Source organism: Ochotona curzoniae, unplaced genomic scaffold (genome assembly GCF_017591425.1).
Source record: "Ochotona curzoniae isolate NIBS_2020 unplaced genomic scaffold, NIBS_Ocur_1.0 scaffold_4506, whole genome shotgun sequence".
Taxonomy (NCBI): Eukaryota; Metazoa; Chordata; class Mammalia; order Lagomorpha; family Ochotonidae; genus Ochotona; species Ochotona curzoniae.
Genome location: NW_024467119.1, coordinates 39,926,323 through 40,467,566, shown reverse-complemented (window position 1 = coordinate 40,467,566; position 541,244 = coordinate 39,926,323). Strand labels below are relative to the sequence as shown.

The window sequence follows — 541,244 nt, the reverse complement described above, 5'->3', positions numbered from 1 at the left end:
GAAATGAAATTTTCCTTTTTAAAAGATTGTATGTCTGATTTAAGAAGCTACTTAAAACATGCTAAAATGAGATAACCTAATGACCTCTCATTTGTTATAGATCATTGTGTGAGTGTCGTCTGGGCACTTCTTGCTTCCTCTCCTTGCTTTTACTTTTTTAACATTTTCCTCAGGTGTGAGAACAGAGGCAATATGACATGAAGCAATAAAATAAAGCATAATAAAATTGGGAGTTATTGGGGGCTATGATTGAAAGTAAAAAGTAGGAGGAGAGATATGGAAACCTATGATTACATTTTCCTAGATAGCTTTTCCAAGAAACGTGGAAACTGTCAGTCAACATATTTTATAATAAGGAATTCATTCATTATACCGGTTGAACATTCTGTTATCTTTAGGCTTTAAAGATGCTGCTGCTACAAATCAAAATGATTTCAATGCAATATACACTGGGTTGCATTATTAAACTTAAACATGTCTATAATAACTGGCATAAATTTAGTATTGTTTTGGGACTTATTACTGTGACAATGTATGTTAATATAGCACTTGAAGAATCTTGGGCTCACAAACATGGATCATTCTCATGCTCACTGGGTTAGGGCTGCAGCTGATCTAGTCTGGGACTTGCTACATAGCTCAGCCTCAGGCCATGGTTTGGATCAACTTCACCGCTACAGTTGTTGGTTCTGAAAAAAGTTGTGTGGCAGAGGCCATAACATTGAATATAGGGAGAGAGTGAGGAAGTAAAAACTGGTTAAATATACCCTAAGTAGTCTCTACAGACTCCTGTTCCAATTTACATAGTGTAAAACAGCCAGTATCACTTAAGTCAGAAGCGTTAAGAAATACCTCCTTGTTTTGACCCTAACATTTTTTTTCTAATTCCTGTTATGAGAATATATGATTTTCTTTGCCATTACAAGTGATTATATGTAGGTGTATAGATGTACTACTGGCACAGTCTTAGTTCAGGTATTCTGTTAATTTGTATATCTCTGTCAAGGTTAATTTCTTGAGAGTTGTTTAATGCAGCTGATGTGAGAATCCAGTGTTATGATAGTCTCTGGGTACTGTTGTTACAATGATGTTTAGTAAGGCTCTTCTGAACCACATATCATCACATCTAAGGGGATTTCTTTAAGAGATGAAAGTTTTTAAGTGAATTAATGGGGACTACCCAAAAAGAACATCCTGAGTTTACCAGATGATTTACAAAGGCATGCCCATTGAGCTGATGCTGATGGCTTGTGCCCACAGTTTGCCCACCCTGTTCTCCATGTTGGTCTCATTTAGCTTTTTCATCAGCAGTTTATTGTGTTTCCTAGATGCCTTGTGCATCTAGTGAAGGTTCACCATGGCTCAAGAGGTTCTGAACCTTCTGGTAAATGAATGCTCTCACACTGATATTACTGCTTTCTCATTGATAATTTTCCTTCCACATATGGGTTTTAATACCTGTGTTGGGTCATTTTTCCCTTAGCTTCCTTTCTGTGTTGGATACGCATGAACCATTCCCAGAGGGTTATTTAGCTTCCTGTATTGGAGGCCACCCATCTTTGACAGTCTCAGAATCAGTGACTTTACCAATAAAATTTCAGGAAGGCTAAGGCAACAGCTACTTGTTTTGTCAATCCTAAGATAACACTCCTCCGCCTCGTGTATTTTAACATTTCCAAATGGCATGCCATAATCACTGACAATCAGGTGGCATTGTGGAGGTAGCGATATTTATGTGAAAATGAAAATCATCTGTTGAAATTTGGCAAAACTAAGCAAATATCATTATCACTGTTTGGGCTTTGATGGTGTAGAATAGCAGCCATGAAAGGGGTAAGGCTTTTCTTCCTAGACAAGAGAGGTATAAGAAGCAGCCTGGGGCTGGGCTGGTGCTGCCCTGGTCATGGGGAAGCTGGACTCCTCTCATCTGTCTGCTCTGTCATCTTTAGCTGTAACTCCTGCCTCCATGTTCGAAGGTGGTTGTGACAGATACATTGTTAGAAATCTAAATTCGTCATGGCATTAAGGAGTGATGAGTGGAAAGGCAAAATGTTCACACTGAACTCTAGTTTCCCTTTAGGAGGGTTTTAGAAGTAGTGTCTAAACACCTCACTTGTGTTCATTGACCAAATTTAGTTACCTGGCCACACTAAGCTGAGAGAGAAGTTGCCAGTGTTGTGGCTACATAAGTGTCAATAAAATAAGGATTCTGTTACTAGGAAGTAGCAAAAAATGGGTAAGGAGTAGCCACTTATGTATGAACAAGTTTGCATCGTTTTCACTTGGGAAGCTTGTTGCTCCAGATAGTTCTGAAAAGTGCTGCTTTTCTGACTTTCAGATCAATCTCTTGTCACCTTCACAAGTTGAATTATACAGACTCAGCACACTGTCTTGCCTGGACGACCAGCACTCTTATACACACATACTTCTCTTCACAGTCTTTGTCTCAGTTGACTGTGATTATTATTACTTTGCCCTGAAGAAAATCTGTGTCACCCAGCTGTCTGAATTTCTAAGGACACTGAAACAAAACACTATTTCTATAAATTATAACCTTGCTGTTGAAAAAGTCTCCTGATGAGCAGAGTAATTTGAAACTGGGAAAACTGTGCCTTATTAGTAGAAATTGCCAAAAATAAATCTTATAACTTACTTTCTTTTATCTGGGTTAATATAGTTACTCAGTGTTGGTAACATTGGGTCTGAACTTATAACTGTTATCTGGATTATAAATACACCTTTTCTTAGTTGTTTTTTTAGACAAATGGAATTTGAGGGCAATTAAATGAGCTGCTTGTCAAATCAACACTTCATTTTCTTTGGATGTGAATAGTAAGAAGACAAACAGAAAATCTGGGTGGGTAAGGTTTGCCTGTTTAGACTTTATGCAATGACTTAGTTTCTGTTGCGATGGTTAGGCATGCTGTCCCCACAACTGTATATGAACTGATTTGCGGTCAGATCCCAGTGAGGCAGCAAGTGTTTAAATAGCGACTATGTGTGTGGTCAACTAAGAGATGTTTGATCAGGGTCATGGGAAAGAAAAAAGTAGATGAAAGTTATGAATTATACAGGAAAATCTCTTAGAAGAATTCAAACTGGAAATGCTTCCCTTTTTTTAAAAGCCGAGAAAGTTGATGAGATTCATTTTGTCCTGTATTTTGTGGTGAGCTCCATCAGGATGGACTCCTTGCAGTTAGCACAGACACAGTGGATGGTTTCTTACTTGGAAGAAATGCAGACTCTAAGGAGGGCTGGCAAGTGGCTTTGGAGGTGAAGTGTGGATAGTTGCTGCTGTCTTCTTCTTGACCTCCACCCTAGATTCCACTGGGGAAAAAAAATTAAATGATTATTCTTGGTGTGTTGTGATGAAATTAGAACAATTCAAAATCCTGTGTAAGAAGGTTTCCAGGTTGAAAACAGAAAAAATAGTTAAGAGTGGACTTTTGAAAAACCAAGAAGTAAGTCACACAGGGCAGTTGGAAAAGTAGGATCTGTTGGGGAAGGACAATCTCTGAGGAATCTATCAGTTACACAATAATAAGCCCTATGTTGACTAATATCAAATAAGAAGTTTTGATTCCCTTGTTTTCTCCCTTGCACCTATAAGCTTAACACTGGAGAGACCAGGAGCCACAGTTAACAAGCTGGAGGACTAAGGAAGTTGAGAGTCCTCTGAATAAAGGTTGAAGAGCTGATGACACACTGGACTAGACCTTTTAGATAGTGGCCTTGAGGTGTGTTTGTGAGTTAAAGCAATAGGTTGATTTTATTTCTCCCAGAGTCCTGTGTCAGAACTGTATGCCACTGAAAGTTTCACTCAGAACTGGGAGGAGAGCTACCTGGTGCCTATCCCCCAAGTAGGATTAAAAGGATAGTGAGAGATCAAATAGAAGTGGCTTTTTATTCACCCTGGGAGAAGTGCACATTAACATTCTGATTATGTGTGCACTTTAAAAATGAGTGCTTAACAGCAGTGATGTGAAATGAATGCTTTTTAAAATATGAAACGTATGACAGAAAACAATAGTAATGCAATCTTAAATCGTGCCTTTTCATTTTGACCTTTCTCTCTCAGAAGTATTCTGACTACTTACAAGCTAACATATAATTTCAATGCTAGTATAAGTCTTTCTGATACAGTTGACCAGGATGCCAAGGGGCTATTACCTAATGGATAGTAAAAGTATGTTGTGACATAGTTCTTATCCATAATTTCTTACTTGTAATGTTGAATTCTGGATTCTTCTGCTTCTCTGTATTGATAAAGTTTTGTTACAGTTGTAGCCAGATTGTCTGCCCTGCTCTGAAAACTCCCATGTAAGTTGTCCTAATAAACATATTTGTTCATACTTGTAGCTTCCTTCTTCATTCTTTAAGGATTTCTTATATCACAGGCTGAGAAGCGGGGATGTCGCTGTTGATGTGTGACTAACAAAGAATGTGACTCAGGTTCTTCTGTCTGTGCTTTGACCCCTACCCAGATGCTGAGAATAGCACGCAAGCCCCTTTCTCTTGGACTAGTTCCTCAAATCCTCATATTAAAAGCTCTACCTGATGAACACTGGAAAGGTGGGGGAACAGTTAATAGAATTTGGTGCATCATTGCTGAACTTGTAATTGAAGGATGAATGTGGAATTAAATGGAGTAAGTTGGGAGCATAGGAAATGTGTTCAAAACAGTATTACCGTGGGGTGATGCATATTTCTACATTTTACCATTTTGGGGACATCAACTTTTCAATTGTACAGAATGGAGATCCACTCTGCCATTCTGTACCTTTCATTTTGTCATCTAAAGCTGACTTTCATGGACATCATTGGGTTTAGCCAAATGGGGAATCTAACAAGATGCTAGAGGCTACAGGAGAGTGAGGATAGGGTATTGATTTCCTTGATTGTCTTCCCACTGGATCTTTTTGGGATATATGCATTGCTCAAGAGATTGGAAAATCTGTAATGTTTGTTTTTTTGCCAGTCAGGCCATGTCCCGTGCCTCTGTTGCTATAATCTGGAAGAGCAAAGTGATGGACATTGCTAAAGGATCTGTTGAACTAAAGAAGTTTGAGTGGGGGTGTCTATCAGGTTTGGGAGCTCTTCCAACAATCTGAATTGAAGATCTTGCACAGAAGTCTCTTTCAGCACCGTGATGATCACTCAAGGGGAACAGTGTGTGATGCATCATCTGCTCACAAGCAAATCTATGTTGATAAGAGAAGCCAGGTCAATTAGCATGGATGTATTTCTGGAAGGCATGGAGCTTCTTTCAGAAGAGCTTTGGTGCATTTGTCATGAGGCTTTCCAGAAGAAAGTATTGCTACCACGGGAGACAAGAGCTCCGTGTGAGTCACTGCCCCTGAGCATGCTTCTGTGGGAGGCGACGTGGGGGTGGAAGACAGTGAGGCAGTGAGCCTGATGGTGTGGGGCCTGAGGTAAGCTGTGCTTGTGCCTTCGTTTTTAACAAAGATGTCTAACAAGAAAAGAACAAAATTAAAAACTTTACAAAATAGGGACAAACTTACAGAATAAAGATTCAAAGAAAAGAAATTCATATTGCTAAATCATGTGTTTGTGTATTAAGTCAAATGTTACCATGAAAGAATCAGAAAGTTGACAGAATCTAAAAGCTTATAGAGTGAGGACAATATAGTAAGCTAAGGTTAGTTTCTTACTGAACAAAGAATACTTGCTTTCGATAAATTTGGAGTGTCCTGAGTATTCAGCCTATAAAGTCTACGGTGTTGCACAGCAGGGCTACTGGCCTTCACATTCACTTGCCACTCGCTCACTGAGTCATCTAGCACAGCCTTTAGGACTGTAAGTCCTACATATGGTAAGTGCCCTATATAAGCAAGCCATTTTAAAAAACTACTCATACTGCATTTTGCTTATGTTTTCTCTATATTTGCGTATGTTGGGATACACAAATACTTACCAGTGTGTTACAGTCACCTACAGTATTCAGTACAATTGTATGATGTACAGATTTGAAGGTTGAGAGCAATAGACTGCACTTCATAGCTGAGTTAGGCAGTTGGCAATGCCATGTAGGTTTGTGTAAGTCTCTGTGATCCGGGCACAATGATGAAATTGCCTAATGATGCATTTCTCAGAGCACATTCCTGTTGTTAAGCAACGCATGACTACATTCAAATAGAGAATACTACCTATGTTATTTTGAGAGATTATTATCACACTGATGGCAGATAAGACTTTTTGGAAAGATGAAAGATTTTAACTATTTGGTAACATTTCCTTAAACATCAGGCATCACAAATAAAGGGTGATTTTTATATGGGGAAGAATGAATATTCTTTTCAAATGCTCACTGAAGAAATAATTTGTGACTTCAGAGTTTGTTTTCCCTATGAAAATAGATCTTAAGTCACCTTTCTTCACTTCAAATACACCATGAGGGATAACCGAGTGAGAGACACCAGGGACTTCAACTTTTTAATGTGCTAATTTATTTGTTTTAATCTTCTTGAAAAGGAGAGTGATGGAGGCAGAAGGAGAGATCATCCATCCAACCCATGAGTTGATACCTCAAATGGCCAAAGCAGCCTGGACTGACCCAGCAGGAAATCAGGAGCCCAGGACATGATCTTTGTCTTCAATTTACGTGGTACGTGTCCAAGCACTTTATTGGTTATCTGCTGCCTCCAAAGTTACATGAAAAGGGAGCTAGTTTTATTTTTAAGCCAATATATTTGTGTATTTATTATTTATTTTTTATTTAAAAGGCAGATTTACAAGCAGATGGAGAGAGAAGCAGAGAGTACTTAGATTTGCTTGTTTACTCCCCAAATGGCTACAATGGCAGGAACTGAGCCAATCCGAAACCAGGATCCAGAAGTTAGGAGCCAGGAGATTTTCCAGTTCTCTCAAATGGGTGCAGGAACCCAAGGACTTGGGCCATTCTTTTCTATCTACCTTCCTAGGGCATAAATAGGGAGCTGGATGAAAAGTAGAGCAGCCAGAATTAGAACTGGTACCAGTATGGGATGCTGATACTGTCAGGCTGAGGATTCACCTGTTGAGCTACCATGCTGGCCACAGGAATCTGGTTTGTAAGTGAAGTAGCTGTGGCTTTAACCATGCACTTCAATGTGAAATGTGTCTTAAGCAGTGTTATATTCTGTTGAGCCTCAACACCTACCCTGGGCTATTGCTTTAGACCACTGGATTGAGAAACTAGGGGAAGTAGACATCTGTAAAAAGACAATATTTCCTTTGGAAGTCATTATATATGTTCATGTTCCATTTGTAACAAAGTAAGCACTTAGCAATTAACTGGGAAATATTGATTCTATACATCTTAGAAACTGTGAGAGAAGCTTGTACATATTCAACTTTGTCCTGTCTCCATTTTCCTTTTTATTTTTCAGTAAAGAGCCTTTCAATGTGTGAAAACTAAAACTCATAATTTTGTTGTATTTACATTTTATAGGAAATACATGTGAGAACCACAGTCAGATTCCTGGCCATCCAGATTCACTGGTGGCTTAAGGTATAACGTATTCAACAATCTTAAAATTGTGGGTATTAGAAATAACATTGTGTATGATAAGAGTCAGGCTCCCCTGTAACTTTGTGATGAGAGGATTGCCACGTGTTAAAGCCACTGCCAGATATGATTGGAAACTGACTTCTGATTTTTCTATCCTGTTCTTGACTTCTGCTGTTCTTTCGTAGCCTCGTTATTTCTTGTAGAACACAGGTAGTGATTCTGGGGAGCTTGTCAGTCCCTGCACAGAACTCTGCCTCTGTGCTATGCCAGGGGCAGGGGAGCTAGACTGAGCCACTCATAATTTACTCACAGAACTTTTTCATTCTATGATATAGAGCCTGCATTCTTGATTCTTGCATGTGACTCCTGAGCTGTTGGTGGTCACAGCCTGGAGTCAAGGGAAACCTCAGGAAATAAGGCTAGTATTCGAAGAGCAGTACAACCTGTGCATGGTGGTTAGCATGGAGAGAGGGTTGTTGGGTTGCTCTTCATTTTAGTCCCTGAGCTCTCTACTTTTTTTTTTTTATGGTTAACTCCTTCAATTCTGTAAATTATCCAAATTATTTAAATGTCTCGTGTTCTTTGTTTTTTAGTTTTAGCTAATTTGATTCTCTTTCACTTACATTAGAATTTCCTTAATACTAGTAATTAAATATTGAGATACTGATTTCAAGCACTTTATGGAGTTCCATTGTCAAGGTTTGGCGTCGAATTTCTATTTCAGGCTGACGCCAAACCTTGACAATGGAACTCCATAAAGTGCTGAAGTAGTGAGGAACTGCACTAAGTCTAACAGCCAGGAATTATGCTTGAAATCAGTGGCTATTGTTTTTTATATTATGTTCTAATAGTAGTGAGAAAAATCTTTGAAAAGTTGCAGATAATCTCCAACTAATTTTTATTTCACATTGCAGATAGCTTAGCATTTTACATTTCGCATACTTAGCATGTCATATGTGATGTTCCTTCCTTAGTGGCAACAAGAGGAGGGGTCCCATTTGATGTCATTACAAAACTTTTAGGCTAGTAGGACCTCAGCTGTAATCTGAAAAAACAAATTTGGACAGATAACGATGTCAAGATAAAAGCCTATGTATAGAACCATATGATTTTTAACAGCAAAAGCATGATAACTGAGGGGTAACTTACACACCTTGACAAGGTAGTCATAATCAAACTTTGGCGATCACTCCAGGGAAGATGTTTACCAATCTAGGCCATACTTCATATACTCTGTATTCTCCAAAACAGTGCAGGTTCTTAGCAACAATTACTTGATTATCACATTATTGCTTGATTTTTACAGACACCTCACTCTTTAAGGCACACTTCTTATGAACACTTAAGTATAATATCTAGGTTAGATTTGGAATAACTAAACTTTATGTTCTTTGAGCTAATATTAAAAAAAGTTAACTCTTCAAACTTTGTATCTTTTAAAAATTGGTAAACCACTGCAAGGAAAATTATTGAGAATGAAAAATAATTCTGAGTTATCTTCTAAATAAAACACATATTCAATAAAACATATATGCAGTGTCTACCCATGCCGGGTCTGGAGGATACAAGCATTCTTCAGAGTTCGTTTCTACACTCATGGGTACCTTCCAATGTAAAAAGCAATAGTAACCCATTGTATTCTTAATGTATGATGCTTATGCTATAGAATGCAGACAGCCAACCAGACAGAAAAATAATAATTGAGAGCAGGTTGTATCATTTTCCTGAGTTTGGAGCAGGAGTTTATCAGAAGTGTGTCACAGAGGATGAATTTTTGATTATGTGGCTTTGGATTAGTGAATCATGTCTCATTGCTTTCTGAGCAGGTCTCTGTTGCAGTCTTACCCTAGGACTTCCTTGGATTGGAATTTGTTTGCAGTTATTGATAGGTAGAGAGAACTGTAATGTGTTAGTATGCACTGAGGTTGAAGCATTCCAGATAGTTTCTGTTGCTATATAGAACAGACACTCAGAGATGATTACATTAATGCCATTTGAAAAAAAGCAGACTACCCAAAAATATGTATATTATCATCCCAATTTCTGTTGTACATGCATATTTAGTGTGTACAGGTAAAAATATTTTCTAAAACATGAGTAATGGGGTCTAGCACAATGGCCTAGTGCCTAAATCCTTGCCTTGCTTGTGCCAGCATCCCACATAGGTTTGTGTCCCAGCTGCTCCACTTCCCATCTAACCCTCTGCTTGTAGCCTGGAAAAACAGTAGAGGGTGATGCAATGCCTTGGGACTCTGTACCCTGTTCGTGGCTTCAGATCAGCTCAGCTCCAGCTATGTGGCCACTTGGGGAGTGAACCAGCAGAGGGAAGGTCTTTCTTTTTCTCTCTCTCTCTGTAGATCTACCTTTTCAATAAGCAAAATAAAACAAAAACAAAACTAAAAACATGAGTGAAAAACATTTCTATAAAAGCTTATGCACCTTTTAAAATGGAGTTTTTGTAAAATATTAATTTTCATTTGTTCACTGAATGTATGCATCAGTGTGTAAAAAGTGACAGCTCAGTTAATGGGATTTTAAATGATTAAAAAAATTTATAATACTCCCAAATTTCTATCCACAAAATACATTTAAAAGAACTAGCAGAAATGATTAGCAAGAAAAAGGAGAAAGGCTAATGCTCTAGAATATTGAGATTTAGGCATTAGTATGCATAATATCTTACTGTGATAGAGCATTTCACTTCCAATCTCGGCAGTCCCACTTCGTTCCCCAGGGATAGGCACATGCCAAAGATGTTACCGTTAAGACAATGTGATATGTAAGCTGGGGTATTTCTTGGCAAGAGTGAATATAATGTAGTGTCTTCTTCCTGGGGACATGTACATGGATGCAGTATCAGGAGCAGCTGTGTTGTTTTGGGGGTTGAAGTGTATCCTCCCATACAGGTATGTTGGATTTCTAATCCACATTACATGAGAATAGGAGTTTATTTGGAAATGGAGTCACAGCAGATAGGTTGGGTTTCTGTCACTGTGTGGCTGCTGTACTTATGAAACTGGAACTTTGGACCCATGGAGACTGCCTTATGATTATGCAGACAGTGATAGCTGTGATGCATCTACAAGCCGGGAAATGCCAAGAACTGCTCGTAGTCCACCAGCTGCTATGTGGGAGGCATGGAGCAGATTTCCCCTTGCATCCCTCAGAAGGAGCAGATTCTGTGCGTATGTTGATCTTGGATGTCTAGTCTCCATATCGCTGACATAATGCATTTCTGTTGTTTAAACCACCCAGGATATGTCACTCTTCGTAGTATCCCAGAAAAAGAACATAGCTACCTTAAAGGGAAAAGAGCAGGAGGACAATGAGCTGTGCTGAGGACGCAAACTAGAAAGCACAAAGTTGGTCCATGACAATGCTCTTAGCAGCTGAATTAACAAACCCCTCTCTAGAGCCCCACTTCCTTGGGATTTCTTGATATGTGTAACAATCATGTAATGCAAACCAGTTGTGCAAACCTTCTTGAGTTGCTTTTTGATATCTAGCAATGAAAGCCAACAAACTGATTCAGCCCTCCCCAGTGGTTGCAATTCAAATTCTGGCACCCAACTCTCTTCCCTGGCTCTTTCCTCCCTTAGTTCCCCAAGTGTCTGTTTATATGCCTAAAATTAAGAGAAAAAAGAGAAATAAAGCCTTTTATTTCCATAGATTCCTCCACTTCTGCAGAATTGTGGAGGGAGAGCGTCAAACTCCAATAGGAGTCAAGCTCAGCTTTGAATCTGCTAATGGGTTTACTTGGCCATGTTTCAGCAGAAGAGCCCAGGCAGGCCTTTGTTGGGTCTGTTGTCACCGTGTATCCTGTTCTTTGCAATGCCTTAGCAAGTACCTCATTAATAGAGCACAACTGCAAAAAAAAAAAAAAAAAAAAAAAGCAATATGAGGGCTGCACTGCAGCAGCACCTCACTTTGGGAAAATGGCTTTAGACAAGATCTTTAGGAGTGAGGAGAGGACATTTTCGTACATGGCTTGCAGTGTAGGAGATGAAATTCCCATGTGAAAAATGCCCTTGCTACAGCAGAAGGGATGAGCAAAAAAAAAGCAAGAGAATTCTGCACAGGACATGTTGAGAGGACTATTAATTTACTAGTATTTGTCCAGTTCAGTATGTAAATGTTTGACTCTTCTGCTTCCCGTGTCTTTTTTGTTATGAAAACTCCTATGCCATGTGAAACTTGTGTTATATTTGCATGCTTTTCTTCAGTTAATTTGCCTTTTATCATTTTAAGTCCTAGGACCATGAGAGGATGAAAGTGACATCTTCCTCCTGCTATAAGAGATATGCTTAGGTCATCTGTGTCAGGAATAAAATGAAATTTCCCAGGCATTGAAGGGAACCTACCGCTACCGCTCTAGAACCTAATCTTTCTCTCTGAGCACTCCAGTTGCCTGATCCTGTGATTCTTACATATGGCTTAGGGTTGGAATCTACACAACCTTCTCATTCTGCCAATATTGCAGCTAAGACCCTCGTGGCTTTCTTGTGCACAGTTGTCCCTTTGCATTAAAGGAATAAATCACTAATCACTTCTACAGAGGACCTGGATACGGGCTTTAGAGAATAAAGCGATTCCTTGTACTCAACATAGCCTGCCCAAATTCAGAACTCTGCTTCTAAAGATTTGATGATTCACGTGTTTGGGGTTTCTGCTGATAAAATACATGGATTTTTACTTTGAAATCACAGAAGAGGTTCCTGGCTTTGGATTGGCTCAGCTCTGCTGTTGTGGCCTTTTGAGGAGTGAACGAACAGATGGAAGATATTTCTCTCTGTCTCTTTTTCTCTCTGTAAATCTGCCTTTCCAATAAAAAATAAAAATCTTTTTTAAAAAATTGGGTTTTTTTACCCAGGGATGCTAGCTTGAGCTCTCATCTTGCTTACTTTCTCTTTGAAGAAATAGTGGCAGAGGGGTGGGAGAGAAATAGTAGGCAAATGGAACTTAAAGAAAGACATTTTTGAAAGTAGTGTCTCTCTGTTGATGAATGAGGAATGGAAAGTGTCCTCTTTGAATACTTGGTTTTACAGTGCTGAAATGAATGCTTTGTGAGGTTTCCTCACAGAATTTATAGTTAAACACTTTCTTAAAATAAGGACTTACGTGGTGCTAACAAACTAGAGCATTCTTTAACCTGGTTTGAGAACACAGGCGTTGCTATTGCTATTTTAAGAATAGCATAAAATAGGTAATATTGAGTACAGAAAAACACCTGTTTTTAAATATAACATTTGTGGTCTTTTTTTTCCTGGCCTATTGCCAATCATTCAATAAGTATTAGCCATTAAATATTTCTGCTATTTTAAATTATGAGTTACATTTCTTTCACTTATTCTTATACTTTTACTTGCTAATCAAGTCTTACTTCTGTTTAAAATTTTAAAAAGTTTTTTTTTTTCAATATTTTTTACACAGGTGGAAAGACTATAGATCTATGTGGGTCACTGATCAGAATGGAGAACAGAGGTAGGGAAAGGTTGGGTATAGGGGACTGTGTTAAGATCACCTTTGTAAAATTTTTGCTGTGCACAGGAAGGTAGATTTTTGAAGCAATTTGGATCCTGAAAGTTTTTAGATTTGTTTCACAGGATGGTGCTTTACCTTACAACAGCATAAGCAAACTCACATTCCACACTTGACTACAGTTCCTTCTCCTTCCGCAGATTGGGTGAAAGGAACTTCAGTTTAGTAATCCTAAACTACTTATGGATCACATTGTAACTCATGTGATAAGACAAGCTGATTTCACTTACCTTTAATGTTTTACATAAATATTATATAATATTTATACATGTCATATGATACAAACAAAATGCAAATATGAAAATAAACACATAATAAAAATATATAAATATTTACTGATCTTTGCTACGTGAGGTATTAAATTGAATGAATGATTTCTTTGAAAGTAAAATAGGAGAGATAGCATAATTAGATAGCGAAAGAACAGGCCGTCTCCTCGTATACTCTCCTCAGTAATGCAGAAGGAGCAGTATGAAGTGCACATTACTGGAAATAAAACAGTGGGATGAAGAAGAGTGAGCGAGAAGGAGGATGAGAGAGAAAAGGATAAATAAGCATTCTTTTTGTGAGGGTAGTAAAGAAAATACGGCTTGCTAAAAGAGCAAGCAACTATTTAACAGGCTTCTGATTTCACTTCTTTAAAACACTATCTTACATGTAATGCAAACCCTTCCCTCAGCAAAGCTCTCCATTAGTTTTCACTACAGGGTGAGAATAAAGGTTGGTTAATTCAATCAAATTGAACCCCAGGGAAACGGAAATTTCTAGCAAAAAGAATGATTTAAATTTAGGTAAGCCTGTGTGTTACAATATTTTTTATGTGGCTTGACCTTTGCGCATTTTATCTAGGCCTTCAGAATTGAAATCTTTGTAATTCTTTTTGATTGAGATTTTTCTCCTTATTTTCAAGCTTTTTTCTTATTCTTTCTATGGGGAGAACAATTTTGGAAATACTCTTTTCTTTTAAATACTTATGCATGAAAGGAGGAAAAGAAGAGGAGCAAGAGGGAAAGGAAGAGAAAGAAAAAGAGGTGGAAAAGGAGGAGGAAGAAGAAAGAAAAAGAGCATGAGGGAGAATATGAGGGTGATGGGAAGGAGAGAGAGGGAGAGAGCATGAGACAGAAAGAGGAAGAGAGAGAGAGAGAACATAAATCTTTGTTATTTCATTGCCTTAAATGTCCGGAGCTACTATTGATTTGGCCAGTCCAAAGCCAGGAGACAGAACTCATTCCACTTCTCCCGCATGGCTGTCAATGACCCAAATACTTGAGCCTTTGCCTCCCAGAGTGTATTAGGAGCATTCTTGGATTCTTGGATTGTACATAACAGCTGAACTCAAATTCAGAGACTGTAGTGTGGAATACATGTGTCCCTAGCAATACAGTAAAAGCTGTGCCAAATAAATACCTCATAGTGATTACCTTAACTCAATTATGTGATTTCTTACCATCTCTATAAGTTACCCAGGCACTTTGCTGTGTTTCTGTTCCTTTATAACCTGAGAATCTAGAACTGTTAGGTCAGTAGTTGCTTTCTATGATTACCACTTTTGGATTTGAAGACTTTTCTTTTCTGTGCTTACTACTCCAATGTATTCAGGTTGGCAATTAGCTTATTTTTCTGTGTTCTATTCTTTTTTTTTTTAATTTTTTAAAATTTTTTCTTTAAAAATTTATTTTTTATTTTTATTGGAAAGGCGGATATACAGAGAGGAAGATCTTCCGCTCGATGATTCACTCCCCAGGCGGCCGCAATGGCTGGAGCTGAGCCAATCCGAAGCCGAGAGCCTCTTCCAGGTCTCCCACGCGGGTGCAGGGTCCCAAAGCTTTGGGCCGTCCTCGACTGCTTTCCCAGGCCACAGGCAGGGAGCTGGATGGGAAGTGGAGCTGCTGGGATAGAACCGGCACCATATGGGATCCCGGGCGTGCAAGGTGAGGACCTTAACCACTATGCTATCACGCTGGGCCCCTGTGTTCTATTCTAACAGCTTTTAAAGATACATAGGGGCCCAGCATAGTTTTTGTAGTAATCAGCCTTTATCACTCTCAGTTGTGTGTCTATGACTGCTTTGTTTTATAGATTGTTCTATTTGCTATTTCAGTGAGACCAGAAGAGCCTCTCCTGCTGGCAGCTGCTCACCCTGCTGTCACTAGGCAATTAGATACATGAGTGCTGTAGGTGAGCACATGGTTCTAGGCTAAGAGATTGAGGCTCAAACCCTAGGGCCAGTGCACACTGTTTTGCTAATAATGGTGCCTACATCATCAGTGTTATTGATTGGAAACCATTAGTGCACATCATGGGGTTGGAACAGAAATAATTCACGATAAATGAGTGATTATTATTATTGAAAGTCCATTGGAACTTGTTCTCATGACGTACCTGCCTCACTGTACAAGCACACATTCACCATTGCTGTTCTCATTCTTACTCCGTTGATAAATCTATTTATTATATTCCCATTGTCTTGGCTTAACCTGACTTCCCAGTGAGGAGAGTCTTAACTATAAACTTTTTTTTATTTAAAAAAAAATTTTAGATTTTAATGCTTTAGCTTGTGATATTTTGTGAAGTTTTTAACAAACAGACCCTGAGACATTTTTAAATGATGTAAAGTGTGTTATGAAGTCAGTGAAAGTGGAGATGAAGGTTCGTGTGCAATGCACTCTAGTATACAGATCGACATCACTGGATTTAGTATAATGTTTCATATGTTAAGTTAATAACCGTTAACATTAGTACTACTATCTGAACATATAATATTTATGACCCCAGTACATTATATCCAAATGGTACTGCATATATTTTGTGGCCAGGGATTATAATCGTATAGCTTAGAAAAACAAACAAGATCCTTCAACCTCTTTTTTTTTAAGATTTTTTTTTAAGTGTAAAGTCAGATTCACATAGAGAAGGAGGTACAGAGAGAAGGATCTTCTATCCAATAGTTCACTCCCCAAGTGGCAGCAAGGACCAGAGCTGAGCCCATCTGTTGCCAGGAGTCAAGAGCTTCTTCCAGATCTCCCATAGGGGTGCAAGAATCCAAGGCTTTAAACTGTCCCCTACTGCCTTTCCAAGCCACCAGCCGAGAGCTGGGTGGGAAGTACACCAGCTTGGACATGAACCTGCTCGGACATGAACTCACCTTGCCCTGCCTGTGCAAGGTGAGTACTTCAGCCACTAGGTTACTGCACTGGGATCCCTCCTCCAACCTCTTTCATTTGGTCCTTCTCATCCCCATTCTGGAAGTAAAAACCTTTATTAGAATAGGAGGATGTGAATATACTATTTATTTCTATCTTTCCCAAGGCAAAACAGGCTAAGAAATCTTTGGTATGCCCATTGTTGTTGGCAACGCCCGCGTCGCCACGTACCCCGAGCTCCAAGTCGAGCGGAGGGACTAGGGTTATGAGACAGACAAGACAGACAACACACAGACACAGTGGGTCATTCGTGTGAGGAGAATGCCGAATGCCGTTTATTTGAAGTCAAGCTGCATCTTTTATAGTCTGCTTGGCCCCTCCCAGGATCCTCCCAATGGTTAAGCTACACCTAAGCTCCCTCAAGGACATGCAACAAGGGGAAACAAGAAGGAAGGAGATTGCAGTCAAGCCACAGGCTAAATGTATCAGGCCATGATTGCCTTTCCTGTTACACCCTTGAGAAACAAGCTGTGCTGTGGAGTTAATCCTTGGGAGACTGGGGCCTACACATTGTCATATTTTGTTTGTATTTTAATGAAAGTTTTCTTATTTTGGCATCTTTCTAAAGAATATCAAAATCCCTCTGATTGGTTTTATGAGTGAATGAATATTAAACTAATAAACTGAGATGGGGGGAACATTGACCGAAAAAACCCCAATTTTTTTTAAAGATTTATTTTTATTATTTTTTTATTGGAAAGGCGGATATACAGAAAGCAGAGACAGAGAGGAAGATCTTCCGTCCGATGATTCACTCCCCAAGTGAGCACAACGGGCCAGTACTCTGCCGGTCCAAAGCCAGGAGCCTCTTCCAGGTCTCCCACGTGAGTGCAGGGTGCCAAAGCTTTGGGCCGTCCTCGACTGCTTTCCCAGGCCACAGGCAGGGAGCTGGAAGGGAAGTGGGGCTGCCGGGATAGAACCGGCACCCATATGGGATCCTGGGCGTGCAAGCGAGGACCTTAACCAATGTGCCATCGCGCCGGGCCCAAAAAACCCAATTTTAATTTTAGTGCCCACAGTTTGTTTTATGAAGTTGATGTATGATGCTGTTTGTGATTTTTCATGGCATATATCTAGTGAAGAACAGATTGCTCTTTCTTGATCATTTGAAAGAATTTCCTTGCCAACCAACCTGAGGGTATCAGAACCATGCATGTGGGAAAGCATTAAGATGTATCTAAATGAGAAAGGGAGAAAAGGCAAATATGTCAAATCTGGAAATGGAAAATCATCAAGTAACTCACAGTAAATGAAAAAGTAACCCAGTACTCATTCCTATGTTTAATTTTACTTTTTTGTTATTCATTATTTCATTGCATTTTTGCTAGAAATAATGTGTTTTTGCTCTCACAATCAAAACAAATGACCCAGAAAAATAAAAAGAGTCAGACCTAGATTTTCTGTTTTATTAGTTATTTCTTTTAAGTTCTATTATTTCTTTCATACCAGGGGAACACTTGCTTAATAGCTTTAAGTGTGAAACAATTTGTATGCATCAAGGTTGGCTTGCTGTCCTTGACAGCATGGAAAAATTACTAATGGCAATTTTGGTTTATTTGGTTTGCCCATTAGCCACTTCTCATCAGTTAGAATTACAGCCTTCTAAAAAGTGGAACATTTTCGTATGAATTTGCAGTTGGGCTCGATCAATTGTGAACCCTGGGCTAGCAAAAGCCATTTGATTAAGACATGGTTTAAGGGAGGTCATACTCCATATTATTAAGCATTTTAAGACTTTTTTGTTTTTGTAGTATAGCTAAGTATTTTAGATAAAATCTTTAGGATCCAAATCTGAAATAAAATACAATTAAAATGTTTGAAGTGTGAGGCTTTGCAGCTTTTCCTAGCCGTCATTTGCTCCCTAAAGTTGTCTCTGAAGGACTTAAGAAATCTAGGCTTGGAAAACCTGGCTATATGAAATAAAAGACTGATAATGCTAAACAAGATGTAACTGCATAGAAACTTTGATGTTAAGTTTGTACTTAGCTGTTATATATATGATGGATGTTAATGTTGATCATTCTACTGTTCCTATGCCATTCTGATTTAGGTTAAACTCAAAAACGTTAGCTTGGGAGAAAAAAAAAAGGTTTATAACAGTTGGTCATGTATATAATAAAATTGAGGTGCCAAGGAAGTAGTTATAGGAAGTGGTTAAGAACTTGCATTTTCTAACATATTGGTCACTCAATGCCATGTCAATTGACTTCATGATGTTGTTAATTTCTATGTTTCTTCCTGTTGTTGAAGTTGTATAGTGACATTTCATTGGAGGAGATGATATTCGGCCAGCTCTACTTTCAGACTAAGAATGGTTTCCCAGTGAAACTGTTGACTTTATCTGGACAATAGGATGCTGGATTCTCTGCATAGTCCATACCTGCAATGAAGGAATCATGATTGGATATGAACTGTACTACTGTAACAATATGGAAGAATTCAGTATGGGGGGAGGGTTTGGGGAGAGGTTGGAGTATTCCAGAGCCTATAAAACTGTGTCATAAAATGATATAAAATAAAATAAACAAGTAAATAAAAAATGAAAAAAATGACTATCCTTCTTAATTCTGCAACTTGCTATTATTGGTGAAATACTTAAAGCCATATGTAGATCTTTATGAAATACTCAAAGACAGTTGGCAGAGTTTCCTATGAATAAACAGTAAATATTTTAGGTTTTGTGTGTTAACACACAAAACTGAGATCATTGTAAAGACACATAACAAGAGAGATAACACGTTCCTTCAAAAATTTTGGCAAAACTCAAAGTAACAGCAACCGTCAAGTACATATTTTATAACACATGTTGGCCAAAGTGAAGAGTTAAGTTCTTTTTTAAAAAAGAATATTTTATTTAATTGGAGTTCAAATTAATATTGTCTATTAAAGTGATTGCAAGTGTTCACATGCAAAAATAATTTTTCTGAGATGTAGAAAAATAGACAGCAGGTGGAATTTATTGGCTGGTCAAAAGAAAAAAAATTGCAACAAATGTTAAAACTTTAATTGATTTTTATTTATAATTTCAGTATCCTGCAACCCTCAGAACCAAAACAATTCCAAGAATCTTGGGCTTGAAACGTAGTCAGACAACTTTTCTGGAAGGAGAACAGAAGTGAGGTATTTAGCTTAACTAATTTACCTTATTTTGAGTAAGTTTCCTGTTTACAGTTGCCTAAAGCTCAGGTGTTCTAACTAGTTAAATCCAGCCATCAGTTTCATATATATATTTCTAAGTCAATTTGTTTTATGCACTGGTTTGGTCTATTGGACACAGCAGTCCAAATCATTGTCTTTCAAATTTTTTATTAACAGGTCATGATTTGTGAATTCTTGCTTTACACAGAGCTTCAAGTGGAAAAGAACAATGAGGTAATTTTGATTACTTCATAAATACTTTCACTTTTTAATCACAGTAAGTGCAACATCTTCCTCCTACTATTATGTTAGCAATATTTTTTCTCTTTAAGTAAAATACTCAATGAGAATAAAGTTTCAGAAAATGATGGTCTCACATAGCCTCCATGGAAGTCTTTTCTGGAAGCAAACTTGACAAAAGGCATCAGGAAATATAAGAAAACTATGCAGACACACTTTCTTTGGTCCACCGACTTCATTTCCAGGAATTTAATCTGTGAGGACTGTATCAAAGTATTATTTGCAGATAACTCATCATGGCACTGTTTGTCCTAGTGAAACTCGGAGCATATCCTAGATGCTCAGCATCCCAAATGCTTAGTAAAATAAATTATTATAGAGGCATAAAAGAGGTAATTATGCAACCATTGTGGATTATATATGAAGCTTTATTTATTGACGTGGATAGTCTCAATGTACTGCTAATTGCTTTAAAAAGTAAGCTATAGACATTGCATGTAGAATGTTCCTATTATTGGTTACAAATATGTGCAAGCATACACATGAAGTACAAACTGAAAGATGACCTGTAAAAATGCAAAGTGTTTTTTTGTGAGTTATGAACTGAGATTATTTTAGGAGTATAAAAATCAGCGTTATTTCTTTTTTCCTTTCCTTTTTAAGTGCATTGCACTTGAAAGGCAGGGAGACAAATCTTCTGGTTTGTTTACTCTCTAAGTGTACTCAATAGCTACCACTGGGCCAGGCTATGTCCAGGGAACCCAGAACTCAATATAGGTCTATGTGAGTGGCAGAGCCTCAAGTATTTGAGCCATCATTTTCTGCTTCCCACGATGAGCATTAGCAGGAAGCTGGGTCAGAAACAAAGAAACCAGGACTTGAACCAGATCAGCAGGAAACCAATGTCCCAAGCAACAAGTTAACCATTGTTCTAAATGGTTATCTAAGTACTAGTTCTTGAGTATATAGTAACTAACTGCAGGAACTCTGGAAAGTGCTTTAGTGTCTTTTAAGCTTATCTCATTTAATGAAGTGTCTGTGAAGTATACATAGTTACCCTCTCTAACAATAAGGATTTTGAAGCCTAAAAAGGTAAGAGATATCTTTCCCAACTGACATCATTAGAAACGGGGGAAAGGGGATCTGTGTTTTTGTGCTCAGATAGGGCTGATTCTAGAATTATACTGATACTTTACATGCCATTCTAACTTTCTTCATGCTGATTTGTATTTCTAATCTTGCTCTAATACTGTTAGTGGGCAATTTAAAGACAGTTAAAAATGGAATATTTGGTGAAAGTAGCAGATTTATTGATTTCCAAGGACTACTATCTGTTTGTCCTTTCTATTGACCCAAGAAGCTTCATCTGCAACAATTAGAAGGTCCGAAGACATTGCTGTAGCCCAAAGGGACAAATGGATATTCCACTTCTTTCCAAAACTGTAACCCAGCTAAAAGAAATGTAGTTTTTAAGGTAAATTCCTCTGTTTCATGGGATAATTTAATTCATCGAGGTTTTTAGAATCAAAACAGGACACTACTGTAGTTTTTAATCAATAATCAAGAAACTTTCTTTCCCTTCCCCAGCATTCCCTTGCTTCTTATTCCTACTTAACTGAATCTGGATGGCATTGGCCCAGGAGGAGCAGGTTAGCTTATTCAAATTTACACTTTAAAAGTTTACATAATAATGTGCCTATCATAAAAATTACTACCTGGCTTTAAACTTTAATTTTTTTTCCTCCCACATGCAAGAGATGCTGTAAAAATGATAGCTGCTGAACTCTCAACATTTTCCATTCACTGAGCAAGTTGAACTATTCTTTCCTGCTAAAGTGGTCTTTAAGATAATGAGTCCTGCCACTCCAAGTCTGTGATCACCTTGCCATTCTGGTTTATGTGATTACTGGGTTAGAGTGCCTAGTCAAATTGATCAAAAATTTTTTTCTGACCTGTTTTGTCACATGTTTTGTTTTGGCTCCTTGAAAACAGAATATGGTAAATTATTCATCTTTCTCAGGAGTTATGAGGAATCATGGCTTTATTTATTAAGTGCAGTTAAAGTGTTCTGTTGTGAAATGGTGTCAAATTACAGAGTCAGGAAGGGTCAAGTGAAACTATTTTAGAAGATGCATGCAAATTCTTGAAACACTAGGAAATTAAATATTTTTAAGTTAAATATAGATATTGAATTTGGAATTTAATGACCATTATTGGCACTGAGTCATGTTAGAGTATGTAAAACCATATTGTACAGAGACGGAGAATAAGTGGCTTAATGAGGAAATAAGAATTAGCGTAAAATGGTAACTCTTATCTTTCTAGAGTTTTCTTTAATTTAGTAAATGTTTGGTGAGATTCCTAGGCCACGGAGACACATAGCTTAGCAAAGCAGGACCACCATGTTGCCGCAGAATCTAGAAATTCCTGGATGGAGGTGTGGCAGTTAATTGCAGTGTACAACTTCACTAGATTAATGAATACTTCGAAATTTGGCCAATGCATTGTTTGGAGTGTGTCTGTGAGGTGATTATCCAATGAGATTAGCATGTGAGTCTGAGTGGAGTAGATAGTGAAAACTGACACTCTGACTAGGCTGGAGGTTTGGGCAGAATAAACACAGGAGGTGAATTAGACCTATTCTCTGAGAGCCGGGACATGCTGGACTCCTGTCTTGGACATCGTTTTCTGGCCTTTGTCTCCAGGACTCTCATCAGTCATTGATGTGAGCATCTTGCTGGTGCTTAGGTATTTTGGCCGTGAACTTATGGGTTTTATCCTTGACTTCGGTGGTTCTGAGGTTCCTGGACTTAGCAAAGTCTGGGTCCCCGCATCCTCCAGCCTGTGGATGACATATGATAGGATATGCTGTAATTGGCCAATCCCCTTAATTAGCCTTTTATGTATCTGTATACATTGCCTATAAAATCTGTCTCTGCATAGTAACCTAATTATTTAGTAATGTTGTGTGACTTGGAATTGCTTGTAAATGCTAAGGATGTTCTCTCACCCCTCATTTGCCTTAATGCATAGTTATGATGACTGTTGAAAATGAAAGAGAGGGAGGACATTCAAAGTGTTGACTTTCCTGGTTCTTCAAAAATATAGGTTGATTCATGTAACAAAAATAATCCAATGTCACTGATTCAGATCAAAGGAGAAATACTACTGTGATAATGGCTATTTTACACAATCTTGCTAAACTGGAATTTGAAAAGAATATTTATTTATTTACAAGACAGAAAGAGATGTTACACCAGGTGGTTCGTTCCTTGAATACCTACAGCAGTGGGAATTGGGCTGGGTTAAATCTGGGAGCTGGTACTCAATCCAATTCTCCCATATACGTAACAAAAACCAAATTTGTTTGAGCTATCACTGCCATCTCTTAGGATCTGCAGTAGAAGACACTGGATTCGGGAGCTGTATCTAAAGTGAAACCCGGATTCTTTGTCTTACCTATCTGTCATGTTAACCACCAAGCCCAAAGCCCACCTCTAACTTGTAGTTTTAAGTCTCAGATAATGTCACCAAATTTTGATAACAGCAGGGCTATGCCAACTGTTGCTTTTGTCTAAGATCACAACAGATGGCTTATTGCATGTGTCCTTTTTGTTTAAGTAGCGATTCCTGCCCCCCCATTCCAATCATTTGCTTATTGTAAAAACTACATTAAATAAGCAAACTGAAGACAATTATTTTTAAATAGACAAGAGTGAGCATTAAAAAAAAAAAGATGTATTTATTAGTTTTGAAAGTCAGAGAGAGAGATATTCTAGCCATTGGTTCACTCCCCAGATGACTGTAATGGCCAGCACTGGGCCAATGCCAGGAGGTAGGACCTTCATATAGACCTCCCACATGTGTGGCAGAGGCCCAAACCCTTGACCTATCTTCTGTTGCTTTGACCAGGAAGCTGGATCAAATGTGGAACAGCCAGGACGTAGCTAGGCATCCATAAGGGATGCCAGGTGTCACAGGTGGCAACTTTACCTGCTACATCACAAGTAATTTACATACATACATTACACACCTGAGGAATACTTTGTTAAAAAAGCCTAAAACCAATTTTTATTGTCTTTACCACTAATTATCTTGTCAAGTTATCCCAGAATTATATTTGCTTCCCCACTCCCCTGCCAACCTTGATTGTGTTGCTGTAGTGTATAGCTGAGTGTCAATATGATGATCCAGGTTGTTTGTCTTTTAGCAGTTCTTTTAAATTACAGATTGGAAAAAGTTAGCTTCTGATTTTCTATCTTTTGTTCTTGCAAAGAAGGCAAATTATGTCTCCATCCTCTTAAGGTCTCCAGCTGGTCCTGAGAATTAAACTGAACAGGAGATGAAAAATAAAGAAAAAAATGCAGGTTTTGGCACATACATGGGAGCCCCCATAGGAAAAAGAAAACCCTGAGAGGTAGCAAAATCTAAATGCTCCCATAGTAGGTAGAACAAAGTGTGATAATTATGACAGCTGTGGGAAAATAGCTAAAATGCATGAAAGGACCAAATACAATGAGTTATTTTAACAAACTCTTTGTCTATTTTTCTATGCCTTGATTTCCCATGCCCAGTAACAAAAATGTTCCTTCTGATACACAGAGACATTAAAAGGGTGGGGGAGTGTCAGTGTTTCTTGTTGCAATTTGTTGTTTTTCAAGTACATTTAGCTTGTTATTGTGAAGCAATTCTTATGCTAAAGTGGCATATTTTGGCATTGGCATGTCCAACCATCCTTCATACTTTGAGCTCATACTTGGTATTAGCTGCAGAGTGCAAAGGAATTTCCATTTTGGTGGACAAAATATCTGTAAAATCTTTAAGAACCACATGTCACGTACGTGCATCACAGTAAATTGAATAGAATGTCCCTTTTCTGTCTCGTTTTCCCCCAGAACTCTTTGCAGAGCTTCCTTTTGATTTACTGGCCTAAATGCAAACCGATCACTGGCAAAGGGGGATGGAATGATCGTGACGGGACTATGAGCCAATCATGATTCGTGTACAGGGTCTGCAGGATTTCACAGCTGGCCTGCTGGTTCCCTTACAGCTACTCGGAGAAGCATGGACACAATTTAGTTGGCTTGCACAAAACAGAACAGAGGACTGCTGAATAGGTAAGCTCTGGTTGAGAGTTGTTTTTGGCAAGTTGATGTTATCAATTCTAGGCAAAAAAAAAAAAATTGCTGTTAAAATAGTTGAAAAATGTTTCTCACATCACAGTATTCTGTGTCTTCTTCATATATATTTAACTTGGTTTAGAACTCACTTTTCAGGGATACAAGTAAAATATTTAAAAATAAATGACTCGATGCATAATTTATTTTACTGCTATGTCATTTTACTCAGGTGGATGCACTGCTAGAATCACGCCTTAACGTTTCAAGACCTGTACATGCAGTAGGGCTAGGCAGAGAAAAGCTGCAGGTTTATCAGAGGAAACAGGAGACAGTATGCACAGGTGTTTTCATTTCTTCAGACTGTGTGGTATCTGGAGAATTTTCATCCCTGTTTAGGCATGTCTTTCAAGGTATTCAAGTTGGAATACATATGATGAGAAGACACCAGAAAGCAGGATTGCGTTAAGAGTGCAACTGTGTCCCGTTTTGATTTGTAAGTTGTTGCTCTAACTCCAACACCTGAGAATGTGATTGTGTTTGCCAGTAGACCCGTAAAAAGGCAGTTACAAGGAACCTGTCTGGATGGGCTCTTATCCATCTGACTTCTTGCAACAGGAGATTAGGGCACACGCAACCCACTCCAAATGTCTCCCATAAACCGTGCAGTCTGAAACAAGTATGTTTGTCATATAAGACACATTTAGTCTAAATGCGAACTCTTCCTATTGGTCAGGCTTTGTATACTAATAACCTTACTTGATTAGTATGTTGAATTATTACAATGACATCTTGAAATACATTCTTGTATTAGTCTCTACATTACAGCAAAGGCTTAACAGACTTTAAGCAGATTCCTTAGGACCACACAGAGGCCAAAGGGACCTTCAAGAGGGAAGCCCAGATAACCTGAGGCTTAGAACATTCTGCTCTTCAACAGAATGGATCATTAAAGGAAACATTTATGATGGAAGTCCAAATCAAAATTACTCAGAGCACCCACAGTACAGTAGAAACGTAAAGTTAATGATATATCGATAAGTGAATGGATCTTGAAGTGATTTTTTAAAGGCAAATGGGAAATACTTTTTAAAGATTTCTTTTCTACAGAAAGAAGGAGAGGGAGAGAGAGAGAGAGAGAGAGAGAGAGAGAGAGAGAGAAAGAGAATCTTCTATCTTTCTATTTCTGATTCACTCCCCAAATACCTGCAATGGCCAGAGCTGAGCTGATATGAAGCTGGGAGCCAAGAGCCTCCTCAGGATCTCCCTTGTGAGTGCAGGGTCCCAATGACTTGTGCCATATTCTTCTGTTTTCTCAGTCAAGAAGAGAGCTGGATTGGAAGTGAAGCAACTAGGACATGAGCCGGTGCCCATACGGGATGCTAGTGCTACAGGTTGGAGGATTGGCCTGTCAATATGGTGGCCCAAACATGAAATATTTCTATGAAAATAGCAAACACTTGGAAATATGTATTTATTGTTAAAACACGTACACTGGTCTTTTATCTAGTCACCAAATAAAGGAACAAAAAAGAATTCAGGCAGTTTCTGATAAGGCATCATATTAGCAGAATGGTAGTTAAATTCTGATTTTTCATAGGGACATGATATAATTGGAACTCTGACAACAAGGGCTTATTATCAAGTAACTCACACAGGTGACCGAAATGCATTGTAAATCAGGCTTAACTACTTGAAGCATGCAAGATATCTTAAAATGAAAATATACATTCCAAATTCTATAAAATGAGCATTGATGTAATATCTGTACCCAACTTTGACACTGTGTAGTTTTGAAAAAGGGAGAATAGGCATTTGAAATGTGAACAGGATGAAGGAAAAATTGTTTCTGGTGATGGCAGGTAAATGGTGTTGAATTCACAATGCAGTTCTATTTTGCTTCCATGAATGCCATTTATAACTCCATCTCGTTGCTTCCTCTAGTCACTGTCCAGAAATCAATGGCTGTATGGGAAATGCACTAAAATAAGACACAAGATGTTAAGTAGTTAGCCATGAGTAAAAGTTCCTTAGAGCTGAAGGAGTCAGAGCAGGGCTGATTGAGGAAGTCCTGGGATTCATATTCAATATTTTAACTTTCTGAGCTGTACTATCCTTTCTTGGGTAATTTGAGGTTTTCTTCTATTGTCAATTAATAAATGGCATGCCATATACCATATGGTTTTGAGCTATATTATGTCTACTTTGAGAATATTTTTATCAGTCTGTGATATATATCCCCAGAACCTCAAAAGCTCAAGATGGAGAATGATTCCTTCGAGTAGCATTTAGGATACATTGGCTGGAAGAAGCATCCGTATGTCAGCCCGAATTGTGCCACAGAGAAATGTGTGCTATCGTGTAAAGGGTGGGATTCTGAAAGAGTAAGATAATTAAAAAAAATATTCCTCACTGTTTAAAAAAGTGAAAAAACTGGCAGATTCAGCAGCTAAATCTCCGAAAGTCACCTCTAGCACATAGATGTAGTCATCACGACTCAGCATTTCTAACGAATGAGAAATATTCAAGTGATCTTTGAGAAGATTATAAGGGAAAATTGCTTAGAAGGATTGGAAATCTCATTATAGTTAAATTGAGTTTTTTTCCCCCTTTGATTTGTAATTATGCTTTTCTCTGGACATTTAGGCTACAATTGCTGACCAGTCTCATTTTGAATTAAAAAAGGTTAACCCCCTTTTTAAGCTGGTAATCTTATTGTATTTCCTCTGACCATCCATGGCTGGATCTCCTAGCTCTTGACAGAGTTCCCACCTCCATATCCCTCTCCAAACCTTCCTCACCTTCTCACTATCCTTTCTAATGTAAATGAATTTGTTTCTTATCTCAGTGGGGAAAAAAGTTAAGAGAGAAGACTTCCATAACGTCTGTATCTACACAGTGATTTAAATCTGCTTAGACCTGATATTACAGACGAACAATTTGTGACTAAGGAAAAAACCGTTCTGTGACAATCCCACCATAGCACATCCTTTTCCTGTCTAGTTGAGGACATTGCCCCAACGATTTTTCCCTTCAATCTCTTGTCATCAAAATGGCTTTGTATGTAGATAGCGTGTTAGAATGCAGACATTCTTTAAATTCCCATACTTAAAGCAAAAAGGAAAGGAAAAAAAAAATAACCAAAAACAAGAAAATAAAAAGGAAAAGTCACTCTTTTGGACCTCACATTTCTTTCCATTATCACTGTTTATTTTTTTTGTTCTTTATTTATTGTGAGAAAACACAGCTCCCATCTGCTGGTTCACTTTTTAAATGTTTGCAACTGGCAGGAGCAAAGCTTGAAGCTGGAATCCAGGTCTTTGGACATGTGTGGCAGGAATTCAATTACTTGAGCCATTACCATTGCCCGCCATGATCTGCATAGTGGGAAGCTGGGATCAGTACCCAGAGGCAGAAAGGGACCACAGGTGCTCTTATGTGGACATGGATATCTTCACTTGTGTCTTAATGGCTAGGCCAAGTGCCCACCCCAACTCTTCATGAGAACTGAGATCTTAAATTAATGTTTTAGATTACTTTTCTCCAGTTTCTCTTCTGTCATAATTGTAAAGCCAGGATCTTGATCCCACCACTACATCGAAGTGCTGTAAAGATCTCTCACCTCCATGTTGCTAAATCTAATGATCAATTCCCAATTCTTGTTGTCCTTCAGGAGCCTGGCATTGTTGATTGCTCTCACTTCTTTGGAATGTTCATTATATGGCATGTAGAATATATCACTTTATTGGTTTACCGTTCTATCTCACTGGCTACTCCTCTTCAGTTCCTTTGATGGCTTCGTACTCATCTCTACGAACTTAATGTATGGAAGTGCCCCAGTACTTACACATTGAACTTCTCTTTCTCTTGCATAAACTTACTTGATAGTAAAACTTATCCAGGCTCGTGATTCACACATTTATACATCTAGCCCCAATATCTTTCTTGAATTTCAGGTTCAAAGCTCCAACCATAAGTAAGCTTGACATTGCCACCTGTATGTGCAACAGACATTTTAGTTTTAACATGTGTGACAGCTTGTCCCTTCTTCTGCAACCAGGAAATGGAATTTCATTCTTACTAATGCCTCAGCTAAAAATTATTTTCCTTCTTGATGATATCGCTGGCTTAGGCACAAATATCTTTGACTTTGACTTCCTTAACTTTATAGAATCTTACCATTTCTCACAAGTGCATCTGCCAATTTACTCTTATGTTTCCATGTCCAAAGTACTAGCATGTTTTCAAACTGTTTACCTTTTCTGTCCTTGTCTCTACTGCAGTCTTAATGGCACTTCAGATACCAGAAGGATCCTTTCAGGTGTAAGTTGGTTCATGTAATTTCTTCTTCAAAACATTCCCAAGGGCCCGGCACAGTGGCCTAGCGGCTAAAGTCCTCACTTTGAACGCCCCAGGATCCCATGTGGACGCGGTTCTAATCCTGGCAGCTCCACTTCCCATCCAGCTTCCTGCTTGTGGCCTGGGAAAGCAGTCGAGGACGGCCCAAAGCCTTGGGACCCTGCACCTGTGTGGGATACCTGAAAGAAGTTCTTGGATCCTGGCTTCGGATTGGCATAGCATTGGCCATTGCACTCATTTGGGGAGTGAATCATCGGACGGAAGATCTTTCTCACTGTCTCTCCTCCTCTCTGTATATCTGAATTTCCGATGAAAATAAATAAATCTTTAAAAAAAAATTCCCATGGCTTCTTCTAGTCTCATTGGAACAAAAGCCAAAGGTCATGCAGTGTGCTTCCTATCTCAGCATCGCGTTCTGCTGGAGGTGTTACTCTCGTTCCTCAGTCACTTCCTTTCAGCCACGTTGGTTTATGAGACGTTCTGCCTCAGGACTTCTGCATTTGATAGTTCTTCAGCTTTATGTATTTTTTCACCAGATAGTTTTTGAGATCCGTCCCTTATCATGTTTAGATTTACACTCCTCTTTGAGGTTCTACCCACACTACTTAGTTCATACTACAGATACCCAACCTCCTGCTTTTTATTTCAAATTTCCCCTTTGCATTTCTCCATGGCTCTTCTCACTAAAGAAGATATTTTACTTTGTTGTTTTCTCTGCCCTCCTAGAATATAAATTGCATAATAGTTTTATTATTACTACTTTTTAAATTGGAAAGTCAGATATACAGAGAGGATCAAGGACAAAGAGGAAGATCTTTTGTCCACTGTTTTACTTCCCAAGCTGTCTCAACAGCCAGAACCTTATGAACCTGAAGCCAGGAGCCAGGAGCCTCCTCTGGGTCTCCCAAGTGGGTGCAGGTTCCAAGGCTTTGGGGTGTCCTGAGCTGCTCTGCCAGGCTACAAGCAGGGAGCTGGATGGGAAGCGAGGTTGCCAGGACATGAACTGGTGCCCATATGGGGTTCTGGCACATTCAAGGCAAGGACTTCAGCCACTAGGCTACTGTACCAGGCCCTGCAGAGGGGATTTTTAACTGTAGCACTTAGAGCACTGGCTTGTACTTAGTAATATTTAGTAAATATTCAATATGTAAATATGCTAAAAAATCAATGGCAACTTAGTTTGGCATAGTTTTTTAGGAGGTATGAAATAAATTATTGATTTATAGCATTAGAATTTTCTTTTAACATAACAATCCAATCTTACAAAAATTAAAATGTACTCTTTATGATAATCATATGGGTTACTATTATAATTTGTCAGGCAATATAGGGAATCAAATAAAATTAGTTTAGCCTTAGCTTACATTCTTCAGTTAATTTATAGCTATTTTTCCAAAAACAAATTTCTGTTCCCTTTTACTTCAGTGGTTTTGAATGCTTCCCTATATTTTTTGTCTCAAAAATGGATTATCTCTGTGGGTCATCTGTAAAAAAAGTGGGATTTGTTACACTTATAAAAGATCTCTTGAGTGCCAAAACAAATACTCCTCGCTGAGTCAGATATTCCTCGCTGAGTTGGGGGGCAAGTTAGCTCAAGTTAGAGTTTTGGGTAATTCCCAGGCTATGAATGAATGATTTCCAACTATCCGGTTCATCCGCACCTCCTAGTGTTGCTTAGTAAGTGAAGCTTTCTTGGCTCCGTGCAGGCATCCTCTGCTTGAATCTCTGATGACTGTCCTTGGGACCCGGTGCTTTGATAGTAACCCCAGAGAATCCCAATGCACAGCTCTCTGGGTCTTTGAGATGTGCTGTTCTGATCTTTCAAAAGGCAGTCAGCGTATTTCCTAGAAATGAAGCAAAGACTTAAGGTAAGGACACAAATATCATACATTTTATTTCTTATAGAGACCAGTTATCTTGCTATCAACTTTGGCTTGGTGCAAACTTGCCCATTGTGCCCCAGGATGCTATCTTGCATGTATGCTGTGACTTGCAAGAGAGGGAGGAGTAATTTCAATCAAGCAATGCTGGATCAATATTAACCTATCACACTGACTGAACAAAACAGCTCTAAGGAAATGCCACAGGATGACAAAATTAGAAGCACCTGTTGACCATATTGGTGATATGTCATCTTCCTCCTCAGAAAGAGTGACATTTTTTCTTAGGGATTTTGTCTCCTTTTTCATTTCTTTATCCCATGAGAATCAGGTGATTAAAAGGGTCAGCGAATAGCAACTGTTACCATGGAGACAGCATGATACTAGGCTCCTGCTCTGGTTGCTTCCCCACCTTCTCCAAATAACTATTGTTTTATAAGAGGGAAGGATTTTCAGCAAATGGGGGACATGAGCCTCTAAAATCTTTCATTTTTTTTTCTAATTTGTGCGAGAAAGGAAAGCCACTAAATATGTTTCATTGTTCTGATACAAAGTGCCAAGGAAATGCTGGCTTTTAGGTAGTGAGATTTCCTGTTAATGCTGATGTTTGATCTCTGGACTTGGAGTTATTTTAAGCTTTTGGTTAATATCATATAATCACAGATGGTAGATTGAGAAGTGCTTTTTATACACTCCCTTACAGTAGGAAAAGGAAATTGATATAATGGTAACTACAAATTATTTGATAAATTCCCATTGATGTCTTTGAATACTTGACTATGTCCAGGCATTTTTCCAAGCGCCTTATATGTATGATCTCATTTAACCCTACAGTAGACTGTGAGGTAGACTCTACTATGTCTGTGTTACAGATGGGGAAACTGAAACACATGTGGAAGTGATTGGTTCCCTGAAACTCACCAGTGTTGATAAAGGAGCAAAAAGAGGAAGTCTCATCTCAGTATCCAAACACAGGTTGTGTCCCTGCTCCAGGGAAGCTACTGCTGTTATCAATTGTGTGTTGTGAGACTGCTGCTTGACAACCATAGTTAATGTCCCATTTAGGTCAGATGTGAATGTGTTCCCTGAAAGGCTGAACCAGCAGTTACTTCAGTAAGTTTTAAAATATCTTGAAATGAGGGTACAGCAGGCATCTCTGGTGTCTGTCCCACTCTGATTTCAGCAACACTGTGGTGGACAGTTATCTGATAGTTCAGTCTGAACATGGCCTAGCTAAGCTCTGACTCAGAGCCCGCCTAAGAGTTTTCCTAGGAATCATTTATGATGCTGTAGGAAGTGGCCAGGAAGTATTGGGGCAATAAAAGTGCCCATGGCAAGTATACTCAGGTAAGGGTGGGAAGGGAAGTATGGAGTAGGGCTAAATGTTATTGCATCCCATTGTTAGCTAGATCTTTCTAGAAGCCATTCTGTACTTTTCAGAGGTTATGTGGAATCCAGAATTCATCCCAGAGGAATTCGTCATTGACCCTATAGTAGTTTCTTCCCAGCATCCCCTGCCCCACCTTTTCCTAATCTTATATTCTCCTGCTTCCCATCTTAACTTAATTGATCCTGCTTTCTAGAATGAGCTCCAAAATAAACTGCCTATACTGAAGACTCGGTTGAAAGGTATACTTTCTGGGGTATCCAAGTCCAAACCATAATTGATTATTTACGATCAAACTTGTAATGCTTGTGCTGTACTGAGAGAACAACCACCAAAGTTGTGGTTAAGACTGTGTGGGGAAGGTATGTGTGGTTCTGAGTGTCACTTACGTGACAGAGTTGTATAGGTTACAGTACCATAACCCAGAGAAATTTTCTGAGTCTCGGTGACTACAAATGGAAAAATTCAGAAAAATAATAGCAGTTGAGAAGGAGTCTGATGCACTCATGATAATATGCAGGACAAAAGAGAATTGGAAATTTGAATTTTCCCTTTAGGGAGAATAAGGTGAATTAAATGTTTATTAGAACTCTGTTCATAGAGATGTGACAGGGGACTGGTTGGGCAATGTTTTCTCAATATTCTTATAAGGCATTTTATAAAATTATCTGATTTACTCCACTTGCCTTGAAAGAAAGAACCATGAGTCTGCTGTAACAGAGAATATTGAGCTTCCAAACAAAAGGCAAAATCTTCAAATCATACCTTCAGTTATTACAATACTTCTACTTTACTAAACTTTATGTCTCCTGCCATTAGATATTATAGTGAATGATAACAGAAATTCAGTGACTTTGATAGGTATCTGGAATTACTCTGGAAATAGTGTATGCATTCAATTAGTGAAGAGATTTTGTTCATCGAGGAAGTGTTCCAATTGACCCCACAGGTGATCTGCCCATGTAAGTGAACTTTATAACTACAGTTGGTGTTCTATGCCTACCATGTAACCCCAAATATAGGTGACAGTGAGAGAAAGACTATCTTGTATGCTCAGCTCTGTGGCCTTGTGCTGCAGTTCCTTCCTTTGTTTTTGCCAATGGTGGGAAAGACAATGGGCTTGCTAATGATATAATCACCTGCTTATAATATTTCCCACATTTTAAAAAATTTCTGTTTGTTGACTTATTTGATCCTGTATAATAGTCAGCACTGGCCTTAAACCATCTCAGTAATGTGGAGGAAGCACAGGGGAGTTAGTTCAAGGTTGCACAAATAACAAGTTATTAAAATGGGACTGACTAGATTCCTGAAATGGTAATTAGGGAACATTTCCTTTTGTTCTGAGGCACAGCTTGGAGACAACCTGGGGGAGGATACTATACTTGATCTTAGCCAAAAAGCTGAGAGGAGATAGGAGGAGGGAAAAAGAGCAGGGTGCCAGTTTCTATGAACCGGAAATATATATGGCCAGGAGCTGGGTGCTGAGCAGCTGCTGTGCTTTGGTTATAGGCTCGTGGGTTGTCCAGAAAGGTTTGTGTGTTTGGGTGCTTGGTCCTCAGTATGGCAATGTTTGGAGGTGGTAGTTTTAAGAAGTGGGGCCTGATGGGATCACTAGATCACTGAGTGCATAACTTTTGGAGGGGATTAAGTTAGCTCTTGTAGGACCCCTTCACTGGCTTTTGAGAGAACTTATTCTCCAAGGAGCAAGCCTTACCTCTGGGTCGTCCTGTGGTGATGCATTCTGTTATTGTGGTGTCTCCACCTGAGCAAAGCTGATGCTGGTGCTTTTCTCTTGTACCTCCAGAACCACAAGCTAAATGCATGCCTTTATTATTTATCTCATTCCTTATGTAAACTTTAGAATCTTTTTCTGCTATACGACTCCTCCATGAACCTCTCTGAAGTTAACTTCTGCCCACTATGAATCTTCCCTGAATTCCCACATCATTTAATTCTCAGAACAGCCTACATGGTACTTCAATAAACTGATTTTTATGCCATTCCATATATGATACTTTTGCCTCTTCAACTAGATGTTGTGAAGCCTTTATGTCTTTCCAGTTTCTAGCATTGTTAGGTAGAAAAGAACTATTTAGAAATCTTGATTGATATTTTGATACTCTCCAGAACCTTTTATACTAGGGCTGTGGCTGTTATTATATGCTTTTTTTTGGCATATCAAGAGCTGTAATATTAAATTTTATGAGAACAAATTTTTCTTATGACCCACATAATGTTTTAACAAAAGCAAATAAACAAGTTGTTAATATCAGAGTCCCATCTCAATTACTGTGCTCGTGTAGATTTTTTTTTTTTGAGTACATGCACTGATGCAGTATATTCAAAACCAAGTTTGACTGCTAGATCTTAGCATATTTTGCTGACCATATCTCGTCTTCTTCCATTATGAGAATGAGCTATGGTTTTTAAGTCTAACTCAAAAGAGTTAAAGAAAACAAAACCAGATCAGCTAACCATCTTTTATTTACTTGAAATTTCTATTGTTTTTCTGCTATACTTCCTAATCTTTCCCAATTTTGTTCTTCTCTATATGTAGGGGAGACTAACTGCTGTACTGCATACAAGTACACTCCCAAATGAGTAATGATTGGAACCCAGTACAGGAATGTTGCAGACAGAGAGGAGAGACATTAAAAAAATGCTAATCCACTCCTCAAATGGCTGTGATAGCTGGGCAAAGGCTGAAACTGAGCTGATCTGAACCCAGGAATCAGGAAGCTCTTTTAGGTCTCCTACATGAGTGCAGGGACCCAAGGCTTTGGCCCTTCCTCAGTTGCCTTCCCAGATCACAAGCAGAAAGACAGATTCAAAGTGGAGCAGCTGGAACATGAACCGGCTGTTATATGGGGTACGGCACTTGCAGATAGAGGATTCGTCAGTTGAGCCATCATGCTGGCCCCATCATCCTACATTGTCACGTCACTATAGTGGACCATGGTTACTGAGGTTACAGAAAGTAAGACCATAGATATTCAACACCTTAAGATTTGAATGTTCTGTTTTTCTTGTTTCTGTCCAGAGTACTCACTCTACCTTTGAAATCTCACATACTTAACTTCTCCCTTGTTGACAGGTCTTGGGGTGGAGTTGGGCTGTAAGGAGAAGGCCTGAGGATTTGTTACTGAGGGCAAAGGGCAAGGGCTGCTGTAGGATTGTGGGAAAGCAGACATGCTCAGGGCCTGGTTCTGAAGGGAAGGTTCATGCATCGCTCTCTAGCAAGTGAGCTGGCAGCATTCTGTGAACTCACAGATGCTAGGGACGCTCACACCTGCCCTGAGCTCAGTGCAACACTGCCCCTTTGCCACCGAGCAGGCTTCCTTTTCATTTGCACTTCTGTCGCACAAGGACTCCTTATAAAAGCAGCTCCTGATCGTTTCCCCTTATTATAACCTTTCTTGAACGAATGTTCTCTATTACTTTTTGCAGACTATTATGCATATAATTTCCTTATATTATGAAACCATACACTTGAAAAGAGATAACAGATGTTATCAGCATAAGAACATAAACAAAGCCAATTTGGTGGAAATGGTATTAAAATATACATGCTTGGAGAAATATAACAAGTTTTTATATGAAGTAAGAATAAAATAGTTACAGGTATCATTCATTTTTTATATTTAAAATAGTGCTTTAAAGCAGCTCTTTTTTAATAGCAAGAAAAACCAGTGCATAAAAGTATTTATCTTTTCAGGATCCAACAGTTGATATTATAGATTCTGCATTCAGTTTAACTTCAAATCCAATAGTCATTAATATTTAATATTTATATTTAGGATTCACAAATTAACATATCCTCCTTAGCTACTGCATGAACATATAAAATGGGGGAGTTTGACTAAAATGACTCTTGTCACATAGCTTCTTATCTTTGTTGTACTGTATTATACCAATGCAGGCTGGTACTTTCTGTATCGTGTGTGTTACCTCTGTTTCATTTAAACACGGGGGCTTCTATTTAATTGTTGAAACCTGACTATCCTTTAAGATTTACTTTGAATATTACTATTTCTAGAATCTCTTCTAGATAATTTCAGAATTAACTCTTTTTTTATAATATTTTATCAACATTTTATGTATAGAGCAGAGTTTTCTAAGATTTTGTTTCTCTTACACAAAGATTTAGGAAGTCTGAATTACATACTACATATGTTTTTTACTCCAGATGATGCCTGCCTGGAGCGTAAGTGTGCTAAATACATTTGAGGAAATGAGATCAAATAACTTCCCTTAGCCTAAGTATGTTACCTTTGATATCTGTGTATTTTAAATAATTTATTTTGAGAGGTAGCAATAGACAGAGTGAGAGAGACAAAAGAGCTCTGTCTGCTGTTTCACTCTCCAGGAGTCTTCAAGACTAGGATTGAACTGGTTGAAACAGGGAGCTGAGAACGTAAGGCATGTTGTCCTTGTGAGTGATGGAAACTCAAGGACTTCAGTCATCCTCTGCTGCCTCCTAGGATTTATATGAACAAGAAGAGTCAGACATGGCTATTGAAGCCAGGCATTTTGATATGGACAAGGTCATCTTACTACTGGACCAAGCACATGTCCTGGATTTGTTTCTTTAAGGAAAAAATTGTATTCTGAATTTAGATTTTGGTTAAAGATACTTTTAAACATTTATTCATTTGAAATGCAGAGTACATAGAAAGAAGGGGAGACAGAGAGATGAGCGCTTCCATCCTGTGGTTCCCTCCCTAACCAAAGGTTGCAAAGAACAAGACTGGCTAAGCTGAAGCCAAAGAACCAGGAGTGTCTGCAAGATCTCTTACATGGGTACAGGGCTCAAGAACATGGGCCATCTTCTGTAGCTTTCCCAGGCACATTTGCAAGGAGCTGGATCCAAAGTGGAGCAGCCAGGTCTTTGAATCACATCCATGTGGAGTGCTAGTGTGATGTCATAGGTGGCAGCTTTTACCCACTATGTTGACTCTGGTTTTAATTAAAATTATATTTCTTTAAGAAGATGCAAAAATGAAAGAATTGAAAATGAAAGTGGCATGTAGAGAAAGAATGTGATTGATTAGATAATTTAATGCCAGAGTTTTCAAATTTGCTTGGGAACTTGTATCAGCTTCTATCTCATTTTCTTAAACAGTAGATAGGACCAGGTAATTATTAAAATTTTTAAATTTGTGTATTTATATTTAAATATCAGTAATAAATGTACTTTTTATGAGGTACATTGTATCTTTTAAATGCATGTATGCAATATGCACTGATTTTCTTAAGTAATTTTTTTTATTGGAAAGTCAAATTTACAGAAAGGAGAGACAGGGAAAAGGATCTTCTGTCCACTGGTTCACTCCCAAAATGGCCACAATGGCTAGAGCTGAACTAATCTGAAACTAGGAGCCAGGAGCTTCTTCTGGGTCTCCCATTCAGGTTCAGGATCCCAAGGCTTTGGGCCATGCTTGACTGCTTTTCCAGGCCACAGGCAGGGAGATGGATCGGAAGTAGAGCAGCCTAGATTTGAACCAATGCCCATATGGGATCCCGGTGCATGCAAGGCTAGTATTTAGCCACCACACTATTGTGTTGAGCCTCTCTTAAATAATTTTAAAGATTTATTTATTCTACTTGAAAGTTAGAATTTTATATATTTAGAGAGAGGGAAAAAGAGAAATTTTCCATCATTGGTTTACTCTTCAAATGGTTGTAGTAAGCTGAGTTGGACTGATCTAATGCCAGAAGCCAGGTTCTTCTTCTGGGCTTCCCACATGGGTGCAAGGACTCAAGGCCTTGAGCCATCTTCTGCTGATTTCCTGGTCCATAATCCAGGAGCTAGATCAGAGGTGAAAGAGCCAGGACATGAACTGGTGCCCATTAGGGGTGCCAGCACTGCAGGAAGATTAGTGTGCTAATCCTGCAAGGCCATTGTACCAGCTCCCGGCGTGTACTAATTGATCAGGGTGCTCAACATTTCCCCTTCTTTGATGTTTGCTCTGTTTGCTTACATGGTAAATGTTAATGTTCAGGAGTGATAATCTCTTCCTCAGTGCTGTGGAATACTAGGAACTTACTCCTTCCATCAAACTCTGATTTGTTTTCCATAATCCAAACTCCCTCTCTCCTCTCCATACCTCCAAAACTATTGTCATAATCATTTGGTATTCTGATTGACAACCTTCCTTTTGATTTTCCTTTGGTTTCACATACAAGGGAGAACATGATGTACTGTCTTTCCATGCCTGGCTTATTTCACTTAACATGGTGCCCTCAAGTTCCATACTCTTGCTGTAAGTAACAGAATTTTACTCTTTTTTTAAATTGCAAAGTCTGATACACAGAGAGGAGAGACAGGAAGATTTTCCATCTGATGATTCACTCCCCAAGTGACCACAATGGCTGGTGTTGTGCTGATCTGAAGTCAGGAGCCAAGAACTTCCTCCAGGTCTCCCATATGGGTACAGGGTGTCAAGGCTTTGGGCTATCCTTGACTGCTTTCCCAGGCCACAAGGAGGGAGCTGGATAGGAAGCAGGGCTGCTGGAATTAGAACCAGTGCCTATATGGGATCCTGACACTTTCATGGTGAGGACTTTAACTGTTAGGCCACTGTGCCGGGCCCAGAATTTTACTCTTTTAATGGCTGAATAGAATGCTATTGTGTGTCTATATCACATTTTTCTTCATCTACTCATGGTGGGTTCCTTGGTTGGTTCCATATCTTGGTTATTATAAACAGTATTACAGTACCAGTTACATCAGGGATTGTGGACTAGCAGTCTCCGATGTTCAGTAGAGAAATAGGATTGTGGAGCAACAGCCAGAGCTGTGGAGCTGCATGACTCAGAAGAGAATGTCTCCAGTTCCCACAGGACGTGCAAAGTGACACTGGTACTGGGTGCCCTGGCCATTGAGTATCTTTGCTAATAGATGCAGATGGAGACTTCCTCAGGCCTGGTACTTGGGGAGTGTGTATTACCTATACCAAACCCCAAGGAACAGAAATGTGTTTTCCCAGCCAGAATAGGGTGACCATGGCTGAGTCCATGGCTTGTATACAGTAAGCTGCTGGGTGCAGAAGGGCCTGCTCTATGCCCTGTATAGTCCCTTGGCTCTGGCTTTGGGAGCTGGTGATGGGGCTGCTTATCTGTCTCCTAAGATGAAAAGAAGCTTGGCAAGCAGCTGCACCATAGCTGCTTGGGTCTGTAGCTGGAGACAGAGACAAGCATTGCAATAAAGCAGTAACTGGGACTGAAGTTTCCTAGACTTAAAGCCACTGAGGACTGTGGAGTTCTCCTGCAGTTAGGACTGCCTGTCTTGTATGTTGGCAGGAGTTGCCAAGCTTGCTGCTCACTTTTTGCTGGTCAAGTTGGTATTTCCCTAGCCAGAGCTGTGATATGCCTTGTTCCTCTCTGTTAGAGGGTTTTCAGACTCTCTGTGGTGTTTACAGCTCCCAGTGATTCTGTACTGTTTCATCTCTGTACATCTTGGTCCTTTCTTTGTTGTTCTAGTTCTCTTGTACAGAGGAAGCCGGGCAGGGTCTCTAGCCAGTCATCCTGGCTTCCTCCTCAGTGTTTTTATTTTATGCATGAGGAGAGATACAGGCACTAGGCTACTGTGCTGGGCCCTATTATGTTTTCAACATTGAGTAATCTTGAATAAAAAAGAAAACCACAGTTCCAAAAAAGGTTGTGATGATGCATTGGGCTTATTGATTTGTTTCTCTGAAACCATTCCAGAAAGACTATAAGCTATATCATTTCCTGGACCATTTTACAGATAGTTTTACAAGTTACAAATGATAACACAAATACTGATTTTCATAAGATTCATGTGTAAAAATCATAAAATAGCTTCCTTGCCTTGTGTCGCCATACTGAATTGTTCTTTCTTTTCCTTTTCATGTACTAAGCTAGTGAGAGTGCTCAATTCAGCAGATAAACACTGCTTGCTTGAGGATTACAGAAATGGGTCTTGACATGGCTGGCTGAGATTAGAAAGCAATGTGGCAATTATTAATTAGCTTGTTTAGGGGAATGAATTCATGAATGAAGGATGAAAGCAACCTCTGTGACTCCAACTAGTGCCTTACTTCCTCACCGACGGTCAGCATGCTGCTGGCCCTACCCTGTGTTCCCCTTACTCCTGAATATTCATTATTGTCATTTTTAAAGTATACCTGTAGGGGCTAGCACGGTGGCTCAATTGGCTAATTATCTGTCTGTAGGTGTCAGCATCTCATATGGATGCAGGTTGCTGGTTTGTGTCCCAGCTGCTCCACCTCCCATCCAGTTCTCTGCTTATGGCCTGCGAAAGCAGTGGAGGATAGTACAAGTGTTTTGGACCCTGCATCTGTGTGGGAGATCCAGAGAAGGCTTCTGGTTTGGGTTGGATTAGCTATGGCCATTACCCAGCTGTTGTGGCTATTTGGGGAGTGAACCGTGAATGACAGATATTTCTGTCTGTCCTTCTTTCTATTAATCTGATTTACAATAAAAAATAATAGTTGTTTTAAAGAAGAATTTATTTGTTTTTATTAGAAATTCAGATATACAGAGAGAAACAGAGAGAAGGATCTTGCATCTGATGATTTACTCCCCAAGTCACCACAATGATCAGAACTGAGCCAATCCAAAGCCAGGAGCTAGGAGTTTCTTCTGGGTCCCAAGGCTTCGGGCTGTCCTCAAACACATTCACAGGCCACAAACAGGGAGCTGGGTGGGAAGTGAGGCTGCCAGGACATGAATCAGCACCCGTATGGGATCCTGGTGCATGCAAGGCAAGGACACTAGGCTATGATGTCAGGCCCAAAAATAGTTTTTTTTTTTTTAAAGGACTGCTACTGGCTTTTAATTTAGCAATACTACACTGAGAACTAAAGAAGTCTGGCTTCCGTGAGAATGTAGGCTTCTTGAGAAAGCCTGTTGCCTTGCATCAGCTATTGTCTGGTCAGTATTATTTTTCCAGTGGTAAGTGGCTTAGGCCTCATTGTGGCCATTAACTCTTGCACTAGAAATGCTTATTCATCCATTTATTCATCTAAACATTTTCTTTTTGCATTACCTGCCTTTTCATTTTAAGGACACTTTGAATTTCTACGGTAGCTTCTTTTCCAAATTGGCCTGAATCAGTTAGTTTTAGGGTTGGTACAGTGATTCAACAAGCTAATCCTCCACCAGCATTACCGGGCATTCCTTACAGGTGCTGGTTCATGTTCTGGCTGCTCCACTTCCAGTCCCACTTCCTGGGAAGAAGCAGAGGATGGTTCAAGTCCATCAAGAAGAGGCTCCTAGATCCTACTTTCAAATCCGCTCAGCTTGGCTGTTGCAGCCGTTTGGGGAGTAGACTCAGAGATGGAAGACCTTTTCCTCTAACTCTCCTCTCTTTAAATTTCCTTTTCCAGTAAAAATAAATGATAATAAAATCTAAGCAACAATTGATTTGTATTCTATTATCCTCTTGGTTGATCATTTCCATGAAGTGTCTCTTTTGAAAATGGCATTAGAATGACATTTCCTTTATTTAAATAAGTCACGCTAATGGTTGAGCATAATTACTGTGACTTATGCTAACTCTATTGCCACAGCAGTGTAGTAAGCTCAGGTTTTCACTTGTAAGTAGAATTATTGTAAATTGTATAATTTTGGTCATGTTAATATTATTTTGTAGTCAAAATGAGCAATGCTATGACATGTAGTCTAGGAAGAAGTGCTTGTGTTCATCTCATAGGACCCTTGAGTCCTCCAAGTTTCCTCCTTTCTAAAGAGTCTCTTCAATCCAAATTCTACGGCCTCGCTTTGTGACCCTTCGATGGATCAGCCTCCCGTCTGGCCATGCTGAAGCAGATGTGGAGGTGAACGTAGATAGCATGGTGTGCTGTGTGCTGTAGCCTGATGGCATTATAGAGAGGCGAAGCCTAATGTAAATCAAAGTAACGTTGACAGAAAGCTTTGAAATGGCAATTAGGATGAATTAGTTCTGGGTAGATAGGTATAGCTTAAAGTGACTTGTTTAAAATTATGTCCCTTAACTTTAAGTTCTTAAGAGAATGGGCCAATGGGATTTTAACAGTAGATTGAAGAAAGTGCAAAATAGTATTTTATGGGTTTGACAGGAGAACCCATAAAATAAGAAATTATTTACTATATTTAAATTATATAGGAGGGCACTTCAAGCAGTATGTGTAAAAGAGCAATTAAAAGATAAGGGAGCAGGCCTTGTTGCACAGCAGGCTAAGCTGCTACTTGGGATGCCTGCATTCCACACTAGAGTGCTTGGTTCATTTGCTGGCTACCCCGATTCTCACTTGGTTTCCTGATACAGGATCTGGGATGCAGCAGGTGACCGCTCAAGAGCTTGGGTTCCTGCTACACACATGAAGGATTTTGACAAAGGTTTTGTCTAAGGGCTTCAGTCTGGCTCATCCCTGGCTGCTAACAGGCATATCGAGAGTGAAGCGGTGGAGGGAAGATTCAGTCTCTCTCTCTCTGTCACTTTGACACTCAAATAGGTAAATACGCAGATACATAAATAAATTAATCATTTTTGTAAGAGTATTTGGATGTGATATATTTTTAAAGACTGTGCATAGTTTTTCATTATACACGTTTCTATAAGGTTTTTGAAAATGCCGAGACTGAAAGCTGGTACATCTAACAAAATGAAGTGTGATCCCTTTACTTCCCAGAAGTTGGAAAGATAGCACATTGCAGTTTTGAATGAATACATTGATCAAGTTCCCGTTGGCATTTCCTCTTCTGTGCTCTCCTGCCCAGTCCTGGCTGGCCCTTGCTTCAGCGTGATGGGAAAGCTAGGAAGAGAAACAAATTTTGACAGTGAGCCTCCTCCTTGTTTCAAACCCCTGCCAAAGCATGCCTAGAGTTAGTGCTCATATTCCCTTGGTTTGGAATTTCTGAGCATCTGGCATTCTGAGCAGTTGAGGTTAGATTAGAGATGATGTTGGGGAAAGATACTGATAAAACTTTTCAGCCAGAGGGATTCTCATGACAGTCTGCAGGAGGGGCCAACATGCTCTCTCCCTCGCTCTCAAAATGGTTGGCCCAGACACCACATTCAAGAAGAGTGATAAGATACTGGGTCATTATGATTTACTGTCTGAATAGGGACATGTTTGAGAGTTAAAGAAACTATTAATGTTTAGCCTAGGAAAAAAGGTTTAATCCAGGACGGTCACTGGCAAACCAGGATATATGATCACCTTATATATTCATCTTTCTTTGTCTTTTTAGTGTCATTCTATGCCTGAGACATTCCGACTGCATCCCATTCTGTTCCCTCCCACAATTTCCACTAAGTGAGAGCTAAACGGACCAAGCAATACTTAGCCTCTGTTTATTGCTTGCTCTATTGCTTGTGGCTTTTTTTCATTGTAGAAGTTGGGGATTTTTTTTTTTTATTAAAGGGAATAGTTTTAGAGTCTGTGAATGCAGCCGTCATAAAAACCACAGGCTGCACCTCAGATTCCTTTTGTGTTTTTGTTCTTTTTCTCTCAGAGTTAGAGTTCAGTCCTATACACCATTTTACAATTCTACAAATGTTCTTTTCATGGCACTTTTCTTTCATTCCAAATTGTGGCTGGCTAGCACAGATAATTTATATTTACTAATTTAGCTGATTCTTGTAAATCACAACTAAAACTTACGCACTTCCTTTTCCACTATGGTGGACACATCCCTTCCTGATGAACATTTGCCATAGGACTTTATTTATCAAGAAGTTGGAACGTATTAGTTACTATGTTCTTGTATTTTCTATTTTATGTATTAGAATTGCAATATTATTTTATTTTCCTATAATTACTTTGATCATCTTTAAGTGTATAAGATGTATAGATATTTTAGCAAATAATAACTGGACACATAAAAAGTATATATGTATTTATGTATTTTATTAAAACCAATAAGCTACTTCCCATTTTGGCTGCAGGGTAGTATTACTATTTCAGAAAATTTCCACAATCTTTAGGACAAAAGCAAGAAGTGTTAAAAATACATAAGTATACATAAGTACTTCAAAGCTTCATGGAAATGCATAACATTAAGTCCAAATTTTCCAAGAATATTATGAAGTCCTCTTATGTCATATTAAGTCATAGAAACTAGTCCAAACTTTATTTTTTGCCTCAAAGATGTAATATTTTAATACAGTTTGCATAATACTAGAATCACTTGAACAGTGGTAACAAAAGTGAAAGAGTCTAAGAAAACATAACTTGGAAGATGGCTCTTGCACTCTATGTGTTTAAGCAGAGTTCCTTTTTTGTTTTTCATTTATGATTACTAGTGAGCAAAATAAGTTATTTTAGTTTGTCTTCATGTTTTCAAATTCTGCAGTTAATAAGCTTCGACATTAGGAATACACCACATGTATCATTCACATATTTGTTTTCATGAAGAAATTCAGAAAATGATGTACTAAGGAGAAGTACCTCCAGAAAGTTGGAGCAAGTTTCTCAAAAGCTACTCTTCCATGACAGGTGCACACACCCCAGCGCTAACAGGACAACTGACTTTGTAAAACTTTGAAAGTGCGCTAAAGGCCTGCAAACACTGAAGGACTATTTATTCAACTGAAATTTAATAAAAAGGATGAGCTTTGTGGATTTTTATCTTAACCTCTTTATCACTGCCTCTCTCTAGATCCCCTCTTGGATTGTGTTTGGTTTTCAACATTTCTAGACAATTATCCCTATTGGATCTCTGCACTGACCTACCATCTTCCTGGCAAGCAGAGTGACTGGGCAGTACCAAGTCTGGCTTGGTAGGAAGAAGCAAGCATTAGATCCCTTCTAGCTTTCTTTCAGTCTGTTCACAAGGCTACCTGATTTTTTTTAAATGTGGAGAACTTCCATGGCAAAGAAATAGTGCTGGATCAGAAATACAGCTTCTAACATCGGGGATTTTTCTGCCATCAGGATTATCTTTCTGCTTCCCAAGTAAAACAAAATCCCTGGGCTGACATCCTTTCTTTATGGCATCCACCACTTGCTGAACTTTGATATCTTTTTCTAACAGAGTGAAGACAGCACATTTTATGTTTGAAAACACTAGTAAAACTACCATAAACCAAAAAAAAAAAAATCCTACATACTAGATGAACCTAAGGTTCATAGAATTTAAAACAAAAAATATGTTTTTCGGAGACATAGGGATTGTGAAAAATACTGCAGGTTTGCTTAACTCAATATCATTTATAAGCAGAGGCAGCTTTGCCTTTATTTACTACGGAGTCATAAGAACCCAGATTGACCATAAGAATCTTGCAAGTTGTGTTGTGAAACAACTGCAGGCAGTGAGACAGGGTGGCGCAGAAGTCTGCCAAGGTGGTGTTTGTGGTGCTTAGCCTGCCTGTTAAAGGCACCCTTGCCACTGCTTCTTTCCCTTTGTCCTCTCTCCTAGCTGTAGGCACAGCATTCCTGGAGGACACTCACCAGCCAAGCACCATGAAGGAGGCGCTGTGAGAAGAAGAGACCTTGGCCCTAACACTTTGAACTACTGAACCAATGCAAGCCACCAAACCTCTAGCTGTTTATGAAAGGTAAACAGGATAATTTAAATCCCGTTTAATCTGATTTTCTGTTATTTACAGGATAAGTAATTTCTAGCTGATGCAGATAGGAAATGGGAATATATGAAACAGAAAAATAGTCATTTATATGATTCAATTGTAAATATTTAGTATGAAAACTATAATGGTTTAATTTAGATGTCAATAATTAGCTGAAAGGGCACAGTGGAAGAAAAATCAGAGTTGAGTGATGAAGTGCAAAGCATCAGAAAAAGATAAAAAGATAGATACATAGCAGTGTTAAGAGTTATAGAAAATAAATAGCAGAGTAAGTGTCTGAATAGGAGTTGTTTTACGTGAAAAGATATAGGGAACTGGTTGTACAAATAATGGCACAAATTTCCTCAAATTGAGAAAACATGTCCATACAACTAATTGATTTTGCACAGTGCAAAACATAATGGGCAAATGAAACCTGAAATATTTTATATTATGATATATGAAAAGATCCAAGTATAAGAGAAAAAAATGAAACAGCTTCCAGAGATAAATTAAGAAACCTTCTTCAATGTCACCAGAATTACATTGTTATCAGTTCACTCAGTGAGCAATGCTAGATAATGGAATACTATATTTAAAGCATTGAGTAACATGATATAGAAATTTTTCCAGCTGGATTTTCACATGAATTCATGAAAATTTCTTTTTCACATGTAATGGCTTAATTTGAAAGCATACTAGGGCAAGACTGAAAAAAATTATGGACAGTGAGGCAAAACTGGTTTACCGATATGTGTCTAGATAAAGCTTTATAGGCAACATCATTTTTCTCAATTATTTATATAACATCCATGGCTTCTTCCCTGTGATATTAACGAAGTTCAGTAGTTGCAATAGAGGCTATAAATGGCTCACATGCCTCAAGTATTTATGATTTGGGTCCTCACAGAAAACGTGTCAACTTCTGCTTTATGACAAGGTGCTTATGCAACAGAATAAATAAATTCACAGTAACTTAAGATAAAGGAAATTAATATGATAAACAACTTTGTAAAAATCACTGTTTAAATAATAATGGACCAAATCAAGATAAAGTTTATCCAAAAGAACAATCTAACACTAAAGTATTGCATAGGATGGCCACTTGAGCTGGGATGTGAGGGGACTAGAGGAGGCAAATCTATGTGAGACTCTTTGACTTGTAGAGACAACACTGTGATATAGCAGATTTCCAGTTTGGCCCGAATAAATAGCCTCATATCTATGGGATGCACCATTAATATTACCTATATACAGGTCTTAGAAAACCAATGGAGGTCTGACTTTGGTCTTTCATGTCACTCTCTGGCCTGTGGAATGGCAGGGTAAGTATGAGGCATGGATTTGTGCTTCTGAGAGAGTAGCAAGTGTAGGCTCATAGCTAGTAAGACTGTGTGTCCCGGCTCTTAAAACCCTCCAGACTATTTAAATTGGTTTTTCTTGAGAAAGAATACCTTTTGCTATTTAATATAAATTTGCCTATGATTTATCCCTGTCTTTTTAGAAAGGAGACACTTTGCTACAGATAAACGTATAAATGATAAGGGAAGTAAACAGATTGTGATAGCAACAAAATAGAGGTAGTTTCTAGAAATATAAAAATAGGCTAACAAGTGAGTCTCTCTGTTTCCTGTCTGAGGAAAGGAGAAGAAAAAAAAAAGATGGTAAGAACATAGGTAAACTAGTCTGCTCTAGTTTTAACTGGATTTGTCTCCAACTCAAGCAAATTCCAAAGCAGTGGGTTGTAGTGCTGCGGAGTGGGGTGGAAGGTTGATCCAATTGGGTATCCAAGAAGTGAACCTTAAGTGGTTGTTAGCATGGGAAAATTATTATACAAGCCAGAGTCTGTCCTGCCCACTCTCTGCTTCCTGGGTCACCCTGTGATGCTTCCTCTGTGTATGTGCATTCTGCATCATCACCTTTGTCAGAGGTCAGATCAGTGGGGCTGCCCAATCTTGGCCCAAGCCTCCCAAATCATTTTTCTGCAGTTATAACTAGCTTCACTCAGGTGTGCATTGTAGAGGTGAAAAACTGATAATACCCAATCTGTTAGAGATAACTCCAAATCAATAGTAATAATAATAAAAAATTAAACTGATCCAAAGACAGCTGCTCTAAATAATTTTAATTTTACATTGACTATTGTTAGGAATGAATACAAGACTGTATTTCCATGGAAACACAGACACAAAATTTGTACTTTTCAAGTAATAGCTATTATTGTGCTCTTTTTTTCTACATTGAGTTAATTATTCAGAATCAAAGTAATTTTGTGTATCCTGGAGTCAGAGGTAGGCTGTTAACATTTTACCTTCTAATTTAAAGATATGTTATAAAAATGACTTTTATTAGTAATGTCTTAATATGACTTAGTAAATAAAAGAAAACTATTGGGATAATTTTGAAGTCTTATTTTCTATGATATGGAAAATTTTTTGCCTTACTTAAAAATAAAACCTGATGAAGCAGCCCTAAATATCAATGATTTCAGAAATAGATTTTTTCTGAACAAATACCTTGTTCAGAACCAAATTTTTCGTAAAAGAACTGTCAGCTATAGTTAAAAAATGGTGAAAAGGTATACAGAGTTGCAGGGAAATTGTCTCGTGTTTTGCATCGAGTTGAGCAGTTGATTATGAAGATCAGACAAACCACAATCCCATGAATCTTTTATTACATGGATACTTGAGTAAAGTACTTATAAATTTCTTCCAGGTGCTTTATTCTGTTTTACTTATTTTTTGTCATTACATTGTAAATTAGTAGATACAATGCAGTTTTGAATCATTTCAGACAGCATGTCCTGAACACTTCCTTTGTTTTTTATGATTGAAGTACAATTTTTAAAAGAATCAAAACACACAACTAGCAATATGTGATTGGAAAATAATTCCTGATTACCATTAATGACTAGCAGCTATTTACACTAGTGTATTTAGAATTAAAAGTGAAGATCCTAAGATCTACATTTGGGTTTCATTCTCTCCACTTCCCCCTTTTTCTTTTTTGAGATTGTGAAACATAGCCATTTTAAAGAGTACTCACTGAAACCAAGCATTGTTTGGTCCTTTATAGTGTTGTCTAATGTCTGACAGACAACATTACATTGTAGATTCCCAGGATTTATTCTTTTTAGCCACCACTGAATTGGTAGTGGAAGAGAAACATAACATTCAGGGAATAGTCAATTTATGACAGTAACCATTACAACGCTCAATCCATCATAAGAAAATATCTTAACCTGCAAATACTTTAATGTCATAGAAATGTAAAATTAGAGAAATGGGAGAAAATGGTTTTTTGTGATTTTCTGGAATCTAATTAGATACCGGTCAACATAGTTCATATATTCATTCGTTACCTTAAGAAACATGATAAGAGAAATGTGTCTGTAGCTTTTGTTGGGAAGTTTTCACACACAATCTGTGTGAAACTCAGTTCAGTCAACAGGGAGGTAGATGGACCCAAAGAAAATGACATAGCAGTAGAAAGAAAATGATAAAATTTACTGGTGAGGGAATAAAATCTTTTAAGTTGAGTCCATGAGATGTTTAGTTGATATTTGGCTGAGTATAAGTATCTGTATCATTTCTAACTGTTGTCTTCTTAATGCTACATTCCATTTGCTTCATTGCTATAGAATGAAAGCATCCTCCTTTAAAGTCCTATGTTGAAATCCAAACCCCAAAGGTAATGATGTTAAGAGGAGCAGCTTGGGAAGCAGAGCAGCCATGGATAAGATTAATCCCCTTGTCAAATATGCCCACAAAACTTCCTTGTTTCTTCTGCCGTGTGAGCAGACATTGGCCAGAGGGTCTATGAACCAGAAGACGAGATCTTGTCAGACACTGCATATGCTAGCAATTTGATCTTGTTTTTTTCCAGCATATGGACTTGTAAAAAATTTTAGCTTCTGTTGTATACAAACCAAGTATTTTATATTTGACTCTGACTGCTTGACCATGCCAAGACACTCATTCTAGTAAACAATATGAACATTTAGAGTTGGAAGCAATTATTGCGAGTGTGGGACCTTCTTTTTTTGCAAATGTAAGTCACACATCTTTTCATTTGTTTATGGAGTACCCACCATATACCAGAAAGATATTATTCTTGGCTATCTTGTTACTCAGGATGAAGCTGTTGCCTTCCAACAGGTAGTGGAAATGAAGAGGTAATTGTGGTACAATGTGTGGTTATGGGAGCCCATTAACTTGTACCTGAATCAATTTTATGTGTTATGAAAGAATTCCTGGAAGAAGTTCTGTTTTTACCTGAGATCTGAAGTGAACATAGTGGAAAATACACAATCATTGTGGACTGCTTTATGATCCACACTATGGTTAGAGTTTCGTTTCATAGCCACTGGATGATTTAATTAGGGATGTACGATTTGATTTTTGTTGTAAGTAGATCACCTTGGGCATGATTTCAAGAGTTGAACTTGCAATGGAGAAGATTAAAAGCCACAATAGAAGGTGGAAAGCTTAGGAATAAATTAGGTAACAGACGGTGTTGTAACCCAACTAGAAAAGCAGCTGGGTAAGCAGAGAGATGTTAGAGTGTTGAAGTTATAAAGGATAATGACCAATTAGATGTAATGGAAGAAGACATTAATGAGCACACCAGTATTTGTGATTTAGATCGCTGGTGGATGAAGATAATAGTCTCTGAGACAGGAGAGTATGGTCTTGTTTGTCTTTTAATCAGAATTGCATGCTTGCCACTGTGCCTACCATACCTTCTATTTCACAGATTCTCATTCTTACTCCTTACTGTGCTACGATCTGGTTCACAATTTAAGACTTTTGGCCAATATTTTTCTTTCATTTGTTTCTTTCTAATTTTGCCTACCTGAGGAATATTGTTCATGGCATTTTTTCCCCCTGATACTCTCAGAATTTTCAGATGAACCATGAACATGATAAAGCCATTATCATTTCTTCTCTATATAGATTTCCCTCAAATCTCTGCCTTCAATACATATTTTTGCTTTTTGTTTTTGCTTTAGGCCTTGGGAAGCCTAGCAATCATAGTCTTCATGCTGGGTTTTAATTGACAATATATATATTTTTGTTGCTTGGGAATGTGTAACATAGCTTTAGATTGATTGTGAAAAGATAAGCCTCAGCCACACTAAGCCACAAATACATGTGCAGTTTAACTGTGGCAAGCATGCAAATTTAATGGCAGAAGATGGAGTACAACGTCAATTCTAATTTTTGAGATGTTTGCTTCTTTAGGAGGAAGGGGAAGTCATGTGAATTTCCAAAATAATAGCAGTTTCTCCTTTCACACCAAAAGCTATGTGTACATTGTTGGATCAGGTAGATGCTGACATCGCTGGGTTTGTATTGTTCATTACTAAACCATATTAATATCTAATGTTTCAAAAAAACAGAAACTAAGTAATAGATTCTGACTATGCGAGTAGGCAAACATCCACCCATACTACTTTAAGCACTCCTCTCCGTATTTCCCAGTTCACTGGATGATGATTCCTGAACAGTTTCAGTACTAGTCGATACATCAAAATAATTTTAAATATAGATGATTGTTTTGATCTTATCAATGTAATGTCCCATGAACATGAAGGTGAATGATAATTTGCAGGCCATCAAAGATGATTTCATGTTAAACTTCCTGCTTCAGCCACTATGATGGTTTTGCATGACACAGAATCTGGAGATTTTCTCCTTACCAATTGTATTTTATTTTTAAGAGAGAGAGAGAGAGAGAGAGAGAATGAATGAATGTCTTGGGATAGGTCAGTCCAAAGCCTTGAGCCAGGAGTTTCTTCTAGAACTCTCCCACGAGTAGCAGGGGCCCAAGTACTTTGATCATCTTCTACTGCTTTTCCAAGCCATTAATCAGGGAGCTGAATTAGAAGTGGAGAATGGGACTCAAACCACTCTCTATATGGGATGCCAATATTGCAGGTAGTGGGTTTACCTACTATGCCACCACTGCCAAGCACTAGAGATTTTCATTACTACTGAAAAGGTTTTTATTTATAGGTGCTAGTTCTGATTAATCTTCCTCCCTGCTGTGTCTACCTGGCCATATATTTTTTTTTAAAATAAATGCTCTAGTTTTTCTTTTTCTAAGCTATTCTTTAGATATTTCTTCTAAGCTTTCTTTGTAGCTTTTTTTTTTCTTCCAGCAGACATATTTAAGCATAACTGCTAAGGCAGTTTGCATCCCTGAACTTCCCTTCCTAACTCTGTCTCTCTCAATATTGATGGGAATGCAGCATCTCCCCTGTGATGGCATAAATTGTTGCTTTGTTTTTGCTCCAAAGAGATCCATTAAAGGAGATAAAGAAGATGCTTTAGCTCCTCTCAAATAAAATATCACTTAGAAAACTTTTAGGAGTAGAAGCAACAGTAAATAAATAAAAGCCAAGCGAGAAGGTCATAATATTTAAGAAGATGAATCTGAAAGAACAATTATAGAAATACGAAAATGACTCTCCTCAGACACATCAATTGTTTTGGATGCTCCTTGCATTGAGCAAGAGGTTTGAAGATCTGGCCGAAAAGGCACGAATGATAATCTCACCTCTGTGCTTTTGCTTCTCAGTGGTTACACTGTTCACTCAGGGTGGGCTGTTACATGCTAATTTCACTTGGAATCACTTTCTCCAGCTCATAAACGGCTTTGAAGGGCCTGCTTGGAAACAGGGAGAGAACAATTGCACGTCCAGTTTTAGCATGGCCTCAAAATAGGTCACAATGATTTTCTGCCTAGTAATGTGGCAGTGTGTCTTTTGAGGCTTTCCACAGTTATGTTCAAGTGACAAAGGTGCAAGTTCCATAAACTCTGGAACACAATACTCAGAGTTGATGCTGGGTGGGTGTGGTTAGGTAGCTGTGTTACACATAAGTGTTAAGCATAATATTCATGGAGCTAAACAATTTGGGCACATATTTAGGCTACTGTCGATACAGCAGAAAATCTTTTTTTGTTGTTGTTTCTCAGTTTCCTTATTTGTAATGTAGGGTTGAAGATAGGAATAGTGTCTGTATCCTAAGATTGCTGGAGGTCTAAGTCATTATCTTTTACTAAATAAACTGTTCTTTATCCTTGAACTGAATGCTTCGAATATTAGGTACACCATTTGTAAATAAGGTTCTAAGATCATTCCAAAGTAAGAAAAAGGTATTTTGAGAGAAGTCAGTTTTAATCCCAAGAGTTCTGAAAAACAACTAAATTTAGAAAAATGGTAAACATGGAAATGAAATATAGCAAGGGAGGGATCCTGGTGATAAAATATAGATGCCTGGGAATTAGATTTGATTGGGTCCTCATAGTTCCCGCCCCTCCCCCCACCCTTTCAACCCTTGCAGTGGGAGAGCAGGTTCCAAAGCACAAAACTGATCGCAACTTAATTTTATATAAGCTCCTGCAATCCTGATGTCTCTTGGTCATGTGCAATCCAGTTCTGCATTTCAGTGATGAATTCTCTAAGAACTAAAGCAGCAAAGTTTCCGCTCATTCTGTTGCAGCCCTTAGAGAATTCCATAGAGAAACATGGCTTTGAGTTTTAATCATCATGATGGATCAACAGTGCAGATGATGTTGTAATATTATGATGAATCAGGCTTCTATTGCTAATATGTACCTGAGAGAGCCTTATATATTTGTTAGAAAACATCACATTGTTATTGAGAGCCCATAAGTTCAATATAAACACAACATAATGATGTATGTGTTTTGGATTATATCAGCAATGAAACACTGCAAGCTCTAGGCTAGACTTATATGATTTTCTCTGGGTATTCAGTTTCTAGCCAGTCTCACCTCTCTACTTAGCAAGTATGTGCACAAGCAAAACAGATTGTTATTCAGTTTTATTTAATTGAGTTCCATTCAAGATTATTAAACTTCTACCAGGAATGAAAAATTAAGATGAAAAAAAGTCATGGAAAGACGACTATTGAGCTAAATACTATTATTAGCAATGCTTATTCAGAGCTGACTATATGCAAGTGACAGTATATAATATATAATATTCAATGTATAAATTATAAAACATCCTTGGAATTATAACAATATGTTTGAAAAGGAGCTTAGGAGAGACCTTGCCAAGGAATTTTCCAGGGAGAAGAAAAAGTAAATGCAATTGCTGTTTACTGAGGACCTGCTGAATTCTGTACAAAGAAGCAACGAGGTTCCAGTGTGACCCGAGTAGTGTAATCAGTTGGAAGTGGAGGTAAATCCTGTTAGAAATTTAAGGGAGGGTTTTGCAGGCCAGAATATGAATCTGGAACTTGATATTGAGTCAGAATGTAGCTAGTGAATGCATTTGAGAGACAGAGGGAAAGAGAGAGAGAGATGGAGATATAAGGGAATGAATTATTCTCCATGTACTGGTTTCCTCCTGAAAATGGGTGTAATGACGAAAGTTGGGCCAAAGTGAAGTCAGGCGCTAGAACTTCCTCTGGGTCTCACACATGGGTTGCAGAGACACATGCACTTGAACAATCCCTTACTGCTTTCCCAGGTGTATTCGCAGGGAACAGGATCAGAAGCAGAGTACCAAAGATTCAAAATGACCTGTGTCACAGGCGGCATTCCCAGTGGTAATCATTTTAAATTCTACCTATTTATTTTTCACATATTTAAGACTTCATTAGGTAACAACATAAACAAATGACATGTACAAAATAATAACATCTTTGTCTATACCCCCAATGTCATGATACATTTAAACAGCAGAATGAAAGGTTTGCGACTTTTACTGAAGGACTACACTATTGTAATGATATGGGGGAAACAGTGGTGGGGAGAGATGAAAGGGGAAATCTCTGAGCCTATGGAACTGCAGCATGAAAAACAAAAATTTTAAATAATAATAATCTCAAAGATCAAGGAAAAAACCAGGCAAACAGAAATTAAGAAACCTACTGTTCTTCAGAAGTATAAGCAAAGGTTGTGCCCAATTATTAAACTCCTGAATGTCACTCTCTGTGTCTATAGATTAAATTGTTGTACTCTGTATATCACAGATTAGGGAAAACAGCTTTGACACATGCACTCCATGGTCAGACTATGGAACCTGCAATTCTCTTCATGGTTGAGGTTCTGAGTCCAGCAGTTTAGTTGGGGTGATCCCCAAAGAAACTTCATCTGAGGTGGTGCCAGACCTGATTCTTGTGTGTGCTTGCCTGTGCAGGGTCCGGCACAGACCATCGCCCCACTCAGCCTATGCATGTGCTGGTGCTTAAAATTTCTGTGTCAATTTTGCCTTCAGCCATGTCTTCTACACAAACCAATAGGTATTGGAGTGATTCATAATTGTATCAATAGTTGCAATAGACAAAATTTCATCTTTTAGGCTGAAAATATTCCATAGTGCATTCGTGGCACATTACTTTATCCATTCATCCGTTGGTGGGTATCTGGGTTGATCCCATTTCTTAGCTATTGTAAACTGAGCTAGCCTAAACATGGGGGCACAAATAATTCTCTCTCATTTGTTTGGGCAAATTCCCAGGAGTGGGATGGCTGTGTGATATGATAGATTTAGTTTTAGATACTAGAGGAATCTCCATGCTCTGTTCCATAATTGTTGCACTAGTTTACATTCCCACAACAGTGAGAAAAAGATACCTCTTTCCCCACATCTTTAACATCACTTATTGTTTTCTGATTTCTGAGTGATGGCCTCTCTAACTGAAGTAAGGTAAAATCTCATTGTAATTTAACTTGTGTTTCTCTGACCATTTTTTCATATGTGTACTGTCTTTCTGAATTTCATCCTCTGAAAAATGCATGTTCATGTGCTTACCCGTATCTTAACAGGACGTTTTGTAGTTTTTGAGTTTCTTGAGCTCTTTATAGATCCTTGATATTATTCTTCTCTCAATTGTACAGTTTGCAAATATTTATATATATATTTATTTATTTTGAATTTTTGAATAATGCAGTACAATTTTGTATAGACTGGGATTTCCCTCCCTCAAGCTCCCACCCCCTGACAGATTTTCCCCATTTTACTACGATGGTATAGTCCTTCATAAGGAATCACAATTCTACCAGTCTTACTTAAGTAAGAGTTTGCAAATATTTTTACCCATTGTTTTGCCTGCCTCTTTCTTTTCTTAGAGGTTCCTGAGCAGCAGGGCCTTGTGACCACCGAAGGGACGAGGGGGGGTGATGTTCTTCAACAACAACAACCAGCAGAGACTGTCTGTTACCGCATGTTTGTTATTTTAAAGCAAGCACAAACCTATATAGAGTAAGAAAAGGGGAAGGCAGAGGATACTCTCCTGACAGTCCTCCCACTCACCAGTGGCACCGTAATTGGCTAGAAGGCATCTCTATTTCTCTGGATCTTCATTTCATGCTACAGGTCACTTTTTTCCAGGTGTGATGAAGGTCACAAACTCTACACGTGGATCAAGAAAGTCCCAGTACAGCTTGTCCACGGACAGAGATGAGAAACTGAGGCACAGCCTACTGTTCTTGCACGTATGGCCAGTGATCCGATCAGGTTGAGGTCTCAGTGTGCCAAGATCATTGCCAGGGGATGCTGTGGGGACACGGTGTGCCATGTACTTAGGACCTTCCACATGGGCCAAGCAGGCAGAGATCCGGAGACAATCTCCCACATCTCTCCACCTTGCTGACAGTTGCCTTTGTGATACAGAAGCTTCCTAGATGTAATTCCATTTGCTTATTTTTGTTTCCACTTCTTGTAGGAAAGATATCCGTGATATCTTTTCCAATGCCTATGTCTTGCAGATTGTCTTTGATATTTTCCTCTGCTAATGTGATGGTATTAGGTAACAGATATGGGTCTTTGACCTATTTACAGTTGATTTTTTGTAAAAGGTCTTATTTCATACTTTTGCATATATAGATTAAATTTTCCCAGTACCAACTGTTGAAGAAGACTGTCCTTTCTTCCTGGATTGATTTTGGTTGGCTCTTCAGAAATTATTTTGCTCTCTGTGTGTGTTTATCTCTGGGATTTATATTCTGTTGCATTGATCTGGTCAGATTTTGTGCCAGTAGCAGGCTACTTCCCTTGCCTGTAGAACATCTTGAAGTCTGATATTATGATGCCTCTGGCTTTGTTTCTGCTGTTTGTGATTGCTTGGCCATTTAGAGCCTGTTGTGTTTTTGTTATAAATTGCAGCATGATTTTTTTTCTAGATCTGAGAAAAATTTGTGTGTATTTTGATTGGAATCGCATTTAATCTGTAAATTACCTTTGGTTATATGGACATTGTTATACTATTAATTCCTCCAATCCATGAACATAAAGGTTTTTCCATGTTTTGGTATCTTTTATTCCTATAATGTTTTGTAATCTTTATTGCAGAAATTCTCATATCCTTGGTTAAATTCATTTCAAGGTCTTTATCAAATTTTATGAAACTTTTGTGAATAGGATTGATTTTATAAGTTTTTCCTCAGCCATGGAGTTATGTGTATGCAAGGCTATTGATTTCTGTGCATTGATTTTATATTTTTCAACTTTACCAAACTCTTATGAGTTCCAGCAGTCATGTATGTAGAGGAATATCATCTGCAAACAGAGATATCTTGGCTTGACTTCTTCCTTCCCAATTTGTGTCCTTTTGGTTTCTTCTTGTGGCTAATGGTTCTGACTAGAAGCTGTAGAACTGTATTGAATAATTATTATGAGAATTAATATTCTTTTCTGGTTCCAGATCTTACTGGAAATACCTACAACTTTTTCCTGTCTAATATGATGCTGGTTATGGGTTTGTAATATATTGTCTTGATTGTGTTGAGGAATTATCCCTCTATACCCAATTTCTTAAGGTCTTTATCATTAAAAGTCATTGTATTTTATGAAATGCTTCCTCTGCACCTGTGGAGCTAATCATGAGGCCTGCATTCATTATTCTTTACCCCTAATTTTCATATGTTGAAAGATTGCTGCATGCCAGCAGTAAATCCCACTTGATCAGGGTGAGTGATATTTCTGAAGTATTGTTGGTTTCAACTAGATAGTATTTGTCATGGATTTTTGCATCTATATTGATTAGCAAAATTGGTCTTTAGTTCTCTTTCTCTGCTGTGTCTTTTTTTTCTGATTTTAGAACCAAGTGGGAACTTTTGACTCATTTTTAATATAATTGAATCATACTTGCATAAATTCATTATGGGTGTGTCTGTGTTATTGTGATGGGTCCACCACTTATTACTTTTATGTTGTTTTATGCTAGGTATGTATTTATTTCTCCAAAGGAAAATTTTAATTATAAAATATGAATATAATATTTCAAAAATTTAAAAAGACCTTATTTTACCCATAACATTGTCCTTGTGCAAATCATCTATGCAATTATATACACCTCTTAAGCATATTTATATATACACATTGTCATGTACACTTTAGGATAGCTTGGTAGAATTTAAAGCTTAGGGGGAGATTAGGCACAGAAGATCTTGCAAAGGATCCTTTAAACCAAAGTAGGTCTTTGAATAAACTGGATAAAAAGGGAATTTAACTTATTTGGTTGACAGAAATGAAAGTAGGCTGATGCAAGACCCATTAGGGCAGAGAAAATAAGCTGAAGAGAAAAGAATATTGGGACTCAAGCAATTGAGTTAAACTAGAAATACATTTCCCAGAATTCTTTTTCTGTCTGATTCAGAGTTAGAGTTGACCAAATCAGAAATCCGAGAGCAATACAGAAGCTGGTAGTAAGGCAGTGGTCATGACCTTCTAAAGTCTCATACAGAGAGCAAATTCTATCCCCCTTATGTTTTGTAGCTCAATGTTTTGTAGCTGATGCCACCTCAATGCGGGGCATCAGCTGAGTCTATGGTTCTTCCAGATCTTGAGGAGCTGCTTCCTCAGCTTCTCTACGTCCTGGGCCATGTGTCTACATCTCAGATACAGGATACCAGCTTCTCCTACAGCTCTCCAAATCCATGAAACTAGGGACAAAGTAAGACCTAGGACCCAGTTTACCATCTTGTAGTTTTGAGAGTTCTAGTTTGTTATTACCCTTTCTTAGTTAACATCTATCTTTCAGAATTGCTAGTCAGGCTTTGCCTATATAACTTCATGCCCGATGCCTTTTGTGGAATTAAATGTATTCAGGTGTCCTGGTAACTGCTACTATTGATCATGTGGGGAGAGACAAGAATTAAGATGGAATTAGTATCTTTAAGTACATTGGGAAACTTGTGGAAAGAAAATAATAAACTTCAGCCATTAAATTTCCTGCTCAAAATTTAGGTAGGAGACCAGAAAATGTCTGACTTCCTCAAAAGGAAAGAACTTGTGAATAATACACAATGTGTATGTGCAGTATAAGTGTCTGCTGTGTGTTTGATATATATGCATCACTCTTGTTGCAGCATTGTGGAGTTTTCTGAAATCCAAAACCAATTTGCAACTATTAGAGTGTTTATATTATAATTTTAATTGAATTTTTATTTTCAAAGTTTCTCTTACACGAAGGTGAAGGTACTCTGTAGTACAGAGTGGTATTCTGAAATTTGGATATAGGCATATGGGCAAATTCTCATGACGCTGGGTACCTTGAGCACATGTATTCTACCAAGCTCTCTGTGTCTAGTGAAACAGCTCTTGTTGCTGCCTAAAGGTGCCAGTTTCCTCTTTGATGAAGGATCTTAACAGCCAGCCCTGAGGTAGCTAGTCATCCTTCTCAAGACCTCCTCGTAGCATCTGTTTTTAACTTCTAGAAAGTCCCTAAGAGGAAGATGCAGACAGTGAGCCACACATAATAACGAACTGTAATGTTGGGTTAATTTTCAGTTATAGTAGCCTGAAGAACATAGATCAGAATAGATCCTCATGAATTCTGGATTCAGTGCGTTGATCACCTGAGAGGGGCTCTAACAGTTTTGATGTCCTACACTGAGTGAACTTAAAACATCAGAACTGTCATGGAATACTAAAGAGAGAAGTCTCTGAAATTTCCCCAATTTGGAATTTTTTCACTACATGTCTGTGATGAAACACATTTCTGTAGGACACCTCAGCCTCATCAAAGAGAAACCTGTGTTACGTATTTTTGTTGGCTAAGAATGACAGGGGCAATGGCTTCCACAGAATGAGCTCCTTCAGTTCACTGGGACAATGCAGTTCAAGGCATGTCAAGGACTACGTGGTAGCATTAATTGGCAGAAGCAATGTGGTTACTATGGTTACTATAAAGGGCAAGGATCCCAAATAGTTTTATGACTAATCTGATTTGTAGATATCATTGTCATCCATTAGTTGATCAGAAAACTCTTAGAGCTGAAAGAAATGGCATTTACCATTGCTTTACCATAGGCCACTGTATTTTTTTTTTATCTTTGATAGATTTTTTTGAGGACTCTGCTATACCTGAAAAGCAAGCTGGGAAGAAGATTTCATTGTTCACCTAGGCCATGGTGAACAGTGAGGGTCCTGAAGAGTCTGTTTTACATCCCTGGTAGGTTGTATATGCCTAGAACCATGCCAAGCTTTGATCATTAAATTAATACACAGCTTTTGACAGTGACAGCTTTGACTTTATTCCTTCTCCCTTCTGTTTAGGATGACTTTCTGAAAGGCTCATATGCATTGATAAAAGGCATTTGATGAGAAAGAAGAAAATATGTTTTGTAGAAACAGTTTATTTTTTTCAATTGGTTTTTGAATTTTAGTGGAACAGGCTAAATCTAAATTCTTTTGTAAAGAATATATATATATATATATTTTTTTTTTTTTTTTAAAGAGAACACCTTTCCCCTGTCTGGCTTCATTACTGTAAATTTCCTGTAGGTGTGTGTTAAAATGTGTGCCCTACCTTTTCATCAATGTCCTATGTTGAAGTCCTAATCCCCTGTACCTCAGAATGTGACTGAACTTGGAGGCATGGTTTCCATGGATAAAAGGAGATCGATACAGGGGCCTCAAAACAAACCAACTTGTCTTACAGAGAGTGAAAGTTTGGACAGAAACAAACATGGAAGTGAATTTAAACGGACAGAAGGAGAAGTTAGGCTTGTCAAGGACAAGGAAAGATGGAACAGCCTCTTCTTTTTATATGACTCAGTGGCAACCATCTCAATCTACACTCTGATTTTGAATTGTTAGTCACTGGAAATGGGAAGCAATATATTTCTACTATCAAACCACCAGGTCTCTAGCAGCATGCTATGGCTTGTATGCTGGTGGGTACTGTAACCTGGCATAGTTTGTGCTGCTCTCAGTTTTGGTTCATCTGCTCATTTGCAGGGACTGTACCCCATCAGAGGAAAATACCTTCTAGTAGTAGATCTTGTGCACACCGATGAATTCTTAGCCCTGCCAGACTTGACTTTCCTCCTGTCTTGGTAGGTTTGGCAGCCTTGCTAGGCCAGCTCACACCCTTTCTGGCTCTTATTGTTGGGAGCTACAGCCCAGTCTTTCCTGGCCCACCCCAACACCAACTTTCACATGATTCACTGCGTGCAGAAACCTAGCCCAGCATTTCCCACACCCATGCTGGCTTTTTTGAGCACAAGCAGGTACTTGAGTCTAGCCCAGTCTAACACACCCTAGACCCAGTCTAACACCAATCCTGAGGGATACTACAACCATGTCCAGCCCAGTTTGCCACCCCCATTTCAGCTGTTACACCCTCTAGTGGGAGCTGCAGCCCAGCCTGGATGTCCTGTTACTTCTCCAACCATGCTGGATCCCAACCACATTGCTGCAAGGTGAAACCAACATAGAGATGCACTTCATGCTCCAGAGCTTCCCCACCCCTAACCACACAACATCTGTTGGAGGCTGGACTTTACCTGAGCCAGCCTGCTTGTTTAGTTCTTGTGAGATAGTTCCTCTTATCATCCTGCTTCCCAGGCAGCCCATCTCCAGAGAGTCTTAATACATGATGAAAATGATGAGGAAGTTTCCTTAGCAACAAGCATGAAAATACTGAGGGAATATTACATGTGGTATTTCTCTGTCATTTTATTTGATAAAATGTTAAACTAAGTCTTTCATGTGACAAGCTAGGTAACAACAAGCTAGAAGATCTGTTTTCACAGCTTGCTTTTGCTGTGCTGTTTCCTTTGTTTCCTATAAATAGGACTGGCCCATAGACTTGCTATTAGCTCTAAAGGGACTCAGTGCCTAAATATCTACTGGGTCACAAAAATGTGTTCCAGTACAAATAAATGTCTGTTGTTTTCTGCAGTAATGCTGTAGGGGAAGCCTTCTGAAATATTACCCACTAAATCCACTTTCTCCTTCCAACCATGATTACACAAGGATGATACCTACTGCACAAAAGATGACATTCTTTAATTAAGAATTCAAAATAAAACACATTTATTGTCTTGAAACCAAAGTGTAAAGGATAAAAATTTAACAAGACATTTTATTGAAATACCAAGTTAAAACACAATCTTAAAATGATGCAAATTTCATATCTGTTCAAACACCAATGTGTGCATTATTCATTCAATAAATGATTTTTGAGCAATATAAAAATAACAACCATATACATTAAAAAATCTTGTATTATTGTAGTAACATGGCAGTGTGCAGGGAAAGGTAATAAATCATGTGTTTTGCATAGGTACTGTTCATTTGCATATGCATCTCTGTCACTTAATCTGTCCCTATTGATAAGGAGCCTATGTTATCTAGAAAGTAGAAAGAAGGAAATAAAGAAAGCTGTAAAATATTAAGTAGGTTGTTCCTAAAATTCTTCATTAGGCAACTAAGTAAACATTTAAAGAAAATGAAAGAATGAATTAAACATGGTAGCTCTTGGGGGAAGAGCTTTTCAGGCAGAAGGGGCAGCAAGTATAAGCTGTTCTTGCTACATCGGAGAGTCCACTCTTATTAGAGTATTAGGAATAGTATTATACAAGGGCAGGGAGTTTGCAGGGAAACAGATTATAGAGCAATTTATAGGCCACTGGAAGAAATGAGGTTCCTAGGCTAAGTAGAATGAAAGGGGAAAAGTCATTGGAAGGTTTTGAGAAGATGCATGGCATTAGTTTGATGATGGTTTTAAAGACTTCTCTGGTTTATGGCTGAGAGTATACTGCCTAAGGAATGCAAAAGACTAATGGAAAGAGAATGTAGATAAAAGATGGCGGCAATTTTGAGCAGAGTAGTAGTGATTCAGGTGGTGAGAGGGGATATATTTTGTAGATCCAACAAGACTAAAACATTAAACATGGAATGTGATGGTGAAACACCTATAGAATAGGATTACATGGAGAGTTACGACACACAGAGAGAATGTGCAGAAGCAAGTGAGTGAGTACAGCTCTTCCTTGAGAATCAACCCTCTCTGGGGAGAACTGTGAAGGGCAAGCCCAAACACCTAAACACATCATACTGTATCCCCCTACTAGACATTAGGACCATATCAAATCGTAATATTTAATCAATGAACAAATTATTACTCATTTAGATAGACTTTAGAAACCACACCCACAATATCCGGGCTTTGGAGTCTCCAAACTATTATTCTACCATGATAATTAATGTCCTTGGGAGGAAGAGCTTGAAGTGGAGTGGTGATGGGGAGTGAAAACTTGGTCATTTTGCAGAGATCCAGAAAAATCATGGCAGCAAATTGGCAATACTAACTATAGGAAAAGTTTAAAGAAACTTCACCCTAGGGAGGAACAGATATGTAGAATGAATAACTAGAGGGGGAAGTGAGGGCATGGAGAGGTTGTTCTTTTTGGTTTGTTTATTTCAAGCTAGAAATTACAGCAGTTTTTGTTTATACATTGATGTGAATGTCAGAGCATAAAGTAGAAAATTGATGATGGAAGAAATAGAGATCGGGGTACTGCTGTACTGATGGGTTTGTGGGGGCGAGAGGCAATGGATTCAGTGTACAAGAAGGATTGCATTTATATGGGAACAAGCATAATCCATCTGGAGTAATTGGTGGGAAGGCAGTCTGTGTGGGTGCTGCTACATGAATAAATGTGATAGGGGCTTCTCTAGAAATAATTTCTATTTTCTCAGTGGGATAGAAAACATATTCTTCACCAGAGAGTAATGATGGGGGAGAGTGATTGAAAGTGAAGGAGGAGGGGTGTGATGCAGTTCTTTTAGAGACTTCAACAGTAAGTGCATTAGAAAAGTATAGGCAGATGAGTGAGTAAGCTACACTAAGGGGTAGCTATCTGCTGACTGTTCCCTAACCTACCACATGCAAGACTCTTTTTACTATCCCTGCTATACAAAGTGAAGCAAGTCAGCATTGTTTATCTTTCTCCAGGTTACATGAAATATATGGGACAAGCACAGTATAACTGTCACTAGGTTTGGGGTCTAGCCAGATGAATATCATGAAGTACGAGGGAAATGTGGGGGTTCTTAGCTAAGGCCACGATTGCAGCTGAGGAATTTTAAAAGGACAGGAAAAGTGAGGATGTGCAGTTTAGTGGAAATAGAAAATATCTTTGATTTATGATCTTGGTAAAACTGGAATTATTGGATCCGGAGTTCATTTTCAACTCTTTAGACAGTATAATTTGGAAAGACCTGGTGGTAGTGGTATTCTTTGTTCCATTTTCAGCTCCAGGGTCAGCTTTCAACATGTCAGCATTCAGTAAAGTCTCTTGCATATTTTATCTGTAACATTTTATTAGGTGTTGAGACTTCTTTTGTCCCAAGTTTATAAAGATTTTTCAGGAATAGAAGTTAGATATTATAAAATATTTCATGTATTTGTTTAAATGTCATATTTTCTTGTTTTATCCAATTAATTTGGTAAAATATACCTTTGATTTTTAAATATGATGACATATTTAATGTTGTTTGCAATATCTGCTTTTGAGATTTGCTTCAGAATATCTAGTATTATGTCAACTTTTTAATTTTTGACATTGGATTTGACATTCTCCTCAGAGGTAGAAAAGGTTATGCAAAAAATTCATCTGGAAACACAAGTGACCAACAGTAAATAGCCAAAGCTATGTTGAAGAATAAAAATAAGGCTGGAGGAATCACAATTCCAGATTTCACAACATACCATACGACAATGATCATCCAAACTGACTGGTACTAGAAACAGAGAGGAGAATCAATGGAACAGAAGAGAAACCCCAGAAGGGTGCCAACACACATACAGCTAACTAAACTTCAATTAAAGTGTTGAGAATAACCAAGGAAAAAGGGTTTAGATCTTTAACAAATACTGTTGGGACACTTGGATATCTGCTTGCAGAAGTAAGCAACAAGAACCTCACCTTTCACCTTATGCAAAAATCAGCTCTAAATGGACCAAGGACCTAAATCTGCATCCAGAAACCATCAAGCTATTAGAGGAAAACATTGGAAGCACTTGACAAGACATAGGCATAGGCAAAAAGTTCTTAGAAAAGTCATCAAAAGCATAAGCAGTCAAAGGCAAAACAAATAGGACTGCAGTGAGCCCAGAAACTTCTGTACAGCAAAGAAACCATCAACAAGAAGCAACCAACAGAATGAGAGAATATGTTTGCATATTACACAACTGACAGTTACTGAAGGTCCCTCACTGGGAAAATACTGCCTGGATAACTGTATCACGGCTCTATTATTTTACTTAATTTCCTCTAATTCTGACTTTCCAGTAAAAGTAAACAAAAAATCTTAAAAAGGAGAGGGCGAGAGAGAGAGGGTATAGAGCAAATCTGAGAATATAAACGAGTTAGGAACATTTAAAATTTCTACTAAATTGTTTGCTTCGGCCTTCCTGAGGCCTCTGAATTAATTTTTTTGTAGGCATTAAAGCACATGCTTGATTAGGACATGTGGGTGGGCAGAAATGAGAATATGTTAGGGAAAGAATACCAAGAATACACGCAGACAACCTGCAGCCAACACTATTCTATCAGAAGATCGTGCAGGGGGATCACAGTCGTCACATTTTGTCTAGAAACAGCATTCCCTCTCCCTGATTCCCTCATGACCCGCCACAGCTGAGCACAGGGGATGGGGCCCTGAGCTGGCCTGTGCTACAGAGCACACACAAAGCCTGGAGTCTGAGAAATGGATCTACCTGTAAGTAAAATTTTTTTTCAACCTAAAGAAAGTGGTGACAAGAAGAAAAATGGTTACCTTTTCCAATGCATTATGTGTCCTGACTTCTATTTATCCAGTAACTTATTATTATATGTATCAGTTATTTCAACATTATCTTGATACTCTGAGGGGAATCAATCACTTAATCACTTATTTCCATTTTACTGTTGAAAAAACTGGGAGACCAGATCAGGATATGGTTCATCTGGGATCTTGGATCTAGTGGGTAGTGACTGACTTGAACTGTTAAGTTCCTCTGTGCCGTAAGATGTTAGAATAACTGGAAGGCAAGGAGGGTGAGCAGTTGAATTCCCTGATACCAACTAAGGACACAGAAATCGCCTCTTAGTCTCATCTTGCACCAATCTCAAAAGGTCACAGCAAGGCAGCTGCCCTGTACGTCAGAATAGTGAAATCTTACAGAAAGGCTTCCTGAGCTGGCTACCGGCACCCGGGTGACAGAGGGAGCTGATGGGAGGATCCTGCATCCAGCCCAGTGGTTATTGGGCCCACAGGCTGATGGAAAGAAGAGAGGTTACAGTTTATGATTTGTGGTCAATGGGAGCAAGGTTAAGTTCTTCAGAACTTGGAGCTGCTAAAGCTATGAGAGAGCAAAGCTTGAGTCCCACTGCTGCACAATGAAACTACACAAGGCTTGCAGCAGAGTACATAGCACCCACAAGCCAGGGTTGCCATGGAGACCCGGGGAAGCAGAGAACATTGCACTGAAGGCTTTGGCACTAGCTTTTCCAGAACTCAAAAGCCTATCCCCCACTCCCCACTTAGACACCATATGTCACTGTAAGGAGAGGTGCCAGAGGAACAGGGCTCACTCAGGGTCTCAGTGATCTTTTTACAGACACTGAGTATTTGCTCAGATGAAGTCAGCACTGTTGAATGTCTCAATGTGATTCAGTAAGCTTCTGCTTCTGCTAGCTGGAGTTACTGCAGCTAACACAGGACCAGATTCAGTACAGCACTCTAAAGAATCTTCATTTTCCCTTCACATCTGAATTGTGATGGCAGTTAAATTTTATGCAATAACGGATGGCTACCCAGAAAAAAAAAATCATGAAGAAGGAACCAAAACAAGTTTGCCAACTACAGTTATTGAGAGTCACTTGCAAAATAATCAGAAAAATTGAAACGAAGACGTGGAATCAGTGAAAGTGAACAGGAGTAAACTGGCGCTCTTGTTGGTGGCAGCCAGTTCCATTAGAATTTGATTTAACAAAGAAGGTTTTGTGATGTATTTACTGTCATGCTTCCTGTTACAGTAGTGTCTGTGGTTGTAAAAAATTTAATGAAAACAAATACCTAAACATTGTGAATAGGCCGGAAACTAATGAAAATGACAGGGTTGGGGGAATGACAGTTTTTGTGTTTCAGTATTTTGTTCTCTGGCCACCCACTTTGTAATTTGTCAGGCTGTCCTGTTTTCTTCTCCATTGCTTTTCTGGGTCCGAGCCAGGGGAGGTAGGTGGCAGAATAGTTTCAAGGTGCACTTTCCTCCGCAGTTACTGACTGCCTCATTTCATTTCACTCTTGTTTGTCTTGCCTGTTGCTGGTGTTGTTCAGGCCCTTGTGTACTCTGACTTAGGACATCGTGGAAGGTTTTCTGATTGATCTTGTCTCCTACAGTCTTTCATTCTTTTCTAATTCCCTCTGTAATACTATCAGATTCATGTTACCAAAGCGTGTTTTTCATTGCCTCACTATCCTGTCCTGAATATAATCCATAGAAATGTTTTTAAAAGACTCTTGTTTAGCAACTGGATTTGTGTAAAAACTCCTCTCTCTGGTATGCCAGGTGTGTTACAAGTAAACTATAAGCTCTTTTTTTTTTTTTTTAAGAGGGTGGCAGTGGAGGGGAGACCAGGGTGGGAGATTTGCATTTACTGTAGGGTTTCTTCCTCTGTTCCTGGGAAGCATGTAGCTTATTTTTTCAAGATTTCTCCTTCATGTCTTTATGAAAAGTCAGAATGATATACACGGCATCCTTTAAATTTTGGCTAGGAGTCGAAAAATTATTGAAGCCATGGAATGTGTCCACATCAACAGGAGGATCTTTAGTTTTTGGTCATTCGATAACCATAACACCTAAGATCATTGATGGGAAAAGGATGAACAATGAAGACTGTAACAATGTGGTACTTTTAGGTGAAGGCAAGTGGGAAATCTGATGCAGGATCCTATCCTTAAATAGGAGGTCACTGGGGTTCCTAGAAGATAAGGCTCAATCAAGAACTCCAGTTGATCTGGAAGAGCTTCAAAGTATCCAAGAGGGAAGTTGAATAAACAATATCCGACTGAGTTTCCATTTCTAGTATTACAAATGGGAAATGGATTGTGGGTAGTGAGGTGAAAACTCACTTTTCATATTTTCTCAAATACCTTTTTTTAAATCACTCCTTACCCTTGCTATTTTTCTCCTTACCATTGCTATTTTTCTTTCCACGAATCTCTTGTTATTTTTCATAAAAATGATTGATTTAATTTCTTTGAAAGAGTGACAAGGAGAGGACAAGGACAGTGACAAGTGTAAGAGGGAATGATAAAGAGAACGAACCACTAGATCACTCTCCAAAAGGCCACAATAGCCAGGACTGGTCCATGCTGAGTTCAAAAGCCTGGAACTTTGGTTTCCCATGGGTGAAAGGGTCCCAAGAACCTGGGCCATCTTCACTGCTCTCTGATGTTCTTTACCATGGAGCTGGATTATAATTGTCATTTGGATAAGGTTTGCTGGCACTGCAATCAGTAGCTTAATGTAATATACCACAAAGCCATCCCCTTGTCAATTTTCTTCAAATATAATTTATTTATAATCAAATCTATCAGTATTTTGGTAGGCAGTTAAATGAGTTTAATAAATGAACTTGACACAATGTGATACCAGCAGAAGTTTCCAACACTCCCAAACTGCTCTGGTTCACTGTTACAGTGAACCTCAAGCACCAATCTACATCATTTCACTCCAGTTTTATTTTTATTAAAATTTCATATACACGCTCAAACTGAGTATGCTTTATATTGAATTTGCCCAGGTAAGCATATTGTGCTTGAGATCGCCAAACATCTTTTTACATAATTTGACACCAGCTTGGACTAGGACTAGATTCAGAAAGTAGCCAAGTCCATTCATTGGTTTGAAACTATTCGTGTGACTATGGGCAAGTTAACCAACTTTGAATATTGCATTGTTAACTGGTCAAATGGAGATAAAATAATTGATTGCATAGTTTCTGTGAGTATTAATGCTGTAAATGAAAATTTTACTATGTAAGCAAATCACAAGTGACTACTCCACACTTAAGATAGGTTGACCTTGATAATGGCTGAGCCTGCCTGCTATACCACAATACCTGATTTCCCCAAGTTGACTTTATGTCCCAGCTTGCTAATGGTAATTTTTAACTCAATTTGATACACCTTGGAAATTAAGTTACATGGATACCTTAAATGATACTCTCCTTTTGCCTTCTTCCTCCTCAGTAAGGGAACTTACAAATTTTGGTTAGAAATGTCACCAATCTGATTAGAGACTCTTTGGCAACTTCTCTTTAATCAGGAGGTCATTTGGCTGAATTTCAGCCAACTGAATACAAGTGAAACTATTGGGTAATTTTTGGGAATTGGTCTTGTGTGAGGGGTGTGGCTGTTTTCTTTATTGTTATCTCTTTGTCAAGAATGGACAATGATAACTGGAACTACAGTAGCTGTCCTGGATGATGAGACAGTTTTGACAATGTAAGTGATACCAAGTGGACTTAAGATAGAAGGATTCTGCTGAATTTTATCTGAGAAAGTAACTTTGTTGCTTTCAAAGTTATGCTCTTTTGGCATTTTGCTTTCCATAGACAAATTTATAATTGATATATTAATCCTTTTTATATGCCATCATTGAACCTTGATTTTCTAACTTGCTTGGAGTAAAGAATTCCAAAACTAAGTGCTACTTGAAGATAATTTCCTCTTTTGTTGTTGGTGAACTAAAGCCAGAATAAATATCCTTTATCATGCTTCTGTTCTTCAAGCAAGGGACATATTTATGCTCTGTTTGAAAGGCAGAAGATTGGATTTTATGAATAGCTGAAGCTGTATCTAACTTGATGAGTTTGTAATATGAAGACTGGGAAAACTATGTCATAAAATAAAATGAGACAAGTTGTTCTTTTCAAAGGGCCATCCAGTGACACAGTTAGTTTTCCACTGAGCTTTGTGGGTTAGAATTCTTCATGTTTTATAAGATGTGTTCTGGAGATTCTTTGATATGGGGAGAGGTCCCCAAAAGCCACATTTCTTGGCTTATATCTGGTTCAGCTGCTGGGCAAGAAGGACTCTGTGTCTTTACAGAAATTGAAAATTCTTCTTTTGTTAACATTGGAATCCTATTTTCATGCTTTGAGAGATCATACAGGGATGAGAGAACTCCAGATGTAACAGAGCATTCCTACTAATTCTTGATTTTGAGCAGCACAATCTACAATAGTGAAGACATGAAAACAACACAGATGCTCTTGGAAAGAGGAATGAATAAAGAAACTGTTTTACATCTGCTTTGTGGAACACTACTCAGCTATTAGAAAGAATTGAATTCAATCATTTGCAATAAAAGGTCCCAACTGGAGACCATTTTGCTTAGTGAAACAAACCAGCCCCCAAAGGACAAATATTGTGATATAAAGTAACCTTCATACAAAATACAAGATCAATTTATGTATATATATATATATATATATATATATATTCATCTAGAGGAACAGTATAATGGAGGCAAGTATACAGTGGAAATCATATCATGCATCTCTACTTTTGAATAAAAGTTGGACTCTCAATGAAACCATTAAATGTATCTTGACAATAGGATGCTTAACTTTCTTTTTTTGTTGTTTTTTAAAAATTATTTTTTATTAATTACATTGCATTATGTAACATAGTTTCATAGGCTCTGGGAATCCCCCAACCCCTCACCGTGCCCTCCCCCCATGGTGGATTCCTCCACCTTGTTGCAGTATTACAGTTCAAATTCAGTCAAGATTCTTTCTTTGCAAACGTATACCAAGCTTGGAATCCAGTGTCTTATTGTCCAGATAAATTCAATGGTTTCTTGGGGAGACCATCTCTGGTCTGAAGGTAGAGCTGGCAGAATATCATAGGATGCTTAACTTTCTACCGTTGTCTGTACCTACAATATCTTGATTCCTTAAATAGCAGAATGGTGTACTTGTAACTGTTGTTAAAGGGATATACTATTGTTACAGGGGAAAGCAGCAGGGGAGAAGGGGATGAGAGTAGAAGGTGAAATTCCTGAGCCTATGGAACTGTATCATGAAAATTAATTAATAAAGAAAAAATTTAAAAAAACAATTGTCAAAGGCATTGTTTCTTAAATATTAGTATTTCCCTCTTGTCCTTGAGGTGAGTTGCCATTCTGAGTGTAATTCCTTCAGTTTTTCCTTAACTAGATGTATTTTCTTTCATTCAACAATGATGGCTATGCAAAACCCAAGACTAGTAAAACCACTCAGGAATTCAATGAATCCATTGAGTTCTTTGAATATTTTACTAAGTGACTTGAACCTCAATCTTTGCCTCTGGCCCATATAAATTTTATGTCTTTTACTCTCTCCTCATTTTTAAACATTATCTGTCTTATAAATTTTTTATGAGACTTTGAGATTTATACAGCACTTCATCTAAGAACTTGCTATATTACAGTAGTCTTGTGGAACAAAATGTTATGCCTGGTGGTTAGGAGGGCACCAGACTGAAAAGGCCCATGGCCTAATGAGTGAACCAAATAATTTGTAAGATACAGGCAGTGTTTCTATGAGAATATAGTAGTCCCTTTGATTACTTCTACAACAAGTAAATCTCTAATTTCCTCTCAGTTCAATATCATAGTCAATCAAATCTGAAAATATATACTTATCTTTGTTTTGCATATGCTCAATATCTGGTAACATCTCACTCTCCATGTAAGATGAGAGTATAATATTTGCCTTGAATAGTAGTCTCTGAATCTTTTCTAAAGTTCCCTTAACAAAAATATTTTAATGAGAGACTTTCATTCAATAGGAATTTGTTTCTTACTCTTCTGGAGCTGCAAAAGTCCAGGACGAAGGCTCTGGCAGAGTCCATGAGGGACAACCTTCTGATCTTGAATTGACCATCTTCTTTTGTGTCTTCATATGCAGAAAAAGGGGATTTCTGGGGTCTTTGTAAGAATACCAGTCTCATTCTTGAAGGCTTTAACCTCAAGATACAAGTACCTGTCAAAGGCCCTACCTTTAAATGTAAGTAGCAATTCAATCCTAATATGTTAATTTGGAGGGAGGGAACATGCAATCAATCTATAACAAATTGGAATTGGAAAATACACATGTATGTGGGCACTAGGTTTTTTGTTTATATTTGTGAATTTGTAACCTGCCCATGCATTATTTTTGCTTCTTTCACTTTCTGGTCTGCAATCATATTTTCTTCCTTGAGGAAGTTCATTTTATTTTTTCAGGTTTATTTTTATTAAGTTTTGTCATTATCATCTTTCAAGCATAAGTTTATTTTATTTATTTACATGTTATTTATGCTACTTATCAAAGTCTGACTTGTTAGGATCCACATATTCATTTAAATATCATTAGGTGGGATCAGGATAGTGCCAACCTTCCTATATGATTTCTATTTCAAGTCTTTTTTTTTTACATTTTATTATTATCATTTTATGATACAATTACATAGGCTCCTGGGATTTCCCTTATTCCATCCCCAGTTCCCTCCCTGCCACTTAGTTCCTCCATATCATTACTAAAATATAGTTCTTTATACACAGTCATATGTCCATCATTGTGGGCATGGACAATGGCAGAGTCCAGCATCCTATTGTCAAGATATAGTGAACAGTTTCATTGTAAGTCCATCTTTGTCTGGAAGTAGAAATGCATACTACATTGTATCTTCACATCTGGATGTTAGTCTCCATTTCACAGCTAATCTTATCCCCTCAAACGAAAAGTCATAATACAAAATCAACAATAGAAAGAAAAATAGAAATTTACAATGCCATGAAATTAAATGACATGTTACTAGATATGACAGTCTCCATTACACAGCTACTATACATCCCCTTAAATGAAAAGCCACAAAGCATAATCAACATCAGGGAGAGAAAAGAAATTTACAACACCATGAAGTTAAATAACATGCTATTAAATGACTAATGTGTAGCTGAAGAAATGAAAATCAAGAACCTTCTTGAAGAAAATGATGCTACTGTATGATATATGAGTCATTGAATGATTTAATCAGAAGAAAGTGTTTTGAAGAGATGAAACTAACAGAAAAAAATGAAAACCATGCAATATAGTTTCCGCTAATTTTTGTTGGTAAGTGTGTCTCTTCTAGACAATAAACAGATGGGTTTTGTTTTTTAATCCAGTCTACTAATCTATGATGTTTGATTGAGCTTTAGCAATTTACATTCAGGGATAATATGTATTGATGGCACTTTGGTCCTGTCATTTTAGGAATGGTTTGTTCATTGGTTTAGTCTTCTGTTGTCATTTTACTGGGATGGTCTTCCCATTTGCCTTTGGTTTTGTTGGGTGCTATTCCTCTTCTCTGTCAAGAGAACATTTTGAAGTATCATTTGTAGGACAGGTTTGGAAGAGACAAATTCTTTTAATTTTTCTTTACTGTAGAAGAATTTTATTTCATTTTCAAAGATGAAAGAAAACTTTGCTGGATATGTTATCCTAGGCTGATAATTTTTTTTCTTTTAGAAACTGAAATATGTCATTCCATTGTCTTCTTGCCTGTAGAGTTTCCTGTGAGAGATCTCCTGTGAGTTTAACTGGCATTCTTTTATATGTCAATTGATTTTTTTCATGTGCACATTTCAGGATCTTTTCGTTATGTTCAATTGAAGAGAGCTTGATGATCATGGGTCTTGGTGAAGATCGCTTTTGACCAAGCCTGTTGGGAGTTCTGTGCCTCTCCTGGATCTTGTTTCCCAATTCTTTCTCCAGATTAGGGAAATTTTCCTTGATTATTTCATTAAATACATTTGGAAACTCAGCTTCTCTTTCTACACCTCGTGGTACTCCTATAGCTCTTATATTTGGCCTCTTAATAATATCTTTGAATTCTTGAATACTTTTTTTGGCCTGATCCAGCTCTACTTCTAGCTTTTTGTTTGCTTCTTCCTGGTGACAGGAAATATCTTCCAATTCTGAGATTCTTTCTTCTGCTTGCTTCGTTCTACTTTGGAGACTCTCCACCATGCTTTTAATTTGCTCCACTGTGTTCTTAATTTCTGATATATCAGCCTTGATTTGCTTTATTGTTTCCTTAAATTCTTTAAACTCTTGTATGTGCTTCTCATTGTTGATCAGAAGCTTTAACATGAGTTTTATGAATTCTGTGTCCCCATTTTCTTGATGTCTTCCTCAGTTAACTCTGAGGTTGGCATAGGGTTTTGCTTTTTTGCAGGGGAGTTTTCGGTAATATTTATTGTGCTTTTGTCTCTTCTTTTGGTCATTGTACTTCTGGTTATCAGAGTCTTCTCCTTGGGGCAGGTTTCTAAGCTGTGTCACCCATAGGTCTACAACATGATTTTATTTTATTGCAGTCGGTACACAACCCAGGTCTGGGTTCTTATGTTAGATTTCCACCATGGTCTCCACAGCCCCAGCTCCTGGCTCACCACTCTCTACCTCCTGTGATAACATGCAGAGGCTGCAACTTTTCTATTTCAAGTCTTGGCTGCTTAATTTCTCTTCCAGTAACCTGCTAATACACCTGAGAAAGCAGCAGAAGTTTGTCCCAGTGTTTAGGCCTTTTTACCCAAATGTGTGACTCTGAGGAGGTGCCTGGATCCTGGCTTTAGTCTAACCCACTTCGGGCTGTTGTGGCCCTTTGGGAAGTGAACCAAGGAATGCAAGATTCTGTTTGCCTCTTCCTCTCTCTGTAACTGCCTTTAAAATAAACAAACAAATAAGTCTTTAAGAAATCCTTAAGGCTTTGATTTTAAGAGCTGGAAGTTACACTGTCAATCATTTGGTTTAAAGAACAACAGCATACAAGTTTGAAGTGTTTTCCCTTCTTTTACTATATTTTGAAACCAAGCACTCTTTATCCTTATAATAGCTAGTCAGTTTGTCATAAGGTAACTACAGGAAAGATTTTTTTTTTCTCAAATTATCAAATTATAGCTCACAAGAAGTTTATAGTAAGCAGAATAAATACTGAAGTGCACTACAAAAATAAAGCCTTAATTCTAAAGCACTTTATCAGCATGCTCATTAACAGTTGGTGATGACTCAAATATGATTTGGTAGCTGGGGAGGCACAGTGATTGAATATCTAGTTTGCATTTAATTACAGAGGAAGCATTAATCTCCATCAGAATAAATATTTAGGCTTCATAAAAATGCAGAGGAAGAGACATTCTCAATGGCCTGTGACTGTTACCTTAAATGTGGGAGTGCCTACATGCTTTTGGTAAGCACTACTCACTTCTTGTAAAGTGTAGGCTGCATAATTAAAAGATTGGATGATGTAGCAGAGACAGAACTGCCATTATTCCTTTCATTTTTAAAAGGATCTATTTATTTTTACTTGAAAAGCAGATTTATATATAGAAAGAGATCTTCATCCATTGGTTCACTAACAAAATGATCACATTGACTAGAGCTGAGCCAATCTGAAACCAAGAGCTTCTTCCTGATGGATGCAGGAACCCAAGTACTTGAGCCAACCCCTCATTGCATTTTCCCAGTCCATAAGCAGGAGCTGGATAGGAAGTGGAACAGCTAGGACAAGAACCGGCACCCATCTGAGATGCTGGTGCTACCAGCAGAGAAATAGCCTATTGAGCCACTGTGCCAGCCCTGCCATGGCCTCTTAATCATCGATATGTACAAAGAGAAGTATGATATTTATTTGCTCATGTAAATAATTTTCATGGGGGAATATTGAATTTACTGTCATATCTCAGGACAAATAAAGATGGTCTTTGCATTTTCTTACCAGTAGGATTAAAGTTTAGAGTTTAAGATTGAGACCAAATCATAACTAACAGTTTAATCCTATTAATAGTCATAGTAGAGGAAAACATTTTTGTACTAAGGTGTGGGTTTCCATCTTAGTTTAACTGATAAAAATTGAGTGATATACAATAGGAATGTATGCAAGAAAGAAATAGTGCTTTGTTGACATGAAATACTGGTTCTATTTTGAAAAAGTTTGTCTTTTCAAATTACAGAATTTTTTAGAAATACGCTTCTCGTATCCTCATAGTTTATTCTTTCAGTCAGAATTAAAGTTTGTGAGGTATATCTGTGTACTGGTACACAGGATCCTGGCTTTAGCCAGGATTTATTTTTAAATATTTATTTTACCTGTTAGAGTGAGAGAAAGAATATTCCCCTCACCGGTCTCACTTTTCAAATGCTCACAACAGCTAGGACTGGGCCAGGCAAAAGGTGAGAACTAATAACTTATTTTAGGTTTCCTATGTGGTTGGCAGGGACCCAAATACTTGGACCATCACTACTTTCTCCCAGAGTATTCATCAGTAGAGAACATGAAATCAGAAGTGAGGTAGAAGTCAAACACAGGGAATCTAATATGGAATGTATGTCTGGGAGATAATGTCATGCCAAATGTCCACCTGTATGCATATTTTAACTTCCAAGTTTCTTGACTGAAAATCAAGAGAATAGACAATATGCATAACTTGTGCTGCTGGAAAATCTGGAAGGAAAATAGATGTGGAAGGTCCATCCTAGAAACCTCAGACCGTCATTTTATAAGGGCTTGAGAGGTCAAAAGGTCAAACTCCACCCTTGGCTGTTAATCCAGGCTCATGTTTATTAAATTTGAGCATGTGTAAGTATCACCTGGAAACCTTGCTAATAACACAGGCTGCTTGGTCATGGGACCCTGCTTGCATGGGTCAGGGAGGTTTGCAGGTGATGCTAATATTGCTTGTTCAAAGAAACACTGATCAAGTGTAAATCTGATTTGAGAACCATTTTTCTGGAGGAGGCAAACTGTGATCTAGGCAAGGCAAACACTACCTCTTGGTAGTAATAGACCTTCTTGAAGATGGTTGGTGCTTTGTAAATGTCTCATCATTTAAGCGATACTTTATTTTTAGAACTGAGGGAGGTCTTACAGGGGAGTCCTGAATATCTAATCATCCTAGAAAGAAGTTACTTTTTGTAAGGGCAGACCTTGCACGAATGACATTGAATGATTCCACATTTTTTTCTGCCTGAACACAATGACAGGGGTCATGCAGTGTGCTCTGCTGCTGCTGAAAACTCAAACACCAGTGTGCCCAGCACTGTCAGATAGATCCTGGTGTTGGAAATTGCCCTTTCCCTATGAAAAAGTGTATTTTAGACCACAGGAGTCTCTGCTTTGAAGCTCCCCTCACCTTTCCCCTCCTGCCAAGGTGAACTCATCAAGTAGAAATAGGTGGGGAGGGCCAAAGTAAGATTCATACAGCTGCGGCTTGTAAAACTCCAACGAACCTGCCCAGCTCTTTCAACCACAAATCAATTGCGCTTGTTTTCTCATGTACTATTTAACACCGTGAGCTCGGGCTAGGCAGTGCGTGTCACTGTGGGTCAGGCTGTCGCCATTAGTTTTTCCTGTGGAGAAAGGTAAGCTGTGTCTCCCAACTAAACTTTTGGGTGTTTTTCTTTGGAATTAACGAATTTTACGCACAAGTCCTCTCATACTTGAGGATTCTACAGCACCACCCCTGGAGAAATGTCTTTTAAAAACACACACTGTCTTATTTCATTTCAGCTGCTATGACAATACAGCATAAACTGGATGACATGTTAACAGTGAACTTCTTTCTCCCAGTTTTAGAAGCTGGAACTCCATGGTCGGGTTTCATGGATGCTACCTTCTGTGTTCTCACGTGGAATAATAAACAAATGAGCTTTGTGGAGCCTCTTCTGTAGAGAATGGGCACAACTCCGTGAGTCATCTGCTGACGCTTCCTCCTCTGACTATGTCCTGTCTGGACCTCTGGAGGTAAGATTTGAACCTTTGAATCTCGAGAGCATGTTAATGCTCAGTCCATTCCTGAGATGCTGGTTTTATTTCCAACTGTTGTTAGCAAGGTTCGGGTTGTGGCCAGAAGCATATGTTATATGTATAACATATACAAGTAATGCTCTACAGAAGTGAAAAACACTAAATTTGTATATTGTACCTTCCAAGTAGCTATGCTCATCCAAAAATCTGCCTTCGGCCAACTCTTTTCGCTCTAGATCTTCTGTTCCTTATTAAGAGCTGCAGTGCTCAGCTGTCTGTTGTTATTTTAAAGTTTAACCTTGAAACAATACTATGTTAATCAAACTTTGGTTTTAGGCTTGCTTTCATGTAGCAAAGTTAAACACATTTTTCATTTTTCTTCATTGGGATTCTTTGCTGTTTTTCCTAGGATTTCTCCTGGAAGGTACTTATTTGCAATGCAATCAAATGATTTTACAGATATTCCACATTCATATCATACTCTAATTTTTCAAAGTATCAGTTTAATGTTCATATTATAGAAGTTGTGGAGAATGCTTCATTCCAGTTTAGCAATCTGCTTTTACATATTTATTATACTGCTTGAGATTTCACTGGCTGTCATTCTTTAGCATTGTAAAGTTGTATTATATAAAACTTGCAATTAACTAATTGTCTCAAATATTTTGTCTATGTGCATGTGTGTATATATTTTTCTAATATGAACACAGAGCAGTGCGTAATTGCAAGGTAGGAGTCATACTTTCTTATACCAACATGAGATCATTGGTGAAAAATAAACATTTGATTAGGCTAGTTGCAAATAATGAAATGGTGGACTCAATGGCAAGTCGCTGAGATAATTCCCCAAGTTCTTTAAAATAAAAACTCTGCTTTTCCAAGTTTGTTCACGAGCAATACCAAACAAAAACTTCACTAACAACCAAGAATGGATCAAAATGAAAACATTTTCAGCTACTATTTTTGATTTAAAAAGTTGAATCTTGGAATATGGTTTCAGGGGTTCTTATGTTGTTAGGGATTATTGAAAGATATTTCTGGTACATATTACCATATGTCCTTTGAGATATCCCTTATTTGGAAGATGTGTTAGTAACTTTACTTTCATTATTCATAAGTAATATTGAAAAAGTGTATCATTGTGACATTTTTTCCATTTGTGTATGCTTTGTCTTTATTGATTGTCACATATAAGAACATAATCTCCAAAGAAGACAAAGCATTCATTGTGGATCTAATCATCTGGAATTGAATATTGGTAATACATATGAATAAAAGAAGAAATAAAACTATACCACTTGCGCTTGTTGAAATACATCTTACTTGTTCACTTTGGTCACGTTGGCAGGTAGAAAGCTGATCCTGCTGTCAATAAAGCTAGTCAATATTTTAACCTCCCATTTAGCACGTTGCGCTGTTGGCCAGCTTTAATGTCTGAATCATGCTTATTTGCTAATTAATGGAAAATCTAAATGAGTCTATGTGCTTATTGTACAATAGACACTGATTCACAGTCATTATGTTCACGCTGCAAGTTTTATGTAGAGAATTTCTGTAGTGGGTAACAAGGTATTTTGAAATTTGTACGCATGTTTATAGCACAAGTGTGCTTATAGTCCTATTTTTCTGTGGCTTTTATTTTTTAACTGATAAATTGACATTTCTCTTTAGGAAAGTGACTTGTTTTATCCTTTGTGGTTTTCCCATAACTCATCACATGACATATTCAATGACACACAATATTTTTTGTTTAACGAATTCTAAAGGAATCTTTGATGTAAGATGGTGGTTATAATTGCTTATAGATTCCACTTTACATCAAATAAAACTATTCCAACCCTGCAGAACTTCTGCCTTTCCTGCCTTTAATTTACTGTTTCCTTTATGACTTAATACCGGTCTCATTTGCCACCGGTTTCAGAAAGATGGAGGACTTGTTTTAGCCTGTTGCTCTCCTGGCTGTACCCTCACCATGCTTCAAACTTTGCGTCTCACTTTATTGGATGCTGTTTTCAGTGTCAAGTTGCTCTTAAAAAGATTTTCGAGTAAATTGTTACTAAAGCTCTCAGCATCATTAACTTTTAGTCTCTTTTGACCTTAACCTTTTAACTAAAATTACCTTTAACCACCAGGATCTGAGCAGGGCGGGGACCTTTTTTTTCTGCAAAGTGCCATTTAGATACTAATGACAATTTATGGGCCACACAAAATTATCAGTTCAAAATTCAATGAATCTATAGCAGGCTAATTTGAGTCTTGCCTGTGATTGCCATGCAGGGCCAAATGTTTTCCACCCTTGGTAAAGATGATGTCTCAGCTATTTAAACTGTTAAAGCTATTACCATAGCTTTAGAAAATTGTTTTTTCTAAAACAAAGTTGTCGTCTACAAAGTTGTCATCTTTAACCAAAGTCATTTTGAGGGATTACTTTTCTGATTTATTAATTGTAATTCTGTGTTTTTAACTAAGGTTTCCCTAACTGCTCTTAATTTGGTCATGAAATACGACACCATATGAGGGTATTTCAAAACCTTTGTGGGGAAATGGTATTAAAGATGCTTATTTCAGTGAAAAATACTGAAACTTGTGGATAGTTTTTTTTATAACGTATGTTTCCCAAAAAGTAATTTGAAGTCACTTCATATATCTGTCAAATGTAGCCCTTCCAGATCTTTTTTTTTTTTTAAGAGAAATCTGGAACAGGTATTAATTCAAGAGATGTAAGACAGAAGAATTACCAACTAGAGGAGGCCCAGAGTTTGTATTAGTAGAGCTGTTGCTTTATTAACTCAGTTGTGGCAGTAATTATAGCAAAGTGGCTTTTGGTTTATGGTAAAGCCCTAGTTCAGTCTCTTTTGGCTGTATCTGTAGGAGTTGTATTTATGGTGGCATTTGCTGCAGAGGATTTGTGACTAAATAAAGCTTGGTGAAATTTCATTTTTAAAAACTCAAGGTGAAAGTAACTCGGTAACTTTGTGTACAAGAAGCTGGAAGACTAATTCTATGCTGAGATTTTTTTATTCCACTAATTAGAGTAATGGGAACCTGATCAGTAGTGTTTAAAACTCCCCAGTTATGATACTGCTCTTAAAACAGACTTGCCTCAATTGCTTGCTTTTGCTGTTGTTATGAACAAATTGGAGTATTAAAACTTTCTGGGGAAGAAATTTAACTTGGTGTGTTAGATTATGGAGGAAAAACTAAGGAATGGTATTCATGATGGTTGGATGAACAAATTCTAGAAATACTAGAAAATTCATCCTTCTTGCTACCATTTTAATTAACTAATATGTTTTGAGAAAACATTAATAATGTCTATTAAATGAGTTTAAAAGACAGCTTTCAGAGAAGCTTTCTCACTAAGCAAGTTTACTGTAGCTCGGAGTATGTAGTGAGCACCTGGGATGAGTTGGTGGCACTGGCATAGTAAGAAGGGGAGGTGACTTGCTATAATCTCAATTGTCGCTGCCTGGTTCTGTGCTCTTAGAAAAACCACTATGTCTTCTGGGTCTCATGATTTGGAATTTGAAAATGAGTTATCATATACTGTTAGGGTATGCATTACTTAAATACCTTTTTTTTTTGGCATTTTTTATTACGTTGCATTATGTGACAGTTTCATAGGCTCTGGGATTCCCCCAACCCCTCCCCATGTGCTCCCCCCTCCATGGTGGATTCCTCCACCTTGTTGTAGTATTACAGATCAAATTAAGTCCAAATATCTTTTTAGATTGTGTTGCAATATGATGCTGTCAAATGCACATGTCCTATTGAGGACAAGAGAGGAATTAAGAGTATTTTGAGAGTTCAAAATGATTATTCAGTTATAAACCATAGAGACACTGCACTTGGGTAAAAAAAAAAAAAAGGTTTGTTATGAAAGGGATGTCCAGTTAGGATCTGAGGATTGATCAGAAAAAATGACTCTTTCAACCACTGACAGCCAAATTGAATGAAGTGAGCCTTAAAGCCAGTTTTATCAGTTCAAAGGGATTTGAGACTTCTTTAGCATCATTCACAATTTGTTGGGATTATGGGAACAAGCTTAACACTGTAAAGATATCACAAACTGTACAGGTTATGGGTTGTTCATTAAGTGCAGTTACTCAGTTATTACTTGATGTCAACTTACCCATGGATTCATTTAAGAACACACAGTTCTGTACATCTACAAGAAAGGTGATTTATATTGCTTGCTTTGCTTCTTGAACCAAAGACTGTATCCTCTTACAACCAGTTATGTATCAGTTGACATTGGTTAAATGTGCTGTATTTTTCTAAACCTCAAGTTCAATTGTAAAACATCATTTTTCCACTGAGTAGTATATTCTTCATGGTCATCCGTGGCAATTTTCCTAATTTTTCATTTAGTTTTGGTCATTAAATCTCCATCTGATCCCTTGTCACATACTTTGGTTTAAACTTCTGCACTACTGATCTAGGCTTTCATTTCCATGCTGCAGAGGGAAGAAGGGGGAAGGCAAGGATCTCGTGAATGAAATTTCTGCAAATTTGGCAGACATTTTTTGTTTGTGTTGGCTTTTCTAAGCTTCATTGCTCATGGTGGGCAAAGGGTTCAGATTGGGTGACTCTTTGGAACTGATGTAGGCTTCCCCGTGCATAATCCCTGGCTTGGAAAATCGAACTCTGGGCATGTTACTTCCTGTCATTTAAAACTTCTTGGCTAAGATCATCTCCTGCATAGGTGGACCTGTTTGGGAGGTAAGCACCAACAGTAGACTCCTTTTTCAAAGCTGAGGGGAAATTGGGTTGTACTGCCTCTTTCTTCCCAAGCGTCTCATTTCTTGCATGGGTAGGTTCAGGTGCAGTGAGCTCACTGCCTTTTCTAGCAGCCAGCAGATCAATGAGGTGATGGTTGCTCTGATGGCTGACTCGGACAGCACAGCTCTGATTAATGAGGAGGAGAAGGAAACTCGCTGGAAAGGAAGTGAGTTGTTATGCAATGGAATTCATGGCCCCATGAGGATCCCAAGACATTTTGTTTGTTCACAGCCCTCTGGTTTTTATAGACTTGAGCATGGAATTCTCAGGTATTTGCTCCCTTAGAGGGCTCTGAGGGGAGTTCCTTGGCCCCCATTGTTGATGCTTGTTAAGAAAATGCGAGTTTGAACATCCTCTTCTCAGTGTTAGGACTTAGCTGCACTTCAACGGCAAGATGGGAAGTACCAGTCAATATTCTGTGAAAATGCTTATATTCGTCTGACTCCCTTTGGAGTGGGCGCTCCAAGATTTCATGGCACACTTAGGGGATTATAATTTTAACTCAGACATGAGCAATTTAATACTTAAAGGTGAAATTATTTGAGCAGATAAATTTAACCAGAAATATGGAAATTCTTTGAAAGAATAGGCCCAATTTTTCAATCTCTTGCAAGTTAACATGTTATGTTGACTGACAGGTTATTTTCTGGTAGTATGCAGGGATTACTTCCTGTATAGTACAGAACACATGACTTGACTTTTCTCTGAGAAATGCCAAATCTATAGCTGTAGAGTTACTTTGCAATTTTGAATCTCTATACTACTTCAAAGTGTTTTACAGCATATATCACTGAAAGAAAAACATTAAGTGTTCCTTGTTGGAAGATGCTTTTAATTAACATTATACTATAAATCTATTAGGGAATGTTTAGAAGAAAACATTCCCTATTTAAAACCACCTTTTCTAGGTTTCATTTTTACTTTAGAAATGTTAGTACTTTATTCTATATTTTATTCTCTAACTTGTTCCACTAAAATGTAAAATTCATGAGGTCAGGTCATTGGGTCCATCCCTGAACTATTAGTGTCACTCATTTAGATAAGTATTTCTGAAATGAAGAAAGTAATAATCAAATATCATATCCTAAAAGTCATTTCCTTGTTCACTGTTAAATCCCAGAATCACATCAAAGCATTTAGAATTTAAAGTATTTTAATGTAGTATACTCTCATATCATAAAAAATTAACATATCTGCTGTTGTTTCTCATTGAGCATTGTCCATGCTTTTAACTTATGTGTGGGTTTTATGGAAGCTGAGCCAGAAAAATAATATATTGTTTTTCCATTGTTGGTGTCATCAGTGAAGAAAGAAAGGAAACTATTTTAAAATTTTCTTTGGCATTTCCAGGGGTAGCACAGAAAACCAGCATGACAAATTGGAAACAGTGGTGGGGTCCAATCTACTATTTTCTGTTAGGAATCTGAACTAAGAGCCAGAAATTTGGTGCAGGTGCTTGTTAGGTCAGCCATGGCATTGTGTATATGCTCTGATGTGATTCAGAACCCAAGGTCATGGTGGATAGAAGTGGTCATAAGCAAGAGAAAACCAGGACAGAAGTACAGCCTGGATCATAAGCCAAGGATCTGAAGTTTTGTGAGGTCTAAGTGAATCAACTTGGGAGAAATAAATATACCTTACATGGAAAAATTCATGCGATTGAGAGACACTGGGGCTTACATGTCATCAGTACTTTATTAATGGATCCTTGGTAGAATAAGGAAGGAGAAAAGCAAAGAGGGGATAGAGGGAAAGAAATTCAGTCTAGTTCCATGTTGCTTCCGTAAGTATTCTGCTCACACATACCTTTATAATAACTCTGTTACCCATAGAAAATCAGTGGAACATTTTTCTGTTCCTTGATTATGAATAGTCTAGTGTGTGTGTGTCCTGTCTGCACTTCTGCAAAGGGGGTATCCCTAGGACGCCATCATTCTGTAGGTGGTTAAGAGGGCACAATGGGATGCTGGACTGTCTGACGTCGTCTGTACCTGCAATCTTGGGCCTCACTTAAATAACAGTTCGAGGGACTTATGATTGCTTATGAAAGACTGCTATTGTAATAACATGGGGGATGGGGATTTGTGGGTGGGGTATGGGAAATCCCAGCCCCTAGGGAATTGTACCATGAAATTAAAAAAAAAAATTAACCTAAAGAGCATTTTTGGACTTGGGCTGCTGTTCTGAATTGGGGCTGTGTCAGTCTTGAGCTTTATGTCTCTGCTTGTACTTCTAATTCCTGTGCATATCTTTATTTTCCACGAGAATAACATTAAAAGCCCACCATTTTTTTTCCTCACTGAACGAGATTGCTATGATCACTGCCCTACTTCTATTTCTGATAGAAGTAAATGCTATGCGCTGCCATGCACTGTACCAATACCTAGAAGGACCTATGGGGTCCATAGGAGCTCAATCTACTTGGAGTTCTCTGAACAGTGCTAGCACATCCTGTGATGAGCAGGAAAGCTCAAAGTGAAACAGAAGTGTAAACTGGTCAGGAGAAAAATGGACAAGGAGAAAGAAAACTATCTCAAATTTAATTTAGGGGTGGCAAATGTATACTCAACACCCCCATTCTGGTCCTTGGCAAACAATTCTGGGTCCACATACAGCTTTCTAATAAGCTTTATTGTCTCATTTGTCATCCCACAAACATCATTTTGCATTCCAAGTTTCCATGCATGTGTTTGTGGGAGATAAAACGTGGTCAGTTTTGCTTATTTGGATGCGATGAGCATCACTTTTTTTTTCTTACATATTATGTGACAGTTTTATAGGCACTGGGAATCCCCCCACCCCTCCCCTAACCCTTCCCCCATGGTGGATTCCTCCACCTTGTTGCATTGCCACCGTTCAACTTCAGTTGAGATTCTTTCGTTGCAAGCATATACCAAGCATAGAGTCCAGCATCTTATTGTCCAGATAAGTTTAACGGCCTCTTGGGGAGACCTTCTCTGGTCTGAAGGCAGAGCCAGCAGAGTGTCATCCCAACGAATCCAAAGCCTCAACATAACATCAGCAACAATCCACAACATCATGGAATTAGTGGACATAGTATTGAGTAACCAATATGTTAAAAAATTACATTTTATAGATACTGTTTTTCATATTGACATCATTTCATCTTAAATTAAGGCAAACATGTGGTATCTCACCTTTTGGGATTCGCTCATTTCCCTTAGCATTATGGTTTCCAGTGGGCCTATTTGGCCATGAAGAACTGCATTTTATTTCTTTTTAATAGCTGAATAGTATTCCATGGAGTGGATGAGCCAAAGCTTTTTTATCCAGTCTTCTGCTGATGGGCATTTCGGTTGCTTCCATGTTTTTGCAATTACTGATTGTGCTGCTACGAACATAGGGGTGCATGTTGGTTTGTCATAAAACAGGTGTTTTGGATATATTCCTAGGAGTGCTATTGTTGGATCATATGGTATGCAGATTTTGAGTTGTTTGAGTGTTCTCCAGACTGATTTCCATAGAGGCTGTACCAACCTGCAGCCCCACCAGCAGTGGAGTAGGGTTCCCTTTTCCCCGCATCCTTACCAACAAGTGTTGTTGGTGTTTTTTTTTAATGTGGGCCAATCTTACTGGCATTAGGTGGTACCTCATCGATGTCTTAATTTGAATTTCCTTTATTGCCAGGGAACTTGAGCATTTTTTCATGTGTTTGCCGTTTGGGTTTGTTCCTTTGTGAACTTTGTGCCCATTTCCCGTGCCCATTTCTTCAGTGGCTTATTTGTTTTGGTGTTTTGGTGGTTTTGTAGTTCTTTGTATATTCTGGAGATTAGTCCTCTTTGAGCATCACTCCAGTTTTTAAAAGATTTATTTTTATTAGAAAGGTGGATATACAGAGAGGAGAGACAGAGAGAAAGATCTTCCGTCTGATGATTCACTCCCCAAGTGAGCTCAACGGCCAGTACTCTGCCGATCGAAAGCCAGGAGACTCTTCCGGGTCTCCCAAGTGGGTGCAGGGTCCCAAAGCTTTGGTCCGTCCTCGACTGCTTTCCCGGGCCACAGGCAGGGAGCTGGAAGGGAAGCGGGGCTGCTGGGATTAGAACCGGCACCCATATGGGATCCCGGGTGTGCAAGGCGAGGACCTTAACCACTGCGCCATCGCGCCAGGCCTGAGCATCACTCTTTAAAAACAACAATTAGGCACCCTCAGTTCTTTATGAACTCGGAAGCAACTTCATGATTTTGTTTTTCAAATTCCAAACATGGTCTCTTTGAACTACAAGTCTGCTTTCCTTAAAATAATTTTATGTTTTGTGTGTGTGCAAAGGGAATGACATATTCGATAATTTCAGTCCATGATTTCCTTTTAACCTGTATGATCCCTTGGCACAGAAGCTGCCAACCTATCTTAATTTTTAAACTTGGGAATACATGATTTTGCTAGTTTCAAATAATTGATATTTTAGAGCTGTAGTTGCCCATGTGAGCATAATAAATTCTGCTATATAATCCATCTCACTGTTTTGCCAAAGATTTGATTGGACATTATCAGATTGTGTTTTAAATCATTACGTTTTTATTTCCCTGAGAATTTCTAGGTATAATGTCACTTCAGTAACAATGTAGCATGGACAATTGGGAAAAGATGCTCTAGCTACCACCACATACTTACCATCAAGCAGATTGAGGTCATCCATATTCCTAGACATTGTTCAATTTGGATTATGTCCTCCATCAATTACTTTTATTTTTGAGATTTCATTGGTACTGTCCAGTGAATGAACACAAATACAGAGTGAAGACTAACATTCAGTAGCAGACACTGGTGGAGTCTGGAATAGGAAGGAATGCCAAAGGAGGCAGAATTTCATGCATGTATCAGAGTTAAGTAATTCATTATAGCTCATTTATAGTCTCTGATCTTCAACTATGGGGCTATCTAATTTTGCAATTTCTAGTAGCCAATACAGAAAACATGACATTTGGAAAATTTCAGGAAAGTTTAATCAATTTACCTTCATTTTTTTATCCTGTTATCAATATTTCCACCATAATTTTTTAAAATTTCTGAAAGTAATCTTTTACATGAGAAACTTAAAGGTATGGCCAACAATGAAAGACTAATCTGGCCATCATATCTGATATCAACCATCTGCACATATATCCCCATAGCCTTATTTTTTCTGCCTTTGCATACCCCATGTTCTCTATTTATTCTGTATGTACAATTCAATATCCCTGTTGCTTCCTTGGCAATCTCCTGACCACTTTTCAAGACTCAAACCCTGAAACCTTATTAAAGAATTTTCATGGACTTATATTCAGTCCACTTAAGAATTAAATCTACAGTTTGGCCTCTTTTAGCTCCTTGGGTATAATGCTAATGTATTTTTGCAGACAGACAAAGTATGGCTTCATTGCTAGAATGCCTAAGTCACTTCTGTAGTCTTAGGACTAAGTGCTATTTAGCACATAATTCTGTCTTAAAATAGTTTGAGTGGAGATTCAGCACTCCAAAGTTGATTCCATGTGAAAATGCAAGTTCTTTTCTATACATATGAGTGGGGCAAGATTGTGAGGTTAGCGATCAAAAAGTTGTGGCCTACACATACTGACAAACTTGCTTTTGAAAACCTAGAACATTCTGCTCCATTATATTAATATTTTTACAGTTCATTCTCCATTTGATAGCTTAGTGCTCCTGGCAACAACAGCATAATGCTGCAGGCAGGTGTGGTTGGTAATAGATGGAACTGGTTTGGAGCTATCTCAAAGATTTACTTTGGACCCTCTCTGATGTTTCAAGTTCTTGATTTTGGCAAGCCTATCATTTGCCAGTTGTCAAACGGGTTGAGTCATTAGTCTGGTCTTGTCAAATGGGAGCCTTTAAGTGATTCATATGGCCCTGCTACTTCCTAGTGAGATAATTAAGTGTCCATTCTGCTCCATCTACCTGGTTTTATAAACAGAACATAAAATTATAAATAGCTATGCCATTCCTTTCTCTACCTGTAAAAGCACTAAAATGGAAAAATGTACTTGCTGAACTGTTTTTAGTATTTAATCACCAAAGAACAAAATTTCTGTTGGTAAAACCAAACCTATCAAAATCATCTTTGATAATGTGCATAGTGATTTTGTTACACTTCCTTTTTTTACAACAACACTGCAGAATGGAAATTAATCAATCTATTATCCCCATTCTACCAATAAGTATTTTGAAATTTGAACATAATTTTAAAGTTGTGTGCAGTTCCCCTGTCAGATTCATCTGCTACCATTCTATGTATCACATTATATTCTGCAAATGCAATGTTTGAATGTGGAGACTACTTCTCTGTTACCCTTCCATCTAAGTTCTACTTATGAAAGATAAGGTTTTAAATATTATATTTGCTAAGTAACAGAGGCACCCTAGGTGAGCCAATGGGGAAAGGGAATAGATAAGAGTGAACTATCCTATCCCATAGTACAGAGGTTTTCTCCAACGTGGTTCAAGAAAAAACTAACAGTCAGAATTGTAGGGGCAAATGGAAAGTGAAAACTGAGACCCAGAAACTGATGATAAATTTGAGATATCCGCCACTTGTGTGCACAAATGGTTTCTTTAAAGAGTAAGGTGTTTGTTGTCGCCTATATAATGGGACTCTTGGATACTGTCCATTGAGCACAGTGGAAACTCTTTTTTGGCAAAGTGAATCCAGTCGTGGGTTCCTGGTGTGCTGGATCAGTAAAGAATGTCTTTGGAAAAGCACAGCCATGGCAGCAACAAATACATTGGATGTTTTCAAACCAAACATGGCATACAAGTGAATTGCAAAAGCTTTGCATGTTATAACCCTTATAAAATGATTTCATTTGATTGCCCAGTATATTATACGGCCTTTATCTTTCAGACATAATTATATCAAAATCTCTTCCAGAGCTGAAAAGTTTTTCTTTGAAAGAAGATTTAGTTTTCTCAAGTTTTGCATAACCAGGTTCTTGATTCTCATGATATCATAATCTTTCTGGCTTCTATCTCATCAAATCATTATGCCTTCTCAGTGCCTCTGTTTTTTTTTTCCTGTTTTGAATATCGGACAAATCTCAAAATCTGGTTACCTTATCCCTCTGCACTCATATGGGCAGCCAGGCTGTTAGTGACAAGGAGTGGGCAGGATGGCAGGAGAATGGGTGATTGAACAGACACTGAAAAAACAGGGTGTGGGAGCTGCAGAGTACCGGGTGGGAAGCAGGCAAGGAGGAGCTGGGGTGCTGCAGCTGGAGCATCATTCTGTGAAAATCAGTGTAGAACTTGCAGGGAGTTTATTTATTGCTCTTGTTCTTCATTCCTTTTAACAGTTGAGTTTTAGGGTGGTAATTTATTTGTGACCATATTATAAACTTTGAATTTGAAAAAATTAGATCATTGTTAGCTAAAATCTATGATTATCGGTCTTATGCATGCAAATTGACATGTCTAAATATAAACTCTCCTCTTGCTCAGTGTTGTTTGAACAATGCTGGGCACTTCTAGAAACATAAGGCACAGGCAAACTTTAAACTTAGTCTAATATCAGGTAAATGAGTGCCATCCGAATGTCTCACTAATAAAGATTCACCCACACTTCTCTAATTTTTGTTTTTAATTTGTTATGCTTCACAATACTGTGAAATGATAGATTCTTTTTAAAATATGTTTTTATTTTGAATTCTGAATTATGTGGTACAGTTTCATATAGGCTGGGATTCCCCTAAACTCCCACCCCCGGCACTTTTCCCCCATTTTACTACAATAGTGTAGTCCTTCATAAGGAATCATAATTCTATTAGTCTCTTATTTAAGTGTACCCTGACATTGTTGGCACAGACAATGTCAGGCAGTCCAGCATCCCATTGTCTACACATGTCCAACAGTTTCATTGGGAATCTTTTTTCTGAAAGCAGGACAATGATGAAGACAAAGTCTCTGGAAGGTACAGAAAACTGATCTGTTGCATTATGTATAGTGCACATGCTATTTCATTTTCTCCATTAAGCAACCTAAGGGAGAATGGTTATTCCCAATTTAAAGCTGAGCAATTGAGGTTTAGAAAGCTAGCCAGGGTATTGGTATTGAGCAACTTGGCTAGTTAAAAATTTCCACACTGCTATTACTTCACAGCTTTGATCTCATTCTGCTTGCTACATTTTATTTTAAGTATTTTTATTGTTCGCATCTTTATTTTGCCTGGGGGGTGTTACCAGAAATGCTAAATTCTACAGAAAAGAAACTTACGAATGTACACATTTGGCGGGGACCTTTATCCAAATTTTGATACTGGGTAGCTGAAAGTGTGCAGAGTCAGGAGTTGACCTCATGGAACATTTTCATGCAAAATTAGATTATTCTTATTAGCAGATGTGATGTAAGCTGAACTTTGTCACTTTTTGTGCCTTTCAGATGACTGGTATGGTCATAATTGTGGTCATGTAACTGTTAAAGTATTTTCATTTGTCTGTGGTTTGGAAACAGGAGCCCATGTGTCTATGATCATTTTTTTTATATTAGTACAAATCATAGTAGATATTCCATTTATGGTAGTGGTATTTCAGACACTGTACTAACTGTTTTTAAAGAAATCTCATTTTAATCTTCATGGACATGCTATAGAGTAGACACTATTATAACTTTACTCTTAAACTGATGCTCAGACGTTCATTTGTGTGGAAAAAAGCTTTGTGCCAGCTGTGGGGTCAGGGCAAGGACCCACTGAGCATCAGCTCCGTGTAAAAAAGGTGATTCAGCAGGCCACAAGGCATCCTTGGCCCCAAGTTTCTAACAAGCCAGAGCAGTCGGAGTCTTGTGGGCAGGGAGAAAAAATCTCTACCTACAAATCGTAGATCATGTTTTTATTCTTTCACCCAATCTTGAATAAGAGTAATAATGGAAAGTGCATCTTGTATTTGGTTCTCTTTATTACCTCCAAGTTTGACATGGTACTATTGATACAGGGCTTCTTGGAATTAACTGTGGACAAGATGGGGCCAGGATGTGTAGTTTTCCCAGAACAAAAAGGCAACAAGAGCAATAAATGCAAGAGGCGATTTCAGTAAAATTATTCCCAAACACATTTTCAAACTGTCCAGTCTCTGCACATGCTGCTTAAATAACTGATCAGTGAACATATCTTAAAGTATATTTTCCTTCCTTGTGTATCAACAGAGATGGAGACAGTGTGTCAGGTGGTAACTGCTCTTACTTGGGCAGAAATTTCCACGAGAATTCCACTTGGTCCTTCCGTGAGGCAGTCACTTTAAATTGCGCTTTTTGTTGTACACTTCTACCCCTTCTAAATTTAAGTTTAAACTCTGGGCTAAGAAACTGCAACTTTTATCACATGACAAAGAAATACTCTTTAAACTTTGAAAAAGAAGTTTAAAAATTTCCACTATGAGCAGGGACATGTATTTCCTTTGGGTTTATATTTTGGCTTCTCTCCCCGTCGATAATTCTATTTCTTTGTTCACTCTATTTCTACCCTCCACTTTCTTTTTTAAATCGAAACTTGTGGACACTGTTTTGGTGTAGATTGCTGTAATTAAATTAAAATGTAAAAACTGCTAAATGAGCTCCTTAGGGGGAATTCCAAGCAATTCTATATGTTTGTACTAACCTGTAATTTAGGGCTTAAATGAACACTGATCATAAAGCAGAGAAATATGTTTAAATTTAATTTTCACTAGTTATAATATTCTCAGAATAACTGCTATCCACCAAGCTGTATGTCAGGCCATTACATGTAAACTAAATGTTTACCATATGTTGCCTTCTAATAAAGTTTACCACAGAAAAGCCTAGTTTTACTAAAGTTGAATGTTTTTAAACTGTCAGAGTGAAGACTTAATGATAGATTTACCCAATCTAGAGTTACTCTTTCTATTTGTATTCAATGTTCAGTAGTTAGATTTTTTTTGCTTTGTCAGTATTAAGAGAACAGATTTTATGTATTTCATAGGTACAATCCTAAGAACCATATTTGCCTCCTTCCCTCTCTCCACTCCTCAACCTCCCTCCTTCCTTTCTGAAAAGTTTTTAAAAAACTTTTGGTGTAGTCTATAGTCAGTCTTACTACATTACTTGCTATAATATCCAACAAGTAAAAAGTAGAAAGACCACAGTTCCACAGGAACATAACAAGAACTTTAAAAGAATTTAACAAAGATGTCTGTTTCATTCCTGTATATTTATTATTATTTATTATGTGTAATGTGCTGGGACTGCAAAGAGAAGAATGGCCCCTTCTCTGGACTCCTGATACATTCAGATCACCTGATGAGAGAAGACATCTGAACAGGCAAACCAGGAATGAGGAATGTTCAGTGAAGGAGTGGCAACAGTGAGCTAAGAAGTTAGTTTCATGAAAGGCTCTATTCATGGGGGATAGACAAGGGCTGGGATAGGTCACATATGTTTGTGATGAGACTTGAGTAGCTAATGGACAGGAGATGGAAAAATTTGGACACTGAGCAAGCAGAACAGTAATTCCAAACAGATATAAAAACAGACACCGAGGCATAGAAGGCGTGTGGGTGGCATTGTGAGGCTTCTGCTGGGTTGGAACAATAGGCCTAGGAAACTTTGCCTGTACATGTAAGGAGCTAAGACAGTTTTAACATGAGGCAAGATTTCTCTGACTATAAAGTGTATTTGGTGGTTGCAATTTACAAATCGCTGGCATTGTTGCATCTCTTTATCCTCTCAATTACTAGAATTGGCCAAGCGGGAGGCTAAGGTGCTGACCTTCACTGAAGGCCCTTACTCTCAGTTGCAGCCTTTTAACTCTGCCTTTTGCTTGCTCTACTCTTGGTAACCATGCACTTCTCTTGCTTACTGCTTTATTCATAGGAGCAATGGGAGCAGTAGGCCCCGAGAACTGCTTGCCTGACACGAATGCTTCCTAAGTGTCCGTGTATACTTCAGTGATGCAAAGTCTTGGCACTGGCTTACTTCATTCCGTGTCTGCTTCTCCTCTCTCCCACCACTCTAATTACACATTATGCAAAAAAGAACAAAATCCAGAAAACATAAAATACAGGCTGTTAAGGAAATCGCTAAACTAGATCAAACTGGATTACATTGCTTAATTTTCATGTTGCCTGGTGGTTATTAAAATAAGTACAGCTTCCTTCACAATGTTTACGTTTCAGCAGATGGGATCTAGCTCAGTGTAATTTCTACTTTTCAGAGGCATAGTCATTTTTTTCCTTGGAAAAATATGTAAGAAAGGAAAAGAATAAAATAAAAGCACCAATGACTTATAGCAACAGGTAGAAATGGCCAATATTTTTTCAGTGAAAGGGGAATTAAAATTCATATGTGTGTGGTTCATTTTAATCTGACTGGAGCATGTCTCACAACTTTTTTTTAAAAAATTTATTTATTTTTATTGCAAAGTCAGATAAACAGGAGGAGAGACAGAGGAATATCTTCCATCTGATGATTCACTCCCCAAGTGAGCGCAATGGCTGGTGTTGCACCAATCTGAAGTCAGGAGCATGAGACTTGCTCCAGGTCTCCTGTGTGGGTGCAGGGTCACATGGCTTTGAGCCATTCTTGATTGCTTTTCCAGGCCACAAGTGGGGGGCTGGATAGGAATTGGAGCAGCCAGGATTAGAACCGGTGCCCAACGGGATCCTGGTGTGTTCAAGGTGAGGACTTTAGCCACTAGGCTACTGCGCCAGACCCTGAAACACAAACTTTTAAACCCAGAGAGCACTGGAATTCATGCCGGACTTTTGTTCTACCACCATTTGTCTCTGGTTTAAAACAAATTTACAGAACATGAGCTTTGCAACAAGAGTTATTCCAGGAAAGGTGAAAATTGCCATTTCCATTTTATAAGTAGAGCAGATGGAAGGAGAGCAATTTCTTACAAATAATTGAACAAGTTAATTGGCCACAAGTTTTCTAGTTTGTAGGAAGCTCTGACTTTTTGACCAAGTTGTGTTATTTCTGTCAAAATAATTGTCAAATTCTATATGCAACACTTTGGAATTTGATTACAATAATTTTTTATATCACCAAATCCCATCAAAGCTACCTAGTAGCATGCACTATTTTCTTTGCTTTTAGTGTCTTTGGAAATATTGGTGCAAGTATAGAAAATGAAATTCCTGACTCTCCACGTATTCAATGGAAAAAATAGATTTCTTTCTTTTACAATTTCCCAAAGCCAAAATCCTTTAAAGAGGTAGCTTGCAAATATCTCTTCCCATTGTGTTGGACCTCTTCATGTTTTGTTTCCTTGGCTGTGAAGAAGCTTCTGTGTTTGATATAATCCCATTTTTCTAGTTTCATACTGGATCTGAAAACCTGCTAAAAAGGCAAGCTGAAATGTCGGAATGAAATGCCCAGAAATGTCTGGCAATGCTGGGGCAATGTAGGAAGGCCTTAAATGGTGATTCCCTCATCACTCTTCTTTGATGCTTTCTCCAGTGTCAGATTGCACTCTCCTAAGATTTCATGGTATTTGGCATTCTAGTAAAAATACATGTTTTAGTTCTTCAAATAGCCAGTCACTTTTTACATTTTTCAACTTCTTGAAAAAGAACATTCATCATAGCAAATTCCATTTTTGGACAAGAAAGGTACATTTCCTGTATTCCATTTAACTCCTACATTTATCAATCTCATATTCTTTGTCTAGTAAAAATTACATTTCACATTTGAAGGTGCTGGATTGGAAGTGGAGGATCTGATACACAGGACTATCTTAGGATGCACAGATCTCAAGCAGGGACTTTAACTGTGTCAAATGTCAAACCCAAGAATTACATTTTATCTGTAGATATTCACTTATTTACAAAACTCTATTAATGTATATTAAAAATTATATATATATAATATATATATATTCAAGTATATACTTATAGTCTCACAAACGGCTGGTATAACAGAGACTATCACACTGGGAAGTTATTTTACAGTAAATGTCTCTACTCCTGACTGAGATTAGGAAATCCAATTTGGAACATACCTAATTGGCATGATATTAGATTTTCTACCTCTAACCTATGCTTACCATGTCATGATACATTTAAACAGCAGAGCATTCATTGTGTAGCAGTTACTAAGAAACTATATTACTGCCAAAAAATTGGAATAATAGAAGTGGGGAGATGGGAAGAAAGGAGGGGCAGGGAAGAACCCTTATAGGTACAAAATTGTATTGTGGTAAATAATAAGAGTGTATTTTAAATTATTTGCTTTCTCAAATCTCCCAGAGAATTTAGACTAGTATCAATTTACTATGGGACTGTAGTTGAGTTGCCAGGAATTACCTAGGAAATAGTCCTTTTGGAGGTTTTAGATCATTTTTCTTTGACATAACAATCTAGCAAGACAGTAAACTTTGAATGTGTAGAGTCTACTGATGAATTGCTACTGAAGACATCTATAGAATTGAATAAGATAGGCTGTATACAATCCAACTGAATCAACACTTGTATTTTATCCTCTGGAATTATGTCATGCCTGCAGTCAATTCCATTGGATTTCTGCAGTCCTAAAGCTAATTTATACCTAAAACAAATGTGATTTGCAGCACAAAACCATCAAGCTATATGTGCATTAACACAGTGGTCACTGGCAACAGAAGAGTCGATTTAAATTTTTAAAAAATTTTTAAATTTTGAATTTTTGAATTATGTGGTACAATTTTGTATAGACTTGGATTTCCCCCTAAACTCCCACGCCCCGACAGATTTTCCCCATTTTACTACAATGGTATAGTCCTTCATAAGGAATCACAATTCCATCAGTTTCTTAAGTGTACCCTGACATTGCTTCAATTTAAATTTAAATCCATTAAAATTAAATAAAACTAAATTCCTCTGTCACTAGCCCCATTGGAAGTAGGTAACAACCATTTTTGACCATTGGGGAATGAAGTCATAAGGCATTTCCAGTGCAAAAGTTTTCTTGGATAATACTGAAGCATTCATAAAGAAGACAAAGTTAAGAATAATGACTGGAGAACAAACTCATTAGCATCATTTGAATGACACCAAAACTGAGTTTCAGTGTATTGTATTTCTCTACTTCTTTGTGTTCCTATATTGGGAAGAGAAAATTTAATCCTTTTTTCTTTTTTTGGCACTATATCACTTGTCACCATGACTGACACTCAGGGATTCAATATATATTTGCTCAATTTTGTATGAAGAATAATAAAGAAAATAAGATGAAAAGAGATACATTCTTGCCAGTGGTAGCATGCAATGCATATCTTGATGGTATGAGTAAACTGTCATTTTTCTTATTGAATCACAGATCAATGATGACAATCTTCTTGATTGTAAGTTCTGAAGCCATATGTCATGGGAGAAGCAGCAGCCATAGCTCAACACCATTGTCAAGATCAGTTGGCTTTGATTTAGACTGTGTGGCTTCCAAGTTTCAATTCCATTGAATGAAACTTTTAAAAGTAACTTTTTCAGAATTTTAATTTTCTATTCTAAGCCATGTCAAACAAAACTGGAGAATAATTGAAAGACACTTAAAGGAGATACGAAATTTTGGGTTGTAAGACAGACTTGTTGAAGTAATCTTTTATGCTTATAAAAACAGAGCAGTGTAATAGATTCCAGGAAATTTTTGCTGCTGTATCTTTCCCTGTTACGTGTTTTATAAGCATGTTATAGAAAATATTAAAAAATCAACTTTAATAGCAGCTTAAATTGCAAACCAAATGATCTGTGAATGTGGTTGACAAAACTGGTCTGAGTCAAGAAATCACAAGATTCCTTTGGTAATGTGGAAGAGAACTGAAGTTGGGGATTTAGCTGGCATTTCTCTTGACTATGACGTAGTTCAGAGCAGGCACACTTTAATCAGGGAAAAGCCCTGAAATCTTGTTTGTAACTAATCACAAAATGTGGGAAAGTAATCTTTATCATTGCTGCTGCTTTACTGATTGTATTTCTGAGTGTCAACTTTGATAGTACACTTTTCTATGTCCCCAGGGACACATGTTGGTTTGTTCTGGGACTGTTGTTCCTCTGAAAGTGAAATTTTAAATTTATTTTTAGTTGTTTTTACTCCTTACTGTCTCCCTTGGTATTACTCTTCGTGGATAAGCATTTTTTTTTATCTAGCAATCTATAGACAGAGAAGGGAATGAAGACATCCGATTCCAACCTGAATCTTACTTCAGTTTCTCCGATTAGATGCTTTTAATCACTGAGACAGAAATAATGAATATAATACCTTAGGTTTTAATAATAAGGATTTTGCAAGTATGTGTGGCCAGGAAGGGCTCCCTTAGAGGAGAAATAAATGATATAATTCTGATATGGTTGCCAATTATCCTGAATTAGATATTGAAACTCAAAAGATGCAATTTCAAAGTTTCCTTAAACTTCAATCTTACATTGACAGCAGCACAAACTACAATAATGAAGACATGAAAACAACCCAGGGGTCCATTGAAAGAGGAATGGATAAAAAAACGGTTGTACACAACTGTATGGAATACTACTCTGCCATGAAAAAGAATTCTATCATTTGCAACAAAATGGTCCCAACCGGAGAACATTGGGCTCAGTGAAATAAGTCAATCCCAAAGAAAAAATATATGTTCTCTGTGATATAAGGCAACCTTCAGGCAAAACACAAGATCAATAGGTATATGAATATATTTACATCTATTCATCTAGAGGAACTGTATAATAGAAACTAGCATACCAGGATGTAAAGAGTTGATGCAGTATGCATCTCTACTCCTGAATAAAAGATGGACTCCCAATGAAGCTGGGAAACAATAGAATGTTGGACTATCTACCATTGCCCATATGTGCAATGTCAGGATACACCTAAATAGAATGATGGATTTGTGACTGTTTCTAAGGAACCATAGTATATAGTAATAATATAGGGAAATATAGCAATCTAGGGAAATCAGTGGGGGCAAGGAAGGATTAGAGGGGGTGAAAGAGAAATCCCTGAGCATTAGGAACTGTATCATGAAAAATAAAAGTTAAAAATAAAGATATCCTCCCAAAATGGTACTATAGAAGAAAGAATACACCAAGGAATTAATTTCAGCTGAGTTTTCATTGATCTAGATATAAATAGCTTATGTTTTTCTCCATATAATGTATAGCTTTACGAAATTTGGAAGATACTTATTGTAGGAACACATTTTGATGTTATACTGCTAGAGGTAAACGCTTAGGTACTCAAGATTAGATGTTTTGGGACATAATCTGCCACTTTGCATACTTGTATCCTTTCTATTGCTTCATATTTTTTTCTCCATTTACTAAAATAAGGCTTTTACCTGCAACTTTTCCCTGATTATAAGCTGAATGAAATTAGGCAAACATTCCAGTTTAGCTATTAGGAGTTATTTAGGCGTAACAGAACTGAAACATAACTTTTTCTACCTTCCTGCACATGTAGGAAATACCTTGAATTAGCATTGTTGGGAGGTTAGAGTAAATCCAAAGACTATTTTCTATTTGTTTTAACAGCAGTAATATTTGAATTTGAAGGAATATATCAAACTATTTTGATTTATAAAAACAATCTAAGGAACAACACTAAATTTATGATAGCAACTAAAGAAAGCTTTGGCTGCTTGCTTGACTGTTACACTGGAGCTAGACAAGAGAAGAATTTCTCTCCTAGATTACCCACATCTACTGCTTTGGGAGGATGCCTGATTAAGAGATTCAAGAGTACCTGGAGGATGTTTCCTGAGATTGACTTGGGCAAGTAGCTAGTAAAAACTTAGCCAGAGAACTCCTATTCACAATGGGTCATAAGGAGGTTGTGACACAGCTTGAATAGATTGAGATCTACCACAGGCATGGAGGCCTAGAGTTATTAACTGTTCAAAAATTTCACTATGACACTTAGAGATGCCTTTTAGGTAAGGTGATTGAATTCTGATACAGGGCAGGTGTTGTTTTCCACCCTCCAAATGGTATCAGTATCCTAGTTTAGACCAGGGAACATGTGTTGAACTCTTTGTAATTCAGTTTTGTGACTAACTATGCATTATAAATATATTCATTTTTTTACTTCTTAAAATTATTATCATTTTATGATACAGTTCCAAAGGCCCTGGGATTTCCCTTACCTCCTCCCCAAGACGGTTTAATTCTTCCGTGCTCACTGAGTTCCCCTAATACTATTATAGTATAATTCTTCATAAACAGTCATACGTCTATGATGGGCATGGAAAATGGCAGGGAGTCAAGCATCTTATCAAGATATAGTTAACAGTTTCATTGAGAGTATCTTTGATCTGGAAGTAGGGATGCACACTGCATTGTATCCTCCTACTTGGATATGATAGTCTACTTTACACAGTTGCTGTACATTCCTTAAATGAAAAACCACAAAACAAAATCAACAGGAAGAAAAAGAGAAACCAAAAATGCCATGAAGATAAATGACATGCTACTGAATGACCAATATTCACTGAAGAAATGAAAAAGAAAATAAAAAATCTTCTTGAAGAAAATGATGCTGAATGATGTATGAGACAGTGAAGAATTTAATCAGAAAAAATTTTGAAGAGATGAAACTAAAAAAAAAATCAAAATCCATGAGATATAGTTTATGCTGATCTTTGAAATGTGTCTCCTGTGGGCAACAAATAGGTGGATTTTGTTTTTTAATCCAGTTGATGAGTTTAAGCCATTTACATTCAGGGTTGATATAAATGGGTGGTAATTTGGTCCTATCATTTTAGCAATGGGTTGTTCATTGGTTTAGTCTTCTGTTGTCATTTTACTGAGATGTTCTTCATATTTGCCTTTGGTGGGTGCTATTCCTCTTCTCTGTCAAGAGAATATCTTTATCCTTTGTAGGGCATGTTTAGAAGAGGCAAATTCTTTTAATTTTTCTTTACTGTAGAAGAATTTTATTTCATTTTCAAAGACAAAAAAAAAGCTTTGCTGGATATGTTATCCTGGACTGCATTTTTTGCTTTAGAATATGGAATGTCGCTCCATTCTCTTCTGACCTATAGAGGTTCCTATCGGTGATCTCCTGTGAATTTAATTGATATTCCTTTATATGTCACTTGATTTTTTTTTCTCATGTGCACAGTTAAGGATCTTTTTCTTTTGTTTGAATAGAGAGCTTGACTATCAAGTGGCATGGTGAAGATCGCTTTTGGTGAACTCTGTTGGGAGTTCTGTGCCCTTCCTGGATGTTGTTTCTCAATTCTGTCTAGATTAGGGAAAATTTCCCTTATTATTTCATTAAATATATTTGCAAAAACCAGTTTCTCTTTCTGCACCTTCTGGGACTCTCATAACTCTTATGTTAGACCTCTTAATAGTGTCTTTCAATTCTTGAATATTTTTTTTTTTTTTGGCCTGATCCAGCTCTGCCTCCAGCTTTTTGTTTGTTTCCCCTGGTGACAGGAAATATCTTCTAATATTGAGATTCTTTTTTTTTTTTGCCTCCTTCATTCTGTTTTGGAGACTTTCCACTGTACTTTTATTTTGCTTCACTGTATTCTTAATTTTTTATGTATCAGCTTTCATTTGATTCATTTCCTGTGTGACATATTCCTTGAATTCCTTGAATGCCTGCTTTACGTGCTTCTCATTGTTGATAAGAAGCTTTATAACAGGGGTTTTGGATTCTGTAGCCCCCATTTTCTTAATGTTTTCCTCAGTGAACTCTGAGATTGGCAAAGGGTTTAGCTCCTTTGCAGGGGAGTCTTCAGTAATATCCATTGTGCTTCTCTCTTTTGCTTTTGTTCAATTTTATTTATGGCTATCAGATTCTTCTCCTTGGGGCAGGTTTTCAAGCTGTGTCACCCACAGGTCTGCAGTTCGATTTTACTTACTGTGGTTGGCACATGGCTCTTTGTTTGCAGTCAGTTGTGTTACTCCCTCCAGCGAAGTTCCAGGTTTGGGCTTTTATGTTAAATTTTCCCTATGGTCTCTGTAGCCCCAGTTTATGGCTCCCCAGTCTCTACCTCCTGTGATACCAGACTGAGGCTGCACCATTGTCTTCACTATCTTTCTCCCCTTTCACAGTTCCTGGGAGTAGGGAGAGACCAGGAGTTCTATGTAGCTAGGTTGTTGGTGGGGCTAATCTTGCCAGAACCTGTTGGCTTTTATTTCTGGGAGCCATACGGACCTATTATGACCCATATGGTGCCAAAGTGGGTATTTTCCCAGTGCAAAGCACTGAGCTCAGTTTTCTCCCAGCTCAGTGCATGCACAGTATTGTGCCATAGCCCTTGCCTCCTTAAACAAAATGGTGCCAGTATGGCTCTAGGGTGCAGTCTGAGCTGTGAAATCCACCCTGTTCCTGTACCACCCATCTGGGACCTGCCGCTCTGTCTCTGTTCCTGGTTAAGTCAAACAGACCAGCAGGACAAGCAGTTTTTTTGTCTGGTTTTATCTCCTGAGTTCTTGGTGAATGCCCATTGCCACCTTGTTGCTGGTGGAGTTGTGGCTATTGGTGCAATTCAAATAGCCACTCACTGAATGCTGTTGGGTGGTCAGTCACTGCAACACCACTCTGTGTTTCCACTGCTTTCCTGTCAGTCTCCGATGCCCCTCTGCTGTCCTTCTGTCCTCTCCTATTTCCTGGAATGTGCCCTCTTTGCTTCACATGGCTAATGTTTCTCCATCTGTTTAAATGTGTCCATAACCTTTTCTGACATTTTCAATCTGATAGCGTGATAGCATGGTAATTAAAGGGCATGTGAAATAACCTTGAGTGTTACAAACCACTGATACCAGCTCCTAGGTAGAAAGTGAATCGTGGTCATAATCTTTAAACATTTACTTCTTACCATGCAATTAATAGTATGAACTTCTGTGAGCCTCTTTAGGGAAAGAATTCTTTTATACACAAAGTTTCTTCCCTCCCCCTTTGGTACTTTTGTTAGTTTAGTATTTTTTACAGAGTGGTAGAACTAATTTGAACAAAAAACCACACACAACAGAATTTCCAGTTTTGGTGAATGACTCTTACAGCTATGTCAGGATCTGAGAGGTTTATTAGTGAAAGTTTCTCAGAATTTAACAAAGTATTCTTGGGCATCCATTCAGTTTGAACTCCTCTGTTTAAACTTGATAGTTGTCAGTACAAATATGTTAAATATTACGGCACCTTAGGTCCTGATTTCTCATTGTTCTACAACAAACATACAAGAAGATGGATTTTTTCAGTGTTTAGCTTCTAGCCTCTAATAGTGTGTGCCTGATAGGATAATTGTTCACCCTGATACTCCTGCCCATTTATTCTGATTAGTGTTATAGGTTACAGGTGTGTGCGTGTCTATACATGGCATTCAATTATGGGGATGTTGAAAAACATGCGTGGGACAAGTTATATATGGTATTCAATTAGGGCAATGTTGAAAAACGTGATACGTGGGACAAGTCATACATACCACAAGAAATTTTCTAACTCGAGATTTTAGTAGTTAAAAACATACATTAAAGAATATATTTTCTTAGAGATTTGATCTTTTTACCATTGTGTAATCTTATTCTTTATCCTTGATTACTTTATTTAGTTTAAATTTTAAAAATTATTTTAAAACTAGTTTCAGTTATTTGAAAAAATTATTTTGATAGTTCCAAAAGCTCTGAGATTCACTGTCTCCCACACTTCGGAACTTCTTTAGAATTATATCTGAAGAAATTTTATTATTAAAGCTACTATATATTTTATGGAATAATTGACAGGCTCTCATTTTTGGCAAATGGAAATTATTTTCATTAACGTTTGCTCCTGAGTCATACTGACAAACTTGTTGACTTAGTCTTCCTTTTGAATTCAAGTGTATATAGTGTATGGTTTATGAAACAAGTTCTCTTTGTCTATAAATCCTGTATTGTAAATAATTTGAAATTGCTCAGTCACTGGTGAAGTGTTACCGTACTTGATATGGATTTAATCCTGTTACTGAAGTTCTCATCAACAGATGAATGAAGAAGAGTTGATGTGTTCGTGAATCAGAATACAATTCTTCTATCCTGGATCCACAGCAGATTTTGAATAGGTGGAAGATGATCCTGTGGAATTTGTGCTAAAACTGTGAACTCCTAGAACTATTGTGCCTGTGCCTACAAGGTTTGCACAAGCAACGTGTGTGACCTGTGCCTCCTGCCTTTTTCCCTTGGTAACTCAACTCTGAGACTTTTGATTGAGGTTATATGAGCATCACATCATAAACCTCTCAAGACAGTCAACAAAAATCTAAGTTTACCCTGCCAATTTCTGCAGTGCAAATGTGTACTTTACGTTGTCTTCAAGGGAAATTAAGCTGAACTGTAGATTAGAGAGCATCAGTGTGCAGAGTTTTCTAACCTCTTTCATATCCATTCTGTTGCCAGCAAATTTCTTCACTGATTTTTGAAGATGGGAGAAAAGATTAATGAGTTCATAGAGTAGCACAGTTCCTGGAAATAACAAAATACTGGTTCCTTCTTTCAAGTATAATTTCATACTTCAACCATCTAGTCATTGCAGAGAGCTCTTCTGGATCAGAAAATGAGAATAAAGTGGAGCCTCAATTGTGGCTCATTTACTCAGCTTACTGAGGCTTAACTCACCAGGGACAAATGTCATGAATAATTGGAAATGTGTTTTGAAAAGCTTTTCAAACTAGCAAATTGTGTCTTTAACAATGAGCTATTTATTAACTTCAGTCTGTCCATATAACTGATTCATGAATGCTGTTAGAATATGGCTATACATTTCTGCTAAAATTATAAGAAATTTCTTACCCTGCCTTTCAAAGTCTACCTTTTATTTAGATAATAGATATTTTCTGTTTTAATTCACTCAGGTCATCTATTACCTATGTGTTTATCACTGGGAGAAATACTTGGTATCTTTTGGTATTTTTCCCATAGGAAACCGTATCTTTCATTTCACAGGACTACCATGAGGACTAGGTGATATGTTATATAATAAATCTTCACAGTAAATGTTTAGTTTCCCTCTTTCTTGCTTCTCCCATATCCTTTTTATTCTATTGATTTCAGTCAGCCTTTTCATTTTTCTGATGATGACATCTTTCTTTGGAATAAGAAGGAATGGGGTTTTCATTCAAACTCCAGACAACATCCTTTCTCTTAAGAGAGGTAACCTGCTCTCTCAAACCTGGTCTAAGATGTTGTTTTCCAAAGTAGCTCTGTTTCTCATGCTGAGTTTCACAGGCTTCTTGCAGGTCTTTGTTCATCAGTTTGTAAAGGGAAGTGAGTTCCGAACAGATTGGATATTGGAGATTGTTAGCCTTTTAAAAAAACCTCATTTTTGCTGGAGGAGTTGAAAGAAGACAATGTAAAAACTTAAAATGAGCCACATATTGCTGTTCCTCTTTGGGCTCATTCTGATTCTTTGACATATTATGTGCAGTCTTAAAAGGAAGTATTGCATTTGTCCTGCCTTTTCACTTCATGGATCACAGCTGTCGCTGTGTGGGCTGGTCTGTGGGAAGAAGTACTCTCTGCCAGGGCATTATTTGTGCCCTTGAATGCAGGTGGCTCTCAGGGGGTGAAACAGACACTTGTTTCTTCACTTTTTAAAATCTATCTTGTCTAGCCCTACCCTGTAATGAGAATTCAGCCTCAGTGACTGTATCACTTGAAGGCTGATTCTACACATCTCCGTTCTCTGTTAGCGAAAGAGACAAGGGTTTACACAGGAAGTGATGCCAGTAGATAAGTTAGAGTTTGAACTCAACAGGAAAGGAAGGTTTGTGACATAGACTACACTAGTGTAAATGGAAGCTCGAGAAACAATTATTAAATAAGAGTAGAAGGGCTTCCAAAGGGCCTTCATAGGATCAAATTCACAATGCTATGTGAGTCTTAATGAAGATATTGATGGCTGTGATTAGATGAATTAAGGCTATTTAGATTAAATTCTAAAATGCTCAAACCTTACCTTTCTCTTCAGACACTGAAAAGTGCAAAACACAGACGTTTAGACTTGCAAGTCCCTAATGTATTACTTTTTATTAGCCGAGGCCTGTTAACAGAATTGCTTGTTCCCTATTCACCTAACTTCTACTTCAATGCCAAAAGAATAATTTTGAGTTAGGGAGAAGTTAGGCATACTGGGTATAGCAGGAAGGCTGATGAAGGAAAAGGTTCTATTTGAAATTGAGGGGGAACCATAACCTAAAAGAGAAACTGAACTTCGGTAATGATATATACTGTAGTAGAAGGGAAGCTGTTAAGTTGAATTTGTTCTCATGGTTGACAGTAGCTCAAAAATTTTAAATCTCATTTCTTTTTCCAAGTAAGATGCACACCTCGATTGAGTTATATATTAGCATCAATTCAAATCCCTCAGGAAGTGGGAAGTGTGATGAAATTAAAGGTCCAAGAGGCTTACTGGCAAATGCATCTATGAAAAGTCAATGTGAGGGGGAGCAGAGGCAGGCCAGGAGAGTCTTCAGTCTTCACTGACTGGCCAGCACTATGAACAGTGAAAGGAAGAATGGTTAGGTAGGGAGACTGAACACTGAAATCCCTGCCACTAAGTCTGGGCAAGGTTGACAGCATGCCCAAATCAAAGGCTGTCCACCTCAGATTTCTCACATGGAGCCAAATTGCCCTGGTTGTAGTATTAATATTGAGAGCAGGTTGACAATGCTGTGGTTCATGATAAATACTGAAATGGATTCCGAACATGAGGATACTGGGGCTGTCAGCACACTCTTTGGAGCAATTAATTTCCTGAGGTCAGTCTGAAGAGTTGCACCTCTTTGGATACCATACTCTTATTAAATGAGAGCGCTTCAAAAAGCAAGTGAACCATGGAGTTAAAAGGCAGGAGGGGTGTGTGTGTGTGTGTATGTGTGTAAAACTCTTGAAATCTATATGTAGTTTTTTCTGCTTCAGTATGTTGCATAAACGTTTTGAAGATGTCTCAAATTTTGTTCACTATACCAGGTTAATGTAACACAAATATGTAATGTGGGAATTTATGGTCAACAGGAATTTATGGTTCATAGTTTTGTAGGTTGAGAAGATCAAAAGCCAGGCAAATTTAATGCGTGGGAAGGCTCACTTTGGGTTCCTGGATGGTGGTTTCTTCATGTGTCCTCGTGTAGTAGAAGGGACAAATAGTGTGTCTTTGGCCCCTTTGTAAGAACACTGATATCACCCATGAGGATTTTATCCTTTTGACTTAATCACTACCTAAAGACTTACTTACCACTTCTCTGCCCGCTAACACCATCATCTGGTGGAGTAGAATTCAATTTATGACGTCTCAAGGTGGGGAATAAGAGAGACAAACATTTGAACCACTACTTAAAATCTAGAAATTCTGTCCTTTCTCGTGTTCTTTTGCAAGCAACAGTCTTTCTGTATTAAAACCAGAGTTTTAACAAACAAGTAAATCTTCACAATTGTTCTGTAACTGACATCTGTACTTAAATTATTTCCCACTTGGACTGAGTGTTTCCATGAGATGTGTGACCCAATGATGTTTTTCAGAGTCCTGACTGATTTCTACCCTTTTCCTCCCAGTGTGTCACACTGTTTAGCCAGTATAAATCTCTCCTTGCCTCTGCGGTATAGCAGAGTCGTTAGAAGAAGCAGCCCTCATCTTCAGCTGCTTTGGGAGCACACAGGGGATGCACTAGAGAGGGAATGTAAGGATTGTATTGGTTTCATTTATGCACAAGCCCAGTTCTCCCCCTCCATGATAGCAATACTCCATTCTAACACATTCTCAATGGCAGGAAACCTTTGAGACTTCACAAATGACTTGGCCCCTTCCTTTCACAGAGACAAAGATGCCCTTCTAAAGATGAAAATATGTGGAATAAAGACAGTTCTTGTTAAAGGATGGTTCCTCTATCTTCGCAACTTCTATGGGAAAGAGTGCTGCCAATAAAAAGGTGACTTTGATAACTGATTCCAAAAGGCAGAGAGTAAATCTGTTTCAGGATGCAGACTCAGAAAACGAGTTGCTGCTGCTACTAGTTTTTATCTATGTAATTTCTAAATTAAGCTAGCACTGTCTGTTAGGCAGCAATCCTGTATAACTGTTCTCTCTGCCACAGGAGGGAAACTGCTTGTCAAAGAATTGTGTTGGGTTGATGCCCAGGGCCGATGCTGACTGTTGTAACAATTTTGTCAAAGGCAAGCTTGGGGCCTGACAGCACATTTGCTGAAAAGTTTCTGGTGCACATCTGCGCAGTAGTGGGGAGCAGCAGTGGCTCTTGAGCTTAGGTTTACTGTGTCTGATAGGAGGAAGAGGCTGGATTTAGTGTTAGTGGTGTAAGGGGCAACACTTCTCAGTTCCTGTTCTGATACAGTCGCATGCATTCACACTTCTGACATTAAAAGCACAGTGTTTCCCTTTGATAAAGGAGATTCTGCAGAGGAAGAGTTTCAGTGTCTGTGGGATTCAGTAGTTTCAGCACCAGCAGCAGTACTACTGCATTCATTGTTCAATAGATCTAGGTAAACCTACTGTTGATTTGGAATTGTATCCTCTAATTAAATTGAAAAAATTATAAGATTGGAGACATTCAGTTGGTACTTTATGATAAAAAGCTGTTCTTCCTTTTTACTTTCATAACAAATCTTGAAATTGAGGCCATATCTTCTCTATTTAGTTTGTTACTCTCCTTTTGGTACTTTGGTGGAATAGCACGTATTTAAACACTGGTATTTTGGAACTGTGCAAACCACTTAAGTGTTTTTGTGAGGAGCAGTTATTTCTGTTAGTTGCCTTCTTTACTTGGAAGTTGACTCTAAATGTCATGAAGTTTATGCCCTATATAAATTGCTTTAATTTTCTGGGGTTATATAACTTCACTGTGTTTGTACAGGCTAAATATATGCATGCATTTCTTTTTCTTTCTTTCTTCTTTTTTTTTTTTTTCCAGCTATAGAATCTAGGAATTGTTGAGTGCCCTGGTAAATAAAGACAGCCATATTTAACTGACACAGTCTCTTCTTTCTGGCTTTACTTCAATCTGGTTGACCAACATTATTATTTCTGCATGATGATGCTTCATCTTGGTAATTAAGTGTGAAGAGCAGACAAGCATTCTCATCAAAGCAATTCCAGATGGCAAGTGTAATTCTTAGGCTTCCAGTTTATCAACACCAGAATCCTTCCTACCATCTCTTCTATCTTACAGAAACAAACATGGCCCAGATGTCGTGATAAATGTGTGGGATCTATCCTATATTCCTTCAGGAACATTTGTCATGGCCAGCTCTAATTAAAGACCAAGAAATGTTTTCAGCTGTTTTTACCCGGTTGCTAAATCAAATAGCAAGTACCAGAAAATCAAGGAACTTTAAAATAACTGAGGAACTAGCATATAAGGAAAACAAAAATCTTAGTGTAGAATAAAAATCTTTTCATGACACTGGTAACACAGATTTTAATTTGCTCAATATTCTACAAATTTGGATTTTTCAATAAAATATGACAGAATTCCCAGTGAGTTTAACAACCTAGTATTGAGCACTTTAAGATTTACTTATTTATCTGAAAGGAAGAGATAGAGATATACGTTGCATTTGCTGATTCATTTCCTAATTGACTGCAATGGCTTGGTCAAGCCAGGCACCTAGACACTGGTAGCTGAGACAAGTATTTTGGGCTATCTTCCAATGCTTTCCCAGGAGGATTAGCAGGGAGCTGGATTGGAAGTGGAGCAGCTAGAGGGCTCATATGGGATGCTCGATTTGTGGGGGGTAACTTAACCTACTCCACTAAAACGCTCACCCCAATTTCTCATAATTGTCCTGATCATAGTGTGTTGGTCTGCTGACAAAAGAATTGTCTGTGACATTTAAACCTTTTCTGGAAATCTCTCTGAGGGTTTCTATGTCCCTTATGTTTTAATTGTCTTTAATTTTATCTGGTTTATGAATTAATACTATGTTGTGTAAGAATATAACCCAAGAAGTACCACAATTTAATAACCTACTTTCTTTATAAATACTTCAGAGTTGTTGTGATGGAAACCCCAGATTCTCCCCAAATCTTGTGTTTCAACTTTGGATTTAATTGTTGCCTAGCCAAAGACTTTTTTTTTTTTTTTTTTTTTTTAGCAAAGAAATGTGCAGTATTTAGCAAGTGGACATTTTATTCATGACTAGATAACAAAATGAGTAAAATACTAAGAAAACAAAAACTAGAAAATACAAACACATTAGGGTACTGCTTCTCTGCATTGAAAATTCTCATTTGCCTGCTGGTATGTAAAACTGGGTTCTTTATTATAACAAGTGTAATTTTGATTTGGGCAAGTGAAAAAATATATGTCCATCTACCTAGGAAAGTACTGCTGTGTTTTCAGATATATCATGAGTTTCTCGAGCAAACAAAGTGAGCAGTTGTTTGAGTTTGTCAACAGCACCTCTGAGTCAGACTACCTTATAATGCCACAGATGGAGGATCTTCCACAGCACACATGTGACTCATGGTCTTAAGTCTTAAAATAAGGTTTTCTCCAGGGCCTTATTCCCTATGAAAATTTAGGGGAGGATCTTTGCTGGACTATCTACCTTGCAGTGGTTGGGTGGCAAAACTTGGCTTATAGATAGTGGTTTCATATCAGTGATACATTTTCCTAACATGCGTTATTCCACTGTCCTCTTACAGCACAGACACTGGTCCTGATAGATTCAAGGCCTACCTTATTGTGGTATGATATCATGTAGATTATATCCACAAAGACTTTATTTCCAAAATTAAGATCATTTTCGTAGTGAATGGTGACTGGGAATTCAATATATTGTTTGAGGAGTTCAGAATTCAACCTACAGCATATACATTTTGAATTCTTTGTAGTCTTGGTTACAGGCACAAAAATTAATGCCTATTTTAGCAAAGTACAGCTTATTGGGTATTTGGTGACACAATAGATGGAAGGTAGGAGAACTGAAATAGGTGATAGGAACCTGGAATATTCTTGGAGGTGTACAAGTAAGGTCATGCCACTAAAACAATCTGACATTCTTTCTGCTCTTGTACTTGATCAATCTAACAGGTGAATCGATATCCTAAGAATAAGTATTTGATTGACTGAATTTAATAAAATGGTAGTGCCGACTATGGTTTAAAGAAGGATCTGCCACTTGTGACTTATTCAATGACCTGAATCAGTTGACTTTCTTGTCCAAACTCTAGCAAAGGGACAAGCCTCGTCATGCATCAGGATAAGCCATCACTAGAAATGTCTGTCTCACATAATGGAGCAGCAGGGTTGAGTTTCCAATCCAGCTTCCTGCTTAATGCATCTGGGAAGCTGAGATTGTGTTTCTATGAATTTTCTTGGAGCCCCCAAGGAAATGTCTTGAGTCCCGAATTTGACCTGGACTGCCACCAGCTATTACTGATATTTGATGTAATAAACCAGTTCATGGAAGACCTCTCCCACTCTAACATGTGCACATGCCCTTAGGAAAAGTTACAGTAAATAGGGAACTTTTTCAAAAGGGTAAAAGGTGCAATGATAAGAATAGGGAAGGGGAGGATACAGACACTTATTAGCCAAATACCACAAATATCTTCTAGAGAAAGATAACATCCATAGCATCATGGTAAAATGAACAACTTATTTAACAGAATGTTCAAGTTCATATATCAGCCAAAGTGTCTTCTGAGCGAACCTCTGGCAACCAGTACTGGAAGAAAAAGGGCAAAAGCAATACTTACATTTTTAAATGTTTCTACATATAAAAGCCAATTTCTTAAAGTTGTTGTGAAGGTGAGAAATCATGTAAGAAGCTTGCACCTGATCTGTCAAAAAGCAGCTGACCTGTAAGTCATGCTCTCCATTGTTTGAAAGCTGGATTTTCAGTCCACTTTCACAGATGATTTGATTTACACAGGTCTTGAAAAAGTAATCAAACCAGTTATTTTAACAAATGGCCCCAATCATAAAAGAAGACAGAGGATTCCTGGAAAATATTATTGAATATAGAATACATTTTTGTATCTGCCAGGAAATCTAGGTTGTGCAACAATTGGTTGAAATGAGGAGAGGCAAAAGCTATCCGCAGTTCTACATGACAGGGGTACAAAACCCCCAAAGTAACGCTCCATGCTCAAGCTATTTTGTAGGTGGATAGGGAGCTCTTTCTAGAGGACAATGTGAGTAGTGTACCCAGCAGTTCTACATGTTAGATCACCTTGGTTTGAGTGGCTTTTCTTCCTTCCACATTACTTTCATTGTATTTTTTATTGAAAAAAGATACAATAATAAAAATGAAAATGTCCATAATTTATTACCCAAGCTATTTGTTCTTTTTCCCAACTTATGATATCATAACTGTATATTTCTACCAAGTTATCAATATGTATTTTATGATCTATTTCACATTCTGTGTTAGGGCATTTTCTGCATATTCTCCAGAGCAATGTATGGGTGGAATCATCCTTTACCTCACGCTCTAACCTTTCCAGATATTTATAGAATTTATCATTGACTGACATCACTGTATATACTTATTTCCTTAATGACTGAATATATTAAAATTGAATATAGCAGGAGAAAGAGGTGTGCCTATCATATAGTAACCATTCAAAGAATATTTGTTGAATAAAGGGATTAATGTTATTAGATATTTAGAATTCATGTTTCTGCTATTGCTTTCCAGTCAATAATGAATATCTTATTGCATGTAGGCTTTTCCTTTTCTTGAATATTTCTTTCTAATTACATTGATAAAGTGAATGTTTGCTTTTGTTCACACTCATTCTTACTTTCTTTGTCATTATTTGGCCATTTATTCATATTCTGAAGTACCTGTACTGGACAGTGTTTTACAACTGAAAAAGATGTGGATGAAGTTCTTATCTTCATGGAACCTGCATTGTTGTGAGGAGTGAGATAGTAAATGGGCAACTTCTGATCAGTTAGTGACACCTGCTATGGAGAAAATTGTAAAAAGGTGCATTCAGTGAAACTGTCAGGAGAGGCCGTGCACAGAAGGTTAGTTTGGAGAGCTTGAAGTGAGGCACATGAATACATTAAGGCCATTACTATATATACTTCCTCTGTGTTACCATGTTACGTACCAATGGATCAAGTTGCTCATAAAGTTGTTTTAGGCTTATTTATGAAGTGTAGTTCAACATTAGATTAGCTTTGTGTTAGCACAATAAAAATGGGTGTTTTACATACTTGTTGCTTGTTTGCAATTCTTCATAAGTGAATACTTCGTATTAGGAGTTTATCAATGGAATGTTGATACTTACAAATCTGAATGTGACTAATTCAAAATACAAATCTTTATCCTGATTTGACGCTATCATTTTCATCTTTCATTGTATGGCCTTTCTTTAGAGTGTGTACTTTAGTGGGGCAAACTGAAATTAAGAAGTGTTTGTAGGGGCAAGCAATTGACATGAGGTAAACATGTTGTTTGGGACACATATCCGTCTGATTTAAGACCTGGCTGTGCTCCAGATTCCATCTTCCAACTAAAATGTACCCTAGAAGCGCAGCAAATACTGGCTCAAATAGCTGGATTCTGGCACCTGTGGAAGACTGGGGTTGACTTGTTCTGTTTTGGGCCTGGCTGAGCCCTGGGCCTGGTTATTGTGGCATTTGGGAAATGCATCAATCAATGGACTCTCTCATCCATACATACATTCTGTCTGTCTCTCTCCCTGTCAGAGAAGTCAGGTAAATTTTTAAAAAGTGTCTGATTATATTAATATAATATTTTAATTCTCCATGTATCCACATCCCATGCCATATACCTTATTTTCTGCCACTTGGACTAAGGATCAGCCTGTGTCTGACACTTAGTAACAATATGCAGTAAGTGTGACAATGTCAGAGGCCAGAAAAAAATGTGGGCAGTGGGTATGTTCTGTTCTCTGCAGTGGCATGTAACTGTCTCAGCCACACTGCTGGTAGATGGGAGCTATGTGGCACAGAGCTACTGTGAAGTCCCAGTGCAGGCTGTGCTAGCTCTGCACCACCAGCGAGCTCAGCTGAGCCACTTACATAATCTACAGATGAGTGCAGTCACAGGAGGGAGCCTGTTCAGACCAGCTGAGTCCCTACATACTTATCAGTTAAATACATGTTTATAGCATATGTCACAGGGGCTTCATAATGATTTCCATGTAGCAACAGTTGTTGACTGGTATAATTCAAAGACTATCCATCCCTAAACTGCCACTCTAGTTTTATTTGTGTTGGTTGCAGATGTTAATGAAATGAAAACATCTTAAAGTATGCTAAAATACAATGCCAGTGTTGGTCAAATACAAAAAATGCTTTGCTATGTCCTCACATGCACTGAGTAGATAAATTTGGATGAGTAAAACTGGGAATAACAAAGAAGCATCCTTTGAAAGAATTCCATCAATATGAATGGTTCTCTTTGAATAGTGCATATATGAGAGAGGGGGTTGTTACCTGAGCACAAAGAAGAATGAAGAGGCAGGTGTTTGTTGCTGTGGATAAGACACCTATTGAGATGACCCAACCCATATCAGATTGTGTGGGTTTTAGTCCTCGCTCCACTGGTAATTCCACCTTGTGTTAATGTATGCTCTGAGAGGTAATAAGTGATGGCTGCAGCAGGTGGCTCCCTGTCACCCATGTATGAGACCTGAATTGAGTTCCCAGCTTTGGCTTGGCTCAGTATATATATATATACATACATACATTTGTAGGTTTCTTTGAACATTTGTAAGGTGAAGTAGGAGATGGGATACCTGTTTCTCTCTGCATTTCATACAAAAACCAATGAAACATGTGAAAGATATATTTAAAAGTTATTTTAATTTGAGCAGAGTTATACAGAGATGAGGAAAAACACAGAGAAAAATCTATCTACTTGTTCACTCTCCAAATGGCTAACATGAGCTGGGCCACTGCAAAGGCAGGAACTTGATCTAGGTCTCCCATGTGGGTCCCTGGGCACAAGCACTTGGCCCATGGTTTGCTGCTTTCCCAGGCCGTTAGCAGGGAGTGGGATCAGAACTGGCGCACTCAGGAGTAGAACTGGCACCCATTTGGGATGCCAGTGTTGCAGGCAGAGGTTCAGTTGTGAAGCTGAGACTCCGGCCACATTTTAGAGGTGAATTTCCAATATATTACTGATAAGGAATAGTGGATACACTGCTAAATATAATACTGTTTTTTTTCCTATAATTACAAGAATAGGGTAGCCAAGATATAAAAATGTGCTAAATGGATAGTGTGTTTCTCCAGGAACACTGATATGGTAATGATCTTTCATCTTGGAATATTAGACCATAACTCATAGTGACTTTCAGGTAACTAGTATCATTGCATGGAAAGCATCCCAGCAGTCCACTACTCCCTTATAAAATCTATACTAGCCTGAGGCCCTAAAAAAACTGCTGTGCAATTCTGAGCTAAATAAATGAGTCAGAAAGCAGATGAGATTGTGGTTCAAATGCTTGTATCTGAAGTGCTTTTCTGCTCAGCCACACAGTGTGGGAAAGAAACTGTATTTGAGAAAATAACATGATCCAAAACAACTGAAGTCATGCATTAATATTCAATTAATCTTCCCCATTTACATATTCATTGTTTTTCAAAATTGAGAAAGTTAATTCAGGAATAGATTTGATGCATGTGTCAGATGTATGAAGGTCTATTTTTCTGCACTCTGGACTTCAAAATGTGGCTCAAGTCAGCCTATAAAGTTAATGATGAGGGGTTGAACATGCCTTAAGGAGGAAACAACTAGACTTAACACAATCCATAATTTTTGTGTCAGGAATAAAACCAAAAGAACTAAGCAATGAATAATTTAATAGTAATGCCTTGATTACATGCGAAAGTGAAATACTTACCGATTTTGTAATTTGCTATGTTTAGGTTTTGATAAGAGATTATGGTCATTTAACTAAATATTTTTGAGAAATAACTAAAATCAAGTCTGAATTTTACCAGTGTGTTAATGAAGTTTTAGATATACCTGCAAGAAAAGAGGGCTTTAAACCTCTTGTTTAAGCTTTAAAGTGTTATAGGCTTTATAATATTACGTTAAAGAGGGTTTCAATTATAAGCACCTGAATAATCTGAAAACTTGGGATTTATTCCAATGGTGGATTTATGCCAGAAGTAATGTTATTTCATGGATCAAATAATGTAAAAGATGGATCAACAACTTTTATTTTTAATCTATTTTCATTTGAAAGGCAGATTTTACACAAAGAGGAGGTGAGACAAAGGTCTTTAATTACGTGGTTTACTTTACAAATGCCTGCAATGGCTAGAACTAGGTTAATGCAACACCTGGAGCTTCGCGGTATCCCTTGTGTGTGCAGGCCAGCCTCCACTGCTTTCCCAGGCCATAAGCAGGGAGCTGGTTTTGAAGTAGAATGGTTAAGACTCAAACTGGTACACATATGGGAAACCAGCACAACAGGCAGTGCTTTATCCATGCTACAATACAGTTCTGTCCACAACATTTATTCTTACTAGAGTTCTGGGAGTGAGAATTGAGTAGCAAAGTGAGTTATCAGAATTTTCTCTAGCAACATTTTAAGATTTATTTTTATTGGAAAGGCAGATTCACAGAGAGAAAGTAAGACAGAGGAGGATCTTCTGTCTGCTGACTCATTCATTCCCCAAGTCACCGCAATGGCCAGAGCTCAGCCATTCGGAGCCACTCTGAAGATAGGAGCCTAGACGTTTCTTCTGGGTCTCCCACATTGGTGCAGGGTTTCAAGCCTTTGGGCCATCCTTTACTGCTTTCCAGGCTACAAACAGGGAGCTGGATAGGAAATGCAGCTGCCAGGACATGAACGAGCACCCATTTGGGATCCTACTATGTACAAGGAGAGGATTTTAGTCACTGTGCCCCAAGAAATATTTTCGTTAAGTAAAAGTCTGAGTTAAATTTAGAATCTTGCTTATCAATAGGTATACCAGTTAGAATTTCATTTGGGAACTAAATGACTCTAAATTTTTAATCAAAAAGGCATGGTACAGGGAGGTAAGTGTCATTGAAATCTTTTTAGAAATTTTAAGAGTTAGCTCAGGTTAAAAACTTGGGTAGCTAAGACCTAGAGATTGGGGAGTGATTATGCCAAACACAATAACCCATACACATAAAGTTAGGGACCAGATGCTTGTTGTAGATTGTGTTGGCTATGCATACTCAAATGATCTGACATAACCAGGTGCTGCAGTAGTAGAGAGGAGGTTCACTCTCCCCTACTCCCTCCCAGCTTCCATATCTTTCATGAAATTATTATTGGTGGAATGTATGTCACATCTTATCCCTACCTCCATGGGGTTCCTGGAGGAGGCAGAGAAGCATATGCTCTGGCCAGTAACTTCCTTTAATCCAAGGGGCATAAAAAACAAAGGCATGAAAATGGATGCTGGAGCTACCTTCAGAAGACTGTTTTGAAGATCCTTGTTAACCTCCTCTTTTTAGGAAGGTAAAAAACAACCAAATAAGTCATACAGTTCTATATTCATAACAAACTGCATAAATAGCATTTTGGCAGAATCGATACATATTTCTGTGCATTAACAAGACGCTTGACATATATCCAAACTTTTTAATTAAAAATTTACTTTTGTATTTAGTACAAGGAGAAATATTAGCTTCTCGGTTGTATAATTTCTGTTGACATAGAAGTAAGCTTTTTGGAGAATATTCCAAAGTGAGAACTAATGTTGGTGATAGTTATAATAATTCAGTGTCTATTGAGCATTAACCATTTCTCAAGTATTTTCATACCATTACTTCTCAGATTCACAACTGTACAATGAGAAGCTGTTAAGCCATGAGAAAATGGGTAATAAAGTTTTATTGGGTTTTGTGATATTCAAATTAGCTAGATGTCGTCTCCACTTTATTGAGAACATAATCCACCAAACCAATCAAATCAGGAAATGCATTACCTGTATTTTTTTCCCAGGTGTCATCAGCCACATCAACAAGTCCTGTTTGTCTCTTAAACATGTATTACATATCCCATTCTGCAGTCAGAATGCATTTTTGACTTAAAACCTGGCAGTGGCTTAAATAAAATCTACGTGGAATAAAATCCCCCATGTTCCTCCTTATCACTTCAAGATCATTTCATTTCTTTTATCCCATTCCCATCATTCTGTCACTTGGACTGCGGTTTATTCACTGGGGTAGTCACAACAATAACAGCATAATGTAAGCTGAGTGGCTTATAGGACAGAAATCCATGTCCTTGGAGTTCCAGGGTGGGAATAGTCAAAGCACCAGCAGGGTGATATCCTGTGATGTCCTTGAGTAAAGTTTTTCCTCTTGGATTTTAAATGGCCATAACTAACCAGTGACTTCATTTATCCCGCCTCTTCAAGTGGCTGTGTCCAAATTCCCTTTCCTGTATAAACACACCAGGCGTATTTGATTAAATTTCACGTAAATGATGCTGTTTTGATCTGACTCTTAGAAGTCTCTAACTCTAAAAGTCACAATCTGAGATACCAGAATTTAGAAACTCAAAATAATTTTTGAGGTAAAAAACTATCAATGAAATAAGTCCCCTCATTTCTCACTCTGGGGTCTTTGCACTGGGTATAAGTTCTACCTTCACTGCTATTTTCATTCCAATTTGTATTGCTGGGTCACTCTTGTCTTAGAAGTCTCTTCTGAAGTCTTCTGTCACCACCCAAAGTGAAGCAGCCCCACACCCTGTCTCATATCCCTGTACTTTACTAGTTTGAATTGGGTCTAATATGTTCTGATAGCTTCCATTATTTTCATTGTTTATTATCTCTTTTTCCCAAGTATATGCCAGAATGTCAGTTGTGGGAGGGCAGGTAACTTTACTGTGACATTTGCTGTCTTCTATCATGATATCAAAGAGGGCCAACCCTGGCCTGGAGAAGATGAAACAAAAGAAAGATTTCCTTCTTCCACAGGGCTTTGGCATTCAATATTCTTGCTGCCTGTAACATTTTTCTGATATAAAATTTTGGTCAAGTTTTCAAAGTTCAGGTTTGATTCTAGGCCTTTTTGATCTGTATCCTCACTCTGCATACTGTTTGACAGTTTGTTGGTGCTGCTTGCTTTTGCTTTTGGCAGGTGCTCCCCAAATAAATATTAAGAACAGGCGAATGGGAATCCCAGTGCCTAGAAAACTGTCACATAATGCAGTGTAATAAAAAAATAAATAAAATGAAATAAAAAAAAGGTGAATAACATGCTCCTGAAAGGAATGTGTTGCCTGCTGACATGTATAGCAGCCTAATGAGTATAGCTGCTGTAACATGTGGAAGAATGGTCTTCCTATTGATTGGGGAACTGTATTATACATACACAGTTGGTATTGATAAACATATTTGTTTATAATAAATAATAGAAGTAGCAGCAGTAGTCCTAAGAACAAAACAAGCTATGGATTTAAAAAATTTTTTTCCAGGTTATATAGTACTACCTCTATTATTTCTCCTGGTCCCAAATAAGTTTTCTCTCCCATCTTGAAGTAGAATGGCCTTTTATTTCCATTTCAGAAGTTGACATATGAGCAGAACCTCCATGAACACTGGTTTTCTGACTGGAAAAATAGCTCATTGTTCAGGAAACCCAGAAAGCATAAAGCACAGTATATTTTTTAAAAATATGAACCAAAGTTTTAATGGCCTTGGATGAGTTGTTTTGCCATTTTTTGTCATTGCTCTTTATGTTAAACTGGGGAAGAGTGTATGTAGCCAATACCCAAATACAGGGAATATGAATGTCACAAACAATCACAGTTTATGGAAGCCTGAAAAAAACAGGTGGAGATCCCAAGTGAAGGTCTTACACCTTTCCAGTCCCTGTTGATGGCAGATCATCTGCTAGCGTTGCCCACATTAGCCGATGGGAAGATTTGTGAGGGGTCTGGGAATCGGTGGATCTGTCCCAAGTATGGAACAACTCTGTTCCAGGATGAGAAATGCCAGTCCCATGACAGGTAACTCAGGGCTTGGAAGCATGACTGCATCTCTTTCCTCTAATGCCAAGGCGTAAAAGCCAGAATGTCACTCCACACTTTTGTGAATCCCTTGGTCTCTTTTGCTTGAACAAAGTGAAAGTACTCAGGGCAAAATCGTTATCACCTTTATCATGAATGATATAACCTGTCCATCCTCACCATGGGAAAGAGAGAATCAAAACTGTTGGTTAATTTCCTAAAGAGAATGCCTCTACCTCTGAGTCCTTGGGAGGCATGTTTTGTATAGAAAGCAAAATGGCAACACGAAAATCATCCCACTGGATTCCATTGGTTCAGAAACTGCGTCACTGTTTTACACAGCATGGCACATCCCTGAGTGATGATAGAGCAGTTCTCAATAGAAACCAAGGTGAATGTTTATCTGAAGACCTAGTAAGAATGTTCAGTAAGAATAAATGGAAATTAAAGTATTTTTTTCCTAAACACTTATTTCATAATTCATTTGAGGACAAGTGATAGGTCACTGATTTTTTTGAATGAAACAATTTTATTTTTTGCAAACTCATAATTCAAGGTCTTATTTTTATGCTTCACTATGCAAGTCCCAGGTACCAAAAAAGTCTCATATTGTCTAAGGAAAACATCAATGGTTGATTGTGCTACAGCTTCCTATTAAGCAGGTTTTGGATTCCATCTTAACACATGACTTGAGGCAATCTTTTCTCAATCCATAGTGAATGTGGCCAACATACATATTTAGCAAGTATAAGCCAGTGTTTCCTGTACTATGTAAGTATTAATAGCTGATACTACATTTATTTATAATGTTCTATTAAAATGGAATAAAACACATGCACTTTCCAGATTCTGTCAGTCGATGTATCTCATTTTAGGGTAATGCCTTCCACAAGTTCTTTGAAATATAACTTGAGAAACCACAATTGTAGAATCTTTCCATTTGGGGTTTCCACTTGGATTCTGTATTCTTATATTCATAAATGATCTAGGTGGCTATCCAAAGTCTTGTAGTCAGTTTATTTTGGAACCACCTGCTGCAAGGCTGTATGTAGAAGCCAGCCAGGTGACAAGTCAGCCAAATATTCCACCAGTATTCCCAATTAAAACAAAATTATTTCTTTGCAAATAGCCTGCATTGACTATTCATTGTGAACTAAAATGTTCTAAGGAATCAGTGGCAAATAGGATTATACATTCCAGTTTATACCTGTTTTTAATATGAACTACTACAAATAATCCATATCACTATTCAAAAGCCCTTTATGGTTGATAAACTAGTGCTTTGTGTTTTATTTCTGAACTAACATTAATATTTTTTATTTTCATCTGTTTTTAAGGCAAATTAGAAAGGTCTGTCAGCTGGTTCACTCATAACAGCTCACACTAAGGCATGCAGATTCTTGTTCTTCTGCATGGGTAGAAAGGGCCAAGTACTTTGAGGCACCACCTGTTTCCTTCCAGGGTGTATATAAACTGGAAATTGGTTTAGCAGCAGAGAAGGGGCTTCTGTCAGCACTTCAATGTTTTTGCCTCAAATGGGCAATTTGCTACATCGCAATATTCACTCCTTAATGTTAACATTTTTATTCACATTTTACCGAAGTTGTCACAGGGGTGAGGGAGATGGAAATAACTGGCTCATACAGATTGGATATAGCTGACTCAAGTTCAAAAATGTTGAGTCACTCTTGCTTCAAAGCTGCACTGGTCATTTCCTAGTGTATGGTGTCAGTCAACAACCCCAGTACTAGCATCTGCCTCTTGAGGATGAGGTTATTGAGCAAATTATACACCATCACCTTAAATTTTGAGAATAGTTTTTTACAGTTTTGCCTTTTGCTGTCTTTTATGTGGTATCAGACTTTCAGGTATAGCTAGCAGTTATAGACAGCAAGATCTAAAAGTAAGGTCTGCTTACCACCACTGTGCCAACCTGCTCAGGCACACTAGGTTAGTCTCACAACAAAGAACTCTTTCCTAAATATTTACCCATTTAGAAAAATGAGTTGAAAATTAATGTAAAAAGAAAATTAAGTCAAAGTTACTAAAATGAGCTCCCTCGAGGATTATAGCAAACAAGAAGGAAGTCGAATGAGCTAATACTTAGCACACAAATAGGATGCAATAATGACTCAAGTTGAAAGGTCATTCTCATTAGAAAGCAGTTTCATTTTCTAAAAGTTAATGTCTTAAAAATTAGTTTCTGTGATAGGACTGTTACTGTTGATTTTGAAAACATTTTAGATGCCTGAATTCTTCTGAGTTTTTCATGGACTATTTAAAGACTTATGGACTTTAAACAAAAGTGTTTCCACTTTCCAAAATCACAAAGCTTAATTTTTAATTTGAGCAACCTCAAACCATTAATCTTGGATTGCTTTATAGTTTAGTCCAGAGTTCTCAATCTTGGATGCTAGCATTATGGATCGGATACTTCTGACACTTCCTTGTCTTAGGTATTGCAAGATGTTTATCAGTATCCTTCATAGTATATACTGTTTCGGGACCATGTGCCCGGGAAAGGCAGTCCAAAATAATTTCAGATGTCAAATTTCCAGGGAGGAGGGGGAAGAAGAATGTCCCAGTTAAAAACTCACATATTTTCTTCCTATTTATCATAGTGGATTCTCTAGGTAGAAAATAAGGGATTTAGTATTTAAGATGTAACATTTATAATGCAGTTCAATACCAGTTCAAAAATCTCTAAAGTCACAGTACTGGTAAATTCAAGGGAAGAGTTTTGACTAAACCAAGGAGCAGTGACTTGGGAATAAACGTGATACTTGTAGAGGGGTGACAGGAAAAATCAGCAGTTCAAGGTCTTCAGATATTCCTCGCAGGCCTTCCCATTTTCAGGTGATGGCTTTCCTTTCAGGGTCATGGTAGGAGCTCCTATAAAATGTTCAAATCTCCATGGAAACATGAGATCTTTCCATTCCATTAACTTTGCTCCTGTTTCCTGTTGTCTTCTACCACTAAGAAAAGGCATTACTTCGGTGGCCAAATTTAATGGATAATGAAATGTATGTTTGATCTTCAACTGGCTTTCTGGGCTTCGTCTAGAGACTAAAAGTATTACCTCCCCATGGAGCAGATTCAGGTAGGATCATTTCTAAGTTTGGTTTACTGTAATCTCTTTGTATTCCTTTATCTCCCTCCTCCCATCCTTCACGCAACAGGCAGGATGAGGACTCCTCTGACGCTGTTCCTCCAACATTGTCTAGTCCTCTTCCTGGCTCTGGCAAAGCCTAATCAGTCAAGGACAGGAGTCAGGGCAAAGAAGCTAGAGTTGTCAGTTATGTTTACATTTTTTGTTTCGCTTTTCTGTGTGATGACAATGTAGTAAGATTTCAAGGGCCAGGAAAAAGGTGATTGAAGAGGCTTCTGGCTTTGTCCTTCATCTAGGCCTAATCCTCAGGCATGATAGTCACCAGTCTTGATATTTGATCTCTACCTCTATCAAAGACACAATACTCAGGCCCACTTTTACTTTAAATCCAGTCTGGGGTTTGGATTTATTTGTGTTAGAAACACTTACTTCACTGGATCTTGGTAGAAATAAAGACAATTGCAAAATTGTAGTTGGAAATTCTTCCTTTAGTGATGATAAACTCATTTGAGGTTTGTAGATCTAGAAAGTTCTAGAAAAAACAACTTTCTCCTTTTCTATCTGGATGGGACAGCCCACAGAAATGACAACTCTGTGTGTGGGTGCAAAACTATGCAATAAATTTGCGAATGTCAAAATCAGAAGCATATTCTGTCACAAACTAATCAAATTATGATTTTAAAATGATCATATTTGAGAATGTTAATGGCTATAAAATCCTATGAGAAGCGTTTTAGAGTGTTTTTTAATATCCGTTGACATTCTTGCCAGTGTTTAGAAGCTAGAAAATGAAAATATTTCTGTTACTTTAGTTATATACAATGAAATTCCTTTCTGTAAAATGGTAAATAAATCCCTCTTTTTACTGGTAAGCATAAAAATGTGGTGGTTTAATTTCCATGCATTTATTTTGAAAAGACACCGTTTTAAATATTCAATTTATTTGTAGTATTTGTACATACAATCATGGAATGATGAAACAGCATTCTAGTCCAAGCTGGTAAGTTATTTCTAAAAATTAGCTGACAAAATTAAGTTTTCAATATAGAATATGCATGTAGAGCTCTATAATGATGGGAAAATGTAATGAAGTGTTTTAATTGATGTGAGTCAGGCACTGTTTTTCAAATATAACAAAAAATAGAGCTTTGAATGTGAGAAACCTAAAAAACTGATCAATCACTTAAAAGTAAAATATATGCTAAATGAATTTGTATTTACATATTGGCTGTTATTAATACGGAGTAATCCAGTAAGGTTAGTGCCTCTAATGGCCCCAAATAATTTGGTCACACAACATTGAACTTCTGTACTTTCATCTTCCTTTGTCACTGAGGCAGCCAGTTTCCATTTTGACAAAGTGCATTACAAATGCAAGTATTTTCAAATAACACAACTGCTCCTTTGGCATTCTATTTTGACATTTATAAACCCATCTGGAACAGGAACAATGCTAATAACTTGTGACTGTGCCAAATTCTGAACTTCACAGTCTCACTTCTGTTTTTATAGTACAGATTTGCCCTGGAGAGAGCACAGCATCCGAATGTAAACTTGCTTCATGCAGAAGGCACAGTATCTGCTGATTGTTTCATTATAATAACCTGAAAATGAGATCACAGGAAGTGTATTGTAAATGACTCATCAACTGGAATTCATTAGCTGGCACAGAATCACTGCATCCATAAATCTTTAAGATCAATCACCTTTAGTTTAAAAAACATACATGCTTATCCTTTGAAAATAAGACAATTAAGTAATCAGTTTTGTTTTTTAGAAAAATGATTCCTTCAAGGATCTAACAAGACTGCTTTACATTTTTATATGTGTGTATATACATATATACACATATATACATACACACATATATACATATGTTTTATACACACACAGAGCTGATGTTTTACCTTTCTAATGATCTTTTCTGCAACAGAAACCAAATTCCTTTTCAACATGAAGTCGAGCAGGAAGCTAGGAAGGAAACAAAAATAAAGTGACAGATACAGAGTTAGCATGCTTTCTCTGTTAAGGTTGAACAAAGAAATGCATCATAATGCCAGCTGCCTTCCATAGCCACGGGAGGATCTAGAGGGCAAATGGCTTTTTAGAGGCAAGTGGATAGGACAGGCTCCAGCTTAAAAGGAAACTGGATAATTGTAAAGTTCAATGAACTACATCAAAGTATTTGAATTCAAATTTTATTCTTATTTTAAGGAAGAATCGTCTAAGCATTGGGAACTTGTGTTCTTACCCCAATATCTTTTTCTTAAGAAAATATACTATGGTGGTGTAGTCCTGATTTGTTAGAATGTTGGTATAATGTTAGTATGTTAGAATGCTAGAATATTAGTGTTAGGCATTGTTAGGCCCCTTTGTGCCGAGAAACCACTACTTTGCCAGGTCAGGAGGCACCTGGGCTGTGGGAAAATTCCGCTTCAGTGATAAATCTGTTCTTTGTTCCTCCGCAACCTTGTGAACAGTGTCACCAACCTTATCTATCAACTAACTCAGGTTCAGGAGGGCAGGTGTGCAATTCTCCGGTCCTAGGAACTGGAGGAGCCACAGAGATAAGGGTGTGAGAATGGGATGAGCCATAAAAGATAATGAGTGTGGGGACGGAGTAAAAATTGACATGTCTGAAGTTTGTTACTTTTTGAATTAACTTTAATGTATGTTACAGCCAAAAAGGGGCCTATATAATCTCTAGCCTTTTGCTGGTTCAGTGTCTGACATCTGCTTGGCTTGCCTGTGTGCCCTAAGATGGTCTGATTCCAGCATGCTATCACAATAAACTCTGCCTGATTTGCATTACCAGCGAGACTCTGTCATTTCTGAAGGGTTGGCAAAACCAAACCCTAACAATTTCACTTAACAAACATATTTCATAAGCCCTAGATGTTGGTGCACACCTAAAATCCTGCTATATTAGAATCTATTTATGAGCTCATGAAAATGTTTATGAAAAATGCAAACTACACATGCATTTAAAAACTTTCCTGCATCAAAATAAAGTTTTAATTCCGTATTTCTATGAATTTCATTTTCTATAAAAGTTTACTTATTTAGATGAGAGAGTGACAGAGAGAGAGAGAGATCTATCAAAGGCTAGTGTATTTCCTGTACGATTACTAAGTTTGAGGTTGGGTAAGGTCAAATCCAGGAACCTGGAGCTCTTTGTCTTCCATGTGAGTGACAGGAACCCATGCACCTGAGTCCTACACACCACAGGGATTATAGGCGGAGCAGCCAGGCCTGCAACTGGCACTCCAAATTGAGATGCTGGCATCACAAGTGGTAGCCCAACCCACTGCACCACAATGCTTCTACCTTGCATATGGCACTATAACTGGTGAACCACAGAATGACCTAGAAATGCAAATAATTCAGTAAGTTTTTAAGCTAAGTTAATATGTGTGATTTTATTATTTATGTGAATCATGAGAGCCAAGTGTTAGCAAAATTTAGAATTGGTTAATCATGAAAACTTACCAAGTATTCTAATCTCTATTTAAAAAATTAATCTGTCAAAGAACCTTTGCTAACAGTAAAAAATTCCTATATCACAAATAGTTGGGATAGTATGATTTTTTTATGAAACAAAATTGTGGTCAGGACATTGCTGAGTATTGAATTGGTGGTTTCGATTTTCAATTGCTGCAATCCTTTATAAAGTATTGTTTTTAGCATTTCACTAGTTATTTTCTATTAACTCTTTGATATGAAGTAGTGTGTACTTTTATCAACAATATTTCGAATCTATAATAGGCTTTAAGTACTGCATACATATGATAAAGGATTAATTGTATTTCTGCTGTTGAAGCAGATATAGATGAATTTGTAAATCCTCTAAGAGCTCTGTGGTCTGCACCTTTTGAATTCAGCTGTATTTTAGCATTGGGGACTTTTATTTTTTGAGCTCCTTCTCTTTCTCAATTTCATCAAAGTACTGCTCATCAGTTTTTCACACAGATATATGCAAATTATCCATATTTGTGTTTCAAAACATTTCAAAATGTTTCAATGTTTTTCCTCATCAAAGGAGTTCCTGCTCCACATTTTATAAAAATTAAAAATATGATCATGACTCACCTTATTGCTGAAGGGTATGCTATATAGCAATTTTTCATTGTGGAGAACTTCATTGCCTAGGAATACAAGCTCTGTCACAACTTTCAGTCATTTTTGCATTTGGTAATTCAGCACTTTCAAAAATGATATAAACAAAGAGCAAACTTAGGAAAGTGCTTAAAAGGACATGTTGAAAAGGTACCCTCAGTAAATACACTTTAATTTCTTCTAGACTTGATTGAATTAGGTAGGATATTGAAGAATCATTTTAGTTAGAGGCAATCATCTATTCCCCTGAAGGTAACACGTTCACTGGGTTGCGCCTTTTTCTCCTCCACATCCACTAGGATGGGCCAGTTGCAAAGCACAGTTTTCTTGTTCTTTCTACTTGGCTTCTGTAATGGTTTCTCTGACTTTTCCCACAGGATTCCCATTTTCCATTCCAGTCACTTGTTCATTCTACTGCTTTTCTCTTTCCACATAAAGGGCTTTGGTCCACACTAGAAATGGGTGCGTCTAGATTACTCAACAGCTTCTCTTTCTCCAAAATTCAGCACACATTCTCTCCCCATCATGTCGAAGTGAATTGCACTTTCATCTTTTACTCAAATTCCATTTGTTTTACCAGTAATCCTCATGTATCAAGCATAAGCCACCAGTAATATAAAAGACCACTCTATATGGCTATTCCCCATGATACAATTCTTACATATAATTTGCATATGATAAAATTGAGGCCTAGAGAGCTTAAGTAGTGTACTAAGAGTATCAACTGGTAAGCTATTAAAAGCCAGGTCCATCAGAGTTGAAAACACATGCTCCCATTTCTATCTTGTGGTAATTCTAGTGTTGCTATTGTAGAATTACCTGGCATTATTTTGGGTGTTAGGTGGCTTAGCATGTAAATACATAAAACCTATAGGAATGTTTTATTGACCTAATTGTAGTTACTAAAAATGGTTTACCAGGTGCAATGTTTTTATTTTAATATGCTTCAATAACTAACAGGCACTTACCACTTGGATGGTGTACAATGTTGAGCTTATCTAGAAGACAAAAAGATTGTTTTGTTCAATATTTACTTTAGACTCTTGTTTTTAATTATTTACTACTTTTTCAGGAGACTATGAAATCTTACATTGTGATCTAAAAAACGAATAAATAGAATCACAGTATTTTTGGTTTTTATCTACCCAGCCACTAAACAGAAAACCATATATTTTACTTTTTTCCCTTCCAATCTTTGTTCTAATATAATGTAATTTTAAGAATGCTTAGTAACAGAATGTTTAATGCATAATAACAGATTATTTAATAAAATAACATACTTAATATACATACATACAATAACATATTTGCTACCCTTTCTGGATATTTTTAAGACTGAACTATCCAATTCAATGTGTATCTTTGAAATATATAATGTATATTTTCTTTATAATAAAATTAATATATTTAGGAAATTTAAAAAAATGACATCAAGAATATCACATCTTCCATAGCTGGATCAGTGGTCTGGGCTAGAACAGACCAAAGTCAGGTGCCTGGAACTTCTTCCAGGGCCCCTAGGTGGGTGGGTCCAACTATTTACCGCATCTTTGTCTACTTCGTAGGTAAACTGGCAGGGAGTTGGATTGAGAGTAGAGCAGCTGAGATTCAAAGCTCTGCTCATGAGATACTAACACCACAGATGGTAGCAAAGCTATTGTAATGCAGGCCACATACAGCATATTGTGAATGTTCATAGGAGTAAAAGTGGATGACTTTTGACAAAAACACAAAACCAGGTGCCCACCAATCTGGTTAGGACGGAGGCTGTATCACCACCACAAATTACTCTCACAAGTTGTTTTATGTCATATCTCGGCAAACCTTGATCTGTTTTCTATTTCTACAGATCCTTTGTATCTAGAATCTCACATTCATGAGGACTCCTACAGTGACCTTCTTTGTGTCTAGTATCATGACACTCATTTATATTGTAGTGTTTAAGTGGAGGTATTACTTTTATCTTGGAGTAGCATTCCATAGTGTAAATATACCACAGTATGAGTAAGGTAATTTTCTCTCTGCAACTTGCATTGCTTCCAGTCTGGCTATGTTGAATGGGATTCTATGATCTTTTCTGAACAAAACTTTGGGTGGGTATATGCTTTCTTTAAGTCTGAAATACTTAGGAATGGTATGTCCAAGCCAGATGGTAAGTCTATATTTGATTTTTATAGTATTCACACTGATTTATCCCCCATACATATTTAGCCAATGCTTAGATTGGACAGTATTTAGATCTTATTCATTGAACTTATGTATTATTATCACATAGTTATTTAATTTACCCTTTCCTGGTGACTACTATTGTTTACCATTTTCATATGCCTGTTGATCATTTGCTTTAAGATTTGGCTGCTAGGTTTGCTCATGGGTTCTGTGCTCTCATTGGAGCTAGGTCCTCTCAGAAGATAAAGCTGAAGAATATATATGGACTTACAGTATACAATTCGACTTGTATTTTTATATCTAATATATATTTTACCAGTCACAATTCATTAAGCTTCTCCCTCCAATACCGGTGCAATATCACAAGAATCCTGTTGGTCTTCTTTCTTCACTTATAATGCCTTTCTGTGACAATCAGATAACTGGCTCTTATTTACAGTATATTTATTTAGTAACTCAATCCTAGAATAGTCATAAATTGGTTTTAAAACTGCCAATCTGTGCTTTTAGGTAGAACAAATTCTACTAATTTAAGTTAGTTATTGTCCACTTTTTGAAGTCTTAGAATATAAGGTTTTTTAAAATTAACATTATTTTTTCCTATCTCCTATCACTGTAGTAATGCATTTATTTATAATAATGCTAGTTTGATTTATTTCTATTTATATTCTGTTTTGCTTCTGTCTCCTACTTATGAATATATGAAATATTAACTTCTAAAGGTCAATGCACATATTCAACAAACATGTATTCATATTTTGATGTTCTGTAAATGTAAAGCAGATTAAGTTGGGAAAGTGTAGTTCAGGTCTCCCATGTTTTCATTTATTTCTAGCAGTTACTAAACAGGAAGTGAAAATATCTCTATTGTGAATTTTTCATTTGAGATTTAGTGAAATCCATAAGTTAAGTTTATATGTAATATAAAATGCATTCGTATTTAGGGTTGTTGTATCTTCCTAGTGAATTTCCCTTTAATTGTTAAGTAATACCATCTTTTATCTCATGAAATATACTTTGTTTGAAAGCATCTGAGGAAGTGTTGTATTAACAAATCCATACCAGCTCTCTGATGCTTATGTTGCCAATGGAGCCTTTACTTTCAACTTTCATGTGTCACATTTAAAATGTGTGTCTTTAGAGCAGGATGACTGTGGAGAAAGTCTATGTGCTGTCTGAAAGTGCTTTTAAATGAAACATTTACTCTGTTTACACTTAGCATAATTATTGATATGGTACAGTTTAACACTGTTTTCTTGGTTTCCACATATCCATTTTGTTCTCCTCTTTACCACCTTTCTTATGCATTAGTGTAAATCAAATAATTTGATACTTCATTTTTTTGTTCTTGTTAGTTTCCTAGGTATACCTGCAAATTTAAGCTTTTTGTGCCACTTTGAGACTGAAATATTTATTGTTGATTTATCAGTGTCTGATCTGTGACAATAGTATATATGTTTGGTCCCATTTGAGACTTCCTACTTCTGCTTTATCTTTTTCTCTTGCTGAAGATCAGATTCTTTACATTCCACACAGTAGCATTTTACCACATAAAATTCTGTAAATCTATAACCCTTTGCAGCTGCATCCTTTTTGTGTTTTATATCTTTTTCTTTCCTTATGGTTGCATCATCAGTTTAAATGTCATTTTTCCATGATCCAGCAGCATTTGCTGGTTCTAGGCCTGCATTCACGTGTTCATCAGAGCAGGCTGTATTGTCCCAAGTATCACTAGGGTGTGTTCATTTTTCAGTATCTTTATCTTCTTCTACATCATATTAATCTGTCTTGAAGTTCATTCTTATTTGGGGATAACCAACCTGCTAAAATCATTTAAGAAAACTTTTATTACAGCTCTATTTTACATAATTTCCATTTGATTCTTTCATACATGCTGATATTTCCTGCTTTTACCTCCTTGGATCTACATTTTATTATTAATTCAATGATTATAAGACTGTTTTAAAGTGTTATCTGGTAAGGGAAACCTCAGGTTCAGTTTTTGTTGATTGTTTCTTCACTATAAATCCTGTAATTTTAATATTTTTTTTAATTTACTTTTGGACATTATAGGTTATCTGTTGTTCTACATTCTGTAATACTCCTCTAAGTATAGGCTCCTGTTTGAACAGGCAGTGTTATTACTGACATAAGTTTGGAATTCTTGATTTTTTTCTGCATTCTATAGAAAACCTAAAGTGTTTCCTAAGGTCCTTGGGTGGGGGTCCAGTTTATAAACGTCCCCACCTGGATTTAATTGTGACTTGATTTTAGGCTTTGAGTCCATGTAGAGAGTAGATGTTACTGCAATGGGAAACCTTTTTCTGCCAGGCACCATTTAAGTCATCAACTTAAAAAGTAGCCTGATAATGATTTATTGAATTCTGAGTCACACCTGCTGCTGCCTTGGCAGAATAAAACAAATGATTTCACTGGCCTCATATGGCCCATGACCCAGACGTTCCTCTCAGCCACATCCATATTCAGTATACTTCTTGGTTGTCACAGCCCAGATGTCATGTGTTATGTGGAGATTTAAAAAAGCCAACTCTAGTATGGTCTTCACCAACTCTGTTCAACTCAACTAACTCTGATTGCTTTCAGCACCCTAGAGGTTGTAGTTCTGTATGTTTTGAGTGGTCCTGACTAGCACCAATATGGTTCAGCTCTCAAATCTAGAATTTTGTAGACCCGCTAAGGTCACTTTGTAAGCAGTCACCACTTCTTCAATATCCATCACACATATTCTGCCATTTTCAGGTGCCCTGAACCAAGGTCTCCACTTCTCTTCCATAGGAAATTTTTACCTTGTTGTTTTATTATTATTATTCAATACATTGTATTATGTAACACAGTTTTATAGGTACTGGGATTCCCCCCACCCCTCCCCTAACCCTCCCTCATGGTGGATTCCTCCACCTTGTTGCGTAACCACAGTTCAAGTTTAGTTGAGATTCCTTCATTGCAAGCATATGCCAAGCATAGAGTCCAGCATCTTATTGTCCAGATAAGTTCAATGGCTTCTTGGGGAGACCTTCTCTGGTCTCTGTTCAGCTGGTGGTTTCAATTGCTGAGTTGGTTCTGTCTTGAGCCTCGACTTCCATTGGAATCAATGGGTGGTGTTGTCCGTGCTGGTTCTCGGCCAACACACCAACCACTGGGAGCTGCAGCCTAGTGGGAGTGATCCCCAATAACCCCCACCTGGCCCGCCCCTGCCCTGATTTGCCAGCATGTGTAGCAACCTAGTTCAGTCTTCCTCACATCCCATTGGGCTCTCATAAATGTCGAAGGGTATTGGAGCTTAGTTCCATCCAACCAGCTCAACTGTCCAGCCCTCACAGATGTTGTTGAGTGCCTCTCTGTCTAGCCAACCCAGCCCCTGTCCTAGTTGCTATTGTGCCCTCCCAGGGGAGTGTTGACCTAAGAGGGGGGAGCCCCACTATTTCCTTCCCAGGTCACTCTCAATCTCGGTTGTGCTCTCCAGGTGGCCCTGTGGTTGGACTTGACAGTAATGGCCCCTAATGCCAGCTTCTGCTACGGCTAAGCCCCGACAGCTCTCACCCCCTCCCGTTTTGTTAACACTAGTAGGAATAGTCTGCCTGTCCTGGCTGTTCCCTGATCTGGTCCATATGAGGCGCACAGGTGCTGCAGCCCTACCTAGTCTGGTCCCAGCTCATGCTCTCCAGTGGGAGTAGCTATCCAGCATGGGAACCACCCCTTATTCCCCTGTCGGCTCTGCTCCCCCTTCCTGATTCTCACATGTGTTGGTTGGGTGCTGCGGTCTCATCTGGCATAGGCAGCCTCATCCTGGTATCCTGTGTATCCTCATGCTGGTATCTGTGTTGTATCCTGCTTTTGTCGCGACCAAACTTGGCTCGACCCACACTCTGCTCTAGCGTTCGGATTTGCCAGTGGAGGACGCGAACTGACTCAGCCTGGTCTGCTCCCAACCCATGCCAAATGTATGCCAGTGGTGCACTTTTTTCTGGGCTGTGTCCTTCCGTGCTTCTTGTGCTTATTTGAAGGATCCGTGTCCTGTCAGAGTTGTTGCTCAGACTTCTCCCTCCGAACCCCTCCTGGTACCAGGTTTCACGCATACCAGTGGATCCGTGAAACTTTTACTTTGAACAGATTGTAGTCAAGAGGCATACTGCTTGCAGAGAGATAAAAAGTCATGAAAGCCACGTCATAGATTTTGATTGTCTTTGGCATTAGAGATTTTACCCATTACTATTTCCTGATGTCAACCGTTTTATGCTTTGCCAATATTAGCATTCTGTGCAATGACGAGCTAGATCGGTACTATTGATTCCACTGTGGTTGAGTAGACAACTGACTGATCTTAATGAAGGCACCATTGATTAAAAGCACTGATTTTGAGTTCAAATACAAACTGATGGTAGTTTCTAATCTTAGTGTTCTTGAGGTAGTTTTTCAGAGCCTATTTCCTTATTTTTATAAACTGGGAATAATGCCTACCACATACAGTTATAAGAAATACCAGTGTATAACACATGCTCAGTAAGTATTAGCTATTAATGTTAAAGTTTCCTTTCCAAAATTATTTGTGCAACTTATGAGTTTATAAAGTACTCAAGTTTTAATCTTTTTTTTATTTTTAAAATGACAGTTTAAAATTACAACTTATTTATACACATTTTACAATAGAGATTTAGGAGCCTGGTCGTACATCTTGTGTTGGCCTCCCTCCTGTGCACACTGCCCATCTACCCTCCTCCTTTCTATAGATTTTTACACTGTCATACTTTCATTTCGCTTTGCAATCACAGGCAATGATTTAAAAGGGTAGAAAGAACAACAAAAAGCTACTATCCCTCAAGAGTGTAAATAAAGGCTGGAAGCAATAAGCAAAGCTCAAAGTGTCTACCCTCATACAGATGACATTTTTGTACTCTGTTTATTAGTTACCACAGGTCAGGCAAAACATATGATATTTATCTCGTGAGAAATAACTTATTTCATTAAGCATAATTGTTTCCAGTTGCATCCATTTTGTGCAAAAGACAAGATTTCATTTTTGTTTTCTTAGCTGAATAATATTCCTGGTACATATATCACATTCTCTTCATGCAGTCATTCATGAAACATGTTTAATTCTTGACCTTTATTTAATAGGTCATATGCCTTTAATTTACATTATAGTCAAAAGGTAATTATCCACTAACAGAGCTCAACAAATAAGATTTTGAAAGACCATAATTCATCAGGAATATTGGCAAGGGTTTTAAATGACTAAATGTAAAGATATTCAACTTCATTCATATGTAGTACATTTTCAAATTGTCATGAATTATTAAAACTAAAACACTAAACAATTAGTTTGAAACAAAACTTGTTGAATATGCATCCCATACATGATAGGACATACAGTTTGCCTTTTTGTGTCCAACTTACTTCATTAAGCATGGTATACTCTAGGTAAAGCCATTTGATGCATATGATTGAATTTCATCTTTTTATGGCTGAATAATATCCCACTGTGTATATATAGAAATATTTCACATTTCTTCATTGATCTGATGATGGTCACTTTTGTTGATTCAATAGTTTTTGTCTATTGAGAACAATCCTACCATAAACATGGACGTGAAGGTTTATCTCTGATACAACATGTTTGTGTCTTCTAGGTGCATGGATTTAATTTTAGAAATATTTTTCTATTTATGAAATGATTTATAAGAGACTTTAAAATTTTTTATATAGAAAACTAGATGACAGCTCAGTAAGATGAACAGAAACACATGTTCGTATAGTGAATTTTGACAGAGCACCAGCTCAAGTATGGGCAATATGTTTAAAATGGAAGACATGGGAGCTTTTCAGCTTTGGCAGTGATTGTTAATTTTTAATTATCCATGATGTAGTAGACTTGGGGAAAAAGAGTGACAATGTAATTTATTTTTGATTTTGGAATGTGCTGTTTATATCTGAAGCAGATTAAACATCTTCATAATGTTTATATTTTGTACTGAGTACCCTCTTCCCAGAGCAACTGATAATTATTATCCTGAGGAATCTGCATTACCAAGAGGCATATGGGCACCAGGGAAGCTAATCTACTATTTACCATTTAACAGGAACCACCTGTGGAGAACTGGGATCAGACTATGTTGAAGATATTTGATGTTATTAAAAGAAGTTAAGTTTCTTAGCTATTTGATTCTCTATATAATGGCCCATAAAAAATAGAGTTGCTGCAGAGTTACCCTATGTATAACTATACAGAAATCATAAAAGGAGAAAGAAACCATTTGAGGACAAATTATAGATCAAAGCATTTAAATATTTTGTATACTCATACAATTCCCAGAGGAATATAAAATTTGTTTTGTAGATGAGTAATCTGAATAATAGGGATAGGTTGTTCCCTAGGACAGGCCGCTAGAAGAGATGGGACGTAGACTTGAACTCACGCCTGTTTGAGTCCACAGATCCTGAATTTTCCACTTCATTATCATTTTTTGAACATCAGGAAAATTGATACTCACCACAGGTATTTTCATCTTCTGGCCTTTTCCCAACAATTAAATCTCGTAGTTGGCGTAGTTTTTCCTTATTGAAGAAACAAGCAGAGTACAGAGGTTCAGATTTAAACTTTTTCATGGGTCAAGAGGAAAGCAACTACTTTGAATATAAACATTAAAACTTAGCATTAATTTGCTACTTATTATAACCAATTGCAATCTTTGATATTTTCCATGTATTATAGCCTTACAAATTCTTGAAGCTATTAAATTGTGATTGTTTCATTTTCATAGAGAAATAGGGGGACAAACATGTTGAATAATGTTCCCAAATCAAAAGTGCTAGAATTACGGCACTTTTGGAACCATAAACCTAATTATTTTAGGAAAAGTTTTCCCAAACCTGATACTTGTCAGGGTCTATATTGATTGATTGGAACTCCAAATCCAAAAGGCTACACTTTTTTAATTTGTTCCTGTGAGAGCCATTTCAGTCCTCTTTGGGACACATTCCTTTCGGTGTTCCAAAAACTGGACATTGGTTCCAAATGAATCACCATTATATCCTGTTCTCAGCACATTTTTGATCTTTGTTTTCCAAATATTCTACACTGAGCATATATTATCTTTTCAACCAAAAGCAGTCTCACATTAAACAAACAAAAAATCCAATTTTGAAAACCATCAAAGAGCAGCTCTTTTCCATCAGTTACCCTGGAAATCACTTTTTGTATTTTATTGCATTTCATTTTATGACATCGTTTCTTAGGCTTTGAGGTTCCCCCGACCCCTCCCCCTGCCCTCACCTCACGGTGGATTACTCCACCTTATTGCAGTATTACAGTTCAAATTCAGTCTTGTTTCTTTCATTGCAAGCATGTACCATGCATAGAGTCCAGGATCTTATCATCCAGATCAGTTCAAGAGTTTCTTGGGGAGACCATCTCTGGTCTAAAGGCAGAGCTGGCAGAATATCGTTTCGACCAATTAAAAGCCATAACATATCATCAACAACTGTTTACAACATTATGGGGTTAATTGACAGGGTATTTTGGTTCCGTTTTCTCTGCCTCTCAGATTTTCTCCTTCAAGAAGCTGGGTTATCCCTCAGGTGCTCTTGTGAGTGAGCTTGTCGGGGGAGGAGAGTGAAAATTTAAATTTTCACCTTCTCTCCCTTGTCATCTTTAGAGCCAGGAATGCTACAAGTCTTTATCATTCTTCCATGAACTCGGTATCTTTTCCACGTTTCTCTTAGCTCTCCAGGGTAGTTTCCCAAACATTGAGGCAAGTATTGGAAGCAGTAGTTAGAATGCTGTTTGGGGTGCCTGGGTTGGAGCTCCAGCTCTACTTCCAGTGCAGCTTCCTGTGTAAGTCGTATCCTGGGACGTAGCAGTTATGACTCAAATACTTGGTTTCCTGCCGCCTACATGCGAGATTTGGATTGAGTTCTGGGCTCCAGGCTTGCACGTGACCCATGCCTGGCTGGGTTGTGAGCATCTTGGGAGAGAACCGGTGGACAGAAGTTGTCTATCTTCCTGAGTTTCAAATGAAAGCATACAACTTCATCATTATGCCTAATAGATTTACTCTCAGGCTACAGAGAGATACTTTTGAAAACTACAAAAAGAATATCAGAAGAACCCATGAACGCCTGCATGTGTGTGATGAAATGGGGAGAATGAATGTTTTTTTTTTTTTGACCTATTGTTCAATCCCATGGGTTAAGAACTGATTACTTTAATGCTAACCAGGATCACTAACTTTTTGGTTCTTATAGGAAGAATTCTTGATGTTACCTGGCCTGTATTTGCAGTTCAAAGACAAAGTTATTTTTATATAAACCCTACTAATATACATTGCCCACTGTTCCTAAGTAATAGGAATTGGCCTCCGTGTGGTGTGGGGCAACCATGTTTCTTCCTAAAACATGACTAAATGTGAGTGTGTAAAATGAAGCAATTAAGAGTTTAATGAAATAAGCAGTAAAATTATCTCCAGAAATGATTTAGGTCCTATTACTCTAAATTGCAAAGTTCGTTGAGTCAGAGAAAGTCTGATTGAATCCCTTCATCTAAGCCTGTATTATTTAGCAATTTCAGGAAAGTGATTTGTATGCCTACATTCAAGTACATTTTACCCCATTTCGTGGTTAGAATGTGTGCGATGCTGTTGACATTGGCAGGGTTTGAGAAACAATGTTATAATCTTGATTGAGAACAATGAACAGTTTGCAAGACTATGATCAGTGTGTTTCAGCATTTTTTTGGCAGAACAAAATGCCTTTTCTTAGCATCACATGATCTGCAGTAGTTCTCGTTACTAGTTCAGAACCAGAACCAACCACAAGATGCTCTCACAGATGGACTAGGAAAGTCCCTTTGCTAACATGCTGCCTCTCTGAAATTTCACCATTGTGATTCATATTTATGTTGCCTAAAAATATTTTGATAGCATTATTTTTAAGTAAATTATCTGTTTGGAAATTTAGCATATTAAGCTAGCATTAAACTTGACACTTTGGCTTAAATTACCTTATTAAATGTGTTTAAAAACAACCTGAGAACTGGGATTTGGAGCAGTGAGGCTTTTTTTTTTTGAGGAGGAAAAATTTGGTATATTTGGGGAGAAGGATGGCCTGTGAGATAGAATATTGTGCAAGTCTGCCTTCCTGACGAATGCCAAGGGATGCGTATATGCCTATTTTATATTCATTGTCTTAGAACCACCTCCTTGAAGCCCATCTAAGGATATAGAACATACTTAGAGAAGACAGACATACTTGAAGATAACTTTCTAGACATTTCTGTATAAACCATGTGAGAGACTCACACCTTTCTTTACTTTCCTTTTTAAGAAGGTGTAACACACATACTCTGACTATTGCTTGATGTGATTTCACTCTCCTGTTACTGTGAACCTAGTCTATGTAACACAGCTCAGTGCTGAGCACCTTAGGTGCTTCACTTTAAGTTCAATAATGAGGTCTTAAAAGACACTCACTGCTAGATATCAGCTTTAATACATAGTTACCAAGACTGAATCATGAATGGCAGGGAAACCTGATTATTTGGACATATGTATACATTCTAAAAAAACACAAAATATCTATACATAGGGAAGGTAGAGTGATGGTGACAGAGGTAGAATGAGAGATTTTCCATCCACTAGTTCACTACCCAAATTACCATAATGGTAGAGGCTGACTCAGTCTGAATGCAGGACCCTGGAACCTCATCCTGATCTGCAGCACAGGTGACAGAGCTCCAAACAGGACCATTTTCAGGGGTACTGGAAGGAAGTTGAATTGGAAGTGGAACAGCCAGAACTTGACCCAGCATGGGATATGAGTGTCACAAGAAGCTGTTTAATTTGCTGTGATGTAGTGCTGGCCTTACATATAAGGTTTTTATGGATAGAACATGTTAATTGCTCACTTAAAAGGACAGTCACTTGATATTTCTTAGGCAGATTAAACATTTGCAAATCTAGGAGATCTGCAACTGAGGGATTATTCTAGCAGGGGTTGGGAATAGTATTACCTGCTGAATCATTTCCAGGCCGCTCTTTCCCATCTGCCAGAGTTTAAACTTCTCCAGAGCTTCATCCATGGACATTTTTCCATTCTTGACTTTCTCCTGCAGGAGAATGAGTTCTTCCTGTTCAGCAGCAAGGCAGCCACTTAAGGTCGAAAATGCTGGACTCTCCACTCGAGCTCTGTCTGCAATATGAAGGGAAGGCTTTTTATTATTTTTTAAGAAAGGCAAAAAATAGTCCATTGGGGGAAAAAGTAATCTAAAAAATAAGCAGTTGGAGTTTACCACTGGGGAAAAAAGTAATTTACAGAATAAGCAGCTGTAGTTTCTTATTAACTGAGAATGAGCAATTACAAGAAAAAAATTACACATTTTAGTGAGCTTCTGAGGTGAGGATTGTGGTACTTGGCACCTGTGTTATGGGCAAAAAAAAAATGTGTTATATTGCTAGATACACACAGGAAGAGGCCTCCAAACACATTGGAGCTCATATTTTCTCATTGTATATAAATGCATTCTTTCTTATATATAGTTCCATCAAGTCCAACATCCTTGCTTTGTCACCCCAGGAGGTGACTGGCAGCATATATGCTAAGGCGCTGTCAAGTTTAAATATGCCTACAGTGTAGAAAGAGTTACTAATCCTGCTCAATTGTACATAGGAGTCTGTGGGGAGACGTGCTCATTCCTGGGAGCTCTTCTTCAAAACTACAGAATGGATTACACTTGGAAAACATTGACAAAGACTTGGGAAGTGGGGAGGAACTTCAAAGTCTGTAGTGACAGATTTGTTAATAGAATTAGGGTGGGCTTTGTGGAATAAAGTTCAAACATTTGATAGCAGATTGCAATTACTTAAAGGTGGCTTACCTCGAGGCTCTCCTAGAATGACTTGTCAGTGTCCCTCTCAGCTTTGAGAAGCACTCTAACCAGGGAAAGAGTTCCTAGTTGGTAATATTACTGTGCACATTCAGCTTTTCCTGGGCCCATCCTGCTGATGCCCACGGGCCTTTCCTGCCTTGTCTTTCCCCTTCAGAAGTGTATTCCCCCAGAACTAACAAGATGTCAACAGAGCCTGCACTCAAAGTAATCCTTCAGGGATGAGGAGGCAGGACATCCCAAGGGAACAGGAGCCAGCAGGCAAACGGGTTCAACAGCAAAAAAACCAGAGCCAACAATTTCAATCTTGCCTCTTGTACCAAATGCATTGTCTCATCTTCTTTGCTCATGTTCATGTGTGAAATGTGTTTTGCAGTAGAATATCATGTGCTGTGGCTGACAGGGCATGGCAGCTCCGTATCATGCTACAGCTCTGCCTGTTAACTGTTAACACCCTGCAGTCCTCTGTCTGAGTGTGAACAACCCATGCAGCTGCGTGTTCTACTTTTGGCGAAGTTATCTCAAGAAAGCAAAAAACACAAAACCATACCAATTAAATACCAATTACTTTTTAATTTTGGAGCCATTTTTCTTTTTGTTGCTGCTGCTAATTAAATCATGACTGAAAAACTGTTCTTTTCCTTTTGGGCACTGGACTTAGATTATTGCTATAAAGTTAGGATCTATTACATATTTTCACCAAATTTACATGTACCTGCTTTATAAATAAAATTTATAATGACTACTGAAATTTAATTCCATGTTTCACTGGCTTCATTATATAATATTTTTAATTCCATAACTTAATTTAAACCTTACTTAATTTATAATTTGGTTGGAATATATTTTGGGTAGTGTTTTCATGATGATATCAGACTGTTATTTATTTTAAAAGCTTAGATATTACAAATGATTTTTGGGTTTATTCTATCCAAATTCAGAAGGGAAGCAAACTTAGTAGACCTATAACTTGTAACTATCTTTCATTACAAGTTTAAAAAAAATGGATTGGCTACCATCAGATTGCTTCTGGTTACTTCTTTGTAAAGGTTACGGTAAAAGAGACTTCCTCATCCTCAAATCAGGTGGATTAAAATCTCCTGCATTCATTAAAACTTCTTATGTCGTGGCATGTGTCTGTCTCCATATGGTTTGGTCACGTGGTGTTTACTATGAGAGAGACTATTTTGGCTTGCTCTGCTCTGTTGGAACCTAGTATAAGAACTCATTGCAAAAAAATGGCCTACTTGAAATTGTGCTTAATATTTCTCAATTTTACATGAGCAGAATGCTTGATTAAATGTAAATATCTTAAATTAATCACTTTTTGAACTAGCCTGTTGTCCATTGTCTTTTTCCCCCAATTCTTCGCTTTTGAAGTGTTATATTAGAGCATCTAAGTTAATTTCCTCAGGAGTTCAAGATGGTTTCTTCATCCCTATAATTAAAAAGAATTGCTATGGTTCTTTTAATCATAGGTAGCTTTGATTACTATTTTCTGGGTTACAAAATCACATAATGTACAAACTTTGTTTAGGTTGTTCACTGAAATTTTTATTCTATTGTTAAACATTTAGCATACACACATTGGAATTTCTATTTTCCACCTTTTTTGGTTTTCAGTCTTTCTGTGTTGAAAACAAAACACTTCTCTAGAATGTTTTCTATTTCATTTTTTGATACCTATTGGCAGTTTCTTTTGCTGTGACCAATGTGGATTTTTAATCACTTATTGAAATTTTAGGGGCCTTGTTTTCTTTTCACCCACATTTTCTCTTGCCATTCGATTCTTTCTTTATAACATATTTAATATCATCCTACCAATTTACCTATATTATCTTTCAGCACATTTGTTTTCATCTCTGCCTGATCCTGCCTAGAAAATGTTGTAAAAAACAAAAACAAAACCCCCTTCATATTCAATTTATTATGAATTGGTAGCTGAAAAATTCTGTGTCTCTGTTTGTGTACATCTATTTTCCATTATCTTAATGGAGGTAAGCGTAGTACATTGGGAAGATTTCTGGCAATCTTATTAAGTAAAAATTTCCAGGAGTAGAATTCTCCTTAGCCTTCATGATGAAATTTTGCTTCTCATTATCTGGAGCGTATTTGAACTTTTTATGTTGTGTTACTCCTGTTCCACCCTTCTTGAAAGAAAGCACATCGACTTTATCATTGTTTCAACTATCTGGTGTTTATTTGTTCTTTGACACTATTCTTCATGTTCATGTCAGATTTTCTTAGTTTGTGGACCACAGTGTGCAATGCCAGGACCCAGAGGAGAGCAAGCTCCCGTTGGTGGCTCTGCCACACAGATTCAAGACTGATGCCCTGGCACTTAGTGATTCTTCAGGGACTTAAGTACAAACAGAATTCTTGTTGATCATCCCTCTTCCATCACAGACCTTTATGCAGCATCCAAGGACCAGAAAGTTAAAGAAAGGACCCTGGCCACCCGTGACTCACTTTCTACTGGGGCGACTACTTATTTCTGCTCCAGAGAAAGCAGAGCTGAGGCATATTTAAGATTACCATTTGTGCAGCAGAAACAAAGGCAGGGCTTCCTGGGCACTGATTAAAGCAAAATAGTCCTTTGTTCATCAAAGCTAGAGTCAGAACAGTCAGCAGTGGAAAACAGATTTTTTCTTTAGGTTCATCTTTTTTTTTTTTCCGACCTTGGAATTATTAGTTGGCCTGAGTTCTAGATCCCCTCGAGTCTGATTGCCAGCCCCCTCTCCATTATTAAGGGTTTCATATGGGTTTTTCTTTGCTTTCATTTCTGAGAGCCCATAATGTGACGCACTAACCTATTGCAATTTTAGGCAAGAACCCAACTATTATGCTAATTTCCCCAGGTATTCTTTTTGACCAAAAAAAAAAAAATGTGAAGGTGTTATAACAAACGGAAATGTAAGTTATAATGGAAAAGGGACTGGAAACCATCATTCTATTATGTAGTACAAATGGCCACACTTTGACGATGTTCTTTTACTTCTATTTATATTTGCCAGTGTTGGCAGAAACAGCCTGATGAAAATGCTGAAGAGATCAGCAATTTCTTTTCCCCACATAAGGTAACACCTTTCCTGTTTCCTCAGGTCTCCTGCTTATAGAAAAATTTGCAATTTAACATTTGTCAAACTACTACAGCCTTGGGCAGCTAGAGAACACATAAAAGATTTAGTCTTCCTCTTTATCTTCCTTATGGGTATGCAAGCCTCTCTTCTACTCCAGCCCCAACAAAACAAAGCATGCAGTAATAGGTAGTCTGAAAGGAAGAATTAGAGGGGATTAAAATCAAGTGTTGCAGACTGAATCCTTCAGGGGTCAAGTAGATAAGATTTCTGAGCAAAGAACATTTGGTTATCTAAGTTTTAAATATATTAGAATGATCTTTACAAACACACATGCTTTTTCACTTTTGGGGGGGATAACATGACTATCATGATTTATGGAACTGACTTCAGAGAAATTTGTTTCAAATAGAGAAAAGCAATGTGAACAGAATTATAACAGCAAAAACCATTTGTAGCAAATGATACATTTAGATATTATGGAGCAGTTGGAAATTGGAATTTGTACAGAAAACATGCTCTTAAATGTCACCAAAAATTATATTGTGTAGTTTATTTTGAAATGTAACATACTTAGAGGTTAGATATGCAAGCAATGTGGCCTCTGAAACATACAGTTTCTTTTGGTGTGATTTAAAAAGGAAGTATTTAGAAGGTGGAGCAACAGAGAGGGGGAAACATGAGATATTCCATTTTGTTGATCTATTCCCCATGTGCTCTCCACAGCCAGTGTTGTATCAGGGTTAAACCAGGAGTCAGGAACTCCGTTCTGGTCCCCAAAGAGAGGGACAGGGTCCCAAGAACCCTCATCTTTCACTTCCTTCCCAGACACAGCAGTGTGGAGCTGCATCAATAGTGGGACAGATGTGTGCTGGTGTTTGGGTGCACTGGTGAAGCTGAAGCCTGCGTTGCTGGCATTCAAAATAGATACCAGTTCATTTCCTGAGTGATCCACTTCTGATCCACATCCCTGTTGATCCCTAAGAAAAGCAGCGTAAATGGCTTAAGCGTTTGGCCCCTACCACCCTGCAGACCCAGATAAAGCTCTAGGTTTCTGGCTGTGGGAATCATAGATGGAAGATTCCTACAGCCACCCTGTCTCTCCCTCCTCCCTCCTTCCCTTTTCCTCTCTTTCCCTCAATCTCTGTAACTCTTCCAAAATAAGTCTTCAAAAGAAAAAATGGGTTAGTTATGCCTTAAACTTGCACTTGGAACATAGTGCCAGTGTTGTAGCCGGGGTTTACCCCATCATGTCTAGGATTTTGTTTTTATATATTGGTTATAGGATTATTACTCGTGAGTACTCCCATCTCTTCTGCGTTCGGTTCATGTGTGAGGTACAGCTTGGGTAACCGATTTTCAGGAGGTCTATCAATAATTCTTACAGCTGTCTAAGAGATGAATCATAATTGGTATGAGTTATTAGTTGTGCAGTTCTTATACACCTAACCCTATTCCCTGAAGAAATGGTTTGGTCTCCAAGCCTGACAGCAACAGCACACCCTGAATGAGGTTCATTATTCAAGTGTGTGGCTGAGAGCTGTGGCTAGAATTCATGAATATAGGGAGGCAATCTGTTAAAAGAAACCTGAGCCTCATCCATTGCATGTGTAAAGCTGAGGCAACACTCTAGTAAAATAGGATTGATCTTGGCATTGGTAGCAAAGACTGTGCTTAAAGTTTCCCCAGATCCGATATCAATCCTCCCAAAAGACAGACAGAAAGAACGGCTGTGTGACACTCTCAGTATTGACCTGGGACTACAGTTTAGTTTTGTGAGGCAGGAACAATCAGTTCCATGAAATTCAAGGAAGTGCCGTTTGATTCCCTCAGCACTCTCTGACTTGAGCATATTTCAATATAGTCTCCTAACGACTTGTAACATTGATGAGAAAACTCATGAGTGTCTTAGGAGCCTTGGTTTGGGAAGGGGTGTAAGGTGCAGTGCAGCATATTCCACCTGGAAAATTAACGTGGGAGCACTGGTTTGAAAGTTAATTGTATCTCAGTGGAAAATTTCATCTGTCATCCAAAGGCCTCAGCAATTTCTTCACATTTTTTTCCAAAATGAAAAAAATTAAATTGAATAAATTTTTGAATTTCCGTGAAAAGGGTGCCAATTAATTTTTTCTCTGTTCCTCAGAAAATTCCTTGATGTGGCAATAATGTAATTTCCTGGCAATCTCTTGGCAGCAGCTGAAATACTTATATGGTGGAAGAAATAAGTAATTTCTTTGACATTTAAGGAACTTGTCTCATCCATTTCAAACATCTTGACTTTGACAAGAATTCCATCACAGGCCTTTTATTTCAGTTGCTGTTTTCTACCTAACAAAGACACCATTATTGGTGAAGGAGCTGCTTTCCCCATTACCTGATGAAATCCTAAGATGTTTCAAAGTATCTATGAATTCATTAATTTGTGTTTTTTAAAGATGTTCATGTTTATTTCAAAAGCAGAGAGAGGGATATGTATATATGGTGTGTGTGTGTGTAAAATGGGAGAACAGGTAAAGTGAAAAGCAGAAACGGGGAGATGTGAAGCTTCCCTCCCTTGGGTCAGTCCCTATATGGCTACAAGTACTGGGGCCTTGTCACCTATAGCCATTTCTGGGAATTTAGAATTCTAGCCAGGTCTCAAACTTGGGGGGAAGGGGTAAAGTATTTGTACAGGGACCCAGATCAAAAGCAGAGCAGCCATGACTCAAAATGGTGCTAAAATATGGGAAGCCAGTGTCACATGCAGTGGCGTAATCCACTATGCCATAATGCCTACTACAATTCATTAGTGTGTAGTTTTGATTGCCTTGTATGTTTCACTTATTGAATGCTCAATATGGCTGAAACAATTTAAACAAACATGGTTGGATAGAATAAGCCTTTGTAAATTCCTATGCATTTAATTCTTTCATTTCAAACTATCTCCAGTTCTTTCCAGTTATATATATATATATATTTTTCTCTTGCTAGATTTTGGTTTACTTGCAGATTGTATTCATGGGATCATTTAAAAGAATATTTCATAAGGCATGATATTCCCCTAATCCTTCCAAGTAGAAAATAGTGGTAAGTTATTGATAGCCAAGATACAAGGAATCTTAGAAAATTTCTATAAGCTAACCAAATATGTCTTTGATAAAATGTATTAAGAATACAGAACCAAAAAATAATACAATGAAAGGTAATTAAAAATTTTAGTAGGAGCTGTTACTATGGCACAAACTAAGCTGTTGTATATGATGCTAGCATACCATATCAGACTGAGTGCTAGTTTGCTTCCTGGGTGCCTGACTTACAATCTAGCTCCCTGCTAATGTGCTAGGGAAAGCAGAAGTTATCCCAGGTACATAAGCCTTGTCTTCACCATGGGAAACACAGAGGAAGTGCCAGTGTTCTGGCTTTGGTCTGGGCAGCCTTGACCATTTTAGCCAGCTGGGGAGTGAGCCAGGAGGTTGACGATCTCACACCTCATCCTCCGTGTTACTCAGCCTTTCAAATATATGAATCTGAGAAAAATGTTGTCTCCAAATGTTTTTTGTCTCCAAAGACTTCCAAAAATCTCATGAAAACCACCTGATAAGACAAATTAGGTAATAGGATATGGGGAGATATTAAAACAATATAATTTTGAATAATTGTTTTGTTTCCTTTTACCATCCTCTCCTCCCCCCCGCCGTGCCCTTTTTTATCTGGGCAGACAAGGAAAATGTCATTGTACACATATGGCAAAATAATAAAATAATAATTTTGTTTTTTTATGTTACTATGTCTGGTCCAGTCTGTAGGACAAATGATAACCCAAGCTTTCCAAGGTCTCTCTGTTAGACTTAGTGTTTGGCACCTTCATCTCCTGTGGCCTTCCCATTTTCCCCATAATTCTAACAGAATGCAATTAAAGATATGATATTTGAATCATTTATGAGAAAAATGCTTCATGGAAATATTCTCCCAAAGAGATCAAAGAATCTTCACTCTTTGTTCTACCCAAAGCTGTGTGGTTATATAAGTGTCCACATATGAATAATCCTGTCTACCTGAATCCTGCAAGAATGGTTTCGTTGCTAACTATGCAAGGATCTCATATGGAGGTTTAGCTCAAGTAGAACTAAAGGCAAAATGGGAAGATAATAGTGGACTTTAAAAGAGTTATCTTGCTCTTCAAATATGAAATCACAAAAATAGAAAATTGAAACTAAAATTGGAAACTGTAAAAACAAAAGCCAACAAATTTCTGCTCTTCCACCCCAAAGAAAGACCCAGCAGTAGAGAACATGTTTTTTGTTGTTCTTGCTGCTATATTTTGTATTACAAACCTATTTAGTCTGTTGAAGTGCAGAGTCATAGACAGAAGGAGACACACAGGGAAAGGTTTTCCTTTGCTGGCTCACTCCCCAGATGGATGCCAGAGCTGAGCTGAGCTGAGCTGAAGCCTGGTACCAGAAGCTTTTTTCTGGGTCCCCCATGTGGGTGCAGGGTCCCAAGGGGTTGAGCTATTCTCTACTGCTTTTCTATGCCACAAGCAAGGGAGCTGGTTGGGAAGTGGAGCAGCAGAGACAAGAGCTGGTGCCCATACGGAGGCAGAGGTCTAATCTACGCCAAAGCAACAGCCCCATTTTTTGCTGTTTTGTTTTTGTTATATTTTTGCCATGTAAAGTTACAAGCACTATATTCACATGTTCCATGGGAATGTAGAAACTCAACTTCATTATCTGTTGCATTCAAACACCATCCATATTCTCAACTGAAATAATGATCCAGGTAAAACAGGACTTGCCACAGTAAATGGTGGCTAAAATTCACTGATTTAATGATACAGCTTTGGAGGAGAGACAAACCGTCTCAGGAGCAGGGGTATTGAGGTTTTGTATTTAATAGTTCAATGGGTGTTAAGAGATGCTGTCATCCATTGCTCGTAAGCCATCCTCACAGTGGCACAAAAGGAAACTGAATATGGCAGTCTGTACCATCTATTTATGTAATAGTTACCTTGTTTTATTTTAATGTCCTGGTACCAATTCCAAAGTAGTATCATTTTTGGACCAGAATCATTTCAAAGGTGGGTCTAAATATGCTCATGAATTACCAGAGCCAGCTAATGTTACACTTTAACTATGTCTCCATTTACATTTTTTGTTTTTCATATTTGAACTTTAAACCTGGCTTGATGGTCAGGAAAGAAAGCTATGGTAGTCTCATTTTACAAAAGGAAACATGTTTCAGGGGAAAATGGAGGCACAGAATTTGTTGCTACAATGTTCAGCTTTTATAAGCATGAAAAAACGACTGCCTACATGCTATCATGTAAGTGTCAAAGTCCTCCAAACTGAGAGAAGGGTATCAGTTTGGATTGGCATGCGGTGCAGAGAAAATCCTTTTCTGTCTGTCTCTGGGCAATCACCTACCCCTCCCTCTAAGTTCACTTCCAGAAGATTCCCTCCATGGGTCCATGAAAATGAGGCCTCTGATACATGCTACAGAATATATCTTATTTGACCTTCCTGGAGACCTGAACACAACATCGACATCATTATTACCAAATATTATCTCAAGGCCTTTCGTTTCCTGCCTTTGTGAATTGATACAGTTTTCATGCACTAATTTTATTATGTCAAAATTTGATTTGGGTGAGAGAATTTAAGAGTAAAATTAAGTAAACATGTCAGCAATTTACTTTGTCCCAGGGGGTTTTATTCAGTTTTTGTAGTATTTCTTTAACCTTACTTAGAAATTATTAACCAGACTGAAGTTAGTGCCAGTACCTTGTTTCTTAGTAGGACCATGGAGCTTGTCACCATCTGATTGTCTTCTGGCTGCCTTTTGTTGAAATACTAAAAAAAAAAAAAAAAAAGGAAAAAGGAAAACATCTGATTTACTGTGCATAAACATTAAAAGAAAACATTCTGTGGCGGTCTACACGAAGCTTGATTGCAATGTATCATTTTCTTAGGCAAAAACTCCTGAATTGTATTATTAAACTGGCAGTTTTCTCATTTGTACAGCTTCTCAGTCATACCAGAAAGCATTTTCTTGAATACAGTAGTATAATACTAATGGAATGGCTCATTAAACTGGTTCAATCAAGATATGATTCCATTTTGATATTAGGTAAAGATAAAAGCTGCATTTTGTTAAAACGGATGAATGTCAAATTCACATGAAAAATTCCATTAGCACAGGAACTAGTCAAGCTGACTTTCTGGTGATAAACAAGGGACCATGACTGTTTCTTCTTAAACAGATGAAAAGATGGTTGTGTTTTGCAGATGTAACAATAAAAAAGACATTTTATTATTGCATCATCTGTCCAGACCTCAGATGTATTAAAGCAGCCTATTTGAATTACTTCATTATCTGAAAAGTGCTTTGTTCTCATTTATTATTTCTCACACAAAATTCTGAGAGACAAGTCAGCATTACTCACCCCACTTTGCAGATGAAAGATAAAATTGATCGTTTAATATTTATTGAGCACCCACAAAGTTCCATATAGCTGCTTGGCATTTGTTAATGAAAAAGTCCGGACCGTTTACAACTTTACTTTAGAAAATGAACACCCCAGAGCTATATTTATTCTTTATGGGCAGTCTGAATTACAGGGTTTGGGAACTGGAAAAGGCCTGGGAGATTTAGTCCGATCGCATGTGTTTATATAGACGGGGGTGGTGGAAGTAACTTGCTAGGAAAGGGCTAAGTAATTTTGCAAGGATCCTGGAAGTGTGGGTAGAGATGTGATTTACACACTCCAGCCTTGAACTTGAAGCTAATGTTTGGCTCCTTACCATCCCGGGGTCTGCATTTTGTAACTACTCAAAGCAGACACAGGGACAGAGGATTTCTATTCTGCTTGCTTCTCTAGTTTCCTCAGGGAAAGCGACCTAAGACAAGTGGAGTGGGACTCTCTTGGATGGTGTTTGATCACTTTCCTTGGGAGAAAACTTCCAACTGTTACCACGGGATCTCTTTCATTTTAATACTGTTTGTTTAAATATTCTTAAACCAGTCTAGTATCAAAATTGGGGCTGGATTAATCCAGAAGGCATTTTCTTAACTTAAAAGTTGCCCCAAATAGTATCAAATCAGTAATTATTTATTAAGCAGATGTAAACAACCAACTGCTGTAAATAGAAAGGATGCTACTCTCTGCTATTCTGAGGAGAAGCAAACATATTTTCAAACAATGAGATATTTAAGAAAAGCTATACACATGAAATAAATTATGCTTGAGAATCAGGTTTTGGACTCAGTATTTGGGAAACATACATAATATAACTGGCAAATTCTGGTCTTGTGGTCTACATTTTTTCTAAAGCAAAATGTATTGAAGGATATTTGGCATGCAGATATATTTGAGGATATTAGAAGCAGTTTTACATGTGGTGCTTGGCTACTTTCCATTGGTCAACTCTGAAAGTCTCAATGTTGCAGCTATTTTGAAATTTTAATAACATTCAAGAGTTTATGCTTTAATTTTTGCTGATATTGTTAGTTTATAAGAATTTCTAAGACTAAAAAAGCTGTGGGCTAGCACCATTAATATGAACAGGGACCTGAAAGATCAAATAAAACAAATTTTTCAAATAAAATTACATTGATAACATAAATTCTTCTGCATTTTGAAGCTGCAGGGAATATGATACTTTTCAGCATTTTTGGTGTTAATTTATAAAAATAACATTACACTCTGTGCTGGAATGTATTCTGATAAAAATGGTTACCCAATATGAGATAAAATAGGCATTAAGTTAGCCATTTAAATTACTAAATTAAGAAATGCATTGAGATAAGGGTAGGGTTGGAGCAATGGAATGGGAGACAGATGTTCTAAATGCTATAATTATGAAAAGGCTGACAACAGAATTCTTTCAAAGAAGGATGAGCTGTAGGTCATGCCCTTGGGGTACAAATTTCTTTTGTCTGATTAGGGGCTGTAGAATTCTTCCTCATTCACTTCCAGCTGCATCCCTTCTTCTCTATCTACTGATAGAAATGTCCTACCAGAAACCAAATTAGCAATAGCAGATAGCCAGATATGCAGTCTTTCGTCATGAAGTTAGGTGGTTGTTACAAATATAATCTTGGGAAAAGGCTTATTTGAACTTGTTTGCTGAAGGAACAGCAAAGTTAGGAAAAGAATCATGAAGCACATGTCGATCAAGGACACGTTCCCCATGACTAATAAAAAAACACTAACTGTAAGACTTAGAATTTAATTTTCCTTTTTTATGGTTCAGATTAGCTGAAACTTCTTAAATTACACCAGTAAAATCTTTGTTCTAAAATCTTTATAACAATATTCAATCATTCCACACAACATTTATAGGAAGTAAGTATAAAATTTATGAGGGAGTTGTAGGCCACTCAGATTTATATATATACACTCCTTACATTATGAAGTTTTTGAGAAATTGTGTATGCCAGAACGCTTACCAAACTGACACATTTGGAAGGAGTAAAAGTTTTTGTCTTTGTCTTGATAGTAATGAAATGGGAACAAATCGTTCTTTTCCTGGTTTTAGGCTTCTACACATCTCACTCAGCACAAGCATTCTAAGATATAGTTGGTCCAGATTGACTAGTATTTGAATATATTAATAAACGAGTGTGAAGTTACTAGTAGACAATATTTTCAGAAGTGCAAACCAAAACCACAGTGCACTATCCCTTTGTTTAAGGCCACAGGGTAAGAAAATCAAGTTATGACGTTTAAAATAATCCCAAATAATACAGACATACCAGTTAATACCACCATTTATTTTAAATGCTGTTGGAATGGTTTAAGAAAAAATTTCTCTAGAACAGGAACGACAGTGAGCGGTAAAAATTAGTACAGTATTAAATATTCATATTTAAGTGAAGCAGAGCCAGCAGAATAGAAGAGGTGAAATATAGCACATTTAGATACTGTAACGGTCATTCTAGGCTGTATCTGGAATATCCTTCCCACCACTATTTGTGGCATATTTCAAGTGCAGCCCTTCTTAGAAAGATGATTGTATTTTGAATCATTATGTAAGTTGGTAAGGTGATGGGAACTCTGCACAATAGCTAATAGCATTCATGAAGCTGTGATTTGTAATCCATGACCCCCTTGATATTGCATTTCCATTACAGGTGAAAAAGGAAATGCTGTTTAGCACTCTAGAGCTATCAGTGATTTTCATCCCAGAAACTAGAGATTTGATATAAGACAAAATACTCATGTTATGAATTTTGTTTTAGGCTTTCAGAAAACAGTCATCTGTAGGGCAGCAGCAGTGTGGCTATTCTTTCCCTGGAAAGTCTCCTTAGGTTGTTAACTACTGAAGTGAGCTAAGGAAGATAGTCATTGCCAGTTGTGGCTTCTTATTTTAGGGAGAATGTGTAAATGGTGAGCCAGAGACACGATGTCAATGAAATGGTTATGGCTTCCTCTAGAGATGGGCAGAGATGGAAAGGTGGCATAAATGTGAGTTAAGGAAAAGGTTTAGAGAGTATATTATTCAATGGCACTATCAATGAATTCTTTAATTTCCTAACATAAAGACATCTATTTTCTTTCTAGCTTATAAAAGACATTTTAAGAGCCTGTCCAAAAACTTGGATATTCTCAGTATAAATTACTGTCTCTACTACTAAGGGACTTAATTTTTCATAGTTATCTTTTTCTGATGCCAATAATACTCATCTTCTAGACATGTTCCTCATCCTGCAATTTGGAACATTCTATGAGAGGACAGGTGGGATGTGGGATTCTATGTAATCACAGCTTGTGGCCACTCTCAGTACTGGGCAGGTCTCCTTCCTTCTTGGTATTAGGCACACAGCAAATATCAAATATCTGCTGCTTGCATAGCCTGGGACTGGGAGTTAGTTTACTATAAGACTTCATCATGACTCATTGCTTTGACTTCTCTTTTTGCTCATTTGTATTCACTAAGGAAATTACATAAGTGTGTTTATTAATAAAATCCCTAGTATTTTGTTTGTTCCCACGGAGAGTAGTTTGGGTACTAAGAAAGCCACTGGAAGACTTTATAATCTATGATGAGTTCACCTTTGAAATAATGCTTAGTACTAGTTTAGTAATATTTCGGCCAGAGGAGTTACTTTATTCTAGGAGGAGCCTCTGCACTACAGGGCATGTAGCAGCATCCCAACGTTTGGCTACTAGATGCCACCAAGCAGTATTCATGACCATTGAGATGTCTATAGATGTTCCTAAAGGTCTTCCTGGAGGCAAATCGGCATCAACCAAGAACTGCTGTAGGTCAAGTACATTTCTTACTAAAGATTGTTTTTAAGAGTATAGAGGCATCATATTTTAAGGAGGTGAATATCATTGGACATTTAAGTGCTTGCCAATATTTATGCTTATTTTCTTATATAACACAAATCCTTTAATGTCAACTCAGTTGATTATTGCTTTCTTCTATCCTCACTAATATAATGGAACTGAGGGTAGAAAAGTTGATCCTTTTTAGGACTACACTCTTTTCGCTGGTGATCTGCAAAGCCCTCTTCAGGTGTCAGAGTCTATGCAGGATCCAGGGAATCTTTCTGTTCTGATGTAAGAAGGAAAGGGTAACACAAAGCACCTGGGTTACAAGGGAAGCTTTTGTCTCCTTCAATGGACAGTATGAGCAAACATCAGAATGACTTTGAGCAGAGCTGCACTGAAACCCACAAGCAGACAGGAGAAAGGGGGAGACAGAACAACAGGAACATTAGGCTTGTCAACACAAAGAGTAATATGTATCTCTGTTATGAGAGCACCTGCAATATACAATACTCTGTCCTGAAGATAAATGGTCTGGACAAGGTCACCCAGGCAGAGAGGTGGAACTTGATCTAAGACCTGTTTGAAGCCACTTGACTGTAATTCTTTACAAATGAGGACAGAGACCATTCTATTTTGTCATATTCACAATGATACAGATTAATATTCCTAAGCATTTCTACAAGGACCTTCTTTTGCTTTTTGCATTTCAATTGCATTGTATGTGATCAGTTCCATTATGAATGGATTGCAAGTGGAAAATTTGTGAGAACAACTGAGTTCTACTTGACATTTTGGGGTCCTAGTAACTGAGTAGCTCTCAAAAAGGTCATGTTCAACTTTGTTGCATAAGAAAATGCCAAGGGCAACTTAGTAGCAATTGAAATTTGAAAAGGAAATTATACTCTACTCCAGATCAACTACATGGACTCTGAAGGACCATTGTTCTATTAATCATAAGATTGAAATGTGAAAAATTATCTCCTGATGTTGAAAATATTTCCCCATATTTTTTACATGATTTATAGATATGCCTTTATGACCAGACTATCTACACCATGCTATGTTGTCACTCTGTATTCTTGATTTGTGTAAAGCATGGAATTCTGTTATCAAAAAAAGTAAAAATTCTTATTAGTTCTTCCATGTTCTTGAAGCTTACTGAACCTGAACCCTTCTGATATTAAAAGGAGACAGAAGTATCACATCTAAAAATAAGCAGAAAAATGAGTTATTCTTGTTTTGCTTATTAAGATTTGTCTTAGTACAACAGAAACATTATAAAGAATTAAAAATCTTTGTCTAAAATGGGACAAATTTGGTTTAGTTATGTAGTAGTGAGTTACACTTCCTAGGCAAAGGGGATAGTTGAAATAGAACTTCTCCTTAATTGTTACACATCGTCAAAGCAATTCAAATTTAGTAGACTAGTGTAGTTTTCTGACCATCCTCCAGAGTGTTAATGATACCCTCTGTTACAACCACACTGATGTGGTTCTGATTGTTTCTATCATTTGCTTATTCAGAGTGTGGCACCAGAGATACAATAATGGCCAAAAATAGGCGAGGTTGGTTTTCATCACAGATCTTGTGGACTAGAAAAGGGAAATAGATATGAATGAGTAATCCAGAAGTAACTACAATAAGGGACATTTGTGTTGCTATATGCACAGGTATGTGAGTTAGACTCTTCTGGGCTCAAATCCTACCTTTTTTCACAGTTCAATCATCATCAGGAAGACACTAGGACAAGATAAGCATGAGCTTCCTTATCTGTAAAATGATGATATTAATCTAAGCCATGTAAGATTATTGTATGGATGAAAAATTGTAACAAAAATTGCCTAATTATTATAAGGACTTGCTAAAGCAACTTATTTTTGAGTTTCTTGGGATTCTGAATAATCCATTCATCCCCTCTTTCACATCCTTTTGGTTATACTAACCCTGGGTATCCTAACATATTACCACTTCTTTGTTTAGGCAAGAATGGGGACAATTATTTCTATAATTGAATGAACAACTTTCTGAGAATTGGTAGCAATTTTATTTAGTGGATGCACTTTAAGTATGATAAAAAAGTAACTGTGTGATAAAAGATCTTGTGTGTGTGGAATGCGGAGAACTTCCTCCCCCCATAAAAAGTAGCTGATGATCTGCTTTCTTCCTACTCAGGGAGAAAACTGATTAACCATTAGTGGTACTGACACAAAAGAGTGGGCAAGTATGTCCAAATGTAAGAAATGGAAGTCGGTTTTGATGACTTCATTTGCAGCCCAGCTTTTATACTGATTTGGAATGTGGGGGGAAAAACAATTCTATGTGTTTAATTGCAAACCCCTATAAATGTTTCTTCATTTAATTCAAATAATACAAGAACAAATTATATTGTGTAACTTGACTAAAAACATGTTTTATAAGTGTTGAAGATGTCAGAGCTAGCATGGGTGTATAAGACACAACTGCTAAAATATCTTAGAAGATCAAGATTCTGAGATTCGTTAAGGGTCCTATACATGTACGTATGTATAGGACAAACTGTACTCTTGTTATGTCTGAACTTTACATGATTTCTCAATACAAAGACTTTATAATGTAATTTCATGTAAGCAGTATATAGATATACATCAGAAGGATATCAATCCCAGTTCCCTAACTTAATGTGAGGAGGGGCTGGAATTCTAAAGTTGGTAAGGCCTCAAATTCCTTCTGCAGTGACCTAAAATGTGGCAATTATCTGTGCTGAGACACTTAGTCACAGGGAAACTGAACAGAAGTAGCTTGGATGTGGAACTGAGGCACAAAGTGAGGCAGAAATTATTCCTTGCCTGGACATTATGTATCTGAATGGCTAACGTGACAGGTTTTCTCAGGATCTGACCTCAGCATTCTGCACTACATTTAAGTGAAAACTAGTGCTACTTGGAGCTTACAACAAAACACAACACAACACCACAACACAACAGCACAACTACAAAACACAACTACACAACTAGAACCAAACCCATCAATATTTATCCACTAATTTTTAAAATTAAGAAACCAACTGATAACAAATCATGAAAAGATCATTTTAATCATGGGAGTTTTAGAACACTAGTCCTATTCTCTACACTTCCTGTCTTGCGATACACAAAATGGCAACAGTAAATCCATAAAGGACCACCGCAATAGCACATTACCTTGAGCTATGTAAGGTGTGGTTTCTTCCTTTGGAGGGATGTGTGTGGGTCTTGGTGTAGGGGCAGGAGGTCTGTTTATAATGAAAGACCGACTTCCAGATTTTTTCTTGATACTCATATTGGCCAGTATGGTGTCATATTCGCTGTCATCAATTTCCGCAAAGATATATGGATCTTCCTCTTCCTGCCGCCCTGGTCCATCCTCTTCCGTTTCTTCTTCTTCTTTGAATTCAGCCCCAATTTCTTTTCTTACACCAGCATCACACCAATTTTGATTTCTTTCCATTTGACTTTCCATTTTTCCTGCTTATAAAATATTTAGATTGTGATTATTCTATGTGCAGTCTCATTGGTGCCCATTGAGCATTTGATGGAGCCTTAAAGAGTAACTAATTAAATCTCATATAAAATAGTATAAAAGAAGTCCTAAATCTGGAAAAGAATCATTCACATATTACCTCATAAAATTGCAAACATAATTTCTTGTGGTTTATAACTGATTTTTTTAAGAAAAGATTTTAAGATAAATTTCTATGAAAACCTATTTTTTACACTGTTTTTTAGATAGCGAATGATTTAATTTCATGAAATTGATACATGATGTGTAAATCTGAAAATCCAAATACATTGCAAATTTGTTTTTTTAAGTTGGAATTTTTTCTTTGCATTTAAAGTAATTTTATTTTTAAGTTGCTTTTATTTTGTATTTTGCCTAGAATTCAATTTCTGTGAAATGAGAGGGAATTGTCAAAGTCATCATTACTTAGTTTTCTAGAAATTGGTCTCTGACTATGACAAATTGACCTTCAAAAATGAAACTGTTTATCTCCAGGACAAGAGATTCTTCTTTTTAAAAAATTTATTGGAAAGGAAGATTTACAGAAAGAAGGAGACACAAAGATATTCCATCTGCTGGTCCATTCCCCAACTGGCAGCAATGGCTGGACCCGAGCTTATCCAAAGCCAGGAGCCAGAAACTTCTGGGTCTTCCATGTGGGTATAAGACCCCAAGGCTTTGGACTGTCCTACACAGCTTTCCCAGGCCATAGGCAGGGATCATCTGGGACATGAACTGGCATCCATATGGGATCCTGGCACAGGCAATGCAAGTGCTTTAGCCACTATGCTACCATGCTGGGCCCAAGAGCTTCAGTTTTGAATAAAGGATGCTAAAATTAGGATTCATAACATACAAAAACATGAAGAATCAATCATTTGAAAATTTATATGGAAAGTATATTAAAGGTTCCAGGACCCTTATGGTTTTCAATGTGGAGTAAAACCTTTATATATTTTATGTCAAAATATTTTGGCAGTAATTTTATGACAGATATATATTTTTAAAAAGGATAACTCATTTATTTGAGGATGAGAGAGAGAACATGTTCCTATTTACTGGTTATTCCATCAAATCTCCACAGTTATCAGGATTGGTGAGCACAAAGTTAAAAGCTGGGAACTGTATCCTGGCTTCCAACATGAGGGTATGAAATCTGTTTACTTGAGTCATCACCACTACTTGATAGCAACTTTATCAACAGGAAGCTAGAGGCAGGGGTTAAAGCTGGGTGTTCAACCCTTGTTTTCTGATACCAGATACCAGCATCTTAGTTACTAGGCTAAATCTCATCCTATATATTTTGGCTACTGATTATATTATGTGGGAAGCACCTTCTTTTCCCCCAGCCATTCCCAACCCCTGCAACCCTTTTGCATGATTAAGTGTGGGTGGCTGTGTATAACTGGAATCATGAAAAGAGAAAATAATGGAAAAACATTTTCAGGATAGAATGAAAGGATATTGTAATAAGAGAATCCAGTAACTGCTTGTGAAGGGCTTATGAGCAGAGACCTAGATAATGTCCAAAGGGAGTTTTAGGTTAAAGTGAGTAAAGCATATATGCTTAAGAGGGATTAATGACCTATGAGTCTGGACCTAACACTGAACCTCTACAAATGCCTTTTTCCTTATAAATCACTTGGTTTGGAGATATTTTTCATGACTTCTGTTTCACTGGCAGCACCTTGGTGAGCTGATGAGCTGTGTGGGGATCACTTTTAGAAAGCTTCATTCTCAGCAGGATGTGTCAACTATCTTACCTTTTATAAACTGATTCCCTGAGCTGATAACTGCATTTTTTCCCTCCCCCACATCACTTCCTAACTCCATAACTTTGGGCTTGCAATAGAAGCAACGCATCTCACTTCTTATTTCCCAGATCATCAAATTATATTCCTCATCAAAGAGTGGGACTTGGGACTTCTTAATTCAGTTTGTGTATTAACAAATGAAGACCCTCCCCACCAAATCATTCCTTAAATTCTGTTCCCTTAAGTAACTGGGCAAGAGTGTATTAAGAAAAGGACGAAGCAGCATCCTAAAATGCTGAAGAGATTTGTTCAAAGAAGTATTTGGCATATTCTCATTACAAGTTCAACATCTTTGAGTCAAAGTATTGTAGTGAGAGTTACTTCTTGTGTTTGTTAAGAAGTATATGGTCTCTCTTCATATCAACTGAGCAGTGTCTCTGCAAAGTTCTGTGTTCTTAATTTCTCCAATACACATGTCCAAAAATCATCACAAGGAATTTCATACTAGGGCATTGATGAGATTATATTCACACTCTCAAGCACACAGCTTCAAAATCCACTTTGTAAAACTATATTCATGTGTATTGTAGCTTTCCAGGACACAATATTTAATGCATAGCACCAAATGTGATCTGATAATTTGTGTTTTACAGCGTTGTTGTAAAATTTTCTTGATAAGGACCTTGTGTGAATTTGGAAAATAATATAACATTATGTTGGGAAAATGGATATGGAACTCAAAGTCTTTCAGGCTGTTGGAGATTCCTATAGACAAGCCTGATGTGAAAGCTCTTCTATTTGCCTCCTACAAAAGTTCAAGAGCTGATTTTGCACAATTACCTAACACCCCTGTACCTGAATATGGGGGAAAAAGCCATGCCAGATACATCACCTGTTTTTCTACTTTGGCTATGAATAGAATATTATTAAGACTTTGGTCAGGGCAATGAACAATCAACCTTTCATTATCCTACAGTTACCATAAGAATCAATCTTGTTGGAAGAATATATGACTATTGTGTGTATATATATATATATATATATATATGTGTGTGTATGTATATATGTAAAACTATATATATGACTATACATGAGATATTAGTATAATAAAATGAGGTTATATACATGATATTATATATTATAGCAACCTTGTTTACATTCTCACCAGATCTACCCTTCATTTTAAACACAAAACTGCAAACTCCCTTTAAGTCTGATTCTTTCAGCTTTGTCAAGGTAGTTTGTTCCACAAGAAAGAAAAGGTAGCGAGGGGAGGGAAGAAGTGAAGAATGCAGGGAAGGACAGGTGGTGGCAGGTGTTTCTTTCCTTGTTTCCTGGATATTAAAAAAAACAGGAGGATGTTTGCTCTGGATTTTGAAGCCTGTTCTCTGTACATTTTCTGACCTCATGGTGCTGTGTTAGTGTGTCCAACCTCATTTATTTTATCATCTTCAGGCTTACCTTGCAGCGTGCAGTGAGGCCTTTCCAATTGGAAGGCAGCAGTCATAGTTCGAGGGCGTGGTGGTGGGAGTGGGGGTCTGTCGCTCATGTGTGACACTGGCAGATTATTTTCTGGCTCCACATCAGGGATGACGGCATACAGGTCATCATAATGGTTCTCAGAACTCTCACTGCCTGTCTCAGACGGCCTGCGCTGTGTCTCCACGTCAGATTCATTCTCATGCTTGCTCCCCGTGGTTCTATTTGCCTGGGCTCCGTCTGCACTTGGCTCATGTGTCCTGCTCTCATGATGGGACGCAGGGTTCTCTGAGGCTGTGGATGCAGAAGATTGTATGATTTCATTTAGGCACATCATCTTGGAGGCAGTTTACGTTTTGTAACTCATACTGAAAAGGTGGTCCTGCTAATAAAAACTTTCATGGCCTGATAGAGTAGAAAGCTGCCAAGTGCATAATCTCTATTAAAGTCATTTCTGGGCGTCTAAAATGCTTACTGGATGAATGAACAATGTTCCATTGTATCATCCTACCTTAACAGATGACATGATCAAGCACATAGTGATTTTCCAGTTCTCTGGAGTCACTGAGTAGATACCCATTTGATGGCATTATGCATTTTATTAGAAAACAGATTCAATGAAGGGAAGAGTGTCAATGAAAAGCTTAACAGAAGACAAAAGAAATGAACCCCTTGAAATTGCTTGTAAATTAAAAAAAATTAATTTATCACTTAATGATTTTAATGCACACTTAAGGTAGTAAATACCTATTTATAATTTTAGTAAAATTAATAATTTTAAATATATTTATACATAGGACCTTGTGTGATTTTGGAAAATAATATAAAGTAATGTTGGGAAAATGAGTGTGGCAATAAAATTTTCAGAATGCTGGATGTTCTGAAAAATAAAGCTAATGAGGACCATCCTCAATTTTCCCCCTACACAATTTGAGCCCATTCCACACCCTCACCTAATATGGCTAATGGCTGAATCTTGCATAGGGCATTTTATGTAGTTTTGCATATCTTATGTGTTTAAAATAAGGTTAATATACTTTAGAAATATTTCTTGAATTGAGAAAAATGTTAACTTCTTTTTTGATGGGGAAAGCATTTAAATCAGGTAAATCTAAAGTTCAGTTCTCTCACCTTCAAAATGTATTCTATCTTGAAATTTAACAAATGACCCAGTAAAATTGCCTCTTTTCAAAGAAACATGCCATTTTACACAATAAATGGCCTTTATCTACTCAGTAAAGAAATAGCAAAACTACATCAAAATAGTAACTTTAAAATATTTTATTACATTTTCTCTACAAAAATTTTTCTCTACAGAAATGGCTCAGAACAATTTTAGAGTTTAGGATCTCCACACAGAATTTGAAATATGTGAATTGTTATCAATGTCAAGTACAAATAATAACTGATGTTAAAACTGTGCCCAGCTAAAGGATAATGGAAAACATCCAAATAAGGTGTAGGAAATGATTGCTTTGAAAAAATGGAGGTTAGGCTTTAGAAAATTTTTAGCAATGTCAAAATAATTAGTCATGTAAAAATATCATGCCAGTAATGGTATTCCAGAATGCCACATAGCATTTCTCTTTCTTTCTTTCTCTTTCTCTCTTTCTCTCTCTCTCTCTTTCTCTCTCTCCCTCCTCACTGCGAAAGTAAGATCTAACTGCTAACCTTGTAACCAAATCAAGACTCTTTGTCTTCTCTGCTCCTGCTGGTGACTAAAGTTCCAGTTTGCAGGATTTGCACAAGATATCTCACTTACCTTCCTACCTCAATACCAAACCATGAGCCTGAATTACTGCAATACAGTAGAAATGCTGCTGGGATAGTCAGAAGGTATGGAAAGAAGCTCTTGATCAAACTAGCAGAGGGTCTTCACTGTCTCTGTCTGGGCAAGTCAGTCATCAAAGTATACTCCTTTCATAGGAAATTGCTCATGGCCACAACAGTTTATGTAGTCAAAATTTCATAATACTAACTAAAAGAATCTTTTTGTTACTTGGAAGCCAACCCTGACATGTCAGATTGAATGAACCAGTGGGTTTTCTCACTCTAGTGATGGTGACACCAGTAGAAATTCACTGAATTAGTGCATTCCATATTTCACACCTCCATCCTCATTACCACAAAAACCCCAGAGGGATAAGCCCAATTACAAGAGAATGTGCAGTTCCAACCATTGTAAATTTGAGGTTTTTCTTTACAAAGGATTGATTTTTTCCCCTAGTATAGAACATTTTTTACAAGATTTTATTATTTTTTTTTTTATTAGAGAGGAAGATATATAGAGAAGGAGATACAGATAGAAAGATTTTCCATCCACTGGTTCACTCCCCAAATGGCCACAACAGCCAGAGCTGAGCTGATCTGATGCCAGGAGGCAGGAGTTTCTTCTGGGCCTCCCTTTTGGGTATAGGGATCCAAGATTTGGGCTATCCTATACTGCTCTCCAGGCCACAAGCAGAGAGCTGGATGGGAATTTGAGCAGCTGGGATATGAACCAGTGCCTATGTGGTATCCTGGTGGATGCAAGGCAAGGATTTAGCCACTAGGTTAACATACAGGGCCACTATATAGTCTTTTGAATGGATTAAATATCATTATGAACATGTGGTTATTATTAATCATGGGTTTTAACACTTTTGTTACAATAAAGACCTGTAACTAAATTTTGGTACAGTCATTCATTTGATATTCAGCATATTTTTATCTGTAATGTTTAAAGGATTTTACTGATTTTGCCCATGTATGCTGGTTTAAGTAATGAATTAAACACCATTTGATTTGCACATCAAGCTGTCAACCAAAAAACTTGCCTCTAATATTTAATTGAGCATCATGTATATACTGTGACAGGTGTTGGGTATAGAATCAAAGTCACAGACTAAGCAAGTCCTGATCCTTTTGGATGAATATTCTTAATGGAGAAGAAAAGCTGAAAATAACCAAATAAAATGACAATGATGATAAGTACAATGAAGAGATGGAGATGATAAATGGAAGGCTAAGAGCAATTGCTGAGAAGATTTTGATAGGAAAGAAGTCATGTGGATACTTGGAGGACAAACATGTTGAAGGACCAGGAAGAACAATTTTCCCGAGGTGGGCCATGTTTGGTGTGTTCAGTGTCATCAAGGCCAAGCAAGGGTATGGACAGAGATAAAACTGAGTGAGTATGTAAAGCCTGGAAAGTGATGATAAAGGTTAGGAGTTCCACGAGAAGTTAGAGGAAAAAGTGGTTAATCGTATAAAGCTTATGGCATTAGAGTCTATAGATATGAAAGTTGCTATTGTAGTTTTTAAAGTAAATATTTACTTATTTGAAAGATGGAATTACAGGTAGAGACGGAGAGAGAGATGATAAAACCTCCCATCTGTTAGTATCAGTAGTGACTCAATGATAGCGATTCTCCATCTCTGAATTATGGAACTTAAAACGTGTTAATTGTAAAACTTTCAGTGACAGTGGTAGCAACTAGCTCTCCCCTGAGAACCATTTCAGTGATAGAAACAGCAGAGAGCTGACAATAGTTTGGACTTGTTTAAGTGACAACAAAACAGATGAGACATACTGATGGCAGCTCACTCGCGGTGTATGATTGGATTGGATTTGGTACAGGAGAGAACATAAGAAGCAAAGGATAATGTCAGATTTTGCAATGTGTTGAAAAAAGAAACATTCGCATCTCAGAAGATGAAAACTGTCAGAAAGTGGAAAGTTTTGATGTGGTAGGAATCAGGGTTTTAAGAAATGTTGGGGGACAAACACTGTGGTGCCGCATTTTAGGCTGCTCTTTGCAATGCTGGGTCCCTTTGTGAATTAGTTCAAGCCCTGGTTGCTGCACTTCTGATCCAGCTCTCTGACAGCCCAAGAACTTGGGTCCCTGCATCCACGTGGGAGATCTAAAAGAAGCTCCTGGAGCCTGGCTTTCACTTGGACTAGCCCTGCTTTGCAGTTATTTGGGGGAGTGAACATGGGGTACAAGATCTCGTTTTCTCTCCCTCTCTTTCTGTAATTCTGCCTTTCAAATAAATTAAATAAAATGTTGGGGTGTGAGATGCTTTCAGGCATCCTGGTAAAGCAAGTATTGCATACTAATGAAACATGTTAAAACAACAATTAAAGCCAGGAGCACCTGAGAGAGTGTTCTGATAAATTTCATAGATGAGAAAACTATGGTCTGCAAAGAACTTGAAAAAAACATGGAAAAAACTCACTTATATAAAATATCACCTTGATGTATGTATTCTCTCTAGGTAGGAATAATCATGTTTGATTATTAAAGTTTGAAGTTATTAAAAGCTATTTAAATTAGTGCTATCATGTAGTAATGGCTCCCAATTTATGCTGTCTTAGAGATATATCAATTACTTTTCAAGTCACTTATACCATAATATAGCTTACATACATAATATGTATAATACATGTTATACATAATGTATGAATAATACTGTAATGCTATAATACTATACATAATATAGGTTACAAATGTGTTTAGTATACAGGAAAACTTACTGAGAGAACATTTCGAAAATGAGATAAAATCCTCTTCATAGTCACTTTCTTCATCATTAATTCTATTAATTTCTTGGATCTGAAAAAAATGAAGATACTTTTCAATTATGTTTATTATAATCTGCAGTTGATTCCCATGAAAACAATTTTTAAAATTAATATTTTGTTATACATGTTGGTTATTTGTAACAATTTTAATTATTTGTTAGTAATTTGGGGTTTGCTTTATTGGTCCCTAGGATGCATTGATAAATCATTTATTTGATGCCTTTTTAATTTTTGATGTAGGCACTTATAGCTATGAAATCCCCCCTTAACAATGCTTTTGCTGAATCATTTGTTTTGATATGTTGCGCTGTCTTCATTCATTTCAAAGAAGTTTTGAATCTTCCTTTGATTTTTTCTCTGACCCAAAGTTCATTTAGCAGTGTATTATTCAGTCGATATTTTTGCATATTTTCTACAGTTCCTTGAATTGTTGATTTACAGCTTTATTCAATGGCACTCATATGCTACATAATCCAATTTTCATTTTTTTTAGTTTGCTGTCTCTTTTATGGATTAGAATGTTTTCTAGAGTAAGTTCCATGTAGTAATGAAAAGGATGTGTATTTTATAATCATGGAATGTAATATTCTGTAGATATCATTTAGGATGATTTGGTCCATGGTATAGATTAGGTCTGTTGATTTTATGTCTAGTTGATTTGTCCATTGATATATCATATGATTGATTCATTCATCCTATCCCTAGAGAATTTACCCAAAAGGGAATAGCACATGAGAGTAATGGTAAAAAATTACCTCCACTTATAACTTAGCAATTCACAAGAGCTAACATATGGAATCAACCTGCATGTTGATCAATAGATGACTAGATAAAGAAAATGGAATTTTACTCAGGCACAAAAAGAATGAAATAATATAGTTTCCAACAGCATGTATGCAACTGGAAACTATTATCTTGGTGAAATAAATCAGTCCTCCCAAATCAAATGTTTTCCATCATCTCTGGTAATTAATAAGCAGAGTACAAAATTGTAACCTCTTTAGTTAACATTTGAGACAGCCTTAGTACTCTTGAGCAATTGTTTTTTCTGCATTCTATGTGTTTGTTTTGCCTAATGAAATGTTAAGTGGGTAATTGCAAAGTGCACTGAAAATATGCCACTGTAAAAGTTAAAAAAATAATACAGAAAGAGAAGAAGTATGTTCTTGAATATGACATGTGATACATGAAATTACTCACTTATAAAAACAACTTCATATAAAACAGGGAAAGAAAACAAGTCACAACAAAAGTAACATTTTCCTAAGTGAAATTAAATTACTCATGTGTAAAAAATCTAAACGGTGATGGTTTAGTTTTCATCAATATTGAAATAAAGTTGAAAAAATTAAAAACAGTTTTATTTGCTTACATTTTGTATGGTATATATGAAAAATCATACCTATGTTTAATTTGCAATGATATCAACTACTATAAACTTTAATTTTTAACAATCTATGCAGAAAGTTCCTGTCATTATATACGAGAGCCATGTCTCCCATATATTGTTAGTAATTAAAATATCTTATGACTGGTACCAACTCGTACAGAATAATAAAGGTCAAAATAATAAATCATAGTTCTATTATTTATAAACCGTGTGATGCTAACTAGAGCTTTTACTTCTAAACCTCACTATTGTATCCCTCAATAAGTGGCTAGTAATAATTGTCACCTCAGTTCTCAGGAAAGGTTAAATTGGAACAACATCTGGAGAACATTTACCACATCCACAACAAAGTAAGTGCTCCAGAAATGCATTCTGCACATGTTAGCATTCCCTTCATCATATAAAATACAGATCTATTTCTAAGTAAGCATCATTTGTTATTGGACTAGACTCTGCTTTTATTCATGTTTTCTGTATTTATGTAGGCCTATGTGATGCTTACTGCTTTGTTAGTAGAAATCAATTTTAAAATAAAGATTTAGTTCCCATTTTAAAAGATCTCATTACTATTCGGAGAGGAAGACAAATAATAGTACAGAAATTGGAATATACAACCACAAATTCAGTCCTTACAGGTGAAATTAAAAAATAAATAAATAAAATTAGATAACCAGGGCAAAAGTTTCATTCCTTTGGTTTTTAGGTGGAGAGATGAAAACAAAAACCTCTCCATATTTGTATTACTCTTCCTTGTCTGAATGAATGGGATACCTAAATGTCAGCTCAGCCTATAGACAACCTTTTGTACATCAAGACCACTTAACGACAGAACTTTTGTTGACTGTGGCTTATACTATAAACCTCCATATGGTTCTGGCATTTGGTCATGTACAAATTGATCCTACTACTCTTATTTTGAGGAAATGCATAGAAATAATCTGATAATGGCAGTTGGTTTCCAATTCATTCTATGAGATTCTGAAGATAATGTTATACGCCCAACTTGCCAGTTTGATTATAAATAATTTTACCAGTTTTCTTTTTAAAGCATATGGAAGCCTGTAAAACAGTATAAAAACGGCATATATGTTTAAAGAATAACAAACAAATGCAGGATTATTTCATATCTAACCCCAAATGGATGAACTAGATTAATAATGTCAAGAATAGAGCCCGGCACGGTGGCCTAGCGTCTAAAGTCCTCACTTTGAACATGCCAGGATACCATATGGATGCCAGTTCTAATCCTGGCAGCTGTACTTCCCATCCAGCTCCCTGCTTGTGGCCTGGGAAAGCAGTTGAGGATGGCCCAAAGCCTTAAGAACCTGCACCCATGTGGAAGACCAGGAAGAGGCTCCTGACTCCTGGCTTAGGATCAACATAGCACCGGCTTTGCAGTCACTTGGGGACTGAATCATTGGATGGAAGATCTTCCTCTCTGTCTCTCCTCCTCTCTGTATATCTCTGACTTTGCAATAAAAATAAATAAATCTTTTAAAAATGTCACTAATAATGAACAGTGCCATATGCAATAAAAGCTATGGGTGACAGCTAACATATTCCCAAATTAGATTTTATGGGAACATTGTAAGTAAATAATATTTTAGATCTACTTACGTCGTATTGTCAGATTTATCTATTTGAAAGGCAGAGCAGTGAAGAGGGAGAGATCTACATCCCAGATGGGAGCAATAGCCAAGGCTTTGCCAGGCCACAGCTATGAGTCAGGAACCCCATTTGGTTTCTCCCGTGGGTAGCAGAGACATGTCTGCTGACTTCTCAGGTGTGTGAACAGTGAGTTGGACTGGAAGCGGAGGAGCCAGGATCGGAACCAGTGCTCTGATGTGGGATGCAAGCATTATATATGGCAGCTTAATCCACTGAGACATAATGCAAAATGGGTCCAAGTTACATCTCTTGATGTTTTTCCCTTAGTTATCCAGGAAAATCAGATTCATGTAGTTTTATGTGGCATTTTCTTTCTATATATTACATTAACTGAAATGCTGAGAGAACACATTAAATAGCAACCCTGTCAATGCTTTGGAGAGAAATGAAAAATTACATTGATATGGAATTATTACAAACTAGGGGGAAAATGTGGACATTTTACCACAGCAATATTATAGTATAACCTCTGTCTATATATTCTATTTTTTCATACACAATCTTATTATAAAACATGAATGGGAATGTGATGGAAAGCTATACATTGACCAGGTGAAAAAAACATCATTCTCCACAAAAGAAATTCAGTTTTCTAATTGTGTTTAACAAGGTGAAGCAGAAGGAATGGGTACCAGAGGTATAAACAAAGAAATAGAAAATTGTTTCATCCCCTTGTACGTAGAAAGGAAGAAAGAGCAGCTGTAATGACAACTATTTCCACAGATGTAGGAATACATGACTGAAAAAGTTTAGCTTCTAATAAGTTTATAATTGCTGGCTTTTACAGTTGGCACATCTTTCCTGCGAATTGTGGCTCACTGAGTCTCAGTCTGGTATTGACACTCTTGGCTTGTGATGCAACTCTAACTACAGTTGTTAACCTTGGGCTTAGGTGTCTGCTTTCCAAAAATGTAATCTAGACCCATTTTGATGGTAGTTGTGTTTCAAACTCACCATGGTTTGAAAGTCTGATGATCCTTAGTCTTTTTCACAAGTAATAAAAATTAGCAACATAAGTAGGGAATATACAACTTTTAAAAGACATAATATGCTATAAGATAGAAACATGCAACCATTTCCAGACTAGGTGGGATTGCAGTTGAGTCTTAAAAGAGAAGTTGGTTTTCCTGGGCAAACAGGGGAAGGAAATTATAGGACAATGAGTGAGCATGACCAAAACAGCAGAAAATATGATGAATAGATGCAGTTAGTTTAAGTTGCATGGAGGAATATTTGTGTTGAAACTCATCCAAGAAGATAAACTGGGGTGACAGATGCAAGGCTGGGAACCAGTTGAGAAGAGGCTCCATGAAGAGGAGGCAAAGGGTCCCTTGCCCAGTGGGCACGCTGCCCCCAGAAGTGTTTTTGGACTTTCCTTGATAAAGGGCCGACATCTGTGCCCTGTCTCATCAGGTAACCAAGGACAGATAATACTCCTTATCTATGCCCAGTTTCAATAGTGCTTTGACCAAGGTGCCTTGTTAACTTTCCTTGAACTCCTTGCTTACAGACATGACCTAAGTCTGAGTTGTGTTTGAACTATTGTTTTGCAAGTACATAAAAACTGGAACCTTTGAAATAAACTGTCAGTCGCACACAAGAGCACTGTTCCCCCATTTCCTTTGGTCACTCTTATTCCCATGACCCACAAGATAACTTGAAATTTGAATGTTAAGAAGTGTTCTTAACATTAAGTTTTTATGAAGTTTTAAAAAGGTTTTTAGTTATTTTAAAGACAGAGACATACACAGAAAGGATCCTCCATCAGTCAATTAATTCTCCAGATGCCTGCAAAAGCTAAAACTGGGCCAGGCTTAAGTTGGGAGCCAGGAGCACTAACCATGTGTTTCAAGTGTGTGGCAAGGATCCAAGTACATAGGCTACAACCTGCTGCCTCTTAAGGTACACAATAGCAGGAAACTGAAATCCAAAGTGGAATGAAGCCTTAAAGTACAATGACAGGGGCTGCAGAGGTCCCAAGGGGCATCTTTACTGCTATGCTACAGACACATAGATCATCCACATTTATCTGTAAGGAAAAAATTAACCTTTAGGTTCTGATTAAACAGAACAAATTCACAGCAGAAAAAAAAATATAGCCAGCACCAAACATATATCAATTGGTTGAGCTTATACCGTTTTGAACAAAAAAAATTAAAATGGAGCATTTATTTTCCTCAATGGGTACCAAAACTATTTTTCCCAGATCAAATGGGGCAAGAGAATAGCATTAAAAGGAAATTCTAATCAAGTAGGATTAAGATGCTGAGACATTTCTCCAGAGAATTCTCAAGAAGAAACACAGCTTTCCCACTACGCTGAATGTTTAGTTGTGAACATAACAAATCCATGCAACAAATACAGTCCAAATGTTTGGTTTCACTAAGGAGTGAAACAGACGATCAGAATGATCAGAATTCTGTAATTATAAAAGTTAGCATAAACATCTTACTTCACAGTATTAATATGAAAATATATCAAGTAGTTAATATGAAACATGGCACAGAGAAATATTCTGTTATCTTAACTTCAGTAAGATTGTTACTTTATTGTAGAACTAGTATATTGCCCTATTTTTCTCATATTAATCTGTTTATGACAAAATTTGCATTGGATTATAAGGTTGAGAAAAGGTCATTTCTTTTCAGGATGGGACAGAAATATGGATTTTTTTTGAAGAGTAAAAATAAAAGCACTTTTTAAAAAAGCTTATAAAAGCTTAAAATTAAAAAAAAAAAAAAGCCTTCTAGGTCTGGGATTGTGGTATAGCAAGTCAAAACACTGAGATACAGGCCTACTCTATGAGTGCTAGTTTCAGACTGCCCCACTTTCCACCAAGCTTGCTGCCAATGTGTTTGAGAAAACAGCAGGAGATGGCTCAAGTACTTGATTGATCTGCTACCCATAGGGAAAGTCCGGATGGAATTCCAGGCTCCTGGTTTTGCATGATCTCTGAGGGCCTTTGTGGTGTGAACAGTTGGAGGAAGATATCACTGTGTCTCAATGTCTAATCTTGTCTTTCAAATAATCTGCTCAAAAATTATGTGATTTTATGGGCCACCAGGTGGCTCAACTGACTAATCCTGTGCCTGTAAGCACTAGCATCCCATAAATGTGCAAGTTCTCATCCTGATTGCTTCTGGCTTCACTACAGCTCAGCTCTACCTGTTTTGGCTATTTGAGGAGTAAACCAGTGGATGGGAAGATCTTTGTTTCTCCTTCTTCTGTTAATATTTAAAATGAAAATGAAAAAACATTTACTAAAATTTTCTGCTTTTAGATAAAACAAGTCAAAATACACATGTGGTGATAGGTTAATATTGGGCCATTTAGCAGTGAAGTGGGGGTTGTAGATATGACTGCATAGAATATGGGCAAATATTTCCTGGAGAACCATTTCTTTAAATTATAATATGGAAAGGCACAATTCTGTATGACCATAGGCTTAGAAGTAGGTATTTGTATGACTCAAAAAGGCATTTGCTATACAAAGGGCTTTTCCTTGACTTAGTGGTGCTGAAATTACAAGGAGTTTTGGGGAATACTATTAAAATTGATATGAGGGAAGCAAGCTGATGATTCAAAAAGTGTTTCCCACAGGAAAAAAAAATCCAGTAACAGAGAAAAGAAATTGGCCATGGATGAGCTACAAAGCATACATGTTAATATTCAAGAACTGATTAAAGACCTCAAGATAGGAATTAATAATGTCTGAATTCAGAATCTAATCTCCCTTATTCAATCCTATAATATGAACAGCACTGTATTTCCAGAACCTTAGGTTTTTGCTATTGATCGTTTTAAAATTGTGAAGTCAGTTTAGTTTCAAAACTAAAGTACATTAAAAAGCAAAAAATACCACTATTCAACTGTATGAATCATGCTATTTTGAAGACTCCAATCAAATTGACAAAACATTGTTTTGGAGAAAACTAGACAGAGACTAGGTAGAGGATGGATTTAAATGTTTCTAAGTTGGTAGATTAAAGTCAGTGCAAAGGAGCAGGTTTACATCATGTTGAGTAAGAACCAATTCCCTTGTTGTTGTTTCTTCTGAGATGACTTTGATAATTTGAGGATCAAAGAGAAGCAAAAGGAAAACAAGCAAGATGAATTGTCATCAACAAATTATTGGACATTTCATTAATCTAAAAGCAGAGGAGCATGTGGTTTCTGCAACTAGCCAGAAGCAAACATTAAACTCCATGTTTAGACCTAGCAATTTCCCATAGAAATTATACACTTCAGCTGTTAAGCTATTTGAAACAAAAGATCTTTTAAGTTTACATTACTTTAAAAAGTTATCTGGTGATTAAATGGGAAGATTCTTTGTTGTTAAGATTTATTCAGTTTTATTGGGAACTCAGAGATGGAGAAACAGAGAGATCTTCTGCCTTTGGGTTCATTCCCTATGTATTTGAGCTGATCTGAGGCTAGGAAGATAGGAACCTCTTCTGGGTCCCCCCACTTCGGGTGCAGTGTCCTAAGGTTTTGGCCATTCCTCTACTACTATTCTAGGACACAGAGAGCTAGATTGGAATTAGAGCAGCCAGGACATGAACCGGTGCCCATACAGGATCCTGCCATGTGCAAAGTAAAGACTTTAGCTACTAGGCTACTTTGCCAGGCCCATACAGGAAAATTCTTAAACTTTGGGATAATCCTCAGCCTCCAAATATTTGATTAGATAATGAACCCTATTGATAAGAGTACTTAAAACAGAAAAGACAATTTATAAATTCACCAGACATTATGGTAAAATAAAGTTTGTGACCTTATTCTTCAATTACTAGGCAGAGGAGGCTGTTTGAAATAAAAAAAAACTTAAGATAGATAAAAGAATGAAATGGCTTACCATTTACCCACAGTATTTTTCCCCTTATATATTTTTAATTTTAATTCTGGAATTTCATGTTTAGTTAGATAAAGGCTATTAATAACAAAAGCATCTTGATACAGATGAAAAAGGCTAGAAGACACACAGATATTCTGAGCTAATAATTTTCCAAATTAAAATCCACCAAGTTGCCCCATGAGAGTTTGCTATATTTTATTCAAATCAGTAAATACAATGCTGATGCTGTCACACTTTTTGGAAGATGCTGGCGGAATACACATTCTTTGAACTTAAAAATAAAACTAAGAAATACAAGCTCTTGATGAGAAAACTAGCTTATGTGACAAAAAAAAAAACCTACAAAAACTGTAGAATAACTAAGAAGGTGATAACAAAAATCTTTCAAAATAATTTGCACTGAATTACAAGTAAAATAAGAGGTAAACCATTTCTGGTAGAAGAAAAATTGCTATTAAACAAATATACCTCCTTTCCACTTACATGTGCAATCAAAACAGAGGAACAATAAAACCGATAAGCTCATTTTAGGAGGAAAAACTTTTACATCATAGAAATCTGAATTTTCAAATTAACAATGATTTTGTGGGAGGCCTCAGCAAGACACAGATTGTGTGGGTACAGCACAATGGGTACAGGTTTGCTCAGAGTTGCAAACGTGGATCTTCTGGGGTGGTGTCTTAACATTTGAAAAGCTTATGTCTATAGTAAAATGGATTTTACTCACTGGTGAAAATAATTCCTAACATTCTAGTTAAAACTTGAAAAAATAGTTGCTTTATTAGAAAATGTAATTTATTTATAAGTAAGTGGATCAGTACAATTTTAAATTTTATGTCCTGTGTCTGAGCATATACTGAAGTCTTAAAAACCTTTTTACTTACTGAGAAGTCAAACTGCTTAGAAAAGCATCACAATAAACCAATATCAACTCAGTTTTGATGACATTTAATCTCTAGAGAATTACAAGGGTGACGAAGGAACTTTATTCTTATTTATAAATATTATAAAATTAGGCATAAGAATAGGCAATGAGACTATAGGATAAGTTACATTTCTACTAAAAATAGAAATGTTTATCCTTGTTTATGACCCGTATATTAGGTGTAATCCTATTTAATAGGATTACATAATGTTTATTGTTTCTGGCATATGTCTGTTTTATATTACTATTATAATTCTTATGTAATGGATAAAAATCTAGGTACAACAGGCTTAAACAGTTTGCTCAAAGTAGCATAGCTAGTAGCTCTTATTAAATGTCTGGATAATGTGGAAAAAAAGTTAATGAGCATATACAAGGAAGATGTGATAAGTCACCTAAGAGTAATATAAAACAGTAGCTGTAAAAGGATAAGAACAGTTGACAAAATTTTGTAAGAAATGCACACGCCTCACCATGTTGACGTTTAAGACATCTTTGAACCATGAGAAAATGTCCCAAAGAAGGGCCCAAACATATATATGAAATCACAGGGAGCTGATGCAACATAATCAAAACTAACCATTGTGGATATGAAAGCTCATAGGCCAAATTTTGGGAAACAGTGAATAATCAAGCTTTGCTAGAGGGTAGAGTCAGCAGATACCTTCTAAAGAACACATACAAAAATTCCAGTTGTAAATGGCTGTGCCCATATCATCACCAGTTCCCAGTCTTCTAATCTTGTGGCCTAGAGTCAGATTATGTGGCATCACTGCCTTCAGTGCACACCCCAGGGTAAGTAATGGGATTGGCTGGTGTTTGAGACAGAAACAAAAGCCCTATTCTCAACCTCCAAAGAAGATATGACCAACACATTAGGAATGGTGCCTGAAACCATGAGTAAGACATCACCAAACCTCTTAACACAGGTGCCTCCATGACATCACCAAACCATTAAACACAGATACCAACTAAGGTGTGTTGGTGGATCTGCTCGGTCCCTGGACCAAGAAAATAGGCAAGCTTTAAGTCAAGGCAACCTGCAGACATCCCCATTGATTTTCAATATTACCCCAGCTTTCAAAAGTGCTAGGTGCTTTTTTTGATATAAGTGGGCTAGTCATGTTTTTTTTTTAATGGCTTGGAAATAAATATAATGAAAATAGAAAGTTTCTGTGTGATAAAAAATGGGTGAATGAACTAAGTTGTAATACGAACATGTTCCTTTAGGCCCAGTATTTCACAAAGTTGTAAGATGAAAGTGGCACAAGTGGGAACATATGTAATTCACAGTAATATAGTTTGATAACTTAATGATCTGTGTCTTAATGGATTTGGTAGCATGGAAGCAAAGTATGTCTGGTAGCAATTACCTGCTATTATACTCACATCCCAAATGGAGTAACAGAGGTGGAAAGCTCTTTAAATGATTTACACCTAGCCACTAGATGAAGTGAGTTTCTTGTAACCAGAGTTTTACTTCCACTTCCTATCTTAACTGCATGTGATATGTAGTTAGAAGCTCTAGCTCCTGTCTTGCTATCAAATGAAAGATGTAGATTACAAGATTATGACTTAGACTATAATTCTATTTGCAAAGAAATTAAAGGGTTTCAAAGTTGTTTCACATAGATCACTCTCAACCTTGACAGACAGGGGGAATCCTATGGCTAATAAGTACTAAGATGAAGACAGGGTGTTTGGTTCAGTTTGCAATATATAAAACACACATTCACATATGCTGTAATGCAGGGCTTTCCAGGGCAATTACACTACAACATGGTGCTGCCATCCCTTCTCTAAACCATTTGTATGGTAGAAAGGTGATATTATAGGAGATAGTGAAAGATAATACATATTAAGAAGAGAAACTTTTCATGCAGTCAAATCATGCTTAACTTAGAAGTACTATATAAATGAGAACAAAAATTCAAAAATTCATATTGGTGGTAAAACAAATTTAAAATACATAAATCCTGAGAAATGTGAAAATCTAGAGGACATGATTAAGTGTGAGCATTATGGAATTACTTCAACAATAGGAATAATCAGCTAAAATCATGAGGAACAGTTCAGAATGAAAGATGACCATCATGACATGAATACATTAAAAGATAATTATAAATATTCCTGACATTAGAAAAGACTCTGTTTGATTATCTAGAAGCAATTGATTTCTTAAAATGTTATGGTTTGTAGAGAATACATATTTTTATCAGAAACATTAATTTTTGCAATATGATGGGAAAGGTGAAATTTTACAAAGCATACATATACTCATCTAAGTTTTGTGATGAAAGGTTGAAATTAATTTTAGATTATGACATTAGAGTATGTTGTTGCCTTGATAATCATTACCACAGCAAACTTTGTATCATGCTTCTTAACTTCCCGAATCTTCAACCAACATGTCAAAGAGCACCGAAGTTCTTAGCTTTTTAGCACTAACTTGACTGCAGAACACAGTACCACCACTGTTTCACATTTCCGAATCATCAACTCTTGTAACACAAAGACACCTATAGATCATTCGCTAAAATGAAATTACCAAATCTGTTCTTGGTTCTTCTGGTTCAAAAAAATAATAGCTGTCCAGATATGCATATTTATTTGGTTAAATACTTGCACCTAGTGACCCAGCTGTTAAAGAGTAATATTTTTTCACCTAAGACAAGCTTTTTGATAGACTTACTCATTAACTCAATGTTTACTTCCTATACCTTTACTTAAAAATATACATACCAATTACAGAAATAATGATTTTATTTTATAGGATGAGCTGATAAATCTTATTGTCAGCAACACTGTAGCTTGATGAGACAGAAATGGCATGGGTCAGATGACCTTATCACAGTTTTGTAAATCAGAGCTACATGAGCCAATAACTGTATTCTAGGAGTACTACGGATAAAATAGGGAAGTATTTTAAATCATATATTATGGAAATATTATCTAAAATCAAGGAAAAATTAGAAACTATGAAATCCTATCTGCAGTCACTTTGTTATTTGTGGATGGGTAAAGAAGACCAGTTCACTTTGCACGTCCATGTCTTTTGTCCTAAAATCCTATAAGAAACCATTTGCCATTTTCAATCACTTTAGTTTCCTGTTCATATATTACTCATGCGGGAAAGAATACACTTAGGAGGGCAAAGATACCATTCAGATAAAAAACAGGATCACACAAAGTCATGGTTCTTTATTCCGATGGGAGAGTTTTTATAAACTGTTTATTCCTAATTCCCACCCCACCCCCGCCAAGACTCAACTGACTTGCAATCGCCAGATGTCATTTATGAATGGCACTGCTGTGGATTCACTGTGTGTGCTGGAGGAGGACCTATGAGAATGATTATAATCAGATCTAGAGTCAAGTGACTTAAATTAAAAGTGGCCCTCGATTAATGATGATGAACAAGTAATTTATTATTTTTCAGAACTTGTTTTCATCTGTAGAACATCCTTGGGGTTGTTTCAAGTATTAGATGAACTCATTTTGACATAGATTAAATGCAATTGCTGTTACAAATTTGAGGACAAGCCACTTCTTGTGTAGGTGAAATATGATGTTATGTGCCAGTCTTTGAAACTACTTACTCCTTGCACACAAGTACCTGATTTCCACTATCACATCATTTCCTGGATGAGAAATTTAACATCTTCTGCACATGCAGAATTATGCTTTCTTTAACAACTATAGCAGCACGGTTAACAGTGAACTCTGGGACTAACAGTCAAGTTTAAACACTGACCAGTCAATCATCAATTAGTTCTGAGACATTGGCCAAACACTTAACTTTTCTCTCCCTCACTTGTTTCTGAAATGTTTTAAATTACATGCACATTTGAATCACAAGTGGCTATTTTCTATTACAGGCAAAAATCTAACACCATGACTATCAATCTTATTCATTCTTTTTAGATATTTCTCTGTACCTGCCCACTAGAACTAAGAGTGAAAAATCAAATGTGGAAAGAGTTCACATCTCTCCTGTTTATGAGATAGTTCACAAAATTTTTGAATGTGATCATTAAAATCCATAGCTGCACCTTTAAAATGGCCTGAAAGATTATGTCCTATCTATGGTTAACAAACAATATCTTTTTGTGCCTGTAGTTGTTTTATAAGTATTACAAAATTTTATTCGAAAATATAAAATTCTATTCTAAAATATTATAAAATTTTATTCATGCATCACATTGTTATATTAGATCACAGACCAAAGTGAAGGAAAAACAGTTTTAAATTTATCACTGTTATTTTCACATATGTAACCACTTTTTTGCTTTAACAAAATCTTCTTGATGACATCTTGAGTACAGAGATATTTTATTTTCCCCAAATAGTGTGAATATCATATTTCAGCTCTAATATTCTTTTTTTGGCATCTGTAATCAAGATTTAAGATTTTAAAATTGCTGTATTTCAGAAACATGATATAATTCATGAATTTTCTAGCTGCTTTTTTCATGACATATATTAAATATTGTTCCACTGCAATAGAAATTTCTACAGAGGAAATCACATAATCGTGTCAAGGACTCAATTGTATATTACACTTAGCATCCAAAATATAAGGTGTTTACACTAAAGCTGCAGAGTTTTCTGTCATAAAGGATATATTAAAACATATCTCAGATGAAATGCACATAATTTTTTATTGCTTTTCATGCTTTGAGGGTTTTAATTTTTCTAAACCCAAACAAAGTATTTTTGCTTCATTTTGTTTGACCCTTAAGATGCCAAAAGACATGTGTGGATAATAATTCCCACACTTTCCGAAATAAATGATGTTATGTGCTACTAAAAACAACTCAGGGCAAGACAGGAGACTTATCAACTATGACTTCATAAGGATTCATGAGTTCCATCTCGTGGATGCAAATAAAATCCTTACATCTGCCATTGCCTTTTTCTTAATACTTTACAGCTACCATCCATAAATTAGCATTGCTAAAGCTTCAAGTGATGGTTGGTCAGTGGTAGTGAAATAAAATTAGAGGGAAAGTGGTTACAAAAGTTACATTTTCCGTATGAAATGACATTCATTGTTGTATGCCAAGTTTGTTACATACATAACAGAGAAGGTGTCATGGGCCTCTTATTTAACTGATGTCACAGCCTCTAGTCTGGAATCCCGCATTTATCCTGGTAAATTTATGGTTCTGTTGATTGAAATGTGCATCCATTAATGCATGTGTTTTCTCCCACAAGCAAAATGAATCCCTGCTATGTACCCAAACATACAATAAAATAGAAGAATAAGACATGACAGGTTCCTGGATCTGTGGAGCTTCTCTGCAGTGGAGAGAAGACAAATAACAGGCCAATAAATACATAATATGCCAGGGTATTAAAACTGCTATGGTAAAAGAGTTGGTGCCAGATAGGATTGTTATTTTACATAACTCACACGACTCGTTCAGAAGTATGTACATGTAGGTATGACTAAAATATCTATATCTGCATTATAAACATATCATTTTCAGAAGTATATGTTTTGATAAAGAATATACACCTTTACACATTTGTATGTCTATAATGCTCATATATATATTTACCATTCTCTGGATTTTTCACACTACATGGTCCTCCAAAACTTGCCACTTCCTACAATAAAGAGTGTTTGTATGCTCCGTTTCCTTGAAAAGGGATGGAGTTTTGCAGATGCTGAGATGAGTGAGTATAGAAGAGTCTACATGCCTTCTGAAGGCAGTCTGGGAAATGCAAATGTTTGCCCATCTCTTCTCCTGAAATGTTCACCCTTAAAACCCAATCACCATGTGTGAGCCTGTTCTAGAATCAGAAAGAGTCCCATTCCTGCTGACAGGTATAGAAACTCCAAACTCCTAGCCATAGCTGAACTCAAGCAAGACAATCAACAGATAAGGAGTTTTTCCCAAACCTCTTTTAAAAAATGTTTATTCAACTTCATGTATAGAAAAGGCAGAGAAAGAAATAGCTGATAAGAGCAATTCTGGGTCACACCCAAACCTAGAGCCTAAGACTCAATCTAGGTGTTTGGTGGCTGGGACCTGTATCACCTACTGCCTTTCAGGGGATGCAGCAGCAGAAATCTGGAACTGTGAGTAGAGCTGAGACTAAGAGCTAGGCACTCCAATGTAGGCTGTCAGTGGCCTAAGCTGTGCCTTGATGTACTAGGCCAAACACCCAATCCTCTAATGCTCTTTTGAATTACCCCAACTGAAATCATTTGGAACAAAGCTGAGCTTGCCTTGCTGAGCTGTGTCCAAATTGCACATTGATGAGTAAAATCCATCATTGTCATGCTTTAATTCCAGTGAGTTTTAGGAAGGCTTGCTGCACAACAATATACAGCCTAGGCACTATGTAGATACAGGCATAGCTGATTATTTTCAAATCTCAATTGAGTATATTATTTCTAATTTTCAGGATAAGCTGGGAAATGAAGCAATTTGAAAACCACTTGTATCTTGAGAAAGGGATCACTGTGCTTCTCAAGCTACTTTCTAAGAAAAAGAGTTTGGCCCACATTAATAGGACCTTCCCTGAGATAAGGTTAGACGTTTTCTCTGAATTCTTTGAGTTTTATTTCCTGGTTTGTCCACTAAGGCATTAAACCCGAGACCAAACTTGTACATTGAAATTTTGAAAGTTAAAAGCATGTACAACCTTAAATAAATCATTTAGCCTTTATGAATCTTTCTGCAGGAAGGTAGTTACATTCTTGTGTGTCTGCCACACAAGAATTAAAACTTGAAATTATCCACCATATAAGTCTGTAGTAACAACAATTACTAATTCTGCTGAATGCAAAGTATGTGGCAGACAGTGCAGTTCCTGCTTTTTGCAAATCACCATTCTTTTTTTTTTTCTTTCAAGCTATTAACTGTTTGGTAATATTATCAACCATCTTAAGGGAAAAGATTGTATTACAAAGGGACTGAATAAATTGCTCAATATCAAACACTAAATGTGACAAGAGCTGAAAATACATAAGTAAACAAAGCAGTAAGAAAGGATTTCACATATGCAAAGAACATAACAGACAAAATGAAAGAGACTCTTATAAAGGCTGATGCTGCTGGCATTGTCTACATTATCTTTAAATGCTATGGCTCGACTGTAGACTTGAAGGCAGAGAAAGGGGCCAAAAGCAAAGAATTAGGAACAGGTAGTTTCTGGAAGCTAAAAACATCAAAGAAATGGAATCTCTACAATCCTAACCACTACAAAAATCAGTCCTGTGGACATCTTTTGAAAATATAGACCTTTCTATATATAAAATTAACATGTAAATTGCACACATAGGTGAATTAATTTAGACATAGCTATTTACCAGCAATAATCTCCATAGCTAATATATTAAACGAATTATTACCTCAAAAAATATGACTGTATTCCTTTGCATCTGTGTGTATTTTGGTAAGAATATTTAACAAAAGCACCATTTTAATATACATTAAAATATATAACATTGTTATTTACAGCTGCTATATTGTTCGGCAGTTATCTTTTCTAAGATATACAGATTGCCGACAAGCATCACTACACATTGGGGGCAAATAGAGGTCAAAATCACAATACTATCATTTTGCACCTATCATAATGGCTAGAATGTCTGCCTAGATAGAGATGTCAAAGATTGGCTATAATGTGGAAAAAATACAATATTTATACATGTTGGTAGAAACACAGAATGGGGCAACTACCTTGCCGGCTCTATCTTCAGACCAGAGATGATCTCCCCAAGAAGCCCTTGAACTTATCTGAACAATAAGATGCTGGACTCTATGCTTGTTATATGCTTGCAATGAAAGAATCTCAGCTGAACTTGAACTGTGGTTAAGCAACAAGGTGGAGGAACCCACCATGGGGGGAGGATTAGAGGAGGGGTGGGGGGACTCCCAGTACCTCTAAAACTGTGTCACATAATACAATGTAATTAATAATAATAAAAAAGTAAAAAAAAAATAAAACCATGCATGATTCATGGGAACCAGGGTAGGGAGCAGGCCTGGTGGGGATTATGGGGAGTCATCCCAACTAGGCTGCAGCTCACACTGGTTTACATGAGGACTGAGTATGAAGTGGGTAGATTCAGCTGGACTACAACACTCATTGGTTCAAGTAAATGACAGGGCTGGAAACAGAGCTGACCCAGCAATTGCAACTACCAGCATGTGCACAAGCTGATTGGGGTGACGGACTGTGCCAGACTCTGTACTGGCAAATCCACACAAGAATCAGGTCTGGGATCATCATAGATTAAGTGTCTTCGGAGATCCCTCCAACTAAATGCTGATCTCAGACCCCCAACCGTAAAGAGACTATGTCAGCCAGTGCATTCTGACTAGGTTTCATTGTGATTGGAACAGCGAGGTTGGCAGAAATTCAGGAATGTTGAACTATCAAAACTGCTTGAGCGTGACACTTGGAGCATGCCTCACATCAGGGATCTGGGATGGGTGGGAGGCTGGATGGGGCTTTTCCCTTTATTTCTCCCCTGACCCCAGATACAGGGGGAAAAATGATATTAGTGTGGAAACAATGGTATTGCCCACATTCCTGTAACCCTTGACCCTTTGTACCCTAATCAACTAAGTAAGATCATTTAAAATAAATAAATAAATAAAACCATGCATGATTCAGCAATTTTACTACTACTCATATTATATCCAAAACAATTGAAATTAGTATCTCTGAAAGATATCTATAGTCCCCATATTCGTTTCAATATTATTCACAATCTGTAAGATAATGGACAAAACCTCAAAGGGTGAATATTTACTGATGCAATATTTACTGATAAATGAATGGAGAAAGGAAATGTGGCATCTCTCTCTCTCTTTCACACACACACACACTTTTTTATTAGCCTTAATAAAGAAGAAAATCTTGCCATTTATGACAAAGTGGTTTAATTTACCAGGTCTTCTTCTAAGTGAGATAATCCATTTTTACAAGCAAACGTTACCTGATAACGCTTTTTGAAGCATTGCAAATTGTAAAACTCAGAAACATAGAAAGAATGCTAGTTGCCAAGGGCTCGTGGAGGAGGAATAAGGACACGTCCCTAAGTACATGCAGTGTATTTCTGCGTCTTGACTTTAGCCCCGAGATCAATCTCTCAACACAAGAACTGAAAGAGAATAAATCTGTAATTTTGAGAAATCAAGTTTATGATTATTTGTTACAGTGGCCACAGTGAGTAAGAAGACTGACTCACGCAGAGGGGCTTGACCAAAATGTATGTAATTTACAGTTTGGCCCCTGCATTTTGATAGTGCTGGAAGACAGGGTTCTGTTTAACATCTAGAGAAATATCAAGCCAATAACTCATAAAAATGTCACCAAGGGAAGGACATAAATTTTGATACAGATAGGGTTCTATCCAATTTCCAGTGAAAGTGGATTTCACAATGAAATCAGGACAAAACTGGAAGCTATAAAACAATGAGGGTGACTGTTTTAATATCTCTAGGAGAAAAATTATTTCTAGAGCAGATATCTTTACATCTAGCTAAATCAAATAAGAGTGAACTCTCGCGTTTCAGCCTCACAATTCTCAAAATATTTTATGTTCTTTCTGTCCTTAGCAGATGTTACTGAAGAATTTACATGGAAACTAGAAAACGGAATCCAAATAAAAGAGAGACAAGAAATGACCAAAGAACAATGAAGCAGGAATATACTAACTGGCCAGGGAGCTCTTCGTGTAGAGCAGAACAGAGTAACTGTAGGAAAAGATGAGAACACCACATCAATCTGAAGCTTTTGAAAGTAGAGTTGATATTTGCATTTGTGTTAGAGAATCTGGGTGTGAATTACTGATACTGATGAAGACAAATAATAATAAAAACTAGGTGTTATTTAGTCCTGGAAGGAAAAACATGAAGGAAGACAGGAAATGCAACATTTATTCTCTGACTGGCTCAGCCGTGACCATTACAAATCACTTATAAAATATAAGCACTGAATATTAACGTAACTGAAATGAGTGCTGTAACTATATTGGGATGATGGGGGTTGGGGCAGAGATAAAGGTTTTGCTTAGAACAGTATTCTAGAAAATTCCCATTGTATAGCTGTAAATCAATAGGTGACATTTAAAATTAATTATCAATGAGTTACAGTATAAAGTATTGACACACAAATCTGGAAAAAAAAGCATAAAGAACAGTTAAAGGAATACATGTGGCTCTCTCAGAGGCATCATGATAGCAAGAGGAACAGCTGACAACATCTGAGTTTCATAACTAATATTGCAGAGAGTTTGTCATTTCAACTATAATAATTTTTTATAATAAAATAATTCTAAACATTTATTTTCTTTGTTTCACTCTCATCTTGTAATTAAAAGAATTTTACAGTAACAGGAGGACGTTTTCTCCTGTGAAGGAGAAGGAAATAATTTACTAATGAAGCAAAGAAAATAAATTGGGAGACAGGGGCCCCTGGCTGTAACAACGAGCTGACAGTATTTTCCCTCGTCTCCTACATGAAGGGTTGAAACATTCTGCACTGGAGGGACCCTATCAGCTCTGACACAGGTTTTCTGATTCCATAATCATGCACTGCACACCACAGCAGGTAACTCAGAGGTCTGTGAAGTATTTTAAACTGCCATGGAAGTTTTTTATATAAAGATTTATTTATTTTTATTACAAAATCAGAAATACAGAGAGCAGAGACAGGGAGGAAGATCTTCTGTATGATGATTCACTCCCCAGGCAGCCACACGGCTGGAGCTACACCAATCCGAAGCCAGGAGCCCAGAGCCTCTTCCAGGTCTCCCTTGCGGATACAGGGTCTCAAGGCTTTTGGGCCGTACTCGACTGCTATCCCAGGACATAAGCAGGGAGCTGGATGGGAAGCGGGCCTGCCAGGATTAGAATTGGCATCCAAATGGGATCCTGACACAGGCAAGGAGAGAATTTTAGCTGATAGACTACCATGCCGGGCCCAAATCAAAACAGCTCTCTAATTCTATCAATTAAGAAAAGAAATAATTGACACAATTAAAACATGGTGAAACTTGCATAATTAGAGTAGGAACAAAAATTCATAAAAAGCAAAAGTGTCATGTATGAAGGAATTACAGCATTTGCCAAATCAGCTGGAAGTGCACTTGAGATGGAGAGAGCCATGAACTGCCCTAAGCATTTCTGCTGCAAACCTCACAGCAGCCCCTGGGCCCCTGCTCTTTCACTCAGACTCTACAAGCTGAATCAAAGAACCGATTCTGTGATTAGAATCTAATGAAGTTTAAATAAATTCCAGGTTCCGAAATATCTGAAATTTTCTTCCATATTTATCCCTCCCCCCCTCAACTTTTAATCCAATCACAAGTCATAAAATACTGAAGCTGGAGGACACTTTTGTCCATATTTTCCAGCTCGTAAAGAAACAGGAGCCTGGTGATAAAGTACGGTACCCAAGGGCACAGACAGAAGTCTGTGGTGCTGCTGGGGTTGGATTCTGGCCTGTGACTCTATAAAGCTGTGCTGCTGAGAAAGCGCTACCTTATACACTGTGGATTGGGTTCTTATTAAAAAGTAAACTATCAACCAGCAGAAAACAAACATAAAAGTGGTAGGAAAAGCTTAAACTGCAAGTTCTTTGTACATCTTTTAGAAAACAGAATCTGCAAGGCATTTAACCAAAGCTTTACATCATCTACTGTGTTGTGCCAGCTTTTTAATTTGGCAGAAATAAAAGAATATTCACTCTAATCAAACACTCTGCCTAGAATTCTGGGCTATAATAAATTAATGAAGTGTGCTTCTCCTCTCTATTAGATTATCAGTGGCTACCATTTTCCAAGACAGAGATAATAAAATACCATACTATAAAATGCCTTATCAGCAAGTGTTGCTTTACTGCCAAGTAATTATTAATTCTGGAAAGGAGATACACTTAGTCAGCTTTGGCAATGCATTTAAAAAACGTCAGGCTCTAAAAGTCTTTACATTCTGTACCTCCATTTTCCATAATCAGTCCTCAAGTTGTACTTCCCTCTTCCAGGCTTTCCGTAAAAGAGAATTCTAGAACTGGGAAACTGGATGGATCTTACAGGGATTCCCTAGGTTAGTAGTTTAAGAGAGAATAAAATAAACCATCTGAAACATACAGGATTGCTATTACTGATGAAACCCAAACAGAGAGAGCATGAAGAGTTCTAAGAGAACTGAAAGCAAACCTGCTGTATGACCCATCTATCCGCCGATGGGAAATCTCCAAAGGAAATGAGATCTGCATATGACAAAGGGACCTGTCTTCTTATATTTACAGCAGCACAATCTACAAACACACGGAAACAACCCAGATGCCTATCCAAAGAGAAGTGGGTGAAGAAACGGGTGCAGCTACTGCATGGAATACCACTCAACCATTAAAAAAAAATGAAATTCTACAATTTGCAACCAAATGGTCCTAAATAGAGACCATTATACTCTGTGAAATAAATCAATCCAAAAAGGACAAATATCATGTTTTGATTTAAGCAGCCTCTGCAAAATATAAGAATGATAATACTTCTAATATTATTTTTGGGACAACTCGTGAGGTTTTGATACTTTTGATTTTATTTTCACTTCTTCTAAATAGATTTTTATCTTATTAAATTCTTCACAGAGTCATAGGTCATATAGTAGCATCATTTTCTCCAAGAAGGTTTTTATTTTCTTTTTCAATTCTTCAGCGACACATTGGTCATTCAGTGGCATGTTATTTAACTTCATGTTGTAAATTTTAAAGTTTTTTCCTTTTGCTGATTTTGTTTTATGGCTTTTCATTTAGGGGAATGTATGGTACATATGCAATAGAGACTATCATATCCAGATGTGAAGATAGAATGCAGTATGCATCTCAACTTCCAAATCAAAGATGGACTCCCAATGAAACTGATAAAACATATATCGTAACAATAGGATGGCGGCCTGTCTACCATTGCCCATACCCACAATGTCAGGATACGCTTAAGTAGCAGAATGATGGACTCATGCCTGCTTAAGAAGGATTATATTATTGTAAAAATATAGGGTAAATCAGTGGAGTAGAGGAGATTTGAGAATAGCATAAGGAAATCCCAGAGCTTATAGAATTATATCATAAAATTTTTAAAAATGCATAAATTTTTTTTGCCATTATTTGAGGGCCCTTGTATCAAAGTGAACTCCCCATTCTTTCAAAACTGGAACATTCCTTTCAGTGGCTTCTTGGGGATGGTTCTGTACAGAATCAATATGTTCATTCATAGTTAACAGATTCTGTGCAAAATTACTTACAGACTTTGAAATAATTGAATTAGAGTGGAAATAAACAGAAAAAAAAAACAAATGAAAACAAAATGCAGTTCTTAAGGGGGTTGTGACCTTGACTGGCTGGAGGGTGATGACTCTGAGACTTCCCAGATTTTAGCACTGAAATTCCGGTAGCTCTGGTATCCTGTCAGTTTATGGAAAATGGGGTTGGTACTTTATTGAGGCAATAATTTCTAAAACACAAATTTAAAATCTTCAATTATTTGTGGTAAATCACAAGATAGTATTTTAATTTAAAACCACATGCTTGAACAGGCATATACTTTCATGATGTGCTGACATTCTGCAAGTCTTTCTGCACATGCTACAGGTTTGGGAAAATGTGCCAGGTTCTTCATTTATGTTAAAGTTAAATGTTTTCATTGGAAGGCAGGTGGGAGGAATGATGTACACACTGACTCATCCTCCAAAGAGATATTTAAAACAAAAGACACATCTGGAATAATACCTCTGCATTCTATTTTTAAGTTTCTATAAATAGCTATTTTCATGATACTTATGTCTTTAAACACATGCTCCATAAAAACACTGATAAAATGGTAAAAAAAAAAATTTGAATTCAAAGTTTTGGTTGGAATGAAATGTCTGTGTCCATGCTTTGTGCTGGGGGGATTTACAAAGAAACAGCTTCATTATTTTGTAAGTCTTCTCTTTTAATCTGATTGGTTGGGGAGCTCATTGCACATGCTCATAAATGCATGACATCTAGAAATTTCCTGTTGCAAGGCACTTTATCATTGTTTTGGTTTCTCATTGAACAAAGATGGTGGTGGTGTTCAGTGAGAAAAAAAATATGGCTAGAATGCCAAAAAAAAAAAAAAATAAAATAAGGACAAATGGAGTTGAATTTCTAGTTTGACTATCAACTAGCTGTCAATTTGTTCCATGCAACAAGAATCTCCAAGTCTCCAATTTTTCATCTATAAATTTAAGAATTTCAACAACGTTGGCTGAAACACATATTGCTTATATCCAAGGAATAATGTAAAATATCCATATTTATTTGCATTTAAGCATCAAAAAGAGTTTTGTACATCCATGGATACTTGTATTTTATGAAAATCCATTCTCTGTACATCCTTTAAAGACTATATCAGTGAAAAAAAGGAAATGATCCAAATGGGCATGAAAAAAATGCGTATATGAGTAAGTGTGTGTGCATGTGCAGACAACTGCAGGATATTTGCCCATCTTTAAAATATCATACTTGTTGATATCCCTACCCCCAATATACATATCTATCTGGTTTGTGTAAACTACACATAGAATGGCTCATGAGACCTGGTAATAGTTTGAATATTAGAAGTCTGTGTGGTCACTTGTCTGACTTTTGTGTGCAACTGTCTAAAGCTGGTTTGTTTTAGATTCAGTTTAAAGCTACAGATGCAAAAAAAGATAACTCTCTTCTGGAACATAGTAGAAGTCTTTTTTAGCATTTCTCTGCTTCTCTTTAACCCTTATTAGACAATTAGACCTAAAAATGTAAAATTAAATCTACAAAACACACACACACACACAAAAACGAAGCATTCATTTGGGACAGTTTCACAGGCATATTTGGTACTAGTATGTTCTTCTGTGTCATTCAGTTTTTGTTTGTTAAAGCATTTTACATCTGATTTAAAAAATATATCCATTTTATTAGAGAGAGAATGAGAGAGAAGGAGAAAATGGATGCATGCAAATGTTGGGCCAGGCTGCAGTAAGTAAGTGCTGGAAACCCAGAATATGTGTCACACATAGTGGCAGGAACACAATTACAGGAGTCATCACCTGCCACGTGGAAAGCGCATTAAATGGAGACTTGCACCCAAGCACTCTTATATGTAATATGGACTTCCCAAATGACAACATAACTGCTCTGACAAATGTCCACCCCTTTCTCTTTTAAAAATATATATTTGTGGCAGATAGGCTGAGAGCTTGCATGTATTGGTCCACTCTCCAAATGAACATAATGGCCTCCAGATGGAGTATGAACCAGGAGACAAGAATTTAGTCCTTTTCGTCCATGTGAGGTCCCAATCACTGAGGCAACCATTGTGACTGCCAAGGTTTACTCCACAAGGAAGCTGAAGACAGGAACAGCAGAGGTGGTTACTGAACACTGGCATTCAAATATGGGATACAGGTGTCCTCAATCTGGTACCTTAATCCCTAGGCTAACTGGTCTTGAGTCACCGATTATAAATTTTAAGTCATCATAGTTTCATAAGGTATGGACATCAACTTCAGATTCGTTTGTTTCTTCAAGAACTAAAAGGGTTCCCACAGGTGCAGAGCCTGTGGATGCTCTGGAATATAGATTGACAAGGTGAACTTTACAGTGCCCATGGATTCAAATCTCAGTTGAGAGCCTTTCCTGGTGTGTGGGCTCATGCAAAAATTAGATAACATTGTTTGTAGATTGTAATTGATAATATTGTTTAGGATTAATGAATACTGTCAGCATGCTATCTTGTGTTTCAGTATTATTCCAAACTCGCAGCATGTCAAGAAAGATCTATCCAAAACATGTCACATGATTTAATTTCACATTCTCACATGAATAGTACTCTAACATATGATCTCAATTTCATGGATGGTAAATGGAGAAAAGTCAAACTGAATAAGTTGTCATAATTTTCAAACATGAAATATTTATATTCTTATAATTACCTCAAGATAAACTACATTCTGTGTTCCACAATTTTGTAAAAACTATAGGACACAGTTGCTTCACTTCAGATCCAGCTCCCTAATGCACCTGGGAAAGCAATGGATGATGATGTCTTTCTTGGGCCCTTGACACCTATGTGGGAGATGTGGAGTCCTTTACACCTAAGTTCACCCAGCCTTAGTTGTTGTGGCATTTGGGGAGTTAACCAGGAAGTGCAACATTCTCTCTCTCTCTCTAGCTCTCTCCTTCTCTCTCTGTATTTCTCCCAGTCACAATAAGCAAATGAATAAATATTGAAAAAATTAAAAGTGGTATAATAATAGTTTATAAGCAGTGAGGCCCAGATTAAAAATTAGGTTTGAATCTCAGTGTTCTTTACTTTCCTGGGGGTTTGCTGTTTCTGGAGCTCCTGCGATTCCCTGAAAATCTGGAAACTCATGTGGAAAAGCATATTCCAGTTTTACATCTCAAAAACAGTTTGAAAAAGACAACTTGTTATTGGAGAGTTGGCAAATGACCATAGCTATACTGCAAGGAACACCACAACAATATGTTTTAATGTGAACATGGTGAAAATTAAGGGAGAAATGTTGGAAGTCTCAGTGGAAAGACTACATATTTACTAGTGTTTCAGAATAAGGAGAGATTGCAATATATTTTGACATGATGATTTCAGAATCACAGTTCTTTATGTGTGAAAAATTGATGATCATATAGTCATTCTTGCAAATTCACAGAGCCAAAATATCCAACTTGTGCTTGTTGTTTCGCTTGTTTTTTAATGGGCTGAACAAGAAAAATAACTCACTCTTGTAAATCCACAGTGTGCCTGCAATATTTCATGAGGATATGTCTACATTCCCTAATGTCACAAACATTTTGCTTTGTCACTAATGCTTTCATTTATTTTCATAGTCTTGGTCTGAAGAGTAAATGGATCTGCTCTTGCTTTCCCAAGGACGTGAAATTGGACAATCACATAGCTGAGATTTTAGTGAAGTGGTAGGCAGTGCTGTTATGCTCTTAGAGGCTCTTGCAGCTTTTGCCATTTAAAGCTACCATTCTGTGTACCACAGATGAGTCATTCACCAATGACTACATTACACTAAAATCTGATAATCATCTGAGTTGTTACGTATCTTCAAGCTATATCTTACCTATGCCCTTTTAATTTTTTTCCCACAATTTGTAATCTTACCATCAAACCACATCCTGCTATCACGCTTTAACTTTTGCTTTGTCTTTTCTGCATAGTAACCTTGCTTAAACACATGAGACCCCGATTTCTCTTTTTAGTCTCTCCAATGTGTTCATCTTTTGGTGATGTAATTTCTCCTCATCAAACAATCCAGACACCATAGCCTATGAGTTTTGATTGCCCTTCTCAGCACCCTCAAGTGTATGCCTTGTCTTTCCTTGGTGCCAACTCCACTATTCTGCATTTTGCTGCCAATGTGATCATCAGCCCCAGTTAGCACTGAATGTCATGCCTTTCCTAGGTAGGGAGGGAGAATTACAGGTATGAGTCTAGAGATGAAGCTCTTTCCAATCAGGTTATATTCTTGGGAACATGTCTAATTAAGTTTTCAAAGTTGACCTATCCACCTCATATGCTCTTAGCCATGTTTGGGCTTTTATAGTCAGGTTTTTCTTTCAATACTTAATTGCAATTAAATCGAAGAGTGAGAAAGAGGTAATATAAACTCCATGATAAAAATGGAAAAGAAGAACTTCTTTAACTGGTGGGACTTCTACTCTGTGCAGATGATAAGATGATACTGGTTTTCTGTTCTTAGGAGGATGTGGAGAAATGGGTGCCAACTAGTTTTCTCTTGTGTTGTTTCCATATCCTTTAAAAATAAATCATATAGCTAATTTTGCCTTCTGATAACTTTCTGTCCATCGCATTCATGTTCTACCTTATGATATGTCCACAGAATATCTTTGTTTTTCAAATATAGATTAGAACTCTAGAGTGATTGCTTTCACATTACTCTGGCTCCCTGTTCTATTTTCACTATTGTGAACAACCTGGTGTCCCTTAGCTCATGAATATTTTGCACTAAGCCTAATTTGCATTTCTCATTCCATTATATTGGCAATATTTGTCCATGTGTCTGTTTAAAAGAAGTTGGACTTTTCAAAAGAAAGAACCTTACCTTTCTCAGCCTTTTTACTCAATTGTTAGAGCAGAGTTAAATGCTCAAGCTGGCGAACATTTTATTAGATCCTATATTTATCTCTACCTGCTTGGGCTGCTGTAGTACAATACCACAGAATGAGTGGATGAGAGGCAGACATTTCTCACAGTTCTGGTAACTCCAAGACTAAGGTTGAGATTCCTGCAGATCCACTGTCTGTGGGAGAGTCAGCCCCTGGCTTCTCACTTTTATGTTTATATCATAGGGCAGCAGGGACAGACTTATCTTCTTATAAGGAAACTAATCCCACTCTCATACATCATTTATATTTAATTAACTCTAAGGCTTCAATTCCAAATAGCATCACATTGGGCATGCATTTTTATTAATGGGAGAAGGAAGGAAGCAGAGAGAGAGAGACAGAGAGACAGAGGGAGGGAGAGAGAGGGGGGGAAGGGGAGAGGAGGAGAGAGAGATTCTCTTTTGCTACCCACAATGACCAGGGCTGGATTGGGGCAAAGCTTGGAGTTGGGAGCTAAATTCAGATCTCTCATTTTGGAAGCAGAAATTCAATCATTGAGCTATCACTGGTGTCTCTGAGGTTCCATATCAGCAGAAAGCTGCAGCCATGAGCTGGACCTCAAACCCAGGCTCTCTGATATGACTAGTAAAGGGCTGTTAAATTGTCTGTACTTAGATTTCCCCATTTGCAAAAAAGCAGCTGAACTAAGGCTGGGTTCCTTCTAATTCTGTTAAGGTTCCAATTTGCTCAAAGAAAATACTGTTCAAATGCATTTTCTTCTGTTCTCCAACTTCCCATACAATATTTTTCATTATTCTGAACAGATTTTGCTAGTGATATTTTTTGGTCTGTTCAGACTTCTATAACCAAACACCTTAAACTAAACAGGCACATATTCAAAGATCCAGAGGCAAAGAAGCCTGGAAGCAAAGAGTATATGGTGAAGGCTTGCTCTCTGCTTACAAAGCAGTACAAAGCAAGCTTCATCACAAGTGGCTGAAGATAGCCAAGAGGCCCCACAGTTTTCCTTCACTAGGCTTGACTATCACTCCTGTGGGTGAACCCAAATACCTCAAGGCCTTCACAGACTACATGATCACACATGAATTTTGGGGGATATCACCATTCAGATCACAATAAAGCTTTCAAGCATGCTAAGTGATATATATTTTTGCTGTTACCTATTTCAAATATTTTCTGTTCCTGAGCTTTTTATTAAATGTGCTCATGATTTGTTTAGAAAAGATAAGTTCTCTGAATTGTCTAGAAAATATGATTTTTACCAAACTAAGTTTGCCAAATTCTGGTGTCCAAATTATGGTTGTTCACATGAATATGGTGGTTAATTTTTCTTCATTTTTTAAACATTTTATTATTATTATTATCATTTTATGATACAGTTCCATATTCCCTTATCCCCTCCCCAATATCCTCCCCCCCCTTGTTCCTCTATATCATTACTAACATATAGTTCTTCCTACTTAGTCATATGTCCATCATTGTGGGCATGGACAATGGCAGAGACTCCAGCATTCTATTGTCAAGATACAGTAAACAGTTTCATTCTAAGTCCATCTTTGTCTGGAAGCAGAAATGCATACTACACTGCATCCTCACATCTGGATATGTTAATCTCCATTTCACAGCTACCGTACATCCCCTTAAATGAAAAGTCATAATACAAAATCAACAATAGAAAGAAAAATAGAAATTTACAATGTCATGAAGTTAAATGACATGTTACTAGAGATGACAGTCTCCATTACACAGCTTCTATGCATCCCCTTAAATGAAAAGCCACAAAACAAAATCAACATCTGGGAGAAAAAAGAAATTAACAACACCATGAAGTTAAAATAACATGCTATTAAATGACTAATGTGTAGCTGAAGAAATGAAAATCAAGAACCTTCTTGAAGAAAATGATACCACTGCATGATCTATGAGTCATTGAATGATTTAATCAGAAGAAAGTGTTTTGAAGAGATGAAACTAACAGAAAACAACAAAACCGATGCAAGATAGTTTCCGCTGATCTTTGTTGAAGTGTGTCTCCTCCAGACAATAGACAGATGGGTTTTGTTTTTTAATCCAGTCTACTAATCTATGACCTTTGATTGAGCTTAAGCCGTTTACATTCAGAGTTTAATATATATGGGTGGTACTTTGGTCCTGTCATTTTAGGAATGGGTTGTTCATTGGTTTAGTCTTCTGTTGTCATTTTACTAGGCTAAAAAATCTTGCATCGATATTTAAGCTTTTAAAATAAAGGAATGTAAAATTTTTACTAGTCTACAGAACTTAAGTATTTCTAACCTTTACTGAGTTAAAAATGATATTTTCTTTGACAATGTGTATGAGCCAAACACATGAGTTTTTTTCTGACACTAATTTATTGGTTATGTAATCTGATACACACTGATCTGTCCACTATGTAGCTTCTTTACCTTTAAAATGGGAGAGAAATTTTAATTCTCATGGAAGCTGGGGGGATTAAGTCAAATATGAAGCATAAGAATGTTACCTAAAACATGAGAAAGAAGGAAAAATAATTATTTTGAATGTTTTTGTAGGTTTGTTTATTTGAAAGAGAGTGAGGTCTTCCATCTACTGATTCATTTGACGAGTGCTCACACTTTCCTGGGCCAGATGGAAGGTACAAGCTGAGAATCCAATCCTGGCCTGCCACAAGTGTGTCAGACACCCAAGTACTTTCTGCTTCCCGGAGTGTGTACTAGTAGGAAGCTGGACACAGAAGCAGAGCCAGGGCTTGAATCCAGGCAATCCAAAATGGAATGTTTATTTCTCAAGCAGCATCTTAACTGTTGAACCCAATGTCTACTACTCGTTATTTTTTATGAAAAGATTAAAATCAAACCTCTTAAGTTTTAATACAACTTTAGTCCAAAATAATATGTTAAAGGTAGCTTACTTTAATTATTTATGAATATGGCAGGATACTTTTGTGGCCAACGTCTACTTACTAATGCAGCCTGGGTGAGGTCTAAGTTCAGCATCATGCACAGCAGTGCTCTGATACAGTCTGCAACTCATCTCTATCTACTTCCTGAATGTGATGCTGGGAATAAGAGAATGTTCCAGCCCATTCTGGTCCCTGTAGGCATTCCTTACCATCATGTTTCATTATCACAAAGAACAAGGTTTTCCCTTTTGTCAGCCCGCATTCAAGTTGCAGTCAGCCGAAGTGCCACTAATTGCCCATTTTCTGAGAGGTGTGAGATCACTTCTCTAGCCTCTGCGAACCTTGGATCAAGCTCAGGCATACCCAAGGCATCCAAGTATAAAATATGAATCCTTCCTCTTGTACTGCCAAATGTATATTGGATTCCAAGCAATTCAGCTTTCAAGGCACTTTTCTTAAATTATTCAAGAATTGAAAATTGAGACTGGCTTGAGACCAAGTAGACACTGCTTTAGCAAAAAAAAAAAAAAAAGAAGAAAAGAAAAAAGAAAAACATCTGGGGAAATAGACACTAAAGTAAACATCAGGGACGTATAGATTTCTATGTAGTACATAGTGTACTTTTCTTCATTTAGTTTTGGTTAGTGAAATAGCTAGGGAGTGATATGATTTTAGATTTTTTTCTATGAAAGTATGAATTTCTACATTATTATTTCTTTTTCACTGTACCACATGGCTGTTTCCACGCTGGATGAATATTTAGGAACAAACTTTTCTGAAGATATTAAATGTATCCCTAGGCCAAATAAAGCCACACCAACATTTAGAAGACAATATTCACATACACCTTCCTGATAACACTGAAGGTCTTAGAAAAATAAATCACTAACATAGAAAATATTTAACAGGTAGGACAAATAATATTGGGAAATCAGTCATTTCATTAGTGAACCTCAGGTTTCATACTGTTAGAATTTAACATCATATTTAGGAAGAGAAAGAGTGAAAGGAAGGAGAGAGCTCACACACACCAATAAAGGCAGAATTTAGCAGTGAAGAAACCTTTCAGGGCCATTTTGTTCAAATGACCAAAGTAAGCATCAATTGTAATGATGCACAGCCAACATCACACATCTTGATACGATGAACTGAGGAACACACATCACATCTGTATTCTTGACAGATCACCTACATTTAACGAGAAGAAACATCAGCTGGATCTAAATGGAGAAACTTGGTCTAAAGCAAGTATTTCCAAGTGTATCAGTCACAAAAAGAAAAAAGAAAACCTGTCTCAGTTGTCAGCAGTCAGCCAGGAGACACTTTAATTAAATGCACTCACTCAGGATCAGATCCTGGACCAGAAGGGACCTCAGTAGCACTAATTATCCTGGAGTAAGTTCTTTAGTGAGAAACTGATAGTATTGTATCAATATCACATTTCTGATTTTAGAAATTATTATGTGGCTACCTAAGAAGATAATGTTTTAGGAAGCTATGTAGCGGTATATGAGAATTTCTTTGTACTATTTTAGTAAGGTTTGTAAATCTGAAATAACTTGAAACTGAAAATTAAAAAAAAAACAAAGCCATTAAACTTAAAACCACAAATTATCTGACACTGTCTAGATTGGGGAGTACAATGCACCAATTAGAATTCTAACCTAAATCTTTTCATTCCAAATTCATATGGTGAAGGAGAAAGAACAATAAATTATAGGGTGGTTAAATTTAAGTTTCTGTATTGTACTGTCACAACCAGGTTTATAATTTTATAGGAATGACATCTTCAGACAGTACGAAATGGTTGTTAGTCAATTACAGACATTCCTTGACACATGATGGTTCATTTCTCTGACTTTCTGATTCTTGTATGGAAATGATATGCTTTCAGCAGAACCATACTTCAGATTTTGTTCTTTTTGCAATATGTGGCATGATCCTCTGTGGTTTTGCAAGGCAATGTCCACACCCAGAGCTCACCCAGTTAGTCACATGAGGACAGGGGAACAAAAGACCCTTTTTAATCTGCATATTGCTAGTTTCAGTAGATCAGGGATATTAAATGTAATGAATTAGTGGTATTTTTAATGTACTATGAATGTACTGGAATGTTAGCCTGAATTGTTCAGTAATTTAAAAAGGTATACTTTAAAAAAGTATCTATTATAATGTTCCCATCTGAACTTTAACCATTTCTCTGCAATGTAGGGTAAATTAGGAGGAAAATCACTCACAATCCCTTTAATATTTTTCTGTGAATTTCATGAGGATTCCAACTCCCAACTTTCATGGGCCCTAGAATACACTGGAAATATTCCTTTCAAGTTAGAAAAGGGGGCTAGTATTGCTTAGTTTTTTGCTTTCCAGCAAACAAATAACAAAACATGCTATTTGGTATGAAGTATGAATTCTGTGCTTGGAGAAAAGAAGAAATGATTGTCAACCTTAATTGCATATAGGAATTTTCTAGTGAAATTTAAAGTTATCGGTTTCCCAAGAAGCATCTTAGGTAAATTTAATTAGAACTCCCAGAAATTGGAATTAGAAATATATTTTAAAGGTATTCTCTTTTAATGGTTGAGTAGTATTCTATGGAGTAGATGTACCACGGTTTCTTTACCTTTTTCTCTTTTGATAGTCATCTGGGTTGTTTCCATGTCTTTGCTATTGTAGATTGTGCAGTTTCTCATATGAAGATCTCATTTTCTTTAGATATATTCCCAACAGCGGGATAGCTGGGTCTACCATTTTTAATCAAATGGTCCCAGCAGAACTATTATGCTCCATGAAATAAGTCCATATCAAAAGAACAAATATCATATGTTCTCTATGATATAAGGCAACCTCCTTGCAAAGTACAAGATCAATAGCCCTGTCAGTAATGTTTGTGCTACATCTGATGGGTTTTGATATTTTTGTTTTATTTTCATTGCTTCAAAAATAGTTTCTTTTCTCTTATTAAATTCCTCACTGACATACAATAGCATCATTTTCACCTTAAAGTTCTTAAATATTCTTTTTATTTCTTTAGTGACACATTGATCATTCGGTAGCATGTTATTTAACTTCATGGCATTACCAATTGTTAAACATTTTTCTTGTTGATTTTGTTTTATGGCTTTTAATTTAAGGGAATGGATAGTTACTGTGTAATAGACTATCATATCCAGATGTGAAGATAAAATGCAGTATGCAGCTCTACTTCCGAATTAAAGATGGACTCCTAATGAAATTGTTAAATGTATCTTGACAATAGACTGCTCAATTCTTTGCCAGTTGCCATACCTGCAATGTCAGAATACACTTAGGTAACAGGGAATTATGATTGCTTATAAGGGATTATACTATTGTAAGAATATTGGTGAAATGGGGGGTGTATTTGGGGAGGTGATGAGGGAAATCCCAGAGCCTATGGAATGGTATCATAAAATAAAAAATAAAAAAGGTATTCCAAGTAAATCAAATGTATAGCCAGAAATGAAGCCATCATCTGTACTAATGTATATATATACTATATATAGTATATATGCTATCTATCTATCTATCTATATAGATATAGATATAGATATATAGATATATACTCTCTATATATACTAGAAAGTCTACTAAATACTAATCCACTGAACCATTTGTTAAAAAATACACCGTTTGGGGCTGGTATTATGGCATAATGGATAAAGCCAGTTATGATGCCGGTATGCCATATGAGCACTAATTCATATCCCAACTGGTCCACTCCTAACCCATCTCCCTGCTAATGGCCTGGGAAAAGCAGTGAAAAGTGGCCTGTGTCTTTGAGACTGCTACACACATAGGAGATTAACAATAAAAGATCTTGGCCACCAGCTCTGGCTTGACTCAGTTCTGGTCACTGTGGCCATTTTAGAAATGAACTCGAATTGCAAAACCTGTCTGTCATTTCTCTCTTTTTGACTTTTTCAAATAATGAAATCTTCTAAAAAATAATATACTTATTCAAAGACCTGTTGTTAATTACCATAATTTAAAAATGAGAAGGGAGGTTTAAACATTTAGTAAGTTACCCAATTCAGGATAAATTTGATTTTAAAAAAAAGGAATATAGTCAACTCATAAAATTAGAAGGGATGCTCGTATGTAGAAAGTTTCTAAGAACTGTAAAGGTTAACCTTTCCAGACCTGGCTACATTTATACAGAATGGAGAAAGAGTCAAGTAGCCAATTAACACACAGAGCAATAAGGTGATACATGTCAGAAGCAAGTGTCTCCCCTCCCCATAGACACTCTGGGCCCCACCTCTATGATCATTTGTATCATGTCGAGCAATATTAACATGTATGGAACTTCTTGTAGATAAAGATGCTGTTTTAAAAATATATTATGCAGGGCCTGGCGCAGTGGCCTAGTGGTTAAAGTTCTTGCCTTGAACCTCCTGGGATACCATATGAGTGCTAGTTCTAATCCCAGCAGCCCAGCTTCCTATCCAGCTCCCTGCTTGTGGCCTGGGAAAGCAGCAAAGGATGACCCAAAGCCTTGGGACCCTGCACCTGTGTGGGAGACCTGGAACAAGCTCCTGGCTCTGGATTGGTGCAGCTCCATTGCGGTCACTTGGGGAGTGAATCATCGGATGGAAGATCTTCCTCTCTGTCTCTCCTCTTCTTTATATATATATATATATTTGACTTTACAATAAAAATAAGTAAATTAAAACAAACAAAAATATATTATGCAATGATATTCAGAACCAAATATTAATACTTTTGGTAGTTTTTAAATTAAGTATATGGATATTTACTTTCATAAGTTTAACCAAATAAGGTATTATCTAAACAATTCAAAAATAATTCAAACTGTAATGATTCAAAGGACTGTCCTTTGTAGAGTCTTCAAGGGTCAAAATAAACTTCATGTATGTGTGATAAAGACACACACACACTATATCATATCTAGCGTCAACAGCTCCTGTAATATCCACTGGGAAAGGTTGTAGTTGAAGTTATTAAAGAGTTAATTGCGTTGAAGTATTTTGAAAATTACTTTGGGCAGTGATGTCAGGTGGTCTACAAATAAAGCAAAAGACTGAAGAAAATAGTTTTATAGTAAATTAAAACCAATGAGAGCATAAATGGAATATCTGTGGAACTATCAGCATCATATGGTTGCCTACAAATAATTTCATTTATCAGAGAACATCCCATTGAATAAAAATGCAGGCTACTTCAATGCTAATTAGAACTTTAAATGATATCTTAACATCTAGAAAACATCATTCTTCTCATTTATAGAAACATACCCTAGTAAAAAAAAAAAAAAACTCACAAAGTATTTCATTTGACCAAACAATGCCATAGAATTTGGTAAGCATTCTAAAAGCTAACTGTAATGATAACTGCATCTCAAAAGAGTCATTACACCTGATGATATCATATTAATGCTTACTTCTTTTATGAGGGTCTATGAGGATTAATGAATATACACACCTATATACATCATTAAATGAATAAAAGGAAATGGTATAAAACATGTTTGCCCTAGTAACTGAACTAATGAACTGAATTTCATTAGAGGTTTTTGATGAAAGGGTATTCTAGTTTAGGCAATGTGATATGACCACTTGTTAAGACCAACTATTATTTATGTGATGTTTTGGAATCGCCATTATTGTTTCCTGTCCTCAAAAAAATCAGAGATGTGAATTTACCATCTATATTATAAAAATCAAGGAAAAATCTCAGGCCAATAAGATACAATAATTCGCACTTTACTAGTTAGTGATGTGTTTCATTTTTGTCATTCTGTATCAAAGCCATACGGGAAGAGGATCATAAAATGTTGAATAGCTTGCTCTGCCACCATCATTTAGCATATTATCAAATTTATTAGGAATAAAAGTTCTACCCAATATAAAAAGCATATATTTTTGTTCTAGAAGATTAAATACATTTACTAGAGCACATACATCTTGAATATTTGAAACATGTCTCTCAGGGGTTCTATAGCACTTAATACATACATTTATTTTTTGCTGCCTTCTCATATACATAAATCCTTTATGCTAGTTGGGAAAAATTACATATTTTTGAGCCTGTAAGCCAGAGCTTTGAGTTTGTCCAAGGCCAGAATCACATCTTATTCACCTTCATATTCCTAAACTCCCATCACAGTGATTGGCAGACATCAAATAATAATTTAATGAAAATGAAGAAGTTAAACACTGCTTCAAGGAAGGCTATATTTTACGTCCAGTGTCCTAACTCCTAGGAAGCAATGACTTCTTTAGTTTCATAACACTTTGATCTTCAACAGGTGCATAAAATGAAAAGACTTGCTTAGTTATGCTATTTTAAAATTTCAGGACATTGCAATATTCTGTTAGTTGTTGAATATAGATTTTCCTTCAAAAACTATTTCATTTATTTTCATACAGAAAGTTATTTTGCATTGATGGTGGCATAATGGACGCATACAATTAAACTTGCCAATGTTCTAACAAACAACAGTCTGAAACATGTTTCTAAGGCATAAAGTCAACTAAAACTGTAATGATTAAGCAGCGGCAGCATTCGAATTTAACACTGATTTTCAGATACAAGTTCACAATAACAACCTTTCACAAATATTTTGAAACTATGCTGTGCGAACTTGATAAATATTGAGTAGTCATAAATTTTGTAAACCAAAGAAAATATTGGATTGTTTGATGACTGATTTTACATGTCAATTTGACAGGGCCACTGAGTACCCAGCCATTCTGTTACACATCTTTTCTGGGTGTTTCTGTGAGTGTGTGTCTGGATGAAATTAATATTTGATTGGCAGATTGAGACAGTGGCCTCTCTATTGTGTGTGGGCAACATGCAATTCATTGAAGGCCGAGACAGAATAAAAGGCTGTAAAATAGTTCTTTCTTCATGTTTTAGCTCATCTATTGAACATCTCCTGGCTTCATGCTTAGACCCAGTATTGCACCTTAAGCTCTTGTCTAGTTCTGAGAACTTTGGACTTGACATACAATCCTGCTATCCACTTTCCAGGTCTGAAAACGGCTGACTGCAGCCAACTCCTCTGTGACTGTGTCTTTGTTTTCATATTTCTAAAGAAATCTAATCATGTTTTGCTACATGCTGTCCTCTTCAAAGTATCTGGGATTCATTTTTTCTGGTTAGTTATTATTTCATATCACATTCATGATAATATGATCTCAGAAATTTTAAGATATTCAAAGGATCTTGCTCTACTCCATTTTATCTGTGCAAATAGTTATTTAAATTAACCCAGTGTGATGATTAAAATGGTCTCTGAAAATGAAGATGGCATTTATGCCTATACCCGGACTGTCACTTTCATGTTTAGCACAGTGAAAATCAGTAAATTTGCTCTTAGGTCCAACTGAAATTCTGACTTCAATTAATATGGCTTTTCAAGAATTATTTTTATTCCACAAAACTATCAGAACTAACAATAGGCATGGCTACCTTTTGAGTACAGAGAACAATGTTATATTCAGTATTTCATCACAATGTCAGAGGAAGATGGTATTGATTTTTGTTTGTACTGTATAAACTACCATAATATTTAACTTTTTTCCTAGGCCCTCTTATCTCATGACATATTTTTTCCACTTTTATAAACTTTCTAAACTGTCTTATGTCATTTTGAAAGTGAGACAACTTAAGCTGCCTACAATATGTTAATAAAACTATGACAAATAAATATTTGGTTTCTGCTAACATAAGTGACATTCTCTGTTCCCCTAGAATATATGTTTCACATTTGATAATGGAATATCTTGATGTAGTTACACATCCCTCTAACTAAGCAGAATGGTGATTTAATTCAGTGGAGACAGGTTATTTCACTTTTGAATTTCATTGCTTATTAATTTTAGACTTTTATATATTCTTAGTACCTTCATCTTCATTGTGGATTTGCCTGGTCATTAATGCTGACCAATCTGATATTTGGGTTTCTTGACAAAAGAATCAAAATATTATTGAGTGTGAATAAGCTAATTTGAGGAGGAGGTTCTGAAGCACTGACAAATCTAATGCTTTGGGCTAAATTATTTCTTTCTGTGTTAAAAAAAAAAAAAAAACCTTGAGCTTTTCCCCCTATTTCTTCCAAAATTTTCTTTGAAGCAGGACATCTTTAATCAGGGCCATCTTTAATCTTTAATTTTATGGTGAGCTTTTAAGTATCAGTGAAGACAAAGACAATTGTATGCTGTAAATAGATGTTATTCATAATCTGATCAACAAAATGGGAAATTTACCATTATATGAAGTGTGTGTTGTGAAATCGCTAAGAGCTCTCAATTTGTGCCAGGCATTATTTTAAGTATGTTACCTTTATTAATTCATTTTATCTTTACAAGAGTTTATTTTGAACAAATTATAGAATATATGTTATTTGGATAAGGAATTAAGGCACAGAGAGATTTAATCATTTGCCTGAAGTCATTACCGAAATTAAGCATTAGAGACAAGGTTTATATATAGACAGTATGACTGCAGAGACTGATTTGATGAACTTTGCATTAAACTGACAATAACTTCTAAAAGATTTCTGAGGGCTAGCGCTGTGACACAGTAGTGAAGTTATCACTTACAATGCTGGCATCCTATATCAAAGTGTCATTTCTAGTTCTGGCTGCTCTGCTTTGTAGCAAACTTCCTGCATTGGTATACTGGAAAAGTAGTTGGTTGATGACCCAAGTACTTGAGACCTTGTCACTGACATTAGAGACCTAGATGGAGTTCCTGGCTCGTGCATTTGGCCTGGTCTAGATCTAGCTGTTAAGGCCTGTTAGGAAGCAAACTAGTGGATGGAAGATCTCTCTCTCTCTCTTTCTGCCTTCCAAATAAATTAATTAATTTTTAAGAAAAATCACACATTTTGTTTATGTCTTCTGTAACATAACATGGTGAATTCAACACCATATTTAAGAACAGTTACTAAATGAGCAATCATACATGGAAGGGGTAGGGGAAAGGGCTGTACCTACAAAACTATGTAACAGAAAATAAGAGTTAAAAATGTGTATCTTAAAATAAAAAACAATGCTTTAATATTGGATTTTCTATAATTTTGAATTGTACTTCATATGGAGATGTTTTTAGATAAGCAATATTTCCACTGCCACTCAGGACTAATCATAAGAAACAACCTATATATGAAGCCTAACAACACAAAATGTTAGAAAACATTTACAACGACCCTTGAAACAAAATAAAACTAAAATGAAATCATCAAAAATACCTATCAGAAAATTATACAGAGGTCAATTTTCCTTCTTTGAGTAAGTTACATTTTAGAGAATATATCAACTTAATTTTACTGAAGTTCATGTGTATACATATGGGTACCCTTGGAAGATTTCTGATATTTGGTTTAACTTGCTGAATTGGTTAAGGAAAGTTTTTAATTAGAATCATATTTATAGGACATATGTGCAATAAAAATATGATCATTCAAGCATGCATCCAACTCTCTTTTTAAAGATTTGTTTATTATTTAAAAGGCAGAGGTTCATTTATACAAGAGAGAGAGAGATATCTCATCTACTAGCTAATGTCCCAAATTGTTGCAAAGGCTGGGGCTGGGTCTGAAGTCATGAGCCAGGAACTAACTCCTTTTCGGTCTTCTATGTTGGTGGCAGGTTCTTAAGCACATGAGCTTGAGGTTACCCAACATACTTTCAGGGAACTGGATAAGAAGTAGAGGAGATGGGCTTTGGACTGTCACTCCAACATGGGTTAGTGGCATCACAAATGGCAGCTATACTGGCTGTGCCTTGTCACTGGCCCAGAAACTCTACATTTCATGATGATTCATGACATTCAAGAGGATGTCACATTTAAGTAAATTATATTTGTTTACTGCAAAGTAACATATATTTATTTTGTGGAAGTATCCCTTAGGTGTGATAAAAAGCACAATGATCAGACATTCAGTTCTACTAGATTTCACAAGGGTAGAAATTCAGGCTAAGAGTAAGCCTAATTCTTTTTATTTATGCAAGAAAATTGACCCACAGAATTGATTATCAGTGTCAATTCATGAAAGTTGCTAAAACGCTAACTTTGAAAAAAAAAAAAAAAACTAGGTTTCTATTTCATGGCAAAGCAAGTCAACAATTTTTCTATTTCTTTTAGGAACTACCTAGTAGAAAAGAGGAAAAATGAAGATAATAAAATCTACTGCAAATGAAACTAGAAGACAGACACCAAAAACAAACAAAAAACATGTTTAAAAAGGAGTGGGCGTTCGGCACAATGGTTGAGTGATTGCTTGAGGTACTGGAATCCCGTATCTGGATGCCTGTTGTGAGTTCTGGCAACTCAACTTCTATGACTTTTACTAGTGTACAACTCAGAGAGCAGCAGAAGATGACTCGACTGCTTGGGCTCCTGATACCCATGCAGACTATGTTCCAGCTCCTGGCTTTGACCTGGTCCAAGCCCAACTGGAAAAGGAATTGGGAGAGTAAAGTGGCAGACTGAATGACCCTTCTCCTTTTATCTCAGCCTTTCACAAAATGTGGAAGTAAACAATAAATGCTTTACAAATTTAAATATATGTAAAAGATTGCCAAAAAATACCAGATTAATGTTGGAATCATCAGAAATAAGGAGCTAAAGAGGAGATAAAACAAAAGCACACTTTGTTGTGGTAAAGGACACATCCACAGGACCTAAGTTTGCCCATAATTGCAGATGCCTGAAAGAATGAGTGGTACAGGAACCATACTTTCCAACCCCTGCCTTGCTATTTCTAGTTTAGCTCAAACAGCAGAGAGGGCAAGATTACAGCACAAAGTGAGTTGGATCGGCTTGTCTCGAAGAAGATCTGTTATGGCTAACCTGTAAAACAACCTGGCCCTTAGGCAACTAGATGGATGTCTTACAGAAAACAAAACAAAACAACAACAACAAAACCTAGTATGTTGAATGTAAAACTTTGTAAATGAACCAGAACAGGAACCAAGAAGAGATATCGGAAGAAAAAAATGACACAGCATAACAAAATTTAACAACTGAGGAACCTGCATCAGAAACCCTCACCTGATGATCCAGATAAATATTCAAATGCATAATTTCAGTGTTACTACGCTGTGCTAGAACATATACAAAGGGAATTACTTCAAAACTATACTGAAATATTGAATACTAAAAATGAACAATGGCTTTGTTTTTGGAAAAAGTACACTACAGAACATTTTTATGCATGCATCACAATGTTAAATACCTATAACAATCCATCAACACATTATAAGAAACACATATCATGACCAAAGCAGATTTATCTTAATAACAAAGTAGCTCAATAGTATTGAATTTATTCAATTTTTATATCAGCTTGTTTAAAGATTAAAAGAATATGCCTCCATCTGTTGGTATTAAAAGGGTATTTGACAAAATGCTTGTGTACTCATGAAGAGTGTGTAAAAAAAGCGAATCAATGAAAATGTATATATATCCTGACAAAAACATGTAATTAAGTCTGAAAGACTTAGAAAATAATGAAGATATTTTCACTAAAGTTTGAGAAAAGCAAAGGTTCCCATTATTAATTATTAAATATAAGTTTACTGGTTTAGTAGTTATAAGAAAGAAGAAAGGGAAATTAGAAGTGCCAAAATTGGAAAAATGGGAGGAAAATACCGGAATTCTCAGATGATGCTGTGTTTGCTACAGAGACTCATGAAAATAAATTTTAATTCAAAGAACAAAATAATTTAGTAAGGCATCAGTATGAATACATACAAATCCATTGCCTTCCTTGACTATACCAATAGTTTATTACAGGATGCAGTAGAAAAACTTCACACAAAACTTAACACATCAACCTTAACAAAAATCAGTGAACCAAATGTAAAAGGATTCTTGCATCTGGTATTGTAGCACAGCACACTGAGCCAATGACTGACTGATACTGCAGAGCATATCTGAGTTCCAGCTGCTGCTCCTTGGAACCAGTTCTCTGCTCATGCACCCAGAAATGCAACACATGATGGCCAAAGTACTAGGGTTTTTTTCTACCCATGCAGAAAACCCTGGTGAATTTCCAGACTCATGGCTTTAATTTGGCCCTGCCTTAGACATTGCAGATATTTAGAGAAGGAACGAATGGATGGAAGAATTCTGTTACTCTACCTTTCAAATAAATGAAATACTTCACTGCTCGCCTGTGGGCTTGAGCTGGGGGCAGGGCCGGGAAGGGGTGGCGCTTGAACCCGGGTAAGTAGTCTTCCAGCCCCCGGGACAAGCAGAGTCTCATGCCTGGATTGCACGCAGCTGCTACCATGTGCGCCCCGAGCCAGTATCAGGCAACCAGTGCACCATTTGGCAGTAGGCTCTGCCTGCTGGCCGCCCGGCCAGGGAACTCTGCGATTTTGTTTCTATGATTGCTGCTTCGAAAGCTCCATGATGAACCCTCAGGGCTTTGGGTACATGAATCAATCCTAAAGATTCCCAATGATATAAATCTCAGCTGATGGACCTCTACCTAATATGGTCTCAACCCATGTTTTTTTTTTTTTTTTTTCAATTGTCACTTTTATTGCATTGCCTAGTCAAGGTCAAAGGTAGCAGTACGGCTTTAGTCAAGTATTGGTCATCCCGTGCCCAGAGTCGGGCTGCCAGTGGGTCATGGTGCATGACCTTGTGGCTTCTTAGGAGGCAGACGCTGTCTCTGGCTGAGATTCTGGTAACAGCAGGGAATGTTCAGACACTAAGCTGGCAAGGTGCGGGTGGACACCACTGTGTATGGCCGCATTTTCCCTTTTCTGAAGTGGCAACAGGCGTAGCTCTGCTCTCCACAGACTTCTCAATACACTGGTGTCATCTTGGTCAGTTGATCTGCGCATGCCCTGTTTTTTTTTTTTTTTTTTTTAATAATCTTAGTTTATTAGGGTACAAAGGGTCACGGGCTACAGGGTGAAAGTGGGTAATATCATTGTTTCCACACTAATATAATCATTTTGCCCTGTATCTAGGGTTATGGGAGTAACAAAGGGGAAAGCCCCACCCTACCTCCCACCCATCCCCCATCCCCAACATGAGGCACGCTCCAAGGGTCCTGCTCATACAGTTTTGATAGTTCATCAGTTCTGGATTGCTGCCAATCTCTCCGTCCCAACCGTAATGAAACCTATTCAGAGTCCACTGGCTGACAGTCTCTTGATGGTTGGGGTTCCAAGATCAGCAGTTCAGTTCGAGAAATATCCAAAGAAACTTCATCTGAGTTGATCCCAGATCTGATTCTTGAGTGAGTTTGCTAGTACAGACTCCAACACTGTTCGTCACACCAATCAGCTTATGCATATGCTGGTCGTTGCGATTACTGGGTCCGTTCGGCTTCCAGCCCTGTCTTCCTTGTGAACCAATGGGTGTTGTAGTCCAGCTCGATTCTACCCACTTCATACTCGGTCTTCATGCAAACCAGTTGGAGCTGCAGCCTAGTTGAGGCGACTCCCCAAAACCCCTACCAGTTCTGCCCCCTACCCTGGTTCCCATGCTTGCCAGTATGCACTGCAGGCTTGTCCAGTCTGTCCCACATCCCAAGTAGCTCTCGCACACGTCAATGGACATTGAAGCCTGGTTCAACCCAACCAACCTATTATCCAGCCCATACACCCACTGGCAGGTGCCTTTCTGTCAAGCCACCCCTGCTCCTAGCCTGGGTTTCGTGCTGTCCAGTGAGGGTGGTAACCCTGAGGGAGGTGCCCACTATTTCCCTACTAGGCCACACCCACTCCTAGAGTATGCAGTCTCCAGGTAGTTTTGGCATTTGACTTGTCAGAATTGGCTCCTAGTACCAGCCTCTGCCAGCTAACGCTGTGGCTAAGCCCAAACACCCCTCAACCCACTCTAATTTTAACTTGCACCAGTCAGAACAGTCAGCTCACCGTGAGGCCCACAGGTGCTATAGCCCTGCCTAGTCTGAACTGCCCCCATCCGTATTCACACTTTCCAATGGAAGTAGTTATCCAGCAGGGGTGCCCACGTTCCCCTGTTGGCTTTGCCTCCTCCCTGATTGTCACATGTGCTGGTTGTGTGCTGCAGCCACATCTGGTACGGCTCATCTCACCTTGGCATTACTTGTTGTGTACTGGTATGTGTTGCAACCGAACCTGGCTCGACCCACACTCTGTTCTGGTGCTCGGATTCACCAGAAGGTAATGTGAACAGATTCAGGCTGGTCTGCCCCCAACCCATGCCATGTGTATGCCAGTGGGATAATTTTCATTGCCTGTTTTGGGTTGTTCCCTATTGTGCTTCTTGCGCTTACCTGCATGGGACTGTGTCCTGCCAGAGAAGTTGCCCGGGCTCCTCCACCAGAACCTGTCCCAATGCCAGTTTTCGCGCATACCAGTGGGTCCATGAGCCAGCACTACTCAGTTCACCTGCTATCCTAGGAGGAACAGTGGTTTTTCCTGCCTGGCCTCCGACCCAAGCTGGTTCTTGTTGTTGGATATTTCAACCCAGCCATGGCTCTTCCATACCCCTACCAAGCTCACACATGGTTCAGTAAGGGCTGAGACCTAACCTAGTCTGTCACACAACCCTCCCCGGTCCTCCAGAGCACCAGATGATGTTGGAATTTGGCCTGGCTTGGTGCTTCCCATCCCAGTCCACAATTGTGCCAAGTGAGATTACGATCGTATCCTGATGAGAATGTAGCCTCAGTTCCAGCCCATGCGCTCCTTGGTGGGAAACTCAACCCAGCTAGGGTGTCCTGTTATTTCCCCAACCGGGCCTCTGCCCTGCCATAGAGCAGGTGTAGGCCAGTGGTTGTTCTGTCTCCGCTTGGCAGAGCCCCTCACTTGTCGTGGCCCCTTGGATGCTGTGGCTGAGTGCCTCTGCCTCACACAGATCAGTATGTGCAAGGACCTACCTGGCATGAGCTGTGCTCCAACCTGATTTCTGTTGTTACTTGTGAGTTAAGGTTTGTTCAGCCCTGCCCCTTCTGTCCCCTTCCAGTGGCAGCCCGGCCCACCCCACATCCTGTTTAAAGATGCACATTTGGGTGCTGCTGCCTTGACCTACCCTGACTGTTGTGGATTCCTTTACCCATGAGTGATGGCAGATGGCGTGGTCACACCTAGCTTAGACCATTGCAACCCCAGCTTGGGAACTAACCCGGGGGACTTGTATTCCAAAGGGTTGGGCCCACACAACCCCACAGAGCCTACCCCCAGCCCAAGTTCTCTTGTGTGCTGGAGAGTGTCTTGATCCTGCCAAATGTGACCACTCCACAACTCCAACACTCAGTCGGGCAATGGTACCCAACACTGCCAAAGAGGCCCCCATCCATAGCTTCGGTGTGGGCTAGTATATGGTGATCAGTGATGTTCTATACTAATATCCCATCTCTGTATTCATAATTGAGCTGTTGCATCTGTCTTACTAAAATTATCTTCTGGACACTTCAACCAAACCACTAGATCTTGGTCCCCTTGCCTGCTTATATCTTTCATGACACTGTCACTGAGAATACCCGAAAATTCACTTTGCACCTACACTCAACCTAGTCTTAGTCATGAGTGACCCAGGCAGCAATTACATATCTTGAAAACCCCAGAGTTTGCCCTTCCGGGCGGCCAGCAGGCAAAGCCTGGCACCACTTGGTGCACTGGCCGCCCTGGGGGAGGCCGAGGACTCGTTCACTGCCTTGTGGCAGTGTCTTTGGCGTGAGTCCCCCGCATTGGGTCCGACCTGGCAGGGGCACCCCCCACAGTCGCCACACTGCAGGGAGCGTCAGTTGCCCCCAAGCCCAGGGACCGAACTCCTCCCAAACTCTCCCAGCCGCATGGTCTTAGCAGCTGGGCGGAGCTAGGAATTTCCACCCAGTTCCCAAGTTCCCTCATGGCGGACTTCAACCCATGTGTTTTTAAAATTGCATAACCAAATATATTTTCAAAACCTCTTACTACTCAGAAATTGGGCGGGAGAGCAAAGAAACCTTCCATCTCCTGTGAACGAGTGAGGAAGCCATGTAGTGTAACCTCTCAGGCACATATCAGGTAATTTGTAGACAATAGATTCAAGACAACATTAGACAACAGTAAAACTACGAAGACATACAGGGGGAATCAAGAGCAACCCTGACAACCTATTAACAGGAGGTCATGTGCACAGAACAGTGGGAGACCACAGAGTGGAGCAGGTGGACAGGAGGAAGCTTGTATCCCAAACCTGGAAACTCCCGGATCCCCACCAAGGGCTATTAGTACGGGCGCCAAGGACCACATCCCAACTGCCAAAGAGACCACGGGGGACTGGAATGCCTTCGGAGGCCGAGAACTCAGAGGACACCCCCGCCTTTGGACCTACCACACGGGATGGAAGAAGCTGAATCCTTCATCATAGGATCCAAGGCCATCGGAACAACAGCCAGGAAACCTGAGTGGTCTTCAGAAACGGAAGAACAGTAAATTCCCTTCAGGACTAGGGAGAGGAGCTATCTCTGATTCTTACTTAGCTCCAACTTCGGGTCCCCACCCTCTCTGCAATGACCAGAGCCCCCCCCCCAACACACACACACACACACACACACTCACAAATTGGAATGGATAGGCAGAGAACAACAAGGAAGGCTTGGTCAGCATGGACTCACACACACCTTACTAGGTAGGACACGGGGATTAAGTACTCCTCACCAAGGTATGGAAGATTTCTCTGCACACCCCTCCTAAAACTGTTTCGCACCTCAATTGTTGAAACGTCATTGAAATAGTCACAGGAGGTTGTTAAGAACTTGCATCCAATTTTAACATATTGGTTACTCAATACTTTGTCAATTTATCCCTTAACGTTATATATCGTTGCTGATGTTATGTTGGGGCTTTTAATCGACCGGGATTTTACTCTGTTGGCTCTGCCTTTGGACCGGGGAGGGTCTCCCCAAGAAGCCGCTGAACTTGACCAGTCAATGAGATCCTGGACTCTATGCTTGGTGTATGCTTGCAATGAAGGAATCTCAACTAAACTTGAACTGTGGTTATGCAACAAGGTGGAGGAATCCACCATGGGGGGGGGGGGGTTGGAAGAAGGGTAGGGGGAAATCCCAGTGCCTATAGAACTGTGTCACATAATACAATGTAATTAAATATATATATATATATATATAATTAAAAAACCAATCAAATAAATGAAATAAGTCCTTTTCATGTAGACAGAAAAGTATCCCTAAGAGCATGATAGAAGAAGATCATAGTGCAATGACTCTATGTGTTTATGGAGAAAAGGCTATCTTAAAGACTTCAATTGCTTCTTAGTTTATAAGCAAAATGAATTCCAGTGGTGCTTTATTTATCAGAACTACACTAGATATTTCTAGATTTTTAGTGGGAAAAAAAGGATAAGCATGCGCCAAAAAAAGAAAAAAAATTTTTGAAAAATACCAGTGGAATAAGAGTATCAGTCTTACTATATTAAAACCTCGTAATGACTCAGTCAATGAAACAATAAGAGGTAAAGAAGTCCACAGAAATTCATTTGGAATTTTACTATGTAGTGAACAATGACATAGTCATTCAGTGGGAGAAAAAATAAAGTAGCAATTAGATAACTGGATACTCGAGAAAAAAGATCCAATTTTCAGTCTTTAAATCAAGATAGATTATTAATAAATGACTTAATGGTTAAATGTTTCATATATAAAAAGGTCAAGTGTTTGTTACATATACATATATAAAAGTACATGACATCATATGCTAAGACTATGGCAATCAAAATCATAAATATTTGATTATATATTACACAAATATTTGTTTAATTAGCTGAAATGAAAAATATGTCAGTTATTAAAAATCTTTCCCATTTCCTTTCAGTTTATGACTTTTTGAAAACAATGTAATCTTTAAAAATTTTGGTACCTGACTCTATGAAAAGGAAATATTTAATAGCAGAGTGAGTAATCTGCAGCATTTCTTTTTTCATTTTATATTTTACTATTATTATTTTATGATACAGCTCTATAGGCTCCTGGTATTTCCCTTATCCCAGCCTCAATTCCCTCCCCCCGACCTAGTTCCTTTATATCATTATTAAAGTATTGTTCTTCATACACAGTCATATGTCCATCATTGTGGGCATGGACAATGGCAGAGAGTCCAGTATCCTATTGTCAAGATATAGTAAACAGTTTCATTGTAAGTCCATCTTTGTCTGGAAACAGAAATGCATACTACACTGCATCCTCACATCTGGATGTTAGTCTCCATTTCACAGCTACTGTACATCCCCTTAAATGAAAAGTCATAATACAAAACCAACAATAGAAAGAAAAATAGAAATTTACAATGTCATGAAGTTAAATGACATGTTACTAGATATGACAGTCTCTATTACACAGCTTCTATGCATCCCCTTAAATAAAAAGCCATAAAACAAAATCAACATCGGGAAGAAAAAAGAAATTAACAACAGCATGAAGTTAAACAACATGCTACTAAATGACTAACGTGTAGCTGAAGAAATGAAAATCAAGAACCTTCTTGCAGGAAATGATGCTACTGTATGATCTATGAGTCGTTGAAGAATTTAATCAGAAGAAAGTGTTTTGAAGAGATGAAACTAACAGAAAACATCAAAACTCATAAGATACAGTTTCCGCTGATTTTTGTTGGTGAAATGTGTCTCTTCTATACAACAAATAGATGGGTTTTTCTTTTGTCTTAGAAAATGAAATAAACTTCCACACTAAAGAAGAGTTAAAAGAATTTACCTCTTCCAAACCTGTCTTACAAATGATACTTCAAGATGTTCTCTTGACAAAGAGGAATAGCACCTACCAAAACCAAAGGCAAATGGGAAGAACATCCCAGTAAAATGACAACAGAAGACTAAACCAATGAACAACCCATTCCTATAATGACAGGACCAAAGTACCACCCATACATATTAACCCTGAATGTAAATGGCTTAAGCTCAATCAAAGGTCATAGATTAGTAGACTGGATTAAAAAAACATTTGCAGCTTTTCAATAAAAGCCAGGTAGTCTTCTCAGTCAGAACAATAATGGCTTGCTTACTGTTCTTTTTCTTTCTAGATAATATCCATAGCTTTATTGGCTTTCTTTGAAATCATTTGTGCCAGTTAAGTTTACATGGCCAAAAGCCAAGTTATAGAATTTTAAATGCTACCAAAGGTAGTTCTTTACACTGCCCCCCTTGCCCCCATAAAAAAGGCTTTGATACAGCGAGATTTTACAAGGCTACCATTCTTTTAAAAGACTTAACAACAGCTAAAACCTTGCAAACTTTACATTTACATCTTTTCTAATATTTCATAAGCCTACTGGATCTCCATTTTATTAAGCTGCTTATACCTAATATTTGTATTACTGCCTCTTTTGTGTGTCCTACGTTCTTTGGAAACTCACAGAAATTATAAGATTGAAAACCATGTGTTATTATAAATCTACTTTTTCACCAAGCGCCTTTGCCAAATGATATTCACAAATTTTACATTTGAGCAGAAAAACCAAGCCTTAAAGGATAAATTCCATCAGGAAAAACAAGTATCACAGTATCTCAGTGTTTAAAATTTGGTAATGTCAGGTGTGACATAAAATTGGTGTTTCTATATAATAGACTGCCATCATGCCTGAATTTCAGCAAGAAATTTTTAGCAAAATTTTATGTCACTAAATAATAAAATCAGCAAAAAATAAGAATGTTTTTGATTGTGGTAATGCTAGGATCATTTTTTAACTGAAAAAGAAGTAAGCTATGACAGATAATGGTCCCTGATATTTAAGTTCTCTCAGAATAAAAAAATAACTAATATTTTTGAGGAAGCTCTTTAATTGCTTTGTAAAATTTTATCTCTAGGCAATTACAAAATGAGAAAGAAGATGAAGTATATGGTTACTTCTAAAAGGTCATTATAACAATAGTACCTATTATTAACTAACCATATTCCAGACCTGTCATATATATTATTGCAGTTAAATAATCAAATGTAGAAGGCATTTAATTTGATATCTTCCCCATATAATTTAATGTCTTGATGATAAGGATTTAATCTATCCTAACCACCAAGTCTATTTTGGGAGTCTCAGTTTCCTCATTTGCAAAATGAGTAGGTTGAGTTGTGCAGTCATTGATGGCCTGCTTTAAAATGCTGTGATTCCAAAAATAAACTTTGCTATTTTCTACCTGGAAATAGAAAAATGGGCAAAGACAGCCACTAGAATCCCATTGTTTTACTTTTGTTCAAAAGTATCTACCCTTTAGTTTTCACTGTAAATTTCCAAACATTCTGGCAATATTCCTCTAAAATCAAATTGTCATGTGTTTCTTTTTCATTGATGTTTTTTGAAATTCAAGAGAAATATTTGATTTTTTGGTAGGTACTATTATGGACATTAAATAGAACCATTTATATTTAAAATAGCAATTCTTTTAATAGTTTTATCATTTTTCTTTAAAAACAATGGAGAAATAATGGAAGTGACACTTTTTCTTTTTTTTTTTTTTGGCCAAGGATTAGATTTTTGGCTGGGATGATCTGAGTCTGACTCAGTGTAGTTAATTCAGGTGATGCTACTGGTATAAGGTCAGAAAATATATGAAAGTAATTAAAGGATCACATCTCAGCTCCTTCACTTATCTGATAATAATTAATTCTCAAGAATTGCCATCCTGCTCTTCAAAATAATTTGATACCTTATAAGAAGAGTGAGCCATTTTGTGGAAATATTTTTGTAAGTAATCACAGAGTTTACAATCAAAAAGACATAAGTGGTAGCACTTAACGATTACAGTGACAGAAACAATTTTCAAGCTGTGTCATTAGGAATTTGACAAATATTTTGATGCCTCTCTTTTAGGTATGTCATGAGGGAGGACTACACATCACTGTCTTTTATGAATTAGCTTTGTTAAGAAGCTATATGAGTCAGTTATGTGATTCACCACATTCTCTTCCTCTGAAGCAAGAAATATGGAAATAGGAGCTGTGATGTAGTCTCCTGGCTTGGGTTTCTTAGTGACACTGAAGAGAAGCTTTAGCTTGAACTTCAATCAAAATTGAGTGAGGACTGTTTAAAACCATGTGAGTGTGGTATTGTCTCTCTCTGCTGCTAACCAATCCTGGCTGAGAAGTATATCTGGGAATTCGGTCTTACTGCTTCATGAACTGCATGCATCAGACTTGATCAAATGCACCAAATCCTGATATTTTAACATCACTAAAGTAATTTTAATTTTGGATTAATAATGCAATTAATTTTATTATAATAGGAATAGAAATAAACTGGGCATTACCTTCTATAAATAATCCAACACTGAACATTCCAATAACCAAGGTTCAGATTACATATAAACCACCTTGTACCATTAATTTTTTGCAGGCTGTTCCAATGAAAAAACACTTGTTTTGACTAAGTTTGCAGATAATGTATTTTCTTAACTTCATTACTCTATGGAATAGGCATTCCAAAAATATTACTTATAAATCTGAATAAAACTCAGGGATAAATTTTATGATATTCATCTGAAGCATAGGTATTCCAGTGAGAATCAAATGAAATATATATAATTGACAATTAAAATATAGTGTTTATTCTGCCTGGGAAAGAAGCAAATCTGAATTCTTTGTTACCCCACATTTCCATTTTAGATATATGATGCTCAGAATGCAAAACTTTACTTTGCAAATCAGCACTTTACTCTGGATAGAAAGTGTTAGCATGCCAAGTCTATATGTTATAATTAAATTAAATATTCTATCAAAATTACTAAAATGATTCTTTCCCAGCATTAAGCTGAATCCTGGGTGGTTCTATATTATTCCAGCTCCCAGGGCAGTCTCAAACTTAGAATATTAGTTTAAAAGTGGAGCAACCTAACCCCCACTCTGAGCATCATGTGTTATTACTATTGATTTTCTTAGTGGCTTTGAAGCATAGATCCAGAGACAGACAAGCTGTACTTAGAATACTGAAAAGAAGTGGCAAAGAGCAGTTTCTCTAATCCACTGTTTATGACCATGGATACTCAGATGTTTGGACAAACTGCGAACCTGAGATGCCTCTTTAAATGCTTTCCAGTGCTACTTTATATACACAACAAGCACTGAGAATTATTTACTGAATGAATTAATGTCTAGCCAAATTCTTCCTTTGGTTGGAGAGGCTATATTGTGCAAAAGCGTCTTTGGGAAAAAACCGAACGAGCAATAGCACCGATGAGTAAGGACCTTGACAGATAAAGGAGAGCTGCATTAGAACTAGTGGTTAAAATCATCCACAGGTTTCTTCTTATTAATAAGTAGGGATAAACTTTGGTTAACTTGTTTAATAAAACATGATTAACAATCTGTGATATGCTTGACCTGTGACCTTTATAAACACTCGAGGCAGACATGGTCTATCTGGGAGCTTATGGCCTATCAGAAAAAAAGCAAGTAAAAGAGAAGATAAAGATACAGGTAAAGCTGAGTTTTACTGCCAGCCACCAACATAAGCAGTTTGAAGATACTAAATTATTGAATTCTCATGATAATTGCATGAAGCAGGTTCTATTATCAGTGCTACCAATCTATAGACCAGAAAACTGGGACTCAGAGGGAAGCCTCTGCAGTCAACAATAAACAATTAGAATAGTCCTGAGTCAGAGCCATCAGTCTGAATATTCCATACTCTACCACTGTCGTTTGTGGTCTCTCCAATGGATTGTAATCATTGAAAAGCAACATTGCAGAAGAAAAACAGACATCAGTATGCTTTAATGATTGGCATCATCTAGATAGTTGAGACTTTCACGAAGAACTCTCAGATTGCATAAAATCTAAGTGAAAGGGGGAAAAATAGCGAGACATTTTCAATAACAATTCAAGTGTTATTTCCAAAACTAGTTAGGCTTTTATATAACGAAAGCATTGTAGAAGTAACCACCTATTGAGCCAGCACTTCCTTACAGATATTTTTGGGAGATCATTTTTCCTTTTGAACTGACATCTCTGAAAATGGTATCAGAACAAAGTAGATGGTTCCTCCCCTTCTGCCTCACTTACGTCAAAAGAGTAAGCAATCATTCCTCTTCTCTTAGCTTTTGAGTGACCAGTGAGAACACTGCAACTGAATCCTCCAGTGCATTGAGTTCTGTTCTCAAGATGACGTCCTCAAAATGGCAGTGAACATCAGTAGTTGATAGATTCTCAATGAGATAGAACCTGAGAGCTATAGTCTAAAGTGTATTAGAAATAGTGTCACATACATTACCAGTGCTATCTGGTATTATTCAACTGCTTGAGGTCATAACATTTACTGTAGTGGACGTTTGCTTGTACAAATTCAGTGTTGGCTCTCTCACTTTTGAGCTCAGAAGCTCAGAACCACACTGTTCTAGTGATTAAAACAATGGAAAAATAGGAGGTCTGATGCCAATGGTTCTTAGCCAATATGGATACTCGTGCACTTCGGGTTCACCGTTCAAACCCAAGTACATTTTTGAGAGGGGGAAACATTAACGAGGAATGAAAGGAGTGCAAAAACAGTTCTGTCCCATGACAGAGAAAAGGATGAGTAAAAATTTTGTTGCAGTTGAAAGCTTCCTGTTTACCATCTCCTGACATGAAACTGGATTATTACCTGGAAATATTAGAAAGCACTAAATGAAGCAAGGAAAGTAGAGTTCTGATTATGTTGTTCAGTCCTTTCAGTGTTAATGTGTAATATTTGGGATATACTTCTTTGGCATAGTATTAGGCTTACATTGAATAACTGGTGAGAATTGGGAAGACAAACTTCTTTGTGTCTCAATTTTAATGTCTTTAAAGTAGGCTGGCCTGATATCTCAACTGGCTAATCCTGCACCTAGAAACACCATATGGATGCAGGCTACTCCATTTCTCACCCAGATCCCTGTTTATGGCCTGGGAAAGTAGTGGAGGATGGCCCAAAGACTTGGCATTCTATACCATTGCGGAGAGTGGGGGTGGGGATGTGCTCCTGGCTCCGGCCTTCAGACAGAGCTTAGATCTGTTTTTTGTGGCCATTTGGGGAGTAAACTAGTAGATGGAAGATCTTTCTCTCTCTTTTTTTCTCTGTAAATCCAACAATTTTTAGGTGGATTTAACATAATTATATTTTTCATCTCACAGCTTCAATGACAATGTGTAAATGAAAACTTACTTCCATTTTCATTTGCAAAACTCAGTATATCATAATACTTCTACATGAGCTACATTATATGAGATACATGGACTTTTCTGTAATATGAAAAAGCAAGTAACTAAAATATAATTCAGAGTTACACACAATGATTACTTTCATTAGTGAAAGAGATCTAGTATTCCCAGGAGCTTTTATGTCATGCAATTGTTTATTTACTGATCAGCCACTCCCATGAAAATATCCCAGGCAGAAGAGTTTAGCACTGAGGTAGCAGAATTTAATCACTGAGGGAACAATCTCTGAACTAAGAGATTCATGTTTAAGCGTTGGTTATCAGACCATAATATACTTTCTTAAATAAATACCTAGGAGAGTTTTAGTTCAGGAGCTGCTAAGTAGGTTTTAATGGTTTCTGGCAGACTCCCTAGCCTTATTATGTTTCCACCAAATATATGAATTCTTTCTCTCTTTAAAATTTTTAAATTTTAATGGATTATTAGGAAGCATAACTTATCACAATATAAAATTACTGTATGTATGACATGTATGTAGTTTACATTGCAGTTTACTTAAATATCCTTTGCCTTATTTATTCCCTTTGTGATCCTCCGAATACTGAGAACACTAGAGGCACTTGCATAGTATCTTTTACATGATGCTGTTTTCTTGTCACTTCTTTCCATGAATTCATAAAACAGATCACATAATACTGCATGAATTATTCACCTCAGCATCCCACCAGGTCATTATCATTTGCCGACAGATGTGTGGGAAGCTTCACTCCACACTAGCAGCACACGTTTAAAACTGTACTCTTCACCTGTTTGTAATCTATTAAATTAAAAAATTAAGATGATCATTGATGTCTGCTTATGAAAATCATGTTCCCTTCTCAAAACTCATGGAAATGAAAAGCAAAACAATTTGGAGTGGAGAGATTCCTTAAGTGGGGATTATGCGGAGACTGGCTGGAAGGTAATGATTATAAGAGCTGATGTCCATTTTCAAACTGATCAACGTGCCAAACGGGACAAACCATTACATTGTTCTCAAAGTGAATGTTCATTGGGCTGGTACACTAGCATAGTGGCTAAAGTCCTTGCTTTGCATGTTCCAGGATCCCAAATGGGTACCAATTCATGATCCAGACATCCCACTTCCAATTCAGCTCCCTGCTTGTGGCCTAGGAAAGCAGTTGAGATGGGCCAGATCTTTGGGACCTGCACCCAAAAAGAATACCGAGAGAGAGCTCCTGGCTCCTGGCTTTGGATCGGCTCAACTCCAGCTATTGTGGCCATTTGGGGAGTTTACTAGAGGACAGAAGATCTTTTTATGTGTTTCCTTCTCTCTGTATATCTGCCTTTCCAATAAAAAACAAATCTTAAAGTTCATCTAATATCGAGTTCATAGTATTCTCCAAGATTCTTTCTTGGTTGTTGTTTGCTTTCTCTACTTTGGTGACTGTGGCAGTGATAGGATATACAATACAATGGCAAGGATTGGTGACTGCTCACTAATGAAACTTTTCCAGTTAACTGAATTTTGACCGACTCCCCATTCTTACAGGTAATTCTCTAATGTCTGAAATATGCTTCACTACAAAACTACCTGATTTTCCTTAGCTGTGCTAAAAAATGTTCTCCATTACCCTAAAACTTAAAAACTGTAAAAATCATAGTTTCAATTGCTTTGTTGGAGTACAGTAACTAGAACATGCTTTATCATCTTAATAGTACTTAGTGTACTTCAGTATAGAACTTAACGTACTTATTATATCTCATCTATTCAAACCTCACAGCAATCTTATGGGATAACAGTCCTTAAGCACAGCAGAAACTTAATAAAAATTTTAACTAAGAACTGCACTGGCGCAAAGTCAGAGAAGGAACTGAGGTGTAGAGAGATGAAATTTACCCACACTTATCCACCTAGTCAAATCCTTTGGAAACTCGTGATTGGCTTAAAAGGCTGAGTCTGCAATCTTCCCTCCCTAATGTTACAGTGTATTACTGCACAGTTTTTCTTACATTCACTTTTACCTGTTGCCACAGTAGGCTTAATGCAAGACCAAAACAGACATCTTGTTGAAGTTACTTTAGCATCTAAAACTATTTTACAGAAACAGTCAGACTTAAACACAAAGTCCCAAAGTAAGGCTTAAATGAAATGATGATTTTTGCTGCTATCAGTTTTTATCTGAAAATTAGCCAGAGAAGATGAATTCTGAAATGATCTCCTATCTACAATTATGGACACAGAGGAGGAGGACATCTTCACTCTGCTTTCTTACTCCACTTTCTAAAGAAAATTGGGTTCCTGTCCATCTACGGCAACACACAGATGCCATCTTCATTCTGTGATATAATTCTTTAGAAATCACTAATTATTTTAAGCCAGTACAAATAAATAAGAACTTCAAAATTTCGTAAAAGGGATCATTCCTAGTTATATCACAGTTTTCCTCAGTGAAATACTTCTGGGGGAAAATCTTTTGGGAATTTAGAACTGTTTTTAATCATCCGAAATGGAAGGTACTATGTGGTTATAAAACAAATTCTAATTTCTCACTAGTTTTCTCACTTCATACAGTATTTACTTGACACTTTAAGATATCCTTATTAATCTTATCAGAAATTTCACTTCTATGCCAACTTTTGAATTAATTTATAATTAGCTTTCTGGGCATTTTAGACAATTTCCTTTTAACTCCAGTTATATTAGCAATTAGTATAACAAACTCCATATGTGTTTAGATGACTAAGCTTGCTTTTTTTCCTGTGTCTTCATTTTGTTAGGTCAGCATAGGAAGGGTATGGCTCAGGACTGTAGTCTCACAATTTTTTCCTCTGTATCTCGATGTTAAAGGTGGCAGAGTAATTATCCTAAGTACAAGCAGCTCCAGGTCATGCCTAAGCACACAGAAGAGGCTCTGGGAAAGCCAGCCGCGCTGCCAGTGAGCTCAAACCTCAGACATTATCTCACAATAGCTTTCTTTGCCTGCTGTCCAAACCTTCAACACTCAGAGTTGTCTGGGAAAGCACTGTGGTTTCTCTTCTGGCTGGAATCACTGCTGTCACCTTTGGTACTCTTATTCTCAATAAAATCTAAGCAACACATAATCTTCTAAATATTCTTCATTATTTTGCTGGGCTTCTCCTGCCTTTTCATGAGTCAGATATCCGTATATTTGGATTTCCCTCTTTTTGTCTCCAATATGAGAAATTTTCCAACATCTGCATGATAATGTGAGGGAAGAGTTCTTATTAACACTTTTTTCCTCTATAATTTCCTTCAATTTAAAATCTCGCGGCTTCACATTTGAATTGCTCTCATTTTATTCAGCAGTGACCTCATACTTTGTTCTCTGGAGCTGCATTGCAGCCTTGTCCCTCCTAATTCTTGGGTCCTCTTTCTGCATCCAATGAAAATTGCTATCACCTTTTGCACACCAACTGCAGTGCAGGGCAACCCCTGCAAGCCTGAAAGCTTATTTTTCTCCCCTGGACCTTTTGCAGTCCACCTCTGCATTTTGGCCACTACAGAAAAAAAAAGAGCCAAATGTTGATACAGTTCTGTTTCATACGTAAATCTCTCTACCCTTATAGTATCATTTCAGCACACACATCACCATGGTCTTTGCACCTTGTCCTTAAATTGACAAAATTGTTTTCATCTAATGGCTGCTAAATAGTTCTTTGCAATTACCTCCCAGTTTCCTTATATAGGTATTTTTGGCATTTTCTCTGTATCACTTTATCTCTACAGATGAAGTGAAATTATTTCTTGCTGGCAAATTGGGATTGCAATGAATGAATCTTCCAACATAATACCCACTGAATTTCTGATGCCATGGCCTCTTACCCACACAGCCTCATGTGTTGACATTTCTTCATCTCTTATTTTAAAATATCTATAGCTTTGAAAACCAAGAGAGGACAGAGAGAAAGAGACAGTGTAAGCAACTGAGCTTCTGTTTTCTGCCTCATTTGTTGAGTGCTTACAAGAGCCAGGCCTGAGCCACGCCTGAGCCATTTCAAAGCTAGGAGGCTGGAATTCCATCCAGGGTCTCACAGGGAGTTGGGTCATTAGCTGTCGCCTCCCAGGGTACTCATTAACAGGCATCAGGAATTAGGAGTAGAGCTGAGACTGAACTCAAACTCTCCAATAGGAGCTATGGGCATCCCAAGCAATGAATTAACTGCTGTGATAAACATTCAACCAAGGCATTCTTGTATCACCAGTTTATCTTTCACAAAGAAGAAAGATTCTTTCTACTCTGGTATATGCTTTGCTTTCCTCCTTCTGAGAGGCCTACATTTTTCCTTGCTTACTAGAGACCCTCTTCCTTTATGGGCCAAGCACATGGTAGACTTATCCCTACTTTCTTCCTTCCCTGAGGCTGTATCTCTGTGGATGGCTACTTGGAGAGTTCAGTTTTATGTGCCTGATTTTATTGAATCATTCAGAAATTCCTTTGTTTCCATGGCTTTTTTTTTTTTACTTCACTTCTCCCAAACTCTTCTGATTTTCCATCTGCCTTTTATCCTTTCTCACCTGTGTTCTTTCTCAGAAGTAACAATTGAGGAAAGGTTTAATCCAAAGGAACCAACACAGTGAAGCAGAATTCAGTCTTGGATGTGCAACTTGCTTCTGTCCCAGCATGAGCTGTATGACTTCAGAATTTCAGAGCAAAGTTACCTTTTTCAGGAAAAGAACCACAAAATTAACATAATAATTGAGACCTGATTAGCTTATTGAATTTAATGTTATTTTCCATGAATTTCCCACGCATTTTTTATATCCTCCTCACTAACTGGATGAAATCTTCATCCCGTCTCTTTTCTGCTCTCTGTACCTCTCATGTTTTCTAGTACTACACAAATAGCAGTACATTATAAATATTCCTGTAGACACAGAACAGATTGCCATGTGAACTTGAGAGCCATAACCCAGCTATATTTGCTAAACGCTCTCTGTAACACCCTTGGCTCTCTGCATATCAGTTTCCTCACTTGTAAAATAAGAATCATAATAGCAGTGACATATGATTATTATAAGCTTTTTAAAAAAATTCTTGCAGATGACCTGACCTGCTTATAGACCCACAATAACAGCTTAATTAAACATTATGACTTCCTTGTAACCCCATTAAATGCTTCCAGCATTTAAACAAAGCCCAATAAAAATAACTAAAACCAAAGTCAGGTAGCAGTTTTAAAAGTGCTTTTAAGCTCTGACCTCTATTTTATAAACAAGAGGAAATAGGAGAGGAAAAAGACACTTATCATTGAGAAAAGGAAAAGTAAACTATTTGAGAAATAATGTTAAATGCTGTGCTTGCCCAGAATCCCTGAAGCAGTTGATTGCTTCTTGTTTGGTATATTATGTTTTTTTCAGGAGGATTTAAAATTTACTGCTATTGTAATAGAAAAATAGAAGGATAAATGGGCAAGGAAATGAAACCTGTTAGAAAATAAGTTTTGGCAAAACAAGTCTTCTCAAGACTTTATTGTGGACAAGTTCATGTGTGTTTGATGAAGCAGCAAGTCACAATGTTAACCAACATTGACATTTGAAATAGAAGTGGACCAAGCCTTCCTGAATATCAAGAGGCTGTGAATTATTTTATAGGACACATCAAGAATGTCTCACAGTATTATAAATTTCTGAAAGAAATCAAACAAGAACAGGGGTAATGGAAGCTTAGTGACATATTGACAAAGTCAGAAACCTCAGTGGGGACCCACCTATGTACACTTACAGGGGCGAGGGGGGTGGTTTTTTTTTCACTGAAGTCCCACAATATTACAGTAATATAGGAATTGCTTTGTTGAGACTTGAGCCTCACATACCAAAAAATTTTTATTGTATATATACCAAATGTGGCTTATTTTCCCTGTGTGTTCACCAGGAAGCTTTTAAATACAAAGAATAGTTTAGCCTAAATAACACTAGTCTGAAATTCTCATTTGATCTCAAGAACCTTTGTTCTAGTGGCATTAACTGAGAAGCACAGGATTTATCATCTTGCAGGGCTTCTAATACTCCTGGGTGGTTTGTATGTTTTTTGGCCCTGCTCTTTATTTAAATGATTATGCCAGTAGAAACAGGGCAATGGAGAATGACAAAAGTTACATATATCCTTCTAAGTTTCAAAGAGCCTATCATTTAAGCCCAAAATGCAATAGGTCAGTATTTTGCATGTCTATATTTTATTCCAATAATTTTCTTTCATTGATTTTAGCATAATCTCATCTCTGACTGAAAAATATTTGAGGTTCTCTATCCCTAAGGAGGAGGAAAAATGTTATTTCAGTAAGTAAGACATCTAATACAAAACCTTTGTAAAAACTGACACAATGTTACAGCTTTTAGCATAAACAGATTTTTAAGTTTCATAATTGAACTCCAAGGTATATGCCAGTTAAAAATGCAATATGAGAAAAACATTATGTACCCATAATATATAAAATTAAATTATAAAAATGAAGTGAACATTATTTTCTAAGTAGAACATTTTCACAGCCAGAAGAGAAGGCAATTACACCCCCAGTTCTATATATCATTTAAGAATTCTCAGAATTTTATTGTTTCTATGGGGCTATGTGGCAGTACATTTTTAAAGGATCTCTGAAGTATTTAATTACATGGAATTTTTTATAAGCATGTAAGTATCCACTTCCCTTATGTCCTGCTGACTTCATCATCTAATAGCACTTTCTGTGATAGATGACCAACCAAACGTTAGTCCATGGCAAAATTCAATTCATGGCACAGCCCTGGGATGAATGAAAAAATGCAATCCCCTGGCAAAGATTCTAGGCACTGACACTTCACATATTTTTCTGAATAAAAATTTTTCTACTGAGCCCTATTACAAGAAGAAATCAATATAGGTGCTATCGAAAAGGCAAAAATCACAAGATGGGAGGTCCCTGTCTCTAAGATATATGTAACCTAAACCTGATTTTAAATTACTTATACAAAAGCACCAGCATTACGGAAGTTATAAATGTAAGAAGAGATTTCTGAGGAAAGAAAAATGAAATGATGTTGAAAGAGAAAGGAGGCTTGGAAAATGGAGACATGGAAAGATGAACAGATCACAGTAGGACTGAGATGGGGAAGGGAGGGTAGTGGCATTGTGGGTAGAGGAGGGCTAGCACGTCGGAACTTTGGTTCACTGCCAGAAGCGGCAGAAGTCTTAGTGAAAAATAAGGATTCGGTTCTTCAAAAAGTCAAATGGCTGTTGTTACATTGATGGTTTCAAAAGTATTATATTACAAATTAAAACTAAGCGAACAAAAAATGTTTTACGATGAAGAATTTGGATACCTATGAGAACTACTCAACAAATAAAACTGGTTGGGCAGGAGATCTTAAATGTTAAACTTACATTATCCAAAAAGCACCCTCTGTTCTAATAACACCTACTTAAAATATAATAAAAGTTTTAATTTACATAAAGTACAATATTACATCATATACTATATATTATAGAATAGAATCTATATTTATAAATTATATTAGACTATTAAGATTACATGTATTGTATAGTCTATTTCAGTCTATACAGACTATACATAGTATATGTAAATACTATACATAACATATATAAATACTATACATACTATATACGTTATATTATATATTGTATATTATATATTATATATTACATAATGAAAACATTATAATAAATGTTTATGAAGAATTTATTAACATGAGCCAAAATATAAATGAAGAAATTATAACTGCATTGAAGGATATTAAGATATCAAATAACTGGTGAGATAAATGTCTTGCCTCTGAATGGAAAGATTCAATATTGCAATGATATTAAAAATTACATAATCATGTCAATATTAAAATTACATAGACATAATGCAAATAAAAGAAAATATCAAGTGACAGGTGGGAGTGAGTGCAACAGAATTTAAACTTAAGAACAGTAAGAAATTTGTTTATGGAAGAAATAAAGCTATGAGGAAAATCATGGAGTTTTTACAAAAGCCGGCTATTATGTCAGGATATGCCTAAGTGAATATTGAAATGCTGGAAAATTGCAGTAAATACTTTTTTTATGGCACTGGTAAAAATTTCAGCCATAATCAAAGGAATTATATTGCGAAATCAAAGGCAATCAAGAATATGTGAGAACATTTTTATATGAAATGGTATTTTACATCACAAGAGTAAGTCTGGGTAGCAAATGTAATGTTAGGACAGGGGAAAACTTGCACTGCTTGAGGATAATTCAATGGTAGTTTCAAAATGAAACTGTTCGTTTTAGGGATAGTAATTTCAGATAAATATTTAATAATAACTTAATTATAGCATTGCTTTTTTTAAAAAAAAAAGGGTTGAAAACAATCTAAGCATGAAATAGGAAACTAAATAATGCAGCCATATTCTAGAATACTCTATATCTATTAAAATATTTGACCATGTATTACAACTGAAAAAACAATATTTACACAATATCTTATGGCATCATTTCAATTGACTGAAATTGGCATGGAGAAATGTAATAATCAGTTCAAATGTATCTATTCCTCTTCACATGATCATGAAAACAGAGGTGAGTAAAGGGGAAAACAAACATTTTGACAGAGAGCATAAACTAATTTTTGAAATAACAATGGCTCAGATGGATGAATTTGGTGAGTATATGATTGGAGGAGGAGGTCTGATGAACTTGAGAGAGCTGAATAGTTGGGATAATCTACATAAAGGTGAGACTTGGTACACATCAGAAAAACATCCCAGAAGTAGAGAAACTAGAAGAGAAATACTGTTCAAAGGCAAAACATTTGGCAATACCAGCGTTGAGGCAAGATGACAAGATATGAATAACTGTAAAGAGAAACAGAGACAGCGGAGGAAAACTCAGCTGGGGTGGTAGCTCGGGTCTGAGACTGTGTGAGCAGCAAGAATCATGTCTTAGGTCATGGACAGCCCAGCAGAAAGTAATGTGATTTATAGTGATTGACAAGAGTCACTCGCAGCTTTGGAGAGAATAAGCTAGCACAACAAGTGATGAGAGAAGCCATGTTGGAGCAGAGTAAGTTGGAACCCTGATTATAGATTTCACTTTTAACTCCCTTGCTGTGTCACCTTTCCCATGATTTCAACAGGTAGACATCAGGAAATGAATTAGAATTAAGGGGATGAAATGGCGGTGAGAGATCTTGCACAAGCAAGCTCTTTTAGGGCTTCGTGTAAGATTTTCAAATTTGTTCAGTAAATACTTCAATATAATACATAGCAGGGTAAATTGTCTTCCACCCTTAAGGGACCTAGTTGGAAAGAGCTGAGAGATGGAGGGTTAGGTGGAGGAAGAGAATATTTAAACAGCCTCACAGGGGCTGTATATACAGTCCCTCTTTATTAAAGAAAACAATGACATGAGGCATATTTTCCTAATCTATCTGAAATCCTTCGTTTCCTTCTTCATCTAAAGCAAGCTGCGTTTTAAATGAATCACTTGCTTGGCTTAGATTTTCTTGAAAACAAACTACTTCTAAATAATAGTTTGTTGATGAAAGCAAAAAAGCGGGAAATTGACAATGAAGAGGCTTAATAAGACTACAAAAAGAGGACACATTTTCTGAGCTGATTGAAAGAATAGGGATCAAAACAAGCGTGACTTCATTCACAAGGAAAATGAATGCATTAGCTTTCTCACAGGACTTTAACATTAGTGGTTCTTCATGTGAGAAAACACTCCCAGCACTGCTGAAGGTTAGTGGAAATATGCTTGTCCTAACAAAGTGAGTCAGCAATACAAGTCTCTGGATATGTCTGATGCAACAGTGTCAGCACTGTAGTAAACACCTTTAATATTTCATATTGATGATAGAAGTTTCATAATATAATTCTGTTCATAGAGGAATATTTTATTTAACTTCATCTAAGGAAACCCTCTGTTCAAATATTTCATTTGCATTGACTGAATAGTAATTTTGGTAATAATCTGATGAAAACTGGGAAAAAAGATTTTATTTCAATATTTATTTTAAAAGAAGAGGGAGATAGTTGAGGGAGTGAGGAGGGTAATGAGGGGAGGGAGGGAGAGAAGGAAGGAGAGAAGCAGGGAGAAAAGGAGGGAGGAGAGAGGGAGGGGGAGGGAGGGAGAGGGAAAGAGAGATATTTCATATACTGGTTCACCCTTCAAATGCCTACATTATCTAGATATTGGCCAGGCCAAAGGCAAGAGCCTGGAACTTTATCTGGGTCTCTCTTGTGGATAGCATGAAACCAAGTATTTGAGCCATTACTACTGCTTCCTGGGATGCTCAACAGTTGGAAGCTGGGTTGGAAATGGAACCATCCTTATAAAGATCATGAAGATCCAATCTTTGATATACATTTTCTTTATGAGTCACTTCAGCATTGAGCATTCATAGGCCCCTTAATAAGTGATTTGGTGACTGTTTGAATCTCAATTTGTTTTATATTACACAAACTGAAGACGTTAAGATTTTTCTTCAGAATTATTTTTAAGTATTAGCAAATTGAACAATTAGTCCAGTGTCTAGCACATTATAGATAATCATTGAAACTTATATAACATGAAAAAAATAACCCAGACATACAAAAGGAAGAAAAATAAGTTTAGGCTTCAAAGTTTGTATTTCCATTAACAGAATTAACATCTTCAAGCATAAGATGCATAAACTGAATAAAATACAACAATTTGCTTTAAGTGGAAAACTGAGACATTTTAAAATTTCTCCCATAATCTCATGTGCTCAGAAAGCGGAAGGACACTGTCAAAACAGTTTTCAGTTTAAGGGTGGATCCAGCAAGTGTTCTTTTGATGATGTGTGAACAGCCAATCACGATTAAGACAGTGAGTTACTGTACAGTCACAGACCAGTAAGTCCACCAAGAAAGAGCTGTGCTTTAGCCACACACTGGCATCCTCTGAGAGGATAATCATGAGTGTTGCAGTATGCCTCTCTGCTTCTGAATAAAAGATGGACCTTGAATGAAACTGCTAAATCTTTTTGTCAATAGGATACTGGACTTTGTGCCATTGTCTATACCCACACTGTAAATACAATAGAAGAATGATGGACTCGTGAATGTTGAAGGATATACTATTGTTATAATATAGGGAAAATTAGTTCAGGGAGAGGAAATGGGGAAAGTGGATGGGAAAATCCCTGAACCTAAGGAACTGTATCATGAAAAATAAAAATGAGAAAAATAAGAATAAAGCCTGCTGCTGTTAGTATGTAGAGCAGTGATTAAATCACCACTTGAGCTCTGTGTCTTCTGTTTGAGAGCCTCTGACTTTTACCTGCTCTTGCTTCTGATCTACCTTACTGTGAATCTGAAATGTTCATCCTGGCAGACAGCAGGTAACAGTTCAATTATTGCAATTTTGGCAAATCTTGGTTTCCTCCCCAGAAAAACAAAAGTGCAATCTTCTGTTTTAGCTTGGCACTTCCCCAGGCCTGGGTGCTGTCCTCAAGAGCTTTACTATCTTTCCAATCTTTTATGAAAAGGATCATTCCAACTGCCTACAACAGACAATGTCTAAGACTTTTGGGCAGATGAGAATAATTTGTTTCTGAGTTTTCAGACTTCATTATTAGATGGCATTACAATTGCCTGAATAGTTACAATATATTGAGGGCAAAGGTAATGATGCTAAAAAACAGCAGACCGAGTTTCCACAGAAATGAAGAATCATGTCAAGAATTGAAGCAGAGGTCACCTAGTCCCACCTTCCACCCATATGGGATTCAACAGAGGCCACTCTGGCTTTGCATAAACATTCCCTCTTGCCACGACTCAGGGAACATATTTACAGAATAGTTTTCCTTGTTTAAATTCCCAAACTGTATTTTGTTATATATCCAAAATATCACATAGAAAATTCTAGTTTAAAATACACATTTGTATTTTAAATGAAATAAGAGGTAACATTTAAAAATTCCAGAAGAATTCTTTGATTTTTCTTTTCGGCTTGATAGTTGCTGTGCAAAATCTAAGCAGATACTGTGGTAAACATGTACATCAATTATCCCATTTAGTCTACACAATGAGAAGAAACAGCACAGATATATCTTTATAAGATGAGCATTTTGCCTCAAGAAACATCTAGACTTAATTGATGGAACAGATACACACAAACACTCACAATCATGAAGCTTCTAGCAAGCAATTTTCCAGCATGTTTTTCTGTAAATGTATATTTTATTGCTAATAAAGAGAGGACATTTTAGAACTCCAAAATCAGTGATGTTAGGTAGCTGTAATCTAGGGAAGGGTCAATAATCAGACAATTTCTCCTGAGCTGAAAGCTAAGTATTAAATTTCTATTATATAACAGTGATGTATTATCTGTTCAGTAGCCAACAGAAGGATAATACACGAAGCATCATTTCTCTCATTTTTATTAGGGAGTAAAAATTCAAGTCATAAAAGGAGTGACATGGAAAGGATCTATGTGGCAGAATTAGACAGAAAGACATAAATACCATGCTAAGAAATGAAAATCAAATCAATGCTAACAACGCTTCTGAGAAACATGAAGACATCTAGTACCAGATATGAATTTTTCCTGTCCAAATCAAGAATGAATATTTTGGACAATCTGAGTATCTGGTACACTTGTAACTACAATGGCTGTGTTATCTGTGTTTTCTCCCTTAGTAATGATTTTATTGCTGTTTCTGGCTGCTACTGTGGTATGTAGTGCCATCTCTTACAGCATCATTGGTTGTATGCACTATTGTCATCTCATTTTCCATGGTTCCTGTGACTGTAGCTTTTCTGAGGTGTAAATGCACACCTTATTTCCACAGAGGGAATTTATCAGCATAGTCTTTCACTGGATGAACCGCTTTTGTCTTTTCATTAATTCAACTCCTAATTTTGTATCATTGACCTTTACATGTCCATTGTTTGGCTCTATATACCATACATTTATTTCTGTGGAAAGCAAAAGCTTATTTAGAGAAGTACCTCTGGTGCTTAAATTCCTTTTTGGTTAAGCTCAAATTCCCTTCTTGTATGATATTAATACCAACGTGATAATAGATTTAAAAGTGCTTCTTTTAAATGTAAGTAATCACATATGCTTTTCAGAAAGTTTATCTCAGAATATCAACTGCATAGCTGGCAAATGGTAATCACATTAAATCAACTTGGAAAAAAAATCCCCAAGATTCTATGGGCTAGTGTTTTTCCCTGCCATCACGATTCCTACCATCAGAATGCCAGCCGCCCTCCAAGTGTCTGTTAAATCTCTTCATCCTCCCAAATCGGGCTGTATGCTTTTGAACACTTGACAAAAGAGAGTAAATTTCTCACAAATTCTAATGCCTTTTCAATTTTTTTTTTTTTTTTGCAGGCACAGAAGGTTTGCAACAGCTTTGTTTGGATTCTATCTTCTCATTTGTGTGGAAGTCAGTAGCATAGTTAGGATGTCAGGATTGAGCACCAAGTTTGGCAGAATCTAAAAGTCACTTACATTTATTTTCAAAGTCAGGGTTCATGACAGCACATTGAAGTCCTAACCATTCAACCTGTGAATGTGACCCTGTGTGGACCCAGTGTTCCTGCAGATGTCATTAATTTATTTGAGGTCATACTAGATGACAGTGAGCTCTAGGTACACTGACTTATGAACATTATAGGAACATGATGGATGCATAGGGAGAACACAGCCAGCAAAAAGAGCATGGAATGCATTCTCCCTTGGAAGGAACTTATCTCGCACTCTATTTCAGACGTATAGCACACAGATTTGTTACTTTAAGCTACTTAATTCATGGTGATTGTTACATGAGCCATTGAAAAGGAAGACAGAAGACAAGAGATATGACAGAGGTGTATGAATTATAAGACTTAATATATGTACTGTCTTATCAGTCACATAGCACCAAATAGAAAATTTATGAATAAATGGAGTTGTATTTAAATTATTACTGAGACCTTGATACTTCCCAAAGGTAGTATGTGTTTTACTTACAAAGTCATAACTTAGTACCACCAGTTAGGGAGAGAGGTAGCTGTAAGAAGAGAACTGTGATGACAGCATCCTTTGTGCATCCTCAACTAGAACACTAAATGGGTTCACGAAGCAGTAATCCAGGATACCAAGCTTGCTGCCAAATTTCAAAGTCCCATTTCATTTATTTTAGAAATCTCTACTAAAACACGTATTCCTGCCTTGCTTCCCCATCGTATTATAATCTTGATATTTACTGCGGACCGAGTTACCTCACTTGTATGAAGGCTGCTCATTGTTCATTGTTTTAAGATTAAATGTTCTTTCCCAGGTGCTATCTACAAACATTACAGGAGATGGAAAAAAAAATGGATGGGAACATTTTAGTGCCCACTTACCTGTAATTTATGCTCCCTTTGTTCTCAGCCAAATGACATTATAGACAAAGAGGAGCATTATTATACTCCAGATAGTTGTACATACCAAATGCTTCAGATAATATATTTTATTGTTAAATGTCATTGCCATCATCTGAGTCTTGTAACAATTAACCTTGACACGCTTCCAATCTCTCCTTGTACCTGTTTAAACAGATGTAAGGTGCCCTCTATAGGTGCTGATGTGAGCAAAAGGCCTTGCCCTGTTAACTCCTACCATCATTTAGTGAATAAAATTTTGTTTGTTTGTCACATTTCCATTTTCATTTGCTTCAAGGAAATTTTTAAATTTTCTTTTGAGCTTTTCAAGGACCCACTGTTCATTCATGAACATCTTGTTCAGCAACCATGTATTTATATAGCATCCAGATTTTTTGCTATTTATTTTTAACTTTTTTCAACTGGCAGTCACAGAAGATACATGACATGATTTTAATTTTGGAGGTTATATTGAAATTTCTACAGCTTAACATATTGTTTGTAGTAAAAGACAGAATGTTCAGTGTATTCATGAAAATAGTATATGTTCTATAACTGTTAGGCAAAATGTTAACCAAAAAAGGGTTCATTTAATGCATGCTACAGTTTAACTTTGATGTTTCTCTGTTGAATATTCTTGTCTTGATCTTTTCTCCATGCCTCACCATGGGGTGCTGATCCTGCATCTACTCTGCCGACTGCCATCTGAGAGTCACCACGTTCCTAAATCAGGGCAGAACAAATTGCCACAACCCCTGCTACCAGCAGTTTTTAAGTGAGGAAAAATTCCAGAGGAACCTCCCAAACCCAGCCCGGCATGGACTTAATTTCCAGTTTGTGAAGCTGACTGGGATCTGAGTGACAACTTTGTTGTGAAAAGAATGACAACTTTCATTTTGTTTCCTTTCTCTTTCCCAACCTTCCTTGCTCTCTCCCTTTCAAAGTTATCAAGCACAATTGTTTCTACAGTGTCAAGCAGCTGATCTCTGTTCTGTTGCTACCAGAAGTGATCAGAGTCAAAATCGAAGCAACTTGCTGGCGGAAGAGTAGTAATCCCACATCTGGCAACCCTGGAGGTTTTGGGAATAAGCACTCAGATTGAACTCAATCACTCTGCATGATCATGGGAAGTTCTCTTAAGCATCTTGTGGCTAGCATCAGCAGCAGACAATAAAAAATGTGGATCTTTCCTGGGAAGATACTTCCACACCTCCTAGCTCACAGTGTTGGGAGCCCTGGGCACAAATCCCAGAAGCACCCTTGCATGCCATGTGAATTGGGGGCAGTTCTATCTGCACCTTCTAGAACACAGACTGTTGATCTTTGTAGTACAATTGTTGGAGTCCTTTACAATCACTAAAAGTATTTGGGAGTACTTTAACATCACTGTAAGGATCTGGAGTTTTCCATCTGTATTGTTCAAACTTAGGAATATGGTTTCTACCATCCCTGAATCCTGGCTCTCATGCTGGGTGATCTGGATAAAGACCCACTGTATCTTGCCACTCTGCACTATAAAAATCAGTACTCGTTTCCTCAAATCCACTGGAATCGATAAATCTGCATACATTTCACCTCTCTAGATCCCTTGAGAGTCAGCCTTTAGGGCTGAAGCAGTGTTCAGGTCACATCCTGCAGTTCTGGGAGTAGGGCTTTTGGTGTTACAAGCCCCAGAATAAGCCTCACTCTTTTGAGAAACTGAGGAAGGGCTTATCCACATTAGCACCTAGAATGAGACTCTGGCAATCACAAGCTCCACTCTGACACTGGATTCACTGGGAACTGGATACACAGACCCCTTGGAAACCTACATTCATCTCAAAATCACACTTCCACTCCTAACAAGTTCCGTAGACCTGACCACAGTGTCATTTACAGAAAGAGTTGACATTGCTTAAAACAAAATAAATCTCTCAGAGGTTACACTTCTGGGCTCACCTGGAACTAAATGAAAAGCAACAAGCCAAGTGATCATATGTATTCTATCTAAAACATACACTCTTTAAAAATAAAACTTGTTCCATAAAGAAGAAGGGACTATTACATCAGAGGTACAGATGTCAACATACTGACTCAAGGAACATCAAGAAGAGGGTCGTGTGACACCTCCAGAAAAACACAATCGTTTTTACAGAAACAGGTGTGAATTTGAAGGAAACAAAAATCCACTAATAAAATACAGACAGGCAGTTTAAAAACAAAGGGAGTTAAAAATGTAAAGGGAGTGGAAAATTCAGTAAGAAAATAGAAATCACTATGAAGAACCAGCAGTAAATTTTATATGAAAAAAAATCAATAAATGAAATTAAAAATTCAATTGAGAGCTTCAACAACAGAATATTCAAAGTGGAAGAAAAATTTCCTGTTTTGAAGGGAAAGCATTTCAAATAACCCAGATACAGAAATAAGAAGGAAAAAAAAATTAAAGCAAATGAAGAATGGCCACAAAAATATAGGGTATCATTAAGTGATCAAATATTTATATTGTAGGGATTCTAGAAGGAGAATAAAATAGAAAGGCATTGAGATCATACTGAATGAAATAATAGCTGAAAACTGCTCAAGTTTTGAAGGAACTATGGGTAAAGAAACTGAAAGAAACCCAAGCAGAATCAATAAAAATTGGTATTTTACAAGGCATATTGTAGTCAAATTGTCTAAAATTCAGGACAAGGTGAGAATCCTAAAGGTAGTAAGAAAAAGTACCAAGTGTTCAATAAAGCAACATTAATAAGAGTGACAACAGACCTCTCATTAGAAACCCTACAGGTCTTGGGAAAATGGGATGACATTATTCAAAGTTTTAAAAGACAAAAAACTCTCTAAGTAAGATGATTATACTTAGTGAAGCTCCTCCTTAGAAATGAAACATCTTAGTTACATTTTACATTATAAAGTGGAGTCATTTAACATTATGTGATGGGTTTATTTAATTTAGTGTAATGTGCAGCCATGCTATAGTGTATGATAGAATGTCCTTATTTTTAACATTAAATGCTATTGCGTTGTACATACTTACCCTTTTTTGGTTCAACCATTATCCTCTGGTGAACAAAAGAAATGCTTCTACTTCATGGTTGTGAGTAGTACTGCTAAGTGAATAGGAAATGTATATAACAGGGTTGACTCTCTTTAAATGCTGGCCCTCTCTGATGCTTGCTCATTTGTTTTTAATCAAAGGCATGGACATCTATAGTTAATTTACTTTAGTGCTCTGCTCTGTTTGCACTAAATCACTGATTTTTCTGGTAACAAATAGTACCTCATTTGTGCCCAATAAGCTAGAGTAAAGATTTAATAACTGAGACCATAAAAATATAAAACTTTGTAAAAATTGAAAAAGGAAAGAAAAGAAATGGAAGAGACATAAGGTACTTCTGAGATAAGAAGAAAAAAGCATCACAAGCACTAGGTTACCTTTATAAAAAATTTTGAAAGGAGTCCTACATTAGAAGTAAACATTATGAAAACACATGTCACTGCCAAGTTTACTGACAGCAGTTATAATCAGAACCAACCAAAAGACGACAGGATTTTACAACTTGGATTATAAAATAACTTGGATGTGAATGGATTAAAATCACCAGTCAAAACAAAAAAAAAGGTTGGCTAAAGTGTTTTTTTTATATTATTTTTATTGTTATTTGAAAATCAGTTTTACAGAAAGAAGGAGAAACAAAGAGAAAGATCTTCCATCTGCTAGTTGACTCCCTAAATGGCCACAATGGTTGGAGCTGAACTGAACTGATCCAGAACTAGGAGCCAAGAGCTTCTTTTGGGTTCTCCATGATGGTGCAAGATTCCAAGGAACTAGACCATCCTCTGTTGCTTTCCCAGGCTATAAGCAGGAAGCAGGATGGGAAGTGGAGCATTTGGGGCATGAACCAGCACCCATCTGGTGTGCTAGCACCTAAAGGAGGAGGATTAGCTAGTTGGGCCTGCGTACTGGCTGGTTAAGTGGATTTTTGAAAAGGAGACAATTGCATGGTGTCTACACACAAAAAACATATTTCACAATGGTACATATAGATTCAAAGTGAAAAGTCAGAGAGAACTATGAGGCAAGTGGAAATAAAAAATGAACAGCAGCTGTCACACTCCTATTACATAAAGCAGAAGTTTACAAAACTGTCAGAAGTTACAAAGGAGAACATTATATTTTAGTGACATGATTAATTCAGGAAGAAGATAAAATAATAATATGTATATGCATCCAAACAAGACCAGTCAGACAAATTACAGCAAAGAGTAGTAGAACTAAATGGAGGGATGGATTCCAATACAATAAATGTGGGGGATTTCAGCATTCCACTGTCATCAATGGACAGGCCGTTCAGATGGAAAATCAACAAAACAGCATGGAGAAAATCACACTGTTGAACAAATGGACCCAACAGACCTTTGCCAGACACTTCACTGCAGAATACACTATCTTCTCATCAGTACATGCAACTTTCTCTAGTATAGACATAAATACTTGGAAACGAATCAAATCTCCATAAATACAAAATGATGTAAATCACATCATGTGTTTTCTCAGACCACAAAGGCATAAAATTGGAGATCAACAGAAAGAACAATAGAACATTCACAAATAAGAGTATCAAACTACACGTTACTGAAGTACCAATGGGTCATTGAAGAAGGAAGTTTGTAGCATTGAGGACTTCCTGTAATCAAGGTCTGGCCTTAGTTAACTGTGAAACTTTAACTGAGTTTCTATCTTGTGCCAGTGTATGAGTAGAAATTTCTATCTTCTTAGAGTCTACAACATGACAGTTTTTCTTAAAAATGGAATTTTATCTATCTTTTTTTTTTGAGAGGGAGAGGCAGATGGGGGAAGGAAGCATCTGATGTTTCACTCCTCAACTACCCTGCATGGCAAAGCTGTGCTGAGTTGAGGGTCCAGGGGTCTAATTACTTTAGCCATAGTTCTACTTCTTGAAGCCTACAACAGCAGGAAGTTAGATTAAGGACTGGATCCAGGAATTGAATTTAAGCATCCTACTATGGGATATGGCATGCTAATTAGAGCCTAAACTGTTACAATACATGACCCCCTATAATGGATGCTTTACTAAATTATACTCAATACAGATTATAACCCAATAAGTTATTTTATCATTATTATAGTAATTATAATAAAACTACCAAATATAAATATCTGCTTACTAAGGATGCATTTCTAGCAGAAACTCCATTGTATGCATGAAATATTTCTTTTTTTGTACTCAGGAAACCTTACTCTTGATAATTATGTTCAGACAGCTGCGGTAATTAGAGTATTACTGGTACTTATTGGAAAACATGCATACTAGAGATAATGTATTCTATTATTTTGAGGCATTTATTTATTTTTATAACCGTTGAAGCTCAGGAATATATGATACAGCAATCACACAGTTCTTTAAAACCTCCATCAGGATCTGCTGTGTTTTAGATATAAATATACAAAAGCAGGACATTTACTTGTTCTAGTTCAGACATGATCAATGAATGATCACATTTCTATTTATAAAAGCATATTCATATTGTTTGCTTTACAAACAGGAGGTGGCTCTGAGATATAATAAAAAATGAAAAAATGAAAAAATAAAAAATGAAAATTACAATGGCAATTTTGGCTGAATTGCATAAGGAAATATTTCAAAGTTTCTATTGCTTCATTTCTGTTTATTTACTTGCAATTGAATAATTCTCTTTAGTTTTCAGAACTGAAAAAAGAGGGGCAATTATAGATATCTTCTTGTATTTGAGGGTTTTTTAGATTTTGTTTCTTTTTACTGGAAAATCAGATAGATATACAGAGAGGAGGAGAGACAGAGAGGAAGATCTTCTATCCTTTGATTCACTTCCCAAGTGGCCATAACAGTCAGTGCTGAGCTGATTTGAAGCTATCAGTTAGGAGCCTCCTCCAGGTCTCCCACACAGGTGCAGGATCCCAAGGCTTTGAGTTATCCTTGACTGCTTTGTAGGCCACAAGCAGGGAGCTGGATGGGAAGTGGGGCTGCTGGGATTAGAACTGATGCCCATATGGGATCCCAGCACATGCAAGGCAAGGACTTTAGCCAGTAGGCTACTGTGCTGGACCCAGTTTTTGAGTTTATCAGAGAAAAAGAAAAACCAATCTATTTTGAAAGTACCAAAACCAGGGGTGGATGTTGTACCACTGCATGTTCAATTGCATTTGGGATACCATTATGCCATGTCAGAGTGCCTGGGGTTGAGTCTTGCCTATGATTTCTATCTTACCTTCTGCTTACCCTTTGGAAGCATCACATACTGGTCCAAATACTTGGGTTCTTTCAAAATATGGCACAGCAAGATGGAATGCATAGTTCCTGGCTTCATTCTGCCCTACACTTGGCCATTGAGAAATGATCCAATGAAGATAATTTTCTCTCTCTCTCTCAAATACTCTTTCTCTCCCCTCACGGGCACCCCTCTTTCAGTGCTTGCCTTTCAAATACAACCCAGCATTTTTGTTTACTTGGACCCTAATTGTCATCTATAAAGGTCTGCATTACATGCCCAAGTCTGTCTAATGATTTGTTGTGCTAAGTTCTTTTACATGGGGTCAAAGATGTTTTATGTTTGTTCAAGGATCTGTAGAATAATAATGAATTTATAAAGTCTTTAAAACTGAGATGTTTACTCTTAATAAAACATATTAACAGTTTCTAACTTTGCCCCCTAAAATCTTGTTTGTCTAAAGCTTATAAAATGCTTCATGAATATTAAAGATTGTTCACTTTTATATGATGTTGCCTCTATTTTGTTAAAAAAAATAGCCATGAGCTAAATAAACCCTAAGTTTGAAAACATTCTTAAAATAATTTATCATAGTTTTGAATGTACAGAAAAGTTATAAGGACAGCAGAGTCTCCTATACCTTATACCCATTCCTTTAATTGTTAGCATCTTTAACCCTTACTGTACAATCGTCATGAGGAGAAAACAAATCCTTGTACATTACTATTCAGCAATGTCTATATCTTGCTCAGATTTCCTTAGTTTCACTAATGGACCTTTTCTGCTCCAAGATTCCATCAAGAATACCACATTGCTTTGGCCTTGTCTTTCAAGTTCTTTTGTCTTTGACAGTTTCTTAGCCTTTCTTCATCTTTAAAATGACTTTTATAGTGTTAAGGAGTGCTGATCAGGTATCTTGTGGGGTGTACCTTGACGGAGACTTATCTGACGCTTTTCTCATGGCTAGGATGTGTTGACGGGTCTTGAGGAGGTAGAGAGAGAGTGCCATCCCCATCATTTCATAACCCATCTCTGGTATATCAAATCAGTACGATTGGTCACTGCTGACATTGGTACTACTCTTGATCATTCAGTTGAGGTACTGTTTGTCAACTCTCCTCTGGTAAGGCATTCCCCACCAAACACTTTTTAAAATGTTTTCCGTAAGAGTCACTGAACGTAGTTCACAACTTTGGAATAAACATTTAGAATTTTTTAGCCTCAAATCCAACATGCATTTTTCTTATTATGAAGCTGCAACTGAGAAAATTGTGAACATTTACCTTGAAATATTTTGTCTGCAAAGAAAGAGCACCAGGAATTCATACATGCAATATTTTTTTTTCTTTTTCTTCTTCTTTTTTTTTTTTTTTTTTGCCAAAGCAGTTCTCTGAGAGTGATGATCTAAATAGTTAGGGAAATCACTGAACAATCCCCTTTCCATGCCTCCAGGTTTTTCAGTTTGCACCCTACTTTCTCTATGAATGCACAACCTTACTTATTCAAAATTTGCATACAAGTTCAATACCTTCTTTTATTTTTTGTACTTCTAGTCATAGTGTACACTGTAAGAATGATCTTCTAGGGACAGTCCCTTGGCATATCAAGCTAAGCATTAGCTCTCAGTGCCAGTATCACATATTGGCATCAGTTTGAGTCATGGCTGCTCCACTTCCAATCCAGCTCCCTGTTTATTGCATGGGAGAACAGTGGAGGCTGGTCCACATCCTTGGGCCCTGCACTGACATGGGAGACCCACTGGCTCCTGGCTTCAGATCAGCCCAGCTCTGGCCATTGTGGCCATTTGGGGAGTTAACCATTAGATGGAGAATCTCTCTCTCTCCTCTGTGTAAAATCTGCTTTTCCAATCAAAATAAATAAGTCTTTAGATAATGTTACTTAAATATAAAATATTGTAGAGTAAGTCCTGCCTCCCTCCTCAAAAGGAAAATTATGATGATACAAAATACCCACAAGCAGATATAACCAGTCATAGTTATTTTTATCAGTCAATTCATCTTGTCTAAATGGGTCCAGTAATCTGAGAAACAGAGGAAATAATATATCTTAGTGTGTCACCTATGGTGAAACATGTGCACGCATGCATACACACACACATGCTTGCACACATACTCCACATTTTACTTTATTAAACAAAGCAGCTTGTTGCTGCGCCATCACATGACTAAATTAGTAAGATTCTTTCAACACCAGGAGAAGTAAATGCTTCTTCAATTTCAGATAATTTTGCTCTTTTTATTCCCCAAACTTTAACTTTGACAAGCCACATACACTTCTTGATGGAAAAATCCAGGCCCAATTTTAAATAACAGAGTGCTTCTTTGATGAGTGACACTCTGATGCTTTTCTATGTGCCTTAAATATGCAAACTATTTTGTATATTTGCTGCAGCTTCTCTGGTCAGAAGGAAGCACAGATACAACATGTAGGCAAAGTACTGTTCTTCATTGTTCAAAATGTTAACTCAGAGTTTATAGTATGGAAATACACAAAATAATAAGGTTTACTAAATCTTATCACAAGTGAGGACATGTACTCAAAGATTTAAATATAATGCTTTGCTCAGTCCTCTCGGTGATGTTACACAGTGAATCTAATAATATTCTCATTTTACATAAGCGGAAAAGGGTTAAAGAAAGTTTCACTGATTACTTTGGAATTCTAATGAATAAGCTTGCAATAACCATCTCTTTGTCCATATTATTTGTACCTTTTTTGTGGCCTCTCCTTCCTTATTTTTCCTTGTGACATGGTTTGGCCACTGCACTGCAGTCACCGACAACCTCACACAAAGAGGGGGTTGAAAAACAGTGAATATTTCTCTGTTTAACCCCTTGTTTCTCTGTTAAATAAAATATGTCTAGGTCTCCCTGAGAATGTGGTTAGTGTAACCTGCTGGCAAGATAGAAGGTACCCCCTTTGTGAGAGATCACAAGGACCAAGCCATTCCCATTAGGAGCATCCTAAACAAGCCAGCTCCCAGCTGACCAACTGGTTGACCACAGATGTAAGAGCAAGCCCAAGCTTCAGTGACAAGGCCAAGCTAAGCACTGGCATTGTGCACAAAATCGAAGGAAGCGGCAAAAAATTTAGAAATGAAAATAAATATTAGTTAAGTAATTTAAGAATCTTAAACATTAACACAAAATGTTATAATGAACAAAATATTAAAATGTAAAATAAAGCTGGAATGAGTATAATCAATCTTTCCTTTTGCCTTGGGAAACAGTGCAGTGTAGCACAACATCAGTTGACGGCACCAATCATGACAACATGCTTCTTGCTTTAAGCTACCGTGTTTGAGATGTGTTGAACACATTAACAGCATTTGAATGAAGATAGTAATTTCAAAATTTCACAGGTAATACTTTGAGAATGTATTTTAAGACTCTCTGCAGTCTGTGTACACTATCAGAGCACTGTAGTACTTCCCAGATACTGAAATGCTGAACTAAAGGGGGTGGGAATAAAATGTGCAAAATGGAATCCTATTTTAGAGACTGAGCTTCCGAACATGACTTTTGATTTTTAGGTCACATTGAATTTACTAAACTATAAAAAGTTGTGCCCTTTCTTACCCTTCGAGATGAAGACATTTCGAAGAGGGAACAAATATGGGAAATCAAATATTATATGTGTTCACCTGAGTGTTGGTTGTGAAAATTTGCAAAATGTCTGTGACTCTATAATCTTGGGACAACTTCACTAAGGATGTTACACAGAGCAGGAAAATAAACATCTGTAGCACTTTACCATAGACCCAGACATCCTTTGGTATTCATTCTGCGGCCTCCATGAAATTGCTATCAATTTACAAAACTTTGTGATCTTTCTCTTTTGTGGGGCTACTCCCATACTCTGCTCTTTTCCTTTTAAAATAGTACAAGAATGCTTAGAAACTGAATAAAATCATCAAAATCACTGTTTCATGTGAATTACCAAATTGCTGCATTAAGATTGACAATACACTAATAACCATGATGACTCTCCAGAGTATGTAGGACATACTGAGCATACATTCATTTTGGAAAATTAATGAACAATGCTTAGAAGAAAAGAACCATGCCTGAAAGAAATCTTGGCTAATTTTCCATCAACCCCACATGAGTTTCATTAAGGGAGAAATAAATTCTTCAATAACTTATTGTTCTTTAACTAATCTTCAATGTTTGAATGTTTTGATGTAACAGAAAGAAGGGATAGGTGAGTACAAGCAACTTTGCGTGCTTATGGTAGGACTGTCTTAGTACACAAAAAGGAAACCATTCTAGAAAGCAAAGATCAGGCCCGACGCTGTGGCCTACCGGCTAAAGTCCTCACCTTGAATGTGCCAAGATCCCATATGGGCAACAGTTCTAATCCTGACAGCTCCACTTCCCATCCAGTTCCCTGCTTGTGGCCTGGCAAAGCAGTCAAGGATGGCCCAAAGCCTTGGGACTCTGCACCCACATAGGAGACCAGAAAGTTTCTGGCTCCTGGCTTCAGATCAGTGCAGCAGCGGCCATTGAGGTCACTTGGGGAGTGAATCATCAGACAGAAGATCTTCCTCTCTGTCTCTCCTCCTCTCTGTATATCTGACTTTGTAATGAAAATAAAATAAATCTTTAAAAAAAAGAAAGCAAATATTAGTGAACTCATTCAGGAGAATATTTATTAAATATAGGATATATAAACATATTTGAGTTTATTTGAATTTTATAATTTATATTTTTTTATTTATGAACTATATAAAAGAAACATCAAGCCTAATACCTTCCACACTACACTGGATTACGGGTTGCTGGGTCAGGAGTGGCTTTCATATACAAGAGTACTAGCCAAGGATAAGAGCTGTGAAAATGATAAGACCAAAGAAGACAAAAAAGCAGGAGGTCATCCCTGGTTTTTTGGATAGCTGTGTTGTTTTGAATAATCTGGTCCTGAATCATGCAAAACGTGCTGCCCTCTAATACTTTTGTATATTTCCTGATTATTCCTACATCTCTCTTTCCCCTACAAATATCGAAGTAATTTTGAATTGGCATGTCTGTTTTAAATCTTATTCTGTTTTCACAAGGCACTTCATGTCTCCCCAGCGACTGGCCATAACCTTACCATGCAGCAAGCCAAGGAATTTAAAGCCGTTCTTTGAAGACTTCATTGTGTTTGTCTACCCCATTCTTATATATGCCTTATTTATTTTCCAAAGTCCCAAACTTCAACTAGGGAGGAGATAAAAACAACACATAGGATCTCAAATAGTTCTGGTTGGAATAAAAAATTATATGCTGACATTGCCATTCTGTTTATCCTTTAAGTATTCTATGAAGACCCATCAGCGAAAATAAAATTACGGAAGTATGAGTGCTATCTGAATAGAACATGTTCATTCCTTATTATTTCTTGATATATACCACAAAGCCTATTCAAGACTACTGCCTAGAACTAAACAAAACTTGACAGTCTTCTTTCGTGTGAGAATATACCAAGAACTTCCGTGCTGTATTATCCATCTGTTTACTTATTCATGAAATCTATTGAGTCATGATTTAGCAAATCATTTTACTTAGAAGAATTTCTCTAGCACAAGTGCTGTATTGCTAAAATATAGATGTCAGTTTTATTTGTAAAATGGGGTAAAATCAGGCTATGTGGAACTACTCAAGTAAAATAGCAAATTTATAGGGTATAACAAACCACCTAAATCTAGTTAGGTTGTATGAAATATTTGCCCCTCATTCCACAACAACAAAATGAAGTTTAGAAAAAATAAGTAATTAAAGAGGGAAAATAAAGCTAATAATAAGAGATACAACTTTCCTGGTATCAATTCAAATCAAATCGTTTTGATTATATTAAATTTGTTTCTTAACCAAGAAGCAAACGGGCCTAGTCACAATGTATCATAGTTGACATTTCTTTAAACTTTTCAAAGGAAGCATTTCTGTTGTTTTAGCCAATATCTTGGAATAATAATTTGTACATTATAGATTTCCAGCAATTCTCAAAGGAGCCAGGGAGTAGGCTTAACAAAGTATCTTCTCAGATCTCAGATGGCATGCTATCCATCTCCCAGTAGTGAGTATTTTGAAAAACAGAAGCATTTTTTTTTTTTTACAAAATGTCTCAGATCTGAGTTCTTCTGTCCATTTGAAATGCTTTCATTTTTTGCCACAATTACCTTGGTAGCAATAATAAAAACCCTAGTATCAGGGCTGCTGGAATTTTAAAAACAAGCCAACAAGTCCCACCTGCTCTAAGTTGAGGCTACAATTACTGATGGGACACTTTATTGATCTTCCTTCTCCATAGCATTTACAAAATGGCATTCAGCTCTTCAGCACAGTTTCCGATATAAAAAGGGCTACTATCCACGGCGTTCCAGCTCAATCAACCCTGTTTGCCGTAATTAACTTCCTCATAAGAGAAATGATTGATTTTCACAAATGATTGAGCATGTGTTACAGGATACTGTCAACTTCATACTTAAGTAAGACAAGCACATCACTGTTCTTGGGTGTAGCTGTTCTTTATTATCATCTTTCTTCAAAACCCTACTGTGAAGTTTACCCTGTACTAAATCTTCAGTTAAAGATAAGTAAGCAAACAGTTCAGTGCTTTGGAAAAAAACAAAATGTAGTATAACAGCTTGAAACAGTTAAGTAGAAAGTTATGTAGAATTTACAACATACACACCTATCTGCTTTTATTGTTTATGACAGAAGCTTGGTTGTATTATCTTCATTTTGCAGCTTACAAAATTGAAGCACAGACTAGGGGAGTGAGTGTCCAACTTCATATAGCTGAACTGGAGTTTAAACCCAGGGAGTATAACCTAGTTGCATGTTGTAATACTGAACTTGATGGCATTAAACACCAAGGAAAGGCAACTGAACACTTTTTAGTATCTTCTTTAATAGTTCATCCCACTACAAATCTGTCCAGTGATCTTCTTGCATAAAACCACTGCCTAAGAATCATAGGATTTAATTCAGATGAAAACCTAGGTCGTAATCCACATTTACCTATCTTGTGCACATATATTGAAGTACCTTGAAAAATAGATATATATCTGCTTATCTATATAAATATACTCTCATTTCTGTAGATCAAATTCAGTTAGGTAATGCTGTTTACTTGTCATCACCATGCTTTGTTCTGAACTTTTTATTGCTTTAATTTTATTGACTGTCAAGTGTATCATTATGAAGAATGTTATGTTTAATTTTTACTGGGCCACTGGATGTTCATACAAGTAGAGAAATATTATGGATGTTTCTGTAAGGATATTTTTGATGAAACGTAAATGGTTAGAATGAGCAAAACAGGTGGCTAGGCCTAAGGCAAGTGAGCCTCTTTCAATGGATTGAAAGTGTCAACGGAACAAAAAGCTGACTCCCGTTTGAGATAGCATGTTGACCTCTGCCTGGCATGTGTCTGAAATTAATTCTCAGCTCTTCTTGGGTTTCCTGCCAGGACTGAAACTACAACTACAGCACTGGCTTCACTAGCTCTCACCCTTTGGGATAGGACTGAAATGAACAGATTGTATTACATGGTTCCATTGGGACTGTAATTCACATGGAGACTTGAAGTGCTGGAGATGAAACAAGGGAATTCAATGCCACAGAAAGGGGAAAGAGATAAGCAGATAGATGTACCACAATCGAAGCAATAATAACGTTTGTCATTCTTTCTCTTATCACTTACCACTTTCTGGAATACTACATGGCAAAAAGCATTGTCCACCTCCACCATGCTCCAAAATGTAAGTATTAAGAACACACTAGTTAAACAAGCAGAGTTAGAATCAATTAGAGTTAGTGAAGGATGAATAAACTCTTAAGTAGTTTCCAAATGTCTCCAAGACATTTGGTTCATTTTTATTGAATTAAAAATCTTTCTAAAGTTGAAGATAATCTAAATTAACATAGTAAATTGAACACCCACGCTGCAATTCTAAAACCAAAGCCATGAAAAACTTACAAGAAAGTTCTTAAGCACTCTATCAGGAAAACAGCTGTGCTTGAAAATTGCCTTGTGGATGTAAATTGAAATGTAAATATTCCCATGGGCTGTGAATTTTCTGGAAAATATATTTAGATCCTTAATGGGGCACTGTCACTGCTCATTAGCTAAGTAGAGAGACATATACCATTAATGTCAATCCAATGACTATAGTCTATTTTTTTGAGAAATTATTTGATTTTTGAGATCACTTATAAACGGGGGAAGCAACATTCTTCAAATTCAACATATTATTGAATGTACCATCAGTTTTCACTCCAAGTATTTTTCTATGTTTATCTTAAGACATGACATCTTTCCCTTCAATAATTAATATAGTTAGTGTCCTAAAGCATATAGGAAACATGAAACATACCTTCTCACTACATATATTTTAAGGTGTTTAATTGCCAGGAAAGAAATTGACAACCTTTGTATCAGCAGTTTACAAAAGGATGATGCTGCAGATGTTGTGTCTAATCATCCACATAAATATGCAAGGAAAAATTAATTTGTTCATGCCCTAATTGAAGATCAACAATTAACAGCAAAAGCAGTTAGCAATTGGATCAATTGGCTCACTTTACAAAATTCTGATTAAAAAATTAAAGTAAGGCAGTTTTCCACTCAATGAATTCCAAGAATTTTGTAGATATGTCAGCTGAAAACTAGATCAGAGAGTCCAAGGCATAATTTCGACAACAATTCAAAGTCATGCAGCATCTCTTCATAGAACTGGAATAGGAGATGAAACAAACCCTTACAAGTATATTCTTGGAACACAAAGCTCAATAAAAGCATTGGCTCCCAAGAGAAAGAAGTGGTGCAGTCAAAACAAGTTGATTGTCTGAGAACAAAGGTCATGGTGGCAGTTCTTCACGCATGCCCAAGGCATTCTGCCCAATGTTTCTGGATATCCAAACAATGATAACATATATTTACTGGGATAATGTTTTGAGAAAGATGCCAAAGCATTTCAGATAAATGCTTTGGAAGCTTCATCAGAGTTCTTTCTGCCATAACAATGATTCTACGTATTCCTCTTATCAAACATGGGAAAGGTTTCCATATTGTCTCTGAGACATAATTAGGCATCCATCTGACAATCCTGAGTCATTATTTTCATAAAATTACTTATTTTAAAAGACAGCATGACAAAGAACCACCTGCTAGTTTACTCCGTAAATGAGTATAACTATCAAGGCTTAGCCAGGCTGAAACCAGGAATCAGGTGCTCTGGGTCTCCTCTGTGGAGACAGGAACAGAGTACCTAACATTTATATATGCTAATCTCTCAAATACAGTGACAGCTGGATCAGAAGTTGAACCAGGAGTGTGCCACAATTTCCCCCAGTAAAAACTACATTTTAAATATGTCTATTTAGGACATGATAAAGAGAGAAGATCCATCAGTAAGAAATCATTTTTCAAATACTAAAATCACTGAAACGTATCTCCTCTAACAAATTAGCTTCTCCGACACTGTCCAAATATCACATCACTGACATCATTAGATTTATCTGGTTCAGAATGAATTGGCCTCTGAACTTCTCTCCTGATCATTCTACGCATACTACGAGTTTATTCATCTTTTGAGTTTTATTCATCTAACTCATTCTAATTGATTTGTTTGACTAATATTCCTAAGAGATGTGTCCTTTAAGATGTTTCACCTGAGGACATAATTATGGGATATTTATTTATCTTGAAAAATGAATGTAATCAGAAGATTAATGTTGTGTATTAAATATTGCAAGAATAGGAAGTTTTTTTTTGGTAGAAAAACAAAGTTGATGTTTTAGAACATTTCCAGATTCAAAGAAAAATTCTAGATAGTATAGTGCTTCAATATAATACTCTACATCCAGATTTTTCTTTGACCTAACATTGGCAGATATTTGCCCCAATTAATCACCAATATTTACCAATTACCAGTAAGGCAGGAATGTATTTTATTTAGATTTTTGTATCTTTTTGCCCAATGTCAGTTTGCCATTTCTAAGTCCCTTCAGGATGTCATATTACATCTAGTTGCTATCTCTCCTTAGGTTTGTTTTATCTATGACAGTTATTTGCATTCAGTGAATTTGGCAATACTAAGCAGTGCTAGTCAAGCCTTTGAGAATGTACCTTGAGAGGAAGGCCTTCTCTAATATTTTGTTCATAACTGAACTAAGATTATGAGTCTGAGGGAGAAATCCACAGAGGCAGAGCACCATTCCCATCCTATCATATCTCAGCCCATCAGAGATTCATCCTAGCCACGTAACCAGTTACTATCATTCTTACATCTCGTTCATACTGCCTAAGTAGTATTTGTCAGCTCTTCATGTGACACAGAGAATGCAGTGCACCTGGACTGGGAGAAGGTGTTCCTGCTAAGACTCTTTGAAGGCAAAGAGTGTAAGGAATCCTTCTACATGGGATGACACCCTAGTCACTCCCATTTATTTATATCATTATGAAATCATGAATGTGTATTTTAGACTTTGGGCTGTGATCCAAGATTTTTTTTTTCTTGCTCAAACTAATCCTGCCTGGGCTACTGGGAGCTGAGTTGGTTCCACTGTTTCTTTGATACACTCAATAAATATAAGGAGTTTGTGAATATTCTTTGTGACATTGCACTTAGGACATTTATCTGGTATTTTCTACCCCTGTCCTAGTGTCAAGTAGTTATATTCAAAGTAGTTTTTATTTGTTCGAAAGGCAGAGAGAGAGAAAATTTTCCACCTACTGGTTCACTTTTCAAACAACTGCAATATACAAGACTAGGCTAGGGCTAAATGCAGAGCTCAGTGATCTGTTACAGCCTCTTGCATGGGCAGGGGTACTTGGGTCATCTTTTTTTTCCAGAACTTCAGGACTTGGATTGGTACTATGATATGGGATTCCATTAATTTGCAGGAGGTGGCTTAAAAACCAGTGTGCCACAATCCAGCCCCATCATTATTATTACATAAGTTCTAACTCCCTTTTTGGGACGATAACATTAGAGATCAAGATCTGAATGAAAGCAGTGCTCAGGCATACTGGGTTCCCACAGTTTCGAAGCCCTCTCAAATAACAAAAAAAATATGTATTTTGTATTCATTAGTCCCAATATCACCTTCAGGTTTACTGGACCCACATATTCATTCTTTGGAATATAGTAGTATTAACTATTATGGGTTATTTCGACAGCTGTGGAAAAGTGAAAAGGATAAAGAGGAATCACTTCTTCCAGGAGCACTACAGTATCAAAGTTACAAAGCGGTAGTGTGTTATGCACAGGGGACCTTCAATGTAAGAGTGAAACATTACACACAGTCACTGTTTAATGATTGGTATACATTCCGAGAAACACATCATTAAACAACTTCATTATTGCACGATTATCTTCACAAATCAAATTACCTATGAATATGAAGGCAAGAAGATATTGCATGCCTTTTGCTATATATACCGTTCAATATTAACTGTTGCTATTACACATGAGTGTATCCATGTATATACAAAAAGGCTCCAAAATTGATTTATGCATTAGTTTATTTTGGTTTAAATATTTTTTGAAGATTTTAAAATTTTTATTGGAAAGGCAGATTTACAGAGAGAATGAGAGACAGAAAGATCTTTCATCCTCTGGTTCATCCCCAAGTGGCCACAATGGCTAGAGCTGAGCTGAGCTGGATCTAGGAGCTTCTTCCGGGTCTCCCATGTGGGTGCAGGGTCCCAAGTTTTTGGGCCCTCTTAGACTGCCTTACCAGGCCACAGGCAGGAAGCTTGATGGGAAGTAGAGCAACTCAGAAACTGGTGTCCACATGGGATCCTGGCGCATGCAAGTTGAGAACTTTAGCTACTAGGCTACCACACTGGGTCCCTTGGTCAACATTTTTAAAAAAAAACTAATCATTTTTATTATGTGCATTTTTCATGAATTTTTATATACCCTAAATATTTGTAAATTGCTAATCAAACTTGGAAGGTTTGAATATTATGCTACACTTTTAACTTTGAAAACGGAATTGATCCTTTTATTTTCATAGTATTTCTTTGCAGTTGCCTTCACTTTTGCTGTCTTTGCAAAAGATTTCTTTATTTGCTTAACAGGCATAGTTATAGAGATTGTGTGCGTGTGTGTGTGTGTGTGTGTGTATGAGAGAGAGAGAGAGAGGCCTTCCACATGTTGGTTCACTGGGCAAATGGCCACACCAGCCAGAGCTGGACCAGACTGAAGCTGGGACCCAGGAGCTACTTGAGGGTCTCACAAGTGGTGTTTGGATGATCATCTGTTGCCATCCCAGGAATACTAGCAGGAAACTGTGTTGGAAGTGAAGCAGCTGAAATCTGAACTAGTGCTCATATGGGATTCTGGTCCCACAGACAGCTTTATCCCCTATGCAACAGTGCTAGCCTCTTTTTTTTTTTAATCATTATTGTTCTGAGCCCTCCAGTGATCTACTTTTGCTTTAAATGAGACTTCTCAGCCAGGAAGATGGAATCCTAGAGTTTTCTCTCAACTATTTTAAGCACTTTAGTAATTGCGCTACATCAAAAAAGAGAAAGCCACAGTTATTTATACCAGGAGGTAGTCTTAGAAGTAGAAAATGATCAAGAAGAATAAACACTGATGTGCCAGTCAGCAGGCTGAAACATCTGGGTGACTACCAGCCTCAGCATTTTCACTTTTCTTTTATTACTGAAGTTGCAAACCAGGGGCTCTATTCATCCTTAACTGATTCTGCAGCTGTATCATCCAAAGTCATTCTGTAAAACTGCTCTCATTCACAGCCCAGAGCCTACTATTAATGCATGCTGCCAGTTCCATGTCATCATGCAGCCTTCTTCATCACTCAAATGGAATGCACCTGTAACATGTCCAGAACATACACTCTCCATGAGAGCACTAGAGGCCCACATTTCTCTGTGGATCCATTCATACTTAGCTGGAAAGTTAGAATAAATAACACAAATAAATGAAATAACTGTTTTCATACTTTTACATTGGTCTCTTATGGAAAATAAATTTGCAAGCTAACAAATATTCTAAAATCAGATCAAATTTTAAAGTTAAGTCCCTGTATAAACCTTGAGCTAAATATTAGAAATAAAATCATAGAGAATATGCAATATTTATAGTAACCATTACATAATTTAAAATAGGAATTAGTCTAAAATTAGATTTATAGTTGATTTAATGCAAGGATATGACATATAAAATCCTGGGGGATGATTAGGGAGATAGAAATAGATAAAAAGAATAATTTTTAATCATGCAAGGAGCTTTAAAGGTTTTTTAAAAGGTGATTTAAGGAGCTGGCATGATGCCACAATTGGCTAATCCCCAGCTTGCAAGCCCTGGCATCCCACATGGGTGCTGGTTGGTGTCTCCACTGCAATCTTCCCATCCAGCTCCAAGCTGACAGCCAGGGAAGGCAGTCGAGAACGGCCCAAAGCCTTGGTACCCTGCACTGACATGGGAAACTCAGAAGAAGCCCCTGGCTCTTGGCTTTGGATTAGCTCAGCTCCGATTGCTACAGCCATTTGAGGAGTGAACCAGTGAATGGAAGATCTTTCTCTTTGTTCTTTTCTCTGTAAAAACTTGCCTAATACTGTTTCCAAAAAGATATTTTAAAAACAAAACAAATTCATTTACTCAATAAATATTTATCAAGTATATATTAGGGTGCTATGGTGGCAAGCCTTAAGGATATAAATATTAAGGGAATGTTTTGAATGATGTGACAATATGGCATTATCACAATAAGTATGATAGCAGTATTAATAAGGAAATTATCAAAGCAATGAATCAATTGCAACTAGTCAAAAAAAGAATGGAAATTGTAACTATGAAGACTATAATAAAGAAGTGAAAACAAAGAATTACAAACTTTAAAAATTCAATAAATTAAACATCATTAAGTAAATATGCATCATGTATTTTCAAACACCTGTAATCAATTTGTTAGTCAAGAAGTTTTATTTATGCAACATTTAGTAAAACATATTAGAAACAGCTGATATTATTCTTGTCAGGAAACCCACTATTCATTGGACCTTGTTTCGCTCCTTCAATGTCACCGTCATCAACTTCCTTTAGTTTAAATAAGCAATATAATTGGTTATGTTCTATTGGTTTCTAGTATTTTTGTCAATCCTTTATACTTGGCCAGCTTCACCATCCCTACCTCATGTTCAGTATAAATTTTTCCAACTAAATTCTGACACTTGTTAGGTTTCCCATGCCATCTGTTGCTCCCTGTAAGCACTTTGGTTGTTTGAGTTTTAGAGAAGGAAAGGGGTCTTATGGAGACATGTGGAACCAGAAATGTCTTCTCAGAGTGTAATTTCCACACTGAAACTGGAAACTATCATTCTAATCCTTACTGAAATCATAAGGAGAGAACATAAAATTGGTAAATTTTCCCTGTTTATGGCTGTCCATCTTTGAGAGGTCACTGATAGATTTATAGTTCACTAGCTCTTGATTTTTTCCAAATGTAAACTCAGTAAAATTTCTTTGATAGTGGAGACCATAGAATGAAGGGTTGTGCATAAAGCTTCTAACTAGATCTCATATATTATAGGCTCCCAATGCATTTTTGATTTCAAGTGCTCCCTACTCCCATGGTGTTTCTGTAATTGCATCGTAAGCATGTTTATCAGCACTGTCCAACACTGCAGTAATGGTCCAGATTGCTTGGATAATTGGTGCTCTCTCCTCCAAACGTAAGATTGATAGATTCAATATAATTATATGCTGTTATCCATTTTTGTAATAGAGAATTCTCATTAAGGAAATGAATTAATTGGCTTACTGATGTATTTACTTAGAGCCAGATTTGAATAAGTGGCCTCGGCCATACTGTGAAAAAAAATTAAACACTAATAAAGGGAGAAATGTGCTTTATTAGGTTGAAATCTCAGCTGCAACAACAAATCATGAATCTGAAATTAAGATTTGTCAGCATGAATGGACACTAATGTCTGACAGATAAGAACATTCTAAGTTGTTTTTCTCATATGACCCACTTTCTCTCTAGCACAATCATTCTAACTGCAGGCTGAATGACTTCTTCTCTAAAACATTTCCATGAATGATCTTGAGCTACAAATCAGAAGGTGTGATCTAAAATAGTAATACATTTCACATTGAAATGTCCATAAACACACACAAGCATTGCTAAATCCAGAAGCTGACTCTTTGCCTTATGTTAACTGGTCTGTTAGTAGCATTTGAAACAGTGGATCATCACCTCCTCCATCTACTTGGCTTCCTCATCTACAGATTTCCTCATGCTCTTCCTAACGCAAAGGTGGCTTACTTATGGCCTTTTCTGATGGTACACCTTGACATTTTAACTTCTATACTTTCTAATATCTACTAGGCTTTTCAAACAAAATATATCCAAACCAAATCACTGACTCCTCTCAATATTTCATTCTTTATACCATATTTCTCATTTTCAACAAATGGCAATTAAATTATTTCTACCAGCATTTTTGGAGCTATCAGTAATGCCCATGTATTCTCATTTTACAAAAAAATCAGCAATCTTCATTCTGTTTGATGATAATTGTTTCTTTCAAATTTGAGCACTTCTAATCGTCTTTGTTTTTGCCCTCCTAAAATGGGCTTTCTATTGTTGATAACCTGGGCTAATGGAGTCATCTCTGGTCATGTCTCATTTCTCTTGCCTCTGCTCTGTATTGCCTTTTGTCAACTAAGTTGAGAACCTGCTCAATTTAAATCAAAACTTATCATGTGTTTCTTAAGAAGTTTTAAAAATCTGAAAATCAAACAGGCAGAGAAAGAGGGAGGGATAGACACACAGACAAACAGACAGAAAAAAAGATCTTCCATTTGTTGGTTCAACCCCCAAATAACTACAACAGGTAGCACTGAACTAAATCTAAGCCAGAATCCCAGCACTCAATCCAGTTTCCCATGAAACTGACAGCCACAGGCCCAAACACTTAGATCATCCTCCTAATGCTTTCCCAGGTTCATTAGATGAAAGCTTGATAACAAGTGGAACAGTTTGGACTTGGATCAGTTCTCTAACACAGAAACCTATATCATTAAACTACAGCTTAATTCATTGCATTATAACTACTTCCTGTTCTAAGAAGTCTCAGATGACATGCTCCTAAATCCCAAGACCTACTATTCTGATACCATCCATTAATATTCTCTTTCTCTTTCATTTGCTCTGCTTCAATGACAATGACAATTTGCTATTTTTGAGAATGATCATTCCACATCATGGCTTTTACACTTTCTATGCTGTTTTAAATATCTACACGTCTTCCTCTTCACAGTTTTCATGTTGTACCCTAAAGGTCTCTGTCTCAGTGGGTACTTTCCAAATACTCATTTCACATCCCTGATTCCTCCCACACACCATTACACACAGGTGGTTCTTCTATTTCCTCTTGACCTTAAACACTAATGCCCATGGGAAACATGATGTGTCTTGTTTATTTATTTACTGTGCTTTCCCCATTAATATAAGATGCTTTACTTGTTTTGAATTTTCAGTATTTTGAGAATTCATAACACATAATATGAGCTCAAGAAATATTCTTTGAATTTAAAAAAATACTCATTTGTTAAACTAAAACTGGAGAGTATATTGGTTTTTAACCTCAACTGAGGATTTATTAAAAACAAAAATATTTACACTTCAACTAACACATGCTTTTCCTCTATACAATTTTATGTTTAGATTCAAGGATAGATGATTCTAACCTATACTTTCTCACAAGTTTCCATATGTAAGATGAAAAACAAATCATACAAAAGTAGGCTGTAACACAAAAACTATAAAAGAGATGAAGAGCATTACATAATGATTAAGGAATCAATTCAACAACAAGAAGCGATCATAGTAAATGTCTATACACCTAATGCCAGGGCTCTTGGGCATATAAAACATTTGTTAACAGATCAAAAGGGAGATATGGACTTGAATACAAAAATGATGGGGGACTTCAACACCCCACTTTCATCAAAGGACAGATCTGTTAAACAGTAAATCAATAAGAAACAACAGGATGAATTTATACTATATACTAAATGGACATAATTGGCATCTGCAGAACATTTCATCCCATAGCCAGAAAAAACACATCATTTTCATCAGTTCAAGGAATGTACTCCAGGATAGACCAAAGTCTAGGCCATAAGACAAGACTCAGCAAATAAAAAAATAACTGAAGTCATACAATATATATTTCTGACCATGACTGAATGAAGCTGGAAACTAACAATTCAAGAAACTCTTGAAAACACGCAAATACTTGGAGACTGAGTGCTAAGCCTGTGACTGAGACATGAAGAGATCATTTCCTAATGTAAACATTAGGGGGCAAAGTGAGGAGGGAGGAAGGTGTTGGCCTTAGCAGAGGTGATTCTAGCATCCTGTCAAAATCAGGCAGACACGCCCATCCTGGAATATCTGGACTGCAAGTCTATTCAGAAGGTCAACACCTGCAAGGACAACATGTCCCAAGTGTGTGCAAACTGGGGAGATGCTACCTTCTCCATCCCCACACCTAAGATGTAAAAGAGCCCAGTGCTGTACACCCCAGGCACTCATTTCCCTCACTTGGTCATCCTGACATGTGGAAGTGGTCCCTGGGCTGCCTCCATCAGGGAGCATTTCCTCAGAACCTCTCTCCTGATTAATAAATTCCTTTATCCAAACTAAAGACGCACTCTCTCAATTGCCTTCTTGTCACTTCCATCCTCTATTAGTGTGCTGCTGCTCTCTTTCACTCCAAGAGACAGCCTTGCTGGTAGGCCCTGATAGCAACAGTAAACCTGTGTTTTCTGGCACATGATGTGGTTTTGTGGCTCATAAATCAGGCAGCAGGTAGGTGGGGAATCGGACAGTGGGACAGTAGGGTTGAAGTATCACTACATTCCTAAATCTGTATAATAATATATGTGAAATTTGTCCACTTTATAAATAAAAAAAGTCATACCTCCAAAGCTCAAGGATATATTTGATGAGCATCCCTATACTCTTTTAAATATGAATATCTGTGTTACTAACATGTGCTAACTCTGGAGAGGACTTATAAGTTTTAAGTACAAGCAATGCCCTGCTATTTATAGAAAAGTGCATAGCGGGTCTACAGGAGATTATCCTGAATATTCTTCCTGTATGTGAAGTATCAGGAGTGATTGAAATTCAATGCCAACTAGTATAGAAGATTTTCTAAGAACCGTATTTTTCAAGTGAAATTTTATTTCATTTGCCTTCACATACTTCTCTTCTGAAAGGCAAATGCCATTGAGTGTATTTCTTGACATCCACTCTCCAATAGAATGATGTCAAATACTGACTGTTCTAATCCCAATTTGAGATTAAATCTATATTCTCTGAATCGGCATTTCCTTTTGACTAGCAGGCATGTAAACAACAGCCCTAGAGGAATCTATTCTATGCAAGCTTCTGGCTTAAAACAGGCCAATAACAAAGACTTAAGTTTAGAATGTTTTCGGAAAATTAGATACCTAAGTTTTACAAAAACTTAGTACTCCAAAGAACTTTAATGACCATCTAGTTACCATATACAGGGTTTGCGGCCCATGGTAGAACACAGGAAATCTATAGCAGTAAGCATAAATGTATCACAAATTATGAGTTATCAGTTTAGAGATACTGTCTCAATTTTACTCAAATTATTTAATAGCGTATCAGTGATAACTATTGCATGATTGCATTCTTGCCTGTTGAGTGTTCAATTAATTTTAACATAAGGATTATAAATATCACTACTTATGGAAGCATAGGCAATCAAAATCCTGTTGTTGAATGCTCTCCTAGTCTGTGGATGCATTACTAACAGCTATGACATTTGAGTAAATGAGTATCAGAACTGAAAACATACGAATTTGGAAATACAAATTTGCTGTGCTGAATCTAACATTCCAACTGTTCTTCAGATAGTTAAGATGAGGACAATACACAGTAGAGTGCAAACTGAGGGGTTTAACCTAGGTCTGCAGAGTGTTTCTCCAAACACAAGCATAATAAATATTGAAAGACAAGCCTCATTTAGGGGAGAAAGTATGGCATCTGATCAAAGAGAAAGAAATTCCTCTGTCACGGATAAGGTGTTACTTCTACAGCATCTTCTGAGCCAGTCGATATGTTCTTGAGTTCACCAAAGGAGCTTTATTCTGAAAATATTTTTAAGCACTATCTTGTTTTAAAATACTGAATATTCAACTGGAAGAAGTAGATGAATAAACAGATCTTGGAATAAGATACATTTCTGCAATATGAGAAATGTGCCCTTCTTTTGAAATAAGATAGTATTTTTGAACATAAAAATTTAAATCATGCTGAGGATAAATTGTACCTATTCTGGAAATTAAAAACATACATACATACTGCATTTGTATTATAAAATCTGATCTTCTTGAATATAAATACTAATAGCTCTTGCTGCAATATAACGATGTAATTATATGTGTTTGAGATGGAAAACAATGGCCAAGGACAGTTCCTGTATTTCACTGCTCTTGCTTTCCCATTATGTACACTTCTTTTGACACACAAGTGCAATCCTGTGATACATACTACACAGTGGTCTGATGTTCACTGCTTGTTCACTTCCGTGTGGAGGCAGAATAAAGGGGAAGATGACAGGGAAACTGTTTTAGGATAATATCTTGCATGTAAAGGAAGAGTATGTAGATATTGTTAGCTACTCTAGGAAATTTATGCAAATGTGACTCATTTATTATATAGCAACACACAGAGAAAACAGCAGCTGTAACATCTGTGTTTGGTTCTCACTAAGAATTGCAAATAGGGTTTTTGCTTGACTGTTAAATCAAACTAATACCATTTTAGGGAGTGAGAGATCTATGCAGTCTCACACCCTGGGCTTAATGGCCATGAGAAACGTCTTTTTTCAAAGATTAGTCCAACAATGTACAGGCAAACAGAAGTTTTTCTATTGAACATCTTGTAGTTACAAACTTGTAGAATTGTGAAATCAAATATTTCTTCAGAATAACAAAGTAGATAGAATTATACAAAGTCCTGAGATTAAAAATACCGGCCACTAACTGTGCCTCAACTTTCTGGGACCTTCTAAAAAACAGTAAGTATATTCCACTAAATCAGTGTATACTTCACAAAATCCCAGATCAAATACTAAAGTTTATAGTAGATACACAATTCTTTCATAAGAAGGCCAAGGATTGTACATATGCATACTATATGAATATATGAATCCCTTAAATATATTCATATATATACAAATCCCTTAAATGTGTATATATACTGTGTGTATTTAATGAACCACCAGATTAGCTAACACTGAATATTAATAATAAAATCTATATTAATGGTATCCAACTTTAAGGAAAACAAAGCTATGTAGTTAAACAAAAAACAGAAGGGCTTAGACAAGAAATCCGATACTGCTTGATTAGCATGTAATCACAAGCAAGTGATATTCTTTTCTTAATTTCCTGATAGAGTGAAAGTAAAATATCAAGTCCATTCAGATGGGCATAAGGATTGATGTGACAAATCTTCTACAAACAATAAAAACACACAGGCATATACAAAGCATACAAGCAGGGACTTGAAAACAATTTGTTGGAAAAGATGTTCATTTTGGTACAAACATTTTTGCAGCCTAGACATAGTTTTTCCTCACGTACTTTTTGAAGATACCATATCTAAATGTGCTTGAAGCATTGTCATTCAAAGTGATGCAAAAGAGCCACTGTGATTGACAGTGAAATCTAAACTCCATGTGAATAACCAACTATATAGGGTAAAATAAGGTAAATGAAAAATCACTTTGTGGATTTTTTCTATTTAATGTTTTCTTATTATTTAACTTATCCTGAAACACATTGTTTAGAAACCGTTTTGTCTCAAGAATGCAAGATTTTTTTAATGATTTATTTTTTTTAAAAGATAGATTTACAGAGATATCACACCCCCACCCCCCCACACACACGCGGAGGTAGACCTTTCATTCATTGGTTCACTCCCTAAAAGGTCAGGATGGCTAGATCTGGGCTGAGCCAAAGCTAGGAGCCAGGAGTTTCTTATGGATCTCCTACATGGTGTAGGGACCCAAGAACTTGGGTCATCTTGTGTTACTTCCCCAGGCACATTAGCAGGAAGCTGGATGTGAATGTGGAGCAGTTAGGGGCAAGAACTGGTGCCCACAAAGGATGCTGGCACCAGAGGCTAAGGCTTAACCTACTATGCCACAGTGCCAGCTCCACAAGCTTGTTTTTGATAGTTAGGGGTGAATATATCCATAAATTAAGGCTTATAAGTAGCATAAATTTGAAAATTTGACAAAGGGAAATAACAGGCTTTTACCTCATGTATTCAGAGCTGCAGATATGACATTAAAAATAGGTTTGAGAACTTGAGGAAGAAAAAAAAAAACACAGTAATAATGGCTGTGGTGAATTTAATGGGATTTTTATAAAGAGTGTGCTAAGTAGCTCCAGAAGCAGAATTGAAACATGTATCTGTAATGCATGGCATCAAATGTGGTTATGAGGTTATAGTTTTTTCAACTCTAACAAGATGTCAATGTTGAACCCAGGCCAGAATTTTGAAATTCACTGTAGTCTGGTGCTTTAAAAATAGGTGAAGTTAGCAGCTGGACTATTTATGAATTATCTAAAAATAAAGAATTTTTAAAGGAAGCACTACATAATTGAGATCAAGCAAGTCCTTAAACCATGCACTTTCTTTCTACTCCATCAATGAGTAGATACATGCTGAGCACGTGCTGTACACCTGACAGTACGTAAGAAGGGAACCCACTCATACGTAAGCTTCTAGAATCATAAGAAAATCTACGTAGTCAAAGCAGTGAAGGTTGACATTTAAACTCAATCACATAACACTGTCAGAGAACACATATACTAGTTGTGTCAATCTATATAAGAGAAAAATAATACATGTTAATAAGTGAGCATTTTTTAAAATGACAGAACTAGTATCAAGTATTAAGAAGAATAAATGTTTGCCAGCATAACTCTTAAGTGATAGATTCTATTAGTCAATAACTGCTTTATGTTATGGATAACGTAAGAGCTTTCAACATCTACTGTGCAATATTTACATTTCACACCCCTGGCCACAGGAAAAAGATTAGGATGGGTCAGCTAGACACTGAATCAATTTATTAATTGATAGATCGATTGATTGATCAATCAATCTCTCCCCCCCCCCAACACACACAATCATTCAAACACATATACACCCAAATCTAGGACCACTGGAACAAAGAACAATGTAGGGGTTAAGTGAACGAGAACACTCTGTTGCTGTAGTCTCATCACAAACCTAGACAAGCATCCAGTCCTCTAGAAAGTGAGAGTAAGTTCATTGAAAGCTAATTTTCCTCTTTCTTGGCTTTTTTGAAGAATTGTTACAACAATTAATAAAGACCGTTTGAATAGTTAAAACTCACAGAGTTAGGGAACACTGTGGTGGAAAATTCGAGTTATTGCTAAAAGGTCAGTAAACACATCTTCTCTTTCCACTTCCATAGCTGGCCAACACAGGAAGGCATACCCTTTTTATAAAACTACACACGGCCAAAATGATTTTGTGACGGATCATATACTGATGGAGGTCAAGGGATGACCATACTTGACGACAGAAGAAACTATCACATTATTTTGTTTAAAACTCACATTCTTCATTGTCTCCTTTACCTTAAATCTGAAAACACTTATTAGTAAGAAGTCAGTTCCAATTTGCTTTTAATTTTCATCTATTTTGTTTAAAATAGATTGTAAAATAATCAACAATCACCAATAGTGATATTTGCTGTTTTGAATGGTTTAATCTTTAATTTTCAAGGCAGTTATAAGTTTTAAAACCAAGTCTTTCCCTATATTTTCTCTGTGTTAATATTCAGAGGAAACAATGTAAGAATATGAAAAATATATAAGTATGTGAAAGAATTTATGAACTGAATATATACAAGGTATTACCATCTAGTAACAGTATGGAACACATGAAAGAAGTATGGGTTTTAGATAACTTCACCAGCACTAGGAAGTTACTCACTCGTAATAATAGGCTATGTTGGATTATGTAAAAATTACTAACATCTCAAATAAAAAATGTCATAAAGAAATTTAAGATAAGGATTTGTTTTTTCCTTCTTCATTTCTTTCTCCTACATGCAGGAATAGTGACATACCACTTTATTTATGAATGCTTATACATGTTTTTGTTATCCTGTGTTATTCTAAAATCATATTTTTCCTTCTACCTCACTTGTTTAGTTATGAGCAACTCATTACATTATTATTCTATACAAATCATAAAATTGGCAATGCTTCATGAAGGGGGTTAGGGATAACTGAAAACATTAAGTCAGTGGGGGGAAAATATGTTGGAATTTAAAATACATCATCAGTACAGAAATATAGTCTAGTAGTGAACTGCAACTGCCTCATCTAAAAAATACTGGAAAAATTATACTACACTAAATATCTGAATCATGTGTGACAATCAGATTTTCAGAAATTGAATATAACCCTAAAATTGTATCAATGTTATTTTAAACTGTTGTATATCAGAAGAATAATGAGATTTCATAGTTCTTCTCTATCAGGCTCATGGCAATGTTAAAGGGACATAGCTACATACCTGTAAATAAGTAGTGTCAACATTGAAGGGGCTAGTATTATGTCACAGTGGGTTGACACTTCCTGTGTCACCAGCATCCCATATCAGTACCAGTTTGAGTCTTGGCTGCTCCTCTTCCAACCTAGCTCCCTGACAATCAGCCTTGATAAGCAATGGAGAATGGTGCAAGTGGTTGGACTCCTGTTACCCAACATGGTGCTTTTGCCTGGCTTTCTTCCAGCTGCTGCAAACTCACAGAAAATGAACCAGTGGATGCTAGATCTCTTTTCCTCCAATTACTTTTCAAATCAATTAATAAGTCCTAAAAAATACTAAATGTGATTATTTCAGATATCTTCAATAGGGTTAGAGTTTCTGAATTTATTGAAATCAAGCAGATAATTAGAAGAATAATTGATATGGTAGTTATGTCAATAAGGAACATTTTCAATGTGATACATATGTTTGCCATTTCTTTTATCACACACTTGCAAAAGAACATTTGGTAGTTTGAAAAATTACTGCATCTAAAATTATCGATAGCCATTAAAATGTGTTTACAGATCTCTTGTACCTTGTAATAATCAAAGTCACTTCTTCACTGAGAGCCTAGCATTCACAAAATAATTGATATCTATCCTATGTATAATAAAAGGTCTACCTTTGGCATTCTGGCAAAATACAGTTATTCACAAAGAGAATACATAAAATGATCTAACAAAGTCCACAGAATGATTATCAAGCATAATTGCGTAAATTTGAATGCTTCCACTACAAAAGAGTGAAGTTACCTAGAGATAATGATAGCAGCTGGAACTAATGATATTAATGCAGCAGAAATATCAATATACAAATGATGTAAAAGAAAAAAAAAGTCACATATATCAACTCTCACTTCCCACCTTTGTACTTAATTTCATATAGTCTGTCATCACTATGCAGTACTGCATTATTTATGGAGCATACACAGTTTGAAGAGCTGGGTCTGTCATAAGCCAAACATTCATTGCAGAGCAAGAAATAAAAGCATCACTTCAAGAAAATCAGTGAGCTTACTTAAGAAATAATCTACATTGCTGAGACAGCTAGAGAAATACTTAACCTACCATGTGGAGACTAGGATTGCAGAGTTATAAGACAGGCACCTAGTATGTGCTGAATAACAGTATTATGGGAAACTATCTAATGCTGAAATGACTCATTTGCTTCTAGAGGTCAATGTCCTGTTGCTCTGGTAAGTGACTATACATAATGGCTAATTTTAAAATAAAAGAAGAAGGATTAAACATTAGTGTTGCTCCAATAATTATTTTGCAATTTTTTTAAATGGACAAAGCTTAATTGGTGTCTGTTATCTCTGGAAATCAGAAAAACCGATGACATTTTAGAAGGCCAATATTAGATTGAATTAACTGCTAATCAGAACAAATGCTGAAACAGCTAGAAGCTACATGTTAGCATTTCAGGTTCCATATTAACTGTTAACTGGCCAAAAATATTTCTGAGCCCCCAAAGGTAAATTTTCATGTATTCACCAGAATGTATATACTGTATTTTCCTAAGAGATATCAGAAGCATAATTCACTCTCTGGAACATAAAGGCAATACTTCTTTCTACACACAGATACCAATTGCTTTATAAACTTGATTACGGAAGCACAAAGTATTCTTTGTATACCGAGATGTGTTACCTCCTAAAATCTTCCCTTAGGCATTTTGTAAAGCTAACATCCTTTAAAGGGTGCTCTGAAATGCATTTCAATCACAAAGAACTAAAACACATCAGGCAGACAATAAAAACCATGTAGTAGGAACAAATGTAAGCAATGTGAATCAATTATTATTAGATGTATTTTTGAAGTATTATCAACATGTAATTTTTTCTTTTTTTTTAACTTATTTTGAATTTTATGGTACAATCCCATAGGGTCTGGGATTCCCACCAACCCTAATTCCCACACCCTGGTTGATTTTCCCCATATTATTATGATAGCATAGTCCTTCATATGGAGTCATGATTCCATCAGTCTGTTAAACATGTAATCTTTAACCCAATAATTACTGATATGTTTACATGTGTCTAATGTTGTCTTATCCAATTCTTAAATCAGGAGTGAACTATCTCTCTCTGTATCAAACAAGTGAAATGGAAGTTAGAAAGACCAGATAAATCTCAAAAATAGGTGGGAGAAAATATTTGCAAATTACACAACAGACAGAAAGTTAACATGCAGGATTTACAAGGAACACTGGAAACTCAACAATAGCAAAATAAGCAATTCAGTTAAGAAATGAGCAAAGAACATAGATAGTTTTCAAGTGACAAAATTCAAAGGGATAAAAGATATATGAAAAAATTCTCAAGTTCTTGAGCTACTGGGGAAATGCAAATATCTGTAATCTTATATTTATAGCAGCATAATCTATAATAGCAAAGACTTGGACACAACCTACAGACCCACCAAAAAAGAAGTGCATAAAGTGTGGTGCTTCTACTCAATGGAATACTACTCAGTCATTAAAAATAATTATATTATTTGCCACCAATTGATCCCAACTAGAGACCATTATGCTCAGTGATATAAGTGAAACCCAAAAGAATATCCTATGTTCTCTCTAATATAAGGTAATTTCCTTGCAAGATACAAGATCAATACTCTTTTTAATATCATTTTTGCTACATCCCACGGGTTTTGATATTTTTGCTTTCATTTTTATTTCTTCAAAAGAGCTTTATTTCCTAGTAATTTCTTTGCAGCCTCAATGGTCATACAGTAGCTCTGTTTTCTTCAGGAAGATTTTTGATTTTCTTCATTTCTTTACCAACATGTTAGTCATTCAGTAGCATGTCATTTAACTTCATGTTGTTGTAATTTTTTCTATTTTTCTTCCTGTTGTTAATTTTGTTCTATGGCTTTTTATTTAAAGTTATGCAAAGTAACTGTGTAATAGAAACTATCATATCAAGATTGAAAAATACAATGCACTAGGCATCTCTAAATATGGACTCACAATGAAGCTGTTAAATAAATCTTGGCACCAGATGCTGGGCTCTGTCATTGCCCATACCTACAATATCATGATACCCTGCCATTCTCCTGGGAATGGATCAAAACAAAATGAACTCTGCTTAAGAGGAGATGCCTGCAATCTCATGTGTATAACAGAACATTTCACAATAGCTAAGACGTAAAAACAATCGAGATACCCATCAACAGATGAAGAATAACTTCATGGAATACTATTCAGCCATAACAAAGAATGAAATCTTACCGTTTGTAACAAAATGAATCCAGCTAGGAATCATTATGCTAATGAGTGAGCCATTCCAAAAAAATAGGTATACCATAATTTTTTCTGATATGTGCCAACTAATACACAGAACACACACAATCCAACTATCAACTGTATTGAGATGAGCATCTGGAAAATGATAGTTGTATATTGCAAGCATCTTAACTCCCAAATGATAGAATTCCAATTAATATATTTAATTATATTTTCCTCTTACGCCACATGTTAACATATATTTATATATCAGAAAGTTAAATTGTAACAGTGAAATGAATGATCATGCCATTGTAATAACTTAGGGACAAATAAAATGGAATGATTCTCTATGTATGTAAATCTGTATCGAGGAAAACAGAACAAGTAAATAAGTATATACTCAAAACAAACACAGGCAAAAAAGAAATGATAGCTGATTGATTGATAGCCATCCCCCTCCCCCCAAAAAACACCCAAATACCAAACAACAACAACAAAAAGCTAATTTTGCAAAATGTCTTTGAAGACAACAGACAAATCAGGACCAAGAGATAGAATAAACCAACCTTCTACTAAGACTTGTAAGAAAGCAAAACACATGTGTGCATTTGTGTATGTTTACCTTCTAAAAACAGTTTCAGGAACAACTTGAGAAAGACTTACTGCGAACTCTTCAAAGATTTTCTTGAGTTCTTCATGCCCACATCTTTCAGCAATACACGCTGGATCTGAACCCTCCTTATTCTTCATCTGAGATGCCCACGTAGCTCCTGAACATTGAAGCAAATGGATAGCCAGTCTCTTTAAACCAAATTTTGCAGCACAGTGAAGAAGAGTTGGGAGTTGTTCAAAATGAGTATCTGTAAGCACAGAAATACAGAAATAGTAGAATTTAAAGGGAATTTATTGCAGCTGCAGTTTGATAAAAAAGGAAAAAAGTAATAAAGCTCAGAACAGTTTCCTCCCACAGGCAGTCCCACAAACTTTCATGAAGTGTGGATGAAAGAAACCACCAGTGGTTTTGAGCAATACAGAATCATCTTCGTTTTCTATTTCTCATCTTAGATAAAAACAAACTTTTTCAGTCTTACTTGTAAGGTAGGGTTAGAGAGACATATCAACTTCTTACATGTAAAATAAAGCAAAATAAAATAAAATAAAAATATTTTGTTGAAACAATCCCTTTTGAACGTTCTTTGGCAACAGCCAAAACCTAAAACATAAAATTCTGCAGTACATTCAAAAACTCATTTTGAGCTTGCTACTGCCATGTTTAGCATGCTTTCTCCTGAAGATGAAATGAACATGGAATTTCTCCAAATAACTGGTGTTGCTACATGAAACTTCTTCAAAAACTAATTATAATGGAAAACACAGGTGGGCACTTTGCTAACAACTTAACTGTAAAAATGCAGTCATAAATTTACAAATTACATATCAACGCTTTGGAGTTTGAGTTTTACAACTACTTATTTTCACTTATGTGTAACTATGATTAATGTAAACTGCTTTTCCAATGAGGGAAAAAAAAAACCCTGAAACTGATTCACAATGGCATATTATTCTCTGCCTTCATAACTTGCTGAAAAAAAGCCTAACAGCTTACTGACATTACTAGAGGCAAAAATGTGAAAATTTACGGGAACAAAGCAAAAATTTCTTCTTTTCCAATAAAATTATAAGTCAATGCAAAATCATCACTTTAAAATGTTTTTGAAAGCCATAAACCTGCCTGGCTTCATATGCTCTGGGGGAAGAAAGAAAAGCAAAGAAAGAAGAAGCAAGAAATGAAACTGAACTTGGAGTTTTCCATTTACTTGGGTGTATCAAGACAGAGTAAATTTAGTTTTTTTTTGGGTCCTTGCTAAACAAAATGCCCCAAAATCTTCAATTCATTAAGAATTGACTATAAGGACATATTTTATTCTTTGATATGTGTTCAAACTAGGTAGCTATAGTTTGGTCCATGCTTTTATTTGAACAATAAATCTCTCTTCCAGTATGAAAGGCATTGGGTCAAAAATAACCAATAGGGCTCGACGCAATAGAGTAGTGCTTAAAGTCCTCGCCTTGCACGCACTGGGATCCGATACAGTCACCTGTTCTAATCCCAGCGGCCCCGCTTCCCATCCAGCTGCCTGCTTGTGGCCTGGGAAAGCAGCTGAGGACAGCCCAAAACCTTGGGACCCTGCACCCACGTGGGAGACCTGGAAAAAGCTCCTGGCTCCTGGCTTCAGATCGGCACAGCACCGGCCGTTGTGGTCACTCGGGGAGTGAATCATCAGACAGAAGATCTTCCTCTCTGTCTCTCCTCCTCTCTGTATATCCGCCTTTCCAATAAAAATAAATTTTTAAAAAAATCAACAATTTCATAAAGGTGAAAATAGTTGAAACTGTTTAGCACAGGTACCAACATCAACAAAGTTTAATTTTTTGTTTATAGGCATTAGAATGTAACACAGAAATGCAATGTTATGTTATAACTAAGGAAAATCAAAGCTAATAAAAACAAATAGCTACACTATAATGTCAGATTTTTAGACACCTGTTCATCTCACTTTTGCCATACACTATAATAAACTAAAAGCATCATTGCCTCCCAGTAACGCTCAGTGTGCTGTTTCTACACATTGCTTTCTGGTGAATGTTAAGTCACTCAATATGCTTTCAGGTATTTTAAATAAATATTTAACTCCTACCAGAATGCATTTGTCTTTTAACACCGTGTCAACATCACCTGTGAACAAATTCCTCAATAATATAATATTAATATTAAATGCAACAAAAACTTCATTGTAATCTGACCCATCCCCCAGTTGTAGTTTTTGCAGTTGATGAAAGGATGGGTCATATTAACCTGTTGATAAACTGAGGTGGCCTTTCTGTAACTATACTTCAATTCAGCCAACCACTGACTTAAAAACTTTTTGTGACAGACTGCAAGTTTATTTTTTGTACAAATTGGTATTAGATATCTAGTAAGAGTGAACTGATCTCAAATCCCTTACAGACCAGTAGCCTTTTTTCCCTGAATCACTGAATAGTTCCTCTTTTTTCTCTCCAGATTCCTTCACATAAAGAAAATTTATCTTTTGTAGGACCTCTGCACTATACCTACTTAATGCAAAATCTTCCCTATCCTGATATCTCAGAAGTGTTTCAGTCATACTGAAGAATAATGATCTCTAGAGATTTCTCACACCCTATTCTGTATATGTCATTCTATTGGACTTAGTTAATTCACCACTTCTTTATTGAGAATCTGGCTTCTGCTGCCACATCCCAGAAAGCTTTGGGAGGTTTGTCTCAGGATCCTATCCCACTCCCAATCTTCAGTAGTCAGTAGTAGGCCTTCAGAAAAGCCTCCAAAACTTTTTGTATGTTTTTAAGGATCTCTTTCAGCTTTCCAGGTCTTCTACTATCCAAACTACCAACGACACCAACTCCGTTCAGACAAAATAGATAACCAGGCTTTAGCCAATGTCTGTCAACTAGTTAGTTACAAGAGAATAAAATAAAATGTCTACTAAAGTTGTTTTTTTTAAAGAAAATTCAATTTCACAAGATTCACAAATAACTGAATGGAGATGAGCTGGCAATTACTTAAGAAACTGCATCATATGTCTGTTTGTGCTGAGCTGTTTCTAAAGTATTCAAGGTAACTTCTGCAAAAGATGGACAGAAATTAGATTGAAATAATCAAAGCAAAGCTTTCAAAGATTGACCTGGTTTATCAGAATGACAAACTGGTAATATACACATGCTTAACATATAAATATTTAATAAAAATTAAACAGAAAATTAACAGAAGTATATGACTCTATGATTAATCTGTTCTCACCAATTACAACGTCAAATACCACATATATTCACACAGAGTTGGATGGCTATGTGGCCACTTCAGCAGAAAACAATGAAGCACACAAAAGATATTGATACTAACGTCATGATGTATGTATTTTAATGCCAGTGGTGATATTAAAAGTGTGGTTTCCAAGAAAGTTCCTTTTTGTGGACCTCAGTATTCTTACTTATAAAACTAGGTGACTTGGTTCAGAATTATAGAACTTCTGATATTCTACTGGGCAAGAAGCTACTCCACAGTGGTTTAAGCTGACACCTTGTGTGCTTTTAAATTAATATAAAGAGAAAAATATTCTGTGTATTTAATAAGTATAATTCTAAGAAAATAACCATACTTCTCCCCCTCCTTCCTTCCCTCAATCCTCTACTTTTTTCCTTCTATTCTGTAACTTTTGCAAAGACACATTTCAATCCACTCTATAAATCATACTGTTAATGGACCACTCTGCAACATGCAAAAAAGGAGAAAGACCATAGTTCCACAATTGTACAAACAAAGGCTAAAAATATCAATCAATTCACAAGACATTGATTTCATTCCTAGATACTTTTTGTGGATCATATTAAGTACCATATCAGAGAAAACATATGTTATTTGTCTTTTAGGACTGTCTTATCTTATTGAGCTTAATGTTACTCATTTTGTTGCAAAACACAAAATTTGTTTTTCTTTTTGGCAGAGTAGTATTCTACAGTATACCACATTATTTTTTTGAAAAATTGATTTATTTTTATTGCAAAATCAGACATATAGAGAGGAGGAGACACAGAGAGGAGGATCTTCTTTCTGATGGTTCACTCCCCAAGTGAACACAATGGCTAGTACTGCGCCAATCTGAAGCCAGGAGCCAGGAACTTTCTCCAGTCTCCCACGTGGGTGCAGGGTCAAAAGGCTTTGGGCTGTCCTCAACTGCTTTCCCAGGCCAAGCAGGGAGCTGGATGGGAAGTGGAGCTATCAGGATTAGAACCAGCGCTCATATGTGATTCCAGCGCATTCAAGGTGAGGACTTTAACTGCTAGACTACCGCACCAGGCCCTACCACATAATTTTTTTTCAAGTCATCAATTGAGGGTGACTTGGATTAATTCCATAGCTTCATCAAATACATATTTGCAAGTGTTACAATAAAATATAATTTTCATTTCTTTTTAAATGAATTACATAATTTATATAAGATAGTATTTCTACACATGTGTAAATCAGCATTGTTTGGTTTAGTTATTTATTTAGTTATTTATTTATTTAATTTATTTTGCACTGATTAGTATGCAACATGTGAGATGTATCCAAAAACAGTAAACACACCATTCTATTTAGAATTTCAGGCAACCAAAAATACTGCCAAAATTAATATGTTTCCAAAATGTTAGTAATGGAGTTGGCATCATAACATAGCATGTAAATCTGCTGTCTGTGACACCTGCATCCCATATGAATGACAGTTCAAGGCTTGGCTATTCTGTTTTCACTCTAGCTCTGCCTGGAAGGAGTAGAGGCAGCAGAATTAAGTTCTTGGAACCTGTTATTCCAACGGGGGTCTCCTAAGTCCTTGCTCCTGACTTCAAACTCACCAGCCCTGGTTGTTACAGCCACCTGGGGAGTGAACAAGCAAATTGAGGATGTCTTGTTCTCATTTTTCTCTCCCTCCAATTGCAAATAAAATATTTAAAAAATTAATGCAAACAAGATGCACAAAGGAAATCACAGCCCATCAGAGCTCTCTGCTGCCAATTTTTAATCTCATTTTAAATAAAAATTAGAGTTGAAGCAATGTAGTATATTGGCACTTTACTGTTAACCTCAGTTATACGTTACATCTTTGTTATAATTTTAATCCTTGCCATTAAAATATCCTTAAATATTTAAGAGAAAATTTAAAATATATTTTATAGCTCCTTAATTGTCTTAATAGAGCTTTCACAAGATATTACTTCTTTCAAATGTTTTTATTCAAAAGGTTTAGTCCCTAATTAACATTAATCTTTTTAAAATTTTTTATTTTTTAATGATACAGTTCCATAGATTCAGGGATTTCATTTTATAATCTCCCCACTCCCTCTCCTTTCAATGCTTTCCCCTCTATTATTACAAAGTATAATCCTTCAATAATAGTCACAAGTCCATAATTCTGCCAGTTAAGTGTATCATGACATCGTAGGTATAGACAATATTAGAAAGTCCAGATCTTAAGTTTTTCTTGCTAAATGAACTTAAGCAGCTTCTGTTTATGCTAAAATTATGAAACCTAATATTTGTTTCTTCTGAGAAGTGATATAGTGCAATGCTTAAACATGTGGCCATTGGAGGCAGATCATACACATAAAAATCTGCCTCTAACATTTTCCATGAGCAGAATTTGAAAAAGTTACCGGAACCTTATGAATTTTCAACATTCTCAGCCATTGCTTCAGGAATAATAAGATTTGAAACTACATAATAACTAGATATTAAATTCAGATCCAATACATTCTAGGTTGCAAATAATTACTTTTCATTCTTATTTGGAGGATCTGGTTTTGCAAATTTATTTTCACTAAAATTTGTTTCTAATTCAAATATTAAAACTTAAGGTAAAATACTGGTCTTTTTAAGGCATGTGCATAGCAGTTGCCTGAGTGTTCACTCGCAGTTCAGGTCAAACAGGTCACGCTTTGCATTCTTACTTCAACTCTGTAAACACTGTAAACAAGTGCCCTTGCAGCAACCCACATAGGGCTGTATTTTTTAGTTTTCCCTGGGTGTTGTTATATGTGTTTCCCTGGGTGTTGTTATACGTGTTCAGAATGCCTTCTTAGAATAGTGCAAATTGCTGTCTAGTATTCCCAAGCATAAAGAAGCTGTGATGTGTCTTACAGAGAAAATAAATTTTGTTATGTAAATTTCATTTGGCATGCACATGTGATAATGTTTTCATTGGTGAATTCACTGTGAATTAGTACATACTAAAGGAGATGTCTTTAAGCAGAAACGTATCTCAAAGTTGTATATTCATTGGTTGCTGAAAATACTGCAACCAGATACTTGTAATCTAACACTGCATCTCTTCTAGGAGTAATAGCTTGGTATTTGTTCATTCAATAATTTTAGAGAAAATAACTACCATAGGGTCTCATGTGGTGGCATGGCAAGTGCAGCCAATGTCTGCAATGCAGGCTTGCCATATGGGCACAGGTTCATGTCTTGGCTTATCTACAATCCATTCAATTTCCTGCTAATGGTCTGGGAAAAGCAGTGCAAGTTGACCCCTGCTACCCACTTGGGAGATCTTGAATAAGCTGCTGGCTTCAATTCGGCCCAGCACCAATCATTGTGTTCATCTGGGAAGAGAGCCCGTTGATAGATGTCTTTGACTCTTTCAAATAAATACATTTAAGGAAAGAACTACTGCAAGTAATGAGAATCAACTTCATTTTAAGCAGTCCAGATGTCTCACTTCTGTATTTGAGGTATCCTCACTTAAAATAAAAGTTGTACATGGTTAGAAATCAACAGCATACCCATCCTGCAAGTAGAAAGTGTGGTTCTATGACCATCATTCCTTCTTGCTTATTCTACTTATTAGTTATAAGTAAATATCAGGAAATCTAGGATGAAAGTGAATCTTACTTGTTCTAATATCAACACCTTCGAGGGCATGTACATCTTTTGAATTTTGAGAATTCTGTATTTTGTTATGGCATATTGAAGACATGGAAGTTATATAACACTACGAAATTGAATTTTGGAAGATAAATGATTTGATATGCAAGCACCTGGGTGATGAATTAAGAAACAATATGGAAAAAAAAATGAAGAGAGCACACAGCATCATTGTTTACTGATAGAATCCATCCTAAATTTAGTAGCAGCACTAACAGAAAATTTAGAGAGGAGGGTAAGAAAGAGAAAGGGAGGAAAGCATGGTGACAGTGGGGAGAGGTAGGGATTTTAGGCACTAAATATTAGGATGAGTGAGAGCACAACATGTAAGCAGCAAGTTGGTGTAAGATGCTCTGGTTCCTGAGGAGGAGTATCTGAACACACATTATGGAGTACCTTCTTATCTAGGAATGCAGCCCAGGAATGGACATAAAAAGTGAGTGAATCTGCATGACAAAACTGTAGCAGAACACAAGGCCTCAAGAAACAACCTGTAAACTTGGAGCCCATGATTGGAGTAGCAAAGCGAGAAGTAGAATTAAAATGAATGGTTCTTAGAATTGAAGTTAATTAAAACTATATCTTGTGGCTTTTGAGTATGTTTACCATGTACATTCCACTATCAAGCTCAGACAGTGACTTGACACTTAAATAGCTGGGCAGTATCATGTTTACACAGTCCATTCTGACTGCAGCTAATCTATGGTTAAAGTAAAATAAACTATTTCTAAATATAGGAAATTATATTTTTCTTCTCTTTTCATGAAAAAAACATGTTCCTTCGAAAAACTGTCTCTGCTGCTGCTTGATAGCAATGAAACAGGAACCTAGAAAGAACCAGAAAATGTGGAAAACTAAAGTAAACCAGATAGGGTGGGCTGAGCCCAAAGGATGCAGCACCTCCCCACACCGAGTCATGCCTTACAAACAGAGAGCTCACAGACCTGTATGTGTGTCTCCCAAAGAAGCTTCAAGAATGTGTGACATCAGGTAGTAAGGCAGTTTATCAGGTGAAGGTGCTTAATTTCACTATTAAGGGGTATTTATTATATTTAAAGGACTTCCTCTTCAGTACCAGATTTATTCTTTAAATAATATAAATGTCAGTAAACAAAAATGAACAAAGGTGAGGAGGATAATATGGGTAATACTGTAACAATAAAGGGATGGGTACCACTGGTGTCACTCAAGGTGCCCTTCGGGAACATTATTATAGGTAAAATAGACACAAGATGAAAGCAGAATAGGAGGATCCTTAAGGAAACACCCAATTACCAAGACTTGGTAACACATACACTATTCATTTATTTTATTTTTACTAAATACAAACTCATCAAATATATTTATAGCATATATTTACCTATGCAAATATATAGATATATGTACATTCATGATCAAGAATAGGTATGAACACTTGCCTTGATATATGTTTGTCTATCTGTCTAGCTTACCCTTCTGTTTCTCTATATGGACCTATAAACATGGACTTTCTATTGTACTTTCCTTTGCTTTCCTTTATTTCTTGCAATAATGCAAAGTGACACTTCAAATCTGCACATATTTAAATCACAATACTTTATATGACAGAATCCAGATAGCAAATGAGTCCCTTCAGAATGTGAAGGGAGGTGTTTGGGGGTGGATAAGCTGCAGGGTGGTAGAGATTTCTGGATATGTCAAGACTTTTAAGAAAAGAAACCCTGCATCTTAGGAATGCGATTGCAAATAATGGAAAAAGTAAGAGGCTTTGTTTAGGCAGTGATTTACTCAATGTGAGCATTAATAAGCCAATTTCCAATGTGTGTGTGTGTGTGTGTGTGAGAGAGAGAGAGAGAGACAGACAGACAGACAGACTAAACACAGCACATGTATGTGTTTTCTCTATAGAAATGAGTGGAGATAAGAGAGCTTGTTTTCTGTTATATGTGCTAACTGGCAACTATTAAATTTCTCTTCTTAACCTTATGGTAAAATTACAGATGCTTTTTGCTGTTGATACTGAAAAACCTATATTTTTATGTTGGCCCAGAGAAGACGAACACATGTGCCTTGATTATTTGAGCACAGACAGTTCAGTGCAGCACATTCAGAAGTCACATATGCCAGTTTTTCATTCTGCCAATGGCAGATGCCATGAACAAGAAGAAGGAAATAAAGACAAAATCATGACAATCCAAGAATCTGCTTATTCCAATAAAGATTTCTTTTAATTTGGGGACTTAGATAATACTAGTGTATACTAATTGGTAATTTTTCACTCTGTGGTTAACTATGTTGCCTTTAACAAACTTTGAGTTATCGGTGGAAATCCTTCCGGGAAGAGAGAATAAATTTGTCAAACAAAAAGTGCTTCTTCCTAAGGGTAGTTTTTGCCCACAGATTAAAAACTTGATGAAGTAAATTGTGAATTTTTCCAAAATTATGTTATGGAGATAATGTATGCACACCAAGAAATGCATAGTGATCAGGTTAGTTTTATGAGATATCATCACACTCATAATAACCAGCATCCAAAGTCAGAACGAAGCACCAAATTAAGTCACCCACTCTGTGCCAGCATTTCCAGTTTCCATTTCTTATGGCTGAGTAATAATTCCATGCCACCATATATTTGCTTATATAAAGACATATATCAATATACATTTTACTCAATAGGTTGCCAATTTGGTGGACATCTAAGTTGATTCCATACCTTGACTGTTGTGAATTGAGCTTCTTTAAACATAGAAGTACAGGAACTTCCTCATATTCTGAGAGATCTCCACACTGTCTTCAGTAGTTGTACCAGTCTACGTCCCCATCAACAGTGAAGGAGGATATCCTTTTCTCCACATGCTCACCAGAATTTGCTATGTTTGATTTGTATTTCCCTGATGGTTAATGATGCTAAGCATTTTTCCATGTTTCTGTTGGCCATTTGTATTGTATCCTTTGAAACATCCCTGTTAATATCCTTTGCCTATCTCTTAACTGAATTGTTTTCTCTGTGTTAGTGTCCTGAATTCCTAAAATATACATAAAGCACATATATTTTATATAAAATATAAGACATTATATATTTATGTGCATATATATGTACACATATACTCAAATTAATCCTTTATCCAATGCATAATTTGCAAATTTTTTCTCCCATTCAGGCAATTGCCTCACCACATTAATTATTTCCTTTGCTGTGCATACGCTTCTTAGCTTGATGTAATGGCTTTTATCTATATTTGATTTTATTGCCTGTGCTTTTACCCAAAAAGCCTAGACCAATGTCTTGTGGTACTTTTCCTATATTTTCCCCTTGTAATCTGATGGTTTCAGGTTTTAGGTTTTGAGTTCGGATCTCCTATGAGCCAATTTTTATTGTATGCATAAAGTAGAGGGTAATGATTCTATGCATGGAGATTCAATCTTCTAGCACTATTTATTGAAGAGAATATTCTTTCTCCAAGGAATGATTTTAATTCATTTGTCAGAGATTAATTGGTTGTATATATGTGAATTAATTTTAGGCATTTCTAGTCTGCTCCATGTGATTGTTGAACATGCACTGCTCAATACTATGGCAATGCAAGAATGCTTGGGTTATAACAATAGCTATACTCATATCAGACAAAATAGACTTATAGACTAAAATGGTTACAGGACAAAATGTCATTATGCTACAATTAAAGAATCAATTACAGAAGAAGATGTGACTATAGTTCATGTATGTACACCTAACACTAGGGCACTGAGTTTATAAGATAATGTCATGGATCTAAAGGTAGACATAAGCTTGATTACAAAAACATCAATACCCAACTTTCAGTAAAGGACACAAAGTGAACAAAGAAACAATGAAGCTAATCTACATTAAATCTATACTATAGACCAAATGGGCCTGATAGATATCTACAGAAATTTAATGCCATAACTGCACTGTGCAAATTCTTTTCATTTGTGCACAAATCCTCCTCTAGAACAGCCTGTATACTGAGTCAAAATATTAGGTCATGAAACAAGACTCAATAAATTCAGAAAATGGCTATGATATCATGAATCATTTCTGACTAGAATGGAGAGAAGCTAGAAACAAATATAAAAGAAATTCTAGAACACATATAAACATATGGAGACTAAACTGTATGCTCCAGAATCAACAATGGATCATTTGAAGAAATAAAAATGGTAATATAAATTTGTCATGAAGTAAATGAAAATGAAAATGAAAACTCAACATATCAAAACATATGGAATATGGCAAAAGCAGCATTACAGTTATCCAATAAATGATCTGATAATGTAGGGTAACTGCACATTTATTCCTCTTTGTAAAATTGTGGCAGATCATATGCCACTAGCACTATTCAACAGAGAAAGAAGGAAGGCTAGCATTTTGGTACAAGGAATTCAATAACTGCTTGCCGTGTTCACATTCCATATCAGCGCAGACGTTTGAGCCTTGGCATCTATTTCTGTTCAGTCTCTATTACTATGCTTCAGAAAGAAGTACAGAATGGTCTGAGTGCTTGACCTGTGATAAATAGGAGACCCAGAAGAAGTTTTTGGCTTTTAACTTTGTCCTGGTCAAAGCCCGGTTATTGCATCTATTTTGGGAATGAACCAAAAGGCACAAATTTTCTGTCTTGTATGTGTGTGTGTGTGTGTGTGTTTGTGTGTGTGTACATGCACCTCCTTTTCCCTTCCCTGTTCTCTCCCCATGTCTTTTCCTGTATGTCACTATATTATTCACAAAAATAAGTAAATACTTTTAAAAGGAAGCAGCTAGAAATATCTCCAAAGCATAATTTGTAAAATAGATTTCTGATGTTAACAAAATCGTAAGACACATAGAAATAAGAACTAATATCATATTCACTCTAACATAAGACAGCCTCCATCAAAATACAAAATAAAAAATAAAAGTAAACAAGCACCCTTGTATCTCACAAATAAAAGACGTAATAATGGAGACCAGAGTACCAGGAATCAAAGAACATCGACAGAATTCATCTCTACTGCTGAATAAAACGAGGCTCCAAATGAAGCTTCTAAATGTACCTAGACAACAAAATGCTAAACTTTCTACCACTGCCTATACCAGTTGTGTCATGCTTCATGAAAAGAGCAGAAAGTTGGAGTCAAGACTATACCTGATAGATAATTTTACTACAAAACAGGGACAAAGAGGGGGGGAGAAGAAGATGGGAGGAAAAGACGGAGGAAGCACTACACCTGCAAAATTGTAAAAGGGAAAATAAGTTTTAAAAATGAATGGTTTCAATATAATTCTATATCCTGAGAAATTTTATACAAATATTATTCAGTGTATAGCATTACTTGTAATGATAAGAAATTTGGAAAGATCACCACCTATTAGAAAACATATTACACTGTGGTGTAACCAAACTAATTCTGCTGAATATTTAGAAACAATGTCAAAAATTACAAATGTGGATAAATATTAAAAATATTCAAAAAAGTTGAAGAAAAAACAATCTATATGAATTATGCAATAATATATAAGGTTGCCCCAAAATTTCATGGAAAAATGGATTAAAGATAGGTTTATTTTGGATAAAAAATGAAATTCACGAAAATTTGGGGGGATATGCATTTTTCACAACTTTTTTGAAGGTCCCTCATTTGGAATAAGAGGGCAACAGTAATTTTTCTGAAGACATTTGAGTATAGGAACAGTTATTTATCAAGTATATGAAATCACACAGAGAAAAAAGAAATTTACCTAGATTTTTAAAAATTTGGTTTTATAAAAAAGATCTTAAGCAAATGTGGCAAAATGTCAATATGTAAAAAAACTAAACAGCCAGTACAAGGGCTTTTTATATTACTCTCTTTCTGCATATGTCAATTATTTGATAGTATACAAATGACAACTCAAATTTAGTACTCAGCTTATGAGTCTTTGCATGTATGTGTGTGTGGATGCAGGCATTTTACATGTATAATACAACCTTAGAACCACTGCAGAGGTGTTGTATATTCTGTAACACGTTACACAATTCACATTTCTGGAGATATCTTTCCGAGTTAATACTTCCACATGTCTACGATAACCACACGTTGTCCTCCTTCTGATTAAAATATTGCTAATCAGGTGTACATCTGGCATTGTGGGAGGAACACTAATTGAGATGCCCACATCGCAATTCAGAATGCCTGGGTTGAAGTTCTGTCACTGCTCCTGGTTCTAGCTCCCAGCTATCGAGCACCGTAGTAGCAGATAATGGAACAAGTGGTTGGATCTCTGCCATCCTCGTGAGAAACTCGAGTTTCAGCCTGTTCAAGCAAGTAATTATTGACATTTGGAAAAGAGCCAGTGTGTGGGAGATCTCTGCCTCTCTTCCAAATATATGAGTAAACTTAAAAAAATAGAATATATTGCTGTTCATTATAAACAGATACATTCGTTTTTAAAGATTTATTTTCATCTGAAAGACAGAATTACAGAGAGAAGGGGGAGGGAATGAGGAAGAAAGAAAGAGAGAGAGTGAGGGAGGAAATGTGACAGGGAGAAACTTCCCACCTGCTGGTTTACTCTCAAATGATCACAATGGCCGGAACTGACATGATCTAATCAGAAGCCAAAGCCCGGAGCTTCTTCCAGGTCTGGTGACAGAGGCCTAAAGACTTGGCCCATCTTTTACTCCTTTCTCAAGTCATAAGCAGGTAGCTGTATTGGAAGTGGAACAACTGGGACACGAACCAGCATCATATGGGATACTGATTAAGGATTAGCAAGAAGCACTTTTGAATGCATCTGGAATTGTTCACCGATAGAAGTAAAAGACCCAAACCTTTCCATGCTCCCCCAATTCTGACTCCAGAAACCTAAATTAATAAGATGCGGAGGTAAACTGCACAAACTGTGACATGCTATTTTCTGCATACCTTTGCTGGACTTGGTCTTGTCTAGAATTTCTGCATTTCTTTCCACTCACTGGGAACCTACTCATTCTTTATGAACTATGGAGGATGCTGTAGGAGTTTGGCTCACCACTTAAGCCCCTGGCTTTAAATTCCAGCAACTCAGCCTTTAATTAATCTTTCTGCTAATTTGACAACCCAAGTATTTGTGTTCCTGTCATCCAAACAGGAGACCAAGGTGATGTTCATGGGTCCTGGTTTCAGCTTGACCCAACTCTGGCTATTGTGGGCACTTGGTGAGTAAATCAGGAGATGGGAGTTCTCTTTCTCTAGTCTCTTTCTGTGTCACTCTTTTTAGATATGTTTATTATAGATTAATAAACAGATGATCTTTTTAAAGGACCTTAGAAAAGTCTCATCTTTTTTAGGAAGCACATCTTGGGAAATGTCTTTCCTCTAAAATGTTGACAAGAAAAAATTGCTTCCATGAAGTTTACCACATTGGTTCTTTCTATTATTATGCATCTATTACTCGATTTTCAATTAAATTATAAATGTCTCAAGTGAGGAATCGCACATTACTTTTCAAGTTTTAAGTAAAAGCTAATTTTGTAAGTGAAACACTTACAATTGTCTATACAAAACAAAAATGAATGTTCACTGATTTCACAAGATTACTTATTCACAATTAGCATTATACACTATTGACTCTTACACTCAATAGAAACTCACAATACATTTTCTTGATGCTTTAGTCACAGTCATCCATACCTAAGGCTTGTAACACTATTATTAGCACTGGCATTATTCAGCCATGCTGATGACCACGCTCTTTTACATGAACAACAACCCTTATAAACAGCAACCATGTTCATTAGCCCTCATATGACAACACTACACTTAATACTCCTTAGTACACACCTCAAAACTATTTCCACCTAACATTTCACAGAGTTCACAAGAATATGTTGAAATGTAATTTTTCATAAATACTCCCCAAGAGTACTTTCCTTGATATTTTATATAATTTAATAACGTCCTTTCAGAAAATACAAATATAGTTAACTAAAAAAACTTGATGATATTTCATTATCCAAGAATAACTCCTAAATATTAACCACACATACATCTAGACCATCAATCTAGATATATAAACACATTATTTGATTTGAATCCTTTTGAAGCATAGGAACACTAACAACTGCTACATCGTCTGCTTTTATTTAATTGCTTAATTATCAAACCATACTTAGTCAAAAAGAAAATGTAAACAAAATTTTTGATGTTTGCATTAATGAGGATTCCAAAATGGATGTAACCTATTACATAGCTGGGGAAGTTTAAGTTATTTCCTAATTTGTTGATAATTTTATAAAAGTATTATGTTCATAAAATTGCTTATCGAGACAATTCCTTACAATAATTATGAGGCACTGTATTTATTAACTTCAAATATTATGGACATTTTTAGTGCTTGTAATAAAAATAAGTAATCAAGGGGACCTATGATACCAAATTTGTGTGGGTGGACCCTTTTACCAGGAATTAGGAGTTGCCAAAAACATTTACTCATCAATGAAGCTAGCTATATTTTTAGGATGAAATTTATTGTATTGGAAATAAATAATGCAGTCAGAAGATACTCACATTGTTCTTGAGGGTAGGGTTTAGTTTGAAGAGGCCAGAACTCGTAATACGGTATCTCATGTTTGAATACAGATGCAAGGGCATCGTCAAGTTCCTCAACATCGTTCTGTTTTCAGATGAAAGAGAAATTTTTCATTAGCTCAATTTACATAGAAATTTGGGACAATAAAATTTATCAGTTTCTGTAAATAAGGAGTAATCTTTTTGGCAAAATGCTTTTGAAAAAAATAAAACTATGGAAAGCAAGAGGGGCTTATCTAATTTTTGGAGATAAAAGAAAAATTGATGCAAAAAACAAAAATTCTTGCTTTCTGATAAGTATTATAACAGAGTGAATTAGAAGATTATGTCAATGATAATATTACTGTTTATAAGTTAAATATACTAGGCTGTTTGACTTAAAGATATGTGAGATCATCTTCATAGATTAGATTATTTCTGTATGTAAGTGAAGGAAAATATTGGCTTTTCCCTCCAGCAAATATTCAGTAACTACATGAATATAGCTACTTGATGTTACAAAGATCAGACTTTTTAAAAAAATTATTATGACAAACATTTGGTAGAAAACCTGCAAGATATTTATTGGTGAGTGGCAAGTAAGGGGAAGTAAAAGAAGGTAAGATTTTCATACTTCATTCAAATTGCTTAAATGAGGATACCAGAAAGTTGTGTATGTGTACACACACACACACACAGACCTGCAGCAACCACTAAATATGATTTGTACAGAGATACATTTAAAACACCAAGGATTAACCAAGATGTAATTCTAATAAAAATGTAAGCAACACACAGGAAAGTTAAAACAAGAGACATAAAACAGAACAATTCAAAAAAATGAAGACTGAAGTCCTAATGTATCCAAAAATGCTAAATGTAAATAATTTAAATATGCAAAAGATACTGATAAGTGGGTTGAAAATGATATAACTTTATGCACTCACTAAGAAGTCAATTTGAAACAGAAGATTTATACAAAGCTTTAGTACACACTAGAAAGGAAGGAGCCAAACTTTAAATTTGTAGAAAAATAAAGGCAAAACAAACTCCAAAAAAGGAACTATGACACAAGAAATGAGTAATTTTGAAATTATGAAAACAGAAAAAGCCTATATAATAAAGAATAATTTTTTAAAGAGCATTGTAATTGACAATTTTCTAACAAGAATAAACTGCCTGCATGCTATGTTTATGACTTTCTTTTAGTCTTGGAGAAAACAAAACAATCTTCCATCTGCAGGTTCACTTCCCAAGAAGCTGCAAAGGGTGGAGGTGAACTGATCAGATACCAGGAGCCAAGAGCTTCTTCAGGCTTTCCCATGTGGGTGTAGGGTGTCAAGGCTTTGGGCCATCCTCTACTGCTTTCCCAAGACAGAAGCAGGGAGTTAGATAGGAAGTGGAACAGCCAGGACAGAAACCAGCACCCATATGGAATCCTGGTGCTCGCAAGGTGAAGATTTATCTAGAAGGCTGTCAGGCTGGGCCCTCAAATATACTCTTCTAAATTTTAAACAGAAAAGCATCCGCTTGTGCTCTACTGTTAAACTCTCTTACGTGTTCACATCCAGCTGTGAGGGTGGCTAAAAATGTTGAAGTCTGCCTTTCAGATTGAAGAGTGAAAGTAGTCAAGGGAAAGCAGTGATTCTGGACACAGTGAAGAAAAAAAGTGATAAAGGGTAGTAACAAAGAACCTTGATTAACATGAGAAGTAATTTCTGTGAAACTAGCATAAAGGCATTGAGAAAGGTCACAATAGGGGACAAAATCATTACTATTTGTAGTCTTTCTCTTTTACAGCTATTTGAAAGGAAGGCCAGTGGTTGAGCTTAACGGAGCCTGGTTTTTCTTATTGTAACAAACTGCTGTGCTAGTTTAGGTTTCGTGAGTAAAGCAAAAAAAAGCCTCACTGGTCCTTCCATTACTTGTAATATGTGCCATGAAAGAGACAAGACAGTCATTGCAAGTGCAATGTGATAAATAGTTTACATAGCCTATTTTCAAAACTTCCTACTGAAGTGTGTAAAAAGCTGACAGGTAAAAGAGCAAAGCAAAAAAAAAAAAGTTACATAATGATTGTTTCCCTCTATAAATACTCAACTCCAAGTTGTCCATCTAAAAACATCATTTAATTGAATAATCTAACATATTTTCCTTTTCTTGTTGTAATCTAAGTTCAAAATGAATCGTTCCTTAGAATTGTAACAGGTCTTTGCTACAAATGCAATAAATAAAACAGTGTAAAACTCATTGTGATTTAACATTCTCCAGGTAATTTTATGTGTATTATTGATTAGATATTCATATAATTATAAAATCTCTTTATATAACTTAGAAGTGATACATTAAAAACATAACATTTTAAAAGATTTATTTATGTATTATTAGGAAGGCAGATTTACAGAGAGAAGAAAATATGGAAAGATCTTCCACCTGCTTGTTCACTCCCCAAGTGCCCAAAATGGCCAAAGTTAAGCAAATCTGAGGCCAGGAGCCAGGAGCCTCTTCTAGGTCTTCCACGTGGGTGCAGGATCCCAACACTTTGGGCCCTTCTCTACTGCTTTTCTAGGCCACAATCAGGGAGTTGGATGGAAAGTGGAGCAGCTGGGACATGAATCAGTGCCCATATGGGGTCCCGGGCATGCAAACAAGGAGTTAGCCAGTAAGCTATCATGCCAGGTCCAAAACAACATAAATTTTAAAAATCAAAATACTTCTTTTGAAGTGTCTGTTCCAGGACTCACTAGCATAAACTTTAACAATACATATAACAAATAGAATTAGAAATGCCAAGTGATTATATAATCTTCAATTAATACAGATTTTCTCAATGTTATGATATCAGCTCCCAGACACAACAATTCACAAAATCCTTACATTCCAGTAAGTCTGACAGTGAGACTTGGCATCTCAGACTGGCTTTTCCACTGATGGAAACAACACACTGGTTTCATTTTCTCTCTAAAATCCTACATGAATAGCTTTTTTTTTTTTCTAACTAGGGAGCATGTAATTTTTGGTACTGTAATAAAGTGATATTGACTTAATTAAATCAGAAGCCTTTCTTATGTTTAATTTAAGGGTCTCAAATTATAGTCCAGGACTAATGTCATGACTCCCTGGATATGATAATCCATTTTTTACTTTGTTTCCCTGTTGCATATTGTCTTCTTGGTCTCAGATGACTAATTCACTGCCTCCTTGTTGGAATTCCAGGTAATCAAAAGGAAAATTCCAGTGAGTGAGTGATTATTATTTTACCTAGCTTTGAATGATATGCTCTCACAAATCTGTACTTATCACTTAGGCTGACAAGCCATGTCACTGGGAATTACTTAGTGCCCCTTGCCACAAAGGAAAATGCAGTACTTTTCTTGGCAGCTATGTGCCCAGCTCACACTGAACAAGAGGTAAAAGGTAATTCGATGGACCGGTAGTACTGTTTGAACACTCATTTTTCAAACGTACAAAACTGGGGCCAACATTCTGGTGTAGTAGATTGAGCCACCATTTGCAATGCCATCAATCATATTGCTACCGCTTCAAGTCTCAAATACTCAATTTGCAAACCTCTTCCTGCTAAATGTTCAAGAAGGAAGCAGCAGAAGTTCCAAATGCTTGGTTGAAAGATCATTTCTCAACTTGGTTTTTTAAGTCATTTTAAAAAATCATCCAATAATGCAAATGGGATGGTCTCTGCAGGACTATAAGATTCCTACCAAAGACTGGTAATTTGTAACTCACACAACAATTGGAATCCATTGAAGGATTGGACTAGCAGCCTGTGATACTGAGATGTTCATTTTTTTAAAATGTCCCAAAGACAACAAACAGGAGATAGAAAAGAGCTTCCTGGTGAGAAAGCACTCAGGAAATTCTCACTGTATCTTAGGCAAGAGAAAAATCATAGACAAATGTGATATTGAAAAGGTGGGACTACCAGAAAATTTTGAATACCACATTATTAATTGTGTAATCAGTAGACAACGTTTATCAAAAAATATGAAGAGCTGAAGAACCAAGAGTTATATAAATTCAGACCTCCACATCCTAGATCACAGGATGAAGAAATCACAAAAGGTATTGAGAAGGTCTCGCTGGGAAATTAAGAAGAAAATCATGAGGCCATGACTACATGTAAGCCAAGGGGGAAAATATAACAATAGAGGTTGGCATTGTGGCACAGCAGGTTGACCCACTGTCTATGATGCCAGCGTCCCTCACAAGCACTGGTTCAAGTGCCTATTGCTCCATTTCTGATACAGCTTCTTACTAATGTAGCTGTTATTTCAGGAGAAGATGACACAAGTGCCTTGGCCCCCACCAACCATGTGGGAGACTTGGATGAAGCCCCTAGTTTTGGACTGGCCCAGCCATAAACACTGTGGCCATTTAGAGAGTGAACCAGTAGATGGGAACTAACTCTGTGTCATTCTCTCTAGCCTGCCTTTCAAGTAAGTGAAAGTTAATGGCCATGTAAGATAAACAATAATACAGCCATGCCTTTAAGAGAGAGGGTGCAACGAACTGCCTAATGGGCTCTAGTGCAGAACGTAGGAATCTACAATTGGAATCACATGGCCAAGGAAACATGGAAATAACACATGAGGAGTTGACTTAAAAATCAGCTTGGGAGTTGTGAAAAAGAATGCTCATTCATTCACTCAAAAGGCAGAATGATAGAAAGAGGGAGAAACAGAGAGAAGAAATGAGAAAGGGCCAGGGGAGACAAATCCTTCTTCCATCCTCTGAGTCACTCCCTAGTTATCAGCAATAGATGGGGCTGAACCAAGCCAAGCCAAGCCAAGCCAAGCCAAGTCAGGTCTATGAAACTCCACTTGAGTCTCCCATCTAAGTGGCAAGGAGTTAAGAACTTGAATTATCATCTGCTGCCTTCCCAGGTTCCTTAGCAGGAAGCAGGACTGAAAGCAGAGGAACCAGGCCTAGGGAATCAGCAGTCTGACACTGGGTATTTCAAGTGGCAACTTCACTTACTGTGCCACAACACCCTCCCCAATTTTTACCATCTTATCCAGTGAGCCCCTGAAAATTTGCAGGAAAGAATTAAGGGAGTGTCTTAGGTAGCACTCACTTATGGTGAATATGGAAGACTAGATTTGTATCTTTTATTCAAATACTACCTGCAAATTCAACAGTATCTCTCTCATTGTCCTTTCCTAAGACGTTTTACCTTTTCTCATTGTTCTAAAATAAATCATTCATAAAGAAAAACTTTCATAGAAAAAACTCAAGTGAAATGAATACTATGTCTCCAATTCTAAATCAACTTAAACACACAGGCATCATAATAATTTACACCACTAACAGCCTTGTTACAAATGATATTTTTTTGTGGCAATTTTGAAAATTCCATGTTCAACTGCCTTTTATTTCACTTCAATTCCTTTCTGCTCTCCCAACTAAACATACATACATACATACATACATACACACACACACACACACACACACACACACACTTGACAACTAGTTAATGTTATAATTATCAAATTATTATAAATAGAGACATGTATTTCACTCTGAACATTTAATCATATAAATAAAGGATAAAGCTTCTACACTAAGCAAGCCTTTTTTTAATCAAAAATGACTCTGATAACCAAAATATAAACAATAATGTAAAATGCAAAATGTAAACTAATGGCTGAAAAGTGATTGTGATTGAATTGCTACATTCTAAAATTTCTTGGGTTTGGGTTTTCATGTAATAAACTTCCAAAGGATAGCTTTTTATTTTATTTTTTTTTAAAGATTTATTTTATTTTTATTGGAAAGGCGGATATACAGAGAGGAGAGACAGAGAGGAAGATCTTCCATCCGATGATTCACTCCTCAAGTGAGCGCAACGACCTATGCCTATGCCGATCCGAAGCCAGGAGCCTCTTCCGGGTCTCCCACGCGGGTGCAGGGTCCCAAAGCTTTGGGCTGTCCTTGACTGCTCTCCCGGGCCACAGGCAGGGAGCTGGATGAGAAGCTGGGCCGCCAGGATTAGAAAAGGTGCCCATATGGGATCCCGGGCATGCAAGGCGAGGACCTTAACCACTGCGCCACCACGCCGGGCCCCAAAGGATAGCTTTTTGAGATGATCTTTTCCACAGAAAAGAACTGAACTAGAGCTTAAAGATACCTCTTTGCAAACTGCCAAGGCATCAATCTTCCTGGAGTCTCTCTTAAGTTTTCCTAACATAAAATAACTTTTAGTATGAAACAGTAGAGAAATGAAATGAAACTAAGAAAACTCCAAAATGAGCTTGGAATTATTCTCATGAAAAATGCATTCTCTATTTTCACTCTGAGTTTATTTTCTTTCAATGCGCCAGGCAGATTAACTGAGTTTTTTTTTATTACTTTGAGCCTTCCAGGTCTGAATAAAGAAGACATTCATGTCTGAAGCGTTCTCTTAAATCCCTCCCTTTCTTTATCTGCTCTGAAACAGCTTTAAAATGAATTCATCGCAACTGTGATGTTGTCATGGATTAGCTGTCTCCCACTGACGTTATCTGGAATGACTCCACCTAAGCAAAGTAATTTGTCTGCATCTTTGCAACACAAAGATCCACTTGGCCCCTTTTTATTGATCAATAATTCTCTATTATTCAAAGAATATTCAGACTTTATATCAAAGCAGGAATCCTCTTATCCTGCCTTGGTTCTTTAGATTGTATTCTGATCAACTTCAAGGGACGATCAACTCACCTGGCATAAACTCGCTCTTGGATCTGGCACTCTGCTTGTGCACTGCGCAGCCTTTTCAGTTGTGTAGTATTTGATCTCTCTTGTGGCTTTAATGATTCCATCACAGTAGACATCCACATTGACCAAGCCAGCAGGGAAATCTTATAAAACACAAAAGAAGTTGGGACATGAGCAAGTAATACAGCTATTACATTATTATATGCTTTAGAGAACACACCAAAAAAACCTAATAATTGATAATAATTTCACTAAGTTCCAGCAGATAAAATATTTTTAATCTTTAGTAGCTAGAACCACAAAATGCAATATGTAATTCTGTACTTTTTTCCAGATAAAAACACATGCTAAAATTATCAAAATAAGGAAAGCATCAACAATTTCTCACTACTTATATACATACTTTTTAATGGTCTGTAATCATGCTTATATAATACTTTAGAATTTAGGAAACTATTCATTTGATGTTAGGTGTTTACTATTAATCCTAGGAAAATATATCAAGTTAACCATAGGCAGGTTTGTCCAAACTGTAAAGATTAATATCAATTGATACTAGAGAACTTATATTCAATTGCTTATAGTGAAAATCCCTGGGGAAAATAAGGTTTAAGCCTCTGATCCTTTTGGACAATTTACATATATTAATCCAAAGCCTCTTTCAAACCAACTAGCTCTTTCTGACATACTGGATTGTGAATTCTGTTGTAAAATACCAACAGATATATGAAAACCTTGGAGTTTGCATGAACCAGTAACAAAATGAAATCACATCAATACATACTTTTTAAAAAAAGATTTGTTTATTTTTATTGGAGAGACAGAATTACAGGGAGAAGGAGAGAAAGATCTTCTGTACTCTAGTTCACTCCCCAAGTGGCCTCAATGGCCAGAGCTGAGCCAATCAGAAGCCAGGAGCTTTTTCTGGGTCACACACCTGTGGGTGCCTGGTGCCCAGGCCATGGGCCATCATCTACTGCTTTCCTAAGCCATAAGCCAGGAGCAGGAACGGAAGTGGAGCAGCTGCGACACGAACTGGCACCCATATGTGATCCAGACGCATGCAAGGTAAGGATTTAGCCACTAGGCTATTGCACCAGGCTGAATAGAATTGTTAATATGCTTTTATGCAAGAAGAATAAACAAAATCTGGCTCTTTCATTTCATTTACAGGACAACTCTTCAAAACTTTCATGCTGTCAAGGATATAAGGAGAGATTTCCTAAATTCTTCTGAGAAAATGTCACCCAATCATCTGAGGTTTGGTATAAGTCACTAATCATTAAACCAAACACTTTGAATATTTAAAAATTCTTAAGCTTAAGCATTAACTTTATCTTACAAAGAGGCTAAAGGTCTTCTTGCAATATTACAATATTCAGAAAAGCAATCTTAAGTTTAAGTAGGCCAAGGGTCTGAAATTTCCTCTTTTCTTATTGCTTGACAAGATGCCTAATTTATATTAGGAGGAAGATGTGTATATAGAAGTATTTTCTTCCCAAATAAGTATCTTTCCAATATAGAATGTAGGGGAAATATAAAGAATATCTCATCAGGTATGCAGATGATAAAGAAGTTTTTGGAGTTATTAGAGTCAGATGATATTAATTTCAGTAGATTTAATAAAGGTGATTTTTTCTTTCAACTCTAAGATTTCTTTTTATTGGAAAGGCAGATTTTATGAGGACAAAGAAAGATCTTCCAGCTGCTGGTTCAAAATCCAAATGGCTGCAATGGCCAGAGCTGAGCCGATCTGAAGCCAGCAGCTCCTTATAGGTCTCCCATGCAGGTGCAGTGTCCCAAGCCTTTGGACTGTCCTCTGCTGCTTTCCCAGCCACAAGCCAAGAGCTACATGGCAGAGCAGCCTGGCCACGAACCAGCTCCCTTATGGGACCCCAGCATATCTATGACAAGGATGAGCCACTGAGCCACTGCATCTGGCCCTCAATTCTTACATTATCATAGAAAATCTTTAAATGATTTTAAAAGAAACTATCGACATTGTTTGTCAGAAAAGAGGTTTGAAGTTTAACCACAGGAAGCCAACCTTTCTGAAAGAAATTTAACCTTGAGTTTCATTTGCATCTGTTACGAACAATGACAGATATATGATGAGATCTCCTTGGTAGCTCTATAGAAAATATATAAAGTATTTAAATTTCTTTAGGTTTAACATGAAAACAAACTTTGTTGTTTCAGGTATATCCAGTCATTAGTTGACTTAAAATATTACAAATATATCTGCTAAAGAAAGAAGTGGATATCCGAGCAATCTCAGAAAGAGATGTCCTTGGATAAATGTAATTGGGCATATATATCTGTAGAGAGACAGTTATTGAATGAAGACCTAATTATGCATCATTCCCACTTTCATATACTAAAAAGTATATAGATTCATTTCATTGGAAGACCACCCTTAATAACGTGCATTGGATTGCCCACAAGGATTGACTCTGAGCATTATATTACTTTAAATTTGGTTCAATAGGATGACTATATTTTACAGAGCTTCAATAAAATAAAAAGAATCACTTACTTTAATGACTCAAACAGAAGAAAGTAACAGAAAATGTTGTTTACTAGACAGACTAGGGTAGTAAAATCTGAAATTGGAAGAGCATCAAGGTTGCCAAAGCAGGCAAGAGGGTCACTGAGAGTCAGCTGTGAAAAGAAAAGGTGTACAAAAGAGGCAAAAATTGGAATATATAGCTCCCAACAGAAATACCTACATTCTTTGGGGCTGGTATATTGGTTCAATTGGTTAATCCCCTGCCTCCTGCTCACAAATTGGTGCAGGTTCGAGCCACAGTTGCTCCACTTTCCATCCATGTTCATAGCTTATGGCCTGGAAAAGCAGCTGAGGATGGCCCAAAGTCTTGGGACCCTGCACTTGCGTGGGAGACATACAAGAGGCTTTGGTTGGGCTCAGCTCTGACCCTTGTGGCTATCTGGGAAGTGAACCAATGGATGGAAGATCTTTCTATTTCTCCTTGTGACTGTAAATCTGCCTTGCCAATGAAAATAAAATCTTTAGAAAAGCATATTTCTTAAAAAAGAAATATTCAAGATCTATAAAAGGATTAAAATGCATTTTTATTTCTTTGCATGATTTCAATTTCTTTTTTGTGTAAAAACTCAGTTATTAACTTGCAATCCTAAGAGCATCTAATTTGTGGGTGCTATAAGGATGAGTAAGGAGACTCTACCAGAGCATCATGAATTCTACTAAAACTGAAGAACAAACATCAAATCGATAGTGAAGCTGGATGGCAGAATGCTTTACTAACAGCCTTTGGGGATACTGCCCTCAAGAAATCAGCAGTTTACAAATGAGATCTCATTTCCAGGAGAGAAGAGGTAATATTGAAGATGAAATCCACTGTTAACAGATCATACACATCAGTTTACAAGGCAAAAATATTTTTCCTATACAAATTAAACATGACTGATAATTAATGCATTAAACCATAATGAACCAAAAATGTGGGCTTCCCAAGGGTTATTTGATCCACTGTGCAATTGTACCTTTTAATTTCATTCACTATGAACATTTTAAATTTCCCACATGTATGTATATGTCTAGAAACCTGTACATACACCATAAAGTACACTCATACAGCTGTAACAATAGAAAATTAATTCTTTTTGTATTTCACATCTCAGATTCAAGGCCATTCTAAAGTTTCTGCCAACCATTTTTTTTTCCTCATGACTTTAATGATTTGTTCATTTAAATTAGGGACAACCTAAAGTAACTTAAGAAAAATTATAAACCAAATGTACATATTTCTGAATAGTGAGAATATACCACTAATTTCATGAAACAGATATTTCACAAATGCATTAATTTCAGAGCACTCTTCCTTTTGTATTTCCAATATCTGGAAAGGTGTGTTCCCTTATGAACTGAGGATAGCTCTTTCCTGTATGGTGAATATTAAATAGATACATGAGAACCAAAATCATCTGTGTTTATTAGTAAGTTATTAAATAAAAATAGATGGCTTCAAAACTTAGGCTAAACTTGTTTTTATAGCACCTAGTAAACCTTATTATCAGTTGGTGTAATTTTCCTAAGCAGACACAGCATAGTATATGATATACTCTGGTAACTTTTAGGTTCCTTTAATGAAGTATAAAGATATAATTTTTACTATCCAAAGAACGGCTTCTTAATTAATAAAGAGTTTCTTTATCTTTGTGGCTGCATTATGCATTCCTTTCAACTTTTAATTGGTTGTTTCCCTGCTGTGTTAAATCCTTTTTTGCAGTGTTGAAGGTACCGGAGGAATACATATTTTCTCCAGTGCAGAAATTAGGTGATATCTCTAGGTTAAAATATTCAAATATATTTTTGTAAGCTTTTGTTGTAAAGCTCAGATTACAGTATCTTTAAAGTCCTTTCTCAGTTATGTGCATCATTAAGAAGGCATGACTCCTAGAACATAAACTATGAGGGTACTTCAAAAGCCCATGGATGATTAGCTTCAACAGCCTATTTTAATGAAAAAGAATTGAAACCCAGGAATATTTATCTTCACATTCTTTTCCTTGAATTTTGGAAGATCTTTTAAGTTATTAAGCCAATCATACTTTTGCTTTTCTGTACATTTTTGCCAGGTAAAAGTATCTGACATTGGTGTTTTCTGCTAAGGTCTTCAGCTTTCATCCAATTTTTTGAGGCTGTTTCTTATGTGTTATTTTGATATTTATCTTCTTTTTAAGACTTATTTTTTATTGGAAAGTCAGATATCCAGAGAGAAGGACAGACAGAGAGGAAGATCTTCCGTCCAATGATTCACTCCCCAAGTGAGCGCAACAGCAGGTGCTGCACCAATCCGAAGCCAGGAGCTTAGATGCTCTTCCGGGTCTCCCACGTGGATGCAGGATCCTAAGGCTTTGGGCCGTCCTTGACTGTCCTCCCAGGCCACAAGCAGTGAGCTGGATGGTAAGTGAAGCTGCTGTGATTAGAATCGGCGCCAATATAGGATCCTGGCCTGTTCCGGACGAGGACTTCAGCCACTAAGGCCACGGTGCCAGGCCTGATATTTTTCTTTCAATAAATTTGTCCATTTGTCTAAGTTCTCAAACTGGAAGGTATGCAGTTATTTGTAATAGTCTTTCATATTCTTTTAGTGATTCTGGAACAGGAGCAATTACTTCTGTTTCATTCATGATAGAGGTAATTTTTGTCTTAATTTTTTTCTTTGTTAGCCTGGCTAGAGGTTATCAATTTTACTGATCTTTTAAAGGATCTTAAAGAGTAAGTATGTTAACTTTGAGTTTCATTGATGGTCTCTACTGCTTTGTCTTTTGCTGTTTTTTGGCTTACTTTTTACTAACGAACTTCTGATGCTTTACACCAAAATTACATTTTGTAAGTTTCTTAAGAAAGAAGCAATAGGTTACTTATTTTAGATTGTGCAGTGTTTTTCTGGTTAGGAATCTCTACTGATAAAAAAAAAAATCTTCCTACAAACACCAGCAAAGTCTGCTTCCAATGAACACTAATAAGATGCAGCTCCATTTATTTCAAGCTATTACATTTTTCTTAGACATGTGTTTTTAAATATCTAAGTACTTGTGGATTTTTAAGCTATCTGTTACTGATTTCTGAATTTTAGAGTGGTTTGAGATAATACTTGGTATGTTATGGAATTTCTTCTACTATTATTAAATGTAGTATTCTATAAATGTCAATTAAGTGGATTACTAAACACTGTTCAAGTCACCTGTCTACATATTGATACTGTATTAGATCCCCTACTTATTGAAAGAGAAGGTCCATATATTCACCTAGAATAATGGACTTGTACATTTTTCTGTCAACTTTACCATGAATGTAATTGCAGCACTGGCATCCCATGCAGGCAGCACCAGAGTCCTTGGCTGCTTCACTTCCATCTATCTCCCTGCTAGTATACCTAGGGAAGCAGCACAGGATGCTCCAAGTGGTTGGGCCCCTGCACTCACCTGGGAGTCCCAGAAGAAACTCCTGGCTTGGTGCAACCCTGGTTTTGTGGACATCTGAGGGTTGAACCACCTGATCAAAAATTTGTTTCCTCTCACACCTTCCTGTCCATCACTCCCTATCTCCTGCCAACTCTGATTTCCAAATAAATACAGAAATCTTTATTTTTAAAAAATATATCTATGTACATTTATTCACAGCATGCTGCCTAGTTTTTTTCCCAGAAGATGCCTAAACATTTTAACCAGTTATTTAAAATTCTATGATAATGTCAAGATCAGCATGACACTTATGTCTTGTTCAATGCTTTCCTTTCATTCTTGTGTTTTATGTTGAATCTTTGCGTACCTTATAATTTCTGGTTGAGAACAAGATGTACCAGGTAATAAGAATTGAAATAAATAATCTTAGGGTAAAAACAAAATGTTGACAACCTAGCTAGTAGTTAGCCTGTATTTAATGTTTGCTGTAGCAGTATGTGCTAGATGTTTCCAATTCCTCTACAGTATTTTTTTTTCTCCCCGATCAACTGTATTTTGTTAAGTGTTCCAAAGAGAGTATGAGAAGTGCAATTCTTCAGCCCATAAGTCAGGGTTGCACAGAAATGCTATTGTGCATAACCATAGGTAGTGGGGAGGGAAAGCTTCCTCCAGTCTCACAACTAAATGTGAACCTCTTAGTGACTGTGTAAGTGCTGTTCTGTGGGACAGCTTCTACCCTCTCCTAAGTGACACAGTGAGGTTGGAGCAGGGATATTATCATTCTGCAGCTGGGACATTCTAGTAAAATTTTCTTCCCCTCATGATAAGACTTGCTTATGGAGAACATGCTGGGAACATTTCTCTGAGATTCTTCTTCACTATGTGAACTTGGTGAGATTCCTAAAGGCAAAAAATCTACAAAAGTACAGGATCCTCTAAAATGGCGGCCCCTAATTTTGATCCCAGCCTTCCTTCAAAATCAACACCACCTACCCTAGTATTCTTACCAATTCATGACTCCTGTGAATTGTGTTCCAGGAAAGTAGATCTCAGATCTCCAAATGCACCTTTCTCTCCAGAGCATTTTGAATACTGATTTTCTCTTGTTGGTGCTCAAAACATCACAGCATGGTGTGTGGCAACTTAGTATGCTGAGTACTTTGAATTGGAAAAGATGCCAAGTGTTTCTGACCTTCTCCCATCTTCTTTCTCTTACTCCTCTGCACGCTCACCCCACGGCCCAAAGCAAGTCACAGAAAGCATAAAATTCCCTCCCTATGGCAGGTCACACAAATTAGACTTCTCTTTCCCAAAGCAACTTAGAAAGCCTTTCATCGTGATTGGAGTGGCAGTTACACTAGCAATTCAGTACTGTTGAACTATCAAAACCTCTTGAGAAATTTATGGTGTTGTAAATTTCTATTTTTCTTCCTGTTGCTGATTTTGTATTGTGGCTTTTCACTTAAGAGGGATGTGTGGTGATTGTGAATGGAGACTATCATGTCCAGATGTGAGGATGTAGTGCAGTGTGCATCTCTACTTCCAGATCATAGATGGACTACTAATGAAACTATTAGCTGTATCTTGACAATGGGAGGCTGGAGTCTCTGTCATTGTCCATGCCCACAATGATGGACATGTGACTATTTATGAAGAGCTATGCTATACTAATAATATAGGGGAATTCGGTGAATGGGAGGGTATTTGGGGAAATAAAAAAAATAATAAATAAATTTTTAAAGATAGAAAAAAAAGCCTAGAAAGGTTTCCTTTTCTCCTGAAGACTGTTATTTCAGATGAGTCATGCTTTCTGTCCTGGATGAAGTAATGCTACTCACAGAGGACTAGAAGAATCCCAGGCCTTTCTGAATCCCCTGTAAAGCCTGTAAACTTTTGGATGTGCTTTATCTTTCTGCATGTTTGTTTTTACACAGTTGTGCATTTGTCATGGAATCTAAACATAAAAATAGGCAGTTTTTCCTTGGCACTTATGTTTTCATTGAAAGCTTCCACAGCTATTATAAAACATTAATTAAACAAATTAATTATGCTATTCTCTTCTTAAGCTGCCTTCTCAGAGGGGTGTTGGCTTTCTGCCGTTATACTCTTGGTTTTTCAATGAATTAAAGAAAACTGATCAACTTTGATGGGTTTTTTTCCCACTTTTTTCTTATAAGAATGACAAATTTTAAAATTAACATCTTGTATTGAAACCATTAATGTATTTTTGGAAGTTTCTCTTTTCTTTTTTCCTACATCTGTCTTTAAGTATTAGGTTATGATGTAAGGTATAATTCTTACCAGAGTTCAGAACATTTAAAAAATAATGCCAGGAGGTAGATAAAAAACAAAGCAAAACACTTTGGGCCCATTCTGCTGAAGCATTCATATGTTTACACAAAATCATATAATAATAGACTGACCTACCAACCAACACTCACACATCACTAACACATCAACCAATCGTTTTTAAGAAACTTCTCATTAGTTTACAGAACAGAATAGTTGAAGAAAATATTTGGAACATTTTCATTAGCAGACAGGTTTTTTTTAATTACAACTTTATCATTCAACCATACGGATAAAATTACAATATATCAAAGCAAAAAAAAATTAGAAAACTAACATACCATGTTTTTAGTAAACAACCTGAACCTTGATACGTTTTGTTTTCGGCACTACACTTTTCCATTAAATACACTAGCACAATTATCCTTGATAATGTTAAAAGTCTTGACAATTATTTGAGAAGTTATTTTAAGCATTACTTAATTTGCCATACTGCTTTTTCTGTAGTGATTTCAGTCCAAATACATTGAAATACTGAAATTAATTGCCACAGATTGATTATTTTATAAATCAGTTAAGAATGTAGTTAAGGAAATTGGAGGATTTGATATGAGATAAAAAGAGGAAATAGAGGAGTGGGGTTCTTTCTCATGTCACTTCCACATAATCTTACCCACAAAAGGAAGCAGTAACCAGTGTTTGAAAAGTCTTGGCGCAGACTCTTTGATCCCTCAAGGTAATTCCAAATTAAATTGTACAAAGAAATAGGTGGAGGGGACAGACGCTTTGTACAATGCAAAGGCCTATACGTGTTCTATAAATGAATTACATCAAAGCTACATAAACACAAACTCCAATTTTAAATATTTTATTACATTTCCAATTGCATAGTAAGATCGAACAACTTTTATTTAAAATATTTATGCGGTCAAGTTTATGAAGGTTGTTTTTGTTCATAAGATGATATCATAATTTAAGAAAGTAATCCTGCATTTATATTAAAACATTCAGATGTTAATAGATTTTTATTTTAGTAAAATTCTTGGGGTAACTGTGATGATTGCATGTGGATTTTAAATTTGACATAGTTTGTCATGCTGTAAGCAAAGCAGAATTATCAAATGATTATCTTCATAAATGAAATAAGGACATGATGTGAAGGGTATATTTAGAAATTAGCAGCATGAAAAAACAGTCAAAAAAAATTATACTCCCCAGAACAACAAAAGCATACTCACATTTGGGGTGAAAAATGAGAAAGGAAAAAATTAAGCTTGATAGATACATAATAAAAATCTACTTTAGATATTCATAGACACATAATCATGGACTCAGAATAATAAAATACTATCTTGATAGGAAGAGAAATGGCTAACAAGTGATCTCACGATATTAGTCATTTAAAGTTCTGGGGAAATTGGCATTTCATTATCATTTATAACCTCTGTGTATAATTTGACTACTTAGTGCCTGTTGAATTCATAATTTGGTGGAGGATTAAACTTATGATTATCCAAACAATTGAAACTATGTCACTGTCAAAATTAAAACCAAAAATATGATAGAAAGGGGGATGTAAGGTGAAAACATGGGCAGGAGGGAGGAGAGGAGAAGCAATATAACCTTAACTCTGTCTAAATAAAATACATTAAATTTGCTCATATATAAATAAAAAATTTGATAAAAGGAGGTTGGTATGAAAATATATAAAAGGTCTCCAAAGTCACAAATGTTTTGGTTGTACACTGAAAGAGCAGGAGCAGAGCTTCAAAGAAAGTGTTATTTTGTGAAGTTTAGAATATTTTTGTCTTGGTTTCATTTATTTTAATTTCTAAATTAAGGTTGTTTTGAATTACACAATTGTATATGAGCCGTAGAAGGGACTCGAATGTTGCTGATAAATGTACTCTTGTTTATTTAAAGATATATGTCTATATTTATATACATATACATACCTACTGTAAATATGTGCATGCATTAAACCCTGCACATATCTTTAAATCCAGTTATCTACTAATCCAAATGTAATAAAAATATTAGGTCTTAGTTATATCTTTAATAACTGATGTATGCTTAAAATGCTTTCTGGGGTTCATTTCAAAAGAAATTACTGGCTGTCACTTGGCTACGTGGTACACAAACTGATTTCTCATAATTTACACATACTTCCTTTTGCAAATACAGATTAATAATAACACCCCTGGGTTTGCGAACATCAAGCACAGGAAACACCTGCAGCACAATATTCGTTTCTATAGGGAAGTGAAACCATTTTTCACAAATTTATTGAAAGAAACTCAGGATGATGTTTTACATTTATTAAAGCAGAGGAAAAAAAATCCCTTACCTAATGCTCTCAAACACCAGACTTTCGTATTCCAAACGGCTGGTCGTGTTCTAATGCGCATATGATCTGACCAAAATTCAACTTCCACAGTCTCAGCAAGTACTTCATCTCGCAAAATAATGAATATTTCACCAGGATTCTACAAGATAAAAAAATAACCAAATTATACATTTTAAAGTTTGTATCATCAAAGAATCAAGCACATTTTTATATACTTGATAAAGGATAAAGGTCATAAAAGCAGTGAAGAACTGTTGAATTGTGTTCCTTTTTCTCAGCCACATTCAGAAATAAAAGATGCAAACCCGATTCTCCTGCAACTTAAATATGTAATTTTCCTGTTTATCCAATGACAGTTTTCTCCAACATGTGTTCCAGCTAGAAAAACAAAAGGCAGTTGAGATGAAAGTGGTTCCCTTCCCTTCTGGCCTCCTACTGTGCAGGGCTTCCTATGCCTGGTTGAAAGCCTGATTTCTCAGACACAGCGCGGTTATAAATTCAACTCTTAATCAAATCCCTTTCATTTTACCCTTTTTTACTATCTTTTTAAATTTTCAATCGAGGATTACAAAACTTTGAGACCTTTTAAAATTGAAGTGTTATAAAATGTAAATGTCAAATAGTTATATATTTTTACAATTGTCTATGAAAGTTTTGAGTTGAGAAAAGAGTAAACATTTGAATGCTCCATGATTTAATTAAGACATAAAGCTAAATCTGGGAACACAAGGCTGTTATTGCATATTTGTTTTTGGAAAAAATGATTCAGAAAACAAACATAGTAGAGAGGGAAGGAATAAACAGTTATTGAAGAGCTCTTCTGATAGCAAGCATTGCACAAAGCATATTTTATATGAAGGTATTTCTTTTCATCCTAATCAAAACATAAATACATACATGCACATAAACAGGAAAATCCAAAATTGCAAAGGTTATAATTTTCCTCTTTTAGGAACAGAGCAACGAATACAAAGACTTAACACTTTGAAGATTAAGCAGAATGATTTAACTCCAAAATCTACAGTATTGTTTGTAACATGCTGTATAACCCCTCAAAGATAAATTTTTTTCATGTCATACTGAACTTTAGTCTTACAATAAATAAACAGGACATTCATTTTTATGCCGTTAGGTCATGCTTAATGACCACAAGCCATTAACTTCAAAAAGCTTTTGTTTAAATGTTATCTCCTTAAGCATAATTTGTCCTACAATAAAATATGTCTGAATGGTTTGCCTCAGTGTTCCTTTTCAAAAGACTTATTTATGTATCTGAAACTCAGATTTACAGAAACATGGAGACACACATAGAAAGAAATTGAGACTGAGACTTCTGTGTCTGCTGGATCACTCCTTGGATGGTTAAAACAGTCCAAGCTGACATGGGCAGCAAGGGCGCAGGCACTTTATCTTCTGCTTTTCTCAGGCCATATGCACAGAGCTGGATCAAAAGTGGAGCAGCCTGAACTGTAAACTAGTGCCCCAGCATTGCAGGCAGTGATTTTACCCACACACCACATTAGCCCTTAACCACTGTTTCTGCAAATATTATGTTTCTGTTGTAAAATAATTTAAACTGCATTCAAATCTGAACTTAGTCAATTCATATGTACCCTCCCAGTGTTTTTCTTCAGCTAGCCTAATCATTGTCATTCTAGGGCATCCACACAGGCTGCTGAATATGCATGAGGCTCCTGCCTTGATAGGGGGAGGACTTCACTTTTCAACCACTTCCAGAAAAAAGTTCTAAACCAAAGACAAGTGCACCTATCACTTCAAGTAAGGATTTTTTCGTTTGTATCCAGGGCTGGCTTCATGGGCCTATGACGTGCCGGACCCATACTTAAAGGCCCTGTGTTTGGTTTAAATGCTCTGCTGTAACTGCCTTGGAATGCTTAATAACCTGAACAAGGAGCCTTGTAACTTCATTGTGCACTACAAATTTAGCAGTTGGCCCTTTCTTTACTCTTTACGTTGGTGTGTTTAGTTCCTTTTCTTCCTCTACCTCGCAGTTATCTTCTGAATACAAGTCTAACTCACATTTCACCAACATCACAAAATCTTCAATGAAAATTCAACCTCTAAGAAGTTTTAGAATTTCTAGAACAAAACTGAAGTTTTCATTTCAGTACATGTCATTTGACCACTGCTATGTCATTCCTATAGTGTGGCATGCCTGCGGCATGGATCACATCTAATGTTTATACACAATTAAAGGTGTTTCTACTCTTTCATACTATTGTGAAGCCTTGCTTGAACTAAGTACATGAGAAATATCAAATATTCAAATTGAGATAGACTAAGTCTGTAATGGAACACACACATTGCATTCCTTTTTTCCATCCATTCTCACAGTTTTACCTGTCCTCTGCCTCTCTCTGTTAAGTGGCCTCCTCCAGGAACGAAGACCTCTTTTTTATCAAATGGATACATTTAATTGATGGAGAAAAAGCTTGGGCATTCAGACAGTCATAGCATTCATAAGCATCGCATTATGAATCTGCTATTTTGCTCTCAGTCTTTGATTTCTTGGTGTACCCTTTATTTGATCCTGAGCATGAGGGAAAGGATTTTGATCAACATCACCGCCAAATGCTGTAATTTTTTCTACATTGGTGGTAAACCTTAAGACCTAAACAAAAGAATGAAAATCTGGTCTAACATATAACATTGGGATAGTGAAGTTTCCAGTTCTGTTATGGTGAATGTCTTCATTAAGTTGATTTTACTAAGCAGTGTAGGATTCTGATCAGCTTACTTCAGTTTTTGCACACCAACTATTGGTTTTTCACGTATTCATTAGTATGTTAATAGCTACAGGTCAGCAAGTGCAGGTATATGGGCCTTGGCAAGCAGGGATTCTTGAAGTTTGTGCAGTAAACCTTAACCCGGCCCATGGAAGTTGGATAAAAATTCAATGATGGCAACAGTGTATACAGTTGGGAGGTGACCTTGGAATCTTTAAGAATTGTAAGTGCCCAAGTCCTGAGAGACCATATCTATATCTGGATTTCTGGCAGCAGGATGCAGGCATCCTTAGGTTTTCAGAATTCTAGGAGTTCCTATATGCAACTTAGTTTGAGAACTACTTGATTAAAAGAAAAAGGATGTCTTTCAGTTACTATAAAAACTCATCTATAAAGTTGCTACATTTTCACAACATAGATGCTACAGATATTAACACATTTAATTATCATATGCTATACCACATTTATAGGTAAATCACTGGATTAAGCTTTAAGTTAAGATTGGTGGGCCCGGCGCAGTGGCACAGTGGTTAAGGTCCTCGCCTTGCACGTCCGGGATCCCATATGGGCACTGGTTCTAATCCAGGCAGCCCCGCTTCCCATCCAGCTTCCTGCCTGTGGCCCGGGAAAGCAGTCGAGGACGGCCTAAAGCTTTGGGACCCTGCACCCGCATGGGAGTCCTGGAAGAGGCTCCTGGCTTCGGATTGGCATAGCATCGGCCATTGCGCTCACTTGGGGAATGAATAATCGAACGGAAGATCTTCCTCTCTGTCTCTCCTCTCTGTATATCTGCCTTTCCAATAAAAATAATAAAATAAATCTTAAAAAAAAAGTTAAGATTGGTTATCAGCAACTAGTTTATGACTTGGCATCTAAGTGAGTGGTGTTCTTAGTTATTGAATGTCATTTTACATTGTTATCCTTGCCTAAGAATGAATAGAAGGAGGCAATCTCTGAGATGCTTATAGGCCTTAAAAATCACATCCTTTCATATAGTCTGTTAACTGCACAAATGCTCTGTCCCAGAGGTTTAAGTCTTCAGTGGTTAGAGTCACAGAGATATGTCAATGAGCATGCCTCATAAATTAAAGAACCCTAGGGCCCAGCGTGATGGCTCAGTGGCTAAATCCTCGTCTTGCATGTGATGGGATCCCATATGGGCACTGGTTTGTGTCACAGCTGTTCTACTTCCCATCCAGTTTCCTGCTTGTGGCCTTGTAAAGCAGTAGAGGATGGCCCAAAGCTTTGGAATACTACACCCACATTGGAGATTCAGAGAAGGCTCCTGGCTCCTGGCTCCTGGCATCAGATTGGCTCAACTCTGGCTGTTGATACCTCTGGGGAATGAACCAGCAGACAGAAGATCTTTCTCTCTGTATCTCCTTTCTGCAAATCTGGCTTTCTAGTAAAAATAAGCAAATCTTAAAACAAGCAAATAAAACATGTCCCATCCCAGGATTCCGGAAAAAAATGCAATGGTTAAATTGCATTGAAGGCTTTTGTAGTTGCACTATGACGTTAAGAATTAAGTTTGATGAAGAATTAAGAGGGCCACTGAGCTGCATATGAAAATGCTTCCCTCTAGGGTGGCATTTTATTGCATGGGATACTGTGTCTCATATCAAGTGAGCTTGATCTGAGTACAAGCTCTGCTGCTTCCAATACAGCTTTCTGTTAATGGACGCCCTGGGAGGCAGCAGCTGGTGACTCAAATACTTGGGACCCTGCCATCGAGATGTGAGATCTAGATTAATTTCTAGGTTACTGACTTAGGCCTGCCACAACTGGCCCTACTGGTTACAAGGAACAGGGGACTGAACCAACAGGTGGAAGTAGTCTCTCTCTACCTTTCAAACAATATAAAATGTTTAATTTCTAACATGAGAATAGCAACAATGAGAGAACAAAAATAAAGCAATATGGATTTATTATGCTGCAATACATTAAAAAAATAGGAGATGAGTTGGCAGTACATTTTCTTCTAAAGTGAAGGAGAGGTGATATATTAAATCAAGTCCTCACCATGCACATGACAGGATCCCATATGGGCACCAATTCTAATCCCAACGGTTCTGCTTCCCATCAGGCTTTCTGGTAAAACAGTTGAGCATAGCCTATGGACTTGTGACCCTGCACCCAGTAGGAGACCTGCAGGAGGCTCTGGGCTCCTGGCTTCAAATCGGTGCAACTCTAGCCATCATGGCCACTTGGGGAGGGAATCAATAGATGGAAGATTTCTGTCTCTCCTCCTCTCTGTATATATGACTTTCCAATAAAAAAAAATCTTTAAGAAAAGTGTGCCTGTACATATGAAGCAGAGCAAACCAAGCACACTCATTCTTCATTACCCTCTGGGATGATGCTACTGCAGAGCAATCAAATATCAAAGCCATTATGAAATCTGTGAGTGGAGCTCAGAGAAGTCACAGGTGAAGTTAAGAATAAACACTATTCCCAAGACTAACCCCATCAAGGAAAACATTTGGATGCTTTCAAAAACTTTGAGTAAAATCTTCAAAAAGAGTGACTAGAATCATTCCGCAAAGATCAGGCAGTTCAGGCAAGAGCGACTAGACAGACTGCACAGAAAACTCTGAGGGGATCATGGAGCTCCTGCTGTCACTGCTGGCAAGGCTGGCGGTGATTTATGTATGGTATTTTGTGCCTTTGAGAGAAGATTCCCAATCCCCACACCTTCCTGATCATTTTATTTACTTGGGATGCAGAGAGCAAAAAAAAAAAACAGAGACAAAGAAGCTCTCACCTGTTGGTTTACTGCTTAAATGTCTACTATGCTGGGCCAAAGCTGGGAGCTTGAGGCTCAGTGTTGGTCTCCCAAGGAGGTGGTAGAGCCCAAGCACCTAGGGTTTACAGTGGCAGGAAGCTCAGCCAGCACATTCCTAGTACTGTAATATGTTACATGGGCATCATGACTACTAAAGGTACCCCACATCTTCTCCACAGATGTTTTTATAACACAGCAATCATTTTTTTGTGGGACTAGCACCTTAAGAATGTCTAGTAGCATGCCATTTCTAACCATTAAGCGCACAATCCCACAATATGAAAGCCAACAAGGCAGACTTTGGCAAATATCTTCTTAGTAGGATAAGGGCAAAGTGACCACCCCCCACAGACACCACCCTGAGTTGAGAACTACTGCTTTGAGCATATTCACTTAACAAAAGTGTGGGATTGATGATTGGACATCAAAGACAACAGACACTATGAATGATTCATCAGATCCAGTTCTAGTTTAGATGCTATTCCATTGAGAGAATGCCTCACAGCTGAAATTTTGATCATTGAGATAAAATTTGATAGAATTCACTTGAACAATGGACATATTTGGCAGGCCTACTATGCACTGACCTTGTATATTTCAAGGTCGATTATCCTATGAGACAAAAATCAAGAAATCTATGCTAGAAAACAAATGTCTTGGCCCCTAAACAAAGACTTAAAAAAAAAAAAAACCAACCAGCTGAATTACAGGATTAATAATACAGAATTAAAACAAGAGGCCAGATTAAGCATAAACTGTTAATGCTTACCAAGGTATTTTTCACAGAGACATGGAATAACTTAAACACACTGAAGGTCTTTGGCAGGGGAGAGCAGTATGTTGGTAAAATGCTTAAGAAGGAAAAGGCCTGCTCTTTAAAAGGAAGCTCACATCCCTTAAGACCTAGGACATCTAAAATCTGTGAGAGGAGAAAGTGCTGGGAGAGCTGACAAAGCAGTGATGGTCACTGGTGACAGCAACAGCCCTCACTGTTTTCCCTAACAATCCACTAATGCTGATTGCTGGTGACAGGGGACAGGGCTGGAAGCGAACTTCTCTAGGAAGCAGGTACATATCCAAGAGGCATAAACAGGAGGTGATAACACGAACCCCTTGTTTATCAGAGAAAAGAAGACTATGCTACTATACAGAACTAGCACCAACTCAATGTTTGCATGCTGGGAAGACAAAACTGTCACAAAGAATGAATAGGTTGGGTGTGAATCAGGTATAACTCAAACAAGACCTGGTACCTGACAGGAGTAATGTATTTAATTTTTGGTGGTATAAGCAGGAAAGCTTCAACTGCAACATTTTGGAAATGAAAGTATTGGTTTCAAGTTTTCTCTACTGGCTCACTAGTGGAAGACTTGAAAAGGAGATAAAGTTCAAAGGTCATACTTTCTGGCAGCACAGACTGAATATTTTCCTAGTTAATCTGCAACATGATTTTTCACTCACCTGAATATAAATGGCCCTTTCAGGGTTGCTTGGTGGTCATCATAAGAGTCAAAAACTAAGAAGGTATGGTTTTGCCTGGGGTAACAATTTCTGGTTTAAGAATTCGCTTATTTTGAATATTTAGTGTGGGATTGCTGTTAAAACAACCTGGCACAACTTTTCAACTCTTAGGATTATTTAAAAACTGGGATACTGACAGAGTCTTGATATTGAAATAATTTAACTTCAAAAGGGATGAACAAACCATGTCCATGTTAATGAAACACAACCCATGACTTTGCTAATGACCAGACCTCTATCCAGAGCTGGCACTGTGGCTTGGTGAGTCAAGCTACTGCTTGTGACATAGGCATCACATCTGAGAAAAGAGGTTTAAGTCCCAGCTGCTTTATTTCCAATCCAGGTTCCAAGGTAGCAGAAAGGGCCCAGTTGCTTGGAGCCCTGCCACTCACATGGGAAACCAGAACAGTGTTTCTGGCTTTTATCTTTGTGCTGTCACAACTCTGGCTGTTGTGGGCACTTAGGAAGCAAAAATCTCTGTCTCTCCCTATCTCTATTGCTCTGCCTTTCAAATAAATAAAACAAATGGTAAAGAAAAACCCCAGAAACCCTTTCCTAGCTACATATCTGCATAATATATCTTTGCCCAGAGGGCAGTGAAGTTTAATTTTGAACTGATTTTGTTGTCACTTTGGTAATGTGAGGGTTTCATAGTGTTCCCATTTTAATGTTGTGGATATTTTTAAAAGTAGCTATTTAGGCTTTCTGCATAACTCCTCATCAGATATTTTTAGTTTCTGCTTTGATTTCATCTACTTGAGAATTGTTCCCATTTATCCTTTATTACAGTTCTTTTCTCTCTTGGCCATTATCTCTAACTCAATAGGAGCTGCTGGTTCCGGTCCTTTTGCCTAATCTCCACACTTTCAATTCTGGAGTCTTCCAAGTGGGTTGTAAATTTTCCTTGTCTGATCATCTCTGTCAGTTCCCTCAATCCTGAACAGTCAGCTTTCTGGAGTCTCCAGGGTAGCTTCATAGTAGCTTTTTGTTCTGGAGGTGTTTTTACTTAAGGAAGGGAAAGGAGTGGGAGTGAGAGATGTAGATGTTACACAACTACATACACTTTTCCCCTATCTTAGTCACTGAAGCAGGATCAACCATTCAGTGGGTGTCATCAGGTCATGTAAATTGATGGGCTTCCACCTGCAATAACTGTAAGGCTCGCTGGTATTCTCAGCTCATTCCTCTGGAGAATGCTCCAGATGTGGAAGCCCAAAATCATTGCCCAAAGATATCAGCAGTGTTGTAGTTCAGGCTCCACCAGGATCATTTCACCAATTCTTCCCATGGAAGACTTTAGAGCAAGACACGTTTTCGTACAACCATCTAAGCAGAAATCCTTTCCCAACATTATACTCTCACTCCTGGAAATCCAAGTTCTTGCAGCTCTTATGATATTTTCATTTAATAATATCAACCTTTAAGAGGTATTTCATAATTAAGAAATTGGTTCTCTCAGAAATAGGTGCTTTAAAATCCAATTCAATGATTGTTTCCCTTCATTAGAATGATGAGTCCAAGTTTCTCATAGGTAATTGGATAGGATTGTTGCTACATATTTGTTTGCAAAGTGTCAAGTGATATTCTCATATCCTTCAATATTTAATGATTCAACAGATATTTATCAAATGCCTTCAGATTACCAGGCTTTGTTCTAGAATGACACAGTTATGAAAAAAGTTGACTAAAATGCCAGCTGTGCTAGGACAAACATCCCAAGGAAGTGCAATGTCTCTTAGAACAGCAGGGTCACTTAAATAACAAGGCATTGTTACTAACCTCACATGGAATTTCAGTGGGAACCACCACTGCCAGTGGGACAGTGCTTATGGAAGCTTCTGGCAAGTCTTCAGTTTCCTTTCTCTGGCTCATATGCCCAGTAGAGCTGACTCCTGAGTCTGTTGCAGTTATTACCTCGAGGTAGTCTTCAGTGTCTAGAGAAAATGTAATGAATATAGTAAATAATATAATTAATGCCACATTACTTTCACCATTATTATAAAGACTAATTCTTAACTCATTGATTTCACTAATGTATGGTACCATAAAATTGAGTTTAAGGCAGCTGAAATAATTTTACCAAGGTTATACATTAAAATGATGCTTGACAATTTAACTGGCACTATAATCTTTATGAGTAAACTAAAATAAACTAATATCATCAATTGGTTAAATGTTTTCCAAAAAACAAATATTCATACCACCATTTATATTTTCTCCTAATATTAAACAGCAAATCTGAAAACATATTACAGTATTTCTTTTCCATAATGGATATGAAAAATATATTTTAACTTAAGTCAGAACTTTTTACCATTTGCACATATTTGTATTTAATAAAATATAATGTATAACTATAAGACAACATCTAACATTAATGAGCATTTTATAAAATACTCATGTATTAACATTTTGTGCTTACCAAAATGTTAATATGTTCAGTGAAATGAGTGTGCTCTATGTCAAATACATTGGCTTTTCCTGTGGTAGTACTGGAAACAACACTGACATATTAAAGACAACATAAAGTGTCTGTTTTTAGAAATACATTTTAACAATCAGAAATTCAACTTTTAAACTCAACTAAAGCATTATTTTTATTGAATAATTATACTGACATAATATAGACATTTTGCATTACTCAGTGTCTAAAACCCCAGAGTTTCTCATTAGTCCACAGATCCAGTATGGCTGAAGTGAAGGCTCTCCACACCAGCAAGGTCAGATCTGTACAGTTAGCCCATTTTGAAATAGCCTGCAAATCCCCTAAGTCGAAAATTGGAAAAATGAAAATCGGCTCCTGGCAGCTAAGAAGTGTCCTGGAGCTAGAAGATGCAGTGTCCCAAGAGCTGGTCTGATCCCCATATGCAGACAGAGTTCTCCTACTGAACATTCATATCCCCATAGAACACCATTAGATAAGGCCACTCTATTACCATAACTAGTCCACACACACACACACACACACACACACACACACACACACACACACACACACACACACACACACACACCACAAACATTTCCCAAAACCACAAATGGCCAAATAGCCCAAGTTTTAATCAGTATGAATGATTATTCTTCACCTAGCCTATTTTTATTTCACCTGCATTGTAGAGTGGGCCACTCACTCATAATTTGCCTGAGATGTTCTCCATTTGGGCAATAAAAATGTCATGTTCCAGAAATGCCTGTCCCAAGCAAATTGGAATGGCAAGTCTCACTTCTCAACAGTCATCAATATACCATTAATATATCAAACCATTAATTCACTTCTGATTCATGACAGCAAGCGAACTCTAGGACAATCCTGTATCCTTGAGCCTTTTCTCAAATTACATAACACAAGGTCATGTCTTGCAAAATCTTTTTGAATACTTTACTAAGACATGCTGTGACTCTCCATAACATGTATTCTATTATGAGGGGAAATTCAAACAGTTCAAATGCAGTTATGTTTCTGGGGGTCTTTGTTTATAGGGCCTGAAAGGCTAAACTGGAGGATAGTACAGCTAGAAGTAGCTAGAAATTTGATGTTATCCTATTCAGAGTGAAGAGTAGATTCTACAAAGATACATCTATAAGAAAAACAAAAGATGTTCCCTTGAGAACAACTATCTCCCTGAATCTAAAAAAGATAGATTTTGTGTTTTTGCTCTTTGGCTTCTGCCTTCTGAAAGCTAAAGAACTAAGGCAAAAAAAAAAAAAAAAAAGTACCTTGGATTTCCAGATTTCTTCCACTGCTAGCTTTGTTTGAAATGAAACGAAAAATAACCTTTACTTTTGGATAACTGTGAGAAGTGACTTGAACTTCTGTCCTAAAGATTGATAAGACCCCATTACTGTGGAATCCACAGCATTTTTCTTACCACCCTGTTCTCCACCAATCTGATGTAACTTCGTAATCCTGTTTCTGCCAATCAATCAACTATAGCCTCATGGCACCCTATCTAATGGCCTATCCATCAGTCCCTTGTGGCCCCTCCCCCTGGTCCTCTACTCCGCACCTACCAATCCCTGGTCCTGACAGACTATCCACCAATCCTTGTGGCCCACCCACGGCCCCATCTACCAATCCCTCACGGCCCCATGATATCTGCCCTGAGCCATAAATCACACTCCTGGTGTGCCTGACCCTTCCTTCTTGCTCATCCCCCTTTCCCTTGCTCTCTGCCTCTACTCAGATCTCCATGGCATTCTTTCCTGCTGGATTAAAACCTCCTGCCTGGCTTGCAGCATCTGGTATTTTGGGTTTGTGGTGGCAAACAGAAAAGCACTAACACTGGAAAGAGATGACACCGAAAAGAACTCGCAACCACCGAAAGCACCTTCATAAGCAGTGTCATCTCTTCTGTTTGTGCACACACAGACTTACAAACACACAAATCAAAACAAGGTTGAACAAAGTAGTGCATCCTATGTGTGAACCGATTTTGTTAAACATGCCTTAAAGGAAAGAATAGTAAGTCAATCCCACATGACAGTACCTCGAATTTTCTACAGATTTGTTTGCAATATTAGATTTGGAAGTTTTATTTTATTTACCTACAGGACATAACCACACATGCATTGGAAAGTTATCTCTATCATTGTTCTCAAAGCAGTTTAAGATTCAGAAAACTGGAAGCAATACAAGTAACAAAAGACAAGATAAAAAATGCTTATTATAAAAAGATGGTATCACTAATAAAACATTTTATTAAAGAATATTTTAAAACAGAACAAGTTCATAATATAACTGAAAATGTTAAAGTTATAAAATTGTCAGTTTAGTAGGTTTTTCATTTAAGTTAGATTTTAAAAAGTGAACACAGAACTAAGTGGAAAGAATTCAAGATATATTCTTGAATAGGAATAATCTGTCTGGGCCAGTTTTTTTTTTAATTTTACTTCCTTTTATTATCATTTTATAGTATAGTTCTATAGGCCTTGGGGTTTCCTTTATCTCCTCCCCAGTTCCCTCTCCCTCACTGAATTCCCCTATATCATTACTAAACTATAGTTCTTCATACACAGTCCTATGTCCATCATTGCGAGCATGGACAATGGCAGACAGTCCAGCATCCTATTATCAAGATATAGTAAACAGTTTCATTGGGAGTCCATCTTTGTCTGGAAATAGAGATGCATACTGCATTGTATCCTCACATCTGGATATGATAGCTTCCAGTACAAAGTCACTATATCCCCCTGTTCCACCATCTTGATTCTCCTCTGGGCCAGTGTTCTGATACCAGTTTACGTTTTGGCTGCTATGCTTCTGCTCCAGCTCATTGCAAATGCACTTGGAGAAGATAGTGCAAGCCTGGGCTCCTGACACCACATGGGAGACCTGGATGAAACATCCTTTTTCTTGGCTTTAGCCTGGCCAAGACCTTAGATGTTGTAGCCATTTTGGAAGTGAACCAGAGAATGAAGGATCAATTACTTCTGGCCTGTGATTTATATGCATATACACATGAAGTATTAATATATAATGTGGTATATATGGTATAAAGTCTGATTTTCAACAATAAAATTGTACTCATTTTATACATTAAACTATTTATATTTCTTTTTCTTTTTTGTTTCCCCCGTTTTTGAAACTATATGTTATTTTCAAGCAGAGGAACAAGTTGATCAAGACTGCAGACTCATATCCATTTACCTTCTCTACAACATGTAAATAAAATGCATAACAGAAAGGACTTGCAAAAGCAATTAATATAAAAAAATGGGAAATTCAGAAATGACTCAATTACATGAGAAAGAAGAATGGAGGCATCAAGAAAGATGGGAGTTAATCTGGAATGAAATTAAGGAATACAAGAGAAAAACCAAGTTTATGTATGAAGTGTCTCGAAAAGCCTAGGCAAGATTTCACTGACAGCCATTCCCTAACCCTTACAGGGATTTCCCCATTCCCTTGGAAAGGCTAAAAGTGTTCACTGAATCGAGCCATCAGTCCAGCTGGGCCCAGGATAGCTTAATAAATGGAGTTGAGGAGTCAGTTGCTTCTTTAATAGCTAAACACATTGGGCAGCACTGTCTACAGGGTTATTTTAGGGGGATTCCAGGTCCATTTAGAGAAATTCCAGTTCTGGAGCAAAATATAATTAATGCCCAAATGAACACCCCCACCACCCAGACCTTGTGAAGCCTACTTATCACTCAGGGACTTGGACACAAGCTGAACATGCACCTGTCAGCCTCAAGTTGAGCCTCCACAAGCCTGGGAATTAAGCAGTAGCCACCCAGCTTCTCAGTCTGTTCTTTGACAATAAGTATCTACTTAGATACTTATCAAATCCAATCTTAGTGATTGTATTTCTGTGTGTCAGACGAGCAGATCCAAGTTAGGGGGTTCTATAGCAATACCTCCAACTAGTATAAGGGGTTGTTTCACAACAAGAGCAGAAAAATCAGAGAACAAGGACTTGGACATTCAGCATTAAACATAGTGTTAGTTTTCCAAAACCAAAGAATTTCCAAAGTTTTCATAAAGCAGAAAGTATTCCTAAGACAAATTTAGTATTGATTAAGTTGAAATTTCATTTAAAACAACTGAAATAGTTGGAACTTTCCTCCCAGCTGCTGCTTCTGCTGAGTAAAAAGGAAATTTGCTCTTCCCCTAATAGCATTACACTCTTAAAAAGAAATGATGGTACAGGATCTGCATAAAGCAATCAATTTTCCCCACTTTTTTCCCGCCTTATCTAGCCTCTGATTACTACTCTGCTCTATTTGTATGAGATCAACTTTGAAAATATAATTTCATACAAATTTAGTGCTTAATTCTTTATCAATTGGTTAAATCTATGTTTGATATGAAGCCAAATTTCCCAATAATTGATAAACTTAGGGGAATATTGAAAAAACTTTAAATTGTACCATTTTGACTTCTTTCTTTACTGTAATTTTATATGAAAGAAGTTATTTTTCTTTACCCTATGACTTCTAATCTAACAATAGTTAACATGTAAGCCTAAGGTTTAGTTTTCCTTTAAATAAGTTTGATAAAACAAAGAAGTACTTAATCTAGAAGAAATATATCTACCAATGAAACAAATTTGTCTTGTTGCATGACCATAGAAAACTACCAAGTACTTATAAGCTTTAGTCTCTTCAGTTGCTTAATAGGTAATCAGTATCTTCCTTGCTTGAACATGCTGATTTTATCAAAGAGAATGTAGATATGCAGGCTGAAGCAGACATTCAGTATTAGCTCTTTTTCTCTCTTATTTCATTTCAAAATAAAACAATGTTTTTCATTTTCAAAAGATCCCTATTTTATTCTCAAAATCATTTGTTCTCAGACTGCAGACCCAGCTATGAATTAGGAAGTATTGTAACAAAGCTCTTATAATTTCAATACATAACATCACTGTTTCTGTTATATCTATTGTCGTAGTAAATGATTTTAATCATAAATTGAATAAAGATATTATGTTAATGTCCAAGCACTACAAATTCAACCAAGCTATTTCAGTGGCTTCATGCCTTATCAAAGACTATTACCTCCGCACCCTCTTTTAACAGATGAAGGGCACAGATGTATTGCACAGAGATAACTTTTACATGTCTCTTTATCTAGGCAGTAGCATTCTTAAGCTATATTTCTGCAATGCAAACCATGGGATGCAAAATGAAGTATTATAATCAAGGATATTGCCAAATTAATAATGACAGGAATAAAACTATTTACCAAAAGCATTCAAATGCAGACATTAGTTTCCAGTGATAGACAATCCTGGTTTGTTTTAAATGTTCATTTCCTATCCCCTCTATACATGCACCTCTGGACATTCTTCCCACCCACACCGTTAAGAACTAAAGTTCACTCAAATATCAGCATGAATCTATTTCTCTGCAAGGTACTTCAAAAAGTTTGTAGAGAATTGAATTAAAGCACAACCTACGGATTAGCATTATGACATAGTGTGTGAAGCCAGTGCCTGCAACACCAGCATCTGATATGGAAAATGGTTCACATCTCAGCTGCTTTTAATGTACAGCCTGTTGGTAATGATGCAGGAAAGCAGCAGGGATTGCCCTGCCACACATGGGAGAGTCCAGGATGAAGTTATTTTTTGGAGATTTTTTTTTAACTTATTTGAAAGAGTTCAAGACTTGAAGAGATAGAGAGAGAGACAGACTTCCATCTTCCATCTGCCAATTAACTCCCCCAAATGGCCACAATCGTCAGGGCTGGCCTAGGGCTGAAGCCAGAAACTTCATCTGGTTCCCTGTCCCCAGTGCCTGAAACCAAGTACTTGAGCCATCTTCAGTTAATTTCCCAAATGCATTAGCAGGGAGCCAGATCAGAAGCAGGGCAGTCAGGACAGGAACCAGTAATCACATAGGATAATGACATTGCAAGTTACAGCACTGTTCATTAGGCCAGTGCCAGTCCCTATGTGTTGCTCTTGTGGACTGAATGATTAAGTAATGACAAAAATCAAGATACGAACAGTCTCCTTAATTGTAATAGTACCTGAACTTACTCTCCCAAAGTAAAAAAGTTCAATCTCAATTTACTGTCAGGAAACTGTAGTGTTTTCAGTATTATTGATTGCTACTCAATTCTAAAAGAAAGTTATTATTGATTATTTGTCTAAAATGATAGGAATTTAGAAAGTATTTGTGTTAAATAGTAAGGATGACCTAAGCTTAATACTCATGAGTTTAAAATCAATTACCATAAGAGTATTAATAGCCACTAAGAATATTGAATGTTTTCCAACAAGATCGATAATATATTTCCAAAATTGAATCGTGAGGTAATTAAAAATCTCAATAGACCTATAACCAGGATGGAAATTGAACCAGTAACTTAATCCCTTCCAACAAAGAAAAGCCCAGGCCTGGATTGCTTCTACCAAATGTTTCAAGAACTTACCCCTATCTTTTACAAGCTATTCAAAATAGAAAGGGAGATAATCCTCCCCAGCTCTTTCTATGAAGCCAATTACCACCTTAACACCAAAGCCAGATAAAGGCACAGCAGAGAAAGAAAACTACAGACTGATATCCCTGATCAATACAGACACAAAATTCTAAACGATATACTAACCAACAAAATCCAACAGTACATCAGACAGATCATTCACCCATAGGACTCATCCCTGGCATGCCACGATTGTTTCATATGCACAAATCTATAAATGTGATACACCACATTAACAAAGTGAATAAAACCATATGTTCATTCCAATAGATGCAGAGAAAGCATTTGATAACATCCAACACCATTTCATGCTAAAAAGGCTAAGCAAGATAGGCATAGAAGGAAAATTCTACAACACAATCAAAGCAATATACAAAATCCAGTGTTAGCATCACACTGAATGGGAAATGACTGAACACTTTTCCACAAGGATCTGGAACTAGAGAAGGATATTCGCTTTCACCATTGCTATTTAACATAGTATTGGAAGTCCTCGCTAGAGCTATTAGGCAAGAGAAAGAAGTTAAAATAATTCAAATTGGAAATGAGACATTGAAATGGGCAAAATTGGGGGGTGGGTGACAGGGACAATGGGAGGGATGTAGGAGAAGAAACCCTGTGTCCATGGAACCACATCATAAAATATATTAATGAGGAGAAAGGAGGAAGGAGAGAGGAAAAGGAGAAAACTACTATGTAAGACATTGGTCCTGTATCAGTGTCCAGGGTTCTGTAGTTTACATCAGTTCCTGCTCTAGCACCCTTCTGATGTTGACCCTTGGCATCAGTGGTGATGGTTCAGTTACGCACATGGGAAATTTTGGTCGTCATTTCTTGGCTGTGTTCCTAGCTCCTACTTCTGGCCTTGACGTGTCTTTGGCCCTGTGGGCTTTGGCAGAATGAACCAGAGCCATGGACTCTCTTTACCAGTCTTCCTCTGACTGTGCCTCCAAGATTAGTAAATTTTAAAAACAGAAGAGAAGAAACAAAATTTGCAGTTCTGTTAAAAACAACATATGGCACAAACCGCCAGCAAAATGTCTAAGTCATTAATTCTTACCATAGCATAAGATTAAACCCCATTTGACATTAAATTGATATTCTAGTTAGAGTTGTTAATTTACATGGAAATGGCATATTATTTGTAAGAGAGTATGTTTATCAGCTCTTGTTGATCACTGAAGTATTTCACAAGAATATTTTATTTTACAACGAATTCCTGGGGGGTTTTCTATGTTGTTGGATTGGTGCCTGCTGCTAGAGAAAAATCACTTGTTTTTTATAATGTCAAATGTGGAATCATTATAATAGGTAATGACAATTATTCCCAGTTCTGACAGTGTTTTTTGCTCACTATCAGTTTTATAAATGGAAAAAAATGAAGAAATTGGTCATGAACAAATAATAAAAACTATTATGCCCTTTCATCTAAGTACAAAGCTATTTAAATACTGGACAATAGAAAAAAAAGCAAGTCTGTGACTCAATGAAGGTTATCCTTGGTTTTCTCCTCTCCCCATTTCTAGATCGGGCTTTTTGTGGGAAGAATGCTCTGTCTCGGATTCTTATGTTCACTATATCCCAAAGAACAATGTTTGGGAAGATATCATTTGAGAACATTTTTAACTCTAGAACTAGTCTATGATTTATTTATAACAAGAGCTTTAAAAATTCATCATATCAAGTACTAGGAAAATGTTCACAAAGACTTTTAACTTCTATATTTTGTAACTGTTCATGCTTGTAGCTTATCAAATACTTATTTTTTTTACTTCATCCAACATAAATATACTGTACAATTCTATGTAATTAGTAAATTTTTTTGGCTTCTATATGTTTTTTCTGCTATTAGGTAGTTGATATGGCAATCAAAAAGAATAGGAATGAAACATTTTTTGATTGGTTTTTACTCTTGTTTATACTTTCTATTATTTTATTGTTTTATGGTTAACAGTGCATTAAGCCTGTGATTATGTGGACTGAAATCAAGGTTCTGCAAAAACTAAAGAAAAAGAAAAGGAAGGAAGGAGAAGAGGTGAGGAAGGAAAGGAAGGGAAAAGGGAAGTATGACTATCTTAGAATTGTATTCAAGAAATACAATGATTTCTGTTTATATTAACAAATAAAAATTTAAAATCACAAGGTGATAGAACAGAAATGGGAGCATTATATAATAATTGATTATAATGAAAAACTATGCTGCATCATTGCCAACAGAACTATAAGTGTCCTAACCAAATGTCAATGTGTTATTTTATATTACTAATAAACATGCAGTAAAAATTGTGCTTGATTTTTAGTCTATGTAAAAATGAGTTAATAGGCATTTAGAAAATGATGATAAGTAGAACAAAAATACAAATTGGTTACAATAAACACAAATTTATAGAGAAGCTGAATGTGATTCATAAATTGAGATAAAGCTTTGAAATCTTACTCTTTGTGGTCTCAGAGATCATTTGAGCTCTTATTAACTCATACAAACCAAAGAAACTCTTTGAGGCAAAAGAAAAAAACAAATAAACCTTGAGTAAAGTATTGTATACCTGAACTCACATTTATAGTTCATACTTTGAGTAATACACTCTTCAAATAATTCATCATTTTTAATTGAAATTCTGAGGATATAATGAACTATTAGTTTCATACAGAATGAAAGCATATAATCAATTCCTATATTTTAAATTTGTCAGCTAACAATTTTTCAAGTGGTAACAAATTTGAGGCATTAAAAAATACGTTCTTCTGACTGGTCTTGTCCTAACTATACTATTATTACTAGGCATTTACTTTTAGAATTGATCAGTTATATTCTAAATTGGTGGATTATCAATGAATGTAGTTTTTAAATCCTTCTGATTATTTTTGAAGATATACCCTACACAATATTTGATTAAGGGAGGACTTGTCTATCCTGTAAGTACCGTGACCCCTATAATCTAGTGTGTGTTAGAAGCCAGAGAATGGAGAGACAACAGCAGAGAGGGAGCAGGCCATGAGTTCAGAGATGCTTGCTATAGACTGTGGATGAGAATGTGAAGTCATAGAGCCACAGATATTTACAATGGGAAAGTAGAGACATTTCTAAGGCAGAGAAATGAGCTGAATATGGAAGAGGGGAGATTCTTGAGATAGTTCTGGAGTGATGTGTTCTTAGTGATTCCATGAACTAGGTTACAGACCACAAGAGCAGAGCTAGTTGTTTCTATGAGACGTGGAGAGAAAGGAACAGAAAACCTGGTGGTAAGACATGATTTAACAGTGTGAAATCTATGTGTATCCTAGAACAGTGATAGACAGAATCAATGAAGTTCAAATAATTCTTATAAAACACTTAGGTAAAATTTGTCTGTGATGGTGTAGAAAGTGAACCAAGAAGTATGTCACCATAAAAAATTAAAAAGCAAGGCAAGAAGTTGGAAACGCAGGTGGGGAGGTCGTGGTGTAGACAAGGTGACTATGTTTCTGAATCTGATCAAAAAGCACATGAAATGTACTTGCCTTATATCATTTAAAAAATCTAGTGTGGCATAACCAAAAGGAAACTTTGGGAACTATGAAGATGCTAATATTGATGATTTATAGGAATTATGTGAGTAAAATTATAACTTGAAACAAGAGAGCATAAATCTGAAGTAATATATTAGTTAAGAAAAAAAAGCAGCAATGCAGAGTAAAGCAGCTTTCACTTCAGTAACAATAAAGGCAGTGGAGAAAAAAGTGCTATGAACCTGCCATTAAAACAAATGATAGTCTCATAAAAACGTCTGATTAAGTAGATATCTTGTTCAATTTCATTTTGAAAACTTTTTTTTACAAGTTTACTAATGTTTAAACTGATAAATACCTGCTTACAATGAATGTTTGATGCAAAGGTGTCATATGAGAAGTGTAAGACCGCTACTATGCATATACACACATACACACATCACCACAAACAATACAACCATAATCTAAAATGTTTTTACAGTTGATTTTACTTACTCTCGCCTTCCCCTTTGCACCACTCCCTGAATATGCAAATACTGATCAGCTTTTTGCCACTACAGATAATGTTCCCTTTTCTAGCCTCATATGGCATGCTGTTTTTAAAGATTTATTTCTTTTTATTGGAAAGGCAGATACACAAAGGAGATACATAGAAAGATCTTCCATCTGCTGGCTCACTCCCAAGTGGCCACAACAGCTGGAGCTGAGCAAATTTGAAGCCAGTAACCAGGAGCTTCTTCCAGGTCTCCCACATGTATGGGGGATCCCAAGGCTTTCAGCCGTCCTCCACTGCTTTCCCAGGTCAAAGCAGGGAGCTGGATGGGAAATGGAGCAGCCAGGATTTTAACTGGCACTCACAGGATCCTGACCTTTACAAGGTGAGGATTTAACCATCAGGCTATCACACTGGATCCCTGCTCTTCCTAACTTGCAAAAACATCCACTTAGCTTAATTTCATGCATCAATAAGCAATTCCTTGTTATCACTGACATATTTCATTGTATAGGGACTCTGAAGCTAGTTTTTCCATTTAGCTGTTGATGAACATGTGGGTTTTCCCAAGTTTTGATTATTACCAGTAAGGCTGTATGGATACTCATGTTCACTTTCTTGGGTAAATATTTGGTAGTGAAATGGCTGATCATAGGATATATATTCAAAATTTTAAAAACTACAATGCTGTTTTTCCAAAGCAGTTGTACCACTGTTGATTACTACCAGCAGGGTTGAATGTTCCAGGAGCTCAACTCCCTTGCAATTATTTGGTAATGATGTGTCTTATTTCTTTTTCCTTTTTTTTTTTTAAAACATTTTATTATTCTTCTTCTTCATTTTATGATACAGTTCCATATTCCCTTATCTCCTCCCCAATTCCCTCCCCCACACCTAGTTCCTCTATATTATTACTAACATATAGTTCTTCCTACTTAGTCATATGTCCATCATTGCGGGCATGGACAATGCCAGAGACTCAAGCATTCTATTGTCAAGATACAGTAAACAGTTTCATTGTAAGTCCATCTTTGTCTGGAAGTAGAAATGCATACTACACTGCATCCCCACATCTGGATATGTTAGTCTCCATTTCACAGCTACTGTACATCCTCTCAAATGAAAAGTCATAATACAAAATCAACAATAGAAAGAAAAATAGAAATTTACAATGCCATGAAGTTAAATGACATGTTACTAGATATGACAGTCTCCATTACACAGCTACTATGCATCTCCTTAAATAAAAAGCCACAAAACAAAATCAACATCAAGGAGAAAAAAGAAATTAACAACTCCAAGAAGTTAAATAACATGCTGTCAAATGACTAATGTGTAGCTAAAGAAATGAAAATCAAGAACCTTCTTGAAGAAAATGATGCCACTGCATGATCTACGAGTCACTGAATGATTTAATCAGAAGAAAGTGTTTTGAAGAGATGAAACCAACAGAAAAACAGCAAAACCCCATGAGATAGTTTCCGCTGATCTTTGTTTAAAAATACTGTTTAAAAATATTTATTTGAAAAAGCAGTTACAGAGAGAATATTAATATGATTGTTAATCTTGTAATCCTGGGTTCACTGCTCAAATGGCTGACATCAGAGCTTGGCCATGCTGAAACCAGGAGTCTAGAATTCCATTCAGGTCTCTTATGCAGATTTTAATGTGAAAATTTTAATTTTCACTTCCTGAATGACTAATGCATCAAATACATTTTCATGGGCTTTTTATGCCAGCCCTTCCTTCTTGGATTCAGAGTAACTTCTTCAATGGTGTGTCTATTTAAATGTTTGCTTTATCATATTCTGAAAGCTTTTTAAAAGATATCCCTGATCCAAGTCTTGTTACCCTCGGAGAGATTTTCCTTGTCTTTGCTCTGGAATGTGGCTAGTTGCTTGAGAACAGTTGGGATCTTTAGGGTTTTCTTTTGACACCTGTTCAGCAGGGCCAGCATAGTCTTCCATGCGAAGCCAGCCAGGCTCCCAGCACTCAGGCATAAAGTCTGGGAGCATTCTACCTGATGTTTTGTTCAGAATGGGGGTTTTCCACTTCGGCAGAGCATTCTTTGCCCAAGCAGCTCTTGTGACTGCTTCTCTGCTCCCTTAAGATGTTTCTTTGGTCTTGAAAAAATCTTTCTTTGTGAAGAAAGGACTCTTCACACCCACACCTTCATTTAGGCCTCAGCAGGGGAGACAAGAGGACTGCTCTGCAGTTCCCACAGTCCTCCCTCTGTGCTGTGCTCTCTTCCCCAGCATTCCTCCTGAAAATCCACCTGCCTTGCGATCCCTGTGCTTCAACATACAGCCCTGAAGTCTGGAAACTGCTCCTCTGCCTGGGTTTCTGCTCGCTGTACAGTGGCTATGAAGCAGGCCTGAGAAGGCCCCCTGCAAGTTGTAAGTGGGGGCAATTGTAGGCTTCACCATGCGGTTTCTTCCCCTCGGGGATGATGGCCCTGTCTTGCTGCACTTTCAGTATCTGACAATAGCTGTCTCTTACATATTGCCCATCTTGTGTGGCTGCTTTGCTTTGTAATTACTCCCACTTTGACCTGAAAAGACAGTCCATGAGACTTGAATTTGGGATACGCTACGTGGCAAAATGTATTCTTGTAGTCTATGTTTCAGTAGTTATCTTAGGGAACCTCATTTGCATAAATCTATCAGTTGCAGCAAAAGAAAGGACATGACCTCCGCCTTTCTCCCCACTTCTGTGCAACAGCTGTAGTTTAAGGAAGCACAAATTTACGAAGTGGGTATGCAGAATTGGCTACAAGCAGGTATTTTTTTTTTTTAAGTGAATGAACAAAACTTATCATTTTAATGAAAAATAACAATATTTGTCACGAATGAGAAAATTCATACTTTCATGACATAGGTCAACACTGAGGTTGACAAGTGTGACTTGTGTATATTTTAAGCTAAATACGTTAATATTTAGAACATTTGTATGATTTCCTAGGGCAGGGAGTCAGGTGTTTGGCACCAATTAGTATGCCTGCCACCCACACTACAGTGACAAGTTTAAAGCTACCCTACTTTTCATCTACCCTCTCAATGTGAACTTTGAAGGTAGCAGGTGATGATCAAAGCACGTGGGTTCCTGCCTGTGACTTTGCTTACTCCTGGTCTTTGCGAGCATTTGGGGAATGAACCAGCAGATGAAAGATCCCTTTCTGACTCTTTCCCTATCTATCCTCTATTCTTTCATCCCTCTTTCCCTCTGCCATTTAAGAAAACGAAAGCAAATCTTAATTTTACAGTAAAAAAAAAAAAGACTCATGTATGTCAGGGAACAAAGCAGAGTAATTTAGTGTGCAAGATGGACAAAGAAAAACATAATTTGTTAATGGGAGTTGTAGATTCTGCATTACACTTATGCTTTCAGAAGCTAGCAATTAGAGTCAGAGTAGTATCAGACACCTGTTGTCCAACTGTGTGTTGGGGTGAGGCAGGATTTTGGTCATGTACCACAAGTTGCAGTAGTTTGTAAAGAGAAATTGTTAATAAATCATAGATTAAAAGGTTTTGCAAAACTGGAGAGTAATGTCAGTTTGGTTACAAATTTTTGATTTTGAAAACAGAACCATTTTATATAGCACTGTATCCTCATTTAACATGTAACATGTTATAAATAAATGAATAAATGTATTAAAATTCTATATTATGATTTATATTGAGAGTGAATAATTTAATTGCAATAACAAGAGTTTCTTTGAACTATTTCACTATTCTGAGATTTTTAGATACAGAAAAACAGGCAGGCAGGCAAACACAGTGAGTTCCTATCTGCTGATTCAATGCCCAAAGGACCACAGTGCTTGGAGTTGGGTCGGAACTAAAGCTAGGAGCCTGTACCACTACACAGGTCTTGCATGTGCAAGGCAAAAACACAACCAGAAGGGCCATCACATTTACCTCACAAGGTATGTATTACCAGGAAGCTGAGTTTTGAGTCATGTGTCAAACACAGACACTGAACTGTCAGGCAAATACTCATCTTGGAAGTTGTTTGTTATTAACATTATTTATATACATATATATAAATAAAATAATAACATATTATATATAACATAATATATAATGTATATATGTGTATTTGTGATACTGTATGTTATAACATTTTATTTATATATATTATATATATTATATATATATGTCATGATACTGTAACTTGTTGTTGATGTTGTTGTTGTGGCTGTTCTAACTCTTCCCAGTTGTTGACCTTGTTTTATAGCTTCTCACTTATGGAAATGTATAGTGACGAAGTACTGGGGTCTATCATATACAGACTTGGGGGTATGACAGAACATGCATCCCTGCATCCAGACGAAAAATGGAATCCCAATGAAACTGTTGGACATGTGGAGACAATGGGATGCTGGACTGTCTGACACTGTCTGTGCCAACAATGTTGGGGTACACTTAAAGAAGAAACTGATAGAATTACGATTCCTTATGAAGGGCTACACTATTGTAACAAAATGGGAAAAATCTGATGGGGGTGGGAGTTTGGGTGGGAATCCCAGCCTACACAAAATTGTACCTCACAATTCAAAATTCAAAATAAAAATATATTTTAAAAGACACATTATATATTTTGTCCCGAAAGAATTATAGATTTGGAACTCTTAACCTAAGAGGAAATATTTTAAAACATATTTTCGAAATGCCAGTCAGAAAATAAGATCAAAGACAGAAATCTGACAGACATCCTCACCCTCCTTGTCTTTTACCCTTACATACAATCTGTCCTTTTAAGCAGTATGTTTTCTGTTTAAATCATTCTTTCTAATTTGTCCCTTGCAAGTCATATCCATCTTACTACCTTAAAGCCTTCATTACTTCTCCATTGCAATATCTAATCATGCCAGGCATGTAGCCGTTCTCTACACATAGCAATCTTTCTATAACCTTTAACTGTTTACATCACTTTCAGGAAAATTTTAAAGACCCTTCAGATTTCACTGAACGCAAGCTACCTGGGTAGTTTTTGTGGACACAAAAATGCCCTACACAACAATACGGAATGATTCTCACACAAAGCAACGTGGAGCTTCTCAGCAGACTCACTTTCCTGGACTTGAGGTTGCTCCATATGAACTTACAAAGGAACAGCTTAAATAAACAGCTAGTCTTCTTAGAATCATTATTTACCTGATATTTATGACTAGCAGGCCTTACTACAAATATGTACTCAGAGAGCAATTACTCAAAATTTTCTTTCTAATCTGAACAGTGAAGCAATAGAACTGGTTAGAAATTATGTAATGGGATATTTTGTAATACTGGAGAATGCTATTGTTTGTCATTTATGTTCACTGCAATTGACTACAGATTTAAAGGGAGTTATAATGGACTGAATGAACTTTATTTTTGCCATTCATGTAATGCATCTATTCTCTAAGAGTTTATGAACTTATCTGCAATAAATACAGTTGTAGCTGAACTTTCATTTTATAATATGACTTCTGTGGCTTCTAATTCCTCACAACTCATAAACTTGGACAGGACACTATATAAAAAGAATACTCAGCAAAAGAAAAGCAATCTCAAGATTTGAACATAGAATTGGTGCCGCATTTTTTCTTCAAAACACACCTACCCAAAGGCCATCATACAAGGATGAAACACTTGGCAGGCAGCCTAGATTTGACAAGAACCCATACCCATATTGGATGCTGGTGCTGCCAATGGTGGCTTAGCCTACTATGCTACCACATCAGCCATAGGAGTTTTTCAAAAGAAAACAAGCTAATAATTAAGATAACAATAATGTAACTGTTACGTTAAACACACAACTTAAAATGTGTATAAGCGCACTGAAAGAATAAAAATGCAAAGTAAATCAAATGGTTCAACAGATTCAATCCAATGTAAAATAAAGTGAATATAAGTGGGGCCAGCATGGTAGTATAGCAGGTTAATTTTTCATATGCTATACCATATCCCATATGAGCATCTTTGTCATGTCCTGCTTATCCACTTTCCATACAACTCGCTGCTTAGGGCCTGGGAAAACAGCAGAGGATGATCCAAGTCCTTGGGACCCTGAACCTGCATGGAGATTCAGGGAAGCTACTGGCTGCCAGCTACAAGTAAACTCAGCTCTGTATCATTACTATAGTACAGTTCTTCATACACAGTCATGTGTCCATCACTGTGGGCATGGACAGTGGCAATGTCTAGCATCCTGTTATCAAGTTATAGTAAACAGTTTCATTGGGAGTCCATCTTTGTCTGGAAGTAGAGATGCATACTGCATTGTATCCTCACATCTGGATGTGATAGTTTCCATTACACATTTACCACACATCCCCGTAAATGAAAAGCCACAAAGCATAATCAACAGGAAAAAAATATTAACACCATGAAGTTAAAACAAACATGCTACTGAATGACTAATGTGTCACAGAAGAAATGAAAATCAAGACCCTTCTTGAAGAAAATGATGCTGCTGTATGATCTGTGAGTCATTGAAGAATTTAATAAAAGAAAGCATTTTGAAGAGAGAAAACTGACAAAAAATCAAAATCCATGAGATATAATTTTCATTGATCTTTGTTGGTGAGCTATCTCTCCTGTAGGCAACAAGTAGATGGGTTTTGTTTTTTAATCCAGTCTACTAACATATGACATTTGCTAGGGATACTCAATGAGGGGAGAGAGATTTGAGGAGGGGATGGGAAAAATCCTATGATCTATGGAACTGAATCATAAAATGACTATATGAAAAAAAGCAGCTCAGCTCTGGCCATTGGGGCCATTTGGGGAACGAACCAGCTGACAGATGAAAGATCTTCTCTCTATTTCTCCTGTCCTACAAAATCTACATTTAAAATTAAAATAGATAAACCTCTAAATAAATAAAAGGAGGAGGGAGGAGAGTGAGTGGAAACAAAGGCAAGAGGGAGGCTAGGGCAGGAAGTATCACTGTGCTCCTAAATGTGTGTGCTGGAATATGCAAAATCTGTTCCCTTCATATAAATTCTAATGAAGAAAAAAACGCATGATATAAAGGATCACACCAAGCACAAATAAGATGGAAAGGATTGAATGTGCCATGCTGTATTATCAATCCACAACTTTATCGAATTTTATGTAAAAAAAAAAAGACTAAATTTTCAGAATTAGATGTTTAACATCAGGGTATATGTACATCATGTACAAAAGATGCACCACACACAGAGATAACTTTATCCATTTTCAGATAAAAGGAGCAAGGGAGAGGGAGACAGGGAGTAAGGGAGAGAAGAGATATAAAGATACACTAAGATTGTAAAAATGCACATAAATAAAACATTCATACTAAACAATGAGAATGTTCTTTTCAGGCACATAGGAAACTTAAAAAAAATAAACTATTAGAATGTAAAAAGATCTCAATCAATTTCAAATTACCAGAAATTTACAGATGACATTCCTTAACCACATACAAAACTGAGAAATCAATGGCATGGATAGATCAATTGCTCAAATCCAGACATCCACCTAGAGTATTTCTAAAAAAAAAATCAAAATGAATGTAGACAATCTTGGAACTGACTGAAAAGGAGTTGCAAGACACTTTTGCTTATGAAGATATAAATAGAAAGAAATCATATTTGCATGTGATTATTGTAAAAATATAAAAAAATCCACATGTGTACGAGCCAGGCATTGCAAAATACAAGAAAGATAGAAGAGACAATTAAATATTATAGCAGAAATAGCTAAAACTAATAGAAAGTATTTTTCAAAATGCTTTTTGAAGGATAAATAAAGCTGAAACCTCTAAGAAGATTAATCAAGTATTTAAGGAGACAAATGAGAATAAAAATCAACATGTCACAAAATTTCACATTCAGAAGAGATAGAAACTGTTACAAGTGATTTTTACAAATAATTTTTTTAAAAAGGAGAAACCAACAAATTCTTATAAAATGACTTCGGAAAATCTGAATAGCTCTAACACTTGTAAATAAATATATTCACTCCAAGCGTTATGATATCAGGTAATTTGCACAGAAAGCCTATTTAGATTTCAAGTCTGAATTACACACAGAACTGCAGGTGGATGCTACAATACAACGAAAAAGCCAAAAGTTTTCCAATTTTAGAGGCTATCCAGATGATCTAAACACGGAAATCATTAAACAGAATAATAAAGGTATTAACATATTTCGCTTCCTCCACTCTCGCTCTTGCTTCTTTTCTAGTAAATGACTAAAAAGTTACATTTTAAAAAATTTATTTTACTTAAAATCAGAATTACCTAGAGTGAAGGAGGGAGTGAGAGACACAGAAAGATCCTACATTGACTTTTTTCCCCCCAAATGCCCGCAATGGTCAAAGCTGGGCCAGTCCGAATGCTGAGAACCAGGAGCTCCTTCCAGGCTCCCAGGCTGTTGCAGGAAGCCAGGGGTCTGGGCCTGCCTACACTGTTTTCTCTGGCCATTGGCAGGAAATGATATCTAATGAGCAGCAGCCAGGACACCAACTGATGCCATATGGGATGCTGGCACCACAGAGGGATAATTAGTTTGTTATGCCATTGCAGCACCTCAAAAGTTTTTTAATGGATATAGTACGGGTGCTCTGCTTCCAATCCAACTTCTCGTTAATGTTCCTATCAAAGCAACAGATAATGGCCGAAGGAATTGGCCACCTGTCACCCACATGGGAAACCATGACGACATTCCTGGCTCCCAGCTTCAACCTGGAGAGATCTTGTTGCTACAGTTATTTGGAGAATGAATCAGAGGAACAGAAATCTGTAATTCCATCTCTGTTTTTTGCTTTTCAAACAGATAAGGTTTTTTGTTTTATTTTGCTTTTGTTTGTTCGTTTGTTTTTTAAATAAAACTGGGTTAAAAGCACAAAAAGTGAGCCTGGTGCAGTAGCCTAGTGGCTAAAGTCCTCGCCTTGCATGCCACTGGATCCCATATGGGTGCCAGTTATATTCCAGTTTCCCCACTTCCCATCCAGCTTCCTGCTTGTGCCCTGGAAAAGCAGTAGAGGATGGCCTAAAGCCTTTGGACCGTATACCCATGTGGGAGACCAAGAAGAAATTACTGTTTCCTGGCTCCTGGCTATGGATCTGCTCAGCACCAGCCATTGCAGCCACTTGTGGAGTGAAAGATCAAATGAAAGATCTTTCTCTGTTATCAATTTTTCTCCGAAAATCTGCATTTCCAATATAAATAAATAAATCATTTTTAAGAGTTGCAAGGAAGTGCTTCATAGCACAAAACAGAAACTCAACATATGAATCAAGAATACAAAAAAAACTCTAGTTAGTAACTAAAGGAATACAAGGTGAAGGCCAGCACTGTGGTGTAGTGAGCCAAGTATAGCCTACGATTCTGGCATTTCATATGGGTGATGTTTTATGTGCCCCATCTCCCCTTCTGATTCAGCTGCCAGCCTGGGAAAAGCATACATTTTATCAGCTGTCCCACTAATAACTGCATAGATACAGTCACCCTTCTCAGCATCCATTTTGAGTTTATTCATTGTGCAGTTTTCAATTCATTTTATATCCCTTTAATTTGAAATAATACTTCATAATTTCTTTTAATTTCTTGATCTTAATATTTTTGAAATTGCACAAAGATTTTATTTTGGAACTCCCTCAGTTTTTCTGCTATTTCCTCATAATTTCAAAATCCTGACAGTGCTAGAGGAAACATTACCTCATTAACAGAGTTCAACTGTGTATAAACATCTATAAACTTGCATTCAAAGTGTAATTTTACTTCTTTTGATATTTATAAGGGTGAAATATTTTTAAAACAAACAATAGTATGATATCCCGAAAACAAAAAGAAATGGTTAAAAGCAGTCATCAAGACTGCAATATATGATATTTATAAGTAAACAATAATAAAATGCAAAATAGAGAGAAAAGAAAATATTTTCCAAAGAGAAACAATCTGATATAATTATTTTTAAAATGTATCTGAGAGGCAAAGACTGAAAGAAACAAAGTTCCCATGTGCTAGTCAACACCCCAAATAAACCAAAGTCCAGGGTCAGACCAGGAGCCTGGGACCCAACCCTTTCTCACGCACTGCACAATGAAACACAATTGTTTGAGCTATCACATTGCCTCCCAAGGAATCTGAAGTCAGGAACTCGACAAAATATGTGAGCACTTTAGTTTCTATGCTAACTTCCTACTCCAAGAGGTGAGTTTTTTCAGGAAGCAACTGTTCAATTGACCCTGAAGGGTAACTCACATTTCATCTAAGAATATGGAACAAGAAATGCCAAGTAAAGCAGAAGAATAATGCAGGGATGGTAGATCTGGAAAGGCCCTGCTTGTCAGGAGAGAGAGGATGCAATCACGCTGGAATACAACATGTGCCCACGTGAATACTGATGGCAGAAGTGGGATGACATGCATGCTGAAGCCGCATCGTGAAATGCAAAAAGGCTATGCAGAACGGACGGACTCATTTGAAATACCTAGAGGCTTATCAGACCTCACTGGTCAGTTCTGAGTAGGTGTAACAGATCAAATTCCCTAGCAATAATACTCAGCTCATCACAGATTTTTTTCTGCTGTGTTACTTTATTTCTTTTTTCATTTATTTGCAACATAACTATTGCTATAATGTGCACCATTCATTTTAAATTTCTTTTAGGCTGCATAAGGCAAAACGTTTGAAATCTTTAGTTTGGCAATATAAAAATGATATTTATAATTAGTTGAAATGTTTAAAAACATCCCACACTCACGGATTAGAATTAATATCATGAAAATTTCCATACTACCTAACGTAATTAGAGGCTCAAAGTGATCTCACACAAAAAAATCAAAGATAATATTCTTAGATTTAGAAAGTGACCCTAAAATTCATATGAAAACACAGCAGACTTTGAATAGCAAAAGTGACCTTAAGCAATAAAAGCAATGACAGAGGCATCACAATAACAGATTTCAATTCATTTTTCAGGGCAGTTTTAATCAAAGCAGCCTGATACTGCCACAAAAATAAATGTGTGGACCAATCTAACAGATCAGAAACCACAGAAATCAATCCATGCATCTATAACCAATATTTGAACAATGAGCTAAAATTAACTCCTGGAAAAAGGTTTCCTCAACAAGTGTGTTGGGAAAAAACGGATCTCTGGATAAAAAGTATGAAACAGACTCGTATCTTAGTCACTATACAAAAAAAAAAAAAAACAAAAAAAACCTTCAATAGGTCAATAATTTGAAGAAAAGACCTGAACTCATCAAATTATAGGAGGGAAACAGGAAAAATGCACTGACATTGACCTAAGGAATGATTTGTGGGTTAAGGCTCCAGAAGCAAAGTCAATAAAGGTAAAAATAAAGAAATGGGAGTACACCAAGCTAAGTAGCTTTTAAATAGGAAAGGGACCATTCCAGAAAATGTGAAAAGGCAATCAACATAATGGGGGAAAATACTTGCCAAGTATATAATTGATAAAGTACTACTATACAAAATATTTAAGGATCTCAAAAACTCAACAGTAAAACAATCCAGTTATGATATGGGTTAAAGAAATGAATAGGCATTTTTCAAAGGACGATACAAAAATTTTCAATAGACACAAGAAAACATATTCAGGAGCAGCAGCCCTTAGAAAATGTCAATAAAAACCATAATGAGGGGGCAGGCCTGTGGCCAAATGGGTAAAACCACTATGCTGGCATCCCATATGGGTACCAGTTTGATTGCTAGTTGCTCCACTTTTGATCTCTGCTATTGACCTGCAAAAAAAAAAAAAATAGCCCAGGTGTTTCAGCCCCTACCACATATGGCACACATGGCAGGAGGACTCAGATGGAGCTCCTGCATCCCACCTTTGGCCAGGCCCAGTGCTGGGCACTGTGACCACCTGGAGTGTAAATCAGTGGCTGTAAGCTCTTTCTGAAACTCCAACTTTGAAAAGCTAGATAAAGCATTAAAACACACACACACAATGAGGTTTCACCTAACTCCAGTTAAAATGTTTATCATCCAACATCCAAAAAAAAAAAAAATTCTGCTAAACATGTAAAAGAAAACAGGTAGTTTAATAGATTGTTGGTGGAAATACTAATGTAAACTAGGACAACCATTATGGAAAACAGTATAGAAATGCCTCAAATACATCTTCCAAATATGCAGTAATCCCACACCAAGGAATTTATACAAAGCAAATGCAAAAAACTTGTGAGTTACATATACTTCCATATTCATGGCAGTTAAATTCACAACAGCAAAGATATGGAATCAATACAGATGTCCACTAATTGATATAGTTGATAAAGAAAATGTGGTGCATATTTACATGATGGAATACTACACAGCCATAAAAGTCTGCAACTTTTTCTTTTGCACCAAAATGAACACAATTGAAACCATTACGCTTACTGAAATGAACCAATACTCAAAAGGCAAATACATGTTCCCCTTATTTTGTGTTAAGTAGCATACTGAATACAAAAGTTTAATGAATATGATTGAAATTGAGATTTGAGTATTGCTTACAGTATAATCCACACTCTTGAGGAACAGTAGCTTTTCTACTTTACACTGGTTGAATTCTTCATTTGGTGAGAAATTAAACTTCTGATTCTAAAGTGAACTCAAACTAGGTCATTGCAAAGAAAAACTAGGAAAGGAAGGCAAAAGGGTGGCAGCCAGTTAAACAAGCTGCAAGAGATCATCTATGCTCTTAAAATTCCACATGTAAAATTCATGTAATTTCTTCCTATTATATAAGTAAAAATGTAAATCAAAAGTACAGTGTACTAAAAGTTGTTCCTATCATCTGATCATGAAGGATATGTGAGGAAATAAACTCGGAGGAGTTTTTGATGGCAGTTTCTCATTGCTAGGAGCAAGCAGCCTTTCTCACCAAAACTGGCAAACAGATGTTTTTCAGAGGGAAAACTGAAGTACAAAATAGTACCAGAAGAGGTAGTTGATTTTGTTGTTTATTTTCTCTTGTGTTAAAGATTTATTGGAAAGGTAGATTTATAGAGAGAAGGAGGGGCAGAGAGGAAGCTCTCCCATCCATTGATTCACTCCAAGCACCCACAAGAGCTGGAGCTGATCTGGTCTGATACCAATAGCTAGGAGCTTCTTCCAGATCTCCCATGTGGGTGCAGGGTCCCAAGGCTTTGTGCCATCAACTACTGCTTTCCCAGGCCACAAGCAGGGAGCTGGATGGGTAGCAGAGCTGCTGGGACACAAACTGGTGCCCATTTGGGACCCTGGTGCTTGCAAGGGAAGAATTAGCCAAGTCATCATGCTGGGCCCAATAGTTGACTTTGTACAAATCTGAGATTACTGTGGGCTTTTGGTTCTGGCAAGATGTCACACTGGATACTTATTTTAATGTATGCCAGCTTGAGTTGTACTCCAACTTTCCTGTCTTCTACTAACACATACCCTAGGAGGCAGCAGTTGATCATTCAACTGTCATCTCTAGGGGAGAACCCAGAATGAGTCTTAGACACCTGTCTTCCCGCTGGCCCCTGGCTGGCCCAAAGCCAATTATGGACATTTGGAGAATTAAAAGCAGAACACACCTGTGCCTCTCAACTAACAAAAAAGTTTCAACATACATTTGAAATTAGACTATGCATATTACATATAAATAATGCTGTACAAAACTTACAAATACGTAAAGGCAGGAAGAAAATTAGGTAAAGAACCAAAAATGCCTAAAACTAATAACTTTAAAAAGTACGATGTCAAATGGTTATAAAGTATGAAGACAAAAAGTATTTTTTTGTACTTCCGTTTTGAGAATTAAGACAAATCATTTAGTTTTATTAATTCCTTACAATGAATTAAAATACTCAAAAAATGTAAAACAGTATGACTTTAAGACCTTTTAATATTGATATCTTATTTCTAGAGCTTAAATTATAAAACATCTTTCTCTTCCATTAAGTTCTACAACATTCCTCTGATTTTTGCTTGTGTTAACATGTTGAAATGTTGACTTATTTCCAGGACTTTGACATTTTTATTACTCCCTATCACAAAGTGTTACTGAATAATAAGCGTACTTTATTCTTCATATAATTTCATTATGGATTGTGGGAGTGTAGAAAATTGATGGTGATAATGGTCAAATTCTACATTTTTAATCATATCTTTACCCATTTTAACACTATTCTTAATTTTGAGACCAGACATTATGCATTCAGCAAAATTGAAACATGGAACATAAAATAATTTAGCAGACCTTAAGCTGTTTATTAGAATAAATTCATTACTGTGCTTAGTATCGCAATTTTGTCAGAGAAAACTACCCATCTATAAAAATTACTGTATGTGTAGTTTGGAAACCTGCTTTATTGCAGGGCATTTTTGTAACTAAGAAGCATGGCATCTTTCAAGAATCTTTTCCACACAACACAACTGTATTTTTCATTTTGCCCATCTAAGATATTTGAAAGAATTAGAGTTCAACATTCAAATGTGGGAAGATGAGATCTAGCAGTATCTTAAAAATAGTACTGTTATTTAGAAAATATAAGCTTTTCTACGAAACACATTATAATTTAATGATATAGCAGAATACTAAATTCACATCCACCCAAAGGTCCTTATAATGAATCAAATCATCTCAAGCAAAAAAATATTTGCTTTATATATTTTTCATAGTGCTGTAATAACTTTAGTGACCCAATCAATTCAAATTGATAAAGTAAATTATAAATGTGAGAAACCCTCCAAAATTTTCTGTTAATCTTTTGAGTAACAGAGAAGTAGTAAACATTTACTTATATTTTCTTTATACTTTCTTGTGAGTGTTTTCATAATTTTCCAATTATAACATCTTTTTTTTCCCAAAGAAGTAAACTTGATAAGTGAATAACACAAAAGAAAAAAAGAGAACAAAAGAGAAACATGAGGACATCAAGTTTGAATCTTGTGATAGAATGTCAATATTTCCCCTTTGTATTCTTGGAAATCATCCCAAGACATAGAAAATGAGAAACAATTATGCAAACACCCTACTTAGTGAAAAGAGGAAACAATGATATGCTGGAGATTTTAATGAAATGGTTCACAAATCAGTGATGACTGCACAGAGAAGCATCCCACAAGATACAGAAACTAACTTGGAAGATACAGACTAGAAGTGGCAGATCAAAAAAAAATGACAATTGCCGCTTGATTCTAAGTATAGACATGCTGCAATGGTTTCAGGTGGACACATCTCTGGAAGTAAAGTGGTTCCAAAACAGATACAATACTAAGTGCAGCACTATACAGAAAGGACAGTTTATGGAAAGCTGCCTGTGTCTATGAACCTGCAAATGTCTATTATTCGAAAACAATAAAAACAAAAACAGAACCAATAACAAAATCCACATTTCTGACTCTACTTATTAACCTCCAAAATTCTCTTTACTCCATGACACATAAGGAGAACAGAACTAAAGGTGCTATGATCTTGGCTGGGTATTAGGAGTGGGTGGGAGATTCAAGACATCTGGAAAGAACCAGCTAAAAGCATTCCACCACAAAGGAAGTCAAACAACGTAACTAAACATTCCACCATGAATTTTCCAAATGAAACGAATGACAATCATCTTTTTGAAGCAACTGTATACTACAGAATTGTAAGGTAGGAGGGAGAAGAGAACAAGAATTAGAGACAAATTGTTAGCTTAAGTGCTTTGCCAGAAATGTATACAGGAAAAAAATGGTATAATGGAAAAAAAGTAAAACAAGAAAGAGAAATTATAAATTATACAGAGGAAGAGAAACCATGAAAACCATGAGAAAGTAGCGTCAGTTGAAATGAAAAATGAAATCTAAGTTAATCAGTTGTTTATAGAATCAAAAAAGATCACAGAAAAATAGTAGAATGCATCATTGACAAAAGCCCATAACATACATAAAAGAAATTTCTGAAATATAAAACCATAATATTAGAATACAGAAAATATTTACCTATAAGTCTAAAAAATTCTTTCAATACTTAAAACTTGAATCTACATTTGGGAAAGAAATAAAAATAAAGTGGAGGGGTCCACAGTGTGGCAGAGCAAGTAATAGTGCTGTTTGCAGTGCTGCACTCTCTATGGGAGCAGTTGAGTCCCTGGTACTCCGGTTCCAACCCAGCTCCCTAGTAAAGTGCCTGAGAAAGGAGCGGAGGATGACTCATGTGCTTGGGACTCTGCCAGCAATGTAGGAGACCCATAAGGCATTTCAGTTTCTCAGCTTTGAGCTGCCCAACCCCAGCCATTGTTCCCATTTGTGGAAGCAACTGGTGGGTGGAAGAGTTCTGTCTATCCCTCTCTTTTACTACAACTCTGCCCTTCAAATAAACAAGCAAACCATTTTAGGAAATAAAATCAGAAATGAGCAAAATAATCCATGCCAGTCTGTCTCTTTCTCACTTTCCCTCTTTCTCTCTCTTCTGAAACAAGTAAATATTTTTTGAAGTAATGAATTTGAAGAGGTTTCAATACTAGGAAACAAGAAGAAATGTATTTTTTTTGTAAACAGAACTATTTTCCCATAAGGGGAGAATAAGAGATATTTATTTCTTAAAGAAAATTGAAAGGAATTTCCAGCAAACTATTTGCAATAGGTGTGTTGCCATGAACTTATTTTCACCCTTAAATTTTCTGTTCAATAATTTCATCTAATTGAAAGTTTGAGAATGGGGTGAATGGAAGACACACACACACACACACAAACAGAAAAAATGAGTTTGAGAGACTGACATTCCATATGCTTGTTTACTCCCCAAACACCAAAACAACCAGGACCAGGTCAACTTGAAACCAGAAATTCCATCTGGGTGTCCCACATGGGTGGTAGGAAACCTTGAGTCATCCTCTATGACCTCCAAGGATGCCTTAGCAGGGAGGCAGACTGGAAGCAGAAGAACCAGGACTCAATCCTTCACTCCATTGGGGGATACGAGCACAAACAGAAGCAGCTTTACTGTCTGCCTCACAACACCTACTCTTCCAGCACCATCACTTGTGCTTCTCCCATGTTTAGAAATGACTAAATGGGAGAGATAATGCCTGTGTTGCTGCTTTGAAGGCAGGATGACAGTGACTATGGTTGGAAAGTTTCAGATGCCGGGCCCAAGAAGCTAAAGTTCTCACCTTGCATGTGCCAGAATCCCATATGGGTGCTGTTTCTAATCCCGGCAGCCCCATTTTCCATCCAGCTCCCTGCTTGTGGCCTGGGAAAGCAGTCGAGGATGGCCCAACATCTTGTAACCCTGCACCCACATGGGAGACCTGGAAGAAGCTCCTGGCTTCAGATCAGCTCAGCTCTGGTCCTTGTGGTTGCTTGGACTGTGAATCAATGGATGGAAGATCTTCCTCTGTCTCTCCTCATCTCTATATATCTGATTTTCCAATGAAAACAAACAAACAAATAAATCTTTAAAAAGAAAAAAAAAGTTTCAGATGCCCAGAGTTGGTCAGGACCAGATGTGAAGAACTCTCATCCAGAAGCATTTCAGCCTGATTTCAATCATGAGAAAGCCATAGAAATCAATTATAATCATCTGTATATGTTAGACAACCATAATTAGAGAAATCAATTCCTCTCACCAAGGAACTGCAGAATTCAGGCTTTGCTCTAAGCAAATGAGTCAACTAAGTATCTGACACGGCCTTTATGCACAACTGCCTCACCCCTTCCCTGGCTGAAGATGGAACTGACAACAAAATACAGGTTGAGAAAATCAGGCAAGCATTTGACCATAAAACCCCTTCCACATATATTGAACACTTACATTAGAGAGAAGTTAAACAATTGTCCATATCACACCTTTGATGAGTATGGAAACTCTAGTTCATAAATAGAATCTTGTGCTCTTTTTTGCATAATGATTATATGCTTAAAGTTTTATTTAAAAGGAAAAATGACACTCTTTAAACCATAATAATTGAGATCATACATCCATCAGCACAACTGATACTCTGTAATTGTAACTCTGAACTCCTGATGACTGGTCAATGACAGTGGGCTGAACTCTCAAGTTATCAGTTAAATAAATAAGAATCCAACTTCCCATATCAAACTGTAATTTTGGGAGGGATAGCATAGTTGCTCTGCCACAGCCATATCAGGTCTTCCTGGAAATTCTTTAAAAGCCATTTTCAAAGCTGATAAGCCTTGATTAAACTAAAATATAAGAACACTAATGCATCTTGTGGAAAGTACAAACTGTAAAAACTTGGCTTTCATTTATCCTCCCATATTTTCATTGATTTATAAAGATAAAAAAGAAAGATTTGCACCCTTACCTTTGAATAGCACACTCTCGATCACAGAGATGTAGTCCTCAGGCTCCTGTGCGGTTGAGATCTCCCATTTGCTTTCAGAGATATTTAATAATTGATAGAGCTGATCTGAAGTCTTCACTCCACAAAGCAGAGTCACTACACTTTCTGGTGAATGAAGGAGCGTTTCTAGAAACTGACACTTCTTTGGGGTTAGGTCTTTGAGCAGGCTGTTTGATAATATCAAAAGTTTACAATTGTAAAAATTTAAGCTCATTAATTCCAAATGCTGCAGTGAGAAACTCTCTAAGTTGTATAAGAGGATCCCTTCTCTACTCACAACATGAGAGAACACTTCCAGTAGGTAAAGAGCCCATTCTTCTGCATCTTCCTCATACAGTATTATGATATCTTTTATGTTTCCTGGAAACAAAAGCAGAAAACAAAATATTAATATACTGCATAGCCAATGTATTTATACATTTTTTACACTAGACAGTAGCATTGTAATTTATACTATACTCATTATAATCATGTAGTATTAACGTTATCCTCAAAATGCAACTAGTTCAAGTGAGTCTGATCTATTTCACCAAACCAATGTAAATGTAGGATGCTCAACTGAAATAAGAGGCCTCAAGGCAATAATCAGAAATACTACATGACGATGGGACTCCTAAGCGTGGATCCACCAGAACCAATTTTACTTGGATTGTGCTGTTTTTTTTTTCCTTTGAGCCATTAATTCTTGCTCTGCTAAATAAAGGTTTTTAAAATTTAACCTTGTCTAATAATGAAATTATTTTAGAAGAATGAAATATTTTACATTAAGACTTTGAAATCTTGCATCCAAGGTAAAAGTGAATACAATCATATTACAGAATTCCATTCCCAAATAATCTACAAAATTAAAACATTCATAAGAAATTCATTAGCAGGAACTGAAAAAGGAATACTATTTTATGTTATAAACTAAAATGCTGACCTTACAAACTAAAAGCAAAAGTTTGGGTAGTTTTATTGACAAGCCAGTCTTCCACCTTAAAGTCAGTATTGATAAAGATTATGAGTAATCAGCTGATCTCAGAACCTCAACCATGAAGAGACTATGTCAGCCAGCGGATTCTGAATAGATTTCATTGTGCTTGGAATGGTGAGATTGGCAGCAATTCAGAACTGTTGAACTATCAAAACTGCTTGAACAGGACCCTTGGAGCATGCCCCACATCAGTATCCTGGGAGGGTGGTAGGGTGGGTGGGGCTTCTCCCTTTGTTTCTTCCCTGAGCCCAGAAACAGGGGGAAAAATGATGATATTAGTGTGGAAACGATGGTCTTACCCACTTTCCTATAGCCCTTGGCCCTCTTTACCCTAATCAACTATGTAAGATTATTAAAAATAATAATAATGATTATGAGTAACCAAACTGTCAGAGTGTTCATGAATCTCTGAACCATCTGGAAGCCAGTCTGTGGAATCAGAGAAAGTTGTCAGGACTCTCCACATGCCCCAGAACCAAGCTGAGTTGGGAAAACCAGTCATATCTCCCAGTCTCAAAATACCCCTGTGGCCAGAAAGGAGGCCTTCAAAGGGTCTTAGCAGTGACCACAACGCAGGACCTGAGCCTGAAAACAGCACACAAATTTTCCTTCTCCTATGCTTGTCCTGAAGACCATAAAAAAATGGCAAATATGTAAATTCTTTCAAACTCTAGCTCAGAAGGAAACCTAAAATGAGACATGACAATTTAAAGGATCATTTTCCCATTCCATATTAAACAAATAGAAATTGTTAAATATCCTTGAAATGGGGACAACCTTACAGGCCAATGAAATACAACCACATCCCAAGACAAACTGGACTGCCTTAAGTTTAATGATTACTACTAATGTCATTTATTTACCCCAAAAAGGACAAAAAAGGTCACCAGTAGAGAAAAATTTGTGCTTTGATTTCTTCACAGAAATTTCAAGGCCATCTTATTACGAATTACAGGAAAGTTCTTACAAAAAATACTTATTAGAGGATATTCACATTTTGAAATATTGCACAGTCATGGTAAAAGAATAACCCACTGCTACAGGCCAGGTTAATGAATCTGTGAAGGCATATTTATAAAAGGAAGGGATGTGCTACACAGTTTTAATTATGCAAAATTCAGGGGAAAACAAACTTTATCTACAGGATGCAGATCAGCGTATTTGGGTGGAGAGAATTACAGAATGCAAGTATGCATGAGAAGAAATATATTTTGATTTGAGTGGTGCATCTGTTGCTTTCCCGGGCACACTGGTAGAGAACTCAATTGGATGTGGAACATCTGGGACCCAAACGATCATTCTAATATAAAATGCAAGTGTCACAAATGATGTTTTAACTGACTGTACTGCAACAATAGCCCTGGCAAATGAATTATTTAAAATAGTAATTTTCTGTCTAGCATTGTAAAGTAAATGACAGCATTGTACAAAAATTTTATCAGAAAAACAGTATCCTATTAAATTTTATATTTTTCTTTCAAATCAGAAATGTACTATTTACTTGCTTATCTCATAATACACCATGAAAACATTTTATTTAGTTAAAGATTTATTATATTTTTATTGCAAAGTCAGATATACAGAGAGGAGGAGAGAAAGATCTTCCATCTGATGACTCACTCCCCAAGTGACTACAACAGCCAAAGCTGTTCCAATCCGAAGCCAGGAGCAAGGAGCAAGGAACTTCTTCCAGGTCTCCCATGTGGGTGCAGGATTCCAAAGCTTTAGGTTGTCCTCAGTTGCCTTCCCAGGCCACAAGAAGGGAGCTGGATGGGAAGTGAAGCTGCCAGGATTTGAACTGGCACAAATATGGGATCCTGGCACAAAGTGAGGAATTAAGCTGCTGGGCTACCATGCCTTGCCCAAAGCATTTTAAACTTGAATGAAGTTTATATCAAGAATTTCTTTTCTAACAAAAACAGATTAAGGTACATGCTACCAAAAGAATGAGACTAAACATAAATTAAAATCCTCCCTATTGAATATGCACAGCTTTAAATAGCAGATTTTTCTCCTTTTAAAAAAGATCAAATCCCATACACATTTTCATTATGCATAACTGAAAAAGATTGTACAATGCACCTTTTCAATATTACATTTTTCTAACCAGTGACAAAAATACAGTAGAAAAGAAAGCAAAAATCTACCCATCCAAAAGCTAAACTATAATGGATTCAAAAGTGACAAAATGAATATTAATCTTGACATAATAACAGGCACACACGCACTCCATTACTCAAATTATACACTAAGTGTAACTGAATAGGTTTTATACGAAAGCTTTGTATTATTATTTTTAACACAATGCAGGAACAAAACTGCATTTTTCAGAGGTGTTAATATAGCAAAATACATTGTAAGTCATGCTTCTTGTTCTGGGAAATTGGTTAATTCCACTTATTTATGCTTGTAAAAAGGAACAAATATTTCCCTTATCATCTGCACACATATCTGTGTGTGGAAGCTGCTTGCTGCACACCCCACAACTCCCTGCCCAGCCTACTGGGCAGTAATTAAACGCACGGACACTTTGGCCTTCTGATTAGCAGCCTCAGCCTGTGTACCTGTACACAGAAGTGTTTCGAATTTAATATAAAATAGGTCTGGGTTTTGGGAGGGTGGAAGGGATTTCAACTAATGAAGTGACAGCATATTTGCAAAGAACTTAGCTTTCCAATTCTAACATGGAACAGTTAGAAGGAATGTACTACATCATGTTGTCACATGTAGCCATTATATCGTTCACACTGTTACTGAATAATAACTTCATATATTAATATACATACAGTTGATTCTTCTCCCTTTGGGACTTCAAGTTACCCAACCTCTCACTCATGCTTCATGACCTTTGCCATATGTAAACTACCTGTACTTACATTCATTTCATATTCCTCAGAAATTGCCAGTCATGTATGTTTCTTAAGTTAGCTCTTCCATTCCTATACTAGATGGCGCCAACACATAATGTTGAGACAATATTTTCCAGTATTGCAAAGAAAAAGGAAAATCATTTTGATATAAAGTCAGAATCTTCTGAGACCCTGGGCGATGTGTATCATACTGCTGGAAGACCGAATCCGGGGCCTGCCCCCAACTCGGCGGTGGACTTGGTGGCTACATCCCAGGAGGGAAGTTTGGGGATGTGTGGGTGGGGTGACCACTAAGGAAATACATCACAGATGAGGAATGAGTTCTGGGGACTTCCATGGACTATAACACTGCAACTGCACATAACTAAGAGGGCTATGACTGGGTGGTTTGGAGGGGATGGTGTTGAGGCACAGGTCATGGCTGGGTCAGACCAGGACACCAGGGAGACCTAGTCTGAGCTGGCTGGCATAAATCACAGCCCACTGGGGCACAGGAAAGTGAGGGTTCCTGACTGGCAGGATGAGGCCACAGTACCCACTAGTGAGCCAGGGTAGGGTGTGAGTCATATCAGGCTGGGAATGACACTAATCAGCATGCGAGAGAACCAACTCTGGGATCAGATTCTCAGGGGAATTTGTGGGCTCATTCCTGTGGGACTGCAATACCTGCTGGTTTGCATGAGAGCTGGGGTGGTGATGGGCTGAGTTAGGTATGACCACAGAACATAACACTCTTGGGAACCGGGGTTGAGAGTAGGCTGGACTGGCCCAATTGCAGTACCCATAGGTGCGCCCAAGAATTGGGTGTGGTGACTGGCTGGGACACAGCATCCATAAGCACTCACAAAGGCCGAGAATGCGGAGGGAGTGGACTCTCCTGGACAAGGCCCTAGCACACAGATACACAAGAGATCTGAGTCTAGAACCAGGTCTGGTGGGGTAACTTGGGCAACTCACCTACTAGGCTATAGCTCCCACTGGTAAGCACAAAAGTTGGGGCTGGGTGTGAGCTAGACAAGGCAGGGATGTTCCACTTGTGAGCAGGCATGTGAGCTGGCTGGAGAGAAGACTGGCAAGCCCAAGCCAAGTCATAGTACATACTGGCATATATTGGAGCCAAGATAAAGCGCAGGTCATGCTGGACTAGGCTTCTGTAACTGCCTGTTTGCATGACAGCCTGGGATGGGGGCAGATTTGGCCGGGCTAGGATACAGCACCCACCAGTGGCAGTTAGGACTGGGAGCAGGCTGGGGTGGGCCAAAGTAGGCCAGGCCAGGATGCAGCATCCAATGGCAAAGCCCAAGTCAGGTGATGTGTTGTACAGGGCTGGGTTGGAACAATCACTGGCATGCACAAGATCTGTGGCTGGAAATGGGCAAACCAATTCACATTATGGCTGGGACTTCGGGCTGGCTGGGCTGAGAGATGCTGCAGCACCTGTCAGCATGAGCTGGAACTGGGAGCAGGTCAGGAGAAGCCAAACTGTAGCACGTGCCGGTGAATGTCTGGATGAGGCAAACCATGCCAGACAGCTGTGGTACCCAACAGCACGTGCAAGTCTTGGGGGAGAGTGTTGTGAACCTGATAGGGTGACTATAGGGGCTCCCCCTCTCCACACCACCCCACCACTGGACCATTGGACTTAGGACTCCGACCATGGGAAAATCAGAGTCTGTGATCTGATCATGGAATGCACATATTAGAGCTGGGTCTCCTCAATTGCTGAGGCCTGGGCAGTAGATGGCATGCCCATGCACATGTGGAACATTTGACAGCTATTGGGGCCTGCAAAGGACATCTGGTACAATTGCAAAGGATGAGGGCAGAGCAAATTGGACAGTTCTTGCAAAGCACTGACAGTGGGTATCTGGGTTGAGCAGCAACTCTAATATAGCTTGTCTCTGTCAATGGACCTTGGAATTATTTTCTCAACATTGAAGCCACAAAATCAACAACACTTCAGAACTATGAATACCACTTGGGCAGCGCCCTAGGAACATGCTCCACACTGAGGACCCCAGGATGACACTGAGTGGCCATCTCCCATCCTTGGGTACTGATGCAACTGGGCTGCTGGGAGCAGTCCTGTTCCTTTCTCCTCTCCTCCTTTCACTTAGACACAAGAAGGAAAAAGGGGATAAATGGAGACAACTGTCTCATCCACTTTCCCACATGCCTCAACTTTTCCCAACCTAATCAGTGGTCCTCATCGGCATATATCCTTCTCAACTGCACAACATCAAAAGTAAAATAAATTTATACAAGAAATCAGAACCTTTTCATTCTTTGCAAGAGTCAAACATGTCTCATTGAGCAGAGAAGATATTCTGTTTATTTTATATTAAAAATTATGTTACTAATTATGAAAGGATTATTTTTTGCAAAGCCCTCCTAACCTCACATCTACAAACTGAAAATGTTCAGTTTTCACTGAAAATGTTCAGTTTTAACAATTTTTAAACCAACACATAATACTAAGAAGAACACAAGCACCTGATTGGTTGTTGGCAAAATTAACTGAAAAATGTATTTAATATGTTTATCACAAGTATAGGATGTATTTAATATGTATTTAAAATATTTTATGTATATAATGTATGTATATGTATGTATATATCTTATGTATATAATATGTATTTAAAATATGTATTTAATATGTATTTAAAATGTATTTAATATGTTTATCACAAGTATAGGAAAATAGTCAAGAAAGAACACTGTTTACACTGCAGAGAGGACATATTCAAAAGTTCCTCAAAGTAATAATACAAGATAATTAAAGGACTAAATATACCTTACTTTTAAATATCTATATTGCCTATGTTATACTCATTGGAATAAAAACAAGAGATAATTCATGAGTATCTCTTCTGATAAAGATAGCAGGAATGAAAAATTATTACTCCTTTCCAATCTTCTACAATGGCTTGGATTAATAGAAGGAAAATGAAAGTCAAAATGTGGACAATGTTTGTTTTGGAAATAGCCTTTCCGTATCTCAATATATGGATGGTGGTACTGCAGCATAACAGGGTAAACTGTTGTCTAACTTGGCATTCCATATGTGTGCCATGTCAGTTCCTGGCTATTCCACTTCTGATCCAGGATCCTGATAATACTCCTGGGAAAGCAACAAAAGATGTCAAAAGTAATTGAAACCACTTCACCTATTTGGGAGACTCTGGCTCCTTGCTCTACCTTGCCCGGCCCTGGTCTTGTTGACCAAGTGAGCAGTTAATCAACAGATGGAAGACCTTCCTCTCCTTTTTTCTCTGTAATTCTGCCTTTTAAACAAACTAAATAAATATTTAAAAAGACAATGTGGACTATATTTGGAAATCAACCACTAATAATATTAATAATAGCAGCTAAATTTTGCAGTATCAATATAAATCAAAGAGTCTAAAACTTGCAATAACTCCTCATAAAAATTATATAAGGTACTGTTTTTATAATTATTTTTATAGTAGGAAATTTCATATGTTTAACTTACCAATTTATTGACTTGTTCAAGATTGAAATACTTAGCAAATCCAATTGATACTGAAGCCTGGGCATATAGCTCACTCCAACTATGTTAGCCTTCCAGTCAACTTAAACACATAAAATGAATCACTAAAATCTTTATTATAATTTGGTTATTTTATCTGGACCAAGAGCTCATTAGGCAGAATATAAATTGACCAAATCTTTTTCCTCATTTTGTTTCCATAGCTGAATATCATTATTTACATACTCATGCATCTGGGTTTCAACTTTGCAAAATGTTAGCAGTTCATGTTTAAAATCTCAAACACAGAAGCCTCTAAACACACATGGAATTATTAAGATGTTCCAAACATTGTTAAGTTTGAGCAATTTTATTGTGTAATATTATAACCTCCCTTTCCCGTTCTTGCCTTTGCAATATAGGATATTGATTCTATTTTAATTATTTACTATTTGTTCAAAAACAAAAACAGAGTAATGGGTGTGGGCATTAGCGAAGGAGGGAGGGAGAGTGGCATTCCTTTCACTAGTTTATCCTCTAGATAACTGTAAAAACAAGGGCTGGTCTAGTCTGAAACCAAGAATCAGAACTCTACCCTGGTCTCCCACATGGGTGGCAGGCTACGAATTCTTATGCTACCTCATACCAGCTTTCTAGGTGCATTAACAGGGAGTTGGGAAGAAAATGAGCCAGCCAGACTCAATCTGGTTCTCTGACAAGGATGCTGGTGTTATAATTGGAAATTTAACCAGCCATACCATAATGCCAGCCTCAATTCTAAGACATGGAGTATGAGACAGTCCTTTATTTTATGTTGCTATCTAAAAATAACTGATCAAATATAATATGCTACAAATTTTAAGATAAGTTCTGATTTCTGAGAATTTGAAAGAGTGAAAAATTAGATATTTAAAATATTGCATTTATAGCCTCATTAAAACACAGTTCAAAAGTTATTTTTAATTAAATACATAAACATAGTCCCTCAACTGTTTCTCATGCCCCCAATTCGCCCTTAAGTAGTGATTTCTTTAGGACCTGGCTTCTCTCTGCGATCTCTTCAGATTGATTGATTCTTCTCTACAAGTGTGGCCTCCATGTCTACCTCAATGGAAACCACGATCACAACACCAAAGCATAAAACATAGACAAAAGGTTTATTTACTGCTCCCCACCCCATTCTAATTTTGAAAGTTGCTGTTCTCTTATGTGGCTTTTTTTTCCCCCTGCTCCTCTCAATACAGAATGCCATTATAGTATTTTTAGTTAAGAGTATTTAGTGGAATTGTTTCTTGCCAGGATACTACTAGATACAGGTACAAGGAGGGCTCATAGGAAACAGACTCTCTAGGATGTTTTTAAGAATTAAGTTGCTCTCCAAACTGTGGCATAGACAACAATATTCTAGCAAGTGGAAATAGTATATGGGTAATATTACAGCACAAAGAGAAAGACACCTTAAAGACATAAATGTTCTCCACGTATTGTTAAAGATGGAGTGTCAATGGATAGGTTTTACAAGATCATACACCTATGGTCCTCAGTTGACATGGTGGACTTCGAGTTGCAGAAAGGAAGAGGCATAAAAGTCTCCCATTTGCTAATCTGCTTCTCAGTTGGCTGTAAGACCACGGAAGATAAGGCCAACGCTAGAAGTTTTATGCAGGTTTCCCAAGTGAATGGCAGAGACACAAATACTTGGATCATTTTCTGCTGCTTTTTCCAGGCCAAAAGCAGGGAGTTGGGTGGCAAATGGAACAGTTGGGAAATGAACTGGCACTAACACAGGATGCCAGCATCACAGGCAGCAGCTTCATTCTCTACACAACACTGGTCTCCTAGAATATTTTTGAAGAGTTATTAGATAAATAAAAGTATAGCAGAAGATTGGATCTGCCCTAACTTTTCAGTATGGCTTAATGCATTCAGGATTCTGCTTCATACAGGATTCAGGATTTAAGCTGTTATCTCAAATGCCTGCTAAGTCAGGAATTACTTGTTAGAATCATTAATCCAATTTTGGACTCCACTGGGACCTACAGTCGATAAAGCCATGAAACCAGAATGTCCCTTCAATGGCAGAAAGCAGGAGTCAGCAGGCAAACTTTCACTAAAAGACTAGATAGTCAATACTTTAGGCTTCAGGGATCAAAACTTTTTTTAAAACTTTTTCCTTCTCTTCTCCCTTTCTCCTTCTCCATGGCCTCATAAGTGTAAAGACACTAAGGGTCTACAAACTGTATGCTATTTGGGTATCCGGTAGTAGTCAGTTGACTCTTTTTCTAGAGTGTTCTGACTCTCTGTTCCCAAAGATTTAAGAAATCCATCCATGTAAGTCACTGTTACACACACATCATCTATAGGATGCAGGCAAGAACTAGAAGTAGATTTTTGAATGGAACTTGTTGACAACATGAGGAATAATGAAGTCTGGATTGCTAGAAAATGAATGGTAGCACTGAATCATTTCAGAAAATATTAGTAACCAAATTGGTTTTTCACTGTCCAACTGTTGTGGTAGATAACTGATCTGTGAGTCCTTAGGGAGAAAATATGTGTACCTCCTATGAAGCCTCTTTATAAACAATTCTAGAATTGAATATAGAAATTGACAAAAATTGCCATAAAGAAAATTCAGAGGCTCTTAATTTAGTTTCTAGGTGTTGAGGCCTTTGTATAGAAGTCAGGTCCCAAAGGAAGACTCTTGGATGCTATAGGTATTCAAGTTTTCATCAGAGCAAAATGTAGCCATGTGTACTGGGGAAAGAGGAATGCCTGTATCACACAATCTGCAGCACTATCTTCCAGTGAGAATTACTAGAAGGTTTTAATTGGCACAGATCCCCAAAGACCCAAAATATCACATGGTACAAGTGTCATGATGAATAACATTTTGCCTGGAATATACCCAATAATGGTTCCAAGGGCACCATAGTGATTGTCCGTGGTTGTCTTTCTAAGCCAAGAAAGAATACTGACAATATATATCCACAATAAATGTCAACTGGCAACAGAATTAAGGGTATCATGGCAGAAGGGCAGAAAATGGAAAGGAAAATATTGCATTTCCAGGAATATTGTAAATTAGGGCCACCAACGAAAACTGTAAAGCTAACTGATTGTTTCTTCTCGGTTTTGTTTACTTCACCAGTTCATCAGTACAGAAGCTTTAAGGTTTGTAAACATAATCAAGTATTATTAACTGCTGTTCAACTTAGGTTTGTACTAGAAACAAATCTAAATAAACTAAATAAAACTTACTTTTCTAAAAAAAAATTTTTATCATATTAATTTCTACGAAATTTATGAAGGAAATTGATATACATGGTTTTCAAGATTTTTCTACCTCATAGCTTATATTTAAATTTTTTGATGTACTTTCACAATCCATTTGTTTCAGAGCATACATGATGAACCAAGTTGAAGTTGAGAAGCCTACAATATGAGCAAAATTTTTAGTCCTACAATGCCAGATGTGCCAAGACTCTCTTTAGACTATTTTTATTATTTTCCATGACGCAGTTTTGTAGGTGTAAGGAATCCCCCCTGCCCCGTTTCTCTGCCCCATTCCCCTACTGTTCCTTTCCTTGCCGTATTATTACAGCAGTGTAGTCCTCCAGTAACACAAGTTCCACATTCTGCTACCCACATTGCACTGCATGAATAGACAAAGATAGAAAATCTAATTATTGAGGTGCACTTAACTCATTGGGAGTCCTCTTTTTATTTGGGAGTAGAAATACATACTATAGCTTTTCTTCACTTCCAGATATGTTAGCCTCCATTATATAGTTCATCAATGAGAACATATATTACTTGTACACCTATGTCTATTTATTTTGTATTTTGCATGAAGATTGCCTTGTATCAGATAGAACATACGGTACTTGTCCTTTTGAGGTTGGCTTATTTCACTTCCCCTTACTAAAACACAAGTTGCTGAATTTCACCACTTGACAAGTCTTTATGACAAAGTTTAGGTAAAATTAAGTAATCCACTTGAATTTGAAGAAAAGATGGCTTGAGCTATGGATTTTTATTGAGAAAGAATGAAATATATATAATATATATATATATATATACATATTTCATTTTAGAATTAAGTATACATATTGGGTTCCTAGATAATGGGAAACAAAAACCTATAAGATATTTTACTGCATATAATGATTTCCATGTGTTCATTGTGGCTTAAATAAAGGCAAATTAGATTTGAATTCATGGTTCCAAGCTTTACTTTGTGAGAAACTGAAACTGTATACCAAGTATTTGGCTACACTGATAATCAATAAAGGTACACAAAAAACTTGTTACAGATATAACTAAGGCTGTGATACAATCAAAACCTCACAGGTTTTATATGGGTGCAAAAAAATTTGGGAAACACCTTGCTCTGTGGCAAAGCATTTTCCACAGTATTCATGTAAAGAAAAAAAAACACAATTAGACAAATATTCGGCGAATGAGGATAGATATTTTGAAGACATAACAGATGTGTCTATGTCACTAGATAGATTTATATGACTTCAGTTGTTTGGAAAGTTTGTGCATTTCTTAAAATCAAGAATACTTAGAAATAAATTTGTGTTGTTTACACTTCAATATTCTTGACTAAAAAATATGTGGCCAGCATCATGGTGCAGTGAGTAAAGCACCTGTCTGTGACACTGGCAGCTCATGTGGATGCCAGCTACTCCACTTCCAATCCAACTGCCTGCTAACAGCCTGGAAAAAGCAACTGAAAAATGGCTGAAGTGTTTGGGTCCCTGTGCTCCAGCAGCAGACCTGTATGAATCTCTCAGCTCCTGGTCACCACTGGCCAGTGCAGCCATCTGGATCATAAACCAGCTGATGGAAAATTTTTGTGTTTCCCTCTCTCTGTGTAGCTCTGACTTTTAAACAGATAAATGAATCTATTAAAAAGTTGGTCTAACAAAAAATGTAGCCAAGTTATTTGAAAAACAAATCCAGAGCAAGAGTCAACTCTAACAGACTAACTCAAGGATATAAAATACACACACACACACATATATAACTTTTTCAATATGTATATACTCATAAGAATTTATGCAGTCATAATATGATAAACATTTTTCCCATTCATTGAAAATAATCTCTGTATATCTCTGATCTGCAAAATGAATCTTTAAATATCAGGATATTTTATCATAATTGAAACATTAAAATGATTTTTTGATGAAATCACAAGTGACACACAATATAATGTAGGCCATAGTATTAACCTCTCAAAGTATGTTTAAAGGAGTGTACACCAAACTTGAAATCTTATTTTTGAGTTTAGAATAGCTAACTTCCTAATTCTTTATATTGCTAGGTTACTGTATCAGATACAGTAAGATACAGATATCCTGGGGACCAAGATTTAGAATAAACTCATAATTATCTTCCAATTCATTTTTCCTACAATTTGAGAAGCAGACAGAGACTCTGCTTTCATCCACTGACTCACTATGAAAATATGCAGAATGGTTGATGGGCTGAAACCAGAAGGGGACTCGATCCAAGTCTTCTGCCTGGCCAGCAGGGATGCAATTACTGGTACCATTACTACTGCCTCCCAGTGTTCCAAATTAGCAGAAAGCTGGAATCAGCTTTAACTCCATCACTCAATCACTCTGCTGCTTTTCCCAGGCCTTGAACAAGGAGTGAAATTAAATATAGAACAGCCAGGACTCAAACTGGTACCCATATAGGATACCGCTATTGTATGAACTGGCTTTATCCGATACACAACTCTGCCCCCACCCCTGCCCCTGGCTGACCAACATCTAACTGATAAGTGAATTTTGTTGTGGTATTCCAATTTTTACCAACTGCTGTTAAGTTTTTGTAATAAGCAACAGAATATGGCCTTTATAGCTCTTGATCTGTGGTCTAAGGTCACTTGTGGATAGGTGGGTACACTTTTTTAATTCCGATATTTCATAGTGAAAACTTTCTTAAAGATATAAACCTAATTAGCGAATAGCAACTTTATCAGAAATAAAGGCAATAATGGAGCACCCTTTTTATTTATTTATTTGCTCTATTTTATTTCTTAACAGTTTATTTGAAAGGCAGAATTACAAAGAGAGGGACAGGCAGAGAGACAGGGAGACAAAGATTTTATATCTGCTTATTCATCCTAACATGCTTGCAATGTTCATAATTGGACAGATTGAAATCAGGAGCGCAGACTTCCATTTGGATCTCCCACATGACTGGTAGGGGCTAAGTGTTTTGACCATTTCCCACTGTTTTCCCAGGAGTATTTGCAGAAAGCTGGATTAGATGTAAGGCATCTAGGACTTAAACCAGCAAGCAAATGATATTCCCAGAATTACAGGTAGTAGCATAACTTGCTGTGCCATAATACCACTGCCTAGCATGTTTTTTTTTTCAATTCATTTGAAATTTAAATTAAGAAGGAGAGAAGGAGAGAGGGAGGAAGGGAGGAAGGGGAGAGAGAGAGAGAGAGAGAGAGAGAGAGAGAGAGAGAGAGTGTGTGTGTGTGTGTGTGTGTGTGAGAGGGAGGGAAGGAGGAAGATAAACAGATCTAAATGCTGTTTTGCTATTCATGTAGCTGCAATGGTTGCAGCTAGGCCAGCCCCAAACCAGAAGCTAGGAATTCCTTCTGGGTTTTCCACATGGATGGTAGAAACTCAAATACTGAAGCCATTTTCTTCTGCTTTTCCAGGCACATTAACAGCGATTTGGGTAACAAGTAGAAAATTTGTATTCTGAACCTATGTCCATTTGGGATGCTGGCATTGTAGGCAATTGCTTTATCCCATTGCCCTACTATGCCAGTCCACACATTTCTTAATAGTGCTTGATGACTCAAAGCTTGAAGAGGAATATTCAATAGTGCATCCTAATTTTTCTCCCCATAAAATCCGTAAGTTGTTTTACTGAAAAATAAATTTCAAATGTGCCACATTTCTAACTCATGTTTGTAGAAATTCCATTCAATGGTAAAAATGTCAAAATAAATTAATATGAATGTTATGTTTCATATTATTCAAAGTACTAACATTTTGGGAAAAATATTTTAGCTCAATTTAACTCAAAAGCAGACTTTTAAACTAGAAAAGCATTAAATGATGTTTGATACTTTTCCAATCACACCAATAGTCACACCATACAGTTGTACTTAAATTCACATGTCACTATCAACTTTGATGCTAACTTCAAGCCATACTGAAGGCACTATTGTTGATGAAGTAAAGCAAAATTACTATCCCTTCCTTGGTTTTCCAAGTGATCAAAGAATATGGCAACAGATCAGCTGAACTGAAATTATTCTCTTAAATCCAATTTTCAAGTTCTAGGTATGAAAAAGAGAACTGGGTTGGTATTCCCTTGCTTCTCCGTTCTCTCTCATTCTACAGAAGCGCCTTTTCTTTCTAATCATCAAGATGGTATACATGGTGGAATAAGACTGAGTGTAAGACTGCATGAGACTCAAGATGATTTCACTTCCTCTTTCTGTGAACTTGAGGCATATTTGATTCTTCAAATGAATGCTTTTTAACTTGTACTACTAAACATATAAACCAAAGATGTGATAAATCCTTCCATGCCCTCTAACTCCAAAATGGTTACCCATAATTTAATTACAGTGACAAGAAGCTGGTTAATGCTTTGACACTGAAGTCTTTCAAAAGATTTATGATGCACAAAATTATATTCATATCATATAAATACACACCTGATTAAGAACATACCTAGAGAAAAAAAAAAACTCTGCATTAATTTCATGCCAAAATTCACATCCTATTGGGGTTTAATGTGCCTTAGAAGAAACTACATATTAGAAACTACGTGCATACTGAAACAAAGAGTAGGAAGGATTTTATGTAGACAAAACTAGTGAAAAAGTAGCATCCTGATGTCTGATGCTGTTCCTGGTAAAAAAGGAAACAACAGACCTACAAAGTGTGTCTCCTACCAGCCACAGATGCTCCCCCAGGCCTGCTGAGGCCTACATAGGCCCTGCAAACAGGACTTCTAAGTAAGGCTCACAGCACAGCGAGTAACCCAAGCACCAAGCAGCTCTAGGCCCAGCCTCAACGCTGTCACAGCACCCTGTCAACTATATTGCTCCCATGTCAGGACTACCCTCATCTCTGACAGTGGTGAAGGGCCTCTTTCCACTGGACTCACCTTGGAGCTCAGTAGACTCTGAGCTATCAGAACTGAGGCCCAAGAAAAAACGGTTGTGTAGAGAAGCATCTGGATAATTTTTAAGTTTGTTTGAGTAATGCTATAGCATGATTTCTGTACACTGATAAATATTTGACACTGTATCTAAAGATTATAGTCACAATACTGCTTTCACTGATGTAAAAAAAAAAAAAGACTTTACTCATTCCTAAGGGAGAATAATTCCAAATGGGTTATAATATTATTTATTAAGGAACTAAGTGTGAACAAATGACTCAATCAGTAAAATTTAACATGTTCAAAATCTGTCTTAATTCAGCAAAGTGATTTTTGTGTGTGAATTAAGAGCCAAAATGCCTAATGACAGAAAAGACACAATATTTGAAATTCTGTATCTAAACATTTGAATTACAATGCCTTATTGAGGTTTATTCAAGTCTGTAAGAAGTACATATATGTTTTCTGAGGTTATTTCATGACATGTGATTAATTTTAAGAATATTCAATTCTACACTAATTTTTATTAAGATTGTTTTTCTAATCTGTTTTCACAAACTAGATATCAAATTAGGAAAATTAACTCTGAACTCAGGCACTAACATGGTTACTGATTACTGATACCTTGTAAATTATGGAACACTAAATTTTTCTGTACTGAGATGAGGAAATATTGGGAATTTTATTTGACATTAGCATTTGACATTTTCATTAATATCTGCTTTATATTTGGCATTTGGCAGTGTGAGACAATCTATGCATTAGATTCATTAAAATGTGAACTTTTAAAGAAATGCGATTTCAGAATGTCACAGTTGTTTATATCATATTTTTCTTTTCTTGCATTAACATATAACAGATATTGTTCATCAAAAACTGAAGCTCTACTCCCAAATAAAAGATAGACTCCCAATGAAAACTGTTAAATATATCTGGACAATAGGACACTGGAGTTTCTACCACTATCTAGACCTACAATGTCAGGTAGTAGCAGAGGGACTTTGGTACAGTAAGGGACCCACATAAGTAGCAGTACTATTTTTGAAGGACTAACAATTACAGTAACATAGGGAAAATCAGTGAGGAGGAGGGACAATGTGAATGAAAGTGAGAGGTATGTGGGGAAGAGGAATCTCTGAGCTTAAGGAACTATAGCATAAAAAAAAGAAAGAAAAAAGAAAAACATTAAAAAAAACAAATTCTAATATTATGTAACACACTTAAGTGTTGTGAAGAATGTATTCAAATGGGGCCCGGCGCGGTGGCGCAAGTGGTTAAACGTCCTCGCCTTGCACGCCCGGGATCCCATATGGGCGCCGGTTCTAATCCCGGCAGCCCCGCTTCCCTTCCAGCTCCCTGCCTGTGGCCTGGGAAAGCAGTCGAGGACAGCCCAAAGCTTTGGGAACCTGCACCCGCGTGGGAGACCCGGAAGAGGCTCCTGGCTTCGGATCGGCATAGTATCGGCCCGTTGCGCTCACTTGGGGAGTGAATCATCGGACAGAAGATCTTCCTCTCTGTCTCTCCTCTCTGTATATCCGCCTTTCCAATAAAAAAATAATAAAAATAAATCTTTAAAAAAAAAAAGAATGTATTCAAATGAATGTTTTAAACTTATTCTGAAATGCTTTTAGTAGTTCATTTGCTGAATCTAAGCATCTAATTATTTACATTTATATATATAAATAGCTAGCCAAATATATTGTTGAATGTTTCCCTATAAACTTAGAGTTTGTAAATATATAATTGATACGCAAAATTTTACCACTGAATTCTAACATATTCCTACATGCTAAAGTAATATAGAATTATAAAAGATCAATAATAGACATTGAAAATAAACAAACACTTCTGAATAGATGGACAGATGGGTAAGCAGACACTTCAGTTGATTCTTTGTAAATTCTTAATCATTCAACACAATTGAATTTAATAGGATAATTGTCCTATGCTTCTGTGACCTCCATTATAGCTTAACATTTTATTCACAGACTAACTTTGTACTCATCATTTGGATTTTTCAGATCAGTTGTTTCTGAAATCCCATGGGATAATTTACCGAAATCATCAATATTAAAATGTTAATTAAAATACCTAACAACTCCTGGGGGAAGAAAATCATTAAAAGTATATGCTTTTGTATATAGGCTTTATCGCTAATAATTTTTGAAAAAAATATTGCTTATTTTAACAGAACCAATGAAAAAGTTATAAAGCAAAATTCCTGCATTTAAATGGATCAAAATATTATGAGAACAAACTTACATAAATTACTTTAACACAGAGCAGTTTATTTTGATGGGTTACTAAGAGTTCTGTTTGAAGAATATTGTAATCTTATGTAACCAAGGACTAGCATAAAAAGTATTCTCTTGGTAGTATCAATAAAAATGTAAGTAGTACAAAACAAAAAATTTAGTGTAAATCAGAAAGTTCTCAAGTTTTTAAAGTACCTTTGGCAAATATACCTGTGCTTTTATGATCTGATATTTAAAATTGAAAATGTATCATGAATAAATGAAATTAAAATTACAAAGTCATAAACGTAATGCAAGATCTTTCACATATATACATATACAATTCAAGACTATTTATCAAAATTGCTTCCAGCGTAGAGGAATGTTATAAATTACAATTCCACTCTAACATTATTCCATATTCTTCAAACAGTATATAATACACATCTATTACCACTGAAAAATAATTTTAATCATTATGCTATAGAGTGATACACATGGCAAACCAGCACACGCCAATGGAAATTTTATCATTAGCCAAAAAGACTCATTGAATAATTTGCAATCACTGGTAAGAAATCCTTCACATTCTCAGATACTAAAGGAGAACAAATTATTGACCTTTTGAAAAGGATGTGATAATACTTATAATTCTGTTCTCCCACAATATATTTACCTTTAAGGCATCATGACTAAGTAGAATTATATAATAGGATCACACAGGCTTTTAGTACTAAGACACATAGATTGCTAGTTAAACATTTCAAGAATTGTTCTTACTCCATCACCAATAATCTTTTAACCTTGTTTAAGTGACTTCCTATATTGAAAATATATAGAGAATTGAGCATCACAGCACAGCAGGTTAATTTGTCCTAACGGGATGCCCACATCTCATATGGCAGGACTTGGATTAAGTCTCGGCTAATCTGTCGGCAACCAGCTTCCTACTGTTGCTATCCTGGGCAGCAGGTGAAGGCCCAAGTGGCAATCCCTCTGGGAAATCCAAATGAAATTCCTGGCTGGCTTCCTCCTGGCCCAGCTCTGGCTGTTGTGGGGCATTTGGTGAGTGAATTACCTGATGAAAGATCTCTCCCCCTCACTCACCCTCCCTCTAAAACAGGGAAAACTAAGAAAGTGGAGAAATTGATCATAGAGATAAAGGAAGCTTACTGGCATAGGGCATGGCTCCCAGCAGTCACTGACTATGGACAACAGTGATGATTATAATAAAGGTTATCTAAATGCTGCATATCCTTACAGCTTGCCAAAGACTGCTGTGGAGTACCACAAACATTAGCTTAAATTCATAACAACTTTGTGCTTTAATTATCCCATTTTGCTCTCATGCTAATAAACACCCTGCTACAGTTCACATTATTTGTACTAGTATGAAATGTCACTGCAGCAGTGGCATCACTGCTGACAAGGATTATGAAACCAGTAAAGCTGTGAAAAAACAAAACCGTGATTTGCACAGGTGTGTCACAATAATGAAAAATTAAATAGCCTGCCAAATATCACCACCTGAGAAGAACACTGATATGTTTTTCACTTTCAAAAGGCAGTTTTACAGGGCAGGGGCAATGGCTCAACTTGCTAATACTCCACCTGCAAGGGTCAGCATCTCATATGTGTGCCAGTTCATGCCCTGGCTGCTCCACTTCCTCTTCAGTTCCCTGCTTGCAGCCTGGGAGTGCAATGGAGGATGGTCTGCAGCTTTTGGATCTGGACCCAGCTGGGAGACCCGGAAGAGGCTCCTGGCTTCCTTTGTATGGACCCAGCTCTGATCTTTGTGACTATCTGGGCAGTGAAGAGGATGTTTCTGTCTCTTCTTTGTAAATCTACCTTTCCAATAACAAATAAGTAACCATTTTTAAAAGGCATAGTTACATCCCGTTTCATTATTTTTAAGCTACACCAATGCTGCATGGATGGCTGATGGCTATAGTCCTATCTCTCCTCCGTGCACTAGTTTTCAGAGTCCACTTGCCTTTAAAAAACTGCATTTGTTTCCTGATGTTGCCATAGCAAATTACTGCAAGTTAGTGTCCTCACAGTAATACAAGGTTCTAGGAGCTAGACCTTCGACATGAGTCTCACTGGGGGGTAAAACCAGGGTACTGGCAGCACCATATTCCTCCTGAAGGCCCTGAGAAGGTGTCCACTTACATGTAATGTCCAGCTTCTGAAGCCATTCCTGCCTCACGCCTCATGGTCTCGTTCCTCGTTTTCAAGCCAGTGCCTTCACACCAAGCCCTCTCTTCATGCAGCCATTTCTGTGGGGCCTGGCTCCTGCCTCTTTCTTCCACTTAAAACCGATTCTTGTGAGTACATTGGGCCCACCTGAGCTGATTAGTGATATTAAGTTCATCTGCAGCCTCCCTTTGCAAGTAACTTGAGTAATCAAAGGTCCGGGATTGCGACATGAGCACTCTGGGAGGGAACACGCTTGTCTATCACAACTCCTGACTACCATTTTCCACTCTAGTTCCTTCTCTGCTTCACCTAATGTCCTTTCAAGCAAGTATAATATGTTCTGCTTTTTCCAAAAAGTGACTTAATCACTGAAATGATCATCCTTTAGGTCAAAGCAAATGGTACATTTGAAGTCAGCACGGGGTTGAAAATTCCTTTGAGCATCCAAAGCACCAGATGGATTAAAAAATAAAAAATAAATACTGTTTATATAATATTTTGACAATTATTTTAATCACATCTGTGTTACATCCTTGATCACTTAATATTATGCTAATGACCATCACTAAAGACAATACGTTTCTAGCAAAACAGTGTAGGTGCTTTACTTCCTGTTATTTCATTTGCCTCCAAAGATCTGGAAAGTAGCAAACTTTATAAACTTTTAGTGTCATCAGCAAGAAACTCTTGAGTGTCTGTTCTGTTTTAAAGAATCTATGTTAATTTACAAACAGGTAAAAATATCATTTATGTTGCATATTTTTCTATTAAAGTAACTAGTATTTTATTTGTGACAAAAGTAAGTACCACATGGGAAGAATTTATGATATCAATGTAGATATAGACTTCTGTAAAAATGAATTGGGCTTGTTTGAGAGACCTAGACTGAAGAAGAGGCCAGGCTTCGGATTCAGGATATCCTGGACTAAAATCCAGCTCCGTGAGTAATTATCTGTAACGCCTGAAGCAAATGAGTAAGCGCTTTGTGCCTGGTTCCCACAGGTGGAACACAGGATAACACCATCTGTGAAATCTACTGCTGTGAGAATTAAAGAACATACAGTATGTATTGAGCATAATGCCCTACACCTGTCAGTGCTAAAGAAGAATTTGTTTTTAAACTTCTGAAAAGTGAAATGTTCTTTGGATAAACTTTAGTTTCCAGTGGGTCACATGTAAACTCCTGTGTCAAGAAGTCATAGAGAAAAACAATCAGCCCCAGACCCAGCGTGATAGCATAGTGGTTAAAGTCCTTACCTTGAATGTGCCAGGATCCCATATGGGCGCTGGTTCTAATCCCAGCAGTCCTGCTTCCCATCCAGCTCTCTGCCTGTGGTCTGGGAAAACAGGTGAGGATGGCCCAAAGCTTTGGGACCCTGCACCCGCATGGGAGACCCAGAAGAAGCTCCTAGCTCCTGGCTTCTGATTGACTCAGCTACAGCCATTGCAGTCGCTTAGGGAGTGAACCATCGGACGGAAGATCTTCCTCTCTGTCTCTCCTCCTCTCTGTATATCTGCCTTTCCAATAAAAATAAATAAATCTTCCCCAAATTATCTGATTAGAGCTCTTGTGTTGTCAAGAAGTCACACTATCAAAGACAGTGTGAGCCACAAGAAAATGCAGTCTGCTGTTAGGTATCATCATTTCAACACCATTTTTTTTTCAATCTTTTTGTATGGCTGCATTGTATTTATAGTATTTGGCAATGGTTTCCCATTTTTCATGGTGAAATAAAATGCTCTTTTGAAATATTTTTCAAGTTTTATAAAACAATCCTAAGAAAAGTTTTATTTAAAGAGAACAGAACTCTCAAAAACTGGGGAAGGCCTTATAGGAATAACAAATTTGTTAAGGTCTGTCTCAAGGGACCACACTCATGATCGCCTTCTGAAATGAGTGGTAACTTTCTGGAACAGCAGTCATGCATCAGGAGTCACACCTATCAGGACAGAAAACACTCTTCGCTTTTGCTCATGACCTAACCAGTTCTCACACCTAAATTATTCAGATCTTGGCAAACGTACAGTTTTTGAGTGCTCTGATGTTAGGGTGAAGGTAACACTTCAGAGCTATTTAGCTTGTCCACCCTTTAGATCTCTTATACATAGCCCAGGAGCAGCAGCGCCTTTTTGTGTAAGTCTTGAATCTAGCAAAGCAGATGTAAATGGCAGAAGGGCAAGTAGACAGAGTATCGCTGCTCAACAGCATAGAAGCTTCTGTCTTACCCAACATCCTCAATTCTAAATTCCTAGTGAAAGCTATGTTCATTTCCACAGTGTTTTTCTTTTAAGATAAAACACATTACTTTAAACACTATATTGAACCAATAAGTAATTGATGTGGTCATTACTACAGGTAATGTCTCCTAGGCCTCACACAAGTTGTTCAGCCTCCGAAAGGTCAGTTAGTGACACAGCTAGAAGTTGAGCTTGTGGTTACTTGATTTCCAATTCACTGTTACAAGAAAGTGTTTCTACATTAGTAATAACAGTTCAGTGTTTCCTAAGATTACTTTTCCTGAGATAATGTTAGTACCATATGGAGAACGGTCAATTCTTTTACAAAACAAATCATTTCAGCTATGTCTTAGTTTTTTTTTTTAATTTTATATTGTATAACAGATTTACACAGGAAAAGAGCAAAACTGAACCACTAATACAATCTCAAATAACCTTGTCAATGTTAACTTGAAGGTGCACATGCAAACATTAAGTATATTAAATCTACAAAGCCAAACAAGCAATATAGAAAAATGAAGACCAGGAGGGACAGGTCTATTACTGTTTACTTTCTACATCTTTTTGTCTTTATTGCATATTTTCAATTATGATCATGCTTTGTCATGGAAAAAATAAAACGTGCTAATCTTACAGATACATAGAAAGGATATTAAGTTTCACTTGCTTATAGACCCTAATTATACTTTTCTATTTTAAACTGGTAAATATTCTAAGTTATATTAAAACATTATAAAAAATATTGGTACAAGTAACTGAACTATCTTATCAGATTGAAAGTTAATTTAATATTGGGAAATATCTTAATATTAACTTTGTGTAAAAGGCTCCATGAATTTTAAGATCTTTTTCTCATAACAAAGGAAGCCATTCTACAAACCAGTTTGAAAATAGACCCAGCAGAGTAACCTAGAGACTAATGTCCTCAAAGGGCATGTGCCAGGATCCCATGTGAGTGCCAGTTTGTATCCCAGCTGCTCCACTTCCCATCCATCTCCCTGTCTGTGGCCTGAGAAAGCAGTGAAGGGTAGTCCAAAGTGTTGGGATCCTGTACCCATGCAGGAAACCTAGAAGAAGCTCCAGGCTCCTGGCTTCAGATTGGCTCAGCACCTGCCTTTGTGGCCGCTTGGAAAGTGAACCAGTGGGTGAAAGGTCTTTCTCTCTATATCTTCTCTCTGTAAATATGACTTTCCAATAAAAATAAATAAATATTTAAAAAAGAAAAGAGATTGCCAATGCTAGTGTAGGTTAATAGTAGATGTAGGAACTTTGAAGATATTCCAAAATATGTCTTTCACAATTTCCTAGAAATACAACATTCAGAATTGAATCCCAATCCATAAACTCTATTAGCTATTCAAGTGGCATTCTTTGCACCATTAATCTAGCAGTATCTGTTAATGTACCATCTAATCAATGCAGTATCTTTCCTGCACTGACTGAGAGGATTTACTTTAAAGGGCACCCACTCTATTAAATTAATAAAAATCTTTGCAAAAGCAGCTAAATATAATTTATTCCAAGTACATTTTTCTTTTTTATATCTAAAATGTCTTTGTTGTTCTGCTACAAAAATTCTGTAAGTTTCTGTTTCAAAGCACAATAACTAGTAATACCAAAGTTCACTTAAGTGTCCAGCTACAGCAGAAGAGATGGTAATAATATGAAGAGTCATTTTTCAGGTAAAGTGATGTTTGTGTGTTTTGTGTATTTGGGGTTCTACAAAGCTATATTCTCATGCTTACAGCTATAAATATTTTTTCTAGTTATTTGGGGGCAAAGGGAGAAGTATTTGATATTGTATTTTTTAACTACATTGAAGTGGATCAATAAAGGTCAAACATTGGCCTTTGTATCCAAATCAGGAAATTTTTTACAGATCTAAAATTTCTTATTTTTAAATGCAAGTAAACACTTTTGACTTTTATTTACTTCCCTGTCAAATGTTTCCTTAAAGAAGAAATTGAATAGGAACAGAAATATTTTAACACTTAAATTTCTTAGCAAATATTAAAATGTTTTTTAGTCTAAAGCCCACACTACTTGATGCGGTTAAATCTTCCTCAAAGAATTTTCTTAAGCTACTATACTGAATGTCTTTTCAACACAACTTTAAAAACAAAGCCATTATGAATTACAATCTGTTGAAAATCATCCTTTCCTTTCTGGTAGTCTTTTTTTCTTCTGACCAAAAATCACTAATCTTGAATGTTTGTGATATTGGATTTCAATTGCACAATACTTGACTCACATAGAGCTAAATTTTATCTCTTATTGATTTAATTATTGTCTTGGAAAGGATTTTTTCTACCTAAAAGTCTTATTTTTATCTATATATAAAAAAATCCGGGCCCGGCGCGATGGCGTAGTGGTTAAGGTCCTAGCCTTGCACACCCAGGATCCCATATGGGCGCCAGTTCTAATCCCAGCAGCCCCGCTTCCCTTCCAGCTCCCTGCCTGTGGCCCAGGAAAGCAGTCGAAGACAACCCAAAGCTCTGGGACCCTGCACCCGTGTGGGAGACCCGGAAGAGGCTCCTGGCTCTGGATTGGCATAGCATCAACTGGCATTGCGCTCACTTGGGGAGTGAATCATCGGACGGAAGATCTTCCTCTCTGTCTCTCCTCTCTGTATATCCCCCTTTCCAATAAAAATAAAAATAAATCTTTAAAAAAAATTCTTGAACACTGTCATTGTTACATTAATATTGCTTTCTACATGACCTATTTAGTCAGCACAAAAGATGTAAGATCCATGCTTTACCTAAATTTCTTTCATTTATATCATCTACTATTATTTTAGGCAAAAAAAAAAAATTTCAACAATGACTTAATTGGATGATTTTAAACAGCCCATAAATTTTCTTTCAACATGTTCCTTAATGTTAATGGACACTTGTCAAACATCTTTTAGAGAGTTTCAATTAATAAAATTTTAATACTGAAACAGCAGTATGTTGCATAGGTTATATGATCATTGCCTTAGTAGCAGTTCACAGAGTCTGTATGAAAATACCTGTATAATTATTGGATCTACTTAAAAGCATGCATGCTTTTTTGAAGTATCAACGTCATCTTCATATTCCAAATATTCTTTTGTTAAAGTTTCCTTTGTACGTTCCTAGTTTTACTTCATTTATGTTACTTTTCCTAAATTAATCATTTTCTGGTTCTTCTTACCTCCTAAAGCATATCCCCAAATCATCCTACCTGAATCTCTGGAATCCATCATAGGGCAATCAAAGACCATTTTTCCTACTCTATGATGTCTAAAATTTCAATTCACATTTCAAACTTTTCTCCATCTAATTTGATCAAATCAAGGCTATCAGGAAAAGATCACAATTTTATTTACCACAAGATATGCACAACAGCAAGGGAAACGGTGTTCTCAGTCTTCTCAGAGACCATCATCTCAACAACTTACTTGCCATTTACTAGAGGTGACTCATTCTTGCAAAGAAACTTATTTGCCAATGTTGAGATAACAGTACACCCCATAGCCAAACATATTTGTGAAACAATGGATTTTTAGTACTCAGCTTTTGTCACTCTAAATGAAATACCTAAAGAAAATACATTTATAAGGAGAAAACAAGGCTTTAAACCTCAGAGTTTTGGAGGTTCAGATCCTATACTGAACAGTCCACTGGTTTGACCTCTGGTGAGGGTAGCAAATGGGAATGGTAGGGCAAGCAATGAAAAAAGGATACCTGATGAAACAGGTAGCAGACAGAATGGTGGACTAGCATAGTCCTGAACACTATGATTTGAATGCATGCCCTGACTCTTAGTACTATTACTTAATGACTTTAGAGTTTAAAGCTGTGCATGAGTTCAGGTGTGAAATATTCACAACATAGTACAGAGGAAAGCTTGCTTTACTACAGAATTTCTCAGACCACAAGAATACTTAAATGTGCATATTCACTGGAAACTTTCCAAGAAACATATATGTTGCAGAATATTATTTAGTCTAAAACATACCCAAAGAATAAAGGCATGGCAGTTTAAATTCAAGCACTTCAGGTACTGATTGTCAGGAAAGAAAAGTCCGACACTCTCTGTAGTGCTGCCTTTGGCCACTTATCTGCTCCCCGTCCCCCTTGACAGCCATGTCGACCATCAGTTACGGAAACTCAGCTATTGCCACGTGTTTCTCCATGTTTTGCAAATTAAAGAATGTCATTTATAGAGCACATTTGTGATTGAGTACCTAAGGATTTACAATAAATGATGCATCTGTTACAGGAATTATATAAGGAAATGACTTTGAGAAACAATTCATTAATAAAATAGTATTATCAATACAACAGATATTGTAATGAATTCTCTAGAATTTCTTTTTTTTAAGATTTATTAAATAATTATTTATTTTATTAAATAATTTATTAAATTAAAAATTTATTTATTGAAAAGTCAGATCTACAGAGAGGAGGAGAGACAGAGAGAAAGATCTTCTGTCCAATAATTCATTCCCCAAGTGAGCGCAATGGCCGATGCTATGCTGATCCAAAGCCAGGAGCCAGGAACTTCTTCCAGGTACCCCATATGGGCTATCCTCGACTGCTCTCCCAGGGCACAAGCAGGGGGAGCTGGATGGGAAGTGGAGCTGGATGGGAAGTGGAGCTGCCGGGATTAGAACCGGTGCCCATATGGGATCCTGGGCGTGTTCAAGGCTAGGACTTTAACCACTAGGCCACACCGCCAGGCCCAGAATTCTCTACAATTTCTAAGCAAACTCATGAATGTAATGTATGTTAATTACTTATTTCAGAGTGAAAGGGTCCTCAGAAATTAACTAGAAGAAATGTTGCTTTCTTCTTTTTATAATTACAATGCTTCCTAATGACCTACATGTTATAGTGATTTTAATATCTTATATAGTTTAATATTAACTAATGAAATGCATTTTCTTTCAATAATTTAAATGCAGAGGTTAAAATTTTCTATTTAAAATCAACAGGATGAGTTTTTGGACAAAATGTTTCATGGAAAGCTATTTAATATGTAAAGCAATATCTTACACGATTCATTCATAGGACCACTCTGGAAAAGTGCAAACTCCTGTGGTTGTAAGAGAAGTGAATGGAACGTTTCCAAATTTGTCATCTGATTTAATTAAAGCAAGTTACTTTCTAGTCCTAGAACTTTCCTACTCAAATTAATCCTAGGGAAAATTTACTAGCATATCAAAGTTAGTTCTCCCCTAAAGAATACAAAAGTAAAATTAATTTCCAATGAAAAGAAATGGTTCAGAACTGTCAAAAAGGAGATGGTCAGGATGTAGTAATTCTTGATAGCTCTAAATCAATGTGTTGCAAGTTTCAACAACTTTTTCGTTGCCTTTCTCATTCTCCGGCTATTTTATTCCGGCTTTCCACATGGGTGGCAGGTGGCCAAGGATTTGAACCATCTTCTGTTGCCTTCCGAACTGCATTACCAGAATGTGAATGAAAGCAAAGTAGCTGGAAGCTGACTTGCAGTCTGATACTAAATTATGGTATCACAAGCGATGACTTAACTCCTGCAATAATGCCACCTCGCCCATCCTCACTCCATCACCAGGTGACACAATTTTTAAATACAAGTGGAAAAAAACTGGAGAAAATAAATATGTAATGATAGCTAAGACAATTATAGACAAGGTTTTTGAGAGAACTTCCCTTAACAGATGCTGGTTTGGGAATAAGCAAACATATCAACAGATCAGAATAGAACAAAAGCAATTCAGGACAGTCTTCCAAATGCATGAGAGCTTACTATATGGGGCAAAGGTTGGATTTTAATTCAGTGGGCAGAGTGTGCTTCATTTAATAAGTGCTATCTTCTCAATCAGTCATGCTTAAAGTTAAGCTTAATTCCCTATTCTGGCAGCAAAGTAAATTCCAAGTACCCAAGCTACAAACTGTAAAATTTAAATCTCAGAAAAACAAAGAAATTTAACTACAAGTATAATGTACGGGTTGATAAGACTCTTTCAGCCAAAATGGAACAGGAGCTATAAAGGAGAAACACACGTGATAAAATGAGTGTTGAAAAATATCAAATAACAACAACAAATATTGTAATAAAAAGCATTAAACAAAAAATAAAATTAAAATATTTGTGATACTTTAAGCATTTCAATTCCTCACTATGCAATGTGACTTTCATATATTTTTTATTTTTCATTTTTCATTTTGAATTGAATGGTAAGTTACAACACAAATATTAATAAATTATATGGATATGTAGTATACAGAAGATAATAATCCTAGGTCCAAAGGCATACCTGAAAAATACTCTTCAAGAGAGATGCTAATTAAAATTATAAATTATCACTGGGAATCTGTCTCCTGTGGTGGGCAGGAATGGAGAAATGAACCCTGAACCACTTGAGGAAATATGACGTTCACTGGAGTTTTTATTAAAATAAAAAGATTAAATTAATGATATAGTTAATTTAATGATTTAACTGCTGTCATTTCAACACATCATCAATACAAAAAGCAATTTTGAGCTTACTATTTTAAATACCAAACTCATTCTGAATCAACGAATATATAATAAGAATTGCTTGAGTTAATAATTTTACCAACTTGTGTTTTTATCTACCTATATTTGATCTCTCAGATTTATACTGAAAAAGTATGGGTAGATAAATATATATTAGAAATGATTTCTAGCAAGTGACCGATAGGAAAAGAACTGCTCCAAAGAATTCACACAAATGAAAATGTGGAGCTGTGTTGATAATGCATCAATTCCAATTTAAGTAAAAGGTGAGGCTTTAAAACAAGAATGATTAAACCAAGGTTTTCTCACAAGAATACAGTCATGAGATACTTATTTCCCTTTAAAAGTGCACGGCCAGGAGCCCTGCGCCGTGGCGTAGTAGCTAAAAGTCCTTGCTTTGAACACCCCAGGATCCCACACGGGCACTGTCTCTATCCTGACAGCTCCACTTCCCATCCAGCCTCCTGCTTGTGGCCTGGGAAAGCAGTCAGTTGAGGATGGCCCAAAGCCTTAGGACCCTGTACCCGCATGGGAGACCTGGAAGAAGTTCCTGGCTCCTGGCTTCGGATAAGCACAGTACCAGCCATTGCGCTCATTTGGGGAGTGAATCATTGGATGGAAGATCTTCCTCTCTGTCTCTTCTCCTCTCTGTAGATCTGACTTTGTAATAAAAATAAATAAATCTTTTTTAAAAAGTACATAGCCAAAAAAAAAAAAAAGGAAGGAAGGAAGTAGGAAGTTGGACTCCAGAAACATGGAAGAAAAAGAAAGGACAAAGGTGAGACAGACAGGATCATATGTGGCATAAGCATAAGGATAGCATGTGGCAGGTGCAATGCTGAGAGACTAAATGAGCATCACTACACAAATATCATAGAGTATAATCACAGAAACGGAAAAAAGTGCAGCATCTTTAGGTGATTTCCTTACAGGAACATGACCATAAATGCAGTTTACCATTAACCAAACCATCATTACGTGACACATGACTGTTTATGAAAACTCTGTACATTAAAATGAGTTCTAAATAGAAATTATGAAACTTTCCTAAAAGCTTTCACAGGAAAAAAAAATCTTTTTGTTGTGCATGTGATCAGCTTTTGAGCACATTTAAATTATTTTATCACACTGATTTATTTCAGACAATAATTAAAGCAGAACCCTCTCCTCCCCCTCAGCTTCTTCTTAGCCGCACTGTCAGGACTGTCTACCCAACATCCACATCACATTCACCTTCACTCTTGCTGGCATCCCTGGCTCTCGCAGCATCGAGCCAACTTCCGGTGAAGTTATTTGTGAGCTTCGTGACACCTAATTAAATTGACTGATTCTCTGTTTTCAATTTACATGATGGACTGAAACATCACCACTCCTACCTTCCCAAAATGGTCTATTTTATACTCTTGCCGCTTAATATTTGTTTTTCTTGCTCATTTTAGCCATTCCTGATTATATTGGGACGGTTCTCTGTCAGCCATGACTAATATGCCTTCATCTCCTGGATTTCTATCTTCACTCATCTTTTCCTTCTAAAATAAACTACGTTCTGTGTTATCTTAATTATTTTTCCAATTTTTTGCTCCAGCCTAAACAACCTTTCTAACATCTGGTCCTGTTGCTATGCTGCCTGGCATCTCAGCCTGAAGAGTCATCAGAGTCTTCCAATGCAACATATCACAAACTGAAAACTGTTCTCTCATGCATAAACAAAAAGGGATTCAAAAGGTTTTGTCCTACTTTTTGAATCCATTGCCATGAAGTGAATGTCCTTCAAGGTCCTCACAGCTTTCCATGCTGCACTGAGGGTTATGATTCACTTCTCCTTCTTCCCTAAACCCCATATATATCACATTATAAAAGTTTATAAGTAATATGTCGTAGTAAATTTGTCTGGTCTCCCTTTATTTAACTGTCAGTTAATTCCTATGTATTTACCAACTTCCATGGCTGTTCCCTTTCAACCCATTATTCCAATAGTAGTTCTTTTATACTAAGAAAAACAGTATCCAATGAATGACGGCATTCCTCTGCTTAAAAACTCATCCAAAGCTATCCATTATGGGACACTTTTCATAGAGTGATGTAAGTTAGAATTATATTATTTTTCAGTTTCTTCTGCAACTTTCACTTACTCATTCTGTAACTTTGTGTTAAAGGCTGAAAAAATTTTCATTCTTTGTCTCACTCCTTTATTTGCATCATTACCCTTATTTGATAATGCCTGAACATTATTTATGCAGATTAGCAAAACTCAACAGATTCTCATTTATTTTCAAATGTGGTATATCACCTGTAACTTCATGAGGATGTTATCCTTTCTACTGTATTACAGAAAAACAATGTGTTGGTCAAGGACTAATAACCTCTGAACTACAGCACAATTCATATTGGCATTAATCCACTGATAATATCTAAAATATTTTCAGATTGTCCTGTCAATGACACCATTTTTCTTCATACATCAGGGGAATTGAAATAATAGCTGGTAAGTTATGCTACACTTACAACCCTGCTTCCTCTTTTTCTACGTTAAATGTCAAAACCATTCTTATTCATATTTCTCAATTTAAATACATTTTAAATCTACTTGAAACACTATGTATACATTTTTGTGTAAACAACATCTTATTAAACCATGGAAAATACTATTATAATTTTTTAAAGACAAAGTTTAAATCTAAAACCTTGTGACATTGTTTAATTCCAATAATATTACACCTTTAATGAATTATTTCCTCACCAACTTGAGAGACTTAAGTCGGCAGACTTACAAATAACTGCAGGGAGGAATTAGCTTTGCGGTACAGTGGGTCATTTTGCTAACCGTGACTCCAGTATTCCATACTGGTGCTAGACAATACACGGCCTCTTCCAGTTCCGATCCAGCTACCTGCTAAAGGCCTCGGGAAAAAAGTGGAAGACGTGTCAAGCGTGTGGGTCAGTGCCACCCCGTTGGGAAACCCAAATGAATTTCCTAGTTTCAGCCTGGCCCAGCAGTGGTCATGGTGGCCACCTTAGGGGCAAATCAGAGTATGGAAAATATCTGTCTCTCCATCTCTCTGTAACTCCACCTTTGTGCTTTAATAAACAAGAAGATCTTTGTTGATTATAGCAAATATGTATAACTCCAAATACAACTTGTGATTGGCTAGTAAGTAGTCAATGGACTGGCTATCTTTGAATCAAGAGCCTATTCTTGACCTAAGTGACTATTTCTGAGAATTTGAGTGGCTTACATGGATTTGTCCATTCTATATGGATATGGATTGACATTAAGCACTAAAGGCAAGGTCTCCAACCTTGGAGTAACAAAAGTTCTACGTTTCTATTGAAAAATCAATGAGAGAATTAAGAAAATTACCTGAAATTAGATGTTTGCCTCAATTTTATCCACTCAATTTCTCCCAAGTACTTAATAATCCAGTAACTATACTAAAAATACATTTAACTACTAAAATGTTAACTTCATTAACCTGTTAAACCTAAATAAAATGTGATCAACCAATGGAAACTGTATAAACCTAAGGGACTTTTCTAAACAGTAACACAATCCAGTTTACTTTACTATTCCAGTGGTTTGCAGAATCATACACTTGGTGTTTCTCCACACTCCCTAAAAATGTGACTCAGAAGTTCTAGTTTCAAAAGCTCAGAAAAGCTTTCATAAATGAAAGAACACAATGAATTATCACATCCTTTGATATAATTCTCCTGAATAATATAACCTCTTGATCCGAGTTAGGGACTGTTCTCTAGTGCTCTTGCTTCTCCGGATAACTCACAGTAAATGGTATCCATAAAAAGAAAGCCACGCTCTCAGTTGTGCTTCACACTGTTTTGTTCCTTTGACAGTTAACTGTGAAAAGGAATAAGAATATTGATTCTGACCAGAGCATGAGGACTTATCTTCAGTACTGATCAGACATAACTAATAAGGTGGGTAGCAAACAGAATTCCAAGTCAGAGAACTGTTCTTGTACATTCTGTTTTTATAATTTGGAACACATATAAAAAATGAAGTAAAGGAACTGCTAATGGAAAAGTGGCAAAGAGACTTAAAAGAAAGGAAAATATGACACAGAGTGTAATAAAACCTGTTATTTTAATAAACCAGATACAAAGGAAATCTTGAAAAGACCACAAGGCATTGATGAATTACTCTTCATGACTGCAAAGGAAGTTGCCTTTCTGGATTACCTCAGTGTAGAACACTTAGAAACAACAAACATTTTCTATCCACTGGTAAATTTTTTAAAGGCTCATTTTTTTTTTCAGTGTACAAAACAGATAAAAGAGGAGTGCAATTCTATACAGTACCTTATATTGTCACTGCCTGGGCTATCTCAACATCTGTGGTAAAACAGGCAGCATTATTGATATTTAAAGCAGAAAATAAAGTTCAAAGCCAAAGGAAAACTTACTTTTTAAATAATGTCAGTAAGGCCCAACCTTCCTATTTTTTGTTTCATAGCTAGCTCCAAAATTATTTTAGATAGTCTAACATTAATGAGGAAAGTCACAGAAAGCAGTTATAACAGGTAATTAGTACCACTTAATTTTTTTAATGTGTAATGCATTTTGCATAAGGATATTTGATAGGAATAAGGGTTCTAACTTACATTGGGTGTTTTAATACAGCTTTAAATATTTAAGTAAAAATAGCTCCATTGTACTTTGAAGTATTCCACAACTGTTAGACATTTACTTTTGCACATATATTTTTACTTAATTGGATTCACAACCAGTACTCTGTGACAGTATCTAGTTAAACATAAACCTAAAACCACATTCTAAGTGTAGTGTTTGAGCACTGTACATAACACTTACTTTGTTTCGGGACTGGATGTAGCACTTCTGCTGCTTCTGCTAAACGACAAGTGGGTACTCAGTGGTAGATAGGTTTTTCTAATGATAGTGTGTACAGATGGTGCCATTACAAGTCAGTCACCTACTCTCAGAAATAAAATTTTTCACATACTTCCTACTGCACAGCTTAGGTAGGGTGGGCTTTGATTGTATGATCTTTAACATTTACTACTTATGGAACTATCTGCAAATGCCCCACCAGATGTGCTTTCTCTTACATTAAACAGCTGGACTGACTGCTCCCTAACATGCCTTCTTCACTGCGGAAGAAGCACGCCACTGCCCAAAGCCGAGGGAGACATCTCCCTGAAATGTTTCCCATTAAAGAGCAAGCAGACTGAGATTGTAAAAGTCAACAAACTGAGGACTATCCCTTCCAAAGAGTTGGGTATGAGCAAGTGTCAAACTGAGAATTCATTCTGAGAATGTTTTTACTGCCTTACTCAAAAAAGAAATAACATTAGTGATTAATATTGGGTCAAAAAGGACCAAAGGAGATAAGAGAAAATGCCTTAAAAAAAATAAGAATGACCTAGAGTTAATTTTTATCACACTGTATATGTGCTGTTATTGGCATCCTGATATGAGAAGTATTAACTATAAAGAGAAGTAGAAGCTGTTTTCTGGCTAAAATGCTAAATTCCAAAGTCTAAAACAAATTGTACTCCATGCTATTGAACTAAATTAAACTGAAATCACCAAAGATGCATGCCTCTACAGATGGAAGAGGCACCACTGATCTCCTTAAGGACACTAGCACAGGCTGCTTCACTGAAGCCCTGGGGACCATCATCAGTTGCTGGGAAGGCCAAAGTCTCATACGTCAGATGTTCACACATTCAATTTTCATGGCATCTCAGTTCTTCCTTGTTTTCCATCAGCTAAAATAGGATTCCCATTTAGTTGAAAGCAATCTTTTAAATGTATTTACTGAAAATTACAGTATCCAAGGGAAGCAGCTTCAGCCAAAATTATCTTACCTTAAATATGCTAAGAGGTTAGGAAAATTCAATTCTATTAACAAATTAAGAGTTTATTCAAAGCGCATTTTTTATTTTTGCATTTCTTGCTATGAGCATCCCCAGTAATTTTAATACTCAAGTGAACAGTTTTAGAATCATGTGATTTGTAAGTGCACTTGAAAAGTCTGGGAAAAACCTATGATAGACAGAGATTTCAAATTTTTTGTCACCAAAATAGACAAGACTTCACTCCAGTTTTCAAAGCGTTTTTCTGCTTGGGAAAGAACTAAACAGAACTGCCTTAACATCTCTCTGAATACGTAAATCAATGTATTAACTCTTCCAAACCGACTGCTGTCCTTTTTTCCAGTTAACGAAGAATGGAACGCAGAGCCTGGGATTCTGCACTGCACAGTGACTCGCAAGTCTGACACAGTGGTTCTCCAGCTAGACTACCAGGCTGGGCGACAATAAGCCAGGCAGGGGAACCACGAGGTTTTAAAGGCATGGTTGTGTGACATGCTCACAAAATTTTGTGTATAACTTTATTCTTATTTAGTCACTTTAGAGGCAGAGAAGCTGGGAACCAGTCTCCCAAAGCCCGGCTCCCTGGGCCATCGCTCGCAGGCCCCTTTGGTTCACATTAGCAGTTAGAGCCAGGAGCCAGATCAAGGACTTAAACCCAGGCACTCCAGCGTGAGTGTCCTAAACTAGCATTCTAAGGGTTTGGTAAAACGCACATGTACAACTTCAAACATGTTTCAATGCGATTGCATGCCTTCACACTGTCCCAGTACTTCAGGAAATTTCCAGCTCCTCAGAATAATAGGAGCCAGAGTAGAACTCAAAGCTTGCTCCCACACAGGGGTTTCCAGTTTTCCCATCAAGAGGCCTAGAAAAAAAGGAACCATTGAGCTGCCTGGCCAGTAGAGGGAAGAAAGTGCACTCCAGGTGCACTAGTCACAGAGGCTCCCTGGACTTGGTGGTCCGGGAATAGTTAGTCTAGTGATAGCACTTTGTCTCTGCAAGCCCCAGGGCTGCCCGCTTCCCAGCCAGCTTCTCTCAACCCGTGGGCACCCACCTGAGAGCTCTGGGCTGCAAAGGGGCACTTCGCGGCTCGCGTGCACCTTACTCCGTGCAGCCGGCAGCATTGCAGAGGTCACAGTCAAGGGATGTGCGGAGCAGCGCTGCCTCCTGTGCCCTGCCTGAATTCTCCGCAAACTTTAGTAACCACTCTTGCTTTGGTTTCCCACCAGGAGGGGCCGCGACCAAGTTCTGCGGAAACACAGCCCAAAGGCTCCAGCAGCAAGCCCAGGGCTCTGCTTTGCTGGGCGCCCTGAGGAAGTGAAACTGCTAGGCGGGGGCTTGCCCTCACATCCTTTTTCTGACATCCTCCTTCTTGGGTTTCTCCTACTCCTCTCTGGCCCTGGCTCCCTCAGCTATTCTGCCAAGGCTCTCTGTAGGCCTGTGCTACTCCTAAACTTCGGGTGTCATTCTAGGCATTACTTAGGACCTCCACTTCCAGGAAGAGAGGGCCAAGGGCCACCAAAGGAGGATGTTTGGTCAAGAAGGAATAAAAGATATGGGCCTAGAAAGGGAATGTCAGAGGAGATAAAATCATCATTTTGTCCAGACTTTCTAAGCTAGATTCACAAATTATAAAGGGAATTTTAACTCCCATAGATTTATCTCTCGTTCTTACTCCAATTCAGAAATAGGCCTAGTAAGCAAAAACTGTAATGGGGCCATCCCTTCAAATATGCGTGTGAGTGTGTGAGTGTGTATGTTGGTGTAAGTGTGCCAAGTGAGGTTGTTTCACAGCCTTGAAATAAATGGCCTTCCTTCTCCCAAGGTTCTCTAAACTAGTAATTTACCTGCTGGAGTGGAAGATCTTTTTGAAAATCAGCTTGAAGGTGTGGTAATGCATGGTTTAAATGACTCTGTCTCCCTTTTTATAAAGGAAACCTCAAATAAAATAACAATAACAAAAACCTGCTTGCTCAGCAACTGTGTCTCTTACAAAACCTTTTTTAGGATCAGTATAAATAGCAAATGTCTATGAAAATGTTAACTTTTTCACATAACTCATCTCCTTCATAGACCTTTAGAATGGAAAACTAGGATGAGAATGTATGAAGGGTCAGAAGGTTTGGCTGACTGTTTCAGATACTGTAACCCGCTGATTGCTCCTTTGACCTCCTCATAAAGTTATTTCTGCATTTCAAATAACAGAACAAAAGACTTGGATTCCAATGTAAGTATAGACTTTCCGTCAATATTTTCAGAAATGCATTTCTTAGAATAGCATGGTTCTTCTTAGGTAAACTCATTATGTCCTGATTGGCGTGTTTGCTTGTGGACATATTCCTGACAACAGCTACTTTGCTGTCCACAAACACTCCAGCTTATGCTTTCAATCATGCATCCTAATCGCCAAAGGCATCCATCCATGCTCATAAAAATGTGTCAGTAAAGGCAACGTTCAGCTTCCGTCTCTGTGGAGCGCACGAAACCCTGGCATGCACATCAGACGTGGTCATCCCGACTGCACCTCACTGGACGACCAGAACAACTCGTCATATTTCTGCACCTCGCACACTGCATCTAAATGAGGAACTGGGAAGAATTATACTCCAGTCTCTGCCAGTTACTACATATTATGACACTGTCTCCCAAAATATATATTGAAAATAAGATTCTTAATACCTACACAAAATATAGTACCTTTTTAGGTGTTCATTTCTACCATTAAATGTCAATAAGTTCTTGGAGAATGGAGAATGAAAGCAAAATGCATTTTAAAATGTGGGTTTTTTTAATGAAAAATAAAGATTTTGTTAGAAAATTTTTAAAAAAGTACCCATTAAACTGTAAAAATCATTTTAGCTCCTTTTAGTTTGTAGGTAATGGATCTAAATGAGAGGACAGTTTGTTGAAAACCTATAAGCTAATGGGTACTCCTCATTCTCACACACACACACACTCACACACACTCACACACACACTCTTATGTATTTTTAAAATTTATTCCTATTGCTGTTGATGGCTATGCTGGTTGACTTTAGAATGCTATTCTATGTGCCAGCACTTTGTATGACTTCTGCAACATTTGTTTGTTTCTAGAAAACAACAAAGCTTTATATTTTACAAATGAGGAGTCTGGATTCTAAATGATTTACATCTGATTCCTTATCATCCATTTTGGATTATGTCCATCCTCTTGCTTTTAAGTTGATACATAAATCCCAGTAAAGATTATGTGGACATCGTAGCCAAGTTTATACACTCATGCACGCATACATACAATAAAATTTTTCCTTATTTATGGATGATAAATTCCAGTACTCCCACAGGAAACCGTGCCTAATACTAAATACTATGTGTGTATACTATGCCTTAATCCTATATATGCATACCTGCCACAAAGTTTATAATTAAGCATAGTGAAATACTACTAACAATAACTACTACTGATTATAATGCACTGCAATCAAAGTTATGTGAATATGGTCTCTCTTATTTATGGAATTTTCCGTTTAACATTTTTGGATCATTGTTGACCATAGATAACTAAAACCATAAAAAGTAAAACTGCATGTAAAGCGGGAATTCTATATGGAGAAACTGCTTTCCAAGCACTTCATAATCCCGATGAACTAAACATTAGTACCCTTAAAATGGCCATGAACTGCATTCACTATTCATTGCAGTTTTGGCACTACTTGCTGGAAGATGCAGATATTGGCGAGCGCGCACGCGCGCACACACACACACACACACACACACACACACACACACACACACATTTGGTAACCTAAGTCTTATTTGTATTTTGACTTCAAGCATCTACGAAAATATATCTTAGCAAGACTAACTCATTTTGGTCTTGTTTCTCAGTATCAAGCACATATTTAATCAGACATGACTTTGTTCTACCCCCTGCCTTCTCCCTTAAGGAGATGGTACTCTCTGAAATATTGGGTTACATCTTGGGTTCACATTTGTTTCCAGGGAAGAGGCACTTAGTAATTCTCACACTGAGAGGCTTTTTCACTCAGAATCCCTGCAGCAGTGTGTAATCACTCGTTTCTTATTTTACATCAGTTACAGCATGGCAGAAAATGCTAGCCACAGTTGGCTTCTTGTTTCTCAGTATATCTAATGTTTGGTTTCTTCCTTTGTACTTTTTCTTTCAGCACCATATTGACAACCTCGATATCATTACTCCATTCTCTGTAGACTGTAAGAGCCTCACACCGATCTTATGTTCCAATAAGTGGAGAGCTCAAGTTGGTCACTGACGCCTTGCACCAGCTGCCAGGGCTGAGTCTTTATGCCTTTTGTAGACTGGATGCTTCTGTTCATGCTGTTGCATTGATTTTTGGAGAGTCTCAAACTATCTGAAGAATAAAACCACTTCTTTGCTGAAATAACAAGGCCTTGTAAAAGGAAAATTATTTGCATTGTCACAGCTATTTACTATTTGGACAACTTTCTTCTTAATGGCAGGATCTGTATTTTTGGATCCTGTAATATTCCCCTGGGATTTGGAGGCAAGTGAATCTGAAAGGAGGTATGATAAGGAAGCAGAGCTTGGAGTAACATGCTTTTCCGATGGAGGAAAAGTTCCTAAGGCAAGTGGCTTCTGAAACCAGGAAAGCTAAGGAAACAGATTTATATGCAGAGCATCTACAAGGAATAAGCCTGCTGGCCCCTTGATTTCTGACCTACTGAGACTGATTTGGGATCTCTGACCTCCGGAACTATGGGATGACAGAAGCTACTAAATGGTGGTAATTGGAAATAACAGTGATAAGAAACTAGCATATTAACTTGAATGATAAAACGAGTGAAGATTTTTCTATAAGGAAGATCTTTGTAAATAAACACGTTAAAGCATATTTAATTCTGTTTACCATGAGCTTACTGGATCCCTATAGAGCAATATCTCACAGCTAATTGGGGGTTGTGTCAGTTCTTTCATGCTCCCTCCTGCAGGGCTGTTGGCATTGCAGAGTTGCTCCTGTTCTCCAGTGACTGAACAGACGTGCTGAATTTTCCTTTTCAATTAGATTGAAAATGGCCTGAGGAAATGACTTTGTTTTCTGTTTCTACTGTTGCACATATCTTTACAACCATTCCACCCACTCCCCTGCCTGCACTAAGAAGTGAAAGTGAGTTACCTGGAACCAAGCTTGTGTAACAAATCCTCTATTGACAAATACTACTCTAAAATATTTCAATACTTCAGAACCTAACATTATCCATTTCTTACTTTGGGATTTTTTTTCCTGGCTTTCAGTGTGAACTGAAATCATCTGCTTCCATTTTTTTCCCAACAATTATTGATATTAGTAGGATTGCAGTTTCACACTGCACCTATATGTAAAGGAAAAGATATTATTTTCCGTGGCACCTAATTCACCATGGGTCACTGAATATCACAAACTATTACTTTTATCCTCTTCAAGACTTACAACAGAATGTTGCTCTTTGTGTTTGCATTATTTGCTACTGCATTTAAAATGAGTTTAGTATTACTTGCTGATACAAGATGCAGTGCCACGCACTGAGCACACAGGTGTAAAAATAATAGACCTTGCTTCTTAAAAGGGCTCCATGGTAGACACTTTGCTTCCATTTTAGTGGAGAATCATAGAACAGAAGGTAGTGCTTAGCAGTTTTGAAACCATACCATCCTGTTCTGTCATTGGAAGAATCAAGGATAATCTACGTAATGTGATTATTGAGAGAAAACGCCACTAAAAATGATTTTAAAAGGGGGGAGGGACATTGAAATAGAAATTATTTGGAACTAGAAGAAAAGAAGAAGTTGTTGGAGAAAAAATTTCAACAGGAAGAAGAGCAATGATAAAGTGCTTTACGCAGTGGTGAAATCACACTACTAGTGTCCCCTGGGCAGTTTTCAGAAATGTGCGCCTTGACATGTTGAGAATCGGAAAAAAAACCTAAGCTACATTGTCAGCATCTATCACTACCAAGTTGTGAGCAAAGTGTTAACAGTTCAGAAAAGAAGACAATCCAGACATTTCTTTGAGACTAGAAAAGTTTAGTTCATTCTATAGTCAGGATCATCTTGGACTAAGGCCTACAAATTAAATGTCCTTGCTGTTGGTATCTGAAATATCCATTCAAACAGAAAAAAACGCAGCTGGCATAACAGACCCTTTTCCAAAGAGCTAAATCAGAGAATAGGAGTAGGAAGTAGCATTTTCATGTGAAAATTCTTACTAGAGAAAAAAAGTTTTTAATTTCTAAAAGAAAGGAACAAGAATTCCTAAAAGTTGAAATGAAGGCCAAGAGGGCAGCACCTTTCCTTTTCTGTGGCTGGAGTGCATTCCCCGCCCTTGGAGCATCCACCACGTGCTCCGGATTAGTCCTATGAAAGGGCACCCCTGGAGAAATCTTGCTGTACCAGGGAGTCATCTGTAACATTTCAGGGCAGAGGGCCCGGCGCGGTGGCACAAGTGGTTAAAGGTCCTCGCCTTGCATGCCCGGGATCCCATATGGGCGCCGGTTCTATCCCAGCAGCCCCACTTCCCTTCCAGCTCCCTGCCTGTGGCCTGGGAAAGCAGTCGAGGACGGCCCAAAGCTTTGGGACCCTGCACCTGCGTGGGAGACCCGGAAGAGGCTCCTGGCTTTGGACCGGCATAGTATCGGCCCGTTGCGCTCACTTGGGGAGTGAATCATCGGACGGAAGATCTTCCTCTCTGTCTCTCCTCTCTGTATATCCGCCTTTCCAATGAAAAAATAATAAAAATAAATCTTTAAAAAAAAAAAAGATGTAACTATGGCTACTTGAGTGGTAGCTTGATGACACACAAAATAGAGAAAGTAAAGGTGGGAATGAATTTATCCAAAGCCAGAACTGTGATTGGGAGTACCTTTTAGCATGTCATGCCAAAGACTCGAAAAATGTATTTAAATCTATAAGTGGAACTGAAAATGTTTGTATAAATTTGTTACATTTCTTTACTACTATCAAGTTTCTGGTAAAGACTAAAAGTAGTATTGAAAAGCAATAGAAATGCAGAAATCTAAGATTAGAAAGGAAAATTAGCTTCAAATCTATACAGATTTTCTGAGCATCTTCTATGCGTATATGCTTTCCATGTGCTTAAATATATAGAGATTTTAATAATACTATTAACAGCCACAATTGACATTAAAAACACAAACTGAATGAATCTTATTTTAAAGATATAATGGATATTTAACAATTAAAATATATAAAGGGATTTGAGAAATCCCTGTGTTCAAAATAGTGATGTGGATTGTGAACTAGTTATTCTGCATCTGCTGAATGTGCACCATATGCCACGGTTTTTCATTACAGCCTTTATAGTATTTTCTCCTGCTACAAACAGTAACTGTAATAATATAGTCACAGTAAAAATATCAGTACAAAAATAGATGAGAGATAAGATAATAGGGAAGGCATTAAGGCAGTATGGAATATTTGGCCTTTTAGAGCAGGAAAAACAAAACATAGCCTATCCCTGCGGTAAGAGCAAAGCTCCCTATTCTGAGGAATAAGTTAAACTAATTATAAAGTTTCAACTCATACAAAAAAAGGAATTAGTACATAAAACTATCTTGCCAGCAGAGTAATTATAAGAGAGTATTAAAAATATTTTTATTTTACTTGTATGTTTTCACACTATAATTATATTTATTTTAGTATAACCTAGAATTATATTGAAATATTATAATATATAATAAATTAGTGAATGGTATTATAACACACAGTACTTGCATGACAATTTTTTTAAATGTGATGGACCCCTGGCGGGTCACACCTGGGAAGGGCACTACTACGCTAGGCCAGGCACCTGAGGCCAGGGTCTGTGGGGGAAGGGACACTGAATGCAGGTCCGGTACCTGAAGGCCTAAGCAAGCTGCATCCATGGCATGTCACCATGTCAGTCAGGCAGCGGAAGGCCATGGGTCTGCTAGGTTCTAAATGGACATGCCAGGCGTGTACCCCTGCAGGAGGTCAGGGTCCTGAGTTTGGAGGAGGACTGATGACTTTTGCATCACCAAACAGTCTTGGCTCTCATGTTCAATTGGCCTCAGACATCATTGAATTTCCCATCTCAGTGATAACAGGCCAGGGTTGTGTGCCTGGCATCAGAGCACAGAGCATATGCTGCGCCGCCACCTGTGCTGACTCCTGTGTGGAAGAGTGGATCATGTCAAGGTGCACACACAAATGAGGAATCAGCCTGATGCTAGGAACCAGTGGAGATCTTGGATTTCTCTTCAAAAAACAAAAACATCAGCGAGGCCTTCGTTTTCGCCATATCAAAACACCACACTTTAAGGCAGACATGTATTCTTCAACCTCTTCTCTTGATCCTTTGTGGAAACTGCGAGAGGTGGGAGAGCTCCTTGTTTACTCTCTCTAATATAATGTTAGTAAACACTAGTGTGGCACATGAACTGAACTACAAAAACCTAACTTGACTTGTGGATCAGGGAGGAGCCTGTGCAGGGTTTGATAGCGTCTGTCACCTCTATTCTGACAGTGGTGTGTTCACTACAAAGGATGTTAATGGTCTTTGTGCTCAAGCTGGATGGCTTTTCAATCTGCATAAGGCAGGTCTATCATTGCACAATATTCAGAAAACAAGGGATCACAATCTTCCTTTTCTAGGGAGCACTCTCCCTGCAGTTTGTTTCTTCCCAGTTTGCCTATGTTGATTGGTGGTCTTGTCTGTTTCAGAGGTCAAGGACTTACCAGATTGGTGATGATGACAACGACTGTGTGTATGTATGAGAGAAGGGTACAGCAACTGTCATGGGTCAGAATTTCTCTGGCTCATGAGAGGCCACATGAGATGAGTTAGGGAGAGTAGCAAAACTTGACATGCAAGGCTTAAGCACGTAGGCAACAGGGAATAGCTACAGAAGATGTGATTAATCTTCATCCTTCAGCAATCCTTAAGAATAACAGTCAGAAACATATGAGTAGGAAATGAAATTGGATAGTTAAGTGACTTGCTTATAGTCATGAACTGAAAACTGTATCTCCTCATCATATATAATAATATCTGCCTTCCTGTGAATCAAATGACCCCTCATCCAGGACATGGGGGTGGTCCTGCATGTTCGCTTCCATTTCCAGGCTCATTAGAAGCCAGGCATGGAGAAGAGCACTCTCTCTTCCCATAGGTGCAAGAAGAAAGGAAAAATCTCTCCTCACTTTCCACATTCCGTCCACTTTTCATTTGAGTGTGGCCTACCTGCATCGGTGATTCTTTAACTGCCAAAAAGGAAAAGAAAGCCCTCTTCAAACTCAAAACTACAGTGGGCATATATACATATGTTGATAGTTTTCCCCTTTCATAATTAATAAAGAATGACTGATAAGTTGAATCAACTACCTTGCCAGCCAGTCTCCTTTTTACTGTTATTATCAGAAATAGTATCTTAAAGCAGAAGATAACCTAGAAGTGAGACAAGTGTGTAGTCTTTTTTTTTTTACCATTTGCTAAGTATCTGTTCCTCAGTACTTCTTTGTGCACAAGCATATCCATTAAGAGTAATCCAAATTGGGCCCAGCGGTGGCACAGTGGTTAAGGTCCTCACCTTGCACGCCCGGGATCCCATATGGGCGCCAGTTCTATCCCAGCAGCCCCACTTCCCTTCCAGCTCCCTGCCTGTGGCCCGGGAAGGCAGTCAAGGACAGCCCAAAGCTTTGGGACCCTGCACCTGCGTGGGAGACCCAGAAGAGGCTCCTGGCTTTGGACCGGCATAGCATCGACTGTTGTGCTCACTTGGGGAGTGAATCATCGGACGGAAGATCTTCCTCTCTGTCTCTCCTCTCTGTATATCCGCCTTTCCAATAAAAAAAATAATAAAAATAAATCTTTAAAAAAAATTTTTTTAAAAATTTTAAACAGAGTAATCCAAATAGTGTATTATGATCCTTTTTCTTCATAGGACTACATTTATAGGTTCTTTCTTGACTATGGAGTTATTTGTATGTACTAGTACTATGAATTTATGTCCATTATTTTTTATATCTTTTTGCCCTGATAAATTCTGAGTCTCAATAGTCTCTTGATTGAGTCCTTTGGTTCTCTTATGTAGAAAATCATGCAACCTGCAAACAGGGATAATTTTAATCCCTCATTTCCAATTTGAATTCCCTTAATTACTTTTTCTTGCATAATAGCGCTAGTGAGGACTTCCAATGCTATATTTAATAACAGTGGTAAAATGGACAACCTATTCAAATGTCTGGTAGGCATATCAAAAATTGATCAAGCTCCCTAGCTTTCAGGAAGATACAAATAAAAACCACATTGAGTGACACTGGCTTACATTCAGAATTCTACTAATAATACCTGCTAGTATGGATACAGGAAGAAATATACCCTACTCCACTGCTTCTGGGAATGTAGGCTAGTTCACCCCTATGCAAGTCATTATACAGAGTTCTAAGAGAACTGAAAACTGACCTGCCAAATGACCCAGCTATCCCACTTCTTGGAATACATCCAAAGGAAATGAAATCTGCATAGTAGAAAGGGATCTGTAATCCGATATTTACAGCAGCAAAATCTACAATAGCAAAGACATGAAAACTACCCAAATGTCCATGAAAAGAGGAGTGGATAAAGAAACTGTGGCACATCTAGTCTCTTGAATATTACTCAGCTATTAAAAGAATGAAATTCAATCATTTATAACAAAATAGTCCCAATTAGACACCATTAGGTTCAGTGAAATAAGCCAATCCCAGAAGGACAATTGCCATATGTTCTCTATAGTACAAGGCAACCTTCATGCAAAATAAATGATTAGTAGATATATATGATTAGTAGATATATAGAGGATCTGTATAATGGAGACAAGTATACCATGAAGTAGAGATACATTGCAGTATGCTTTTCTACTTCTGAATGAACGATGGATTCCCAATGAAACTGTTACATATGTCTTGACTCTAGAATGCTGGACTTTATACCATTCTTTATACCCATCACACCAGAATACATTTAAATAGCAGAATGATGGACTTGTGACTATTGTTGAGAGACTAAACTGTTGCAATATTTGGGAAAGTAGTTGGGAAAAGAGGGTGGGGTAGAGTAGAAGGGGAAATTCCTGAGGCTATGGGTCTCTATCATGAAAAATAAATATTTAAAATAAATATTACAGTAATCTAAGAAAGAAAAAGAAATAGGAAATCTTGTTACTAACCTAAACTATTTCTTATACACAGAGTAAAAATATGGCTCAAAGTAGTTCATATACACCGGGCTATTTCAATGTATCATGTAATTGGCAGGGTGGTGCTTTATCTGGGCCTTGAGGGAAACTGGAAGAGACAACTTTTATATCCTCTTTTATACGTCCTCCAATGTCTCCCCCCTTTTTAATAATAGGAACTCTTTAAAAGATGAATCCATGCCTAACTGAAGTAAACTGAGAAGGACCATGCATTGTTCTAGCTAGTATTAAGTTTATAAAATCACATGGCAAAAATAGTCGTAGCAGCAATAGCATGACAATTAAAACTCTGGAACAGCCTAAATGTGTATTAAAAAGTGAATGATTAGATGCAGTAAGACCACACTATTGCAATAAATAAGAATAAAGCTTTAGTGCTGGTGCAAGACTCAACCTCCAGTACCATTTTCCCATATGGGCACGAGTTCAAGTTCCAACTTCTCCACTTCTGAACTAAACCCCTTCTAATTTCCTTGGAAAGTAGCAGAATTTCATGTGCTTGGGTCTCTGCCACCCTTGTTGGAGGACTAGAAGAAGCTCCTGGCTCCTGATTCCTGGCGTTAGACTGGCACAGCCCCAGCTGTTACAACCACCTGGGGAATGAATCAGTGGATGGATACTCATTCTCTCTCTCTCTCTCTCTTACTGTCTCACTATTTCTCTGTAATTCTGACTTACAAATAAATGAATACATGAAATAGTGATATATGCTACAATATGGAAATGTTATACTACAACATGGAAATGTTATGCCAAATTAAACATGTCAATAATAAAAGATCACATTTTGTATATTTCCATTTAGATGAAATTCCCACAATAACAAAATCCTTAGAGTCATAAAATATACTAATGATTGCCAAGGGTTGATGTTTAAGAGTAAAAGAATTCTTACTTCTTATAAGTTGAAATTTTTCTGGGATGATTAAAAATGCTTTCCACTGAGATAGTGATATCTGGATTCTGAAAAGAGTAATAATAATTGAACTGCATATTTTGTATGGATAAATATTTATGGTCTGTGAATTACATCTCAATAAACCCTTAAAAGCATGGGGAATAGCCCTAACTGACCTGTACTGATGTGAGAACTAATGGTTTTACTAGGCAGGAGGATATTTTGAGCATGTTAATATGTTTCACTAGTTAAGGCGTTCATTTTGGGCTGACCAAAAAGGGTTACGTATGGTGAGGGCAGGGTGATGAGTTAAGACATGTAAGATTTATGTAAGAATATAGCTAAAAATATTCAGAGCATTTAGCTGGATTGGGAAAAAGTTGTTCTCTAGAAAAAAAAATGGCTACTGTTCCCAAAAGAAGGGGCCCAATGGGATAGCTTAGTGGCTAAATCTTTGCCTTACATGCAACTGCAGCCAATATGGTTGCTGCTTCATATCCTAGCTGCTCTATTTCCCTTCTAGATCCCGCTTGTGGCCTAGAAAAGCATCAGAGAATGGTGCATAGCCTTGGGATCCTGCATCCATTTGAGAGAATCAGATGAAACTCCTGGCTCCTGGCTTTAGATCAGTTAAGTTTCGGCCATTGCAGCCACTTGGAAACTGAACCAATGGATGGAAGATCTTTCTCTCTCCTCCTCTCTGTAAAATCTTTCCAATAAAAATAAATAAATCTTTAAAAAATAGATATCTGCTAGAAAAGTCTAGATATGACTCCAGGAATTGATTCAAGTAGTGAATGCTGATATGTATTGCACCTCTTCAGTTTAGTGTTACTCAATTCCAGCAATTGGGGATGTTGGTCAAGGAAAATACTGAGCTTTGTTTTCTCCAGGAATTTCCCTTGGTCAAAGAAGTCATCTAACTTAATTTCCTAATAAGTCAATCTGTACCCAGTGAGTTGTTAAAAGCATAACTGTTTCACTTAATTGAGACACATCTGAAGGATCATCCAGACAAGACTCTCCTAGCGTACATCACGAGGTCTCTGCTGCAACTTCTTTGTTCAACTTCTCCCTTTGTTCAGTCTTACTTCCTTTAATACTTATATGTGTTGTTCCTGATGCTGCTTTTAGATAAACTTATAATATGTAAATATCAGGATATTTATCTCAGACAAAAATAAAACATATGGTACCAAGAGGATACCTGGAAAGTAGACTTTGCAATAGGATTTATAACTGAGACCCACTCTGGTCAGTTGGCTTGAGGACATCATCAAGGACACGGAGCACTCCTAATAAAAAAGTTTCAGTGTAACTAATAAAATATGTTGTACTGGTGAAGAGACATGATTTTACAATTTGAAGCAGTATAGTGAAGGTATAATGCCCCCAGGCATATCAGATATTTTGGGAAAATAGTAATGCCAAAGAATATGGAACTTGATGGTCATTGTGAAAGCCACTGATTCACTGGAGAAATAAAACAAATGAGGAAGGGTCATCAAGCATCAATACAAAATAAATTGTGAAAGACAAAGGTCTCCATGGCAGCATATAAAAGATACAGAGATTCTTATTGTCTGTAGGTAGACTTAGAGGAGGCTAAAGATTAGGGCAAAACCTTAATTTCATGCTTATCAGTGCTTTCAAGACATTCAAAGTCTCAATCTCAACCAGTCAGCTATGCCATGGTGTGGGTCTGATGAGGAGATAGGACCCTGAACTCTGAGATGGTGATCCCTTGTCTCCTGGTCACATTTTTATTAATGTTTGATTCTCAAATATCTCTAATCTCTTTGGGTCCTTTACAAGCATAGTTCTTCTGTATGTAAACTTCTGGCACCTCCTGCTTGATTGATCATAATGCATCTTGTGTTTTACCTTCCCCCTTCAGGTTCACTCCCTCCTCTCCTCTGGGTCACCATCCTAATAATTAGGGTTCAGCTGCAGTTCAACCTGGTAAAGGGAAATACAGAGCTCCTAAGAGAAAGTGCCTAGAAATCAAAAGAGCAGGAAGACCTAGCCCACATGGTTCCAAACAATTGGAAAAAATGCAAATGAGTTAGGATCATGAAGGAGATGAATTTAGTCAAGTAAAACATGAAGTTGCACAATGAAGTTTAATCAAATGGGAGGATCTTCCTGTGATACAGGATTTAACATTCTGGCAATTTTCAAAGATTTGAAAAAAGTGCTAATATACTCCTTAGATGGCACTGTGAAGCCTACAAAACTGATGGCCCCTGTGACATAAAGTAGAATTGCTATAGGAAATGGTAGGGTAAGGAGACTGAAAGTTCATTTAGGCTTGCTAGAAAGAATATATTAAGCAAGATGGAAGGCTCATAACAAGATTTTGTTTTATGGCAAGGCCCACAAGGATGCCCTATTCATCAAAATGATAAAGAATGCACTGCTAAGAGGGAAATGAAGACTGTTTTATAAAAAAAAACTTAGTAGATGTTAAGAGTTTTGCATTATGATCTGAAACATCAAAGAGGATGACAGGATCCCAAAATAATCAATCCGGTACTTTAGCTATCAGGAACAAAATATGCGTAATAATTGTAATGGGCAGCAAAATTCATGTTACAACCAAGGTCACTTGAACCGCAGACCCCAATAAAGGTGATTAATAGGACACACGATTTTTGAGACTAGACAGTTAGCCAGTCAACAAAGGAATTCACAAAGTATAGGTTACTCAAACCTTAAGAAAGAAAAACAGTTTTTTTATATGAGGCATTTTTTATATTTGATCAAACTGACTTATTCAATTGAGTGAATTGAAGTCTATCTTCCCAGATAGATTTCAGAACTGTTATAAACCTATGAGTACTGTTGATTTAAATTTTCCTACTTCTACCTTGTGTTGCAATTTGCAGGGTAGAGTATTAAGAGTATGGCAGTTTGCTGTTTAGTGCACCTGCTCCATACTCAAGATAATGCACATGAGTATTTGTAAAGAAGAAATTTCATCCCCAAGACTCAGCATTACCCATACATGATTTAGACGATATTTTGTACTTCAAAGTGAAACATCAAAAAAGAGTATGTTGCAATGGAGTACAATTTCTGAGTGCTAGCAAAGCATCTGTATTTCTCACATTGACTTCTGGTTGACTATGTGACAGCCAACAGCTTAAACAGAAGCTGGTTAAAGGTTTAGAAAGTGGAGTTCGACTTTCAAGTCTCTCTCTCTCTCTCTCTCTCTTTCACTCACTCAAACCTGAACCACTACTTAAAGACGTCCAACCATCTTAACAGACCATGTAAATAGGGAGAAACACCCAGATAGTGTCCCCATTATACCATGGGACTATGATATAGTGCTTTAAAAGGTTATGTAAGGTGTTCTGGCAGCACCGGATACCATATGGAAGAGAAAAACCATACAGCTTAGCCAAGCTAAGAGCTCAAAATTGTGAAAAATAATACATTTAAGCCCCCCAAAATTCGTGATGCTTTTGTTTATGCAGGGACAGATAACACATCTCAACCATAAGCAAACCCTCTTTTCTCTCTGCTAAAATCTAGCATGTCCGGAGAGGCTGAAAACATACAGTAAGAGAAATTTTAGTGGTATATTGGTTATATTATCCAAAAATATTTAATAGCTTTTTCTTTCAGTTTCTATAGAATTTTGCAGGTGGAAAATTCATAGTTTTTCTTAAAGTCTTAATGGTATTTTATTCTGAAAGCATACAAAGAGAATAATTACAGGTTTCTCCTCTGTTTACACATATTTTTAAATCCATGTGTATCCTGTATTTATTTACATTGCTTTATACCCACTGCTGTCACATCAACAATGCCCAAATTACTACAGAAGCATCACGATGTTTGTCCTGATTCCTTTCTTTTCCTTTTTAAGATTTATTTATTTTTATTGGAAAGGCAGATTTTACAAATAGCAATAAGCTTCTTCCTGGTTTCCCACACAGGTTTAGTGTCCCAAGACTTTGGGCCATCTTCTGCTGCTTTCCTAGGCTATATCAGAGAGCTGAATAGGAGGCATAGCAACCAGGACACAAACCAGAGCCCACATGGGATTCTGGTACTTGTAAGGGGAGGATTAGTCAATTAAGCCATCACATCATGCCCCTGGTTCCTTATATATGCCCTACAACTCATTGTCCACTTTACAGCTAAACACGAGCTGACTGTTATCCCTTTCCAAAAATCAAAACAATAAAAAGCAATAATGAAAAACAAAATACTATAGCTTCCTATTATACTGACAGTGAAACCCACGGTCTGTCCAAAGCCACAAAGAACCTGTATGGATCTAAGTGCTGCCTCAACCACATGCTTTCTGTACTTCTTAAAACTGTCCTTATGATCCCTTTCTATGCCTCAACTATGGTGAACATGTTCAACTGGGAGCCTTTACACTTGCTGTTCCAAAGATCTACCTGAAGGTATCTGTAAGCTTTGATGTTTGCAACAATTACATTTCAGCATTAATGGCTTCACTTTTGTCACTCTGTACCTGTTGCCTGGGAAAGCAGCATAAGGTGGCCCACATGCTCCTTGCTCTGTTATCCTAACAGGATAAAAAGGCTCAACAAAACTAAGTCAATTTGAAAAAATTCTGTGGCCTGTGAGGTGTGCGCCATGCTAAAGAGGGAAAATGATGCACAATGAGAAAAAGAGAAACACAAGTAAAGATTAAAGGGGTGAGGGCATGCAGAGAGACCTTCTCTTCAACAGGGAGAGAAACCCACTAAACTCTTGCCTACAACTTGTATTCTCTCAGGTTATGGAATTTCTCCACCTATATGGCAATAGTCTGAGGCCGCATCCTCATTCCAGCTCATAGTTAGTCCCTGAGTCTATCAGGCGATCATGTGACCAGAGGCAGAATGAGAACGGGACTCTCCTGAGTATATGAGTTCCTGGAACTGGTTATCACAGGAACGCCTGCCTCTAAGGGCTTCAGCCTTTGGCCAGCTGTTGCTTTGCATGTACAGCATACTGGTAGAGTCTGTTCCCAGAGCATTTGGTTTAGGCTTTTCTTACTCCTTCCCAGTTGCTCATGGCTTTCATGGAGAGTCTCCAGCACAGAACTATGTTAAGAAATTAACTATGTTAATTGCTAAAATACTTCCTAACTACGATTTTGTTGCAACCCCCAAAGTTCATATTTTGAAATTTTAATTCCTAGTGCAACAGTATTGAGAGATAAGACCTTTATGAAGTGAATAGGTAGATTGGATTAACACTGTTTTTGCATAAGTGGGTCTACTACACTGGGAATCATTTCCTTACAGATGGGTAAGTTCTGCCCCCCCCCCTTTTCTCTCTCTTCTTTCTTTCTCTCTCTCTCTCTTTCTCTCTCCTTTCCACTCTCTTATTCCCTGCCTCTCACTCTCACTTTCACAAAATGCATCTGTCATATTATGACACAGCAGACAAGTTCTCATCAGATATTGGCCCATCTTGAAATCTTGGGCTTTACAACTGTACCATAACAAGCCAAATCATTTTGTTTAAAACAACTTACCCAGTCTATAATACTTTGTCACAGCAGAACAATACAGAGTAAGGCACCTTTCAAATACGAAATGGTATAAAGGCAGCAAGCCAGCAAGCCTGCTTTCCAGACTCCTCAGACCCATTCCCCAATAGCCTACAGAGATTTTCAAACATAAGCAAAGCTGAAGAGTTACATAAGGGAAATGAGTGAGCCACTGCCACATACTACTTCTTTTCCCTTTTCATGGTTTTAATTAATATTGGTGTGTCTCTTTATTAAACTGTACATCTGGTTACTTTCTGTAATCATTACGGTATTATGTGAGAGCAGACTTTTGTGTGTGCTTTTAAAATCACTCTTCTCATTACAATTTTTGTCTTTAGAACTCTATCTTCCACAAATGTAGACTGTTGAATAATTACATCAAAATTTCAGTTTATATAGAAAAATTATTTTTTTAGTGCAAACCATGTCATAACCCACATGCCCAGAAAAAATCAAAATCATTTCAAGCAAAACTCCAAATAACAATTGACCTCCTTCAGCTTTTGTTTCTCTCAACCATCTCCTGAGAACGAATGATGAAAAGCAGCAAATTGGGCATCACTGATTCCCTGGCCACAAAATATTCAATGGTAACTTAATCCCACCATCTATTTCTAATAACTGAGTTCATCAGACCTAAAACTAAAGCAATATCCCATGTGAACCTGTATCAAAATGTTTATTCTAGCAGAATCAAAGGCATCTAGTATCACAATATCTCTCATATTCAGAAAAGTCATTTTATATATATATAGATTATTATATACATACACTTTTTTATCTCACCAAAAAATCTTACTGGGAGCAAGTTTCTTTAGAAAAGAATCACAAACATCAATTCATTTTCATTTCACTGTGTAAATATGCTGGGTCTTGGCCTTGAGGTTATTATTTCTTCTCAGCCAGAATTGCATCATAGAAAGATATTACTTGGTTCAGAAATTTTCAATACATATTTTATATTTTTATAATTTAGAAACTAAATTCAGATCAGATGTCATTAACAAAGGTGATGGTAAACATTTAACAGTTACACCTTCATCAATTGTACACCAGTCAATAAACACACAAAAAAGAGCAAGAAACGAGCTCAGTCCAGATTTAAACAATTTGTCAGCAAACCTGTCATAGTGGCAGAGGTTTCTGGGAAAAAAAAGTGCAAAGAAGTACTAAAGTGCCACCAGACATTTTAAAGGTAGAAAGCATACACTGAACTCAAAATTGTTCTCCTGCCAGGAAATAAAAGCAGATAAATAATAAAATTCTTCCTAACATGAACTGGCTTGAAAAATAGAGAAGACCATTTCAAATAATCACTTAGAGAAACCACATTAAGAAGAAACAACCTGTTCCTATGTAAGTGTCAGATGGGGGGAAAAAAAGACTGAACGTAATGAAAAACTCTCCTTAAATATTTCCTACCAATTAGATTGTGAGAAATAATGTTTAATTTTGAGTCACACTAGAATAATTATTATTTTGAATCAGAACCCAAGCCTGTCTTCAAATGAAATCTTCAGAAACCAAAACAGAAAAAAGATCACCTCATATGACAGTGAGTATCTACAAAAATGAGGAAGAAATAGATCATGAAAATTCACTAGAAAAATATTGTCATGGAAAAAATGAATCTTTCACAGACTTTGCAGCAATATTCTATAAGAGTACACAGCATAAATACAAAGCCTCAGGAAGGAATTTTAAGGTATAAGGAAAAGATAAAATATAGGCTATTTATGACAAGATAAGTTTGAAGGAAAAATCTGAATATATTCAAAATTGGAAATGAAACAGCAAAAATTTTTTAAAAACTGCTGAAAAAGTGGATAAGGTACAAGAGAATGGGGATAAGAACAATCCAACAAAATGGAAGTAAGAAATTAAAATAAAACATCTGTCAAGGGATACTGGATGAAAAATTCATACACAGACATAGCTGGAGTTCCAAAGAAACAATATTCAACCACATGATCAAGTATGTATTTGTACTTCTAGAATATTTCCAGCTTTAAAAGAAGTGCTGCTGCTACACACAGCAACAACATATCATTATCATAAAGTTAATAAAGCTTTCACACATCAAGGATAGAAATTATTCCTGTAAAGATTAATACACAAAAAGGACATGGGGTTATCAGGCTGCCCTCCTGCTTTTTCCTCAGCAATGTTAAACACAAAAATGCAGTGTTGCTATGCTTTTAGATAGTTTAGTTTTGTAAAAGTAATTTAAATTGAAAAACGGACAGGAGAGAGAGAGAAAGAGTGAGAAAGAAATTTTCTACTGGCTCAAACACTTAACATGACCACAAAGCCAGTATCCATTAAAAAAAAATGCTTATGCTACCTGTTACAAGGTAGTTACTGGAGCATCTACAATTTTTCAAAAGCAATGTCCAATATTCAATTAACTATAATCACCTCATTAAAACACAAAAGAAGATATCCAAAACCAAAAGAAAAACACACACACACACACATCCCCAAATAGCAACAGGACAGTCACCTAGAGTTTATAGTTTTTGAGTCATTGGCAATGGTGTTTAAAGTATCTATCATTAGAAGGATTAAGGTACTAAATGGAAAATCTACACAGAATAAAACAGAATTATTATAAAGTTAATCAACAGAAAATCATAGAACAAAAATTGTATTAAATTGAATTAATAATCTTACTAACTAAGCTGCTCATTAGGGTACAGCAAATAGGAGGAAGACAGAGTGATAGAAAAACTGAAACACAGACAAGAAAGCCAACAACACAGTGACTAAATTAAGCAGTAACAAAAGGGAGAAGAAAGAAAGAAAGAAAGAAAGAGAGAGAGAAAGAAAGGAAAGGAAAGGAAAGGAAAGGGAAGGAAAGGAAAGGAAAGGAAAAAAAAGAAAAGAAAAAAAAGAAAAAAGAAAAGAGAGAAAGAAAGGGAGAAAGAAAAAGTATTTTGTGTGGAGATGTTTGAGATTTAGCCTCCTTTAGTCGGTGATATCAATCACTCAGTTCAAGAACTCTCATCATAAAAAGAAACAATCAAGAAAATTTCTCTGACTCATAAGAAAATTGCTGCGAACAAAACAAAGAAACCCAGGGAGAAAAGGACCTTAAAGGAAGCAATCACATTAACAATTGATTATACAATAGAAAATACTGAAGCATGGAAGTAATAGAATGTTACCTTTTAAATGCTAACAGAAAACTGTGTCAATGAATAAAATCGGTGCAAATGTCATTTAATATAAAACAAATAAAGCTATACTTCAAGCAACATAGAACTACAAATTGTCAGCAGTAAGAACTGAACGGAGCTCTTCAGGAAGACAGAAAAGAATTGCCAATCAAACTATGGTAATTCACGCAAGTTCAAAAAAATGATTACTAGGAAGTGTAGTGATATTTAAATCTGTCTAATTGAGAACATAAAATAGTAACTGTATTAGGAGTTTCAAATAGATATACAAATGAAACTTATGATGTCAACTATATGAGACAAGAGTTAATAGGTGAGATTAGCATACTTCTATGACCTTGAGTAGTCCATGGAGTGGTGCTATAAATTTAAGACAAATTATAACATTTCAGGCATTCACGCTGAAGTCACAGCAGGGTTCAGCAAAATGTTACCATAAAAGACCTAAAATTAAATAATTTAGGCTTTGTGGATACAGCATTGGTCATAATAACTCAACCATTATTTTGGTAACATAAAAGCAGTGACAGAAAATATGTAAAGGAAAAAATAGAAAATACGTAAAAGAATAAGTAAGTCTGTTCACTCTGTACACAAAGCAGGTAACAGATTTGAATGAATATGGGTCATAGTTTGAAGATTCCTGGTTGAAGCACCTACTAGTACAACAGCCAAAATTATATAATATGCTCAACCACAAATAAAAATAAAGGCTTTCAAAATAAATCTTAGACTGAATAAATAAAAATACATGGGTTATAAAGAAAATAATAAAAATTCGTATTTAAGGATAAATGCTTAAATGTAAATTGCACAATAGTCCAATGGAGTAAAAAACTAACAGGCTGGGGGTAGTGTTTCAGCATACTGAGTTAAGCTGCCTAGAGGACACCAGCAGCCCATCATGGTACTGTTTTAAAGTCAAAGCCATTCCACTTCTGCGCCATCTCTCAATTAATGTACCCTGGAAAGCAGTCAAAGATAACCTAGTGCTTGGGCCCTTGCCACTCACATGGGAGACCTACAGGTTGTTCTATACTTCTGGCTTTCAGATTGGCTCAGCTTGTGATCATTAACAACCCTTTGAAAAACAAACTAGTGGATGGAAGACTTTTTTCTCTTTCCCTGCATATCTGTGTGTTAATGTCTGCCTTTCAAATAAAATACATCTTTTTAAACAACTGAGAAAAACAAACTTGAGAGCAAAATTGCTATACAAAGATAAATTAAATGAAGAGCTGTTTTTTTTTAATAACAAATCTGATATAACCATTGGCCCAAGTAAACAACAGTGAGAGCAACAGTGTGGGAGAGAGCTAAATAAAATCACAGATGGAAAAAGAAATGTTATAACAGATACCCAGAAATAAAAATGAATCATCAGAATTTTTAAAATTAAAAAAAAATAAAACAACAACCATAGGCTAAAAAATTGGAAACTACAAGAAAAAAATGGCTAAAGATTTTGCACAAGTGATCAGAAATGAGTTGTGAAGATCTAGAAAACCCAAAAGAGATCAAATCAGTAATGAGGAACCACCTAATTAAGAAATGTCCAAGACTAGATGGCTTTGCTGCTGAATTATATAAAGCTGAAAAGTTTAAAACTAACTCAAAATGATTCTTTTCAAACAATTCAAAACAATTGAAATGGAGTGGGCAGCATAACCTTACTTCCAAAAACAGAAAAAGATGCAACAAAGAAAGAAAACTATTAGATGAATATCTCTGATGAACATAGATGCTATATGGATTGCTATACAAAATGCCAGCTAACAGAATATAATAATCAGAAAGATCATTCACTAAGACTAAGTAGGATTTTTCAGTGCCATGCAGGGAGGTTGAACATATGCAAATCAATAAATGTGGTACATTATATTAATAAGCTGAAGAATAAAAACCATGACTGTCTCAATAGATGCAGAGACAGCAGTTGGTAAAATACAACATCTCTCATGATAAAAAACCTTAAGCAAATTTGGTATAGAATCCACATATTTCAACACAATCAAAGAAATGTGACAAACAACTAGCATAATCTACTTTTTAAAACGATTTATATAATTGGAAAGGCAGTTACAAAGAAAGGAGATACAGAGAAAGATCTTCGTCTGCTGGTTCACTCTCCAAGAAACCACAATAGCCAGAGCTAAGCGGATCCAAACTCAGAAGCCAAGAGCTTCTTCTGGTTCACCAAGTGGGTGCAGGATCCCCAAAACTTGAGCCATCCTTGACCACCGGCCACAAACAGGGAGTTGGATGGGAAGCAGAGCAGCTGGGATACAAATCCGCCTATATGGAATCCCAGTGGATGCAAGGTGAGGATTTAGGGGCTAGGTTACTGCGCCAGGCCCACTATCATGATATTGAATGCATAAAAGTTGAAAGTGCTGCCACTCTGAATTGAAAGAAACCTGACTAGGATCTCCACTTTCACTCTCATATTGCTAAACGATATAGAATGGTGGTTTTAACCAGAGCCACTGGACAAGAAAATAAAAGCCAAAGAATGAAAAGTGAAAGCAGGACCTCCAACTACCCCTGTAGGCAGATGGTATGATCACTTGCATAGGTAATCCAATTCCACTCAGAGACTACTGGCTCTCCTAGGAGAGCTTGGGAAAGTTGTAGTATATAAAATCAACATACAAAAATCAAAATCATGTTTATGTACAAATTTATGGCTGAGAAAGAATTTGTAAGCTCAATTTGTAAGCTCAATCCCATTTACGATAGCTAAAAATATTTAAACAACATATCCACAAGTAAAAGACATTTCAGAATATGAAAATTTGGGGAGTCCTATGGAATCGCAGAGCCTATGAAATTGCACCATAAAATTAAAAATAAAATAGAAGGGAAAAAAAGAATTTTGAAAAACACAATTTGGACCTATTTTATGGAAACCAAGGACTGCCTAATTATACTATCTTTTCAAATGTACATGAGTAAAATAGATTATACATTATTCATATATAATTTTTTTTAAATCACTAAAATTTCATAAGTTAGAATATACTCTGAAAATAGCAGTGTTAAACAAAACAATTATTAAGTAAAGCAAGTCACATGGCTTTTCTTTGGTGAATTAGCAACACATTGATAAATAACACAGGTAAGAGAAGAAATCATTAAAGTAATTAGAAAATATTTCAAATGGGCAGGAAATGAAAAGATAACATAAAAATTTGGGAGATGTTGCTGAATCTTTGCTTATAGGAAAATTTATAGCCTTAAATGCATATATTAGGAAAAAACAAAGGCCGAAAATTGATTCAAGTGAGATGCAAGAACAACAAAAGAGCAGCAGATTAGATATCCAAATGGTGAGTATTACAGGAAATCTTAATAGAGAAAAAGGAGCTACCACAAGGTTTAGATACAATAATTTTTAAAAGCCAACTTTTCGCTATGAAATCTCAGAGAACTTACTCATTCTCTTATTTATATGGAAAATAAGTATGTGAAAAACAAAAGGCACTTTTGGAAAATGTGTAGTTATTGAGTGTCATTGGAGATTTATTTCTTCAACATCCCAAAAAGTAATTTCCTAACTGACCCATTGTAATGTGAAATAATGAGAAGTGAGTTTTTGGCTTAGCAGTTAAAATGTTGCTTAAGACGTGTGCATCCTGTATCAAGCACTCAGGCTCAAGCCTCAACTCTACTCCCACATCTGGCTGTCTGATAATGCATATTCTAGGGAGCATCAGGTGATGGCTCACAGAGGTGGGTCCATTTCAGGTAGATACAATTTTGAGTTCCCAACTTCTGGCTCTAGCCTAGCCCTGCCACAGCCATCATGGTACTTAGGGAATGATTCAAAGAATAGTTGGCCTCTCTATTTCTGTGTTTGCTTTTCTGTCTGCCTCTCTGCCTCATAAACAAATAAAATTAAATTAAAGTTTAAATAATGATGTTCAGTAATCATTTAAGTAATGATGCATGTGCATTTTTGTGCATTGGAATATGCTTTGAAAAATATTTTTTAAGCAAATTTTCTCATCACATAAACATAACAGATGCTATTTACACAAACACAGGTGTATAACTGCCTATATACCTAGGCCAAATGGTGCAGCCCATTTCTCCTAGGTTACAAACCTGTTTAGTAAGTTACAATACCGAGTATTGCAGACCGTTGTAACACAATGATAAATATTTGTGTATCTAAGCATAAAAAGCACTGTAAAGCATGATTAAAATTCACACACACACACACACACACCTGTAAAGGGCATTCATCTAGAATCAGGAACATAGGACTAGAAGTTATTGTACATGTGTCAGTGAGAAAGGAGTGAAGATAAAATTTGTCCACTACTGCAGACTTTATACACACTGTAGACTGAGGCTACATGACATTTATTAAATTAAACATTACTAAAAGTACCTTTTTTACTTTATAAACTTTATTATTTAATAAATGTTTGGCTCCTTTGTAACAACACTGATCTTAAAACACAGACACTGTCTATGCCTGTACATAAGGATTTCCTTTCTTTACAGCCTTTCTGCAGAATTGGTTTTTCCCTTTTGTTCTTTTTAAACATTCTCCTAGAAACTAAGGCACAAGCACACACATTCCCCCAGACCTATGCAGGCAAAATCATGAACATCAAGCTCTCCCACCCTTTTACCTTATCCAGGGAGTTCCTCGGATGAAGGAACACAAAGGTGATGTCATCTCTTGTATCACCAACACCATTCTCAGGATACCTCCTGCAGCACCTGCCTGAGGCTATGTTACAGTTCACCTTTCATCATAAGTAGAAGGGGTACAGTCTACCATAATGATGAAGATAATAAAAGCTTTAACATGAAATACAGCTATTTAATATCATTAATGTCTTTTGTACAATAATTGTAGTGCTGTCCTTCTATATAAATGACAGAACACTAGGTTTACTTCAGCAAAACTGCAACCTTGTAATGGGTTGTTTTCTTCCAGTTCTCTTCAGTTTTAGATTTGCTTCAAATTTAACTTACCCTTCTAATATATCAGACATATTTCACCAAGCAAATAACTGAATATTACATGGTTGTTATCCTAGAAAAAAATGTTGCAGTATATAGGTGCATGGCAGATGCTTTCTTTGTATGCTGTAAAGTTGGGTGAAATGTTTTTCATTGTAAGTGCTAGTGAAAAGAATTTAAGTTGGATTTTTATAGAATGTCTTGTCAAGATGATGTTTACAAGTACACAGTGCTTGGGTGATCATTATTAGCTTTCACCGGGAAAGCATACAAAAAAGATAGAGAAATAATTTTTGAATGTCTTTGTTCTTCTTTAATTTAATTTTTGTCTCCAGCTTGAAATTGGCACACAGAACATTCTTCAATATTTAAATAAAAATAACATTAAGAAAAAGCTTGTATGAAGTTCAGTTTAGTTCATTTAATTGCTGTCAGCTATCAGTATGCATGGCACTCATATATTTGGGGAAACAGTTAATTTCAACATACCTATTTCATTTATGTGTTAACATCTTAAAGTCTTTTATATTAAAAACTAACTTCAAATAAAATGAGGTGAATTTTATATCTGAATATATAATGCATGAATAAATCTTTGAAAGAGATACATAAATAATAAATCAGTTCTCAGATATTGCTGCCATGTATTATTAATTAAAAAATAAAGATCAAATCTACACTGAAAAATACATCATGATATCTGTGCTGCAATGTATTTTAACAGTAGGAATTAAGTTTTATGGGCAATGCAGTAGCCCTTTATCACATTCATAGGGCCTCAAGGCCTTTAAATATTCCATTTCTTTTCAGTAACACATGTGCATTTAAAGATTGGTCTCAAAAGTCACTTTCTCTGAAAACATTAAACTCACTCTTTATAGAGCCATTGTTGGAATACATCTCACCCCAATTTAATAAATGTGTGCACTAATACTGTAATTTTAATCTTATTTTATTTCTGAATATAATATTCTATGCCAAAAGCAAGTAGCAAAACCCTATAATTTTTTAAAACACATTTATTTTCTTAGAATTTAGAGGTTGCATGGAGGGACTGAGAGTGGGAGAGGTAAAGGGAGAGACTTACATCTGCTGGTTTCCTTACCAAATGCCTGTTAAGTGCAGGATTCAACTTAGGTTAAAGTAAGGAGCCAGGGACTCAAGGTGCGTCTCCCATGTCACAGACTGAAATCTGATTGCTGATTCATCACTTGTCTACTCTTCCCACTCCCCACCAAGTCTGCTTTAGCAGATATCAGTATCAAACCCAGAACTTCAATGTGGGAAGCATATTAACAGAAGTCAATCACTAAGCAAAATGCCAAACCCTAAACTCCCACATTATATGTATTAAAAGAACATTTTCCTGATTCCAGTTTTCTGAGTTTCATATTTATCTTGAATAACTCTCCCTTTTATTTACCTGCCCCAGCACAGGGTTCCCCTGCAGGATGAAGTTACCTACACATCTCCAGCTTAACTATGAAATTCTCTTCACATTGTACACAATGACCAAAGCATTATCAAGAAAAAACCAAACACACCGAATATAAACTAGATCTACAAAGCATGGTTATGACATTGACAGATCTTAATTTCTTCAGAGAATCACCTACCCTTTCTTATTTTTTAGAAAATCTGAAAATATTTCCATCTCCAAGCTGTTGGTGGAATTTTACAAGAACAAACCTACCTTGTTCACCTACAGACACTAAAACAGATATCATTTTCTGGAACATGTTTCATGAGTAAAACGTTTCTTATTAAGTATAGTTTGCAAACTATTCTAGAAAGAAAGTTTTAACAGATAAAAGAATTTCATGCCATGCTGGCTTATTGAATCAAAATAAAAGAGAGCGATGGATTAACAATGTTTGGGCAAAAGTTAAGACAGAAAGATTTGGAGACAAGATGGCTGACTGCAGAAGGCTGGTGTAGCTGAGTGTGCAGAAAGAGTAGGGACAGGATGTAGCAGAACAGAAAGCTAGAAAAAATGAGTTGCTAAGCAAAGTGTCTGAAAGTCCCTGGATTCCACTGGAGCAAGGCAGATTACACACAGGTGAGGAAGAGCCACAGAAAATGCTCAAGATCGTAACCACAGCCTGAGAGGGTAAATGTGGACACCAACCGGGGCAAACAGAGACTTGGACAAACTCTGATGAGCTTAAAACCAATACATGGAGGCTCCCAGTGGGAGTCTGTCTTCCCAAAGGAGACAGCAGCAGGCAGAGGAACCCACGGAACAAAATACTGGTGAAGGAAAGTAAGCCGGAGGAGAATCCCACCAGGCACAGGACTGGGCAACCTCTTACTGAGGAGAAAACACCACTGGGGAGTGGAGAGCGGGGGAGTGGACCATTTGAGACAGAAATATGTGGAGCGAGAACTGAGTCTGCTCACACATGAATATTCTGTTCTCTGAGGAGCACCAGAATCACCCAAGAGGGAGATGCAGTATCACTTGGGTTTCAGAGGGTTGACTCAGATGCTGAATGACAAAAGTATGGCTCCCAGGAGTGGGCAAAGCAGCAGCAGCTGGAGCACAATCCCACTCCTTGTCCACTGGGGCAGGGTAAGGTGAGTGGCCACAGGCACCTAGTGATGAGCCACAGAAAGCATGCCTACCTGTTACACACAAAGTGATAACAGCTGGTGCATATTCGAGCCACTTATCCACATGGTGAAAAGAGTGAGGCCTCTAACACCGGGTGGCAGGGGATACCAATCCCTGTCTCTCACAAGGCAGCAGCAGTCCATCTGCTTATCTGCTGCCTGAAGAAGGTAGGTCAGAGAGAAAATCTCCCTTCCCTCCCCCCGACACAGCATGTGTCCCTCTGCCTTAACAGCCTGCAGGACATCAGACAGGCACAGACATCCCAGAAGACTCCAGCAACACACCTGAGACTAAAGGCTCACAGCGACAGAAAAGCCCACAGAGCGAAAAGACCACGAGGAGAGACAATAGAAAAGGAAATAACACAGATGATGGAGCTTTTGCTTCCCACCAAAATAAAGAAAATATCATGATCTTAGAGTGCAGGATGAAGACATTGAGGAGCTTCCAGATAGGGAGGCAAAAAAATCATCGTGAAATTCTTCAGAGACAAACAAAAACATTGGGGAGAACTTAAAGGGATTTAAGAATTATATCATCACAGAGACAGATTCAATAAAACATGTCCAAACCAAAATTATTGAGCTAAAGAACACAATTGAAAGCCTAAACAACAGAATGAATGTTGCAGAAGAAAGAATATCAGAATTAGGTGATAACCAATGTAAGGAAACATAATAAATTAAATATCTGAATGAAAATCTGAACAAACCCAAGCAATCTAATCAAGAAACGAATGACACCATCGAAAAGTTGAATATTAGAATTATAGGAATTCTGGAAGGTGTGGAAAGAGAGGCAGGACTGCAGGATGTATTCAATGAAACTAGAAAAGAGAACTTTCCAAACATTGGAAATAAAAGGGGAAGCAAAATTCAGGGAGGGCAGAGAAGCTCAAACAGATTTGATTCAAAAAGACCCTAACCAGACAAGTCAAGCTCCCCTCAAGTGAAAATAAAGAATATTTTACCAAGCATGAAAAAAAAGATCAGATAACATTTAGAAAAAAACCAATCAGAATCACTGTCAATTTCTCAGGAGAGACTGTTCAAACAAGAACAAAGTGGAATAAAATCTTTTCAGATCCTTAAACAGAAAAACTGGCAACCTAGAATAATATACCCAGCAGAACTCTCATTTGTATTTGAAAATGAAATGAAATATTTCCATAGAAGAGAAAGTTAGAACATTAAGCCAGCACTAGAAATGCTGCTCAGAAATTTGCTGAAGTTAGAAAGGAAGGAAGTGAGTCATGATGAACAATGACAAAAGGGAAGATTTTATCATTATAACCCATAAAAAAAAAACAAAGTTTAACAGAGACACCAACACACACACACACACACACACACAACAGGACTAAATTGCAACCTCTCAATATTAACTCTGAGCACAAATGGTTTAAACTCCTCAATCAAAAGACATAGATTAACAGAATGGATCAAAAAGCAGAACCCAACTATTTATTGCCTACAAGAGACACACCTAATCAACAAAGATACAAAGAATCTGAAAGTGAAAGAGTGGAAAAGGACATTTCATGCCGATGGAAAACAAAACAAACAAAAACGAGTGTAGCCATCCAATATAGGATGATATAAATTTCACTGTGAAAAACAATAAAAGATAAAGAAAGACACTACAAAATGATAAAGGGAGCCATCCACCAAGAGAAAACACCAATAATAAATGTCTACATGACAAATACAACACCATCTAGCTATATGAAACAATAATTGACTGACCCAAAGAGAGATATAGATGCCAATACAATAATAGTGGAGGGCATTAAGACCTCATTAACACCAATAGATAGACCAATGAGACAGAAGTACAGCAAAGAAACAACAGATCTCACACAGACAATAAAACAAATGGACTTAATAGAAATATACAGAAGCTTCCAACCCATGCACACTAAATCTACATTTTTTTTTCAGTTGTACATGGAAACTTCTCTAGGATCGACAACATGATAGATCATAAAACAAGCCTCACGAACTTCAAAAAATTGAGATCATGCCATGCATCATCTCAGAAAGCCCCAGACTGAAATTACCAATCAATAAATCAAAATACCCAAGGCAAATTGTAAATTCTTGGGAGATGGAAGCATGCTTCTGAACAAACAATGGATCAGAGAAGAAATTAAATAAGAAATTTAAAAACTTCTTGAAACCAATGAAAACTCAAATGAAACATACCAAAACTCCACAAGGCAGTGTTAAGAGGTAAATTTATTGCAATTACTGCCTACACCGAAAAACAAGAAAGACACCAGATAAATGAGCTAAGTATACATATGAAAGGACTAGAAAAATAAGAGCAAAATAATCTCAAGAAACACAGAATGAAAGTAAGGGAAGATGCAAACCAAATAGCGATCAAAAGTACAATACACAAAATCAATTAATCAAAGAGCTTATTCTTTGAGAAAATAAACAGAATAGGCACCCAACTGGCCAAACTGACAACAAAAAAAAAAAGGAAGAATACGAATTAATAGCATCAAAGATGAAAAAGTGAACATAACCACAGATACCTCAGCCATACAGAGAATAATTAAAAATAACTACAAACAACTACATGCCAACAAATAAGAAGACCACCAAGAAATGGACAGATATCTGTACTCTTGCCATCTACCAAAACTTAGTCACGAGGCAAGAGAAAAATCTAAATAAACCTATAATGGAGGCAGTAATTAAAGCGAAGCCCTTCCAACAAAGAAAAGCCAAGGCCCAGATGGTTTCACTGCTGAGTTCTACAAAGCATCCTAATAAAACTGACCCCAACTTTCAATAAACTATTCAAAATAATACAAGGGAAGGCAATCATTCAAATCTCATTCTATGAAGCCAACATCACCTTAATAGCAAAACCATATAGAGACACAACAGAGAAAGAAAGCTATAGACCGATTTCCTTGATGAATATTTATGCTAAGATTTTCAATAAAATACTAGCCAAAAGAATAAAAAAATATATATCAGACAGGTTATTCATCTGGACTAGGTGGGATTCAAACCTGGCATGCAAGGATGCTTTAACATATGTAAATTTATAAATGTGATACATCACATCAAGAAACTGAAGAACAAAAATCATATGATTAGTCCCAGTAGATACAGAGAAAGCATTTGATAAAACCCAATTCCAAGTCATGCTAAAAACTCTAAGCAAGGTAACTATGAAAGGAATAATCCACAACATAATTAAAGCAATTTATGAAAACCCCAATGCCAGAATCATACTGACTTCACACTAAGCCTTCACACTAAGTTCTGGAACCAGAGAAGGATACCACTATTGTCACTGCTATTTAACACAGAAGTGGAAACACCCACAAGTGCTATTAGACAAGAAAAAGAAATCAAGGGAATTCAAACTGGAAATGAAGAAGTCAAGCGATCTCTGTTTGCAGGTGATAGGATTCTATTCATAGGAGAACCAAAAGACTCAATAAAGAAACTGCTAAAACTTATACAAGAGTTTGTTGAAGTGGAAGGGCACAAAATAAATGAACAGGAACAAACAGCCCTCGTGTATGCAAAAAAATTGCAAGGCTGAAAAAGAACTAATCAGTATGGTACACTTTAAAATAACAAAGATACTGAAATAACTTGGAATAAACCTAACTAAAGATATGGAAGATCTCTATGCGGAAAATTACAAAGAATTAAGAAAAGAAATAGAAGACTTCAAAAAGTGGAGAAATATTCCATGTTCCTGGATGGGCAGAGTCAATATCATTAAACTATCCATATTACCAGGAGGAATAATATAGAAATTTAATGTGATTCCAAACAAAATATCAAGGACTTTCTTCACAGAGCTGGGGAAAATGAAACAAAAGTTCATCTGGAAACACAAAAGACCACGGACACCCAGAACAATCTTAAAAAATAAGCACTTAACTGGATGGATCACAATCCCTGAATCAATTACTATCACTTTATTTTATCCCTAGAAATCAGGTATTGTGGTTGCTTTAGGCAGCATAGACATTAATTTTATTAATTCTTAAAATCCATGAACAGAAATTATCTGTACATTTTTATAGGTCCTTGATGAGTCTTTCATCAGTGTTTTATAATTTTCATCGCAGAGATACTTAACCTCATTTGCCAACTTTATAAGTATTTAAATTTCTTATAAATTATATTGTGAATAGATGTCTTTCTTAATTTCTCTTTTGAGAAGCTTCCTAATGGTATATTAAAAAATACAAGTTTTTTTCTTTGTTTTTACCTAACTGAATCGGTGCATCAATTCTTACTGCTCACATGGTATATCAATTCTTTTGGTGAGTAGTTTGGGTTTACAAAATCATGTACAAAATCCTATCACCTGCAAGCATAGGTATTTTTATTTTTTCTTTCCAATTCTGATGTCACTTCTTTTTCCACCTCCTAATACTTTCATAATACAATGAATGAGAGAGGCAAAAGAAAACAATCTTGTCTTGTTTCAGATTTGAGCTAAAATTTGAGCTAAAATGTTTGCAGCTTTTCCTATATTTCCTGTTGGTCTCTCATATATTGCCTTTGTAATTTTGAAGTATTCTTCTCTAATTTCTTGAGATTTTTTTTTATCATGAAAGGACTTTGAATTTGAGAACATGTTTTTCTGCATCAGTTGTGATGATCATAAGATTTTTGAACTTCATAGCATATAGTACTTATGTGATTTATGATTTTCACTTATTTGTCCTTGCATCTCAAGGATAAATTCTGCTTGCTTACATCACATGACATTTTTGATTCTGTACTGGATTTGGTTTGTTAATATTTTGATGTAAAACTCCATATCTGTGTTCATTAAGGATAGTGGTCTGTAGTGTAATTTTGTGTTGTGCTGTTGGTTTTGTTTTCAGAGTAATGCTGGCCTCATAAAAAAGAGTTTGGCAGAGTTCCAGCTTTTTCAATATTTTTAAAATAATTTGAAGGCAGTCAGAGTTCATTATTCCTTAAATGTTTTGTATAATTCAGATGTGTATCTGTCAGGTACTGGGCTTTCTTTGATGGAAGACTTTCAGCTGCTACTTCAAGTTCATTAATTTTTTTCAGCTTGTTTAGATGGTCTGTGTTTTCATAATCTTGGTGGCTTAGATGTGTACAGAAACATATCCATTTCTTTGAGGTTTTTAAATTTTTCAGCATATAGTTGTTCACAAACTTGCCTTTTAAAAACTACTTGCTCCATTTCTATCATCCCAAATGCCCCCCCTGCCATTCATTTCTCTTCTTGATGCTTTGCCTATTTTTCTCAGACATGACATTTTGCTTTAATTATTTCTTTATTGCACATCTTACAGATGTTGATTAACCTTATTGTTATAAGTGCACATATAAGCCTACTTCTCAGAATTCAAATCACACAAAATTGGGTTGTATCCTTCTTGCTTAGAGAGAATTTTTGGAAATACTCAGAAAATTTTCTCCTCCCAGCAACCAAAAGTTGTGCCTCTCTTATGTCCTTTCTGAAGCTACAAAATTTAAAATCCAACATAATATAACAATAATTAATCTAAGGTCCAAGTGTTTGGGTACAATAGTTTGTTCACCTCTTCTGATGTCCACATCTCATATTTTACCACTGGTTCAAGACTGGGCTCTTCTGCTTCCTATTTAATTTGCTAGTAATGCATCCTAGGAGGCAGAAGATGAAGAATTAAGTGCTTAGGTTCCTTACCACTAATATGGGGGACCTAGGGAGTTTTCCATGTTTCTGCTTTTGGTTTTCCCTCGTCCTGCCTACTTCAGACACTTTGGGACCAAACCAGCAGTTGTAAAATCTTTCTGTATCTCTCTCTCTGTCTCCATCTCTCCCTCTCTCTTTCTTGTTCTTCCGTCATTTCATCTTCTAAGCAGTTGAAAATTTAAAATAATTTCACAAATTTTATCATTACATAAAACTAAATTATGTTTAGTATTCAGAAAACTTGAGCCAGATATTTAACTGTATATTTGAAATAAGAGATTTCTCTACAAGTTCATGGAGTGAGAACATGGAGAAAGAAGTTTGTTTTGGTGCAGAAATTTGAAAACCATGCATAATTTCTTCAAGAACTGTTTGAAGAGCTTCTGTATTGAATAAAACATGGTGCCTGGTTAGCAAATATAAATCTCTTAAAACTCTCTTTAAAACTTAATATTAAGAATTAATAGCTGTCATTTCCGTGGTAGATATATATAAGCAAATAGCTGTAATACAGTAACAGAACATTAACACTTAAGTTCTACAAAGAAAGATAATGGCATAAAAAAGCAGCCTTTGGCGTAATGGGTAATACTTGAACTACATCTTTTTTTAATTGTTTTTTGATATAGTTCAGTTGACACTAGGGTCTCCTTTTCCACCCCCCAAGTTCCCTCTGCTCCCCCCGTTCTCCCCTCCAGTCTTATAATGGTTGTCTTTTGTCTTGCTGCCACTGGGGTGTCTCCCAACAATTAAGGAGATTATCAGTCATTTTGTTGTGAGTCCATCCTTGTAGTGCATGCATGAGGACTTCTCTCTGTTTCCACCTATGAATATATTAATTTCTGCTACATTTCATGATATATCCCCTTGAGTACAGACCACCATGGAGAGAAGAAAAACAAAAGCAAAAACAACAAGCAAAAAAAAAAAAATGCTAGTGAACCTTCATCCACATGAGGTTAACCAACACGTAACAATTTAATGCTAGGATGGTGAATTAAAAGAAAATTAGGAGTTTTCTAGTTGATGTTGGTGGTAAGAACATTCCAGACTTGAAAAATAACATGTTCAAACACATGGAGACATAAAATCATATAAAAATCCACTAGCTTGATCAGAGTAGTCTTTAGGGAGAGAGATGAGGCATTATGTTTAGAATTGTACTGTGAGGAAATTCAGCTACCATTGAGAATTTAGACATAATCCTGATATTAATATCAAAGTATTCAAGGTTACAATGTACAAGCATATATGAATTAGTAAGGCAGTATCAGCTAGCCAATAGCAAGGCTAATCAAGGCATCATTGCAGTAGTTCAGGTGAGACTTTCTGAGCCAGTACCACCCTCAAATTGTTCTCCACCATTAAATCAGCCACCTAATCTCATCAATTTATCTCCCTATATAGAAATTTAGTCCATCTTTTTTACTGCAATATAGTGATAAAAATCAGAATCAGTTTCCGCTTCAAAAAACCGATTATGCTGGAATATTACAATGGTGACTGTTTCTGAGTCTCATCTGCCTTCTTAACTGAGTCTGATATTACACAGCTGCAGCTAAATCCAGAATGATCCTAGATGGGGTACCTTTGGTGGGATGTGTTTAAACAACGGGCAGATAAGAAACCACAGGAGGTAGGGAAAGTTTGTCAAATCTGATGAGACAGTGAATATAGAACATGTGATTGTAGGAGAAAAGTTTCTGGGAGTGTTTGGAAAAAGCAAGATGGGATTAAATTTTGAAAATAATACAGACACAATCAGGCTTTTAAAGATCAGAATTATTCACAACAGGAAGATGCTAGCATCTTAATCTTAGAGTTGATACAGTTTAAGGTTATGATCACAGAATTAAGGTAAAAACATTTTCAGTCAATTGTAGGGTGAAATCATTACAAACCAGTGCGGTTGGTTAGTCTGAATGACTAGACTACTTCCAAAGAATTTGTGCTTACCAAATTTTTGCTGCAGAAACAAACTCTTGAAGGAAACTTATTAGATATTAGGCAGAAAGGTTTATTTAGGTTCATGATTTTGTCATTAGACAGTCACATTTGGTCTAATCCATCAGTCTAGTGTCTGATGATAATGACAGAGTATGCATGTGAAGATGATAACACTGTAAACCACGAAGTGAAAGAGACAGGGAGGGGAATCTCAGCCTTCATAGTCAGATCTATTGAGAAAACTGCCTTCCAGGGATACAGATCAGGTGACCTCAGAACCTCCCCGGAGCCTTATCTGCTGTCCCCAACCAGAATTACAGAGTTCCATCCTTCATCTACTCAACATTAGCATTAATCCATTAATTCTCAACAACAAGATTTTAAGAACAAAGCCTTTAATGCATAGGTCTTAGAAGAACAGTTAAAGTATTATCTAGGGGAATCAAGAAGGCAGAATAGGGTAAGGACACGTTTAAGCAGATGGAGAAATATTAGCCAGTGTGAGGAACAGAGGGCACATTTCAGGAAATAGGAAAGGACAGAACAGCAGCAGAGGGGTCCCTGGAGACTGACGCACACAGGAAGGCAGCAGACACAATGGTGTGGTGTTGCAGTGACTGATATCCCAGCAACATTCAGTGAGCTACGATCTAAACTCTACTGGCAGCCAGAACTCCACCAGCAACAAGGTGGGAAGTGACATTACCAGGAGCTCCAGAGGTGAACCCAGACAAAGAACTGCAGGTCCTGCTAGTCTGTTTGATTTGACCAGGAACAGAGACAGAGTAGAAGGTCCCAGATGGGCAGTGAGGGAACACGTTGAATTTCACAGCCCAGTCCATCTCATAGAATCGAATTAGGCACCATTTTGCTTAAGGAGGCAAGAACTATGGGGCAGGACTGTGCATGCATGGAGCTGGGAGTGAACTCATTTCTGGCTCAGTGAACTGCAAAACATGGCATTCTACAGGTTGCACCCAAGACAGATCCGGGCAGGTCTCAACCTGATGTCCAGCAGATCAAGAACATTAGTACTGGCACATCAAGTGCCATTTCTTAGTGTGGCAAAGAATTTAAGACTGCAGGGGAAAACAGTGAGCTGTGCGAGCACTCACTGAACTCAGTGAACTCAGTGAATTGCACTGGTCCCACGGGAAAATAATAGTGACAATGGCATCATACAGGTAAAAATACATCCAAATGATCCTCATAAGTAACTGCCAACAGCTTCTAGAAAGATCAGCACTACCAACAACCTAACTAAATAGGACACCTTGTGCTAATCATGAGACCTGCTCCAACCAGAAGTGGGAGAAAGGTTGTACAGGCAACAGTGCAGCCTCAGCACAGTATCACAGGAGGTGGAGACTAGTGCGCCAGGAGCTGGAGCTATGGAGACCATGGTGGAAATCTAACATAAGAACCCAGACTTGGAACTCACTGCAGGGAGTGACACAAGTGACTGCTAACAAAGAGCCATGTACCAACTGCAATAAGTAAAATCAAACTGTAGCCCTGTGGGTAACAGAGCTTAGAAACCTGCCCCAAGGAGAGGACTCTGCTAACCAGAAGTACAACAACCAAGAGCAAAAGAAGAGACAGGGGCACAACAAATATTACTGAAGACTCCCCTGCAAAGGAGCAAAACCTTTTACCAACTTCAGAGTCAGCTGAGGAACACATCAAGAAAATGGGGGATACGGAATTCAAAACACTTGTTATAAAACTTCTTATCAACAACAAGAAGCACGTAAAGCAGTCATACAAGAAATTTAAGGAATATGTCATACAAAATATGAGTCAAATGAAATCTGATATATCAGAAATGAAGAATACAGTGGAGCATAATAAAACTACAGTGGAGAGTCTGCAAAACAGAATGAAGGAGGCAGAAGAAAGAATCTCAGAATTGGAAGATATTTCCTGTCACCAGGAGGAAACAAACAAAAAGCTGGAAGCAGAGATGGGTCAAGCTAAAAAAATTACCCAAGAATTGAAAGACACTAATAAAAGGCCAAATATAAGAGTTATGGGAGTCCCAGAAGGTACAGAAAAAGAAGCTGAGTTTACAAATGTATTTAATGAAATAATAAGGGAAAATTTCCCTAATCTAGATAAATAATTGGGAAACACCATCCCGGAGGGGAACAATACTCCCAACAAGCAAAAGTGATCTTCACCAAGACATATGATAATCAAGCTCTCTTCAATCAAACATAAGGAAAAAATCCTTAAATATGCACTTGAAAAAAACCAAAAAGAATAATAAATAAAAAGAATAATAATAAAAAGAAGTAAAATAAATAAATACATAAAATATGAAAAATAAAGTATTACCTAATCACAACTTTAAAAGTGGCATTGATAAACATTATAGCTTGTATTATATTGCAGTATATTATTAGTCACTTTAAATAATGTTCTGATACTCAAAGTTTTCATTTATGACTCGTAATATTATACAGTTACTTTTTGCCCACATTTTCAACAATGTTTCCTACCTTAGGAGAGTGTCAGGAATCTGCAAATCCATTTAACTGTTTTAACCAACACCATTTCTTAAAATTTATTTTTGTTTACCTGAAAGTCAAAAAGACAAAAAGAAAGTTAGATCTGCCATCTTATGATTCATTCTACAAACGTCTACAACAGCCAGGATTAGGCTGGGTTGAAACATAGATTCTAAAATTACATGAGCCTGTCACGTAGGTGGCAAGGACATGACTAACGACATCATCTCCTGCCTTTCAGGGTGTGTATTAGCTGGAAATCGGAATAGTAAGCTGAGCCTGGACTTAAGCCTAGACAATCAATACTAACTAGAAACAATTTAATTAATCAAAAGCAAACACTTTAATTGCCTATTTTAAGTATCACTTCCATCTTTCATTTTCCAATTAAATCAGCTTCTAGAACTTCTCCGAAACTGCAATATTTAAAATCAAAAAGTTGAGGAGTGAATACAGTAAGTAATGGCAAGAGAAGCAGCCAAGAATGTAAACCAACAGAAGAGGCCAGTTGTATATTAGAAATTCAGGAGTCAAAACAAAGAACAGAGACACCATAGGACAAAGCACAGCAGAAAGTTTGCCTCATCTTCCAGCCAAGAAGAAAGCAGCAAAGTCAAAAGTAAGGAAGAAATCAAATGCAGCCCATGGGGAAGCAGGAATCCAATGAGTGATCTTAGACTGGGGAACCCAATATCAGAAAAAAAAATGCATTGAATGTGGACAGAAACAAGGAAAACATTGATGGCAAGGAGACTTTAACTGTAGGGATGTGCTGTCTGAGCAATCAACATTCCACAGTACACAGACAAATGTACTGTGATTCCATCTGGCTGGAAAGTGATATGAAATGACAAGAATGGAAAGTTTTAGGAAAAAGTATATGGATTTAAATTTCACCTAAATTTTAGATTCTTGGACAGATTTCAGTAGAAACATCTTAAGTAAAGATTCTTAGGAAAACTGAATTCTAATACTTACGAAATCATTGATTATGTTTATATCACTTGCCTGAATTCTCTGTACCATTTATAACATAGCTTTTCATGAGTGTCAAAAGTTAGCCATTAGGACAAAAGCAACAAATATTTTCATTGTAATGTATGAAAAGCAGTGAAAGTCAAGATAGAATTGGTTTTGGGGAATAGGAATGGAGCATTTTCAAAGCTATTTTCTTTAACAACTATATACTTCATTAGGTGAAATGAAAAATCATTGAAACTGATAGTTTTTCCAATTTGAAAAGTGAGAGAAACATTATTATGGATTATTATGCAACGGTGAGGTTGGCAAACCTAGTTTTAACATAATTAATATGGTGAGCATTAAAAATTAAATTCTTTTGGTTTAGGAAGTGCCAACTTTCTTGATTATTATGACCTAATTTTCAGTATATTTGGTATGCTACTTTTCAGCATAGTATGCACAAAATACACCTTTATTAGGACACTGAAGAGGGAAATCCAAATGCCATCCTGAACATAACGATTTCCCTCAAGTAGTTACAGTGCATATATGATATTAGCTTTCATATGAAACCATAGGAATATAAAACAGGACATTATTCAATGGAAGTTCACAACTGGCAGGAATCATGCTTTCTAACCCCAAGGACATGAGTTCACATTCTTATTTTTTGTAACTTTTCTGTCATCAACGCATGCTTGGTTATTCAATGTGCCATCATGTTGGAGCAGCAGCTTTAGTTGAAAATCTTCCTGGCCTTAAATGGCAGCTCTTACACTTACATAAGTATAATTTCATGTTATAAAATCTCATGTAGTTTTCAGTTCTCATAAAAATTGTATATCAAAATATAATAAGTATTTATAGAACTGTTAAAATAGAATGAGATAAAAATGCATTTAAGTCAGTTAGCACTGTGCTTGTTTCAAGTGACCACACCACAAGTAGCTATTTTTATTAGTGAAAGGCCAGGATTTACCAAACCAAAATGATAAGTGGGACAATTCTTCTCTACATTATTAGTTATATCATTGTCCATTTTGTTTTCTAACAGCCTCAATTTCCTTCTCCCATGTGGGAGAACCAGAAGAGCTCCTGGCTCCTGGATTTGAATCCACGCAGACCCGGCCATTGTGGTCACCTGAGGAGTGAATCATCGGAGGGAAGATCTTCTGCTCTGTCTCTCCTCCTTTCTGTATATTTGACTTTGCAATAAAAGTAAATATTCACTGGAAGTTCACAACTGACAGGAATTATGCTTTCTAACCCAAGAACACAAATTCACATGTTTTTGGTAACTTTCTGTCATCAATGCGTGCTTGGTTATTCTTACAGTATTCCATTACACCTAACTACCAACATTTCCTAAAACATGTTCATTTATTGAAGGGTATCTTGGTTGCTTCAAGGTTTTGGCCATTATGAATAAAGCCACTCTAAAAACCCCATGAAACAAGTTTTTATGTGGACATAAATTTTCAACTGAATTGGGTAAAATGTCCAAGAGCACAATTGCTGGATGGGATTGTAATACCATGCTGTGTTTTGGGAAAAAAAAAACTGCAGAAAATAGAATTACAGGTTTAATAGCTTCTTTCCATGCCTGAGTGTTATTACTGTTTTCCAAATTGCATGGTTTCTGATGTGAAGCCCATAGTCATTATTTTTTATAACATATTTTGCCCCAACAGAATGAATCTGCTATTTTCTTTTTATGCTTAAAAAGATAAGTGATAAAGAATTTATCAAGAATTAATCATAAGCTACTCTAGCATGGATTTTCTGATATGGTTATCTTTCTTGATGTTCATTGTACTCTTTGATTTAATTAAATTTAGAAAAATTGCAACTGTCAATTATTTCTACAGATGTATTTCTGAATCTTTCCCCCATGTCCTACTAGGATTCAAATGGCATTTTGGAGTGATTACTTTGTATCACACCACAGGTCCAAACTCCTCAGTTTTTTCAGTATAAACCCCTAAAAAAGCTTGCTGTTTTAATGTTAGTTTACACATTAAAATTCTCAAAAGCCAATTTTTCTACCTCCTCTGGGTGATACTCAGAGACAATTTTTAGTCACTACATTTTGACTCATTTCCAGTATTTGTCTACCCCCCTTAACTCAAAAAAAGAATAAAACTTGAGGTTGGATCTGGAAATACAAATAGAAATGAAGAAAATATAAGTACTATTAGAGAAAAATAGTAATTTCATTCTAAAAACAGAAAAATTCTTTGATATGTTTTTATGAATGGTAGCTCTACTGTCCTGATTAATTATATTATAATATTATTTCTGTTTTCTGAACATATTTTTATTTATTCAAATTCAAGTAGAATATTATTTTGCCTCATTCAAATCAGCTCCAGCATAAAGGAGTCCACAGTGAAGACAAACCAAGAATTGATATTAAAGATATAGAAAAGTGAGTGAAAGTACTGTTACCTTTTTAAAATATCCTATGAAGATCATAAGGATTTTCACAAATAAAGAGTGAAAGAATGAGAGAAGAGAAAGGCAAGGGGCACTTCATGATCACACCAACAAAGAGTATGATCAAAGTTATTGTGTGACAGCAATCTGATTAGCAATTCTTCCTGCGAGGAATGAGGCCTTTAGACAGGCACTGTATTACAGTTTCATTTGTCAACTGGTATTGGTTTTCTTCTCTATTCTGTTGTTATTATTATTTCCTATGATTCAGTTTTGTAGGTACAGAAATTCCTCACTCCCCCTCCAATAATTCCCTCCCCAATCTTGCTCTCGCACTAAATCCCCATATTGTTACACACAATAAGTTCTTCAACAATAATCACAAATTCAACATTCTGCTATTTTAGTGTTCCATAACATTGTTGCTATAAGAAATGGTGAAAAAAGCAAATATATTGTAAAGATGTATTTAACAGATTCATTGGGAGTCCTCTTTTTATTCATTAGTCACAACGCATTTTGCAACATATCACTTCCCAATTTGCTACTCTCCTTTATACAGTTCATGTACAAGAATATATTCACATACATGCTTACTACCTCAAAAGCATTTGTTGAAGAGACCAAGCTTTTTCCATGGATTATTACCAGTTTTCTTCTCAAAGACTGGTTGGCTGTACGTGCTTGGCTCTAGTTATAGCCTGGGAAAGCAGTTGAGGACAGTCTAAAGCCTTGGGATCCTACACCCATGTAGGAGACCTAGAAGAAGCTCCAGGTGTGAAAATGAACATCCCTGTCTAGCTCCAGATCTTAGCGAAAAGCTTCCAGTCTTTCCCTGTTTAGGTATTGGGTTTTTCATATTTTTCTATGGATGCTTGTAGAATGCTTCTTTATTACTATATTTCTTAGGGTTTTTAGCATGGACTGCTGTTAGATTTTATCAATATCTTCTCCGCATCTATTGAGAAGATCATATGGTTTTGGTGGATTTTTTTAGTTTTACTTCATTTTATTATTATCATTTTATGGTACAGTGGGATTTCCTTTATCACATCCCCAATTTCCTCCCCCCTCACTGAGTTCCCCTATATCATTACTATAGTATAGTTCTTCATACACAGTCATATGTCCATCAGTGTGGGCATGGACAGTGGCAATGTCTAGCATCTTATTATCAAGTTATAGTAAACAGTTTCATTGGGAGTCCATCTTTGTCTGGAAGTAGAGATGCATACTGCATTGTGTCCTCACATCTGGATATGATAGTCTCCATTACACAGTTACTATACATCCCTTTAAATGAAAAGCCACAAAACAAAATCAACAATAGGAAGAAAAGGAAAAGAAATTAGCAATACCATGAAGTTTGCCAACTTCAGAGTTAACTGAGGAAGACATCGAGAAGATGGGGGATACAGAATTCAAAACACTCGCTATAAATCTTCTTATCAATAATGAGAAGCAGACAAAGCAGGTCTTCAAGGAATTTAAGGACTATGTCACACTGGAAATGAGTCAAATGAAAGCTGATATATCAGAAATGAAGAATACAGTGGAGCAAATTAAAAGAGCAGTGGAGAGTCTGTAAAATAGAATGAAGGAGGCAGAAGATCATATGGTTTTTATTCTCCCTATTGTTGTTGTTGTGTAATGCATTTTTGATTTGCAAATTTTAAATCATCCCTTCATGTCAGGGTAAATTCCCACCTGGTCCAGGTGAATGATCTGACTGATATATTGCTGTATGCTGTTGCAAAATATTTTTGAGGATTTTTGCAACTATGTTCATGGGGTTCTCTTCCCTTCCTGTATATGGTTTTCCTTTTCTCTCTCCACTTTAGGGTAGTCCTCAATTTGTTATTTCACTGAATATATCTTTCATCCCAGCTCCTCATTCCATGTCTTCAGGAACACCTAGAATCCTCAGGTTCAGCCTTTTGATGATAGCCCTTAATTCTTGGGTATAGTTTTCTCAGCTTTACTCAGTTCCTCTTCCAGCTTTCTAATTATTTCAGCATTTTTGCATTTAGAGTCTTTTATTTCTTTGTGGGGGAGGCACTGGTTAACTTCATTCCTTGTGATTGTGCCCTTTTTTTGCTCTTGGGCGCTGTGAGTCAGACACGCATATTTTTAAACTTGTCATCCCCAAGTCTACAGGTTGACATTACTAATCCCATTTAGTGTCCAGATCTCCACTTGGATCTCTAACATCACTCCTTCTAGTGAGTTTCAGTCCTGAGCTCCCGTACTACACTTTTAACATGGCCTCCACAGCTCCTGCTCCTGCTGATCCCATGTTGTGGCCACACTGTTGTCTGCTCAGCCTTTCTCCCACTCATAGTTCCAGCAGTATCTGGGCTTAGAAAAACATCAGCTGTGATTTTAAACTATATCAGAGGGCTGTCAGAGGCACCTATCACATGGAGTTTTGGTGTTTTTTTTTTCCTTTCCCCTTCTTGCCAGAACCTATTTTAGTTAGGTCTGGAGGCAACCTGGTCCTGTTGTGGATGGAACTTGGGGGACACGAAGTCAGTATTATTTTTCCAGTGGGACCAGTGAGATATGTTGAGCCAGAAGTGAGTTTTCCTCCAGCTTAGTGAATGTGTAGCTCACTTTTGTCCCCTCCAGGGGTTTTGACTCAAAATTAACTCAAAATGGTATCCAATGTGGCCTTGGTGGGGTCCGGACTGTGAAATCCAACCCACTTCCACCATCATCTGGAAAGCAAGCACCATTCTGCTCTGCTCGTGTTAAGGAAGAAAGGAAGGAAGGGAAGGGAAGGGAAGGAAAAGGAAGGGAAGGGAAAGAAAATTTAGTAGGACCCACAATCTACAGCTTAATTTAGATCCTGCATTCCTGGTGTCTTCCTTTCAGACCACCAGTGGAGCATCAATCGTCACTGAGCTTATCTTATCACTTCATTGTCACTCTGTTGACTCTGCCATTTCCCTGTGTCCATGGGTCTCCAGGTGTCACTCTGCTGTCACCAGCTCACTCCTATTTTCTGGGATCACCCCCTTTCTGCTCCTCCTCCACTAATCCTTTTCCATCCATTTTAATGTGCCATCATCCTATTCAACCATCTTATTCTCTTATTTATTACATACATTTCCATGTACTGCATATGCTGATGTTAATGAAAGAGAAAATGCCTTATTGCATTTCAGTTTATAATACTTTGTTTACTAGAATAGAATAAATGTTGACATTTGGTTCAGTAATTGAATTTGTTTCTTTTCATGTCAATGGATAATGCACTTGCTCTCTTTAAACAAGGAAATCCTAAGAGATTTATAATTTGCTTCTGAAGGAAAATTTTATAACCTTCTTCCATGAACATCAATATAATATCATAAAATCTAGACAGTATGATGATTTTAAATAAAAAAAGTTTGAAACAAAATTTGAGATCTCCTAAAGAATACTATTTCAAAGTTATAAAAAGATAGTCTATCATATTTGCACAGACAGAAATGGAAACATTTCTTAAAATCAAGATTCCCATTAGAAACTTGTACACAACAACACAGTAGAGTAAGAAATCCAGAGCAATGTTCATTTAGTAAAGAAGCAAATAATTTGTAGATTAGGATGATAAATATTAAAAGAACCAAATACAGATTACAGATAACACTAGGTCATTTTGAGATAAAGAACATACATTTTTAAAAACTATCTGATTTTGTATCTCAAAATTAGAAAACTATTTACTGATTTCAGGAAAATTCATTTACTTCCTAAAAGGTAATGAAATTACCATTTTTAATATGGGAATATAAGTATCAGCAATTAGACATAACATAAAACATAATAGTTAAAAGCTATCAGTTAGGTAATAGAAAAGAGTTTGGTTGCTCTCAGGTAGCAAAGTATGAAGTTCTTTAAATATCAGCTGGAATAATTACATCCCGGGAAATATGAACATTGGCTACCCAGGATTTTCATTGTCACAATATCACAGCAAGAAATATATGAAGGACTAATGCCCTGGTGTGGCAGTTGGAGCCTCCAATTACAGCATCCCATATGGACACCAGATTGATTCTGGCTTCACTTCAGCTTCCTACCAACGATGGAAAATAGTCTGTGTGCTTGGACTCTTTTACCCACATGGGAGACCAGGAATAAAGCTTCTGGCTGCTGGATTCTGACTGGTCCAGCTCCAACCATTGCGATTATTTGAAGAGTAAAACTGCAGAGAGGAGTTTTCTCACTTTCTGTCCCTCTCTCTCTAACTCTGCTTTTCAAATAAAAATAAATGTGTTTTTTTTTTAAGGTGTGTAAAAAGTCATTGTATACCCATCTTCAATGACTTGCTAGTAGAAGTATTCTTTTCAACACCATGTGGCTAACAGCTGCTTGGAAAATAAGGTTATACGTTTAAAACAAGCATTGTAATACTGTATAGTATATATTAAAGCATCTGCTTAACATTTATACAATTGATTCAAGTGTACCAATATTTTGTATTATCATTTTGTGCTTCTATGTTCTGCACAATTTAAGAATTCTGTGCTTTTTTTTTTTTTTTGCTTATTAGTTTTGAGGAATTTAATCTGTTAGTAGCTATTTCTTATCTGAATCACTCTAACACTGGGCATATAATCTCATGATAAGAGTACGTTGCTGATTAACCAATAATCTGCTTAATTAAGATATCAATTATGAGCAGTTTAAAAAGTAAAAATCATAAGCATGAACTGTCAAGTATTATTTAATATGGGCAATTTTTAAATACAGTTTATCTGAGAAGAGAAAATAACCTATCTAAGCTCTTAACATTTATATCATGTAGTTCAAATGGCCCAACATATAGAAAATTTAATGATATTTATTAATAAAGATATTCAGACTCATGAAAATCACTTTTTCAATGATTATTCAGATGAATGAGATAAAGCTGGACCTTCAGCCTAGGAATATCTAACTTCAGAGTCAGTGTGCCTCACTACATCACACAGGAGAAAATTAAGACATTGCAAGATGAAGCATTCTCAGCTAGTGAATTTGAGGAAGGGAATCCGGGGACCATTGTCAACATCCCTGACATTCCCTCACCTGTCACATTTATTCCATGTTTAATTCTGTCATAATAGCTATCCCATTTTCAACTACTTTGTCTTCTCATTTGTCATTGCCACAAGATTTGAATCTTTAAATGCAGATATTGTTTGTTGTCTCCGTAATAACAAGAAACAACTCTCTCGGTCACCCATTCACAAACATTTATAAAATATTCATCATGTGCAATCATTGCATCAGACAGATAGAGGCGGAGGAAAGAAAGAAGAAAGAAGGATGAGCTTCCTGCAGGGTGAGTTGTAGTTTAAACAAATAAGAGCTCTAAAAATACTTCAGAAAGAATCAGCTTTCACAATGTAATTATATTTCCATTCATACATTACATTTCTAGTTGCTTCACTTCAACAAAGCCAATGATGAAATTAAAAGCAAATTGAACCAATCATCAAAAAACCTAGCATCTTATCTTGCTTTTGCAACAGGCACCTTAGAAATGCAAGTAATCCTTTCTGATTTTAGATTCCTATTTTCACGGCACTGAAAAACAGAAATACCAATACACAAAATAATTATTTAACTAGTCATGAAATACACAGAACCCTCATAAACCAATCAGGAAAGCAAATACAATAAAAGAAAGGAAAAAGAGAAAAGTAATTTTGAGATTAATTTTGAAGATAAGCACAGATTGCCTATAAAAAGAAAGTATTTTAGGCATTATTGATAATAAAATATAAGACAACAAATTAGTAATATTATTTCCCATAACATGCAAAATATTATATTAATAATTTATTGCAACAAAGAAAGAATATTAGGATAAAGTTATTTGACTAACTTTTTAACACCTTTATACAGGGCAATTTGCAATTTATGGCACAAATTTAAATATCTGAGCCATACATTTTGTAATAAATAAAATTACAGACAAATAAAAATATAGTATGTATCTGTAACTAATTTAAGTGAAAATATGGATGAATTACAGTGTAATAAATTAATAAAAGTATTTCAGTATACAAACTTAAAATCAGGTTAGTTGTACTTCTTTGAATGAAAGAAAAATTTAAAGAATTTCAGAGATATTTCATTAAGAAACTGGTTAAAGAAATAAATTCAAACAAAATTACTCTGATTGCACCTGGTGCAATGGATAATTCTCCCCCTTCAAGTGCAGGGATTCCATATGGGTGCTGGTTCATGCCCCAGTCATTCCACCTTCATCCAGCTCCCTACTTGTGGCCTGGGAAAGCAAAGGAAGATGGTTCAAAGCTTTGAGCCCCTGAACCCACACGGAGTCCTGGAAGAAGCTCCTGGTCCCTGACTTCAGATTGGTTCAGCCGTGGCTGTTGCAGCTACTTGAGGAGTAAACTAGCAGATGGAAGATCTTTCTTTTTTATCCTTATCACTATAATCTACCTTTCCAATAAAAATAATCAATCTTTTAAAAAATATATGATTAAGTAATTCAGAATGAGAAATTAGTATTAATAGAAAATACACTGATAAGATATATAAAATTAATAATATGCATTTGACTTGTTAAGATGTAATAAACGTTTTTTACTATATAAGTAGCTATTATTGTTAATATCTGATTTGTGATATATGTTCACTTCTTATATTTCTTTTTTTATTTATTTATTTTAATAATCTTAGTTGATTATGGTACAAAGGGTCAAGAGCTACAGGGTGAAAGTGGGTAATACCATTGTTTCCACACTAATATTATCATTGTTCCCTGTATCAGGGGTTAGGGGAGTAACAAAGGGAAAAGCCCCACCCTACCTCCCACCCATCCCCGATCCCCAACAGGAGGCGCGCTCCAAGGGTTCTGCTCAGTTTTGATAGTTCATCAGTTCTGGATTGCTGCCAATCTCACAGTTCCAATCGCAATGAAACCTATTCAGAGTCCACTGGCTGACAGTCTCTTGATGGTTGGGGTTCTAAGATCAGCAGTTCAGAAAGAGGGATCTCCAAAGAAACTTCATCTGAGATGATCCCAGATCTGATTCTTGAGTGAGTGTGCTAGTACAGACTCCAACACCATCCGTCACGCCAATCAGCTTATGCATATGCTGGTCGTTGCAATTGCTGCGTCTGTTCTGTTTCCAGCCCTGTCTTCCTCGTGAGCCAATGGGTGTTGTAGTCCAGCTCAATCCTACCCACTTCATACTTGGTCCTCACGCAAACCAGTGGGAGCTGCAGCCTAGTTGGGGCGGCTCCCCATAACCCCCACCAGTTCTGCCCCCTACCCTGGTTCCCATGCTTGCCAGTATGTACCACAGGCTTGTCCAGGCTTCTCCAGTCTGTCCCACATCCCATTTAGCTCTCGCACATGTCAATGGACATTCTATATTTTATAAGAAATGAATACAAAAATATAGATGCTGATTTATACATATATCCAAAGTCTACAGTTAAAATAAAATAGAATCTATGAAAAGTAATAGTAATTCACAAATGTGAGGCAATGATACTTGAATATTGTATATAACCAACCATTCTTGGAGTTGTGGTTCTGATAAAATATAACACATAATTATCTTGTATAATAAGTTTATATTCAATATTAAGGTATAAGCCTCTTTAATCATAAGTTGTTTAACTACTTCTGTTTGTGAAATTTCTCAGTGGGAAAGGCTGCCATAGAATCCATGAATTCTCTGCCATTTTCAACACTGATTTTCAAATTTGCTTGGGATTTGTCTCCATATAAGTCAGTCAGTAGGAACACACACACACACACACACACACACACACTCACACACACACACAGAGCATCAACAGCAGGCAGGAGGTTATTACAGGCCAGACCAGCAGGTGGCAGGCATGATTTCTATGCCCATCCATAAAGGTAACTTAGGTGGCTACATGGCCAGGGTGCTAGGACAGATCATCTGCCTTCATGCCTGAGAAGATAGGAAAAAGGTTTTAGAGGACACTCAAGTAGTCTTTGCTACAGCTCTGACCATTATGTTCTTCTACCTGCTGTTTTATCTTCACTTACAATGCATACACACCGTCCACAGGAGAGCAATTTATGGTTCTACCCAGTCAAGAGTTCAGATCATTTCAATTCATTTTCTGTTCTCAGTCATGTTGTACATGATGGATTTTATGCTCTGGAATTCTTGCTGTATGGGGATGAAAACACAATGAAGCTTCCCAAGGGAGGTATGAATAACAAGCACTACTCACACCCACAACGCAATGGGGGATGCGTGACTTTGTTTTGGCAAAGATTTCTTGTTCTGCCCCATATGATTACTCAACAGGAAATTGGAAATGAAGGCTCTTCAATCTTCATTGGATAGATTTTAGTCACCTGGTCATGACAGCACCACCTGCTGGATGGAAAAATGAACATGGAAGAGGATGCATGGAAAGGGATTCAATGGTCCAAGTGTGTATGTATGACTTTCTGCCTTTGTGTTAGGATTAAGAAATTAGATACATGCCCATACTAACTGTGAGGGAGGCAAAGTGTGCTTAGCTGTGTGCTAACAAAAAAAAAAGTATCTGCTACAATAAGCAACAGAGAAAAAGCAGAACAGAGAAACATGCCTCACTTCCTTCGGTATTTTTTTCTTTTTTTAAAACCTTAAATGTATTTGTTCTTAACCTATCTATGCAAATCCCTAGAGTTGAATTTGCAGATGCCATGCTCTGTCTCCAACTCACAGAAGTGTTAGGGGATGGGAATATAGTTTGTCCTCCCTGTTATACTTCAAGCAATATACCGGAAAGATATTTATTTAGGATGTAGCATTTTTGTATTGGGAGGTACTTACAGTTAATTTATCATACAACTAAAAGCATGGCCACAAGATTATTTTTATATAATTTGCATTCGAATATTATTTTTAAATATTTAATACATAAGTAAAGGTGTATGCATTTATAGCATTCATAATGACGTTTTGCTTACATACATGATTTAGAAACTGTATACACTGAACTCAAATTTGAAACCTGCTATCAACAAAATTCTCACCTCTGTGTTTGATACATGCTTTGGAATTTCTTACTGACAAATGATTAAAGTCATGTTTTAAAATAAAATATTGACAGTCCTATTAGTTATGCCTTTTCTTAACCCATAAATGTTTTGAAAGATCTGTAGCCAATTCAGTATAGAAACATGTTCACATGGTGCTGACATTCATGGAATTTGCCCTGAACTTTTTTACTTCTTATTAAAGACAACAGCTTCAAGCTTTGTACTTCAAGTCAGAGTCCCACTGGGAATATCAATAGGAATAAAGTGAGAAAATGGCCCTGTCAACACAGAGCTTAGAAGGCGTTCATATTTCTGCTCTCTCAGAGATTAATAATGTGCATTCACTTAATCAAAACTCTATATAAATTTGTTTTCACTCAATGAAAATGTAAATTTTGAATCTTTTGGAAAATGATTTCACATGTCTTTAAATTATTTATTGTTTCATCATTTTCATTTTTATATACATTTTGTTTTTATGTATTTCAAAGGTGGATGGTAGAGAGAGAAAGTGAAGGAAAGGGCTCTCATTTTCTTATGGACATCTGGGAAGTGAACCAATGGCTATAAGTCCCCATCACCAACCTTGTCTCTCTCTCTCTCTTTCCATTAAAGTTCCAAACTATAAATACCTATTAAAATTATTGGACAGGTAACAACCTGAACCAATAAAAAAACTGGAGGAAAAAACTTTCAGGGTGCTATAGATTATATTAATGATCTAGAATAAATTAGTGAAACACCCCTGGTTAAACGTAATTGAAGTACCAATTATCATTGTTTGCAATAGCTTCTATCCTATTTTAAAACTGTGGAGGAAAAACAACCAGGATGGTATAGAATATGTTAGTGATACAGAATAAATTAGTGAAACACCCCTGGCTAAATGTTGTTGAAGTACCAATTGTCATTCTTTGCAATAACACTAACTTTACCTAGGAAAAATATAAAACTGTGGCTTAAATCATACAGCTCATGAAGCTGATTTCATCATTTGTCACTGATTTTGCAAATAAGTCTGGGAGAGAAATGTGGGCAACTTAGCTTTTTTATTGTATCTAAAAAAATAAACTATGATGATGTTGAAAGTTAGCTATTTTGAAACATTTTGGAGAACACATTGCAGCACATTGCAAACAATAAGAACTTAATTATATCCTGATGGGAGATAAATACCACTGTGGAGGTGGATATAGCTCTTGTTGCTTTAAACCTGGGTTTCTCAGTCTCATAACCACTGACATTTCAGATAAGATAATTCTTTGTTGTTCATGGCTGTTCTATGTACTGAATAATGAACTATATCCTGGGCTTTTACTTAATAAACATCAACCACAATTCCTTTCTTCCAGTTCTAGCAATCTAAAATGACTTCAGTTATTGTCAAGCAGCACCCAAGGGGGTAAAAGCTCTCCAGTTGAGAACTTCTACTTTGTAATAATCATCAAAATGTTGAATTCAGACAATGATGCGGCTTTGGGGTTTATCATGTTGCTTCTTAAGGAACTGTTAAAGAGTGGATAAAAACAGATTGCCTATGTTTATAAGTTATGCCATTAATTAGCAGTATAGCCAGAGTCAAGTTTCTCAATTCTGTATTTCAACTTCCTTATTTGTACACTGAATACAATGTCACCATCTACTTTGGAAAATGTTTGAGAAGATGATAAGTTTTGTAAAACACAGCAATAAGTGAAGGGGCCTGCACTGTGGCACTGCATGCTAAGCCTCCACAGGTGATCCTGTATTCCATGAATTTATGTTAGGGTCCCGGCTACACCACTTCTAACCCAGCTCTCTGCTAGTGCACTTGGGAAAGCAGTGGAAGATGGCCTAACTACGTGGACCTCTGTACACTTGGGTAACCTTGAATAAATTTCCAGCCTCTGCCAACAGCATGGTCCAGCCTTGGTCATTGTGGCCATTTAGGGGATGAATCAGTGGCTGGAAGATTTTCTTTCTCTTTCATCCTTTTTCTGTAACTGTTTCTAATAAGCAAAAAAAAAAAATTTTTTTTTAAATAGATACTCTAATTCTCCACCTGGCTAATGCTGGCATACCATATGGGCACTGGTTCATGTACCGGCTGCTCCACTTTCAATCTAGCTCCCTGCTGATGGCCTGGGAAAGCAGCAGAGAATGCCTCAAGGCGGTGAGCCCCTGCTCCTATATGGGAGACCTGAAAGAAGCTCCTGGCTTTGAATAAGCTCCGGCCATTGTCTCCATTTTGGGAGTAAACCAGCAGATGGAAGATCTGCCTTTCAAATGACAATAAATGAATCCTAAAAACAAAAACAAGGGGCTGGTACATAATTGATTCATATTATTGTTAATTTCTCCTGATTCACATTGTTAGAAAATTGATGATTATTCACAGTGAACTTAACAAACAGATTTTAATAATTTATATTTCATTTTAAAATTATTTACTTCTTTGAAAGACACAGTGCCAGGGAGAGAAAAACAGAGAAAGATCTTCCATCCACTGCTTCACTCCCCAAATGCCCACAAAAGCCTGATTAGGCCATGACAAAGCCAGAATCAGTAACTCCATCGGGGCCTCCTCTGTGAGTGGCAGGAAACAAAATACATGGTCTGCTACCTCCCCCAAAGCGTAAACAGGATACTAGATGAAAGTGGAGACAAGGCTTGAACCAGGCACTCCCATACGAGATGCGGATGCACCAAACAGTGGTTGAATATAGCACATCACAATACTTATGTCAGTGTTTTTGTCAACTAACACATTGCCGTTTAGATTTCTACATATAGCTTCTATGATTTTGAGAAGTACAAGCCCAAAGCTCTTAATTCAGTCAACGGTGGCCATCTGGAGGATGAGATTCTGCAAAGCCAAAATGACTGTCTTGCTACCAATTAATTAAAGCAAAGATACCAGGTACAAAAGATATCTTTGGATGATCATCCTATTGATCTTCCATGATGATACTTAATTCTGTCCCTACCTTCTTTGAATTTCAACAAGTTATGGTTCAATTACAAATATGTGACAATATTTATCATATCAGCAATATTCACAACCGTCCCCCTCCCGGGTGATCATGTGGTCACGTGCCTACACATTCATCTTCTCTATAAAATGACAGTGGGTATTAAAGAGGGTCTATGTTCCTTCATAGTCCTACAGTCATCACAAATGTTAAAAATTGTCAGTAATTTTCTAAACTGGTTGCCTCTTCCACCTTAAAGGCCAGAAGTCTGTGGGAGTTGAGAGAGTGAGAGGTCCCAAGTGTGACTTTGCAAGGGAGAGCCCTGGAACTCCGGGCAGTAGGAACAGGAGGAAACTGACATGAAGATCAATCAGTGATTCACAAGTTTGTACAAGGCTCCCTCTGTTCACAGAAAGATCTCCACAGCTGTCTCAGAGCCATTCAAGGCAGAGGAAGAGCCAAGCCCTCAGTACTCCCATGAGGCCTCACTACCATTCAGAGTTTGAGGAGCTGCTGGTGTCTGAGTCACCTTCTGAACTGACAGCTGTTTTCCCGACAGATCTGCATGAAGACTCCTCCCTGCACATTGAACAATGTTTGACAGCCCCACTACAGCTCCATGGGGAGATGTCTGGGTGTACTGCCCACATCTGGGTGCAGTTCTATTCCCATCAAAACACTCCCTCCTCATTATGTCCAACGACTACAGCTTCAATAGTGCCCTTTCTTGTATGACCCCACTGACACGACTGCCATGTAATCCCATTAATCTCATCCTGTCATAAAACTTTTTCAGAAACAAGCTGACAGATGAGCAAATAACACTATTGTGAAGAGAAATCATTTCATAGAATTATGGCTATTTTTAATTTGTATGTTACATGTGGGGTGACCCTAAGCTTACGAAGCAAAGGGCATTTAACATAAGTAAGAAGTATGGAATGTAATGGAAATAGAGAATTGTAGAACTTAGCTTCGAAAATAGTATGTCTTCTCATACCTCATCAGTTTTCAGCAAAGCATGGGAGGAATTATGAGCTGATACAGATAATGAAATCAATTTTAGTTCTTGGACCAGCAGGATTTGTTTGATCAAGGTTTAAAGTTGCACTCAAAGGATTTGATCTTTTCAAATTTTAACTATGGTTGGCTCTTAAATTTGATCTTCCAAGGTTCTTGTTCTGGTGTCTAAAGTTCAATCTTAAACTCATTTGCTGAGAATAATCATATATTAGGTTTTACTTTTCTTTCTAAATAGAATGAGAGGTTTAAATTTCCATGATGCCTACTACTCAAACAAAAAGTATTCTTTATTAATTTAAGTCTGCTTATACAAAAACTTTTTTCTTTTTTCCATGACACTCCTCCCCCCAGCTCTCAATCTGGATTCTGAACAAGCCTAAGAATTGCAGTGTGCAGTATCAGCAAAAGCTTACTGTAAAATATTTTCAATATTTACTTCTACTCCATTCAATGTAATCATGAAATATAAGAAATCTAACCTATTCTCAAGTGAAAAAAATCACATTTTATGCACCCTTTACACATACCTGACACCTACTATGATTTTTATATCCAGTGTAAATATCTGTCATTAATCATTAATATATAATTAATAATTGATTAAACAAATTTAAACTCTCTTTTTAAAATCTTTCCTTTAGAAATAAAAGCAATAATTCCATTCTCTATTAGGCTACATTCACAAAACGATAAAAATTCTTAATAATTAGTGAATTTTTAATTTGCTCTACAATTTTGAGTAAATTTATGGCTGTCCAGGTAAACCAAATTTCTCAATACTGTTTCTCTCCATTTCTGTCCCCAAACTGTGTAAGTATTTCTTCACAATGAAAATTACTTTCAAGCTGTGGTCCATGAAGACACAACTCAGGAATGACTGCCTTTCCACTACAACTGAACCTCAGCCTGCATAAGAGCAACAAGAGGAAGCAGGTGCATGATGCTGTTGGGCAGCTGAGTCAACAGTGTAGTGAGGTGATGATGTAATCAAATGTGGAGTTATAGACATGGAAAATGGTGACTGTATTAATGAATAGAGTTTTAATTGCAGAGAATTTTGAATGCTGAAAAGAGGAATTGAATTTCTTTTTGAATATAATAGAGTACTGCTGGTCACACCTGAGCAGAAAAGATTATGCCAATATCCCCTCTGTTCTCTACAGCATAACTACTATTGAATTCTGATATAATCAGATCCTTTTTTTATAGCTTTGAATGACAAGGAGTTAATGAGGGAGAAGTTCCATGTTATCATGTGTAAGACAGTATTTAAGCGAAAACTATTTGACAGATTTTGCCAAATGTTATCTACAATCCTGGTTTTCTGGTGCAGACTTTAACGTCATGTAACACAATGAGATTGCTCAAACTGATGAAAACTCAGAAAACATTTTTTTTAAAGAAAGAAAACAAAAGGATATACTGAAATTCCACTTGGCAGAGTGAGAAAAGTCCGTTTCAACTTTAAATGATTCTCAGGCTGAAATGCTTCATATATGTGGATTTTTTTTTTAATTTTTTTTGGAGGGGGAAATCTAATTTTTTTAAGTGGGTAAGACTATTATTTTTTCAAAATTGTTTCCTTCGTGTTTAAACGGGGGTATTAAGGGAGAAGGCCCACCCAATTTCCCACCCTCCCCAGGTCCCGCATGTAGGGCATGCTCTGAGGTTCTTGTTCAAGTGGTCTTGATATTTCAACAGTTATGAATCGCTACCAATCTTGCCACTCCAAGCACTATGAGGTCTTTGAAGAATCCACTGATTGACATAGTCCATCATAGAGTAAAATATATATATATATGTGTGTGTGTGTGTGTGTGTGTGTGTGTGTGGATTTTTAAAATATTAGCCTTCTACTCTTTCAAATAAAAGCAGTTTAGGAAGAGGTCTTTTGGTTTAGCGGTTAAAACGCCTACATACTATACTGAAGTACAGTTTCATCCATGGTTCTGATTCCGGAATCCATTTGGCTGCTAATGCAGACCCTTGGAGTCCAAGTTTAGTAGCAGGCCCTCAGTTTCGTCCCTAGTCCAGTCCAACACACCAGACATTTGTGGACAGTTTGGAAGTGAACCAGCATATGGGAGTGTTTTCACTTTGTCTCCCCACCCTCCTCCTGCCTCTGTCTTTCCTTCCCTCCATTTTACCCTCCCTCCCTTTACCTCTCTCCCTCCCTCCATCTTCTGAAAATTTAAAGAACAAAAAAGCTTTTAAGAAAATGGGATGAAGGTCAGGTGCAATAGCCTAGTGGCTAGACCCTCACCCTGCATGTGCCAGAATTCCATATGGACCCTGGTTCATGCCCTAGCTGCTTCAGTCCCATTCAGATCCCTGCTTGTGGTCTGGGAAAGTAGTAGAGAACAGACCAAAGCTTGGGAGCCTGTGCCTGCATGGGGGATCCAGAAGAAGTTCCTGGCTCCTAGCTTCTCATTGTGGCCACTTACAGAGTGAATCAGCAATTGGGAGATCTTTCTCTGTCTCTCCTTTCTATAAATCTGCCTTTCCAATATAAATAAATATATCTTTTAGAGAAAATGAATTATTACTAAAATTTTCTTTTTGTTTTCTTTTTGTTCAAAACTACATTTGTTTCAAGGATTAAATGCTTTAACATATTATTATTGAAAATGATTTTCAGTTGCATTAATGCATCATTAAGCAAAATTCAAAAAATTCCCAAATAAAAAATCTGTGCTAATTTTCCAATGTGAAATATTTCTACTTGCTTTATGTACAATACACAACAACATGACAGAATTTAAAGTGTTTTGAATGATGATTCATCATGATCTTGTGGGGATGTTCAGGTTATTTGTTACTTTTTAAAAATAGTTTAGTAACACATTAGATTTCTAGGGTCACATCCACCTTCTAGGTCTGCATTTTAAGTTTCACTTCAAATAATATAAGACACAGATTCTTTTTATTTTGGTGGCTTTTAGAATGCAATTGACCTCAAAAACAAAAGCCTCAAGTTGTAATGGAGCATAAAATGATAACCTAACTAGAAGTGCAGAGGGCACGGTAATTGCAGGATTCATTACTGCAATGACTGTACAATAACATCACTTGAACTCTCTGTCCTGCCCTATTGAGATGAATAACTAATTCCTTCACGGCTGCAAGAGGGCCACAGTCACTTGCGGTATGAGGCCTTTGCACAGTAATTTCTCAAGGCCAGAAGGCAGGAAATATTTTCCTTTAGTCCCTTTTTAAGAATCAAGAAAAACCACCAAAACCATTTCACTGAGCTGAACTGCATCCCTTCCACTTTCCTACTCATAATCCAGTCACTGGAAAAGAGGAAGGACTTATTGTGAAGTTACTTCAATTATTAATACAGAGCCACATCCAGATAGTTGGTCCAAATTCTGTTCTCTTCTGGACACAATACAACATCACACAAACAAAATTAGGATTAATTAAATATAATAATAAAGTTGGAGTCTCAGATGAGGGGACATTCTGTTCTGTGCAGGAGCTGGAAATGGACAAGATGACTATCTGCATGCATGTTGTTCCAGGAGCTGGAGCATCTCCCATGATGACCATGGCTCCTTGTGGGACCATCCTTGTGGCTTGCTATTACTGAGATGCTGCACTTGGGATTTCTGCTTCCCTTACTGCAGTGCCTGGTTAGAGTCCCAACTACCCCTCTTCAGATTCAGCTTCATGCTAATGTGCACCCTAATGACAGATGATGGTTCGATTCCTTGTGTCTCTGCCACCCAGGTGGGAGACTCTTATTGACCTCTGAGCTCCTCCTTCTAGCCTGTTGTAGCCCTGGTTCATCGGAAACCAGTTGAAAAACACATGTCTCTGAATCCATAGAAGCAGAGAAACAAAGACAATTAATTTTAAAATTTGTAGAACATTTTTTATTCAAGTATGATCAGTTTTGGCCCCAGAGTTAAGGGTCTTAATTTTGGACTCAAGAAAGGAATTAAACATAGTCTTAAGAAACATGTATTTTGTGATATTTATGAAAATATGTGAATTTCAAGGAAAGTTGAACTGTTTCCTAAGCTGCTCAAAGATTTTGTTTGAGATAAGAATCAATAGCAGTCATTTTAGATTTTAAAATCTGATGTTTATTATAAATTCATCTATCTTTCAAAGCAGCAAAGCAAAAAACTGCAGTATTTTACATGTGACTATATGAGCATACCAGTTGATAAGGTAATAAAAATAAATCTGGGCTATAGAGACACAGAGCATGAACTCACAAAGTAAAGTGGCAGCATCGAGAGGCCACTGATATTGATATTTGTTGGGCTCAGGTTCTGATACAAAAGCCATCACCTCCAACTTCTGTCAATTCCCTATTCCCTTCACTCTAAGAATTTCTCAGATCAGGCAACTGATAAATTTTCAAAAAAATAAAAGAACAAGCAACCAGTGAATGCTTTTGCTTCCCTTCAAAATTGATTTAGAGCACTTGAAATTTGGGAATTTATTAAACGTTAATGCATGTTAACTTCTGCTTACATTTTTGTCATGGATCTAAGCTGGCTGGAACCGAGCATAATTAATGATGGTTCTTTCTTATTTTTTGTCATGAGGATCCAATAAATAGTATTTCTCATACTCAGGATTCACACAAAAGATCTCCAGGGAAAACAATCTATATAAACATATAAAGTACATAAGTATTCACAAATTACAGCCTTTTCTAATATTTATTCATTTCATATTCACAACAAGTCTCTTGAGGTGCACACTGCTGTTATGTTTTTCAGATGAGGAACTAGAGCACACGGGGTAATTAAATTGCCTAAGGTCAAAATGTTAGTAAAGCGGCAGAGCCAGGAAAATTCCATAACCAAGTTTTTCATTTAATTATTTTGATGTCTGCTTCACAAATAGTTTATCTTAGTACACAATCCAGGATATAGTACTGTTCAAATCTAGTTATAGGAATGCTTTATAGGAATTTTATTTTCCTAAGATAAATTTGTTGTAATAACCCCTTAGCACATGATCAAGTTAAAAGTATTTTGGCAACTTTTATCTTCAGAGTGATCTGAACATTTTTAAAGTTCTGCCAATATTCACATTTGAATATTTATTAAATGTGTAAATACCAAAAGAACAAATGGATATGCTCAGAGGCAACAGTGAAAGCAGTAACAGTGTTCTGGATATGCCACTTCCTCAAAGATAAATTTTTTTAAAAGATTTATTTATTTTTATTGGAAAGGCAGATATACAGAGAAGAGGAGAGACAGAGAAAGATCTTCTGTCTGATAATTCACTTCCCAAGTGGCCACAACGGCTGGACCTAAGCCAATCTGAAGTCAGGAGCTAGGAGCCTCTTCCAGGTCTCCAACGTGGGTGCAGGATCCCAAAGTATTGGGCCATCCTCAACTGCTTTCCCAGGCCACAAGCAGGCAGCTGGATGGGAAGTAGGACTTCCAGGATTAGAACCAACACCCGTATGGGATCCAGGTACACATTCAAGATGAGGACTTTAACCACTACGCTATCATGCAGGGCCCAGATCACTTTTTTAAAGCCTAAAGGTAAATACATATGACACTGAAGGATACAGAGTATAAACATTACAGAATATAATATACTATGTGCATGTATGCAAACAGTGATATATATATCACAATATGCTGTATCTATAAAAATACATCTCAATATATTTCTCACATTGCTGTGATAATGCATCATTTTGTGCATAGATAGGAAAACGTGCGAGCAGTGCCCCCCAGAAGCCACACTCAGAAGTTCATAGGTAGTGCTCAGAGCTGCATGCAGAAACGACTCTGAGTTGGAGGAGAGCAGAAATGAGTAAGACATAGAAGAAATAACCAAAATAATCCTCATTTGTTGTTGTTGTTGCTAAAATATCTTACCGACACCTTCAATACTCTTAAGGAGGAGATAAAGAAAATAAGGGACACATGGGAGGCATTCAGTAGAGGACCACAAGCATTGAATGAACAATGTCATCACTGCTGATACAGTAGAAATAAACTTTGAGTCAAGTTGAGGCATGCATGTGCCAGAGCAGAATTAAATACTCTTCGGAGAAGGATAACAAAATCTAGTGTTGCTATAACACACAACCAATTGCTTAAATTTAAAAATTTTGAGACAAATATGAATAAATAGGAAACTGGAAGAGAGAAGATAAAAATAGCAATCAGATTCGATAACACCTCAAATTTGACACTGGCTTTGAAATTTATAGCTAATATTTTCAGAAAATATTTCCATAATAAAAAGTGAGAGGAATGTCAGCAAAAAATGTCAACTACAGAAAAAAAAAACTGAATAGACACCCAGAAACAAAAAAGTATAATATTCAAATAATTCAAATTAAAATTGAATAAGTTAATTTACTGGCAAAGACAAGATCTGATGAAATAATCAGAGAACAATCAACAGAAAATACAAAAGCTGTAAAGACTGTGGAACTAAGTAAAGCATTGAGACCAAATTAATGTATCCTCAGTGACAAACAGTATTACCAAGTAGCTTAATAAATGTTTACCTGGAGTCCCAGGAAAATGGAGGGAAAATAGGGTTACAAATTATAGAAGGTATAATCACCCACATTTGGTCAAAAGAAGTATAATTTTATATGCCCAAGAAATGAAGTGAATCCCAAAAGAACAAATAAAAGATAATCATGTACAGGCACAATACAACAACCAAAAATGCAGAAAAAGCCACAAAAAATATACTCAACACACTTGATAGTAGCTTGCAAATCATGACATATATACATGAAACCATGCTAAGCTTAATACCAAGTATTAAGTAAACCATACTAAGATTAATCAAAATCATTAGCAAGTCAAAGTATCATTCTAGAGAACAGAAAAATAAAGACATTTCAGATAAATAAAAAAATGACAGAATTTATTACTAGAAGATATAGTATATTTTTAAAATATGCTAAGGATAAGCACTCAGGCAGAGGGAAAAAAATTAAAGATGACAAGTTATATTAGAAGAATGAATAAAAAGCCCAGAAAATGATGTCTGAGAAAATGAAAGTACAACAAACCTTTTTTTTTTTTTCATTATTTACTAGAGTACACATAGCTTTCCAAGTCAAAATTATAGCATTAGGTTATGGGTTTTTTTTTTTTTTAAGATTATTTTTATTGGAAAGTTGGATATACAGAGAGAAGAGACAGAAAGATCTTCCATCCACTGGTTCACTCCACAACTGCCAGAGCTAAATAGATCTAAAACCAGGAGCCAGGAGCTTTTTCCAGGTCTTCCACATGGGTGCAGGGTCTCAGGGCTTCAGGTGGTCCTTGACTGCTTTCCCAGGTCACAGGGTGTGAGTTGGAGGGAAGTGAGCAGCCGTGATTAGAACTGGTGCCCATATGGGATCCAGGTACATGCAAGGTGAGCAGATTAGGCACTAGGCCACCAGGCAGGGCCCATATTATGGGTTTTAACTCATACATACATACATACATACATATTCTGACAACCACAGCATAAAAGGGAAAAAGAAATCTGTTGTCAAGTCATGCATTTTATCAAATAATACTATTAATTCTTGGTTGACTAGCACTTAGTATAAATGTACAACTATCTGAACTGCACAAGCATTAGAATAAGAACAAAGAAATACACAAATGTCATAGGAGAACCTAGACTGTCAGTTGACCTACATGGTCAATTGATACTTGGCAGTAAAATAACTGAATAAAACTCTAATCATAGGACTGGTGTTGTGGCAGGGCCTATAAAGCCATCACCTGCAAAACTAGCATCACTTATGGAAGCCAGTTCATGTCCTCCTCCACTTACAATCCAGCTCCATACTCATACATGTGGGAAAGCAGTGGAAAATGGCCCAAGTCCTTGGGGCCCTCACCCACGTGGGACGAAGTTCTTTTGGCTCCAACTTTTGCCCTGGCCCACTGCTGACTGTGGTGGCTATCTAGGGAGAGAAACAGCAGATGGAAGATTCATGTTTTTCTTCACATTCTCTGCAACTGTGACTTTCACACAAGTAAAGCACCAAAAATTAATAATAAAAAATAGAAAGTCCACACACCAAAAAGCTTAGAAGACAAAAATTAGAGAATATAGAAACGGCTTAAGTGCAGGCAAAAACACCTTATAGTGGACACAGATATAGTTGAGTATCTAGGACTGCTTCAGATCCAGTTTGGTACTGATGCAGCTGGGAGCAGATATATCTTGACTCCTTGATTCTGTGACACCCAGGTAGAAATGTTGAATGAGTTCCAGGCTTTTGGCTTTACCTCACCCAGTCCTGGCTGTTGTGTGCATTTGAGAAGGGAAATCTCTTCAGGATAACCTCTCGCTCTTCTGCCCTGCCTCACTCCTTCCCTCTCTTCCTCTCTCCCTCTCACTACACTTGCACTTTGCCCTTCTAACAAACAAATCTTCTTTAAAAGACTTGGGAAAGTGTTATAACAGGAGAAAATTATAAACTGAATTTCAAAAGATTAAAAAGAAATTTAAAAGATAAGGAAATTAAAAAGATAAGGAAATCAAATGGCATGATTAAGAAAAATTTCCAAAATTTGATTATCAAAAAAGAAACAATGAACAAAATTAAAAATAAGCAAGACATTTGAACATTTCACCAAAAAAAGGGGGGAGAAAGGGGACTTTAAAAAAGTCAGTAATCAATCCAGGAAGAAATACTAAGCATCCAAAGTCATCAAAGTAATCAATCCAGGAAGAAATACTAAGCATCCAAAGTCAGAAGACAAAGAAACATAAAAGAATGATACAGTGTGTGCCTGGTGCAGTGGTCTAGGGTGCTGGTTCTAATCCTGGCAGCCCTGCTTCCCATTCAGGGCTGTGGCATGGGAAAGCAGTTGAGGCCTACCCAAAGCCTTGGAATCCTACACCTGTATAGGAGACCCAGAAGAGGCTCTGAGATCCTGGCTTCAGATTGGCTCAGCTGCAGCCACTGTGATCACTTGGGGAGTGAACTGTCTCACGGAAGATCTTCCTCTCTGCTCCTCCTCTCTGTATGTCTGACTTTGTAATAAAAATAAAATACATCTTTAAAAAAATGATGAAGTGTCTTCCACACCTGATGGTCTAAATGCATTTTCTAAGACTGGACTAATGTTGCCTCTTCACTTGTCTGTTTCCAATTCCATGATAGCAAACCAACATCTGATGTTTGTGCAGAATTCATGTGGGTTTGGGGATGTACAGAAGTATGTATTATGTATACAGATAGTCTGTGACTTAAGATGTTTTAAGATTTTTTGATTCATGATGGTGTGAAATTTAAACACATTCAGTGAAAACCATGCGTGCTGATCTATTCCTGGGCTGGTAATAGTGGTAGAATGCTCTTTCCTTGCGGCTGAGTAGTGACTGAGCTGCAGCTGCCAGCTGGTCATGTGATAATGAGGATAAATAAGCAATACTCCATAGTGTACTGCGTTGCTAAGTGGTGATGCTCAGTAGGTTAAGTGCATTACATATATTTTTGATTTACTCTATTTTTAATATGTGAAGTGTTTACCAGGTCATAATCCCATAATAAACTGCAGATCATCTGTACACATGTGTGGACATATACATAAATATAGCATCAAGGCTAAAATGCTGTGTTGAATATACCTAGTAGGTTACTCAGTTCATACCCCAGGTTTAGACATCTGTTAAATGCTTAGATGACTGGAATCAGCAATAGAGAATAGCTTCTTACTTTATATCCTCCAAAGATTGCAATTTAAATCCACTGCTCTTTTTTATTTTAAGGTTTCTTTGTGAGAGAAATTCAGATATTCTAAAATACTCCCCTATCTTAAGCCAGTTATCTAGAATGCATCTGATGGTCTTGTTGCTTTATTTCTCAGTGCACTGAATCTGATAAGCAATACTTAGCCATCTTGCTCTCTCCTTTCCATTCTCAGAATGTTTACTGAGCGGCCGCCTGGAATAATGCAGGGGACCCATTCCAAAAACTTTCATAAAACTATTTCACTGTATCTATTTTAAGGATACCACTGTGGATGTTGTTTATTAACTTTCAAGACTGTCCTCTTTCTGAAGGACCTCAAGAGAAATTACTTTCTGTTCCTAGTACCAAGAACAGATACTCCATACTGTCCCTGAACAAATACTGTGTTGTGTAACCAACAAGTTTGCTTTACTTGTGTCCCTCACCTAGAGGATTATCTGAGCTAACTTTGAGGCTTGCGCTTAAGTCGTGTGTAATCCCTTCCAGTCACCACGCGCAGTGGTTTTTGGAGAACCTCCTCCTGGTTTCTCATTTTTTTCCAGTCCTGAATTCAGCTATTCTATTTGTTTTGTTTTGTTTTGTTTTGTTTTGTTTTGTTTTGTTTTGTTTTGTTTTGTTTGGACTTTCATTTCAAATCAAGATACATTGTTCAACTTTAATGCAATATATTCCTGTTTTGGAAGAAATCTAATAATAAATAAATACTTGATTTGAATAGTGTGGCTACTTAAATATTTGAAAAGCACTCATTATGTTCTAAAAAGTGTGCTATAACTATCTTATTTCATGTAAGAAATTAATGCTGTGGCTTAGGCACCATATGTTTTACAGTGAGGAAATTAAGCTTCACAGAGTAACCTGCTAGTGAGAAGGATGGCATTCTTGACAGGAAAAAATCACAAAGGCCAGAACTCTTGTAGTGAAATCTACAGCTGCTTCTACAATGATCTCAGATTCACTGAACAGATGCACAATAACATCAACTTTGCTACAAGAGTATTCATGTGTTGGAGATCTTTCAGACTATGGATAGTCTGGCACTCCTGACTCCAACATTTTAATCATTAAGATCATCCCCTAATACCTGATGTTATTCCAAAGGCCAAGTAATGTAACCAGAAATAAATGTAACTGTCATTGCAATTTTCAATGTCTTTATGCTTTTCTTGCACAATGTCTTCACATTACCTTGAATAAAATTCAGCACATGCTATCTCACCAGGTAGCCTTTGTTAAAAATGTGATAATAATAAAATATAAAATTTAGTCTGCAACAAGTGTTCTTGTTTCAGTAGATGCAAAGTAACATCATCTTATAACGCATCTGCCAGTGTAGTGAATTTTGAACTTAGCCAATGTTTTAATCACTAAACTTGCCACGTTTTTATTCATTTAGGCCTAAATGGAAAATTAGAAGTAAAACATAAGTACTATTTGTAGTTTCACAAATGATGGCTTTGCAAAACCTGACTCATATTTGCCACAAATAGCAGGTGGCTATGGTCTGTTCTTTTTGTAAAATAAATTATTTCATTTTTCTCTATTTGTAGATTTGCCTTTGTCATATATACTTTGTGTGGGAAACTCAATCTTTGAAAATAGCATTAAACATTCAAATGTGTTGGTTACTCAGTGGCGCATTTTTTCATGGTGCTGCAATTTGTTGTTGTTGTTGTTGTTGTGGCTGTTGTTCTAACTCATACCAGTTGTTGACTTTGTTTCATGGCTTCTCATTTATGGAAATGTATAGTGATGGAGTACTGGGGTCTACCATATCCAGATGTGGAGGTACAATGCAACATGCATTCCTGCTTCCAGTTGAAAGATGGATTCCCAATGAAACTGCTGGAAATGTGTAGACAATGGGATGCTGGACTGTCTGACATTGTCTGTACCAGCAATGTTGGAGTATACTTAAATAAGAGAGTGATGGAATTATGATTCCTATGACTATAACTTTGTAGCAAAATTGGGAAAATCTGTCTTGGGTGGGAGCTTGGCAGGGGTTGGGGGAGAGGAATCCCAGTCTATACAAAATTTTACCACATAAGTCAAAAATTTTAAAAAGACATTTGAACTATAAACCAAGGAGAAAAATGAATAGACTCCTTAAGATGGGATTCTCTGCAGCATCAGCTATGCAACGACAAGGATTTAGCATTAATAAAAATGTTGATACTGGTTGTCAGTAATAGTTAGGACCATGCTCTCCCATTACCATGCATGAGAAAGTGCACTTGATCTCCATTCTCACTAACATCTGGCATACCCTTTTATTTTATCCAATCTTTCAGATGCATAGTGAATCACATTGCCACTTTTCAATTGTATTTCTCTATACTAATGAAGTTGAACATAATTCATATGCTTATTATACATACAGCTATTCAAGTCCTAAAAATGCCTACTTGTATCTTCTTTTTCTTTCCCCCAACTTTGATCAATCTTGCCAGACTATGTTGCCCATCTTATCAAGCAGACTTCTTTCATTTTAGGTATTATTTCTATCATGGTTTGTCACATATTCATCTACATTGTTTACCAATTCTGATAAACTTTTAAAATATCAGCTGATATAAAATATCAGCTGTATTCAGATACAATTCAAATAACACATACTTCATCCTTTTAAAGTATATAATTTATTGGGTTTGAATATATTGAGTTAGGAAAGTCAGCACAATCAATTTCAGAACATATTTGTCATCCCAAAAGGATTACATGTTATTTCCATTACGCCCATTACTGACTGGGTCTAGGCTACCACCAATTGAATCTGTCGCTGTGGATCTTTTATTCTGGAGTTTCATGTAATAGAATCAAACAATATGTGATCTTTGAATATTCTATCACTTAGTATAAGCTTTTCAGGGTTAGTTTTTGTTGTTGCACATCTCAGTACTTTATTTTCATTGCTAAATATATTCCCCTGCCACATATTTTTTTGCCTATTCTGAATAATATCAAAAACTCATATACAAGTTTTTGTATGCTTACATTTTTTTGAGATAATATGCTCACAATGAATAATTAATCTATTTATTTAGGATTTTTTGGCCATCTATAAAAACACATAAATATATCTTTAACCACAATCTGTAAGTATGCATTTACTATTGCTCACTCCAAAATATTATCAGTGTTAATTCTCATTTCTGGTTTCTTCTGTCAGACACAAGGAATTACATTTTTCATATCATTGAAATTAGGTTATTGTAGCCAGTGAACTGTTGCCAGAAGCCACACATGTTTCTTGCAGGCGGATATTTTAAGAGGAATATAGACTCTGCACGTCTCTACTCAAATTTCCTTCTGCATCAAAAATCAGGACTCTATCAGAGAGGGACTCCTTCCACAGAGTCTCAGTAGGGATACTGCAGAGCAACATCCTCAGTTGTCCACAGTGAAATGTGGTTTCAGTGAGAAAGATACTTCTAGTTGCTTTAATCCATTGCAATTTTGGAGTTGTTTGTTCATGAAAAATAATTTAGGCACATGGACAAGCACAAGTGCCCCAAAACAACAAATATAGAATGCTGAAGGAATTCTGACTCAACTGTATATGTATAATACATTTTATAAAAATCTATAGATCTCATTTGCTCTTTGGCAAGCCAATCGAAAAACTGAAGGTAGAGAACAGAGATCACTTCCAAAATAGAAATAATATACTTCTTAAGTCTTTAATATATTTACCAATGAAACACCCATGCAGTTTGTTGAGACACAAAATACAATCGATATTCCAAGGTCTTATGGTAGTTCTGCTGATTAGGCAGCACTGACAAGGGGTAAAGAAGTTCTGTCTTTTACTTTATTTGCATTAAGCTACTTTACTGCAGTACTGTCGATATATGAAAAGCTTTGCATATTTAGCATATGTACTTGAAGACCTGAAGACCATAGTTCACACATTAATCACCACAGTCAATGTCATCTATATATACCTCACCTCTAAGTGTTTCCTTTCATTTCTCTTTTATTATTATTATTATTGCCATTTACCCCTTATTTGTCAAAAAAAGCTGGGTTGTGGTTGGTTTCCCCTTTGTGTTTGGTGATGTTTTTGTTTTCATACATAAAATATTTTTGAAAGGAAAGTGCAGAGAGTCCAAAACATTGGATTAGAAAGGAATATGGCTGGCAGAGAGAAAACAATGACTGTTGCCAAAGTCAGAAATGCTAAACAGATACAAATTCTATCTTCCAAATCTTCCAGGCCAGATAGCTGTATTTCCAAAGTTGTATTCCATGCCACTTTAATGAAGGTAGTATAGGCCTTAAGTGAAATTCAGGCCAGAAAGTCAAATATATCAGCATTTCAGTAGGAAGAATATATGACTACTCATTCTCTCTGAGAAAAATGAGGATGAAAAATAAACTCCTACCAATTTAATGGTGGTCTGAAATAATTTTCTGGAAAACTACTTTGGTTTTCAAAGTTTCTCAGGTTTGGAACTTTATTCTTAAATGGAGTCTTGTTAAAATAAATGGTGATGTCATGATCATATTAGTTAAAAGAAAAAAAAACAGAAAACAGAAGGAAAAAGATCAGAAAAGGTGATGACAATGAAAAAGTGAGGAGATGAGAGGCAAAGGAAGGGAATGAGGGAGCAAACACAGAAAACAAGAAAAATGGGGCCCACAGAGAAGCCTGCCAAGACAGAGAACACAAAGGCAGCCTTTGTGGCTGACACCACAGTGACTCTTTCAGAGTAAATCAGAGCTCTGAACTGAAAAACAGTTCCAAACATGCAGAATAACCTGGAAGAAGCTTGCACAACTATATGATGTCCACAGTTATGTGCATGTTAAATTATCAGAAACTGCACTTAGGTGTTCACACAGAAAGTTGAGAGAAAACCATGCATTTGTGGAATTCCGTCATATGTTTTAAACACCAGGGCATTAAAGGAATATTGCCAGGTTTCATAACAATTCTGATTTATGATGAAACCAATAATATTTTCTAATCTTGCCATGACTGTGTGTCAGTACTGCTTTCCAGTTGTTCATCCTTAATTAGCCTCTAAGCTGAGAAGAGCTAAGCAGAAACATGCCCAGGAGGTCTCTGGGCAACCCACTCACACCTCTGCATCCCTCTTAATGCCACTCACAGATGGCCAATTCTTCCCCCAAATATGTTTCTATCAATCATCAGTGAATTAAAGCCAGAGGTTTTTCTTAAGAAACCTTTGTCCTCAAGTGATTTGTTCAGGAATACCACAGTAAAAGATCCAAAATTTCACCTTAGGCTCTTGGCCCCCAGAACCGTTTCACCAAACAAAGACACTTCTTTCATCCACAATGAGAATAACAATGGAGAAAACTCTCCAACAGGACTGAGTTCCAAATGTCTTCATTTGTAATTTCTCTTACTTTATTCAGACATGTAGTCTCTCCTTTCTGAGGAAGTCTGCTTTGAGTTTAAGATATAAATGCTAAAATTATTGAACAGCTTCATTCTGAAGTCTCTAACTAAAGACTTAGAAAAGCAGTGCATGTGGAAACAGGTATCTATTGTACATTAGGGAAACTGAGCTTAAAATATGAGCTACACATATGAAAAACAGAAACAGAATGGACACGATATTGTAAAGTATCCAGGTTCATCTTTTTTTTCAGCATTGCTTTGAGAGGTGATCTGGTATGTAACAGTGTTTTGGAAAAAGATTAGAGGCAGATGAAAGAATTTAAATAGAGGAAATGACACTGTAGACAGCACTTCATCTATTACTCATTCTTTTATAGTCAATGCAATTTCAGATTCCTGGCACATCCTGTGATTTCTTTCTTGCATTACAGAGAATCTGAAAAATTTTTACAAAATCATAGTTGTGAATAACATTTACATTCAGCCACAGTAATATATTTTAGTTTAAGTCAGTCTTCAGGAATTCAAATTATTGTTTGCTACTTGTCTTCTTCAAGGTTTTGGGTACCAGCTGTATTTCATGAGTAGGGATGACTAGACAGAAGTTGCTGTGCTTTAAATGTGATTCGAGACAATTCTACCTTTCAGATCCTGGCTACTTAATTTCACACCGGATTTAACAAACCTATTCTACATCACACGCTCCCTTTCAAAATCTTACATGAAGCAATATCTACATTGCTTAGATTTTAAGTTGCATTATAATTTGGACTGGAGGTTCCAGGTTTTTTTCCCTTCTTTTCAAGTTTCCTGTAAGACCTCGTTAGAGAATGCTACTGCAGTGTGTCATACTCATAGTGACAGTCACAAAGGCATCTTGAAGACCTTTATATAAACGTAATTACTAAGAACTCTAGAGTTACATAATCATCTTCAATTTGCTTTAGTTTAAAAGAGGGGATTTACAACACTGAAAAATCATGAGAAATTTTATCACAGTTACCTAATTTTTGATTGTTAGATTCTCTTATTCTTTAAATATTTATTTACCTATTTTAAAAGCAGAGTAATAAGACAGGGAGAGACAGAATGAAACCTTCCATCCATCCACTAGTATAGGTGATTTCCACTCCATTTTTTTTCTTGAAGATTTATTTATCTATGTGGAAGGAAGAGTTAGAGAAGCAGAAAAGGACCGACTTTCCATCTACTCTTCACATGGCTGTAAGGACCAGGGATTTCCCAGGCAGCGGCCAGCAGCCTAGAGCTCCATCTGGGTCCCTTACATAGGTAGCAGCTGCAGAGATAATTGGTCCATCTGCTGCTGCTTTCCAGACATGTTAGAAGGGAGCTAGACGGGAAATGAAGCAGCTGTGTCTGCAACCAGAGATTTTTATGGGATCCCAGTATTGCAGGCAGTCATTTAACCCACTGCACAATACTCCATGAGAAAGATATTGAACCCTACCAACAGTCACATGAGCTTGGAGGCAGAACCCAATTAAAAACTGATCTCCTTTCAACAACCTTTCTTCTGGTTTGATCTTTAGTCCAGGGTGACTACAAGTGATAAACTTAACAATTCATTTAACAAATACTCACACACACTCCATTACTTGAAAAGTACCGTTCTAGACAGGAAAAAGTCAGCTGGCCTCTAACTGCTCAGCCTGTACCTTACTGGTCAGGCTGCCAATTTGACTTTTCCTAGACCTCAGTAGGTAGCATGTAGAGTTCAGTTATTCCTCACTTGCTAAAGTTATTGGGGACTTCTCTGCTCACCTGCCTAAGACTTTTCTACTCTTCAATTATTAATATATGGCTTGTTAGAGTTATAAAACTGTTTAGATTACCCTAAAATGCACGAAGTTCTGTAAAATCTTGCTTGAGCACTATAAATTGCTAAGCTTAAAAAGAAAAATGAAAGCTTTGTTCTAAGTACCTGAGGTGTATCAGTTGACAAAACAAAAAACATATAGATTTTACTAATGTATAATTACATTCTGGCATAAGAAAATAGAGAAAATAGACATAGTGAATATGTATTTCATTAAGTCCAAGATAGAAATGCTTTCCATATTTCAGAATCTATAAAATTTAAGCATAACTTACAATGATGTATTTTTCAGGCCGTGACCTTTCCTTCCTAGTTGTACATAAAATAAAGACATAGCTTAGAATTGTTGATTTTTAGGTTTGCTGAGATACTTTCAGTAAAATGTGTATCATATTATAAGATATAAATGGAACAAAAAGTTACTTCAGTTGAGCAGAATCGGAGTGAGGGCAGATGGAGGGGGCAGATTTTAGTAATAGGGTATTCTGGGCAGGCATTCATCTTATTTAAAATTGTGACATTTGAAAAGACTGACAGAAGTGAGGAAGGAAAGCAAGCAGGTAACCGGAAGAGAAGATCTAATGAGAGAAAGCACACATTCACCTTGGAAAATGCCAGAAGGCAGAAACAAACTCAATAGGTTTGAGAGCGCAGTGAACTGGCCACCTTGGCTAGAGTGTTATTGAGCAGAAGAGGAAGAAAAAATACAGAGCAGTAATGGGATGACACATGATAAGTGTATGGTTGTTGGCTTTTACTATGTCTACAGCCAAGAGTCACTAAAGGAGCTTGGGAAGTAAAATGCAATTTTAAAAATAATCATTCTGGGGCCTGGCACGGTGGCTTGGTGGCTAAAGTCCTTGCATTGTACATGCCAGAATCCCATACAGGTACTGTTTCATGTCCCAGCGGTCGTGCTTCCCATCCAGCTTCATGCCTGTGGCCTGGGAAAGCAGTAAAGGACGGCCCAAAGCCTTGGACCCTGCACCCACCTGGGAGACCTGGAAGAAGCTCTGGGCTCCTATCTTCACATCAGCACAGCTTCGACCATTGTGGCAACTTGGGAAGTGACTCAGCAGATGGAAGATTTTCCTGTCTTTCCTCCTTGCTGTATATCTCTCTTCCCAATAATAATAATAATAATCGCTCTGGATATTATGATGACTATGCTAGACACAAGCATGGGTTTTGGTATTATTTTATCCTTTGCATGAAAAGCTGAAAAAATCATGGTTCTTCTTTCTTTGGTTCATCTCAGCTCATCCCAATGTTGGTTGGAAACAGCAAAAAAGTTATTTCCTTTCTACAGTTGATATAACTAAAGCTAATTTTTACTTTGAATATATATATATATATATACATATATATAAGAACTTTTCAAAATTCATGGAAAACAGAATTACATACATTTTGGTATGAAACATTTTGAAATCCATGTATAACTTCTCAAAATGAACATTTTCCTTAACTTTTTGAAGACGCTGTGGGTGTATCAGTAGCTGAAAAGCAATTAAAGATATTGATCTTTGTCTCTATCTTGTAATGCTTTTATAGAAGATTTAGAGGATGTAAAACTTAAAATCCCATGTTTTCTTCCTTTAGCGTATTTTACTGTGAATAAATGGATTATATAATATATTTATATAACATGAATTGTATACTATAATGAATGTTCTGCATTATACACCTCTTATATACTGTATTACTTGTGGTTGTTCTATATGAAAGTAGAAAATATGAGTTCATTCTAACATTGTGATCTTCATGCTGCTGCTAACATTTTACATGAATTCTTTCAATTGAACACACAGCTTCTACTACCACTTATGTGCAAAGCTCTCCCCAGTCTCCTAAACTACACTCACATTTCAACAGCTCACTGAGCATCTCCAGATTAAATACAAGCATTCCGTTTAGAACTGAAGATAGCGCAAACCAATCCCCAAAGGACTGCTTTCTCTTCTGCAGTTGAGTCATCCTCTCTCCTGTATCCCAATCTAGAATTACTTAATTCTAGAACCAACTCTGCAATTCTGTAAATTGAGCCTGGGAGGATGGCTCAATTGTCATATTGCAAGTTTTGGGATCCAACATGGGAGCCAGTTCATATCCCAGCTGCTCCACTTCCCATCTAGCTCCTTGCTTATGGGAAAGCTGTAAAAGACAAGCTGAAGCCTTGGGACACTGCACTCACATGTGTGACCCAGAAGAGGCTCCAGGCTCCTGACTTTGGAACAGCTCAGCTCCAGCTGCAGTGTCCGCTTGGGGAGTGAACCAGCAGATAGAAGATCTTTCTGTCTCCTTTTCTCTATAAATCTGATCTGCCTCTCTAATAAAAATAAATATATCTTTTTTAAAAAAATTCTGTAGAGTGTTATCATTAATATGCAAGTGAATACTATTTATTTACTTATCTATATCTATCTATCTAGATAGATAGATAGACAGATAGACAAACTTTTCCTAAATCTTAACAAATATTTTCTTACTTAAGTCCAGCCAATTTCTTATGTAGTTGAATTTGGAAGTTCTGCCAAACAGATCTGATTTTTTTTAAGATTTATTTTTTTTTATTGCAAAGTCAGATATACAAAGAAGAGGAGAGACAAAGATCTTCCACCTGATGACTCACTCCCCAAGTGACCCAATGGCCGGTACTGTGCCAATCCAAAACCAGGAGCCAGGAGCTCTTCCAGGTCTCCCATGTGGATGCAGGGTTCCAAGTTTTTGAGCCATCTTCGAAAGCTTTCCCAGGCCACAAGCAGGGAGCTAGATGGGAAGTGGGGCTACTGGGATTAGAACCAGCGCCCATATGAGATCCTGGTGTGTTCAAGGTGAGGACTTTAGCCACTAGGCCATCGCGCTGGCCCAAGATCTGATCTTGACTCCCAACTCTCCTGATCACTCTAAACAATAAAACTAATCTTTGGCCTGGTTCTTCATCTATGAAACAAAGAGCAAATATCAATCTTACAGAGACTCCATCCTGGTCTCCCACATGGCTGGCAAAGCATTTGTTCCTGAGTATTTGGATCATCCTATACTGCTTTCCCAGAGCTTGATTGGAAACAGAATGTTCAACATGTTCAAATAGCTGAATCCATTGTTTCAAATGATGACTTAACTTGCTGTGTCATGATTCCTGCTCTCTAATTGCTAGCCAAAATCACTTTTATCCTCTGAAAATACTGTTCTAAACTTAATATGTTATATTAATATGAAAGTCAACTATTTGATAAAATAGTAAATAGGTATGTAATATAAACCCTGAAATGCCATAATGAGATATTAGTGAATATATTATTTCCTCTCCTCCAGATTTTCTCTGGAATTGCATTGAACACTGGTATTTTCCTAAGAACTAGTTCTTCTCATTGTATTTATGGCAAATAAGCTTGGTAAACATAAGATATCCCATAGAGAACCAGGACAATGCACTATGAAAAAGCTGATAGCCATAATCACAATCTCTAAAACGTGCAGCCTTAGCACTTACCAACTACGTGGCTCTTTACAAGTTAATCAATTGTTGCATTGCTGTGATATAAAACTGAGGCAGGAATCATAATGACTACTACATAGTCCTCTTCAAATGCTTACAAAATGCCTTACACTTAATAATCAATGAAAATTAAATATTTTTACCACACTTGGGCGAAACATAAAGTTCATAAAATAAAGAGTGTTATTTCCCACAGCAAAAACAATATTTTCAGAGACAGGCACTGTGGCGACCAGCTAACTGCCCCGCAGGTTACCTACAACACATTAACTAGAGTACATGGGATCATGTTATGTCTGACTTCCATTTAGCTTCCTGCTATTGTGCTCAGGAGGCAGTGCATGACAGTCCCAAGAATTTGGGTTCCTGGTACCCACATGAGAGACACAGATGGAATTCCTGTCTCCTGGCACTGGCCTGATCTTGGAGTGAATAAATGAACTGACGATCTCTTTCTCTCTCTCTCTCTCCGCCTCTCTCTCTCTCTCTCTCTCTCTCTCTCTCACACACACACACACACACACACACACACCCCTGCTTGCTCCTCTATGCCCCTCTACTTTTCATCCTCCAGATTCTTTTGTCTGATGAATTTTGCTTTCACCTGTCACTCTTCCTTTAAAAAATAAAATAAAATGTAAAACATGCAAATTTTTTTCACTGTAGCTTCCCCCAAAAGATTGCTTCTTTACATTTTAAAAATAATGCCTGTAATCGTGCTAAGTAGGACCTGGCATGATGGTCCAAAAGCTAACCCCTCACCTTGCATGCACTGAGATCCCATATGGATGCCGGTTCATGTGCCAGATGCTCGATTTCCAATTGAAGAGTGAGCCAGCAGATGGGAGATCTTTCTGTCTCTCCTCTCTATAAACCTGCCTTCCCAATAAAAATATTTTTAAATGTGAAATAACAGTGTTCCTTAGATTAAAATGTAAAAGATGCTGTGTAAAAAATCGTGAAATGTTGAGTGCAATAAAACTTAGTACTAGCATAGCATTACTGTTTATACTGGCTCCTCTTTGCAAACTGAACTTGTCTTGATTATGCTAAACACAGTGATTCACTGAACTGAAAGTAGCTCCAACAGTATAACACATCAGCACAATTCTAGCAGTTAGTACCAGTCAATAAATATTCTTTCAGTGTTCATTCATTCTTTAAGGGTATTCGAGGGAAATAAAAGACTACTTGCAAAAACACAGTGAAAGGGATTCAAGGATTTAATGTTAGACTGCCTTCTAGGGTTCTTTCCAACTGCAACATGTTGTGAACCTATGATTCTAATTCCAGAACAAAGTAGGTGGGAAGGATTAGTCCACAAGGCCCCCACACCAGATGCCAGCCACTGCTACAGATTTCAGGCAAAAGTGCTTTATGATGAAACAAAATTGAAAGCAAGAGTTTTATTGCTAATTTCTGTCTTGCTGACCGCCCCCCCAAAAAATAGACACATTTAAAGAGAGCAAGAATCCCCCAGTTCTTACTCTCCAGATGGCATGATGAGAGGCCATGGGCATTTGGAAAACCAGAACAGTAAAGAAACAAGTTTGTACGAGGACAACCATTTGTTTCTAGGTTTTTCGACTGCCCTTCCTCGCAGATGGGTGGAGCTGCAATGCTTACAAGGAAGTAATATTGCACACAGCCCTAGCATCTCTGTTACATACAGTTCCTGTGCACTTCTGCCTTATTACTATTATTCTTCCACATCAATTTTTCTTCTTCTACCTCAGCTTTCCTCACCGTTTCAGAAATCACTGTGAACCTAATTCACCTAAGAATTCCAAAACGATTGGAGAAAAAAAATGGTTTATGGAAACAAGCATCTCTATCAAGTTTCCACATGATCTAGGCTAGCTTTTTGGGACACCGAATTGAGATTTGGGGTAATTCCTCACTTAGCAACGGAACATGGATTATTACTTTTGGCTTATTTTGCCTTATATACCTTATTTTTAAGTTTGGTGACTGCGTAGCACTTGGTTGGCCTAGATTAGGAACCAAATATTTAGGTTTGTTCTCTTTCCTTCCTACTGATTTCCAATACACTTTTATGGAAAACAAGGAATCTTGGCAACATGAAACATTGATTAATAATGACCATTAATATGTGGCTCCATTGAGAACTGTGTTTTTGTGCTTCCTCAGTTCAGGAAGTTGAAATCAGAAATAGAGAAATGGAGGAAAGTATAATCAAATTTCAGAGTCCTTTGGTTGAATTCTAATGCTGGATTTACATGTTCCTGAACCTGTTTGGATGCCAGCACTGTGGTGAAATATCTGTCTAACACAAGGCTTTAGGGAACAGATGCAAAAGACATTAGACTTTGCCTTAAAACAACTTGCCATTTGCATTTGGGGATTATAAAGGGGGAGGAGCAAACTGTGATATTGGCCTTCATAATACCCATTTGTTTCTCTTGAGATATCCCTTGATTTCCATTTGTACTCTCCAGTTCAGTGCTCTCCTTTCTCCTTAAATAAACAGTTAATCTTACTCTCATTTAGGGTGAGTCCTGTTAAGCAGACTAGTGCATCTGCCAACCAAAATGCTCAATGTAAACACTGGGTTTTACGATTATGAAGTCATCCAGTGGACTGATTAATTTCAGAATTATATTATATGGAATCTCTTCATTCTAAATTTGTACAAATTCATTCATATAACTAGTGGTCTGCATTTCCACTGAAAACTAAGGATTATTTCAGCTACTAAATTCCTAAGTACAAAGCTAAAATAAGAACATACATCACCAAGAAAAACAGGTTCTATAATGGTCACTATTTTGTTTTATTTTATTTCATATAAGTACTGAACCTTTCAATTGATTAAAATGAATACTTGAGAGTGAGCAAATAAATGTGTTCTATGAATAGTACCATTCTTGGAGATAAGGGCAAATTGAGAATTTGCTTATGAAAATATAATAAAATTATACTACAACTCAGTTTACATAGCACATTAATCCAGTGTCCTCATTTTGCTTCTGGGAGACCAACCCTGAAAATGTCATCTGATGAAGCCCACATGTGACATAGCAACTAGAGCCATAGCCTGCAACACCAGCATCCCATATGAGCACCAGGTCATGTCCAGTCCCCTTAACTTTCATCCCAATTCCTTCATAATGTCCTGAAGAAAAGCAATGGAGAATGGCCCAAATGTTTGTTTTCCTACAACCTATGCCGGAGACACAAATGTAGTTACTGGCTCCATTCTTCAGCCCGGCCCAGGACAGGTCTTTGGAGCCATCTGAGATGTAAACCAGTGGATGGAACATTTTTCTCTCTTTCTGGCTTTTCTCTGCAACTCTGACTTTCAAAGTAAATACATTTGAAAAGAAAAATGGGCCTAATTTTATTTGTAAAAAAGAGGAACAAACTTCCATGATCTACAAGGTCTTTCCTATAGCCATACCTAATTATTTCATTCATAATTATATATAAAATATAGAGTTATAAATATCTACAATCATTATAACCTTTTTGTAACTACTCTAAACTGTTTTATAATGTTAATTTTCCCAGCACTAACAATTACTATGAACACCAACAATACCATCATAACTGTGCTCAGATTAATGTGCTTATGGGAAAAAAATGGGTTAACCTCAATCAAGGCCTTTGTATACACTGCTTCATCTCCCTTGGTCACCTCCTGACCCTCCTGCTGATCAAGCCCCAAGACCCTTCATGTCCCTTCTCTTGTATAACTCTACTTCATTCCCCAGGGCTCATTTCAAGTTGGCCCTGTAGCGCTATGAAGGTATCCACACTGTAACACATCATATTGTGAATACCTACTACAGGGTTTTTTGCTATTTTACCATGAATTTCATGAGAATTAGGATCAAACATGTTTGTTTTGTTTTGCTGCATGAAACAAAACCTTAAACAAGACCATTACTGTGGGTTTGCCTACTAATAATCATTGTTAGATGTCTAGCACAGAAAAATGAGAAACAAGGGAATGGATGGGTGTCCATCAGTGTGTAGGGAAGTAAAAGAGATAACAGAAGGGCAAGACTGGTTAAAACACTTAGAGATCAGACACTGAGATACACTCCAGTGTATCCATCAGCTCCCAGGAAACAGGCCATAAACATCCCTAGCTGAGTTTTATCATTCCCAGAAAAGCAATTTCCGGATCAAGAGTTGGGGGTGGGTACAAAGAGCAGTACTCACCCTGGTACAGCTTCCATGGAACTAGGCTGAAAACTACCAGGCCTTGAGTCATTCCACAACAACTTAAACATTTAGGTTCTCCAATTTCAAAGCTGGAAGGAAGGCAGGAAAGAATGCTGCATTTATTTTTTTTGAGTATCTGCAGTTCACAAACTTCTGAAAAATGCTTTCAGAAGTGTTAGCTTTTTAAGATTTAGATAAACCATTTTCCCATCGCTTCACTGATATGTGCACAGATGTGATAAAAACTCAGTATGGAGTCAGTAATGTAGCAGCTAGTAAAATGGAAACTTTCTAGAATCTTAAAAAGTTCAAATTGAGACAGATTACCAAGAGTAATTATGTATGGCATGCATATATGAGAACCATGGTGTAAATATCTCTGTCTCTGGAGAAAAAGGCTGGCAACAAGTGGCCTAAAGAAGGCGCCTGGTACACTACAGATGAAGTCTACACAGGAACAAGATGGACAAATGTCAACTCCTTTGCAGGTTTAATAAGCACCTGCTGGTTTATCTAAATTTCCATCTGTGCCAAAACAAATTAATGTCATGAACAAAAATATCCTCCCTCCTCCGCCCTTGTTTCTCTGTGCATGCAAATTTATTAGCAGGAATAATAGAGGGAGGGGGTGAGAGGTGCGATAAGAAAGCCAGAGTGACACTTCCACCTTGCAAACTGCCCAGGATGAAGAGCTACACATGTTTAAGGATGACTGAGAAGGTTAATTGCATTATTTTTTTAACCCTGTCTGCCTCTGGCAATTTGAGACAGAAATATTTAAAATCTGGGCAGCTTAAGGCTGAAAATAGTGATTTGTTTTTTGAGAAGTCACTGTGGTCAACAAATATAAATCATTCTGAGGTATTTAATGTATCTTCTTGGATTTCTAAAGTAGTCTCCTACAGAAAATCGTTTTTATCATCTGATCACGATTTTGAATTATGGGTCTGTGTTGTGATCTAATGAGTTAAGCTGCTGCTTGTGACACGTGCATCCCAGATGACCACAGGTTAGTGACTCAGCCGGTCCATTTCCAATCCAGCTACCCACTAATGGCCTGGGAAAACCAGTGGATGATGGCATGAGAGTGGGGTTGTGCACCCACATGGAAGATCTGAAAGAAGCATCAGGCTCCTGACTTCAGCCTAGCTCAGCGCTGCCCACTGTAGTCATTTGGGAAGTAAATCAGCTGATGCAAGATCTCTCTGTCTCCCCTTTTCTGTCTCTGTAACTCTGCCTTTCAACTAACTTTATACAAAACTAAACTACTTGAATTAATTGAAAATTAGGTATAGAAAGTTTGAAATGAGTGTTTAGTATATATGCATAAATATACAAATAGTAGTCACATGGTATTTTGTATAATTATGTGTCATTTTCAGAATCATTAATAATCGGAGTTTATGGGATAGGATAGTCTGATATTTTGATGGGGTATTATCATGGAGGATTGTTCAGCAAGACACATCATAGTGTAAAAGGACCCTCTCAATAATGCTGCAAAGGTCAAAGCAGTAACAAATAGGAGTCTTGGGACCAGCATGATGGCTCAGTGGCTGAATCATTGACTGGAAACTGTCAGGATCCTATATGGGCACCAGTTTGTGTTCTGACTGCTCCACTTCCCATCCAACTTTTCTGCTTGTAGCCTGGGAAGCAGTAGAGGACGACCCAAAGGCATTGAACCCCGAACTCATGTGAAAGACCCAGAAGTTCCTGGGTCCTGGTTTTGGACTAGCTCAACTCTGGCCATTGTGGCTGATTGGAGAGTGAACCAGCAGATGGAAGAACTTCCTCTATGTCAATCTTCCTTTCCAATAATAAATAGATAAATAAATATTTTTTTTAAATCTCTCAGTTCCTATTCCATATATTTAACCTACCCTTGGGTGTTTAGTTAAATACATATATTCAAAGTTGGTATTCAGGTAATTATACTTTATCTCAACTTAGAAATCAGACTGTATTCTGAATGACAGGATTAAAATGCAAACAAAAAACAGAAGAGAAGGAAAGGGAAGAGGATAAATAATGGGAAAGGGAAGGGGAAAAGGGAAAAATAAAAAGACAAAGAAGCCTGCCATAGCCCCATCTATTCCACAGCAGACTCTCTGCTGAATACTGTAGAAGTAGTTTCCTTAGCAACAGTAGCCACAAAAGCAATTTTCAAACTCGAAAAGCTCTTTGTGCATTTTATGCTGCAGATATTCAAGTGGCACAGGTAACAAAATTAAGAGTAGAATGGTGAGGGAAATAAAGGAAGATTAAAGTCCCTAATTGTGGGCTGTTTGGTTAAGGTAGAGCAAAGTGGGAACAGAATAATACGCTATATGTTATATAAAAAAAATAACTGAAATGGAGAAGAAATGAATTATTTAGCTTGGTTCAAGGGAATAGGATTGGATATAAAATTCAGAAAAGAAAATTTAGACTGTCATAAAAAAAATTCCAAAGAGACAAAAAGCGATTTTGTAGTAGAGTTACAGCATTCTAAAAGAGTATTGTATTCTAAGAACCTTTGAAAAGAACTCAGGCAAAATTCCATCCTTCAGATGATGGAAAAGTGATAAGATTACAGGCAATATTAGAACAGACCACAGTATTTCCAAATGACTTTGAAGATTTACTCTCTTTCAGTCACAAACAGCTATGACGTACCTCATGTGATCTTTCACATTTTTTTTTTAATTTTTATTATTTTTTTTATTGGAAAGGCGGATATACAGAGAGGAGAGACAGAGAGGAAGATCTTCCGTCCAATGATTCACTCCCCAATTGAGCTCATCGGTCGATGCTATGCCGATCTGAAGCCAGGAGCCTCTTCCAGGTCTCCCACGCAGGTGCAGGTTCCCAAAGCTTTGGGCCGTCCTCAACTGCTTTCCCAGGCCACAGGCAGGTAGCTGGATTGGAAGCGGGGCTGCTGGGATAGAACCGGCGCCCATATGGGATCCTGGGCATGCAGGGCGAGGACCTTAACCACTGTGCCACCGCTGGGCCCGATCTTTCACTTTCAAAAAAGATTTATTTATTTTTTTAAATTAGAAACACAGCTATACAGAGAGAAGGAGAAACAAATGGAAAGATCCGTTTGCTGGTTTACTCCCCAACTGGCTGCAATGGCTGGAACTGAGCTGATTCAAAGTTAGGTACCAGTGGCCAGGAGTCTCTTCTGAATCTCCCACATAGGTGCAGGGTCCCAAGGCCTTGGGCTGTCCTCCGCTGCCCTCATAGGCCACAATCAGGGAGCTGGATGGAAAGTGGAGCAGCCAGGATAAAAACCGGCACCCACATGGGATCCCTGGCCCAGCTCATGTGATATTCAATAATACTTGTACAGAAACTATGTTTAAAAACATAATTATAACATAATCCATAGGATCTCCCCAAAAGAACATGAACAAACCGTCGGCTTTTTTATTCTTAAAACCAGACTTGAAGGCATAAATTCTGTAGTTATGAAAGCGATAAAGGGCTTGATCACTATAACTGCAGTGCCCCGCTGGAGCCTGCCAGGCTCTGGCATTCAGTTTGAGAATACTAAACCAGATGATGCTTAAACTGATCATTCCAGGTTAAGCACTCAGTAAAGCATTAAACACCTCTGGAAATGTCTCAGGATTCACAGCCACTCACTGTTGTTGAGAGGTCTCCTGTATTCTGATGTCTGATTTTCCTCCAGGCGCAAGCAATCCCCAGACACATCTCTACATGCTCTTGGGGGAGGAAAACATTGTCTTTGTGTGTTTGGATGCCATTGTCTCTTCTTTTCCACTAAGTATGACAATGCGATCTCTACCAACAAAGGAACTGTCACTTCATATTAAATGACAATGACAGCTTGCGTGAGTGTCCATAGGACACAATGTATAGTTTTCTAACTGTTTATTTGCCCAGACTTACCAGTTAAGAAACTCAATATCTCAATTTCTATCTCTCTATATTCTTTTTAATGTCTTTGTTCTAAACTTACCCAGTAAGAGACAAACACCCAGGATTCAAACTCTGCTATCCATCTCACCAATGCTTTTATTTTTTTCCCTAAGGCTTACTCCCTGCTATTCAAGATCTTTTCTCAACATGTATTTTTATGTAAAATGAACAACCATCTTAACTGTTCTAAATATGTTTTCAGTATTTTCCTATTTCTGCATATACTAATCTTCCCCCAGTACATTTTGCCACAAACAATCTTAATGGTTCTTTAAAATCTTACAAAAATATTTTCTGCATATTACTGGACATAAAACCTTATCAAGAAATAACTTTTCATTTGCTTTTCTCTCATACTTCGGTATTTTTTTCTCATTGAAACACTCCTTATCATTGTTAACCTTAATTAAGCTATTTATAACGCTCCTTTAAGATTTATTTTTATTGGAAAGGCAGATATACAAAAAGGAGGAGAGACAGAGAGGAAGATCTTCCATCAGACAGTTCACTCCCCAAGCAGCCACAACGGTTGGAGCTGAGCCAATCCAAAGCCAGGAGCCAGTAATTCTTCCAGGTCTCCCATGTGGATGCAGGATCCCAAGGCTTTGGGCTGTCCTCGACTGCTTTCCCAGGCCACAAGCAGGGAGCTGAATGCGAAGCTGGGCTGCCGGGATTAGAACCAGTGCCCATATGGGATGTCGGTATGTTCAAGGCGAGGACTTTAGCCACTAGGCTACCACCCCAGTCCTGTAACTCTCCTTTTTTACAACTGGCCTCTACTTAATGTTAGTATTCATGTATGATTTAATTTACTTTCTTCGCAAGTATCTTACACATGAGCAGTAATGAAAATACTTTTGAATTTTTTAGTTAATGAAAAGAAATTTCAAAAGGATCAATTAAGAAGTTGATTTTGATGTCTTATTATCAGTACTATAGTACAGTGGCTATGCATATTATATAAACTCCATGTGTTATATATAAAAAAAAACATGTTTTTATACATATAAGTATGGCTTATACTTTAGAAAGAGCACATCTTAAAATGGTCAAGAAATAAGAAATTGTCAGAAACAGTGACATCTGGTGGTCCAAAGAAGGGGTTGTCCTTTAAGATAGTTACAAACAGACCACAGATGGCAAAAGATGCCGTTCATTTCAAGCCCTCTCATTTAAAAGTTAAGCCAAAGTAATAGAAACAATGGTAAATTAATCATAAATAACAGGAAACATTTTTTTTTACTTTCTTCTTTGTACCAGAGACAATCTGAATACTTTTGCATGTGTTAATCCTTTTGTCATACAAATCCCTGCAAGTTATTATTTACTATACTAATTTGCAGATGTTTTAAAAAGTGAGATATGCCTTATATCACAGAAAGGAATAGATGGGGCGGCGCTTTGTGTACAGATCATGGGATCCTCAAGTCGCTCCTCTATTCTATATTCACTGCAGCTTTGAAGTCAATATCCAGAACTTACAATTTAGGCTCAACCTTAAGCCACAGCACAAAATGCAAATTCAAAAGAAACACATGATCTACATCATTCTGGAGTGCTCTAACCCATGTTCGCAATGGTCCTCATTGATCCCTGAATTGCACATTTTGTTCCAGAGTTGATGGAATTAGACATTTATCCTACAACCAAACCAAGGAAAATAGCATTAGCTGACAAGGCCAAATGACAAACACTTCTTGCTTATTGGGTTTCTTATATTTGGATTTTCTCACGGGGTAGCCTTCAGGAAATAACAAAATATTAAAGCTGAAAGGGTTTAATAATTTTGCCAACTAGCCTCTTCATTATGTCAGCCAACTGAGACATAGAATGACTTGCCAGAGCATATAATTTGCATTAAGGTTCTTCTCTCTTTTCCCAGGGTATTATGATCAGAAAATGCATTTAAACTTTAAATGGACTAGTATGTTTATATGGACCACTGCCATCATTACTTTCAACAAACATTTCTTGATATTTGCTACAACCATAAATACAACACAGCCTCTGTAATAACTGGTGCTTGGCAATGACAATGTACATGGTAGGTGCTAAAACAGGGGCTCTTGCTTGCATTAACAGGGTCAGCAATTCATTGAATCAGGAAAGGATTTTTCCAGAGGAAATAAAAGCTGAGCTGAAATTTTAAGGATAAAAAGGAATCAACTAAATAAATTTTAAAAGACAAGACACCAGAAAGATTTTTCTGATAAAGCTAAAAGAAAATGCAAAACTCTAAGTTAAACCAGGCTGGGTACCCCTTAGGGAAGATGCATTGGGTTAAGGGGGCTATACCGTAATCCTCAAGCAGGAAAACGTGGAGAATGGTTACAGGATCAATTGTAATAAGCCTGCTGTCATACAGAGAATGGGTTAGAAGTCTCCACTGGAAAAAAGAATACTCAGAATCTATTGCAATTGTGAAATATCAGCAAATATCAGCAAAATAGAAGTCAAGAAATTTCAGAAATATGTATAACAGCACATGGATGGAACATGATATCCAGTTTTAGACTCACAGATGCTGTCATCCCCTAAGAAGAGGAAAATAGAGAAATCTTTACATGCATGATGCTGGGATTCAAATGCATTGTGACTTGTAAAGATTTGAAATCAGCCAATGAGTAGAGAGTAGTTGAAAAGGTGGGTTGAAAAAAATTGTGCAAGTGTCCTCCAACCTAAGAAACAGCATTAATTTTTTCAAATATTGGTAAAGAACTTGCAAGAAAAATTCAAACTATCCAGAAAAGAATGACAATCCATATTAAAAGAAAGCAAGGAGCATTTCCAGGAGAAAGTCAACAATAACAGTGTGACCACATGAGAATAATAGAATTTGAAAATGAGAATACTAGCAACTATCAGCTGAAAGTGAAGTGCATAATATTTAAAATTCACACCTACCCTGTGAGGTCAATTCTATTACTGACCCCAAGACATTGATATGAACAATAATAATATCTAAATGTGGAGGGTCAGAAATGCATTCTCTGATGAAACAACCAAACAGTTGATAAATTGTATATTTACATCAATAAATTATGTCAGGGTGTTTCAATAAGTTCACCTCCAAAAAATGGAATTACAAAGCAAGTTTGGGCTGGCACTATGACTCAACATGCTAATACTCCAAATGGATACCAGTCCATGTCCTGGCTGTTCCTATTCTTATCCAACTGTCTGCTTAGAGCTTAGGAAAGAATTGGAGGATGGCCCAAGTCCTCAGGACCCTGCACCCACATGGGAGACCCAGAAGAATCTCCTGGTTCCTGGCTTCTGCTACAGCCATTGCAGCCATTAGGGGAGCGAATCAGAATGGAAGGTCTTTGTCTCTCCTTTCCCCTCAGAACTCATACTAATGTGAAGAATCAGCAGCTCTACCCATTCTTTGTTATTATTTTTTTTAAAGAAAATTTATTAATTTTTATTGAAAAGTAAAATTTACAAGGAGGAAGAGAGACCGGGAGGAAGATCTTGCATCTGCTGATTCACTCCCCAAGTGGCTGAGACAGCCAGAGCTGAGCTAATCCAAAGCCAGGAGCCAGGAACCCTTTGTGTGTCTTTCACATGCGTTCAGGGTCCCAAGTCTTTGGGCTGTGCTCCACTGCTTTCCCAGGCCACAAGCAGCGAGCTGAATGGGAAGCAGTGTCACTGGGATTAGAACTGGTGCCCATATGGGATCCCAGTGCATGCTATTCATTAGGAACCATTTCTCCATGGCTGACTATGATCTGTTATAGACAGACTGATAACTGATGCATCGCTCCTTCTCCCAGAGAGGTTTCATGGTTCCTGTAATGGCAGTTGTGTTCTAGGGATTTGTATGAAGGAATGGACTGCTTCATAACCTTAGACACAGACTCACTTAATAAAGCATATGCCACATCATGCAAACACTGAAGACACTGATGTAACATGACTCTTCTCAGACTAGTATACACATGCAAAATATTTCTGTGTCATACATTATATGATTATATTGCTACAACTATTATTACATAATGCATATTTCATACAACATACCATCTTTGCGTCCCAGCAGAACATTACAATAAATAAAATATAACATCTATGAAATCAGACATGCACCTGTAAAAGCAAACATAATTCTACATCAAACTCTTAAATGTTTCAAAATTGTATTAATTCAGAAACTGAAAGAAATTTTGGATGTTATCTTCTGTTGAGTGTTACTTAAGACTGATTTAAAATAGAGGGTTACTGACGATATCACCTTCCAGAACCATCCCCATAGTCACAGAAGCAGACTTGCAGAGGAGGCAAATGAAAGTGAAATTACGGTAACATTACACTGTGACAAACATGACACAGTACAATTAGATTAATAATAGGATTAGTTAAGGTGGATTAGATCAGTGAAATTCAATAAGTTATTATTATATCAATAGTATTAGCAAACAAAATTTTTTTTAAATTTTTATTGGAAAGGCAGATATACAGAGAGAAAGATCTTTCGTCCAATGGTTCACTCCCCAAGTGGCCTCAATGGCCAGAGCTGAGCCAATCCAAAGCCAGGAGCCAGGAGCTCTTCCAGGTCTCCCATGTGGGTGCAGGATCCCTAGGCTTTGGGCCGTCCTCAACTGCTTTCCCAGGCCACACATAAGGAGCTGGATGGGAAATGGAGCTGCTGGGATTAGAACCGGCACCCATATGGGATCCCAGCGCGTGCAAGGGGAGGACTTTAACTGTTACGTTATCACGCCAGGCCCACAGATTCTTAATACATACTCATAGTCTTTACCTCAAGAAGAAATCTTGCAATTAACCAAAGGAAAATTTGAATTTACCAAATTGAAAATGGAATATGCTAGGTGTCAAATTACAAAAGTAAGAACTCTAAAAAGTAAACTGATTTTATTGAAATTTTAGTGAAATTGGGGACATGAATAACATCGCTTAATATAAAATACCCTACATCAAATTTCTCATTTGCCTCTGTTTGATAATTGTCCTTCACACATTTGTTTAAAATATGTTAACATTTTACCATTTAATATTGGCCAAGGTAATCTAACTTACACCACAAGCAACTTCATACCTTATTGCTATTACACTACAAAAGCTTCTTTCGTTTCCAGGAAACTGTTCAGATCTCAGTGACTTCCAAGTCAGGCTGTGCGGTTCAGTTCTGGAATACATCAGTCTCATGTAGCTACCTGTCAGCCCATACTTCTGCAAGCCACAGGGCAAGGAAAAAATCCAGAAAGCTGCACACCAGCAATTAAACTCTCCCCCGGAAGCACACACACCTCTTCTGTTCAGTGTCACAGGCCACCAGCCAAGCTAGTCACCCTCCCTGTATAAATTTAAGAAGGTGAGGAAGTAACATCTTTTGCTGCTAGGAAATAGAAGAAGAACTTGATTATGAATGCCTACCATGTCATCAAACATTCAGTTGTCAATGTAGTGCTTTTCAAAGAATGTAGAGAATGTAGAGAATGTAGATTTTTTAAAATACAGAATCAGGGCTCGCCATGGTAGCCTATGGGCTAAATACTTGTCTTGGCATATGCCAGGATCCCATGTAGGTGCTGGTTCATGTCCCGACTGCTCTACATCCCATCCACCCCCCTGCTCATGGCCTGGGAGTGCAGTGGAGGATAGCCCAACACCTTGAGATCCTGAACCCGCATGGGAGACCCAGAGGAGGCTCCTGGCTGCTGGCTTTAGATCAGCTCAGCTCCAGCTATTGCAGCCACTTGGCAAATGAACCAGCAGACGAAGGATCTTTCTCTCTGTCCCTCCACTCTGTGAGTCTGACTTTCTAATAAAGATAGATAGATCTTTTTTAAAAAAATCCAAATCATTAAATTTGCCTGACTAAAAGTAATATGAAAAGTTTCTTTTAAAATATTGTTAATGGTCTTTGATTGTATTTTAAATAATCATTAATGAATTCTAAGAAGAGGAAACTTTCGATTCTTTCACAATAATGTTTCCAGGAAAATTGCACTGATTGTTAAACCAATAATCATGATTAACTTATCCCTTTCTCTTAAATATTACCATCCTACGCAACGGCTATTGGAAGAAATGTTCACAGAATTCTTCCAGCATACATTAAATTTGGTGATTACCCAATTACCAATTAAGCCCATTTCAACAAGGAAAAATAAATTGCACACATGCACACATTCACACACACACACATTTTTAATGCTACTCACTTCACTTATTCAAATTTTGAAATCAAAGGATTATTCCAAATTCATTGGTTTTATCATTTTAAGACACTAAATATTTTTTAAAATATTTTTAAAAATATTACATATTTTCCAATAAGAACTTTATACTATGGGTTTTGACATATGAAAACTATTGTGCTACACACACAAAAGTCAAAAAGTGAAAAATTTCAAAAAGTGGACAGTGTGGCTCAGTAACATGGTTCTTTAACACAAAGGAGCAAAAGTATGTGTGTGCTTACTACAAAAAAGAAGTAATCACTTAAACAAATGGCAGATTGAAGGAAACTATATCATAAATAACCCCAACAAATTGATTCAAAGCAACTTAGTTTAAATTTTACTTTATGCATTGATCTATTTTAACATATTAGAAAGAAAAAGTTCAAAATTAAATTGTCAAGGATTTTTCCTTTTGTTAAAAACATTATTATGTGACTGAAAATAACTTCACTAGAATATATCTAAAATTTTCTTAAAATATTCTAAAAACTATTTTAGCATATATCTAAACAGTTTATCACACAAGATGAGAAATTCCTTCCCAAAGATAAAAGTGAAGCAGCATTATCAAATCAAGAGAGGAGAAATGGGCTCCTACGCCAACGGAGGCCAAGGGGCATCTGCCAATCCCCAGAAATAGAGAACTGGGACCTCAAAAGTAGCAGGAAGGATGGACGATACAGTATTTGGAGTGTTGTAATGGAGATCCACCCATTAATCCAGAAGCCCCCATGTGTTACACCCTCTGTGAAATGACAAGCTGGCAGAGAAAACCTCACCAAAGAACCCAGAAGATTTGCCTGTAGTAACCTCGCCTGGCCTCTGAATACGTGAAACAGAGGGGAAAGTATTTGAAGTAGTCTCTGAAAATCTGTCAGTAGAAATCAGTCATTACATAGTAATGGTAAATGTGCAGTTACTGTACCTGCATTCTCCAAAACAATTCCCAGAAAACATAATTAAAAGGACCCAAATGTAAATGGCATTCAATGTGACAGTCAGAAGTTAAAAGCAAATACTTCTACAGGCATTAAAACAAATCAGAAGAATGTGCTCTAATCAAAGCCCCCCAAAAAGCTTAAAAATACTAAGAAATGATCACAAAAAAAGTACAAAATACAAACAGGAAAGAATAAATCAGTAATCAAAGTATTCCAACACTCGATGGCTTTAAAACTGGATTCTACCGCAGAAAGGACTAAAAACTATCCTTGAACTCTTCCAAAAACTAAATGGAAGGGAATACTTACATAACATTTTGTGAGACTGGAATTACTTTGACATCATATCTAGATAAGAAAATTATAAGGAAACTGCAGAACCATCTGTCTCAAGAACACAGAACAAAAAATCCTCAACCAAACACTAAAAAATGAATTCAGCAACCTCTGAAAAAGATCATTATCCATGGATTCACGCCTAGGATACAAAGATGGTTCAACACACACAAAGCAATAAGCATTATACACCAGGTCAATAGAATGAAGTATGAAAACCATATAATCCTCTCACCAGACACATGAAACTCAATAAAGCACAATGTCATTTCATGATAAAATCTCTCAAAAATGGCAGAGAAAAAAAGCATTACAACACAATAAAATACCATATACTGAACCCCTACAGTGAACATTACACTCAATGATGGAAAATTAAAACACCACAAGAACACACAAAGATCATAGAATACTGAACCCATGAACATGCCTGATTCTCAGAATTAAGTTTAGAAACAGAATTATAACAGTGTCTCTAAAAACCCTAGAAGTTAATAGAAAGGTAACAGAATAGGAAAATCCGGCAAAAGGTCAAATAGAAATTCTAGAAATAAAAATGAAAATTAAGTAAATTTGAAATTCAGTAACTGCAGAGATCTCCAGGCTTCCAGCTTTTAGTCTATATATAGATGCTTGGAGGCTATCACTTGTCCTGACATACGTAAAACCCTGAAAAAATAAATAAAACCTCAATTTGTCCTGGATCCTTTAGGGAGGTGACCTCATAGGACAAGCACCAGTCCCAGATAAGTACAGAGAACATTATAGAAGCAGAACCTTTCTCCCAATAAATACCAAGAAGAAACCTGTGCATGACCTAGTACCATGGTAAGAAGACCTGAATTGTAATTGACAAATTACCGGAGAGAAAAATTCCAGAAGCTCCAGTGCTGGGTGCTTCTCATTGTTTTGTAAATTTCATTTGCAGGAGCACAACTAATTCCTGGCAGTGCATAGGAGACAAGCATTCACTCATACTATTGTAAGAAGGAAAGAAAGGAAACCATTTTAGCATCTAGAAGTGTGCTCTATTCAACAACAGGCCTATTTTTAGGAGAAACTGTCTTACCAAAGCCTACACTACTGCAGTATTAGAGTATTAGTGACACGAAAAAGTAAAATAGCCCTGTTTCCTTGCAACAGGAAGCATATATCTAATATTTGATCCAGCAATTGCACTTTTTGGTATTTGACCAAATGAGTTAAAAACTTATGTTTGCATACAGATGTTTATGCCTAAACCTGCTCATGCATGTTTAGCCTTATTCATATTTGCCAAAAGTTGGAAGCAAACTAAATGTCCTTCAGTTGGTGAATGGTTAAACTTCAGTTCATTCAGACAACGGAACATATTTCAGTGGTGATTAAAGTGAGCTGTCAAGCCATGAAAAGACACACGAGGCATTTTAAATACATATTACCAAGTTTTATTAAACATCTGAAAAGGCTACACACTGAGGCCACCAACACTGTGCTACAGCAGTAAAGCCTGTGATGCCAGCATGCTGTGCAGATACCAGCTTGAGCCCTGGCTGCTTCTCTTCCAATCCAGCTCCCTATTAGTGGCCTGGCAAAGCAGCAGAAGACAGTTGAAGCATCTGGGCCCCTGCCACTCACATGCAAGACCTAGATGAACTCCTGGCTCCTGGCTTTTGCACAGCTCAGCCCTAGCCACTGCGATCTGGGGAGTGGGCCAACAGGTGGAAGACTCTCTCTCTCAAATTGTGACTTTCAAATAAATAAAAATATCTTTTTTTTTTTTTTTTTGGCTACACACAGATTCACTAAATGTCACTCTACAACATTCCGGACATGGATAAACTCTTGGAGATGGTGAGACTGGTGTAGCTGGGCCCAGGAAAGGCAGATTTACACAGAGAAAGATCTTTTATCTGCTGGTTTTCACTCTCCAAATGGTCACTGATGAGCTGGTCCAAAACCAGGAGATTCCTGTCTCCCACAGAGATAGAAATATTAAGTGCAAATTAACATCATGTGCAAATAGAAACAATTCATTTTTAAAGAATAGTAGTCTAGTTATTTTGAAATTCAGAGTTACAGAGAGGGAGAGATCTTCCATCTGCTGCTTCACTCCACAGACAGCCAAGGTAGCCAGGAACTGGCTCAAATCAGTAACAGGTGCCAGGAACTTGATCCCGCAAAGGTAAGGGCGTTCAAGAACTTAGACTATGTTCCATTGCTTTTCTTAGGCTATTAACAGTGAGCTGGATTTGAAGTGGAGCAGCCAGGACTCCAATTAGTCCTTTCATGGGGTGCCGGTGTTGGCAGCAACTGGCTTAACTGAAACATTGCCACAAGAAATTATTTAACAGTGAAGAAATAAACACAACTTCAAGAGTACGTGGGCCACCCTGCACTGAGAAACACACGCCACGAATGGGCCAGAGTGTTACCCATAAAACAAAGAAAGAAAAAGCCCAAACGGTACCGTGTAATCTTGGAGAGGGCCCGAGGAGACTGCGGAGGTACAAAAGCCAGCAAACAAGAGCGTGCACGAGCACAGAACCTCCCGGTTAGTTCTGTGGTGGAAAGAACACTCATTCCTGCTGTCCACACCTGCTTTTTTTTTTTTTTTCTATAATTAAGTGGTGGCACCTCCACCAAATAAACAAACAGGACGAAGCCTCAACCTGCTCTCGGCTCAGACCCTACAGGGGTATCCTGGGAAGGTGGGCGGGTCAAAGCAACCGTTAAAGAGACAGCATGATCACGAAGGAGAACAAGGGGTCCCGCAGCTCACCTCAACTTTACCTAACTTCCTAGTTACACCATATCATGACGTTCTGTAAATGGCCAGGTTATCAGGGTGCAGGATTGATGAATAGGTAGAAAGAACATTAATAAGAACAGACCGGCAAGGTAGCCTAACGGCTCAAATCTTCGCCTTGAACTCGCCTGGATCCCATATGGGCGATGAATCTAATCCCAGCAGCTCCACTTCCCATCCAGTTCCCTGCTTGTGGCCTGGGAAAGCAGCCAAGGACAGTGCGAAGGCTTGGGACCCTGCACCTGCGTGAGAGACCCACAGGAGGTTCTGGCTCCTGGCTTCGGCTAGGCTCAGATAGGGCCATTGCAGTCACATGGGGAATGAATCATCGGACAGAGGCTCTTCCTCTCTTTCCTCTCTGTATATCTAACTTTTATATATTTTGCTTTCTGTACTTTCACATATCCACAGTCAACTGTAGTCTAAGAGCATTATGTAGAAAATTTCATAGGTTTTACGTTATGAGCCAGTTTGCATAGCATGAAATTTCATCCTTTCTGTCCCACCCAAGATAAGAATCACCTGTGCTTCCAGCCAATTTGTATCCACACTGTTTCCACTGTCCTTCCGTCTGTCTCTTAGTAGCCATCTGGGTTATCAGAGAGATTGTGTCCCAGCAGCCCTGTGGAAATCTAAGGATCTTCAAGCACAAAAGTAGTGAAGCTGACAATTCAGATATAGCAATCAGAACCATTAAGTACTTCCTTCAAATAAAAAGGTGAAAGTACTTGACTTAATTAGGAAAGAAAGGGCCTGAGCCTGAGTTGTGCACAGCAAAGGAAGCCACCACCTGCAGTGCCAGTATTTCTGCACGGGCATTGTTTCAGGTCCTGGCTGCTCCACTGAGAGTGTGCCCTGGAAAGCAGCAGAAGATGCCGAAGTGCTTCAGCCTCTCCCACCCATCTCCCAAACTGCACCATGGCTCACCCTCAGCCATTCCTTCCAGTCAGTGTGAACCAGTGGATGCAAGCTCTCTTACTCTTTCTATATAATTCCGCCTCTCAAATATAAAACTGATTTCTTAAAAGGAAAAATAAAAATTATATACTGTGGATGCTAAATTCTACAATCAGCATGTATCTCTGAAGTTGTGAAGTGGAAACAGTATATTGTTACAATTGATCTATTTTATTACATGATATTGTTGTAAATCTTTTATGCCTGATTTTTAACTTAAATTTTATCATAGGGAAAAACAACATAAATAAGTTTAGAGTTTAACATGTAGAAACATAGGATGTATTTTCTGCATAAATACATTTCCTGTTTAAAAAAATAAGACTGAATTATTAAAACTAGATTTATAAGCCTGTGTAAGTTTATAGTTGAGAATGTTAGAGAGTACAAATATATAAATTCAGAAGTCACAAAGTAAGTTAAGTCTAGGCTTCATAATTTTTAGGAAAACCCATTAAAATATCTAAGATATTATAGAGGGCCCAGAGGAATATCCTAGCCACTAACGTCCTCACCTTGAACAAGACAAGATCCCATGTAGGTGCCAGTTCTAATCCCAGCAGCCCCACTTCATGCAGATCCCTGCTTGTGGCCTGCAAGGGTAGTCGAGGGCAGCCCAAAGCATCCTGACCCTGCACCCATGTGGGAGACCTGGAAGAGACTCCTGGCTCCTGGTTTCAGGTTGCCTCAGTTCCAGCCTATGCGGCCACTTGTGGGGTAAACCATTGGGCAGAAGATCTTCCTTTCTGTCTCTTCTCCTCTCGGTATAACTGCCTTTCTAATAAAAATAAGTAGATCTTAAAACAAAAAGATATTATAGAACTTTTAAACCAACAGCAAATAAATGTAATACCAGGAATGGCATAATCAGTTAAAGCAAAATAAGGTTTACAAGAACAAAGTGAATAAAAAATAGAGCAAGGCAGAAAAAGCAGGAATTATAAAGTAAGATGATAGGAATAATGATGAGACATGAAGGACCTCAGTCTTTCTAATACGGGACTAAGATTCTCAGAAATTTGTTATCAGCTGTAAGATATTTGCTGCATGTGCAGGCAAAATAACTCTTGGGGAAAATCAATGAAATAAAAAACAGAAACAGAACACATAAAGTAAAATAGATTACAAAATTACATAAGGTTTCTTTGAGGAAAAACACTAAAGTTGGTTTTTAAAAAAACAACAAAACTTGGTCAAAAAGTTTAGGATAAAATTGCAAATGCAACTAAGATTTTTTTAAAGAAGATCTCAACTGATTTAAAACCCAGTGAAACTGATTTCAAAATTGAATTGATTTTGATGGAATTGATTCAATTGATTTCACTACAAATTATTTTGATTCAATTAAAATATATTAAGTTGATTTTAAAACTAGTGACTAGAATAAATGAAAAAACTAGTAAAAAACTAGTAAAAAAAAAAAAACTAGTGAAAAATAGGAAAGTCAAGGAATATTATAGCCATTAAAGATATCGAATCAATATATAAAAATATTTCCATACATGAAAAAGTAAACACAAATGACTTCAACGACTGTGTTCTACCAAACATTTAAGGAAGAAATAATTCCAATTTTATAACAATTACTTCTGCAATTAAAAAAAAATAAAGAAAGAAAAGAAACATCCATGTATCTGGGCATAGTGATATAACTTTGAATTAAAAACTAAATGAGGGCCTTGTGAGGTTGCCTAGTGGTAAACGTTCTCACCTTGCATGTGTTGGGATCCCATGTGGGTGCCGGTTCTAATCCTGGCAGCCCCGCTTCCCATCCCACTCCTTGGCTGTGGCCTGGGAAAGCAGTGGAGAATGGTCCAAAACCTTAAGATCCTGCACCCAGGAAGAGTCTCCAGGCTCTTGGCCTCAGATTGGCTTAACTGTGGCCGTGGTGGCCACTTGGGGAGTGAATCAGTGGACAGAAGATCTTCTCTGTCTCTCCTCCTCCTCTGTGTATCTGACTTTCCAACAAACGTATAAAATCAACTTTATTAAATGAAGGAGCTTAGTGCATTAGTTTTGAATTAGTATGATATTAGAATAATACTATGTAACAAATCATATCCAAAATGAGTACTTTTCAACTACATGTATTAATGTTCTTGTTGTGCATCTGCAGCTAGCCTGCACTCCTGTCTCCAAGTCAGTTGGACTTAGTTCTAGAATTGGATTTGGGTGTGAGGCTATTCCACATGGCACACAGACCACTGATTCATCCTTTGGCAAGTTTTTATTAAGAACAGCAGGTTGGGCAATGTCAAATTTAAACTCACAAGTACATTTAATCTCTCTGCTTGTATCATATTTACTTACATTCCATTGACCAAAGCAAAATGTTTCACCACATCCAACATTCACAAGCGAGACTCTTGTTCTTACTATTTTGGAAGTGGAGTACCTTTCAAGCTAGTGAATAACTGGTGTCAATATTCATGCCATTCAGAATGTTTTTGTAAAAAGATGCATTTATTTTATTGGAAAGACATATCAGATTTGTAGAGAAAAGGAGAGACTGAGAAAAATCTTTCATCCACTGGTTTACTCCCCAAATGGCCACAACTGGAGCTGAGCTGATCTGAAGCCGGGAGCTTCTTCTGGTCTCCCACATGGGTACAGGCTCCCAAGGCTTTGAGTTGTCTTCTACTGCTTTCCTAGGCCACATGCAGGGAGCTGGATGGGATGTGGAGCTGCCCGGGACAAAATCTGGCATCCATATGGGATTCCGACTCTTGCAAGGTGGAGATTTAAGCATTGAGTCTTCATGCTGGGCCCCATTTGAAATAATTTAAGACACATGAAAAGCAAGCCACAATGTAGGTGAAGGTAACTAATATGCATAACAATGAATTACTCATCAAAATATAAATATTTATCTTACAAATTGATAAAACAGATTTAAAAAGGACAAAATATAAAAAAGAGGCATCTTACAGGAAACAAGAGCATGAAAGTGCATTATTTTAGTAAAGAGTACTGAAACCTGAAAGAAGACAGCCATCACACAATTACATTTGCAAAACAAAGTGTTTCACAACACCAACTCTGGATAAGAATGTAGAGTAGGTGGAACTTTTATGCACTATTGAAAAGTGCAAAATGGTATATTCACAATGGAATTCAACTAATATTATTCTGAAGCCAGGAAAATGTTTACATTATTTGAACCAGATATTCCATAGCGAAAGTTCTTTATTCCCGTGCTTCAAAAAACATATACTGTGGCATCTTTGTTGAAACCAACAATAGTAAACAACTAATTTTCATCAAATAATCAACAGATAAAGTCTAAATAATGTGGTCACAAAATACATAATTTTGTGAAGTGAAATATTGCAACTGTAATAATGAATCTGAGCTTGCCCACATGAATAAATGTCATAAATGAAAGCTTGACATAATGGAAGATTAAGCTTATGATTACAAAGTAAATTGAAAGCACAACATTGCAAAAATTAAAAATAAAAAGGAGAGAGAGTGAAAGCAAGGGAAGAAGGAGATACAGAGAGAAGTGTCATTATGTTCTTTGGATGGTATATATGATAAAACACATAAAATTTATTCCCTTTACATACATGAATTTTTAAATATAATTGCCAAGCCCCCATCAATAAAAAAGATATTCATAGACTTTCAATTGCATTGACACAGTTCCCACAGTAAAGAATTAAAAGACCCAAATGATCAGCAGTGATAAATCTTTTATATATAAATCCAGTAGTGGGATTGCTGGATGGGATAGCAAGCCTATTTCTTCTTTGTTTTAAGATTTAGTTTTTTGAATAGAAACACAGTTATACAGAAGGAGAGACAGAGAGAGAGAGATCTTTCATTTACAGGCTCGCTCCCAGGATGGCCACATGGATTAGACTGTGGCTGGGGCAAGCCAAGTCCAGGAGCCCTAAGCATCACCCAGGTAGATTACAGAAGCCTGCCTATTTGGGCCATTTTCTACTGATCAGTGCATTGCACTAGTCCCACAGGAAAATAATACTGACTTTGGCATTATATGGGTCAAAATAGGCTGGTGTGGACCTCAGACCTAATGGCCAGTAGGTTCCGGCAAGATCACAAGCACCAACAGCCTACCTTTATAGGACTCCTGGTGTTTCCCTAATCCTGGGACCTACTCCAACGAGAAGTGGCAGAAAATTGTACAGACAACGGTGCAGCCACAGCACGGTATCACAGGAGGTGGAGACTAGTGAGCCAGGAGCTGGAGCTATGGAGACCATGGTGGAAATCTACCGGAACTCACACCTGGAACTCGCTGCAGGGAGTGGCACAAGTGACTGCTAACAAAGAGCCATGTACCAACTGCAATAAGTAAAATCAAACTGTAGCCCTGTGGGTAACAGAGCTTAGACACCTGCCCCAAGGAGAAGAATCTGATAACCAGAAGCACAATGACCAAGAGCAAAGAAGAGACAAAGGCACAATGAATATTACCGAAGACTCCCCTGCAAAGGAGCAAAACCTTTTGCCAACCTCAGAGTTAACTAAGGAAGACATTGAGAAAAGGGGGGATACAGAATTCAAAACACTTGTTACAAAGCTTCTTATCAGCAGCAAGAAGCATGTAAATCAGGCATTCAAGGAATTTAAGGAATATGTCACCAATATTCTTTTAAAGATTTATTTATTGTGCGGGGAGGGGGGTTGCATAGCCTAGCGACTAAACTTCTTGCCTTGCACATGCTGGGATCCCATATGGGCGCTGATTCTAATCCCAGCAGCCCCACTTCCCATCTAGCTCCCTGCTTGTGATATGGGAAAGCAGTGGAGGATGGCCCAAAGCCTTGGAACCCTGCACCCATGTGGGAGACCAGGAAAAGGTTCCTGGCTCCTGACTTCGGATCATGATCTCTGTCTCTCCTCCTGTATATGTCTGATTTTCCAATAAAAATAAACAAAATCTAAAGATTTATTTATTTCTTATTCGAAAAGCAAAGTTTCAGAGAGAAAGAGAGACAGAGAAGAACATTTTTCATCTGCTGGTTCACTCTTCAAGTGGTTCAATGGCCAGATGAGCCGATCCAAAGCCAGGAGTCAGGAATTTCTTCCAGGTCTCCTACAAGGGTGCTGGTTCCCAAGGCTTTGGGTTGTCTTTGTTCTCACAGGCCACAGCAGGGAACTGGATGGGAACAGAGCAGCTGGGATACATACAAACCAGCACCCATATATAGCGTGGGCATGAAAGGCAAGGGCTTAAGCGTTGGGTTAACACGCTGGGCCCAAGTATATCAATTTTTATCCTCATCAGAATGATTGAGGATTAATATTGCTCCACCACCACATCAATATTTGATAATGTCAGGATTTTGTTTGTTTTGTTTCTTTTACAAGTTATTCAATAGGTGTGTATTGATATAGCATTGCTGTTTTAATTTGAAATTCAATAACACATGATTTTGAGCATTTTTCTCTGGTCAATTGCTGTCTGCATGCTCATTTGTGAGGATGTTTATTCAGATCTTTTGCTTAATATAAAAATAGAGTTGAGGTGCATATTTGGCACAATGACAGAGACTTCATGTGGTTCCCACATCCCATATCAGAGTGCTTGGGTGTGATACATGGCTTAACTTCCCATTCAGCTTCCTGCTCAGGCGCACCCCAGTGGGCAGTAGGTATGATTCAAATGCTTGAGTTCCTGAAAACTGTGTGGGAGACTCAGGTTGGAGCTTACAGTTTGCAGCAGGCCCAATCATGGCTTTTGTGGGCATTTAGGGAATGAAACTGAATGGAAGATCTGTCTTTTTCCCTGTCTTTCTGGCTTTCAAAGCTAGCTAGCTAGCTAGATAGATAGATAGATAGATAGATAGATAAATAGAATTTTTAAATATCAACAATATATATCGGAGTTGAGAAATGCTCTACTCTTTCTCAGTCTTTTTTGCTAAGTTGAATATAATCTTAACTGAACTTCTTTCTTGCCACCTGTATTAACCTGCACAAAATCTGTTTCTCCCTTTTCTTCTGTTAGAAGAAACCTTATTTTCTAAGTATCAGGTAAGTTTCAGCGGACGTCTTGCCATTTGACTAGTTTAAACTAATTGCATCCATTCTTTTTCTCTTCCACTGATGCAGAACTAGAGTACATGGAAATTCCATCAAATCAGACATCAGTGTGAATATTCAGAGGTTTCTGGTAAAATTCCCCAGTATAAATCACAGACCAGATGGCTTAGTCTAGTTAGAAAGCATAGGGATGCCAGATTCAGGCCTCTAATGCTAAAGTTAATGTTAAATCCATTTTTATTTTTCTTTATTGTAGAAACATTTACAAAGCATAAACAAGCAGTGATATTAAAATCAGCTAACATTACTTAAAGGGAAAACTTACTCCCTCCTGTTTTAGTTCATCTGTAAAGGACAAACCTAAAAAGAGAATTTCATTACCATTTCCATCTTCATAAATACTGCACTTTACTCTCTCTCAGACACAATTTTATTTCATTTATAACCTATAAAGTATAAAGCAGATTCCTGGCATTGGTATCTGCATGACCCAATAAAACCAATAACTCCACTTTTCAGCTCTTCAGGGAGGATCATCACAGAGTTATCCCTGACTCTGGCTGTCCAAACACATCTTCTGAATCCTAGTTTACTGATATATCTGGGATATGATTAAGGTCCCAATGGGAAAAGCAAAGGTTGAGAAATCCAATTTTGTAATGGATTAATTTTTGAAAATGTTAGAGTTGATAATTCCTCCATGCACTAATTAATAACATCAAAGCTTTACTTCTGTTCCTCGGGATAGCTCGTTAGAAAAAGCCTGCATTAAATCTGAGTCGGCTTAAAAGAGACATCATTAACCAAGCAAACATTTCTACTCTGCTGAACAATTAAGTCTGTCATATTGCAACCAACATTCTCAAACATGCTGGAAAACGCTTCACAGTGGAATTTTATTTAGTGAACTCTTGGCTCATGTCTTCTGAGACTCCTTTGAAAAGCGGACTATAAACACAGGTGGTGCTAATGGGCCCATAATAGCAGTCATTTCAAGGAAAAGGGCAGAACAGTATTACATTACTTAGAAGGGTTTTCAGCTCCAGTATCGCTAGGAATTTGCAGGAAGAATACAGAGCTACTGTTATTGCAAACTTGACTTTTACAAGTATCTGTGCTAGTTATTTGCCCACGTACCATGTGTAGTGCAGTTGGAACATTATGCTAATTGATATTTCTATTTCTGCCATGTGAAATTCACATTTTCAGGACAAGCATATTGATAAAAGGATAAAACTACTATATCTAGAAGCAAACATACAGATTATATAATTTTTTTTTAATTAAAAGTCACAGAATCTGTGTCAAATGGCTTCCAGGCCCAAAAATTTGGATAGGTAAGCGTAAGTCAATTTTAACTCTGTTGCTGAGTAACCTTTAAGAATATTGGTGCACAATTTATTATTCATGCTGACATAAGGGAAGAAGGAAAGGAAGATTTATAATTATGTTATGTTTTTTTCCAAATGTACAGCAAAATAACAGGGAAATAGACATGGAAGGCAGATCTTTGTGACCTATTATTTTAATCTAAACAATAAATAGTAGTTCAATAAATACTTTAATATCTATGTGGAGGTTAACCTGCCAATCCATTTGCAAATATTTTGTATAATTTAAGGACACAGTGGATAAAAATTTTGTAGCATTTTCTATGCCTAGAATGTCAAAATATGCGTTAAGGTGAAAAACACATGTAGAACTGGAATGACCTTCTAAATTTTCAAAAGGAATATAATTTTCAGAGCTAAAGTAAAATGCTAATATTTCTAGATGTATGGTTACCACTAAATACTCATAGTCTTACATTTAGGCAACCGGATATAAGGATAATCATCAAATGCAAGGACTCTTCTTCTCCCCTTTGTGTCAAGAAAAAGAGAGCTCATCAAAATATATTTTTAAAAATTACAGTGCTACTTGATTAACAAGAAGAGGACAGATTGTGTCTGGATTCTTGAGTTCACAAAAGGCTTGTGCTGGAGACCGAGATCAAACTCTGCGGACAATGGTCTGTGAGTGGGCAAAGGTCAAGGTTTACAGCTAAGGGTTCACAGTTGGTGTGTTTTAAGATAACCTTGAAACAGTCACTTAACAACTTCTCTACTTGGGTCACACTGTTGCTTCCTGATCATCAAGCACTGGCTGGTTAATATGAATATGAAGCATACTACCTAAGTTTGTGCCATATCCATTTGACTCCCCAAGCAGTTCGATAAAAGATTGAGTCATTGAGCCTTTTAGATTTACATCCTCCCTTGGAAAAGGGGGCTTCTTTCTGACCACCCACTTTTGTAGTTTCTAACTTGTGTCTATCTCATTTCTTATTCTCTCAAACGCACATTGCTTCCCTCTCTAACCATGCTTGTGTGGCACTTGGTCACAGTAGCATTCAATGCAAACTCATTTTGGAGAGTTATAGTACCCAATGCCAGTCTCAGAAGGAAAACCAAATGCACATACCCTAACGGGCACAAGGAAGGGCTGTGATCCTGGAGAAAGTGCAAGAAAGACTATGTGACTAGAATAGAAAAAATGAAGGGACAGCTGCAAAAGGCTGTGATAAAACTGTAAATCTTATTCTGAAAGGAATGCTAGCTCATCAGAGGATTTGGAGAATAAGAAGATCTGACTTTCAATGCACAAACTATATCAAATGCTCAAAACAATCATCAGCTATTAGTCACCTGAGGAAAAAGAGTGTAAGCCTACTTCTCACTTAAGTCACACAACAAAAATTAAATTTTGATAGCTGGAAAGTTATTGAAACTTCAAAAAAGAGAAATTTCAAGCCATACAAAGCCAACTCTGTCACAGCAATGCGAGATTAGACCTTCAGGATCACCTGCTTGCTGCCCAGCTAACAAGCTCCTGATGCATGTGCAGTAACTTATGATGAGTTTGGAAGCTTTAAACTAGAAGTAAACTTGGTTTTAGCATGTTTTATGTTTATAGAGATATCTTGACATGAGAAGTTAAAATTGTCACTCTCATCTATATTAATAAAAGAAAGGCAAAGTAAAGATTAGAGGATGTGAAGTACCACAAAAGCAGATAAGGAAGAACCACAGAAGGAAGCCAGCTTCATCATCTCAGTGAAAAATTCTGATCCTCCATACCAAAATTTTCTTTCATTTAAAAAAAAAAAACCACATAGATAATAATAAATGTGGTTAGAATACGGCACAAAATCTTGCTTCTATCTTTGTTCTAATTCTCACTTTGCCGCTAAACAGTTTATTTCATACTCTCACCTGGAAAGGGGAAAGATAATCCACATTTGTTTCACTAAGGTGCTTCTGGCAATGAATTAATTCACATGGGCAAAATATTTTGAAGACAAAATGTATTGAATGAACTCTGTATATTAGCAGCTGACTGCACATTTAAAAGAATTGTTACAACAATAATAAGAGCTCTGTACCATGGCATTTCACTGTAAATTACATTCTTTTATGTGACTTAAGCTGGATTGAAAGTAATAATGCATGATTATTCAAAAAAGAAATAAGTTAATAGATAGTTGCATGTATGAAATGTCAACTGCAATACAGACTGTTCCTGTCATAAGAAACAGGTAAAAATACTTTAAGTGTTATATTTTCAATGAATTTGGGTAGTTTACATGTGTTATTACTGATAAAGTAATATTTTAGCACAGTGTCAGATATAATAGAACTTTATTCTTATGTTTATCTTAACTTCCTGCTTATACATTTCATATTTCATTATATTTTGTGGTAAAGAAAAACTTCTCTATAATATAACACTCAGTTGCAATGAATTTCAGGATACAGGGATGCTATGAATTGTACAAAATTATAAGAAAAATGACCTTTTGTTTGGGAATATACCTTCATGACTACTTTACGTATAAAGAGGCCGCCAATGAAAGGTCTTGGAAAAGAACAAAGAACAAGAGAATGAGTGTGGGAGATGAGAAGGAGTGAAAAGTCAAGAAGAATTCAATAACAGTAAGGTTGATGTGCTGGTGATGCCACAAACAATTGCAAACAAAGGATAAAATCTCAGAATGAGTGTCACTAATGGTTGAGGAATTTTCTATGCTATACAATGGTTCATAATCTCTCCAGTAGCATTGTTCCCCAGCCACCATCACCCTAAAAAGTATCCAACAAAAACTCATATTTTAAGTTGTATCTCCCTATGTACTTTGGTAATCACAGGAAAGGATTTGCAGTTTGTGCTGATCTTACATGGATCAAAAATAATTTGCTTAAATACACCAGGCCTTTGATTGCCAAAATAAAATAAATAAATAAATTACCAAGTGTGTGACAGCACAGATAAGTGTAATCAAACACTTATTTCAGGGAAATGGTGGATAATCTTTAGGCCATGGGTATGAGGTAAAAACCAGATGTCAGGTGCAGTTTCATTATAGAAACCCACAAGTGTATCAGAGAGAGTAGAGGAACACACCCTGAGCACATCATCAGTTTCCTGGAGCTTGGTAGTAAAGTAAACCAATTAGGAGTGAGGAACATACTGCTGAGAATTGATTTGCCTTATTGCCCTCTGTGTGATTAATAACTCCATGCCCTATGTAAGATAAAGGCTTGAGTGTACTAGAACTTCTTATGATTAATTCAATAATATGGATGAATAATTCAATTTATTATATATTTCAAATGGCTGAATATACACTCTTTCTGTATGATAAATATGTTTTAATATGAAATTAAATATTTATATACTGGGTACAATTAAGTATATATGATAGTTTCTTATTAATGAGAAAAGTACATCATACATGATATGTATATAATGTTTCAATTATATGCTTACTTTGTTAATATTGATACAGGACTTAAGAATGGTTTTCTGATCAAGAGGAAGAAATGTGCAATGGTTTAACTAGAATTTCAGAGCTGATAGTTATCAAAGCATTTTTTGATTGCTATAGAGAGAAGACCTCTCACCTTTGGCTTACAAAACCAAATTAATTCAACACACCACAAAGGTTTTTTTTTTAATAAGAAGTTTACTCTTTTTTAAGGATTATTGTTTACTTATTTGAAGAACAGAGTAGCAAAGAGATGGACAGGCAGAAAGAGAAACAGATCTTCCATTGCCTGCTGCACTTCTAAATAGTTCCAATGTTCAGGGCAGAACCAGACCAAAGCCAGGGAGCTGGAGCTCCAAAAGGTGGCTAGGAACAAGTTCTTGGGCTGTTTTAACTGCTTCTCCAGATGCAGTGAGTTTAAGCAGAAGCATAGGAACTATGGCTCAAAACAGCACCCCCTGCAAATATGGGATGACAATAACTCCAGCACTACCTTAGCCTATGACACCACAACATTGATTCCAGAACATTATAGCTATTCAAACTTGTAAATGTTATTCGAATGAAAATATAAAAAATATAGAATGGATGTTTCTTATCCAATAATAAAAGTGCACTCTATTGATTGATTCGTCTGTGTGTAAGAAATTCAGCTATTAATGTTCAGAATACAAGCATTGGCTCAGTGGGTAGAATACTTACTGTTTTGATAATTGAAATATTGGAATAATTGCTATCATTAAGATAAGCAATGCAAGAGGTAGAATACAAGAGGTAGAATATCTGTTTATTACAGATACATCATAAGATTATATAGATAAATAAGAAATATAATGATTTGATATGAGATGTAATATTATGGAGATTTTCTGGGGTTTAATTGTTCAATCTTCTAAAAAGTGAGAGAAAACTAGAATGTATTAGTGTAAGCCTGAGAAAAACTTAACAGTGCTGGAATATTATTAATTATGAAGTAAAGAGGAAACTGGAATTTGTCTGGATTATGGAGGAATAAATGGTGAATAATAAGCTGTATTGGAATAATTAAATTCAATACAAATTTAAAGCAAAATATCAGTTAAAGATGTGTGTCAGTTTTAAGGCTTGAATAGTTGTTCACTATCAATTTAAAATAATTATTTCTTGACACCTATGAATAAACATAATGGTTAGAATTAGGCTAAATTTTAAAAAATAGGAGGAGCATTTTTTGTGTAATGAGGATACGCCATGTATTTGTAGTGTTTTGTAACAGTTACGGTATTTGGTCAGATTTACACCTGTGAAATCACAATGGAAAGGAATATTACACTTACTGAGAATGGCATTGATGTTTCCAACTCTAAGCGCAACAGAGGTGTGTAAGAGCAACTACGTATACTTAAATAGTTGAGAAAGCCACATTTTAATACGAATGTACGTGGGCATGTGTTATTAATTCTTACAGATATTTGAATAAGTAGTTTTAAACTTCTGTTATATCCACAACCCAGAGCTTCAAATTGTGTGCACAATATGTGAGTCTTAGGATAATACTCAGATTAATTAAAAGAACTAATAGAGGTGGAAAATGTATAAACTTTTTTTTCATGTAAAAAGGACAGATGGACATTACTGTGATAGGCAATAATGATTAACATGCCCGTAGTTAGTATAAGTTCTAATAAAGTAGGCAAAAGTAGGTCATTGAAATATCTATAATTACAAATAATTCTCCACTGGTAAGGCTGATTAAGTTAACCAGAAGTAATCATTTTGCTATTAAGGGAAGTACTGTTTGAAACTCATGGGCTAATATATTTAATTATGAATTTATTCACTACTTAGATTTGTGAGAAAGAACAATATTTAGGCTATGTAGCCATGGGCTGTTATTAGGTCTGCAACTCCTATGAAACTCCACAGTATTTATAAGAATGATTATGATTTTTAAAATCTTACTTCTTTTTGTTATTATCATTTTTTCATACATTTCCATAGGCCCTGGGGTTTAGCAGTTTCGTTGGGGTTCCATCATTGATCTGGAAGTAAAGATGCATACTACAAAGCTTTCCTTTGTCTTTAAAAATGAAATAAAAATATTCCAAATTAAAGAAAAATTAAAAGAATATGCCTCTTTCAGACCTGCCCTACGAATGATACTTAAAGATGTTCTCTAGTCAGAGAGGAATAGCATACACCAAAACCAAAGGCAAATGCAAAGAACATCCCAGTCAAATAACAAGACTAAATCAAATAATGAGCAACCATAAAATGACAGGACCAAAATACCACCTATTTTTATTAGCCCTGAATGGAAATGGCTTAAACCCATCAATCAAACATCATAGATTAGTAGACTGGGTTATCTGTTGTCTACAGGAGACACATCTCACCAAGAAAAATCAGCGTAAACTAAACTATATCTCATGGATTTTTAGGATTTTGCTTTTAGTTTCATTTCTTCAAAACAGCTTTTTTTCTTAAATTCTTCACTGACTCTTAGGTTATACAAAAGTATTATTTTCTTCAAGAAGGTTCTTGATTTTCTTTTTTATTTCTCCAGTAACACATTAGTCATTCAGTAGCATGTTATTTAATTTCATGGTGTCGTTAATTTCTTTTCTCTTCCTGTTGTTGATTTTACTTTGTGGCTTTTCATTTAAGGGGATGCGTAGTAACTGTGTAGTGGAGATTATCACATTTAGATGTGAGGATACAGTGCAGTATGCATCTCTACTTCTAGATCAATGATGGAACCCCAATGAAACTGTTAAATATATCTTAACAGTAGGATGCTGGACTCTCTGCCATTGTCCATGGCCCCAATAATGGACTTATTACTGTTTATGAAGAACTATACTATTGTAATAATACAGGGGAAATCAAAGGTGGGGGATGGGATTGAGGAGGAGGTAAGGGAAATCCCAGGGCCTATGGAATTGTAGTATAAAATAATAAATTAAAAATGGAAAGAAGGATAGTTGTCACTTTGATTTTATCTATTCTGTCAGCAAGTTAATGTGACTTTTACATGTTTGAGGCATGTCTAACGTGTGTATCTTCAGTCCTAAGAGAATTGGGTGTCAATCAAAGAAAAGTTTGAGATGGCTAATGTTCCTAGTGCTATGTCTATCTGCAGGTGGATATGAGTGGTGATGGCTTATCTCTCAGACTTCCATGGTTCTTGGGATTACAAAATGTGGATGGGGCTTCCCTAGGTCCTTCTGGGTAGCCATAACTAATGCTCAAGCTTAACGGGCCAGAATCCTTAGTCCCAGCACTGGGGACATATGAAGGAAGTTTGCCTCAGCACTGCAGATAGAATTCAGGCTGTTCTTAGGCTTTTTCACTGGCAGGTATTGGTCAGGAGTAGTGAAAATAAGTTAGGCTCTTTCCTATTTCCTGAAAGTTAGATTCTGGTGACTCTAAGGAATCTAATATTCTTAAGTTATAGTCATGGAGATGTAGTGGGGTCCTTATCCAGGTCTGTCTGCATTGAAGTGATTATACTGCAAATCGTGGGCTGGCAGCTACCAAACTGAATCAAAGGGGAAGCTTCTTTGATTACACAGAGTGAGTGAGCATAGCTCCAGGACTTTTGCCCAGAAATCTCACAGGGGCTTGCTCTCTGCTCTGGAAAGTACCCTGCATCTCATTCTTGGGACTTCTTTTGGTAATGGCACTGCTTGCTGTTCTTATGTCAGATTTTATTTTTAGCAGCAACTGAAGCCAGCAGCTTGATTTGGCAGACTTGGCAAAGGGAGTGGAAGAAAGCAATGTGAGTTTCTTTACTGAAGCAAAGGAATCTCTTGGATCCCAATCAGAGTTCTAGATTGATTTTAAATCAGTGAGCACAATGGAATTGTTAGAACTGCTGCTGCGTGGTACTGGTTGGCAAGTGTCATGACACTTTGTACTATCTTCCTTCAAACAAGAGCCCTTTCCCTCCACCAGTCAGGGGCCAGAAGCTGTTGGCTTTCAGAATCTCCGACATTACAGCTCTCAGAGATGGTTTACTGATACTTTCCCTCTGTCTGTATCCTGCCAACACAATCCTTTTTCTGGTGTTTTTCTGCAGCTCAAGAGAGTGCAAGTCTTCTCTAGTCAGTTGCCTTAATCATATAGAGAAGTCATTCCTTTGAAATTCTCATGGTAATGGTAATAGAAGCTGATTTCTGGATCAAATAACAAGAAAAATGTTTTACAGTATGAAACAGATCCTATAGATCAAATCTGCATTCATATGGATTTGATTTTCTGCATATTTGCTTATGCAAGTCTTAATGCAATCATTATCATCAGTAGAAAATGCAATATCAATGTGAATATTGATATATTCATTATTAAGATTCATCTAAAGCTCATTGTTTTGGGCAGTTGGTGGTGTCCAACTACTACGACTAAAAGAGGTTCTTCATCAATAGAGGTGTGTAGAAATAGCCAAAATATATCTCTAAATCTACAAAATATCAGTATCAGGAAGTAGCTTCAAAGCCAAAGAAACAATTAGATGAGAAAGTAGGACGGAACGAGTAAGGAATGCAGTACCACTAATTACATGTAGTCACGGAATCCTACTGCTCTAAAGAATATTGAGTCGGGCCCGGCGCGGTGGCGCAAGTGGTTAAGGTCCTCACCTAGCACGCCCGGGATCCCATATGGGCGCCGGTTCTAATCCCGGCAGCCCAGCTTCCCTTCCAGCTCCCTGCCTGTGGCCTGGGAAAGCAGTCGAGGACGGCCCAAAGCTTTGGGAACCTGCACCCGCGTGGGAGACCCGGAAGAGGCTCCTGGCTTCGGATCGGCATAGTATCGGCCCGTTGCGCTCACTTGGGGAGTGAATCATCGGACGGAAGATCTTCCTCTCTGTCTCTCCTCTCTGTATATCCGCCTTTCCAATGAAAAAATAATAAAAATAAAACTTTAAAAAAAAAAAAAAAAAAAAAAAAAAAAGAATCTTATAAAGAATATTGAGTCATGAACAACATTAGAAATGATAAAGTATGTTGGGAAATTTTGTAGGCTTGTGGTAAGGTACAATAAATGCCTGGTGAGAGTCTGATAAAAAGGACTTGAGATATGTGTTTGCACCTGCTTTCTATTAAGATGCAATAAACTCATGCAATTGATATTCTTGAAGATAATTTTACTAATGTATTGAGGTCAATACATGTATTAGGTCTAAGAGCCTAAGTGGTCTAAGAGCCTCTGAGTGGTCAGCAACTTTCTAATTCTGGGATTGGAGTGTAAGGCTGAGGATAACAAGGCTCAGAGAAGTCCGGAAATAGGAAAACTTTTCACTGAAAAGAGAATTTCCCTGTATCATTGTAGTCTTTGAACAATTAATGGACGAGAGCCTTGAAATGTATTTACCCAATTAATTAATACATTGTTAATTAATAGATTGTTAATCTGGTAATAACAATAGTGAAATAGTTCAATTAAAGTGTAACTATATTGCTAGCTGGATGTTATTATTAGGGAAAATAGCATCCCCATCAGCATCCAAGTGCTGGAACAATTTCTTTGGTATCTGGAGGGTCAATGAATGATAGCATCTTCTTATTAGCAGAAAGTTTTAAGAAAGTTAGACAAACCATAACAGAAAAAGACCCAGGAATGCATCACCAGAGACTCTTTGTCTATCTGGAGATTGCTATTTTTCCCTCTCCTAATAAACCAGCAGCAATTTTGTGAGCATTGATGGGAAGTCAGTAGGCATCCGGCTTCCACTCCTGAATAGATTCATTCTTACATATTTTTAGTTCCTGGAACTTAAAAAAATTATAAAGGGCACACATTTTTCTTCAGCTCATTGCATGTATATTGCTAAAATCCCAGGGCCTTTGGCTTTCACATATGGGTGAACGTTTTTTACCACTTCTTATAGATGTGCCTTAAACTTAATCTAGGATTTGAGGAGAAATAAAGTTAATATTTTGAATTTTCATCTTCCAATTACATTTTTGTCAACTTTCAAAAGTAGCATCATACATGATTTGTAAAAGTGATAAAGCAATTAACACTAAAATAATAAGATAAAGTAGCTCATGTTGTCTTCGCTTTTCTCACATTTAAAACACTTGTGTGGGCTAATTTAGTTGATAATATTAATGAAATGATATGAAGAACAAGAAGTCCTTACAACAAAATTAAATAAATCAATTCCCTCCTTCCTTTGTTAGTTTAAGCTTTGGTATAAATGAATTCTTCAAATGTATGTTCTGAGGATGGCCTGGCAGCCACATAGTCAGTCAAAACTTGTTATTGCAAGTTTCACTATTAAGATTTCTTGTGTTGAAGTGAAGACTTCTCAAATCATGAAGAATATTAGTATACTCTCTGTTAATGAAATAAAGGAGCCTGTAGATTACACAATATTTCACATTGTACATGCATTATAGCAATCAGAATATGGTTGAAGTACAAACCATAGACCTAGAACATGTTGTAAGGAAATAAGTAGTTCTCGCAAAAAATCATTGTAAAATTAACTCTTGGTCAGGTTACACTGACCTGAAAATAGTGGAAATCAATCAAGGAATCTATCAATAGTAGAAAATACTACTCGCATTGATTACCTGTTATTAGTAAAGGCAATACTAATATCAAGAGAGATAACAACTGCAGTGGGCAATTTGCAGAAAGAGAGCATCGACTGAAAATTAGTGCATGCTACTGGGGAGATTGGGAGTAGTGGGAATAAAGGAAAGTTGATTAAAAGTATCAAAATAGAAGCCAAAAATAATAATAACAAGTGTTCTGGATCTACAATATTCAGAGGTGATTATAATTTACTATATTGCATTAAACATTAAGTAACGAGAAAGAAGGAATTGTAGATCCCAAACACAAAGAAAAGATAAAGAAATGATTTTCTAGCTGACTTAATATTGCATTGTATCTCCATAAAAAATGCACAAATGCTAAACATTAACAAAAAGTGTAAACTACAATTGACAGAGGGAGACAGAGAATCCTCTCTCCTTTCCTCTGCAAATGAGCACAATAGCCAATCCTAAGCCAGGCCAAACCAGGAGCCTAGGACTCTTATTCTTCCAATGGGCTTCAGAGGCCTAAATGCTTGGGCCTTCTTCCACTGCTTTCCTAGGCACATTACCATGGAGCTGAATTGGAAGTGGAGCAGCTGGGATATGAACCAGAATCTTTATGGGATACCAACATTGCAGTCTGTGGCTTTATCCACTGAAACAGAATACCAGCCACAATAAATAATGCAATTCTACCAAAAATAGCATGTTAAGAAGTCACAGATGAAGAAAAAGTGGACAAAATGAAATTAAGATGCATTGAGAAGTCCACAAGTTCATGGAAAGGCTATTATAGGGATATTATAGTGCTCATGGATTTCAAAAACTTTCACACTTTCAATTTCATCTCCCTTAAACTTTTGTGAACTATCATTGTGTTATCCAAGGGTGAGCGTAACAGGGAAGGAAGAGATAGAAAGAAAGAACAAGATTGGGCCAAAGAAAATACATAAAAGAAATACAGGGATTCACAATAAGCATATTTCTTCTGAATGAGATCACTCTACAAGTTTCTGTGCCCCTGAGGAATGGCATAATGGAAGTATTTAAAGAAGGTTCCCTAAGAAGATAGCAATCTGACATTCAGGAACAGTCTTAGTCAGGACCAATCTTGCTTTTCTCTTTGGCTCCAGGCCCATTTTTCAGCTATAAACAAAACAAAATTAACATTTGTGAAGTCTCTTTTTAAAATAGAAGTCATTAGATTCTACAGATACTGTCTGTCTCCTCTTGATATGTCACCTTGGTCTGGATCTAACTTTAAGGCCCAACTTAGTCCCTTTTCTCCTCTGAATATTCCATAAGCAATCCAATTCAAGAGATTGTTCCCTCCTATCAAGAAGCAACTATCCGCCACATTCACATAATCACACCCTATGTCATGCCTGTCTCTATGACATATAAACAGTTGCTAGGTGGTGGAAGGGGTGGTTGGGGAAACACAAACTCTAGCTAGTACATGATTGCATCTCCTGCAAAGATCTTAGCATGAAGCTATTTATTTAGTAGCCATGTGATGACTGGCTTGAATAAAATTTTTATTGAAAACTCTGGGATGGGCCAGGCACAATAGATCAGCTGCCTAATCCCCCTCCTCCAAGCCCTGGGATCCCAATCATCTCCCAGCTACTCCACTTCCCATGCAGTTCCCTGTTGTGGTCTTGGAAAGCAGTAGGGATGACCCCAAACCTTGGAACCCTGCACCCACTTAGGAGACATGGAAGAGGCTCCTGGCTACTGGCTTTGGATCAGCTCAACTCTAGTTATTGTGGCCACTTATGGAGTGAACCAGTGGATGGCAGATGCCTATCTTTCTCTCCCCTTTTCTCTGTAATTCTGATCTACCTTTCCAAATGAATCCTACAAAAAAAATAAAAATTAAGAAAAGCTCAGGGCTCTTCACTGAATACAAATTTTTGAAAGAATGAAATTCTACCATTTACAACCAAATGGTCCCAAATACACACCATTTATGCTCAGTGAATAAGCCACAAGGACAAATATCATATGTTCTCTAATGACATAGGCAACTGACATAGGCAACCTTCTGGCAGCCAAGCCCTGGGGCCGGGCCATGTGATCTGGGTACAGAACCATCTGGCTGCCACAGGTACCACCTGAACCACTGGCAGTGCCCACATAGTGGCCTGGGGTGTGGGTTCAAGGATGCCTGATGGGGTGGTGTTGACAGGGGCATGCAGAGACTTGGGGGCTCACATCCAGGTAGGCAGAGCAAGCCTAGGGATTTCCCTACATGCATGCTTCATGGGATGACCAAGGAAGTGCATAAGGGGATATCTGGAATGAAAACCACTGAGGGAATATGTTGGAGGCAAGTAATGACTTCTGAGGGACTTCCACTAACAAGGTCATTTATACTTGCAGGTAAGCAGAGGAGCTGAGACTGAGCACTTCGGGTGGGGGCATGGTGGTGCTGGAGGACCTCTCTGGGTCAGACCAATGCACCAACCTACATTGGAGACCTAAGCTGGGCTAGTTAGCATGGACCACCTCTAACCACCAACCACCAGCACAAACCAAAGCTAGGGCTGGGGGTCTACCAGGCAAGGTTCCCACTGGCATGTAGATGAGCCAGCATACCCAGATTCAGATATCACACCTACTCATTTACATGGGCCAGGGGTGAGAGCAGTCTGTACAGGGCTAGGCTCTAGCCCTGCTAGCGAGAGTTGGGACTTGGGGCAGGTTGGAACAGGCCAGTCTGCAGCATTTGACAGCAAAGGACATGATAGGATTAGGTTATGCCAGCCTAGGCCAGACTAGCCACTGAATGTGCAATCTGTGGCTGGGAACAGACCTGGTTGGGGAGATAAGGACATGACCCAAATGAGTCGTGATGTCCTCTCAAAAATATGAGAGCCAGAATAGGGGTAGTGATCTGGGTAGGACATGACTGCAATGTCCCTCAGCATGGGTGTGGACTAGGTCTGGGGAGTGCCAGACTGAGCTAGATTCCGGCACACACTGGTGCTCGAGAGACCCAGGCTGGGTGTAAGACAGGCTGGGCTAGGTCCCAGCTTCCATTGAACCATGCCAGAGCTGTGTCTGGGATTGGACCAGGTGTGGCTGGGCTATAGCACCTAACAATAAGAACAAGAACAGATACGGACTGGAGAGGCAAGGCCACTGTTCCTTCTAGGACAAGAGGTGGATTAAGTCAGTCTGAGCCAAGGACCCACTGTTGTACGTGAGATCTGCCACTGGGAGAAGGCCTCATAGAGGAATTTTGGGACCTGCTTTGTCAGATACAATCCCTGCAGGTGAGCGCAAGAATCAAGGAGGGAATAAGCCAAGACCAGAGCTTACAGTACCTACTGGCATGCATGTGGGTCAGGCCTGGTGGTAGGCCAGGCTGGGCCAATTCATAGCACCCACTGGCAGATGTGAGAATCAGGACAGGGTGCAAGCTAGGCCAGGTAAGGCCACAATACCAACCAGTCCACATTAGGTCTGGGATTGGGGTCTGGATGGGCTGGGCTAGACTGTAGCAACGACCCGTTTGAGCTGGAACAGATGGAATGGGTTCCGCATTCCTAGTTGCTGAGGAGATTGGGAGAGTGGGTGCAGCTTCTCCCCTAATTTCCCACCTTCTCCAGATACAGGAAGAAGAAAAAGTAGCTGTGGAAACAATGGTCTCACCCATATTCCCCTAGTCCTCAATCCTTATCATCCTGGTCAATTACATAAAGATCATTAAAAATATAATATCTTAAAACTTAAAAAATAATAATAGTAAAGCAACTTCCCTATAAAAATACAAGATCAATAGATATACATAAAGATGTATATACATATATTTATCCGTAGTATCTATATAATGGAGAAATGTATACCATGAAGTAGATACATTGCAGTATGCATCTCTACTGCTTAAAAAAATGGACTCCCATTGAAACTGTTAAATATATCTTGATGCTAGAATGCTGGACTTTATAAACATGCTCTATACCTACAATGTCAGGATATACTGAAATAGCAGAATGATGACTTCCTGTTGAGGGACTGAATACTGTTACAGTATAGGGGAAAACAGTGTAGGGCAGGGGAAAAGGGTGAAGGAGGAAATTCCTTGTCTTTAAAGCAAGGCACACAAAATTCACAGGCTCCTTGATGTGAGGATATTCTGTCTCATTCTTGATTACTTAACGTGAGGGTCAGTTGCATTAATGAAGAAGTTATTATACATTTCCTGCAAGTGGAAAAAACATTTCTATTTAACAATAAAATGCTCACTGTCACAGATGAGGGAAACAATTGGATTGCATTGGATATTAATCCACAGTCAAAATTGTATTTTGCATCAAAATGTCATTTCTGCTATTGAGAGTAAATGGTTGGAATCTGTAGATTCATAATCCATAGCAGAAAAATATTAAAAGCCAGGACATTTCATCTCCTGGTACCTTCTTAATATGTGTTGAAAGTGCTATGATCCTGGCTATGTATTATGACCACTAAATCCCATCTAAATCCTAAGTCCTAAAATCACTCCTGCTCAGGAATCCCACAGACTATAAGGCAGTTTCTAGATGGCTATTTTTAACCCCCAGTCACACCTACAGATATATCCCAACTGTGTGTTTTAACAAAGTAAGCATTGTGGCATCAGCTGCAACAGTTACTCCAACAGTTCAGTTATGGCATTCACTCTTGGAACTCTGGGAAGAATTAGAGAAAGCAATTTTGTCTTCTGTCCTTTATTTCCCCTTTCCTATCTAATATGCCTTTTTTTCTACCTCCAGAATTCTCATATTCTGTTTTCTCCTCCTTTCCAAAACCTGGTGTCTATGATGTACCCTATAAGCTTATTACACTAAGGTACAAATGACCAAGAATCCTTCAAGGATTATTTCTCCTGTTATTTGCATTCACATAGGGGCACGCATTAAATAATGAAACACATTTGTGAATATTAGAATTTTAAGCTTCACTATTAAATTATTTGTACTTGAAGAACCAATGTTCTTTGAAATCACATTACCTAATGCTTTAATTGACCATCATGTTGGCCAGTATTGAACTTGATAATGCAATGAATGATGCATATCTAGAATTCTGTGTTAGCTGAACAATCTTTACATTGACAATGATTGGCTCTGCTTTTCATCATTGGAGTACGACCATAAGTAAAGGAGCAACACATCAGGTGGAGGAAAACTACAATCTAAAGAAGATAGATTGGTTAATGTAGTTCAACTAATTTGTTTTAAAGAATTCACTTATCTTAAAAATGTAATATTCAAAAGAAAATTGAATAATGTTATTGGCTAATTTATCACTATAATAAATCATTGCTTCTTTTTTCATGTGCTTGAAGAGCTCAATCCTTAATGTTTATTGAGAACCATCTATGTCCAAGTCAACTTGTCAGGCTCATTTCTAATCTTTTCACTATCTCTGCAGAATTTCAACAGCTGTACTCATGACTTAGATGGAATTTCATGTTCCTTTCCCGTTATAAGTATTTTTGTGCTGCCATTTATATCAGACTTATATATTTGCAGAAAAAAAAAAGTTTTGAAATCAACCAGGTAGGAGGCCACGGGTAAATAAGCCTTTCCTGGAATTATTGGGAGGTATTATTGATGCCAAGAGAGCCCTTCCCATAATTCCAAACTAGTTTACCTGGAAATTTTCCAAGGAAAATTATCATTTGTGTCCAATGCAAGAATAAGACAGCTTTTATTGGATTGGAAAGAAGCTAATAGCCCTTTGAGAATTTATTATGTATAATTTATTTACATTCTAGACATTAGTATGTGCTCACAAGGTGTTTTTCAGACTTCTCTTCATAAAAATGCCAAAGAGCCTGGCGAGAAACTCTATTTTGTTTCCAGTAAAGCATCTCGGGGCTTTCAGTCCTCACTGTCAGAGTTCCAGTGCATTTTCAAAACGAAATCGGAGTGATGAATTTCCCAGACCAAAGGCCTTCCCCGTGTGGTCAGGAGGTACTGAAGGATGATCCACAATGTTGATTTTTGCCTTCATAGGAAAACAAGCTGCATAAAAACATAGGTCTTGGTAGGAAAGTGAAATATGCCATGGGAGACGAGAAATAAGAAGTATTAAGACGAGTAATAAGTAGTATTCCTCCATCTCCTGATCTATCTAAAACAGTTATAATTCTAGGAGGAAGTTTACAAGTGTTTCAAAGGGCTCATCCTCCATCCTTAGAAATGTGCATTAAGCTTAATTTCTCTATAACAGGCCCTGCAAATAAGAAAGAAGAGATGTGCTGAGGTCAGAGGAGGGAGCGGGGTCGTGTACTCCGTAGACAGAAGCTTCTTGTTAATAGGAGCCTCCTTTAAGAAGTTCATGAAAATGCATGTGACACAAAACTGTACATGAATTTAAAAATCTTTCAACAAAAATAAGCTTATAGTTTAATTCCACATTTCTGTGGCCCTTTTAGCATACCTTTGTAGATTAGTCTGACATGGAAATCCTAGTTGCTATTAAATAAGGTTGAAAAGAAACGAAATAACTGAAATCCTACTGGTATGTGGATTATGTGTAATGATGGAATGAAGAAATAACTATGTTAAGAAAAGAACATATATATTTTTTATTCTGAAGGCAAGTTCTTGTGATAAAAGTCCATCCATGGAAATTCCCTTTCTTCATCTTTTTGCTTGCTGCTGCCCTGAGATTCCACCCACCTTTCTCTTCCCACAGCCTTCAGTACATCTGCTTTTGCTTCTTATAATAAGGAGATCAGCCTTGGATATGTCATGAGTGGTACCCAGATTGCTAAGTATAGAACCCACACTTCCCATTCCCTCTCTTGGCTTCCTCTCCTACTTACTCTGCAAAAACCAGCCTTGGAACTGAAGGCTTTACACACTTGAAAACTTGTAACAATTATTGAAATCCTACCTTCCTCTTGAACCACTGACTTTGGCAACATTTACTCTACACGCTAAAGACAAGGCAATAGACAATTTAAGAGGTTCCTTCATGCAAAGAATCCTCAAAGATTTAAACAGTCTTACACAAATGGAGGTACTTCATGAAGTCCATAAAGTATAGGCTTATCTTAATGGAAAATAATAGAAATTTTCATGCATTTTTTTCACAATACAAATTTTCTAAACACTTACTGAATATCCCTCATATGCATGGATTTTAAATATTTTATACCAAAATTAATTTATATTTCATTTTCACTTTTCCCACACATTCTGAAATGGTTTCCTATCTGTACTTGTGAAAGATATGTTTTGATGTCTGATATTCTGGGATTCGCTTCTTTTTACTTTCTGTGTCTTCCTTTCTTTCCATCTCCCCCCTCCATGTTCTCTTCTGCTTCTCTTCCCTTCCTTTGTCTCTCTTTCCTATCACAATGTTTTAGCACTACACACCTAGAAACACACTACCTATATTGAAAAAGTAAATGTAATTTATCATGGTCATAAGAGTAAAGGGGAAAAAAATGAGTAAGAAAACAAAGAGGCAATCCAGAACTGATGAACTATCAAAACTGTTTGAGCAGGACCCTTGGAGAGTGCCTCATGTTGGGGATCGGGGATGGGTGGGAGGTAGGGTGGGGCTTTTCCCTTTGTTACTTCCCTAACCCCAGATACAGGGCAAAATGATTATAATAGTGTGGAAACAATGGTATTACCCACTTTCACCCTGTAGCCCTTGACCCTTTGTACCCTAATAAACTAAGATTATTAAAATTAAAAAAAAAGAAGTATTGACACACAAAAAAAATACGTATAATTTTGCAAGAAAAATTAGCCAGTGGTCAACTTATTAAAACTCAGGTTGTCAAATAATCAATTTGTCCAATGATTATTATATTAAATTTATCAATAATCTGAAAAAAAACAAAGAGGCAAACACTCTGGCAGAGCACATTTATGGGAACTAATCTTGAAAGAGCATTCAGTATTGCCTAGCAGATGCTTCTTCCTTTGCTTGCTTTTAACCCATTTTCCAGACTCACTGTTCTGACCATTCTGCCTGCCCAAATCCCCATTCTGCAAGTCAACTCTTTGCAACACATTCTAGTTCTCACTGGTAACTTATCTCCTCCTCCCAAGAGGGTGGTTGCACCCAGTGTCAACTGCCTCCATCTCCATCCTAGTTATCCTCACAATGTGCAGCTCCTACCCAGTATGCTTGGTGTGCTCATTTCCTTCTTTCCTATCAGCATGTCCAGGTTTTGCTTATCCATGTGCTTCTTGCCTTAAACACAATCACACTTCTTCCCACAACCCCCACCATTATTCTCACTTCTGGAAAAAATATCAAAAAATCTTTAAGTTATAATCTAAGAAATTTCTGCCTGAAGCATGTACCCAGTATTGTTTTGTTTCTACTAGCTCATGGTTTGGGACTTTTGTGTAGTAGACATAAATGGTAGTGAGGGGTGTCTATTTCTTAACCTCGAGAGTTAAAATGTAACAGGGCTCTGCTCCATAAATATATTATCTATTCAAGTCTCGATTCAAATGCTGAACTGTATAGAGCATTCAGTGTCTATCCAAGCTCTTTTGCCTCATCGCAGCCCCTTGTGATTCTTTAGTTGGTTGTTGTCCTTGTTTTCTGGGAAGTGGGGAAATCAGATAGTTAATCTGAGAATGGACTTCAGTAATTGTCACAAACACACAGGTCACGGATGCCTTCTTCACCCTCATTCAGAGGGCTCTGTGCTTCTCGTTCAGCTCATGAGCTCTCTACTCACAGCTTTTCTGCCTCTCTCAGCTTCCCTTCTATGTCAGTAGCTGTGTATTTGGGTCTCCTATGGATTCCAAGGTCCATTCAACTCCTCCCAGTCCTATATGTTGGTTACTAGAACCATAACACACAGTTGTCCAGACAAAATATTCAAACCTTCCCACACAGGGGTCTTGTGATCTCCTTGAGCCTTACCTAGCAAAAGAGACATAAGTGTGTTCCACTCTCACATCCCTTCAGATTTGCTAGGGTCTGATCATCCCAACTTGTAGGGAACAAGAAAAAGGCCTCCTCTTGCACAGTCATCCACAGCTACCACCCTGTTTTTTTCCCTTCCCCTCTTCCTTTGCCTTATCACTGAAGCCTCAGGGAGGCAGGAGACTGATCTGACTCATCAAGCATTCTCACTGTCCCAATTATCTCCTGAGTATAGGGCTTTTGAAATTCCACTGAGCATCTGCTCTAACATTTCTCCCCTAAGGCAACTGATGCCACAAACTCTAGATACCCCAATGACTTGTTAATATTACAAAATATCATAATGTCACAATGTCTGTTTCCATTTACTCTGAAACCATGCCTACAGATACATGCAAATTTAATGCTAATCTGAGCTTTCTCACAGATCTAGGGTCACCTAGATCATCTAGGTGCGCAACCCAATTCAAATCACAGTTTTGCTTTGCTGCCTTCGTGCAGTGTCATCTACCATGTCCTTGCCCAGTACTCATTCTGCCTGAAGTCGAAATGTTCTGCCCCTGGGGCAGCTCCAGTGTCTCATGCAGAACAGCATTGCTGCTACCTACTGTTGTTGAATGTGGCCCTTCCGGATTCCAAAAACATCAAGAATCTAATTTTAACCCTTAATGATTTCTGCTAGTCACAACTTTTTAAGAATGATTTATGTATGTATGTATTCATTTATTTATTTATTTAAAAGGCAGAGGCAGAAATGAGAGAGATCTTCCATCCACTGGTTCACATTCCAAATGACTGCCATGGCCAGGATTGGGCCAGGGCAAAGCCAGAAGCCAAGTGCTTCATCCAAATTTTCAGGCAGATGCAGGAGCTCAAGAACTTTGGCCATTTTCCTCTGCTTTCCTAGGTGCTTTAGCAGGGAACTGGGTTGAAAGCGGAGCATTTAATACTACAACCAACACTGTACAGGAGGTCAGCATTGCAGGTGGCAGCTTCTATCATTTCTCCATTATGCTATTCCTAGGACATAGCCATTTGCTCTTACCAAGTAGAAGCTCCACTGACATTGAAGGCACTGAAAAAGGATATTCCTTAAAAGAAAATCTTCCTACAAAGGATAGCTTCCTAAGAAATCTCTCTACTTTTAGCCCTAATCGCATTACATGCACTAACATCATCCCTAAATCTATTCCTATGTAGTAGTTTATGTAAAACTAATAGATTAGATCAAATAATAATTCTTACCTGCTCAGAGCCTTCCAATGGCTTCCCACATTGGTGAAGAGCAAAATCTTTAGAATGGTCTGCCACGTTCTTTGTGATCTGTTTGCCTACCATCTCTTCCAACACTTAGTTTTCTGCTCACACTTTTGTCGTCTCTCTATTTCAACTCTAGCTTTGCATCACCAACACAATCTCATCTCTATTTATTAACTCCTTTTCCCAGAATACTCAACTCTGCCTAATTTTTCCCCCACATCTTTCAAATAGTGGTTCAGAGAAGACATTATCATGGGCACCTACACTGACCATTCATTGCCACTCAGCATTCCCTGCTGCCTTCCCTTGTTTATTTTCCTAACCAGCACTTATTTCTTTCTGACAGACCTCATACATTTTTTTGCTAACTACGCTTATTGTCATGCACCTTCCTGTTCAGTTTAAGTTTCACAGATATTGATTCTTACTTTTTATCAACTGTACCTTAATTCCTCTGTTTTCAGCACCAAAAACAATGATTACTGGATAACATTTGTATAATAAATATTTGTAAATTGAATAAATGATAATGACTGTTGAGTGAATGGTTCTTTAAATGCAGAGCAAAATAGTAATTAAGGCATTTGGTATCTATAGAATTCTTCCACAGAGTCTACCAAAAGAAAACACGTGTTTGTGTGTCCTCTTCCACTCAGCACAGGACTCCCTGTATAATAAGCAATTCTCCCAGACATTTCTTCAACTAGTCATCAATCCTTTTCTTACTTTTGGTGAGAGGCCTGGGCTGGTTCTTTCTGATCTCAAAGATATTTCATAATTTGATTCAATAAAGTCCAGAGACTTCCAAGCAAATCAACTACTAAATGCTATATCATGAAATTCCAGAATTGCTAGGTGATCATGGTTTCCCTAAGAACATTAGAATAACATTAAGAATACTTAAATTGAGGGGGAATTAAAGAAGGAAGGAGAATGGCAGGTGGGGAACAAAGGCAGGAATGGGATAGGGGGAGTATCACTCTGCTCCTAAATATGAATTGTGAAGTATATGAAAGGTATTCACTTTATAGGAATAAAATAATAATAATGCATGTCTTCCATTGAGCATCTTCTGTTCCAGTTACTGCATACAATACTGTTTGCTTTCTTTACATTAAATTCAATCTTTGGAATCATCCTGGAATGTAAGTGTTGTCTCCATTTTACAAATAAGTGTGAGGCTCAAAGCAGGGAAATCGCAATATTCTGTAATTTACAAAACTAAGGATCCTATAGCTTAAAATATTACAGAGACTTTGTGAACACCCACAGCTCCCACAAAGACATCTGCTCTGAGGACACAAAAGTCTGTTGTCCTTACATGTTTCTGTCCTCTGTAGGAAGTTCGTGAGGACTACTACTGAGCACGCTGTTACCTTCAGCATCTGACTCGCACCTGCTGTGTGTATAGAACTAAATAAATATTCCCTAAATTCAATGAAAAAAACAAACTCCAGGTTATGCAACAGCATAGTATTTTGGCGAGAAATAACCCAACAAGGTAATTTAGTAAATGCTTTAATATGTTTCAGAATAACAAGTGATTATGTGAAATTTAGACACATGATAGTCCCTGGTGAGACAATGAGGGAAATAAGATTTAGATAAATTATAGTAATTTGAGATATTTGTCACTGATTTCAGCATATAAAAGCCACAAAATGCATGTATTTTTCATTAACCCTGAAGCATCAGTCCATAGGAATGAATTAAGACATATTATCTCTGTGGAAATGACCGATATGTCGATATTTTCTTCCTGTTGTCACCAAAACTTGCTGAAAGAATGAGTTTATTCCAGGGAACACAAATGAAGACTATATGACTTTGCCATGGTACCCACTCAGATTATGGGTGACCAAGTGTGTATGTGGCTGCTTTCTTTCATATTCATATCCTTTGTGATATATACTGTATAAAATTCTTTTTGTCATAGTCCAGATACAGCATGACCATATACTATATCTTTGCACTATTTCCAGATACATTAAGATCTCTAAGTCAGAATACAATAAAATCTTGGTAAATACTCAACTATCAATTTTAGTTTTACCTCTACAGACAGTTGAAGGATTTTTAGGGCAGCTATCTGGAACTATGATTAGGCTTAAAATGATTTTTAAGTAAAAACATCACACTAGTAAAAAGAATGTTTCTGAGACTCGTTTTTTTCCATTTGTTTAGAAAGCAAATGTACTCCAGCTAAAAGGAAAGAAATTATATGAGCTCTCGTTTAATCCCTACTGGGCTCATTGCATTGCTTTCCTTTTCTGTATCCAACTGGAGATACTGCCTCTCTCTCAAGGGATTGTTTCTGCTGGTTGTCAGACTTAGAAAGTAAGGATTCTAGGGCCACTTGGCTGTCCTCACACAACCAGCGAAACACAGTGTTTGTGCTTGTGTCCCATTTTACTTTTGGTGAGACTACTTCTACTTCTAAAAGGAACGCATTTGCCCAATGAATTGATCACCAAGAGTTCAGTATGTCACCTTAAACAGACAACGCTTTCAGCTCTCTAAATGGAGATGACCTGGCTCTGCTAAGGAAATTCAAATTTAGAAGCATTAAGGTGATTTACAATACTTTGGAAAAACTTGCCAGGTTGTGAGGCAGACATCATATCCATCAGCTCCAAAGGATCTGACCTGAAGTTCATTATTCCTTATTGAAGGGAGCAAGGACATGTTTCTGTCTTATGCACTTAAGACAGTAGAGAATCTCCCTTCTGGTATAGGTACAATGCATTTGAAAAGACCAGTGCAACCTGCCCCCACCACAGTAGGCATTCCTTTGCCTCTAGGCAGCAGGACCTACTGAGCTTGAAATGCCCACACAAAATCTGGTCCTGGTCCCCACCAATTACTCCATCTTCATGAAATTCCCCTACCCCTAGGAACACTCCCAAGACCCTCAACCATAAAAAGACCCCCTCTGCTACGTTGTCGCTGTACCCACACTAGCTTTCAGGTATCCTCTGTGGTTTTATTTCTTTCTTTGATAATATCTGATTCGTCTGTGAATTCCCATCCCATCTTTATCTCTATTTTGTGTCTGCTTCCTAACACTTATCCCACAACTCTGAGTAATAAAATGATGTAACAAAACATTTGAGCAAAGCAATTCAAGGCTAATATAAATGTTGTTATCCTCACCCCATCAAATTATTTCCTTTTCCAATTTGTTTTTAAAATCAGCTGACTTGGGGCTTTTAATTGATTGGGATGATATTCTGCCAGCTCTACCTTCAGACCAGTGATGGTCTCCCCAAGAAACTGTTGAATTTACCTGAACAATAAGATGCTGGACTCTGTGCTTGGTACATGTTTGCAAAGAAAGAATCTTGTCTGAATTTTAACTGTAATACTGCAACAAGGTGGAAGAATCCACCATTGGGGGAGGATACGGGGAGGGGTTAGGGGAATCCCAGAGCCTATGAAACTGTGTCACATAATGCAATCTAATTAATAAAAAAAAAAGAAAGTTCAATTATGACACAGATTTATAAATCATGAGTTTAACATCATGAATGAAGAGTTACGGAAAGATGAAACATTCTCTCCGCTAGGCAGGAATCTTATCTGTGTCCTCCTATAGAGCATTGACTGATGTGGGGGATGCTGATGAAAACAGCATAGAAAAAGTGTATAGGGATAAAGCAAAAGGCTCAATATTTTTCAATAAAAATACAAGATTTCAGAGAAAAAAATCAGCTGACTTTAGAACTAATTTCAGAAGTTTGAGTTTGCAGATCAAAATTAATTAGGAGAACTGGTAATTACTATCTTGGAATAACCTTATTGGAAAGTTAAAAGTATAAGTGATCAATTTTACTCAGGGAATGAATTCAAAACATAATGAATTCGTCTCAAAATGCAAGGAGAGCCTCCTTATTTGTACTTGTCTATTTTAAATCCTTTGCAATCAACAGGGACAGATTCCAGATCTAGCCTGTTTAGCTTGACAGAGATATAAGTGCTTTCAGATACTACTCAATGAAACTCTTCCAGGAGGAACACAATTCCTGCTAGGAGAAGAAAACGGCTGTGAAAGCGTAGAATATGAATGTTCTTTCCACCAGCAGGCATTTGGAATTAGAGCATGTCACAAACCATCTTGGCATGCCACCCCAGAAGCCAGCTTTCAAACAGCGTTTCTTTCTTACAGGTGTTGAAATGTGTTACTCCCCAAACAGTAAACACCAGTGATTCATTAGCATAATGACTGAGAAAACCAGAACTGTGTGAATGGATTATTCTGTTGCTGGGAGATGTGGTAATGAATCATCATTTCTGCTCAATACTCCTCCCGTCTCATTTTGTGTGGCTTTCCTTCTCAAAGGAAGACGTTATGAAGAAGAGACTGTAAACTCAAACTGGGAAATGATGTTCTTCAGCTTTGACTCAGAAACTTGGCTTAAGAATTTATCTACCCACGACATTATTTCAAAGTGGAGTTCGACATTTTCATTAACTTTGGGTAATGTTTATTTCTCCTTTAGTGTTTATACAGAAAATAAACAACCAAAATTTCCTGAGAAAAAAGGTTAAGTCTAGGTTGACCAGAGATTTCTTTCATCCAGCATTTTCCCTTTTCAAATGCTTTTTCTTCCAAGGTCCACAGAAAATTTTTGAAAATCAAAGTTTCCCTTCCTTCAAAACACATAAACAGGCATTTTTCTAATTGGAGCATGTTGGGATAGTTTGTCTCAGTCAATGAGCTCTAAGTTCTTACCACAAGAAAAGGAAAAGGAGAGATTCTATGCTTAAGTGTTCCTATCAGGGATAACAAAGAACTTAATAATTACGGAACAACTATGAGCCATAGCAAAGACATCCATTTACATGATTAAAATTCCCAGCTCACAGAGTTTTAAAAGGGAAACTGTTAGCTCTACTTTCAAGATGGGCATCTCAACTCATGTTTTTTACACAAGGCAAAATTGTGCATAGAGACAGAAGGGTTGGGAAGAAAATTTATTCTCTGAATGAATGGAGCTTTTTGAACTAATTTTAACAACATCAACAACAGTTTGTACCTAAGCCAATTCTGAGAATTAAATGACAGGCGGGGAGTTACCGGAGATCCACCAAGGAACAGAGTCTTCAGTTCTGCCACTGACGTACACAAAAGCTTTCAACATCGGAAGTCTTCATTTCTGACACCTGAACTGGGAGAATTTGGACAACAGAGATATCTGAAGTATTGCCCCTTTTATGCAGAATTAGAGTTAAGCAAGAAAAAAGAAAAGCCAAAGAACAATGATCTCTTATTTACCCTTCAATAATCCAAAGGAGCCAGGAAGCTTGTATTAGGAAAAGCGATCCTTGGATTCTGTATGTTTAGTAAAACCATTCTCCTTAACAAAGTTTCATGTACAATCAAAAGCTAAAATTAACTCTATTAAAAGATTTCCCGCTTTTTGATGGAAATACTTGGATACAGACATATAAACATGCTTCAGTAGAAGTAAATTCTAATTCAGGATTACACAAGCAGGGTCAATATGGCAAATTGATGATACTTGATAATTATCTTGAGATGCCCAATTTTTCCAATCTTCTCTAAAATGTCAATAAATCATAACACTATATTAGTTATAATTTTGGGCAATATATCAAACAATCTCATAATATTTAAAATGCATTGAAGTCATTATAATATGTCTGACATTTAGAATTAATTCAGTTTTTTTTTCAGTAGCAAGCATTTAAATGTAAAATATGTAATTCCACTATTATTATTGTACTGATGAGGAACAAGTTGCAGGGGATTGAAGGAATTCTCCTAAGGTTTGCACGGTCATTGGTGGGCAAGTCCATCTTGCAGGAGAACTCACTTCTGTGCAATCCTGCTTCAATTCATCTACTCAAGATTCAATTCTACATTCAGCCAAAGTGAACAGTTATGGTAACTTTATGAAAAAAATCTTACCTCTGATAGAACACCATTTCATCATCAATTCAAGAATACCTCAGGACCCAGCATGGTAGCCTAATGGCTAAAGTTCTTGCCTAGCACGCCATAAGGGCATGGGTTCTTGTTCTGGTGGTCCTGCTTCCTATCCAAGTCCCTGCTTGTGGCATGGGAAAGCAGTCAAAGAAAGCCCAAAGCTTTGGGACCCAGCACCCACATGGGAGACCCTGAAGCAGCTCCTGGCTCCTGGGTTCAGATCAGCTTAGCTCTGGCTGTTGTGGCCACTTGGGGAGTGAATCACTGGACAGAAGATCTTCTCTTTCTCTCCTCTTCATCTGTGTATCTGACTTTCCAACAAAAATAAATATATCTTTTTAAAAAAAGAAAAGAAACCTGATGTCCAGATTTATTTCTTCAAAACAAACAAACAAACAAAAACCAAAAACACCTCAGCTAGGAGAAGCCAGTCGCATGAAATATTAAAATTTAAATTTCCCCTTTTCAAAATATTTCACCAAATATAAGCCTTTATTCCTTTACTTCTGTTACATAGTACAAATGCCAATGTTCTGAAAATTACTAGAACTTTCATTTATGTCTTTTTGCATTAAATCTGTAACATTGTGTGTAGTCTACCCATTATCTTTCAGAAACTTACTCCATGTATGTGAGCAGTGTCAGATCTGGGTTTTCCACACATCTGTGAACCATCAGCTCTTTTCTTCTGTGCTGTCTTGCACTAACATATGTGTTTGTAATCCTACATCTTCTCTTGTGGACTTCAAAATTACTGTCTGACCTCAATCTACTATCTCTAAGTTAGGCTCTAAGCAACTCTGTACATTGTGTCTGACTTAAATGTTTCTTCACTGTAACCTACCTTGTTGATGGGTAAATAGACTGTAAACTACTATAGCAACAAGAGATTGAGTCTCAGCCAACTCCCAACTGGACAAGTGTACAAAGCATGCTTAAATAACTTACAGATGCAATCAGGTTGTCTCTGCCTCACTGGAATTTCTGTTAGTCACATCCTCTTTTCTATCTGTAAACATAACTTACTTGTGTGATAAAGTGGAGCGTAATGAATTGTTGTTGGTTTAGACAGCTGTGCAATTCTAAAACCACCAATAATGCAAATTAAGATCTTTGAGACTAAATTTGGTTTAATTTTCTTTCAATGAAATAACACATTCTTTAACAGACTGAAAAATGCTTAATCCTTAATCTGTTGCTTATGCTCAAATTTCTTTAACAGCCTTATCTCCAAGTTTCACCTGAAAATTTGTTTGCTCTTCCAACTACAAACCAAGTGTATCTTCAGTTTTCCACCCTGTCGTCTTACTATTTCCACACTTTACAGTTAGCATCTAAGGACTCTTTTTCAGAATCTTAGATTTATCCTTGATTCTTACCTTTGCTGTAATGAATTATTCATCAAATCCAGTAAACATATCCAGAATGCATCTCCCTTCACCTGATACCTGGGGAGGTGCCCTGTAACCATTCCCTTTCCAGTCTCACAGAAGAGGCTGGCAAATGACGGGGGTTCTCTCTCTCTGCAACCAAGATTATATGAGGTTTTGAGGCTCTCTCTATTTCCCTCCATATCCTTTTTCCTTTCCTGGCCCCCTCTGTGTGTGTGTGTGTGCTTTTTTTCACCTTTCAAATAAACTTCATTACTTTGACCACCATATCCATGCCTGCACTTAAAAGGCCTTCTAAGTAAAGAACAAGTACCTGAGATAAAACTAGACCCCACTTCTTCTACAACAAACTGATAAGCCAGCCAGGAGCAATGCAGTTCAGAGAGGAAGGTGTGGGCAGGAATATCCCATCTGTCTCTGCCTCAGCTGTGTGTGATTTCTAAATCTGAAACATTTCTCTTCTCTCAGAGTTCATGTCCTCCCCCCCACAAAGTCATTCAAATGCAAATGTTGGTGTGTCTGGTATTTCTGGTTTGGGTAATGGAAGAGGAAGAAAGGCCAATACAAACTGCCAGAGTTAATGGGATTTGGAGAGAAGAATGGAAAGAGACAGAACCATTTCATGAACATTTGTTAATTTATAAGTGTTTCCAGGTTGTTTACAATGTGCTATTAAGGATAATTTATGTGGTGGGACAAACTGGAACTTAAGCCTTTAGCTTCCATATAACCCTGTCTTGCCTACTTGTCAGTCAAAAGACTCCTCACCCAGTGGGTATCAGCTTTCACCTGTACCCAGGCTAAGGGATGGGAGAAGGTGCCAGGTAACAACTTACCTTTCATCTCATGAAAGAGGCTGACAACTGGGAAGGGCTCTCTTTATACAGATGAGATGAGACAAGGCTGAGGCATGGTCTCTACTTCCAGCCCTAACTGCCCCAGGCAGTTTGTGAAAAAAACAACAGTGTGACTTGATTAAAAAAAAAAAAAAAGGATAAAAAAGAGCAGGCCAGACTGTGCCTGGCAACTTGAATTCTCAGGCTGCTGCAGTGGTTCCAGGGATTGAGGTCAAACTCTGCGGGCAGTGGTCTGCAAGCGGACAAAAGTTCACAATCAAGGTCAAGGCCTGTGGGCAAGGGTCTGCAGTTGGGCAATCATTTAAAACCACAGGACTGTGTACTTTAGGATATCCTTGAGACAATCACACACTGACTTCTGTCCTTGGGTCCTGATCATCAAGCATTGGCTGGCTAACATCAATGTGGGACGTAGCAATCAATACGTCACATCAATTCCTGTTCATTTGACTCCCCAAGCAGTTCAATAAAAGATTGAGGCAGCAAACCTTCTAGGTTGGCCTCTGTCCTAAGAGAAGGAGGCTTCCCTCTGGCTGCCCAGATTTCGAGGCTTTACCTTGTGTCTGTCTCATTTCCTATTTCCTCAATTGCACGTCACATACTGTCCAACGCTGGTCATGTCACACTGGTCGCACAGTACTAACCCTTTCCTTCCCTAATCTATTCTACTCCTCAATATGTCCACATGATTGTGTGGGTGCATGTGTGTGTGTCGACTTTCCTATGGTTAAACAAATGTTACCACTTTGTATACCATACTGTGCCTGCCCTTAACATACTTTTTAAGTAAAATAGGACCTAGGTTAATTTAATACCTCTGCTATCCCAGAATTATTTCTCAACTAGTCAATCTTATTTCAGTTTTTCATTCACCAATGTCCTAAACATTGTGTTCTGATTCACTTTATGATGCATGACAACTCTATTTCCAAGATTTATAAAATAAATCAAATTTTTATGGATTGTGAATTTATATTAAAAAAGTAATTTCACTTCTATTGTTTTGAAGCATAAATTTTTTCAAGTTATTTTTTGCCACCACTTTTCCCAATTTGTGCCTAATATTTCCAACAATGATTGTGCTTACTCTTTAAAAAAAAGAAAAAAAAAAAGATTCAGGGAGCCCGGCGTGAAAACATAGTGGTTAAAAGTCCTCACCTTGCATGTGCTGAGATCCCACATGGATGCTGGTTCATATATCGGAAGGGCTGCTTCCTATCCAGCTCCCTGCTTGTGGCCTGGGAAAGCAGTGGAGGATGATCCAAAGCCTTGGGACCCTGTGCCTGCGTGGGAGACCCAAAGGAGGCTCCTGGTTTCTGGGTTTTGATCAGCTCAGCACCAGTCATTGTAGCCACTTGCATAGTAGAACAGAAGACGGAAGATCTTCCTCTCTTTCTTCCTCTCTGTATATCTGACTTTCCAAGACAAATAAATAAACCTTTCACAAAAACATCAATTACATTAACAGTATTTTTCTTAAAATATTTAAATGAATCCACTTAACTTACAAACTTTCCTATTTACGATTCTATGACAGCTATTCAGATTTAATTGTGAAAATTGTCTCATTTAAGAATTATTAGGATCATTTGTCTCTAAATTGTTTATGCTAAACTACTGTAATTACAATAATGATGATAGCAGTTAACCTGAAAGACAAAAAGCAAAGCATAAATGAAACATAAACAGTAAACACCCTCAATCAATAATCCCAGGACCAAGAAGGGCTCTATTTAAATATACAGAATCATTAAAATGTATACCTATAGAATCATTAAATATTAGACTTTGAAGATAAGGCAATGCAGTAGGAATTTTATGGTCATTTACCATAGACAGTACTGTCAAGTCTTTACCAGGTAATGGTCCTTGACCAAAGTTAAGCAGATGATAGTAAAATAAGGTGTACAAAGATGTAACATGAATATTTTTTAATTATATAAAACCTAGAATAAGTCAAATGTACCATGCCATATCCACTTAATATCACAGTGAAATGATTTCTTAAAAAGCCAAACTAAGGATTATTTAATCGTTATTTAATTATTTAATCATTCTTCAGATAGTGTTATGATCCACGATTTCTTACCAGAAGAAACAAAAAAGGTTATAGCTTTATTTTCTTATGGGACATTAACAACTTTTTTTAAAAAAGATTAGTTAATTTATTTAAAAGTTAGAATTATAGGGCCTGGCGCGGTGGCGCAAGTGGTTAAGGTCCTCGCCTTGCACGCTCAGGATCCCATATGGGCGCCAGTTCTATCCAGGCAGCCCCGCTTCCCTTCCAGCTCCCTGCCTGTGGCCCGCGGAAAGCAGTCGAGGATGGCCCAAAGCTTTGGGAACCTGCACCCGCATGGGAGACCCAGAAGAGGCTCCTGGCTTCGGATTGGCATAGTATTGGCTGTTGCGCTCATTTGGGGAGTGAATCATCGGACGGAAGATCTTCCTCTCTGTCTCTCCTCTCTGTATATCTGCCTTTCCAATAAAAAAAATAATAAAAATAAATCTTTAAAAAAAAAAGTTAGAATTATAGAGAAACAGAAATCTCTTATCTATTGATTGACTCCCCAAATGGGGTCAACACCCAATGCCGGAAGGTAGGAGCTCATGTGTGTAGGAGACCAAGGATTTTAGCCATACTGTACTTCTTTCCCAAGCATAGTAGCAGAGACCTGGATTGGAAGTGCAGTAGCCAGTGCACAGACTAACAGCTACAAGGCATGCTGGCATCAAAGGTGGCAGCTTATCATGCTACACCACAACGCTGGCCCCAACATGAACCACTTTCTATAGAGACACCAGGAATTTTCTATAAATCTTAAGATGCCTATAAGTAAGCTGCTCCTTAACTACAGTAATAATGAGTTGTTTCAATGCCCTGCAACATGTTCATCCCATATCAATATGATAAATGATGCCTGCCCTGTTCCTTTGTCAAATGACGCAGAAACCAGCTAAGCAAATTGTATGTCAGCTTAATAAAATACATACCTGATCTAGAAAGATAAGGCTGTCAACCAAGGAAAATTGTGTCTTATTACAACTAATATCTTTCACATGGAAATTCCTTCAAACTCCTGGGCTTCACTGTGCTAACAAAACCAAAGCTGTTTTATATAAACTTTGCCCAACCCCATCTTACTAACCCTATCTTAAACTCACCCAGTCCAAGACCTAAAACTAAAGTTCTAAAACTATTTCAAGACAATGCTACTGAATTTTGCAAAATATTAATGAAACAACCACACGATAAAGAAAGCTTGTAACTGGTAAAATGCTATGTTCTCAGAATTTCAGGGAGGCTGTTTATATAGCTTTGACTTCCCAGCTCAAATAGTGCAAAGTGGGTTGTTAAAGATTTGCTGAGGAAGAGAAATTTATTGGGACTGGGGAAGTTTATAACATAATAGTGTGGGGTTGTTGAATAAGTGAGATGTGTGTGTTGAAGTCAGTTTTCCGAAGTATATTGTTATTTGATAAATGAGCTCTTTTGCCCAGATAAACACTCTTTTCAAATAGAGAAAATGATTTACAAGAATCATGTGAAGCCATGAGTGAAAGCATTAACTGCTTGCACTCTTTTCAGAGAGATTTCTTAGACTGAAGTCTCAAAGACTTCCCAGATCTTGGTGCTCATGTCTACCTGAAGACTGTCAGCTTGCTATTCTCCCCCATCACAAAAAGTCTAATGAATTTAACTTTGTAAGGGCAACAAAATGTTCCTTCGGTTTTTGAGTGATTAATAATGGACAAGACATTTTTTTTAACTTGTCATAAAAGATGCTTTTTCACTCAGGTGAATGCTGCATTTAAAAGGGAAATCAAACAATTGCTGAAAGAAAATTATCTCATAACGTTAAATATAATTAGTATATACTATTAGCAAGTGATGGAGTTTTATATTGTTTTACCCTGATATCTTTAAATGCTTTATTTTTTGAAATATTTATTTATTTATTTATTGAATTTATTGAAAGTCAGATATACAGAGAGAGAAGGAAAGACAGAGAGGAAGACCTTCCATTTGTTGATTCACTCCCCAAGTAGCTGCAATGGCTGGTGTTGAGCCGACCAAAACCAGGAGCCAGGAGCTTCATCAGGTCTCCTACGTCGGTGCAGGAACCCAAGACTTTGGATCATCCTCCACTGATTTCCCAGGCCACAAGCATGCAGCTGGATGGGAAGATGGGGCCATCAGGATTAGAGCCCATATCATAACCAGGCGCATGCAAGGTGAGGGCTTTAGACGTAATGCTATTGCACGGGCCCTAAATGCTTTTTTCATTGTAATGATTACTTCTACCTCCTTCATACCCTTTGTTATATGACAAAAGCCTCCAAGAGCCTTCATAGAATCTCATGAATACGTCAGGAGAAAAGAATTGCATGTCCAACAATTTTGATAAAAGAACTTTTTCTTGTAAATACAGTTTGCATTAACCCATTAATAAAACTTGGAAGTTATGCTAAAGGACCAGTTTTAATTTTACACAGCATTTCCAAATGTTACTTGACCATGGAGTTACTTATTTATTTTTTAAAATTTAGTGCAGTTTTTAAATTTTGCATTGATTTGTTTTGCTTTAATGGTCATTTTTTTTTCATGATAGTTTCATTGGTATGGGAATTTATTCTTTCACTTCCCATTTCCCCACAATACCTCACTGTTTAGCCCTCAGCAACAATCGCAAGTCCATCATTCTCTTGTGTAGGTACCATGACAATGTAGGCATAACCAGTAGTTGAAAGTCCAACACCTTGTTTTCAAGGTATATTTAACAGTTTAATTGGGAATCATTTTTAAAATAATATTTAATAGCCTGTAGAAATGTATTCAGTGTCTTTGGAGGAAAATAATGGTGATACTAAACATACTGTTATTTCTCATATAACCTAACCATCAATGTATAGATGCAAACTTTTTGTTGCGATACTCATGATTTTACTAGCTACAAAGTAACAATTATTACTGTTCTTTTTTGTTTGTTTTGCTTTATTTTTTTACTGTTTAAAAAGTGATTGGCAGGGTCAACACCATAACTCAACAGGCTAATCCTCTACCTTCAAGCACAGGCTCCCTCTGTGGGCACCAATTCATATGCCAACTGCTCCACTTTTCATCCATCTCACTGCTTGTGGCCTAGGAATGCAGCAGAGAAAGACCCAACTCCTTGGGGCCCTGTACCCATGTAGGAGAACCAGAGGAAGCTCCTGGTGCTTGGTTTCGAATTGGTTCGGCTGTGGCAGTTGTGGCCATCTGAAGAGTGAAGCAGTAGTTAGAAGATCTTTCACTCAGTTTTTCCTTTTCTCTGTAAGTCTGCTTTACCAGTGAAAATAAATAAATCTTAAGAAAAAAAACCCAATAATTTAAAAAATGAATTCATGCCTGTTGTCATAATGTAAACTAAAAATGTGTTATCACAAAAATTTAAAAAGGAAGGAAGGAAGGAAGCAACAGGGAGGTATCAATACATTTTCTGAATTATACTTATGAATTATATGAAATATGTTCATTATATCAATAATAAGTAAGTAAGAAATAAGCAATGTAGAATGGAATATATTCTCTGAAATATAAAGCATATCAAATCTAAACATTTTATTCTTCATAATTCCATTATTTTTGGTTTACTTTTGTTCAGGTTTTTCTTATGTTAATTCTTACATTGATCTTCTGCTTAAGAAAATTCAAGGAAAAACATTTTTAAATCTCTCTTTTTTTTTAAGAGAAAGAGAGAGACAGTGACAAAAAAAAAAAAAATAGAGACAGCTTTCCTATCTGCTGGTCCAGTCCTCCAAGGCCTGCAATGCTTGGAAGTGAAGCCGAACTGGAATCAGGAGCCAGGGCCCCAAACTACAGGGACATGGTAGTTGTACCACCACCTGCTGCCTTCCAGTGTCTGCCTTAGGAGGAAGTTGGAATAGGATGCCTGAAGCAAAGCCACAAATCAAGACCCAGATGCTATGATATGGAACACAGGCATCATAACCATAGTCTTGTTACTAAACCAAACATGCAATTCCATTATTTTGAAAAGAAAATAATTTACCTGATATAGTCATTAAATGACATGTTTCTATTGCTTGCTTTTGTTCCAGCTATTTCTTGCTAAAACATAAGAAACAAATATTATAAAATGCATTGAAAAAGGAAACTATCAGTTCATCTGGTGAAAGGATTATTATTGAGAAGGTATTGTTAAAAGATAAGCTCTGTGGCCTCTCTCTGTGTGCTTAGCAGGGCATATGTTTAGAAATAGATCCCCTATCCTTTTTATATCAGGAAGAAATTAATCACCTATGGCAAAGTCACCTCAGGAAATTATACAATATGCTTAACTAATTAGTCTTATCATTATTTTTACCATAGATTTGCCTTTCTACTATTTGCCACCCATAAGAATTTGTTTTATTTTGTTGTTCACTCATTGAAATGTTATAATAAATTCAATTTTTAACCAAACCTTAAAATACTTATCTCCTAGTATACTCATGTGTTACATACATGATGCTCATGCTAATAGTTTTATTTTTTTTTGTCCCTTTTTAGCCTATCTTTTGTCAGTTCAATGTAATGGGTCCACCCAAAGAACCCAGAAGGGTGGTATGAGAAGAATTTTGATTTCTCTTATAATCACAAATTGTTGCAGTGTAAGTCATCAAGATAGACTATAATTTTTGAGTAATTAATACTGCTCAAGTAGTCCTAATGTATTTCAATCATTTTAAAAATAAGTTGGAACTATAGTCTTATTTATACACCCATAGAATACCTAAATAAGTAGAGTTTTCAATCAGCTAAAAAAATTTCAGACTTTAGGTATTGTAGTTCATATGTTACTTCATGAAAATATTCTAAACATGATTTCATAAAATTGCATAAGTGAAGCACTTTAATTTATCTGCAAGAAAACACAAGCTTTTTTGCTGTTGTTGTTTATTAAAGCTGATGACAAGCAATTCCTGACATTTTGAATTTGAGAACAATTTACATAAGATTGGGTGTCCTTGTTTTACATAGGGTTAACATGTCAGCACTCCAATGCATCCATTTAAGAGAAGGATCTGAATCAATCCAGGCTGGACCCAAGTCCTGATTGGGCATCCTTGGGGGGATGCGGTGCACAGAGAAGCCAGGTGTGAGCTGAGGTGACCAGGATCTTCACAGAAGCCTCATTAATGCTGATCACGTTGCTACTGCTCCTCAGAGAGGCCTGTGGCTTATCTCTCCAAGAAAGCAGTCTCGTGCAAATAACGAAAGCAGCTGCTTGATTTCCATATTCATGCAAGTAACTACATGTAAAGAACAAGAAAACGCACAGGACTTTCTAATATTTATTGTGCCCTGTCCATTTTGAATACAAATGGAGCATTCAAAGAAAAAGAAACAATTGTTTTTAATTGCTCATTCTTTTGCACCACATACTGGGCTGCCAGGTTTAGGTCTCTTTTCTTAGCTTATCTCAGAGCTTCAAGATGCACACTGATTTTTGTATCCCGTTTGTTGGTGTCATTTTGCTTTCACCTTTTTCTGCTTGAATTGGTCTCAATTGTGACTACCAGAGAGGAGATTTCATTAGGATTTGGCTCAGGTTTTGTAAAAAAGACATGTATCCCATGTGCGAGCTCATAAAGTCTGAAAAAGTGGTCATTCTACCAACAACAACAGCTTAGCATGTCAGATATCTACCCTAAAGGAAGACAGGACTCTGAAGTTCTTAAGTGATCTGAATGCTTTAGGTTCCGTTTCCCCGCTGGTAATGACATGTGAAATGCAAGGCTCAGAAAGGCCACCAAGGGGAGCATCTTTTAAAATCAAAATGCGCATCATTTTCTACATGCTTTAGGACAATGCACTTAGAATAGTAACACTGCATAAAATTGGAGTAATGGCCAAAAAATGCTAAAGTCAGCAAAAATAGCACAAGGGGATATACAAATGTGAAATAAGCAAAAACAAGAGTTTCCAAGAGACAGAGAGGATCTATAAATTCAGGCAGGGACTGTCAACATTTCACTTCTTAATTGCTTCGCTCTGCAACTTCAATTGAAATGCATATTTGGAAAAGAACGTGTTTATTGTCAATGGACAATTTGCATGAAGTTGTACCATTCCTTAAACTAGAACCCCAAAGCAAACACTTTCATACAATGAGCTCTGGACCAGATACTACATCTTACTCAATCAGTATGAAAAAGTGAATGCTGACAAGATTTATTCTGAATTCGTGTTTAAAAGTCACTGGATTTTAATGAACACAGGAAAGTACAAAAATAATAGTTTTCTGCATTTGTTTTTAATAATTGGCTGCTGCGTTATCCCACTCCTACAAATATACCTGAAAGAAATGAAATCTGCGTATTAGAAGGGGATGGGATCTGTAATCCTATATTTATAGCAGCACAACCTACAACAGCAAAGACCTGGAAGTAATCCAGATACACATACAAAAAAGAGTGGTTAAAGAAACTGTGGTACATCTATTCCATGGAATGTTACTCAGCAATTAAGAAGAATGAAATTATGACATTTGCAATTAGATGGTCCAACTTGAGACCATTATGCTCAGTGAAATAAGTCAATCCCAAAAGAACAAATGCCATATGTTCTCTCTAATGTAAGGAAACCATCATTCAAAGTGTAAGTTCAATAACCTGTTCCATACTGGCTTTTTGGGTTTTGGTTTTTTTTTTTTTTTTTTTTGGTTGTATACCATGTGTTTTGATGTTTTTTATTTCAGTTTAATTTCTTCCAAATATTTTCTTTTCTCTAGTCAAATTCATCACTGACTCATGGATTACACAGTGGCATCATTTTACCTGAGAGACTTTTGTGTTTTCTTTTGTCACCCATGTGTTAGTTACTTGGTGGCATGTTTTTCCATGATGCTGTAATTTTGTTGTTGATGTTGTTGATGTTGTTGTTGTTGTTGTTGTTCTAATTCATACTGGTTGTTGACCTTATTTCATGGCTTCTGATTTATGGAATTGTATAATGATGGAGTAATAGAGACTACCATACCCAGATGTGGGAATACAATGCAATATGCATCCCTGCTTCCAAATCAAAGATGGATTCCCAACAAAACTGTTGGAAATGTGTAGAAAATGGGATGCTGGACTGTCTTACATTGTCAGTACCAGCAGTGTAGGGACACACCTAAATAACAGACTGATGGAATCATGACTCCTTATGAAGGACTATATATACTATTGTAGCAACGTGGGGAAAATCTGTCAGGAGTGGGAGTTTGGAGAGAAGTGGGAATGAAAATCCCAGACTCTATGAAATTATATCATACAATTCAAAAATTTTAAATAAAAATTTAACAAAAATTAAATTCTCTTAAAAATAATTGGCTGCTGAATAATGAAAATTCTATTTGCACTGTACTTTCTAAATAGGCAAATTTCACAGTCTTTGAATAAACTTTTATCTTTTCACAATTTTCTTTAGAAACACTTCACAAATAATAACATATTTCTGTCTCTCTTAAAATAAATAAACCTAAGCCTATCTGGATGGCTCAAATACATTATTTAAAGCTGCACTTGTAACACCTCAGAGGGTGATGGAATAATTCTACATTTAGTAATACAAAATTGGCAAGATTATTATACCTTAATTAAGTTAGTGAAATCGATTAACTTCACCTACTGTAAAGATTTTAATATTTTTCTACTGTCTCCCGTTGTCATAATTCCTTTTTTTTTTTTTATTGGAAAGGCGGATATACAGAGAGGAGAGACAGAGAGGAAGATCTTCCGCCCGATGATTCACTCCCCAAGTGAGCGCAACGGTCGAGGCTATGCCGATCCGAAGCCAGCAGCCTCTTCTGGGTCTCCCATGCGGGTGCAGGGTCCCAAAGCTTTGGGCCGTCCTCGACTGCTTTCCCAGGCCACAAGCAGGGAGCTGGATGGGAAGCGAGGCCGCCAGGATTAGAACCGGCGCCCATATGGGATCCTGGGCGTGCAAGGCGAGGACCTTAACCACTGCGCCGGGCCCTGTCATAATTCTTATAACTTTCCATCCAGTGGTCCCTTTTTTATTCTCTTTGTTCCCTCATAATCTGTAGTGAAGCAAAGTTGTTATAATACTCTCTGTAGTTAAAAAAAAGAAAAAGTTATGACTGAAGGACAGATGAAATCCTCTGTAAATAAACTTTAATCTAAGTATAGGCACTGCTGATCAGAGGCCTGCTCATAGGGGCCTGAAGGTGGGGGCTTGCAGGAGTGCTAGAGCGATGGCACTGGCAGAGGCTTGCAAGGCCTTGGGAGCTCACATCCAGGCAGGTGGAGCAAGCCTGGGGATCTTTCCAAGTGCTTGGTGCCAGGCAGAAGTGAGGGTAAGGTTCGGGGAGAGTGCCAGATTCACATGCTGGCCTGGTTGTGTTGGGGGACTGGGTTTGGGGAATCTTGAATAGGCCTGGATCTTGAGTGTGTAAAGGGGTAAGACCCTTGGCCAGCACACATGCCAGGAGCTTGGGACCCTGGTGGGCAAGCAGAGCTCCAGGGCAGCACATCACTCACTGAGTGTCGTAAGGGTAAGCTGGGAAACCCATGTACTTCTGGGTGCAGGGACTAAGCATTGATAGCAGAAAGGGGCAGGGGAATTTGAGGGTGGCAGGACCACTGATGGGGTGTGTTCAGGTGTGGGATGGTTTGTAAGAGACTCCCAACACAAGGCAACTGTATTTGCAGGTAAGCTGTGGGAAGAGAAGACACTGAAACTGGGCAATTTCTAAGGGTAGAGGCCAGGGGACCCTTATTGGTCAGGTCAGTGCACCAGTGAGCATCAGAATAGGAGATGGGTAACATAAACTGGGCCATGACACTAACCAGCATATGAAAAAAAAAAAGGTTAGGGTATAGATTCTGTGGGGGTATGTGGGCTCACCCTTGGGGAACTGCAATTTCTGCTGGTTTGCTTAAGAGCTAGAGGTGGTGAGTGATTGAGAAAGGCATCAATATGGAGCCTTCCAACACGTGTGGATATGGAGGTGGGAATCAGTTCAGACAGGTCTGGGCTGCAACACCTACACTTGCAACCAAAAATAGAATGGGGGTGGGTTGGGCTTCAACATCCACCAGCTCATTAAAAGGCTGGGACAGAGAAGGCAGGCTATGCTGGGTAAGAACTTAGCACTCACTAGCACATGTGAGATCTGGCTGTGGGAGTGGGCCTGGTGAGGGAACTTGGGAAACTCCCCTGGTGGACCCTAACTCCCCCCGCCCCAGATGAGCATGGGATTCAGGCTTGGGTATTGTTCGTCAGGCCAGGCAATGAAGCTTCACACATCAGCAAGTGTATGGGTTGGTTCTGGAAGAGTGCAGACCAGGAAGGGCTAGGACAACCTTAGCCCACTGGCACAAGCAGGAGCAAGGCTGGAGTGCAGGTCATGCCAAGCTAAGCTATCACACTTGCCAGTTTGCATGAGCCAGGGATGGGTGCAGATTGGGCAGGACCAGGTTGCAGTACCCATCAGTGAGAGTTGGGACTTGGGGCAGGTTGGAACAGGCCAGTTTGCAGCATCTGGTGGTAAAGGCAAAGACAGGGTAAGGACTATGCTGGGCTGGGTCAAGCAACCATTGGGACTCACAAATTCTGTGGCTGGGAACAGATCCAGTCGGGGAGCTAAGGAGATGACCTAGTTAGGTTGTGGTGTCCTCTTGTGAGTTTGAGAGCCAGAATAGGGGCAGTGATCTGGGTAGGACATGACTGCAGTGTCCCTCAGCATGGGTGTGGACTAGGCCTGGGGAGTGCAAAACTGGGCTAGATTCCAGCACACACTGGTGCTCAAGAGACCCAGGCTGGGTGTAAGGCAGCCTGGGCTAGGTCCCAGCTTCCATTGAACCATGCCAGAGCTGTGTCTGGGAGTGGATCAGGTGTGGCTGGGCTGAAGCACCTAACAATAAGAACAAGAGTGAATATGGACTGGCAGGGCAAGGCCACTATTTCTACTTGGACAAGAGGTGGATTAAGTCAGTCTGAGCTAAGTACCAACTGTTGCATGTGAGATCTGCCACTAGAAGGAGACCTGAAGAAGGAGCTTGGGAAACCCCTCTGTCAGGACATAGTTCATTTAGGTGAACACAGGAACCAATGCTGGGAATAACCCAGACCAGGTCAGGTTATGGTACCTGCTGGCACGCATGTGGTTCAAGTCTGGGGGTAGACCAGGTTAGGCTAGTTCATAGCACCCACTGGCAGAATTGAAAATCAGGACAGGACTGGGCCACAACACTACCCAGTCCACATTAGGTCTGAGATTGAAGTTTGGGTGGGCTGGAATAGGCTATAACAATCACCAGTATGAGCTGGAACTAGTAGACACAGATGGTTGACTCTATAGCACCTGCAAACAAATGCAGAAGTGAGGCGGGCCATGCTAGACTGGACCATAACACCCGCAGGCACACATGAGACTGGGTGCTAGCATGTGATCCCAGTAGGGGGCGCAGCAGGGTGAGGGGTGGGGCTCCCCTTCTGGGCCTGCTGCCACTGGTGAGTGTGAGAGCTAGGATCAGGGGCAGACCAAGCCTGGCAGTTATACCACCTGTTGGCCTGCATGTGAGCTGGGTTGGGGGAGAGCCAGGCTGGGCTAATTGATTGTACCCACTTGTGCATGCATAAACCAGAGTGGGTGCAGGCTGGTTGTGCTCTGCCACAGCATCAGCTGGTCAGAATTGTGATGTGGGGGCGAGTCCTGTCAAGCAAGAATGTAGAACAACTTGAAGAGTGCAAGATCCAAGGCAGGGAGTGGGCCCAATAGGAAAACTGTGGGCACCTCTCTGATGAGTTGCAACTCTCACTGGTAGCATGAAAACCAGGCCTGGAGCAAGACTGGCTATAAAGTTGGTGGTGCCCACTGGCATGAGTGTGGGTTGGTTAGTGGGGCTGATTGGGTTGAGCTTAAGCTTCAGTGCCCATTGATGTATACAAGAGCTGAATGGGATGTGTGACAGACTTTGCCAGTCTGTTGCATATATTGGCAAGCACAGGAACCAAGGCTGGAGATAGGCTTAATGGGAGTTATTGGGGGTTGCTCCAACTAGGCAGTAGTTCTCACTGGTGTATGTGTGGTGTAATGTGTGTTGGACATGGTCAGGCTGGGCTGTAGCACTAGTTGGTTTGTATAGGAGATGGGGCTGGAGCTAAAACCAACCCAGCAGTTGCAACAACCAGTGTGTGTATAGACTAATGTGGGTTATAGACAGAGCCAGACCATGTACTGGCAAGTACACAAAAGAGTCAGGTCTGGGATCACTTCAGAAGAAGATTCTTTGGGAATTCTCCCAAGTGAGCCACTGGATTCAGAATTCTAACCATGGGGAGAATTCCAGGATTGTGCACTGACTATGGAGTGCATGTGTCAGAGCCGGGCTTCCTCGGTTGCTAAGACAGAACAGTGGATGACATACCCAGATGTACATTGTAGGATATGGCAGTCCATTGGAGCCCACAGAGGACATGCATCATCATAACAGAGTAAGGAGGGCAGAACAAATTGGTCAACTGCACCAGTAAAATGTTGACAGCAAATATCTGGGCAAATAGGGACTCGAAGTTGCACTATGGTCAGCCAGTGGACCTTGGAAGGATTTCAACATCCTTGGAGTGACAAGATCGACAGCCTCTAATATCAAACTATTAAAACCAGTTGAGCAGGACTCTCAGAGCAAGTTCTCACTGGGGACCCTGGGATGACATCAGGTGGCCGTTCCACATTACTGGACACTGAGGTGGTTGGGAGGCTGGGTGCAGCTTCTTCCCTTTCTCCACCGTACCTCCAGGTACAGGAAGAAGGAAAAAGAAAATGTGGAGAAATGGTTTCACCCATTTTTCCCTAATCCTTGAGTCTTCCCACCCTTAATAACTATGTAAACACCATCTAAAACAAAAATTTTTTTTTAAAAAAAGCTAAATATATATATCTTTTATCCATTGTACTTTTCTCTTAAAAACAGTCAACAATGATCTGGAGCTGTTGCTGTAACATTGGCACCCTATATTGAAGTAACAATTTGAGTCTGGATACTTTACTCCTAATCCAGCTCCCTCCTAATGCAGCTTGGAAGACAGCCAAAGATGACCAAGTGGGAGAAGTTCCTGGAGGTCCTGGCTCCTGGTTCAGCCTGGTCTAGCACTGATTGTTCCAACAATTTGGGGTAAGTGTATTAGTAAAAAGAAATTTCTCTCTTTCTCTCTCACTTGCTCACTCACACACTCTTTCTCTTTTTGCCTCATACTCCCTTTCAATAAATAAATCAATACGTCTTTTTAAAGATTTATTTATCTTTACTAGAAAGGCCAATATACAGAAAGGAGGAAATACAGAGAGAAAGATCTTCCGTCCATTGATTCACTCCCCAAGTTACCACAATGACTAGAGCTGAGCCAATCCACAGCCAGGTACCAGGAGCTTCCTCTGGGTCTGCTGTGTGGGTGCAGGGTCCCAAGGTTTTGGGCCATCCTCTGCTGCTTTCCCAGAACACAAATGTGGAGCTGGATGGGAAGTGGGGCTACCGGGATTAAAACTGGTACCCATATGAGATCCTGGCACATGTAAGGCAAGGACTTTAGATGCTAGGCTACCACACAGGATCTGAATCAATAAATCTTTTTCAAAACTTCAATCTGGTTTTTCATGTATTCACTGGGTAGCAGATCATTCAGAAAAAATGACTGGCTTTTGTGAGCTGTCTTGATCTATATAAATATTCTTACTTGTTGCGTTTGCATAGTGTATCTAAATTTTTAATTTAAAATTAAATAGTTAAATAGCTCTTAAACTTAAAAAAAATCCAAGAGATAAGATTTCCTTATTGTAACAATTGTTTTACCTAACATACAGTGGGGTTCCATAAATACTTACTGAACAAGTACATGCTATGCTTATATTCTTTGTACTGAATCCACATTTAATACAAGTAGGTAGTTTAAACTAGAATATAAACACATGAATTCCTTGTTTTTGTTATTATTGGATTCACCTTAACTATTAGAAAGGACTAGAAATCTCTATTTAATTCCTTCTTGCCAAAGACTGGAGATAGAAGAGTATCTTGGGGCCCGGCAGCGTGGCCTAGTGGCTAAAGTCCTCACCTTGAATGCGCCGGAATCCCATATGGGCGCCGATCCTAATCCCAGCATCTCCACTTCCCTTCCAGCTCCCTGCTTGTGGCCTGGGAAAGCAGTCGAGGACGGCCCAAAGCTTTGGGACCCTGCACCGGGATGTGGGAGACCCGGGAAGAAGTTCCTGGCTCCTGGCTTCAGATCGGCATAGCATTGGCCACTGCACTCACTTGGGGAGTGAGTCATCGGATGGAAGATCTTCCCTCTGTCTCTCCTCCTCTCTGTATATCTGACTTTCCAACAAAAATAAATAAATCTTAAAAAAGAGAGAGTATCTTGGAAAGCATAGGGATAATGTCCTAAAAAATAAACCTTTTTTGAAAGAAATGTTTAAATCCTTGTATAGCATTTTCATGACACACATTTCCCATTAGCTTTGTGGAGACCATTTATTTCATTTTTTTCCTATTTTCCTATTCTGTTTTTCAATTATCATTTATACCTTGTCTGTTAAGTATCCTTTGCATCCTTGATTCTCAGAGCCTCTTCATCAAAAGTTTCTTGACATTAACACACCCATGTACACACACCAATAACAACATCCAGGAACCTTAAAACAGGACTTCCATTTTAATGTAAGATACAGGCATTGCATGTGCTAAATTAAGAGGGAATAAAAACGAAGTAATTTCTTCATTGCACCCAAGTGCCCTGGTCTGCAAATGTGCAGAACTTGGATTATAGTAACACCTCAATGAACTTGGTGGTGTTTATTAAGACATCAGATGAAAAACAGATGGCTGCAACCTAATCTCCAATGACTGCTCAGCATGACCCTGTCATCACCAGCTACACAGCTTTGTTATTCTTACTTTGTAAAGCAACTGTGTTAACATCCTACCTCAGGGCAGCCAGCGCAAGAGCTTAGTACTTAAACCCTCGCCTTGCATCTGCCTGGATACCACAAGAGCATTGGTTTGTTTGCCAGCTGCTCCGTTTCCCACCCAGCTCCCTGCTTGTGGCCTGAGAAAGCAGCCGAGGATGACCCAACATTTTGGGATCCTGCACTCACCTAGGAGATCTGGAAGAGGTTCCTGAGTCCTGGCTTCAGAACAGCTCAGTTCTGGCCATTAAAGCCACTTGGGGAGTGAACCAGCAGACAGAAAGTCTTCTTCTCTGTGTCTCCTTCTTTTTGTATATCTGCCCTTCCAATAAAAAAGATAAATAAAAATAAGTCTTTTTTTTCAAAATCCTGTATCTAGGGCAGTCACTTATTCAATGCATTTTCCATTTCTCAGAAGAAACTCATGGTTACTTTTGATCAACTGTAGATACTTGAGATACCTGAGGAAAATTGCTTAGAGATCCTAGTGTTTTATCAGTACCAAGAATTGACACAAATTTTTCTGTTTTTTTTTAATTTAATTACACAGATACACACTTGGCACATAAAATCTAATTTAGAAATGCACCTCAGAATTAGGGAGAGAAAAACAATATATGTGATCATATTTGGAAATATACTAATGGCACTTATATTTTCTGTGATTTTGATAACAGAGAAACACACTATTGGTAACCCAGTTTCAAGATTACCTGCCATGGAACTGACCACTTGCCAACTCCCTAATAAATGTCCCTTTATATACCTACATTTTATCCTATCAATTCTATTGCCTCCAAAAAGTTCTGGTTGACTTACATGTTAAGATCCAGTTTAATTATTAAATAGTATTGTTGACAAAGTCAGTACAGCATATCTTTTTAGGTCTCCATCTAAATGTTTTTAAATTACTCTTTTCATAATCTGCTTGAGTTGGGACGATTTGGTAAGAATTCACTCTGTCTCTGAAGCAAGCAAAATTTCCACATTCCTCTACACTGACTCCGATGAGGCTCCAAGAAGTGAAGATGAGGGGAATGCCAGGAGAATGCTGAACTCAGAGTCTGTGACTCCCAAAAGTATGCAAATCATGTACCATGCCACAAATTAAAGCACAGTTAATTGAATCTATTTTTGTCATTATGTGTTAACCCTTAAACATCTGTCAAGTGCCTCATTCAGTTCTAGAGATACAGATCTTCTGAAGCAAGGATGTTGTTTTCTCCTAGAACGTTCTACTTTTAGGGTGGCTATTGACACCCGAGTCTTGCTCCTTGTTTTCTGGACTCTTCACCTGTTAGATGAAAGGAAGTACACAGGAAAGCTGAATCCTTATTTTTCCTTAACCTGAGGACCCTGCTTTTCTCAGAATCCTAGTTCAAAATGTCTCTTGACTTTCAGCTCTAAAAGTAAACTTTGCTAGTCATATGGGAAGGAAACATGCTCTACCAAATAATGACCCTCCTAGACACACCTTGGGAACTGTCACCTAACCTGTTACTCCACCACTGCACTGGGAAAGCAGCACAGAAGCGACAATAAGCCACGTTTTGTACACAAGTCCATCAAAATGACTGTCCTTCCACGTCAACATTTCTCCCAATGCTGGCAGCACAGGCAACAGTGATGGCCCACGGGTAGGTACATCCCTGGAGTCTACTAGAAGCAGACAGTGGATCTTACTATCAGGAGACCATTTATTTTGATATCATTGCTCAAAAAGTTTATACTCAAATAGTATGTTTACATATACAAGGATTATACGTGCCACCAAAAAGAATAATAAAGTTACCCTACATTTCACTTCTTAGAAATATTTTATTTTAACTTTTGGGAAATATCCCTCCAACTGTCTTACATATGTGCCTGTGTATATGTAGAACACACACACAGAGACACATGATGAGACTGCAAAATCTTCATGGGAAACAAAATTAAAAGAAGTCTGTTTTCTTGAAAGTTTTCAAATCCATACTTGTAGACATAGGTATGCATAATATTTGTTATACCTGTATTTGTGGGTATATGCTGTCATGCTCTCCTTAAAGACATGTAAATCTAGAGCACGCACTATTTAGTGATTTCTTCACTGTGTGACCATCATGGAGTGTATTTATGCAAACTTAGGTGATGTAGGTCAATCATTCCACATGCTTTTTTATTTCAATCAAGAGACCATAAACATGACATTATGAAGCTATTGTTAGTGTAATATGCATACTACCTTTAGCCCTGTTAGTATTAGCTCTGTCACTATACTGTATGTCAAAACACTAAATTATTCATTTTCTTATTTTTTTATTTTTTTCATCTACAAAATGTGCATTAGTGGTGGCTTGGTAGCCTAGCAGTCTAATCTTCCTCCTGCAGCACTGGCATCCTGTATAGACTTTTGCTGTAGTCCAGCTTCTCCCACTTCTTATCAGCTCCCTTTTGCTGGCATGAGAAAGTGGCAGAGTGGCACAAGGCCTTGGGCTTCAGCACCCACATGGGAGACCTAGAAGAAACTCCTGTTTTCCAGCTTTAGATTGCTCTATCTCTAACTATTGTGGCCAGTTGGGGAGTGAACCAATGCATGGAGGAGCACTTTCCTCTCTCTGTAACTCCGAATTTCAAGTAAAATAAATGAATCTTTTTAAAAAAAAATTGCATTAACTGTAGTTCCTTTCCAACAGGATGATTTTGAATATTAAGCTGATTCATGTGAGGTCCTTAAAACTGTATTCAGTAAATCTTGGTTATAATATTAAACATTTTATTGTTTGTTCATCATATAAGCTACAGTCAATCTCTGATAGATGACAAGCCTGAATCCTAGGGAAGGTAACTGCCTAGACAACCTGATATTGTTCTTAGCAGTTTCAGAAGGCCAGAACTCTTTCTAGAATGCTCCCCACTTCTTCCAAACACCAGAAGCTCAGAGAGCTAGCATGCCGGGTGCTTATTTGCATGGTCCTGTGCTAAGAACTTTGTATCCACCAATTTGCACAATTTTGAGAATCAGCTTTTAAAAAGGCGCTTATTATGATAATAGTCTTACCTGCGAAGAATCTAGAACAAACAGAAGTCCCAAGCATGAAACCAGCCCAACATGTCACAACAAACAAGTTATAAATTAAACACTATCTCACATCATATCTCATACGAATTTATTTATTCTAATGGTGATGTGTCAATAAATCTTTAAAATACCTTATGATTTTCAAAGACCATGAAGAGGCATATCTCTAGTGATAGAATATTTTATTAAATGGGACTTGGGTGCAAAGAACGCAGTGGCCTGACATTCAGACTTATGACTCAATTCACCCAGAGTACTTATGGTTCTACTCTCTGCTTTCCAGTTTCATGGGCATTCCCATAGCATGAAACTGCACCACATCCAATACATCTTCAATTTTTCTTCTATAAAAAATTCAGTCGTTTTCAGCTGAGCTTTGACAAATGCTTCAGTAACAAGAGTAGAACTTGAGGATCTCAGGATCTTCTCAAATAGGCAAGGAAAGATTAGGATATTTGTTAGGCCTAAGCTTCCTGTTCTCCCCTGAGGCTGAAGGATGCATTCTGAGAAATATCAGAAGGAGCAGACATGCTCAAAAATGTTGAGTAGATTTGCTTATGAGCCAAGACAGAAGGTCACATTTCCCCTTCTGAATAGAAAAGAATCCGAGGCAATCTTTTGTGTTGAAATATGAAATCATTCTGTCCTTTCATTTCTTTGCTGTTCTCATGTATTGCTCACTTGTATTTTGTAGTGAGTCATGCCTGCAGCAGTCTAAAGCCTGTCTGCTTTATCATAACCACCTGCTTTCTCATCAGCTCAGTTGATGAAAACTGCAAGTCAAACTACAATAGACATTTTTACTGATTTTTATATCCAGACAAAAACCTTCAGAAGAATTCTGAAAAACTAGAGCCACATATTTCACCACCTACAAACTCAAAAACCCCAAGTGGATACTGAAAGGAAAAACTGGCCATATGAGTATAAAATTCTGCATACTCATTTCACAAGCCAGTGTTAAATGTTTACAGAGTATTTTACATATAGAGATGCTTCCCATCATGAGTTGATGAAATTTTTGCATGCTGAGTTCTTAATAATAGATGCTGATATTTTATAAAATGATTTGAGTAACGTGATGGTTAATATTATGTCACTCTGAATGACATAATGAGTTAAATGATTGCTTCATGTTAGCTTTTTAAAGATGCTTCTGGAAAAATTGGAGTAAAACTCATTTTAGCTAATGTGGGTGGGTATTGTCCAATTCACTGAAACCCCCATTAAACAAATCTGTCTGAACTGTGACATCTCTCTTCTCCTACTCTAGGTCATAAATGCTCTGTGTTCTGGAACCTTCAGACTTGGACAGAAATTTACACCACAATTCCGTCATCCCCAGGACCAAGAAATACTATTACTTCAAACTAAGAAATAAAGACTGATTCAGCATAATACTATATACAAACACACACATGTAGGTAAATGTCAATTATATATTTATGAAGAGTGCAAAACATAGATGTCAAATAAAAATGAAGTTTACGTTTACCTTTAGGAGATCTGTAGAGTTCACCTCCTGGTGAGATATGTGGACACTCTCCGCAGAACGTACTAAGAAGTAGTTGGTTCTCAAAATTTTACCAATGAAGGCTAAAGGACATGGACTTCCTACAGCCCATGCAAGTAGTGGTGGCATAGGAGCATAGCTGTTCCACAGACATAACTGTTCCACAGACCAATTAAAAAGAAAGAAAACATTTCCTTTAGGAAGATTTACCCTGTCTATTTGCTAATCTTTCTACAATGGTACTCTGAAAGTTAACATGTTCATTCCACATTGTGACATTTCCCATAGTTTATAAACACTTGGGAACATTAGAATGTGCTAAGTTGCTACAATAGATTTTACAATGTCTTCTTAGATTCAATAAATTCAATACACATCTATTTTTGCAAATCACTAATAAAGTTGCACCAAGGGTTTCCTCAAATGTTAAAACCATGAGTCCAAAATCTCGACAAAATTTTGTTTTCTATTTCTTCTGACATGTACTTACAAAAGTGTTTTTTGACAGATATTTTATATTATTATAAATTTAATTTTATTTCATAAATACTAGGATGCTCAGAGGTCAGATCTAGTTCACAGCTTTCCTATCATTGGCTCTGATGTATTGCATGACTTTAAAAACAACCAAACTGAACTAACACATGGAGTGGCACTGCAATTTTCACTAGTCTGTACATATTAGTTAATGTTCAATTCTCAAAAATTAAAATTACCAATAAAATGAAGAAAAATTTCAACTGGGCTTGTTTGAGATTTGTCATAATAACATGGATACAGATATTGGACCAGGTATGTTTAAGACTTTGGTTGATATCTTAAAGTTAAGTAGACCCAGCATATGCAGGCAAACCTTAAACTTTCAGATAATTAGAAAAATAAAAATTTCCCATCAAGTAGCTAAGAGCCAATGGGCAGATTGTAACACAAACTGTGCAATTAGCTCTGTGGTGCAAAGTAAAGTATTTAAGCTCCCTAAACATCCATACATTTTAAAGGAATCGTGCATTTCCCTTTACACCGTCATTGTTATACCATGTTGTAGCTCAGTGATTGGTTAGTAGGAGGAATTATGCTGAGCATGATTGCTGCCACACAGCAAATGCTTGCTGGTTCTTGATGCCAACAATGGGTTTGATCAACTCTGCAGGATAATGAGAGGTGCAGCATTAATAGATAGCATTTTTTAATTTGCATCCTTTAAGTATTTTCATATTTGCCAATCTTCAGTAGCCTACGTGATGTGACTAAGGGCAAAGTTTAGAAGGAATGTGGGCACTCATTTGAAAAAAAAAATGACACAAGCAGATTTCAGGATACCTATGAGCTCATTCTCCACATCCAGAATTTGGTCTCAGACTACAGTGAAAAACATCCTTTAGCACTTTAGAATGATGCCCTAATATCAAACAAATCCAAAGCTGTACTAAGGAACATTTTCCAGTTTGGATGAAAAGATACAGAGTACTCATTTGTTTGGGCCTTGGGGAAATAAAAGTGCAAAGTAATATCTCTAAATGGAATGCACAAAACACATATCAGTTTCATTTCCCACTAAAGTAGGTTGCAAGTTTGCAAATTCTCATTCAACACCAGAGCTCAAGTGAGTACTTTCATTCTGATAGGTGGGAATATTTCTCCTAGCATCACTCTAAAATTACAAAGAATAAACTTCAAGAACAATCTCAAGTTGGTGAATTTTTGGATAGATTGTTCAATTGAACACACATGCAGAAATATACAGCAGAAAAAAAGTGTTGTTCTCTAAAGCACTCTATTGAGCTCTTCCATTGATTGCAGCATTTTATCAGTAGGAAGACTTTTTAAAAAAGACATATATTTGCTGTTTTGTGTGCCCAGCAGAAAGTAGACACTTTAAATAGGCAGATGCCAGAGAACAAGCTCAGAGATTAGGAAAGAATTTCAGGAGAAAAAGGGAAATCATTACATGTATGTTACCAAGCAGCCTAGTGTTGTAGGCAACTGAGTATGAACTTACTTGATTTGACTAGAATGGGAAGTGTTAGCTTACCACATTTTCTTCCATATTGGTCAAGAATTGCTCCATGGGATATTTTCTAAATTTACCAATTTAGTGAATTATAAGGTGCAACGCTACCATGCAGATTTAAAGGATGTAATTAGGCTCACAAAACTATCATCACAGTAATAATTTCATTTCCATTGACCCAACGTCACCTCATGCATCTTTGCAATGCATGTTCCCTTTACCCACATTGCCAAGCACCTTCTGACCAAATTTAGCCCTGGTAGGTCAAATTCATTTTTACTTTCATAATTATTGTTGTCATAAATGTGTAATGGAGCCAACCCCTGTGGTACAGATAGCTAAACCATCACTTACGATGCTAAAACCCCATATTGAAGTGCTAGTCCAATTCCTGGCTGCTTCATTTTTGATCTAACTTTCTGTTACTGCAAAAGAAAGTAGCACCAGCTGGCCCAAGTGCTTGGTATCCTGTTATCCACGGGGCCAACCAGGATGTACTTGCAGGCATTGGTCTGGCCCAGCCTTGGTTTCTCTGACTTGGAATGTTAACTAATGTGTGGATAGATAACTAATTATCTATCCTTTCTATCTATCTATCTATCTATCTATCCATCATCTATCAATCATCTATCATCAACTCACCTTTCTTCCCTATCTCAAACTCTTATGATCAATTTCTTCCTTTCTCCCTATTTCTCTTTCAACTTAATAAATAAATAATTTTAAGTGATTTACCTAGAATTTTTGAGCAATACAATTACTGAAACACGTCATTTCTCTTAAACTAGAATATTCGGTCCTCATGTTTAACAAGTAAATATTTCTATGGAAATGGACCAGTAAGAGCTATAGATAAAACTCCTATCTTCGTAATTTATTGTCTTTCTTCACTTGGTTAAGGTTTTTGGCTTTCAAAACAGTAAAAACAGCAAAAAAAAAAAAAAACTTCAAATATATGACTTTTCACCTGAAAGGTTAAGACTTACTTTATATACTGCTATTCAGTTTTTTTCACTTTTTATTTTGCTTGCACTTTGGGGCAATTTGACTAAGTGGTTATGCAATCAGAAATATGTTAACTTGCTAAACGCTTGTTTTAGAAAATTTCTAAGCATTTTTAGGAGAATATAACTAAAGAAGCTTCTTTTCTGAAATATTAGCATATTTGCATAATTTAAGAATAATTCCTCAAAGGACAAACACAATTGGGATAATTATGTTGCTGAATATTAGACATGAAATTAAAAGTTAGCAGTAGATGCAGTTCTCTATTACTTCAAAAATTTCAATGGCTAATGTATCATATTTATATCTTTGTCTACATATTTTTGTGAGTTAAATAAATGAAGGGCACACTAGTTCATTTGGTTCATTCTATATTTGCACTGTTCTTGCAAATATGAGGAATTTCTAAGGTTGATAACAAACACAACATCAATATTTGTGAAGACTACTTACTCACCACACATATGCTTTTGTGGATGTACTTGACATAATATAAGGTTCTAAATTAAGTATCTTGCCAATATAAGCTTGCCTTTTTCTATATCAATCAAATCACAGATAATTATTTTATAAATGAGTGTCTAAATCAGAAGTAGAAAAATGGACATCTGTGGGTAGATGGAAAACAAGAAAAAAGATAATTCATTTATTTCATGTCAGTTCAGCATATCCTCTACCTTTTAATTAATGACCCAAAAGTTTAGAATATTTGAAATTAACTGAACAGCAAAAAACCTTAAAAGGAAGTAATTTCTTTGGAAAAAAAAAGAATAAAAACGATACCATTAAAAGGATAACTGGCTTATCATAAAAGAGTACTGCTTTGTAATCATGTGTGCCAGAATTCTAAAATACATAAATTATTTCTATCAGAATCTGGCTTTCTTGGTGAATTTTCTTGGAACATTTTCAAGGAAATTAAAATGAGATGCAATTAAAACCAATTTGGTTCATGAATTTTATCTCTAGCCTTCTTGTAACAAATAGATATCCCAGAATGCTAACTATACAAAGAACTTTTTCTTTCTCATCTTATGAATAAGTGGAAACTCCAATCCAGTTGCATATTGTATGATAGAATAGTTAAAAATTCAGCTTTGAAATAAGTGGATCCTTGCCAACATATGTGACCTTGGTGAGACTTCATGACTGCCATGATCATATATTTCCCAATGTTCACAACAATTTTTTTAAAAGGATACCAATATCTTTCTTACAGGTTTGCTTTGATATTCAGCTAGATGACTAGAGCCTGGCATAAAAATCCAGCAGAAGATGGCCCAAGTGCTTGGGTCCTTGTACCCAACGAGACGTGGGAGAAGCTCTTGGATCCTGACTTCAGCCTGTCCCAGCACCAAGCATTGTGAGCATTTGAAAAGTGAATCTGAGGATGGAAGATCTTTGTCTTTCCATGAATGTTAAAAAAAAAAAGCAACAGATTGAGTTGATAGTATTGTTAATTACTGTATTTCCTGCTATCATTCAATATACTACAGACTTTCTCCTACTTATTAGATAAAAAAAAAAACAATTTAAAATGTAAAAATCCAAGGGAGTCTATAATCAAGGTACTACATGCAAGTATATGGCAGGACCAGGACTTTGATTGACATTTGAGATGGTCTATCTTTGGCAGCACCGACAACTGAGCTGACTCCTCCCACACAATGTCTTCCCTTATCTCTGCCTGCAAATTCTTGATACTTGCTGACATCCATCCATATGTCACCCCTCGTCGTAGACTTCCTACTCACTGCTTCAGAGATCCCATCTTTTGCTTTATTCATGGGCTTTCAAAATTTATGAAAAATCCCTGATCATTGTCAAGAAGTGCAGGGAAATATTGTCTGTTTACAGGAACTGGGGTTTTTTTTTTCAAAAATAATTTTAAGAAATTTCATTTTTATCTATTCATTTTAGGGGCAGAAAGCCTTAGAAAGAGAGAAACTGAGTGACAGACATATAAGGAAAGAGAACTCACAGCTATTGGGTTTCGCCTCGTAAGCCCACCACAGCTGGAGAACTTGGTTGTTCACACAGACTTTTAAGAAGAAATTGTAAATTGTAAAAAAAAAAAAAAAAAAAAGAAAGAAAGAAAGAAAAGAAAGAGTAAATTGTACAAACAACTTTATAAAATAAGTATTGTAGTGCTCTCATTCAGAAAACTGAGAAAATAAACATTAGATGTCCAGTGCTCTGTTAACATAAAATGGTTTTCTTCTCCCACCAGCTTCTTGGCACAGGCTTGCCTTGGGGGCTTCAGGTGCAGGTGAATCATCACTTCAGGTGTTTATCCAAGTGAACTGAGCTGTAGGGGACACCATATCATCCTAAAAGAGAACAAATGATTATTCCAAAGTAAAAGTGGACATGTTTTTAGTTCCTAAATATTTCCTATTTGGATTAGTTTATACTTCACTTTTTTTCTCAACCATTTTAGGGCTCCCTCCTCTCTTTCCTTACTATTTCAGTAACACCAGTTATATCTCACTCTTCAATAACAACGATGATAACAATAAAGTTTGCTGAAGACCCCTTGTGAGCCGGACAACATGCTAGTTGCATGCAAAAGTTAACTCCACTACAGAATGAAGAGACTTCGGGCAATGTTAAGTCACTAGCTCAAGGGTACTAGGTACCAGAGGAAAAGGAACAGCTCAGGAAAACCAGGAAATGGATTATTATGCTGTATTCTGCTTCATTTTGTATAATCTGTAGGTTATACAATTCTTTCTATGTACTAGGATACAATGGCAGGGAGCACACGTGCCTCTGCAAAAAACAGCCTGATGGGATGAATTCCTGTTTTAAGTTGGATTAGGCCCGAGGTTTGTCTCGGTTTCAATTCATTCATTTTGCACTGTGATAAGCAGCCACAAATACTGGTTGTTGTTTGTCCCTCATTTTTTAGAGTAGTGATGATTCCAAGAAACACACATTTATTGTAAGGATTGCTTTATCTGACGTGATGCTGTTTAAGGCAAGGCAGGGAGAAGCCATCAACATAGCTCCCAGGACATGCAGAAATATCTCCTTTTACCCCAGATACAACAGCCTGAGATCAATTCTGGTTTCTAGACTGAAATCCATCACGAAATGTCTGAAGCTGGAAACCCCGGAGGTGCTACCTTGTTGCTTCCAGGCTCAGAATTTTCCCAGAGGCCCTCTTTAGCACAGTTTTGTGCCAGAGCAAAAGAATGCTTGGGAGGCGGAAAAAAAAAAGGGGGGAGGATTCGGAAAATAAAACATTCATTGAAAGATCATACGTGCCAAGGAAGTTGGAGGAGGAAAGAAGGAAGTATTTGCTTCTTCTCAAAAATATACAGGTAGGTCAGTAATAAGGTTATTATGACCCCAGAAACTACTTTCTGTTTCTTAAATGAAAAAATGAAAAAAAAAAAGTAAGAATCTTTCACATAAAATGTAAATGTTCCAGAATAGCCAGTGAGAATATAAAGCATTCCAAAATGTAAAAGATGACACCGTATTTTCCCATCAAGTGCTTTTAAACAGCAATGGTGGATATAAAGTCAAATCTAAATGTTAGTAACAAAACTGAAAGAAACCAAAACAAAGAGACAATGATGTACCAGTCAACCCAGCAGGAAACAGATGTTATCCTCCAAAGGATTTAAACTGAAAAGAAATAAATCAGGGGCCCACGTGTGGAGGTGCGGTCAGGATTAAGAAAATCAATAAGAGAGGATGAATCACATCAGGGCAGGCAACAGGAGATGCCTGAAACGTGAAGGAGACAATGAAACCATTTGCAACCAGAAGGAAAAGTTCGCTAAAATCAACTTTCAATAACATTGAGCTAGCTCGGAGGCAACATGTCAATACTAAACTTTTTTCTGTATTTAGTTTTAAACTCACTGTTTATTTATTTGGAATAACTACTTCTATTGATTTGAAGCATAAATACAAGTTTAAATAGTAAATAATTTTAGAAACTGCTGTTGCTATAATTTAGTTTAGCTAAGATTTAAATTCTTAACATTTGCTAGGAATTGTGTAAATGATTTGCTCATGAAATCAGCTCAGAAAACTAGAGGTTTCAAGAAATTGACATTCTTTAAAAAAGAGGATGTACAAATAAACTAAAAACATTAATAAATAAAAGAGAACATGTGTTAGTTTAATTTTCTTTACACTGCATTAAAAATTTAAAGGGAGGGCCCAGCGCAGTAGCCTCCTGGCTAAATCCTCATCTTGTATCTGCCAGGATCCCCTAAAAACACCAGTTCCTATCCCAGCTGCCCCACTTCCCATCCAGCTCCCTGCTTGTGGTTTGGAAAAGCAGTAGAAGATGGACCAAGGTCTTGGGACCCTGTACCTATGTGGGAGACGCAAAGGAAGCTCCTGGCTCCTGGCTTCAGAATGGCTCAGTTCCAGCTATTGCAGCAACTTGGGGGAAACCAGCAGACAGAGGAACTTTCCAATAAAAAAGGGGCAGAGGGGAAGGCATACACTGTTTTAAATCTAAATTATTAAACTGCTATAAACTATGCAAGGATTCACCCATATTGTCTTTTTTTGATGTTTATATTCTTCATGTATTTTTTTAAAATGCTAAGTGTATTTAAAAGTACTGGAATTTTTAGTTCAGTTTTTTTCATGATATTTTCCTACTGCTAATTGCATTGCATTTTTATAACCTAGCAATCAAAGTTATTTTAAACTTCTCTTTTTTTTTCTTTGAGTTATATTAAAACAAATATTGAAAGCATTTTGTTATTATTGTCAGGAATGTGTGTCTTCTGTCATTTATATAAACCACATAATGCAACATTATGATCAAAGTCAGGCCAGAAAATCTTGGAATTTTCAATCTTGTTTCTCCCTAAAACTTCATGTGCTTATTAGATAGCTCCTGTTCCATAGAATTGGAGATGCCAGGATACGAATTGATGTTCACCAACACCCTTTTTAGTGGCAGATGAAGGTTTTACTCACATATTGACCTAAATCTCTTGTGTACTTCTGTGACATTTTCTTATTTGTAAGAGAAGAGGGGAAAATGTCATTGCCTCCAAAATTGTGGACTTCTACCAGAGCAATGAAGCTACAGAGAATACAGAATCCTTACTTCTCCATTTAAAGTCCTCAGACATTTGGCCCAGCAGTCCATGACACATCGGACATGCTCACCACAGATCAGGGTGCTTGGGTTCAGTTCGTTACTTCAGCTCTGACTCCAACGTCTGTCCAGCACAGTTTCTGGGGAGCAGTGATAACAGCCCAAGTAATTGGACCCTTGCTAACCAGTTGGGAATCCTAAACTGAGTTCCTGCAGTATGGCTCTCTGCCTCTGGGTGTGCCATTGTGTGTCTTGCTCTTCTCTCTTTCTCTCTCTCTCTTTCTCTCTCTCTTTCTCTCTCTCTCTCTCATCTTTTCCTTTCTGTGTGTATGTTTCTGTACTAAAATTTTACAAAACTTAAAAAAAGTACTTAGGATTAAAACTTCATTAAAAAGAGTCTCTTATCAAATTTTTCCCAGCATTCATGCATAAGTTGCTTTATAAAGAAAATGCAAATGTAATAGTTTCCAAACATTAATAGCTAAAAATGAGAACACTGACAACATTCAAAGTTTCTCTTGGATGTATAGCAACTGAAACCTTCGTTAATGTCTAATTTGCATACAAAATGATAAAACTACTTTGGAAAACAGATTGTCAGAAATTGAATATATTTTTTAAAGTTTTATTTATTCACTTAAAATACACAGCAATACAGAAAAACCAGAGAGGCATATATCTAACATCTTCTGCTTCACACCCCAAATGCTGAGAATGATCAAGGTTGGGTCGGACCAAACCCAGCAGCCTGAAACACCAACCATCTCTCTCAGGAGGTAAAAAGAAACCTGCTACATCTCATGGTTTGCCTTAGCAGGAAACCAGATTCGAAGAGAAATTGGAATTCCAACGCATTCCCATGATGGATTAACTAACCACTGTGCCACAATACCCACTAAAGCTTGATTCTTTTTGGGGGGGCTTTTTCAGAGTTAATATTTGTGACAAAACTCCAAACAAAATTTTTCTCTTTATTTCATTGATTATAGCTGTGAGATATTAATTGAATAAATATTCATTGAGTTTCTATTACAGTTCAAACTTATCTCAATCATCAGGGTTATAGAGCTTTTACTGTACATGCTTATTAAATATTTCAATGTGATATTACAGTGGGAAATATAAATAGTACAAACAGATAAAAACAATATTCTATGTCAATGTAAGTACACTCAGTGCAAACATAAAGGTGAGACTGACCAAAACTTGGAGGACTTAGAAGTCTTCCCAAATGAGGCAATATTTGAACTATGCCTTTAAATATGACTGGACATTCTGGAAGTTGGGCAAGTAGGTTGCAAAAGCAAGGAGCAATTTAGATAAAAGTAAAATAGAGAACCAAGAGCACAGAGCATATGAGGTTGAGCGATTCAGGGGAGAAATCAGGAAGAACTGGTTATGTTGGGTAGGTGATTCTCTGGCTGTCTTCCAATGAGAAAAAAATTTTGAACAGAGCAAGAAACAAACAAAATGCATTTTAAGAATAAATAAGAGTGAACTTAATGCTGTCTCCAACAATTTTGCCTGAATTTTTTATATTTTAAATAATTGAAAAACTGTATTTGGCACATTATAATAGTATATTAAACCTTCTAATTGAATTAGAACTATGTAATTATATCATTTTTACAGCATAATTATAATTTCAATATTTGCTAATGACAAGATTAACAAAGTAGAATTATGTTACTTTTTATAATTTAAATATTAGTCCAAATTCTTGCTGGAATTGCAGCTTTTATAGAAAAAAATGGGATATTTTTCCAAACTATTCATGTATTTAAAATTGGTTTACATTAATTAGTTGGTGAAACTGGAAATTTGTGTAGAAAAGTAGCTCAATTTACCAGACTCCTTCAGAGTTATATATCACAAATCAAATAAATAGCATTTACTAAGGACATTTTTAGTCATTTACCAGTGGGCAACCAAATTCTTTAAAAAAAAAAAAATACAAGGCCTGTGACTCACCAAATGATATTACCTAGTCATTGAAAATCATTTGCTGTCCCAATTTCTGGGAAATAAACCAAAAAAGAAAAAAAATTACCTAAACTTACCAAATGACTACTATCTGTGCTTATAATTTGCTTGCTAAAATTGTCATATTAACAAGATAAATTTAGACAGGCACACAATATCAAAATGCTAATTTTAAACATATTTCTCTCAGTGCATTTTGTTTCAATAAATTATTTAAGTTGTAACTTAAATCTAAATTTTACAAAAGTGTGGAACTGCACATTTAGCTCACTAAAATTATAAAAAGTTTGCTATAAATATAACAGGCTAAGCCTAGCTTCATTATCAAGTCAATGAAACTTATTTTCATCCAGGTAAAGTATGACTTCATTTTTTAAAGTAAAATAAACATCTTAATACAGATCCCAATGAAAATATGTCAGTTCCAATGAAAATATGTCAGTTCCAATTCCATCTCTGAGACAGATAAATCAAAAAGCTAGACACGGATTGGATGTCTGAGTAAAACGTTTAGCAATGCTCTCTTTTCCTGACTCTTTAAAACTGCTTTTTTCATGAATTCAGATGAAGAAAAGGTATATTTTTCTTTAAAAATGTGAAAGTAGAGTAACAGTCCAATGGAATATGAGAAAGCATAATTAGTGTGGTGTTGATTTATTTTATAGAAACTGCTTTTAGAAATATCTTCATTGCAGAGCAATTCTTTTAGCAAAGGTGAAAAGATGAGAATCAATGGATTGATTCTGTTAAAACTTGGGTAGGCGTACAATTTATTAGTCAAACCAGGATACTAATTGATCCATACAACAGACAAAAATCAGTACTATGATGAATTAACTGGGAAATCTGGACATCCATTCTAAGATCTCTGTGCCATGCATCCTAAAAGGTACAGAAGGCCTGTATGGTGACACAAGTGGTACATGCCACGTCTGAACTCAAGTGATGGATCTCAGCCAAAACACAGATACACCAAAACTACTGTATGAAATTGCTTTTCGACAATGTATATAAGATACAATGAAACAAATGGGTCTTGTGTTTAAAACTGAGAGCAATCCCCACTGTAACACGTTATGTATAGCTATGCATTCCAAGACTTGAAAATACTGAAAACCGAAAACACCTCTGGCCTTATATATTTTGGATAAGTGCCAGTTTGAAATCACTGATGTACACTACAGACTTGGGAGCATCTACTACTATGTAATAAGTACTGTGCATGCTTTATCCTGGTTAACAATGCTTATAATCAGAGCTTGCACCTAGATGCATCCACTGTTTTTTGTTTGTTTTGTTTTGTTTTAACAGATAAGGCAAGTGAAACACTGTGGGAGAAAGAACCATGCTCAAATCCAAACAGACAGTACATGAATCTGAGTCTATACACAACAAAGTTGTAAGAATGTACCCTTTGACCTCTACCATGAGGTTCCTATGGGGCATCACCCAACACCATCCTGAACGGAGTTCTCTCTTGGAAGGACTTGATGATTCCCTTTTTTGCCCATAATGTTGTGTTATTTATTTTTGTCACACTGTATCGTTAAGTATCTACGCTGTGTTTTAATTCACATTTCCCACTGTCCTAGTCCACAGCTCTTACCCTTACAGGTATGGGGAACCTCTGGCTGAAGACCTTCTAAGGCCTGAAGATGTTTCTGCTCTGGCCCTGCCATGACAAACATATAAAACATTCACAAATTCAATAAATCTGTAATGGGCTAATTTTTAAAACAGTCATTTTGCATGGCCTACAAATAAAGTAAAATGTCCAAGTGGCTTTTGGCAGGAAACGAAAGAGTCCCCACCCTGGGTACTGTACCCAAGGTCACTAGCTAGGATGAGGTAGGCTTGCTTTAGCCTGCTTCTTTGATCACAAAATCCTTGAAGTGCGTAGCATACATATAAAAATAAAATTAAAACATGGATAGAATAATACTATCTCTATATACTTTTCACTAGATCTGAAACCCACAAAACTTAAAGCTTCCCCAAAATTCTTGCTATTCACATTCTCTAATACAATTAAAACGTTTTTAGACCTAACTCAATTCAACCATGAACACAGATAAATGAGACTTAAATGTTTTCCTCAATGCTAGGGTTGCTACTCACTGTTTTTGGGCTCAGAGAATGCTATTGTTTGCAGTTCCCAGAGCAGCAATTTAATGTCTGAAAACCAGCTACTGCAGATTAAAGAATTAATGTTCCCTTTTATAATGCTATCCCCAGAACACATTTATAAAGAAAGTAAGTAGTTATCTGGGCTGAACTTCTGATGTGCTTATGAATATAGTTGTTAATCACCACCTGTGAAAGAATTATCTTGCGAAGCAGACTGCAAATTGTAATGCAATTAGATTTGCTAAGTCATCTTGATTGCACCTCTCTCTACTTTACCTTTGAAATGTGTCATAAAAATATGAATAGAGATTCTGGAACTCAGATCTATATATACATCTATTAACTGTGTATAAAAGGATGTGATCGCAGAGTTATAGTGACTTTCTCAAATACATAACTTATTCCTTTTGAAATACCAATTTTCTCTGAATAAATTTCCAGAAGAAATGTAATGATTCATTTTATCTTAATATCTCTGTGTCTCTATTTGTGCATTTAAGAAGTTCAGTTTGTTCTTTTCTTCACTTCTCTGATAATCTGAAACACATCTTAACTTTTCTATTGGGATACAGTATTAGCTACCCGCCCTCAAATCATCACCAAAAAATTAAATTAGAATGTGATTTGAATGCAGTATATTTTATGAGACAAAAATCAACAATGAAAATGGAAACTAATTTTGCTTCTTTGAAATGTCTCTCCTTGTATTTGATCCAAAACAGAAACCAGGAGGTTATTTAGCATCCAGGAAGGTGAAATTTTGAGTGCTAAAACAAATGCCACTGACTGCTACATTGATATTCCCAAAGCACCACTTTTATAATCTCTCCCTTCTTAAGAACTTGTTTCCCTGTTTTCCACTCTATATAACGGCGTCAAATCCCTTTTTAAAATCTGATGGCAATCTTCAGAACACATTTTCACCCGTTCCCAAGAATCCATATCTAGGCACCCTCTCAATTTCTAGATGTATAATTTACCATGAATTCCATTAAAGAATGCAGAAAAAGTACCTGTGGAAAAAAAAAGTAGTCACTATTCTGAATTTCCTACCAGCCACCTACACCTATGACATCTTTCCTTTATGCCTGTTTGGTTGGTTCAAAGTGGCCACAAGCAATCAATCATAAATGCACACACAGACACACATACACACACACCAAATTTTAGCTAAAACCCTCAAGTTTCCTTGAATTCTGTATAGCCCAAATGTTCATCATGAGGACTCCTCAAAGTGATAGCCTAATGAATGGGGAGAACCAGATCCCTCTCAGCACATGAATTGAATACAATTGTTAGAGCTCAGGTTACCAATAATAAATCAATTAGAAAAATACAAAGGAAAGTCCGAATACTTTTCCTCACATCAAAAGAACTACCTTCTACAACGATGTCCTAGATTTGGCTTCTTCATGAGACAGAGGAAATACGGCCTTGAACAACTTGAACAAGAAAGCATTCTCAGGCAATGAACACTGCTGTTCCCTACAAAGTGAAAGAAAAACACACCATACTAAGCGAAATAAACAAGCATGAATCGTCCAGATTGGAGACCTGGATGGGGTGCCTGTCTCCTGGCATTGGCCTGAAGCATAGCTTTGCTGTTGTGTGTATTTGGGCACTGAACCAAAGATGGCAACTCTCTTTCAAATATAACAACACTTTAAAAAAATACTGAAATGGTTTTTAGAATGGTTTATTCTAGGCTCATTTTCCTTTCAAATAAAAAGGAAATATATATTGCCAGCTTACTTTGCAGGAGTTTTCTATTGTGAAAGGGTGCTAACTGAACACAGAATAAAGTTCAAACTTAGTCTTGAACTGGGTATATATAATTACAGTAGATCCTCTGTGTCTCAATGTTCCTATCCTTTACATACTCTAGAAAGCAGTTAGACTATATGTATAGTATTTATACATATATAGCACATTTATAGTGAGGATTAAATGAGGTAGGGTTCATTAAGCCTTCAGTATCCAACAATTCTTTAAAAATTTCTTGAAAATGCAGTTAGCATATTTGTTTGGATGCATAATTGTTTTGAAAATTGTACATACAAATGACCCTCAATGAGTTCATAAGAAATACTTACTTTCAAAAAGTGTGCATGGATTTCAAAAGGTTTTGCAAGAAAATGCACTTACTTATTTTTAAAGATTTATTTTTTTATTATTTTTTCATTGAAAAGGCGGATATACAGAGAGGAGAGACAGAGAGGAAGATCTTCCGTCCAATGATTCACTCCCCAAGTGAGCGCAACGGGCCGATACTATGCCGATCCGAAGCCAGGAGCCTCTTCCGGGTCTCCCACGCGGGTGCAGGGTCCCAAAGCTTTGGGCCGTCCTCGACTGCTTTCCCGGGCCACAGGCAGGGAGCTGGAAGGGAAGCGGGTCTGCCGGGATTAGAACCGGCGCCCATATGGGATCCCGGGCGTGCTGGGTGAGGACCTTAACCACTTGCGCCACCACGCCGGGCCCGCTTACTTATTTTTAATATGGAATGCTTCACAGATTTGCGTGTTGTCCTTGAGCAAGGGTCTTGTCCATCTCTGAATTGTTCTGATTTCAGTGCGTGTGCTGCCAAAGCAAGCACATGAACTGATCTTCAAATTCCATGTTTCAAGAACTTTTTGAAGTACCGTGAAAATAGTCAGCACTGAAGCAGGCGTTAGTGGTTAGTACACTCAAACCAACTCCAAGAAGTTATCACTACAACTACAGATCCCACGGCACGTTTTCCATCAGAGGTTTATAAAAGGTTTTACTTTTATAGTTATTTTGGTCAGAATTCATAGTTATCTTAGCATTCCTGATACTGTTAAGACTCAAGAAACGAGAGTCACCTGGAAGTGTCCAACCCTTTGGGCTTGGATTCATCAGTCAGAGCCAAGTCCAACTCTAAGGATGAGAGCGCCTCTGTTCTCGGATCAGAATTGTCTGCCTCAAAATGCTCTAGCAACACTTTGAAATTCAGAACTCTGTATCCTCTCTGTCAGTGTGGATTTGTCCTTGTCTTGACAGAGAACATCTGTTGCTCCCAATATACTATGAGTTCTTCAAGGCCTTTTATCCTGAGGCTTTTGTAACTACTCTGTCTCAGCATCGGCCTTCAGAATAGAATCTAGACCTCTCTTTACCAAATCAGATGTCTGCTAAAAGACTTTTCTTTTTTCTTCAAATAAAAGAGTAGTTTTTCTGAATGTTAAATTTTATCAGCAGTCATGGCAAAATAGGCGTAGCCTGCAGGAAACTTTGAGATGGTACCTTTATGATATGAATACAATGTGGTCACAAGATAACTGGGCTAGGAGACCATATCAAGTAGAGTAAAAACTGACAGAGTTCAGCAATCAATTCTAGCCTGGGTTCTTGAAACATAACAGCAGATCATCATAGCAATCTGACACACAAGTCAGGCTGAGATTTCTCAAGAACTACAGGCCATTTGGGACAAGTGGAAATAAATCAGATTACAATAGAAATGGGGCTGGAGTGGCATGCAAGAATCAAATGACCAAGTGCTTTATATGCCATAATAAGCAATCTTCACTTTAACTAGGAAATATACCCTTCCAAACGTGGCCTCCATCAGAACAACAATATTTACCAAGAAAGCATTTTTTTCAACTATTATTTTAAATTCATAAATAAATAAAATTCTGAAAGTATTGTGATACAATTGTAAGTTGAACACAAATTATTTAGAAACAAATAACACTGTGAAAAGATTTGCTTATGGGTTAAAATATCATGTGTTTGAGATTTTTCAGCATTTAGATATTAGAGTTATGCTATATTTATACATAGTCTTTGATGATTTCCAAATTTTGGCCATTCTTTGTGACACGTTCATAATGTGCATGTATTTGTGAACCTATCCAACAAGGCCAGTTGTTTATGACCAAGGAGATGCAAAAAAGAAGATGAAGAAAAGAGACAAACACAAAGAAAGATCAATACAAAGTGGAGACAAATGAAGTATTAAATGCCTCTGATGTTCTTTCACAGCCCATGACAGTGAGACAAGTATCACTAATGTGATTCCAATTCTGTGAGCCAAAGAGTGTTCTAGAAACTACTTCCTCATTAAAGAGATGGACTTGATTTTAGATGATTCAGCCAGTCTGGCTTGGAATTTCCAATATATTCAGAAGTTCAAAACAAGCCAGTAAAACGACTGTTTCTCTTCTGTCCTCTGTGCATTCTCTCAGTCTTAAGTCTCAACAATTTGCCTTGCAAGTGTCTTTCTCAGAACCACCTGCTTCCTACGTCAACTGCAGCTGGACCAGCTCAGCTCTTCATTTTCTTCTACACAGCCTTGGGCAAATCTTTTCACTGGTTTGTACCAGTCAGCCTTTTCCTGCTATAGCTTTCCTTTCATTATAAAGGCAACTGTAGATGCCAGGGCTATGTACATAATGCAATGAATAATATCGCTTTTACATATAACACAGTTGAATCACTCCCAGTTAGTTTGTAGATCAATTCCAAATTCCATTTTAGGTATGTACATAGTTCATTTATGAATTTTTTAAAAAGAAAGAAGCAATTGAAATTCTTGTATAGGATTCTATATCAAGACAATTTTTATTTCTTCTGCATAAACAACAAGCTTTGGGAATTATTCAGTATATATATACTAATAGTAAATTCTATAATGTTTTATGGAGCAATAATGTAGTATGTAGAAGATTTCAAAATTACTTGGCATCCTTATCACTAGTGGAAATTTTTCTTTTTCTTCTTTTTCTTTGTAAAAAGTGCAATTAAAAGAGAAGTTTATTTTGGTGTAAATATGTTGAAATCCATGCATACTAGGGATCTTTGAACAATTCAGGGAAATGTATCTATGTATGTATATAATAAAATAACCATGAATAAGTGTTCCAAGATGGCTGAATGGGGTGTAGCCACACTGATGTCAGTTGCTGTACGATAGAAAGCACAAACAGAACAATAAAGACTTCATGGGAGAAAAGGAGAGAAGATAGACTGCCACCAGTTGTACAGCAAGATCAGCTGCTGGCTGCAAGCCTACGTCTTATCACATCAAGGCAGGAGGGAATCGCTGCCTGCACCACCACTCAGCATTTTAGCTGAGACAGAACTCCACTATCACTCACTGACTTTGACTTGAGCCTGTGGAGCGGACTGGTGTCCAAGCAACTGTCAGACTTGGAGCAGTGGAGCTGCTACACTCCTCCTCCCCCTGCCCTCATCTGGCAGAATGCCATAACTGGTGGTGAAAAGTCGGGAGAAGTCATCATCTTCCTAGAGGGAAGTGAAAGGTGTCTGTAGCAAAACAAGTCTGTGTATCTTGTTTCAATGAAAACCTGAGGTTACCTCTGGTCTGCAGTGATTGTAGAGCGCAGGGCGCCCACATAACCCCATGAAAAAAGAACACAAGGGCTTCAGATGATAAGCAGGGAGATGGGGCCATCTTGGTAAGGCAAATGCAGGTAGCTTGTGGACTTATGCACATGCAAGTAGGAGATTTTATCTGAAAGATAAATGCCAGGTACCTACTGATTTTGAATATGGCCTGGGGAATTGAAAAGGGATGGAACATCCCTTCCCCTAACTCTATCACCAACAACTGTGCTCAAACTGCCAAGGCAGAACAGCGATAGACAGCAGACTCTGGGAACAGTTTGTCTCTCTCTGTGGATGCAATAGATCCAGGAGGCTGAGTGGATCACCTGTTGCCTGTGATTTTAGGGGTCTTCCTCCACTGTAACTGGGAATGTTTGACTGCCTGACAGGGCATGGATATTGCTGAGCCTGGGGGCAATCGTTTGTTCTGACTTTGGAGGTTCAGA

The 541,244-nt window shown here is 37.1% G+C and overlaps 1 protein-coding gene and 1 non-coding gene across 3 annotated transcripts; both read right to left on the bottom strand.

Annotated features, from left to right (window-relative positions):
• Positions 1 to 120,357: 120,357 nt before the first annotated feature.
• BANK1 (B cell scaffold protein with ankyrin repeats 1) lies at positions 120,358 to 373,498 on the bottom strand. Of its 2 annotated transcripts, none has more exons than XM_040967018.1 (17): positions 373,253 to 373,498; positions 337,640 to 338,038; positions 308,262 to 308,416; positions 299,430 to 299,568; positions 288,845 to 288,984; positions 282,128 to 282,233; positions 266,779 to 266,975; positions 164,519 to 164,597; positions 159,985 to 160,296; positions 156,433 to 156,738; positions 148,755 to 148,823; positions 139,046 to 139,224; positions 135,531 to 135,594; positions 127,821 to 127,850; positions 126,826 to 126,881; positions 124,644 to 124,707; positions 120,358 to 124,340 (listed from the first exon to the last, which is right to left on the bottom strand). In XM_040967018.1, exons 1-16 carry the CDS (start codon positions 373,320 to 373,322, stop codon positions 124,648 to 124,650), a joined length of 2,361 nt encoding a protein of 786 aa, XP_040822952.1. In that variant the 5' UTR covers positions 373,323 to 373,498; the 3' UTR covers positions 120,358 to 124,340; positions 124,644 to 124,647. The 2 variants fall into 2 exon arrangements, with proteins under 2 accessions (XP_040822952.1, XP_040822953.1); XM_040967019.1 differs by having other exon boundaries at positions 156,433 to 156,735.
• A 164,416-nt stretch (positions 373,499 to 537,914) lies between these two features.
• On the bottom strand, positions 537,915 to 538,018 carry LOC121147628. Its single transcript, XR_005882443.1, has one exon. It is a non-coding gene; the product is annotated as a U6 spliceosomal RNA (small nuclear RNA).
• Positions 538,019 to 541,244: the final 3,226 nt, after the last annotated feature.

Bases quoted from the DNA above. Each gene is read 5' to 3' on its own strand.
- BANK1 (XM_040967018.1), bottom strand. From the start codon at position 373,322: ATGCTGCCGGCTGCACGGAGTAAGGTGCACGCGAGCCGCGAAGTGCCC. The intron at 338,039-373,252 runs GTGGGTGCCCAC...TTTTGTTTCCAG, and splicing joins TTGCAGCCCAGAGCTCTCAG to GAAACATAAAAGATATCATA. The intron at 299,569-308,261 runs GTTAGTAACAAT...TTTATCTTGTAG, and splicing joins CCACTGAAATTCCATGTGAG to AATCCTGGTGAAATATTCAT.